The sequence below is a fragment of the Notamacropus eugenii genome, chromosome 2 (genome assembly GCF_028372415.1).
Source record: "Notamacropus eugenii isolate mMacEug1 chromosome 2, mMacEug1.pri_v2, whole genome shotgun sequence".
Lineage (NCBI taxonomy): Eukaryota > Metazoa > Chordata > Mammalia > Diprotodontia > Macropodidae > Notamacropus > Notamacropus eugenii.
In genome coordinates this window covers 319,770,703-320,343,432 of record NC_092873.1, presented here as the reverse complement: position 1 = coordinate 320,343,432, position 572,730 = coordinate 319,770,703, and the positions used below count along the sequence as shown (strand labels likewise).

Here is a 572,730-nt window from a genome sequence, read left to right as displayed (position 1 = left end):
GAAAAAAAATTCTAAACATTTATTGAAGTTACTCCTGGCCCACATGAAGGAGTTGTTGATATCACCACGAAATTTAGGCTACCAGGGAATCTAGTTAGCTAGGAGAGTCACAATTGGGGAGAAAAATTAGATTCTCTAGATCTAATCTACTAGTTATTTACTGTAGTAGGCAAGCAGTCTCGTCTAAGGAAGTCAGTGAGTCAAGGACACGGTACAGAATCCAAGTCAGTCAAAGGTACTACCTTCTTAGCCTGGGTAGCTCTGAGCCCACAGGCATTCATTGTAGCCAGGGGAGGTCAGAGGACTGTTGGGAAATCATACCTGTGATCAGAGTCAGGGTAGGGGTGCTAACAGATAACAGTCTTTTCTTCAACTCTTTTTATCATGATAGTTTTATTAACCAATGTTTAAAGTTTTATTAACAAGGTTTAAATTTCCTATCCTGCCTTGTAAACATATAGACTAAACTTGACCTGGCTTTTTCTCCTTTAGTCATATGGCATTTCCTTTGTGTCATAGCCTGGAAGGAATGTTGTTTAATTGTCAATCAAGATCCACCTATAGTTCTTTATTGAGCACCTGCTATGGACTCCAGGCCCTGCAGTAGATACAAAGAAGTATAAGATATTTCTTCAGGGAACTTAAAATTTGATTGGGGAAATAGTACAACTATGTGGAAAATTAAATAGCAAAGCAATTTTAACAGACAACAAAATGAATGACAAATGGTAATGTAAGATGGAAAGGATAGATGACCAGTTTTCAGGAATGCTTTAAGAAGAGTTGTTTTTTACTATATATGAAATTAGATTATAAACAACTTCCAAATTTTCTTCCAGTTTTCAAAGCTGTGGTTTTACTCTGTTCTGCCTTATCTGACTTCTCTTTATCACGTTGGGAAATGGGATACTATGAAGTCCCCAAGTTTTAAGCTCTTCCTAACTATACTAGTTCTGAACTATCACTTAGTCTTATTGTTCATACCCATTGAGTTGTTAGCATAAATGCAGAACTGGAATCGACCTTACAGCTTACCTAGTCCAATCCCCTTTATTCTACAGATAAGAAAATTGTGGGATACATATCCAGGTCTTTTGATTCCAAATCCAGCACTCTGTTACACATTGTGGGCCTGAAGATATACTCTTGCATGATGTTTTATTTAAAAGGTAGTGGTTTTTTTCATCATGACTCAGATTAGAAAAAGCATTAGATCAGAAATTGGGAGAGCTGTGTTCTAGTTCCACTTCTACCATATGACCCTGAATCACATAAAACTTCTCTGAGCTTGAGTTTTCACATCTATAATAAGGAGGACAGAATTGGACCAGGTCCTAGATGATTTCTAAAGTTTCTTCCCCTATCATTCTATGATTTGCTATCTCAATTTTCATGGATTCTGAGAGAGAGAGGGCTTTACCCAATGTGCATTGTATGTGTTATGTTGTCATTTGTTATACATTGTCATGTCATTGAGATGATCTTGGCACTAAACTTCACTTAGATATGGTTCTAAAGTATAGATCTTGGTTCATAGAAAATGCTTGCAGAGGTGGAATAGTAAGTCATATTTTTTGTCTTAGTATATACTAATGTAACCCCACTTCTACCTAAGCCTGGAGCAGGTGCTGCATACTTGCAGGGAGGGGTAGGGAAGGAAGAGATATGAAAGACTAGTGAGCCTGCAATGCTGAGTACCTTTGGAGTGGTGAGCAAAAGATCTCTTTGGAGCCACAAGCATATAGAGAAGCTGTCCACCAACATGTCCCTGGGTTCCCAGTGCCTGCTACCCTAGAGACTGCCAAGGACATGCTTCCCTGGTGAGATCATTCTATCCCTAATTGAGTCAACATTTTTATCTACCAGCGAAGAATTCATCTGCTCAAATAGCCTTTCACCTACTCTAATCTGTAAAACTTTGCTGGATTTCCATTTATTGCTTACTATGATAAAGGGGCTTACTAAGCATTTATGATTGTCTTTTGTGTACCAAGTGTTTGTTGGGACCAGCCAAGCTGGTGAGCATAAGCTGACTGTTATCCCGTCTCTGAGAGTGATAAAGGAAAGTAACTTTTATCTTAAACCCCCAAAATATCATACTCCTACATTACCAATATTCAAGATGTGGTAGACATAATATCCTTTTTGGGGATAGTGCACAAAGGCAGAAATCACAGTCTCCCTTAGAGATAGAGTGGGACAAGTCAAGATCAGATATCTATTCATGCCACAATCAGGCCAGCTGTTTTATGTTAAAGGTATCCACATCTATAATATATATGGGCCAGGAGAGTAAGTTCAAAATCTGACTATACTTATGCTAGTACATTTAATTGACTAGCTCTGTTTAGCATTCCAGCTTTGGTTCCCCCATCCTAAATGCTGAGAATCTTAAAATGTCATAACTGTTTTTTCAAGACTGAAACTTTTAATTGCCCTTTTCATTTTCTATTACATTGTGTGTACAGTTTCTCTGGCGTATGACTGTGGCTTGATACTTCCATTAAGATAGCACTTACAGTAAGGTAGTTAAACCTTGAAAATCTTCACTAAGAAGTTTCTGATTTGTAACCAACTTAGTGTATCTTACTGTTGTCTCAAAGAGACCAGCATTCCTTTAAAATGTGATGACCTTCATTGTATATACCAGTTGCTCTCCTTGATGCCTTCTCTAAGCCAGAATGAGTTTTTTTTATCATATGCAGCCATTTAAGTGAATTAGAGCATAAGCTAATACAATAACTACCCTATTTGAAATAAGAGCTTGAACTTTGGCAAGAGACCAGCTGGATGGCAGGGGAACAGTTGGTGACAGCTGGGTATAAGCAGGTTCCATTCTGGTCAAATTTGAGTGAAACAAAGTAAAATAATATAATAAGCCAAAAACCTCTTTATTTAACATACTTTTAATATTCAGTGTGTCCTTTTGCTATAATCACTTGTTTTATACAATTTTGTTTTGAGTGCACAAGTTCTTGACACATTCTTTAATTCTTCATCATGAAACTACACTTTTATCATACTGGACATTAATTCTGCTATTGATATGGTTAGTCTTGAGAAGAATCCATATATTTTTCAAAGGGGTTTAAATCAAACAATTTCCCAAACAACTAAAACATGTTTATCTCCATCTCTTGGACAAATTTCTTAATTATATGTGGCATGGTGAAGAGCATGTGCAATATTCCATTTCCATTTAGGAATTTCTAATATCAGATATAATTCTGCTTCTCAAAATATTGATGCATTTATCAGGATTCATAATTCCCACTAAGGAACAAGACTTACAGGGCCACTGCAAAGAAAAATCCCCAACAAGGATTTTTTGGGGGGAGGGAGGAGGGGAGTTTAGGGGAGAGAGAATGAACATTTTACAGTTGATGAAGATACCTAAATCTTAGGTTTACCTGGACAATTTCTGACAGTTTTGGCATAACATTGAGTGAAAGAATGAGTTTCGTCAGTTAACATTACTTTTCTTCAGTCTTTGTGTTGTTTTGCCCATGAGGAGCATTTTTTTCCTTCATATCAGCAGCTGCTGTTTTACTTTTTCTCTCAGTCATCTTGCTGGTCTTCCAATTTCAAGAAACTTGACACTCCACTGTAGAGGATTCAATAACAATTCCTCCAGATGCCAGGTCCTTGTGAAGGATTTTTCATGTTTTCCGAAGATTACTTAGGTTGTTTTGCAGCAATAGTTTTAGTTTTTCATTTTAAACTGAACACTTGAGACCTTCTCATACCTGAATATATGACACTGATTGCAGTATCTCTAAGAGTAACTGAAGTGTGTTCTCTAAAAAGCTACAGCTCTAGAAGACTTAACCACAGAATTAAAAATACAACAAAAGAGAAAAATGAAACATATCAGTACGACACAAAATCTAGCACCCAACTGATAGGAAAGAGATAAGAGTAGAGAAATCTGGTTTTATTTGGTCAAGGTCTGAGTCTGTGTCAGGTGAAGCTTATGCACATATGACTATTACTATCACATAATGAAACTATATCAGAATTATTGCTTGTCCAGAGTAATTTGTGCACCACCATAAGTGAGTTCCTAAACTAGGAAAGTTAAGTATCTTAGAAAGGAAACTTGGAAATCATCTAGTTCAGCCCCCTTCACTTACTTGAAGCCTTAGACAAAGTGAGAATTGATGACTTTCAAAGTAAAGTGTTACCCAAGCCTTAACAGACTAGTTTCAACATAAGCAACTTGCCAGGATCCTGGGGCCTGTTCTTACTTTCCACTCAGTGACATTAATAAGCACCCTCTTCCATTCACCAAAAAGACATTTTCAGATTTGGGAAGCCCATCTATGCATGTATTGCTTCTAGGCTGAGCTGCTGGTTACCATTTTTATTTATTTTAGGATCCACTGGATATAGAAACACTACCTTTTGTAACCTTCATTCTGCTTTCAACATAGAACAGTTTCTTCCTGTTGTCTTGTAGCTTCAAACTCTTCTCAAGAAGTTGGAGTTCCTGGCTAAATATATTATTAATAAGTCTATGGTACCAATTCTATTTTTAGTATACAGATACAATCCAAATCATTTCTCATGACCCCATTTGGGTTTTTCTTTTCTTGGCAAAGATACTGGAATGGTTTGCCATTTCCTTCTCCAGTTTATTTTACAGATGAGGAACTTAGGTAAATAGGTTTAAGTGACTTGCCCAAGGTCACATAGCTAATAAGTGTCTGAGGCCAGATTTGAATACAGGAAGATGAGTCTTCCTGACTCTAGGCCCTACACGCTATCCACTGTACTACCCAGCTGCCTTAGATTCCCCACAATAGTAACGTAAACCTCCCAGGGAGTGATGCAGTTAGTTTCTGGAAGCCTGCCCAGAGTGGACTACATCAGTATCCTTTGTTTTTATATCACCTCACAGAGAGGAGAGTAAACCTATAAAGCAAATGATAAAAGAGGGTTGAGGATGGGGAAAACCACAGTTGAGTAAATCTAACCAACATATCAAAGAATTTTTACTTTATATGCAATGTTCCCCAGAATCCCCTACCTCTGCAAAGACAGGGGGAAGTGCCTTCTCACATCTCTTTTTTAGCTTAGTCAATGTTATTTGACAACATTCAGTTTTGTTATCCAACTTATAATTTTTTTAAAGATATATAAGAAAAGTCAAGGCAAGTCAAAAAAGAGGAATATAAAAGTGTGTCACAGTCCTTTAAGAATAATATTAGTAATGCTAAAGCTCAGAGGATGGGAATGGACTTAAAAAAAACAACTAGAAGAGGAAAGAGGAGAATCAAAGATGGGAAAACACTCATGCTCCAAGCATTCAGGACAATGATAACAAAGAAGGTAAAGCTGCTCAATTATTTTGCTTGTTTTCCCTCCTGAGAATAACTGGTGTCATGAGGTCCAAATGAGATAATGGATGTAAAGGGATTCACAAACTTTAAATTACTGTACAAATGCCAGTTGTTGTTATCCTACACTCACGAGCCTCCGCTTCATTCCTTAAGCCTTGTACTACATTCCCTCTGGGTTGACACCATGTTTATAGAGCAGTACAGAGATGTGCTGGCAATTGTTTAACAAGGGAGGGGGGTGGGAGGTGGAAGACAATGTATGGACACACACTTTTAAATTTAATCTGCATCATTAACACTTTATTCAGTCTAAACTATCAACAATAAATCAAGTCCTGTTTTGAGTCTGGGATTTCTGAGGTGTAAACGCTCACATCAAAAATTTAACTATGGGCTCTCAGAGCTGGCTCCAGCACACCCTTGAAAATAACTTTTTATCATGGCTAATATGGGAGTGGATTCCCAAGAAAAGAAAACACCTAAATACCTTTGATGACTTGAGGTTCTAATCTGGCACATATAAACAACATCCTTGTGTTATTTTAATTAATTTTCCTTTTAATTATGAAACAAATATTTCCATCTGCACAGAACAAAAAAAAGATGATTAGATATGACAACATGAATCTCTATTATGTATAGTATGTTTTTCTTTTTTCAGCATACATTAGCTTCCTGACAAGAAAGCTGCCTCTATAAGACGCTGATTACATAGCTCCCATGTACCTATTCCAGCAAAACTCTGAAATTATCACCAGACCAAATGATGGTTAAGAAATCCAGTGAGAAACTATCATAAGTGACCTCTTCTAACCTAGGATTCACAAAAAGGAGATATTCCTCTAGCCAAACATGCTTTAAGTGATCAGTGATTTGGCAAGTTTAGCTGCAAGGCTCTGTAGCTGGTGTCAGAAAGAATGTAGGGGTTCCCTAAGTAAACCATACATTGGGGATCTTAAAGCCTTAATGAACAGCAGCAGGCAGAAAATAAGGGACCAGTGGAAGGCCAAACAGTTCTGTGCTACAGGGGTCAGACTAGGACAGCCCATGCCCAGGGGGCCAGAAGTCCCTAAGATTCTAAAATGAGATGTTAAGGGAAAGCCTTGAAGATCCTAGAACTCTGAACCTCAAAGATCCAGGGGACCTGCCTGTCAGCACTATCTGGGAGGTAGCCCTCCTTAGGAGTCTGGAGGCATTTTGAGCATCAATCCCAATGTTTTCCAGTTGATGGAAGCCTGTGCCACTGTCCAAACTGATCGAGAAACCAAGATGACCTTGGTGGTTGAACATGTGGACCAAGACCAGAGGATATATTTGAACAAGGCTCCTCCACCAATTCTGCCTTTGGAGATCATTAAGGACCTAATGAGGCAGTTCTTAAGAGGCCCAGACTTTCTTCATGCTAACTGCATTGTCCACCATGACCTGAAGCCAGAAAACATACTTGTAACTAGTAGTGGAACAGTTCAACTGGCTAACTTTGGCAAGCCCAGATCTACGGCAGCCAGATGGTACTCATACCTGTGGTAGTCACTCTCTGGTATTGGTCTCCTGAAGTTCTCCTGCAATCAGCATATGCAACACCTGTGGACATGTGGAGTGTGTTGGCTACGTCTTCCCAGAGGTGTTCCAAAGGAATAAGCCTCTTTTCTGTGGAAACTCTGAAGCTGACCAGCACAACTGCTACTAGAAATGCTGATCTTTAGCCCCCACAAATGAATCTTTGCTTTCTGACCTTATCTACACACTTATCTTTTTTTTTTTTTACTGCAAATTCTTTATTTTTACATATACACAGAGGACACAAAAAAGTACAATTAAACAAAGGATTCTTAGATCACATAATCTTGTTTTTCCAAGCAAGTATGGACTTAGGCACAAAGCAAGCTCCAAAATACTCTGATCCCTCTTGGCTCCAAGATTTAGATGGGAAATAATTGAAATTAAAATTGTGCCAGATGCCACAAAAGATATACCTTATAGACTCTAGAAGGGATCCTCAGACACAGACCTTCAAGAGAAAAAGGTTTTTAATCTACTTTCTAACTGAACAACCCTTTGATGAATAAGTGCAGACCAAATTGTTAGAAGGCTGAAAGGCAGGAGGAAATGCTGGTGCCATGCCCATCACTACACACCTTCACACCAGTCAACAAAGCACCCGATGGTTCTAGCCATAAAGCCCAGAAAATTCTCCTCCTGTTTCCAACAAAGCATTTTCAGGGAGTCTACACACTTATCTACTGATAGCTGGGTAAGGGAACCCAAAGAGACCACTGGAGGGACTGTATCCAGGACCAATACAGAAGAAAAGCTGTCATTTCCCTTCCCCATAGACACTAAGATCACTTATACTGCTACTGTGGTGTATAGCATCTTAAGGCAGGAGGGAGAACCTGATCCTCCACAGCTATCCTTCCCAAATCAACCATTTTACACAGAATCTTTTACTGTCTTAATGACATTCTTCTATCATCAGTGCCCTTTATGAGACATGCCTCTGTTCCACCCTAACCCCATAAGTTGGGGGGAAGGGGATTTATACAGAAGGAAAAAAGAACCACAAAGCTGGTCTGATTAAAAAAACTCAAGAGAGGCAGGTCAGGACAAGAACCCACGAGATCCACCACCCCACCCAAAACTTTGTTAAAGAGCAGTAACATATAGCTCAGGAACAAAGCTCCAATTCAAGAACTAAAGTTGGAGGTATGAGTAAAACAAAAACAACACTCACTAGTATCAAATGTGACTGCAAACCTAGAAATGTCTGGAGAGAGAGAGAGGAAGAGAGAGAGAAGGAGAGAGAGGGAGAGAGGAGAGAGGGAGAGAGAGAGAAGGAGAGAGGGAGAGAGAGGGAGGAAGAGAAAAGGAGAGAGAGAGAGAGAAAGAAAGGGAGAGAGAGAGAGAGAATATAACTCCATAATAATGGCAAGCAGAGACTCAAAGGAAAAAAAATGGATTTTCCACAAGGACCACATGAATACTTAGAAGAAATTAATTAAGAGATTTTTTTTAAAAAATGAAACAAAAGCTCTGGAGGAAAGAACTGGAAGGAACAAGGATTTCTGATTAGAAGAACAAAGAGGATTAGGAACCTTGAACTAAAAACAAGAGGGCAGAGAAACTTAGAAAGGTAAATTGTAGAGACCTGTATGACATCTCATAATTTGCGTAAATGAGAAGAAGAGTATGCACATGTGGGGGAAGAGTGGGAGAATGGTATCAGATGAGACTCACTCTTATGTGAAATGGACCAAGGATAGGGAAACAAGTGGAAATGAGTTAGGAGGAGAGGTTGAGGAGGACTGTATGAAGCTGGAAGTAACTGCAAACAAAACAAAATTCCTGATCCTGAATGGAGGATTAAAAGGAAGAAAAAGAAAGAAACTAGAATCTAAGGGGTTGCCTTAGATTACATCTTAAAGATAGCTGGGAAATTGGTTGAACAAACTGAAGTATATGAATGTAATGGAATATTATTACATTGTAAGAAATTTTTAAAGAGACAATTTCAGAGAATGCTGGGTAGAACGAACTGATAAAGAGTGAAGTGAGCAGAACCAGGAGACCAGTTTACGTAAGGACATCAAGACTGTACAGAAAAACAACTTTGATTAAGAACTTTGATCAATGGAATGATCAACCTATGTCTCCAGAGACCCTATGATGGGAGATGTTATACCTTCTTGTCAGAGAGGTGACAGACACAAGTTGCAGAAACACAGACTTCTCCACATGGCAACAGTGAGGATTAATTTTCCTTGACTTTTTTTTTTATTACAAAGGCATTTTTTTCTCTTATTTTTTAATCAGAATGAAGGAAGCAATAAAAGAGAGACAGAGAGAAGGGTATTCCGGCTTTAAAAAAATGCACAGGAAAGAATGAAGTTCAAAAGGAATGAACAAAGTATTAGGCACTTTATTGTTCAGTTATGTCCAACTCTTTGTGACCCCATGGACCATACTGGCCCTGGGGTCTTCTTGGCAAAGATACTGGAGTGGTTTGCTCTTTCCTTATTCAGTGGATTGAGGCAAAAGAAGGTTAAGTGACTTGCCCAGGGTCACACAGATAGTAAGTATCTGAGGCCAAATTTGAATTCAGGTCTTCCTGCCTCCAGGCTCAGTGCTCTCCACTGGGTCATCTAGCTGCCTCTTTGTTAAGCAAGAAAAGCAAGATAGTCTTTGCTCTCATGGAACTCATATTCTAATGACAACCCATATGCAAAGTTTCAGCAACACGTCAGATGAAAAAATCCCATGGTCTTTATGTCACAGCAGCAAAGCAGATGTTAATGCTTCTTTCTAAATATCATTCCCACTGATAAAACTGTGTCAGTTTCTCATATTGAACTTTTTGATAGTGCCAAGGACTTTGGTGGACAGAACTTTCTTTTCTGGGTCTTCAGTAGCTGTGGTTGTACCACCTGCTGGAACACTTGGCCAAGTTGCATCTTCATAAGTCTAACTTCCCAGGAAGATGACTGAGGATTCTGGGCTGGAAGCCAGTTATTCCCAAGTCTCTTGGGATCAGGGTCTTGGGCTGTCTTCATCAGGGTCTGGGTGGAGGTCAAGGATCAAGATGGTGGCACATACTGCCTCCTATCTCTCCCTGGTATCCCTATGCTTCAGCTAAGCTAGTTTGTCTGCCTTGTGTGTAGCAGTTGGTTGATAATTAGGGGTTTCTAGACCTTTTTCTATGGGAACTGCTACCCAAGATGGTGGCCATAAAGCCTGGATGGAAGACTGGAAGCAGGACTGGTGCTGGGTGGGATTGAAGTAGGGTGGGGGGGAAGGTGCTGCCACTCTCAGGTTCCTCTGTTTATTTGCCTGTTTTAATGGCAATAATGGTGATAAGGAAGATGGGATCCCTCTCCACAATAATCTACCTCCTCAATAATGACTGTGGGAGCTGGGCTGGAAGCACATCTGTTGGTTCACAGGGCACTGTTGTTTCCAAGTCTCTTGAGCTCAAGGTCCTGGGCTGTCTCCATGAGGGGAAGATGGTGGTGGTGGTGGTGGTTTCACTTGCCTGGGTTTTATTACTTCCAATCTTTCCCTCAGGGTGCCTTACTTAGTAAATGAATAGTAGTACTTTTGAAAGTAATGTGTAGAATTTATTATATACTTTTTAAAAAGTAGTGTAAAATGGAAAGTCATAATTTCATGTAAAATATTTTTGCATTCTTTTGTATATGAAAATGTTCTTTTCTAGTGTTTAAACTCAGAATTTGTAGAAGTATATATTTAATTGATTAGTTTTGGCACTTCCCTGCTTGTCTGTGTGCCCTTTTAAACCTTCTTCCTCTGTCTATTTTTATTAAATTTCGTCAATTCTCTTTTCTTTCTTTTCTTCTTTTATTTATATTATCTGCATCTCCCTCACTTCTACTGTAACTGTACATCACTGGTCATTTATCAAGTAAGCAGGTCTTGTCAAGTCCTTCTAATGACCTGAGCTGTGGACTAAAAGATTGGCATGTGAGGAAACCTTGACAGATGGGTCAAATATTATCTTGATCTATACTGATTCCTTAAAAGTGGTCATGGGCCTAGCCTAATGCTGGAAGGGAAGAGACAAGCATTTATTAAGTTCCCACAATGTGCCAGGCACTATGCTAAGTGCTTTACAAATATTTCATTTGATCTTCACAACGACCCTGTGAATTAGGTACTATTACCTTTCTCATTTTTACAGTTGGAGAAACTGAGGCAGACATATTAAATGACTTGCCTAGGATGCACAGTGAATAAGCATCTAAGGCTGAATTGAATTCAGATATTTCTGACCGTCAGTCCAGCACTCTCTCCACTAGTGATTGGGAGCCTGGAGATAATATTCAGAGGTTTTTCCCTTTGGTGTTAGAACTAGTCAAATAATGTTGATGATACCTCTCTCCACCCCAGCCCCATAAAATTGTTTGTGAGGCATGTTAGCATCACTGGACATAGCATATGACCTCTGTTGTACTAAATAACCAAGTTAAAACCATTTCTAGAAAGGCAAAGATAAGGAAATGGGTCCGTTGCCAATCTGGACATGAGGAGGAGGATGTTCTTTATCTGGAACCTGAACCACGTGGCCCTCAATTTTTCCCCAACTGGCAAATTAGTTATCTTGCCCCATCTCAAGGCAAGAGGTTTTCTCCTGCTAATCAACAGCTTCACCATCATGCCCCTGTATGGTAGGTTATAACTAGGGCTATACATATTATAAGGAAGGAAACAAGTCCAAGGGAGTAGCTAGGATTTCAAGTGGGGGGGCAAGGGGCATGGAGGGAAGTTCCTAGGCTGTAGTGCTGTTGCACCAACACAATATTTGCAGCACCAAGGGCAACTATGAATATGCCAGCATAAACAGACTCTCCATATGGAAGAAAAACACCAGAAAGTGAATCCCAACACCAGAAAGCCAAATCCATCATAACAACAAAGAAATCTATACACAATAACAATGCAGAAGGCAACACCATCCCCAAGCCTTCTCCCTGTTAGGCTTCTCATTAACTAGCTCCCTTAAACAAATCATGAACAGACTCCATTAAACAAAATCACAAACAATCTCTCACTCTACTTGCTGCCCCAGCTGCCTGCTTTCTGACTATCCTTCCTAGCTTTGAGTAGTCTGACCAACTTCTTCTCAGCTCCTGTTTGACCCTTCTTGCTCCACCTTTTCCTGTTCCACCTATTCAGCAAACTCCTCCCAACACATTTGTTTTTGTTTTTTTTTCTGTTGAGGCACTGGATCAGAGGGTTATGCCCTTTGGCTCTAAAAAGAGTATAAATACTCCCAGGGTCAGGTTTTACTTTAGGGCTTAGTTTTTGTAAGAAGGTTTGAGTGCCAGATGAGGACTCTAGGAAGCTGCTTTAAGAAGCCCCCTTGCTTTGAAAACCAAGATGTCAGTGCTTCCCTATTTGGTAACTATGGTCAGACAGTTGGACTGTCTGTTGAATTCAGGCAGAGGAAACCATGTCTGTTGATCTTTGATTTCTCTGTATTTTCTTTGAAGTTCAGGGTGTTGACTCCCCTGAACTAAGTGAATGATATATGTGCTTAATTAAAGTGATTGTTAACCCCTTGTAAGTTGCTTTCCTTTTATGAATGCAGATCTAAGAACCAAGAACCTGTGACAGCAGGCCCCACTGTGTATGTTGGGGTGCTTACTGTTATAACAGCTCCTTCCCAGAAAGAGCTTGCAGCACCAAAGGGTGGTATTGTTGTAGGTCTTTCCTCTAGCAACATAGGAGAGGTGAAACTGTTGCTACATAACTACAGTGAATATGTATTTGCCTGGAAGAAAGGGAATCCCTTGGAAAAATAGGTCAATAAGAAGTACTACCAAATCTTTTTGTGATACAAATACGATGCTAATATCTAAACCAGGAAGAAAAACCAAAACAGAGAAAGAAAATTATAGGCCAATTTCCCTAATGAATATTGATGCAAAAATTTTAAATAAATGTTAGCAAAGGAATTAAAGCAACTTATTACAAGGATAATACACTATTACCAGGTGGGATTTATACCAAGAATGCAAGGATAGTTCATAAGGAAAACTATCATATGATCATCTCAGATGCAGAAAAAGCTTTTGACAAAATACAGCACCAAGAGCATAGGAATAAATGGAGTTTTCCTTAAAATGTTAAGTACCATCTATCAAAAACCATCAGCAAGCATTATATGTATCAGGGATAAACTAGAAGCATTCCCAGTAAGATCAGGATGTCCATTATCACCACTATTGTTCAATATTGAACTAGAAAGTTTAACTTTAGGAATAAGACAAGAAGAAATTGAAGGAATTAGAATAGGCAATGAAGAAACAAAGCTATCATTCTTTGGAGATGATATGATGGTTTACTTACAGAATCCTAGAAAATCAATTAAAAAATAACTTGAAATCATTAACAACTCTAGCAAAATTGCAGGATATAAAAAAAACCTCACATTATTAATAAAGCCCAGCAGCAAGAATTAGAAAGAGAAATTCCATTTAAAATAACATTAAACTAACTAATACAATAAAAAATTTAAAAAATATAAAATATTTGAGAGTCTACCTACCAAGACAAACTCAGGAATTATATTAACACAACACAATTACAAAACACTTTTCACACAAATAAAGTCAGATCTAAATAAATGGAAAAATATCAGCTGCTCATGGGTAGGCCAAGCTAATATAATTAAAATGACAATTTGATCTAAATTAATTGACTTATTCAGTGCCATACCAATCAAACTACCAAAAAATTACTTTAAAGAGCTAGAAAAAATAACAAAATTCATCTGGAAGAACAAAAGTTCCAGAATATCAAGGGAATAAATGAAAAGAAATGCAAAGGAAGGTGACCTATTCATGTCAGATCTAAAGCTGTATTATAAAGCAGCAACCATCAAAACTATTTGGTACTGTCTAAGAAATAGACTAGTAGATCAGCAGAATAGGTTAGTTATGCAAGACACAACAGCCAGTGACTATAGTAATCTACTGTTTGATAAACCCAAAGACTCCAGCTTTTGGTATAAGAACTCACTATCTGACAAAAACTGCTAGGAAATCTGGAAAATATGCCAGGAACTAGGCATAGACCAACATCTTTCACTGTGTACCAAGATAAGGTAAAAATGGGTGTATGAGTTCAACATAAAGGATGATACTATAAGCAAATTAGGAGAACAAGCAATAGTTTACCTGTTAGATCTAGGGAGAACCGAAGAATTTATGACCAAATGAGATAGAAAACATTATGCAATGCAAAGTGGATGATTTTCATTACATTAAATTAAAACTTTTACACAAAGCCAATGCAATCAAGATTAGAAGGGAATCAGAAAGCTGGGAAGTAATTTTTATAGCTAGTGTCTCTAATAAATGTCCCATTTCTAAAATATATAGAGAACTGAGTCAAATTTATTAAGAATACAAGTCATTCCCCAACTGATAAATAGTTGAAGGATATGAATAGACAGTTTTCAGATAAAGAAATTAAAGATGTCTATAGTCATGTAAAAAAGTTCTTGATCACTACTGATTAGAGAAATGCAAATTAAAACAACTCTGAGGTAACACCTCGCACCTATCAGATTGGCTAACATGACATAAATGTTAGAGCAGATATGGGAAAATTGGAACACGAATGCATTGTTGGTGGAATTGTGAACTGATCCAACCATTCTGGAGAGCAATTTGGAACTATGCCAAAAGGGCTGCGCATACAACAATATTTCTACTAGGTCTATATCCCAAAGAGATCATAAAAAGGGAAAAGTACCCAGATGTACAAACATATTTATAGCAGTTCTTTTTGTAGAGGCAGAATTGGAAATTGCAGGCATGCCCATCAACTGGGGAATGGCTGAACCAAGTTGTGGTATATGAATGTAATGGAATTAATTTTCTATAAAAAATGATGAGCAGGGGGATTTCAGAAAAACCTGGAAAAACTTGCATGAATTGTTGCTGAGTGAAGTGAGCAGTACTAGGAGAACACTGTACACAGTAACAGTAACACTGTAAGGTGACCAACTTTGATAGACTTAGCTCTTCTCAGCAATACAATGATCAAAGGCAATTGTAAAGGACTCATGATGGAAAATGCTATTCACATCCAGAGAAAGAACTATGGAGTCTGAATGCCGATTAAAGCATACTATTTTCTCTCTTCTCTTTTTTGTGGTTTTTCCCTTTTGTTCTGATTCTTCCTTCACAATATGACTAATGTAAAAATATATCTAACTAGATTGTACATACATAACCTTAAATCAGATTGCATTCCATCTTGGGGAGGGAGGGAAAAAATTTGGAACTAAAAATCTTACAAAAATGAATGTTGAAAACTATCTTTACATGTAATTGGAAAAAAAACATTAAGTGGGGAAAACAAGAGATAATTGTGTATGTTTAACATGATTGTACATGTATAACCTATATCAGATTGCTTACTGTCTTAGAGAGGAAGAAAAATTTGGAACTCAAAAAACTTACAAAAATGAATGTTGAAAACTGTCTTTATATGTAATTGGAAAAAATACTGTTAAGTACAAATGAAAAAAAGTAAAATAAAATTCAATATTAAAAAAAAAAAAGAAAGGGAATTTCCTAGCTGACTTCATGGTAATCCTGAGTTTCTGGATGAAAGTAAGTGAGAATCCTTATTGAACCCCTGGTAAAGAATGAGGCAGCGCCTCCGTAGAGGCATCTATAGGGGTGGATATTTGGTATTATTTCTCTAATGGAACTTCCATGGATAAAGATGTTTTTGCTGGTGGGTTAGGAAATACTTAAGAGTGTCGTGGTCAAGAGCACTGGTAATGGAACAGGCTGCATGTAAAACCTTTGGCTTTGTCCCATGATGAAGAATTGGTAACTATGTGAGAGGGTCATCATCTGTGTTGCAGCCCTGATGTTCCTATGGCTGCTTCTGCTTATTTTCACTGCTTTTCATCAAGAAACTCACTGTTAACTGCAAAGATTTAGGGTTACCAGTCATGCGTCAAATCATTTGATAAGTCCAGGGGAGAAGGGCTTGAATCATTTCTGTTTTATCTTTTGTAATTGCCTCTGTCTCTTATTTGGTTAAGAATATATCTCCTGTGAGAAGTATATGATATATTTTTATACCCAAATTTGTGTCTGTATTCTTCTCTCCTTACTTCCTCACGTTCTTTCTTGTTTGTATGAACTCCTACTTGTGTATCCAGTTATGTGAGATAATTTTCCCTAGCCTTTCTTTCCTTTTCTCCCTTAATGTGTTCCTCTTCCCTTGCATGTCCATTCTTCTTTTAAAACCCCCTTGCTATCCTCTATGACCTCTGAAGGTGATAGAAAGGGATACCTGTAGCTCATAAGGACTTCCCTGGCCATGATTTCTCTTTCTACCTTTCTCCTGGCTTCTGTCCCATTTACTAGAGTTCTTTTTTATTTCTTCAGTATGAACCCTCTGTTTTTTCTTGCTACCTTTTTGTGTTGTTCTAGACTGGATGGAGGAAATAATTTCTGTATCTTTTCAATTCCCAGGGCCCTATTACTCCCTATTTGGGAGTAAGGGAATTAATTGTATAAGAGAACTGGGCTTCTCTGTGATCCTTATATTGCCATTTTAATGGGAAGACCTGGGACACATGGCTTGAATTGTCCAATAGGCAACTAGTAGTTGTGAGTCTGTGCTTAACGTAGATTATATCTCAGCAGAGGGCTCAGATACAAGAATTTGAGAGTGATCTTGGTAGAAATAATAAATGTTAGAGGCAGGATTCGAACTGAAGTTTCTTCTGACTTCTAATACAGGCCGCATTGATTTTTAAAAGACAAAATTGTGCCTAACTAATTTATTGGAGTTATATAAAGTGGTGGAAGTACAGATGCATCTAAAGGGAAAACAGTAGATATAATCTATTTAGAATTTCAAAAATGTTGGGCAAAGTTTCAGACCAAAAGCTATTGAAAAACAAAAATTGTTAGCACTCACAGGGCACCCACTATCTTAGTTTAAGACCGCATCATGTCTTGCTTATGCTTACTATAATAGCTATTTCATTGGTCTCCCTGCCATAAGTCCCTTCCGTTTTTTCATAAAGCATAGGTCTGATCATGTCAGTCCCATGCTCCATAAAAACCAATGGCTCCCTATTATGTCTAGGATCATATTCAAAGCCTTCTCTTTGTTGAAAGTCTTTTGAAACCTAGCTCATACTCACCTTTCCAGTCACCTTAATCTCCTCAATGATCTCTATGGTCCTGTCAAACTGGCCCAACTAGCTTTTCTTTATACATAGTATTCCATCTCCTATCTATGTACTTTTGCACAGACTGTCCCTCATACCTGGAATGCACTCCCTCCTCATCGCTACCTTTTGGAATTCTTAATTGCTTTAATAGTCTAACTAACTCTAACATCATCTCCTAAATGAGGACTTTTCTGATTCCCTCCAACCATTTCCGCCTCCTCCCTCAAATTACCTTGTACAAATTTTGCATGTACATGTTTATTTTGTATGTAACATTTATGTGTAATTGTTATCTTTTTTCTGATAGATGTAAGTTCCATGAAGTCAGGGATTATAGTAGGTGCTTAAAATTGTTTATTGATTGATTGTTTATCATGCATAGGGAATTGCCTTAGAGGCAGGAAACATAGAATAGAAAGAGAGGAATAGATCCTAGTTGGAGTAGTGTTGTTCTGGGGTGTATGGGGTGTTCAGGGAGGACTAGCACCTCGTGTGTGGGCCTGCTGAGCTCTTTTCAAAGCTGCTCATTCACCTGTCCACCTTTTGTGTACACCTGTCACCCAACTCTCATGTGGCTCCCAGAAGCTGTAGCATGTATAATGGTCACAGCTGGGTAAACTATCTCAGCATATGGGCTAAACCAGGTTGAGGATAACTTACAGACCTCAAATCTGTTGGTGAGTTAGGGGCATGTCTATCCCAAGCATGTGAAGTTAGGAGGATGTGAATCCCAAGCATTGCATCCCAACTCCCCTCAAGGTATGGGCAGATGAGAACAATTTGTTCCAATAGGCATGTAGGTGGCCAAAGCAGGTGCTGTGAAAACTACTTGGGGCTTGGTCAGACATAGAAGATGCTAAGGTCATCCAATGACCTTAGCCACTTAGCCACTTAGCATGGCAGCCATTTGGACTTTTCTTGTCTTGCCACTGGATTTCAATGACTCTGGAAGAGAGAGTGAGAGTGCAACTCTGCTTCACTTAAATCCAGTTTCTGGTAAGTCAAGATATCACCTATGATGTCACTGGTCTTGGAAAAGGAAGGACAAACAACAACTATCCCTTCCCTTCCCTTCAACCTAGTCCAGTGCCTAGCAAGTTGAACCAAAAATGCAGGTGCTTAAAAAAAAAAAGTCTGTTGTTAAATTGCTAAAGTACAGTAACTGCCATAGGGCAGGAAGGGTGCTGAGCCTGGAATAAAGATGTGAATTCAAAAACTCAGACACTAGCTGTGGGATCCAGGGCAAGTCACTTAACCACTGTCTGCTTCAGTTTCCTCTTCTGTAAAATAAAGATAATAGCATCAATCTTGAAGGAATGTTGAGAAGATCAAATGAGACAATATTAGCACAGATAGCAGTTTTGATATAAATGTTTAATCCTTTCCCACTCCAACTCCAACCATTTAATTGGAGTGTCCAGGTCAGGCTTGTCCCATTCTTCTCCAGGATTCGCTTAGGCTTCCTCTACCATCTCCCTGCCCTTCATTAGAATGAAATCTTGGGGACCAGAACTATCTTTCTACTCATATTTGTATTCAGAGTTCTTAGTACAGGGCAATCACATACAAAGCATTTAATAAACGGTTTATTGACTGACTGAAAATACAGAAGAGGTGGGAAACGAATTCCAAAAAGGTTTGGTTAAATCTTCCACTGGTAAAGTGTAGAAGTATCAGAGGAGCAATCAGTGGGCTGTACTGCTGCTACAGTGCCTCACAAACCAGACTAAAATGTAATTGGAAAATATTTAACAAAATAAAAATACAAAAGAACATAGATAATATTAATATGTGGTTTTCTAAGTCATTATTGGTATAGTGGACCAAGGACCCAGTCTAGAAGAATCACAAAGTCCTAGGGTTTCAGTCCCAGCCCCTACAATTACTGAAGTGTAAGATGGCCATAGTGGCAGCTAGGTAGCACAGTGGATAAAGTGCAGAGATTGAAGTCAGAAAGACTGTAGTTCAAATTTGGCTTTAGACACTTACTAGTCATGTGACCCTGGACAAGTTACTAACCTTTTTTGCTTCAGTTGTCTCATCTGTAAAATGAGCTGGAGAAGGAAGGGGCAAACCATTCCAGTATATCTGCCAAGAAGTGAACAACAAAGATGGTCATACCCAAAGATGGTCATACCTTTGATCTTGCCCTTACTCACAAATGTACTACCTCCATGTTCAAGAATTCTGAAATCCCCTTTTTATTTGTTATTGTTTAGTTGTTTCAGTTGTATCAGACTCTTTGTGAACCATTTAGGGTTTTATTGGCCACTATTATTTGATTCCTTGGTGAACCAATTCAACTGTCCTCTTGAGTTCCTTTATCATTTTGCCAATTATGTCCTGTCATGTCTCACCCTTGGATCATTCCCACCATCCTCCTCCTTCACTCCTACACTGTTGCTGAATGAAGGTTGAGAAATCATAAAGCCATTCTTATTGAGTCACAACCTTAACTGGGCCCTCCTGTTGTCAGGCAACCCTGCCATACCTCTTTCATCAACTCCCAACCCTATTCTCCACAGAGGGTCTTTGAAATATTTTCATCCCTCCTCAAGTCTCCCACAGTTCCCCTCCCTCACACCCTCACAACTGAGAACCTTGCCTCATAGAAAAAATTAAAGCCATTCACAGTGAGCTCTCTCTTTTCCCCTCTTCCTCATCACTTATCACTCACATGGCTTCTGTTACTTTTTCCTCCTTTACTCCTATGTCACACGATGAGATGGCTTTCCTCCTTACCAAGACTAACTACTCTACCTGCTAAAGCATTTCCATTCCATCCTGTCTTCCACAGATTGCTCCCTCTGTCATCCTAACACTTATTTCAATTTCTTCCTGTCTATTGGTTCCTATTCTACTGCCTACAAACATGCCCATGTCTCTCCCATTCTTAAGCAATCTTCACTTGATCCTTCCATTTCCAATAAATATCCTATATGTCGTCTGCCCTTTGTGGCTAAACTCCTTGAAAAGGCTGTCTAAAATTGGTGCCTCTGCTTTCTCTCTACTTAACCTCTTACAAGTCAGCTTCTAAACTTATCATTCCCCCAAAACTACTCTCTCCAAAGTTACCAATGACCTCTTAACTGTCAAATCTAATAGCCTTTTCTCAACTCTCCTCTTTCTTGATCTCTCTCCAGTCTTTGACACTGTTGATCACTTTCTCCTTGATACTCCTCTCTCTAGGTTTTTAAGACACCACTTTCTCCTGGTTCTCCTCCTATCTGGCCACTCCTTCTCAGTCTCTGACCATAGGTGTACTCAGAGTTATGTTCTGTGCTTTCTCTTCTCCCTCCATATTATTTTGCTTGGTGATATCAACTCCCATAAATTTAGTTAACCATCTCTAATGCAAAGGCTTCTCAAATCTGCTTAACCTGACTAACCTCGTTGCTGACCTCCAATCTCCTATCCTTGATTTCCTTTCAGACTTCTTGAACTGGATGTCCAGTAGACATCTTAAACACAAGTCCACAACTGAACCTGTCATCTTTACCTCTAAACTCTCTCCTCTCTTCCTATTTTGCCTATTAGTATAGAAACCAATATGATCCTCAGAGTCCCTCAGACCCCAAAGCTAGGAGTCATCCTTGACTCCTCACCATCTCCTAGCCCTCCGTATCAAAGCTTTTGCCAAGGCTTGCCTATTCTACCTTTGCAACCTCTCTCAAATATACTCCATTTAATCTACTCTGACAACCCCTCTAGTGCAGGCCCTCATTCTGTCAGACCTTGATTATTTCAATAGCCTGCTGGCACATCTGTCTGCTTTATCTCTCCTCATTCCAATCCATCGTCCATTAAGGAGGATTTTTCTAAAGCACAGGTCTGACCAGGTTACGCCGCACCGCCCCCCCCCCCCCCCCCCCCCCCCCGCCCCCCAAAATTCAGTGGCTCCCTGTTGCCTCCAGGATCAAATACAGAATCCTCTGTTTGGGATTCAAAGCTTCTCACAACCTAGTCCCTTCCTACCTTTTCAGATTTCTTACATCTTACTTCCCACCATGTACTCTTTGATTCAGTGACACTGACCTCTCTACTGTTCCAGGAATAAAATACTCCATTTCTTGGCTCCAGGCATTTTCCATGGCTGTGCCCCATGCCTGGAAGGCTCTCTCTCCTCATCTCCACCTCCTGACTTGATTTCCTTTATGTCTCAACTAAAATGTGTGTGTTTGTCCTTCCTTGGCAAAGAAGACCATGCCACCAGAGACATGATGCCATGACTTGCACTTGGCTTTGTTTTGAGTGAGGGAGGCCTCACTGCTCCTCCAGAGTCATATGAATCCAGTGACCACATATTCATCAGGATGACTGCAGGTCACCCAGCATGAGGCAGTTGGGGTTAAGTGACTTGTCCAAGGCCACACAGCTAGTGAGTGTGACATGTCTGAGGTGAGATTTGAACTCAGGTCCTCCTGACTCCTGCACTGGTGCTCTACCCACCGCACCACCTTGCTGCCCCACTCAGCTAACATTCCATCATCTAGAGGAAGTCTTTCCCATAGAAATCCCTTCATTCTGGTGCCTTCCCTCAGTCCGCTATTTCTTGATCCTGGATGTAGCTTGTTTTGTGAATGGCTCACCACAGAGAGCGCAGCTCGGCCCTCCATGGGGCTGGAGTCGGTAGGAGGTGGGTTCAGATCCTGCCCTGGGGGTGAGGACCTCAAGCTCTCTCAGCCGACTCCGCAGGGCTCCGCTGCTGAGGCACCAGCGGGCTGCGATCTGCCTCGGGAGCCGAACTCCAGCCCCCGTGGCGAGCAGGGGCAGCGCACGCGTGCAGCGAGCCCTCCGAAGTCCGCTCCAGCCATGCGGCTCAGCCCCGGCTCCGAGCGGCGCCGCGCGTCCCAGGGAGCCGGAGGACCACAACCTGGGAGCCTGACGTCAGGCGACATCCCCGCGCTGCCCGCGTGCCCCCCCCCGCGGCCGCCCGGACACGCTCGGATGCAGGCGGGCAACCCCTTCGCCTTTGTGTACGCCTCCTACGAAGCACTACTCCCCGCAGGAAATATCTGTCCTCCAAAATTGTTCTTTTCATAGCGCGACAGGGAGCGAGGGGGCAGCACCCGAGTACCAGGGAGGCGGGGCCTCTCGGGAGACTGGAGCGCGCTCCCCGCTCCCTCCTGGCCAGCCGCCGCGCGCCCTCGCTCGCTCTCGTGCGCGCGCTCGTCCGCCGGACGGCCCAGGGAGAGCAAAGCCCCGAGCCCGCGGGAGAAGGGGAGGGGCGGGGTTGGAGGAGGGGCACGAGAAGGCAGAGGGCGCGCGTGCGCGCGTGCCATCCGTCTACGGGAGCGAGTGAGCGAGCAGGCCGGCAGGCTGGCGGGCAGGCGCCTCGGAGGAGGGGCGGGGTCCAGAAGCCGGAGCCGGAGCCGGAGCCGGAGCCGGAGCCGGAGCCGCCGCTGCCGGCGGGACGAGAGCCGTCGCCGGGGCCGAGCCGGCTCGCCGGTGGATCCAGGTCCCCGATTCTGCCGAAGCCTCACCATGGAGGAGGAAGACTTCGGTGAGTGTCGCTTGTGCCCCCCCGCCCAGCCCCAGCTGCCCCAGTCAGCCTTGGGGTCGGGTTTATTGATGGGGGGGAGGAGCAGCGCTGGGGAAGGGAGTCCCACCTGGAGGTGCCGGGGCCGCGGCTCGCAGGACGCCTTCCTTCCCCGGACTCTGGGGGCTCCTTCCCGCCTGCCTCCCCCGGTAGCCTCTTCCTCCGATCAGGCGGGCTCTGCCCTCCCCTCCTCGAGCTCTCTCCGGGGGCCGGGAGTGGGACAGCGCCCGAGCTCCGGCCGGGACGGCGGAGCGGAGAAGCCGCAGGGCAGGGAGCTGACCGCGAGGGCTGCCCGGGAGAGGCGAGCGCAGGCCGGGCAGGGGAGCACACCCTCGGCGCCCCGCGAAGGAGAGCCTCCCCAGTCACTGGGGGCTCTGTGCCGCTTTCGGACAGGGGGCTTAGGGGAGGGCAGCTGTCATTTTTGGTAGGAAATTGGACCCTCGGTGATGTGGTTCGCTTTTTCTAGCTAAATATGCAAATATCGGTTTTGCTTATTCTGAATTCTCGCTCTTTCCTTGTCAGTTTCCGGTGTGTGGAAGTTGTATGTGCGCGCGCGTATATGTGTGTGTGTGTCTGTGTGTGTATGTCTGTGTGTCTGTCTGTGTGTGTGTGTCTCTGTGTGTGTGTGTGTCTGTGTGTCTTTGTGTGTGTGTGTCTGTCTGTGTGTGTCTCTGTGTGTGTGTGTCTGTCTGTCTGTGTGTCTCTGTGTGTGTGTGTGTGTCTTTGTGTGTGTGTGTGTCTGTGTGTGTATGTCTGTGTGTCTGTCTGTGTGTGTGTGTCTCTGTGTGTCTGTGTGTGTGTGTCTGTGTGTCTGTGTGTGTGTGTCTGTGTGTCTTTGTGTGTGTGTGTGTATGGGGGGTGTAGCCCCAAATCTAGTCATTTGTGTCTGGCACAACAGTTGTCGTTCGGTTTCGCTGGGGACAGGATTTATAGTCTGGAGAACATTGTGTGAACTGTTACAGATTTCAGTTGATTCTTTCTTGCGTTAAAAAATACTTTTTATTTTTTAGGTGAGTCTGTGGCAATATATTTAAAAGGAGAGAAACTTTCCTTTTCGTATTCTTATCAGTGTTAGGAAGAGTTGGGTAATTGCAGTCCATAGATAACTCTGTATTTAACTTTCTTAACCTCATTTTCCACCTGACCTTTTTTGCAGCTCTGGCCAGTAGCTAAATGAGTACAGAAAGAAGCAGAGAGTAGTTAATCCTAAAACAGGAAAATCATGATTCACTTTTGGGGTTTCCAGAATAGTTTGAAATTTAAAGAGTTACAAAAAATTTCTTGAAATGCTGTGGTCACACTTTTAACTGTAAAATTAGAGGAAGTATGACAGCTGGAAGACTACAGAGTGAATTTGTATGAGAAGTGTATGTCTTTGTGTCTGTGTGTGTATGAGAGAGAGAGAGAGAGAGAGAGAGAGAGAGAGAGAGAGAGAGACAAACAGACAGACAGACAGAGAGAGACAGAGAGACAGAGACAGAGACAGAGAGAGACAGAGACAGAGACAGAGAGAGGGAGAGAGACAGAGAGACAATTCAATGTAGTGGATAGAGATCTGTTTTCAGAATCAAGAAGACCAAGATTAAGGTGCTACCTTTGACACTGGCTTTGTGGGTCTGGATAAACCACTTAACCTCTCTGTGTTCTTGGCAGCTCTCAAAGGCCAAGATGAAGAGAAGGTGCTAGACCAGAGGGAATTTTCCTTACTGAAGAGTTCCCTATGCCAGTGAAATCATAGGTCAGTTCTCTAGTCTTTTAAAAGAAGTACATAGCACTGTTAAAGAATTTAGTTATCAAAATCACCTTTCTAGAATGCATTTGATATCCATAATATAGTTGATATCCAGGCTGTGAACAAACAAACAAAAAAATCATTGAATGAAGGGAGGAACATTTATTAAGTGGCTACTGTGTGCAAAATACTGCAAAGCTCTGGGCATACATACATGGAAAAGCAAGGCAGTCCCTACTTTTAACAAGTTCGTACTTTAGAATCAGGAGATGACAAAGAACAATTTTCAAGTCAAATGAAAATATCCAGTGGTCCTTAGGGACTAACAACAAAGCAAATGGTAATCCACATCTCCTTTAATGCTATTTTCATTGATAAAACCATAGCTTTTTCTGATGTTAAATCATTTGACAGTGCCAAGGAGTTTGGTGGCAAGAACTTTATTTTTTTAGGTCTTCAATAGCTTTTCTGCAGAGGCAATTAATTGCCAGGTAGAGTCTATGTTAGTGCTGCTTTCCTGGAAAATGGTAGCAGTGACCGGGCTTGAAGCAGGGCAGTGCTATTCCAAGGATACTTTGGTTTGCTTGGACACCCATGGCAGTTGGTCATTGGTAGTGGTAAAGAAGATGGGTCCCTTCTCTACAGGGGTTGCTGTAATGAGAGTTCTGACGCCTGTGTACTTGGTGTTCAGGAAATCCCTGTAACCATTATTTAGAGACAATTTTCATATATTATGCTAACAAGCTAAGTTATCTAGTTTCTAAGCCCTCAGCAGGTTAGGACCTTGTGAGAAGGCCAGGTACAGGAAGGCATCAGGAAGAAGTGACAGCTCTGACATCAAATGAAGAGGGAGAAAATGCTGTAAAAAAGCAGAGCTCAAAAAGTAGTGTGAGGGATGTATCATGTAGGGATAAAAATGTATTAATAGATCCATGTCAGGGTACAATGAAAACTTTGGGATCATACAATAGTTCTAGGTTGAGAAGAGACTTTAGATGCCATCTGGTCCATTGTAGCAAAGAGGAAATTAAAGCCCAAAGAAGTTAAATGACTTGCCTGAGGGCACAAGGTTAGATAAATGGATTGAAACCTTTCTATGTGCCAGGCATTGAGTGCTAAGCCCTGTAAATACACATAAAAGGAAGCTAGACCGTCTCTAACCTCAAGGAGCATAGATTCTGAAAGAGGAAGACTACACTTAAAGGAGTGCTGGAAAGGGGGGTATTAGGGAAAGGACACCTGAGAAGGGGCATGGTGAAGCAGCTGTAAGGAATTGGCAGTAGCATAGAAGCCTGGTCTGTCGTTTCCAGTCTGAAGATCATTTGAGGAAGAAGAGAGACAGAGTTTGACCCTTTTTTGATATAGTTAATTGAGATATTAAGAGAATGCTGTAGATATAGTTTACAAAGCATTTGATTGTCAGCAAAAGGTTTGATAAAATCTCATGCTTTTCTTTTGGAGGAGATGGTGAGACATGAACTGGTGATCGTGAAATCAGATAGCTTGAGAACTGGTTAAATGATCAGACTCAAAGAGCAGTCATAAATGGTTCAGTGTTTCATGGTGGCTGGAGGTCTCTAGGGGAGTGCCCTAGGAATTTGTGGGAGACCTTGGTCCTGCCTAACACATATTGACTTTATGAGCTTGGGCAGACAAGACGTTTAACTTCTCAGTGTTCTAGGCAGCTGTTTAATATTGTAAGGCAGAGAAAAGGAGCCAGCTTTCATTGGAAAAGGAAGTTTCTTGATCTGAGTGTTCCCTATAGTAATGAAATAATCACAGGTCCATTGCTTATCCATCTCCTTATAGGTAGCCAAATTTCAGGGGAGAGGATTTTATGTAGCTCATAGCGTAATGTGTAATAATGAAGTATATTTAATGGAATTTTGTTATATTTTTACTTGGTAATAAAGATTAAGAAATGGGCATATGAATTTCAGTTTAGGTATGTAAGAATGTATCTTAGCACCTGTTTGCAGCCTTTTAGAGTGAAAACAATGTGTTCTTTCTATTTACCAGCCAAAAAAAGAACTTCAGTTAACCAACAAACATTTGCCAGGTACCTATTTTGTGCTAGGCACTAGGGATATTAAGACAGAGAAGGAAACAGCTCTTGTTCTCAAGCAGCTAATTTTTTAATATGATGATATAAGCAAAGTAATTTTTTTTTTAAAGTTGAAATACATCAGAAAAGGCGCTACTTGAGCTGAACCTGGAAGGGTACTAGGGATTCTAAGAGGCCAATGTGAGGAAGGAGTGCCTTCCAGGAAACCTGTGCAAAGGCATGGAAATGAGAGATGGACTGCCTGGTCTTTGGAGCTCTTCCCAGCTCCTCCAGATTATTTCTGTTTCCTGCCAGAGGTAAGAAGGTTCAGAGAAGCAACCACCACTGGCTTTACTCACTTTCAGCACCTCCTTTCCCTTTGCTACTTCACCTCAAATCTTGTCGTATTGCTGTATTTTTCTCCTTTCCTCCTGTGTTGACTCTTTTTGGTTTCCTGGGTATTGGTTCTAGAAACTGTTCATTGGTGTTCTGTTACCAAGATGTCTGGCCTTTAACAAGCAAGCTGAGCATGTGTAAGGAAGGAATACAGCTAGAAGTTTATCTCACTTAGAAAGCAGTTCCATAACAAAAATTGTTGAAGAGAAGGTATAGATTGAGGTTGATTGAGATAGTTTCTGTAATATCCCCCACTAGAAAAGTTTATAAGTATCTGAGGATGATAGAGAGGAGGGGGAATATAGCATGGTTTGAGGAAAAGACCTCAAATTTTCCTCTGTCTCAAGAACTTTCAAAACATTTTCTCATATATGACAGTAAATTTTATATACTTTAAACTTCATATATTATGTGGAAATTCATTTTGAGAAAAAAGACTCTTGTGAACAAGTTAAAATGTCTAGAATAGGGGGTTCAGGGTGAATTGGGAAGGGGTATCCAGGTTAAGAAAAGAAAGCATTAATAAAACATTTTTTAAAAAGCGCCTAAAGGTCTTTTGGAATTTTCAGATAGCTCCATTTACTTCTTTATTCATCTGTAACTAATTTCCTTTTTCAAGTGCCAAAATTCAAGACAAGTAAGAACATTTTATTATTTGATTTAAAACTTATGTACTAGTATTACAGCATTATTGTTTTCTGCTACTTTTCATTACAAATATATAGTGAGAAGCAGCATGGAAAGATCATTAGGTTTAGTGGCAGAGAACCTGAGTCCAAATTCTACTTCTGTTACTAAGTTGTATTTTTTTTTTTCCTGGACTTTAATTTCCTTATCTGAAAAAAATGATATCTTGCCTTTAGCTCCTTGTTTTTGTCTTTATTTTCTTCAACAGGACTTTTTTTGTTTGTTTATGAACTAAATTTGAATCTGAAAGTGCCTTTAATAGGTTGTACTAGATACATGTTAGGGTAAGTCAAAAGCTACCTGGGACTCAGTTTCCTCATCTGTAAAATGAGGGGGTTAGACTACTCGACTTCTTAGGTCTGTTCTCATTTTTGATCTATGATGCCATGATTCTAAAGGAATTCTAAAGGACTAGGTTTTGTGAACTAAGTTAGGAACCTAACTACTTTTTGTAAATCCAGACTGACTTCGTATAAACTTTTCAACACAGTTTTTGTAAGCTGAGCACTTCTTATAAAATCTTTACAAGAACACATAACTTGAAGGATGTAGGAAAGAGAATAATTCTTAAAATTCCATCGTCCCATTACATAGAATTTCAAAAGAAAAGCTAAAATCTGGCTTAGCCACAGTCTTTTCTGTAGGGTCTTTGTACAAAGCTAATGATTATGCATGACTGAATTTTAAACCCGTTTATTCAACAGAAGTTTCCCTGTCATAGTTAGGGACAGAGTCTAACTGAATAATAGTGATTGAGTCAGTGTGTGCTTGCATACTTTAATATCTCAGGTTTAACACTGAGTTTCTTTAGCAACCAAATAGATATTAACAGGACTATAGACATGTATGAATTGCATTAATTGGTGAAAACATATCCTTTGTGATATTGTTTAGAAAATTTGAGTCTATCTACTTGTTTTGAATTGGACTGAGTTGATGGATGCTTCCTCTTTTAGGGTAATTAATGAAAATAAAGAGTCCCTGGTGTCTACTGTGTTCAATATAGACAATGCATGTGCCTCTTTGTTTCTTTTCTCAGAAATGACTTCTTCCAGAGGTGGCAACATAATTGGAACCTATTGTCTTGTGAATTTATATATATACATATATACATATATATATATATGTGTGTGTGTGTACACACACACACATATATTATGTTATATATGTATATATGTATATATGTATATATGTATTTCCTAACTTAAATGAAAAAGAGGATTTTTCAAGTCTAACCTCTTCACTTGTGTTTGATCCACCTATGTCCCTTACATGACTCAATTTTCTATTTGAACAGTGTTTGGCACATAGTAGGTGCTTAACAAATGCTAATTCACTCATTCTTGCCTCCTGGGGGACCTTCTCTGTCACTTCTCTTAAAAAAAGTTGTACTTGATCTTTCTTAAATGCTTTTCTTTACAATGTTGATTATATAAATTGTTCTTTCTATTCATCTCACTTTACTTCAGTTCATGTAGAATCCTTCCAGGTTTTTCTGAGTCCATCCTATTTATTGTTTCTGCATTAGTATTCCATGACATTTATAAACCATAATTCATTTAGCCATTCTCATTTGATGGGCACCCCCTCATGCTTTCCCTTTGAGATCATTTCTAGTTTATCCTGTATCTATCATCTATCTATCTATCTATCTATCTATCTATCTATCTATCTATCTATCTATCTATCTATCTATCTATTGTTAGTGTATTGTCTCCCCTAAAAGACTTTGAACTCCTTGAGATCAGGGACTGTTTTTGCCTTTCTTTGTTATCTTCAACATTCAGTATGTGGCGCATAGCTTAACAAAGTTTAATAAATGCTTGTTGACTTGACTTGCATTTTTCCTAATATTAGTGATTTGGAGCGTTTTATCATGTAGTTGTTGATAGCTTGAGTTTGTTCCCTTGAGAAGAAACTTCTGTCCTTTGACCATTTATCTCTTGTTCTTACATATTTAAATCAGTTCCATACACGCACACACACACACACACACACACACACACACACACACACACATATATTTTAGGTTGTTATCAGAGAAACTCACTCCAAAACTTCTTTTTCCTTTCAGTTAACTGTTTGCTTTCTAAGTTTAACTGATCAGTTTTTATTTGTGTAAAAGTTTTTTCAATTTTATGTAATAAAAGTTGTCCATCTTAATCTCCTTTTGTCTTACCCTCATTTGATCAAATTGTTTAGCAGCATTGGTCCATTGGTTGCAGAGAGTGCTGGGGCACACACCTTATTTTTCCATTGAAAAGACCCATCTGCTCTGTGCCCAGTAGAGTATCAAATGCTACAAGAAACCTTCCCTGGGTCCAGGGGAAGACTAATTTTATTATCTTTTACCTAATTCAGCAAGACCCTTCTTCTGGTGTCAGAAACTTTTGAAGCTTTTGGTTACCTTTTTCTTCCATCCCTGGGCTGGATGAAAGGACTTAATGAAATTTCTCTTTGGATTTTTTGATTGTTCTTCAGTCTGGTGTTCCTTCATTGCTAGAGTAAAAGTGGGAAATTTGACTCCTTGGAACCGTTTTACAACACTGTCTTCACCAGAAATCAACCAGTATCCTATACTTATATTTTTACATATTCTCTTCATGGGCTAAATTGTAATCTCTTTATAAGCAGGACCACTTTAGTGTTGTAGCACCTGCACCTGGCATAGTGATTAACTTATTGACTGACTTAGTACAAATATGCCTGCATCCCTTCCCATCTTCCCTTGATCTTTCTGTTCCATCTCTTCTTTTCTTAGCTACCATTCCTAGTTGTACTACCCAAGTCTAGTTTGGGCTCCTTATCTCCCAGCTAGTTGCCCTATTTCTGTTCTTGTGCACATCAATCCATCCTTCATATTCTGATAATATTATGAACTACTGTTGGATCTTAACTCTTGATCAAGACTTCAACAGTTTCTCCATTTGCATCTAATATAAATTTTATAATATTTTATGAGTTCCAGATACATTGTCTGATTGAAGCAAAACGGGGTAATTTTAACTTGGAACAACAGCTTTCTCAGCAAGATCTGGGAACCCGGGCCAACTTACTGCTGCAGAAATAATTGCTTGTAGGCAGGTGGTGGGTCCCTGCTTAGAGTGTTATTAGGGTCTAAAGAGAAGATATTCTAGAGCAGATATTTTTCTTGTCAGTCATTTGCATAGAGTTTCAGAGATATTGTCAGACTTACCTTTACCAAGTAAGTCATATTGACTATTTAAAACTGTCTTCTGATTTCTGAATTTCCAAGGCATCAGTGGAATGCTAAAAACTCTTGTGTGAATATTCTTTCTTCCTTTAGATTTTTATTCTCTTTGTGTCTCTTAACCTCTGCTTGCTTAATAGGACCCCCAATCTGCATCATACTTGATGTGATGCTATTGCTTAAAAGACCTGTTTACTTTCTCAGGCCTTGATTCTTTGGAGGGGAAATGAAAAAGAGATTTTAAAAATTGTTCTTGTCATCCAGGTTCCAGAATCCTCTAGGATTCATGAAGATAGGACCTGCACATCCAAGCAAAAAAAGAAAAAATCCACTCTCTCCCAATCCTACTCTGACTCATCCATAGGGTAATGGAGGAGGTGGGAGTCTACCTGCCAAGACACACAGCGATTCTATGATCATATTTATAAAGCAATCTTTGCACAAATTAAGATAGATTCGTATATAATTGGAGAAGTATTGATTGCTCATGGGTAGGCCAAGTCAATATAATAAAAATTACAGTAAATTAATTAAAAATTACCTAAATTAATTTACTTATTTAGTGCCATACCAGTCAAACTACCAATGAATTACTTTATAGAACTAGAAAAAACATAACTTTTATTTGGATCTGGAGTAAGTCCATAGGTTAAATCTAGCCCACTGCCAATATTTGTATGGTCTGAGAGGTAAGAATGGTTTTTGCATTAAAAAAAAAACAAACCCAAAATAGATAGTGGATTGTAATTGACCCATGGACCATAATAGACTGACCCTTGATTTGGATACACAAAAGATCAAGAATATCAAGGGAATTAATGAAAAAAAAATGTGAAGGAAGAGGGCCTAGTACTACAAACTGTATTACAAATCAAACAGTTTTGTATTGGTTGAGAAATAGAGAGGTTGATCAGTACTATAGATATGCAAAAGCAAATGAGTCCTGTGGAATAGAGTTTGATAAACCCAAAGATCTTAGCTGTTGAGATACTATTTAACAAATACTGTTGGGAAAACTGGAAAGCAATCTGGCAGAAACTAGGTATAATCTAACATTTCATACCACATACCAAGAAAAGTTCAAAATAGGTACATGCCTTAGAAATAAAGGGTGCATCAGAAAAAAACTGAGAAGCAAGGAAGAAATTATCTGTCATATCTATGAATAGGGGAAAAATTCATGACCAAATGAGATAGAGAAGGTTACAGAAGATAAAATGGACACATTTCTTTACATAAATTAAAAAGGTTTTGCACAAACAAAACCAGTTCAGTTAAAATTTGAAGAAAAGCTGATCAATGGGGAAAAAATCTTTGCAGCCAGTTTCTCTGATAAAAGTCTTATTTCTAAGAGAAATAGGGTAGTGGGTCAAATTGATAAGAATAAGCCATGCATCCGTTGATAAATAGTCAAAGGATGTGAATAGGCAGTTTTCAAAGGAAGAAGCCCAAGCTATCATTAACCATGTAAAAAATACTCTAAATCACTAATAATTAGAGAAATGTAAATTAAAACAATTTTGAGGTGCCACTTCATATCCATCAGGTAGGCAAAATTGATTTAAAAAAAGGAATATGACAAATTCTGGAAGGATGATGGGAAAGCAGATATTTTAAAAAATTAATTTATTTTTACTTTTCAGTATTCACTTCCATAAATTTTAAATTTTCTCCATTTCCTTCCCTTTCCCCCTCCCCAAGAAGGAATGCAATCTTATGTAGGCTCTACATATACATTTTTATTAAACGTATTTTTACATTGGTCATATCGTATAAACGAATTAGAATGAAGGAGGGGAACTATGAGAAAGAAAAAACAAAACAAAAGAAAAAGAGAGCAAATAGAATGCTTCAGTCTGCATTCAGACTCCATATTTCTTTCTCTAGATGTGAATGAAGTTTTCTATCACAAGTCTTTTGGAGTTGTTTTAGGTCCTTCCCTTGCTGAGAAGAGCTGAGTCTATCAAAGTCAGTCATCGCACAATGTGGCTGCTACTGTGTACAGTGTTCTCCAGGTTCTGCTCATTTCACTCAGCATCAGTTCATATAAATCTTTCCAGGTTTTTCTGAAGTTGGCCTGCTCATCATTTCTTATAGCACAGTAGTATTCTATTGCATTCATATACCGCAACTTGTTCAGCCATTTTCCAGTTGATGGGCATCCCATCAATTTCTAGTTCTTGGCCACCACAAAAAGGAAAGCAGATATTTTAATGCATTATTGGCAGAAGTGTGAATGGGTCCAGCCAGTTTAGAAAGCAATTGGGAATTATCCCAAAAAAACTATTCAACTGTTCATGCCCCTTTTTAAAAAAAATCTTTTATTTTTTAAAAATTACTTGTAAAAACAATTTTTAACATTTGTTTTGTTAAAAATTTGAATTCCGGATTTTCTCCCACCTTCCCTTTTCTCTTCCCACATTGAAAGGCCAAAAATTTGGTATAGGTTATACATGTGCAGTCATGCAAAACATTTACATATTAGACATGTTATATTTCCATATTAGATGTGTTAGGAAAGAAAACACATACACTTCCCCCCCAAAAAAATCACCAATGAAAATAAAGAAAGTAAAAAGAGTATACTTTGATCTGCACTCAGATTCCATCAGTTCTTTCTCTGGAAGTGGATAGCAGTTTTCAACATGAGTCCTTTGAAATTGTCTTAGATCATTGTATTGCTGAGAATAGATAAATTATTCATAGTTGATCACAGTATCGTTGTTACTGTGTGCAATGTTCTTCTGGTTCTGCTCACTTTTTTATCAGTTCATGTGAGTTTTTCTGGGTTTTTCTGAAAGCATCCTGCTTGTCATTTCTTATAGCCCAATAGTATTCCATCCCAACCATATATCACAATTTGTTCAGCTATTCCTGAATTGATGGGTATTGTGCATGCCCTTTGAACCAGTAATATTCCTACTAGGTCTATACCTAAAAGAGATCAAAGAAAGAGGAAAAGGACCCACATGTGCAAAAATTTATGGCAGCTCTGTTTTGTGGAAAATGAGTTAGATACTGAAGTGGGGCTTATTAGTTAGGGGAATGACTGAAAAAATTAGTGTCTAGGAATGTGATGGAATACTATTGTGCTATAAGAAATGATGATTTCAGAGAAACCTGGAAAGATTTGTGTTGTTTTTGGGAGTTAGGATGACCCAAGTTGGAATCTTCCTTTGTACACTTATGAGCTTTGTGACCCCCCCCAGCAGATCATTTAACCTTTTTCAGCTTCAATTTCCTCATCTATAACATGGAGACAAATAATAGCACCTACCTCCCAGGGGTGTTTTGGGGATCAAATGAGGTAACATTATTAAACACTTTAAAAACCTTAAAGTGCCATTTAAATACTGTCTGTTATTACTTTGTCAAAGGCTTTTTTCTACATCTACCAAATAATCACCTGATTTACATGTGTGTGTTTGTAATTTGATTACATTAACTGTTTAACTAATAACTTATCCTGCTATAAATTCAACTTGGGTGTAATGAATGATTATTTGGATAAATTTCTGTGATCTTTTTTGCCAGATTTTAAAGTTTTTTGAATTGCTACTATATTGATCTGTAGTTCTCTTTCTGTGTAGTATTTTAGGATAGGTATTAGGATTGTTTTCGGTATTGGGACTCAGTTTTATAAAGAGTTTCATAGATTGCTTTCTTGGTTTTTGAGAACAATTTGTGCTGTGTAGGTACTAAGTAAGGCAGCTAGATGGGCAGCGGCGAGTGTTGGACCTAGAATCAGGAAAACCTGAGTTCAGTTTTTGCTTCAGAGAGTTATTAGTTATTAATAAGTTTTAGTTTTGTTATCCTGGGCAAGTCACTTTACTTCTAAACCTCAGTTACCTAATCTATAAAAAAGGTATTATAAGAGTAACACCTACTTCAGAAGACTCTTGTGAGGATCTAATTAGGTAACATGTATAAAGCAATTTGTAAACCTTAAAGTACTATGGAAATGCTAACTATTATTATGAATAATAATTGTTCCTTAAAAGTTTGATAGAATTTTCCTATAAATCCATCTGTACATTTTTCTCTTTTGGTTATTCCTTTATATTTTGGTTAATTTCCTTTTCTAAGGTTGTGTTATTTAAGATCTCTATTTAGTGTTTTGTTCATTTGAGTTTTTCATATTTTTGTGGATAATCTCTTTTGAATTTATTTTTTTGGGCACATACTTTTGTGTTCCAATAATTCTTTTTCTTCTCCCATAGGGTTTGATTCTGCTCCCCTGCTACTATTTCCCATGTGGTGACTCTGCTTTGTCTACCCTGGGTTTCTCATGTTCTTGAACAGACCTCCACTTTGTGGGAGTAGGCCTTCTAGACCTTTGAAGTTGAGAACTTCTGTCTTCAGAGCCATCTATGAGGGGTGTGTGTGTCTCATAACAGGTTCTTAATAAATGTTTCCTGACTGGGAGTGTTAGGTACTTTGAACCTCTGGGCCTGGGTCTGAATGCTTCTCATCCCCACTATCTGCTTACCATCCTACTAGTTACTACTCCTCCCAGTTATTTCCAAGTTCCATACTGTAGTTTCCAACTATTCTGTGTAAACTCTGGCATAGGAGAGCCTCTGCTCTTGCTGCCTTAGGATAGAGCTTTGCAGATAATGTTTTTGTCTGGTATCTGGTTGTTTTGGAGGCTACGATTTTTTCTATTGCCCATAGGCTTCTTAGGTGAGCTTTTATGTAGTTTTGGGAGTGAAGAAAAAGTTGCTTAATGTAGTTTTTCATTGGATTTTGTGATCATTATTTATTCTGGTAGGTTTTTGCTGGAATAGGCATGTGGGCGCTAGCCTGTATGCTGTGATTTGGGCAGTCATATTGGTGCCTGAACAAAGTTTTTCATTTTGTGCCTTTTTCTAACAAGAATTTTACTGTTTTGTTCTCTTCATTAATTTTCTTATCTTTCTATTTTGAAATATTTTTCTCTGATTCTTAGTCTGCATCTTTATTTTCCTTCTTTAATCTCTTTGTGCTCCTCACACAGTTAAAGATTCTGAAATACTATGTTTGAATTTCTTCTTCTGACTTCTATGTTATTGTCCTTATAGATTTGCCACATCATTTCTTTTTTTATTATGTACCTCATTTTTAGAAGTATCAATTCATGAAAGGAAATAATGTAAATAGAAGCAGTGTCCCACGGTAGGAACTACTCTGTGTTTTAGTTCTGCTCCCTGCTCTCACTCATTTTTTTCTCTTTCAGATTGGCTGTGACATCTTATCTCTTCATGATTCCTCTACCATTTGGGTACCAGATGCCTTTAGGAGTTTGAATTTCCCTTTTCTAGGAGCAGAGTGTTGTCCACAGGGGCACGATACTCTGTCTCAGAAAAGATGGTCTTTCGGTACACTAATTTCCCTCAGATTAAATCTGTCAGAAAATCTCCATCTCCCTCACAGGTGTGTACCATTTTTCTCATAGGAATACTTTTAATGGCACCTTTTCATATTGTTGGGTTGAGATCCTCTCTATTCCCACCTCCCATTCTCCTAGTTCAAATCCTTCTCTTTTGCCACCTCTTCCATTCATATTTGGCTTCTTTTTTTTGCTGAGGGTTTATAGGAGTCATCATCCCTTCACACATCAGCCATGGACTTGATGAGTGTACCTCACCCATGCCCCTTTCTATTTTACCTCCCTTGTGTCCATTTATATAACCTCATACTCTTACAACCTTGGAGCACAAAAGATTTTTTCTCATTTGTTGGGAAGTTGTGATATTTATTTATTCCCTGGAGCTTCAGTTTGGTTCTTCCACCCTGATTCAGTCATTTCAGTTGTGTCTGACTCTTTGTAACCCCATTTTGGGTCATTCTCTTGGCAAAGATTCTGGAGTGGTTTGCTATTTCCTTCTCCAGCCCATTTTACAGATAAGAAACTGAGGAAAACAGGGCTAAGTGACTTGCCTAGGAACACACAGCTTTAAGTATCTGAAGTCAAATTTGAACTCAGGAAGAGGAGTGTTACTGATTTCAGGAGGGGTACTCTATCCACTGTGCCACCTAGCTGCCCTCTTCCACTTTAATTTCTGTTTTTCACAATTCTGGTTACATCTTTATTCCTCTTTTTTTCTGTTTAATCCTGCATTTCAGTGGATTAAAAAAATACAAACAAGGCTAATTTATTTTATTTTTATAATTAAACTCATTTTATTTCCTATTCAATTTTATTTTTTCAGTGAACATTTATTTAATTTTTCTCCCTTCCCTTTAGGGGAAAGAAAGAAAAGAAGGAAGGAGGGAAGGAAGAAGTTAAGTGATTTACCCAAGGTCTCACAGCTGGGGAATATATGAGACAGGATTTGAACTCAGGTCTCCCTGACTCAGATTGTATTCATTGCAACACTTGCCTGCCTGTAAGAAACACCCTAAGATATCTGTATTAAAATGGTTCATGATTACTGTTCCCAAGTGCCAGATAAGGCCTAGTACACAAACTCTTAGAGGCAATAGGGTGATGGTGAATATAGGTCTGATCAAAGGTTTTGAGGTATGATTTCAGCCCCTCCTTTATTTAAGAGAGGGTGAGAGCTAGAGACCTTTGCCTGAGACAATGATAATGAGAGAAGGTGTAATCCAGCTGTGGGTCTTTGTGGAGCCCCAAGGCTGTCAAAGACCTCCCCACCTAGGCTTTTGTGAGCTAGTTGAGCCTCTGCAGTTGCCACTTGCCCCTATGGAAGGGTTGGGGAGTGAAATGCTGGAAAAAGACACTATGGCGATTTCTTCTGAGAACTGCAACAGTAGTTCTCCCTGTCCATGTCACGTTCTGGCTCTCTCTCACAGAGCTTATATTCCATTCTTCATTTCTTTAAGAAGTCTTTTCATTTTCTCTATTGGTCATATGTTTTCAGAAGGCATTGGTTTCTCAGATATCTTTTGATGTGTGAGAGAGACCTTGGGGAAAAAGTAAAAGCAGCTAAGTGGGAGGCTGTGGGAGGCTATGGTCAAGCTGCGACACACAGAGGATTCTTTTTCCAGTAGCTGAAATTTCTGCCAGATAGAATCTAAAGAAGCACTAGACTTTTTTTCTTTTCTTTTTTTTTTATCATTACCTATCATTATAGTTCTTCAAAAGCAGGGAAGGGATTAAACAAATACAGAATCATACGTAGACACAAATAAACCTACAAAGTGGTGGAAGGAGGGAGTTTGTTAAGTAGAAGACTGAGGAAGCTTTCCTCCCGTGTCCCTGGCACCTTTCCTCTTCATTGTTTTCTAATGAAGCCTGTCAAAGAGTCGCCTCCTCCCTCCCCTCACCCCTTGGGGTGGGGCTGAGTAAGGAATGATGGCTAAGGGAAAAGTCCCTCTCTTAGGGACTGCTAAAGGGAAGTGGGGTGGGGCGGTAGTAGCTTTACCCCCACGATGGCAGGGCACAGAGAGAGTCAGTAGACAGTTTCTTTCCTCTTGAGCTAAACAAGCCTACCCATACCACTACCTGTGTTAGATTTGGACGTTTCATCTTTTTTTTTTTCCAAAGCTAATTTTTTTCAAGTTCACAGCTTTATTTCTTAGTTGACATTTTTAAATATATGGAATACTATTGTTCCATAACTGATGAAAAGGATAGTTTCCGATAAACTTGGGAAGACTTGTATGCACTGCTGTAGAATGAAATGAGAAGAACCAGGAGAACAATATATGTTGTTAACAGCAGTTTTGTAAAGAAAAGCAACTTTGAGAGGGTTAAGAACACTGATCAATACAGTTACCAACTATAATACCTGAAGAGTGATGATGAAGCATTCTACTCACTTCTGGACAGAGAGATGATGGACTCAAGATGTAGAATGAGATATATGTTTCTAGAGCCAACGTGGAAATATTTTTAGCTGATATTACACAGGTTTTGTTTTTATTTTTTTCCCCCAGAAGGAGAATGTGGGAAGAGAGAAAAAAAATAAATGCTTATTAATTTTTTAAAATAAAAAAAGAGAGTAGCAAGGCAATTTGTTTTGCAGGGTCAAGGTTGGGGAAAGCCTTTAGTACTTTGTGGATTATTGGATTATTTAAAAAATCAGCTATGCTGACTCCAGGACATAGAATCTAGGAATGGATTATATACTTCCTCTTCAAAAGGAGGAGTTGGTCAAGGAAATTAGTCTTTAATAAGCGAAAAGGGCTACACAGCTAGACATTTGAAGGGATATTCAGGAGAGAAAAGGACTGCTTACCAGAAGGAAGGGCAAAAGCTAGGTCCACTGTATCAGAAAAGGACAGCTAATCTTGGGGTATTGCTGAAGCTGAGTCCCCTGTGGCAAAAAGAGATACTTCCTGTATATTTTTAACAAGTGGACTGGTTACTCTGAGTCTTTCAGAGAAATGCCTTTGGTGCATCAGATGAGGGCTAGATTCTAATAGGTTGCAAAGAGAATCCATGCCTATGGACAGGTCCAAGAGTAGATTCCTCATTTTAAGACACCCCAAGATAGGAATATTCTCAGGAGAGGATCCTTGCCCTCCTGGAAGAGATACAGTGGAAGTCTGGACTGAGCGTGGAGTAGAGCTAGTAGAGAGTTAGTAGGTTTCTGACAAGGATAAGATGATTTTTTTTGATGGAAAGTAGTATAAAGGTAGGGCAGCAAGGTGGCACAGTGGAGATAAGAGTACCCCTCCTGAAGTCAGGAACACTCCTCTTCCTGAGTTCAAATCTAGCCTCAGATACTTACTAGCTGTGTGACCCCAGGCAAGTCATTTAATCCTGTTTGCCTCAGTTTCCTCATCTGTAAAATCAGCTGGAGAAGGAAATAGCAAACCGCTCCAGTGTCTTTTGCCAAGAAAACCCCAAATGAAGTCACAAAGAGTCAAACACAACTGAAAGTGACTGAACAACAACAACAGCAAAGTGTCTAGGTGTAGTCTGTTGGAGAACTTGCGGGATATTGCAGACAGCAAGTTGAGACCTGGTAGCTATCTACTTTAATCATTCCTGCTGATGTTTTCAGAATCTACTGGTAACAGTACTAACAGGATAGAAAATGGCTAAAGTGAAGACAGGGATACAATCCCGTGGAGTTCTGGGTGGTTTAAGCTTCTCCTGGGCACAGTTTCTTGTGGTCCAGTTGAACCAACTCTGGTGGGATTCAAATCCCACAGTGTTTGAATTATTCTTTTGTCATTTGAAGCTATTAATGAGCCCACCCCATCCCCAACCCCAACCATACACACACAGAAGCACAGCAACAAAATTTCTTGCCAGCAGATCAAAAGTCTTGTGAAGAGGCTTGTTGGAGGAAAAAGCTTTGCTCAAACCTGCCCATTTGCCACATTGCCACACATATTCTTAGTTGTCTCTAATTATTGTTGCTTAGTTTCAGTAGAAATAATTATGGCATGGAGATGGTAGAAGGTGTTTAATTATATAAAAGAGATGAATCTTATGTCTTCTGACTGCTGGTGTTGTTGATATTCTGTCCCTTATTTTCATTGCTTTTTTAAAAAAATCATAATGTAGATTGAAGAAAATACAGGGAGGGGGTTTGTGTGTGTGTTGTATTTCATTATATACAGTGTCATAACTTCTTCCTCTTGTGACAGTCAGTTGCTCAAAGGTTGCTTTCAGTAGCAACTGGCCTCATAGTAATCTTGATATTAGCTTCTTTATATACCTTTCCCGCTTATCTACCCATTTGTTTGCACCTTGCTATTCCATATTCAAAAAGTTTCCATTAAGCATTGTGTTGATTCTGAGTGACCCATAACAGGCAATATTGCAGTCTTTTTTATGTTAAGCATAAATGATGGTATGGATTTTAGGCTATGATTAATTATCTCACACTCTAGCAGCAATAGTTATGGGTCTGACTGATACAAGCAAAGTAGAGCTCTTGCTAAACTTCTCATCTTTTTGGTTTAAATTTTTTTAATTAATTAATTAATTTTTAATTTTCAACATTCATTTCCACAAGATTTTGAGTTCTACATTCTCTCCCCATCTCTCCCCTCCCCCACCCTGAGATGACATGCATTCTAATTACCCCTTCCCCCAGTCCACCCTCCCTTTTATCATCCCCCCACCTCTAATCCCCTTCCCCTTTACCTTTTTGAAGGGCAAGACAAATTTCTGTACCCCATTGCCTGTATATGTTATTTCCCAGTTGCATGCAAAAACAATTCCTTAACATTTGTTCTTAAAACTTTGAGTTCCAAACTCTCTCCCCTCCTCCCTTCCCACCCACATTCATTGAGAAGGCAAGTAATTCAACATAGGCCATACATGTGTAGTCATGCAAAACACTTTCATAATAGTCATGTTGTGAAAGTCTAACTAAATTCCTTCCATCCTATCCTGCCCCCCAATTATTCTGTTTTCTCCTTTGACCCTGTCCCTTTTCAAAATTGTTTGCTTCTGACTACCCCTTTTCCTAGTCTGCCCTCACCTCTATCATCCACCCTCCGTATATCCTCTTCCCTGATACTTTCCTGTAGAATAAGATACTCAATTGAGTGTGTATGTTATTCCTTCCTTAAGCCAAATCTGATGAGAGTAAGGTTCACTCATTCCTTCTCACCTTCCCCCCTTCCCCTCCATTGTGAAACCTTTTTCTTGCCTCTATTATGTCAGTTAATTTACCCCATTCTGTCTCTCCCTTTCTCCTCCTAATATATCCCTCTCTCACCCCTTAATTTTATTTTTTAGATATCATCCCTTCATATTCAACTCACCCTGTACTATCTGTCTGTTTGTGTGTCTATCTGTCTATCTCCTTCAACTACCCTAATATTGAGAAAAGTCTCTTAAGTTACAAATATCATCTTTCCTTGTAGGAATGTAAACAGTTCAACTTTAATAAGTGTCTTATGATTTCTCTTTCCTGTTTACCTTTTCATGCTTCCCTTGATTCTTGTATTTGAAAGGCATATTTTCTATTCAGCTTTGGTCTTTTCAGCAAGAATGCTTGAAAGTCCTCTATTTCATTGAATGTCCATTTTTTTCCCCCTGACATATTATACTCAGTTTTTCTGGGTAGGTGATTCTTGGTTTTAGTCCTAGTTCCTTTGACTTATGGAATATCATATTCCAAGCCCTGCGATCTCTTAATGTAGAAGCTTCTAGATCTTGTGTTATCCTGATCATATTTGCACAATACCTGAATTGTTTCTTTCTGGCTGCTTGCAGTTTTTTCTCCTTGACTTAGGAACTCTAGAATTTGGCTACAATATTTCTAGGAGTTTTCCTTTAAGGATCTCTTTCCTGAGGTGATCAGTAAATTTTTTCCATTTCTATTTTACCCTCTGGTTCTAGAATATCATGCAGTTTTCCTGCTTTTTTTTGGTCATGGCTTTCAGGTAGTCCAATAATTTTTAAATTATCTCTCCTGTATCTATTTTCCATGTCAGTAGTTTTTCCTTTTTAAGGAACAGTTCTCTTCAGTGAATTCTTTTTTATTTTGTCTGTTGTATTTTTAAAATCATTGGCCAGTTTTTCTTCTACCTCTCTAACTTGGCTTTTAAAATCCTTCTTGAGCTCTTCCAAGAATGCGCTTTGGGCTTGACACCAGATCATATTCGCTTTTGAGGTTTCAGATGTGAATACAGTCTCAATGATATCCATTTCTGAATTTGTGTTTTGGTCTTTGTCCCCGTGGTAAGATTCTATGGTCTTTGCTTTCTGGTTTGCTTCTTGCCCATGATGATTCTTTTTTCCCTGGCTTTTAAAGTAAATCTCTGCTTCTGGGGCACAGGGGGCTCTGTCCCACATTTCTTGTGCTGAGAACTTGAGATTTTGTGTATTGTGGCCTCTGGTTCTTTCAGCTAGAAGCTAGAATGCTGCAGCTTACCTGGTGCTGAGCTGGCTGGTGTGTGCCAAGACTAAGGCTATGTGAAGTCTTTCTGAGTTTCCCTGGGGTTACATTGAAGCTCACAGCGTGAGGTGTGGGGGAGGGTTGGTCTGTCCACAGGAGGTCTCCTTTTTCCCCAAGCTAGAGCACCGGCAGGCTCAGTGGCTGGTGAACCCCTATCTGCACTGGTGTCTACCCAATTCTCCTGGCTATGCTAAGGCACTCCTGTGGTCTTGGTGTTGGCACTTACAGACTCCACTCCCCTGGAGCTCAGGATCTCTTCCTGGTTTGCTGAGGTGGGGCTCTCTGGGACAGCTCTGGTCCTGCAGTGGACCCTTCAGCTTCAGCAAGAGGGACTATCCTTGTTGATCTTCCTAGCTTCCCAAACTGAAAGGCTGTTTACCACTTCAGCTGATCCCACTATTCTCGGATTTTTCCTGGGACATTATTCTCTGGGTTTTTCAAGGTCAACAAGGGGAGGGTGAGAGTGCTTACAATTTACTCCACCATCTTGGCTCCTGGAAGTTCAAGTAGGTGACTTTCAAACTTTTAATCTGTGAGCTGATAGTCTCAGGAGTGAGTGCTGCTGTTGCCAGGGGTCCTACACTACCCCCTCACTCAGTTTCTGTTGGACTCCTGTCCTCTGCTGATATAGTTGAGAATGCACATTGCTGCTTCTTGTCAGTGGTCCAGTGAGATATTTCACATTGTCTTCTATTTATTCATTCTTTTGGTTCTGTTTTATAATTTCTTGATTTCTTAAAGTCATTAGCTTCCATTTGCTCCATTTCAGTCTTAAGGAATTATTTTCTTCAGTGAGCTTTTAGACATCCTTTTCCATTTGTCCAGTTCTGCTTTTTAAAGCATTCTTCTCCTCATTGCCTTTTTGAATCTCTTTTACCATTTGGGTTAGTCTGGTTTTTTTAAGGTGTTATTTTCAGTATCTTTTTGGTTCTCCTTTAGCAAGCTGTTGACTTGTTTTTCATGATTTTCTTGCATCACCCTTATTTCTCTTCCCAATTTTTCCTCTACTTCTCTTACTTGGTTTTCAAAATCCTTTTTGAGCTTGGCCATGGCCTGAGATCAGTTTATATTTTTCTTGAAGGCTTTTGATGTAGGAGCTTTGACTTTGTTGTCTTCTTCTTAGTGTTTGTTTTGATTTTCTTTGTCACCAAAGAAAGATTCTGTAGTCTGAGTGTTTTTCCAGCGTCTGCTCATTTTCCCAGACAAATACTCGACTTTCTAACTCTTTAACGGGGTAGGACTCTGCTTCCAGTTGAGGTGGAGGTAGATTGGGGGTAGGTGTACTGTCCCAGGCTTCAGGGGTTATGTATCAGCCACTCGATCCCCCACCATCTGTGGACCCAGAGCTCCAGAAGTAGCCTCTACTGCTGCTGCTGATACTGCTGCACCCACCACCTCCACTGCCCTAGGGCTGGGGCTGGATCTGGACCTAGACCCTGGCCAGACCCTGCTCTCCTCTTTCACCCAGGTCCCACAGAGTTTTCCCACTGACTTTTTTGGCATTTGTTGGTTGAGAAGTCTAGAAATTGCCACAGCTGCCAACTATTCACTCCCCTGAGGCCTGCTCTGACATGTCTGTGCCAGTGTGGGCCACGCAGGACTGTGTTCCACTTCCTCTCCAGTGCAATAGAGTCTTCCTGTCGACTTTTCAGGTTGTCTTGGGCTGGAGATTTGATTCACTCTGTCATTTTTGTGGGTTCTGTAGCTATAGAATTTGTTTAGAGTCATTTTTTACAGGTACTTGGAGGACTTTGGGGGAGGGCTCAAGGAAGTCCTTGCTTTTATTCTATCTTGGCTTTGTCCTGCCTTGGTTTACATTTTTAAAAATGTATGAGACCAGTTGGAATTCATGTATTCAGATGGTGTTTTATAAAACTCAAGCTGGAATCAGGCTCATATTTCATTTTATCTGTTGGGATTCATATACAACAGCTGCTAGGCTATATGTTTCTGCAGTGCATTTAACTTAAGTTATTCTTTATTATATGTTTTCTAAGTTTCTGAAATATAATTCCCAGCACAGGTCCAAATAGCCAGAATTAAGAGACTATTTTAATTTGAGATATAGTAATTCACTTCTAGATTTAAAAAAAAGTATAGAATATGAAAGCAAGGTTACTAACAGGATGAATATGAATGGGGCACAGACTTTTGAAGTGTTCAGATTGCTAAAACTCAGAATAATCTGAGACTGGAAAAGGAAGTTAAGGAAGACAGAAGATATTCTTTTTTTTTTTTTATGGAAGAAAAAAGATTACATAGGACCTGCACTTGCAATGGATGGAACAGTGATCAGTGGCAATAGAGAAGAGATAGAACTACCTGATTCTTGTTTTGCCTCTTTTTTTTCCTACAAGGGAGATGGACTTCTGAGAAATATGTATATTCTTTAGCAGTTCTGTCTAGGAAATGCTATAAGTCTTTCACCTCAAGTTTTGCCAGAAATTTGTTCAGTTGTAAATTTTAGTTTTTGTCCTTCCCCCAAAAAATTTAACCTTTTTTCTTTTTAAATTTTGAATTCCATATTCTCTTCCTCCTTCCTGCTCTCTCCACTACCCACTGAGAAAGCAAGAAATATCCTATCAGTTATACGTGTGAAATCATAGAAAATATTTCCATATTAGCCATATTTCCAAAAAATTAGAAAATTATACTTTGATTTGCACTGAGTTCCCCAGTTTTGTCTCTGGAGGTATATAGCATTTTTAAAAATCATAAATCCTTTGAAATTGACTTGGATCATTGTATTGATCCGAGTAGCCAAGTCTTTCACAGTTGATTATCATTACAACGTTGCTGTTACTGTGTCCAATGATCTTCTGATTCTTCTCACTTTACTTTGCAGCAGTTTTCATATGGGTCTTGCCATCTTTTTCTGAAACTACGCCCTTTGTCATTTCTCATAGCACATAGCACCATTATAATCATATACTCAGCCACTTCCCAAATGATGAGTATCCCCTTGATTTCCAATTCTTTGCAACCACTAAAAGAGCTGATATAAATATTTTTACATGTATAGGTCCTTTTCCTTTTTTTAGATTTCTTTGAGAACAGACCAAGTAGTAGTATTGCTGAGTCAGAGTATGCACAGTTTTATAGCTCTTTGATAGTTCCAAATTGTTCTCCAGAATAATCAGACCAATTCACTACTCTCCCTACATTTCATTTGTGTATTTATTTTTCCCTCAACCCCTCTAGCATTTTTCATTTCTGATAGGTGTAAGGTGGTATCTCAGAGTTGTTTTATTTTGCATTTCTCTAATCTATGGTGATTTAGAGCATTTTTGCATATTTTAGATATGTAGATACCTTTGATTTCTTCTTCTGAAAATTGCCTGTTCCTATTCTTTGACTATCAATTGGAGAATGGCTCTTATTTTTATAAATTTCATTCATTTCTCTGTTGATAAATGAGGCCCTTATTAGAGAAACTTACTGAAAAAATTTTGTTATTACTTCATTGTCTATGGTACTTTTTAGCAAAATGTAGTTTCCATGATTATCTCTTTTAATTAGGTCTATTTTTTTTTTTTGCTTTTGTTTTGTTTGAGATCATGGTGGCTGCTAAAACATGTTAGATTCTGCTCTTGCCCTTTATTTTAACTCTGTGTCTTTTTCTTTCAAGTGTGTTTCTTGTACACAACATATTGTTGGAATCTGGTTTCTAATCCATTCTGCTAGTTGCTTCTGTTTTAGGGGTGAGCTCATCCCATTCACATTCACAGTTGTGATTCCTAACTATGTTTCCCTCCATCCCATTTTCTTCTGTTTCATACTTTCTCTCTTTGTATCCTATTCCTCCTCAAAAATCTATTTTGCTTTTAACACTGCCTCCCTTCATCTGCCTTCCTTTTTATCACTCCCTCCCCTACCTTCCTCCTTTTCTTGTCCCTGTCCCCTATATTTCCCTATTGGGTAAGACATTTCTATACACAACTGAGTGTGTATATATATTTCTCCTTTTTGAACCAATCCTGATGAGAGTAAGGTTAAGGCATTGCCCTCTACTCCCCCACTTCCCTTCTACTGTAAAAACTTTCTTACATGCTTCTTTTATGTGAGAAAATTTTTACCTCTTCCTTCCCCTTTCTCTTAGTGCACCCCTCTTTCTAACCCCTTCATTTTTTTTGGAGGTTATTCCAACAAAATCAAAGTATGCTCATGCCCTGTGTCTATGTAAAAACCCTTTTGAACTGCCTAATAATGATAAAATTCTTAGGATTTACATGAATCATCTTCTCATATGGGAATGTAAACAGTTTAACTTTGAGTCCCTTATGATTGTTCTTTCATGTTTACCTTTTTGTGCTTCTCCTGAGTCTTAGGTTTGAATGTCAAATGTTTTATTCAATTTCAGTCTTTTCGTCAACAATGCTCATTAAATATGCAACTACCCTCCCAGAATTATACACAAGTTTTGTTTGGTAGGTTATTCTTGGTTGTAATCCTAGCTGTTTTGCCTTCCAGAATGTCATATTCCAAGCCCTCTGCTTTTTTTTTTTTTTTTTAAATTACAAAGGCTGCTAAATCTTGTGTGATCTTGACTGTGGCTCTCTGATGTTTGAATTGTTTCTCCCTGGCCACTTGCAATATTTTTCCTTGACCTTGGAGCTCTGGAATTTGGCTATAATATTCCTGGGAGTTTTTATTTTGGGCTCTCAGAAGATGATTGGTAGATTCTTTCATTTTCTATTTTACCCTCTAAAATTAGGATATCATGGCAGTTTTCCTTTGTAATTTCTTGAAATATGATGTCTAGGCTCTTTTTTTGATCATGGCTTTCAGGTAGTTTAGCAATTCTTAAATTATCTCTCCTTGATGTATTTTCTAGGTCAGTTACTTTTCCCAAAAGATATTTCACATTTTCTTCTATTTTTTCATTGTTTTGACTTTGTTTTATTGTTTCTTGAAGTCTCATGGAGTCATTAGCTTCTACTTGCCCAATTTTAATTTTTCAGAATTATTTTCTAAAATAAGCCTTGGTACTTCATTTTTCATTTGATGTATTGTGCTTTTTAAGTATTTCTTTCCTTCAGTGAGTTTTTGTGCCTCTTTTACCACTTTGTCAATTTTAAGGTGTTATTTTCTTCAGTATTTTTTTTTGTATGTGCCTCTTTTACAAAACTGTTAATTCTCTTTTCATAATTTTCTTGTATTACTCTCAATCCCCCCCACCTCAATTTCCCCTCTACCATCCTTACCTTTTTCTTTAACTCTTTCAGGAATTTTTTTTGCGGGGAGGGGAGGCTTGTGTCCAATTAGCATTTTTCTTTGAGACTTCAGTTGTTGCTGTTATTGAGTTATTGCCTTCTGAGTTTGTCTTGGTCTTCCTTGCAATTCTTATGGTCAAGTTTTTTTTTTGTTGTTGTTGCTTGTTTATTTTTTTCCAGTGTGTTTCTTGACTTGGGGCTTTATGTTAAAGTTGAACTTTGTGTGAAGGCACAGTACCAAGCTTCAGGCATTTTTTGATGCTGTTTTCAGAGCTAGTTCTGGGTACCTGCATGTTTTCAGTTCATCCAAGGTGGTGTGAGCCTGGAAAAGGTATGGTTACTGTTTTCCTTGTATGTGCTCTGATCTTACCCAGGAAGGGTCCCTGTTCCCCTGCAACTGAAAACGTTAGTACTATTATTGGCCCTGGAACTGTTATTGGGACCCCTGCTCCCTTGTGACCAACCACAAACTCTCTTCTCTACCCTGGAACTGCAACCCAGAACTGCTTATGGGCAATATAGTTGCCACTTAGCACCAGCTATACCTAGTGTTAACAACTAGTCCCCTGTAATCTCTTTCTGACCATTTCTGACTCCCTTATTGCTTCTGGGTTGTAAGCTCCTTAAGCTGCTGCTGTGAGCAGTGTTGCTGCTGCCATATGTGTGCACTTAGGACTGGCCTCTACCCCTGTGACATAGAACTCTTCTGATGATATGAGTTTTGGTTAGGCTGGAAGCATGTCTCACCCAGACCTTTTGTTGGCTCTGTCTCTCCAAAATCTGAATTGAGGCATGTTGTAACTTAATTGTAGATGGCTCCTGAGTTGTGAGATGCATAGCAGAATGAAAGGCAGCAATAAGAAGTCAGTAACACTTTCTCTAATTTCTTTGATGATATAACTCTATCATTCTTTGCATCAACTTCCATCTCTGGTATATTAACTACTTCAATCAATTACCAATAAAGTTCGAATTTATTAGGAGCCTACTGTGTGGATGAAAAGAAAGTTAAAAAAACCCCAGGATCTTTTATCAGGTTGCTCACTGTCTAATGGGGGAAGGATGATAGGAACTGTTTGTACAACTATGTACAAAAACAGTATATACAGAATAAATTGGGAATAGTCTCAGAGGGAAGGCACCAAGATTAAAGAGATTCAGGAGAGGTTTCTATAGAAGGTGAAACTTTAGGTCAGCAACTTTAGCTTGAAGGAAGCCAGGAAAGCTAGGAAGCAGAAATGAGAAAAGAAGGAGTACCAAACATGGTGGACAGCCAGTGAAAATTCAGGAAGCAGGGAGATGGAGAATCCCTTATGACAAGCATCAAAGAGGCTATATCAGTAGATCCAGGAATATGTGGAAGAGAGTAAGGGCTAAGAAGACTGGAAAAATAGAGAAGGGCCAATTTATAAAGGGCTTTAAAAGCCAACAGAGGATTTTATATTTCATCCTGGAGGTAACAGAAAGTCACTTGAGTTTGTTGAATAGGGGAGTGACTGGTCAGACTTTCATTGAAGGAAGACCAATTTGACAGTGTAGTGGAGAAGAGGCTGAAGTGATGAGAAACTGAAAAAGGGAACCCAAGCAGCAGGCTATTTTAATAGTCCAGGTGTGAAGGCCTGCTCCAGGGTAGTTAAAATGTTAGAGGACAAAAAGAGGCTTATAAGAGAGATGCTAGGAAGGTAAAAATCAACAAGCCTTAACAGCAGATTGAATATGGTGAATGAGAGAGAGTGAAGAGTCCAAGATGATATCTAGTTTGAGAGCCTGGGTGACTGACAGAATGATACCCTTGATAATAATGATGAAGTTAAGAAGAGAGGAGACTTTTGTGGGGAAAGAGGACTTGTAAGTTCAGTTTTGGACCTGTTGAGTGAATTTAAGATGTCTATAGGAAATCCAATTCAACAAGTTTAACAGTCAGTTGAGGATTTGAGACTGGAGGTAAGCAGAGAAGGGCTGGATAAATAGATCAGAGTCATCTACATAGAGATGACTAGTGAAAGCACAGGAGGTGATGAGACCACCAACTGGTTTATTGAGTAGGGGAGGGGAGAAGAAGAGAAGAGGGCTCAGTTATCAGGTGTAATGTGAATGAAAATCCAGCAAAGAGGACAGAGAAGGAGTGGTTAGACAGGTGGGAGGTGAATCAGGAGACAACAGTCTCAGTAAAACATAGAGGGAAGACAGTATGAAGAGGGTGATCAGCAGTTTCAAGGGGTGCTGAGATGTTAAGAAAGATGAGAATTGAGAAAAGACTGTTAGATTTGACAACTGAGAGAGCAGTAGTAATTGTCAGTATTAACTGTTTCAGTTGAATGATGAGGTCAGAAGCCAGACTCAAAAGAGTTAAGGGAGTAAGAGGAAAGGAAGTTGAGGTACCTTTTGTAGATGTCCCTCTCAAGAATAGTTACAGGACCATAGCTAGAAGGGATAGGTATATCAAGTGAAGTTTTTTGAGGATATTTGTAGGTAGTAGAGAAATAGTCAGTAGACACTGAAGTAAGGATAAAAGGGGGGCAGTCTGTTAGAGATGAGATGGAATTGCCTTGGCAAGGAGAAGGGCCACCTCTTCATGTAGATGAGGTAGAGATAGTTGCAGAGGGCATTTGAAGTGATGTGAGATGGAGAATAGAGATGAGTTTTTTCAGTGAAATAGGAGGCAAGCTTCTCAGCTGAGGATGGGAATAGAGGGAACTGTGGGAAGTTTTAGGAAGGATGAAATGCTAAGTGGGATGGGATTAGGGAGGCATAAAAATATTGCTTTGCTCCAGTGAGGGCCCATTTCAGTTTATGTAACATAAACTTGTGGTGGATCTAATCAGCACAGTTTTGTGATTTTCTCCAGATTTCGTACCATAGCAAGTGAATAAAGAAGTAATTCAATCAGGAGTAATCCAAGACTGTGGTTTGGTGAGGCAAGATCTTTGATAGGATAAAGGAGCAAGGGAGTGGAGAGAAGAAGACGTTATAGCACCACATTGGTTCACCAAGGGGACAAAATGGGGAAGGGAGCAAAGTGTAACTAAGTGCAGGGACTGTGGCCTAGGAAAGAACCGGGCAGTTGCGGGATTGGAGATCATGGTGAGGATCATGGGGTGGCCAGACAGTGAGAAAGGTGCAGTGACAACAGATTATAATTAGATAAGGGAATTTTAGAGTTTGTGAACATGAATGTGGAACACTTGTGAGTGATGGCAAGATCATGAACATTACATTCGTATGTGATTGTTGTGGGGTAGAGGAGTAGGTCATGGAAATGAGTAAATTCAGGAACTGTGAAGTTAGTGTTTGAGGGTAATGGTTGTTGTCCTTCCTTCTTGAAGAGGACCAAAATGACATCACCATGATAAAATCAAGTGTGTTCGACTGTGGCTGATCAGACCAATATGAGCTTGGAATGTTCTATCACAGATTAGGTATAAATATTCTGTGTAACAATTTAGGGTGGATAATCCGAATTTGCCCATCCTACGTTTACTTTGTGCTATTTCAATTCTGCTTTGCTCGTAGAGCACAGCACCCTTTCTGATGTGGGCAAGCCATTCTGAGTGGTCCTGGGCTAGTGTCTCCCATTTCGCACAATCACATCCAAAGTTCTTGAGAGAGACCTTAAGAGAGTCCTTGTATCACTTCTTCTGACCACCATGTGATCGCCTGCCCCATGTGAGTTCTCCATAAAACTTCTCCATTTGTTGTAACCAATGGTTCCACGTATGGATGGTGTGGTGGTGGCTGATGGAGCACCTGTGTTTTCTTGGTGTTAACTATTAGGCCAAAATTAGCACAGGCAGCAGAGAATGGATCCATACTTTGTTGTATCTCAGCTTCAGAAGCTGCCTTGAGTGCACAGTTATCTGCAAACAGAAAATCATGCACCAACTCCCTCCGCTGTGGTCTTGGCTTGTAGCCTTTTCAGATTGAAGAATTTACCATCAGTACAGTAGCTGTAGTTGATGCTTTGTTCATTCTCACTGAAAGCATTTGACAGCATGGCTGAAAACGTCGTGCTAAAAAGCATGGGAGCAAGCACACAGCCCCGTTTTACTCCATTGGTGACTGGGAAGGCATGAAGAACCCGGGCTAACATGCCATCATGAAATTGATGTACAATGCTGATGAACTTCTCTGGGCAACCAAATTTTGACATAATTTTCCATAAGCCCTTACAACTAACAATGTCAAAGGCCTTGGCCAGATCTACAAATGTTGTATATAGACCTCTGTTCTGCTCCTGGCATTTCTCCTGGAGTTGTTGGGCAACAAGCACTATATCAACTGTTCCTCGGCCCTTTCTGAAGCTATGCTGGCTCTCAGGTAGATGACCATCTTCCAGGTGAAGAATCAACCTATTTAAGGAGAATTCTAGCAAAAGTCTTGCCAGCGGTGACTAAGAGAGAGATCCCCCTGTGATTGTCGCAGGACAATCTATTTCCTTTACCTTTATAGAGATAGACAATGGAGGCATCCTTGAACTCCTTGGGGATAACTTCCTCTTGCCATATAATCTGGAAAATTTCAGTCAGCCTTTGTATGAGCAATGGTCCCCTTACCTTGTAAAACTCAGCTGAAATACAATCAGCACCAGATGCTTTGCCACATGAAAGGAGCCTAATGGCCCTCAAAACCTATTCTTCAGGTGGAAGTTCATCTAAGGAGGGATTCACTTCAACCTGAGGTAAACAGTCAATGGCCTCAGCATTGATTGATGATGGCCTGTTGAGAACACTATGGAAGTGTTCAACCCATCTCTCTAGGATCGTGTCCTTAATCACTAATCATTGTGGCTCCTCAGCACCAAGTAGTTGTTTTTGGTCCATAGGTCCAAGCACCATAGGTTTTTGGTCCATAAATAACTTTAAGGGAATCATAAAAGCACTTAACGTTTGAGGGAGTATTAATGTGTATATTGAAGTCCTCTAGAATAAAGGCTGAAGTTGAGAAGAAGACAAGCACTGTGAGCCAGGCACTGAACTCCAACTAGAGAGAAGAAGGGTATCTTGGAGCTCTACAGGTAAGAGCTACCCAGAGTCTTGTTAGGGTGGTAAATATAGATTGAATGAACCTGGAAGGAGGTTACTGGGTGATGGTGGTAGAGGAAGATCCTAGAAATGGCAATGGAGGGTGGGAGAAGGAGTATTCCAGCTCCCCCACCATGACCCCTGAGTCAGGGTTGTGAGTGAAAGTGGAAAAAGTGCTGGAAAGGGTAGCCAGGGAAAAGCTCTGTCATCAGGAGATAGCTATGTTTCAAGTGGGTGCAAAAAGATGGAAGGATGTAGAAAGGAAGTGGTTTAAGGTAACATCCAGTTTGTTACCTATGGAACAGGCATCTGAGAGGATAGTGTGTAAGGGCTGAGTAACTTTAGAGTGGGTGGTTGGATGGTCATTGAGTTGAGGAGGATGGGAATAAGGGAGTGGTCAGTGGGGCATGAAGAACAGGATTTAAATAATGGTAAGTAGGATTTCAACAAATTTGTATTAGCCACTGTATGCCAAGCTCTTTGCTTAGTACTGGGGATACCAATACAAAGAATGAAGTAATCCCCACTCTCAGGGACCTTATGTTCTAACAGGAGATACAAAAATGTTTCTATATGTATTTCTATATATGTATATATACATATATATAAAACACATGTATACATAGAATAAATATAAAGTAATAAAATATAAGGTCTTTAGGGAAAGGAGACACTAACATTTGGTATGAGAGATCAGAAGAGGCTTCGTGTGGAAGATAGTGCTTAAGCTTCTTCTTAAAGGAAGAATTTCTGTGTGTTTGAGATGAGGAAGGAGTGCATTTCAACTGTGTGGGGGCCAGGGTTGGAAAGGTATGGAGAAGAGAGATGGAGTGCCATGTATGAAATAAAGAAGGAAGACCACTTTGAATTGGAAAGATAGATTGGTGTTACTTTTGAGGGTTTTAAAAGACAAACAAATGAATTTATATTTGATCATAGAAGCAGAAAGGATCAGACTTGCATTTCAGGAAAATCAGTTTGGCAGCTTTGAGGACTGGAGCTGCTTGTTTGCATAGTTTATACTTTCCTATAGCTTTGTCTTATTGCAAAAGCTCTTTACAAAGCCCCTTACTGTTTCTACCCTGAGCTGTTTGGAATCAAAAGCTTTATAAAAAAGACTACCTTCTCTTTGAAAGTTAATAATTGAAACAAAACATTACTGAAGATTGAAGATACATTTACTAGTGGAAATGTGTGTATGTGTGTTTTTTTATTGATTGGTTGTGAGTGCTGAGAATATTTCATTTCTGTAGTAAACATGAAGACCTAACAAAACTTCTTTACAGAGTACTTGGGGGTTGAGGATTAAGGGAGGAGACAGTGTAACTTATGTCAGAGGAGCTTCTTGTGCCTGTTCTCTTAGTTTCCTGTATGCAATGTTATTTCCTTCTGCTTTTGATATAAAGGCTGAGATTAGTGGTTCTGATCTCCTGTTGCTTTCTCCGGGTCGGCCTATTTCTGGTTACTAACTAGTTTGTTTTCAGGTCTGATACAGAATTTACTGTGTACCTTTTTTCCTCTTTTTGACCTTTTCCCTTTTGTTATTGATGGCTGTAGCCCATCAGTGAACCATTTACAATACAGCTCGAAAAAGCCCTGGGAACCATGGAACTAGTTAGGCTAGTATCACTTTTGCTAAATATTCAGATAATGAAATTAGAAAAGATAGTTTTGTTGCCAGAATTGCATAATTTAAAAAAATCCTTTTAAATATTATGAACTCAACAAACGTAAAAAAAAAATGTGAACCTTTCCGTTTATGTGGTGTCCCAAAAGTATAGTTTAAGCTATTAAAAAAACTATTAACGTTTAAAACTACATTAAAACTTTTGAGATACCCTGTACAAACAAAAGGAAAAGAATCTGTTCTGTACAGCTTAGTCTTTTTTCAAGCGTAGCAGTGCTGGATTGTAGTATGTCCTCCTTGGAACATTTGTTGAGCTGCCTTCAATGCTTCTTACTCAGCACTGAAGAACTTAGGTTTGGGATGATGGAACAGTCAGTCCTCTTAGGGGTACCTTGATTGTCTCACTCTGCTGACAGCTGACAAGGAAGATGCGGGGAAGGGGAGAAGCTTTGATAGAGCTTCATCAGAGAAGCTTGGCCATTAAAGTCAGGACAAGTGGCTTGCTCAAGGAACTTTAAAGGGAATGAGTGACTTTACCCTTTGGTTTTCCTTTCCTGTCTGGGGAACCCATTAGGGCTCTTCCAGTATCTCTTTGATCATATGGCAGCCAAGTCATTTATGTTTGTTTAGGCAAGCATAAGCCTGAGTCTGGGCTTTATTCCCCTGCCTGTCTTTTCTCCTTTGTTTTGCTTTTCTGACTATAGGTGGCTGAGCTGTGATCCTGAGATAAAAGTTTCTATCCTTGGAGGCAACCTTGTGAGCTTTGGGTGTTGGGAATGGCTGGTCCTCAGTTGGTGCTGGTTGCATTTTGATAGAAGTCTCTAGTACTTACTCTGGCTTATTTGAGAAGGTGACCACTGGTAGGAAGATGAACCCAACTCCTGGCCTGGTTTGCCAAAAGATGTGGACATGGAGAGAATTGTTTAGACAGTGCAGAGCTGAGCTTAGTTGAAGGAGAAAGGCCAATTGAACATTCCTTCAAAATGCTTCATGTTCTGATGTTTTAAGTTTTATCTTCCTGGCAGAATGTCACAATGGTTATAGGTTGTTATTGTTGATTGTTTAAGTTTTTATTAATTTGCAGTTATGAGTGTCTTGTGTTAAGTATTCCTTTGTGTAGAGAAAATGATTGTTGAATACTTTTCTACTGTTCACTTTTGGGGAGGCTCTAAATATGAGTCCACTAAGTGTTAAGTAGTTTTCCCTGGGTTGGAGGCCTTAAAGAGAGTATGAGGGGAAAAGGAGTTTGCTGCTTTCTCTAGAGTTCAGGTTCTTCCAGGACTGAACCTGGCCCACTTCTGTGGATCTAGAATTGAGAGAAGCACCTTAACAGAAAGTGAAAATACACATGCCTCAAAGTACCCCACTCCCCCATAGTAGAAATTATTGTTATGTAAATTATATTTTCAGTGTTCTGCTTTCCTTTCTGAATTTCCTTCTGTGATCTGCTTTTCTCTTCATGTTTCATTGGTGTCCTTTTGTTTGGTATCATCATCATTTCTCCTCTCATAATTGTCTATCCCCAAAATAAAAGCTCTGCTTGATAAGATTTACATTGGCTGTATCTTTGTGAGTTCTAATTGGTCATCACATTGACTGGTCATTCAACAAGCAGTTCTTAAACAGTTCTGTTTTTCTTTACCTTGTTGTATTCTCTAAATTGTTCTCTGTTCTGCTCATTTCACTCTAAATCAGTTCATTGAAGTCCTTCCAGATTTATCTGAGTCTATTCCTTTTATTATTTCTTATAGTACAATAATATTCTTTTATATTCATATATCATGATTTATTTAGTCATTCCGCAATTTATGGGAATACCTGCCTTGTTTCTAGTGCTTTACTACAGCTGGAAATGCTGCTGCAAATATTTTGTAGATATAGGTCTTTTTCTTTTTTGTTTTATCTATGTGGTATAAACTACTTAAACCTAATAACAATAATAAATTGTTGGGGCAAAGGATATGTGCAGTTTTTTGCCATTTTTGGGTATAGTACCAAAATGCTTTCCAGAATGGCTGGACTAATCCATAGCGCCATTATGCACAGTATAGTAGTATGCCTGTCCTGTCTTTTCCCATCCAACAAATGTCCTCTCTTTCTCAAACATGGTGCATCTCAGTTTCTTTCTTTATTCTTTTTTGTTATCTTTGCATATGTTATGGGTGTTAGGTAGAACTTCAAAATCATTGTGTTTCTTTTTTCAGAAGTGATTTGGAGCAGTGATTTGGTATGTTTGTTGGTAGCTTGTCTTTCTTTGTTTGAGAATTACCTGGGCATATCCTTTGGCCATTTCTGTTTGGCTCTTCTTATCAAATACATCCATGACATTTATACAAGAATGCTAGGTTTAAAGTCAAGGAAACTCTCTTCAAATTTTGGCTTTCATTTGTATGATCTTGGGCAAATCAGTCAACCTCTCTCTGTTTTTTCAGTCTGTAAAATGAGCCTCTAAGATCCCTTTCACCTCTAAATCTATGACCTTGTGAAATATATGTCAGAACTTCATCAAAGAAATTTACTACAAAAATAAGGAATCTGATTAATACTTTGAGCTATGAAGTGGTCTGTTTTTATAGTGGTATTGGTTTTTGGCCCCTCCTCACTTCACAAAGATAGAGGTGGAACAGTGTCTAGAGCACTAGGCCTGGAGTCAGGAGAACCTGAGTTTAAATCCACCCTCATATACTTACTAGTTTTATGACCTTGTCATTTAACCCTGTTTGCCTCATTTCCTCATCTGTCAAATGAGTTGGATAAGGAATTGGCAAAGCATTCTGGTATCTTTGCCAAGAAAACCCCAAATGGGGTCATAGTTGGACAAGACTAAAATAACAAAGACTGAATAACAAAACCCCTCTTCAATGAAGCCAGACTCAATCTCTGGTTCTTATACTTTCTCTCTTTTTAACCTCTTTCCCTTTATAATTCGTCTTCCATAGTTGATGTTTGTTTTGCTTATGATTCTTGCTTCTCATCCTGTCCTCTCCTCCCTACCCCTTGCTTTCTTGCTCTCTCATCCTTTGCTTTCTCTGTTTCCCTGTCGTTTGATTTTTTTCTATGCCAGAGGCTTATGTTCAAGCCTTTTTTTTGACTGATTCAGATACAACTAAAGCTCATTATCTATTCTCCCCACTCCTTCGTCCATGTTTGTGCATTTTCCTCCCACATTCCTATTATGAGAAAGAGTTAAGTTTCTCCTTCTTCCTCCTCATTTCCTTCTGAGTATCCCTTTTTTCCTCTCTCTCTTTTATTTTCTTTTGTAAAACCAATAAAATTGAAGAAAACCACAACCAGGTCTTGTATTTGTGTATTACCTAACTCCCTCGTTAACCTTTGATAATAGTTGCATTATAAAAGGATATTTGTTTCTTCTCTTCTTGATTAGATTCCTAAATTCTACATCATCAATTAACCCTTTCCATTTGCTTAAATATACTTATCTTTATAGGTTTCTTTTGACTCCTATATTTGCATTTCAAAGTTTTAGTTTGGAACTAGTCTTTTCAACAAGAATACTTGAAAGTTTTCCTATTAAAGGTCTGTTTTTCCTCTGTAGGATTATACACAGTTATACAGGGCAAATTACTCTTTATTGTAAGCCTTTATCTTTTGCCTTTTGGAATAGACTATTCCTTGACTCCATTCTCCTAACCCCATCCATCTTGTGGCTCTAAAATATTCTGATTTTATCATAATTCTTCCATCTCCCGTCAGACATTTAGTCAAATATTAGTGAACGTCTGCTAACTCTCAAGGCAAATTATAAATACATATATTAAATAGTTGCAAAACTATAGATGTACAAATCTCTTGGTATTTCTTTCAGCTGTGGGTTGGATCTCAGTATTGCCTCAGATGGATACAGAAATCTTCAGTTATTTTGATGTTTTATTTAGTCAACATGTTTTGTCCAGAACAATGGCAGTTCCTTTTCGGTATCTATTGATTTTTGATTTCTAAATCTGGAATAAATGGAAACTACAGTGTCTACATGAACTTATCTATTATACATAAGTACTTAAATTTGACGTTTTAGTTCTTGACTTAGCTGTTTTATATTCTGTTGTGCAGTTGTTTTAGTCATGTTTGATTCTTCCTGACCTCATTTTGGGCTTTCTTGGCAAAGATACTGGATACTTTTCCAGTTTATTTTATAGGAGAAGAAATTGAGGCAAATGATTAAGTGACTTGCCCAGGGTCACACAGCTGGTGTCTGAGGCCGGATTTGAACTCAAATCTTCTTGACTGCAGTTCTCTATCTTTTATATTCCATAGTTAATAATTTTTCTCAATCTGGTTGTAGAAGAAAATTAATGTAGATTTGTGATGAGACTTTGATTTTAGGGGATTAACAGCACCAAATTTGAATTTAGATATATGCTTGAGAAAATATATCTGATACCTGGAGAAATCACTTTATATCTCTATTTTAAAACTTCATTAATTATTTATCATTTTTTCCTTCTCTCTTGTGAATATGGAGGAAAAAGAATCAAAACTATAACTGACCAGAAAAACTTACTGCTTTTACTTCTGTTTATTCAGCATTTCCAGAAATGAACTCATTACCTTTCCCCTTAAACCCTACCCTCTTTCAAACTTCACCATTCCTCAGTCTCTTAGATTCTTAACCTTCATCTTTAACTTCTCAACTCCTTTCCTCTCTCCTTTTTCCCTCTCTCATGTGTTCTGTTGTCAAAGCCTACCTGTCAAAGGTAGATTTTTACCTTTTTAACACCTCTCCCATATGCCTTCTTTCCTTTGACCCTACCATCACCATGAGTGCTGGACTGTAGACCTTCATCATCTCGTGCCCAAACTGTTGTAATAGCTCACTGATTGGTTTCTCCTCACTCCTTTGCTCAGCTATCAAAGTGATCTTAGCAAAGCTCAGGTCTGACTATGTCACCCTTCTGCTCAATAAATTGTTACTTCCAAGCTCAAATATAACATTCTTTGTTTGGCATTCAAAGCCCTTCTCTCTCCCCCTGTATTCACCTCTCCTTTTATCCCCGCTCCTCCTTTTTTGTTATTCTTACACCTAAAACCCCAACTCATACTTTGCAGTCCAGTAACACTAACCTTTCTTAATGTTCGTCTCTCAAAGTTGGGCATTTTCACTGGCTGTTTCTCATGTCTAGAATGCTCTCCCTTCTCATCTCTGCCTCCTGGCTTCCCTGCTTCCTTTTAGTCACAGCTAAAATTCTACCTTCTACAGGAAACCTTTTCCAGTTTCTCTTAAATTTAGTGCCTTCCTCCTTTTGACTTTTCATTTTATCCTCTGGTGTTTGCATATAATTGTTTTTGTGTTGTCTCATTTATTAGATTGTGAGCTCCTTGAGGTCAGTGACTCTCTTTTACCTTTCTTGGTATCACCAGTGCTTAGCACAGTGCCTGGCACATAGTAGGTGCTTTATCAGTGTTTGTTGACTTACTGATTGTTAAACTTTACTATGAGAAACCTATTTATTTGGAATCTACATTTTCCTGGAGGTACCATAGCTTAATTGCAAGCTAAGTAGCTAGGAAGAATTGACTTCTTGAATTTATCTCGAAAAATCAAATCTATAAAGTGATGGCAAATGTAAGATTTATTTTACCATATGTATTGTGAGTCTGAGTTTTATCTCAGTATTATGTTAGTTGCAGTGTAATAAATAATAATTCTTCAGATGAATTTAGAAATTAGGTTGGAAATCAATGGCCAGATGGCCATTCAAAAGCATTATACTTGATTGCTTTTGCATAGTAAAAGAGTATAGAGTATATCTGTAAGGAACCATGTCATACAGGTGCCTTGAAAAACACTAGTTTTTATAGCTACATGTGGATTGAGGGATGGGAAAAATGTTAATCTTTTATTAATATCTCTTAAATATTTTAACATGTAAGATCATGGTATGTGTGTGTTCATCTTTCGTTGCCAAAGAAGACCATGCTGTCAGAGAAATGATGACATGACTTGCATTTGATGTCGTTTTGAGTGAGGGAGGGCTGTGCAGGTCACCAGCCTCACTTCTTCTCCAGACCCATCTGAATCCAGTGACCAGATATTCATCAGGATGACTGGAGATGACCCAGGATGAGACAGTTGGGTTTAAGTGACTTGCCCAAGGTCACACAGCTAGTGAGTGTCAGGTGTCTGAGGTGAGAAATTAACTCAGGTCCTCCTGCACTGGTGCTCTATCCACTGCACCACCTAGCTGCCCTGATTAAGGTATGACAGATCCATGGAATGATGCTTTGCTGGGAAGACATGAATGAGTGCCAGTACCCAAAGTACTTCTTTTGCTAGGACAGCATAATTTGTGTGGTTTTAATCCTGGACAGTATTTCCCTAGAGATTGATGAGGTTTATTAATATGCTTACATTAACAAATTTATATGGTAGTCCAGTAATTCATAGGTCATAGAATGTTAGAACTGAAAAGGATTTATAGGGATCATCTGGCCCACTTGGGCCTATTTTATGACAAGAAACCTGAAGTCCATAGAAGTTTAGTGGCTTGCCCAGTCATACAACTAAGATGGTAGTAGAGCCAGAACTAGATTCAGGATCTCAACTCCCAAAAGAGTGCACATCATAGCAAACAGAAAAGAATTAAATTGTGTTTCTCTTTTAGCTCTGGATTGCAATCACTATTTGTCCTTCCTGATCCCAATCAAGATGTTTGACAAAAGATGATTACAAGCCTTACTGGCTGGATATATTACAAACCGATTTTTATCCAATCTCATTTGGGTTGTCATCACTGTTCCTCTCGAATTGATTGCCTTTCTCATTTTCTGCAGAAACTATTCCAAACCCTTTCTTCCTTCTTCAAGCTTCCTGTGATCTCCTTCAGTTCAGGTGAAGGCTTTTCTTTTTATTTTACTGTAAAAATTGAGACCATTTGATATGAGCTTCCTAATTGTCTCATTCTGTTCATCTCAAAATCCATCTCCCATTCTTTTCCTTTCCCCAGTTTCTGATAGAATTGTCTTCTTCTTCTTTTCCAAGGCCAACCCCTTCTACATGTACACTTTGATACCATACATTGCATCCCTTATCATTGCCTATGTCTCTCAAATATTCAACTTCTCTCTATTAACTGGTCCATACCCTATAACCTTCAAACATGCTCATGTCTTCCCTGTCGTTTAAGAATCAACTATCGCCTCAATCTGTTGTCCTAGTAATTGCTTAATAAATGCTTGTTTCCTTCCCTTTCTCTTTGTGCTTACATCTCAGCCTTTTGCAGTCTGGTTTCTTATTTCCCCTCTCAATTGAACCTTCTCTCCCCAAAGCTGCCAGTAATCTTTTAGTTGCCAAATATGATGGGGTTTTTCCTCACTCCTCATCCTTCTTGACCTATCTTGTTTTTAACTACTTTGTATTTACGGTATTTGTATTTATTAACTTTATGCTGCTTATATTTTTAAATACACTTGTCTCCTCTATTAGAATATGGGCTGGGATTAGAGATCATTTCATTATTTGTATCTCCAGGTCTCTTTAAAAATACTTAATTGAGTTGCTTCTAGTTTCCAATGAAAGGTTCTTTTGTGAATGGCCAGATAGGTAAATATTTCCCCTTTTGTAAACCTTTTTACCTTTTATAGTTCTTTTGTGGGCATCATGCCCACAAGATGGCTTCAAGATGAAAATGTAGCCAAATGGTGTTTGCTGTATAGGTGGATTTGTATATTCTTATATTTGTTCTGAAAAACCATGCCTATTATGAGACAGTATCCCCTCTCTTGATTAACTGAATGTAAGAGAACTCATTAGTTAGCAGAAACTTCAGCACTATGTTCAGCTTGATAAAATAGTCCTATGTTACAATTTTCACATAATTGTATCATGAAAAGATAAATATTCCATGGGCTTCTGGAGCCTTCAAGTAAAGTATCAAGGCCTTCTCTTTTCCAAAATACATATTTAGTTGTATTAAACAAAGATTCATTAAGCACTTGTTATGTGTAAGATTCTGTCAGAATGTGTTTAAATTGAAATTAAAGTAAATTGAGGCACATTGTTCAATTTATTGGTAAGGCTAACAGTTACTAATAAAATGGTTTTCTTGGCTTCTCAGCCAGCACTCAAGGTAGGGCTTACTAGCCTTCACGTAGTTTTGGAAAGTACAACAGAACAAAGAATAGGAAATAATTTGATGGAGTTTTCAAAATCTGTTTTATCATAGATGACAAAACCAATATGATTGGCTGGACATTTGGGACTGGCAGTAGCCCATCCTTCCATCCTGCTTTTAGGAAAGGTTCAAAGAGTTAGTCTCCTCCCTATTTTATTTTATTTTTTCAGCTCTTTTTTAAAATTAGTTTTATTTATTTTCAGTGTTCTACAATTATTACCATATAACTTAGATTTTTTTCCCCTCCCTTCCCCCCTACTTTCCCCCTCCCTTTCCCCATACTTCCCCCTCCCTCCCTGAGACAGCATACAATTTCATATAGGTTCTACACATACATTCTTATTAAATACATTTTCACTACAGTCATGCTGTGTAGAAGAATTAAAATGAAAATAAAAAAATAAAATGGGAGAAATCATATGACGAACCAAAATGTAATACACACACACACACAAAATGATCTGCTATGTTCTGCGATTGAATTCCATAGTTTTTTCTCTGGATGTGGAAGGCATTTTGCCTTAAAAGACCATTGGGAATTTTTAAAATTAATTTTATTTATTTTCAGTGTTCTACAATCACTACCATATAACTTAGATTATTATTTTTCCCTCCCTCTCCCTCTCTCCTTGAGACAGCATACAATTTTGTATAGGTTCTACACATACATTCCTATTAAATACATTTTCACTATAGTCATGCTGTGTTGAAGAATTAAAATGAGTGGGAGAAACCATCTAACAAACCAAAACGCAATACACACAGACAAAACAAATAAAAAAAATGATCTGCTACATTCTGCTGTTCAATTCCATAGTTCTTTCTCTGGATGTGGCAGGCATTTTGCCTTAGAAGACCATTGGGAATTTTTTTTTAAGTCCTTGTGTTGCAATGAAGTTCCAAATCTACCAGAAAAAACTCTCGCACACTATGGTTGTTGCTGTGCACAAAGTTCTCCTGGTTCTGCTCCTTTTGCTCAGCATCAGATCATATAAGTCTTTCCAGGCCTCTCTGAAGTCTTTCTGTTCATCATTTCTTATAGTACAATAGTATTTCATTACATTCATATACCACAATTTATTCAGCCATTCCCCAATTGATGGACATGCCCTTGATTTCCAGTTTTTGGCCACCACAAAGAGAGCTGCTATAAATATTTTTGTACATGTGGGGCCCTTTCCCATTTTTATGATCTCTTGGAGATACAGTCCTAGAAGTGATATTGCTGGGTCAAAGGGTATGCATATTTTTGTAGCCCTTTGGGCATAGTTCCAAATTGCTCTACTGAATGGTTGAATCAATCCACAGCTCCATCAGCAATGAATTAGTGTTCCAACTCTCCCACATCCTCTCCAACATTTATCATCTTCCTGTTCTGTTATGTTAGCCAGTCTGATAGGTGTGATGTGGTACCTCAGAGTTTTTTGATTTCCATCTCTCCAGTCAAGAGTGATTTAGAACATTTTTTCATATGACTATAGATATCTTTAATTTCTTTCTCTGAAAATCTGCTCCTTATTTTAACAGACTTCTTAATACCTACCTGCAGTCTGTAAGCCTTGTTAGTAGATAACAGATCTCTGCTAACTATACATGAGTATCCAAGGCTGTATAGAGATAACAGTTTTCTTTTAATTAAAGTGATTTATAGGGAAAGAACTTTTAAACTTAGCTCAGATAGGTAAACTGAATTTCTGGACTCATGGACTTCCAAACTTACTTGGGGACAAAGAAACATGGCTCAGGCAGTTACAAAATAATTTCAGTTACAGAATGGAATCAAATAGAAAATAAATATTTTATTTTCTCAAGTGTAATTTCACAGTAGAAGTAAAATAGTCTCTGCCAGTCAGGAACTTGAACAGGACAAGTTATTTCTATTTTGGTTTGTTTGAGGATGAGTGACAGATGTAGAGAGGTTTGGGCTAGCAGACTTTTCTTTTTTTAAATAAAATTTTATTTTTTCCCCAATTACACGTAAAGCAGACTTTTCTTGATAAATCTTTTTGTATCTTTACACTGCTGGGCAACAAAACTGCCATGCAGCCTGTCTTTCTCTCATCTTTCTGAATCATGTGGTAAGGTTAGTGGTTTCCTCTTAAGGATAGAGGCCAGTTCATTTTATGCTTTTGTTCATGTGAGTAATACGGGTGGAGTTCACCAGTTTTGCACTGTTAATTTTGTAGTTTTACAAAGAAAGGGGAGTGATATCGATCGATAATCATTTATTAAGTAACTTCAATGTGATATACAATTAATTAAGGAGAAGGTGATTAAAGAAAACAGGAAGGGGATATGCAATGCTCATGTGATATGTGTTAGAGTTGAGAACGTTGTTCACATTAAGAAAAAACAGTTAGAACCTTCCTGATTTTGTTTTGTTTTGTTTTGTTTTTTTTTGCTGATTGCATTATTGCCAAAGCTTACTGTTTGTTTCTTGAAGAGTTTTTGCTTAATTTTGCCTATTATTAAGTGAAGTCTGTTGGCTGCTTGCCCCTTTGACCATGCTATTTCTCTCCGGTTTTCATTCTTTACATATGTGCTGTTTCTTTTTCTACCATTTACAAACCTGCCTACGTCTCCCCCAGCCTAAACATTTGCTTGATCCTATCACCTAATCAAACTATTGCTCTGTATCTCTCCTCTCTTTATCAGCCAAATTTCTGGAAAACATTGCCTCTATTTCCTCTCCTTTCACTGGCTTTTCAGTTGCTTGCAATCTGGCTTCTGACTTCAACCCTCAATTGAAATAGCTCTCTTTAAAACTGATTATCTTAGTTGTGATATCTCCTGGTCTTTTCTTAGGCCTAATCTTTTTTGACTTCTCTGAAAAAGAGATCAGCTAGAATGGTAGAGGGCCTTAACATCATTCCATGTAAATATTATGGCTTGAAGGAACTGAGAGTGTTTATCCTGGAGAAAAGGAGGCTTGGGATGGACATTATGACTATCTTCAAGTGTCTGAAAGGCTTCCAGGAGAAGAAAGATTAAATGATTACTTAGCCCTCAGGAACAGAACTAGGAGCAATGAGTAGAAGCTTCCAAAGAAGCAAATTTAGGCTTGCCATAAGGAAAAACTTACTAATAAGATTTATCCAAAAGAATAATAGGCTGCATAGGAAGTAGTCAATTGCTTCCTTTCACCCCCTCTCCCCATTGGAGATCTTTAAGCAAACACTAGAGCATCACACTTGAATATGTTATAAAAAGCGATTCTTGTGGTATGGGCTAGATCCTAATTAGATGATCTCCAAGGTTCCTTCCAATGTTGAGATTCTGTGATTAACTGAAAAATGAGTAGAGAAAGCTTAGCTTAAGATCTAAACTTGTTCTTCTGAGATCATTTGGAAGATGAAACTAGAAGACAGCATACAAAAAATAGAAAAGTTCTGTCAAGATTTTGATAGCACAATATTTACTCACTCAAGGACAGGACAGCCATGACATAGGGACTGTAGAAAAATGACACTCAGCATAACAGAGATGGAAAGAGCAGTCGGATCAGACTAAATATATATACAAGAGTTGTTTGTGAGAAAGCTGACAGTTTTGAAGGTGTTAAGGGACAGATTTTCAAATTATTTGAAAATAGGAGATTGCTGATTGGAAATAATCATAGATATTATTACTACTTTTAAAAAAGTGTTTGAAGAATTATCAGTACGTTATGACTCTTATCTAGTTTCATATCACTACAAAATTTTTGAGACTACTTAGATCGTTAGTGTCCGTAATGAAAAAAGTGCGAAAGGAATAGGCAGACACTCACAAATGGTTTTGTCCAGCAAGTTGCATTTTTCTAAGTCAAACAGGTGCAAAAAAAAAAAAAATGCAGGATCCCACTGTGTTCTTTGTTTTTTTTTTTTTTTAATTGATTTCATAGAGCAAAATGCTGTCTTAAAAACTCTTCTACAAGGTGTTTTCCATTTATATGTTAAGGTCATAAAGGATTTCTTGATAAATGCAAGAGTAGTAGTAATTATGATCTTCTTACTCTTAATAATATCAAGCAAGACATACATTAGGGAGACACATGCTTACTAGAGGTCTTTGCCACAATCATAGAGAATGTCCAGTCAGAATCTACATGAATGAGGAGTTCTCTTGAGGGTAAGGTCCAGCTTTATGCTGGTTATATGAAACATTAGAACAAGGCTACATAACATACAACCTGAGGGGGGCTTGCAGACCACCAAAGGGTTTCAGGCAGCCAGCGAAAAATGTAAAGGATTTATTACAGTGAAGGGTGTCACCCAGGCTGACAAAGTAGAGGTCATCCTTGACTCCTCACTGTTCCTTACCCACTATATACAGCAGTTGCTAAGTTCTGTTATTTCAGCCTTTGCAGCAGTACATATATATAAATGTACATATATATATATGTATATAAATCCCCTTTTCTCCTCTGATAATGCTACTACCTCCATGGGGCAGAAACTCATTACCTCATGACAGCACTATTGCAGAAGCCTCCTGGTTGGTCTCCCTGCCTCAAGTCTCTCCCTACTCCAATCCATCCTCCACTTAGTTGCCAAGTGAGCTTCCTAAAGTTCAAGTTTGACCATGTTACACTATCCTCCATTTCACCTCTTCAATTCAGTGAACTCTAGTTTTTTTTAACTCCAAGATTCAATATAAAATTCTCTCTTTGCTTTTAAAACCCTTCACAATATTACTCCCTTCCTACTTTTCCTGTCTTCTTATACCTCCTTCACTCAAAACAAAGTCAAGTGCAATTCATGTCATTATTTCTCTGATGGCATGGTCTTCTTCAGCAACGAAGGATGAACACACATCCTCTTACTCTCCTCAAATAATCTGGAATCCAGTGATACTGGCTTTTTGAAGTTCCTCACATTTCCTTTTCCAACTCTAGGCATTTTTTGCTGTCCCCTGTGCCTGGAACTTTCTCCCTGTTCATCTCTTTCCCTTGGATTCCTTCAAGTCTTAGCTAAAGTCCCACCCTGCAAGAAGCATTTCTCAGCCCTTAATCTTAGTGCCTCTTCTTTGAGATTACCTCCAATTTATTCTGTATATGTCTTATTTATACATAGTTGTTTGCATGTTGCCTGTCCTATTAGACTATCAGTTCCTTGAGAGCAGGGACTGTTTTTTGACTTGCCATGTAACTCATCGCTTAGTACAGCATCTGGCATATAGTAAGTGCTTAATAGTTGATTGTGGTCTTGATTGGAGAGATTTGTTGAAGTAATGAAAAAGGTAGTACTTCAAAATCGATTTAATTTGCATTTCCCTGTTAGAATTTTAAATGATTTCCCAAGTATTAACCATGTATTTTTCTTTTAAAAATTGATCATTTGAAATGTCTCAGAAGATTGACAAACTATTAGTCATTAATTGTTGAATTATTAATAATACAGGAAATACAAATCAAAACAGCTTTGAGATCTCACACCCTGAAAATTGGTAAAGATGAGAAATGATGGAAATAGTTTATTGGAGAAGCTGTAGCTATTACACCATTTACCAAGATAAGGTCAAAATGGATACATGATCTGGTTAGAAAAAGAGATATTACAAGAAAATTTGAGGAACAGAGAACATATTATTTATTAGAACAGAGAACATATTATTTATTAGACTTATTGGTAGGTGAACAATTTATGAATAAAAAGGAGATAAAAGACAGGATTCTGGGAAGATGTCAGAGTAGGTCAGAAAATTCCAAACTCTCTAGATTTTCCCCCACAAAAGAGATAAAATAGCACTGTAGGGTGAACAAAATAAGGATAAAAATAAATAAGAGTAGGGCACAACCAGGTCTTCCTGGGACAATTTGAGAAGATCCAAAGAAAAATCTCAAGAAAAAGTTTGGTCTCTGTGAAGAGTAAATACCTCCAGATTAGGGTTTAAGAGCAAGCCCTGTGACTAGTTGTTTTGGAAGGCTGCCTTGGGCTTCAGCCACAGGAACTTTTACCCCTGAGGCAGTAAGGGGAATTGGATGTCTGAACTGGGGAAGATGGAGGGAACCTCTGCTGACAAGGAACACCAGACCCAGCTGTGCTGCGAAAAGCAGCAGGGTGAGAGGGAAAGAGCACAAGCCCAGTGAGTCCAGAAGCAGTGGGGCAGAATGCCTCTGGCTGTGGGCACTTACAGGCGGTTGGAGGTTTGACTTTGGCTCCCGGCTAGAGGGGAGAACTGAAGATCTGGGTCAAGAGGCACCATCTCTCATACCCCAGGACTAGAGGTGATTACAAAAATAAAGCTATGATCACAAAAAATGCACAGGCAAAACGAAAGAATCTAACCATAGAAAGCTATTATGGGAATAGAGAAGAGTGGGATTCATCTCTGGAGAAGATTGTGTTTGTCCTTCATTCTCGAAGAGGACCATGACATCAAGATGATGACATGACTTGCAGTTGACTTTGATTTGAGTGAGGGAGGGCTGTGCAAGGTCACCGACCTCACTTTCTTCTCCTGAGCCATATGGGTCCAGTAGCATGATATTGGAGAAGGGTATTAAGCAAAGAAACCCACTTCTATCCCAAAGAGCATTGTCAAATGGTCACCTGCCCCAAAAGAATTCATAGAAGATCTTAAAAAAAGACTTTAAAAATAAAATGACAGAGGAAGAAAAACTTTTTAAAAAAGAGGATAATTCAAGAAAAAGAAGATTATGAAAGAAAAGTCAACCAATTAGAAAAGGAGATTCTGAATCTTAAGGAAGAAAATGACACCTTAAAAATTAGAATTGGGCAAGGTGAAGCCAGCAAAATTTTAAGAGATCAAGAAATAATTAAACAAAATATGAATAATGAAAAAATGGAAGAGAAAGTAAAGCATATTATAAGAAAAACAACAGATCTGGAGAATAGATCAAAAAGAGGAAACGTAAAAATAATTAAACTAACTGGAAACTATGATCAAAAAGAGAATCTTGATACAATAATACAAGAAATAATTAAAGAAAGTTGTCATGAAGCATTAAAACAAGGGAGGGAGGAGTAGAAATAGGAAAAAGTCTATCAATCACCACTTAAAAGAGATCCTGTGAAAAAAACTCATAGGAATATTGTGGTCAAATTCTAAAACCCCCAGCTCAAGGATAAAATATTAAAAGCAACAAGAATAAAACAATTTAAATATGACAGTACCACAATTAGAATCACATAAGACCTAGCAGCAGAGACATTAAAGGACTGCAGGTCTTGGAACATTATATATCAAAGAACAAGAGAACTAGAGCTCTGGCTGAAAATATCATACCCAACAAAACGAAGCATAAGTCTGAATTTTTTAAAATGGACATTTGATCTACTATCAGACTTTCAAGACCTTGTTTAAAAAAAAAAACAACAGAATTTAATAGAAGATTTGACATATAAAAGCCAAGAGAAACGTAAGATACATACCACAGACTGATTAAAAGAGATTGAATAAGGACAGACCATTTACTTTTTATATATGTAAAATGGAAAACATGTGTCTAAGATTCTTATTAATGATTGGGTAGTTCATAAGAAAGATTGGGGTAAGCCTGAGTATAATATGAATTTAAAAAACAAAACCATTTAGGAATAGCTAAAAAGAGTAATTCTTTTAAACAAATGAGGTGCAAGAGGAAGAACTGATACAGAGGAATGAGATGGGGGAGGAGGACTGATAGTTCTGGTAACCTATTTTCATTGGGAATGGGTTTAAGAGGAAAGAATACATATGTATCTAGAAGAGTATAAAAGTCTTCTAAATTCAGAAGAAATAAAACAGTAAGGGATTGGTAAGGGAAGCGGATAAAGGGGGGACCTTTGGAGGGGAGGGTGAGGGAATAGGTAAAAAGTGGGTATAGAATGGTATTTAGATCTATAGGAATGGGAGAATAAGAGAGGGATCTCTAGAGGTGACAGTGAGGGAGGGAATAGGTTATAGGGAGCTTTAGAAGGATATTTAGATTTATGGGAATGGGGAGATAGAGGAGGGATCCTTGAAGGGGAGTAGGCAAGTAATAGAAGGGCAAGGTAGCAGGTAGAAGTAAAGTAGGAGGGATAGGAAACAAAGATATACACAAGCATAAAAACAAAGATCAAGAGTAGAATGTGTTTGGGAAAGTATATGTCTGTATATGCGTGTATATATGCATATGTATATATACCTATCTGTAGCTGTAGAGAAATATATCCTTACTTAATTGTAGGCTTCTGGGGGAGGGAAAAAAAGAACAAAGTAAAAAAAGTGCACAGCAGAGAAGAAAAGAAAACTTAGAAAGAAGCAAAGAAAAGATGGACAGTTCTCAATACAATGTGTAGTATATATCATACAGGCTTTCCTGAAATGAAAATTTACTGTTACATATTTTGAATCCTCTATTATGTTCTGCTGTGCACATGACATACTTTTTTTCTTTCTTACTTTGTATTTAAGGTTTAATATTTAAGTCTATGATATATTTTTGTTTTTTTCTCTATTCTGTATTTGTGTTCTGGTGTTTGAATCTAAAATAAAATTACAAAAAGAATAAAATTAATATTTAAAAGAAAGCAATGAACAGACTTGAGTCAATCTTTAAAATTGGTAATGTAAATAATTAAAATACTTCACTAATAAAAAAAGGAGATAGCAGAGAGAGAGGTGGAAAATGGATAATTTTAATTACGTTAAATTAAAAAGGTTTTTTACAAATAAAATAGATGTAGCCAAGATCAGAGGGAAAGCAGAAAATTGGGGGGGAAAATTTTTAGACAGTTTCTCAGACAGGTCTCATCTCAAATCAAAAAATTGTCAAATTTATAAGAATACAAGTCATTCCCTAATTGATAAGTGGTCAAAGGATATGAACAGGCAGTTTTCCAATGAAGAAATCAAAACAATTATAGTCATATGAAAAAAAATTCTCAAAATCATTATTGATTAGAGAAATGCTAATAAAAACTACCAGTCTTACCAGACTGACTAAAATGGGAAATGTGGTGAATGTTGGAGCAGATGTGGAAAAATTGGGACAGTAATTCATTATTGGTGGAATTGTGAACCAATCCAACCATTTTGGAGGAATTATTCCCAAAGAGTTATTAAGCTGGCTATACCCTTTGACCCAGAAATGCTACTACTAGGTCTGTTTCCAAGGATGATTAGGGAGAAAGTTCTAAATGTTCTTTATGTTCTAAAATATTTATAGGGCTCTTTGTGGTGGCAAAGAACTAGAAATTGTGGGAATGCACATCAGTTGAAGGAATGACTGAACAAGTTGTGGTGTATGATTATGATGACATATTACTGTGCTGTAGAAATGATGGACTGGATGATCTTAGGAAAACATGGATAGAGTTGCACAAAATAATGAAGGGCAAAATGAGCAGAACCAAGGCAACATTGTATGCAGTAACAGCAGTATTGTTTTCAAATGGACATTTTGACTATTATAAATTTGATCTACTATCAGACTTTCAAGACCTTGTTTAAGCGAATAAGTCATTTTGACTATTATAAATTTCCAAATTAACTACAAAGGATATATAAAGGAAAATGCTGTCTGCATCCAGAGAAAGAACTGATGAATGGAGGTATGTATAGAATAATTTTGTGTATACACACACCCATACACATTTGTGTCTAATGGTAGCCATCTCGAGGAGGAAGTGAAAAAAAGACATTTGCACTATGACTGTATTTTAAAAGGAACAACAAATTGTATGTAATATATTTGCATTTTCCTATGCAATCATTTTTTATTATACTATTACAGAAATGCTTGTTTTATTCCATACATTAAAAATAAATAAAAATTAAGGCACTTGAATAAAATAAATTAAATAAAAAATAAAGGCACTTCAATGAGTGCCTAGCAAAGGAATTTGAACTTCCCTTTGTAGATAATACAGAACTACTAAAGATTTTTGCATTGAGTAGTGATATGACCAAATCTATGCATAAGTAAGATTTTTCTGGCAAGGGTATGAGGAATAGAATGGAAAGGAGAGAAAGTAGAGTTAGGGAGATCTACTAATAGGCTGTTGAAGTAGTCTAGGCAAGTAGTAATGAGGGCTAACAGAGGGAATAGAGAAGAGGAATCATATGCAAGAGATGTTGCCTCATATCTTCAACACACAATTCAAGCACTTGTTTATTCATGAAGATTTTCCTGATCCTTACCAATTGCTAGTGTCCTCCTTAAACTAACTTATGTTTAACTATTTGTATATTTATTCTCTATATACTTACACATAATACTTATTGTCAATCTTATAAGGAGTAGGGTTGTTTCTTTCATTGTATTTGTATTCCTAGTCCCTAGCACAGTGCCTCGAATATAGTAGGTGCTTATTAAATATCTGTTGGTTGATTGTAGAAATGAAATTGACCTAATTTGGTAACCTATTGAATATGAGAGGTGAGAGAGAGAGAGTAGTCAAGAATAACCCTAAGGTTGCAAACATTTGAGACAATGCAGAAATAGTAAAATCAGAAGGGGAGAAAGATGTTTTATTTTGAACATGTTAAATTCTTAATAACTCTTGGAATATATGTGTTATCCTAAAAGCAGCTAGAGATATAGATTTGGAACTCAAAAGAGGTGTTAGGGTTGGTGATAAAAGATTTGGGAGTCATTCACATGGAGATGTTGGTTGGAAATAAAAGAGAGTATACTGCTTAAATGATAAATTTTAAAAATATTTCTCCCCAAACCCGAAAGTTATAAAACTTTCTATACCTCTGTCCCTTAAACATGCACAGTCACCAGATTTTCTGTGGGCCATTTCATATAGTTTGCTTAGAACTACTCTCACTGGTTCTAGTCTGCTATCTGGGAGCTTTGGGGACTTCTTCTGGTCTTGTGTGACTCAGGGCTAAAGGGTTTTCACTTTAAGATGAAGAAAAGCCTCCTTATTGACTGCTGAGCCAGAAAAGCTACTGAATTCATTGGATGTACAAAGGAATCAGTCCACCCCTCCAATCTTCTCTTACTTTCTGTCAGAGAAGAATATGAGGATTGTCGTGAACTATTTGCTGAGCAGTGGATAGGAGAAAGGGGTAACTACTCTATCTTCCACTTGACCTCCATGTGTCTCTGAGCATATATCCAGCTTTGGAAAGCTGTGCCCTAGCTGCCTTTCCCTTTTTTGTACTTATTGTTTCTTGCTTTTAGGAGAATGATTCCCTCTCCTGAGATTGACATGTCCATGCTTAGAGGCAGCCTTTTGAATTTGGAAGGTTTGGAGTTCCATGATCTTATTGGGTTGGAGCTGGCTGGTAGCAGGGAAAGAAAGCATAGGCATTGGAGAGGATGGTAATCCACAAGAAGAGGAGTGTCCCATTTTATTAGCAAAATTGTAGGGACAGTGTGAAGCTGAAATGAAATGTAAAATAACTAATTAGCAGTACAGTAAATTGCACTATACGTTAGCCTTCTAGCAAATTATAACAGTAGTTATAAATTGTTCCTGGTTTCTGTTTAATTGTTCTGTTAATAGATATTTGTGGGTATTCTGTGTTTAGCATTCCTTTTGTGTGTAGAAACAAACTACTTGTTCCATACCTTATTCATATTGTAACTCAATATCTCTTTTATTTCCCCAGTTTGAAAAGACTTAGACACAAGACATATCCTAATCCTTAAGCGCACTTCCTGCTCCCTATTGGAATGGGAGACTTAATAAGTTTAATGAATATGAGAAATTAGAGGCAGGCCCCCACTAGGACTGAACCTATGCCTGGGAACAGAACAAGGAGTGGCATAGTTTTTTAGCTCCTGTGATGCCTCAGTGCTTGACCTTAATCCTCACCATCTCCTTCTCTAAGTAGAGTTAAGATTAGTAACATCAGAAAGTTTAGCCATAGGCAAAGAAAGGAGACCTTTAAGAAATAACTAATCATCCTACTGTTCATGACTTCAGTTTCATGTTTATCAATAACAAAAAACACAGAGCTTATGTTCATCCTACGCTGTTGAAATACCCATGTTTTTTCAATCCACTTTGCCATTCTCTGACTTTCTAAATGTATCATAATACTGTTTAAGATTGCGTAAAACTCTTGGGTCTGACTGTTGTGGTTTTGTTAACCAGAAAGAGCCTATCAGTGTTTAGATTGGCAAGACTGAATTAGCAGGATATCGTGGGTGGAGTGCCTGTTTTTCAGTTTCATCAGAGAATTGACTTTAACACAAACCCCCTATCTTTGGTCCTTATTTTTATATACGTTAGCAACTTGGATTAGCCAATGTTAATACAATGTTATGATTTTATACATTATAATTCCAGTCATCTAGAAAGAGATGTTTGGAATTTAGTAGTCTGGTTAATTGAGTTACTACATTTCTATGATACATGAATTTCAAAGGATTAAAATATAATATACTGAAGTCAAGTCAACTAAAGTGCTCACGTTGTGCCAGGCATTGTGCTAAGTCATGGCGATACAAAGAAAGGCAAAAGACAATCTTTGCCTTTAAGGATCTCTCACCCTTTATTGGGGGAAAAATATGCAAACAACTCTGTACATCCAAGTTACATTTAGGGTAGACTGGAGATAATCTCAGAACGAAGGAACTAAAGCACTGAGGGGACTGAAAAAGGACTCTTATAGAAGGTAGAATTTTAGGTGAAACTTGAAGGAAGCCAAGGGAGGCCATTCCAGGCATGAAGGACAGCCAGTGAAAAGGCACAGAGTTAGGAAGATGGTGTCATGTGCAAGGAACAGCAAAAAGGCCAGTGTTACCAGATTTCAAAGTATGTGGAGAGGGTAAAACGTAAGAAGACAGGTGAGGTAGGAAGGGACCAAGTTGTGGAGGATTTTAAAAGCCATGGGAGGATTTTATATTTGATCCTGAACGTTAATAGTGAGTCATTGGAATTTATTGAGGAGTGGGCTGATATCAGACCTATGCTTTTAGGAAATTCACTTTAGCATTTGAGTGGAGGATGGACTTTAGCAGTGAGAAATTTGAGGCAGGGAGACCAACCATAAAGCTGATGTACCATTCCACATATGAGATGATGAGGACCTCTACTGCTAAGATAGATGTATCAGAGAAGAGAAGGGGATGTATAACAAGATGTTGCAAAGGTAGAAACAACAAGGATGCACAAAAGATTTTGAATATATGGGGTGATTAAGAGAGTAAGGAGTTCAGGCTGACTTTTAGGTTAGGAACCTAGGTGACCAAGACGGTGGTAGTGTTTTTGGCCATTAAGGGGTAGGGATTAGGAAAGGGGATGGATTTGGGGGAAATTTAATGAGTTCAGTTTTGTTTATTGAGTTTTAAGATGTCACAGTGAAGAGAGTGCCAGGCCTGGAGTCAGGAAGACTCACTTTCCTGAATTCAAATCTGGCTTTAGATACTTTTTAGTTGTGTGACCCTGTGCAAGTCACTCAACCCTGTTTGCCTCAGTTCCTATAAATCTGTTAAATGATCTGGAGAAGGAAATGGCAAGCCACTTCAATACCTTTGTCAAGAAAACCCCAAATGGGGTCATGAAGATTCAGTCATAATTGAAACAACTCAACAACAAAATGGGACATTCTGTTTGAGATGCCTAATAGGAAGTTGTAGATGCAAGACTGGAGGTCAGCAGAGAGGTTTGGGATTGGATAAATAGATGCAAGAATCGTTTTATAGGGATGATAAATGAATCCATGGGAACTAATGAGATCACCAAGAGGGACAGTATAGAAGGAAAGGAGAAAAGGGCCCAGAACAGAACCTTAGGAGACACCTATAGTTAGCAGGCAGAACTTGGATAAAAACCCAGCAAAGGAGACTGAGCCCTGGAGTCAGGAGGACCTGAGCTCAAATTCAGCCTCAGACAGTCATTGTTTTGAAAGTCAGATATCATTGAACTATTATCAGAAAAATATGGTTATTTTAGCTTTCTGGTTATTCATATTTTGAATTTATGGTATTTTTCTGCATCACCTACTCTCTATGATATAACATGATAATTCTGCCTAAGTTCAAAAGCAAGTGAAGGGGAAAGATATGGATTACATATTAAGTTTAAAAAACATTATCCATTTTCATAAAACTAACTTGAATTCATCACCTAAGTGATTGATGATCATTTGTTTCTTGCTTCCTTTTGGAGTCCTCATCTTTGAACACAGAAATACTAGAGTACCCTAATTTAAGAAAAACTATATGTAAAAGTTTGAACTTGAGAAGAAGATAAAAGAGTGTGATTGTTTACATTGCAAGGTGATTCTTCATTTTATAAAAAAGAGATCATACTTTTCTTTGGATAGCAAGCTCTCTTTTCTCCTCTTTTGTCATTAATTACTTGACAGAGGAGATATGAGTTGCTTTTCATCCAGTTTTAATCAGAAAAATAAAGCTTTTTGGCAATATAGTTTTTATGAGTTAGTTTTTACAGTTAGTTTTGCAAACTATCATGTATAATACTGATAAAGAACTATGGCACTTTAAGGATCAAGATCAAGGGAGAAATTAAGGCAAAAAATCAGGAGCTGATGATTGACTTTTACACAAAATCTATCCTAGTGGTAAACCTAGAAGTCTTGAAGATATCTTCTAGAAATAAACCCATTTTAAAGTATGAATTGAAGCTATATTCCTAATGAGTTTAGATTGCATCTCTGAGCATCTCTGTACCCCATTTGATTCCTTGAAAACTCTTATGGGTTGCCAGTCAGAAAGGATGCAGTTGCATAGGAATGAAATTAATACGTTTAGTATGCATTCTTGTATTGCCAAAATTCAAAGAAACTATTGAGGTTTAAATTAGGTCTTCATTCTTTCATTCAATAAGCTCTTACTGATCCCACCTCTGGTCCTTATTACTTGTGTGACAAGTCACTTAATGTCCCAGATCCTTCATTTCTTCATTTGTAAAAAGATACAGTTGGATGAGATGGTATCTGAGGTCCTCACCAGCTTTATATCTATGATCCTATGGTGGAAATGAAGTCTATGTACTGTGATAAGCACTGAAAAAGCCCTTACCTCTCAAAAGAAACTTTTTCTTCTCTCAAATAGTTTATATTCTTCTGGTGGGGAGCAACATGCACACAGAAGAGTAAATACAAAATGCTCACAAAGTAGTTTCTGGGGATGTGAGGGTGCTAGTTATTAGTATGGAATACTTTGTATCCTGAGAGGAGGTAAACTTACTTAAAGATGTTGATTTTTTAATCGAACTTTGAATAAAGCTAGGAATTTTGTGGGCAAAGGTAAGGAGAGACAGGACATTACAAGCATAGACGGCAGCCTGTGTAAAAGGCAAAGAGATAAGAAATGGAATGTCATGTACAGAAAACAGTTTGGTTGTAATATAAGAGTGTAATAAGTAGGGCAAGGTAAGCTGAAGTGAGATTCTGAAAGTGTTTAAAAATTCAAGCTGCCCTCAAGGAGCTTACAAGCTAATCATGGAGACAACATACATACAAACAAATACATAAAAAGCAAGCTAAATAGGAAATAGTTAACAGAGGGAAGGCACTGGAATTAAGAGGGATTAGCAAAGATTTGTATAAAAGGTGGGATTTTAGTTGAGACTTAAAGGAATACAGGGAAGTCAGAAGGCATAGTTCAGGAGAGAGAGCATTTCAGGCATGGAGGATAGCCAGAAAAAAATATACAGAGCTGAAAGATGTAGTTCATGGAACAGCCAAGGAGACCAATGTCACTGCATTGAAGAGTGTGAGGGGAGTGCAAGGTGTAAGAATACTGGAAAGGTAGGGGTAGGGACTGCTTATTAAGGGCTTTGGATGCCAGAATATTTTGTGGTGTTTATTGAATAGTGCAGTGACATGGTCAGACTTTGTGCTTCAGGAAAATCACTTTGGTTACTGAATGGAGAATGAATCAGGTAAGACCCACCAGCAGGCTACTGCAAAAGTCTAGTCATGACATGATGAGAATCTGCACTAGAGTGGTAGAAGTGTCAGAGGAGGGGACATATGTGAGAAATGTTGCAGAAATGGAATCATTGCCCTTGACAAATGGAGGTGAGTGATAGTGAGGAGTTGGGGTTGCAAGCCTGAGGGACTGGGAGGATGATGTTGCCCTCTACACTCATAGAGAAAGTAGCAGTGGGGGTGGGAGTAGGGAGAGTTTAGAGGGAAAGAGAATGAGTTTAGTTTTGGACATGTTGAGTTTAAGATGTTTATTGGATATCTAGTTGGAGTTTTGAGGCAACTGGAGAAGTGAGATTGGAGATCAGCAGAGAGGTTGGGTCAGGATAGATAGATTTGAGAATCCTTAACATAGAAATGATAATTAAATCCTTGGAAGATGATGAGATCATCAAGTGAAGTAGTGGAGAGGGAGAAGGGAAGAGAAGAGGGCCCAGGACAAAATCATAAGAGACACCTTTGGTTAGAGGTTGTGATCTAGATGAAAATCCAGCAAAAAAAAAGAATGAGAAGGATTGGTCAGTTAGAAGGAGATCCAGGAGGGAATGGTGTCGTGAGAATCTAGTAAGAAAAGAGTATCTGAGAGAAGAGAGTGGTCAACAGGCTTTAGAGAGGTCAAGGAGAATGAGGATTGGGAAAAGACCACTGGATTTTTGGAGATAACAGTTTCAGTGGAATGATAAGGTTGGAAGCAAGATTGTAAAGTTTAAGAGGAGAATTAAAGGAGAGAAAGTGGATGACTTTTTCAAGGACTTTAGCTACAAATAGGGCAGAAGAGATATAGAATGATATTTAGTGGGATTGGAAGGATCAGGTAAGGGTTTTTTTCAGGATGAGGGAGAATGGGTATGTCTCTTTAAGAGTCAAACAAAAGCGTTTGTATTTTTTGGTAAGAGGGCGATACTGAAGTTCTCAAGGGGAGTGATCTATGGTCAGATCTGTGCTTTAGTAATAGCAGTTTATTGGCTGTTTAAAGGATAGATTGGAGAGGGTAGAAGATGCAAAATGGGAGACTAAGGAGTTTTTTGCAGTAGTTCAGATGGCAGGTAAGGAAGGCTTGGGCTAGAGTTGTGACTGTGTGAGCAGAGAGAAGGGTATAGATAAAAGAGAAGTGGAGGTGGCAACTAATTTCATATGAAAAATAAAGAAAGAAGTGAGAATGGTTCTGAGATTTTCTGTGGTGATGCCCTCAGCAAAAGTAGGGAAGGAGGAGATGGTCAGTTTTGGGGAAGACTTTCATTTTAGACATTGAATTTCAGGTGCCTGTAGGACACTGAAAGGGAGATTTACCTCAGTGGTGATAGAAGACTGGAGATTAGGAGAGAGAAACCCTATATGCAGGTTTAGGGATCATCTACGTAGATCGAATTGAACATATGGAAGCTGATATCACCAAAAAAAGCTATGGGAAAGAAGAGAAGTGGTCTCTAGACAAGCGGTCCAACTTGGATAATGATTCAGCAGACAAGACTGAGAAAGGACAAGGTAAATCAAGAACCAGGAGAAAGTAGAGTCATGAAAATATCGGGAAAAGGAGGCAGGCACCACTGTCAAATGCTTCAGAGAAATCAAGAAGGATGATGCCTGAGAAAAAGCCATTGGAGTTAGCAATTAAGAGATCATTAATAACATTGGAAAGGGCAGTTTCATTGAAATGGTAATCTGAAACCAGATTGCAAGAAATGAATAGAGCAAGGGACAGAGTTTGGCAGTAAAAGAGCAAGGGACAGAGTTTGGCAGTAAAAAGGAGGAGAAATATTATGTGATAATTTGATGAGGTTGGCAGGGTCAGTTGATGGGGAAAGATCAAGCCTCATTTGTGGGCAGCAGGAGAGGAGGAAGTAGATGAGTAATAAGAGTTAAATATCTATGTTATAGGTTTGTGCAGTGCTGTGCATATATTTTATCCTTACAACATCCTTGTGAAGTAGGTGCTGTTAGTAACCCCATTTTACAGAAAAGGAAACAGAAGTAGAGAGAAATTAAATGACTTGTCTGAGGTTATACAGTAAAGATTTGTTCTCCTACTTTCATATAGAGAGAGGGAAAAAATCAAGGTTACAATGTTAACCTCGACTACCTGTTCCTCTGAGCAAAGAAGAGATTATGGGAGAAGGAGAAAGATATTTGATATATAGAAATGGGAGGACAGAAGCGTATGTTGTATGGCCTTTATTTTCTTAGTGAAGTATGAGAATGTCTTCTACTGAGAGGGAAGAAGGTAGGGATGATGTATGTTTGAGAAGAGGTTTGAAATGGGTCTCCTTTATGACTCTCGTCTCTGATTCTGTATTTATCTTGTCTCTTTTAAACATTTTACTGATATATTCTATTTTTATGCCACCTTCGTTTCCCAGTATGTCTTTTTTCCATCTCTCTCCCAGAGAACCATCCATAAGACCATAGATTTAGAGCTGGAAGGGACAAGAAACCTTAGAGGTCATCAAGTCCAACTTCTGCATTTTACAGATGAAGAAATTGAGACCTAAAGAGGTTAAGTTACTTATCAGGGGTTGTACTTCAAATGTCTAAGGGAGCATTTGAACTCCAAGTAGATGAGGAAAATGCAGTGAATATAGTTTACCTAGATGTTAATTGCTAACATCTCATTCTTTTCTTGTGTGGAAAATGAAAAGATGTGGATTGGACAATAATAGAATTAGATGGATTCAGAATTTGTTGGCTGGCAGAACTCAAAGTTGTTCATAGTTCAGTGTCAATGAAGCAGGGAGTCTCCAGTGGAGTAACTCAGAGAGTGACCTTCTCCCTGTACTATTTAACATTGTTATCAGTGCATTGAATTAAAGGCATAAATGATCAAATTTTCAAAAACGGGAGAGAGAATTAACACAATTAGATAACAGGACCCAAAAGTCTTTTAACAGGCTAGAGCATTGGGCTAAACCTAATAAGATGATTTTAAATAGGGTACCCAAAAATCAGTTTTACAAGTGTAAGATAGGGGAGATAGACAACAATTTGAAAAAGATTTTGAAATTGTGATAAAGTAGTGGAAAAAGCTAATGTGTTCTTGGACAGCATTAAGAGGGGCTTAGTGACCAGGAATAGGAAGGCAGTAGTCCCACGTTGCACTTAGTTCTAGTCAGAGTTTATCTGGAGTATTGTGTTCAGTTCTGAGTGCCACAGTTTAAGGACACTGATAAGTAGTTGCTGAGTGTTAAAAGGAGGGCAACCAGTGTGGTGAAGAGCCTTGAATTTCTATCATTTGAGGATTGGTTGAAAGAACTGGACTTAGCTATCATGTGGAGGAGGGTGAGGCTTGTTCTCTTTGGCCCCGAGCATAGAAGCAAAATGTGTAGAAGTTGCAGAGACCCTGATTTAGGTTTGATATTACAATTACTAACAATGTGAGTTTTCCAAAAGTAGAATAGACTAGAGAGGTGATGGGTTCCCCTTTCTGAAAAGTGATTAGGCAGCAGCTGGATGAACATTTGTCAGGTAGGTTGTGATGGGGTAGGTCCTTTTTGGTATGAGTTGGACTAAATGACTGCTGAGGTCCCCTCTAGCTCTTGAGCTTTTTATAACTTTTTTGTAACTCCCAGAGCCAGGGGCAAGCCTGAATGTGAAATTGGAGTAGAAATCTCACCTCTGTGATGGGTGTCACCTGTATTCTTGTAAAGGACTTAAACTATTTTTGCTGGACTTCATGGGTCAAACTTGTCTATTTATGTAACTTATGTAACTTTCTGTAGAAAAGTGTTTGACACACAGAGAAGCAGTTTGAGTTAGAACTGAATATATTCATGCATATATTTTCTAAAACTGCTGATGTTAAAGGACTTCAAATTAGATCTGATTCAGATTACTGTAATTGGAAATCAAAGATTTGGGGGTTTACCACCCTTTTGCTTCAGAGAAGTCACTGTACTTATTTTGGCTTTGGTTTGATTTTCTTTACATGGGAGGTAATATCTGTTTCCCAGTTATTATAAAAGTACATCTTGCTTATTACTGTTACTTTAAGTAATTTTAAAAAACAGTTTAATATCTGCCTTTTTGGATAAGAATTTTCCCCCATCGTTTTAAAATATGTTGATTTGTGCTAGAGAGCTGCTTTCTTTATATATTGCTATTGACTCTTTAGGCATGCTTTTTAGAATTTTGTAGGGAGGATATATGTATATATAAATATATAGAAATGTGTATATATATGTTGCACTTTCACTCAGTATTGTATTCTGTTGTGTATTTTTCCCTTGTCTTCAAGAAAACTCTCTTTTAATACTTCCATCATGATTATAAAATTTTCATGCCAAAGTAAATTAATTTCCTTTATTGAAACGGTTGGTTAGTAGATGAAGGGAATGCTGTAGACCAGAGGTTCTTAACCTTTTTTTGTATCATGGTCATCTTTGGCACTCTAGTGTCACCTTTGGACTCCTTTTCAGAATAGTATTTTAAATAAATAAAATAAAATATGTAGTTACAAAGGAAACCAATTATATTGAAATAATTATTTTAAAATATACACATATATATATTTAAAACATCAGTTCACTGGCCCCAAATTAAGAACCCTTTCTTTAAAGATAGTATATTTTGAGTTGAGCAAGGTAGTTGACAATATCTTAAATTCTCTGTAATGGATGAAGTGTTGAACTTGCAATCAGAAAGATCTGGGTTTCAAATCTGCTTCAGATGCTTAATAGCTGTGTGATCCTGGGCAAGTCGCTTAGCTTCTCTTGGCTTTAGTTGTTCATGATAAACTGAGATTGGAATTAGTGACCTCTAAGAATTCTACATCTGTGATCCTATGATCGTATTCTTAAGGAGAAGATGGAGAAGTGTAGCATGGATGATGGTACTGTTAGGAATATTCATTGTTGATTCACTATCTTTGCTTAAAAAATATTGACAAATGTATTGTCATTAGTTGTGAAGGGAGGCCCCTAGTGGGATGCCAAAGGGATCTGATCTTGACCTTTCCTTGCAGAGCATTAACATCAACAACTCGGATAAAGACATAGAAGTCATGCTTACAAATTTCATAGAGATAATGAGGGACTGTCAAATGAGAACCCAGTCCTTATGAGCATGTGCAGCTTACTAAAAGCATTTATTGCCTTCTCACTTGAATGCAGCTAGACAGGAAAAGAAAAAAAGGTCTCATCATGCTTAGAAGCCAGTTGAAAAACCTTTCCTTACCACATGTATAGTAGACTAGAAACAGTCACAAAATCTCTATGCATGCTCCATGCTTGAGGACTGTCTCAAACTAAGGTGATATATGATCATGAACACTAGGCTTTGTTTCATTGGCCCTGTGATATAAATCTCCCATAGATAGGAGGAATGCCTCATAGTACGTTGGAAGACTGAATCAAGTTGTAAACTCTCTATCATTAGAAGTCTTTCAGTATAGTCTGGATGACTTTTACCTTCGAGTCAGTCAATAAATATTTATTAAGCACCTGCTAAGTGTCAGGCACAGTACTATGCACTGGGGATACATAAAGAGGCAAAAGACAGTTCCTGCTCTCAAGGAGCTCACAATCTCATGGGAAGGACAAGCAAATGACTATGTAAAAACAAGGTATATACAGGATAAATAGGAAATAATACACAGAAGGAAACCATTGGAATTAAAAGAATTTGGGAAGGGCTTTCTATGGAAGATGAGATTTTAGTTGAGACTTGAAGGAAGCCTAGGAAGTAAGGAGATAGAGAGGATGCTAAGCATGGGGGATAGCCAGAGAAAATGCTCAGCGCTGAGAGATGGTGTCTTGTTTGGGGAGCATCAAGAAAGTCAGCTTCATTTGATTAAAGGAGTTGTGGCAGAGAGTAAGGCAAAAGAATACTAGAAAGGTTGGAGGGGACTGCTAGGTTATGAAGGGTTTTGAATGTCAAAAAGGATTTTTATTTAGTCCTGAGATGATAAAGAGCCACTGGAATATATTGGGTGGGGTATGTGTGTGTGTGTGTGTGTGTGTGTGTGTGTGTGTGTTTTCGTTCACATGGTTGGACCTTTGCTTTAGGAAAAATGACTTTGGCAATTGAATAGAATGCAGATTGGAGTAGGGAGAGACTTGAGACAGATAGACCCCCACCGCCAGGTTATTGTAATAATCCAGGTATGAAGTGATGAGGGTCTTGGTGCATAAGGATAGTGGCAGATCAGAAGAGAGATGGGGCTTATTCAGTAGACATTGCAAAGGTAAAATTGACAGGCCTGGGCAATACGTTAGATATGTGGGCTATGAGAATGAGGAGGATGAAACTCAGGCTGCAAGCCTGAAGGACTGGAAAGATAATGTTGCCCTCTACAGTCATAGGGAAGGGGTGGGGGGAAGATAATGAGTCCAATTTTGGACATGTTGAGTTTAATATGTCTGAAAGGCAGTTGGAGATCAGGTCATCAGAGAGACAGGATATGTATGAGAAGGAACACAAGCCTTGGCCAGCCTCTCTCTTTCCCCTCCCCTTGTGGAAGGACTCCAGGACTCTTGACTGACTGATTGAGGGAGCCTGGGACATGGATTTTCCCTGTCCCTTACTCCATTGCCATAAACTGAAGTGGTAAGGTCTAAAGTTTTGATTTCCACACCCCTTGTCCTGACCTTGGTCTGGACCACCTGGTTGCAGAGGACATGATTCTAGTGATGATGTGTTTTGAATATGACTGCTAACTCAACCTGGGTACTCTGGCTGCTGACCAGGGTATCTAGGTTCCAGGTGTGGAGGAAAGTGAAACCTTTTATGGGAGAAGATGCTGGAGTGTATTTGTTGAATGAGGCCTACTTTTGGAAACATAAATGTCAAGGGGTCCATTGGGCTTTTTCTACTGCGCCCCAGAAACCTCTTCATCCTGGAAACTCACTCTAGTCCTGGAATTTATGCAATGAAAATACCTTCCACCCTTGCCATCCATTCCCTTTGGTCGGAATGAACTTCCCAGAACTTCTATGTCTCCTTCCTTTTCTGGCTGCATTATAGGTTTTTCTCTATCATCACCATGTCAGGTACCTTGATCTTCCCCCTGCATCCCTCCTTCCCCATAAATACCTTTTACAACTTCCTTTTATATGTTGTCTTCCTCCATTAGAATGAACTTCTTGAAGGCAAGGACTGTTTTTATTACTGCTTGTATTTGTATTCTCAAACATTTAGTGTTTAGCATTTGATAGGTTAATAAATGCCTGTTGACTGACTGAATGAGTGACTCCATCTTCTTGTATTGCTTGCTCATGGGTTGTTTTGTTTTCTACAGCAGTTCTTATTATAGCATGTCCATGGGTAAAGCAACTATAATGAATACAGATATATGAAATTATCAGTGAGGTTGTTTCCTACTATTAACTCAAGTAATTTAGGGTTGATTTTACTGTTTAAGATTTGAATTAATTTCTCTTAAGTATGGGAAGAAGCATGAGATGTGAGAGGGTGAAATTGAAGAGAACATCTTTAACCTTATTCCTCATATATAACACGAAAAAGAAATTTCAATTCATCAGCAAAAATTTCCAAGTTATAAATCCTTCAGAAATAAACCTGTTTCTCCTTGTAGCCAGTGGAGGGCAGTGCAGATTGAACTTTCAGTATGTCACTGCTTAGTATGCATTGCTCAGTATGATCTCTACATTAACAGTGGCTAAGGGTGGTTAGAAGAGGGAAAGAGAGGAAAGGTTTAGTGTTGGTGTAAGTTTCATGTCAGTTTTATGTTTTTTCATTCCCTCATCTTCTCTTTATACTGCTCAGGTTCTGTGAAAGAGGATGTTTGTTTCCTTTTAAATTTAACATCAGCATAATGATGATTTTCCAAACTACTGGTGACATTATCAAGTGCTCTTAACATAGCACCAGTGAATTTGTTTTTTTTAAATATTTTGACAACTATTCCAGTATAACTGGTTTCCTTTGTGATGCTATATATTTTATTTTATGCATTTAAAAACATTATTCTGAGAAAGGGGAACATAAGCTTCCCCAGAGTGCCAAAGAGGTCTATGATAAAGAAAAGATTAAGAACCATGCTCTAGACGTTCCCATTAGAAACATAGCAAGGGTTTAGCCACTACTGTGGTACTGTTGAGTATAATCCTAAAGGAAGGAAGTATTAAATTAATTTAATATGACTTTAGAGGGTAGAACTAAGGCTAGTGGGAGGAATTAAGAAGAAGGTAGAATTGTGACATATTGTAAGGAAACAATATCTAGCAATTAGATTCATTTCAGAGTGGAATAGGCTGCCTTAGCGGGTAATGACTTCCTAATCATTAGAGATATTTAAGTGGAAGTTGTTCATAGACTAGATTGCTTCTTAGGTCCCTGCAAGCTCTGTGACTTTAACTCTAATTTCATTACATGATGCATCATTCCCATCGTCACTGTTTCAGTGCATGAATACACACACACAATCCTATTGTTGTTACAGAAGTTTCTAGAATTATGTGTGGAGGTGAGTGGTTATTATTAATGTTGAAAGATATGTAGTGTTGTCAGAAGCAGGTTATATCACAAGAGCTTGATGTAGTGATGATGTGGGTATGAATGGTTCATCTTGCTTCTGCCTTTGTCTAATTTTGTATAGTATGCAATGAAAATTTCTTTCCAGAGAGTAGATTACAATTCAGAGGTGTTGAGGTACAGTAGAGGAGGCACTACATTCAAATCTCAGTTCTCCAGTTTAGTACTTTGTGTGACCTTAGACAAATCATTTAACCTCTTTGGGCCTCATTTTCCTTATCTGAAAAATGAGGGCACTGGACCTCTATGATGCTTTCTAGCACTAATCATATGAATATATATAAGTCTAGGGAAAACTCAGAGGGAAGAAACAGAAGATAAATCTTTTAATTCTGACTAGAACTGTGATCCCTTGATTCTTAGTCCAATGCTCTTTTCTTACTGTATCATACCAACAGGTGCAAGTTTTTCTTTTGGTTCTGAGCTGACCTGATCCAAAGAGGAAAGCTGTATGGAAATGAGATAAGGATGTCAGAATGGTTGAGCAGAAAAAACAATAGGTTATGAGAAACATTGGTTCTGAGCCCAGCTCTGCCCTTGAGTTCCGTGTATGACCTTAGTCAAGTTAAAAAAAAAATCTTTCTGGGCCTCCATTTTCTTTTCAGTAAAATGATAGGGTTGAATGAGATGATTTTTAAGATATCTTCTCCCACTACGGGAACAGGCCCAAGTTGGAAGTTGAGGACCTCTGCTTGCTTTAGCTGCAGTAGCACTCTATCTTTCCACTGTTATAATTTTTCTCAGTTTTCTGAATGTGTTGCACCTTTGAAGAAGATTTGTAATTTAGTGTAATAGAAATTTGTTTATGCATAATCTGTGTATTGATGACACAGCAAATATATTTTTTTCCTCCCAAAGCAAATTGAGATAGTGATTTGATAAGAAATCCGTTTACCACTTCCATTCATTCTCTCTAATGGCATTTTCACAATACTGAATTATCATTGTTTATTTCTACTTTTTTAAGTTTGTAAAATTTAGATGATCTTTCAAAAGAGAGGGAATGCCACAAATATATAAGCTTCCATTTTTATGTCACTCACTTAAAAGTTATCTGCCTGAGATCTAGATAATTTTCTTAGTTTTATGACACTAGAATTTTTCAAACTTAGAGACTTGCAAGATTATCTAATAAAATCAATTTTGTGTCACTTGAAATAACAAGTGTATTCAAATAGTCCTATATACTCTTTTTGAGATCTTTGCCATTGAACCTCCTTATAATACAATTTGATCAATAGGGCCCTAAATGAAAAAGAATGGGAGAGGGAGAAGACTGTCTATGTATTCTCCAAGATAGATAACATGCTCTCTTTCTAATTAGAGGTTGTAGTGTAAGTTGAGTAAAATTTGAGCTAAGTAAAAAATAAAAAAGTTAATTTGAGTTAAATAAAAGTTAAGTAAATTTAAATTTGTAGATATCACCGAGAATTGTTGGGATGGCTCTGGATGGGTGAATATCTTATTCAAAAGAAGCAGACTAGATAAAAAGTGGGTGAGGGTAGCTTTGTGTATTAGAAAGGTATACTTGGGTGTGTTCATCCTTCATTGCTGAGGAAGACCATGCCATCAGAGAAATAATGATATGACTTGCATTTGACTTTGTTTTGAGTGAGGGAGGGCTGTGCAGGTCACCAACCTTACTTCTCCTCCAGAGCCATCTGAATCCAGTGACCAGATATTCATCCAGATGCCTGGAGATGACCCAGGATGAGGCAGTTGGGTTTAAGTGACTTGCCCAAGGTCACACAGCTAGTGAGTATCAAGTGTCTGAGGTGAGAACTGAATTCAGGTCCTCCTGATTCCTACACTGGTGCTCTATCCACTGCACCACGTGCATAGGTATATTTATGAAACGGAGAAGTAACCAATGGTCTAAATGCTACAAGAGAAATCAGCCTAATAGGGATGAGAGATGCTCAAGCATGAAATTCTGGAGATATAAAGGAAACTATTTCAGTGATTAGGAAAAATATAATTTGTCTGTAAAGTCAAGCATGGATGTATAAGAACTCACCATCCAATTTATATTTGAAAAGGAAATGTATGGAACATAGAAGCAAGATCTGCTAATGGGATAAATAAGAGTATGGCACAATCCTGTAAAAAGGGTCAGGAATGTTAAAGCTCAGAAAGATGTGAAGCAACCAAGGGGAAGCTAAGACAACAAAAAAGATTTTTAAGTATTTCAAGGGGAAAAGGATGAAAGAAGGGATAGGATTTCTGCCTGGGGTGGATAGGATGCTGAATACTGACAAAATAGAGATGACAAAATGCTTAATTCTTATTTTGCTTCTGTTTTCTCTTCCAAAGGAAATGATCTTTATATTGAAAATGGCAAAACAAAAAAATGACTAAAGAGGAGACACTACCTAAGATAAGTAAGGAGATAGAGAGAAAAAAAATCCATTCAGTTTTCTTTAATGAATTTCATTCAGGTCACCTGACTCAGATGAACTACCTCCTTGGGTAATGAAACAACTGGCAGATGTAATTGCTGAGCCACTGTCATGATATTGGAAAGAACCTGGAAAACTGAAGATTGGAGAAGGGCAAATGTTCTAGTTTTTCAAAGGAGGGAAGAGAATAATAGGGTCTGTAAACTATAAGTTAGTGAGTTTGACTTGAATTCTTAAGGGAAATTCTATAATGGAACCTTAAAGAGACAGTTGGCAAATATCTGGAAAAGAAGTAATGGTCAAAAAGAAGCAGCACCTCAAGAACAAGCCATGCCAGAATAACTTCATTCCTCCTTTTTGACAGGATTACGAAGCAACTAGATAACGTGGATATAGTTGACTTAGATGTTAGCAAAGGTTTTGCTGTCGTTGCTAATGTAATTGTATAATGCTGATGTAAACTGCATAATTGTGAAGGTAATATGCTAATCATGATTGCTATATCATATGCTAATCTAATCTATCTGATTTTCCTATCATGCCTAATTCAGTTGTGGAGAAGATGGAGAGATGTGGACCAGAGAATAATATAATTATATATGGTTTTGGAACTGGTTGGATGGACAAACTTAGAATTGTTGTGGATGATCTGTTGTCAGTAAGACAGATATTCTCTGGTAGAGATCCGTTTTTGACTCTGCTAATTAACATTTTATCAGTGACTCGGACAAAAGCATAAATGCTTTGTTCTTTTGTCCCCCTTCCTCCTCCTCCCCCCCCCCCCCGCTACAATTAAACGCAGATATATTTGTATAAAGCTATTGATATATACATTCATATATACACATACATACATATATGTATATGTATGTATACACACAGTAGAAGAAATAATTAAAGGAAATTGTCCTGTAGCATTAGAACAAGGGAGGAAAGTAGAAATATGTATCTGTATGTATGTATGCATGTGTGTATAAATATATACTTATGTATACACATACATGTATGTGTGTATATATACACATATATTACATGTACATACACACATATGTATATATGCACACATACTTTCCCTAAGAGATTCTACTCCTAATCTTTGTTTTTATGTTTGTGCATATCTCTTATTTCCTATCCCTCTTGACTCATCTACTTTACTTCTACCCACTACCTTGCTCTCTTATTACTTAACCTACCCCCCCTTACAGAGATCCCTCCCTTATCCTTCCATTTCCATAAATCTAAACACCCTTCTATATGCCTCTTTAACCTATTCCCTCACTCTCCCCTCCAAAGATCCCTCCCTTATCCTCTCCCTGCTCCTTAACCCCTTAGTGTTTTATTTCTTTATGAATTTAGAAAACTTTTATACTCTTCTCGATATATGTGTACTGTTTCCTTTTGAACCCATTCCCAATGAAAATAGGTTTCCAGAACTAACAGTGCTCCTCCCCCATCTAATTCCTCTGTATCAGTTCTTCCTTTCATGTCTCATTTGTGTAATTACTCTTTTTAGCTGTTCCTGAATGATTTTACTTTTTGAAGTCATATCATGCCCAGTCTTTCTTATGAACTACCCAGTTACTAATTACAATCTTAGACATATGTTTTACATTTTACTTATATAAAAAGTAAGCACTTGGTTCTTATTGAGTCCCTTATAATTGATCTTTGGTACTTACCTCAGGTTTCTCTTGGCTCTTGTGTGTCAAATATTTTATTAATTTCAGTTTTTTTAACAAAAGTTATGAAAGTCTGAAAATTCATTAAATGTCCATTTTTTTTTTCATTCAGAATTATGCTCAGCCTTGCTGGGAATGATATTTTCAGCCAGAAGCCCAGTTCTTCTGCTGTCTGATAGTGTTCTAAGACCTGAAGTCTTTTAGTGTCACCACTGCTAGGTCTTGTGTGATCCTAATTGTGGTACCACCATATGTAAGTTGTTTTTTTCTTGTTGCTCATAATATTTATCCTTGAGGTGGTGGTTTTGGAATTTGACTATAGTATTCCTGTGGGTTTTTCTTGTAGGATCTCTTTCAGGTGGTAATTGGGGGATTTTTTTTTCTATTTCTGCTTTCCTCCTTTGTTCTAATGCTGCAGGACAATTTTTAAAAATTATTTCTTGTATTATTGTATCAAGATTTATATATATTTTTTGATCATAGCTTTCAGGTAGTCTGATTATTCTTATGTTTTCTCTTCTTGATCTGTTCAACAGATCAGTTGTTTTTCTGATGAGATATTTCATATCTCTTATTTTTCATTTATATTTTGTTTTATTATTTCTTGATCTCTTATAACTTCACTGGCTTCCCCTTGCCCAATTCTAATTTTCAAGGTGTCATTTTCTTCCTAAAGATTCTAGGTCTCCTTTTCTAATTGGTTGGCTTTCCTTTCATAATCTTCTTTTTTCTTGGATTGTTCTTTTTTAGTTTTTCCTCAATCTCATTTGATTTTTAAAGACTTTTTAAAGTTCTTCTGTGAATTCTTTTTGGGCAAGTGACTATTTGACATTATTCTTTGGGGTAAAAGAGGGTTTCTTTGCTTCATTATCCCTTCTGAAGATGAACCCTGGTCTTCTCTACTCCCATAGTAGCTCTGTATGATTGAAATCTTTCTCCTTTGCCTGTGCTTTTTCTTTTAATAGCTTTATTTTTGTTATCACCTCTAGTCCTGGAGTATGGGGGATGGTGCCTCTGTCCTCGTATTCTCCTTCAGTTCTCCTCTCTGACCTTGAAACCAAACCAAGACCTCTGACCTCCTCTAGTGCCCACAGACAGTATTGTCTCTGCCCCACTGTGTCTGCACTCACCAGGCATGTGTTTTCTGCAAAGGAGGGAGAGGAAAGAGATTGAAAGGGAAATATCTTTTCGTATTTCTTTTTTGTGTCCAAGCATAGTCATTATAATTATGAAGCTTTCATTTTTGATTATGGTGGTATTCTTTCTGTTTTCATTGTCTATGTGGTTTTCCTGGTTCTGCTTACTTCTCTTTGCATCAATTCATATAAATCCCCTTCTCTCTGTAATTATATGCATCAGATGTACCAAATCTGTAGAAGCAGATTATGCATCAGAGGTACCAATCTGTAGAAGCAGATTATGCATCAGAGGTACCAATCTGTAGAAGTAGATTAAAATGTAATTGGGAAATGTTTAACAAAATAAATAAAAATACAATACAACATAGAGAATGTTAATTTGAGGTTTTCTGAGTCAATATGAGGCCTACAGGGATCACTTTCTATTTGAATTTGACAATGGAGATGTATATTACAATTTATTCATTCCAGGTTTTTGCTGTTTTAGCATTTATAGGACCTTTTTTTTGGACATTGACCTACTTTGAGTAAATTCCTTGCAATGGACTCTCTGGGTCAAAGAAAAGGGACATTTGACCACATTCTTTTTTACCTTCCATTTACATTGTATATATCTTTTATATAAAGTTTTTTACATGTTGTCTCCCTCATTCCGAGGGGAATTCCTTGAGAGAAGGTGCTGTGTTTTTGCTCTCATGTACCCTGGTGCTTAGCACAGTGCCCGGTGCATAGTTGTCACTTAAATGTTTATTTACTGACTGCCCAACAGCCTAGTCTTGAACATTGTACATTCCTCCAGCTATTTAAATTGCCCCTTATTTCTTTAAAGGGCACTTTGTAATTACGTAAATATATATATATGTATATACATACATACATACATACATACATATATGTACTATATACACATATATTATAATTTGGAAGATGGATTTCCAGGTTATTTTATGCATTTTATAGTTTCTTTTCTTTTTTTTTTTTTTTTACTGGATTTCCCTTTCTCCTATTGCCTTCTGGATTTTGTTGCTATTGCATACAAATGCTGTTGATTTTTGTTGGTTAATTTTTTCTTGCAACCTTGTTGAAGCTACTAATTGTTGATGAGTAACTTTGCTGATTCGCCCAAATTTGCTTAGTAAAGTATCATGTCATCAGCAAATGGGGATCATTTTGTTTCCTCTTTTCTTACTTTTTTGCCTTTAATTTTTTTCTTTTCTCTTACTGCTATCACTAGCATTTCTAGAACTATATCAAGTGGTGTGGAAATAGGCATCCTTGAATTATTCCTGTATTTTTCCTCCTTGCAGATAATGCTCACTTCTAGTTTTAAATACTTTTTTTTTATCATATTAGGAAAAGATCTCTCCATGCTGGTTCAGCCATAGTTGAGTATTGTCCTTTGTCAAAGAAATTTTCTGCATCTAATAAAATAATCACGGGATTTTTGATACTTTTGTTTTCTTAATGTTAAATCATCCTGACATTCCTGGTGTAAAGCCAACATGATCTTTCCGAATTGTTATTTTTTTTAGTATAAATTTCTGTAGTTTTATTGCCACAATTTTATTAAAATTTTAGAATTGACATTCATTAATGATGTATATCCCTGGTTAGATATTGGGATTATATTTGTCTTACAATAGGAGTTTGAGTGCTTTTTTTCTCTCAATTTTTGAGAATAATTTTGTATTATACATGCTAATTGTTCTTTAAAAGTTTTATGCAATTATTCTTTAAATCTATTTGGATCACAGAATTTTTCCTTTGTTCTTTTGTTGCTGGTTCAGTTTCCTTTTCTGAGATTGGATTATATGACATTTCTTTGATATTCTGTTAATTTTTGGATTTTTTATTTTTGTAGGTATTCATTTATTTTGTTTGAGTTCTGGTTTTTTTCAAGTGACTTATAACTAAGTGTAAAGGGTTCTATTATTTCTTTTTTTTATCACAATATGACTTTTTATGACAATAGCTTTATAACACAGTAGTAAAATCCCATTGAGGTATAACTGATTTTTTTTTTAGCTGCTGTGAGCTTTATCTCATCAGTTTTCTTGGTCCATACTTTTTCTATTCTTTCTAGATTTGTCATCAACACTTTGTATCATTTAGGATTCTCTTTGCTAAATGTATACTAATTCATTTTTATCAGTACAGGTATACCCCAAATAATGGGATTAATATGTTTTGTGAAAAGATGACAGCCAAAACATTATAGAAACCAATTAGTTCCATGGGAATATTATAAGTGGGCTATTGGCTTACCAGAAAAATTTCATGGCATCATAATAGTTTGATTAGTACAAAATCAATGTTGGTTGGGGTCATATTACATAGGTTTTGCCTAATTTTGAGGATCCAAGTGGAAGTTTTAACATCCTTGATTTTGTACCACATTACTTATAAAAATATGAACTAGTTTATATTAGAATGTGGTGTAAAGCTGTTGCCTCATCACTTAACCTTTCTGGATCTCACATTATCTTTAAAGTAAAAGGGGTTTGCTGGATGTTACAGAAAGTCCCTTTTAGCTCTAGATCTGTAATCCTTTATGAATCCTATTTTTGTTGTCAGTTTGCATTATTCTATTAGAATTCCTTCCTTTGGGAAGAAGATGTTGGATCATGATGTAATGAAACCAAATTTGAGAATGCAGTATACTGCCTGTAAAAGTACATACTTAAAGGAAAACAATAACAGTCTGATAAGCCTTAACAATACCAAAAGCATCAGGAGCCTAATTACATTAAAAATAAGTCACAAATAAAAATGTGGAAAGTGAAAATATAGTACAGAATCAAAAACTCTTGAAAGTGTAATCATCTGCTTCACACATTACTCCCACTGAAGTCATTAGTACTTAATTTAGTCCCTAGAGTCTTAACAATATGACTAAGTTTTTCATCTGCCTCAAATGGTCTTAACATTTATTACATTCAAGGTAATTTTGTCCTTTTTTTTTTAATTTCCCTTCCTTATAACATACGACATATCTTTCCCTTATGTCTTTGCCTTTTTTAGTTAATCAACCAATACAAGCATTTATTAAGCACTTTGCTATGTACAGGAATTGTGCTAAATAAAAGGCAAATATATAAAAAGTACAAATAAATAAGCAAAATCAGCTTCTGCCTTCGAAGAGTTATATTCTTTTTTTTAAAAATTAAACACATTTTCACATTGGTCATGTTGCACAGAAGAATTAAAACGAATGGGAGAAACCATGAGAAAAACAAAACAAAACATAACAAAAGAGAAAACCGTCTGTTTCATTCTGCATTCCGACTCCATAGTTCTTTTTCTGGCTGTGGAGGGCATTTTGCATCGAGTCCTTTGGAAATGTTTTAGGGCCTTGCATTGCTGTGAAAACAGGCCTCACACACTATGGCTGTTACTGTGTATAATGTTCTCCTGGTTCTGCTCATTTCACTCAGCATCAGTTCATATAAGTCTTTCAAGGTTTTTCTGAAGTTTGCCTGTTCGTCATTTCTTATAGCACAGTAGTATTCCATTATATTCACATATCACAACTTGTTCAGCCATTCCTCAGTTGATGAGCCTCCCCTTGATTTCTAGTTCTTGGCCACCACAAACAGAGCTCCTACAAATATTTTTGTACATGTGGGTTCTTTTCCCATTTTTATGATCTCTTTGGGATACAGCCCTAGAAGTGGTATTGCTGGATCAAAGGGTGTGCACATTTTTATAGCCCTTCAGGAATAGTTCCAAATTGCTCTCCAGAATGGTTGGATCAGCTCACAGCTCCTCCAACAATGAATTAGTGTTTCAACTTTCCCACATCTTTTCCAACATGTATCATTTTCCTGTTTTGTCATGTTAAAAGAGTTACATTCTGAGGGGAACACAACATATGTAAATCAATGCATCCAAGATAAATAGAGTAGATTGAAGGAAGATTTAGAGGGGAAGTTACTAGCAATTGTAGGGATTGGAAAAAGCTTTCTGGGAGAGGTGATGCTCCAGTTAAGTCTTAAAGAAAGCCTAGGATTCTAAGAGTTAGAGGTAAGGAGAGAGAACATTCAAAGTATGTGGTCAGTGTATGCAAAGACGTAAAGACAAGAGGTGAATACTGTCTATGAGTAATAGCAAGTGGGTTAGTATGACTAGACTATAGAGTTTATGGAAGCAGTAGGAGTGATGACATACTATACTTTAGTAACATCATTTTGGCACCTCAGTGGAGGAGAATGGATTGGAGTAGGGAGAGATTTGAGATGGCACGTCCACTTAGAAGGCTGTTGGATTATTTTAGGGAAGAGAAGATGAGGGCCCAAATTAGGGTGGTGCCTTTATGGATGGAGAGAAGGGGAACAAGATTTGACAACTAATGGGCTCTGTGAGAAGAATGAGAGAGAAGTGTTAAAGGTTACACTGCTATTTGAACCTAGAAGGAGGTAAGGTAAGTGAGGTAAGATGAGCTCTGTTTTGGTCATGTTGAATTGTTCAGGAATGAAGTTCAAAAGAGAAATTAGATTAATTTATAGATTGATAGATCTGGGAATCACTTTCATAAAGATGATAATTGAACTGATGGGAATTGATGAGCTCATCAAGTAAGATAATTTAAAGAGAAAAGTAAAGAGGGCCCAGGATAGACTCTTGCAGGACATCTGCATTTGTAGGTATACCATGGCTGAAGACACAGCAAAAGAGAGTCAGAAGGAGCAGCCAGATAGGTAGGGAGAAAACTAAGAGAGATCAGAATAAAACCCAGAGAAGAGAGAGTATCCAGAAGGAGTGGACAATAGTCTCAAATACTGTAGAGAGGTGAAGGAGGAGAATGATTGGGAAGAAACCAGTAGATTTGGCAGTTGGGAAATTATTGATAACTTCATCGAAAACAGCCTATTGAATGATGAGGTTGGAAGCTTGGTTGCAGAGGGTTTAGAAGAGAGCGAGAGGAGAGAAAATAGTTACTTATTGTGTGTAGATATGTCTTTTTCAAGAAATTTAGCAGAAAAGGAAAAAAAGAGATCCATTACTGTAGCTGATGGGCATGATAGGATAAAGCGGGTTTTTTTTTTTTAACCTGCAAGAGATATAGATGTTTGTAGGCAATAGAGAAGAAAACATTAAATAAAGAGAAACTGGATGTTGGTGGGGGCAATCTGCTAGAGAAGATAGGAGGGGACAGGATATATACAGAAGAACTGGCTTTGGAAAGGAGAAGGGCCATCTCATTATGAAAGACTGAAATGGAGGAGGAGATACTAGGGAATAAAGAAGTATGTTAAATAGGGAGGAGAGAAGAAGAAGGAGCTTTCAAAGAATAGTCTCAATTTCCCCTGTGAAGTATGAGGCAGTGTGTGAGGCATTAGAGTATCAGAATAGGCTTAAAGAGAAAGTGGAACGGGGGGGGGGGGGGGGGGAGAAGATTTGGAACAGCTCCTATGGTAGGTGAGAGAATCAATTAAGGAGGAGTCAGAGAATTCAATAATTCAATAGGCATTTATTAAGCACTTACTTTGTTCCAGGCACTGTGATAAGCTAGGGGACACAAGGAATGAAACAATCTCTACCTACAAGGAATTTACAGTTGAATAGGGGAGATAAGTATCTGTGTAACATAAAAATAAAATGATTAAATATAAATAAATGAAAAAGTGCTTAAACAGAAGGAATACCATCAGGAAAGAATCGAGGTCTCAGTTTCAAAAGGTGGAAGGAGGAGTAAAAGTAAGTGGTGTAAGATGAGAAGAAGTTTATTAATTATGGATCAGGCATTACATAGAACACGAGAGAAGAGACAGGAAAATCTAGACTTTGGGAGAGGTATGTTGAGATTGATGGGAATAAGAAGTGAACACCTGGGGTACACTTCCTCCTTGAAAAGAAAGGTTTATTCTTTGGCAACTGGAGGTGCAGTATCACAGTGCTGGGGAGAGTAGGAAAGAATGGGGACCTCATTTTTTAATGAATCTAGGCACAGTAAAAGTACTATCTCTGTTCCAGAATGACTAAGTTCAGTTTTTGCTAGATTTCAGCACAGCATTTTACTTTTCCATTCCCAGTGTTAGTGTGTTTTTGGAGACCTTTGTAAGTCCTCCCTGCAGCAGGCATGAGCAAGAAGTTGGGTGTTTCTGGATAGAATGTTGTGTCCTGGGTGCTGCTTGGGGCCAAATGTAGCATTAGTGTGACCTTCTAGGCTTCTAGTAGAGCAGTTAGAGATCGTTTCTCTCAACCTGATTTAAAAGTCTAGTGAGGAGATCGTTCAATGAAACAATAAATATTAAGTGCCCACTATGTGCCTGGTACTGTGCGAAACTCTGGGGATATAGAAAGAGGCAAAGACAGTTCCTGCCTTCAGTGAGCTTATAATTTAGTGGGGGAGGCAACATGCAAACAGATATATACAAAGCAAGCTAAATAGGAAATAACGAAAAGAGGAAAAACACCGGAATTAAGGGGAATTGGGGAAAGCTTCTCGAACTTTGAATGCCAAACAGACCATTTTGTATTTGCTCCCGGAGGCAATAAAAAGCCACTGGAGTCCTGTCTCACCTTGCCAGACCTTCAAGGACCTGGCTATGATATACAGTTTTGTTGCCAGTTCATGTGAATTTAGGTGTATTAGAGAGAAAGTTTACTTCAGATTCAGTGGTTTACAACCATAAAGTATTACATGAAGGAATGCTGGTGTAAAAAAAAAAAAATAGATTGTTTTTTTTTAAACGAATTTCAGCAATTCAGCACTTTGTAGATCCAAAAACACAAATAACTTGGGAAAGGACGCTATTCAACAAAACTCTCTGGGTGAACTAAAAAAGCCTTTTGGCAGAAATTAGATTTAGATCACCTTGCAACATATGCCACAATAAGCTCAAAATTGATAATGTGATCTCATCTCATAATGAAATATCACTCTGTCAGAAAATTAGAAGAGAATGAGATCAAGTGCCTTTAACAAATGTAATTTGGGGTTGGGAAATAGGGGTGGAGTTCTTAACTACACTATGGATAAAGTAGATCACGAAAGACAAAAAAATTTAGACTATATCAAATTGAAACTCTTTTGAGCATACCAAATTAATGTAGCTAGGATTAGAAGGGAGTTTTTAAATTGGGAAAATATCTTGGCATCAATTATTTCTGATGAGAATCTGGATTCTAAGATATTTAGAGAATTAGCACAAATATGTAGGAACACGCACCATTCCCCAGTAGATAATGCTTAAAGGATACAAACAGTTCCTCAGAATAATTACAGATTATTAACAAACATATGAAAGATTGCTCCAAAACATCAATAATACAAATGCAAATAAGAACAACTCTGAGGTTTTACCTTATATCTAGCAAATTGACAAAGGTGATAGAAAATGAGAATAGTCAGTGTGGGAGGGACTGGAAAGACAAACACTTTAATGCACCATTAATGGAATTGTGAATTGGCTCAACCATTCTGGACCACAATTGTTAATTATGCAAAAAGAATGACTAAACTGTCCATACACATTGACCCTGAGATCCCACTATACTTTTGTCCTATATACATAAAAATATTCAGAGCAGCACTATTTAATGACAAACAACAAGAAACAAAGTAGTCATTTTTTGATCAGGGAGTAGCTAAACAAGTTGTGGTAAGTGGGTGTAATTAAATGTTACTTATATGTTAAGAAAAGATGTATATGAAAAAAATGGAAAAGCATGGGGGAAACTTGTATAAGCTGATGCGTGTGTATTCTTTCTTCGTTGCCGAAGAAGACCAAATGCAGAGAGAAGAAAACAGAACCAAGAAAAGGATATGTATATTATGACAATAACAATATATGCTGAATAAACAGAAAAAGAAACAGTGTTGGTCTAAACCAGAGTTGGTCCTGGAAAAGAGTTGATAAGAAGGGACTATAAGTATAGAATATTGCATATGTTGTCAGACGTAGTGGATATGTTAATTAGTTTTTGCTGAACTACTTTTTCCCCCTTTAAAAACACATTTGTTATAAAGGAGGGCTTATTGGGTAGGACAGGGATGCAATATTGAGAAATGATTGTGACTTAAAAACAAAAGTTATCAACAAAAATAACAATTTTTTTTTACAAAGATAAGTTTCTGATTCAGTTTCCTAAATGAAATTCCAGCCAACTTTTGTTTCTTTTATTTAATTCTGGAACCATCTCATTGTCTCTCTACATTTTTTCTTCACAATAAATATAATGAGGGACTAACTCAATGAGTTATATATCCAATTCCATATGATAGTCTGGGCACAAAGCATTTTTCATCTACTTGGATTTTCTTCTGTGGTTTGTTAGGCTAAACTCTTTTGAATGAGTTATGGATCTTATTAGTGAGGCTTTGTAGTGCTCTGTGGCTTTATTTTATCAGTACAGTGTCATCCACAAACAAGAACAGCTGAAGACCTCATCACTTATTGTGAATTTTTTCTTCTATTTGAACATATGGATATCCTCTATGACTCTGGTGAGTATTTTTAGCAAGCATATCTCTTCAGCTTTATTTCTTGCCTGACATTAATAATCAGACATTATTGGACAGAGTTGTCTGTTTTTGCTTCTGTCAAGGAATCTTAGCATGTATATAAGATGAAACTTGTTGGGGGAGAAACTTAAAACTTTGGGAGACCCAGAGGGCAATAGAAAAAAAAATATGTGCATAATTTGATGTCAGCATATTACCAAAATTGACGAGTGCATAAGAAGTGGCATAAAAATCATCCAGGAAATATATGGTCAGAAAGGAGCAGTAGATAAGATATTGAGAACTGGACTGGTATCCTTTGTAATGTTACTAGGAAGGCTTCTACTAGATTCTGTGAGTAAAATCCACCCATATCATCAGAGGAGAATACCTGCATTTAAGAGGATATAGATTCACTGAAATATTAAAGTATAACTCCTAGAACCAGACTTATAGCTGGAAGAGAACTTAGGGCCATTTGCAACCTATCTGTGAAGCATACATTCTCTTGACAAAATTCTCAGTTGTAAATACCTCACCTCAGAGGTCTAGTAGATAGAAAGCCAGCTTGGGAGTCAGGAAGACAGGGGTTCAAAGACCTTACTCTGACCCATGCTGTGTTACCATGGGCAAGTCACTTTACCTCTCAGTGCCTGAGATCACTCTCTAAGACTATGAAATTGTAAACAAGTTGCTGATCTACATTGGTGGAGGAGTTCTCAGATGTACAATATATGTAAATATATTATATATATGTATGCTTCATAAACATTCTATTAGATCAACTTTTATCAAGCATTTAGGATATGCAAAAGATTATGCTGGGGATATGAAGATACCAGTGACACAGATTCTCTTCTCAAGGTACTTAAGATGTTATATGGGGACTAGGGTGATATCAGTAATGGAGATGTAAGAATGTGAAAAGTACAAAGGAATTTTTCAGGCAAAGTGATATGAAAAATTTGGAATCAATTGGATAGAGTTAGGGAAGTCTTCATCAAGGAGAAAGTACATGAATTGTAGCTTGAAGGGAAGGATGTATTTCAGCCTATGGAGATTAACTGGGGGGAGTAAGGGATCAGTAGAAGTCCATTTTGACCACAGGAGGTGGTACAAACAAAATCACCAAGATAAATTAATCAGGAATTTATTAATCAGCTCTTGTGTGCTAATCACTGTGCTAGGCACTAGAAGTACAAAGACAAACAGTCCCTGCCCACAAAGAACTTAACATTTAATTGGGGGAATCAGCATGTATGCATTTAAGGATATGTAAAATACTGTCAAGGTAATTTTTTGAGAGCAGGGGAAAGAGCAGCAGTTGGACTGGATTAGGAAAGGCTTTATATAGGGAGTGGTGTTTGAGCTAAACCATGAAGAAAGCCAGGGATTTCAGGAGGCAGAGGAGAGGAGGTAGTAGTGCCAGCATGCATATAGGAGTTGGAATGTCATGTGTGCAGAACAGCAAGGTCTATTTGGCAGGACCACAGAGCATGTGAAGGGGAACAGTGTTACAATAAGACTGGAAAGGAAGCTGGAATCAGGCCATCAAGGGCTTCAAATGCAAATAAAGGCATCTATATTTGATACCACAGTCGAGTCAGCAAACGTTTATTAAATGCCTCCTATGTGCCAGGCACTAAACCTAGAGGCATTAGAGAGCCACTGGAATTTACAGAATGGAGAGTGACATTGCCAAACTCACATCATATAAATATCACTATTGGCAGCTACATGGAGGATAGATAGGGAAAAGGATAAATCTGAATAAAACAGGAAGACTAATCAGGAAACCAAAGCAATAATTAAGAAAAAAAAAAGATAATGTTGGAAGGAAGAGAATGGGAAATCAATCCTTGTATGGCTGAGGGAGGCAGAATAGATATCTCTAGCCTCTTTCATCCCCACCCTTCTCCATAGGAGACTTTCATTCCTGGTATGAGGGGACGTAGGAAGTTGGGGCCAGAGGTCACTACTCTGCTCTCCTTAGAGAAGATGGAAGAAGTTCAGGTTGCTAAAGGAAAAGACTCTGGGAAGACATGAAAGGAGGAGGTAGTCCCTATTCCCAGCTTGCTACTCTAGAGACTTCAGGGAGTATTCCCTTTGGGTGAGATCCATAACCTTCTCTTAGTTGAACTGACTTACCCCCAATGAAAGTGAGAGAGTTCTGGCCCAGAAATATATCTATGTGCTTCCTTAAATAATGTTCATCTAAGAGATAGGTTCTATCTAACTTTTGATCGCTTTATCATTTCTGGAAGGAGGGGGACCCCAAACTTTGTATCCAAGACTTGACTACTTTTCCACTTAATACTAGTTCCACAATGAATACACGTAACAAATAAACCTATTTATCCAAATCGTGGCAAACAGAAATCAGAGAAGGTCTACATATAAGAATATATACCAGGCAGTACAGAATGAAAGAACTCTCTTATTGAGATCTCCCCCAAGGGGAATACTCCCCTGAATCTCTAGAGTAGTAACTCTAGAGTAGTAACCCACTTCACGGGATTGGACTCTTTCATCTTATTTCTCAAAGATGGAAGTCAGGAGCACCCAAAGGATGAATCCCTGAAGGTGGACTGGTAAAAGTCTTTGATGTCTTGCCAACACTGTCACGCCCCTTGAAAAAGATTGGGTTTTCATCTCCATCAATATGAGAGTCACATTGGACTTGATAGGGGTTGTACAAGAAAAAAGTTGCTGAGTAGGTACATTAGAAAAAGTGGCTTGATGATTAAGGAAGAACTCATCATGTTTGGCATTTTGCTTTAGATTTGTGTTTTGCGTGTTCATACCATCCATTTATTGAGCTTACTATATATGCAAGGTTTTGAACTTTAATTGGCTTGTAAAATCTTACCTATTTGACCTGTGATGTCATGAACTCTGACTAGTCATCCTCTTTTGAACTAAACTATAATCTAATTATGAGAAGACAGGGCTTTTTCCTGTTGTAATCTAAGAATTGGGGCTAAAGGATAAGAGAGCAGGCAATTCTAGTGGTTAAATCTGATTTGCTTGTGTTTGTGAAGAGAGTTGAACTGCTCTAACAATTTGTCACCCTGTTAGACAAACTCTAGGTGCTAAAAGAGTTAACTTTCTTTATAGGAAGGTACTTCAGCTTGACAGGAACTAGGTGGTGGTGATTCAACAGGGAATGACACTCCTTTTCTGGCTGTTTACTGATTGGCTCTGTGTATTTGTAGCTTTCAGTTCAGGAAGCAGCTCTGAGCTGTCTTAGTGGCTAGACAGATTTACAGGTATTTCTGGCCCACAAAATCTTACTTAGTTTGGAAAGCTTTCTCTTTGGTTACATTTTTTTTTTTACCAGAAGAAATCAATTGAGAGGAATAAACTTGACTGAGACCTTCATATTTTATCCAATTGGACAAAATGGTACTTAAAACAGAGGAAGAGGAAGGTGAGTTCAATATCATACTCAAAACTTAACTTCTATTATAGGACGGAAAATTTCTGTATGTATGTTGACTAATAATGTGAAGCTTGAAGACAGAATTACTAGGCCTTTTGCCTTTTTTGGGTGGGGTTGAGAATTAACCAGGCTACGGTTTCTTCTTACTGCAGGGTTTCCACGTGAAAGGAAAAAATATAGTATAGGGTTTGTTTCATTTATCTTCACCTCCTCTTTTAGAAAAAGGGTAAATTAGTTGTCCCTGTTAGCTGTTCCTTTTTCACAAGTGTATTATTACAAATCAAATGATTTTCTTTGAAGTTAAACTCTCAGTGCTCATACTACTTAATTAAGGGGATTAACTTTTTCTCAGAACCTTCAACTCCTTTTTCTAAATTGGCACTTGGTCAGAAATTATAGAGGTTATGAAGCTGGGCTGGATTAGTTTTTTGACCAAGGTCAAGAAAGTATTTATCAATCATAATGTTTTTGACATTAACAAGTTGGGATCCGGATATTCTGTGTTAGGACTAAAAATCACTGATATTTTTATTCATTAAACATGATGAAAAAAGTACCTAGTATTTTGGCCTTCTTTCTTCTTTTTACAAAATTACTTTCAGATTATTTTGAAGCCTGATAGGTAGATGTGATAGGATTACTTTTTCCACCCTCACAGTAAATAGTGAAATTATAAGTAATATAAAGATATTCCTGTAATTTTTGGATTCCAGTAGATTTTCTATGAAAAGTGTGTCTGAGAGACAGTGTGTTTAAAGTTATGTTTTGTTTTTATTAAAATGATGTTCATGGAACTTTGAGTAGGTAGTAGAGTTTTGATATTATAATTTATCTTTAAATTACAATCAAAATTAATTTACACTGGCTTGTGTGAAACAATATGTTTTATTTTGGGAGGAAGACTACATCTAACCTTATAGTCATATAGTGAAGTTTTGCAATTAGAGATGGAGGCTGTAATAAAAATGCCTTTCCTTTTTATGTTGTTCCATATCCAGGATAAGGTAAAGAAAACGTATGTTCTTGACCTGTGAATGGCAAACTCATTTGTTTTTTGGCTCATTCATTTAAAAAAATTTATCAAGAATACACTTTGTGCTAGGAACTGGGGAGGTACAAAACTTTGATTAGACGTTATGCCCATCCTTAAAGTTTATAGTTTAGTAGGGGGAATAAGACAAATTCAGATAACTAATACACAGTATTATATGGGTACATTAAATAGTTGCTGAACAAAATATTATATGAAGGGGAAGACTGTTACTGACAAGGGATCAGGGAAAGCTTCATGGACAAGTGACGTTTGAGTTGGGGTTTAATGAACATATAGGAATTTGAGAAGTAGGTGGAAACAGAAAGACATTTCAAGCAAAGGAAACAATGTGATCAGAGACACAGAGGCGTGATTGGAGGACTGAGTCTGCTTTGACTGAGCTATCAAGTACATGGAGGGGAATAACATGAAATAAGTCTGGAAAAGTAAGGTGACCCTTTTGAGGGTCATGAATGTTAGCCAAGAAGTTTCAATTTAACTTTATAGGCAGTTGAGAGTTTAGATTTTTAAAAATAAATTAAATATTTATTAACCAGGATGTGACATGGCCAGATCTAAGTACTTGGTATATAACAGTAACAGTATGAAACAGAAACAGTGTAGTAACAGTATGAAAAGGGATGCAGGAGGACCTGTGGTGGCTATTGTTAACAGCCCAAGTATATGGGTGTAATGGCTACTTCTGCTGCTGCTATTGCTACTTCTACTATTATTATTGCTACTACTATCATCCCTACAACCTCATGTACTTTGCCTAATTTGATAAAGCCATTTTTCCTTTTTTCTTTTCTTCTTTCTTTTTTTACAAGACACTACATCCAGGGATGGTATTAACATAAGGATAGGTCCTGTGATTTCATTACTGTATTTCATTACTTTTTGTGCAGTTCTGGGGTTGAAGAAGTTACTTACTAAGTTTCTTAATGGATTACTTGATCATTATTTAGGCTGTTGAAAACTTCACAGTTTTGCTGGAGTAGGTATGTGGAAGTTGATTGGTCTGCCTCCCATTCAAGTAGCTATCTCAGTTGAAATTGAAACTCCTCCACTCACTCTTTTCTAGACATTTTACAATCTACATTTAGACATCATCACTAAACTGAAATTGCACTTTCCAAAGACCTCACTGATTTTATACGCCAAATTAATTGCCTTTTCTCAGTCTTCATTCTTCTTGATCTCTCTGTACATTTGACACTATTGACCACCCTCTTCTCCTGACTGCTCCTCTCTGGGTTTTCATGAAATTGCTCTTTTTTTAGTTCTTTTCTTATTTACTTAATCCTTTTTTTCTGTATCCTTAGCTGGATTTATTCCCCAAAATATCGTGCCTAGACAACCTCAGAGGTCTTCTCCAACTATATTATTCTTGAGGTGTAGGAGTTTATTTTAAAGGTAGAGCATGTAAGGACCAGGCAAGTTAAATGACTTGTCCATGGCCACATAGCTCCTAAGTAAATGAAGTGGGGTTTTAATCCTGATTGCAACTGTCTTTAAATACAGTGCTTTTTTCATTGTAGCATGAGATGCTGCCTCTTATTATTCCTGCTTAGGTAGTATAGTGGGAATAGAGAGGAAGAGTTGAATGTGATAGCTGGTATGGAGGCAGAACTGATAACTGGATTTGGGTGATCAGTGTCAAAGATAATCTCACATTTTTGAATATGATGGAGAAGGTGAGAAAGATGGTGTTGCAGGAAATAGTTAAGCTAGAAGGAAAATCATGTTTTGAAGGAAGACAGTCATCTCAGTTTTAGGTGCTAGTGGGATATCCAGGTATCTGTATCTTATAGGCAATTAGAGATGTAGGCCTGTAGCTCAAGAGGGGTCAGGATAAAAGAGATATATTTGAGGTTCATTTATATAGAGTTCATGGCTGAAGTTGTAGGTGGGGGCATAAAGAGAGCCAAGGACAGCCCCTTTGGAAATACCCACATCAGGCAGTCAAGTAGCCAGCAGAGGTCACTGAGAGGAATTGCTTAGAGAAGCATGGTATTAGGGTGTTGGCATAATACCGGCATACAGATGTAAATGCTAAAGAGAAATTAAGAAGAATGAAGGCTATAAAGAAACAATGGATTTGGTCATTAGGAATTATTAGTGATCTTTGAGAACGCAGTTTCAGTAGAGTAATGGGAGAAAGGGAATGGTAAAAATCCAATTGCAAAGTTTTGAGGAGAGAGGAGTATCAATCAGCAAATATTTTTTAAGCCTACTATGTTTTGGGCACTGCAGTAGGTGATGGGGGTAGTAAGAAAATAGGAATATTATTACTTTAAAATCCAATGTTTCAAGTAAGTTCAGTATTGAAGAGGCAGAGAGAAATGGAATACGAGTCAAGGAAAAGTCTTTTTAAGATTGAAGGAGATCTGGACATATTCTTTTAGTAGATAGAATGGAAAAAGCCAGTAGAGAAGGAGAGATTTGAAGGGATGTGGGGCATGCTTGGGTTGGGAGTGAAAGCAAGGTCTTTCCTTGATTGTACTTGAGAACTGATGTGTTCAAGTCACTTAACTTCTTTGGGCTTCAGTTTTGTCATTTGTGAAATGAAGGGGTTAGGCTAGATGGCATCTAAGGTCCCTTTCAGCTTGAAATCTCTTATGATCCTGTGACAGCTGTTTGGGATAAAGATCAAAATAACACCTTAAATTTGCATAGCTCTTTAGTTTTCAAAACCCAATTTCACATTCTAATTTGATTCTCACAACAGCCCTGAGAGAGAGGCAGGGATATTTATCTCCATTTGAAAGATGAATGAACTGATGCTCATGGAGAATTTAACTTGTCCAAGGTCACACAGTAAGTACTGGGGCCATGTCTAAAATCCAGGTCTTCTGAATCATTGTTCAGAGCTCTTTCCTCTATATCAGTACAGAATTCCTTTTTACATCTTGGGACTTCCAAACTCACCAGCCTTTGCTCCCAGCTTCAGTTTGCTGACTACTCTTTCCAGATTAGTGTTTCATGAAGGTCACAATAGCATATCTATCTGCATTTTCTTCTGCAAGTCCTGGGGAAATAAAGAAAGAAGAAGGTAAGTAAGTGGATAGAGGAATTCCAAGGCTTAAGTAATAGGCCTGGAGGTCCAACTTCATGGAAACCCTTCGTTATTGCCAACTTTAACATCCAATATACTCAGATTCCCTACAACAAAGAATACTGTGCCATGAACAAAGAAACTTTGTAGACCACAATTCACTTATGATAAGGGAGTACAGCTTGGTGATAAAAGGGAGAGGAACTAGATTCAGAAATTATGTCTTTACAGAAACTTAAAATATAAAAAATAAATAAATTCATTGATTTTACAAGGGTAACCATGTGGCACAATGGGTAGAGTGATGGACTTGGAGTCAGGAATACCTAAGTTCAAATCTAGCCTGAGATGCTTACTAGCTTTCTGACCCTGGACAAGTCACTTAACCCTGTTTGCCTCTGTTTCCTCATCTCTAAAACAGAGTAAGAAATGGCAAACTACCCTAAATATCTTTGCCAAGAAAACCCCAAAAGGATTCATGAAGTGTTGGACACAATTGAAACAACTGAAGAGTAATATAAATTTTACAAAGGAAGTTGAATGGAACTCTACCAAGTTTCACATTTCAAAGAACTCTATACTAGGCACATGACTTCTAGGGGAAATTCAGGAGTAGGTGGAGGTTTGTTGTTTTTTTCAACTTGGAAAATCCCCACGCAGTTTGTGATGTTCTTAAAGTACTAGGGATTTGGTTCATCCCAGCAAGCAGGTGCTTCATTATGCCTGCTTGCCAGTGCTTGTCTTTCCAGTTTTGACTCGAATTCAGAGACAATAGGGAGAATGCTGCCTAATAGGTGAAAGGAAATAAATAAGCAGACCTTCTATAGGCAGTCCATAGTTTGTATTAATCCTTGATAAATATAATTTAACTCACCTTTTATAGCTCTACCAAGCTCTAAAACTCTGCACAAGAATATGAGTAGGGCTTTCTGTTGGCAAATGGTCTTCTCAATGTTCGTTGGGCTCTGAGGATTTTTTGAACTTGAGCTACCCAGAGTACAGCTCATTCTGACCTAGATTTACAGATTTGCTCCTCCCACCTTTGAGAAAAAATTTGTGGGTGGAAAAAGAGATCAGATACTATGACTGGGCCAGGCAGGTAGATAATAGCAAAGGCTGAAGTCAGGATAATGTCACAACCCAAGATCATATGCCAAGCAGGAAGCTACTAGACTCATCATTTCGCAGTGAAAAGGGAGGAATGTTGGAGAACCTTGAGAAAAGCCCTTGCTGTTCCTTCCTGAACCAGGGAAAGACATTCCAGAGCCACAGTCTAATGAGATGTAGGAATGGGATTGTTGGGAAGACTGCCTGGAGACTCCCTACTGCCCCCCTCACTGTTTTCCTAGAGACTGAGATTTACTCTAGTTATCTATCTACCTCACACTATTCCCTCTACTCTCCTCTCCCCTTCCCACTCCCAACTTGCAGCTGCAGGCTGTGACTGTTTTTAAAATAGGATTGTTTTAAGTGTTTTTTCAGTATGCATGTGACAACATATTAAAGTCCAGATGGCCCTTTGAATCTCTGCCAGTTCTGCTTGCTTGAATGCTAGTGGTGAGATTGTCAATGGAGGAGGTACAGACCTAGAAAGGAAGCAGATTTAAAGTACTGAAATTACATGCAGCCAGTTTGAATTTCACCAGTACAAACTGAATAGAGGTTTGAACTACATATTGAACTGAGATTATAGTTCAAGGAGAAGAGAATATATTTGGGGCTAGATTGCTGAAGCCCCAGGCTAAAAGCAGGCAACATATGGGTTATCTTACTTTCACTTTCAAATTGTTCATTTTTTTCAAACTGCTATTTTTTAAGAGTTGTGGGAAGGAGGGGGTTAATTCAAATCTCTACTTGCAGTAGGAGGAGTGAACTAAAGAAAGCCATATTTCCATGAAAGGAGGAAAGTAATCCTCCCACCTACCCCACCCCAAGCATATTGACAGTTTAGACTGCCTTCCTTCCCAGTGCCACTTACTACTTATACAGGGTTTCCTAAAAGTCTTAGTGCAATTTTCAGCTATTAAAAAACTGGACCAAAATTTTTGGGACTTCCTATATAAGGACATTAAGATTCATCCCGAGAGAATGATTATAGAGATATGTGGGGATAGTTCTTCTATTGTAGGTCCAGGAATATGTCTTTATTTCTTTTTTAAACAGATAAAGAAGTTTTTGTACACAAAACTACAAATCTCTCTTATATACAACTTGCTTTTCTTTTAAAGTGTATAATAAATTAAATATGTAGCTTTCAAAGCTGTTTTGCTGCTTTATGATTCCTTCTGGCCTCCCTTCTGTTCTGGTCTCTGCATTTAAAAAAAAAATGCATTTTCTTTCATGCAATGACTTTCTCCTTTTCCTTGCTTTTTTTTTTTTGACCATCCTGTCTTTCACCCCTCTCTTCCTCCCAACCCTTCTACCCTTTAAAAGAAAAGAAAGAAAATCATTGTTACCGGGATGTATATCGTTAAACAAAACAAATCTTTCTAGGAATAATTTTTTGGGGGAGGCAATCAGGATTAAATGACTTGCCCAGGGTCACACACCTAATGTCTCAGGCTGAATTTGACCTCAGATCCTCCTGACTCCAAGGCTGGTGCTCTATCCATTGCACTATCTAGTTGGAATAATATTAAGAGATGACAAACATTTATTAAACAGGTACTAAGTACTAGGCACTATTCTAAACATTGGTGATACAAGGAAAGGCAAAATTTGTCCCTGTCCTCAAGTAGTTCACTTTCTAATGGGTGAGATAGCGTGTAAATAACTATGGTCATACAAGATATGTACAGGGTATAGTATTAAGGGAGACTGGGAAAGATCTGTCTGTCTCTCTTTCTTTTGTAAGTAATATTTTATTTTTTCCAATTACATGTAAAGATAGTTTTCAACATTCATTTTTTTGTAAGATTTTGAGTTGCAAATTTTTCTCCTTCTCCTTCCCTTCCCCAAGAAGGAAAACAGTCTGATATAGGTTATACATGTGCCATCATGTTAAGCATATTTCTGGGAAAGGTCTCTAGCAGAAGGCAGGATGTGAGCTGAGACTTGAAGAAAGCCAGGAATTAGTGATAAAGGAGGGAGAGGACAACCAGTGAAAAAGCACAGAGTTGGGAGATAGAGTGTCAGTATGTGAGTAAAAGCAAAAAGTCCAGTGTCAGTGGATCATAGACTATGTGGGGGGATAAGTATAAGAAGACTAGAAAGGTAGGAAGGGATTGTATTATGAAGGCCTTTACATGCCAGAGAATTTTATATTTTCTTATGATGGAGGTAATAGTGAACCACTGGAATTTATTGAGTAGAATGGATGACAGGCTTTAGGAAGATCACTTTGATTATTGAATGGAAGATGGAGAGTGATGAGAGACTTGAGGTAGGGAGATGAAAGAGAAGGTTATTACAGTAGTCTAGTCATGAGTGATGAGGGCTTGAACCAGGATGGCAGTTTTAGCAGAGAAGAGAAAGAGATGTATATGAAAAATGTTACAAAGGTAAAATTGACAGGACTTGGTCATAGATTGGATATGGATTGGGGATGAGAGTGAAAAGTTGAGGATAACACCTAATTTGTGAACCTTGGTGAATGGGAGGTAAGTGGTGCCCTTGACAGAAATAGAGAAGTTTAGAAAAGGGGAGATTTGGGGCAAAGGGAATTTGGGATAAGTCCCGTTTTAGACATGTTGAATTTCAGATGTCCAGTTTGAGATCTTCAGTAGGGAGTTGAAGATGTAAGCCTGGAAGTTAGGAGAGAGGTGAGTACTGGATAAATAGATCTGAGAATAATATACATAGACATAATAATTGGATCCATGAAAGCTGATGAGATCATCAAACAAGATAATATATATAGAGAGAAAGCCCAAGACAGAACCTTGGTGGAGAACTCCAGTTAAGGAGTACTGAACTGGATAAAGATCCAGCAAAGGAGATGGAAAAGGAGTGACCAGAGAGGTACTAATGATTCTCCATTTCTTTTTAATGCTTATCAGAGTAACTTGTTTGGACAAAAAGAGGAGGGAGGAATTTGATAGAAAAAACATTTTGGGACTCAGGAGACCTGGATTTCTTTAACCCATAATTCTGCCACTAGTTTTGTGATCTTGAGTACCTCTCTGATCTTTGGTTTCTCTCTTTGTGAAACAAGGATCCTAGATTTAGATGCTCTTTAAGTGCCTGCTGAAATCTAAGATACTGTAAATTTTACTTTTTTAATGAAAATCACAACTTACCTGAACCATAGTTTTTTTTTATGTGATGTAAGGGATTTGGAGATAGTCTTTTAAAATTCCTTCCGATTTAAAATTCTTTGAAATTGTCTGTCCCTGTGACTGATACTATAAACAAATTAAGGAAGCAAGGAATGGTTTATTTGTCATATTTATAAAGAATGGAGGAGTTTATGACCAAACAAGAGATGGGGAACATTATCAAATACAAAATGGGTAATTTTGATTACAATAAATTGAAAAGTTATTGCACAAACAAGCCAATGCAACCAAGATTAGGAGGGAAGCAGAAAACTGGGAAAGAATTTTTATAACTAGTGTAAAGGTCTCATTTCTAAAATATATAGAGATCTGAGTCAGATTTACAAGAATACAAGTCATTCCCCAGTTGATAAATGTTCAAAGGATATGAATAGGCAGTTTTCAGAGGAAGAAATTAAAGCTATCAGTAGTCATATGAAAAAATGCTCTAAATCACTATTGATTAGAGAGATGCAAATCAAAACAACTCTGAGGTAACACATATCTATCAGATTGGATAACATGACAAAACAGGAAAATGACAAATGTTGGAGAAGATGGGGAAGAATTGGAATGCTAATTCATTGTTGGTGGAGCTCTGAGCTGATCCAACCATTCTGGAGAGCAATTTGTAACTATACCCAACTATACCCAAAGGGCTATAAAAATATGCATACCCTTTTACCCAGTTCTAGGGCTGTGTCCCTACATCACAAAAATGGGAAAAGGACTCATGTGTACAAAAATATTTATAGCAGCTCTTTTTGTGGTGGCCAAGAATTGAAAATCAAGGGAATGCCCATCAATTGGGGAATGGCTGAACAAGTTGTGGTACATGAATATTCCATTGTGGTAATGGAATACTGTTGTGCTATAAGAAATGACTAACAGGAGGACTTCAGAAATACTTGGATAGACTTATATGAACTGATGCTGAGTGAAGTGAGCAGAACCAGGAGAACATTGTACACAGTAAAAGCTGCAGTGTTTCTGATAGACTTAACCCTTCACAGCAATGCAGAGACCTAAAAATTTCCAAAGGACTCATGATGGAAAATGCCATCCACATCCAAAGAAAGAACTATGGAACCAGAACACAGAATGAAGCAGACTATTTTTTCTTTTGTTATATTTGGTTCTGTTTAGTTTTTCTCATGCTTTCTCCCATTCATTTTAATTCTTATATGCAACATGACTAATGTGAAAATGTGTTTAGTAAGAATGTATGTGTAGAGCCCATACAAGATTTCGTGCTGCCTTGGGGAGAGAGAGGTAGGGAAAGGGAGAAAATTTAAAACTTATGTAAGTGATTGTTGAAAATTGAAAACAAATAAATAAATAAATTTGGAAAATAAAAAAAAATTGTCTGCCTCTGGATATTGTGGGGATATGCATAGTAGCATTTAGAGTTATGTAAAAGTGAAACAAATAGAGTTTCCTCTGACAATTCCCAGAGTTTCCAGAAGTGAGGAGAAGTTAAATGTTAACAGTACATTGATAACAAAGTTGCCGTTACTAGGTTTATTTATGTTGCCTTTAAGATCAGTCATATGTAGAGAGCTTAGAAAATCCTGTTTAAAATAAGATCCTTTTCTTCAGTATTGTTTTTAGTCCCACAAACCCTCAGGAAATTATTGTTTCATCTACCTGCTGGCCATCTAGAAATTTATTTATTTCAGTAATGAGCGTCCACTAAGATCAGCAAGTATAAATAATTTGTACATTGTTTTTCTTAATTAAAATAAACCCTTTTAATGTTATGTAACCTCCTCAATGTCTTTATTAAAAATTTACTGAATGAATGTTGGAATTCATGTCTATTTGAAACAAAATAAGGATATTTCGATCTTTATTCTCAATTCTATTTGTTTTGCCTTTGACCTTTTCTTTTTGATACATGGTATAGTAGAACTGGGCCTTCTTTCTACGTTTGGGAAAAAATCTCGTGAGTTCTTTCTTATCTTGGAATAATGGGCCACATAAAATGGGTATAGTGTTGTTGTTAATGTCTTTTAAATTAGAATACTAAACTTTCATGAAGTACACTGCACTTGGAGTCAAGGGACCTGGATTTAAATTTTGGCTCTAATACTTACTAGCTTCTGTGATCATCACTTTTCCTCATGAAGCCTCAGTTTCCTGTTCTATCAGATTAGATTATAATACTGCCTACTAATGACAACTGCCAGTGTTGGAAGGGTTGTTGTAAGAAGTGTTTTTTAAACCATAAATATATCTACATGTCTATTTATGTACATGTAGATGGCATAGTAGATAGAATTCTAGGCCTAGGGTCAGGAAGACTCTTCTTCCTGAGTTCAAATCTGGCCTCAGACACTTACTAGCTCTGTGACCCTGGGCAACTCACTTAACTCTGTTTGTTTCAGTTTCCTCCTCTGTAAAATGAGCTGGAGAAGGAAATGACAAACCATTCCGGTATCTTTGCTGAGGAAACCCCAAATGGGGTCATGAAGAGTCAGATATGACCGAAAGCAACTGAACAACAAATCAATAAACATTTATTACATAACTGCTATGTATAAGCCACCATGCTAAATACTCAGAATACAAAAAGAAGCAAAAGACAGTCTGTGCTCTTAAGGAGCTTGAATCTAATATACATATCTATATCATGTTACCTAGAGCCAGTGCAAGGTACTATGCCAAGTATGATGGGGATACAAAGAATAAAACACATGTAACTAAGGAGATGGTTTATACAAATCAGTCAATAAGAATTCGTCAAAAGCCTACTATGTGCGAAATAGATAGCAATTATCCTCCTAAGACCTAGGGATACAAAGAGAAGATATAAAATAATGTCTGCTGTCAAGGAGTTTATATTCAAGTATACAAAAATTCAGAAAGAGAAACACAAAGTACTATAGTACTAAAGAGGAAGGAAAAATTATTTGAGTATAGGGGAGATAGAATTTGAGCTGAGTCTTTAAGAAGGATTAGAATTGAAACAGGTAGTTGGGGGTGGGAGAGTGTTCCAGGTCAAGGAAACAATAGTTTCAGTTTAGTGGGATGGTAGTTCTGTTTGGCTAGAGAAGAGAAAATGCGAAGGGAAGTAGTAGGAGATAAGGCTAGACAGTCCATCAAAAAGCATTTATTAATGTTAAATTATTTATTATGTACCAGGCACTATGCCAAGCACTGGGGATACAATGAAAAGTAAAAGCACTTGGATCTCAGATTTTAATGAGAGAGACAACAACTATGAAATAAGGTCCTCAGATGAGTTAGTTGGGGGAGGCCTTGCCATGGAGGCGTGAGGAGGCATGAAGAGGTTTTGAATAGCCACCTTGAGCACTATAAATTGATTAGGGAGGTGGAAAAGGATTTCTTTATTTCACTGAGGACCTGATTGAAATTATATTAAACAAATTTGTAGTGGGACCCATTTAGCCCAGTTTTGTGGTTTTCTGTAGTCCTTTTCATCAGCCTATGAGTAGGAGTGAAGGCAGTAGATGTTGGGAGTAATTGTAAGGTTGGGGTTTGACAAGGCATGATCAGGGTAGGACAGAGGGGCAGAGGATTTGAGTGTAGAGTTAAACTGATTCTTTATTGAGAGAAGAGATTGGGACCCAGTAGTTGAGAACCTTGAATACCAAAGGTATTATTCAGTAGATAATGAGAATCAATAGAAAATTTTTGGTTGAGGGCTATCGTGATTAATCTGGACCTGGTTTATAGAGTGGTTTAAAGGGGGATGAAACTGATGTCAGAGAGACAAATTAGAGACTGTTACAACAGTCCAGGCAAGAGGTAATGAAGACTCAAGCTAGGGTAGTAGCAATATGAATATAGAGAATCAATTAATAAACATTTATTAGGTGCCTACTTTATGGCAGTCCTCATGTTAGGCCTTGAGGCAATAGACTTAAAAGTGAGATGGTTCCTACCTTCAGCAAAAAAATAAAAGGTGATTTTCTTTTGGTGGGAGTTGGGGCACTGATAACTGAGAAAATCTAGAAAAGACTCTTGAATGAATTGGTAAGTTCAGTGGAACGCTGAGGGGAGCTAGGGGTCCCAATGCATGGTGGTGAATAGGAAGAACATTACAAACAAATTTATGCAGCTGGAGGTGGAATGTCATGTATAGGGTACAGCAAGTAGAATAGTTTGCATTGAACATAGAGGAGAGGGAAAAAAGTGGGATTGGCCTGGATAGATTGGTTCTCAGGGGCTTTAAATACCTAACAAAAGAGTTTACATTTTAATTTAAAGGCAGTAGGGAACCACTGAAACTTCTTGAGTAGGGGAATGGTATCCAATCAATTAACAAGAATTATTAAGGACTCACTATTGTGTTAAGTAGTGGAACATGTTAGATGATCAGCCTTGTACTTTAGAAATTTCATTTTGGTGGCTACTATGTGGAGGATGAATTGGAAATGGGAGAGAATGTATATAGGGAAGTTAATTAGCAGGTTTTGAAATGTTCTAGGTGAGAGGTAGTAAGGGCCTAGTGAGCTAAGGTGGTTGTAGTGTGAATGCAAGGAAGGAACCCAATGCCAGACGTGAAGAATGTGGGAAGGGATAGAATCAGAAAGACTTAATAATTCATTGTCTAAGTGATGGAGGGAGAAAGAAGGAAGGATTGAGAGTGGCTTATAGTTTGTGAACTGGGTGACTGGAAGAATGAAACAGTTAAGAAAGAAGTGACTTTTAAGGGAGAAAGATTGAATTTGATTTTGGACTTGTTCAGTTTGAGATGCCATATCAAAAAGCAGATAGAAATGTGGGTTCAGGGCTAGATATGAAGTGTGAGCCTTTTGTCCCTTTATTTCTGTTGTTCTTCATTATGCCAGGGTATCAAGTTGTATTTACAGTATTGTACAGTGGGAAGAGACCTGGCCTGAGAGGTTAGAGATCCCTGGTGCTCATCTTGACATTGAAATTTATTTGCTGTGTGATCTCAGAAGTCACAGTGTCTCTAGGCCTCAATATCCTTACCTGTAAACTGAGATTGGATTAGACCATTTCTAAGACTCTTTTTCACCCCAACTCTAAAATTCTGTGATTCTCTGAACTATTATTGTCTTTGACCTTTACTTTTAGGTATAGTAGCCTGCTTTCATGAAGTGTAAAAGAATTTTGTGACTAATGCCTTAATGAGATTAACTAGGATGGACTTGTTAAAAGCAACTAAAGGAATTCTTTATTCTTCATAGAATTATAAAATTTTAGAGCTAGAAAGTCTCTTAGAAATTGTTTATAGTCAATGTTTGAGAGCTTCTATATGGGAGTTTCTTTTATGCAATGTCCATGTACTGAGCTTTAGTTCCCTTTAAATGTCATACTCATGAAAAGAAGACAAATATCAATCAGGTTCATTTAGTGTCAGTGTGTGTAGGGTAGTTTGGTGATCACATAACTTTACCATTTCTGTTTTCTTCCTCCTTTGGAATCTTTTCAAGATGCTTTTCAGAATGATGTACCTAGGATTTAGGTAGCACTTTAAGGTTTGCAAAGTGTTTTACATATGTTATCTCATTTGATCTCCACAGCAACCTTGTTAGGCAGATGTTATTATTAGCATCATTTTATGGGTGACGAAACTGAGGCACAGGATGGTTAAGTGGCTTTCCCATGATCTGATGATGTCCTGTATATTTTCTGACAATAGCTATGAGGACTTTCATGCCTGTTTGCCCCTGTCTTTCTCAAATAGAGAGCTTTTTAATCTTTGGGATATATTATACAGTGTCATATACTAATAATATATTGTTAACTGTATTAGTTTTTAAAAATTATGTTATAATATTATATTATTAATAATATGGTTCTATTAATGCAATAATATAACAATATTATAATCCTATCATCTCTTTAATCTTTGTATTCTTTATAACTTGGGAGCCATATGCAGTATCTTTAAAAAAAAATTAACCATGCATTGGGCATAAATGCCTGACTGAAAAAATGCAGAAAAGCAGAAATAATAAATGTATCATTTAATAATGATGATACAATTAAAAATATACTGAATATAAAGCCTTTGAACAAAGGATTAAAAATTAATTGGAAACAAAATAACTAAATCGTAAAGAACAAGTTATAGAAACATTTTAAACAAAAACCTTTTTCAGTCTTTTCCATTTTTCCTCTTTTTGTTTCATTTTTCTTCTTAAGTGTCTCCAAGATGATTTTGCTTATTATTAGCTGGATCTCTTGCCAAGCTTTCTTTAAAATTATTTTATCCTCCCTCGTTTATGAGACAATACTGCTTAGAATCATTCATCACATTTCTTTAGATGTTGCAATTGATTGAAAGATGTAAAGAACTCAATATTCCATTGTACTTATTGTTGATGATTATTAAAAAATTAATTTGGTAGTTTGACAAAGTAAAATACCACCTTAAAGATATTCTAACAAGAAATTTACCATCCATATCTCAAAATCACTCAAAATTCCTTGAAAAATATAACAAGTGAAAAAGTCTTTTACAATTACCTTCTGAGCATAAATGCTGGGCAAAGCATAAAGGAGGGAAATACAAACTTGACAAAGATGTTTGCCATTGTGGCAGAAGAGATACAGTGCAGAGTTTAAATTGAAGAGACACTCTGTGGATGGAAGGTCCACTAGATAGATGTTCTTGTTTGTAAATGACATCACATCTCAGAACAGAGACTCTTGGAAGGGATCTGTAGCCACCCAAAAGAGTTTTGCCTGACCATCTACAGTGGAAAAATCAAGTGGATAAAGATTATTCATTGCCTAGAGTGCTGTTGAATGGAGAGTCTATAGGGATTCTATTTCACTACATATATCTAGAACTAATAATCCAAATGGACAGCAAATTGGACATAGAACTAAACAGGAATAGTAGAATGACTCTGTGTCAGTAAAGCTGGATTCATTTGCAAGGAAAGTGCAAAGCCTCCTTATTCACCACTTAACTTTTCCTGGAAACAGTATTTTTTTTTCCTTTTCTAAAACAAACTCTTAGTGATACCTTTTGTTTTTACATCATCTACACTTATGAATATACTGTTCACCTCACTTTTGGGAAAGCCATCCCTTATAACAAAAAAATAAAAAAGAGGAGGAAAACCAGTCTAACAAGATCAACCTAATACATCACTCATTTCTCTGGAGGAGAAATCATTTTATCTCTCAACTCTTCAGGAAACTAACTATATGATCCCAGAAATGACAGTTGAGTGAGTCAACAGTAGAGAGGTCAGGAATTCCTAGGCTGGGCTGAGAACTGCAGGAATGTAACCTAGCAGCAGTATGATGGCAATGGCAGGACAACATAAGTCACTGGACCAAGTCTCCTAGACTGAACAAAGGAGATACTGGACTAAGTACTATTCTAAAGAATAGTAAGGGACAGAGGTACCATGTGGAAGAGAAAGCAAGATCTTGCCTTTCATTGGTATTCATGACTGCTTTCATGCTTCTAGCCTTATGTTATCATCTTCTTGCCTTGTGCTCTAATGTGGTGCCCTCTGAACACTGAAAGTCTGGGGACCATACTCTGGGAGTTTAATCTACTCTTCTTTGGACCTTCTACCCTGGGACATTGGTGTATCAGTGAGACCAAACTCACATAGCTCGTTATATCTTGGTTACCCTAGATTACTGGACCAAGCTTCAAGCCATCCACCCCTGAATGGTCTTCACCTTCCCTTTCTTCCCCGTTCCCTTTCTTCCCCCTTCCCTATATCTACCTATTGCTCTGAGAATTATAATCAAATCAGTACTTACTGTTGGTTCAGGAAAAGATATGTCATTAGATTCTCTCATGTTCCACTCATGTTCCCTTGTCACTTCCCTAATCCTCTAATTGCTTTATCTCACTCATTAGAATGTAAGTTCCTTGAAGAAAGGAGATGCCAGCCCTTAGTACATTCTTGGGACATAATGCCTAATTAGTGCCATTCATTCATTTATTCATTATTAGTTCCATTTTATAGAGGGAATTGAGACTCAGATGTGTCTTATGCCTGGTCACACAGCTAACAAATGTCAGAGCTGAGACTTGAACTCCTGACTGCAGATGCTTTATTGTTATCACCATACCACAGTTCTTTTCACTTGAAATAATTAATGTACAAGATAGTGTATAAAAAATGCTAAATTGTGAGATACAAACTGGAAACAAGACCATACATATTATTAAGGTGTTGCTTGTAGAGTAGATAAGTGCAAAAGATATTAGAGAAGATCAGTGTAAGCTGGAATCATTAGGGAAGAGGCTTCATGGAAGAAAGTGTTAAACTGGAACTTAAGGGTTAGAAAGGATATTGGTGGGTCTGCATGGGTAGAGAGGAATAAAAAGGGGCCGCTGAGATTAAATGATAGGAAATAAGCAGTTATTTTGGAGTGGAAAGAGGGGAAACTGTCATAGGGTAGTGGTAGGGGGCCAACAAAAGAAATGCAAGAAGGAGGTGACAGAAAGACAGAGACAGTTTCATGTCAGAGTTGGGCTTCTGGACTTATTTTAAGCTTCTGTTGAAGTGGTTATGGGAGATTACATTTTATTTTATTTTCTGTAAATGAACTCAGTGGTCCCTTTTGGCTTTTGCAGAGTTGTTATGATTCCTTAAAAAAAAACTTTGATATCTCTCAATATCAGTCAATTAACAAGTATTTATTAAGCCCCTATTATGTGCCAAACACTGAGCTAGGCCCTGAGGATAAAAAGATAAAAGCAAAAGTAGACTATGCCCACTGCAGTCTAACTGGGGAAGATGACATATATGTATATAATTACATACAAAATAGATGCCATGTAATTTGGAAGAAGTCATTACCAGTTGAGTGATCCAGGAAACAGTTCATGTAAAGAGTGACACTTGAGCTGAACCTTGAAGAATATTAGAGATTCAAAAAAATGGAGGTGTGGAGGGAATACATTCCAGCCATGGAGACATCTGGTGCAAAGGCTTGTGCCTTTGGATAATAGATGTGCTTTTGGATGATGAATGAATGGAAGATGGGGTGCCACATATGTAGGACATCAAGAAGGCTAATTTGGACCAATGTATTCATAATATGCAAGATGGTTGGAAAGACAGGTTGGGGGCAAGTTGTAAAGAGTTTTGAATATTTTATTGTCGAGGTATATAGACAGCCAGAGTTTATTAGTAGGAGAATGACATTGTCAGATTTGTGCTTTCGGGAATTCAATTTAGCAGCATTATGAAAGGTAGCTCAGAGAACAGAGAGACTTGAAGCAGAGAGACCAACTAGGGCCATTGCAGTAGTCCAGATGTAGGATTATGAGCACTTGAAACTAGGGTAGTGGCTGTGTGAGTGGAGAAATGGGGATAGATCTGAGGGATGTCCTAAAGATAGAAACAAGATTTGGCATCTGAGTGTATGTGTAATGTATAACAGTGAGGAGTTGAGGATGATACTGAAGTTGCTATCCTGAGTGATTATAAAGATGGCGGTAGCAGAAATAGGGAAATTCAAAAAAGGAATAGACTCAAGGTAAATGATAATATGAGTTCAGTTTTGGATATCTTAAGTTTAAGATATCTTTGGGACATCCAGTTCAAAATATCCTCTCTTCCTTAAAAGACAGAAGCTGGGATATAAAACTAAAATGTTTGGATCAAGTATGAAGATACATATATAATAATTGAGGTCCATTTATGTCCTAAGCAGTATTGAAACTTCAATAAGTAATTGAGAAGACAGGGTTGATTTTGCCACATTAGTATTGTAATGAGAAAAAGAAGTTTATTCTTAGAAATGTGAGAGCTCTGATTCGGTTTTTAGCAGTACTGTCTGGATATGGTTTTGGGAATTAATGTACTGAATACTGAAACATTGTTGGGAAGGTATATCATTTATTTTTGGTTGCTGTTTTCCCCCATTTCCTCACTCTCTTTCACATCAACCTATCACAGAGTTTTCAAAACTAATTTTCTTATTGTGTAGGGGAAAGGGAGTTGTGGTATACATGAGACTTTCGCTGTGTTTCCTAACATCAGCCATCTTATGTATCAGTTCCCAAGACAAGCTTCTTTATCCCCACCCTGACAAAAATTTACTACGATGCATAAAGTGCAGCTTTTTTTTTTTTTAAGGGGAGGAAAGCCATTGCCTCAGTCATTAATAGCAAGTGAAATAAAAATATAATCCCTGCTTCAAAAGAGATGGAGGAGCAGCATTAACATGATCTCCTGCATATTCCGGAATCTAGTTAATAAGCAAACTGTTTCCTGAAACCTCCTTTGACTCTGTTTTAGAAATCTGGTCAGTGTCAGTTCACGGCTGACATAGTGCAGAGTAGCAGGCAGCACGTTGGGTTTGTGGGTGAGGGGAGTGACAGAGGATGGTGTTACTCTTTATGGATGATGCATTCCCTCATCCTATTTTCTATTCAGTCAATAATACAAGTGTATCCAAGTAAGGGTTAATATCTCCCAGTAAAAGCAACCATCTACTCTTGCTTCTGAGGGGGAAAGAGAAGCAAGGAATTTTTCTCCATCCCCAACCCCCTTCCTCAAGCCCCAGGAGGCAGAGAATAGGGGAGTAGTGGGAGGGGCCAGCCATGTAATTGCATTCATGGAAATTAGCCTGAGAGAAGCTGAGCTGTGCACAAGTAACAGTTAGGGTCACAGCTCCATGCATATACATCTCTATGGTACAGGCCAGCGTTCTCCTCTAGGACCAACTCCCTTTCCACTAGCAGTTTTTGTTCATCTTTCATTTCATCTGGACGCCCTTTTTCCTTTTTCTGCTGTGCTGGCACACACATGCTCTCTTTCCTCCATCTCTTGCTCCATCTAGTGCTGTGGAAGCACCCAGGAGACTGGAACTGCTATACAAATCTGCTATGGGCTCTGAAGAGAGAAGCAACAATCTGCTGGGGATTTAATGTTGCAACCCAGGGCTTGCAAGGACACTAGGGCAGCAGGACAGGGGACTCACCTTGGGTAAGAGGTTGGGTGGTGGATGTGTACATATGTGCTCACAATACATAGAACAATGTGTGTATTTTGCTGCCTGCCTCTTCTGTCTTGAAGCCACCGGCATTTGCTGATCAGTGCAGTGTGTCTATCTCGCTGTATGTCTGCCTCTTCTCCGGCTCTGGTTCTCTCTTCTCAGCATTTTTTCATTGGCTGCTTTAGCTAGTGTTGTTTAAGCATTCAGTGCAGTGTTTCTAGGCCTATGATTTAGGAACAAGCTAATATCTAATTTCAGTGGTCCTGAACTGTGTGTGTGTGTGTGTGTGTGTGTGTGTGTGTGTGTGTGTGTGTGTGTGTGTGTGTGTGTGTGTGTGTAGAAGGGGAAGGTGGGTAAAGAGTAGGGTGACAGGAAGCAAAAAGGTAAATTAATGTGTTATTTTTTTCCTGGAGTTTTCTTCCATCTACTGAGGTCCATGGGATGCTGAGTCTCTTTATTCCCCTTCCCAGAGAAAAACAGAGAGAAGGAATTGAAATAATAACATATCTGGTTCTATCCTTGGCATCTGTTCTGTTTACAAGACTAAGGCAGAACATTTCTGAAATTTACTTTGTAAAAAAGATATGGTCTTTTACTTAAGGGCCAGTGTACTAAGCTGATTTCAGGGAGGGGGCCACGAGGAAGAGAACTGATTTAGTAAATACTGATAAGCCTCTATTTTATGGTGTGAAGGGGTGTGCTAGCACAGCTGCTCAGACTGACGGTGATTACGTGCACTCCTCTGATTTTAGGAACTGGATACTGCAGCCATACTATGGTAGGGATGCTTATGACAGATCCCATTTGACTTTGTCTGGGGAGAGGGGAACAGCAGAAGCTGCAGAGATTGGAGAGTGTTCTCTGTTAGCAAAGAAGGAAGACAAAGCTGACCTGAGCATTAGGTACTCTTCATTACCAGTTAACAGATATGTTCTAGCTTTTGCCAAGGATTTAGAATTGTGTTTTTTTTCCCTTTGAGGTTAGTGGCAGAAGATGGCTTTTCCTGATTCAGCCAGCTAAAATCTGAATTCAGTTCGTGTTGTGTCCTTTAAACACAACATTTGGGTGCCCCGTCTTGAAGGATGAGTGTCAAGAAGGGAACTGCTGTGAATGCCGTCAATACGAGGTAGTTATCAGTAGATGTTAAAGGTTAGGGCCTGAAAATGAGTTTGACAGCCATGAACCTTTTTTGATGCTCAGTTATTTCTCTAAATTATCTCTTAGAATAAGATTCTGTAACTAAACTTCTATTACTTCAACATCTGACCAGCTTTCTGATTTAAGTGTAAAATTATTTAGACTGTAGTGGAGAATTCTAGGATTTGTTAAATGAAGTGTGATTCAACTTTAATCTCTCTTTAAGGAGGAATTAGCAATGCCCAAATTATGACTTCATCTATCACTATACAATAAGTTTATTATACTCCCTGAAGTGAAGTTTAGTTGGAAATAAGTGTGGAATTGTTGGTTTAGCACTGGATTTATATGATGCTTCTGAGTTTTAGGAATCAGCAAGGTGTAGTGAATAGAGAACCTGCTCAGGGTCAAGAAGACAATGCCCCGTGTGCCTCTAAGATTAGAAGTTACAGGATAGTTCTGCATTGGGAGAGGGAGTTTCCTCACTCCAAGTTCACTATGCGAATGAAATCATAGACCCAGACCAAAATAAAAAATGTTAATTTAGTTTTAAGGAAATAAGATGTTTGTTCTTAAAATACACAGTATCTTCACTGTAACTCTGTTACAGAGAAAGGTAGGGATTTTTTTCATGCAAATAATAGGAACCATAAGAAATTGTGAAATATACATAAAGATAGCCTTTCTAGTTTTCTGGGATGAATATACATGCCAGATTAATAGTAAACGTGCCGATTTAATTTTGCTCTTACAATGAGGGTTTTTCACAGGCTTAATTTAAAAATTATAAGATAATACAATCCTTAAGCATATACTGCTATGTGTGGGAAAGTCACAGGGACTTCATAAGTCACCTAGCTCTTCCTACTCCCTCACTTTATAAATGAAGAAACTAATGAAGCCTAGACAGTGTGATTTGCCCAAAGCCATACAAGTAATAAGTTCTAGAGCTAGATTTGAACCCTGGTCTGCTGACTCCAAATCCACGCTTCTTTCCTCTGCATTTTTCTGCTTCCCTCAGTTCAGAATTTCCTAGAAGAATCGAAATGAGACAAATACTTTAGAAAAGCAGGTTACTGCTATCAAATGTAAGGAATAATTACTCTTACTTTGGTTAAGACATTCATAAAGCAGGAAGAATTCATTTTCTCTCCAATCTATCCTCCACACAACTGCCAAAATGATGTTATTAAAACATAAGTTTGATGGTCCTTTGTCCCTGTTGCCTATACGGTCAAATATAAATTACTGTTAGTCATTTAAAGCCCTTCATAATCTCTCTGAAGCCACTCTTTACAGACTTATCATGTTACTTCCTTTCACATGCTCTACTGTCCAGCCAAACTGACCTATTTACCATCCATCACACACAACATTCCATGTTCTCTCTGAGCCTTTGTTCAGGCTGTCCTACATGCCTGGAATTCACTCTCTCCTCTAGTCCATCTCTTAGAATCTCTAGCTTTCTTTATGGCTCAGTTTAAGTTACACTTCCTAAGTGAGGCCTCTTCTGCCCTTCCCGTTTCTAGCATGTTTCCCACATCTGAAATCACCTTGTATTTATATTGTATAGATTTATATGTGTGTCTATTGTATTTCTTGATGCAGTATCAGCTCTTTGAGGGCAAAGGGCTTTTATTTTTGTCATGTATCCCCAATACCTAATTCAGTACTTGACATGTAGTAGTTGATTAATTACATGCTTATTGATTGATTGTGACTGATTCAAGGAGGGTGGGTCTTTATTTCAAAACTTATGCAAGATGTCTCATCCTTAAATGCTTCTACTGACAACTTAGCAAGTCACCCAAAACAATGACTTTTATAGGTGCCAAAGTTTCACTTTAGCTTTCTAATTTAGTTTTCTTAAAAGCATAAACAAAGAAAGAACTCTTTATCTGTTATGTTGTGTTTCTAGTCTTTTGAAAGTCTCATCTTGCTAGAAAGACATGATTCTTTCCTAAACTTGGTTTTTAAAATTATTTTTTTAATTTTTAAAATTAAAAGAAATTTCTAAAAAAGTTTAATACTGTATATTTAAAAAAATTTAATTTAAAAAAATTTTTAATTAGTACTGGATAATTTTAGTACATTTCTAGCCAGTATCTCACTGGCACTATGCTATAAGATGTGCACATTTTTATTTTTGCAAATTTTTTTACCCTCATCTTCACTACCATATCCTTTAATACTAAGTATTAGTTTCTTTCAGAATAGTTTACCAAGCTTTGTAGACTATACAATTCTTTTCGTGTCCCTTATGCTTCAAATTGGGCATTCTCCTTTCTAGATCCCTTAAATCTTGAACTTATTTTTTTCTAATCTAAAGGAAATTATTGCATAAGTCTTATACTCAACCTGAAAGAAAATAATCAGTGTAGAATGTCAGGAGGATCTAGGGCACATGACCACAATTGATTTCAGGCAGGTAAACCTTGCATAAAAGATGGAATGTCTTGTGTCAGGGATTATTCAAATGAATTCTCTGTCATATGGTGGAGATAAGAGTTCTGAATCAGGGGAAAGAAGCTGCTGTAGTCCTTGATAGAGTGACATCTCCAAAGACTTCAGCCAGGGGTATATTAGGGGATCTGGCATTTCATGCCTTGGATTCTTTGATCTCTGTAGTCAGCATCATCAGGCTTCTTGGGCCTTTTACCTTATCTTTCTCTTAATGCCTACATAGTCACTTCTTTCACCTTTCACTTGTTTCTCATAGCAAAATAGCAATCAGTGCTGTGATGCTCAGAGCAACATCCTAACTTAATTCCATGACTGCCTGCTTTTACTGAGTCTTTTTAGCTTCTGTAACCTTTTACATGACTGATAATCCAATTTCAGGTCCTTTTGGGTGACATTCTCCTGTCCATACCCTCCAGTTCTTGAAGCTCTTACCCTGCAAACTTCTCATATCAGAAAGTTGAAACGCTTTTTGCCAAACCTTGTTTATTGTCTATTTGTCTTAATAATATTTAGAAACCTTTGTCATTATGTTTGAACTCTGAACTTGCTTTTCCTTCACATTTGTCATGAATATAAAAATGTTGCCAGTCACTTTCTATATACACACATATTTATACGTAGGTATGCTTATATATATATATATATATATATATATATATATATATATATATATATATATATATATATATATATATATATACACATACACACCCACATATACACTTATCTCTGCTTTATTCTGCCCTGTAAAACTTCAGTAAATAATCTGAAAGGGTTTTAATTCTATTTTTAAACATTTTAGTTTATGATTTATTTATTTATTTATTAGCCTTTTCTTTTTAAATCTTGAGTTCCACATTCTCTCTCCTACCCCCCACCCACTGAGAAGGCAAACAATATGATATCAGTTATACATGTGAAATCAAGCAAAACGTATTTCCATATTAGCCGTATTTTTTAAGAGCAAGAACAATAAAATGAGAAAATTACACTTCGGTTTGCACTCGGAGTTCATCAGTTCTCTCTGTGGAGGTGGCTAGCATTTTTTTTCCATCATGAGCATTTGAAATTGTCTTAGATAATTGTATTGACCACAGTAGCCAAGTCTTCCACAGTTCATTGTCATTAGGGCACTGCTGTTATTGTGCACAATGATCTCCTGGTTCTCACTTCACTTTGCATCAGTTCATATAGTTCATATTGACACATTTTTCTGAAACCACCCTCCTTGTAACAATTATATGCCACCATTTGTTCAGCCATCCCCAATTGATGAGCATCCCCTTGATTTCCAATTCTTAGCCACTACAAAAAGAGCTTTTATAAATATATGTATGTCTGTATATATCTACTTTTCCTTTTTATTTGATCTCTTGTGGGTAGGGACCTACTAGTAATATTGCTGAGTCAAAAACATGCATAGTTTTATAACCCTTTGGGTCTAGTTCCAAATAATTCTCCAGAATGGTTGGACCAGTTCACTACTCCACTAGCAGTTTGTTAGTGTACCTATTTTTCCCTTATCCCCTCCAGCATTTGTTATTTCTGATAGGTATAAGATAGTATTATGTGAATTGTTCTAATTTACATTTCTCTAGTCAACGGTAATTTAGAGCATTTTTTCGTATGATAATAGATAGCTTTGACTCCTTTTGAAACCTGCCTCTTTATATCATTTTGACGACTTATCACTAAAGGAATGGCTCTTATTTTTGTAAGTTTGACTCAGTTCTGTACTTAGTATGTATTTGAGAAATCAGACTTTTAAAGAAACTTGATGTAAAATTTTTTGATTTCATTGTGTATGGTACCTTTTAGCCATGATGTAGTTTCCCTGATTATCTTTTAATTAGCTGTTTTTGCTTTTGCCTTGTCTTAGATGATGATTCCTACTCCTGCCTTTTAAACTTCAGCTGAAACATATTGAATTCTGCTCTAGCCCTATATTTTAACTCTGTTTGAGTCTCCCAGTTTCAAGTGTGTCTCTTGTACACAACATATTGTTGGATTCTGGTTTCTAATGTATTCTGCTATCTTGTTTCCATTTTAAGGGTGAAATGATCCCATTCACATTCACAGTTTTGATTCCTAACTGTATATTTCCATCTATCCCATTTTCTTCTGTTTTTTCCTCTCTCACTTTTTATCCTGTCCTCAAAAGTCTATTTTGCTCCTAACCACTGCCTCCCTTAATCTGCCCTTTCTTTTATCAAACCCCCCCATTTCTTATCCCTTCCCCTCTTAAAAAAATTCTATAATTTCTATATATAACTGAAAGTATGTGTATATGTATGTATTCTTCTGTCTTTGAACCAATTCCAGTGAGTCTGAGGTTCAAGTGTTGCCTGCTATCTGGCCCCAGCCCCTCCCATTTTCTCTTCTATTGTAAAAGTGTTCTTCCTTTCATGCCTCTTTTATGTGAGAAAAATGTCCCTACTCTACCTCTCCCTTTCCCCTTTTCCTGGTGCATCTCCCTTTCTCCCTTTTTCATTTTTTTTTTGGACATCATTCCAACATAATCAATATACCCATGCCCTCTGTGTAAACTCCTTTTAAGTACCTTAATAATTTTAAAGTTCTGAAGCATCATCTTTCCATGTAAGAATGTGAACAGTTTCATTTTATTGAGTTCCTTATGATTACACTTTTTACCTTTTTATGCTTCTCTTGAGTCTTGTATTCAAATGTCACTTTTTCTATTCAATTCTGTTCTCTTCATCAGGAATGCTTGTAAGTTCTCTATTTTATTAATTATCCATTTTTTTCCCCTGAAGGATTATACTCAGTTTTGCTGGGTAGGTCATTCTTGGTTGTAATCCTATCTCCTTTGCCTTCCAGAATATCATATTCTAATCCCTTCACTCATTTAATGTGGAAGCCACTAAATTTTGAGTAATCCTGATTGTGGCTTCATGATATTTAAATCATTTTTTTTTCTGACTGATTTCAGTATTTTCTCTTTGACTTTGGAGTTCTGGAATTTGACTATAATATTCCTGGGAGTTTGCATTTTAGGATCTCTTTTGGGATGTAATCAGTGGATTTTTAAATTTCTATTTTAACTTATGGATCTAAGGTGTCAAGGCAGTTTTCTCTGGTAATTATGATGTCTAGGTTCTTTTTTTGATCATAACTTTCAGGTAGTTTAATAATTCTTAAGTTATCTCTCTTTGATCTATTTTCCAGGTCAGTTGTTTTTCCTACAAGATATTTCACATTTTCTTCTATTTTTTCATTCTTTTGACTTTATTTTATTGTTTCTTGATGTCTCATGGAGTTATTAGCTTTTGCTTACCTAATTCTAAATTTTAAGGAATTATTTTCCTCAGTGAGCTTTTGTATGTCATTTTTCATTTGGCCAATTCTGCTTTTTAAGAAGTTCTTTCCTTTAATGAATTTTTGTATTTCCTTTTCTATTTGGCCAATTCACCTTTTAAGGAGCTCTTCTCTTCAGTGAAAATTCTATTTTTTTAAGGTATTATTTTCTTCAGTATTTTGTGCCTTTTTCAAAATCCAAGGTGTTAATTCTCTTTCCATAATTTTTTGCATCACTTTCATTTCTTTTCCCAGTTTTTCTTCTATCACTCTTATCACTTTAATTCTTCCAAGAATTCTTAGCATTTTTCCTTGAGGCTTTTTTGGGACTCTGTTTTCACATTGTTGTCTTCTGAGTTAATGTCTTGGTATTCCCTGCCACCATAGTAGCTTTTTATGGTCAGTTCACTTTTTTTTGGGGGGCGGGGGGTTATTGTTTGCTCATTTTTCTAGCCTATTTTTTTTTTTCACTTTGAACTTTACGTTACAGTTTAGCTCTGCTTACCTGGAGTCGGAAGGCACTGAACAAAGCTTCAGGCTTTTTTTGTGCTTCTATTTTCAGAGCTAGTTCTGGGGGTCTGCAAGTTTTTGGTGCTTCCATAGTGGTTTGGTCCTGGGAAAAGTGTGGTCTCTGTTCTCTTGGTCTGTGCTCCAGTGTTTGCTCAGGAAAGGTCCCTGATACCCTAATACCCTAAAGCCACAAGTGCTAAAGCTCCTCTTTGCTTTGGCACTGTGACCAGGGCCCCTGCTCCCTTGTGACCAACCATAAGCACTCCTTTCCATCCCAGAACTGCAACCCAGAACTCTGTATGGATAATAGAGTTGCCCATCAGTACCAGCTGTAGCCAGTGCCAGTATAGAGTCCCCTGTAAACTCTTCCTGACCTCCTTACTGTCTCTGGGCTGACAACTCCCAAAACTGGGCAGGCTACCACCCAGATGCCACACACTTTTCATGCTGACCTCTTAAGGTTTTTTTAGCCTGGGAAAATGTTTTACCTCCACCTTTTCTTGATTCCATCATTCTAAAATATGTTTTGAGACATTTTAAAAAATTTTAAATGGTATTTTATTTTTTCCAATTACATGTAAAAACAATTTTCTTTTTGTATTACTAAAACATAAATACATAATAAGAAAAGAATAAGAAACATTATAAACTTGAATATTGAAACAAATACAAAATAAAAGAAAATTTCATATACACAGCACAATGTAAGAGAGGATTCAAAATATATAGCAATAAATTTCCATTTCAAGAAAACCTATATAATAAATATTATATTTTACTTTTCTTTGCTTCCATGTAAGTTTTCTTTTGTTCTCTGCTGTGCACTTTTAACTTTATTTTCCCCCTCCCCCCTCCTGAAGGCTACAATTAAATGTGGATATATTTACATATAGATATTGACATATATATACATACATACATACATACATGTATAGACATGTACTTTTCCTTACAAATTCTACTTCTGATCTTTGTTTTTATTTGTGCATTTCTCTTACTTCCTATTCCTCCTAACTCCTCTACTTTACTTCTACCTGCTACCTTGCCCTCCTGTTGCTTAACCTATCCTCCCTCCAAGGATCCTTCCCTTATCCTCCCACTCCAATTAATCTAAACACCCTTCTATAAATCCCTCCATTACTTATTCCCTCATCCTCCCCTCTAGATCTTACTCATTTATCCTCCCCTCCCATCTCCTTAGCATTTTATTTTATTTTATTACATGTAAAGACAGTAACATTTTTTTTTGGAAAATTTTGAGTTCTAAATTTTTTTCCTCCCTCCTTCCCTAAGATGGTAAATAATTTGATATAGGTTATATATGTTTAATCATGTTAAATATATTTCCACATTAGTCATGTTGCAAAAGAAGAAACAGAACAAAAGGAAAATATGAACCACTTTTGCTTCATGAGATTTCTCTTCTGTTGTATAATTTTTGTAAGGTTCTTGTGTGTATTTTCTCTGAATCTATTTTGTTTTACTTTCAGATTATCTCTTGAAATATCTTTCATTACATTTTTTGCTTTGTTCAGTCATTTTTTAGCCATGTCTGACTTTTCATGACCCCATTTGGGGTTTTCTTGGTAAAGGTACTGGTGTGGTTTGTCATTTACTTTTTTTATGAGGAAACTGAAGCAAACATGATTAAGTGACTTGCCCATTGTCACATAACTAATAAGTGTCTGAAGTCAGATTTGAACTCAGGTCTTGTGACCCCAGGCCCAGCATTCTTCCCACTGGACTACCTAACTGCAGCCCTCCTTTTTTTTTTTTTTTTTTTTAGCAACTTCTCTCTATCTTATGATATTATTTGAGTTTGAGATGAGATAGTTGAAGCTTTTAACCTAAGGTAAATGATGTGACAACAACAGAGGGGAGGAGGAGATTGAGGAAAATAACTCATTTTCAGAGTTGGAAGGCACTGCCATACCCATTTAGTCCAACTCATACCAAAAGGAATCGTCCACTATAATATACCCAGTAACTAGCCTCTAACAAGAAGGAATGCACTACTTTGCAAGGCAGGTTGATGAACTCTGGTTGTTGGAAAGTTATTTCTGACATCTAACCCAAATATGCCTTTTTATACTATTTCAGTCCTTCTCCTGTATTTATTCAAAAGCTATTGCCCAACAGAGATTATAGAATATGTTGTTTTTAATTTCTGGGGTTCTAAGCATAACTACATGAAAAAATCTTATTTTTTTTAATAATCATAGAAATGCAAATTAAGACCTAAAGGATTTCAACTTATATCCTCTGGATTGTAGACATAGTAAAAACTGAGGAAATTTACTATTGGTGAGCTGCAAGCTCTCTAGTGCATTGCTAGTGGAATTGTAGGTTGCTGTGAACATTTTGCAATGTACAATTTACATAGCAATGTAAAATGAGTCACAAAACCTATGATATCTTTTAACCTATCATTTCTACAACTGAAAGGGGATAATTTGTATCTTTTTGGAGGGGGAGGGATGGTTGTATTTAAAGATTAATTCCTTGGTGGTGGTCAGAGATTATAGTTAGAGTATTTTGAATAGATAGGGCTTGTAGACATTTATGAAATAGACATCTATGTGAGAAGTATCCTCGTAATTCTGTACCACACCTTTTCTTTACCTTACGGTTCAGGCTATAATTACAGCCTTATTTCTTTCCACTGAAATGCCATTTCCTCCCAGTGAAACCAATGAAGGAGCCAAACCCCAATAATGGCAGCTATGAGTGAAGAAAGATAGGGGAAAAGAAGAATGAGGTTATGATTGTGGTGTAAAAAAACAAAGGTACTTGTTTTCAGCATCTTAGAGGAAGCAACATATGGTGGCCCAAAGGACAATTGTCAAGGTCCTAAAGCATACTTGTTACTTTACAACCCTTAATTTTTATGTTGATAAAAGCAGTTTCTCTTGTCTTAGCCCATGTTCTGGTCAGCAGGCCAGTGTGTTTAGATTGAGTAGGATCTGCATTCATAACTGGCTTTTCACTTTGTCATAAAAATGATATTATATAGGCTGTTTGCTTTTATCAGTGGGCTAAACCGAAGTGTTTTGTCTCCCTGCTTAGGATGAGAATCATCCTGTTTGTTTATCCCTTTACACAGAAAGATGATGCTGTCACTTTAAGAACATCCTTTTCACGCAGTAGATGGAACATATTTCAGCATTGAGTTTCTGTGGACTGTTAAAATCTGCAAAGCAGCATTTAAATAAATTTTTAAAAGCTTCTCTTGTTGGGCTTTTCTATTCAAAGCACAGTACAATGGTCCCTTGTTGCTTCAATCTCTTCAATCCCCTTCATTAAATTGGAACCCTGGAAAGGAGTGGAGAGGAGGCCAATATTAGAATGGCCCCCATGAACCCTTATCAAGAAACCTGATAATCAACCTTTAGCAGAAACTAATTCTTCAGGCCTGGCTTAGTTAGTCCTTTTCCTACTCCCTGACAGTGATTGGGTGGGTGGGTGGGGAGGAGGGAGTCTTGAGTGTAATGGTGACTGTTTTCTTTAGTGTGTCTCATTTTTATTAGGACTAGGGGGCAGAGAATCATGAAGAAAACCTGCTGCTTTCCGAAGTTATTGCTCTTTAAGACTAAGGCTTTTAGTAGATTCCTGATTGACAAGTGTGACTGAAGCATGGGGGTCCTGGGGATTGGAGGACAAGGTCAAGTTGATTATTCCCCTGCCATCTGGCTCAGAGTAACCATTCATGTACAGTTAACCCTGATGACTGTCTGGTCCTTGATACTAATATATATGCTGCCTTCTTACAGTTTATTAGAGTAATACACCAACACAGACACAAACATAGACATATATACTCACAGTCTATATGTGTAGCACATTATATATGTGCGCATGTATATGTAATAATAACAGCTAATATTTATATAGCATTGACTATGTGCCAGATTCTATGTGAAGTACTTTATGATTATTATCTCATTTGTAAGCTAGCAAGTGCCAGAAAATGGATTTGAAATGGGTGTCTTCATCCAGGCCCTATACTCCATCCCCTGTGCTACGCTGCCCCTAAATGTATGTATGTATGTATGTGTGTGTGTGTGTATGTGTGTATATATGTATATATACATATTCATGTTATACTATTATAAATAAATTTTATCCAATAGTATATAAAAGTTTAGTGGAATATACATGTTCACCTTTATTATAGTGAATCACTTAAATTTTTTAAATGTATTTTGTTTTTATATCATCATCACTTCTGAATAGTTCCCTACTTCCCCTTCCCTGCCTAGTGACCCAGACTTGGGAGCAAAGAATTTAGAAAGACTTAATAAAAAGAAAGCAGCTCAGCAAAACTAACCAACAAGACGAGTGAACTTGGCTGTATGTGCTCTATTTCATACTTGTAGTCTTTTACCTCTGCAAAGAAAGAAGAGATGACATTTTCTCAATTCTTTGCTGAGACCAAAGAGCCTGATGAGCTTGGGGGTGAATAACATCAGACTGTGGTACTGCAGGTTTCCTATTCTGCATCATGCTGAACTATAAAAAAAAAGTTTATTGATACATTTGTTTTACATTACAGTCAGTCCCCTTCTCCTAATCCTAAACAGACCCTTCCCTAATAACAAAGTAGTGTTAAGCAGAGCCAAGTAGCATGGTGACTGCCTTGCCAATGTTCTATACCCATAGTGCTCTGTTTTCCTACTATAATGAAAGAGGTGCTTCTTCATCTCTTCTCCCTGGGCAAGGTTGCACATTAAAATTATTCACTTTTTGTTTACATTATCATAGCCATTTCTTGTATTTGGATTCTGCTTAATTCACTTCAAGTTATTTGATATAAATATTCTCATTTCTCCAAATTCTTAATATTTTGGCATTAATATGCTGCAGTTTGTTAACCATACCCCATTTGTGTCTATGTCTGTCACAAAAAGAGTACTGCTTTGAATATTTTGGTGTAAAGGAAACCTTTTTTTCCCTGGTTTTGGCCTCTTTGGATTATATATTCTGTAGTAGTATCTCTGTGTTGTAGGGTATTTAGTATCATTTCTCACATATATCGTTCCATTCTAAATTAATTTCCAAAATGGACCAGTTCACCTTATGCTTGAGTCTTCAAAAGTTACAAAAAAGATAAGAATAAATAGAGAAATCTAACTTGTATTTATTTTTAAACATTGGAAGAAAAAATATTGAGTATTCATTGTGGTAGATAGGCTCTTCTGTACATTACTCACATAGTACTTTAAGAATTGTTGTGATGTTATTTAAAATTTTTTGTGGGATAGTAGAGATGTGGGGTGAAGCGGTAAAGTCCCCAAGTATAAATTTTTCAGTTGGTCATTAAGCATTTATTAAGCACTGCTGTGTGCCGTGCATTGTGCTAAGTGCTGATGATACACAGAAAGGCAAAAGATAGTCCCTGCCCTCAAGGAACTCTTAATCTAACATAGGAAGATTGAGAAGAGACCATTGGATTTGATCATTAAGATGATTTTTGTTCACTGCTGCTTTATATTATAGTTTGGGGTCTGAAAGTACCATTCCCTTTTCATCCCTATTTCTTTTCATCATTTCCATTGATATTCTAGATCATTTGTTATTATTTTATCAAATTTTATAAACTATTTCCTTGATAATTTGATCAGTATAGCATTAAAAGTATAAATTAGTTTTTAGTAGTATTAGTAGCATTGATTATTTTGGCACTGTCTAGCCACCAGTACTGAATTTAATTTGTTCTTTACTTCTTTAAGGAGCACTTTGTTATTGAATTTTTACAAGTCATTTATGTGCTTTGGTAGGTCAGCCGTCAGATCTTTTATTCATTTTGTAGTTATGTGGAATAAGATTTCCCTTTCTATTTTTGTTTCTTGTGTTTTGTTATTACATGAATTGCAGCTGATTTTTGAGGGCTTATTTTGTAGCTTGCCACTAACTCTGTTGAAGCTATTAATTGTCTCAATTAGTATCTTTGCTGATTCCCCAGGATTTTCCAAATTTACCATCATATCATCAGTGAATAGAGAAAGTTTAATTAATTTTTTCTTTTGTCTTATTACTATTGCTAGCACTTCTAGAATAGTATCAAATAATACAGGGGAGAGTGGGCATCCTTGCACCATTCCTGTACGTATTGGAAAGGGTTCTAGTGTATCCCCATTGCATATAATGCTTGATTTTGATTTTAGATATACAAATCCTTCTATGCCTATAATTTGTAAGGTTTTAGCATAAATATTTCTTTCTACTATTACCTTTTTGGCCTAGATTATTGCTAATCTACAGGATCTTTCCAAGATATGTATACTGATGGGCCAGTTTTATCAGCTGCTTATTCAACTGTATATTACACTGAATTAAATTAAATTTCATATTATTAGATTTGGCCCAATGTTGCCTGTTGAGATCTTCTTGGTTTATGAATATGACATGTTATTTCTTCTTCCTAATTTTGCATCATTTCCAATTTAAAAAGAACTTTCTATAGTAAACCTAATTATCATAAAGTAAACCTACAAAATGAGGTGTGAATCTTTATCTAAAACCTTTAGTATATAACAAACCAAATATATGAACAAATGCTTTTGTTGTCTCCAGGTCTTTCTGAAGTTCTACTGCCTCTGATCTTCCTTCCTTCCTTCCTTCCTTCCTTCCTTCCTTCCTTCCTTCCTTCCTTCCTTCCTTCCTTCCTTCCTTCCTCCCTTCCTTCCTTCCTTCCTTCCTTCCTTCCTTCCTTCATCATAATTGTCATCAGTGTTATATCAACAATGTTTCTGTTGATCTTGCTTTGTATAAGTGTATTTTTAAAAACCTTATTTTATTAAAATCTTGTTTTTTATATTACTTTAATTTCTGGATATATTTCCCCCTACCCAGTGAATGATCACACATATCAAAAAATTAAAAAAAAAATAGACAGATCAGAAAAACCAACCAACACATCAGCTCTATCTGATAACCCATACAGTATTCCATACTAATAGTCCTACACCTCTACAAAGTAGAGAAGGGAGATACATTTTCTTAATTCTTTCTTGGGGCCAAACTTAGTCATAATTACAGTATTCAGTTTAATATTTTTTGTTCTTTCTATTTACATTGTTGCCATGCTATATATTGTTTTCCTGAGTATGCTTGCTTCACTCTCTGTTAGTTTATATCTATCTTTACAAAATTATAGAATTTGAAAATTGGAAGTGATTTCAGTGACCATCTAGTCCAATTCATACATGAAAGAAATTTCCACTGTAATGACTGACAAATGGTTATCTAGCCTCTACTTTAAGATATTCAAGGAGGATGGAAACTATCACCTCTCAAAGTAATCCTTTTGGATAGCTCCAATTGTTAAGGCAGTTTTTCCTCAGATTAAATTTAAATTTGTTTCTCTGTTTTTGTTTTTGCCATTTGGAGCTAAATAGGACAAATTTAACTCTTTTTCCGTATGACAACCCTTCAAATACTGGAAGACACAATATTATGTTTCCTCTTAGTCTTCTCTTTTCCAGGCTAAACATGCCCATTTCCTTCAACTGATCCTCATATAGCATAGATTCAAGGCCTTTATGTCCTTTTATTGTTAGTATATACTATTAGTTTTATAGCAAGACTTTGCTTCCTTTTTTCCTTTTCTTTTCTCTTTTGTTTTCTTTTGTTTTCCTTTCCTTTCCTTTCTTTCCTTTTCCCCTCCCCTCCCCTCCTCTCCTCTCCTGTCTTCTCCTCTCTTCTCTTTTCTTTTTTGGTGAGGCAATCAGAGTTTAGTGACTTGCTCAGAGTCATACATCTAGTAAGTGTCAAGTGTCTGAGGACAAATTTGAACTCAGGTCCTCCTGACTCCAGGGACTGTGCTCTGTGTACTAGCTTCATTTCTTAATAGATTCTAGTCATCAACCTTCTAGCTGATATGTTTGCTGCAAATATTTTTTCTCAATTTCTTTATTTCCATCTGCAAATCTCATGATCTTGGTTGTTCTTCTAGACAATTTCCAGCTTATCTTAAAACTTGGGACTGAACAAAATACCCCTGGTGAAGTCTGACAAGGGCAAAGTTTAGTAGTGGTATAATTTCTCTGTTCCTGGAAAGTGTGCTTCTTTTAATATAATCCAAGTTTGCATTAATTTTTTTTGGCTACAAAATTATACTGCTGGCTCATAAAACCCCTAGATTTTTTCCAGCACAATTGTTATTTAATCATGCCTCTCTCATTTTGTAATAACAAAATTGTTTATACGGAAGTTATTCCTATTGAATATCATCTTATTAGATATTACCCAATGTTTTACCCTGATGATATCCTTATAGATCCTGACTTTTTATTTGGGAGTGGCAGGGATGGGAGAAAGATAAAATAAATGTTAACTTTAAAATTAGATTAAATTTAAAATACTATGTTCTAGAATTTTGCTCAGGGTTTGAAAGCATGCTCACTGATCTATATATGCAGATTCTATTCTTTCCATTTATAAAAATCAAGATGATATTTGCCTGTCTTCACTTCTATAGCGCTATTGCTTTCCAAAGTCTTTTCTCTTAAAAATCAAAAAGTTTTACTGATCCATTATAAATACACACACACACACCATGATCACTTTATAGTATTTCCCCACTTAAAAAGTCTCCCTTGCATCAAAGAAAATCATTTAAATTAAACCAATGTAATAAGTAAATTGGGGGTAATAATAGCATCCACCTTGCAGAGTTGTAGGAACATATGTAAAAAGTCTTGCAAATAATATGTCACTATATAAATGCTTATTATTATTATCGCTTATCTAACCAGGACTGGCTCTTAATCTTTTACTTTTGTGTTAATCCCCTTTACTTTTGGATGTCGGAATTCTATCAGACATTTGATGCTGTTCAAATTTATTGCCATTGATTTTGGGGATTTAAAAGTTTCCACAAAAGACACAGTCAGTAAATATTTATTAAGCCCCTACAGTGCCCCAAGCACTGTAGTAGATGTATGGAGATACAAAAATAATAAATTAAACAATCCCTGCTCATAAACAATAGTCTTCCCTGTTAAAATCTAATATTAGTGACAATAAATATGTAAACATATATATGTGTAAAGAATTAACCTAAAGAGAATAAGTACAAGGTAGTTAAATACAAGATAGTTTGGGAGGAAGGGCACTAGCAATTGGGAAAATTAGGAAAGGCTGTACATAGTAAATGGTGCTTGCTACACATCTTAAAGAAAGAAAGGAGTTCTGTGAGGCAAAGGAATGAAGGAGTACACTCTGAGCATGGGAGATGACCCAGGCAAAGGCACAGATACAGGAGATAGAGTATCATGTATGAGGAGAAGAGAAAAGGACAGTTTGACTGGATCCACAGATTGTGACAAAGGAATGAGGCTGATATAATAGGTTAGGGCATGTGAAAAACTTTAAAAAGCTGAGCAGGGGAAATTAGATTTCATCTTATAGGTGGTAGGTAACCACTGGAGTTTTTTGCATAGATGAGGGATATGAGCAGATCTTTGATGCAGCTCTTTGTGATTACTGCTTACTTGTCTAATTGTTCAGTTACCATCCCTTTACTATTATGTTCTAGAAAATTTACAGTATAACAGCAACGTTGTAAAAATGATCAACTTTGAAAGTCTTTAGAACTTTCATCAGTGTAGTGACCAATCATGATTCCAGAGGACTTATGATAGATAAGGTAGTCCATAATCTGACAGAGAAGTGATGCAGAATGAGACACATGGACATGGCCATTGTGGACATTTTATTTTGCTTGACTCCAAATATTTGTTACAAGGGTCGACAGTAGACAGTTTATATATATATAGCTTGGCATCTGTGTGTAGGATGGATGGGAGTAACAGGCTGGCCAGTGAATGATGAAAACAATAGATGTTTACTTGCACATTTTAAGTAATGTATGTAAATAATTGTTATATTTTAGCCTGAGACATGACTAAGCATGAGAAATGGGACAAACCAAAAGGAGACAGAGATAAATCTAGATGAATGTCATCACAGATAAAGAAAGCTAGATTTCAGTAAGAGCAAGATACATGTGTGATTCAGCTAAGGGAAGAGAGACCACAGCAGGATGAGCATAGTTAAGAAAAGGTAGCTTTCCTGATCAGGTGCCCAAGTCATGCCAAGTTCTTGATGCTCTTTGTAAATTCATTGTGGCCAAATCTGGGTCATTCCATGCAACAGGGATGTTTGGTGATATGGATGGGACAAGTTATTATTATTGAGGTGTCAGGTCTCTAGGAGGTAAGTCTGACTGGCTTCCTGCTTTTCATGTCTCAGATAAGGAAATGCCAATTAGCAAAGTTGCATTAGATAGGAAAATTTCTATCATATAAGGTTCTTGCTAGAACCTTCTCAGTAGAAAAGTGAGTACATATAGATAGAAAGAAGGCTTCTGTAGAATAACCTATTGCAAGAAAGGCTCGGACCAGAAAGTCAGTGTGTGTTTTTGGCTTTTTTTTTTTAAAGAGGCAAAGATTCCCTTGCTTTTGTTCCTTATCATTCAGGCTGAGTGCGTAGTTCATTAATTTAGCTGTGCCTATGTACCTTTCATAGTGTTAACTTTATCATCTTGCTGTAAGGTAAATGATGCTATAACTATGAAGTATTTTTTTAAAATTCCTTCCTATTTCAAAAAAATTCTGTGATTATAAATCAGAGTCTTGTTTTTGCTTTCTCCAAAAAGTAGTGACAGAAAGGATCAAGTAAATCGTTTCAAAAGTGTTATCCTATCAGTACATGTAGTTTCCTTCTGGTGCTTCAGGGATTCTTTTCCCAAAAGATCTTTGGAATGTATACCTCTAGGTCTCAATTAGTGAAAATAATGAACCCCCTGAAGTGGTTGCATTATTTGAATTTACACTGTGTATTTCTGGTATATTGGGCTAGAACTAGTTACATTATCTACAAATCGTAACTTAGAATAATGCAAATTAGAAGTTAAAAAAAATCCTATCTAGCATGTGAAGGCTGGGGAGGGGTTGATTACTCCAATGTATTGGAAGGAACTATATTGAGTATGCATCTCTCTAAATTGGGTGTATTTAGTATTATTTTCTTGGTTAGTATATCATAGTTGCATGACCTCAAGCAGTGCTTAGTGATTGTCCTTATTCTAGAGTTCTCCACAGGAGAAGCAAATCATCAATTAGGTATGTCTACTAGTCACTCTTAGGCTACTTATTATAAACAATTTCAAGGTCATTCTTTTAGAGAGGACCTAAGATAGCGTTATGAGTTCGTGTTATCCTTTCCTTTTAGTTACAGGGTAGCCTTCTCTCTTGTTTTCCATCCCCATAGAAATAGGTTTCTAAGAGCTTTTCTCTCTGAACAGTGGGTCATTGGATTCCTCTTATCTTCCAAACCTATTTAATTGATATTAGAATATTTTGAAACCCATTAGTTTTGGGGTAATCTCCATTATCTGCTCACTGAATTTAAACAGTCAAGCTCTGTTTTTGAGAGGCAAAGGAGTCCTAATAATATTTTCCCTTTATTTTATAGTTCCTGGCGACCTGTCCTTACAAGAACGTCAGGAGCTGGAGAACATCCGTCGTCGGAAGCAGGAACTGTTGGCCGACATTCAGGTGAGTCGAATAAAGCAAATGTTTTACTAGTGAGATAGGTATAAAGAGATGTAGTCTACTCAAGGTTAAGTGGTGTCTAGCAGTCTCATTTGTGTGTCATCCTGTCCTAGACCACCACTTGATTTGTTCTCTTATTTACTTTATCCTTCCTAGCTCAAGGGTGATCCACAGGTACATTTGGATAGTCAGTCAGTAAACATTAAGCATACCTCCTATGTGTCTTACTACTAAGCACCCACTATATAGTAAGGTAATTTATTCTCATTTTTTAAATTGCAGTCTTACACCTTTTGGTCCAGCTATACCACTACTAGGTCTGTATCCCAAAGAGATCATACAAAAGCAAAAAGACCCACTTGTACAAAAATATTTATATTAACTCTTTTTGTGGTGGCAAAGAATTGGAAATTGAGGGGATGCCCACCTATTGTGGAATGGGTGAACAAGTTGTGGTATATTAATGTAATGGAGTACTATTGTTCCATAATAAATGATGAGTAGGTGGATTTGAGAAAAACCAGGAAAGATTTATGTGAACTGATGCTGAGTGAAATGAGCAGAACCAGGAGAACATTTTACATAGTAATAACACTGCACAATGACTAGCTTTGATAGACTGAGCTAAGACAATTCCAAAAGACTCATGATGGAAAATCCATATCCAGAGAAAGAACTATGGAATGTGAATGCAGAGCAAAGCATGCTATTTTCTCTTTTTTTGTTTTTACTTTCTTGTGGTTTTTACCTTTTTTTCTGATTCTTCTTTACTAAAGTAGACATATGATTGTACATGTACAGCCTGTATCAGATTACTTGCCATCTTGGGGAGGGGGAAGGGGGAAAATTTAGAACTTAAAATCTTATAAAAGTGAATATTGAAAACTAAAAATAATTAAATTTAAAAATAAAAATAATTGCAGTCTCTTAATTAGCACAGATTCATTAGATATGAATTACTTTAATAAACTGAATAAACTTCCTTTACATATTTTTCTGCATAACTAAATGAACATTAAAATTACTGAATATATATATATATTATATATAATTTACTAACAAAAGGATTCCATAATGAAACATAAAGACCAATTGATGCAATTTGATATTTTGGCTCTTGTCACAGAAGATGCATTTTCTTCTTTGCCTTTCTTCTCTGCTCAGGGTGATTTTGCATCATCCCAGGATCATAGATATAATGATATAGCTGTAAGGGACCTTTAAAAATAATAATGATACCTAACATTTATGTACCTATGCTTTACATTTATTATTTCATTTGATCCCCACAACAGCCTACAATGTAGGTGCTATTACTATCCCCATTTTACAGATGAGGAAACAGGCAAACAGAGATAAAAGTGACAGCAATTGCCTAGGGACACACAACTAGGAAAGGTCTGAGGCCAGATTTGAACTCATGTCTTCCTGACTTCAGGCCCAGCACTCTATAGCTGCCTCCAGGTGACCTTAGAGGCCATCAAGTCTGTCCCCCTCATTTTACAGATGAGAAAGCTGAGACACAGAGAGGTTTTTTCACTTGCCCAAGGTCACACAACTAGTAAGTATCTGGGACAAGATTTGAACCTGGGTCTTCCTGATTCCAAATCCGGTGCCTTATCCAGAATGTTCTAGCATAAAATCAGATTTGAATCTCCCTGTTGGGAATCCTTCCTTGTAAGGATATGCTTATGCCCATGCACTGCTGCTACTTTCTTGTTCTACTCTGGGGAATCTAGACCTAGGCCTTGTACACAGATTTAAGTTTTCTCTTTCTACTCTAGGTTTTCCTCACAGATAAGCTGACCCTTTCTGACTCAGTTTTTTTCAACTTTCTTGCTCTCTGTCCCTCTTTTCTCAAAAAGGCCTTAATATTTTTTCTTGACTAGCTCCTCCTCTTCCTCAGAAAGAAGAATATAGGTCATTTCCCACATACTACTATTAAGTCATACTTTTAAGCTATTTAGTATTTTTACATGATCCATTGATCAAGTAATTCACAGAATAATGACTAAATGGAGTCACCATCACTAACCTTACCATGCATTATTTTGCAGTTAATCAGTTCTTTAATATTTCTCTTCAATATTCTTTTGATTTCTTTATTTTAATGTGCTGACTCTGTTCCTAAAATCAGGAGATACCTACATAAGTTTCCAATTCAAAAACATCACAGTACTTAAAATATTGGGATCTTTTTTATCTGTAACTAAATAATACTGATAAATATAAACAATTTATTAAAACTGGAATTTATAATCAAGCTTAATGACATAGATATTATTTATAATATTTTGGCTATGAAAAAATTCACAGTCAAATTTACCTCAAATTATCATCATAACAGCAGATAACTCATTTATTTGTCTGAAAACACAGTCCCAAATTATTCAGCTTACTCTATATATTGATTAATATCTCAATCTTCTTTCTAGTTTGCCTTAAGAAAAAAATTAAACTGTATCTCAGGAAATAAGTTGTTGACCATCATTGGAAATATCTTTTTACCTTTTCTTAAGGTCTTCATAAAATTATTTTTATCATTAAAAAAAAACACCACAGTTTAATACAATTTTGACAAGGAAAGGTTTCTCCTGTCCTTTTTCCTTTCAGTCTAGATTCACATAGAAACACATGTTACATTGTTCGACTGTTAACTTCAAAACAACTAGCACAAAATTCTTTTCTTAAAATTCCTTTTGAGTCTATACTCTTCCTCCCCCCCACACTTAATATTTTATTTTTTCCTATTGCATGTAAGGATAGTTTTCAACATTCACCTTTATAAGATTTTGAGTTCCAAATTTTTTTCTCCATTCCTCCCTCTCCAAGACAACAAGCAATCTGATACAGGCTGTACCTGTACAATCATATTAAACATATTTCCACATTAGTCATGTAGGGAAAGAAGAATAGGAACAAAAGGGAAAAAGCACAAGAAAGAAAAAAAGAGAGAAGATAGCATGCTTCAGTCTGCATTCAGACTCTCTAGTTCTTTGGCTGTGGATAACATTTTCCATCATGAGTCCTGTGCATAATGCTTTCCTGGTTATGCTTATTCCACTCAGCATCGGTTCATGCAAGTCTTGCCAGGTTTTTCTGAAATCCACCTTCTCATCATTTCTTATGGAACAGTAGTATTCCATTACATTCATATACCACAACTTGTTCAGATATTCCCCAATTGATGGGAATTCCCTCGATTTCCAATTCTTTGCTACCACAAAAAGAGCTGCTATAAATATTTTTGTACTTGTGGGTCCTTTTACTTTTTTTATAATCTCTTTGGGATACAGACCTAGTAGTTGTATTGCTAAGTCAAAAGGTATGCACAGTTTTATAACCCTTTGGACATAATTCCAAATTGCTTCCCAGAATGGTAGGATCAGTTCACAACTCCACCAAGAATGTATTAATGTTCCAGTTTTCCCACGTCTTCTCCAACATTTATCATTTTCCTATTTTGTCATATTAGCCAATTGGACAGGTATGAGGTGTTACCTCAGAGTTGTTTTAATTTGTATTTCTCTAATCAATAGTCACTTAGATTGGCTCTATACTTTTAAAGAGTGAATTACAATCTCCATTGTCTGTGAGATAGATTTTTGAAGTAGGAGTTATACTAGCATATGCCACATTATCCTCCTTCCTTTTGAAGTGGTATAACTTAAAGAATAGTGTTGACTTCTTGGAGAAAGAATTAGGGAAGTCATTAAGTGATATATTTTATCCCTTGGAGCTATATAATTTCTTTTAGAATTTATTGTAATACTTTAGGGCACCATAATATTTTGGGGCAAGGAAGTGGTGTTTGCAAATTTTCTTGGTTATGTAATGCCCAAGTATGTCTGGGGTATTGGTTTGAACACAGACTTATCATTTCTTTGAGAAAAGCTTGGCTTATAAATAGTTTAAAAATCTCTACTTAAGGTCTTGATAGCAGAAATTTATTTGGAAGGAGAAGTACCTTTTTTTTTTTTCACTTGAATGAGTAAGGAAGAGCTCTTATTTTTTTCTACCTTACATTGTGGACTATACTAGAAAAGCAGCAAAAGAGCCCTAAAATCTTGGTATAATATCATATCTCAGGCTCCAGCCTTAATTTCTGTTTGCATTGTCTTGAATAGCTTAGATTGCCCTAGCATAGGATGTTAAGTTTATATTCTTTGGGAATCTAACAATATAATTGTATTGCACATGGCATGTGTTTTCCTCAGCAGCTATGAGTCTCTGATATTAAAGTAGTATCAAAAAATTGGGGTGGAAAGAGTTAATTAACTAATATCTTGATATAAGCAGGCTCCAATTTATGGACAGATTGTATTCCAAAAAATTCATTTGTAAGTAGTTTTGTAATTTGTAAGGTTGTTAGAGTGAATTTCCTTTAGTAACATTGTTGTAAATGGTGGCTATTTTCTAAGGCTAGACTACCAATTTTATTCATAATGTGGTTAAAATACTGGATAATTTGAAAAGTAATGGAAAACAATACTTTCATGACATGCTGATAGATAGTAATAAAACCAACTGGAACTCAATCTAAGACAGATTGGTTGCTGTCTGGAGCAGTCTTTTAGGTTCACGTGAGGAAAAGGAAGGCAGTATGCTGTTCAGATTTGCAGAATATTTCCAAGTTAGGTGTTTATAATTTGGAGTATGCTTTTATTTTAAAATTTTAGGTAAGCTAGTATTAAATAGTTCATGTTCTGGCAGGATAGTTTCATAGGAGATCTGTGCAAGTGAAGTTCAATACTTGAATGGAGTTGGCACGTGCAGATGAGTAATTAGCCATTAGATATATATCTATCAATTAAATTAGACAGTCCACTGATTTACAGCTTCTCAATGGAGTTCTTTTTGTTGAGTTTCTTATTAGTATCTATGCCAAAAGAAGTTTAAGTAGATAAGTAGAGAAACCTGATTAGCCAGTAGAGCAACTTCCAGTCTTAAAAGAAACTGGTATGATTACTCAGAGACTCTTGTCTGCTTTAGACATCCCAAATCCCAGCTAATTATTGTCAAGGCACCTTAAGAAGACAGGAAAAGTTGTACACTGTATTAGGGACCATATAGATGAGGATTGACAAGAGCAATTCCCTTTAAATGGACTTGAAGTGGGCATGAACCTCTGAGGGGAAAAAAGGCTATTTCTGTAACTGTACAAATCTTGTTACTCAATTGGATATTTCATATTTATTTTCAGATCATTAAGTAAAATTTGAAGAGAATCACATATAATGAGTGAAAATACATGGTGTGTGCATTTCAGTATTCATTTTTCATTCCATAACACTGAAGTTTTTTCCATTATTTTCAGAGCAAATAATGCATATTTCTGTGGCACTTTCTGTTTTATAAAATGCTTTCTTCACTACAACCCTTTCAGTTGTAGGTAGTGCAGATGTTACCATGCCTATTTAAAGATGAGGTTAAAGTGACTTTTCTGAGGTCACACGGATACTTAGCGTCAGAGACAGCATTTCAGTGTGAGTCTGAATCTTATGATTCCAGATATTTCCACTGTCCTGCTCTGCCTTCTCCTTATTGTTTCACAGAATCTGGATTTTATAAATGAAGAAAGAGAAAAATGAAAGAGAAAATGGTAAAGAACCAAAGTGAAATCTAAAGCAAGAATTAATAGATTGCAACATTTGGCTTATTTATTTTTCTGTACTTTTTGCCTTCCTTGGAGGTTATAGTTAGGTAGGTCTATACCCTCTCTGAGGCACTTTTCTTAGTTTTTATATTTTAAAAAGTGGACACTACCAGTATTTGAAAGTCATCTGTAGAAAAAGGATACTAACTTTTCATATTCATGCTAAAGTACTTGATGATCACCTGTTTTTATAGGCCTACTTTTATAACCTAGAGACAGAGACAGCAGTGTGGGTGCTGACCTCGAGTCAGGAAGACCTGAATTCAAATTCATCCTCAGACATTTAGTAGCTGTGTGATGCAGAGCAAATCTCTTGACTGCTATCTGCCTCAGTTTCCTCTTCTTTAAAATAAGGATAATAGCACCTACCTCCAGAGATTGTTGTGAGGATGAGATAATATTTGTAAAATACTTTGTAAATCTTAAAGTACTTATTTAAATGCTGGCTTAAAAAAAGCCTGCTATAGCTTGAATGACAGTTTAAGAAATAGTAACTCCAGGGGCAGCTTAGAAGATTCAGTGAATAGAGCACTGGATCTGGAGTTAGGAGGACCTGAGTTCAAATGTGGCCTCATATACTTATTAGCTGTGTGACCTTGGACAAATCACTTAACCTGTGCCTAAAAGGGAAGTAGGTGTCTCAGTGAATAGAGTGGAAGTCTAGAGTAAGAAATATATGAATTTAAATCTGGTCTCAGACACTTCATAGCTACGTGACCTTGGGCAAGTCATTTAACCTCTTTTTGCTTTAACCCACTGGAGAAGGAAATGGCAAACTGCTCCAGCATCTTTGCCAAGAAAAACCCATGAACGATATGGTCTACAAGGTCATGAAGAATTGGACATGACTTAACAACAACAAACCCCGAAGTGGAGAATAAGGAAACATTGTCAGCACTCTTTCCCCCCATAGTCTGAAATGCTGCATATTTAGTGAAAGGTCTAAAAAATTAAATGTAATTTAATTCTCTTCATGATTCTGCTGGCTCAGTGGGGATGTAACCCCTCATGTGTAACCTCTTTTGTAAAGGGGGCAAATTTCATGAACTTGAATAGAAGTTTAGAGGATCAGGTAGACAAATACTGTCACTCTCCTGATAGCTCCTTAGGGGATGTAAAAGCCTAAAAAAAGGAGGGAGAGTATCTTTACAATTTCTTTACAACTCCATGATACAGCAACATTTGGTTTATTGTGATCATTTCAAATTCTAAATCCCTTATATTTTAAATTTCTTGATTTGAGAGTCTAATCCACTTTAACCCAAAAAACATTTATGATGTGCTTACTAGGTCCGTGGTATTATACTAGGCAGTTAGGGATATCAATACAAAATACGAAAACAGTCCTCATCTTCAAGAAGTTTTACATTTTTATGGAAGAATATAACATGTGTCTGTATCACTGTCTTCCATTATTGTATAGTTTGTCATATTTTACACGGTATTAACAATAATGGAAATATTTTCTATCACTTATTAAGGCTCTTGATAGTCATCTGAAGTTCTCTGTAACTTCTACTGAAAGTTCTGTTCATCTTATCTTATTTATCTCTGTTTCTGGGAAGTACTTGACTTTTTAAAAGTGTTGAAATCTTGTTTCAGTAATTTTTTTTGGTCTTTCCTGGGACCAGAGAGCCTTATTATGATATCATCTCAGGAATGATTTCTCTAATATTTTAACATCTGAATCTCTTCCTTGTGAGAAAGCAGCAGCTTTAGAAATGCTGTTTTTCCTTGTGCTCTCAAGTGTCAGCCAACTGAACTGGACTTGTATGTTCTTCCCATAATGTTGCTTTATACATCATTAGGCCTTAGAAATTTCTGTTTAGCTATAAAAGTTACCCTGGTACTGCCAAAATTTGTCAGTGACAATCTTTAGCATTCCATATATAATTAATCTTAGTGAACATAAACCTCTTTTGTATTTATTATTCTAGAGTTCACATGCAAATAGAAATTCATATGGAAGCTTTATACTGTCTCATTTCTTGTAGGTCAATAGATCTGTCCTTGTTTTTTTGACTAATGTTTAAGACTACAACACTATGAATCAAGAAACAGATCACCTGAGAAGTTTCTTGAATCACATATATGATACTTGATTGTATTTTAAGAAAACAACTGGACATTTTAAATACAAAACAGTTGTTTTTTCCAAATGCATGGTCTTATTTTCTGGGGTGAAAAATGCTTGAAGTATTACTAACTTTTCTTTCTCATAATGGAGTCAGAGAATCTTCATTTATGTATTATCATGCAAAAGAGGTTAATGTGTTCGAATACTGGTCGTATGTGTTTATTTTTCAGCTAAATTTTTTCATTTAAAAGGTAGAAAATAAGGGCAATGCAAGAATGTAACTTTAGCACTTTCTCTGTCTGTATTTATAACCTCTGTATCAATGGTCTAATAGACAGTTATGAGATAAGGTAGTCTTCAGGTTGATTTTAATTTGGAGAAATTTTTCAGCATGAGATATCAGATGTTTTATTTTGGCTTATGGTTTTTCCTTGGCACCTTATTTATGGTTTTGTGTTTTTGTTTTTGCAGCGTCTGAAGGATGAGATAGCAGAAGTGACGAATGAAATTGAGAGCCTGGGATCCACAGAAGAGAGGTGAGTGTGCCATTTAGTCCAAAAGCATTTATTTAGTGCTTACCAGGAGCCATATTAAGCAGTGGGGAATACAAAAAAAAGGCCAAAATAGTCTCTTCCCTCAAGTAGCTCCTACTCTAATTGGGGGGTGTGTGTGTGTGTGTGTGTGTGTGTGTGTGTGTGTGTGTGTGTGTGTGTGTGTGTGTGTGTGTGTGTGTAATTTACTTTGTGCACACAAGATATGCACTGAATAAATGAAGTTCATTTCAGAGGAGATGGTACTAATAGCTGGGGGACTGGAAAAGGCCTCTTGCAGGAGGTGAGTTTTGAGATGAATTTTAATAAAAGTAGTCAGGAAGCCTCAGGCATAGATGAGGAGCACAGCAAAGGTACACAGATGAGAGATGGAGTGTCTTGTAAGAGGAGCAGTGTAGCTGGATCCTGTAGTTTGTGGAAGGGAATAAAGTGTAAGAAGACTGGGAAGGAAGGAAGGGACTAGGTATGAAGAGCTTTAAAAGCCAAACAGAAAGGTTGAGATTTGTTTCTGGAGGTAATAAAGAGCCCCAAGTGGGGAGGAGAATAACACCTATACTTTAGAAAAACTGCTCTGTCAGCTAAATGGAGGAGGAATTAAATTAGGGAGAGACTTGAGGAGGTGGATTCCAAAGCAGTTGTAATAGTCTAGGTCGGGGCCTTTTGGCCTTCTAAGTCCGTAGGTGGGGCCTTTTGACTGAGCCTAACTTTGAAGTTTGGATTCAATCAAAGGACCTAGAGGGTCACATGTGACCTTAAGGCCTCAGGTGCCACACCCTGGTAGGTGATACAAGCTGAACCAAACAAATAGACTATTATTTTTAGGGTTTTTAATATTTTATTTTTTCCAGTTACAGGTAAAAACAAATTTTAACAGTCAGGGTATTTTTTCAATTTTGCATTCCAAATTCTCTTCCTCCTTCCCCTCCCCTCTTCAAGAAGGCAAGTGATTTAGTATAGGTTTACTTGTTCAGTCATGCAACACATATTTCCATATTAGTCATGTTATGAAAAAAAACATGAACCCCCCCCCCAAAAAAACCCAAGAAAAATAAAGAAAGTAAAAAAAGTATGCTTCCATCTGCATTCATATTCCATTAGTCCTTTCTCTAAAGGTGGATAGCATTTTCCATCATAAGTCTTTCAGAATTGTCTTGAATCATTGTATTGCTGAGAATAGCTAGGTCATTCCCAGTTGATCTGATTCCGCTTACATCACTTTGCATCAGTCCACATAAGTCTTTCCAGGTTTTTATGAAAGCATCCTGCTTGTCATTTCTTATATAGCACAGTAGCATTTCATTATAATCATATGCCACAGCTTGTTCAGCCATTCCCCAATTAATGCACATCCCCTCAATTTCCAGTTCTTTGCACTACAAAAAGAGCAGCTATACATATTTTTGTTACATATATGTCCTCTTCCTTTTAAAAATAATTTCCTTGAGATGCAATCCTAGTGTGGTATTACTGAGTCAAAAGATATGCACATCTTTATAGCCTTTTGATCGTAGTTCCAAATTGCTCTCCAAAATGTTTGGATCAGTTCACAATTCACAACATCAATAGTGCATTAAGTTCCAGTTTTCCCATATTCTCTCCAACGTTGTCATTTTCCTTTTCTGCCATATTAGCCAAACTGTTAGTTGTGAGGTGGTACCTCAGAGTTGTCTTAATGTGCATTTCTTTAATCAGTAGTGATTGAGTGTTTTTTTTATATTGACAAGAGATAACTTTGATATCTTCTGAAAACTGCCTGATCACATCCTTTGACCATTTATCAATTAGGAAATGATTTGAATTCTCATAAATATGACTCAGTACTCTAGACATTTGAGAAATAAGGTCTTTATCAGAGAAAATTGTGGTAAAATTTTTTTCCCAGTTTGTGCTTTCCTTCTAATTTTGATTGTATTGTTTTGTTTGTGCAAAACCTTTTTAATGTAATCAAAATTATCCATTTTACGTCCTATATTGTTCTCTATATCTTGTTGGTCATAATTTCTTCACTTCTCCATAGATCTGATGGGTAAACTATTCTATGCTTCACTAATTTGCTTGTGATATCACCCTTTTTTTCTAAGCTGTATACCCATTTTGACCTTATCTTGGTATATGCTGTGAAATGTTGGTCTATATCTAGTTTCTGCCGTACTATCTTCCAGTTTCCTATCAGCTTTTGTCCTGCTTTCCCCCTAGTTATCCTTCTCTCTTGTTCCTTTCACCTTGTCCCTCTTCAAAAGTGTTTTTTCTTCTGACCACTGCCTCCCCCAGTCCATCCTCCCTTCTATTATCCCACTCCCTTTCCTTATCCCCTTCTCCTACTTCTCTGTATACCCAGCTGAATGTGTATACTATTCCTTCTTTGAGCTGGTTCTGATGAGTGTAAGATTCAAATGTGGCTCACCACCCCCATCCTCACCCCCATCTTCCCCTCCACTAGAAAGCTCTTTTATGTGACTTAATTTACCCCATTCTACTTCTCTTTTCCCCATTCTCTCAGTGCATCTCCCTTTCTCATCCTTTGATTTTATTTTTTTGGATATCATCCCATCAGAGTTAACTCACACCCGTGCCCTCTATGTATACTCCTAACTGTTCTAATAAAGTTCTTAGGAATTACGAATATCATCTCCCCATGTAGGAATATAAACAGTTTAACCTTATTGAATAGCCTATGATTTCTCTGCCCTATTTACCTTTTATGTTTGAGTATTATATTTGAAAGTTAAATTTTCTATTCAACTCTCATCTTTTCATCAGGAATGCTTGGAAGTTCTCTCTCTTTATTAAATATCCATTCCCCCTCTATTATACTCAGTTTTGCTGGGTAGATGATTCTTGGTTGCAGTCTTAGCTCCTTTGCCTACCAGAACATGATATTCTAAGCCCTCTGGTTATTTCATGTGAAAGCCACTAAACTTTGTCTTATCCTAATTGTGGCTCCATGATATTTGAATGATTTCTTTGTGTCTACTTGAAATATTTTCTCCTTGGCCTGGGAGCTCTGGAGTTTGGTTATAATGTTCCTGGGAGTTTTCGTTTTAGGATTTCTTTCAAGAAAGTGATCAGTGGATTCTTTCAGTTTTTATTTTATACTCTGGTTCTGGAATGTCAAGGCAGTTTTCCCTGATAATTTCTTGAAATGTGATATCTAGGCTCTTTTTTTTATCATGACTTTCAGGTAATCTAATACTTGTTAAACTCTCTCTCCTTAATCTATTTTCCAGATCAGTTGTTTTTTTCATGATGTATTTCACATTTTCTTCTATTTTTTTCATACCACCATGGAAAAACTGAAAACTTGCAGATCCCCAGAGTTAGCTCTGAAAACAACACATAGGACTACGCAACTGCAACTCCAGGTTGCAAAAATTAGTAGGTAGTGCACCAGTAAATATTCAAAACCAGTTATATGGCTTTCTTATTAACTTGATAATCTTAATAGCAATAGTAGTGAAATTCCTAAAATTAAGACACAAATTAGCAAGCAAACTTTTGCCTTGATTTACTTATTTTGGTTCTACATTTCAGTCTTATTCATAGTTCCATAGCAATACAGTAATTTCAGCATATGTCAAAAACAATTGAACTAGAAGGATGTGAACCCAACACATCCTTAATTCAGTGTTAGACCCGTTCATTTAACATGGAAAAAACTGCCAGTCCTTTAATATCTTAAATATTATTAGAATCACTTAATTTATTTGCATATTCCCTAAATAAGCCTGCTAGATAGAATATTCGTTTTATTTTTACCTGGAAAAGCTGTATGAGTTACTGAATGTGTGAATCCAAATGACCTTCCCACTGTGATAGATAGATAGATAGAGCAAGCATGTATTATGTGTTTACTTTGTGCCAAGCACTGTGCTAAGTGCTGGGAATACAAATATAAGAAAACTTTCAAGGAGCTTACATTCTAATGGGGAACAGAGAATTATAAAGGGAAGCTGGAAAGTTTGCTGATGTGGATATGGAGGAATTCTTATTGATCTGGGAGTGAAAGGTTACATAACCAACAAAATGGAGAACTAGACACTTTCTCTGATCCTCCTGACCTCTCAAACCTCTCCAAAATAACAATTATGCAGAAGAAATAAAGCAGTCTTAGCTGTCTACACAGTCTAGGACAACAAGAAATTTAACAAGGTAGCAATCCAGAGAAGTAACTACAGAGAAAGTTAAACTTTGACATGTTTACCTAGCCTCTCCTTTTATATTGGCTATCATACTCTTAACAGTGCTACACACAGTGATCCACAGGGATCCAAGAGAACTCAACTCTTAACTCCATCTCCTTCTACCACCTCCCTTCCCTCATCTGTCCTCACCCCTCTCTTTCTACCATGGAAAATGAAAAGGCAAAAGCTTGCTCTGACTTGGATGGCACTATAGCAGCACTCTATACTACAACATTGCTAAGCCAGAGAACCAAGGAAAAGAGGGAACTAGAACAGGGCATCAACTTGTGTATGACAAATGACTGGGCCTTCAGAAAAGGGGACTGGGCATCCAGTTCTGACCAGTTCTTTCCTCTCAGAAGTCATTTGGGGAGAGTAAAGCTGGCAAAATGTGAATTCACCAGCATGGAATGAGGTTAAGACAGTTTTGAAATCCAACCCCCAGGGAAATCACCATCCAGAGGAAAGAATTAGAAAGTTAGCAATAGGAGAATATAAGGAAAAATACTGAAATTACCCAAGATGTCAAGAGGTAAAAATATAATTGATTGAGCGTAAGCAGATAGACCAAAAGGGAAGGTAATAATAACAACAGAAGGGGATGTGGCCTCTAGATCAGCTGAATGAGTTCAGACATCTATTAATAAGTATTGCAAGACAGAGGAAAATGAATCATCAAAATGAATGTGGTAAAGGGCCCTATGAATTCCCCAGAGACCATGGAACCACAAGATGTTCCTGAATGGTTTCAAAGAGAAGTTAGCATTGTAAAAGCAGAATTTATGGCCTACTCAGCAGAAATAATCAGCAGAATAGAAAAACTTGAATCTGTGGTGGTAGAACTCATCAAAGAACCAAAAAAGACAGTTATTGATTGGAAATGTAAATACATAGAAGCAAAGGACAGTCTGGAAAAAATGGTGCAAAAAACAGTAATGTTAAATGAAAACACGATCTCTATCTAAGCAACGCATGTTGCTCTTAAAGCCTGGATGCATAGAGACACCGTAAAGATATGTCTCCCAGAAGAATTTGACAAGTCAAAAAACCTGAATACCATATAATGTAAGAAATAATATATGAAAGCTGCTCAGAACTTCTAAACATAAAACAAAGTACCATTTGAAAGAATGTGCAGCTTGCTTCCAGGAAAACCAATAAAACAAACAAAAAACACCTAGGCTACTAATTTCAAGACCTGTGGTGGTTAAATTTAACCATTCCAGTGACAAACAGCAAATTCTGCAAGTGAGCAGGAGAGGAAAGGAATATAAATGAAAGAAAATTTGAATAACACACGACTATTCTGTACCTTCAATAAGTCACAGGAAGGAATGGAATAATGTGTTCTGAAGAGCAAAAATGCTCAATATGCAACTTAAGGTGATATATACTGAAAACCTGAGCTTAGCTTTTAACGAAAAAAGATAGACATTCAACAAAATCAGGCTTTTTATTGATTTATTTATTTTTAGTTTTCCCCATTCACTCCCATAAGATTTTGAGTTCTAAATTTTCTCCTCCTTCCCAAGATGGCATGCAATCTGATATAGGCTCTACATGTACATTCGTATTAAATATATAAAATCAGGCTTTTAAAGCATTCCTGTGGGTGACATTCTGAAAACTTAAGCCTAACCATTAATGTAAAAGATGGGTATTTTTAATAAAAAGGAGGCATTTGAAGCATCCCTGTGGGAAAAAACATCAGCAACTGGAGCAGCTGAAGGGATCAGAATAGACTTTCTATAGGAAATGGTACTTGAATAGAGCTTAGAAGGAAACTAGAGATTTTTGAGGTGAAGTGAAGTTGGGAGTACATTACAGGTAAGGTGAAGAGAACTTTTGAAAAGACAGGAAGACAATGTGGGGCCAGCAAAGAGGCCAGTTTAGTCTTTCTTGATTAATTAAACCAAAATTATGGCTAACTATTTCTTCTGCGGATAACAGAAAGATTAATTTATTGCAGGTCTGGGAATCAGGAGATGTGGGTTCTACCTGGTTTTGCTACTAGTTAGTTGTGTTTGGTAAGCCTTGACCCTTACTTTCTTTATTTGTAAAGTAGGGGTGATCTCCGAGATGCTTTCCAACTCTAAGATTATGTTATTCTCCCTTAACTTTTTTATTCTACATTTTATTTATAGCCTCATTTTTAAACATACATTAAACATTGGTTATGACAAGCACACATAGGAATTAATAATAAAAAAAAAACTAACTCATAAATTTCAATTGAAATTTGCATTAAAAATCATTTTTAGAATCTCCAGACTAAATCTATATGCATTTTGTATTCATCTTAGAAACATCATGGAATGCATCTAAATTTATTTTAGTTCTACATTTCCTGCATTCCCTGTAAATAGTTTCACTGATGTCTACATTTCATCGTCCCAGATTAAATACAAATTTTGACGGGAAAAAAAAGTCTGCTTAACCCAACTTAAACCAACCCTTGTGTATGGAAGAAAATAACTTGTATACCCAAATATCCTTTAACTCTACTAGGTTTGAGGTTTCTATGACATTCCCCAAATATAAAATGACAATTTGAGTAGTCATTTAGTTTGTGGTTAATATTTTGAAGCCAGATTTTACTCGTCTGGATTTCTTATCTGCTTAAATTAATTTTTCTCCAGGTATACCTTTGGATATATATTCATTTTCATGAACTTTTTGAATAATTACTCTTCTTAGAGCACTAATAAATTTTTGTGATGATTATCTTATAGGAAAAACATGCAGAGGAACAAGCAGGTAGCCATGGGCAGAAAAAAGTTCAATATGGACCCCAAAAAGGTAAGAAAAATTGGATGCAGTCATGACTATTAGTACTTTGGATGGCTTCTTTTAGGTGTGACCCTAGATAAGAACCCAAAAGTGTTTTCAAGCTTTTTTGTTTCTGATGATCCTGTAGAAATTAATGTCATCCCTTTAGTGTTATGCCTAGTACCTGATGGAGAACTCTGATGACTGATCCTCTAATTTTTTCAGTTGGGGAATATCTGTTGAATCCTTTTAAGTTCAATTTAATCATAAGTGAAGTTTCCTCCTCTGTCTTTTTCTTTACAGATGTATTGAATGAGGGACACTGTGGGGTAGTAGAAGCATTGATGTTAAATTAAGGAGAGGCCTAGGTTTGAATTCTACTTCTGACTGTTGCTAACTATATTACCCATAGAAAATACCTGTAGTGACTTCGTTACAAGTTGTTATGAACATCAAGTGAGAAAATGTATATAAAGGTTGTTAGAATTAATGGCGCTTGTCTTGTGATATTCTAGGGGATCCAGTTCTTAATAGAGAATGACCTGCTGAAGAACACGTGTGAAGATATTGCACAGTTCCTGTACAAAGGTGAAGGGCTCAACAAAACCGCTATTGGAGACTACTTGGGTGAAAGGTATATACCCCTGGCTTTGGGGGAGGTAGAAAAGATTGGTAAAGAGCTATCTAATGAAACAGATCTCCCTTCCCAAACTATACTTTTGTAAATTTCTAAAACTTTTAAGTAAGAGAATTAGAGTTGGGAGCCCTATTCTCAAACCTACCTTTGGACTATAGGTATCTTCCTGCTCTGAGATTCTATAATATCATGCCATAAGTAACAAAATGTACTGAATGTAGATAATCTTAAGTGGAAAATCTGATCTTTCTTTTCTTTTCCAAGTTGTGAACATTCTAAGGCACTGGCTTTACTTTCTGATCCAATGGGAGTTAATCTCTGACAATATCCATTTTAAAGGGATTTTTGCCTCCAAGGGATTGATGTGATGAACTATGCCTTTTAATTTTGTTCCTCTTGTCTTTTTTTTTTTTAAATTAATCTTGATAGAGATGAGTTTAACATCCAAGTCCTTCATGCTTTTGTGGAGTTGCATGAATTCACAGATCTTAATCTTGTCCAGGCATTGCGGTGAGTATATTAGGGATAAATTGTATACTAGAGATAAATACTGGAGACAAATAAGGCAGGAAAGGCAGCTTTGGAGTCAAATGTTGTTTAAAAGTTTCTATTTCATATTATATGAAGTATTTTAGTAAATTTATAACTCTTGAAATTGATTTTCCTGATTAATCTGTTGAGACTTAATTGAAAGTTACTGGGTGGTTAAGGGGAACTGTGAAAGATACCAAATAACAGCATTTGGTGGTTACTTTGTAGATTGATTCATAATTTAAATGAACTAGAAGAACTTTTTTTTTTTTATAAAATAGGTGAAAACCTTTTTTTCCCTATCCAGGTAGAACTCTGACTCATTCAAAAATTGAGTCACATAAATTTTTTTTAGAAAACACTAGTTTGATAAAGAAATATATTAGTCATTGAACTTCAGAACTAGACAAGGCCTTAGAAGTCATCTGCTATCGTTTATAGATGCAGTGAGACATTCATCGTTACACATCTAGTTAAAAGCAGAGTTGGAATTAAAACGCTTATCACCTGATTCTTAATTCAATATTGCCACTATTGCCATGCTGCCTTCAATTTTTAAAGGAGAAAACATACTTCATAAGTACAACAAATTTAAGTCAAATATAACTTGTTAAGGAAAATTAATAGAGAGGTGGGAGAGATAGAAAGGGGAAGGAAGAATAGGAAAGAGAGATATCCAATTCTTTGCCAAATCTCTGTGAGGCAAAGATTTAATTTATTTATTAATGCTGTTCTTAGGTCAATCAGTAAGTATTTATTAAGTGCTTATTGTGTCCCAGACCCAGGGGCTGCATTAAATATAATGAGTTAAACAAACCTGTAAGTTTTATAAAATAATAGCTAAAAATAAATAGAATTTTTTATTTGTTCCTCTTCAAATCATGGAAGTACAAGTAAATTTAATGTTTTCTGTTCTTTTTTTTTTTTAATGAAAACCTATAACTTAAATCTTCAGAAAGTGAAGAAGTAGGTACCTCATTTTTAAAGAAAAATCTGTTTCAGTTCTAAATTCCACCTGTCATCTTGGGATACTTTTATATGATTGTCACAAGTCACTTGTAAAACTTTGTTGAATTTTCACCATCTGGGCATAATAGAGTGACATCATTTCTTGGTATTTGCTTTAACATTTTCGTTTCAGCCCACTAGATGAAATTAAGCTGATGGCTGGATCTCATCAACTCGCTTGACCCCTATTTGAAAAGACTACTTGTGTAGATCATTTGGAAAAATTTTTTTTGCCTAAATCAGGATTTTTATATATTGATTTTGCTTATAACAAAGGATATGTGTAGTTTGATTCTGTTTACTAGTGTGATGAAAGGAGTTATTCTTTCCAATCAGACAATATCGATTTTCCCTTTTTCTGATGTTTTACACCTATACTACCTGCCTCACAGGGTTGTCATTAGGATTAAATGAGATCAGGTATAAAAAGGGCTTTGCACACCTCAGGGACCAATATAAAGTGTAGCTATTGTCATTCCTATCTTATTCTCATTCTTTTTGATGAATTTTAGGTAAAAACAGTCCAAAAACAAGTTGCTATCCTGCTATTGTTCTTTTATACTTAATATCCTACAAATTATTTTACAAGCTGATAAATTAACTTTTTGTAATTGAATAAGAGTATTGACGTGTTGCTTATCTTCTGTAGATGCACTGAAAACTTCTTATGGACAACTATATTAGCACATAGGATGACCGTGATAACATGTTCTTTACTTTCTTCCTGCTTGGCATTAATTTCTTGCTTGAGATCTTTGAAAACTTTCTATTCCACATAGTTTAGAAATTAAGATCATTCAATGTGGTAAAATCAATCATAATCTTATTAATATAAACATTGATTTAATATTTTTGTATTAATGTTGTGTCTAGGCACTTATTTGTGGGCAGTAGTTTTGTCTGTAATAATGCTCTAAATCTAGTACAGTTTATTTACTGAATTCTAAAGGATATTTTGTGGTTTATATTTTTACTGTTGGGATTTGTCTTCTGTTTATAAAGGTTAACAAGTGTCTAGTGTATTAATTCTAGTCACCTAGTTTTGTCTTTCTAGGTGTCTGGTAGATGTTAAGTTGTTGCAGTTTCCATCCTTTTGCTGCATAATTTGCATTGATCAATAAATCCAAGATCTTTAACTAAAGCCTTTTTTATATTTTCTGGTAACAATAACGTGATCCTCAATTACTCTAATAAATCCTTCTTCCTAAAAACAAATCTGTAATATTCAGCCATTTGTTTGATGGTTTTTTGGTCATATTGTTGGTAAAGTTTGTGTAAATGTAGCACCTTTGGAATCCATACCTTTATGTTAAATTTCCTGGGTGCAAGGACCCCAGCATACACAGAAGGGCCTGCTGTGCATGTTCTTAGATCTGCTTTTCTGAAAGGAAGGCAACTTTTGAGGGGTCAGCAATCTACTTTAATTAAGAACTTATACCATTCACTTAGTTCAAAGGGAAAAGTCAGTACCCTGAACTTCAGAGAAAATACGGAGAAATAAAAATCAAAACAGATAGGACTTCCAGTTCTCTGACCATAAGTAATACATACATCACACATCAACAGACAGATCTGACTGTCTGATCATTGCATACATACGTAATTACCAGAGAGAGAAGTACCAGCATCTGGGCTTTCAAAGCTGGAGGGCTCCTTAGCATGCAGCCCAGAGTCTCATCTGGCCAAATACTTCCAGTGAGTAAGCCCCAAAGTAAAACCTCACCTCAGAGTATTTATACACTTTTCAGAGCCAGAGGGCATCACAACCCTTGAGAACCAGTGCCTCATTAGAAATTGACAAAAAGTGTGGGCCTTCCTATAAAACAAATTCTCCCCTAATCGAGCTTCCTTTAATGGGCAAGCAAATTAATGGGTGGAGAAGATCTTTAACTCTCATAATTACCATTACGCTAGGCTTCCTCCAGACATATTGGTTACATTCATCAAATCCAGAATTGTCGTCATCACCATCATCATCATCATTATCATCCTCATCCTCATCTTTTTCTCATTTTCCCCTTGAGTTCAGATAAAAAGTCCTGGAACAAGTTGCTCTCCTGTGATTCCTTCTTTTATACTCAATGTAAAATGGAACTGATTTTTGCAGTTGAATTAAAGTATTAGAATGTAAGCTTATCCTTTACATACACACATACATACACAAATACACACTCTCCTCATCTGGTTCTCGTGATTTTTTTACTTCCTCTTAAGTTTCCACAGTTTGAAGGATTTTTGTTGCATGTAGCTTAAAGATTATGAGTGTACAGTAATACATATTTTAAAAGTTGTTGTTAAGTTTTTAGAGATCAATGTTATGAACAGGTGATTGCCTGCATTATTTTAGTGGAAAAGGTCCAATTCCAGTAAAAGTTTTGGTTGAGTTCTTCAGGGTATTCTAAAGTCTCTATCTGTAGTGTTGATATTTGTTGTCTGTTAGTCCATGAAAGGGAGGGGGCTTCTGATTTATCACTGCAGTTAACTAAATGCCTTCCTGGGTATTCAGTAGGAGCTAAATCTTTATGACTATCCAGTGATAGATGATGGATTGTATAGTTTCTGTCATTTCCTCATATTTATTATCAGAACCAATCAGTTATTATATTAGCATAAATAGGATTGGGCCAGTTGTCTGAAATGCAGACAAGGGGATAGATCTGAATTTGTAAAACCAAGTAGATAATTTTATCACTCTTTCATATAAAATGTTCCTGGAGGTTCTGAAATCTAGAGGAAAAAACTGTCTTCTAAGGATACCATAACAGACATTCTCTCCACCATGTAGGCAGTTTCTGTGGAGTTTCCGTCTTCCAGGAGAGGCACAGAAGATTGATCGGATGATGGAGGCATTTGCTCAGCGGTATTGTCAGTGCAACAATGGAGTCTTTCAGTCCACAGGTAAATAAGGCTGTTAGCAGTCACTGGTCCCATGTCTTCCAGGCAGTTTTGGTGGATTCTTTTCTTGCCACTGAGTTACTTTTAAAGTATGTAGGGTCCATGTGAGTGTCCATCACATTTTGCCTTTCTCTTTGTAGTTGTGGTGTTGGATATATGGAATATTTTCATACTGGCACAGGATGTCATCAGCTTTGTCATGTAGCTCTGTCAATTGTCTATCTTTCTCCAGGGTGATTAGAAGCTTTGGAATGAATTCAAGAGACTCTTCTGGAAATCAAGATTTTTAATCCTTGATTCCATTGGTCAGTTATTATTGCTTTCCTATGTGATATATGACTAACCTTCTTAGCACTGCCATGTTTTTGCTGTTTTATTTCTTATAGACACTTGCTATGTTCTCTCCTTTGCCATCATTATGTTGAATACCAGTCTCCATAACCCCAATGTCAAAGATAAGCCCACAGTAGAGAGGTTCATTGGCATGAATCGAGGTATTAACGATGGAGGTGATCTACCAGAAGAGCTGCTCAGGGTGAGTGTGTAGAAAATAGCATCCCAATTTTAAAAGTGTCTGAGTCAGGATTTAAATTCTAGTCTTCTATTTCTCTGATTGAGTTATTGTTAGTATTTTTTTGGATCAGAGGAATTTGTTGACTTTGGAATGGGTTTATTTCTTAGGAGGAAAGGATTGTATTTCATTGCTAAGTAGACATAGAGACTGAAGTAAGCAATTGAGAAATTGGTGATGAATTTTAAGTCTTGAATATGGGAGTTATGTGGGACAAGAGATCTGGCATTTTATATTTTTCCATATATTTATATGCTTATAAATATTCTATATGTAATATATTATATTATTTATATTTATCACATATATTTATATGTTGTATATATTTATATATTATCCTTAAATGATCAGTAGGCTTCAAATTTAATAATTTTTTTTTAAAAAAAGACTAAATATAATGGTGAAAGGAACAACATTGATAGTGTCAAAGACATATATAATGTAATCTTTTGTCCCAGAATCTCTACGAGAGCATAAAAAATGAACCCTTTAAAATCCCTGAAGATGACGGAAATGACCTCACTCATACTTTCTTCAATCCAGATCGTGAAGGCTGGCTACTAAAACTTGGTGAGTAGCTCCTGTGAGCAGGGCAGCTAATACGGAGAAAGGAATTTGTATTCTCAGCAAAGAGTGGTGTTAGGGGCTTGTTAGGGGGTGTAGGAACTTCAATGTGGTTTGTTTTATAACAAATTTCCACCTGAAAAAAAGTTGTATATTTAAAGTTGTATATGTAAAGGAGACTTTAGTCCACTGACGTTTATGTCCTATTGAGAAATAAACCTGACTAAGCTGTGAAATGTCCAAGTATATGTTTCCCACATTTTCACCTCTGGGGTTCCTTAACCATGTTGTGTCTCAAGGAAATTCCTCTAGGAATTGGTTCTTTCCCCTTTCTCCTCTTCCCCTTAAACCATGTGGGAAGTGAACGGTGGTGTCCATCTTTCTATTTCCCATTCCTATACCTTGTATCTGGTGCTCCTGCCTTTTCCCCACCTCCCAGTGCATCATCACTTCCTTCTGCGTTCTGGCTCCATGAGCAGACAGCATGCATGGCAACCCCAGAGCGCTTGATTGCAGCTGCATCCACAGCACTCTTAATCATTCTCAGGCAGTGGAGTTTTCCCTTCTGCTTTCCAGTTCAAATCAGATATAATCATTTGAAGAAAAATTTAAACGTTCTATTTCCTTCTCTCCCTCTGCATGAGGTGAGCTTCTGTTGCTGGAACTTATGGTCATATCTTCCCTTTCACAAAGTGAGGGATAGGGTATCCAGAAGAAATTTTTTTTTCTGTGAGAGTTTTATACAGGTTCACATATTTCCGTGTGAAAATTTGTATGCTGATATGTAGTATTTCAAAATATGAAAAGAACTGGTCTGCCTCCCAAAACTTGATAAACAGAAGGGCCCCAGACTATTTGGACTCTGTATTGTTATTGCACAAAAGCAGTAACTTGTTCCATTCTGCCTTGCTGTATTAGCTATTGGTGGATTCTCTTCCATATCAGCTAATTTATGGGTGTAATAATCTTCCTAAACAATCTCAATTAACTACCCCAATGAGGTTAGAAGTAGTCTCTAAGTTGGTCATCACTGACATCCGTAAAGAGTTGAAACAGTAACTTTCCACTATCCCTAATTCAGAGAAGTTACAGTTTTCCATTTTAAAACCATACTTAACCCGAATTACAAGTTATTCGTTGTTAAAGTGCCACTCCTGTGGTTTGGGTTTTGAATGTTCCTCTGGAATAAACCAATATTTTGTGCTTCTTTAAACCAGTAGTACATGCACCCCTTAGCAATCCCTGCTTTAAAATCACTAAACCAGTTAACCTGCTATTTACCATTATTTCCAAGCAGCTAGGGCCAAAAGGGAATTATGAAAGTGCAGATGTTGGAAAATAAGATGATATAAACTAAAAATTAAGATAAAAATAAGATTAGGGGAAAAAATGTGCAACTGAGGTTCAGTTTATTTCCTCTAGTAAGGTTAGTTCCAATTCTAATTAGATTTTCTAACAAACTTGTGGTTTATTGCCTTGATTTTATAAACTTCAGTCACACTTCCCTAGGCTGTCAGCCTTCCAACTGACTGATGTATTATTGGATGATAGAGAAACCTAAAATGAACACTGCAGTAACTGTGGAGAGGCAGCCGTCATTATCACTGTAACGGAAGCACAATTATACACATGCATGTGTATTCTTTGTACCAGACACACATACATGTGTATACTTGGATATGCTTCAAACAAAAAGCTGGGCCAGCTTTTCTCTGAACTAGTATATGTTGCCAGGAGTTTTGACTCCTTTCCCCTGGGATTCTGGACATACTAATAAGGATTAGCTTTATAAGTGCTGAATTGTAACTTCTTTTGGGCCACGTTTTCAGTACTTGCCTCTAATTTTACATTTGCCAAATGGGTGGTGGAATATAAAATTACTGTACTTTCATTCATGCATTTAACTAATGGCCAGCTGAAAACTTGCTCCCAGGAGATACCATTTTTATGCTTAGCTCCTTCCCCAGGCAGACATGAATGTGACTGATGCATTGCATAATAAGAATAAGGAGCCTGGTTTAATTTATTTGTTTTAATTTTCTTTTCTCCCTCATTTGTATGTTTCCATGATTTTGGCTCTTCTTTTCCTTGCCCCAAACTCCAGGAGGTATGTAATCCCCCACCCCCATCCCCCACCTGCTCTCTCGCTCTGCACAGGCCACTGTAATTGCTGCAGCATTTTATTTTATTTTTATTTTTTGGTTCTTCCGTTTTTGTAATTGCTGGTGGTACTGTTAATGCTGCTTCTGACTTTTTGCACAGTCCCTAGGGAATTCTGCTCAGGATCAGGGGGTTATAGAAATTTCATCTTTTTGCCTTTTAATAAGTACAGAGAATAATACTGTCTACAATCAGACTCCAAGGTGCCAGATAGCTTAAATCCACAATTTCACCATCTGAATTGAATGTATGTTAGTGTCGGCTGAAGACATCATAAACATGGGTCTGTGAGATCAGGAGAGATCTAATAAAATTGCCCATAGAGTTATTGACAAGACCTGTTCATTTCATAGGTATGTACAGAGAAAGAGAGAGAGAGAAGGGGATTTGCTCAAATCTGTGTATCGCTACTCTTTCTAAAGTAATTTTTGAAATTGTTGAGTAGGAAGAAGTAAGACCATTTGTTTTCTCAAAGTTGCTGTGCTTCTGGAAAAGAAGTAAAGTTGACTCTTTGGAGTATTTCTTAGTCTTTGTTCTTGTGAAGTGTAGACCTAGTGTTTTCTGAATTCAAAATAATAAAAAGTATCATGCAAAAAAATGAAGTTAAAAAAGTAAAAGACAAAGTTTAGGAATTAAAAGAATAGCCACCTATATAGTCTTTATGCTAGTTTCCAAGCATCACTGGAGAATTACATGTTCATCAACTCTTTTTCCAGTCACTCAATGTTGAAAGTCTAGCATTGACCTTCAAGTTACATTATTAATAAATATTCTCTATTTGCCCATTTCCTAAGAAGTGCTTACATTTTTCCTAGCCAAAGGGCTCTGCACAGTTTTTGCATGTAGGTGTTACCAGATCAGAGCTGAAGAGAGAACCAGTGATAAAACACACCAGTAATACACCAATGTCAAAACTCATTTAACTTAAGATATTTCTGGGACTTTTCATTGAGAACCTGAGCTAAAAGAATGATTGGGAGAAGAAAGGTACTTAAAATCAAGAAATCATAAAGGAATTCAGGAGACCTATGTGTCATATTGGAAATAAAGAAGGAAGGAAAGAGCCAGAGTGGGTATATCCACCATTATACCTACACCAATGGAAGAAGGGGATGTATCACTTATGACGGTGGGAGGTTTTCCTGTGAGTTCCACAGGGACTGTCCGAGGTGCTCTCAGTGATGCGTCTGCTCATTTTATGTCTGTTCCTTCAACATAGAAACACTCTCTGTGGCAGGGCTTCATTATACAATTCTTTATAGCCACAAGGAAATGTCCTGAGGAAATAACCAAACTTTTCTATAATCAGAGAAACATGACCCTCGACAGCCTCTTTTCACTATTTCTTCTCAAAGAATAAGTGTCATCAGGGTGTCATTCTGTAATGTGATGTGCATATACCTTATGCATATACCTCTAGTGATTTAGTTCATATTTGAATGTTCATTGTATGCTGAGCGTTAGACAGGCCCAGTATATACAAAGCAGAAGTTCTCTCAGACCCTTTGGGATTCATCTTGATAAAACAAATAATCACCAAGTCTGAATATGCTTCTTGTTCCTTTTTCTTCTCCCCATTTTTCTTTTTTCTGCAATCCAGATTTTCCTTTTACCCACATTGTCATCATCTCATTGATTTATTAGTTTTTCCTTATCTATGCCCTTTGATCACATTTCCCATTTAACGTCAGACAAGAATGTTTCACATAATATCAGTTAGACAGTTTGATGGGAATAGGTCTGCTCTTCAGTTGCTTAAGATTAGAGCTAGATAGGTGGGTGGATAGACACGCCTCATAATGCCAAAGATGATTTAACAGCCGAGGTAGTAGTTATTTAAAATCTCAACCGTTTGTAATTAAAATTATTACCTTTCTCTGCCAGTAAACATCTAAGCAAAATCTCATAGGGAGCCTAAAAATTAGTTGGTTCTTCTATTAATCTTCCAGGTTCTTTGTTGACATTGTTTTCAAAGCTCCATTTTTATTACCCAACAGTCTGTACCATTGTAGAGCCTTTTTCCCCCTGACATTATCTGGTAGTGAGGAAAGATTATAAAATAGTCACTGGGCAGTGGAAATCTTTCATTTTTAAAGCTTCCCCACTTTCTTTCAGGAGTATGAATCTGGAAAGGCATGTAGGAACACAGTACTATGATGGGCCCTGGTGTAGTAAAAAAGAGTTCTGGATTTGAAGTTAAAAAAAAAAAAGCAAACAAACCTAAATTCATATTCTGATTCTGTGTGTCACATAACCTCTGTGACCTTGGGTAAGATATTCCCTCTTTGTAGGCATGTTTGCCCATTTGTAAAGTGAAAGGGTTAGACTAGATAACTTCTGAGATCCCTTTCAGCTTGGAATTGTATGATCTTATGGCAATGTTTTTATATTATGTGATTCTTGCCTTTTGTGTAGACTAGAGAAATAATTCTCTCTTGAAATAGAATTTGTAATACAGGATGTGGTAAAGGATAAGGAAAGAATTCAGAAATGCCAAATAGATTTTAACTAACACAGGTCTAACCTGTGAAATGAATCCTTAAAGATAATTAAGAAGTTTTACCTCTTTTCCTCCCTCAAACAGTTGGAAGATATGACTGTGTAGAAAGTATTAGGCCCACTGTGTTACTCTGATAGTAGATTACCTGGGTTAGAGTACAGTCAATTTCAAAGAAACTGTTTTCATTCCTTTGTTATTAGTGTTAGTATAGTCTCAGAGAAGAATTCTTGTTTGCCTGTTTAATAGCTAGTGAGAGAGGTGGGTGGGAAAGGGCTGGAGGATTGAGAGAAGCATACACCACTAAGTATCTTAAATGATACTCATTTAAGAGGCACACCTACTCTTCCTACTTACTTTTATGGCCTGCTGCAGCCTGTGTGAACTGTGTGCCTTAGTTGGAAGAATGAAATAAATTATAAAAGACCCAAAGAATTTATTTTCCCATAATAATTAAAAGTATGCCCTTTATTTGCCCTGAGACTAGAGGAAAAAGTGTTTTCTGATGTTAATAGCCTCACAGTGTCAATATTAAATTTCCTATAAATAGGCAAGATGGAGGTAATATAATCAACATGGAAAGGACAGTCATGAGAGCTAGGATCTAAAGTCACAGTGTTCCACGATAAAATTGGAATTTGATTGCAAAGAAACTAAAGGTTCTTGTTTCTCTCTTCTCCCATATCTGACTGATTAAACTAACAGCTCCTTAAATATCTTTGGGTTTGTTAGATCCTTTATACTATTTAGCCCTAAGTCAGGATGTTTACATTTTCCCTCTTCTTCTATTTCTCTCTAGTTTCAGCTCCATTGATCTGTTTTTTTGCTGATGCTTCTCTAGCACAAGTCAATTTGCACTGCTTACCACTGGGTTCTTTTCACCTGAACCCTGTCCATCCTGCTGTCTGATTCCATCTGAAGGATGTCATTCAGCCTCGCTTGCTCTGCTTGTGCCACAGATCATGCACCTTGTGAAAGATGCTTCTGTTTTGGCTCTGTTTGTGTTTTGTAACTGATGTAAATTTTTCCATAACCTAGATGTTCCCATGATATCCCTTCCTTCCTACTCATTCATCCTTTCTGAGAAGAAATACTTGTGTTTTGTGGAATGTATACTATGCTTGGTTGTCTCTTGTCAAATGTGTATCTCCTTTTGCTCTGCAGGTGGCAGAGTAAAGACATGGAAGAGACGATGGTTCATTCTGACTGACAACTGCCTTTACTACTTTGAATATACAACGGTGAGCAAACCTCAGTCTGCTGAGGCAAGAAGGAAGGGTCAGTCATTTACTGTCAGAGCAAAACATCAGAGAAGACATGTGCCTCATTTGTTTGGTTTTAAAACCAAACCAAACAAATGAGGCACATTGCAATAAATCCTATAAGTTGGGATGGGAACCTAATGGTCAAGATTCCCTGACTTTATCCAGGTGATGGCTCCATATCATTTAACCACAATCATGGTCAGATAAAGAGTAATACATGAATGTATTCTTAACAATAGCTGATTTGTGTCTGAGAAAGGAAGGTGTGGCTTTTATACTACTAATATGTGCCCGATGAGTAAAATCCTCTAATCTTCTTGTAAAGGGAATGGATAATGAGAAACTATTTGTATGGTTTATGCAGAGCAAAAATGTACCTCTTTAGAAGAAAATGATAAGAGACCTAGAGGTGGATCTTTCCATGGAGTAAATTGAGTTGGCATTATATTCATTGTCATTCCGTGTTAGTATGGGCAGCATGTAAATGCAATTGTTTATATAGGAATATATAACTTATTGACATATAGGAATACATAGCTTATAGAACATATAATTTACTGCTAAAAGACAGATTTTTGAGGCTGGCTAGATTGTTAGCCTGTGACTCTTATGAAAAATTAAATAGAGCTAGGAGTATGCTGGAATCAGGCAATAAAGAGTCAGTAAATATTTATTAAACACCTACTGTGTGCTAGGCTACATTAAGTGCTGAGAATAACAAAAAGGGCAAAAGACAGTCCTTACCTTCAAGGAACTCAGAATCTAATGGGGGTGGAGGGAGATAACACATAAAAGGAAGCTATGTTGAGCTGATTCTAGCTAATGATTAAATTTTTATTTTAAACATTTACACCTTAGAAAAGGTAAATGCTAAAATTAGAGCTTGATTTATTTTGATTGTCTAGACTTTTAAAAAGTATTAATAATGCAGGATTTAAATTTAACATCATTTTTGTGTAAAAATGCATTCTCAATGTTAACTGGAGATCCCATTTCTCTACTTTCCACCCTAATCTATCTCCCTCCAATATACATACCTTCAATGATGGCACACCTTTTTTTTTTTTCATCTTTCTACATTCTATACGAAGTGTGGGGGTTAGAATGATCTGACTGATTCTACCAATGGGGGTGTTAAGACTGAAGTTTGGCAATAGCCATGTCAGGACTCCTGCAGTAAATACTTCTGTTGGTTCTGATGAGGGAGGGCAGGGTAAGGCCCTGAGCAGGAAGAGAAATAGAGAGAATTAGGGAATCCTATAAAAGAGAAAAAGGCTAGACTTCAAGCAGATCTCTCATCTGAAGAAAATACTAGAGCCTTAAACTGTTCAAAAGTAGTGAACTACTTGTGTCTATGTATACACAGAGACTAAAAGTGTGTGCCTGTGTGGGTATATCTTTACTGTGTGTATGTATGTATTTATGTGTGTTTCTTTTGCCTTTCTTGCTTGTGATTATCCCATCACAGTTACCTGAGTTCCTTGATATGCTCTGTCTATTCCCCTTACATGATGGTGATCATTGTGTTGCTCACAAGTTGAATACCTTTTCTTACTGTAGTGGCAGTGCGCTCTCACCTAAAAACACCCCTAGAAAAAAGCACCAGACTAAGGAAAATCCAGAAAAAGTCACTGTGAATCATTTGTTCAGCCTAGGTTGTTATTAGGGAGACAGACAGAGAGATCAGCGGACGCTAGGGATGGGGACAGGACGAGAGCATGCTGACCTAAGAGCATTCCAGGATCCAGGGAGAGATTGTGAAATGGGGAAAGAAGAGGTCCCAGATCCAAACCAGACTTACACTGGGGGAACTGAAACACAGACAGGTTCTGACTGGCATCTTTGTTTCCCACTACCCAGTTCTAGGTCACAGATCCAGAGTGGACTGAAAAGGAGACCTGTTCTCTGGGGGTGGTATTCACAGGTAGGGAGGATCTGTGCCTTGCACTGAGAAAGAAGTTCAGAAACAAGCCACAGTGCTGTGGCTCAGCCTCCAAGAGCAGATTGGGGTCTCATTTCCATTATCTGGCCCAACCAACAGTGGAATAACCAGGGCAGAAATTCCAGACCAAAGTGGGACCTATAGGGACTGAGTTGAGCAGTATCTCTGCTTTTTCTCAGACCCAAACCCAGGTCAGGAACTTAAGGAACTTAGACCAGGGTGATGGCAATCAGACTTTGCCCTTGATCAGACCACTTTGTGAGCACTGAGAGCCTGCAGGTCCTCAGCCAGTCTCTGAGATCCTAGAATGATACAAGTCAATATTCCATGAAAGTAGCAACAAGATTAGCCTAGACCTTCCCTAAAGAAGAGTGGCAGAGCCTAACCCTAGCATCCAAGTAAGAAATCAGGAAGTAGGCTGGAAAAATAAGCAAACAAAAAAAATAATCCCTTCATAAGATGTTATTATGGTGATAGAGAAGCTCAAGACACAAACTCAGAAGAAGAGAATGACTCCAAAACATCTATAAACAATCCCTCAGAGAAAAACATAGCTGTAGCAGAAAATCAAATAGAATGTTTGGAAGAGATGAAGCAAGAATTTTTTTTTTAAATTTATAAATGGAATGAAGGTGCTTTAGAGAAAAATTGGAAAAGAAATTAGAGCTATGGAAGAAAGAATTGGGAACAGAATTAACATCTCAGCACAAAAGGAATCAAACCTTGCCTAAGCTACTAGCTCCCTGAAAATTAAAATGGGCTAAATTGAAACTAATGACTCCATGAGAAAACCAGAAATATTAAAACAGTCAAATGATGAGGGAGGAGGAGATGAAACAACGATAAAGAAGATTATCTTATAGCAAAAAAAAAAAACTGACCTGGAACAAATTTAAGAGTCATTGAAATATCTGAATACTATGACCAAAAAAAAAAAAAAAGAATCTATATATTCTATTTCTAGAAATCATGAAAGGAAACTACCCAATTCTCTTAGAACCAGAGGGCAAAATATAAATAGAAAGAATTCATTGATCATCTCTAAAAGGAACCACCAAATGAAAACTCCCAGGAACATCCAGGCCAAAATGAAAAAGGTCAAAGAAAAAATACTTCCAACAGCTAGAAAGAAAGAGAAGCCAAGTACTCAGGAGCCATGGTCATGTCATACATATTTTAGCAGCCATCACTGAACAGGAGAGAAAAACTTGGAACATGATATTCTAGAAGACAAAGAACTACAGCCAAGAATAACTTAACCAGAAAAACTGAATATAATCCTACAGGGGAGCCTTTGATGAAACAGAGGTCTTCAAGTATTTCTGATGTGTAGAAATTTTGAAGTGAAAACATGGGAGTTAAGAGAAAAATAAAAAGGTAAACATGAACGAACAATGATAAAGGACTAAACGAGGCTAAACTGCTATAGTTGAATATAACGAGATAATACATGTGTCCTCTCTAACCCTGTCATCATCAGTGCTCATAGAAGGGAGCCTAATTAGGTAAGTTCTGTGAGTGGTTCTACTGTTTCTTGATGATATTAAGAGAATAGAAAAAGGAGGAAAGAATACAGCGAATGAGGGGGTGAGAGAGAGGAAAATTAGGGGAAATCATCGCATAAGTAGACATCTACGCAAAGAAAGGAAGTGATGGGGGAAGCAGTTTCAATTTAATTCAGTTAACATTTATCAAGCTCTTACTAAGTGCCAGGCACTGTGCTAAACTCTGTAGATACAAAAAGAGGCAAAAGATTGTCTCTGACCTCAAAGAGCTTACCATCTAATGGGGATAACATGCAAACAATGCAAAAATAAGTTATATTCAGATTAAATAGGAAATAATTAACAGAGGGTAGACACTGGAATTAAGAGGGTTGAGGAAGCCTTCCTGTAGAAGGTGGCATTTTAGTTGGGACTTAGGGGAAGCCAGGGAAGTCAGTAGTTAGAGAAGAGGAGGGAGAACATTCCAGGCATAGGGGACAGTCAGAGAAAATGCATGGAAAAGAGAGAGTGTCTTGTTTGTAGAAAAGCCAAAAGGTCAGTGTCATTGGAGAGAATAAGATGTAAGAAGACTAGTGTATAAGAATTAGTTCAGAAGGGGTTAGGTTATGAAGGACTTTGAAGGCCAAATAAAGCATTTTGTATTCCCTCCTGAAGGCAATAAGAAGCTACTAGAATTTATTGGGGGGTAGGGGAAAGACGGAATATGTGCGACATGATCAGAATTGCGTTTTAGGAAAATCATGTTAGTGGCCAAATGGAGAACGGATTGGAGAGTTGAGGCAGGCAGACCCACCAGCAGATGTGAGATGATGAGGGCCTGGACTACAGTGGTGGCAGTGTCAGAGAAGGGGACATTTTGGAGAGATATTACCAAGGTGAAATTGGCAACCCTTGGTAACAGTTTGAATATGGGGAGTGAGAGATAGGAAGGAATCTAAGATGACTCCTGGGTTGTGAGCTTGAAGGAATGGGAGGATAGTGTTATCCTCTATACTAATAGGAAAGATAAGAGAGAGGGGAAAGTTTAAGGGGAGGGTAAGATAATGAGTTTTGTTTTGGACATATTGAGTTTCAAATGTCTCCTGGACATCCAGTTTGAGATGTGTGAAAAGTCAGCAGAGAGGTTGGGGCAGGAAAGGTAGATTGGAGAATCATCAACATAAAGATGGTCATTAAATCCATGGGACCTGATGAGATCATCAAGTGAAGTAGTATAGAAGGAGAAGAGAAGAGGGCCCAGGATGGAACCCTAAGGGTCCCCCTCAATTAGAAGGTATGAACTGAAAGAGGATCTGGCAAAGGAGACAGAGGAGGAATGGTTAGATAGGTAGGAGGAGAACCAGAAGAGAGTGATGTCCTGAAAACCTAGGAAAAAGAGAGTATCAGGGGAGAGAGAGGGTAATCAGCACTGTCACCGGCTGCAGAGAGGTTAAGGAGAACAAGGGCTGAGAAAAGGCAACTAAAAGATCGCTGGTAATTTTGGAGAGAGCACTTGGGGTGGAGTGGTAAGATTAGAAGCTGGATTGTAAGGGGTTAAGAAGAGTGGAAGGAGAGAAAATGGAGACAACTATTGTAGATAAGACTTTTCAAGGGCAGAAGAGATATAGGATGATAGGATGGATGGAAGGATCAAGTAAAGTTTTTTTTTTTTCAGGATAGGGGATATGAAGGAATGTTTGTAGGCAGTAGGAAATGAGCCAATAGAGAGACAGAGATTGAAAATAAGTGAGATAGTAGAGATGACAGAAGAGGAGTTAGGCTATGTCATCATGTGAGACAGGGAATGAAGGAGGAGATAGTGGAAGAAGGTACTTATGTGATAGGAGATGAGGAGGAAGAGAAGAGAGAGCAAATGGTCTCATTTTTTTCTGTAAAATATGAGGCAAGGTTCTCAGCTGAGGGAGTGGGGGAGGTGTGAGGAGGGATGAAAGGGTTTGGGAAGAGCTACTGTGAAAGTGGGATAGTGAGTTGATAAAAGAGGTATAGTGGAATTGCCTAGCAGCAATGCGGGCTCAGTTGGGGTTATGTAATATAAATTTGTAGTGGATCTGGCCAGAAAGGTTGTGTGATTCTCCCCCCCGCCCCCATTTTGTTCAGCAGCATGTGAGTAGACATGAAGGGGAAGAATGGTGGGAGCGATTCATTTTTACTCTCATCTGAACTGGTCAGAGGAGGGAATAATACATATATACACACTGGAGTATGGAAATACATTTCATTCAACAGGGAAATAGGAGGAAAGGGAAGAAGAGGGATAGAGAAAAAGAAGGGAGGGTAGGCTAACAGAACAAAACAAACTCTTAAGTAAGAATGTACAAAAATATAGGGCTTTTATAGGTACAAAAGTGTGAATCTGAGAAGGTGCCCATCATTTGGGGAATGGATGAATAAGTTATGGCATATAAATGTGATGGAATATAAGAAATTATGATGATGATGATGGTTTCAGAGAAACTTGTGAAGATTTGGATACACTTTTGATGTAAAGTGAAGTGAAAAGAACCAGAACAATTAGTGCATTGAGAGCAAATGGTAGGGATAACTTGAAGAGAATTAGAAACCCTTATCAGTGTAATTATCAATTATGATTCCCCAGCACTAATGATGAAATGAGTTAATTACTTGATGGTATAGAAGTGAAGGACTCAGAGGGCAGAAAGACACATTTTTTTTGGATGTGGCCTATGTGATTATTTGTTTTTCTTAACTATACTTTTTTTTAATGTTTTTTTCTTTTTGCTCTCCATTGTGTTGGGAGTGTGAGAAGGCAGATTTTTGCTAAATTGAAAAAAAAATAAAATATTTTTTAAAAGACCAAAAATTTCACACTAGTAAACTGAATCATCACTTGATAGCCCAGTTTTTGGACTATAAACCATAAAAAATACTTGTGAAACTAGGTAAACTTGACAATTTTTTTTTGGTAACAGGTACAATCACATAACCATGTAGATGAAAAAGTGCTGTTACTTTATATATGTTTGTTTCTGCGTCACATAAGCAGCAGGACGGTGGACTAGACATTTTCTCTGATCCTCACAGCATCCAAAACAGAAATTATACACCAAAGATAAAGCAACACACCAAAAATCCAAAATAATGTAAAAAAATAAAAATAAAAAACCAAAAACCCAGGTACTCAGCTCCACTCTCTCTTCTCCCACACTGGCAGACCAAAGGAGTGTCACAGGCTTACATCAAAATCCATCCCTATACCAGTCTCCTTCTCCCTCCTCTCAGCTCTAGTCTGTGGAAATTTCCTCAGGCCTTGATAGCCTGCTTGCCAAAATCATTCAGGAGCAAAAGCCTGCTGGAGGCTGAAACCTGGAAAGAGCTACAAACCTCAGAATTACCTGTAGCCATGGACTCTGAACTGCCAGTGCTGGGCCAAAGAACTAAAGAATAAAAGGACATTGTGTGTATGGGCAGCTGTGCACTACTCTACTAAGTCTGAGGGAAGAGCACAGCATCTAGCTGGGGCTAGTTCTGATCACCAAAAAGTCATTTGGGACAGAGACCTAGGCTAATGATCTTTAAATTACCTAGTGTGGGAGGAGGCTGAGACACTTTGAGATCCTCCACTTCCCCCCAGCGAACCCCCTCCCCCAAGAAAACTTCAATTAGAGGGGAGGGTTATTAGAAGTGAGTGATAAGGAAAATAATGGGGGAAAAGACTGAAAATACCAGAGATTCTGGGGGAAAAAAATCTCAAAAGACCTTGAACATAAACAGATACTTGAACATGAAAAAACAGTAATTACAGAAGGAAATATGGCCTCCAGATCTAGTAAGTGAGTTGTCATCTATGAATAAATACTGCAAAATGAAGAGAAATTTGTGGGAGTTGAAGAGAACATGGAACCACAACATGCTAATCCTGAGTGGATTAAAGAAAAACAAGAATTTTGAGAGCAGAATTTATGTTCTGTGCAGCAAAAACAATGAGCAAAATAGAAAAGTTGGAATCGGCAATGTGAAGCAGAACCAAAGAAACAAAAGAGAGAGTAATAGATTGGGTATGCAGATACAAAGAAGTGGAAGACAATCTAAAAGAAGAGAAACCAAAACAAGAATATGGATGTCAAAGACGACGCATAAAGTCAACCTAAGGATCATAAGTCTCCCAGAAGAACAAGACAGGACAAAAAACAAAACAAAACCTTAGCACCACTTTGTCTATATTTAAGAGTCTCAAAAAAGAAAAATGACTTGCCTTAAGTGAAACTCTTAGTAAATTGAAGAGCAGGGACTCAAATACATATCTCTTGACTTTTAAGTCCAGCGTTTTGTCCATATTACATCTTCTACTAATATACAGCCTAAGTAGTAGAATTTATTTAACAAACTTTTAGTTATTCATATTTGATGAGAATCATAAATTATATATTAATTTCCCTTCTATAGCTTGGCAAATAAATTCAGTTTTCTTCAGGTTGTTCTAAGTCTTTAGTCTAACATTGAATTTTGAAAAGGACTTCATGAATGGTTTTTTTCAAAAATGTAATCTGCATAAAAATTTCTGAGTGATTGTCTCTACAACATTTTAGATAATGCTTTTAAACTGAAAGAATTTCACAAATGTACAAATTCATTCTCACAGAAGAGTCTCGCTGTCTCCTTGAGGATGGCTATATAGAAGAAATTGAATAAAATTGATATCACCATCATCAGTCATATGCATCCACCATGATGAAGAGATATGTTTTGACGACAGTGAATTTCTATCCACTTAGATGAACAGAGCTTAAAAAAAGAAGAAAGAACAGCTTTATTTACTTCACAGTTCTACTTCACTCTTGGTGGGGAATGATTCAGATGAGATTACCATCTCACTCATGAATGGTCGTACCATTCTGGTATGGTTATATTCAGGATATTGGTAAATTTCTCAGCAATTAAAGTTGTCAGAACACAAATATGCTAGTGATACATTATACTTTTTTTGTCAGGTCAGTGAATAAAATTTTGAGCATTAATGCTGCTCTTTAAATGTTTGATGCTTTGGTGGGAAAAGATTGTATGCTTTCTAGTGTTGTGGTCTAAATCTGAGCAGTTCTTGGACTTAGTGAATGCAGATGCATTTATTAAGCACTTAACATGTGCCAAATACCATGTTAAGTGTCTGGGAATATAAATACAGAAGGGGAAACAGTCCTTGACCTCAACGATTTAATATTCTAATAGGCCACAACAGTATGTAAAGAGGAATATTATGGTTTTAAAAGTTATGGAAGTGGTGAGTAGAGCCATAGAAGGCAAAGAGATATCCAAGGAGTAAAGAAAAGCATTACTGGAGTTTGCTTGGCCTGCCATAATGAACTCCATGAAATATTTAACATTCAGGGCAGTGGGGCCCCTAAGCAGGAATTCCAGAGATGAAGGGGTTAAGTCTAGGAGTTCTCAAGTCATAATGTTATTCATTTACTAGCAGTAATAAAATAGTTCTTGTCCCAATCTCATCAGTTCTAGATTATAAAAACATGCCATGTTAGTTTCTGCAGTTTGCCTCTTGGTTTATTTCTTAAAGATGGTGACACTAGTAGCATTAGATTAAGGCCATTCAGTATAGAATGAAAGCATCTTGTAGTATACCCTACATTCATGAATTCACAGCATTTTAAAATAAGTCTTATTTTCTCCTACCTGTTTCTTTTTTTTTCACTTTTATTTAGTATTTTATTTTCCCTAGTTGCTTGTGAAAACAATTTTTAACATTCGTTTTTAAAACTTTAAGTTCCAAATTCTCTCCCTTCTTCCCTCCCCACCCCCTTCATTAAGAGTTTCCTATTTTAGTTCTTATGTTTGGTGGGAAATGCCTCTCCAAAAGAATGATTATGTGATAGCTCAGTGTCTGCAGTAGAAAAGAGGAACTGAGAAAGTCTGTGTACAAGACTTACTCATGCTAAAACAGTTTATTAGAGGTTATTCTTTAGAGTTGTCTAGAACAGGAATGAGCAAACTATGGCCTATGAGCTAAATCTCACCCACTTCCTCTTTTTGTATGGGCTGACAGCTAGAAATGGTATTTACATTTTTGATAAGGCCAGATTTAGCCTGCAGATCATAATTTGGTCTCTCAAGTCATCAAGTATTTACATGTCCAATAAGGACAATACTGTGCTCAGAGCTGGGGAATGTAAAGAATGCAAAAACAATACCTACTCTCAGGAAGCTCACAATCTAATTGGGGAATCAAAGTGTAAACAACTATTTATTTAAAAAAATATGTATAGGATAATCTTAGAGGAATTCTTAAGGGGAATCAGAAAGAACTCTTTATGGAGGTTGGAATTTTAGTTGAGATTTAAACGAAGCCAGGTGACGAAGATGAGGAAGGAAGAGAGGGGACAGCCAGTCAGGAGATGAAGTGCAGTGTTCAAGAAACAGCAAGGAGGCCAAAATCACTGTATCATAGTATATGAAGGGGAAAAGGTATAAGAAAACTGGGATGGTAGGAAGGGGTTTTGAAGAGTTTTAAAGGCTCAAAAGAAAATTTTATATTTGATGCTGCAGGTAATTGATTAGGTAGGTTGAACTTGGAGTTATGTTAAATAGGATCCTGTGCTCTAGGAAGATCACTAGTGAAGAATAGACTAGTATGACGAGAGACTGAGGCAAGAAGACTAAGAATTTTCTTCATCTGTAAGGTTAAAGGGCTAGACAAACATGTACCTAAGAAAGCTATTGTTGTAATCAAATGCCTTTGATGAATATGCTTAAATTTTTCTCTTAGACTTCTTCAAATTAATGCTAACACAGGTTTCATAGAAGAATAAACTTCGAATACAAAAAAGATCTTAAGTGAAAGGATGGCTTAATTATTGATATAACTAAGTATATATATGCATGTTTATGTTTTCTAGCAAAAAATATCCAATATACATTTATTAAGCACCTACTATGCTCTAGGTACGGTGCTAAGCACATACAATTCATAAAAAAAAAAAGACAAGCTTTGCCCTCAGGGAACTTACAATCTATTGGAGAGAGACAGCACCCAAAAAGAGGCAAGAAATGGGTAGGGGCTATGCCATGAAGTGGAATCTTGTTGCTTGAAATTAAAACCGCAGTAGAGCAGCAGGTGCAGAGTGGAGTATAAGTATCAATTCATTTAAATTCCCAGTGAAAAAGGATGACACTTGCAATTTCAAAGTTCTAAGACACAAAACATATCATAGACATTTTTTAAAGGGTTACATAAATCATAAATGAGACACTATGGAATTATGGTAGTTTTAGTTTAAGGACCCCTACAACAAGCATCTTATAAATTTAGAATACTTTTTCTCAGATCATTTCCATTTAAGGTTCCTAGACAGGATTATTTAGATACCCCAGGTATTTCCAAGTGTCACTACTGCATCAGTATCACCTGAGTGATCAATATCCAAGGCTGCCTGTTTCCATGGGTTTTTTGATTATATGATTCAGTCATAAAGTCATAGGATTTAAAGCTGGAAAAGACTAGAGATCTATGCAGATGAATGTTCCTTTCTTGTTGTTTTATTTTTATTTTTAATTTGTTGTTGTTTTGTTTTATTGAGCTTTAAGAACTTTGACTAGCTTCTAGGATTATTTTAGAATGATGATGGAGTGAGAAAAGATAGGACCCACTAAAGCAATCACAGAGATTTATGGTGTATATCATTCTAGACTTGATGGTAAAATCTTTTCCTTTATCCACCTTTTCTATAGGATAAGGAGCCCCGTGGAATTATTCCTTTAGAGAACCTAAGTATCCGGGAAGTAGAGGACTCCAAAAAGCCAGTAAGTTTGTGTGACTTCTTTTTCCCCTCTGGGTTAATGGGTAAGTGAGATCCTTGAGGAATACAAGTAAATTTAAATGTATTTTAAAAAAGATTAAATGGAAGAACTGTTGTAATTTCCATTTGGTTGATTTACAAGTCTGCATTTTTTTTAACCTTCTTAATTATTCTGTAGCTGTGTCTTTGAAGTGTTTTATTCCGTAAGTCATTATTTTTTTTAATTCCAGAATTTTCTGTCTGTTTTGAAAATACTTGTTGCCTATCTGAGGTGTTGAGATTTGTCTCTTTTAATTGTGTGATAACAGAGACACTTATTATTGAGCTATAATTTAATATCTTGTATCAAAACTTTTAAATATATATTGCTTTTTTGTTAGAATATTTCACATTCTAACATTTTTATTAATTAGAATTTTATTTAAATTTTTAAATTTTATTTTAAATTTATTTTATTATTTATATTTATTTTAAAATAAAATTTTACTTAAAATTTAAATTAATTAAATTTAAAAAATAATTTCATATTATAACATAATATCCTATTTCATAGGACCATGAATTTAGATTTAGAGTTTAGGTACATGTTTGTCTAGTCCTTTAATTTTACAGATGAAGAAACTGAAGCCCAAAGATATAAAATCACTTATCCAAGGTCACCCAGGAAGTAGTAAGTAGCAAAGCCAGAATGCCAGTGGAGATCTTCATTTCAAATCCAGCATGCTTCTTACCACACCATGCTGATAATTCTGTTGTTGCCCTTCGTGCAGAAGTGGCTAAAAAAATTAAATATTTATTATATAATCAGCCTAGATCATCAGCACAAAAGGCAGAGTGAGGCAGTGGATAGAGAGGGCTGGTCTTGGCGTCAAGAAAACCTGAGTTCAAATGTTGTCTCAGATGCATACTGGCTGTATCACTCTGGATAAGTTAATTTGTCAGTACCTAAGGCACTCTTAAGATCCCAGTTCACAGAACAGGGCCTTATCTGAATTGATGGCAGGAGTTTCCACACTGGGAATTTACCACACAGATTAACCACAGATCCAAACCAAAAATCAGCAAACCCTCCTCCGCAAAATGTAACCGCCTTTTCCATAATTTAGCTATAGGAAGATTCAAATTTGTTTAGTAGAAAGGAACAATAACATGTATGAAACATTCCTGACTGTCCAGAGTTGTCCTTACCAGAGTATTCTTTTTCTCACAGAGGTGGAGCTTCATTTTATGAGTGTTCACTAAAAACACTCCCTTTGAGAAACATATTAATGCTGATTTGTTTAATTGACATCTTCCTCCAGTCCTCCATTCATTCTTTTCTTTCTTCTCAGAACTGCTTTGAGCTTTACATCCCTGATAATAAGGATCAAGTAATCAAAGCTTGTAAGACTGAGGCTGACGGTCGAGTAGTGGAGGGAAACCACACGGTCTATCGGATTTCAGCTCCAACTCCTGAGGAAAAGGAGGAATGGATCAAATGCATCAAGTAAGTTGAACTAGATGAACAAGGAAAGCAGGCTTAGGGGAGCCTTAGCTCTTTCCTCTTAGGGTTTCACTTTTTCAGACTGCTTAAATCAAAGCCTAGATGCCCCTTCCTTCACCAGACCCCAGCCTCACTGAAAAATCCTCAGGGAAATGAATATAGTTATAGAGGATTCCCAAACTACAGGTCTGGGCATATTTTAAATTTCTATTCCTTACAGTATGTTAAAAAGGGAGAACCTCAAAAATCTATGGAAAAAATTACAGAGGAAAGAATTCAGGACTTGTTCAGATAGATTTACGAACTGTAAATAGGCAAGTTACTTAATCTGTTTGCAGCACAGTTTCCTCATTGAAAATGGGGATAAGATTTTTTTACTACGTGCTTCATGGGCTTGTGTAAACTTTATCATGTTCTACAAGTAGGAGTAGTGGTTAGGATCATAGAAGCAAGTTAATGCAGATGAAAATTGAAAATTCCCACTGAAGGAAACAATTGAGACAGCTTGTTTGTTACTGATGATTGAAATCTTTGTATCTGGAAACAGATCTAGTATTCATTGGGAATGGCTCAGTGGAGGTAACTAGTAAATGATATTTGAAATTTGTATATGCTTTTTCCTGAGTATCTTTGTAAGGAAAGGTAGTGTAGTATAATAGAAAGATTTCTGGACTTGGGTCAGGAGATTTGAATTTTAGACTTTGCCCCTGTCCCTTAACCTCTTGGCCTCAATCTCCTCATATGTAAAATAAATTTGTTGGGTTGAATAGTCTCTGAGTTCCATTACTCTACTTTTTTTTTTTTAATTGGGGAGGAAGCATGGTGAAGAACAGGACCTGCGATTTCATTGGTTTAGGAAACTACTGGTGATGAAACTTTCTCTGCCAATTCCATTCAGAAACGACTCTGCAAATTAGTCTTAGAATATTTCCTGGTAGCATTGAGAGAATGTGTGACTTGCTAAAGGTCACCCAGTTCTGTGTGTCAAGAAGCAGGCTTTGAACCCAAGCTTCCTGAGTGTAAGATTATCTCTCTGTTCACTGCACCATACTGCCACTCACCACACTGAGATAGTTTATAACTTAAAATACCAAGATTCTTTCAACCTCAGTTTCCTCACCTATAAAATGAAGTATTGTTATTATAACACCTACTTCACAAGGTTGTTGTAAAGATAAAATGAGAACATGTGTGAAGCACTTTGTAAGTCTTAGAGCACTATTTTAATGTTAGCTATAATTTTTCCATGTTTCTAAAATCTTCCCTTTCAGTTGGTTGATCATGGATTATTCTCCTCTAGTCCAAGCAGTTTTCTTTTCCTTTCTAAATTTTTTGTATTTTTTCTCTAGCTCTGATCAGTACAAGCTGCATCTTACTAACTTTTAATTTTCCAATTTCACAAGGATATTATCTGTTTAGATCTCACAGGAGTTCTTTTTCCATTTTTGATGGTACCCATTATTTTCTCCTACTTTTTGCCTTTACTACTTTACTACATCTTGGCCTTTCTAATTCACAATAATATACTGAAGGGAAATTAGATGACTGAAGGGATACAGAGAAGCAGCTTGGTGTAATGGCTAGAGGCCTGCCCTGGGTGTGAAGAGGACTCTCCCCTGGAGTCCTGTCTCTGACAGATGTTAACCCTGCGACTGGGCAAATCGCTAAACTTTTCAGGAGCCCAGGAAATTCTCCAAGACTACAAACTTCAAAGAAGATGCTGATCTGCACTGGCAGCTAAAGTTTCCTTAACTAGAATTCCATGTCCCTATGAAATCATAGCTCTAGGTCAAGGAAAGAAAGAGAATGGATTTTTAGGGAAAATGATGCTATTAAATGCTATCATACTTGGATGTGTTTTTAATATTCCTGAAAGTATTTGTGTGCAAATTAAATTTTTATAAATCTTTTAAAGTTTGATTTCCCATATGGAATACTCTTTTAGAACACATGCCTCTGTTCCTACTCTTTTTCATTAGAAGTAGCTGGATAGAATTTCGAGCAGTGGATGATAGAGGTCTGGCTCTAAAATCCGGAAGACAAGTATGAATTCATCCTCAGATACTCACAAGCTGTGTGACCTTGTGTTAACCTCTGTTTGCTTTAGTTTCTTCAATTGTAAAATAGGGATAATAATAGTACCTACCTTGCAGGGTTGTTTGGAGGATTAAATGAGATATTTATAGAAGTGCTTTGCATAGTGTCCACCACATAGCAAGGACTATAGAAATGCTTACTCCCTCCCTTGTAGCTTAGGTGAGCCTCTTGCTTCCATTATGACCCTTGCTAGAACAATTTTTCTACTATTTGATAGAACGCTCCTAGTAATATGATGAGTATCTAGAAGTTGCATTTTTCTGAATTGACATTGTAACACCCTAGCATTCTCTTCTCCTCGATGTTCTTAAAGATTCCTTTGAAATCATTCCTACTGTCTCACAACGTACTACAACTTACAGTTGCTTGTTGTAGGTTTACATTTCCTCTCCAATCTGTCACTTTTAGATATCTGTCCACTGTATTTAGGACCAGAGATTTAGAGTTGAAAGGGGCCTCACAGACCAGCTAGTCCAACTTTATCATTTTACAAATCACAAAACTGAGGTCCAGGAAAGCTTAGTGACTTGTCCAGGTTCACACAGGCAGTAAGTGTTGCATCCATGTCCTTGGACTCTACAGACTCAGTTCTTTTTCTACTTCCTCAGGTACCACATGGTTCTAATCTTATGTTAAACAATATGGTCCTTAGGTAACATTTGCCTGTCAACAAGACTACTCTTGTTTGCTTACTTGCTTTTGCTGGGGTAGGCTAGGAGAGAAATCCCAATGGGAGAAATCCCTTTTACATGTGTGTACGTGTGTGTGCGCACATGCTCACACGCACACATCACTTAAAGGAACTTAAGTTTAGAGCTGTAGTTCCCAAACTTATTGGTCTCAGGGCTCTTAAAAATTATTGAGGACCACATAACTAATATAGAAATATTTTTAACATGATTATACACATATACAACCTATATCAGATTGGTTGTTGTCTTGGGGAGGGGGGACGAGAGGAAGAAAAATTTAAAATTCAAAAATCTTTAAAAAATGAATGTTGAAAACTCTATACGTAGTTGGAAAAATGCTATTAAGTGGGAGAAAATTATTGAGGACCCCCCCAAAGAGCTTTTATTTTTGTGTGTCTATACCTATTGATGTTTATCATATTAAAAATTAAAATGTCTTGGTATTATTATGAAAATAGCTTTGACCTCATGAACGCCGTGAAAGAGGCCCCTAGGCCACACTTTGAAAGCCTTCTGGTGTGAAGGAAATTGGAAGGTGGCAAAGGGAGACTAAATGGAAGGGAAAGAAATACATGTATACAAATACATGTGTATCAAAAATCTCTAGAGAGTGGCTGTATGGATTGAAGTTAGAATTCAAGTATTTTCTCTTAACTAAAAAAGAAAAAATGGATAAAATAGTAATATGAGATTCTTTCCTTTTTCTTCCAGCAGATTCATTTACCTACAGTCTTTTTTTCCCTTCCTTAATTCTACCTGAACACATCTGTAAAATGTGAATTTCTAATTAGCATTAAAAACCAGGAAATTTATCATTCCTTTAAAAGAAACTTTTGACAGTTAAACAACATGAACCATTTTTAAAAATAGTTTTTTAAAATAGCTTTCAAAGTAATAAACTAAAGGTGCAATCCAATACCTTTCTCTATAAACCTTAACTTTCTTTCATGAATTAACTCTGAATTCTAGGTTACAATATTTCTGAATGCGTTGGTATTTTGTTCACAACTTTCCAAAGCAAAATAGGACTAAATGGTGTAGCTTATCCTTAGAATTTTCAGCCATCTTTTCTGCCAGTCATACACAGTGAATAGACTATCTTTTATGGTCTCTTCATGCTACATAACAATAACGTTTGACATTTACATTGTAAGTTGTTAAATACACAATTTCATTTGATCCCAACAACTTTCTGAGAGTAAATACTAGACTATATAAGCTGTTCAAGTTAGTTACAAAAGACCTTAGTTCTGACAGGCCTGACAAATTTGAGTTCCAGATCATCAGATCTGTTTGTATTTTGTGCAAAGTTTCACCTGAAACTAAAAATGTGTATTTGATTCTTTTTACCTAGTGCTTGAGTTTTACTGTCAAAGTAACTTGAAAAGAAGTCTACATCATCAGACAACACTGTTGAGAATAGCACTAGAGAACCGCCTGTGGGGTATTTGAGCTTTAACACCGTTACCTCAACAGTTCTAGCTCATCTGTCAGAACTTAGTATATAGGACTAGGATGTTGGCCCAAGAGACCTAAGTTTGAATTTCAACTCTGACAGTTACTAATTATGTTACATGAAGAAGCCACTTATCTAAGCTAGTAGTACCTGTATGTCCAGTGCGCATGAAGTTTGTTCATAAGAATCCAGCAGAGAGAATAATATGATGATAGAAATATGTAGAGGTTTTTTCATATTTGAGTGGGTAACCAATGCCCCCCCAAAAGTTGCAGAGCAGGGAGGTGCTAAATTTTCCTTTCCTCAGACCTCAGAAAGTGAGAAGTAGAGCACACAGCACTCTGTGTTCCTTTTTTGTCCTTCACAGTAGGCTGCTTTGGTAGGAGTGGTATTTGCAATGTTCCTAAATTTCCTTTTCCCCACACACCATTTTGCCAAAAAACTAATGTAGTAGTTTGTTCCCAGCCCACAAAAATCTCATTTATCCATAATGTAGCTCATTGCATTATTTGTTAAATAGGGATTTGTGATCGTTTAGGCCTACACAGAGCCACAAATTCAAGATTGAAGTTGCAAACTTTTATGTTTGCAAACATTCATGGTGTAAATTGTTCAGGACTTGAGTTTTTTTTCCTATAGAAATTGTATTTTATATTATTATTTTTCTTGTCAGTCCACAAAAATCTACTTGTGCCACCTGTGTACTACCTGAACCGAAGTACTACAGAGCCTAATAACTGTGTGTAACTGGGATTTATTATTTGGGGAAATTTAGGAACCCAGTTTGGGAGACTAGAGTCATATAGATTCCCACTGCAATGAAACTGTAGATTTTTCCTTCTCTAACTTTTTTCTGTCCACCTACCCAGCCACCTACTAAGCATTGGAACTGGAGATGCTACAGCTTCATGTTACTGGTTGTGGCTTCTGTAGGTTGGGCAAGAGCTAGGGAGGGGTGCAAAAAACTGAAGATGTAACTCTGTGGGATTAAAGTATAAGGCCTCTTGCTACACAGCTAGCTTCCCCTTTCTTCTGTGAATTCCAGAGATTGTCCTACTCACTTCCCTTTCTACTATATATCACTTGTTGCTTCCAGCTTGGGCTTTCCTTCTTCCTCATCCCCCCAATGAAACAAAATTCTCATATTTTCTTTCCTAATTTCTCCCTATGTTGTAACCCTCAACACAGAAACATAACCTTTTAAGAGGAGGTTCTCTAAATGGGTTTGCTGCTTGTAATAGAGTAAAGAGGAAATGAAAAAGCTACATTTTATCCCTAGCTTACTCCTAGCATCTCAAAGAGAGAAACTATTAAGTGGGGAACATATTTGCATTAAAGTTGCTGAGAAAAGTCTGATATTCAGTATATATGAGAAATTGAGACAAATATAAATGACCAAGAGCCATTCTCCAATAGATAAATGGTTGAAAGGACATGAACAATTTCTTCTTTTCAGAAGAAGAAATGCAGAAGGTCAACAATCATTTGAAAAGTGGTCTTAGTTGCTAAAAATGTAATTTAAATTTGAAAACTTCTGTAGTTTTGTTTCATATCAATAAACTGAAAAAGCTGATAAAAGACAGAAGAACAAATATCAGAAGGACTGTAAGAATACAAGCTGGTGGAACTGTGCGTTGGTCCAACTGTTCTGAAAAAACACTTTAGAATTGTACCCCAAAATGATAAACTTTCACTTTGACTGGTGATCTCACTGCTGGGCTTATTGCCCAAGGAGGTCAAGCACAGAAAGAGCCTATATATTTTCAGTTTTGGATAAGTAAAAAATTCAAATGGTATATAATTTACTTCTACAGAGGATCCAGAGATCTTCATCAAAAGTTAAGGATTAAATGTTTAGATTGACTAGAATAACACTAGAAGGTAAAAATGTAAGAATATCCACAGTGTTTTTGCAGTCATAATTAGTGTAAGAAATGATTACAACTTTAGAAGCATTCAGTGCTTTCACCTCTGCACATCAAGAATAGGTAGTGGTCTGAGTTGCCCATTAGAGTAGATCAGTTGGGTACATGTTCTTGTATCACATGATACCAAGATGGAATTTATTTGCTTAAAATTTCCAACTGATGTTTTCTCTACTATTTTTCATAAGCCAACATCTCTTTCTCCATTTATATGTTTCAGAGCAGCCATCAGCAGGGATCCTTTCTATGAGATGTTAGCAACAAGGAAGAAGAAAGTTTCCTCTACCAAGAGACATTAAGAACCTGTGCCACCTAATTGGATTCAGACTCTTACACAGTGAAGAAGTTTTGATATTCCCCCTCTGCTATTCTACACATGGGGAGAAAGAGGGCTGCGAAGCAGAAGCATCTTCTGCCACTTAGCATTGCCCTGAATTCCTAAGGACCAGCTTCAGCTTTTGCAATTTTTTTTAAGCAAGTGGGGGGAGGGATTGGGGTGGGCAGTTATCAGTTGAGGAGAAGAGGGAACCTGAGCCCTTTTAAGGCATGGATTTATAATTTTTTTCTTTGAAAAAGAACAGAGCAAATCAGCTTCCCTGCAAGTCTCTCCACTCAGCAGGTCTGATAGCAGAGCTTGGAGCCGACCATTTACCTCTTGGTTATTTTTCCTGTGAAGAAGCCTTCAATTCCTGCACCATAGGTACATTTATAAATATATTATATGGTAAAGTGAAAGGTGAGATGGAAGAGATAAACCACACACCATAAAGATATATTTTTGGCTTTAAAGAAGTTTGCCCAGATGCATTATTCTCTGTCCAGTCTTGAAGACTCTCAGATCAATTGTGTTCCTCCCTGGGGGAAGGAGCAGCATAGGCAACACAGGTCTCTACCACCAGGCATTGAGAAGGGATGAGAGTGATGCCCTTACTACCTCTCCAATCTATTTTGCATTGTCCTGGCTTAGTGAGCTGGAGAATGTCTTCTATAGTTTGAGTAAGCCATTGGGTTTGGGAGAAAGGTGGGGTAAGGGTTAAGTGTGGAGACTGGGAAAGGAAGCAGTAAAGCTTAATGGGAACCTCAGACTTTATTTTACCCACCTACCAGGGACTCGAATACAGCCACTGGTGTTCTTTGTGGACGCTGTGGTTGGTGTGGCCACTCATGCCATGGGCTACAAAGCAAAATAGAGTTCTGTTAGTGGTGGTGTTTTCTCATTCTGACTGCACATGGGACACTGAGGAGAAGAGAGTGATTGGAGCCTTTGAGAATATTTTTTTCCCTTTTTCAGAATTAATATTCCTCCTGAGCTTAAAGGAAAAAAAAAATCAGCATTTTTCATTGAGCAAAACACCAAATAATCAAAATGATGTGGAGGGCAGCCCCCATGGATACCTGGGCATGACTGACTGAGTTGTCCCATTTTTATTTTTCTTTCCTTGTTTTCAGCTACTTTCCCACAAAGTTCTAGTCCTCGTTTTAGAGGAAGGACCAAGTCCTGCTTAGTCTCCTTGAGGCTTTGTTTTTTCCTCCCTCAAATAAATAGTCCTTCTGCACCTCCCTAAGTGCGTCTTCACACTCAGATCTCATTTGCTTGATCCTTCCAAAGGATTAAACTGAAACTCTTCCTGCATCATAATTCTTCAGGTGGCTTTTTGAAGTGGGTAGATAACAGTCTCAGCCCATGAAGTGCAACTCCCAGGGACTGTCAGTGGTACCAGTTCCTTATTTCCATGGAATCTAACCTGGCAATCCAAAAAACCCTTAGGATAATTTCCCAGAGCATTTCTTCCCATGTGTATGTTGAGTTACATTCTAGGACACAAGAAGCTGTTCTTGCTGTATAAGGAGGTAACTGTAGTTCATTCAGATTCCCAACAGATCATGGAGCCCTCAGAGCTCTGTATCTCTGGAAATCATTCTGAAAAGTTACTGGGGAGAAAAAGAGAGCATGGAGATCATCAGTAGTGTTCCACCTCGCTATTGTAACGAATTGCTGAGTTCTCCTTGAAGTCTGATAGGTGGTTTAATGGAATGGCATCGAGTGTTTTTGTGTCTGGACCCTCTTTGGAAGGTATCTGAAAAGAGCACAGACCAGAACCTTCCATTTTAGAGCAGAACAGTCAGTGCAGGGAAAGCAAAATTCTGGGAGGTTTGAGGTCTATTGTTAATACCAGAATTACCCCAACTAGGTTCAGTCCTTTGGCAGTGTTTCAGTTCCTCCCCTTGTGAGTTGATTCAGTGCACTGGTTCTAGCAAGTAAGCTGGGGGGTGGGGAGGGTGAGGAGAGGGAGGCAAGTGGATCAGTATTAGTCTATTTATCAGAGATGTAAATAATCTATGTATAGTTTTTCTCCTTTAGATTATTTTGTATTTGGAAAATGGTTGGTTTTTTTTTTTTTTATGGGGGAGATCTAAAGAGATGAGCAGTCACTGCTGACAGGATTTATTTTAATTATTCTGATTTTGTTTTTGTTTTTTTTTTTGTTTGTTTTGTTTTGTTTTGCCATGTAAACTAGAGCCAAGAAACTGCAGCAAATAAACTCCAAACCTTCCCTGAGCTGCACTTCTTTTTTGTCTATTGCGTTCTTTCTAATTCCTGGATTGGGATATGGGGATAAGAGAGGGAAATTGTTACCCAGCGTACCATTATGGTTCTCTGTTTCTTCATTTGTAAAATGAGGGTTGTATGTGTTACTTGTTAAGATCTTTTCTAAATCTTATAATTTTAAATTGTGACATTTGTATAAATATAAGATTGGGAACTCATTTTTTTATGAGAGTTTCACAAAGAAGAAACAATTGAATGTAGTTTTTTTAAAAACTCAACTGGATCTTAATTAAATCAATTAGCAGGGAATATAAAACTTCAGTACATACGTTTAATAAGGGAATTGGTCAATGAAGGTCCAGTCCTGAGAGCAGTCAGGGACTTGTGTCTGGAGCCAACCCATGTGAAGGCTTGGGAAACCTGCTTCAGAAAGTGCATGATGATTTGGAATGGAGTGGACAAGTTCTCCACTTCAGAGCATGCACAGTCTTGCCTGGTAGCAACCCACATGGCTGCTTGAGAAGCCTGCTTCTGGAAAAGAGGAATAGAGGGCCCTGCCATCCACTTATACAGGTGTTCAGTGATTGTTTCCTGTTGGCTTATAGCATGATGCCTGAAAGCCTTTTAATTGTCTGCTCAGCTGGAGCTGACGATGCATACAAAAAGCAGCAGCAGGCCATATCGTTCTGTTTTTCTTTCCTGTCCATCATAAGGTGTAAGGATGACTCTGAACTCTTGAGGGATGGACAAAATACACTTCCTCTGCACTAGGCCAGTGGGGACATGCACTCTAGACAAGCCTGTATCTGGAATGGGGCTGCCTCTTCTGTTAGTATCTTCTTTCCTTTGGTATAGGGACTTGTGAAGTCTCCAAAGGTTGAAAGACTTACCAAAGGTCTAACTGCCAATCCCAGGAAGGAACCATCCTTGAGAAGTGACCTGTAAATCCAGTCCATTTGTGGATCAGCCTGGTATCCAAATGTCCTGCCACCAGGAGTGACTTATCCAGTGGCTGTGCCACACCCAGAAGGAAGCTTGTTTGAGCAAATGTTTGTAGCAGCCTCTTTAAGTTTGAGCCCACTCTACTCAGACTGAAGTGGTATAGGGAAGAGTCTGTCCCTAGTTTTTACTTTAAGTCTTACTGTCACTTCTTGGTAAATAACCCTTTTTTAAAGCCATTTGGCAATAATTGTTTATTGATAATGTCATGAAGATATTAGTTGGTTATCTGATATTGGAGCCCTAATCACTAAAATTCACTGATATTAGAGAAACACACTAGAATGGGATATTGAGCCAATAACACTAGGGGGAAAAACCCACTGCCCCTCAGGTTTACCCTTAGAAGGCTGGGCAGTAAGTTGGGGTAAAGGAAACTGAAGCCTTGTTCTGGGAACCCAACTCAACACTGCTTATGAAATCCCAGTGGAGTAAGGGTGAGAATAGGAAGGGAATGTGGAGAGAGGTATCCCCACTGCACTGGGAGCTTTAGAATTGCCCAGAGACAGGACAGTCAGTTTGTCTGACATCAATTAGAGATTCAAAAGTTCTGGCCCCCAAAGATCACAACTTCTGGGATTCCTAGCATTTTAGCACTTCTTTCTCACCCATAGGGAAATCTAAATAGGGATTAGACCTCTGATTTCGTTAGTATAGGGAACTTCTGGATTTTAGTCTTTAAAGAGTTGTCTGCAGCACTGCCTTTAACTTGTCCCTAACTGAGGTTGACATATGTCAGAGGCAAGACTTGAGCCCAGGTCTTCCTGGCCTTGAGACCAGGTTTCTAAGCACTGTACCACACTGCCTCTCTGAATACTATGTTACAAATACAACAAACATCTAAAAGATATTTTACCTCTGTTTTACACCCAGTTAGCAGGAAAATATGACAGAGCAAAGTGAAAGAAAAAGGAGACAGATTAACAGGCACGGAAAGGGAGAAAGACAGTCTTAAGATCTAAAGTTTTAGTAAGTTCCTAAGCATCTCAATCTCTTGGTTACTTGTTGGATCAAAGTGTTACCATCGCTTATCACTGCTGTTTGAAAATTGTGATTAACCCAATGATCATTATACATAACTCTTCCAGTTCTTTATTTTTAAATTCTCAGAAGGATGAGTATAGTATACAGCTATTTCAGTGGCCAAAATCATTGCAAGATTACCTCACAGTTTGGATGAAATTGGGCCAAAAGAACAGTTTCTAACTCTTCCAGCTCTGAGCACAATAGAAATCTCCCCCAATTGCCTGGAGCTGCTTTTTGATCCTCTGAAAGAACCATAAGGTTCCACTCATGTTTTGCCCATTAATGTAAAAAAATTAAGGCCATTTGGAAACACACAGAGAAGATGAACATACTATTTCTAGAACATTATTTCTTTCGGGTCTTTTGGAAAATCATAACCTAGTCCCATTCTTCTTTAGCACACAAGTAAGATTTCATTTGATTTCTTTGTGGGATTTAAGTTAATTTATTTTCTAATTGGATTGCTGCCTTTGAATTTTCACATGTATTATAATATAAACCTAAGGTCTTTGGAGGTGGAGGGTGGGAGAGATACATACCTTCTGAAAAGGTTTTATTTTCAGACCCTCCATAAGACAGTGGAGTCTTTGAAAGCCCAGCTCCTCTGCAATTGTTTCAACAAGGATTTTTAAAAGCGTTGGATCAAGAAATGTTAATGAAATCCAAGGAGAAACTAAAAGAAGAAAATTTTGCCATCTCAGTCTACAAAAAGTGACACTAGGAAGGGACTCTAGCTTGACACAAGATTGGTGCACTAAGATATCTTCCAGCTAAGACTTAAGGATGAGCTAGAGAAGCCGAGCGACTGGAACTATTTACTAGGGCAGGGAGAATGCGAACCTATGCCAGTCCTAGCCAAGGATGGATGTTACTCTGTCATTCTGACTACAAAGTGGACATGGAGACTCAGGACGAGAATGCCAACTCTGGCATAGACACTTCAAGCAGCAACAACCCCAGTGCTGGTTGTACCATGTTCACTGTTCCCGTATAGGAAGCTGACTAATTGCTCCTGAGGTACTTGAAGAACATGCCACTCATATAGATCAGCAACACAGAATCTAACCTGACATGAAGTTCTGATTCAGGAAGTAAGACTGTAAAGATGAATATGAGAACACTGATGATAAAGAAATTTTATAGAGCTAGGGATGTTTGGGACACAAATCCTGAAGAAGAAAACAACTCCACATCATCTACAAAGAAAAACAGGTTTACTATAAACTGTACAGTAAGTTATGGAAAAATGAAACCAGAATTTTTTAAATAGTCATGTAAATGAAATGAGAGTAAAAAATGGGAAATGATATGAGATGCCCAATGTGGAAATTTATTTTACTTGATTATACATCTTAGAAAAGATTTTTTTTATTTTTCCATTGGAGGAAGGTGATGAGGAGGGACAAAAAGTGCTTGTTAATTGGGGAGGGGGAGCAGAATAAATAAAAGTTATACTAAAAGAAAGGAAATGAGAAGTCTTGAGGAAAGAATAGGAAAGAAAATTAATAGCATAAAACTGGAAGTGCAAAATATAACCTAGAGACTCCTTGAAAATCAGTTTGAACTGAAAGAGATCAATGATTCTTTGAGAAAACCAGAAGTACTAGAACCAAGTCAAAAGATTGAAGAAAACAGTAAGAAATGCAAATTACCTCCTATTGGAAATAACTACCCTGATAAACAGGTCAGGGACAGATGATCTAAGAATCATTAGACTATATGGAAACCTCAGCCAAAAGATACACATCATATTTTGAGAAATCATGAATAAAAGACTTACTAGAACCAGATAACAAAATGAAAATAAAAAAAAAATACCCCATTAGCCATTTTCTGAAATAAAACTCAAAATTAACACTCTCAGAAACAACATAGCCATAATCCAGAGCTTTTGAATTGAAGAAAAAATACTCCAAGGCAGCTAGAAAGAACAACATACCAAGAAACCAGTCTGTATCTCAAAAGACCTGACAACTACCACATTAAAAGAGAGGAAAGTTTGAAATAATATATTCCCAAAGGTAAAAAGACTTACAGTAGAGAATTATTTATCTGTGAAAGCTGAGTATTATTTTACAGGGCTGAAATAAATCTTTAAAAAAATAGAAATCTCTCAGTTATTCTTGATGAAGAAGCCAGATACTTTAACTTACAAACACAGAAGTCAAGAAAAACACAGAAAGATAAATACATTTGAGCAATTGGAAGGGACTATATGATGGTGAAGGGTCTATATTCTAAGGTGGGGGGAGGGTGGTGAGAAAAAAATTATTACCTTAGGACCATAGTACCTTTAGAGACCATAGTGGAAATAAATACGACAGAATGTTTGTTAGCAGTTTTGTTATATCTTCATAATCCTTAAAGAAAAAAAGAAAAGGGGAGGAAAAAGAAGGGAAGAATGAAACAGGAGGGGGGAATCAGATGATCATAGATTATAGAATGAGAGAACCATAGATATGGGGCTATAGGGAATTCAGAAGCCATTGAGTCTAACCCTCTCATTTTACAAATGAGGAGAAAGGCTGAAAGACTGTGACTTTGCCAGGGTCATAGAACAAGTAAATGTCTGAGGCAGGACCTGAACTCTTCTTTTCCTAATTCCGGGCCCGCAGCTCTAGCCACTACATCTCCTAGATGCCTCAGGGCAAAATTTAACCATCTTACATTATTGGGGTGCATGAGAAGAAAACTACATAGGAGTGGAGCAGACATCAAATGAACCTCACCTGACAGAATAAGGTTTAACACAGAGACTGGTGTAAAAAATATATCAAATTCAATAGTGAAGCAAACAGTGATAACGAGAGGCTATTAAGAAGATAGAGAATACCAGGAAACTAATAATTGCAAGCAAAATAAATGCCCTGATTTCCAAGAGAATATTAAAAAGGAAAAAGGAAAGCAAAGAATTGGAGTCTAAGGGAGAAGGGAGGTTCTTCAATTGGGGAATGGACAAATTGTGGTTCCTGGATAAATGAAATATTATTGTGCCATAAAAACGATGAGTTTTTCAGTGAGTCCTAGGATTTATGAACTGATGTAGTGTTAAATGAACAGAACTACGAGAATGGTTTTTAAAATAACGATTGTGAAGAAATATAACTTTGTAAGATTGTAAGTATTTTCATCACTTTGATGACTAACCATGTTTCCAGGTGACCTATAATGAAGCATGTTACCCCACAGGGAGATTATTAACTCAAGGTGCAGAAGGACATGCATTTTTGAAATTGGTCAATTTGTGGATTTTTTTTTTTCTGCCCAACTGTTTATTTGTTACAAGAGTATTTTCCTCCTCTGTTTTTAAGGTGTTGAGAAGGTGAGGGAGTTAAAAGTATTAGTACCAAAAGAAAGAGAACTCTGTTTTTTAAAAATTAATTTATTTTCAGTGTTCTACGATGACTACCATATAACTTAGATGATTACTTTCCCCTTCCTACCCTCTCCCTCCCCAAGACAGCATAAAATTTTGCATAGGGAGAACTCTTTTTTAATGCACAGAAAAGAACAGAGGGAAATTCAGAAGGAAGCACAAACAAGTTAGAGTTTTTAAATGTGAAATTTGTTGTGTCCAACAATTTCTTTTTTTCCCAGAAGTTTGCAATTTGTTTCTTATTTTTTAAAATTTATTTATTTTTACTTTTCAATATTCTTTTCCACAAGATTTTGAGTTCCAAATTTTCTCCCCATCTCTCTCCTCCCCCCACCCCAAGACACTGTGCATTCTGATTGCCCCTTCCCCTAGTGTGCCCTCCCTTCTGTCACACCCTTCCCTTCCCTTATCCCCATCTTCTCTTTTCTTGTAAGGCAAGATAGATTTCTATACCCCATTATCCGTATTTCTTATTTCCCAGTTGCATGCAAAAACAATTTTCAACATTAATTCCTAAAACTTTGAGTTCCAACTTCTCTCCCTTCCTCCCTCCCTGCCCATCCCCACTGAGAAGGCAAGCAATTCAATATAGGCTATACATGTGTAGTTATGCAAAAGACTTCCATAGTAGTCATGTTGTGAAAGACTAACTATTTCCCTCCATCCTATCCTGCCCCCCATTTATTCTGTTCTCTCTCTTTTGACTTTGTCCCTCCCCAAAAGTGTTTACTTCTAATTACTCTCTCCTCCCATTTGCCCTCCCTTCTATCATCCCCCCACACCCCACTTATCCCCTTTTTCCCTGCATTCCTATCGTGTAAGATAGATTTTCATACCAAATTGAGTGTGCATGTTATTCCCTCCTTAAGCCAAATATGAAGAGAGTAAGCTTCATTTTTTCCCTCTCACATCCCCTCCTTTTCCCCTCCATTGAAAAAGCTTTTTCTGGCATCTTTTATGAGAGATAATTTGCCCCATTCCAGTTCTCCCTTTCTCCTTCCATTATATTCCTCTCTCACCCTTTAATTTTATTTTTTTAGATATCATTCCTTCCTATTCAACTGACCCTCTGCCCTCTGTATATAAGTATGTATATAATCCCTTCAACTACCCAAATACTGAGAAAAGTTTCAAGTATTACAAATATTATCTTTCTGTGTAGGAATGTAAACAGTTCCACTTTAGTAAGTTCCTTATGATTTCTCTTTCCTTTTTACCTTTTCATGCTTTTCTTGACTCTTGTGTTTGAAAGTCAGATTTTCTATTCAGCTCTGGTCTTTTCATCAAGAATAATTGAAAGTCCTCATTTCATTGAATGACCATTTTCTTCCCCTGAAATATTAAACTCAGTTTTGCTGGGTAGGTGATTCTTGGTTTAATCCTACTTCCTTTGGCTTCTGGAATGTCATATTCCAAACCCTTTGATCCCTTAATGTAGAAGCTGCTAGATTTTGTGTTATCCTGATTGTATTTCCACAACAATCAAATTGTTTCTTTCTGACTGCTTGCAATATTTTCTCTTTGACCCGGGAACTCTGGAATTTGACTACAATATTCCTAGGAGTTCTCTTTTTTGGATGTCTTTCAGGAAGTAATCAGTGGATTCTTTCAATATTTATTTTACCCTCTGGTTCTGGAATATCAGGGCAGTTTTCCTTGATAATTTCTTGGAAGATGATATCTAGGCTCTTCTTTTGATCATGGCTTTCAAGTAGTCCCATAATTTTTAAATTGTCTCTCCTGGATCTATTTTCCAGGTCAGTTGTTTTTCCAATGAAGTATTTCACTTTGTCTTCTATTTTTTCATTCTTTTGGTTTTGTTTTGTAATTTCTTGGTTTCTCATAAAGTCATTAGCTTCCAACTGCTGCATTCTAATTTTTAAAGAGCTGTTTTCTTCAATGAGCTTTTGAACCTCCTTTTCCCTTTGGCTAATTCTGCTTTTTAAAGCATTCTTCTTCTCATTGGCTTTTTGGACCTCTTTTGCCATTTGGATTAGTCTATTTTTAAAAGTGTTATTTTCTTCAGCATTTGGGGGGGGGGGGTTCCTTTAGCACGCTGTTGACTTGCTTTTCATGATTTTCTTGCATTGCTCTCATTTCTCTTCTCAATTTTTCCTCCACCTGTCTTACCTGATTTTCAAAATCCTTTTTGAGCTCTTCCATGGCCTAAGACCATTGCATTTTTTTGGAGGTTTTGGATGCAGAAACCTTGACTTTTATGTCTTCCTCTGATGGTATGTTTTGTTCTTCCTCACCTGAAAGGATGGAAGAAAATGCCTGTTCACCAAGAAAGTAACCTTCTATAGTCTTTTTTCCCCTGCTTTGAGCATTTTCCTAGCCTGTTACTTGACTTTTGAATCCTTTGTCAAGTGGAAGGTATACTCTGGGGACCTGTTAAGTTCTCAATTCCTCCAAGGTGGCACAATCAAGGGAGAGGAGTTTACTCTTCTTCTGGTCTGGAAGCAACCACAAGCTTTTCTGCCCAGGATCTGCAAGTGGAATTCCTCTCCAGAGTTTCTTCCAGCTCTACTACATCAGCACTCTTCCTCCCCCCAGGACTTCCACTCAGGGCTGAGACCCAGATCAGCTTCTTGATTCCCCCAGGGTCTTTAGGTTGAGGGCTCCAAAAATGGACACTGTGCTTCAGTGACTTCTGCTACCCTGGGGCAACAATTTCTTTAAAAATGTATTGTGTATAATTTTTTTTTAAAAAGCAAGTGGTACGAAATTGAGGTTCAATTTCATAAGTGTTCCTTTATTGTTCTACCATGTATATAAGCATGTTCTTTTTTTTCTTTCAGTTTGTCAATTTAGAATTTTTTTAAAATCCTTCTTTAGAAATAGAAGGCACAGTACACCAGAAGGAAGAAATACTGACTTTGACTCCCTAAGGCACAGAGCTATAAAACTAAAGAATTTCCAAAAAAAAAAAAAAAAAAATCTCTAGGAATAGGAAAGGACATATTTAAAGTAAAAGAAAAGTACCATTTAAAGTAACATCTGAGGCTTGGAGGTTTTTTATTGCAAAGGAAAAATTGCAGTTGGACTAAAAAAATACAAACATATTTAAGAATTGTATTATGTTCAAAACTGCATAAATTGAGTGACCATATCAACTCAAAAGCAAATAAGACAGTAGATTTTATCAATAAAAATAACTAAAGATATCCCTAGAAGTAGTGGAAGAGTAAAGTCAAATTTACAGTACAAGCCTTTTGTTAAGATGCATGTGTAAATGTTAAGAAAAAAAGACTATCCTTTTATTTTTATAACTGATATAAATGTCAAAATTAATTAGGTTTTGGAGTGGTAATCATAAAAGGGTATACACTACTACAAATTTATATCTTAAGTCTGGAAGTTCTGAACATACATGAAAAAAAATCGAAAGAAAAAGAAACAGGAATGGGGAGAGAAGCTAGTATTCCCAAAAGCAAAACTTCCCTCTGTAGACTAAAAATAGTGTCAAACTTCATGGAAACACAAAAACAATAGTCAAGTCAGAAATGCGATCTGTTTTACTTACTAACCAAAATAGTTACAGAAAACTAAAGTAAATGGTATTCCCTATAGATTGCACCAAGAAAATTAAGAAAACTACAGAGAAAAATGCATATATAGTAATCAACAAGCAGTTAATAAATAGTATGTATACTGTGCTAGGCAGTAGGGGTACAAAGAAAAAAATGAACCAATTCCTGTCTTCAAGGAACTTAGATTCTGTTGTGCAATAAAGGATACATGTCTGTACAAAATTAACACAACTTTGAAGGGAAAGCACTAAAATCTAAGGATATTAGGAAAGGCTTCATGCAGGTAGCACATAGTACTTGAGGTGAGTTTGGAAATAAGAGATTCTAAGAGGTGGAAACTCATTTCATGAATATAGTAAAAGCAGTATAAAAACACAGAGATGGAAGATGGAGGATTGTGTCTAAAGAGAAAAATAAGAAGGCTAGTTTAAATCATAGAGGGAGTGAAGTAATGTGTAATAAAATTAGAAAATGCAAGATTGTGAAGAGCTTTTAAATGCCAGAGAAGTTTGTATTTGATCCTAGAGGTAATCCAGAGCTACTACAGTTTATCGAATAGGGACGTAACATGATCAGACCCTACACTTTACAAAAATCCTTTAGGTAGCTACCTCTAAGCAGGATGAATTGGAGAGAGGAGGGAGGCAGGGAGGCTAATTAGGCAGTTTCCTTAGTACAGGGGAAATGATGAGGGCCTACACCAGGGTGTTGTCTGTGTGAATGGAGATAAGGATGTATGAGATGTTGTGAAGGTAGACTTGGCAATTGAGAGTGAGAGAAGGAAGATTCTAGAATGACTCCTAGGTTGAGAACCTGGGTGACTAGTGCCTTTTGACAGTAAAACAAAAGTTCAAGTGAGGGGGAATATGAGTACAGTTTTACAGGGGTGGAGAACCTGACTTTCTAGATCCTTGGGTCCAGCTTTTTCACTGAGTCCAAGTTTTACAGAACAAATCTTTTAAGGAGATTTGTTCTGCAAACATCCCTAGTTTAGGACATGTTGAGTTTGATCTGCCTACATGAAATCTAGTTCAAAATGTCTAATAGGTAGCAGGTAGTGAATAGAATCTCAGGAGATTGACTGGGGCTGTAGTTATAATTCTGGAAGTCATCTGTATAAAAATGGTAATTAAAGCCATAGCAGCTGTTGAGGTCACCAAGTGAGAGTCGTTGTTGAAAGCATTGTGTGCATCTTTTTCCTAGTTCTAATTTCCCTCTGTATCAGTTCATTTCCTTTAGTCACACTTGGGAGTAGGTTTTTTATGTGAAACAAACAGTTATAAATAAGGTTTCTGGTGCTTCTCTGAAGAATTTTCAGATTCGTTGTTTCATATTCATATGTTAGAGTTTGTCATTCTCTATTCAGTGAGTATCTACTTTGTTTCTAGTTCTTTGTGTAATGGGAACCTGACTTATGTGAAGATGCTATCAACTTGCTAAGATGGTGTATCTCCATGGAGAATGCCAGGGCACTGCTTCTGGGATCATGATAACATCATGTGAGAGAAATGCTTTGTAGAGAAGGAATAAAGTAAGCACAATATATTAAGCCCCTGTTATTTCCAGGCACTGTATTAAGTAACTTACAATTATTATGTCATTTGATCCTTACAACTTCCCTGTGCAATAGATACTCTCATTATCCCCATTTTACAGTTGAAGAAACTGAGAAGATAGGTTCAGTGACTTGCCCAGAGTCACACAGCTAGTGAGGGCAAATTTGGACTCCAGGCCCAGTGCTCTATCTACTGCATCACCCAGCTGAGACTGGTGTAGGTGTGGTTCCAGTAGGTGTGGATTGGTTTCAGTCAGCTAACCATGTACTGAAGTATTCTTCAACTCTTACCCCTAGGCATATGACCATGGACTTTTTGACTGACTACAGAGAACTTCAAAAAAAGTTTAACTTCAACTATGGTCTCTATCTAATTTGCTTCTGGGAGATTTCATTAAGTACTTGATTCATGGCATTGGTAAAAGGAGTAGAATCTCTGACCTTAGGAGAGCAAGATACAGGAAGCCAGGAGTTGGAGCCCGGACCTGGTTTCTCATCTATCATAGCAGGGAGCTCCTAGGGAGCAAGGAATGATCTTTGAAAGCAAAGATTCAGTACTTCAAAACTCTAGTCTGGCAAAAGGATCCATCTGACAGTCCTGCTACATCTGGACATTAACTTGTTGGTCCCTATCCATTGTAGGAATTGAGCCTGTTCCCCCAAAGACCAAGGTGGTGTAATAGAGATTACGTTAGGAGTGTGAGGAGAAATGTTGCATGTTTGTTCGTCACGTTTGAAGTCAGTAGCCTTTTGTAAAATCAAATCTGATGCTAATTGGGGAACTGGGGATGCTAAGTCACTTGTCCCCTAACAGATGTTTGGGGTTTACACCAATGACAGAAGAAAGAAATACCCAAACCCTCTCAGGAGACCTGAAAACCCTGAGGGGGAAGATGCAACAGACCTGTTTCTAAGAAAATGAGGACAGGGGCAATTATGTTACATTTACTACTACCAGCTGTTTCTATAAATATTTTAAGATCAAAAGTCATCCCCAGTAGATAACTGTTGTTGTGTTTGTCCTTCATTCTCGAAGAGGACCATGACATCAAGATGATGACATGACTTGCCATTGACTTTGATTTGAGTGAGGGAGGGCTGTGCAAGATCACCGACCTCACTTTCTAATCGTCTAAGGGTAAAAACAAACAGCTCTTAAAAGAAGAATTGTAAACTAGTAGCAACCTTATAAAATGTTGCTCCAAAATCATAAATAGAATAATGTGTATCAGAACAATTCGAAGGTTTCACTTCCCACCCAGGAAATTGGCTACACTGACAAAAGATGACAGTAGTCAAGGTCAAGGGTTTACAGTATACTAGCACACTTAACCTCTGTTTGCCTTAGTTTCCTTAACTATAAACAGGGTGACAATAGCACCTACCTCCTAGGGTTGGTGTAATGATTAAATGAGGTGATGTTTGTGAAGCACAGTGTCTGGAATGTAGTAGGCACTTAATAAATGTTTATTTCCTTCCTTCACTCCTGTATAGCTATGAATAATGTATCTTAATTTTTTTCATTGTAAATAAACTCCTCCAAACCTCACTTTCATTCAGATGTATGGATGGGGGGAATCTTGGAGGGAGAATTCATGTTGGAAATCAGGTCATTTGAATAGTGACAACATTTAAGGGTACATGATGAGGGATAAGAGTTAAGGATAGGGCACCAAGTCCAAGCTGGTGAAAGCACTAGGCTTGCAGTGGTTAGAGTACTAGCCTTGAAGTCATGAAGACCTAGGTTTAAATCCTCCTCTAGCTGTATGACCATGGGCAAGATACTTTAACCTCTCAGAACCTCAGTTTTTTTCATCTGTAAAAAAAAACAAAACATCAGTCATACCTACCTCACAGGGTTCATGTGAGTCTCAGATGAGAATAATGCATTACAAAGTGCTTTGCAAGTGTAACAGGATGCATACTTGACTATGCTGCTGGCTTCCAGTCAGCCATGTATATTAACTCAGACATATTCTGGGCACTTGAGGGATTTCAGAGTTCTTGGCTACTTCTGATTTACCATGTGTGACTCAACCATGAAGGACTCAGGGGCTTTGGGGACGATGAAATAATATTCTTATTGGCCACTAATCAGGAAGAGCTGATGATTCAGTCGCCCTTTAAAAAGGGAGTGACCCCACCCTTGTTTGTCTTCTTTCTTCAACTCTCCAGGTGACAAGTAGTGGTCCCAGGAAGGATAAGGGGAGTGGCCTGCCTTCTGCCTACCCCAGAAGAAATGTTGAACTGCTCACATGTGGCAGCTAGATCAGATACTCAGCTAGGTGAGCTGAGCCTGGGTTTTGGGACTCTAGGCTGCCTTTTCCATTCTGTATTTCTGAGTAAGGACCATACAATAATCTCAAGATAGATATACTCAGTCCTGGAAGAAATCTTGTGAGTTCAAGAGATTAGAGATCCTGGACCCTTGTTCAGCAGGGGAGTTGTTGCATCAGAGAAGATACCACCAACAGGGAAACAAGTTCATCTCCCTGGCATGACTTGACAGAAGACATTTGCTTGAATGGAGTTTTTGGTCAGTGTAGAGCCTTCATTTTCTGACATTTGTCTTAAGCTCCTGGCAGAGTATAAGTTATTATTGCTGCTTGTTTTAAGTCTTTCTGTTATTGTATTTGTGAGAGCCTTTTTTATTAAGTCTTTTGTGTGTATCTGTCTTATTCTTGGTTCATATTATGTTATGAGTACCTATCCACTACACACTCCCACTTTGTAGATACCCTTGACATGAGCCAAATTCAAGCTTTGAGTAACTTTCTTTGGGATACCAGGGTGGGGAGCATAATGAGCCAAAGAGAAGTCTGACCTTTCTAGTTCCCTAGGACTGATTCTGCTCATGACCACATGTAGATTCCCTAAAACAGGAATGAGAAACCTGGATTATAATTTCAATTTAGCCACTAACTAGTGGTGTAACCTTGGGCAAATCCCTTCACTAGATTTCAGTTTCTTCATCTGTAAAATGAGGGCATGAGTCCAGATGAACCCTAAATTCCCATTCTAACTTTAATTTTCTATGATCCTCTAAATAGTTGAGAGATATTATGGTCATATAGTACATGGATAGCTAGCTCTGGAAACAGGACAACCTATAATGACACGTTAAGTCATGCTTCTAACACTGCATTTCTAAAAATGTGGTCCAGGGATTCCCTGGGGGAATAATCAAAATTATTTTCATAATAATATTAAGATCTTATTTGCATTTAGCTGTCATTCTCTCAGGAGTAAGCAGTAGAGTTTTCTAGAGGGTACATGATCTATGAATTAAAGATTTAGCTGCAAACATGAAGACTGAAGTAATATCTGCAGAAATATTCCTTTGCCTTACAAATGGACAGATCTACAGATGTGACTGAACTTGCTGTTTTGCTTGTGCTCCTCTGGTATCTGCACTAGCTAATCATTGAAGAAGATATTTTATGTGACTTCTTGGCAACAAATGCAAGTGGTGCTAAAATATTTCAAGTGCTGAATATCTTTTATGAATCTCATGGTCTATCCTAAAACGAATGTGTTGACATTTGCACCAATAGTGCAAAAGCTATTTGTCATTTACATGAACAAAATGTAACACAATGCCACTCTTCCCAATAATATTTTTTTTGTTTTGGAAAAGTTATTTTCATAAAAATGTTATTTCTGTTGACATGTAATGGGCTTCTTACTGTTATTTTAAAGTGAATTAATAAATAAATTTTAAAATTATATTTGTTTTAATTTCTAATATTGTAAATATTGATCTATATAAAATACATAAACAAAAGTTTTTTGAGGTCTTCAGTGATTTTTAATAGTATAAAGGAGTCCTGAGAACTGCTCTTCTAATACACAATAGTTGCATGATTTTGAGCAAATTACTTAACATCTTAGTGTCTCAGGCAACTCTCTAAAACCAGAGGTGTTGCTGATCTGTGAAAACAGTCTTCATGCTGGGATTTCTCCACACCAATAAAATCACAGTTCTAGGCCAATAATGAACAGTTAGATACAGTGAGGTATGTATAGGGAGTTGTACTTTAAAAAGTGGAGATGGGGTGGTAAAAGGGTGTATCCATTTAGTGTCAAGCTTAGATTCTCTTCTGTAAGAACTTGATGGTAAATGATAGGACTGGCTTTTATCTTTTTTGGGGGGGAGGGTTTGGTGTTTTATTTTATTTTTTTTACTGAGAACATCTGTTCCTGAGTAGGCCAAACATCTTCGAAGAACATTCCCTGTGCTTGATGCTACCAGGAAGCATGAGCCTGCTCATAAGAATAGAAGACCCTCTCCTTTGGGTTTATTCCCAAAATTCAATTCTTTATGAACTTCTTGGTATCACAGTGAAGCAGTCATTTATTTCATCAAAAGAAGCAATAGATTCAATTTGCAAATCTAAGAGCTAGGTCTCTGTCTCTCCTCCTCATCTTTTCCCTACATCCCAAAGGATTTGGAACTTTCAGAATTCTTTGTTGAAACACAAACATCTGTGGATCAGCTAATACTTTAGTGGACTTAGTTCATAACTCTTCTTGATGATGAGGGTGATGATAGGGCCAGAGGTAGTCCAAGAGAAGTTAAAGACTAACCTAAACTATTTTATAATTTTTCTTTCTAGCAACCTTGCTTTTCTTAGTATCATCCATATGACTTTCATATAACATGAGAGACCTGGGTACATTTGGGGGAGAAGGGATAAGTCACCTTTGACTTATAGTCCTCAGTCAGAAAAATCTGCAATATATTTTGCCATTAATTTTCCTTGCAAGCACAGATGACAAAACTTAAGTAATGTTTTATTGACAGATTAAGGAAAACAAAATGGAACTCACAACAGTATTCATAGAAAAGAAACTCATGAGAAACTTGTGTAGTATCTTAGTCACTGATAGTCCCAAGGAAGTAAGGCTTCATCACTTTCTACAGTTCTTCTCAGGACATCACTCTTGAAGTCTGAAGCATCTCAGGAGGGTGGTAACATTTTGCTTTGTGATTCATTCTGCAATTTCCATGAGGTGGTGCCCAATATTGTTTACCATGATGATACCATGTGTAGAGCATGACAGTGTCCCTCACACGGTATCCAGCATTGCTCACCTCTTTAGATTCTCTACCTCCCAGCACACATTGCTCCTCCTTGGGCACTATTATAGCCTCTTGCCAAAGAAAATTCATTTCTCTCAAGGGTTCCCTACTTTGACTATAGAAAGAAATGTTCTAAACCTTCCCTTGTAGGAGACAGCTCTCTTTGAATCAAGTGTGTCCATCCTTTGTTGCTGAAGAAGACCATGTCATCAGAGAAATGATGACATGACTTGCACTTGACTTTGTTTTTTGAGTGAGGGAGGGCTGTGCAGGTCACCAGCCTCACTTCTCCTTCAGAGCCATCTGAATCCAGTGACCAGATATCCATCAGGATGACTGGAGATGACCCAGGATGAGGCAATTGGGGTTAAGTGATTTGCCCAAGGTCACACAGCTAGTGAGTGTCAAGTGTCTGCATCAACAAGCATTAGGCACCTATTATGTGCCAGATACTATGCTAAGTGCAGGGGATATAAAGAGAAACAAAAAGACAGGCCTTGATCTTATAGAACTTACATTCTAATGGTAGCACAATATGTAAACAACTAGGTAGATAATAGATATTAAAATGAAAGCTCTGAGAAGGAAAGACAAACAGCTTGGAATGAAATGCTAAAATAGGAAAGGTCCACTGGTGTGGGTGGGATTTGTTCCCAGTCCTGAAGGAAATCAGTGAAACTAAGGTGGAGTTGAGGGGACAGAGCATTCCAGGCTTAGGAAATAGTCAATAAAAAGATACAGAATGGAAGATAAAGCATCCTATATGAAAATCAATGCAATTCTCTCCTCAGGAGAGAAAACAGTAAGTTGTAAGAAGATTGAAAAGTTAGGGAAAAGATTATGAGGAGATTTAAATAACAAAGTTGATAATATTTGGTCCTAGATGTATTAGAGAGCTATTGGAACTCATTCAGCAGGGGACAACATGGTCAGAACTTAGAAAAAGGCAGCTGAGTGGAAGATGAATTGGAATAATTAGAAACTTCGGTCAGGGAGACCAGTTGAAAGCTATTATAATGGTCTAGGAAAACTGATTAAAGTCCAGACCCAAGATGGTAAAGTAAGTCAGGAATTTTTCTGAACCCTCCCAAATTCCCCTTCAAACAAGTTAAAAACAATATTTCAAAATAAATTCTAGAGCAGCAGAACCAACAAAAGGGAAAAAAAATTTCCAATCCAAGACATCTTAGAAGGTCAACATAAAAGGTCTGTTTCACTGAGGTTAGAGTGGAGCACAGTGCAGTGCAATCAGTTGGGACAAGCCAGTAGTGAGACCCTATGTCTGGTGCAAGCCAAGAGGCAGGGCCACCACCTGGCACAAACCAGCAGCAAGCCAATGTAGGCTTTGGGGGAAACTAAATCATGAGCAATGTTTTCTGGAGTTCTCAGTCCACAGATGGTAAGAAGGCCAGACCACAGGTCAGAAGGACACTTTGCTGGGATAGGGTGCAGGACTCTGTTGCATTGCTCAAACAGGACATTGAGTGCAGGATTCTGGGTCACAGTTCCAGGGTGAGGAGGAACAGTAGCACACTAAAGGATATAGGGGAGTGGGGATCCTAGTCACAGTTCCAGAGTGGAAAAAAAGTGCTTGTGGTTGCTCATAAACACAGGCCAGGAAAGTAAAGACCACACTTCTCTTTAGATCATAATACCTTGGAAAAACCAAAAACATATAGACCTTAGAACTAGCTCTGAAAATAGCAGAGCAAAAAACCTGAAGCTTAGGACAGTGTCTCCTGCACCGCAGGAATAGAGCCTAACTTTAACATAAAATTAAAAGTCAAGAAATAGACTGGAAAATGAATAAAAGAAAAAAATCACTTGACCATAGAAAGTTACTATGGTGACAGTTTGATCAAAACACAAACTCAGATGTCAAAGCTCCCACATCCAAAGACTCAACAAATTCCAACTGGTGTCAGGCCTAAAAAGAACTGGAAGAGCTCAAAATGGATTTTAAAAATCAAATAAGAAAGGTAAAGGAAAAACTGGGAAAATAAATGAGAATGATGAAAGAAAATCATGAAACAAGAGTTAAAAGCTTGGTAAAGGAAAGACAAAAAATGGAAAACAAATGTACAAAAAGTTACTGACAAAAACAACTCTTTAAAAAGTAGAATTGGCGATGGAAAATAAGGTACAAAAACTCACTGAAGAAAACAATCCCTTACATTTAGAATTAGGCAAGTGGTAGCTAATGACTCCATGAGACATCTAGAAACAATAAAATAAAAAAAATGAAAAATAGATGAAAATGTGAAGTATCTCTTTGGGAAAAACAACTGACCTGAAAAATACATGAGGAAAGATAATTTAAGAATTTTTGGATGACCAGAAAGCCATGATCAAAAAAAAAAAAAGAGCCTATACAGCATATTTCAAGAAATTATCAAGGAAAACTGCCCTAATATCTTAGATCCAGAAGGTAAAATAGAAATTGAAAGAATCCACTGATCACCTCCTGAAAGAGCCCAAAATGAAAACTCTCCAATTCCAGAGCTCCTGGATCAAGGAGAAAATACTGAAGGCAACCAGAAAGAAATAATTCAAATACCATGGAGTCACAGCCAGAATTACACAGGATTTAGTAGCTTCTACATCAAAAGATCAGAAGGCTTGGAATATGATATTCCAGAAGGCAAAGGAGCTAATATTAAATTAAAGAATCACCTATGTTGCAAAACTTCAGGGGGAAAGTGAATATTTAATGAAATAATCATTCCTGATGAAAAGGCCAGGGCTGTAGAGAAAATTTTATTTTCAAATACAAGACTCAAGAGAAGCATAAAAAGGTAAACATGAAAGGAAAAACATAAGGCATTCAATAAAGTTAAACTGTTTATATTTCCACATGATAAGATGATACTTGTAAGTCTTAAGAACTTTATCATTATTAGGGCAGTTAGGACAAGTATACACAGAAAGAAAGTACAAATGTGAGCTGACTATGTGAAGATATCAAAAAAAAAATTAAGGGATGAGAAAGGATGCAATGGGAGAAGGGAAAGGAAGAATTAGAATGGGGTAAATTGTCTCACAGAAGAGGTGAAAAAGAGCTCATATAGTGGAGGAAGAAATGGGGTATGTGAGACAGGCAACACTTGATCCCTGCGCTCATCAGAATCGGCTCAAAAATGGAATAACGTACGTACTTGGTTGGGGATAGATATCTATCTTACCCTACAAGGAAGTGGGAAGGGAGGAGGAGAAGAAAAGTGGGAGGAGGGGGAACTCATAGAAGGGAGGGCAGATTGGAGGAGGCAATGGATAGAAGAAAACATTTGTAAAGAGAGACAGGATAAAAGGAGAGAGAGAGAGAAGGATAAACAGGGGGAAATAGGATGGAGGGAAATACACAATAATTTTAACCAAATGTGAATAGAATAAAGTAAGTGGCTTACAGAGTGGATGAAAAAGCAGAATCTTACAATATGTTGTTTACAAAAAACACATTTGAAACTGAGAGACACCCACAGAGTAAAGGTGAGGGACTGGAGGAGAATCTATCATGATTCAGCTGAAGTAAAAGAAAATGCAGGGGTAGTAATCATGATCTCAGACAAAGCAAAAGCGAAAATAGATCTAATTGAAAGAGATAAGGAAGGAAACTACATCTTGCTGACAGGTATCATAGACAATGAAGTAACATCAATGCTAAAAACATATGCATCAAATGATATAGCATCCAAATTTTTAAAGGATAAGTTAAATGAATTACAGGAGGAAATTGAAAATTAAACTATACTAGTAGGAGACCTCACATTTCCCGTCTTAGAACCAGATAAATGTAGCCAAAAAATAAACAAGAATAAGTTTAGGAAGTGAATAATATTTTAGGAAAAGTTAGATGTACATCTCTGGAGAAAATTGAATAATAGTAGAAAAGAATATGCTCTTTTCTCAGCAGTATATAGCACCTACACAAAAACTGATCTTATATTAGGGCATAAAAATCTCACAACCAAATGCAGAAGAGCAAAAACGTATTAAATGCATCCTTTTAAGATCATGATGCAATACAAATTATATATAATAAAGGGCCATTGAAAGATAGACTAAAAATTAATTGGAAACTAAGTAATTTAATCTTAAAGAATGAGTGGGTCAAAGAACAAATCAGTAATTTCAGTAAAGAGAATGAAAACAATGAGACAACATAGCAAAATTTATGGTAGTAAAGCAGTACTTAGGGGAAAATTTATATCTCTAGATGCTTGCATCAATAAAATAGAGAAAGAGCAGATCAATGAATTAAACATGCAACTAAAAAATAGAAAAAGAATAAATTAAATATCCCCAATTAAACACCAAATTGAAAATCTTGAAAATCAAAGGAGAGATTAATAAAATTTAAAATAAGAAAACACTGAACCAATAAAACTAGGAACTGCTTTTATTCTTCAAGAGCAATAAAATAGATTAAACCATTAGTTATTTGATTAAAAGAAAGAAAAAAATCAAATTACTAGTATCAAAAATCAAAAGGGTAAATTTACCACCAGTGAAGAGGAAATTAAAGCAATTATTAGGAGCTATTTTTGCCCAATTATGTACCAATAAATCTGATAATCTAAGTAAAAGAGATGAATATTTACAAAAATAATTTGTCCAGATTAAGAGAAGATGAGATAGAATACTTAAGTAACCCATTGGGGGGGGGGGGAGGAAATTGAACAAGCTATCAATGAACTCATGAAGAAAAAATCCCCAGGGTCAGATGGATTTACAAGTGAATTCTACCAAACATTTAAAGAACAATTGATTGAAATACTATATAAACTATTCTGAAAAATAGTAAAAGGAGAGCTACCAAATTCCTTATATAACATAAATATGGTGCTAATACCTAAACCAGGAAGAGCAAAAGCCGGAGAAATAAAAATAAGACAAATTTTCATAATGAATATTGATATGCAAATCTAAAATGAGATTCTAGCAAGGAGATTACAACATTTCGCAAGGTTCATGCACTATGACCGGGTAGGATTTATACTAGTAATGCAAGGCTGATTCAATATTAGGAAAACTATTGGCATAATTGACTCCATCAGTGGTTCATGTGATTAACCATATGATCACCTGAATAGATTCAGAAAAAGCTTTTGATAAAATAAAGTACTCATTCCTATTAAAAAACACTTAGAGTGTAGGAATAAATGGAGTCTTCCTTAAAATGATAAGTAGCAGCTATCTAAAACCATCAGCAAGCATTATCTGTAATGGTGATAAACTAGAAGCCTTCATAACAAGAACTGTATTGAAACACGGATGTCCATTATCACCACCACTCAGTATTGTACTAGAAATGCTACCTATAGCAAAAGAGAAAGAAAAAAAAGAAAGGAAAAGAAAAGAAGGAATTAGAATAGGCAATGAGGAAACAAAACTATCACTCTTTGCATATGATATGATGTTACACTTAGAGAATTCTAGAGAATCAACTAGAAAACTAACTGAAATAATTAACAACTTTAGCAAAGTTGCAGGATATAAAATAAACCTACATAAATCAGCAGCATTTCTATATATTACCAACAAAGTCCAGCATGAAAAGATAGTAAGAGAACTTCCATTTAAAGTAGCTAAAACAATATAAAATATTTGGGAGTCTACCTGCCAATACAAACTCAATTATGAACACTTTCCATACAAAGTCTGATCTAAACAACTGGAAAATTTATCAATTATTCATGGCTAGACTGAGCTAATATAATAAAAATGACAAATCTACCTTAATTAATTTACTTATCCAGTTATATACCAAATTATGAAAAAAAAAATCTTTTCTAGAACTAAACAAATAGTAACAGAATTCATCTGGAAGAACAAAAGGTCAAGAATATCAAGGAAATTTATGAAAAAAATATATAGGAAGGTGACCTAACCATACCACATCTCACTCGGGCAGCTAGGTGGTGCAGCGGATAGAGCACCAGTGTAGGAGTCAGGAGGACCTGAGTTCAAATCTCACCTCAGACCCTGACACTCACTAGCTGTGTGACCTTGGGAAAGTCACTTAACCCCAATTGCCTCATCCTGGGTCATCTCCAGTCATCCTGATGAATATCTGGTCACTGGATTCAGATGGCTCTGGAGGAGGAGTGAGGCTGGTGACCTGCACAACCCCCCCCTCACTCAAAAAGCAAAGTCAAATCAACTAGATCTCAAGTTGTATTAAAAAGCAGCAATCATCAAAACAATGAGATACTGGCTAGGAAATAGAGGGTGTATCAGTGGAATAGATTAGGTACACAATACACAATAGTAAATGACCATAGTAATCTGGTGTTTGATAAACCCAAAGATTCAAGCTTTTTGTCATTATTCAACAAAAGATGCTGGAAAATTGGAAAACAGTTTGGCAGAAACTATGTATAGACAAACATCTCACACTGTATACCAAGATAAGGTCAAAATGGGTACATGATTTAGACATAAAGGGTGAGACCATAAGCAAATTAGGAAAGCAAAGAATAATTTGCCTGTCAGATCTAAATCACTACTGATTTCATAAAATGCACATTAAAACAATTCTGAGGTGCCACTTCATACCTATCCAACTGACTAATATGATGGAAAAGAAAAATGACAAATGTTGGAGGAGATGTGGGAAAATTGGGATACTAATGCAGTTTTGGTGGAGTTGTGAACTGATCTAGCCATTCTGGAGACCAATTTGAAACTATGTCCAAAGGGCAATCAAACTGTGTATACCCTTTGACCCAGCAATACCACTACTTGGACTGTATCCCAAAGAGATAAAGAAAAAAAGGTAAAAAGACCTATTTGTATAAAAACATTTATAGCAGCTCTTTTTGTGGTGGCAAAAAAGAAGATAATTCAGCCATTAATTTGTTGAACAAGTTGTGGTATATGATAGTTTTGGAATATTATTGTGCTGTATGTAGGAAATGATGAGCAGAATGCTTTCAGAAAAACCTAAAAAGACTTATGTGAACTGATGCAAAGGAAAGTGAGCAGAACCAGGAAAACATGCAAAGAACAACAAATAATACAATATTATACAGTGATCAACTGTGACTTAGCTATTCTCAGCAATACAATGATCAAAGACAAGCTAAAATGAAAAATGCTGTCTTTCCACCTCCAGAGAAAGACCTGATGAAGTCTGAATGCAGATCAAAACATGCTATTTTTCACTTTTTAAATTTGTTGTGGGTTTTTTGGGGGTCTCTGTTTTCTTTCACAACATGACTAATATGAAAATATTCACAAAGGGGTGAAACAGGGGTGTGTGCTTGGTCCCATGCTTTTTAGCATGATGCTTTCAGCCATGTTGACAAATGCTTTCAATGAGGATGAACACGGCATCAAGGTCAACTACTGTACTGATTCTTCAATTTGAAAAGGCTACAAGCCAAGACCAAAGTGGAGGGAGTGCTGGTGCATGATTTTCTGTTTGCAGATGATTGCACACTCAATGTAGCCTTTGAAGCTGAGATGCAGCAAAGTATGGATCAATTTTCTGCTGCCTGTGCTAACTTTGGCCTAATAATTAACACCAAAAAAACACAGGTGCTCCATCAGCCACCACCACACCATCCATATGTGGAACCATTGGTTACAACAAATGGAGAAGTTTGCAATGCTGTGGATAAGTTCACTTACCTTGGTAGTGTACTATCCAGGGATGTACACATTGACAACAAGATTGATGCACTCATTCCCAGAACTAGCTCAGAATTTGGGAGGCTCTGAAGAAAAGTTTGGGAGAGAAGTATTAGACTGACTATCAAATTGAAGGTCTACAGAGCCATTGTACCGACCTCATCGTTGTGTTTGTGAAACATGGACAATCTACCAGAGCCACGGCCAGGAAACTGAATCGTTTCCATTTGAACTGTCTTAGGAAGATTCTGAGGATCACCTGGCAGGATAAGGTACCAGACACTGATGTCCTTGCTCAAGCTGAACTGCCAGGTATTCAAACCATGCTTCACAGAGCTCAACTCTGATGGGCTGGTCATACTGTTCAAATGCCAAATGTATGCTTGCCAAAAAAGACTATTTTATGGAGAACTTGCCTGGGGCAGGTGATCACATGGTGGCCAGAAGAAAGGATACAAGGACACACTCAAGGTCTCCCTCAAGAACTTTGGATTTGACTGTGCAACATGGGAGACACTGGCACAGGACCGCTCAGCATGGCATGCCCACATAAGAAAAGGTGCTGTGATCTTTGAGGAAAGCAGAATTGAGACAGCACAAAATAAACGCAGGATGCGCAAATCTGGGATATTTGCCCCAAATATTCACACGGACCATCTGTGTCCAACCTGTGGTAGAGCATTCCGAGCTCATATTGGTTTGATCAGCCACAGTTGAACACACTAACACTTCACTTTACAATGGTAATTTCATTTTGGCCCTCTCTGAAGATGAAGAACAACAACCAACCAACCAACCAATATGGAAATATGTTTAACCTATGTTTAACCATGTATAACCTATTGCTTGTCATCATAGGGAGAGAGAAGGAAAAAAGAAGAAGAAAATTTGGAGCTCAGAATTTTAAAAAGCAAATGTTAAGATTGTTTTTACATGTAATTGGGGGGAAATGAAATATTATTAAAAAGATAAAATTATATTTTACCAAAAAAGAAAAGGTAAGATAAATGTGGTAAGGGCCTGAACTAGGTTGTGATACATACAAGAGATGTCATAAAGGAAGAAATAATGAGATTTAGCAATAAATTAAATTAAATTCAACCTTTGGGAATTTATGGAGACTACCAAGTGAGAAAGAAATAGAAAAAAAAGAGAAGAAACTCCAGGGGATATCTACAGCTTCTGATTGTTACATGGATGAAAAATTAGCAAAGGAGACTGAGTAGTCAACAGTAGAGAGTTGAGTCATGACAAGCTATGAGAAGAGGGTATCCAGAATGTGGTCAAATAATGATAAATTCTAGAGTTGTCAAGAACAGTCAGGACTGAGGAAAGACTATTATATTTGTTGTTTAAGAAATCACTGGCACCTTTAGAGATGTCAGTTGCAATTGAATGATAAGGTCAAAATCTGTGACACAGATGGTTTAGAAGAGAGTGACAAGAGAGCAAGTAGAAGCACTAGATATGAAGGGTTTTCTGAAGAATGCAAAGGGAAGAGATAGAAGATGATAGATGAGATAGTAGGATCAAATGAGAATTTTTTTTTTTTCAAATGAGAATTTTTAAGGCTTGGAGAGACATGGATTTGTTTGTTGGCAATAGGGAAGCATTCACTTGATAAAGATAGAAGATGAGAACTGGTATGATTGTGAGAGGCAATCTGAATGTCTCTCAAGGGAATGAAATTAAGAGTTGGCCTTTGAGATTAAAAGGATTAGAGGAATTAGCTTTTGGAAAAAAAGGGCTACCACTATCTGAGGCAGGAGTGAAGTGGATAATGGGGGAAGATGTCTGAATGATGTGAGATGAGGAAGGAAGAAGAGGGGGCCTTCAGTGAATGGCCTCAAGTTTTTAGTGAAATATGAAGTAAAGACCCTGTCTGAGAGGGTTGGGGGAGGGAATGCTGCAGGAGTCTTGAGGAGAGACTAGAAAGTTTGGAATGGCCACTGCTGGGAAAGTCAGTTTATTAGGAAGGAATAGAATGTGCCTTGCTACTACAAGGACTTGTTTGAGACTGGATAACAAATTTGTAGTGGACACACTGTCCTTTAAAAAAATTTCTTCAAGTTTACTTAAGTGAATGTAAATAGAGACAGAGATGGGTGGTAGAAGTAATCCAGGGTTGGGGCTTGGCAAAGCATATTTGGTGATAAGACCAGGGACCAAAGGATTTAAGAGTGGAGGATGGTATAGAGTTGGTTCATTAAAGAGTTGGGATAGGAGAAAGAGGAGAATGTAGCTAGTGGAAGGATAATGATATAAGAAAGACTGTGGGAAGAGAATAAGAGAAACAGAAAAAATGGAGGTCATTCTCACACCCCCACCATGGCCAAGAGCAACTGGGACATGGTGATGATGCTGTGCAAGAAGGGCCCAACGGTGGCCCAGGCCAAGTCCAAGCAGGTCATCTTAGCACCTCAGAGAAGAGGAGAAGATTCACTATCCAAGAAATGGGCTGCTGGCCAAAACAAACAGCACTCCATCACAAAGAACACAGCCAAACTGGATCAAAAGACTGAGGAACTTCATCATGACAGGGTCACTCTAGAAGTGGGCAAAGTGATTCAATCGGGCCAGCAGAGCAAGGGAATGACACAGAAGGATCTGGCCACAAAAATCAATGAAATGCCCCAAGTAATTCCTTACTATGAATGTGGATGGGCCATTCCTAATAACCAGGTCTTGGGCAAGATCGAAAGAGCCATTGGTCTCAAGCTTCGTGGGAAGGACATTAGAAAGCCACTTGAGACAGGACCAAAGGGGAAATGAACACAAAACCTTAAAATCAGTTTGTTCAGACTGATCTCATCTGGCAGGTTCTCCTTCACCACTAGAATCAATTGTCTCTTCACATTGCCAAGCTGAACACAGGGGTATCAGACTTGTTTGGGGGAGGAACCTTTCAAATCTATACCTACTGTAACAAAAACAAAAAACAAAACCTTGCAAATTAAATGATTTTCCTGACTTTTTTTCCCTTCCTTTTCTGAAGATTGAGGAGCCAGAACTAATAATCCTCTCAATATTGTCAGTAAATGTTTATCTCTCTAGAGGCTATTATAACTTTTTGAGGCATTGGGGCATATGTTGAAATGGGAACAATTTAAACTAATGTGTTTTAAGGGGAGTGTGAGTGTGGAGGGGATTATATCTGTTTGGCATCCAGGGATCTTGCTCCCTGTTTTGCAAAGAGTGAAAATGTGTCACCAACTTAAGTGACCTCTGTTCTCCCTAGCCTGCATTTTCAAGAGAAACTAATAAAAGTTTGTTACTCTTAAAAAAAAAAAAGAAAATGGAGGTCATAGGGAATTTTAAAAACAAGGTTAGAAGTTGTAAGATATGTAAAAAGACAGATGATTAAATACAGGAATTTCAGCTTTTGTGAACCAGGATGTGTTCTCCTCATGGATGGTGGCAATGTCAAAAACATGACTATCTCTGTGTGCAGCCTAAATGAAGCAGCGAAATATGTCATAGCAACTGAGTAGACTGAGGAACTAGGAAGTTAGGGTGTTTGAAATAGCATCAATATAGATGTTGAAGTCCCCTATTATGAGGGCAGAAGATAGGGAGAAAAGAAGGACTGTGAGTCAAGTACTGAATTTATTGAGGGAGAAAGAAGAATATCCTGGGGATTGACCAAGAGTAGCACCTGCATACAGACTGGGTGTTAAACTGACTCTTCAAAGGAAGAGAGATTTCTTGGTGAGAGATGGAGAATCTGGAAAGGGTAATGAAGAACAAGAAGTACTTTGTCTTTGCTACCATGACCAGTGAGCTGGTGGTAGCCAGCTGAAAGGGGAGCCTGTGGAAATATTATTGCCAACAGGAGGAAGCAAGGTCTCAATGAGGAGATGAAAGGAATGAGGAAGGAAGTGGTCTAAGATGAAAGAAAGTTTCTTATGGATCAGAAATTTCAAAAGGCACAGTGGGAAAATGTGAACAGATGTAGGATCCAGGTGGATAGGTTTAAGGGATCAGCATGTTAGGGATGGGGAATAAGGTTTGTATATTAATAGGGCTGGGGGGGGGGAACAGAATCACTGGAGAGCCTTCCTATAAATTTGTATTTTTAAAGACAAAAAAGAGGAGGAAGAAATCATCATAAGTCATAATATATTGAAAAAGTCTGAAAATGTGTAATTTTGTGGTCCTTCCACCTCTGTAAAGGGGTGAATTGGGAGTGTGTTCTCATGTCTCTCTTTGGTACTGTGCTTGTTCTTTGAAATTTTGTAACATTCCCCACCCCACCCTCTTTTAAATGAGTGTGTTTATTCTTTCCATACATATATTGTTGTTATTGTCGTGTAATCGAGGGGCCAAACTTGCAGCTTCATAGCTGCATGCTGCCATAAAACTCTCACTGTGGGCTGAACCAGATTCAGATACAAACAGGAATCCATTTGATTCTCCACTCTGTATCAGTTCAAGTAGATCTTTCCATATTTCTCTGTATTCATCACATTCATCAGTTCTTCTTGCGCAGAAATATACCATTACATTTATGTACCATAATTTGTTCAGCCACTCAGCAATCTATGGACTTTGTTTCCACTTCTTTGCTATCACAAAAAAATATTGCCATAAATATTTTGGTGTGTATGGGACCATCCATTCCTCATGGGAAAAGCTGAGTCTCTTTGTTGATCCCTCTTCCTCAGTTCCACAGTTCAGATCATTTTAGTATTATCCTTAATTTCTTTCTTTGCTCCAATCTGAGAATGAAGTAATTTTTGCCAGTCAAGTCTTCTGTTTGTGTCTTGATCCTGTCTTCTCCTACGCTTTTCTATCTTTCTCTCTCTGTCTCTAGTTTTCTTTTAAAATTTTAATCACTACCTATTGTATTGATGTTGTAACCTTCCTAAAATGGAAGTCTGACCATAGTCACACATACCCCCCACCAGTGACTCCCAATTATGCCGGGATCAAATATGAGCCCTGTTTGGCTTTTAAAGCCCTTCATAATCTGACTCTACCAACCTTTCCAGTCTTCTTGGACTTTATTCCCCCATTTTCCCCCACCCCCTACATAGTCTGTGATCCAGTGATACTGGCTATCCCTCTCATATTATATTCCATCTCCTGGCTCCTTGCATTTTCATTAACTGTCCCCTATACCTGGAGTTCTCTCCCTCTTCATCTCCATCTCTTGGCTTCCCTAAAGTTCCAGCTAAAAATCCTATGTTCTACAGGAAGCCATTCTAGATCCTTCTTAATGTTAGTGCCTTCCTTCTGTTGATTATATTCAATTTGTACTGTATATATCTAGTTTGTACGTAATTGTTTGCATATTGTCTTCTTCATTAGACTGTGAGCCCCTTGAGAACAGAGTATGTATCCCGAGTGCTTAACACAGTGCCCAGAACATAGTAATGCTCAAAAATGTTTTATTTGACTTAAATATAATTATCCCTTTCCCCCTACCCAGTATGCCATCCCTGTAATAAGAAATAAAAAGAGGGCTACCATTTGGCAAAAGTAACCAACCCAGCAACCATCTAATAGTATAGGCATTACACCTTAAGTCCTCTGCCTCTGCAAAGAAAGGAGATAAATAACATTTTCTTGTCTCTTTTCTGAGGCCAACTTAGTATATTACAATTGCACAGTAGTATTGTTTCTGTTGTTGTTTCCATGTATGTATTGTAGCTATTGTGTGTAGTTTCCCTAGTTCTGCTAAGTGCTTTGCATCAGTTCGTAATAAGTCTTCTCATGTTTCTCTGAATTTTTCATTTTCATCCTTTCTTATGATGATATTCCATTATGTTCTTGTGCCATCAGTTTGTTCAGCCATCACTCAGTTGATAAACTTCTGTTTTGTTTGTATCGTAAGTATTTTGTTTGTATGACACCTTCCTGTCTGTGAGCTCCTTGGAGTACATATGTCCATTAATGAATTTCTGGGTCAAAGGATATGGACCTTTTTGTCATTATGTTGATATTATTCAGATTGCTTTCCAGTTCCACAGATAGTATATCAGTGTGCCTTTATTTCTATAGTCCCTCCAAAACTAGCTCTTCCCAGTATAAAGTGCATTGTATAGAGAATTCTCTGCTTTCTTCTGATTAATCATGTTTGAACTCTGGGGGCTGTTTCTAATGCATAATTCAGGGGCTCTCAACCATTTATTTAGCATCTCCTCTGTGCCAAGCACCATGCTAAGCACTTTACAAATATTTTCTCATTTGGTCACAAGTCTCCTGTTTGGCTCCCTCAATGTTCAGTCAACCAGTTCAACTTTACGCTCCCTTTCAGGAGTTGAGGTAAAGAGAAAGACAGTGTGCCAGGCATTGAACTCAATGAGAAAGGAAGAAAAATATCCTGGGAGAGGGTTGAAAGCAGTTAGATGGTGCAGTGAATAAAGCACTGGCCCTGGAGTCAGGAGGACCCAAGGCCTCAGATCACCTGACATTTACTAGCTGTGTAACCACAGGCAAGTCACTTAGCCCCAATTGCCTCACAGAGAGAGAGAGAGAGAGAGAGAGAGAGAGAGAGAGAGAGAGAGAGAGAGAGAGAGAGAGAGAGAGAGAGAGAGAGAGAGAGAAAGAGAGAGAGAGAGAGAGAGAGAATAACTTTTGCTTCCTGCCTCAAAGGCTTCGTCTCTCAGTAAACCCATCGATCTTACCTTAGGGTCTTAAGTTTCAATTCTGTTCAAATTCTCCAGTTCCTTTGGGGATTTTCTTAAAAGTGTCCCAAAAAGTTTAGGGACAAAGGTATGAATGAAATCTGTGCCTTGTTCATTGTTTCATTAGCTTCTTCACCTGTAATTGAGTGGGCAGTGAATGTCTATTTTCTGCTTGACGGCCTTTCCCTTTGCATGTCAATGTTCTGTCTTTTAGACCCAGTCAGCATTCAGATTTTGCTAAAGTTTCACTAGTACTTTTCCAGCCTTCTTATACTCTACTGCTCTTCACACACTCTGTGGTCCTGACCCACTTGCTATTTCATGAACAGAACATTCAGTTTCCTATCTCCATGCTTGCATAGTCGGTCCTTTACTCCTGGAATGCTGTCCCCCAACATCTTCACTTAGTGTCCCCAGTTTCCTTCAAGTCCTAATGCAAATCCTGCCTTCTGCAGGCCTTACTTAATTCTCTCACATCTATTCTGTAGATAAATTGTATATTATTTATATGTTTTCTCATTTGCATGTTGCATCATTCCCCACCACCACTATCGCAGTGTAAGCTTATTGAGGAAAGGGATGTTTTTAAAAACAAACAAACAAAACCTTTCTTTTATTAAAAGAGAGAAAAACAATGGGAAAGAAGCTCAAGTTTCTTGCCATCAATGTGATAAAAGACTGTGATGAGAAAGAAACTCTGACTCAGATTTCTTGTCACCATTGTGATAAGAAGAGGACACTGCCCTCATCTTGACTTTGAGCTTAGAGATTTTGTTCCTAGAAGTTAAAGTCATGTTGCCTGAAAAATCCAAGTTAAGAAATGAGCCATGCTTCCATTTTTGAACAGCTGACAGGTGTCCTTATCTCACCTTTCTGTTACTTTGTTTCCAGACATGTATACCTTATCTTCTCCTCCTGTTTTCTATAAAATTCCATTTTTCTAAGCTTCTTCTGCATTCACATTCTATATAAGGTTGCTGAAGCTGAGTCTCTGGGCTCACTGACTTGTGTAAGACCAGTTGTACCTGCACTCTGCGCTTGATAAAGTTGCAATGAACTTATCTCTGCGTGGTTGATTTGGTGATTGGCAGCAGTATCTCATCAATGAATCCTCAGATGATTTTACCTCACTTTGTGTCCCCAGCACTTAGTACTATGTCTGGCAATCAGTCACTCAAATACAATTTATTAAATTCCTACTATGTGTCAATATTCTTGAGAAACAGGGACACAATCTAATGGGAGAGAGAAAATGCAAATCACTATGTACACTGGCTATATACAGGATAAACTGAAAACAATCAATGGAAGAAAGACATTAGAATTAGGAGGGATTAGGAAAGACTTCCTGTAGAAGATGGGATTTTATATGGGAATTGAAGGAAGATCTAGAAACCAGGAGGTAAAGATGAGGAAAGGAGAGCATTCCATGTGTAGGGGACAGTTAGGAGAAGAAAATTCCTGAAGTCAAGAAATAGAGTATCTTTTTGAAGGAGCAGCAAGGAAGCCAATGTCACTGGATCATTAATAATTGGTAGTTATAAGTAGTCTCTAGTATGTTATTAGAGCCATATAAGAAGTTGTATAAAAGACATGATTAAGGACATGAAAGACTAGAAAAGAAGGTGGGCTGATCTTGTAGTAGGACCAAAATATACCAAATAGATGACCCCACTTTTGCACTGGTATCCTTGAACTATTAAAAAAAGCAGAAGGCACTCTCCAGACATTGGTATCAGATGATTTTTGGAAAATTTGTGACGATACATAGACAAGAATAATACAAGGTGAGCACTAATACAAGGTTAGCACTTACAAAGGAGTAATCACATTGATAAGATCATAGATCCATAAATGTACAGATGCAAAACATAATTTGGAAGTTAATATGCAGCTACTGCTTTAAGAAACAAATCCATAAAATTATTCAGGTATTTCGGAGACAAATCTAAATTATTGTATGATAATTTATAATGTTATATCTGCCCTATCCCCTGTCCCCACTCCACTGATGTCAGCAAATGATTTTTTAAAAAACTTTGACAGTGGTGTTGTTATTTTCATGGGTAGCTAAGGAAAATGTTCTAATAACACCTCCTCTGGGTTCCAGATTGGAAGTTTCTGGAAGTTCCATGGCAGTTAGTACTCTCGAAGCTAGAGTAAAAGGTGAAAGAGCAGAAGAGAGAAAGGGAAAGAGAGAGAAACACTAGCTATTTTCTTAACCTATTACAGAAAAGGGATCTCTCCATCAGATAACACCCCATACAATTTACTTGACCAAATTGTCAGGACTGGTGAGTGTCTTTTTAATATGATTAAGGTGGGACTGGAGCTAATGGAACAACCAGGAAAGGGGACTGATGTTGGGAATCCAGGGTCCAGGAGGACTGAGATGGTTCAGAATCCTAGAATGTCAAAGCTAGAAGAGAACTTTAAAAAAATATAGTCTAACTCCTCATTTCACAGATAAGAAAACCAAGACCCCAGAGAAGAGGGCCCTTCTTTGTGAAATCTTCAGTGTTTGCTCCCCCAGGTTCAGTTCATGAGAATACATTCTTTTTTTTAGTCACTAGGATGCCCAATGCATTTGTGCTCTATGGACTCTGACTGCCTTTAGACCTTCACACTTATGGTAGTCCATTCTTCACACATTGAAGAGGTCTGGAAGTTTATCTTCCACTAATTGCTTTAGGTCATATTTTAGTCTGATTTTTATGCTATTTAGGGTCTAAGTTGATCAATACGAATGGTGCTACCACCTAATCCAGCAGGTTGGTTATCAAAGGCAAAAGTCCCCAGCCTCAGATGGTGGCAGTGTTAGGAGTTCTACAGGCACAATTAAGTCCCAATAAAACCGTAAGTCTGCTTTTCTTGACAAGTACTATAATCCCAATTTACTTGTGCCATGTCCCAATTCTCTGGGATCTTCTTAGGTAAAGGTTATTAAACTGGTCACTGAACTAAATACTAAGGTGTTGTAGCAGACATGTAGCAATAGGAAAAGGCACAAGTCTTTTATGAAGACGGCTAAGGAGTCCTTTTCCATAACACCTTGCCTTACAGATAGAAAAGTTTCCAGGATAGAAAAAGTTTCCAGGCAAGGGTCACTGTAGCAATTAGGAATGTGGAGCCACATTGACTCTGCTGCTGACCAAATAGTAAAGTTATCTCTGAACCAAGAGACTCTCACAGAATCATGTTGGAAATACAAGTGATGATAGTGATGAACAGCTTTGGCTAATATTGAAATGGCCCCTGAGATACAGGATAGTGGTTAAGCCCAGTCCTCTATCCACTGCACCACTCACCTGTGACTCCAAGAAACTGTAGCATGTGCAGCAGCCACACCTCAGTAAAACTGTCTTGGCAGATGAGTTAAACCAGGTTGAGGGTAAGCTACAGGCTTCAAACCCATCAATGAGTGAGGAGGATGTCTATTCCAAACAAGAGAAGACTTCTCTGAGCAGATTGGCCAGATGAGAATGATTTGTTCCAATGGCCATGCAGGCAGTTGAAGCAGGTGCTGTGGAGTGCTTAGAGCTTGTGGAGTGCTTAGACATCAAAGACATCAAGGTCATCTCCTGCATCTCACCAGTTGTCTTGATTTTTGTCTTGATTTGATGACTCTGCAAGAGAGAGTGAGGCTGAGGACTTAACGCAACTCTGCCTCACTTAAATGCAATTCATTTGCAAGTCAAGACATCACCCAGTGATGACGATGGTCCTTTTCAAAACTGAAGGAAAAACAATTTTAATGCCTTGGTACCTTCTATTGCTTTCAGAAGCATGGGGCTTTGAGAGACATAAAGCACATTCTGACATTTCCAAAGATACTTCTGGGTAGGAGCAAACTAGTCATAGAGAGTATTATGAGTCAAAGCTTCCACAATTTAACACAGTAGAAGTTTTCCTTTCTTTTCTATTCCAGAAATTACTTTCCTTTGGTAATATGAGTCGTGGGGCCACATGTCAATTCTGAAAGTAAAGGCCTCTCCTATAACAGTATCGCCTCTCACTCAATTGCTTCAGTAAAGGAGTTGTAACTCTTCATTGATGGAGATTGATTACTCAGTGAGGTGGGGAGAAGGGGAAGGGTTTTCAAGAGTTTGAAACAACAGAGATCTTGGGCTAGGGACTTCTGTCTTTGATAGAGAAGATATATAGAATCAAGTTCTTTTCTGGGAGAGGTCTCTGAAGAGAGAGAAAGACTCTGAGAAGAAAGTGACATGATTGGGATGCCAACTTCTCTACATAGCAGCTGATTCCCCTCCAGGTTGTACTTGTGACTCTATAGACTTTAGCATCCTGACTTAGCTACCTCTCATCCTAGAACTTCCATCAGCACCAAGGGCCTTCTCACATAATATCTCTCTGCCTTGCCACCCCTCTTCTCCCATTGTTGAGTGTTTTGGGAGGACTTCCATCTTGGAGATAAGTCTAGACTAGACATGCTTAATTTCTATCCTGATTGTGCTTCTGAATCTGTAGACTTTGCTGTCATGTTACCACAGAAGTACTTATCACCTTCTTCTTGCTTTTCCAGTTCTCTTTATATGTTGCCTTCTCCCATTAGAATGTAAACTCCTTCTGAAGACCAATTTGGAACTATACCCAAAAGGCTATAAAAATGTGCATACCCTTTGATCCATCAATACCACTTCTAGGGTTGTATCCCAAAGAGATCATAAGAATGGGAAGATGAACACATGTATAAAAATATTTGTGGCAGCTCTTTTTGTGGTGGCCAAGAACTGGAAATTGGGGGGATGCTCATCAATTGGGGAATGGCTGGACAGGTTGTGGTATATGAATGTAATGGAATACTATCGTGCTATAAGAAATGATGAGCAGGCAGACTTCAGAAAAACCTGAAAAGACTTATATGAACTGATGCTGAGTGAAGTGAACAGAACCAGGAGAACATTGTATACCATAACAAACACAGTTTGCAAGAACTGACTTTGATAGCCCTTCTCAGCAATGCAGGGACCGAAAACAATTCCAAAGGGCTCATGATGGAAAACATCATCCATTCCAGAGAAAGAACTGTGGAATCTGACTGCAGAGCGAAGCAGACTATTTTCCTTTTTGTTTTGTTTGTTTTTTCTTTCTCATGGTTCTTCCCATTTGTTCTAATTCTTCTATACAACATGATTAATGTGAAAATATATTTAATAGGAACATATATGTAGAGCCTATAACAGATTGCATTCCATCTGGGGGAAGGAGGGAAGGAAGGAGGAGAAAATTTAAAACTTATGGATGTGAATGCAAAACTAAAAATAAATAAACTTAAAATATTGCTATATATAATTTATTTATTTTTCAGTTCTTAACATTCACTTCCACAAGAATTTGAATTCAAAATTTCCTCCCCATCTCTCCCCAGTCCCCACCCCAAGACAGCATGCACCCCATTCACCCCTTGCTCCAGTCTGTCCTCCCTTCTATTACCCACACTTAATCCAACCTCCTTCTCCTCTATTTTCCTGTAGGGCAAAATAGATTTCTATACTCCATTACCCATATAACTTAATTTCCAGTCACATGCTAAAACAATTTTAAAAATTCATTCTTAAAGCTTTGAGTTCCACATTCTCTCCCTCCCTCCCCACCCATCCTCATTGAGAAAACAAGCAGTTCAACATAGGTCATACTTGTGTAACAATGCAAAGCACTTTCATAATAGTTATGTTGTAAAAGATTAACCACATTTCCCTCTGTCCTATCCTGTCCTTAATTTACTCCATTCTCTCCCTTGACCTGTCCCCCCCACAACAGTGTTTGTTTCTGATTATCTCTTTCCCCAATTTGCCATCTCTTCTATTATCTTCCCTCTCTTATCACCTTCGCCCTTGCCTTCCTGCAAGGTAAAATAGACTTCCATATCCAATTGAGTGTGTTTTATTCCCTCCTTAAGTCAAATCCCATGCAAGTAAAGTTCCATTATTTCCTTTCATCTTCCCCCTTTTCCCCTATGTTGTAAAAGAACTTTCTTCCTTGTTTTATGTGACATGATTTGCTACATTCTATTTCTCCCTTTCTCTTACTCCTAGTACATTCCATTCAAGAGTAAATTTTATTTTTTAGGTATTCTCCCTTTATATTCAGCTCATCCTATGCCCTCTCTCTCTATGTGTGTGTGTGTGTGTGTGTGTGTGTGTGTGTGTACACACACACACATATATATACACACATATGCACATGTACATATATATACCCACACATATATAATATGCACATACATACATACCCATACCTACATATATATTTCCTTTAATTACCCTAATACTGAAAAAGGTCTCATGAGTTACAAATAACATCTTTCCATGAAGGAATGTAAACAGTTCAACTTTAATGAGTTCCTTAAGGCTTCTCTTGCTGTTTGCCTTTTCATGTTTCTCTTGATTCTTGTGTTTGAAAGTAGAATTTTGTATTCAGCTCTGGTCTTTTCAACAAGAATGCTTGGAAGTCTTCTATTTCATTGAAATTCCATTTTTTTCTCCTGAAGTATTATACTCAGTTTTTCTGGGTAGGTGATTCTTGGTTTTAATCCTATCTCCTTTGACCTCTGGAATATCATATTCCAAGCTCTTCAATCCCTTAATGTAGAAGCTACTAGATCCTGTGTTATCCTGATTGTATTTCCACAATACTTGAATTGTTTCTTTCTGACTGTTTGTAATATTTTCACCTTGACCTGGGAACTCTGGAATTTGGCTACAATATTCCTAGGAATTTTCCTTATTGGATCTCTTTCAGGAGGTGATTTATGAATTCTTTCCATTTCTATTTTACCCTCTGGGTCTAGAATATCAGGGCAGTTTTCCTTGATAATTTTTTGGAAGATGATATCTAGGCTCTTTTTTTGATCATGGTGTTCAGGTAGACCAATAATTTTTAAATTATCTCTCCTGGATCTATATTCCAGGTCAGTTGTTTTTCCATTGAGATATTTCACATTGTCTTCTATTTTTTCATTCTTTTGATTTTGTTTTATATTTTCTTGGTTTCTCATAAAGTCCTTAGCTTCCATCTTCTGCATTCCAATTTTTTAAGAAATATTTTCTTCAGTGAGCTTTTGGACCTCCTTTTCCATCTGGCCAATTTTGCTTTTTGGGGGATTCTTCTCCTCATTGACTTTTTGGACCTCTTTTGCCATTTGGGTTAATCTATTTTTAAAGGTGTTATTTTCTTCAGCATATTTTTGGGTTTTCTTTAGCACACTGTTGACTTGCTTGTCATGATTTTCTTGCATTGCTCTCATTTCTCTTCCCAATTTTTCCTCCACCTCTCTTACTTGATTTTCAAAATCCTTTTTGAGCTCTTCCATGGCCTGAGACCATTGCCTATATTTTTTGGAGGTTTTGGTTGTAGAAACCTTGACTTCTATGTCTTCCTCTGATGGTATGCTTTGTTCTTCATAATCTAAAAGTAACCTTCTATAGTCTTATTTTTTTCCCTTTTTTGGGCATTTTTTCCAGCCATTTACTTGACTTTTGAGTCCTTTGTCTAGTGGAAGGCATATTCTAGGGACCTGTAAGTTCTCAGTTTCTCCAAGGTGGCACAATCAAGGGAGAGGAATTTGCTCCTCTCTTGGCCTGTGCTCTGGTCTGTGAGCAACCACAAGCACTCTTTTCTGCCCAGGATCTGCTAGTAGGGTTTCCTCTCCACAGCCACCACCAGCTCCACCACACCAGCACTCCTCCTCAACCCAGGACTGCCACTCAAGACAGACCCAGATCAGGTGCTTGATTCCCCCAGGGCCTTTAGGCTGAGGGCTTGAGAAATCTGGGAACCACAACTGCTACCCTTGGTTTTGTGCCCTGAAGCCTGCTCCAGTCATGTCCATGCTGTGTGGCCAAGACTGGGCTGCGCTCTGCTCTGAGCCCAGTGCGATAGACCTTTTCTGTCTACCTTCCAGGCTGTCTTGGACTAGAAATCTCTTTTACTCTGTTGTTTTGTGGTTTCTGCTGCTCTAGAATTTGTTTAGAGTCATTTTTACAGGCATTTTATGGGCTTATGGGGAGAGAGCTAGAGCAGGTCCATCTTTTTATTCCACCATCTTGGCTCTACCCCAACTTAAAATAATTTTTAAAGACCTCAAAAAATAAGCTCCTTGAGGGCAGAGAGTGTCTTTCTTTTTGCTTGTGTTTGTATCCCCATTACTTAGCACAGTACCTGGCCTCTTCTAAGCGCTTAATAAATGTTTGTTACCTGCCTTATCTTGCCTGTAAGAATCAATGAACATGGTAGGTAGAGCCAAGATGTCAGAATAAAGGCAGGGACTCACCTGAGCTCTCCCAAATTTCCCTCTAAACAACTTTAAAATAGCAGCTCAAATTGAATTCTGGAAGAGCAAATCAACTAAAGGATGGGGCAAAACAATTTTCTAGTCCAAAATAATGTAGAAGATTGGTAGGAAAGGTCTGTCTCACTAGAGTGAAAGAGAGGCCCAGTATAGCACAGGACACCCCTGACAAGCCAGTAGAAGTCCTTGGGGCTGACTGGGCAGCTTCTAGAACTCTCAGTCCACAGACAATAAGAGGGGGGGTGTCAGAAAACTGCTCAAAAAGAGATTACAGAGGACCTTTTGTTGGCATTGAGTGCAGAATTCTAGGTCACAGTCCCATGGTGAGGAGGAACAATAACACACTAAAGCATGGGCTGTGGGTAGCTGGGACCCTTCTCACAGTTCCAGGGAAAAGAGTGCTTTGGGTCACTCATATACCAGAGCACAGGCCAGGAGAGCACTGACTATACCTCTCCTCAGATCATACGACCTTGGAAAGACTGACAACTTACAAGATCCCTAGAACTAGCTCTGAAAACAGCAGCACAAAAACCTTGAAGCTTTGAACAGTACCCCTCTACCCTGGGAGCAGAACCCAACTTTAACATAAAGTTGAAAGTCAAGAAATATGCTGGAAAATGAGCAAAGAACAACAAAGGGACTTGAAAGTAGGCAGTTACTATGGTGACAAGGAAGAGAAAAATAACCAGTAGCTTGGTAAAAGAGAAACAAAAATCTAATAAAGAGAAGAATTCCTTAAAAAGTAGAATTGACCAAAAGGGAAAAAATGCACAAAAATTCACTAAGGGAAACAACTCCTTAAAAAGTATAATTGCTCAAATAGAAAACAAGGTACAAAAGCTGACTGAAGAAAATAATTCCTTAAAAATTAGAATTGAACAAATGATTCTTGGAGACATCAAGAAACAAGAAAACAAGAAAAGAATGAAAAATAGAAGAAAATGTGAAATATCTCTTTGGAAAAAACAACTGACCTGGAAAAACAGATTGAGATGAAATAATTTAAGAATTACTGGACCACCTGAACACCATTATCAATAAAAAGATTCTAGACATCATATTTCTAGTATTTATCAAGGAAAACTGCCTTTGAATCTTAGAACTAGAAAGTAAAATAAAATTTGAAAGAATTCACCTTCTGAAAAAGATCCCCAAATGAAAATTCCAAGGAATATTACAACCAAATTCCTGACTTTCTAGGTCAAGGAAAAAATATTTTAAATAGCCAGAAAGAAACAATTCAAATATTGCCACAGTTGTATCACTAAAGGTTTAGCAACTTCTACATCAAAGGATCAGAGGTCTCGGAATATGATATTCCAGAAGGCAAAGGAACTAAGATTGCAACCAAGAATCACCTCCCCAGCAAAACTGAGTATAATCCTTCAAGGGGAAGAGTGGATATTCAGTGAAACAGAGGACTTTCAAGCATTTATGATGGAAAGACCAGAGCTGAATAGAAAATTTGACTTTCAAATACAAGACTCAAGAGAAGTATAAAAAAAGTAAACAGAAAAGAGAAAACATAAGGAACTCAATAAAGTTAAGATGCTTACATTCCCACATGGGAAGATGATACTTGTTATTCTTCAGAACTTTATCATTATTAGGCAGATACAGAAGATACATGTGTGAGTTGACCATGATGGGATGATAAAAAAAAAAAATTAAGATGTAAGAAAGAAGGATTCATTGGAAGAAGGTATATGAGAGGGGGAGAATGGGGTAAATTATCTCACGTAAAAGATGTGCAAAAGAGCTTTTGCAGTGGAGTGGAAGATGGGAAGTGGACAACATTTGTACCTTATTCTCATTAGAATTGACTCAAAGTGGGAATAACATATACACTCAGTTGGGTGTAGAGATCTATCTTACCCTACAGGAAAGTAGAAGAGGTGGGGGTGAAGAGAAAGGAGGGTGCTAATAGATCAAATGGTGTTTGATGGTGGTCACAAGCAAACACTTTTGAGGAGGGACAGGATGAAAAAAGAGAGAAAGGGATAAATAGGAAAAAAAGATAGAAATACACATAACTGAAAAAAATTTACGGTAAGTTGAAAAAAACCTCATTTCTCAAATGTAAAGACAAGTCAAATTCTTAAGAATAGAAGTTACTCCCCTGTTGATAAATGGTCAAAGGATATGATCAGGCAGTTTTTAGAAGAAGAAACCAAAGCTATCTATAGTCATATGAAAAAATATTTTAAATCACTATTGATTAGAGAAATGCAAATTAAAACTCTGAAGTATCACTTTATACTTATCAGATTGGATAACATGACATGAAAAAAATGACAAATGTTGGAGGAAATGTAAGAAAATTGGGACATTAATATAGTGTTGATGGAATTGTAAACTGATCTAATCATTCTGGAGAGCAATTTGGAACGTTATCCAAAGGGCTATAAAACTGTGCATACATACCCTTTGATCCAGCAATGCCACTACTAGATCTGTATGCCAAAAAGATAAGAGAAAAAAGGAAAAGGATTTATGTATGCAAAAATATTTAGATTAGCTCATTTTGTGAAGGCAAAGATTTGGAAATTGAGGGGATGCCCATCAATTGGGGAATGACTGAACAAATTGTGGTATACGATTGTAATGGAATACTATTGTGCCATAAAAAATGATGAGCAGGATGCTCTCAGAAAAACCTGGAAAGTTCACATGAACTGATGCAAGGTGAAGTAAGCAGAACCAAAAAATCATTGTACACAGTAATAGCAATATTGTATGATGATCAACTGTGAATGATTTCACTTTTCTCAGCAATGATCTAAGACAATCTCAAAGGACTCATGATAAAAAATGATATCCACCTCCAGAGAAAGAACTGATAAATTATGAATGTAGATTGAAGCATACTTTTTAAACTTTATTTTTCTTGTGTTTTTGGATTTATGTTTTCTTTAACAATATGAATAATATGGAAACGTGTTTTCCATGATTGTACATGTATAATCTGCATCAAATTGCTTGCTTGCTCAAGGAGGGGTGAGAGGAAAAAGGGAGGGAAAGAATTTGGAGCTCAGAATTTAAAAAGCAAATGTTAAAATTTGTTTTTACATGTAACTGAAAAACTAAAATATTTTTTAAAATAACAAAAAGAGATTTACCTTTTAAAAATGTCAATTGATGAACATGATGAATACAGAGAATGGCTGAAATGAATACAGAAAAGGATGAAAAGACTTACATGAACACGAAGTGAACTAAACAGAGCCAGGTCCTTGTTTTCTGGCTAGCTAGGGTCTGGGGCTTTTTCTCCTTCTGTACATGATCATTTTCAAGAAGATAGTTGCAAAACACTCCTTCTGCTTCCAGGCATCTCAGACTGAGAATTCAGGATCTCCAGACCCTCTTCATTCCCCTCATGGGCATGTTCCTGACTTCTTGCTCAGTTGTTCAGTCATACCTAACTATTCATGACCCCATGGACAAGTCCATGGGGGTTTTCTTGGCAAAGATATTGGAGTGATTTGGCATTTCCTTCGCCAGCATGTCTCCTTTTTACAGATGACAAGACAAATAGGTGTTAAATGATTTGCCCCAGTCACACAGCTAGTAAGTGTCTGAGACCAGATTTAAACTTAGATCTTCCTGATTCCAGGACTGGTATTTTATCCACTGTACCACCTAGCTACCCCCTTTTCCTTACTTGCTGGATTTTAAAATAATGTTTATATTGCTATCTCATCCAAGAACTTCATACAGTTCCTGGACCCTCATCCTTCAACATCTTACCACCGCTACCCACCACCCCTTGCTGCCTGGTTACTTTGGAATAATATCCTTCCACAAAACCTGCCCTTCTCCCATTGGTGAGTTTCTCTTAGAGCCTCCCTTTTGTAAAGGAGTCTAGGCCACCCTACTTTCATTTACCTTTTAACCCTGCTCCTGACTTTCTGGACTTCAAAATCATGCCCTATTCATCTTTCTAGCCGTTACCCCAGCGTGCTTTTCAGCCTCTCAAAGGCAGGAATTGTCTTTCTTTTTGCTTGTATTTGTATCCATAACTCTTAGCATAGTGACCCATACATAACAAATTCTTGTTTAAAAAACCAGTGAATCTAAAGGTAGAAGAGAAGAAAATTGAGGAGGGGACTCTTTATAGCAAATTTCTCTGAAAAAAGATATCATTTCTGAATCAAGATGAAGTAAAGGCAGGGACTTGCCTGAGCTCTCCCCCAAACCCCTCCAAATACCTTTTAAAATGCCTCTAAACAAATTCTAGAGCAGCAGAAGCCACAAAAAGATGGAGTTAAACAAATTTCCACTCTAAAACAAGTTCGCAGGTTGGCAGGAAAGGTCTGTTGCTCTAGGGTAAAAGAGGAGAGCAGGTCATGCCAGCACAGCACCAGCCACAGTAAACCAAGAACAGGCTTGGGGAGTCACTGAATCAGTAAGAGCAGCAGCTGCTGCTGCTTCCAGAGCTCTCACCCCACAGACAGTAAAGGGGTCGGTTACAGAGGCCTCTTTGCTAGCACTGAGGCAGGACTCTGCTGCTTTGCCCGTACTTGGATCCAGGTTGCAGTTCTGGGTGGCAGTCCCGGGGTGAGGGGGAGCACTTACGTAGCAGAGCTTGAAGCCACAGTGTAGGGGGGGACCCTCCTCACAGTTCCAGGACAGAAAAGAGTGCTTGTAATCACTCATATACCAGAACACAGGCCAGAGTGGAGTAAACACTTCTTAGATTGATCATATCACCTTGGAAGAACTGAAAACTTACAGGTCCCTAGAAGTATCTTTGAAAACAGCTGCACAAAACCCGTGAAGCTTGAGACAGTGCTCTCTCCACCATGGAAGCACAGCCCTATTTTAAAAAGGAGTTAAAAGTCAAGAAATTGCCTGGAAAAATGAGCAAGTAACAGCAAAAAAACTGACCAAAGATAGTTACTATGGTGACAAGGAAGATCAAAACACACTCAGAAAAAGACAACAAAGTCAAAGCTCCTACATCCAAAGCCTCTTTATACTATTTATCTTTCCAAATTCAGCAAGGGACATATGAAAGTCTTTTCAGCCGCACTCATATCCCACCCTTTCTGAATAAAAAGTACAAACCCACAGCTGACATTTCTATTTTCTATTTTTTCATACAGAAAAATGAGCTCCAAATGAAGGAGTCCTAATGAAATCACTGATTCGGAGTGAAGCAAGGACCAAGAAGGAGTCTCTGTGCCATTTGTTAGCATTCTTGGTCCATTGATTATTTCAGGAGGAACCCGAAGAATAAAAGCAAACCAAGATGGCGATGCAAAATCCTCCCACTGACCCAAGAGTGATGCATTTCGAATCTTACAACACTCTGTCATTAAGGTTCAAACCAGAGAAGTGGTTCAGGATGCTGGGGGGTGAAGAAAATTTGAACATGCTGGTAGAGTTTTTTGAAAAGATAGATGCATTAGTCATAACGTTCACCCTCAATCAATCAGGAATGGTCATTCCCTGCATTGGCTTCCCATCTGTCCTCAAGTCCAAAGGGGCTTATTTTGTAAAGTTAGCTCATGAAACTATCAACAAGTTAAACTACCAGACTCTCCTCTATGGAGACATAAGTCATACACCTGTGGAGCAGCTTATTGCTGTAGTAGAAGAGGTAAGTCCATTCAAATGAATAAAAAGTGGAGGATCTAAGAAGCTAGAAAGTTCTTTGAGTAATTATTATACTTGTCATTTAATGGTTGTCTTTTTGGCAAGCTTGAAAGCGAAATCACCACCAGTCCCACTTTTGATCACTTTTGTTCCCTTTCAATCCCTTTCTCCTTTGACAGGATTATAGACTTGGCATTATATTCCTCTCTCCTTTTCCCATTGTATTTAAACGTACCCCACTTTCTGAGTCATTCAAGGGTGGCTTGGACATTGGTTATGCCTTATATTTTTCTCAATTTGGAGACTAGGAAGACTGTACAAAAAGACTAATGATGCTCAGACATTTATTTCCTACCTGTATGACCTTGGCCAAGCAATGTAACTGCTGCTTGCCTTAGTTTCCTCATCTATAAAATGGGGATGATAATAACATCTACCTTCCAGGGTTGTTGTAAGGATTAAATGAGATAATATTTCTAAGGCACTTTACAAACCTTAAAAGTGTTATAGAAATGTTAGCTACTATTATTAATATTAAATATCCTGGGTCAGTACAATGGCATCCCCAAAGCTAACATTCATAAGCACACCTCATCATAGCATAATTTCACCTTTTTTCTATGGAGCCTGTGCTGTTTTTATAGCACCCTAAATCTCAAGTATACTCTCTCTTGCCTCAAATTTCCCTAGAACGTTTTGTCTGCTCTTATCACACCTTATGTTATACTCAATCTCCTTGCCATATTCTCTTTTAAGAGAATGTCAGTTCCTTGATTATTGGAAATGTGTAAGTTTTTAAATCTTTATATCTACAATGCCATAACGCGTGGTTTCTGTATAAGCAGAATAACAAAGGTTTCCTGAATTGAGTTTTCACTTTCTTGGGGTTACTCTTGTGAATGGCCACTGTAGTTGGGCCATCAGCTTCTCTCTGAGTAGACCAACCAATCTTCTTCACCGGGGAACTATCCTTGATCTTCCTTCAATGGATAGGAGATACTTTCTCCAGAATCCTGTTTTTGAGAACTAGAAACCCTGTTATTTCAACAAACTCATTGATTATGTAGGAAATTTCGTACTCATTCAGCAAAACTTCCCTGGAGTGGTGTAGGCAGAAAATGAAACTCTAAAAATGTGTCTTCCCAGATTATTTATTCTCTGTTCAATGAAAGCGAAAATCTGAGTGGTTGGCCCCGGGTGGTCTCAGAAGATATAGTCCGACAAGCTCACAAACTGAAGAATGAAATGTTTGTGATGGGAGGGAAAATCAAAGGAAAAACTCTGCTTCCCATCCCAGAGCATTTGGAGAGTTTGGATGGTTCAGTAGAATCATTGGAAAGGTAAGATCTTTCAGGGGTTAATGGAGATCTGACATCTTAGATTAAAGAGCTAAAGAGAGCAATTATGTTCCCTGAAGTTATGGGAGAGGCAGTGTGGCACAGTGGATAGAGAGCTGGACCTGTAGTCAGGAAGTTCAAATTCTACCTTGGATTTTTATGAGCTATGTGACTGTAGGCAAGTCACTAAAGCTCTCTGACTCTATTTCTTAAATCTGTAGTCCTCTGATCAATGATCCCCCAATATATTTACTTTAAGTTTTGAAGCTCACTAAAGATAAGCGGAGGAAGGCTGATACATTTCTGAGCCTGTGGTCAGTCTGAGTTCCTGAATCTTTAACAAGATTTAAATTTGAAAACTCCTTAGTCTCCAAGATTTAAGTAACACCTTACTTAAACCCTACCCCATCCCACCCCCATCCCCACCTCTGACCTGAGATTTGATGAAGTCCACTAGCATTGCGTAAAAGCAAAGGGAGGCTCAATGAAACATACTACAAAGGGACATTATGAACTTAGTTCTATTTGGCAGAGTGCGGATAAATGTTTAACAACCAGTTCTCTGGGAGAAAAAAACAACTATGCATGACATACTTTTAAGTTTAATCTGTATTATTAACACTTTCTCCAGCACTTTCTAAAGTCTAGATAATCAGTAAAACAATAAATCAAGCCCTGATTTGTAGCATTCGCCAGTTTCCAAGATATAATTACTCCCACTGAAAATTTAAACAATTGTCTTTAAGAGACGGTTCAAAGGTATCCAGTTGGTGCAGTCGATAGAGAGCACCCCCTGAAGTCAAGGAGACCTGAGTTCAAGTCCAGCCTCAAACACTTACTAGCTGTGTGACCCTGGGCAAGTAACTTTAACCCCAATTGCCTCCAAAAAACAGAGAGAGATGATTCAAGATGACTCCAATGCACTCCAGTTGTTCCTTCCTTTCCCTTTCATGATCAGAAAAGCCTAGGAAGCTGACATAACAGACAACTGTCCATTTGTGCTCTAACATACTCCACCGGTGCTTTCTTCATCTTTATCTTTCTTCATTTTTTTCAATTCAGTTAAGGAGCCACCTCCTCCATGGAGCTTTCCAGGATTCTGTCCTTCTCACAGTCCTCCCTGCCCCACCCACCCCTAGCTAACTGTTCTTTCCTCAAATTTTCCTATTGCACTTAATCTCTAGAGCTTTCCTTTGTCCCCATCAACCTTACTTTTTATTGTGTTTCTAACTAAATATAAATATATTTAATATTATACAATAAATGTAAATAGATTTAATATAGAAAAATATAGATTCAATATCAAACAATACATATATTTAATATCTAAATAATAAATACACAATAATATATAGATATTATATATACACGCATATACAATGTGAGTTTTGGATCTTCCCTAGCAGAATGTAATCTCTTTGAGGGGAGGCACATGGCACAGCTCTTGGTACATTTTTGGGAGGGGAGGAGAGTGTTGTGATTCCATTAGTATGGTAAATTCTTTGTATGGAAAAGCCCTTCCGCTGGTGAAAATCAACAACAGGGTCTTGGAAAGTTGCCTAGGAGTACTAAGAGGTTAAGTGACTTCCCTGAGGGTCCTACAGGTTGTATGTGTCAGATATAACACTCTCCTCACTCTAAAGCTGGCTCACATGGTCATCTATAAGCCTAACACGTAGCAACTACTTTAAGCATTTTTACTGATTTGACTTGAAGTGTATATGCCTTTTAGGGAAAAGATGCTTCAAACAGTCCCCAAGAAGAGCAAGGCAAAGAGAGGAGCAAACCTCCTCTGAGAATAGCTGAATATATGTGTTGATTTTATTAGATGAGCAACTTCCAATATGACTGTCTATGACTTTCAGGATACCCTCATCAATGGACAATGCATTGTTACATGCTATTGAAACCATAATCATAGACTGGTCTCATCAAATCAGGGATGTCTTGAGTAAAGACTCAGCCCAACCGCTGCTAGATGGATTGCACCCCTTGCCACGAGTAGAATTCGAATTTTGGCATGCCAGACTGATGAATCTGAAATGTATTCACGATCAGGTAGGGAGTGTTAGCTTACTTCCGCAATGAAATCTTCCATATTTGTTATCACTAGATCAAAGAGGACTAGTGAACGCAGGCTCTATTCTTATATTTGTAGGGTGTTCTCCCTTCCTAAGAAGAAAAATTTTGGGAAATTGATGCTAGAGGGTGAGGGCACATACTTCTTTTGTTAAACAGAGCCATAACTTGTAACTTTTGCACCCTTTGGCAAACAACAAGAAATAAATCCTCAATTCAGTTGGGGATAAAGGATTGTGGCAGAGACCCAAGTCCCTGTAAGGCTGCTTCTAGGTAACTGTTAGAAGCTGGGTGGAAAGGAAGCTGCTATCTTATTTTAACTAATTATTTTTTAATTTAACTACTTATTCGTGCTAAGTAGGTGTTAAGCTCAATTATTTCTATACTGTTGAAGGACTGAAAGTGCTATCAATACCCCATTCTCTGAATACCCCATGCTCTGAAACAAAACTCTATTTGCCCCCTATCCTACTTAACTGCTCTGATATTGAAATGCTCATGTGTTAATATAATTTTGTCCTTAGCTGAGCAGGCCTAAAGTGAATAAAATAGTGGAAATTTTGAAGGAGGCAAAGAGTTGCTACTGGCCTGCACTTCAGAATGTTTATTCAGATGTCAATGAAGGTAAACTCACATTTCATTTCATTTCATGGGTCTATCAAATAAGTACTCCAACTCAAATTTCAGAATCCTTTCTGAAAGGACCTTAGGACTTGGAGCACTTGGGATCACCTTCTGATAGAGCTAAAATTAATTTTTTTACCTCCTCAGAGTGGGGGGGTTGGGAGAGGAGATTGTTGCGAGCTGTGGCAACAGAGAGAATTCAGTCATTCTGGGAAAGGGCCTAGTCTGATCTTCACCCCTGCAGAAATTGTAATGAGGTGAAAGGGGGGTTCAAGAAAGAGATGCCATAGAGAAGAGGCTCTGAAGGGTAGCAGAGACCAGCAGAGGACCTTGAGGCAAGGGGTCAGGGTTGTTGGTACGACAAGCAGGAGACATGCCTGGCTCTGGCCCATGTTGATACCTTAGGGAACTGCCCCGTTCACCCCATTCTAATTATGACTCCACCTTTATCAAGTCACTAACCTCCTGGAGCCCTGGGTTTTTCTACAAACTGCTTCTCCAATTGCTTTCTCTGTGTTTCCTCTCTTCTGGGTGAAGATAGATATTTTTATTTATAGACCCATTTCAATATCAAATTAATTGGGTAGATATATATGTATATGTATGTTTGTCTTCAAACAATGCTTGAATTGATCAGGGAGGTGAGTGGGAACGGGATGAAGGAAGGGAAAGAGTTTGGAATTTGAACTTTGAGAAAAACAAATGTTTAAAAATTATTTTAACATGTAATTGGGGGAAATTATATGTATGTGTGTATGAATACATACATAAAATACAAAAAAAATTAATGCTTGCTGTACATAGGACTGAAGGAAGCTAAAGACATCGTTCTCTACCTAACACCTCTACGGATTTCATTGGAAGAAATGGAACAGGGTGACTACTCTTCGGTATGCTTTGAGGACAAAAAACTCAGTAATAAGAAGGATAGATGGAAACACCTGTTTTGTGTGTTCCTTGTAGGCCAAAGGGAGGGGTTGTGCATATCGTAGCTCTTCCATACCAGAGGTAAGCATGGTTAATTTAATGAGGCAGTGGGACTAAATATTACCAAGCCAATAGCTTCCAATGGAAAGAAACTACTTGTTTAACTATATGTTATTACCGATTTCTAAGTGGACTTATGGGCACATTATTTCTTTGCAGCTGCCTACCTTTATTTCCAAGGTGCTGTTTACCCTCTGCTTTATATGGTCCAGCTCGGAATACTACAACACCCCATCGAGGATCATAGTTATTTTGCAAGAGATTTTCAACCAGTTCATTGAAATGGTAATTTTCAAGCTCCATCAGGCGTTATTCTTGTAAATACAGTATTCTCGTAAAGCCCTACTATTTCCTACGTACTTTCCTCCTTCTCCTTTTCCTCAAACCATCCTCAGTAATTCAAAAGAATCTTCCTGAAATAGTTTTCTTAGAAGGCCCTGGAGATTTGACCTAGGGCCAAGGTAAGCAATAATCATTTCTCTCAGTCTTTGGGAGTATATCTCTCTATTTCATAGATATGTCCCTCTCCTCCTTCCATTGTGCTCTCTGGAGTCCCCCTTCTATTGCTAATAAAGTACCCTTCGTATTAGGTCTGTCCCACCCCCGCCAAATTACTTTGTATGTATTTTGCATTTAATTTCCTCTGCAGGTTTCCCCAAATAGAATGAAAAATAATTAAGAATAGGGACTTTTAAATGTTCTTTGTATCCCTAGTGCTGGGCACAATGCCTAGCATGTAGTAAACTCTTAAAACATGTGTGTTTATTGAGCTAAAGTGAATGTGGAAGCAACCTTAAACAAACTGCCTTAGTGACCTGGGATCACTAGAATGTGATCAACCTGTCCTACAGAAATAATTCAACTATAACCTGGACCAATTTGCTTCTACATTTGAATCCCCACTCTTTCTTCTTTCTTTCATCTTATTTTTTATATTATGAACTTTGGTTCCCTTTTTTTCCTCCTTTGGAATAAAGTCAAATGTCTTCCAATGCCCCAAATTTGGCTTGATGGTTCATAAACTTTGGATATTATTATAAAATCCAAATCACCAACCCCAGAAATTTATTAACCAAAGAGACAGTAGGGTTGAAAAACTCAGCAGTCAGTGGGGGGGAGGGGGAAATACTCCCTTCAAAGATTATATCCACTCCTTACCAATACACATTCCCCACAATCTATACATTGCTGATGTTGATGATGGGATATAATGAAATGGTGGAGTCTGTCCTTTTAAAATGAGCAATAAGTGCCTTAACTTGACGGTAAGGACCAGAGCCTATATGTAACTTATTTGTATATTGTTTAACTCCAAATACAATCAATCATCGTAATTTGTCAGAGGAAACAACCTTAGCAATTTTCTCCAGGGAGTTGTGGGCCCCTCCCCAAGTAATTCCCTGTAATCTGAGGTGATGGCCAGTAGAATTGCAAAGACTGCTGTTCTAGACAAACAGGGAAGGAAGAGAAGAAGAGAATAGATAAACACGGTAAGGTAATATCATTCTAAGTGGCTTGTAAGTATATTGCAATCTGTTTCCTTTTGTTTTGTTTTTTGCCTAGACACGAAATTTTCTGAGCCCTGAAGAAGTACTGAAAGGATTACAAGGTGAAATAGAGGAAGTGTTGATTGGCATCTCACATTCAGTGCATGTTTTACAGGAGATCTACCAGACCTATGATTATTGCTGCACCAATATGGCTCGTTTCTTTAAGGTACTTGCCAATTGGGAGACCAGTAATGTCAAAGCTTACAGTGCCACTCATGATTTCATTGTTCAAAGCTGACTCCATTTTTTTCCTTCTCTCTCTTAGGATGGCAAAGAACCAGTCCTGTGGGAATTCCCATCCACTCTTGCATTTTCCCGAATGAACCTGTTCTTCCACAGAGTCCAGACAATAGAGGTAAAAGTGAAACTTGGGTCATTCTAGCTAAGCTTTCCTTTAGCACCATTGATATCAATTTGGGTTTTTCTGCATCCTGAAGGATGCATTAAATATCTCTGCCTTTCTGCACTGGATTGTGAGGTTTTTATGCCCCAGTACATGGTCAATTTTTATGTATGTGCCATGTACCACTGAGAAAAAGGTATATTCCTTTCTATCTCCATTCAATTTTTTCCAGAGATCTATCATTCTACTTATCCAGAGTTCTATTCATCTCCTTAACTTCTTTCTTGTTTATTTTGAGGTTAGATTTATCAAGTTCAGAGAGGGGGAGGTTGAGGTCCCCCACTAGTATAGTTTTGCTGTCTGTTTCTTCCTGTAACTCCCTTAACTTCTCCTCTAAGAATTTGGATGCTATACCACTTGGTGCATATATGTTTAGCAATGATATTGCTTCATTGTGTATGATACCTCTTAGCAGCACATAGTTTCCTTCCTTATCTCTTTTGATTAGCTCTATTTCTTCTTTTGCTTTGTCTGACATTAGGATTGCTACCCCTACTTTTTTTTACATTATCTGAAGCATAATATATTCTGCTCCAACCTTTTACCTTTATTCTGTGTGTATCCTCATGTTTCAAATGTATCTCTTATAAACAATATATTTTTGAATTATGGTTTTTAAACCATTCTTCTATCCGTCTCTGTTTTATGGGAGAGTTCATCCCATTCACATTCACAGTTATGATTACTATCTGTGTCTTTCCCTCCGTCCCCCCATTTATGCTTTTAGTTTTTTTTTCTCCCTTCCCCTCCATAATATTTTTAATTTTTGACCACCGCCTCCCTCAGTCTTTCCTCCCTTCTATCAGTCCCCCTCCCTTTATTTCCCCTTCTTCCTTACTACTTCTTCCCTCCTTTTTAGCCTCCCCTCCCTTTCCTCTCCTACTGCCTATAGGGCAAGTTAAATTTCTATACTTATCTGAGTTTATTGTTCCCTCCTTGAACCAAATCAGATGAGAGTAAATCTCAAACAGTGCTCATTTCCTTTCAAATCCCATTATGACATTTCTTATGGCTGTTTCATGCTTTTTTCAGAGGAATCTAAGATCCTTCATTTCATCAGATATTGGTTTATTTTCCTTTATGTTATTATATTTGTTAAGAGAACTTTATATTTTATATATAAATAAAATATATATAAATAAAACATTATATGTATATGAATTTATATAAGTTTATATAAAATTTATATAAATATATAAATAAATATAAATTTATACAAAATACATATAAATAGAACTTTATATTTATATATAAATGTTCATTTAGCTTAGCTTCTGGGTTTTTTATTGATGCTCTTGAAATCTTTGATTTTGTTTTCCCCTGTTACTTTCTGATCCCTCCTTTTCTGGGGGATAGAATCCCAAGGATGGAATGAATGGCATAGTGCAATGGTTCCTAGTGGGCTTTTTTTGTTCTGTAAACAATTTGGAAACAATTTGACAAAGTTAAGAAGCTTCAGAAACACATTGCACTTAGTCAGAATCAGTCAGATTATACCATAGTCATTGCATCCATGATCATGATGGTTTTGAATCATTGCAGAAACAAACGTACCCTGCTTCAAACATGCACAAAATTGTCACAGAGGAAAAAATATATTTGTGATGTAATTGGGCAACTATCTATTACTTAAGGAACCATTAGAGATTTTTAGTGTGAATCTCTCAGATTATTGTTATGAACCCCTTAGGGGGTCCACAGATCACTAATTGGGAGCCATTACTAGACTTGGAGACAGGAAGACCTGAGTTCAAGTCCTCTCTCTGACTCTTACTAGCCATGTGTAACCTGGAGCAAGTCACTTAATTTCTCTAAGCCTCCACTTTCTCATCTGTAAAACAAGAGGGAGGGACTTTCTGGCTTCTGAGTTCCCTTTAACTCTAAATCTGTGATCCTATGATCTTCATTTTGCAGGATAGATAGTTTGCTGACCCAAGTTAACTGAGTTGAGTACTTTTTGGGAGGGATGTGAAAAAGACTTGCCCCCACCCTTTCCTTCTGTTGTGGCTGTGCCTCTATGGGCACCTGCGCTCTGATTCCTCTCTCTGTCCCCTTCCTACTTCTCTTGAATGGGCTGAATAAACTTCTGATTTTTGCAAGATAGAGGTGATGATGGGCTTTGTGTGTGTGAGGAAAGGCAAAGCTCAGTCAATAAGCAGCCCATTTTTAGCTTCTTCTATCTTTTCTTTTTTCCACGTAGCTTCCCATGGCTAGGTGTAGGCAGCATCTGCTACTTGTTGTGGAGCTAGGGGAGGTGGGAGTTGTTCTGGAAGAGAATCTGTAGCAACTAGTCTTCTGATAGTGACCCCTTTCTAAAAAATTGTAAATTAGCCTGTGCTTTTGCCATGTTAAGACTGGTGAGGAAGAGATACTGAGTGAGCGCTTTAAGGAATGGTGCTGTCTGGAGTTACTTTAGAAGAATTTTGCCTTCTCAGAGACAGCTTTCTCTTCTTTTGTTAATTAATTAATTTATTTGTTTTCAGTTTTCTACAGTCACTTCCATATATATATCTTAGATTCCTTTTCCCCCTCCTTCCACCATCTTCTCCCCTCTCTCCTCCCTTCCCATGACGGTGTGCAATCTTATATAGGTTCTACACATACATTCTTATTAAATACATTTTCACCTAAGTCATGTTAAATAGAAGAATTAAAATGAATGAGAGAAACCATGAAAACAAAACAAAACGTAACACAAGAGAAAATGATCTCCATGGTTCTTCCTGTGGATGTGGATGGCATTTTGCCTCAAGAGTCCTTTGGGAATTTTTTAGGTTCTTGCATTGCTGTGAAGGGTTAAATCTACCAGAAAAATTCCTCACACACTGTGGTTGTTACTGTGTACAATGTTCTCCTTGTTGTGCTCCTTTCACTTGATATCAGTTCATCTAAGTCCTTCTAGGCCTCTCTGAAGTCTTCCTGTTCATTATTTCTTATAGCACAATAGTATTCCATTACATTCATATAGCACAACTTGTTCAGCCATTCCTCAATTGATGGGCATCCCCTTGATTTCCAGTTCTTGGCCACCACAAAGAGAGCTGCTATAAATATTTTTGTACGTGTAGGACCCTTTCCCATTTTTATGATCTCTTGGGTATACAGTCCTAGAAATGATATTGCTGGGTCAAAGGGTTATACCTTTCTCTTCTTTTAAAAATATATTTAGCTGCAATTACTCTACATCTGACACATAATTCCTTTTGGGGGGAAGATGAGAGAGTTAAAATAGTTTGGAAAAAAGTGACTTATCTGCTGTTTCACTGGACATGGGACCTGGGAGTAATGAAAAAGAATCCTTTTCATTCTAGCTTTTTCATATTTGTGTTCCACCTCTACTTACCCTAAGGGGTGTACTTCAGGAAACTCCATTGCTAAACTTTCAGGGTGACTATTTACAGCTTAGAAATTGTCAACCACTACAAACTGAGACTTGATTTAATGTTTTGTTAATGTCTAGACTTCAGAAAATGATGAAAAAAATATTAATAATGCAGATCAAACCTAAAACTACATCTAAGTACATTTTTTGTGGAGAACTGGTTGTTAAATATTACTACCTTACCCTTACCAGGGTTAAGTTGTTACTATACTCCTCAAAGCACTATATTTATTAAAAATCAATAGGCAGAATTGGACAGACCCAAAGTGGTAGAGTACAGGCTGGGATCCAGCTGAATAATCCCCAAATTCCCTTCCAAACTTTAAAATAACACTTAAAATAAAATTTTTTCATGGTAGAGCCAACAAAAGGTCAGAGGGAGACATTTTTCCTACCTAAGACAACTTAGGTCCATGGGAAAGGTCTGCAACACCCAGGGCGGGCTCAGGATGAGACCACAGAAGTATCTTTGTGGCCTTGGAGGCAGCTGCAACAGTGGTAGTAGCTTCAGGAATCCAGAGATGATAAAGGGGTCAGAGAATAGGTCAGAAACAGGTAACAGGCTCTTTGCTGGCGCTGGGTGCAACTGGTGCTGATTGGCAACCTTATTGTCCATATACAATTCTGGGTCACAGTTCCAGGAGTGCAAGTTGAAGTGTCATTTTCTTGATATCTTAGGGTTTTTTTGTGATATGGATAACATGGAAATACGTTTTGCATCATGTATAATTGATATATTATTTGCTTTCTTGGTGGGTAGGGGAGGGTGGGACTCAAAATTTTAAAAATGAAAGAATGTTAAAATGAAATAATTTTTAAAAAAGACTAGCAAAAAAACATTACTGAAATTCACACAACTGAAAATTTCCTTAAGTACCCAGGGTCAATTTCCCAAGTCCATTATTTTTAAAAATTCAGAGCAGGTGACTATATTCTGTAGGACTACCAAGTTTACTATTATTTTGCTGTTCAGCCATTTCAGTTTGTGTCTGATTCTTCATGACCCTATTTGAGTAGTTTGCCATTTCCTTCTCCAGCTAATTTTACAGATGAGGAATCTGAGGCAAACAGAGTTTAGTGACTTGTCCAGGGTCCTTGGAAGTGTCTGAGGCTGGATTTGAACTCAGGCAGATGAGTCTTCCTGACTCCAGGTCTGGTGCTCTGTCCACTGCACCACCTGCTAGGGAAATTTGTGAACAATGTGTCTTTACTTTTGGACTGCCGTTTCTGTTTTAGAATCTCTTCTGAACTTTAGTACATTTCTAGATTTTGTTGGCTGCTATTGACCACTTTGGTTTTCTGTAGATTTTCTTTGGGGAGCTTAGCTGGTTTGTAAAATTGAATGTGACTTAAGTCAACCTCCTTATTTTACAGTTGAAAAAACTGAGCCCCAGAAAGGAGTAACTTATCCAAGGTCACATACTCTAGTAAGAAGTGGATCTGGTGTATGAACACAGGTCCTGTGATGCCAAATCCAAGGCTCCTCCCACTACACCAGTGTCTATTTAGAACAGTCTTCAGCTCTAGCTTCTAGACTGAGTCAGGATAGGTTATAGTCCTAAATCTGCCAGCCAGTACCTTAAATTGGCCATTTTTTAATCCTCTAGCCTAAAACCATGATTGCTTCCTTTATTCCTGGCTGTGTCCAGTGTATTTTCTGCATGGTGTCTAGTACATTATATCCGTTTCACATACAAACCAATAATTTATAGTGATTTGGGAGATGGGGGAAGTGGTTGGGACAACTTACTGTTTTTTACTGGAGAAATCATAAATATTTTTGATGGTTGGAAGGAGGAGTGTGCTGGCAAATGTTTAACAGCTTGTTGTCCTAAAATGAAATGAACTCATGACATATTTTTAAGTTTAAATCTCCACTATTAATATTTTTCCATCACAGTCTTAAGTCTAGACAATCAACCAAACAATAAACCCCTGACAAATCATTTGCCAATTTCAGGGATATAAATTCTTGCACTGAAAATTTAACAATGAGCTCTCATGAGCTTGTTTAAGCACAAGACTGGTTGAAAGGGTCCTCAGAGATCATTGATCCAATGGTTCTTAGCCAATTAAAGTTCAATTATCAAAAATTTCTTAAAAACAAGTTCATACAAATGACTCATGATGAAAATGCTACCTGTTTCCAGGAGAACCAATGTACTCAGAGTGCAGATTGAAGCATATTTTTTCTTTCTCTTTTTACCTTCCCCCAGAATATGGCTAACATGGAAAAAAAAGTTCATGGACCTTGAGTTAAGAACAACTGATTAGTCCAACCCCATTATTTCTTAGATGAAAAAACTGAGGACCAGAAAGGGGAAAATTATTTGTATAAGATTACATAGCCTATCAGTGGCAGAGCCACAATATTAAATTAAGGTATTCAGACTAGGAATCCAGTGATTTTTCCATTTTACCATGCTGTCCCTCTGGTTTTGATCCTGACTCATTCTGCCACTTACTATGTGATTTTGGGTAAATCTCTTTCCATTATGGAGGCCATGGTCTTAGTTTCCTTAAAATCTTGATATCTTCAAAAATTCAGAGCCCACTGTGATGATAATGGTTTTATAACCAGAGAGAATACCTGGGCCACCTTGGAGGCCAGGTCATGGGCCAAGTGTCTCAGGGTTCAGGACTTTCTCTGCTACCCCAGAAAAGAACCTCAGAGGCAAAGTCACAGAATTAAGATTTTGATCTAGAAGGGAACCTAAGAGATCATTTAGTCAAGCCTCTACTTTACAGATGAAAAAACTGAGGCTCAGAAAAGAAGTGATGAATAATACAAGGTCACATAAGTAGTAGGTGACAAAGCTGTGAACTGATCTCAAGCCTTTTGATGCCAAGTCTTGTACTTTCATCACTCTACTATTTACTACACCCTTAATTTTACAAACAGTCTGAAAAATAGTCTATGAGTGCCAGGAATTTTGTTAGGTACTGAGTGGGAGGGGCACAAAAAAAGTACAAGACAGGGTTCCTACCCTCAAGGATCATATAACTCAGTTGGAAAAAAAAAAAAAGTAGTTATAGAATGAAAAGAGATAACAGTAAATGACAGAAGTTAGTGATAGGCCCAGTAAATGGACATAGACAATTATTGGTACAAAAAGGGAAAAAAGTTCCTGGATCCAGGGTACTTAAGGAAGTCTTCATAGATAGTACATTACTTGAGCTAGATCTTGAAAAAAGTAGAATGTGTGTTTTGCCACAGATTTCCTAAATTATTCTCTTTTTTCTTCTTTGTCTTATTTATTATAAAACCGACTATTTCAGATCTCAAATCACAGTCCAATAGCTACCAAAAAAAACCTTAAAATTCTTTTTTAAAGTTTTCCTTCAATTTATTTTTAAAAATTTATTTTATTTTCCCCCAATTATATGTAAAACAGTGTTTAATATTTGAAACCTTAAAATTCTAAACCAATTCCCTTATTTTATGTCAGGGGAAACTGAGGCTCAGAGAACCCATGGTCGCTTAAGTGAAAGATCTGGGATTTGAATCCAGGCCTCTTGATCTTCCTGCCTTTTGTTCCCACCATATTAATCAATCAATTAATAAACATTTATCATGCACTCACTATGTGCCAGGCATTTGCTAAGCACTGGGGATACAAAAACAGGCAAAAGACAGTCTCTGCTCTCAAGGAACTTATAATCTAATGAGACAATATACAAATATTTGCGTTATATTATTTATATACAAAAATATGATATGCACAGGAAAAATCTTCCTTCTAGATCCTTTCTGTCAGTGTTCAAGAAAATTCTCCAAAATAATCATTCCTAGGAGATGAATCTGATTATCTTTGTGTCCATGGGCTATTTTCTTTGATGATTTCCCTTTCCTGTTTTCTTTTTTCTTTCTTTTTTTTTTTTTTGTTAGCAACACTGCTCTAGTGGTAATTGTATTCTGGCATTTTTTAATGTCAGTGAATCAACCAGTTTTATTATTGTTCTCCATTAGGAACTATACAAAACAGCCATTGAGTTCCTGAAGCTAGAGAAAATTGAACTTGGAGGAGTAAGAGGAAATATCCTTGGACACTTGGTGAATCAAATTTATGAGGAAGTCTTTGAGCTGGTGAGAGTTTTTGCAGAATGTAAATATGATCCCTTGGATCCTGAAGACTCGGTAAGCAACTCATCTTAAGTATCTCAAGATGTTAGTTTTGGTTTTGCTACACAAAAAAATTATTTTCGTAAAACCTACCCAAGGAGGTGAGGAGACCCAAAGATGCAGGGGGCATAAAAAGTTTTCTATCCCTTAATTAATGATGCCAGATCAGACCTTCATAAAGGGTTGTCACCATGATAACCAACATATCTAATTTGGACCCACACTCTCAGATTCTAACTCATGTGTTTGCTGTAAATGAGATTCTGAAGCTAGCAATTATCACTTTGCAATCTGATTGCTTCCTTTTGGCTTTTTTTTTTAATCAACAGAGTTTTGATGAGGATTATGCTGATTTTGTTAACAAGATTAAAGATTTGGATAGAAGACTGGCAACCATATTTTGTCAGGGATTCCAAGATTGTAATTCCATTGAATCTTGTAGTAAGGTATGGTTTCCTGGGGGCTGTCTTGGAGCTATAGTATTGGATAATTATGGAACTAGAGAAGTCAGAATGTCATCATTGGAAGGGATCAATTTTAGAGAACCTTTGTTTCACTCCTGACCTCAGAGGGGCTATGGTAAGGAAAGCACTTAGTGTAGATCTTAAAATACTGTAGAAAAGTGACCTTATTTATCTGTAGTCCAATTCCTTCATTTTTGAAATGGGCAAACTGAAACCCCAGGGATGTTATGGTAACTTTCAAAATTTCAATGTGGAAACTCCATTGCCTAAAGATAAGAAATTAAATTACTTGTCCGGGGTCATACAATTAATGATAGGTAGAGCTTAAACTTAAACGTTCCTGATTCTAAGTCCACCAGCCTATTCAGCACATCATTTCTCTCCTTCTCATAGTTCATCCAAATAGTTATGAATGATCAAGTTAAGTCACTTGCAGTTCTGATTTCCCCATTTATAAGAAAATATTATGAGAAAGAGATCAGAGTTGTTTTACATTTGCCCACTAAAGAGACAACAACCCATTTAAGCCATTGTTCAGATGGGGAGGGGCTGAGGTTGAGGAGAGTTGTGTAGTGGAAAATCTGCCATAAATTAGAATACCATGCCGATCTGTATATTTGTAACACTTTGGTTCATAGAATCATAGATTTAGAGCTGGATATAGATCATCTCTCCCATAGGCTGAGAGACTATTTCTACAAAGGACCAGATAGTATATATTTTAGGTGTTATAGGTCAAAAGGCAAAAATCAGGGATATTATGTAGGTACTTACATAATGAGAGAAAGAAAATTTCTACCAACTTTTTATTGCTGGAATTCAAAACATAATAAAATCTATTTTTTGATAACAGGTCTATTAATGAACCAATTTACTTTATTTTTATTTATTTATTTTTATTTGATAGTATTTAATTTTTTCCCCAGTGACATATAGTCAAGACAATTTTTAGCATTAATTTTTACAAGAATTTGAGTTCCAAATTTTTCTCCCTCCTCTCTTTTTAAATGGTAGGTAATTTGATAAAGGTTATACATATACTATCATGTAAAACATGTTTCCATATTAGTCATAGTTGTGAAAGAAGAAATAGATCAAAAGGAAAAAAACAAAAAAGAAGAAAGTTAATTAAGAAAGTATTCTGCATTCAGAGTTCTTCAGTTCTTTATCTAGATGTGGATAGCATTTTCTTTCATGAGTCCTTTGTGCTTGTCTTGGATCATTGTGTTGCTGTGAAAGAGTTGAGTCATTCGTAGTTATCATCACACATTGTTGATGGTATTGTGTGTATCCTGGTTCTGCTCACTTCACTCAGCTTCAGTTCATGTAAGTCTTTCCAGGTTTTTCTGAAATCTGCCTGTTCATCATCTCTTATTGCACAATAATATTTCATCACATTCATATACCACAGCTTGTACAGCCATTCCCCAATAGATGGACATCCCCTCAATTTCCAATATTTTGCCAACATGAAAAGAGCTGCTATAAATATTTTTGCACATGGAAGTCCTTTTCCCTTTTTATGATCTCTTTGGAATACAGACCATTTCCTTTAATGTGCTTCAGAGTTAGTGTACAGACTCTCTCAATGTGTCCAGTTCAGAAACTATAGATTTCAGGCTATTTATTGTAGCCTCCTCTTTCCTGCCTCCCTCCTATAACCACCATTTCCTAAGTACCTGTGAGTTTCTAGCTATCTTCTTCTGTATGTAGAAGAGCTCAGCTCCCATACAACCTTTCACATTGTAAGTTTTGCTAGTCTTTTCAAGAGCTTTTAGTTCATTTTGGTTCCTCCAATACTGACAATTGTTGTCTTTGGTCACCTTTGCTCACTTGCTGGGTGTGAGATAAAAACCTCAGTGTTATTTTGATGAAATTAATTCTTAATAAATTGCTATAAAAGCAATATCTTTCCACATTGTCAGAAAGAAGGAACAAGACTCAGATAAGTAAATATTTTGTTTGGACAAGCTTATATCCAAATGTATAAACTTACGCAAATCCACGTAGACTTCTAGTCACAATTAATCTGGGAATTTGATGTTCAATTCTAATTTTCTAATTCCCATATTCATAAGATCACTGTTTATTAAATATATAGGAGCATCTATGTTTTCAGTTTATTTTCAAATGTAGAATTCATGAAGACATTTCTGCAACCTGGAATGCTTTTAAAAATCCTAATAGGTCTTTGTTGAAGAATCATAAACTGAAGGTGCCAATTTGGTGTCCCAGTTAACACCTGCTGCAACTCAGCTATACTTTACTATTTCTTCCTTACACTTAGTATGGTTTTCTCCAAGTGAAATATCTGTACATCTTTATTGTCTTCCCAGCTACTCTGTGCTAAATCAAATATCCCTTTAATTAATTTTCTCAGTTTCTGAATGTAATTGTCTTGAATCCAGACTGACTCTGTTGTAAGCTACTGAAGTTCTGTTTGTTAATATAATATAAAATATTAAATTAATATTTAATATTTCATTTTCTTTTTGCTATGCTGCTTTTAATTTCGTAGCCTCCCAAATAATGTTTCATATGTGTTGTTAGGTCTAGTTTCTCCCTTTCTCATTGTTTCTGTTTTTCTTAAAGATCAGCATACTTTTTGTGTTTTGAACTGATAATTTATTGCCTGGGTATTTTTTTCTGTCTGAACAAGTAACTCATGGTGTTAGGGCTGTATCACTTTCCTTTAAACTCAGTATGTTTTTTTTTTTAATGTTTTTGCAATATTTTTCAAATAAATTGCATAACTTTGTTACTGGAATGAATGAAAATTCTAAATCTCCAAGTGCATCTTTTCCCCTCTAATTTTGTGTAGGTGCTTAGGTAATCACAAATATATCTGCATATATATATATATATGTACACATATAAACACACACATATATATTCAATTTATGAAAAAAACTGAATTTAGCAAAATCATTCATGCAGATGGGATCCTCTTGAGAAATTAAATTTCCAAAGCATTGTTTTTCTTCTAACCTTTCTTCCTCATTGATCCAGAATTTATTTTTTCCCTCTCACCCCCTCCCTCCACTGGAAAAATAAAAAGCACATTTGTAACAAATAAGGATAGTCAAGCAAAGTTCCCATATTGTGCATATCCAGAACTGAATGTTTCATTCTGCATATTAGTCCATCACCTCTTAGGAGGTGGGTAGTGTTTTTCATCATCACCTCTGTGGAATTATTGGTCATTTAATTGATCAGATCCTTAGTTTATTATTTGTCTAGGTTTGTCTAGTTCTGACAAGTATATATTGAATTTCTCCATTATTATTAAGTCTTCATCTCACTTGTTTAGTTTTTCATTTTAGTATCTAGATGCTATGCCATTTAGATATATCAGGTATTGAAACAATTCATACTATGATACCTTTCAGCAAAATGTAGTTGCCCTGTTTATCTCTTCTGGGTTTATGGCTTTGTTATCCTTGGTATCATAATAGCTTTTTATCTTTTTTTTGCTTATTCATTCTTCCAAGCTTACTTCCTGGATTGTGACTTTGTGTTAGGAGCAGAGTTGGCACATTTATGGTGGGTCAGTTTGTCTGCTTATCTGATTCTGGTCTGCCTTATCTGGTGTCCTGCCCCTGGAGCCAGAGGCCAGTTGTCTGGCCTTGAGATCTTTTCTCCTAGTATAGAGCAGCACCACAGCCAGATGCTCAAAGCAGATAATGGTTCAAATCCTAGTGCAACCAAGTGTGCAAAATATTTTACTTAATTTGCCTTCTTAGACCTGATCTACATCTTTGCTTAGCCGTTTAGAAAAAAAAAAAGACACAGTCATCTCTACTTTGATTCAACCCAATTCACCCAACATTTATTACCTACTTTATTATGCCTACTCTTTGCAAGACACAGTACTGGGATGCAGTGACAATAAGAAGTGATAATAAGAAACATTCCTTACTCTCAAGTAGTTTAGATTCTACTAAAGTTTGGATACAACTTTTACAGGGAAGTATATATGAGATCAAGAGAAAGAATAAGGATAATTAGGAGTATCAGGGAAAGCAGATGGCCTCTAATAAAAGGATTTGTTCTGTAAAACTTAGTCTCAGTCAAAAGGCTGCACCCAAGGATCTAGAAGGCCACATGTGGCCTCAAGACCACAGGTTCCTCATCCCTATTCTAGGATGCTGATACCCTGAGACAAAATCCCATTCTCCACATGATAGTTATAACCCTACCTTGAAGTATCTAATAATGAATTCTACTCACAAGGGCACTTAGCAAATTATGTTGACTGCCTGATGTGACTCTGCCCTGGAAATAGTATGATAGATCCCAGAATTTTATTAATATTGACATTCCTTCCACTGGTGAAAATTATAATCTATCTATATCTTCTTCTCCTGTGTTATTTTTGTCCATATCTTATAATTCCTTCGAAGAGAATATATAGCCAAAACCTCTGGAGGCTTTTATCTGATGAATATTAATGCTAATAAGTACAACATTAATAAGGAGCAAAAATTTAGAAACTACATTTAAAAATATACACCCAATGTTTCCTTCTCCTAGGAGAGGTCTAGAGAATGATTCAAGGAAGGAGAAATTAAGAAAACTAGTAAGGTTTACCTAAAGTAAAAGAGCAGTGTTTTCAGGACATAGTTATCATTTTCAGAAAATATTTGCAACAACTTTTCCACTAAAAAAGATCAAATTCTGACTTATATTTGTAGGTTTGGGACCTTAAAGGGGCAACTAACTTCCAAGTTCAGAGTTCTTTGTGGACCCATACTCCTATAATGCCAATGTGATATTCACAGTGCCTACAGCAGCCATGAATATCCCAGAGCAATTCTGAGATTGAGAAATGCAACAGTCTCCACATGGAAGGCAGAACCAAAATATTTATTCAGACACCAGAAAGTCAAATCCATCATAGTAACAAAAACCTATACATAATAACAATGCAGAGGACAACACCATCCCCAAGCCTTTTCCCCCTGCTAGGCTTCCCACAAACCAGCTCCATTAAGCAAATCACAAGCAGGCTTCCCTTAAATAAATCACAAACAAGCCCTTTCACTCACACTAGCCAGCTGCCTGCTTGCCTGCATCCTTCCTACCTCTGACTAGACTCTGAGCAATTTCCTCTCAGCTCTGCTCTAGCTCTGCCTCTTCCTGTTCCACCCATTTAATAAACTCCTCCCAATACAGTCTTCATGTGACTCAGATTTCCATGTGACCCAGGCAGGTCATATGGACCTATTAATGAATGGGAAAGGTCTTCCCATTTAAATTACCATTACAACTCCTGAGCCCCCACCAGTCTGTTTGCAATTAATATTCAGTGAGTAGATATAATTAGCTAAAAGCAAAGATATTTACTCAGATGGCATCATGAAAACAATTGTAGTAAAATATTTCTTCCATAAACCTGGGATGAACTCTCCTACAAATACTCATACCATCAGTGGGAAGAACGGCACATATATTCTTCTAGAGTTCTCTGGTAGAGGGGCACATATGTAGGGAACATCTCAGTCCTGATTAACTCATAGTTCTAATACTGCAAGACCCCAGTGTCCTTTTTGTTTCCATAGTGTCTTCACACTGTTCCCTCTGGACATAGAAACTCTGACTATTGTGCTACTGCCATGGTCTCCCTGGGCCTGTTCCCTGTGGAGTGAGTCTTTCCTAATGGAATAGTTCCTCTCCTAAGTGAGACACCATGACTGGTGGGAAAGGGAAGGTGTGATTTCCTCTCAAGTTCTGGGTTCTTTTTCTTTATGAAGTTCTTTCTTCTGCTGCCAGAGGTCACATAATCCAGAGTTATTTTCTTCTTCAGCTTTCACCTTAAAGAACATTTTTCAATTTTTAAAGGGCCATCAAGGCTATAGCTGATTTTGAGTTTGCCAGTGGATAGTTGTTGACTAATTTCATCAGTTTTGTTTGGAATACTTCTTCACATTTTGCAAAATAGTTAACAAAGTCTAAGTCCTTTTTACTTTTGAGACATCCACACCTTGTTATCTGTGACACTCTTTATCTCTTGTGATTTCTTCAACTGGGCTGGGAATTTTCCTGATGAGCCCTTTCTCCTCCCCACCCCCCAAAGGTTTTTGCTGGCCCAGGTCTTCTTTCTGCATTTCCTGATGTCTTGAAAATGATACAGTTTAATGAAACTTAGCAATCATAAGCTAAGCACCATACTAATACTGCTCTTTAAATTTTTTTTCGTATTTTTCTTTGCCTGAGTCCAATTTCTTTAGTTGATACAGCATGGTATAGAGGAGAAAAACGCTGAATTTAGTCAGAGGACCTATGTTCAGATCCAAGCTTTGTTACTTACTAGCTATACATTGTTGAGAAAGTCAGCTAATTTCTCTTTGGGTCAGTTTTCTTCATCTGTAAAACAAAGGACTGAACTCAATGATCTTTAGGGTCCCTTCTAGCTCTAAATCTGTGATCTCAATTTTTTTCTGGACTCTAGGTATTAGAACAACTGCTGATTTGCCTCTTGGTCAAATATTTTAGAGTTAAAAATGAACATGAGAGCCATCAAGCTCCTGGTTCAGATCCTAACTACCTCTATAACCTTAAACAAGTCATTTAACCTCTCTTGGTCTCAGCTTCATCATCTACAAAATAAGGGAATTAGATTAGGTGATCTCTTCAAGGTCCTCTCTAGTTGCAAAATCTATGATTCTACTAGAGAAAAAAAAAATGTGTATAAGAGGGAGGATTTTATTTATTCACTCCACACATAAGAAAAGCTAATTTAAGGTTTGAAAAAGAGATCAAACATTGTCTTATGAAATGTGTCCATGTGTCCTTCCTCAACAGTCACAGAACCAAGAATAGTGCTAAGCGAATAGGGAAACTAATGTGTTTTGGCTGAGCCCAAATCATCTCTTTACCTTTCAGTTATTACACATGTTCGGTGCACTTCTTGAGCGGCCTCTAATACTGACTGAAGTAGTTCCCAGGTATACAGTCATGTTGAATATGTTTGATGTTGAATTGGATAATGCCAAGATTTTGTATGATGCCCAGATATTGGCTACAAAAGAAGGAGGTGGAGTCCCACCAATAAATAAAAACATGCCTCCCATTGCTGGACAACTGAAGTGGAGCCTGGAGCTCCAGGAAAGGCTAGAGGGACCAATGAAGGACTTTAGACACATTGAACATCCGTAAGTCATGACTCCTGGGGCTAGAAGACACACCAAGATACAATTGACTTATTTTGGCTCTGGTTATAGGGTATGGGGACAGCATGGATAATTAATATCAGCAGATAATCCCCAAACCTTAATTTCAGCCAAATTTTTCAGTTTCCTCTTTTATCAAACTTTTATCTGCCAGTGGTTTAGCACTTTGGTGCTGGGAGAAAAAAATCTAAATATGTATTAAGAAGTCTTAGGTTTAATTTCTAGCTCTATTAACTTATTACTGTTGTCACCTTAAGCAAAGCATTTCCCTTCTTTTGGCTTCTTAAACTGTGGGTGGAGACTCCATATTGGGTCCCAGAAAATTTGGCAATAATAAAAGGTTTCTGAACAACCAAAATTTAATTAAAAATCAAACATATAATGAATCTGAGGTGTTTCTGTCTGTGTTGCACTGCACAACTTCACTGAAGCCTTGGTTTGTAGGATGTATGCCTTCAGGCCACACAGTGCCAAAAATGCTGTGGAAATGTGAAAAGGGGTAAAAAAAGTTTAAGAATCCCTGCTCTAGTTGATTGGATTTTTTTGGATGCATCCTATGAAATCCTATGCTGTTTTTCTTCTTACCTGCAATTCTGAATACAGGGTCATGTCCAGTGCAGAGGCTAAGATGATCTATCAAAAATATGAGGAGATGATTTCTTTACTTCAAAGCTACCGTCAGTCTATTTACAAGCAGTGGATAGAACGAGTGGATGAAGATTGCCACTTCAACCTAGGACAGCCTTTGATTCTAAGAAGTCCAACCACAGGCCTCATCCAAGTGAACTTCAGCAAAGCGGTTGGTATCCATCTTGCTGAACTATATGGGGGATGAATATAAGATTGCTCTGTAGGAGAAATACAATAGCTGGGGGTAGTTATTTTATGAGTTCATGTAAGATCCTGAAAATGAAAGTCTCTGCAATCAGAAGTCAGAGCATGAGTTTAGAAATATGGGCTTCAAAATAACACAGCAGTGAAAACAGCTTCAAATGGTACATCATGGTTAAATAAGCAGGAAACTTCTTCAATCTGGAAAAAAACTTCATATTCCTGGACAGGTCAGCTAAGAGTTGTTCAAGAGAGCAGATGAGACATGCTGAAGAGGACTGAAAGATAGGTTACAATGTTTGGAGGGGGCAATAGGAGAGAGGTGGTGGAAGAAGGATAAGTAATAATAGGTCTGAGCCCTTGGAAACTAGGTTCAGTGCTCTGGCATAAGAAGAACATAGGATCTAGATTTAGAGCTGAAAGCAGCCTTGGAGGTTCAGTATTCTATCCAGTACTCTATCTAATTGCCTCACAACAGAATTTATCTAGTTTGATTTGAAGAGGCAATGATGATAAAGATGGCTCCTAGGCTGGCGCCTTGAGACTCAAGGAGAAAGGGAAGGACTCCCCATGCCACTACCAAAAAGACTACTTCAAGAAGTTTATTCTTTTCTCAATTCCTTTCTCACTCCTCCTGGTTGCCTGTGTTCACCTCTCCTCTATTAGTTACTTTTTTTCTGGGTTTCTCCCTTTTCTAATTTCTTGTCCTTCTGGCCTTATGGTTCTCCAGAGTCCTCTAGAGCTGCGTCTTTTACTTTTTCTTGGTAATGGAGCTGGGCTGATTCGTGGACTTAAACTCAACATGTTAATGGGCTTCCTTATGGAATAGATCAGGAGGGTTAGCCCCAAAAGTGAAGTGCCTAAAATCTCAATGGTCCCCTAGGGTCACCCAGGGCCAACACATGGGCTGTGGTTATAGGAGAGTCTGGTCTATGAATAGCCAATCTTACTTGGAAACTAAAAAATAGTTAACTCTAAAAATTAGGTGCCTAAGGTTACAGTAGTCACCACTGTACAAGAGCTATCTGCCCTAGCCTAGCACAAAGTTTATGGGAGTAGGGTGGGAAGATTGACTTAGGTAAGAGTACCCAAAACAGCAAATTAGTGAGTCTTTGTTCATTGAATTTTTTCTATAAAAGTTATTTGTAGTATTCTTTCAGTGATCATATTCTTATTCTTTCTGAGTTAATTGAATATGATAACTTTTTATTTGTGTTACTTGTTTTGGGGGTAGGGTGGGGAATAAGGAGAGCTGACCTTTGGAAAATCTTACTTACTATCTTTCCTGAATCTAATTGCAAGATTATTGATATTTACAGCAGTCCTTTTCTCTGATATTCTTTACCTTTCAGTTAGTGGCTGTTCTAAGAGAGGTCAAGTACTTGAACTTTCAGGAACAAAAAGAAATTCCGACCAGTGCAGAAAATCTTTTCTCCCAGAATGAAACCTTCCGAAAATTTGTGGGCAACCTGGAGCTCATTGTTGGTTGGTATAATGAGGTAAGTGGTATTTTTGCAAAGTATCTGTTTTTGACTTAAATAACAACAACAGTGTGTAAGATCCCCAAATGGAGCATTCTGGCATGGGGAACATGTCATAGCACAGAGATGAATATTGCATTCATGGAACAGCAAATTGACCAGGCTGGTTGAATTACAGATTGCATGGAGTGGGGAATAATGTAGGAAAGGGCCAGGTTGTAAAGCTCTACAAAAAGCCAAAGAAAAGACTTTATAGCTAATCGTGACTGTAATAGAGAACACTGAAGTGTGGAAGGGAGTATTATGGAAATCTTTGGAGAGCATACAACTCCCTGTTTTGTGCCTCACTTAATAATAAGGGTCACTTAACTGGGTTATTTCTATTATTATATCTTCCAAGAAATCTTGAATGATTTCAGTGTAGCTATGAGATACGTGAAGCATCTGGTGGCTCAGTGGATAGAACACTGGACTTGGAGTCAGGAAAACCTGAGTTCAAATCCAGCCTCAGACACGTCCTAGCTGTGTGACCCTGGGCAAGTCAGTTAACCTCAGATTGCTTTTCAAAATGGATCTACTGCAGAAGCAAATGGCAAACCATTTCATTATCTTTGTGGGATTGTGAAGGGTCAGACACAACTGAAATAACAAGACAACAAAATGAGAGATAACTTTGTTGTAAAAGGGCCTATAAGTTGATATTTTGTTATATTGACTCAAATGCTTGTTCTAACAAAAAACACAATAGTTCACTGTTGAATATTGCTTGTGAATGTTTCTTGTTCCCTTGCAATACACCAAGGAAGTCCTTGATTTTGGATACACACCTCACAAAGATTTTGCGTATAGATGGGAGAGAGGTGACTAGGGTGATAGATATTGATGATCTCTCTCCAGGTAGCTTTTTTTCAGTATTAGTAAGGTCTGATTTGATATATTCTTCTACAGAAGAATTATATTATATATAAGATTATATAAATCTCTCAGTGCTGTCGTAATTATATTACTTCCATCATAGGTCTCCTCTAAACACCCTTGGTCTAATCAGGCTGCCTTTCCTGTCTTTATTCTCGTTAGAATCATTTCTGTCTCCTCTATAGACTTTTCTAGAACTGTGATGTTCAAGTCCACAAGCTGACCCTAGGAAAATCTTACTTACTCACCATCTTTCCTGAATCTACTTGCAGGATGGTTGATATTTGCAGCGGAGAAAACAGTTTGTGTAAAAAAATTTTTTTTGCAAATACTTTCTATTTTTTTTTCTTTTTATAGTACTCATTTCACTTTTATCCTTGAACATACTTGGGATTACTCTATGTATTTCAATATCCTGCCACGCTTTCTTTAAATAGTTTTAGTCATCATTGTTTCTATTTGCTTTATGCATCAATTCTATCTCTAAACATCTGTCATTCTTTTTCATAAGATCTCACAAATGAGTTTAGATTCTAACTGGGTATTGTGTTTGGTATCCAGCTCTCTCTATTTGACAAATAAACACAACATTTGCTGCCTAAGGTGGTTTGAGGCTCTTTTGGTCTCTTTGTTTTAACCAATTTTTGTCGGTTAAGTGACTGGATAAAATTATTTTATAATTAGTATTAATGTCATTTCTTTTTGATTTTCAATTACTTATCTAAATAGTTGAGTTACAGTTAAAACTATGGCATTTATTTTTCTCTTTCTTCTTACTTTTTATTAATTTTGATCTTAGCTCTAATGACTCAGCATCCTGACTGTACACATAACTGACTCAAAGTTAACTCCCAAATTGATCGGACATCTTTTACTGTCTTTGAAATAGAAGAGAATGTTTTTCATTATTTACAGTATAATTTGGTGCTGACAATGCCCTCTACCTACCAGTTTGTTTTAAAGAGTGTTCCTGACATAGAGGAATGAGGTTCCTATGTAATCTGTAAGCCTCTAGCCTCTGTCCTTCTTCCTGAATCATGTTTTTTCATATATTTCTCCCCATCCTCATCTTTTCCCATCTTTGTGTTGAAGTCACCAATAATCAGAGTGTATGTGGATTTGCTTTGGAACATCTTATGAAGTTCTTCAAAGGATTTCTCCACAATTGATGTTAGTGTCTGCAATTATTTTCGGGGTAGTTTTTTGTGTTTATCATTAATAGTCCAATACCTGATAACCAACTATTCCAAGAAATAATGAATGTTCACTCCATGACCTCCCTTCATTGCTTTTCTAAGGAGTACCTATGAGCCTTCTAGTTAGCTGCAACTTCTGGTTTTGTTTATATGAAGAATGTCAAAATTGATATGATTCACCTCTAGCAGCAACATATCCATTCATTGGCCATTGAATGAGAATCTCATACTTGGAGTACCAACAATCAAATTAAGCTGTACTGATGGCCTAAAACTGTACAATTCTTAGCACTCTTTGCTGAGAGAAGAGGTCAGATGGTGCTAAGAATTATAGAACTGTGAGATTCTGGTAGACCAAGAAATATGTGTGTATGTATATATGTATATAAACACACATATATGTGCACTGAAGAGACATACATGCACACACATATACAAGCATACATACATACACAGACTAGTTTTATTACAGGTGATAAATTCTAAGCCTTTTCAGCATAGTTAGAACCTGGCAGAGCCTAAGCTACTCTGGTATATCCTTTGAAGACACCATGAGATATCTGATTATGATTTTGTGGAGGCAAAATAAACTCTAAAAGAAATAATTATGTTAGCTTTTAAAATTGGTGCTGCTCTGGGATAAAGGCAAATTTGTTATAACATCTGATCTAGCATATAACCATCATTGTGGGGTATGGATAATGATTACAGGAATCTCTGAGGAGTTTTGTCAGAATTCCTTGATACACTTGTATTCTAACACAACCCCATATATCACATTACCCATTCATGCCAGTAAATCAGTTTCTTTCCCCCTGGGGCAAAGAAGTAGGAAAAATGCTTCTATGATATTACGGCACTGTAATGGCAGAGAAAACCACCTTTGGAGAAAATCATGGCCACAGCCTCCCAAGACTTCTTGTCATGGTTGCATATGCTTCTCCAAGTGCAAGTAAAGGCACCATATTCCTTTCTTTATGCTTTGTCTTTAGTTCCAAATTCTGGGACAAGGCACCCACCCATATGTTATTTTCCTTGGAGAAATAGATCTCACCCGCCAAAAAATCATGAGATCAAGATTGCCCACTGCACATGACTCCCAAATAATATGTGTAACTCCTTAAAAATAGACCAAGTCTTTATGATGTCTGAGAACTGTGATAAGTTGTGCCCTTTCCAAATGCCTTTAGGTCTGCAAAGATGGACTTAATAGCCATCAACTCTTGCCAACTGTTGTGTAATTTCTCTCTGCTAGAGTTAGTTCAGATGAATTGTTGACCGCAGGATGTCAAACAACCTTCCTCTCCATTGTTTTACACCTTCCCTTAGGTACTTTAAAGTACACATGACTGGACAAGTACTGGCAAAGAGACAGGTCTAGGCATTCCTGAGTATGCAAAGTTTCTTGGTGCACTTGCTCCTTTTGGCACCAGTCAGATATACGAACGGACCTTATTTCTCCTTCTTATAGCTCTGTTTCTCTCTCAGCATCTCTCTTGGGTGCTCCTTTGTAGGGGCCATATGGTTGCTTAGGCCTCTCAAGGTTTAAAGGAAGTCCAGCATTTCTATCTTTCATCCCCAAGGTCTACATTAGTCTCTCATGTCCATAAAAATGCCTGGCAGTCCTCTGAGAAAGATGTGGGGAGGAGCTGATATGAAAGGCTATCATTCCTACAAATCTTCGATTTGAATGAGATGATAAATACCTTACAGATTCAGTGTGGTATAAATTCTGACCCCTAAGATTCTTTAAAATATGTGAGACCAATTGAAGCAGATGTTGCATGCATCTAGGTGGAGTAGTGGATGCACAGTGGACTGGACCTGCAGTCAAGAAAGCCTGAATTCAAAACTGGTCTCAGACACTTACTAGCTATGTGTCCTTGGGCCAACCACTTAACCTGTCTACCCCAGTTTCTGCCTCTCTAAAATGCGGATAATAATAGCACCTACCTCCCAGGGTTATTGCAAGGATAAAATTACATAATACTAGTGAAGTGCTTTGCAAACTTTAAGGAACTGTATAAATACTAGCCAGTATTATTACTATTAGTACTGTCTTATCACATCCCTGGTACCTGGTGCCTATATTTCTCTCATCCTTTCCTTGCCTTGGGTAACCAAAGTGTTATCTGGTTCTGTCTCCTTCTCACTTTGCATGTAATTTCTATGCTTTTAAAGCACAATGAGGACTAGTTTTAAAATATTTCAGCAAAGCTTATATTCCTTTTTCTTCTTAAGTAGCCTGAGTGAATGCAGCTCCCTTGGGAGTAGAAATTCCAGTACACTCTCCCAAAGGAAATGGCCCCACCTGCTTCTTTCCCACCTCCACAGTTGGGTTGTACTGCCTTCACTTTGAACACCCTTTCTCTCCAATCTGACTTGGGAAAATTTCAGGCAGACCCCTAGGGACAGGTACACTTTGGGACATAGTGAGAAATACAGTCCCTCCTGAGATGATTGGAATAATCTCACACTGAGCCTACAGAGAATAAACTGAGGAATATAGTCGGAGTGCTTTCTCAGTCCTTACACCAGTTAAGAACAGACAGTTGGGGGGAGGTAGGTCCAACCTTAATGCCAGGACATTGTGGGAAGGTTTTAGTCATCCAACTACAAATAAAATCAGTGCTGCTGAGCTTCAAACATCTCAAAGGAAAGAATTTGATGTCTAAGGGAAAGCATTCATTTAGCTTTGCCACAACCATCCCCTGTCACTCTCCTATCTTAAATCTCTCCTCGCCCCCTGGCTTTCTCCTTCCAAGACTGGATCATACTTAGAAACTCGTCACTAGACCTATCGCCCCTCAATCATCTGGTAGTTCTCCTTTTCACAGCCAAACTTAGAAAGAGTTGCTTTATTAATTCCACATCTCATCCTTTCAATCTATAACCCTTTATAGTTTGGCATCTGATCTCAACACTCTCTTCTAAGATACCAGTGTTTCCTTAATTGCCAAATTTAATGAGTTTTCTCAATTTTCCTCTTTCCTCTCTGCAGCATTTGGCACTGTAAATCACCCGGTCCTCCTAGGGCCTCTCTCTTCTCTGGGTTTCTGGAACACTCTTCTCTCTTAGCTCTCCTCTTATTTGTCTCAACCTTTTCTTCTTCAGTCTCTTTTCTCTTTCCACATCACACAGCTAAGTGGGGTTGTATCTCAAGGCTGTGTATTGACCTCTCTTTTTTCCTTCATATACTCTCACTTGGTGACCTCATCAACTCCTATGATTATCTTTACATAAATGAATTCCAGATCTATTTATGTCATCCCCTATCTCTCCTAGGCTCTAGTCCAGCATCACCAACTTGCCTGTTGGATATTTCAAACTCAGTGCTTATGGAAATCTCAAACTCAACACATACAAAGTAGAGCTTATGTTGTTTCCCCCCAAAATCCATCCCATTTCTAAACTTCTCTATTTCTTTTGATGCTACTAGGATTCTCCCAGTTTCTGAGGCTTACAACCTCAGTCTTATGACTCTGCCTTCTCTGTACATATCCATTCAGTTGCCAAATCTCATTGTTTCTTCCTCCACAACATGTCTTGCAACTGATCTTTTTGATCTGTTCACATGGCCTCTGTCCTAGATCAGACCCTCATCACCTCTGACCTGGAGTACTGCAGTAGGCTCCTAATTGGTCTTTTCTCTACATTCCTATTCTTGTACTCCATAGCCAGTCACATTCTTACTGTTCTTCCCACTTGAGATTTTACTTCTCATCTCTGTGCTTTTGCACTGGCTGTCCTCTAGGTTTGAAATACACTTCCCTCTTAGTTCTACCTCTTCAAAATCCTTATTTTTCCTCCTAAACTCAATTCAAGCACCATAGTCAATAAGAAACTTTTTCTGATTCCCCCAGATTCTCCTAGGTCTCCCTAGGTCTTCCCTTCTAAAATTACCTTGTATATTTTATGTCCATATTCTCTTGATCCTTATTTATGCAAAAGGTTCTTACCTGTTAGGATGCAGTTTCTTGAAGGCCAGAACAGCACCATTTTTATTGTTATATTTCCAGCACCTCTTACATGGTGAGAGAAATGATTATTTCTGTCTTATACCAGTGATCAATTTATTGAATTAAGATGAGAATTTTTCATGTAGGTTGTTCAGTCTCTGAAGGACATTATTGATAAATGAGATTGCCTAAATCCCTGGGGTGCATGCCTTTCAATCTTCAGCGGGAGACCCTGCCCAAGTAGAGAGTCTTACAAAGAATTTAATCTAATTTGGGTGAAGTCTGGCCCATTTTGTTCTCGACAGAGATGTCTGAGTGAACAAAGTCATGTCCTCCAGCCTCTCAGAATAGGCTCACCTCTCATTATAATATTCATCCTCATGACTTAACCAAAGTTGACTGCTACACTAAGGAACATCTACTCTTCCAACAACATATAAGCACTGAGTAAGTTCCTTGAGAGGTCCTTGGTATTCGAGAGTTCCACTGACACCTTTTATTAATTATTTGCTAGCATGATTAATAAAATGATTACCCAGAAACTATGCTTCTCAGATTTCAATAGTAAGTACTTAATAAATACTTATTCATTGCTTCCATGGTGGTTTGGGGGTAACTGAAATCCTTGCTCTTGGATGAGTCACTAAATGTATATACATAGAACAATAACACAAAGGAGGGGAAATGGCTTTACTAAAGAGGAATCTTGTATGTGGCATTTCATTGTTAGAATTGTAAACTCTGCAGGGAAAAATTTATAAATTCTTCATCCAACTACAAGAGGAATGTCATGCTTTCCCTTAATAACTACAATTATATTCATCTTTCATTGCCAAAGAAGATGGCATGCCATCAGAGAAATGAGGACATGACTTACACGTGACTTTGTTTTGAGTGAGGGAGGGCTGTGCAGGTCACTAGCCTCACTTCTCCTCCAGAACCATCTGAATCTAGTGACCAGATATTCATCAGGATGACTGGAGCTAAGTGACTTGCTCAAGGTCACACAGCTAGTGTGTCGAGTGTCTGAGGTGAGATTTGAACTCAGGTCCTCCTGACTCCTGCACTGGTGCTCTATCCACTACACCACCTAGCTGGCCCATAAGTACAATTGAAGAATTGACAAATGGCACAATGTCTAGTCGCTGGTGAGGAAGTGCAGCAGGCTTTGGGAGAGCTGCATGAATGACCTGGATTTGATGAAATAAAATTTCATGGGGGCAGTGCTATGCCAAGAGAACCTGAGTATAAGAGAATTCTTCATATTGTAACTATAAAATGCCCTGGGAAATAGTCTTTATGAGATCTAATGGGACTCTGGGTGACTGCAATTTACCTGTTGAAGAAAACTATTGTTGTTTCTCCTGTAACCTCAGGGCCCAATCCCAAGCTCTGCTGATCTAGGCTGGAAAAATGATATGTGATTTTCTTTCTCTTGGATTTCCTGATTGAGAATCAGTCTGGCGCATTTTCTAGATCTGTTCAGAGGAGTTGGAGAAGGGTGGTGTAGGAGCAGGAACTCACTGTACGTCTTCCTACTACTTGGCCATCTTTGCTCTGCCCTTCACTTTCCATAAAATATTTGGACCATTACAACTAGCATGGTCATAAGGGGCATAATAGTGTCAACCTGTTTGTTGTGTTTCAAATTCCTGGGTCAAAACCCAAGCCAAAAATACTTTGATATCCACAAAGTTAACTTTAAATTTTACTACCTTTTAATCTCTTTGTCAACTGGTAGCTAAGCTATAACCATTGGCTGTCAGGGAAGCCCATATTTAAATTTGTGATTTCTTTAGATTGAAGGAATCGTTTTGTAGTGCAGATATCTTTTATTCTTAAGTTAATTGGTTTGTAACTCTTCCCTGATGAGGATTGTCTTGGAAAATGTGTGTATAAAGCAAAGTCTTACAAATTGAGTCAGGTTTCAAATGATTCATTATCTTGAAAAAACTTTTCAGAAAGTGTCTATAACTCATTTTATCAGCTTTATAAATTTTTAGTTGATCAGTTCTATAAATCCAGATTTTCCTATCTCAGATTTACTTTAAAATGAGTCTTCTGGTATCCTTGGCAGTGGGATATATTGAACTCTCTATCTTGTGCTTATGATCTGAAGTAAGCCTGGTCTTTCTACTTCTTGCTGCTCAGTTAGCTTCCAAGTGTTGGGCAGATAGCTAATCAGGTAGAAGTTTGGAATTGAGCATAAAAGATGCCAAACATGTAAGGGGGCTGAGTTTGGGTATGTTTGAGTATGCTTGGTATGTGTATCTGAATATGTCTTTGTTTTATTATTTTACTACCCTACAAAGCTAAATGCCAAAGTTTTTGAATTGTGTGCTGCATTTATATTACTTGCAATTATTATTATCTTCATTAGCACGGATAATTGAGAGTTTATAGGATCATTGATGGTAGTTATGGAGCAGCTTGGTGGCAGAGTGAGTAGAGTGATAGGTCTGGAGTCAGGAGGACTCCTCTTCCTGAGTTCAAATCTGGATTCAGACACTTAATAGCTGTGTGACCCAAGTCCTTTAACCCTGTTTGCCTCAGTTTCCTCATCTATAAAATGAGTTGAAAAAGGAAATGGCAAACCACTCCAGTATATTTGCCAAGAAAACCCCAAATGGGGTCACAAAGAATTGTATATGACTTAAAAAAGTAACTGAAGAATAAACAGCAGTGAGATTATCACTAGACAGGACATTAGAGGCATCTAGTCAAAACTCACTAATTTTACAGAGGAGAAACTGAGCCTCAAATAGGTTAACAGTCTTGCCCAAGGCCACACAAGGTTTAAGAATTGGTAGTGCCTGTATTTGAAACAAAGTCCTCTGACTCCAAATCCTTTAAGGATATATCTCCTACTGGATTTCGTGCTGCCTTCCTTAATTTTATGTAAATGTTCAATAATAAAATGGTTCCCAAAATGTATTAAGACAAAATGGGCATCTCTTGGGATATGCTATCACAATTAATTCCTGACTGAATGAGGATTTATTTCAAGTTTTCAGATTGATACTGAGTGATAATGTATAAGTGTTTACCAAAAATAATTTCTTTTTATAGTTGTGAAGTTGGATTTTAGAGCTGGACTTGAAATGTTTTTGTTTTGCAGATAAAGACCACTGTTCAAAAAGTAGAATTTCCACTGATCAAGGCAGAATTAGAAGCAATTGACGTGAAGTTACAGAAAGCTGAAACAACATTATTTTGGAATGGCGAAGGTATTAAGGCAATGGCTTCACATTTAGTTGAATTTGACATTCACCAAAGTCCACTTCTACCATTAACATCATACAACCTAAAAAACCCATTGATTTGTTTTTGTTTTCTAACAAAAACAAAAAATAACAAACTTGCTTTTACAATTCAACTGCCATCAATAATCAGATGATAAGGATAATGTGGGCATAATGCTTGGTAAAACCTTTTGTATGATAGTAATGGCATTTTCTGGTTTACATAGCAAGGTCCCTGCTGCTCTTTGTCCCTGATTAATTGTCCCTGACCTTAAGGCATTTTGTTTTTAATATCCTGATGAGTCACTGCTCATTTTGAAGCCTTGAGAGTTAATAAACACTGTCCTCTGCTGTCCTCTGTATAGAAACAGTATGTTACGGGCTCACTATAATTCACTCTGACACTGGGAGCTGCCTTTCCATTAGTTGAGATGGGTTTTGCTGAGCCATCCATACATTCTCACTATTTTCTCTCTGAGAAGGGCATGTGCTTGTGTAGCCCTTGAGGAGTTTCAGCCCTCGTTGTGGGTTTCATTTGTGCTATGCTCTAAACAGTGGGACTGTTTTTTGTAATATTCTTGACCTTAGGAAGGCCCCCAAAAAAGCTTGCTAAACCAGGTGGTATAGTGGACAGAGCACTGGGCATGGAGTCAGGAAGATTTGAGTTAAAATCTGGCCTGAGACACTTATTAGCTATATGTCACTTAACCTCTGTTTGCCTCAACTTCATAATAGCACTTACTTCTCAAAGTTATTGTAAGGACTAAATGAGGTAATAATTGTACAGTGAATTGATTCTTTTGTGAAGGCAAAGTAGGCCATTTGTACCTCAGTTCTTACTTAACATTTAAGTACTGAATAAGTGTTGGCTTAGACAAACTGAGACTTGGGGAAGACCTTAGCTTAATAAGGCTGAAGCCTCCCACTGTATCTGGGGCCATCGCTAGGCATCTATGTCTTGTCACCGAACTCTGATGACTCTGGAGGAGACAATGGGGCACAGCTCTGCCTCACGCAAATCCAGTTCACTTGTGAGTCAAGATATCACCCTCCTGGTGTCATTGGTCCTTTTTGAGAACAGAGGACAAACGACAAACAATTGTAAAGTGCTTGTTATGGTGCCTGGCACATAGTAATGCTATATAAACATTAGCTATTAATTATTATTATATGGAGTCATAGAGTATTGGAACTAGAAAGAGTAAGACACTTGTCCAGTCAATTAACTGTTCCCCACACATGACACAAGACCTTATCTGTCTCCATACCTGAAGTGCACTTCCTTGTCACCTCTGCCTTTTAGAACCCATAGCATCCCTCAGGTTTCAGTTCAGGTGGTATCTACTACATGGAGGCCACATGTTCATGCTCTCCCACCTGAAATTTATATTTACTTTTTATATCCTTAGTATTTACATGTCCATTTATGTGTTGTAAATCCTCCGCCTACCCTCAGGATGACGGAAGTGCTTTGAGGGCAAGGACTGTTTGATGTTTGGTTTTGTACCCCTGGCATCTAGTACAGAGCGAGTGCTTCACCAAAGGTAGATATAGAACACCCCGACTCAAAGACAACTTGTGGGGGTTCCCTATGTAGGTTCCCTGTGTAAGAAGAAGGAGACATGACTTCTAATTGCCTGAAACACCTCAAAGACCACTTCTTTTTCTCCTTCCTTGAGGTCCCGCCTCAGCACAGGAGTGTTGCGGGGCTGTCTGGGGAATTGTCACAAACTACCTGTGGGCATAAGTGTTAGAGATATTGCATCTTTGTTGAATAAATTAAATTGAATTGAATTGAATCACATTGTATAATCCTCTCATTTTATCAACCAATCAACAAACATGTGTTAAGTATTTCTTACATGCCAGGCACTGTGGTGGACCCCCAAAGTACAAAGACAAAAATTCCCTCAAACAATTTGTAGTCTAGCAGGGACAATACATACACTCACACACACACACCTACTACATACACGGAATATAATATTATATGTTACATATGCATATATATTTAGCTATAGACTAAAATATCTTATTTGTTACATATATTATTGTATATATATATATATTTATAAGATGCATTTTAATATATCATATATAATATTTATTTAATATATGATATACATTAGATATATTGTGTTGTATCATATATCCTCTATTATACATAATTTACCTGTGTAATACCCCTTATATAATAAAAATATATTTTGTATTAAATGTATTTTATTATATGGTATATTTAACATAATGTATTTGTATAAAATTATGCTTATGTATATATTTAAATACACATTACATGTACACAATACGTGTGGCTTTTTCTGGCTCAGTTGTCAGTCATCTTGGACATCACTCCCAAAGAGACAAACAGAGTGGAGTCCCAGTCAAAGGGACAGACTGGAAGTGGTCCTTTAGCAAAGGGCTTATGCTCTCTCTTTAGTTAAATATTTCCTATCTCCAACCAAATCAACAGAGCTGCCTTTGACACATTTTGCCATACTCCCATTCTAGACATTTTTATAGAAAAGAAAACGGATTCTATGAATATTTTAACTTTATTTTTAGGTGTGTTTCAATATATTCAAGGGATGAGAGAAATTCTATACGACTTAGAGACCAGGATCCAGAAAACAAAGCAAAACGTGGAAGGAATTGTTCAGATTATGAACGTGAGTCAATTACAAGATGCTTAAGAAGGGTAGGAATGGAGAGACAGAAAAAAGCTCCATTAGCACGCACCCTAGCACACCCAGGAAGGCCTGCTAGCACAGGTTCTTTGATCTGCTTTTAGACAGTTTCAAAGGGGTTAACAATCCTTTAATTAAACATATATAAGGGGAACACCTGAACGTAGAGAAAATACAAGCAGAAAAATTAGCACAAAGATCAACAGACAGAGCTCCAAATGTCTGAGTAAAGCAATATTGTTATACACTTTGCATACATCACTGGATCAAGGGAGCACAGACATCTGAGCAGTCAGGGTGGGGTGGGGGGGATGGGGTCTGAACATACGTCTACTCAGAGTCTTGACCAGGAAATCAAAAGATCTATCTCATGAATGAATCCCCAAAGTAAAATATCAACCTCCTAGTATATATAGTTTTCAACTAATAGGTTCAGAGCCAGAAGGCATCACAACCCACATAACTCAGAACACCTGTGAACTGCCTGGGTTCAAAGGAGATTGAACCTTCAGATATTCTCAATTTAGCCTGAGCCTAGGAAACTGAACACCAAAAAGGAAACAACAAAAATCTCACTTTGCTTGCTCTTACAAAAGCTGAGGAAAAAATAATGCTAGGATACAACAGTGCATGTCCGTTAATGGGAACTTTAAATTTAAACAGCACATTAAGGATCCCCACACTACAAAAATGCAGGGGAACACCCTGAGCAAATGCCGTTTACTGCTCTTAGTCTCTATAATGGTGAAACTGGGTTTATTATAGACAGTGAAAGTTCTCTCTAACCTGTCTTTTCCAAAGACATATTTCTAGTTACTGGGTTGCTGAACTGTCCTAACCTTTTCCTTTCAGGATTGGTCAGCCAACCCTATGTTTGAAAGAAAGGACAACAAAAAAGAAACTCTTTTAGACTTGGATGGAAGGGTGAACAACCTCAACAAACGCTACACAGCAGTCAAGGAAGCTGGAGTGAAGATTCAGGCCATGGTTGCAGTAAGAAAGCTGGAGAAACTCTTAGGAGCACCCCTGACTTTCATACAGGAGAGGGGAAAGCCAAGATAAACTAAAATGATATCATAGGACCAAAGATTTACAGAGATAGTGGTCTTGAGAGACTATCTAGGCCAGCCACCTACTTTTTACAAAAGGGGAACTTGAAGCCCAGGTTGTGAGCTGTTTTGTCTCAGGTTACACAGGTAGTAAGTGATAAAGGACCTCTAAATCCAAAATCAGTGATGTCATTGAATGAATGATCTATTATTCAAATCACTCAGTAAAATTTTTTAATTTGATGATAACTATTTCATAAGATTTTAGATCCAAAGATGGAAGGGAGCTTAGATAAAATGGCATCTAATCCAGTTCCTCCATTTTACAGATGAGGAAACTGAAGACTAGGTTAAATAACTTGTCTGAAGTCACTCAGGTGGTAATCATCAAAGGGAGGATTTGAACCCTAGTGCTCAGGTAGTGGATAGAGTACCAGGTCTGGAGTCAGGAAGACTCCTCTTTGTGAGTTCAAATTCAGCTTCAGATACTTACTAGCTATATGACCCTGGACAAGTCACTTAACCCTCTTTGCCTCAGTTTCCTCATCTGTAAATGAGCTGGACAAGGAAATGGCAAACCAGTCCACTATCCTTGCCAAAAAATAGAAAACCTAAATGGGGCCATAAAGAGTCAGACACAATGGAAAAAATGACACAACACCAAACCTCAATTCCCAAGCCAGTGTCCTTTCCAGTGTCCAACATTGCCTTAATCTTGAGCTTTAATTCAAATCATTCAGTAAACGATATTTTTAAAAATCAACAATTGTCATGAAAGTTCTAGTTAGCATGTTTTCAAACCTTAAAAACAGTCAGTCACCCTCATTGTGCCATTGAAGCCATCCTGATAATTGTTCTGATGACAAAACAACTTAATACGTAGTCAACAAACCTTGTCATCAGTCGACTTAGGCAGAACACATTCTCACAGGGGTCTGCAGGTCTTGTTCTACTGGCATACAGAAAGAGAAGGCCCAAGACAGAGGTAGTAGAAAGAACAGTGAACATGGAGGTAGAAGATGTGCTTTCACATGCTGACTCTGGTGCTACATGTGTGGCCTGGAGCAGGTCATTAAAGGGAGACCAACGGCAACAATAATGAACAATTCCCACATGTACGTTTGAACCTCTAAAGTTCTATATCCAGATGCCAAGCGGATCAACCAAACATCTTGGGACTTTTCAAGGCCTGCTGTGTAGAGCTCATGCCACAGTGTTTACACTGGAACTGGGGTGGTATTTTCCAACATAATGATGAGTGTGGGGGGTTTTCCACTATTGTGTAAAATGAGAAAATTTCCTGTAGGCCTCAAGACATTCTTTGGGATTTTTCTGAAGATTTTGAGTCCTGAAGCAGAGACAACTTCTACCCTACCTAAAAAAAATTGTATTTTCCCTTCAGAAATTTCCCACTGCTGAACAGTGCAGGCATTAGCTCCAGAAAGCCCTGCCAAAAGTGTTAGCCAGGGAGGTAAAACATCCACTCATCAGGTTCCATTGCATATTGTCATGGATTCCTGAAGAGGATAACCCAAGACAAATAAAATTTCGTGGAAGACTAGAGCTGGGGAAAATCCAGGTCCCAACAGGGGAGAACATACCGAGGTAGAGACATATCATCAAGGGAAGCAGGAAGACACTGAGTGACTGGAAGGGTGTGTGGTAAGGACAGGGTAAAAGGGAAATGATGCCCAAGAAGGGTGTCAGAAGGCAAGAAAGGGAAGTCAAAAGGCAATGAAGGGACAGAGTTTCATTTATTTCCTAATCTTGCAGAGGGGCAGTCCTATTTATGGTGATCCTTGGCACCTTGATCAGTGTGATAATCAGAGTGGAATCTTAAGAAGCACAGACTTACATGAATTTGTGTAAGTGTGTGTATACACATACATATATAGTATGTATATATACACATATATTTACATGTATGTGTATATATGTAAATACATGTGTGTGTATATATGGAGAGAGGGAAAAAAGGGATGCGAGAGGGAGAGAGGGAGGTGGGGGCAGAGGTAGAGAGACAGGCAGTAAACAAGCAAGCATTTACTAAGCACTGGGGATATAAATACAAACACACAAGCCCTGTCTTCAAGGAGCTTACATTCTAATGGAGGAATACAACATAAAGAGGGGAGTGAGCGTGGCTTAAACTGCTTATAGAATGGAGATCTAAGCTAGAGTTGCCATTTCAGAAAAATAGATGTAAAGATAGAGGCATCTCCAGGGTAAGAAAGCTGCTGGAGAGGAGGTAGAGGACGTAGGGAAGTCTGGAGAATGAGTGGAGCCAGGAAAAATACAGGCTTACTAGTAGCACAGAAACCATTTGGGGAGCTGTTACTCCTACAAAAAAAAGAATACAAGACATGCACTTTCAACCTTGAAGTCATAATTCCTTTGACTTCTAATAAGGCGACTGTTCTGTATTAGTAGAGTCCTGGGCAACCCCCTGAGCCAGGCAACGGATAGAGGGCTGTGTGGGTCTATGCTTAACTATGTATGCACATGCCTATCATAAGGTCAGATAAGGTCAAACACAGGGGTTGGCAGAAATCCTTTGGAGTAAATACAAGTCACTCAAAATTTGGCTCTACCTGTATGCCTCTCCCTCCTCTGAATAAAAATGCTGTTTTAATAACTTAGATAAATTCTTTTCCCAGGAAAATGCAGAATTATTTCGAGCTGACACGACAACTGAATCTTGGAGGGAATATGTAGATTATATTGATGTTATGGTCTTAGAAGGATTTGAGCAGTTTATTCGAAAATCTCTGCAGTATTTTCTAAGCAACATGGTGACAGATGTAAGTTTTGAAAATGTCTTTTTGTTTCAAAGAAAATGTTAATGACAGATTTATCAAAAATTGATCTTAACAAAAATGATTTCTAGAATACCTAAACCCAATAGTTTAGGTATTAAGACCCTCTGGGGCCCTAGACACCCCTGTGACCCTCTCTCTGTCTCCCACCACGACAGTGCCAGTGAGGTTGAGTGTTCTCTGATTCCCAGAGTTAGAATTAGCTAGAGACTCAGAGAGGTCAAGGAAATTAGAAGTTCTTAATTGCGTTTCTTTTCTACTTTTCTGTTACTCTTGGCTCTTATATACATTATATAGGTTCTATATCACCCTTTTAGTTATGTGTCTAAGGTCCTGAATCTTCTCACTTTTTGTTTAAAAGGTCAGTGGTGTAAACTGCTGATTTGGTTCCTGTATATCTATTTTGGTGACTTTTAGGGAAGGAAAATTAAAGTGATATGAATTGGAAAGGGAAGGATCTCTGAGTCAAGGGTCCTTCCTCTTCCTCTTCCACTCCCACTTGTTTTAGGGATTGTTAAGCACATGGAAGTCTCTGGGCATGGACCTAGTAGGCTAATTGGATAGTCTAGTACTGATCATTAGGGAATGCTTTCACCTGCCAATTCAGATATCCGGATAAATAAGAGACAACTGTCTCTCACTCCTTTAAACAAAGTGCAAGTTACTTAAGCAATGTTCTCTATTACTTTGGTAATAGCTATGTCAAACAATTAGAAAAGACAGCTAAATTCTAAGCTTAGGTTCTATTTCATTGGGAAGAGAGAACTAGGAAAGTGCCATGTTTCACCACATTATCGTCGCAGAATTTATGACAAAATTTGTCCAAATGGCGGGGTGCGCCCATTATATGAACCTTTAAAAAATTGTCCCGATATTACTTTAAAATCTTTTTTAAAAAGTTAATAAACTGTCTTTGGTGCAAGATTAGGATGCACAGAATATTTGTGAATGTACATTAAAGTTGAATACTGACAATGCGCGTGCTCTGAGAATTCTAGGCTCAAGGCTGAGAATTCTATGCTCAGGGTTCGCAATGCTGGAGACATGAAGGCATATCCATATGCCACTGGCAAATACATTGCTTCTCTGTTTATCTTTTAAACAGGTATGAGGAACAGAATTATACCATGTAATGGTTACTTGATGAAAGGTTATAAATCAGTTTTTGGACTGAAAAAATAGGGTGCAATGATTGTGCAGTGAAATATGGTATCTCCAGCCAGTGATGACTGGTGCCATTCATGTGTGCTTTCTGCTTTGAAGATAACACACGGGAGAATGTTGTGAAAGGGGAAATACAATTGACTCTCAGTCACCCTCTCTAAGTCAGCGTGGCCTTAGTTTTTAGCCCTGTTTGCACTATTTACTAGCTATGTGATTTGCCTTGAAAGACAGCATGGCATAGTGATTGCTGTACTGGGCTTAGAATCAGGAAGATTTAGGTTCAAATCTTGCTTCTTTTACTTATTCTATTTACTTATTTACTGTGTAACTGAGCAGCAATTTCTGCAGTTGTAGAATGGGGATAATTATATCCACAGTACCTCCCTCACAGGACTCTGATGAGAATTAAATGAGGTTTTATATATGTGCACATATATACGTATGTATATTATGTATGGATATAGATATGTATTTATGTGTACATATGTATACATACATACATGTGTATACATACATGTATGTATGTATGTGTGTGTATATATATCTCTACAGATGCATATATGTTTGCAAAATTTGTGAAAGAGCAGTGGATGGAGTGCTGGTCTTGGAATCAGGAAGACTCATCTTCCTTAGTTCAAATCCAGGCTCAGCTACTTATTATCTATATGACCCTGGACAAGTCACTTAACCCTGTTTACCTCAGTTCCTCATCTGTAAAACAAGCTGGAGAAAGAAATGGCAAACCATTCCAGTATCTTTGCAAGAAAACTCCACAAGAGGTGACGAAGAGTTGGACATGACTGAAACAACGGAATGACAATTATAAACTTGAGAGTGCTGCATAAATACCTTTATGAATTTCCAAGTATTATTATGAATAAAGGGCAAAAAAGAATTCATTTCTATGTCATTACAAATGCAAATACTATAATTTTTGTAGTAGTTTAGTTTAGTTCTTTTACTTAGATCTTACTTAGATCTTTTAGTTCTTTTACTAAAGCTGACACTGAGTCGACATTCCCTGAATACACATAATCTTTGTGTTGGGGAAAAGCAGCCTAGCAGAATTTCTGAAAGTGGAGCCAAATTGGCTTAGAGCTTAAAAAAAAGTCACATATTTCACAAAATGGATTATCTGCTCATTGATCATTGAGAAACTACTGTAAGTGGAATGACATAAAGTTAGAAGTAAATAGACCCATTCTGTCAAAGAAATAATCCTGGGGATCAACTGTTCTCAGGAAACTGTTGCTCCCCTGTTTGAAGTGAGGATGGAACTAGATGAAGATGTGCTAACATACAATCCCTCTCTGGAAATCGGAGTAGAGACTGGCTTCTTGACCCTGATAGAGAGTCTGATAAATGACATATATAACACGGCTAAACTGATTCCACGACTGGCCAAAGGCAAACTGAGTTACAAGGTGAGCTTTTTCTTAATCCAGCTGTTAATATTGGTAAGGACTTAGGTGTCTATTCTCTTGGGCCACTTCCCCAGCTTCCCTTCACATGGTAAGGCTGAGGCATCATAAGACACTGACTAATTTTTTCTTGGGGTTCTAGGGAATGGTGTCATGTCAAATTTAAATAGAAACACATCCTGTAGTCACATAGTGACTTAGGAAATCACAAATAATATTATCTATGTTGTATTTTTTTATTAAACATCTTCCAACTATATTTTAATCTACTTTGGCCCCAAACGTTTTGCAGCCACTGGAGGCCAGTGGACCACAAGGTTGACACCTATGATCGAGGGGGTAACTCAAGGGATTGGGGATGGGGTTCTCTAGTACTTTGCTCCCAAGTCCCCAGCCAGTGTGCTCCCAGGTACCTTTTTAACCAGCTGATATTGCTCCAATATCCATTAGCTTTTACAAGAAGTTATTTACTAAGTAGGTGTATAGCAAGGATTATAGTACAGAAACATATTCCCAAATTGGGGAGATACTCTTGCCTCTGCACAGAAGTGGGATCTCAAGAGCCATCTAGTCTAGCTCCCTCATTTTACATATGAGGAAAGGTAGATTAAGTCTATAGTAACTTCCAGCTCTAAATCTATATTGCTATGAAATTGTGAGCTGTTCTCATCCTCTTCCCTTCAGGAATAATCAAGCAACAAGTATTCCTGACCATGCATGGGAGAAAAGTTCCCCTATCTTCTTTCAGCCCTCTAATAGCCTAAATGGCTCCTTGAAAATAGCTCTATCTTACCACTTCAAAATGAGCACAACTAAACTGATTGCTGACGCAGGATGGCTGCTTTGATCTGTCTGCTGGTTCAACACTCCTCCTACCTGCCCCTCAAACCCCTTTGGGTACTGTAGGGTGAAGTTTATTTTTAGGCAGAATAATTCTAATCAGGTTGAAGATTTCAAGGAATGGAGATATAACCACATCCACCTTTAGCTAACAACCGAGTTTATTTAGAGACAGCTGGCAGCTCCCCCCTCAGATTACTTGGGTGAACCTGGGCAAGAGTACCCTACACTGTTGGCCTCAGTTTCTTCAGTTGTAAAATGGAGATAACAGCACCTATGTAACATGGTTATTGTGAAGATCCAATGGGATAATATTTGTCAAATCTCTTAGTGGGGTACCTGGCACATGATAAGCACTATATAAATACTTAGTCCCTTCCCTATTGCTATGCTCTTTTGCCAACCTCTGCCACCTGCTGGACCCCATCTTTGCTCTAGGAAAATGAAACTGCAAGTCTAAGTGCTCTCAAAAGGTTGGCTCTACATAGAAATAATACAGCCCATGGACAGCTTATGGCCTTCCATGTACTTTTATGCTAAAGTACACAAAGTGGTAACTAGGTGGCAAAATGGATAGAAGGCTGGGCCTGGAGTCAAGAATATTCATCATCTTAAGTTCAAATCTGGCCTCAGACACTTACTAGCTGGGTAACCTTGGGAAGGTCCAGTTTGCTTTAGTTTCCTCATCTGTAAAATGAGGAGAGGCAGGAAATGGCAAACCACTCTAGTATCTCTTCAAAGAAAACCCCAGATGGAATCACAAACAACCAGACATAACTGAAATGATTGAATAGGAACAATACAAAGGGAATCAGTGCTTCTCAGAAATGTGCCAACCTAGGGTAGGCTAGAGAAGCCACAATGGCTGCTCTCATGTATATTCATCAGTTGTTCTAGCTGTTTCTGTGTCACTTTCTTGGGATAAAGGAGACTGATCTAATCAGCTTACATCAAGAACCATTCTGACCATTCTCTTCTGCATGTAAGTCCTCAGGTAGTCAACTTTATCTCTTTCCATCAGGCAGATAATGAGCGCCCCCTCTCCATACTGGCTGCTCCCTGAAGACTATTTTAACTTAAAAAAACTCCCACTTCCATTTTTTAAGACTACAGAAATCTTTTCATGAATTAAAAGCAAATTCCCAGGGGAAAAAAATTAAAGCTAATTTTAACTGTGAATGTGGACACCACTTTCATCTATTTACTTCTTTGCCTTTCTCCTTTCAGACTGACCTGGAAGACAATTCTGACCTGCTAGAAATGAGGGAAGAAGTCACAAGTCAAGTTTATACCACCATGAAGCAAGCTGAAGAGTATCAAGATTCCTTTGAGAAATATTCTTACTTATGGATAGATAACCTCCGGGAATTCATGCAGTACTTCTTGACTTATGGACGCATGTTCACAGCAGAAGAACTAGAAGCTCGCACTGAAGAAAACTTCCCCAAAACACCCCCAACTCTAGCACAGTTTCAGCAGCAGGTAATATTCGAAAGTCAAATTTTCTTTTCAACTCTGGTTTTTTCAACAAGAATGCTTAGAAGTCCTCTATTTCATTGAAATTCCATTTCTTTCCCCTGAAGTATTATACTCAGTTTTGCTAGGTAGGTGATTCTTGGTTTTAATCCTGTCTTCTTTGACCTCTGGAATATCATATTCCAAGCCTTTTGATCCCTTAGTGTAGAAGTTGCTAAATCCTGTGTTATCCTGATTGTATTTTCACAATACTTGAATTGTTTCTTTCTGACTGTTTGTAATATTTTCACCTTGACCTGGGAACTCTGGAATTTGGCTACAATATTCTTAGGAGTTTTCCTTTTTTAGATCTCTTTCAGGAGGTGATCTATGAATTCTTTCCATTTCTATTTTACCCTCTGGGTCTAGAATATCAGGGCAGCTTTCCTTGATAGAAGATGATGCTCTTTTTTTGAGCATGGTTTTCAGGTACACCAATAATTTTTAAATTATCTCTCCTGGATCTCTTTTCTAGGTCAGTTGTTTTTCCAGTGAGATATTTCACGTTGTCTTCTATTTTTTTATTCTTTTGGCTTTGTTTTATAATTTATTGGTTTCATAATTTATTGGAAGTCATTAGCTTCCATATGCTCCATTCTTATTTTTAAAGAACTATTTCCTTCAGTGAGCTTTTGAGAAATTCTGCTTTTTAAAGCATTCTTCTCCTCATTGACTTTTTGGACCTCTTTTGCCATTTGGGTTAGTCAATTTTTAAAGGTGTTATTTATTCAGCATTTTTTTGAGTCTCCTTTAACAAGCTGTTGACTTGCTTTTCATGATTTTCTTGCATTGCTCTCATTTCTCTTCCCAATTTTTCCTCCACCTCTTTTAATTGATTTTCAAAACCTTTTTGAGTTCTTCCATGACCTGAGACCATTGCATACTTTCTTTTGGAGGTTTTGGATGCAGAAACCTTGACTTTGATGTCTTCCTCTGATGGTATGCTTTGTTCTTCCTCATCTGAAAGGATGGAAGAAAATACCTTTTCACCAAGAAAGTAACCTTCCATAGTCTTATTTTTTCCCTTTTTTTGGGCATTTTTCCAGTCAGTTACTTGAATTTTTAGTCCTTTGTCAAATGGAGAGTATTACTCTAAGGACCTGTATGTTCTTAGTTCCTCCAATGTGGCACAATCAAGGGAGAGGAGTTTACTCCACCAGCTCCACCATGCCAGTGTTCCTCCTCACCCTAGGACTGTCACTCGGAACTGAGAGCCAGATCAGCTGCTTGATTCCCCCAAGGTCTTTAGGTTGAGGGCTCCAAAAGTGGATGCTGCTACTACAGTGTTTGCTGCTGCCCTGGGGCCAGGGCTGGGGCAGGACCCTGCTCCCTTCTCACCTAGGTGAAAGAGCTTTCTCACTGACTTTTGAAGCTGTCTTTGGCATTGGTGGATTGAGAAATCTGGGAACCATAGCTGCTGCCTGTGGTTCCGTGCCCTGTAGCTTATTCCAGTCCTGTCACTGCTGCACTGTGTGGCCAAGGCTGGGTTGTGCTCTGCTCTGAGCCCAGTGCAACAGACCTTTCCTGTTGGCCTTCCAGACTGTCATGGGCTGGAAATCTCTTTCACTCTGTCATTTTGTGGTTTCTGCTGTTCTAGAATTTGTTTAGAGTCTTTTCTTACAGGTATTTTATGGGGTCTGGGGGCAGAGCTAGAGCAGGTTCATCTTTCTACTCCACCATCTAGCAGCAGGTAATATTAAAGTAACAACAATCAAGGCATCAAGAGGGACTTTAAAATTATTATTAATGCTGGAGGGAGGGTGTTTCTAAATAACTCTAAGTCACCTTTATATAAGACTTACCTTGTAAGTTACCTATAGAAATTTCTCATCTGATACTGGTTTCCCCCTGCAGCTCAAAACATTTCTTTCCATCAGATCAGGTTTGCTCAGGGAATACAAATTAATTTTTTAATTTTAGCCCAACATAATTAGAAAGGAAAAAATGCTACAAGTCATACACATTTCAAGACAAATGGAACTAATTTCTTGGTTGTCTGAGTTTTTCAAAAATTTATTGGTGTCACTATCCCATTTCATCAATATGGATAATTAGGAGTTGTTTGTAGTTTATTCCCTACACTATAGGAACTTTAAGTCTCACTCTCGACTCTTGGGATGATTCAGAGCCAGGGTATCTATGAGTACTGCCCCTCCCAACTCCAGAGAGAAGCCACTCTCAAAAGATTCTAATTCTCTGTGCTCTCTAAGAATATCACTAGTTCATTTTACAGTTCTAATGTGACACTGATGTGTGCTTTTCAGATTGATTCTTATGAGAAGCTTTATGAGGAAGTCTCCAAGTTTGAGAACAGCAAAGTATTTAATGGTTGGTTACAGAGTGATTGCCGTCCATTTAAACAAGCACTTCTCAATATCATTAAACGGTGGAGCCTCATGTTTAAGCAGCATCTGATTGACCATGTTACTAATAGGTAGGATGTTCTTCATTTAGATTCACCTTCATCTGATGAATGATGCCTGTCTTGAAAATGAAAACTCATTAGTTTTCTGGGATGTCTTAGGATCCCATCCTGCTCTGAAGAGATACATAACTACATAGTATAAATGCTGTCATCATTCTTGTGGTTCCATTATCTGCAAAATGAGGGGCCCCACAATTTCTGAGGTACCTGAGAAGCCATAATATTCTATGCACTTAAAATTACTGGACAATTTCTCCAAAGTAGAGAAAGAAAATTTTTATTAGGTCAGGTCTTAGACTGATCCAAGAAAAGGGATCCAAGGTAGAAATTCTAAAAGCTCTAGGGTGGGGCATCTGGATTTGGGGCCTGATCTCACATATCCCTAAGGGAGAAGAAGTGTGGAGGGTATGGCTCAGAAGCTGCTCTAAGATAAAGGAAGGAGATTGGACCTGGGGGAGGATGAACCTTGATGATATCATGGTCCTGGTGTCCAAGACCTCACCCTGGTCTAAAGAGAGCACACATCCAGTTAAGTGGGAAAAGTTCAGACCAAGGAGGCCAGAGGTCCAGTTCATCTAGCCATTCCAGCCAGAGGCTATTACTTCCTCATCTCAATGGTTATCTGAAGCTTTCACTCTGTTCATTGTTCTCCCATGCATGTAAGACTTTCCTACCTTGATCTACTTAATGCCTTCAAAGAACACTCCATTAAAATAAATGGATACCTTCCAGATATGTACTCCTGTCATATATGCCAATGTTTTCTACTTGGCTTGGGTCCATTTGTCTGTTTTCCTAACAGGATATCTCTTTGCCCCATTATCCATTTTAATTTTTCTTTGGTACTTGTTAGATTACGAGTCATGAAGATTATTGACTACTTTACAAATTACTGTTTTTCAGTCTGGCTGATTTGGAAGCTTTCATGAAAGAAGCCAGAGCAGGTTTAACCAAACCTCTAAAAGAGGGTGATTATGATGGGCTTGTATCAGTCATGGGGCACTTAATGAGGGTCAAAGAGAGACAGATAGCAACAGACAACATGTTTGAACCTCTGAAGCAAACTATTGAACTACTAAAGACCTATGGAGAGGAGATGCCAGAAGAAATACATATGAAGTTACAGGTGAGGTATCTGGTTGCTAACCAGTTGGATTATGTGGATAATGAAGGTATTCATATAATCAAGCAACAAATAATTAAGCACCTACTGTACGGCTAGTGCTGTGACAGCGCTGAACACTCCACAGGGGAAGTGTAAGCTTTGGTTTCTGTATTGCTTTAAGGACTGACAGACTTCTGATTGTAGCTAGAGTACCCTCAACGAGGACTAATATGAACGTATTTGCCTGAGAATCATGCAAATCTAACTCAAATAGTTCTAAAGTGAGAAGGAAAAGAGAGGGGAAAAAAGCTTTTCCCATATACCCATTGAGCTAAATGCCATAGATGACAGTCATACTAGTGGAAGATGTGCAATAAAGGAGCAGAGATGTGAGGGTAGAAGAAAAAGGGACCAGAGACGTTGACCTAGATGGACAGGTGGAAAATTGTGAAATTCAGAACTAGAACAGCATCCCGGCCAGAGGCCAGCTGCTCCATTTTACCATCATAGGTTGTCCTGAGGGCTGGCAGGACTGTCATTTCAGGGAGAAGAGCAAGCCTTGGGGAACCAAGGACAGATATTCAGGAGGCTGCCAGAAATCATCTGAGATCCCTTCCATGTTTTTCTGGCTGCTGAGATCAATTCTCCTGTTTTCCTCACCCATTTCTTCCCTATCTTTTCTCATTCTCTAGCGTAAAATTGAACGGAAAGGAAGCCAGCCATAATGGTTTTTCTTTCCCTTCCCCCTCTTGGACTACTTTGAGAAAAGCTATCTCTGAAAATGGTGGTTTTCTCTGTATGCAAATGAAAATGTATTAAAATCAGGCCAATCTGTGGCAAAACTGCTTACTTGAACGTTGAATGTTAACAGTGAAAATTGTAATGGATGGAAGACAAACTTGAAAAGGAAGCAGATTTCAAATACTGAGGTTTCATAAACTTAATTGGAATTTGCCAGTAAAAAAAAATGGATGGAGATTTGAGCTGCATGTTTAGCTGAGATTATAGTGCATTATAGAGAGGAGAATAATATTAGGGGACAGATTCCACTTGATATGTGAACTTATAAAAGGGCCTGCATTGTAGATGGTTTGCATGGGTAATTTTACTTTCACTTTCAAATCACACCATTGGCAGCTGCTTTTTTCTTTTTCTTCCTTGATGCAGTGTGTTTATTGGTTTTGTTTTTGGATACTAGGTCTCCTTATCTAACTATCTAGGTATCCCTGCTGAGTACTGCAGTCACTCAGTGCTAAATACCGTAGCTGACTGCTTATGGAAGGTATGGCCTCCATTTTCTGACCTGGGTGAATTAGTGCCTCCTTTGGCAGCCTAGTGACCCCTGCCTCTGGGGGATTCAGAATTTCCAAACTCCTCAGACTCTTGAATAGCAGGAATTACAGAAATACCATTGGAGTTTTAAAAGAAAGCTCAGAGCATGAGAGGAAAGAACTAAAACTATGCCTTCATAAAGGAAAGATGAAGGGAGTTCTCCCTCAACCTTGCCAACTCATTGACAGCTTAGTCTGCCTTGTTCAACACCACCATCTGCTGTTTAATATAAGAAAGAGCAGCTAAGAGTTGCTTTGAAGGAAGCTAGGGATTTTAAGATGAGTAGGTGAGGAGGCCTGTACTCTAGGCACAAGGGTCTGTGCAAAGGGATAAATCTGAAAATTGCATGTCAGGTGCAGGGAACATCAAATTAAACCAGTTTGGAACAATGATATAATATGTTATAGTAGTAAGTGTGTGTGTAACACACCATAAATTTTGGAAATCTAATTTCATATATGATTGATTTTTATTCTTATTTGTGTAATATGTTTGTTGATGGTTACTAAGTTCAGGATTTTTTTTAAAAAAAGAAAAAGGCAGATAGAAGGAATGACCCTTTCACATGTAAGCATTTTTGCAATGTATAGAATCTATGATTGGGGTGAAAGGGAGGTAAGATTGGTGAGATACAAGAATGAGGACAAGTTGTTTGAGGTCTTGGAATTCAGAATGAAAGTCTGGACTTGATACGATGGATTATTAACATAGGGCCTCAAACAGGGGTTCAACATGATGAAAATAGTGTTTGATGAATACGATTCTAGCTTTTGTGAGTTATGTATATGATCATTAGGTACAGAGAAAAGAAAACTCTCCTTTATCCTCATCTCTTTATCGGATTTTAAAGGTAACCTCTTTATTCATTATTTCTTCCAGGAACTACCAGAGCAGTGGACCAATACAAAGAAATTGTCTATTCAAGTCAAACAAAATGTGGCTCCTCTACAGGCCAACGAAGTGAATATAATTAGAAGAAAATGCCAACAGTTTGAGGTACCATTGTTTGTCTCATGGGAGAAATCCTGTTAAGCAGAGCCACAACTGTCTTTTCTTAATACTCAGGGCAAGTTTTATAAAATGTACCTAGTTACAGAGAGCATCACAAAGTGTTCTCAGATCAACTTTTGAAGGTAAATTCAGTTGAGGGGAGAGAGAAACCCATAGAAAGGTAGAGGGGAGTTTAACTGGGGTATGGACAAAGGAAGGTGGAAGTACTTGCCGCCTTATAGTGTTCTATTTTAGCTAATTATTCTTGTTAAGTAGGTGTTAAGCCCAGTCTTATGATACTGGAATCTAAAGGCTATCAGTTCCACTAAATTTCTACTTCTTGGGTAAAGCACTGGTTTCCCCACCTTAGTAATGTTGACCTGAAAACTTGGTTAGAGAAAAGGCAACAGGCTAAATGCACACATTTTATGATTTAATTAATTAACTGATCAATTCCCTATTAAAGACAACGGTAACATAATGCATTATGGAGCCAGAAATGTTCTGGCTACCCAGTGCAGAAATCTTCCGGCTTATATACATTTTGCCATGAGAAAGGAACTCTCCTAGTTGAACAAATCATAAATTTAGTAAGACAAGACAATTAACAAAGCAACGTCAGTTGGGCCTTGGGACTCCAGGCTGGGTAAACATATGTCTTGGTGATAAAGAAGGAAATCCCACCACTAGTAAGTGGCAGGCTTCCTGCCCTAAACAGATAACTGACATAGGAAAGAGTAAACAAAGTTCAATAGAAATTACGACCTAAGATGTCTATATTTCCTTTACCACTAATATGCCATAACAAACATAGTAAATGTCTATAGATAATAAGATATAGTGTCTTAGGTTAAAGGTCTCCTAAGGAGTGTAGAGTCAGCCTTGGCTGGCTTTTGCTGACATAGGAAGAAGCATTCTCTGAGTTTGCTTCAGGGAGAGCAAAGAGATTATTCCAAAATTTTATATTAAACATTATTAGTAACAATACTATTCATTAGTACTACACAACTTTCAGAACCTGCTGGAATTTGGGCCACATGGCATTTAATTTGCAATGACAAATTACTTAAACTGTACTGTTCAGTTCATCTTGTCATTTGTTTGAAATCTAAAGTCCATATTTTCTTTTTCCTTTTAGCTCAAGCAGCATGAATTTAGAGAAGTTTTCAGACGAGATGCCCCCTTTTCTTATACAGATCCTGAACCCTACAAATCCCTGAATAAGGTATTTAATTCAAAGGTGCAAGGATGTAGCCATCCTTCAGCCAATGATTAATGACAGTAAAAAGTGACATTCTGCATTGTTTCTTCATTCTTTTATGCTTTAATTCTTGTGAGTATAGAGATGAGGCTAAATTTGTCTGACCTCAGAGTCAGAATATTTGTTTCTGTATAAACATGGGCATCTATAAATTGGGCTAGGGACAGTGAACTTAGCTTGGAGAGAGGAAATGATCATATTTAAGAAATCCACTTAATGATATCTCTCCTTTCTCTTATGCCCCCAATTTCTGAGAGCACCTCATAGCCCTCTGTGTCATTCTTCCCCCAAAATGGGATATAGAAGAATGAGCTCTGGAATTATAGTGAGAGGATCTAAGTTCAAATACTGTTTCTGCTCTTTAACAGCTAAGTGCCTTTATGTAAGTCATTTAACCTTCTTTGAATTGTAAATTGGATGAAGATTTGGTCTACATTACAGATTCTTAAGTTGGGGTACCTTGGAAAGATTTTAGTGGGGTACATGAGCTTGGCTTTTAAAAAAACCTTTATTTTCACTAACCTTTAGCTGAAATATAGCATTTTCTTCAATTGTGAACATAGGCTTAAACATTATTCTGGCATGGTGTCTACAGGCTTCACCAGACCTCCAAAGTGTGTGTGTAGGTGGCGGAGGAGGGGATTCATGGCATGAAAAGGTTGTGACCCACATAAACCCTAAGGATCCCTTCCAGTTCCAAATCCTACACATGTATTAGGGCTGTGAGGTATTCCCTGAAATTCCTCTGGCATCATTGGGTTGCATGGAAGTCATGCTAATATGTGTATGTATGTGTGTGTGTGGGGGGGTATTTAAAATGGAGTAGACCTAGGTAACTTTCATAAATCCTGATCTAGAAAACTTCTAGAGGATAAATCTGATTTTAACTCTCTGATCAGGGAGGGGAAAAGAGGATTTTTTGACTCATTTTTTTCCCCCAGATATGTTCAAAAGTTTTTCTGGAAGTGATGAGGACCCTTATTAGATCCTATAAATAATCTGACTCTCTTTATCTCCAAAGCCAGGGACACACTATTGCCATTTAGATCCCATTAGCATGGACACTAGTATACTTTGCTTACAGTTTACTTATTGTCTTAAAATTTGTTTATGCCAGCAAAAGTTCATTTCTCCCAAGGGAACATCAGTTTATATAATCTGCAGGCCCCTGGAATGGAAGTGAGTTGAGATAATGCTTTTTGCTACTATCTACCTTCCATATTGAGAAATTTTGACAGTGAAATGCAACCCAGCTGGCACCGGAAGGAGGGGGATGTGGTCATTGGGACAGGGAGAAGAAGGATAATCAAATCCCCTTTAATAATTCCAATCCCTCTTTTGGCTATCTTCAAACATTGTCTTTTGTCTGACTATTTTGTTTGTTTAATCCAAGCCAGGAATAAGTAGGCAAATTAATGGATCTAAATTTCCCCTACTTTTCCTGTCTTTGCCACCCTCAGTGGAGGTTCTAAAAGAGAATGACATCATTACCACATTGATAACAGGAGATGATGGAGGTGGCAACTTAGAGTTAAGACGTGTTCATTCAGCATATTTTCCCCACAGAATTAGGGGTACCTGGGCATCATATGAAAGATGGGGCTACATATGGTACTTCTTTAATGAAAATTATAGTCTGAATTATTTGGGGAAGGAATTTGGAAAAAATATATCATGACAAGAAAAAGAAAAGCTATTTCATGGGAAAATGAGGTGGCAAAGAATTCTGTTCTGTGGAATTTTGTGATGTGAATAGGAGTTTCACGGGGAAAAAAATTTAATACTGTTGAAAATTTTACCTCTAAAATAGCAAGTTTGAAATTATATATGTATCAAAAGAACTATATATGGCAATATTTTATTGTGAAATAGGCTTAATTCTCTTGATTTTAATCCAAAATTTCTCCAAATTCGATTTATTTTGGGGGTATTCTATACTATCAAGTATAGAATTTATATATATTATATTATATATACATATATTGTGTATATATATATATATACACATATATGTAAAACTTTATTGTGTTCTGTCAACATATTTCAAGCCCCAAAGTCCTTCACAGCTAAATTAGTTTGCAAAGCATTGCTCTTTGGTCTAAAATGGATTTGGAAAGTAACGAAACCTTTAAATATCATTCTTAGCCTTCTTCTTTTACTTCTAGCAACAAAAAAGCATTGCAACTATGGAAAATGTGATGGAACAACTTTCCAAGTCAGCTGGTTTGTTTGAAGTCTCAGTCCCAGATTACAAACAACTTAAAGCCTGTCACAAGGAGGTCCGCCTGTTGAAAGAGCTCTGGGATATGATTGTCTTGGTGAGTGAGCGGATTGGTATCATGAAGCAAGTAGATGTTCATTATAATTTTATTCAATCAGTCAAGTTCAGAGGTAGGGAATTTTGAGGTAGGCTGGATTCAACTTTAGGCTTAATTTCTTTTAAAAATGTTTTTATGGATATTGTTTATTTTTACATCACCTTTTTTTTTTTTTAACCTGCCATCACTTATTTTACGAAAACAATTCAGGAAAAGCTAACCACCTACAACATTATCCTTATACCCATAGTCTCCCACCTCTGCAAAGAAGGGAGGTACATTCTCACATCTCTTTACTGATCACACAGCATTCAGTTTCAGTTGTTTTCTTGTTGTCCTTTCCATTTCCATTGTAATTCTTACATTTATTGTTTTCTTGGTTTTGTTCACTTGATTTTGTATCAAGTCATATGTCTTCCCACATTTTTCTGTATTCATCATATTCATCATTTCTTCTAAGTTATCATTTTATTTTATTTTATTTTTTTTGAAATGTAAAATAGATAATGTTATTACATTAAATTAAAAAGCCTTTGCACAAACAAAACAAACACAATCAGATTAGAAGCAAAGCAGAAAGATGGGAAGCAATCTGTACAGCAAGGGTTTCTGATAAAGGCCTCATTCCTCAAGTATATAGAGAACTGAATCAGATTTATAAGAATGCAAATCATTCACCAACTGATAAATGGTTAAAGGATACAAACAGGCAGTTTTCAGATGAAGAAATTAACGTTACTTATGAAAAGATGTTCTAAATCACTATTGCTTAGGGAAATGCAAATTAAAACAACTCCAAGTGTCCCCATATGATACCTCTGAGATTGGCTAATACGACAGAAAAGGGAAATGATAAATGTCGGAAAAAATGTGGGAAAATTGGGACATTAATGCGTTGCTGGCAGAATTGTGAACTGATCCAACCATTCTGGAGAGCAATTTGGAACTACGCCCAAAGGGCTGTAAAACTGTACATACCTTTGATCTAGCAATACCATCACTAGGTCTGTATCCCAAAGAGATCACTAAAAAGGGAAAAGGACCCACATATACCAAAAAAAAATATTGCAGCTCTTTATGTCATGGCAAAGAATTGGAAATTGAGGGGATGCCAACCAATTTGGGAATGGCTAAACAAGTTGTGGAATGTAATGGAATACTATTGTGCTACAAGAAATGATGAGTAGGGGGATTTCAGAAAAACCTGGAAGGACTTACGTGATCTGATACTGAATGAAATGAGCAGAATCAGGAGAACATTGTACACAGTAACAGCAACATTTTGCAATGATTAACTATAATTGATTTAGCCCTTCTCAGCAATATGATGATCCAAGACAATTTTGAAGGATGAAAATGTTATCCACCTCCAGAGAAAGAACTCATGGAATCTGAATGCAGATAGAAGCACACTCTTCACCTTTTTTGTGTGTGGGCTTTTCCTTTTGTTCTGTTTCTTCTTTCACAGCATGACTGATATCAAAATATACTTATATGATTACACTTATATAACCTATATCAGATTGTTTGCCATCTTGGAGGGGTAGGGGAGGAAGGAAGGGAGAAAATATTTGAAACTAAAAATCCTGTAAAAATGAATGTTGAAAGCTATCTTTCCATATAATTGGAAAAATTAAAATACTATTTTTTAAAAAAAGAACATAAAACAATCTGTGGGACTGCCATTTCACCTCAGTTCTATATTGTCCAAACAGCTCCTAGCACCCGACACAGTGGGCCCAAAGTAGGTCGTCCTCTTATTGGTGGTCATGATCCACAAGGGCATAAGGAACAGGTTCTAGGAATCTTCTCCTTGGCACCAGTCAGCTGTCACCACAAGGATCTAGGAACTGTAGACCTCTCAAGTTCACAAGGTTGCTGCTACTCCTGAACACTTTCACCTTGGGATAGATACTTGTTTATCTTTTTATGATTCTCTGGAGACCTGCATTTGAAGATCAAATTGTCTATTGAGTTCTGGTGTTTTGGTCAGGAAGCTCTGGAAATCCCTTATTTCGTTGAATGACTTTCTCCTTGCCTGAAATGTTATGCTGAACTTTGCGGGGTAGTTGATCCTTGGTTGAAGTCCCAACTCCTTTGCCTTATGGAATATTGGGTTCCAATTCTTTCGATCTTTTAATGTAGAAGCTGCAAGGTCCTGTGTGATCCTGACTGTGTGTCCTTGATATTTGAATTGTTTCTTTCTGGCTGCTTGTAGTATTTTCTCCTTCACTTGATAGCTCTGGAATTTGGCAACTATATTTCTTGGGGTTTTGAGTTTGGGATCCCTTTCGGGAGGGGAACGGTGGATTCTTTCGATGACTATTTTGCCCTCTGAGTCTAGTACTTCTGGACAGTTTTCCTTGATGATTTCCTGGAAGATATTGTCCAGACTCTTCTTCATCATGGGTTTCTGGCAGGCCAATAATTCTTAGATTTTCTCTCCTGGATCTATTTTCCAGGTCAGTTGTTTTTCCAATTAAATATTATACATTTTCTTCTATCTTTTCATTCTTTAGATTTTGTTTGACTGATTCTTGTTGCCTCATTGAGTCATTAGTTTCTACTTGCCCAATTCTAATCTTCATCGTAGTGTTTTCTTCAGTTAGCTTTTCCATCTCCTTTTCCATCTGACCAATTTTTCCCTTTAAGGAGCTATTTTCTCCATTTAATTTTTGTACTTCTTTTTCCATTCGACCAATTTTCCCAGTTAGGTTTTGGGTTTCCTTTTCCATCTGATCAATTTTCCCAATTAGGTTTTGAGTTTCCTTTTCCATTTGATTAGCTCTTCCTTTTAGGGAATTATTCTCTCCAGTTAATTTTTGAACTTCCTTTTCCATTTCTTCAATTTTCTTTTTCAGGGTGATGTTCTCATCAGTGAATTCTTTTTTTATAGTTTTAAAATCATTGGCCAGTTTTTCTTTTATATCCTTCTTCAGACGTTCCAGGTAATCTAGTTGTGCTTGCGAGAAATTCATAGTCCCATCTGAGGTTTCAGATGGAAGTACAGTCTCAGCTCTAACCTCTTTGGTGTTTGTGTTTTGGTCCTTATCCCCATAGAAAGATTCTATGGTTTTTTCACTTTTCGTCTGCTTTTTCTGATTCATGATGTTGGCTGAGTGTTGTAGCTTTTGGTTCTTTCAGTCAGAAGGTACAGATCTTTGAGTTGAGCTGATGTGTGTCTAGGCTAAAAGCAGGCTTTTGTTTTTTGTTTCCCCGATCCTAAGTTATCATTTTAATAGCTATTCTCTGATCTACTATGTTTTCATCTTTTTCTACTATAAAAAGTATTATAGTAAATATTCTGTATATATAGGACCTTTATTTTTATCATTGACCTCCTGGAGGGCATATGCCAACCACTAGGGTCTCTGAGTTAAAGACTGGACATTTTAGTAACTCTTTGCATAAATTACACCTGGTTTTCTAGAATAATTGAGCCAATTCACAGTTCCACCAATAATATATTAATATGACTTTCTTTCCACAGACCCCCTAATCTTGATTATTTCCATTTTTGTTATCTTTGACAATTTGTTGGGTATGAGGTAAAACCTAAAAGTTGTTTGATTTACATTTATCTTCTTACTATTATCTAGAGCAATATTTAATATGGTTGTTAATAGACTGCTATTCTTCTTTGAAGAACTGTTTGTTCATCTTCTTTGACTACATCCATTATGGAATAGCTTTTCGTGTTATGTATTTGAGTTAGCTTCCGATGTATTTTGAATTTAATCAAATATCATAGATATTTGATGGAAAGATTTTTCAACTGCATCTCTTCTTATTCTAGTTATGGTTAATTTTGTTTGTACAAACATCTTTCAATTTCATGTAAACAGAATTATCTCTTTTGTTGTGATTGCTTCTGTCTCTTATTGGCTTGTAGCAAAAGTTAATTAAGGTAGTTGACTTTTAATATTCTAGTATCCATTTGAGCATATTGGTGGTCTAAAGGTAATCTCTGCCATACTTCTTTCTAGTTATCCCAGCAATTCTTGTCAAATAGGGACTTCTTTCCGATGTAATTTATGTTCTAGGGTTTAGTTTTAATAGTTTTAATGAGTACTGCTTTGTAGTATAAATTGAAGTTTAGAAATGCTATTCCCCCTTCATTCCTACCTTTTTCATTATTTTCCTCAAGATTCTAGGTCTTTTTTTTCTCCAGATTAATTTTATTATTTTGTTAAGCTCTGTAGATTACATACTTTTGGTCATTTGATTGGATTGTATTATTTTTTATTTGTGTTATAGTTTTGTAACCTAACCATGACCAATGAATCTCCCTCCAATTAATTAGATCATTCTTTATTTCTTTAAAGAGCTCTTTCAAAATTGTATCTATGCATATCTAGAGTGTAGTCTGGCAGACTGACTCCCAGATATTTGGGGCAGTTTACAGTTATTTTGAATGGGCTCCCTGTTCTATTATTTCCTATTGAGTTTTCTTGTTACTACATATAAGTGCAATTAAATTTGTGAGCTTATTGTGTATCCTGCTAACTTACTAGCAATATTGATTACTTCATTTTTTTGCTTTTTTGTTAAGATTTTCTAATTTAATCATTATAGCATTAGCAAATAGGGATAGCTTCACCTCTTCTTTGTCTATCCATTTACTTTTAATTTCTTTTTTCAGATGGTTATTGTTAGCATTTCTAGAACTATATCAGACAACAATAGGGAAAAGGAAGCATCCTTTGTTTTATTCTCGTATTTACTGGAAAAATTTCTAGTGTCTCCTCCAATAATGCTAGCATTTGGTTTTAGATACATACTTTTGCCCTTTCATGCCTATGCTTTGAAGAGTCTCTAACATAAAAGTTATACTTTGTCAGAGGCTTTTTTCTGTAACTATTGTGTAGTTTTGAAAGCTTTTATTTTTTAATGTAATCATTAACTGTTTGTTTAATTGGTTCCTTGATGTTGAAATATCCTTGTATGCTTGATATAAATCCAATTCCATTCTACTGAATGTGTTTTGGAGATAGTAATGTAGAACTTTTGTCAGGATCTAAAACTTTAAAATTGCCATCCACTAATAATATTATCTAAAGTTCTCTTTCTTTGATTTGTACTTCTCTGGTTAAGGTATGAGGAATGTGTGCAGCACCACCCTCAGGACTCACCAGCCCAACTCACACCACCACTGGCAGGTTATGTCCCCTGGGATGGCTGTTACTAGATGGGGTTACCATGTGGGTGGCTATCCTCCTAAAAGCTAGCTCAGCACCTAACAGCGTGTTTTCCCTCAATCAGTTCCTTAACAAATGCATTTGCTCAAATAGTATAGCAAGGACAGCAGTTACAAAGCATCTCTCCCAGATCTCTGGGGCACATTCTCACACAAACACAGAATCCAGAAGCAGGGAAAAGTGGGCACTAAATTACAGTACAATGATACGGAGTACATGTGTAAAGGACACACACGGCCAAGACAACCAACAATTCTGGCAGATTCTGGACATTTTTTCTTGCTTCAGAGATTCCTTGTGAAGTTTCTTGAAGTTTCTCCATCATTCAGCTGTGCTTTTTCATTGAACTAGCTCTTTTACAGAGCTCAGTGTCTCTGATAGAGGGGCAATCATTCAGCTGGGCAGCTCCTCCTAGGGTGCAGTGGCCAGAATGGACAGTATGTTCCTGGGCTGGGTCAAACAGTTCACTGTAAGCTGTGCTGGCTTCTCACCAGGTTCCATTCCACTGGGCAGGTGGCACAACCACTGTCCTGTTCTCAGGGTGAGATTTTTCTTCTGGATGGTTTGATCTCCTGATCTCTTGCTCTTCGGTGGGCAGCTGCAGTGTCTTTTCCACCTTCAGTCCCTGAGTGGTCTGGAGAGTGGGGTGGATGCTGCCCTCTTTCCAGCTGGAGTGCTACCCAGCTGTTTTCAGTGAAGGCATTGACCCTTAACTGAGGATCAGCAGAAACTTTCTTCCCTTTTACAATCCATCTCTACTCTGAGGTGGATTGTCACCTCCACATAGTGGAATAGAGGTTTGCCTTTCCTTTGGATGCATTCTTCCTGTAGAAATGTCCTTTCCCTCCTTAATCAATTCTATGTTGCCTTAGGATGTTTAGCTTCAGTTCAATCATTTCTATCTCCTGTATTCTTAGGGGAATCTTATGTAAGTGAGTGACTAGGGACTTAAAAGTGTCCCATGGGTACATTTATTTTTCTTCTGGAGAGCCAAATATTAAATATTTACTAACACACCACTACAAGACTGAGTTATCATGTGCCCCAAAGCAGCCATTAAAATTTCCACATAGCCCATGTGGTCTACTGGAAGCAGAAAGGAAGAATCTAAGTATGATCCATGGGTTGGCCCTACTAGTTTAATTCAGCTTAGGTTTTTGGATTTGTAAAGTTCTTCCAGGAATCCTATCATTCCTTTTCTTAAATTCTTCTTTTTTTTTTTGGAGTTAATGATGGTTAAGTAGCTTACCCAGGGTCACATAGCTAATGTCTGAGACTGGATTTGAACTCAGGTCTTTCTGACTCCAGGGCCAGTCTTCTATCCATTGCGCCACCTTGCTGTCTGAGATGTATCATTTTTTTCTTCTTTTTTGTTACATTTAGTTTTTCCTTTATTTTTTCCTCAGTTACATGTAAACAAAAATTTTAAACATTTAAAAAAATTTTTTGAATTTTATATATTTCTCACCCTTCATCTCCTCCCCTCTCCTTAAGAAGGCAAGCAATTTGATATAGATTATACATGTGCAGTCATAAAAAACATTTCCATATTAGCCTTGTTGCAAAATAAAATGCAGATCCAAAAAAAACCTGCCAAGAATATATGTGTATGCATGAATGTATGCATGAGTATATGCATGTAGAATACATACACATACATGTAGGTATGTATACACCAACACAGGTACACACTTCAGTCTGCATTCAGACTCTATCAGTTTTTTCTCTGGAGGCAAATAGCATTTTTTCTTTTTTTTCACCTTTTTTTGTTTAGTATTTTATTTTTCCCCAGTTATTTGTAAAAAAGAATTTTTAACATTTTATTTTAAAATTTTGACTTCCAAATTCTCTCCCTTCCTCTCTCCCTACCCTCCACCCCCATTGAGAAGGCAAGCAATTTAATATAGGTGCATCCTATCATTCTTTTTTTTCTTCCTATAGATGTCACATGATTTTATTTTTTTAACTCGAATTTATTTATTTTTAGTTTTCAACATTCATTTCCATAAGATTTTGAGTTCCAGATTTTCTCCCCATCTCTCCCCTCCTACAACCCCAAGACAGCATGTATTCCAATTACCCCTTCCCCCAATCTACCCTCCCTTTCATCATACCCCTCCCTTCTGTTATCCCCTTCCTCTCTATTTTCTTGGAGGACAAGATAGATTTCTATACCCCATTGCCCACACATCTCATCTCCCAGTTGCATGTAAAAACAATTTTTAGCATTCATTTTTAAAACTTTGAGTTCCAATTTCTCTCCCTTCCTCTTTCCCCACCCATTCCCACTGAAAAGGTGGGCAATTCAGTATATGTTATACATGTATAGTTATGCAAAAGACTTCCATAAAAGTCATATTGTGGAAGACTACCTATATTTCCCTCCATCCTATCCTATCCCCCATTTATTCTATTCTCTCTTTTGACCCTATCCCTCCTTAAAAGTATTTACTTCCAATTACATCCTCCTCCCATTTACCCTCCCTTCTATCATCCCCCACCCCCTGCTTATCCCCTTTTCCCCTACTTTCCTGTAGTGTAAGATAGAGTTTCACAGCAAATTGAGTATGCATGTTATTCCCTCCTTAAGCCAAATGTGATGAGAGTAAGGTTCACTTTTTCCCTCTCGTCTCCCTTCTCTTCCCTTCCATTGAAAAAGCTTTTTCTTGCCTCTTTTATGTGAGAGATAATTTATTCCATTCTGTTTCTGCCTCTCAACTCTCAATATATTTTTCTCTCAACCCTTAATTTTTCTTTTAGATATCATCCCTTCCTATTCAACTCATCCTGTGCCCTCTGTCTATATGTATATAATCCCTCCAACTACCCTAGTACTGAAAAAAGTCTCAAGAGGTACAAATATTATCTTTCCATATAGGGAATGTAAACAATTCACCTTTAGAAAGTCCTTTATGAGTTCTCTTTCCTGTTTACCTTTTCATGCTTCTCTTGATTCTTGTGTTTGAAAAACAAATTTTCTATTCAGCTCTGATCTTTTCATCAAGAATGTTTGGAAGTCCTCTATTTCATTGGATTGCCATTTTTCCCCCTGAAGTATTATATTTAGTTTTGCCTGGGAAGTGATTCTTGGTTTTAATCCTAGTTCCTTTGACTTTTGGAATATCATATTCTAAGCCCTTTGATCCCTTAATGTACAAGCTTGTGTTATCCTGATTGTATTTCCACAATTCTCAAATTGTTTCTTTCTGGCTGCTTGCAACATTTTCTCCTTGACCTGGGAGCTCTGGAATTTGGCTACAATATTCCTAGGAGTCTTCCTTTGGGGATCTCTTTCAGGAAGTGATCAGTGGATTCTTTCCATTTCTATTTTACCTCCTGGTTCTAGAATATCAGGGCAGTTTTCCTTGATAATTTCTTGAAAGATGATGTCTAGGCTCTTTTTTTGATCATGGCTTTCAGGTAGTCCCATAATTTTTAAATTGTCTCTCCTAGATCTCTTTTCTAGGTCAGTTGTTTTTCCAATGAGATATTTTACATTGACTGCTATTTTTTTCATTCCTTTGGTTTTTTTTTATAATTTCTTGATTTTTCATAAAGCCATTAGCTTCCATCTGCTCCATTCTAATCTTTAAGGAATTATTTTCTTCAGTGAGCTTTTGGACCTCCTTTTCCATCTGGCCAGTTCTGCTTTTTAAGGCATTCTTTTCTTCATTGACTTTTTGGATCTCTTTGGTCATTTGGGTTAGTCTATTTGTTACAGTGTTATTTTCTTCAGCATTTTTTGGGTCTCCTTTAGCAAGCAGTTGGCTCATTTTACATAATTTTCTTGCATGACTCTCATTTGTCTTCCCAATTTTTGCTCTACTTCTCTTACTTGATTTTCAAAATCCTTTTTGAGTTCTTCCATGGCCTGAGACCAATTCATATTTTTCTTGGAGGTTTTGGATGGAGGAGTTTTGACCTTGTTGCCTTCTGTTTGCATGTTTTAGTCTTCCTTGTCACCAAAGTAAGATTCTGTAGTCTGATTCTTTTTCCAGTTTTTGCTCATTTCCCCAGCCATTTATTTGAATTTCGAGCTCTTTGTTGAGGTAGATCTCTACTTCCAGTGGGGGTGGGGAATATACTGTCAGCTTCTGGATTCCCCCACAATCTGTGGACCTAGAGCTCCAGGAACAGTCACTGTCTCTTCCCCTGCTGCTGCTATGGCTGTTGTGGGTTCCTCCTCCCCCTCCCCCTCTGCCACCCTGGGGCTGGAGCCAGACCACTCCACTGTCCCACAGGCTTTTTCCACTGACCTTCCAATTTGTCCTTGGTTTTTTGGGGTCCTAAAGTCTGGAAATTGCCACAGGTGAGAAAGATTCAGTCTCCCTAAGGACTGTTCAGATCTTACCTGTGCTAGCATGGCCCACACTAGACTGCCCCCTGCCCCCTGTGTGGCACGATAGACACTTCCCAGCAACCTTCCAGGGTGTCTTGGGCTGAAGATTTGCTTTAGTCTGTCATTTTGTGGGTTCTGCAGCTCCAGAATTTTTTTACAGCAATTTTTTTTACAGGTATTTGGCTGGGTTTGGTGGGACTGCTCTAGAAAGTGCATGCTGTTACTCTGCCATCTTGGCTCCACCCCACCATGTCCTATCATTCTTGTTACCTTTGTGCATTTTTTTTCCTGTTACTCACTTAGGCATATAGAAAAGTCTGGTGTTCTTTTAATCTTGTTGCTTTTCACTTCTGCCAGATTTTCTTACATATTATTATGTTTATGTTACAAATATTCCAATCTCATTTTCATTCTTTAGAGAGATTCTTCAGCATGAGTTCATTTCTTTAATCTGATCATTTTGTTGTTAAATTTGTGTTGAGTTCCAGTTTCTGACCTATAATCATTCCTTGTTTGTTCTTTTGTGAATATAACTTCTTTTTTGAACTATTTTTGAATTTCTTATTCTTTGTGATCCTTGGGTGTTGGGGTTGGAAGCTCAATTCCGTGTGGACAGTCTCGGGCGGAACCGAGCTATCTCGTGTATTTCCGCCTCTTCCCGTGAGAAACGTGATGGGAGAGAGATCTCCCCGCCCTCGAGATTGTCCCGGATCTGGGCACACTATTGTTATCTAACAGCACGGTATTCAGATGCAAACTATGCTACTGGAGAGTTAAGTCTTGGGGAGTCCACAGAATTTGTTTTATGTCAGGTACTGTTTAGTTCTCTTTACTTCATGTTATATTTACTAAGAGATCTTTATATTTTCTTATTTGTTATTTCTTTTTGTTTTTAAGATCTTTCCTGTTGATTTGTCTGCCTGTTAATCACTGGATCTTAGTAAAGAGGCTTTTTGCTTGATATTTTTGAAGTTTCAGCTTTGTTTTATTTTCCTATCACTCATTTTCTTCACTTCCTTTTTCTGATGAGCAGATATCAGAGACTGAGTGGCAAGGTTACTTCCTCCTCCTCATGTGGTAGTGTCTAGAGTTGGCCATCTTGGATTCTGCCTGAGTAATCTCTCTAGGGACAGGACTAGCCCCAGATGGGTTTCAGCTTTATTTCCTTCCCTGATGCAGCTGTCCATTCCCTATTCCTTCCTTGCTCTCCTCATTTTCTTCATTGTACAACAGAGTCTCTTTATGGTTGGTCTAAGTTCAGGCAGAATCATGGCAGCTTTAGGGTACTATCCTGGGTAAGACCCTACATGTGAATTGTCTTGTGTTCCTGTTGGGGACATGTAGAGGCTGGTGGGGGAAGGTTGCTGAGTAGGCATTCAAGTATTAGAATTTTATTGTGATAGTTCTTTACCTTGTTAGGGCTTCAGTCTTCTGTGAAATTAGTTGTAATTATTCTACATCTGATGTATAATAACATTTATGGGAGTTGGAGGGTTTTTGAAGAGGTTTAGAGAAAAGTGACTAATCTGTGTCTTACTAGTCATGCCCTTTAGACTTAATTTCATTCAACTGGTGGGGGTGTGTATACTAATGATAAAAGAGAACATTCCCCTTTACGTCTCTGGTTGCAAAAATGCTATATGAATAATGAAGCTGTGTGTGGGAGTGTGGTGGGGAAAGAATGGAAATCACCAATAAGTGATCTACGTACAAGATCGTGAAGCCTAAAATTATGACAAGCTCCTATACTTCCATGTTTGCCTCCACTTCACTTCTAAACTTGATCTTTATCCTTACTGTAGCTTCCACTCCTTCCATCCCTCCCTGTTTCCCCAGCCTAGCACCCTTGTTCTGGTTTCATTTTCTTCCCTTCAATGACTTTACCCCATGGTGAAGTAGTTTAAAAACGCATTTCTTTCCACCCCTCAAACTATTTGTCTTTCTCCTTTTATTTTTCATATTCTACTAATAGCCAACCTTGTGTCATTCTCATCATCTGCTTCGCTATCCCCCAATTGCTGAACGTCACTGAAGGAAGTCATTGAATTGTGACAGTGTCCATTACAGATTCATATTATTTAACTTCAAATGGGCCTTCTTGGCAGTCATTTTATTAACTTTTGATTGACTTCTATCACAACCCCCACAATGACTGTTGCAAACCTCCTCCACTCTTATCAAATCCCCAATTCTACTCCCACCACTCTTTCTCTAAGTAGATAACCTATTTTACCGAAAAAATTGAGGCCATCTGTAAAGAGCTCTCTCTTTCCTCCTCCTCCACTTCATTACCCTCTCTACATCTATACCCATTCATTCCTCATTTGCTCATCTCAGAGACAGAAGTGGCCCTAACCTTTGCCCTTGCCTTGGCTAATCCCTCCATGTTTTATCCCTTTCTCATCCCTTCTTATCTTCTTTGGGAGCTTGCCAAACAATAATTCCCTTTCTCATCCATTAATCTTTGTTCTCTCCCTAACAGTTCTTTCCTATTGCCTATAAATAGAATTAGGTTTTTCCATCCTTAAAAAACTTTCACTTGACTGTAAAGCCTGACACTACCTCTGGCTAAAGCTTCTCTTTCAGTGCTCTCCACTGCTAAATCTAAGGGCTTTTCTTCACAACTCCCTCCTTTCTTTCAGCTTTCTGCATCTTTTGAGAATTGTCCTCACCTCCTCCTGGATACTCTCACCTTCCTTGACTTCTATGACACTACTAGAAAGTAATGTTTTTTCTCTTACCTGTAAAACTGCTCTTTTTCCTTCTATTTTACTGGTTCCTCACCTCCACCTGTCCCTGAGTATAAGTGTTCCCCATGACCTAGTTCTGGAACTTTCACTCTGTCTGTCTGTCTCTTGCTACTCTCTCTGTTGTTCTTATGTACTCCTATAGATCTAATTATTTCTTCTATGGAAACGCAAACGCAGCCCCACTTTCTTCCCTGTATGTTAGTCCCATGTCCCCAGCTGCTTCCTGGATGCTCCACTTGAATACTTTGTTGGTAGCTCAAACTCAACAAATCTAAATTTGAACATATCATCTCCCTGCCTTCTGCTTTCCCTATTTCTCTAGGTGGTATCACCATCCTCCCAGATACCCAGGCTAAACACCTCAAAATAATCTTTGCTTCTTAATTTTAATTCGTTCCTCACACAAATTTCATTGCCAGATTCTAATAATTCTCCTTCTACAACATCTCTCACATATCCTCTTTTCTTTACTCATAAGGTCATTTCTTTAGATTAAGTCCCCATCAACACTTATCTGAACTGTTGTGCAGTCCTCTAGTATCTCCTCTTTTCCAATATAGTCTTACTAAAACTGTCAGAATAATCTTCCAGTTTTATAGATCTGATGATATCACTCCCTTACTGAGAAATCTTCAGTAGCTCCCTGGTGTCTTTAGAATAAAATAAAAACTCATCCTGACTTTTTAGGCCATTTATAATTTGACTTCAAAAGACCTTTCCAGTTTAATGTCACTTTACTTCCTGTTAATGTATTGTGTGTTCTAACCAAACTAGACTGTAACATGTTTCGTCATTTCTCAATGTCATTTCCAGATTCTTTACATTCATTCAAGCTTTCCTCCATGCTTAAAGCACACTTCTTCCTCAGCTTTGTCTTTCAGAATTCTCTTCCTTCAAGGCTTAGGTCAGGTGTCACTTCCTTGGTAAAGTCATCTGGATGCTAGTCTCTCATTTCTCAGATTTCCTTAGAGTACTTTATCTTTTGCATTAGGTTTGAGATTTCAGAGAACAGAAGGAAAATACTATGAACTTAAAAATTTATTGAGTAATATGGACATGTGTACATATTCACTTGTACAGAAAAAATATAAGGAAACACACCATCTCACTGCCATCTGCTTTTTTTAAAAATTTGGTTGGGGAAATGAAGCTGTACCTATTACTATTCCCAGAAGATTAATTCTATCCAGGCAATAATGTGCTGACCACTGGGCGGTCCCACATTTGATAGGGGTCATGTGGTTTTATAATGAGGCACAAAAAGGAAATATTACCTCCTTCAGTCACAGAAATCTGTGCAAAGCAGATAAGGCTAAACACAGAAATGGCAAAATTCCTTTATAGTCATTGGGACTGTATTCAAGAACATTTATTAGTCACTCCAGCTGTTCCTGTCTTCAAGTTACCCTACTTCCTATTAGAAAGGGCTTGGTCTCACTGACCTGCGTCATCTTTTTTTTGTTGTCCTCACTATGCACTATACTGCTCTTTATACTCATTGTATCCCACTCCATCCCCTGTCTGGAAAGTAAGTAAACTTTTTGACCATGGACTTAAAAAAAAATTATGCTCAGTATCTAGTATAAAGTAGATTTTATATATAAATTATAGTAAATATAAAGTAAATTTTTGATAAATGTTTGTTTGATTAAATTGATTTGATATTGAAGCATATTTTTAAAAGGCAGAAGCCACTACAAAGATAAGCAAATTCCATTAATAAGTGATGTACATGTAACTATCCTCTTGAAAAGGAGTGACGGATTCAGCCTCCCTCACAAGTGGAATGGGTTTTAGCTTGTCTCTCAAAACAAGGCAATATCACCTGGTTTGAGAACTGTGAGAGAGGGAAAAGGACAGGGGGAAGAGCCAACATCTTCCTTGCCTAGTGGAATGTCCAGTGAAGCTCAAAGCAGTTTTAACAGTGGCAGGCTGAGGCCAGCAGCTGAGAAGCCTTTTTCTTCCCAGGTCATAGTTGATGTATAAAGATTGGTTCCTATGGTGGCAGCCTTGTTGTGCATCTGTGGTCGGGGATATTCTGGTCAGGGCACTCACATTGCAGGGAATGTGAAAGAATGGAACTGTTTCTCTCCAGCTCCCCTCCCTTCGCTGTCCACTTGTTTTTTTCATTAACACTTTGGTGTGCAATTGGTTTTCTCTTCATGAATTAAGCAAGGGCTTCTTGACCTGGTGTCCAGGAACAGATTTCAAGGGTTTGAAAATAAATTACATCTTCTTTTTCACCAACTGAAATTTAGCATTTCCTTCAATTATGTCCAAGCAGTATTCTTTAACTTCATACCTTTTACTAAAAGGAACCACTGTGGGTTAAGAATCCTTGAGCTTCTATAGATTTCTATGCTGTCTCGCAGAGGGAGGGGGGTGATGGGGAGTAGGTAAGGGGGAAAACATCTAACTTTTATGGTAGTGATTGTAGAACACTAAAAATAAATAAAATTAGTAATAAAAAAGAACCCTTGAGCTAGCTCTTTTCTTTATACTGACTTTTACTCTTTTTCTCTATAGAAGTGTGGTCTACCCCAACCCTAATATCCTTTCCTTTGCAGTTTGAGTGAGGAATGGGATAACTCTAGTGGTTTTATCCTTGTGGAAGAACTATGACCCAGGAAGTTCTTTCCTGGTCCCCAGCTGGAAATTTGAATCCCTGGTCCGTTGTTAGAGAATTTCTCTGTAACTGGGGACAGATGTAATGAGCCATTAACGTTATGTTTCCTTACAACGCTATATGCTCCCGAACACAGAATTTTAAAAGGGAAATCCAGGCCGTTCTCCTCCCTAGAGGAAAAGAGCCTAGCTTTTATTTCTATTGTGACTCCTAGCAGCTACACATATTTGTCTCCCCGTGAATTTCCCTTGAAAAGATGCTATGTGAAATGGGTCTTCTCATTTTAGGTGAATGCCAGCATTGATGACTGGAAGACTACCAAATGGAAAGATATTAATGTTGAACAGATGGACTTTGACTGTAAGAAGTTTGCTAAAGATATAAGGAGTCTAGACAAAGAAATGAAACCCTGGGATGCCTTTGTGGGATTGGATAACACTGTGAAAAACATGATCACATCCCTTCGAGCTGTGAGTGAGCTACAGAATCCAGCCATCAGGGACCGCCACTGGCAGCAGCTCATGCAGGCGACCCAGGTACAGAATAGTCAGTAACTGCCATTCTTTTGGTTATATTTCCTGTTGTCAAGCCATTTGTGTCTATTATATGTCTATAATAATGTCTATGATAAAAGCACTAATAATGGATAAAGTTTCTTCCCTAATAACTCTCATCAGAGAAAAGAGTAGGCCCCGTAATCCCAGTCTTAGATACAAGTAAGTCAATTAATAACATTTATTAAGCACCTACTATGTGCCAAGCACAGTGCTGGGCATTGGAGATACAGAAAAAGAAGCAAAAGATAGTTGCTACCTTCAAGGGGCTTATAGTCTAATAGGGGAAACAAAATGCAAACAAATATAGTCAAAGCAAGGCATATACAAGATAAACAGTAAATAACTAACAGAGGAAAGGTACTAGATTTAAGAGGGGTTGAGGAAGCCTTCCAGTAGAAGATATGATGTTAGTGGGGACTTAAAGGAAGACTGGGAGGTCAGTGGATGGAACAGAGAAAGGAGAGCATTCTAGGCATGGGGAACAATCAGTGAAAATGCCAAGGTTGTTTGTGGAATATCTCGGAGGCCAGGTGTCACTCGATCAAAGATACTTGGCAACAAGGAATCTGTAAGAAGAATGAAAAGGGGAGGGGAGAGTAGTTAATGAAGGGCATTGATTGTTAAACAGAGCATATTGTATTTGAAGCTGGAGGCCAGAGGAAACCACTGGAGTTCATAAGTCATTTGGGGTTTTCTTGGTAAAGATACTGGAGTAGTTTACCATTTCCTTCTCCAGTTCAACAGAGGTCAAGTGACTTGCCCAGGATCACACAACTTGTAAATGTCTGAAACTGGATTTGGAACTCAGATCTTCTTAACTCCAGGTCCAGTGTTCTATTTAATACTTAAGCACCTACTATTTTAAGGCACTATAAGAAGTGTTGGGTATACAAAGAAATACAAGTCATGGTTCCTACCCTCAAAGTGTTGACAAATTAACAAACTAATTTTTCACAGTTGACTAACCTAACCTATTTCTTTGAAGTATTCAAATGCTAGGAATTTCTTTAGATTGTAGATGTGATAGAATGATTAACATCGTGTCTTTGGAAATAATACACATTAACGATCTTGGAAATAACCTTTGGTCCTAGGTGAAATTCGAAATGTCAGACCAAACTACTTTGGCAGATTTACTACAGTTGAATCTACACAGATATGAAGATGAGGTTCGTGGTATTGTAGACAAAGCTGTGAAGGAGTCTGGGATGGAAAAGGTATGGTTTAACAACTAAATGAGGACTATAACTTTAAAGCTCTAAGGTATGTTGGAGGTCATCTAGCTAAACCCCCTCATTTTATGGATGAGGTTGTATTGTGTTTCCTTCATTCTCGAAGAGGACCATGGTGTCATGGTGACATGAATTGTGGTTGACTTTGATTTGAGTGAGAAACTGAGGCCTCAAGAAGTACGAAAGTGACCTGCACAAAGTCACGGAGGCAATGAGTCTGAGGATGGGATTTGATCCTTAATGATCTGACTCTAAACTCAACCTTCTTTCCACTGGACTCAACTCTCTCCTTAAAGTCAGATTATTCCAACAGTTGTGCTAGAATTCAATGTCATTTCATCTGTTGTTCAGTGTTCACATATCTTTTCAATAAGCTAAAGTTGAACTGTGGTTCATTTTACCCATCTAATTAGAGAAACACTTAGAAAACTTCTCCACCAGTTATAACTGGCAGAATTTCTTTTCTTTTTTTAAATTACTTTTAAAAATATCTTTTGTTTTTTACATCACCATAGTTCCCTGGCATCTCTTCTAATCTTCTTCCCAGAAGGTCATCTCATATAATAAATAATGTTCTTAAAAACAAAAAAGGGGAAAATTCAGCATAACTGATGAATATATTATATTACATTATCAATGTAATATATCAATATATAATATATATTATATAGCAATACATATAATAATATATAATATTTATAATCGGTATATCAGTCTGAAAATATATACATTGTGCAACACTATTGAACTTCCTACCTCTGCAGAGAGAGACATAATTTTTATTTTCAAGCTACAAAGACTAGCTCACTTGCAAGAGATATGTTCCTAGAAAGTATGCAAATTGGATTTTTAAGTAGATTGAATCCTATTTTCCCACTGATTTGCAATATGATTTCAAAGCTCCTTCTTTTTCATTTCTGCTTTTCAAATTGCTGTGGTTCTTAATACTACTACTTGAAGTTTTTGTCAAGTAGTCAATACTATGTTGATATACATTTAAAGTCATTGGAAAAATTCTTAATTAAAGGAAGCCTAAGCCTAAGCATGTCTTTTAATAAAGTAAAGAAGCCTTTTATAACTTGAATAATCACTCAATTAAGATTTTCACATATTTTTCTTAGAGATTAGCAGCATGATTCCAGAGTTGCTTGAGGTCATTTCATATTAAAAGGAGCTATTTATATTAATTTATTTATATTTATTTATATTAATTAAAAGGTTTTGAAAGCACTGGATAGTACCTGGTCTACCATGGAATTTGAACATGAACCCCACCCCAGAACTGGAACCATGATGCTGAAATCAGATGAAACTCTGATTGAAACTCTGGAAGACAACCAAGTGCAGCTTCAAACCTTGCTGACATCCAAGTATCTTGCCCATTTTTTGAAAGAGGTGACAAGCTGGCAAAAAAAACTATCAACAGCCGACTCTGTCATTTCCATCTGGTTTGAAGTGCAGAGAACTTGGAGCCACTTGGAGAGTATCTTCATTGGGTCAGAAGACATTCGAGCTCAACTCCCTGAGGATTCACAACGCTTTGATGAAATTGATCGAGATTTTAAGGTGAGCAAAAACACTCCTGCTTGAGCATGCTGAAAACACACACACACACACTCACACACACACACACACACATACACCAATATGGTGAGGAAAGTAGAGATAGGATGAGTAATAAGAACAAAAGAAGAGGTAAAATCAGGGTTGATGTAAGAGGAAAATTAAAATTAGTTATTAATTATTAGTAATAAATCTTATTAGCAATTAGAATTATCATAAAGTGGAATAAGCTGCCTCATATATAATGTCCTCCCCAACCCCTCAGTGGAGAACTTCACAAAATCTAGATGGATACTTATTGGGTCTGATGTAGAGGGAATTCTTGTTTAGATATGGATTGGATCATATGGGTTCTCAGTTATTTTCCAACTTGTTATCATCTTTGAAAACCCTTTCATAGAGCAGTATGATATGGAGACATGGGTTGGGTTCGACTTCCTGTATCTAGTCCTTACAGACTGTGTGACCTTGGGCACTTTAGGCAGAGTGAAAATTGCTCCTTGTTTCTGTTTCTCTCCATTTAAGACTTTCAGCTTTTGCCAAAACACATAATAACTTAATGACAAAATAAATACCCACCATGGAGAGCAAAATCTTCTAACAAAAAATACATAGCCTAGTGAAAAGCAATATTAAAAAGTGAGAAATGATGGGACGTAATGGATAGAGAGTCAGGCTCAGAGTCAGCCAGACTTGGGTTCGGGTCCTGCTTCCAACACATACTGACGGCTCAAGTTATAACTCCTCACTACTCCCAGACAATTCTATACAACTCTAAGGGCAGTTAGGTGGCAGAGTGGATAGAGTCCTGGGCCTGAAGTTGGGACGACTCATCTTCTTGAGTCCAAATCTGACCTCAGACGCTTACTGGCTACGTGATCCTAGGCAAGTCACTTAACCTGTTGCCTCATCTGTAAAATGAGCTAGAAAAGGAAATGGCAAAGCCACTTCACTATCTTTACCAAGGAAACCCCAAATGGGGTCACAAAGAGTCTGAAAATAATGATTGAACAGCCAAACCAGTTCTAAGTTACATAACAGTTGCTGAGTTTCCTTACTGGAAGGGAATGAAAACACAAGTTTGGACAAAAATATGTACAAGTATTCCTCTTTGCATCCACCGTGTGCTGCATCCTAATTGCCTATTCTCTACCCCAACTCCAAAGGTCTAAGATCAAGACCTAGGCAGATCAAGAACTGTCAGTTTTGAATTCTCTCTAACAGTAGGTGGCTCTATAATGGATTCCACATCTTTATCCAGTGGTGGAATGATCTCCTCCTGGGCATCGGCTTTTTGGTTTTCTAAAGGGTGCATTTGGTTTATATCTTGCCTCTGGGAGAAACCATGGCTCTTAATTCATCAATGGGATGTCTTTTCTCCACAGGAGGTGATGGCAGATGCTATCAAAACACCCAATGTTATTGAAGCAACTAATAAACCAGGCCTTTTTAACAAACTTGAGTCTCTGCAAAAGAGGTGAGTACTGGGGCCTTTGCTAAGGGAGCCATTCAATAAACATGAAAAGACTAAATACCAAAAAAAAAAAAAAAAAAAGCTAGCTCAGTTAGCCAGTTGTATAATGGTCTTATTCTCTAACAATCATTTGGCAAAATCATGAATAAATTAAGTTCTTTTAGTTCTGGTTGATTTGCATTTAATTGCTATTTTTGCAATAACCCTGCTCCTGGAAGGCAGGAATTACTTCATTTTTGTTTCCACCTTCCCCTTAATGCTAATACCTTCCTTCCATTGATTAGCTCCAATTATCCTGTATATATACCTTGATCATGCATAATTGTTTGCATGTTGTCCCCACCCCCAGCTCCTATCAGACCATGAACTCTCTGAGAGCAGAAATTGTGTTTTTTTGCCTTTCTTTGTATGCTCAGTGCTTGGTTTTTAACAGACATAAAAGTCACCAAAGTCATCCATTGCATCCCGGGCCACAATTAGTTGCTCTGACTTTTGTCTTGCCACTGGACTTAGATGACTATGGAAAGGACAGGGAGGCTGACAACTTTGCATGACTTTGTCTCACTTAAATGCAATTCATGTGCAAGTCAAGCCATTGCCCCATGTGTCACTGGTCCTCTTTGACAGGAAGGACGAACAGCAAGATCCTTCTTTTGACTTCGACCAGCATCTCCAATGCCCAACAGAGTGGGCACCACATAGTAGGCAGTAAATGCATATTGATTTTAATTGAATTACAAAAATCTCATTTAAGCAGTAAGACTAAAATTTTAATATTGAAGCATATTGAGAAATATACTTTCCAGCACTCCAAATCTGATTCTGAGGAACTATATGTGCAGAGATAAATGCGCTAATAGAGTTTAGTCCAGGGTCCTTTACTTAATCTGGCTTTGTGAATATGTTGCTATACACGTCTGCAATTGTCAGTCCAATGTGATTTCTGGAAAAGAGTAGAAAAATACATATTACAACATAATTAATTCACCTTCCTTTCTCCTTTCCTCTAGTTTGGCACTTTGTGAAAAGGCTTTGGCAGAATACTTAGAGACAAAAAGATTGGCTTTCCCCAGGTTCTACTTTGTCTCTTCTGCTGACCTGCTAGACATTTTATCCAATGGAAATGACCCAGTAGAGGTAGGTAGTATTACAGTATTACTGTTCAGTCTTCCACTGCCTGATGGCCAGGCAGGTTACATTTCCTTCTCCTCCAGGGCCATTTAGTACTCTTGGGAGGATCTGGGACTGCCTAGGCTCTCTGTCATTGGCTCCTTCTCCCACCAATAGTATTTCCCCAATTATAGGGGTCCCTTGTACCACCAATTCCATGTAATCATTTAACAGATTTGCTTTTAAAAGGAAGATTGGCTTTAAAGGTATAACAAGAATGAACATTAAAATGTTCCTCCCAGACCTGAGGGCAGATTGAACAATAATGGGTCCCTGTCCAAGCTCCACTCAGTGGCTGTTTTTTGGACCCTCCTGGCTTAGAGTGAATGTCGATAGTAAGTGTTTAGCTTCAAAACAACAACTCTGAGGCTCCCGCCCCTCCCAGCTTGATTTATTTTTTCTTTTCTATTTAAAACAGTCATCCTCCGATCCCTCCACTACTTTTTAAAGAGGCCTATTCACTTAATGGGCATTCCCTCACTTTATGTGAGTACCTGAAAAGGCCTTAGCCTAAAAGGCCAAGGTCTCCCATTGCATCCTGGGCCATCTCCAGTCACCCTGATGAATATCTGGTCACTAGATCCAGATTACTCTGGAGGAGAAAGTGAGGCTGGTGACCTTGCACAGCCTTTCCTCACTCAAAACAAAGTCAAGTACAAGTCATGTCATCATTTCTCTGATGTCATAGTTCTCTTTGAAAATGAAGGACAAACATACAAACAACAATAACAACAGTCTCATATTCTGGGTTAGAAAAAGGGGATTAGGTTCACATTTTTGCTTAGTTCCTATATCACTTAGTCCCAAGTCCAAAGTCCCACCATGGACTTGAATTCTGGTCACCCTGCTTTCTCTGCCCTGCTGGTGCTGACTGGTTGTGCAGCCTGGAATCCTACCTCTTCCCTATTTCCAATATTATAAATTATGACAATATTATATTCCTTTGACCAAGGAAGTCAAATACAAAATTAAAAGTCCAGTATATCCTAATGTAATTATAGTAGTGCTTTCTGTAGTAGCAAACAAACAAATAACTCACTAGGACTAATGAGTGTCCATTGATGGGGGATGAATGAATGAGTTGTGACATATTGAGGTAATAGAATGTTATCATAACACAAAGTAGCAATGGAAAAAGTAATGATTCTGGAGTCAGAGGATCTGAGTTCAAATCTCTGACTTTTACTACTCATGTGACCTTGGGTTAGTCATTTAAGCTTTCTGTATCTCAACTTCCTTATCTGAAAAATTAAGGGGATTGGACTCTGAGGTCTTTTCCACCTCTCTATCTGTGATCCTGCAGAACTGTGATGCTAAGAAATGATGATGATAACAACATTCGTTAAATTCATTATACCTTACTTTAAGGTTTGTAAAGTGCTCTACAAATATATCTCATTTTATCCTCACAACAACCATGGAAGGGAGATGCTACTGTTTTTTTTTTAAAATTTATTTACTTATTTTTCATTTTCAACATTCATTTCCACAAGATTTTGAGTTCCAAATTTTCTCCCCATCTCTCCCCTCCCCCAACCCCAAGACACCATGCATTCTGATTGCCCCTTTCCCCCAATCTGCCCTTCCTTCTATCACATTCCTCCCTGCTTTTATCCCCATCCCCTCTATTTTCTTGGAGAGCAAGATAGATTTCTATACCCCATTACCTGTATATCTTACTTCCCAGTTGCATGTAAAGACAATTTTTAATATTCATTTTTAAAACTTTGAGTTCCAACTTCTCTCCTTTCCTCCCTCCCCATTCATCCCCACTGAAAAGGCAAGCAATTCAATATACGTTATACATGTGTAGTTTTGCAAAAGACTTTCATAAAAGTCATTTTGTAAAAGACTAACTATATTTCCCTCCTTCCTATCCTGCCCTCCATTTATTCTATTCTCTCTTTTGACCCTATCCCTCCTTAAAAGTATTTACTTCTAATTGCACCCTCCTCTCATTTGCCCTCCCTTCTATCATCCCCCCACCTCCCTGCTTATCCCCTTCTCACCTACTTTCCTGTTCTGTAAAATAGATTTTCATAGCAAAGTAAGTATTCATGTTATTCCCTCCTTAGGCCAAATGTGATGAGAATAAGGTTCACTTTTTCCATCTTACCTCCCCTCTCTTCCCTTCCATTGAAAAAGCTTTTTCTTGCCTCTTTTATGTGAGAGATAATTTGCCCCATTCTATTTTTCCCTTTCTCCTCCCAATATATTCCTCTCTCAACCCTTAATTTTATTACTTCAGATATTATCCCTTCCTATTCAACTCACCCTGTGCCCTCTGTCTATATGTATGTAATCCCTCCAACTACCCTAGTACTGAGAAAAGTCTCAAGAGTTACAAATATTATCTTTCCATATAGAGAATGTAAACAATTCACCTTTAGAAAGTCCTTTATGAGTTCTCTTTTCCTGTTTACCTTTTCATGTTTTTCTTGATTTTTGTGTTTGAAAATCAAATTTTCCATTCAGCTCTGATCTTTTCATCAAGAATGTTTGAAAGTCCTCTATTTCATTGAATGGGCATTTTTTTCCCTGAAGTATTATATTCAGTTTTGCTGGGTAGGTGATTCTTGGTTTTAATCCTAGTTCCTTTGACTTTTGGAATATCATATTCTAAGCCCTTTGATCCCTTAATGTACAGGCTGCTAGATCTTGTGTTATCCTGATTGTATTTCCACAATTCTCAAATTGTTTCTTTCTGGCTGCTTGCAACATTTTCTCCTTGACCTAGGAGCTCTGGAATTTGGCTACAATATTCCTAGGAGTCTTCCTTTGGGGATCTCTTTCAGGAAGTGATCAGTGGATTCTTTCCATTTCTGTTTTACCTTCTGGTTCTAGAATATCAGGGCAATTCTCCTTGATAATTTCTTGAAAGATGATGTTTAGGCTCTTTTTTTGATCATGGCTTTCAGGTAGTCCCATAATTTTTAAATTGTCTCTCCTAGATCTCTTTTCCAGGTCAGTTGTTTTTCCAATGAGATGTTTCACATTGACTGCTATTTTTTTCATTCCTTTGGTTTTTTTTTTATAATTTCTTGATTTTTCATAAAGCCATTAGCTTCCATCTGCTCCATTCTAATCTTTAAGGAATTATTTTCTTCAGTGAGCTTTTGGACCTCCTTTTCCATCTAGACAATTCTGCTTTTTAGGGCATTCTTCTCTTCATTGACTTTTTGGATCTCTTTTGTCATTTGGGCCAGTCTATTTGTTACAGTGTTATTTTCTTCAGCATTTTTTTGGTTCTCCTTTAGCAAGCAGTTGACTCATTTTTCATAGTTTTCTTGCATCACTCTCATTTCTCTTCCCAATTTTTTTTGCACTTCTTTTACTTGATTTGCACAATCCTTTTTGAGCTTTTCCATGGTCTGAGACCAATTCATATTTTTCTTGGAGGCTTTGCATGAAGGAGTCTTGATTTTGTTGTCTTCTGTTTGCATGTTTTTGTCTTCGTTGTCACCAAAGTAAGATTCTGTAGTCTGATTCTTTTTCCAGTTTTTGCTCATTTCCCCAGCCATTTACTTGACTTTTGAGCTCTTTGTCAAGGTAGATCTCTGCTTCCAGTGGGGGTGAGGGGTGTACTGTCAGCTTCTGAATTCCCACAGAATCTGTGGGCCTATAGCTCCAGAAATAATCACTGTCTCTTCCCCTGCTGCTGCTATGGCTGCTGTTGCTTCCTCCTCTCCCTTCCCCCTCTGCCACCCTGGGGCTGGGACCAGATCATTCCACTCTCCCACACTTCTCCTACAGGCTTTTTCCACTAACCTTCCAATTTGTCCTCCACATTTTGGGGTCCTGAAGTCTGGAAATTGCCACAAGTACAAGATTCAGTCTCAGAAAGGACTGCTCAGGTCCTGTCTATGCTGGCATGTTCCACACTGGACTGTGCCCTAACACCACTGTGACAAGACAGACACTTCCTGATAACCTTCCAGGCTGTCTTGGGCTGGAGGTTTGCTTCACTCTGTCATTCTGTGGGTTCTACAGCTCCAGAATTTTAGAGTAATTTTTATAGGTATTTGGCTGGGCTTGGGGAAGGGCTCTAGAAAGTGCATGCTGTTACTCCACCATCTAGGGAGATGCTATAATTATACCCATTTTACAGTTGAGTAAACTGAGTCAAACAGGTTAAGTGAGTTGTCCAGGGTCACATAGCTAGTGAGTGTCTGAGACCAGATTTGAACTTAAGTTTTTCTGACTCCAGGTCCAGCACTCTCTCCACCATGCCCCATCTCCGTATCTAGACATGAGATATTCAGAGAAACATGGGGAGTAAAGTATGAACTAAGGCAAAAAGAAAAAAGAAGGATCAAGAGAATAATGTGTACAATAATTACATCATGGAAATAATTTAAATGATAAATTAAACATTCGATAATGTAAATAAAATGAAAATGCAACTGAACACCAATTAATTGCAATGATTTTTTTTGGTCCCCAAGAACAGATGATTCTCCATTTCACTCTCAGAAGAATTATGAGGGTCATAGGTATGAAGTATTATATTATCAGACATGGTTGCTCTGTCACTTGGTAATGCTTGAAAATTTTTCTTTTTTACAAGGAAGGCTGAATGGAAGGAAATATATTGAGAAAAGACTTGTATAAACAACCAACTAAAACTTTAAAATGCAGAATACGTAATTTTTTTCCTCTTGTTTAGGTTGGCCGCCATTTGTCCAAACTCTTTGATAGTTTGTGTAGACTGAAATTCCAACTAGATGAGAATGAGAAACCTCTAAAAATAGGCTTGGGAATGTATAGCAAGGAAGACGAATATGTGGACTTTGATATGGAATGTGACTTGTCAGGACAGGTAAGTTCACATAGTAAGTATGCCTGTCAGTCTGTCACTAGGCAAGCATATAAGATGGTTCTATTTGTGTATTCTTTGGAGTGCCAAATTTGTGGTCAAGTTGGAGATGAATACATGAAGATCAGGATGGAAATAGCTATAGATTCCTTTTAAAAAAAAAAAAAGAATCCAATTTGTTATTTATTTATTTTAAACTTTTTTTCTTTTAAAATTTTGAGTTCTAAATTCTTTCCCTGTCTTCCACCCCCTTCTCCACCTTCTGAGAAGGCAAGCAATCTGATATCAATCGCATGTGAAATCATGTAAAATGTATTTCTATATTAACCATATTTCCCAAAAAAGCAAGAAAAAGAAAAAAAAGTGAGAAAATTATACTTCAATTTTCACTCAGTTCATCAGTTCTCTCTGTGAGGTGGCTAGAATTTTTTTATCATGAGTCCTTTGGAATTGTCTTGGATAATTGTATTGATCCAAGCAATTAAGTTTTTCACAGTTGATCATTATTACAACATTGCTGCTACTCTGCATAATGATCTCTTGGTTCTTCTCATTTCACTTTGCACCAGTTCATATATGTCCTGCCATGTTTACCTGAAATCAACCCCCTCACCATTTCTTATAGCACAATAGTACTCCATCACACTTATATGCCACCTCTTGTTCAGCAATTCTCCAACTGATGAGAATCCCCTCAATTTCCAATTCTTTGCCACCACAAAAAGAGCTGCTAAAAATATTTTTGTACATATAAGTCCTTTTCCTTTCTTTTTGATCTCACTGGTTAGTAGTGGTATTGCTGAGTCAAAGGGTATACACAGTTTTATAGCTCTTTGAGTATCATTCCAATTTATTGTCCAGAATGGTTGGACTAGTTCACTACTCCACCAGCAATCCATTAGTGCACTTAACTTCTCCTCATCCCCTTTATCATTTGTCATTTCTAACAGGTATGAGGTGGTACCTCAGAGTTGTTTTAATTTGCATTTTTCTAATCAATAGTGATTTGGGGCATTTTTTCATATGGTTATAAACTGTTTTGATTTCTTCTTCTGAAAATTTCCTGTTCATTTTCTTTGACTATTTATCAATTGGGGACTGGCTCTTATTTTTATAAACTTGACTCAGTTCTATACTCAGTATGTATTTGAGAAAGAAGGTCTTTATCAGAGAAACTTGATTGTAAAATTTTTGGTATTACCTCACAGTGATACTTTTTAGCATAATGTAGTTTTCCTGATTATCTCTTTTAATAAGGTCAATTTTTGTTTTTGCTGTATCTGAGACGAGGATTGCAACCCCTGCCTCTTTTACTTCTGCTAAAGTATATTAGATTTTGCTCCAGCCTTTTATTTTAACTCAGTGTGTGTCTTTCTGTTTGAAGTGTGTCTGTTGTATACAACATATTGTTGGATTCTGATTTCTAATCCATTCTGCTATTTGTTTCATTCCATTCCTATTCACAGTTATGATTCCTAACTGTGTGTTTACCTCCATCCTATTTTCTTCTATTTCTTCCTCTCTCTCTCTTTTTATCCTGTCCCTCCTCAAGAGTCTATTTTGCTAGTAACCACATTGCCTCCTTTAGCTTGCCCTCCCTTTTATCATCCACCCCCACACACACCTTTCACTTATCCCCTTCCCCTTCTATCTCTCTAGTGGGTACATTACATTTCTTTTTTGTAAAATTTTTCAAATATTATTTGTTTTCAGTATTCTATAATCACTTCCATATATCTTAGATCTTTCCCTTCTTTTCCCCACTTCTCCCCTACCTCCTCACTCCCTCACTGAGATGGCATACAGTTTCATATAGGTTCTACACATACATTCCTATTAAATACATTTTCATCTTAGTCATGTTGCATAGAAGAATTAAAATTAATGGGAGAAATCACAAAACAAACCAAAACATAATACAAAAGAAAATGATCTGCTTCATTCTGCAATCGAATTCTATAGTTCTTTCTCTGGATGTGGAAGGCATTTTCCCTTAAGAGACCATTGGGAATTATTAAAGTCCTTGCATTGCAATGAAGTACTAAGTCTACCAAAAAAATTCCTTGCACCCTGTGGTTGTTGCTGTGTACAAAGTTCTCCTGGTTCTACTCCTTTCACTCAGCATCAGTTCATATAAGTCTATCCAGGCCTCTCTGAAGTCTTCCTGTTTATCATTTCTTATAGCACAATAGTATTCCATTACATTCATATAGCACAATTTATTCAGTCATTCCCCAATTGATGGGCATCCCCTTGATCTCCAGTTTTAGGCCTCTCCTTTCAAAGAGAACTGCTATAAATATTTTTGTACAAATGGGACCCTTTTCCATTTTTATGATCTCTTGGGGATACAGTCCTAGAAGCGATATTTCTGGGTTAAAGGGTATAGACATTTTTGTAGCCCTTTGGGCATAGTTCCAAATTGCTCTCCAGAATGGTTGGATCAGCTCACAGCTCCACCAACAATGAATTAGTGTTCCAACTCTCCCACATCTTCTCCAACATTTATCGTCTTCCTGTCTTGTCATGTTAGCCAATCTGATAGGTATGATGTGGTACCTCAGAGTTGTTTTGATTTGCATCTCTCTAATCAATAGTGATTTAGAGCTCTATTGATAGCTTTAGTTTCTTTACCTGAAAACTGCTTGTTCTTATCTTTTGACCATTTATCAATTGAGAAATGACTTGTATTCTTATAAATTTGACTCAGTTCTCTATATATATTAGAAATGAGGCTGCTATCAAAAACACTGGCTGTTAAAGTTGTTTCCCAGCTTTCTGCTTCCCTTCTACTCTTGGTTGTATTGATTTTGTTTGTGCACAACCTTTTTAATTTAATGTAATCAAAATGATCTATTTTGAATTTCACAATGTTCTTAATCTCTTGTTTGGTCATAAATTCTTCCATTCTGTATAGATCTGACAAGTATTTTATTCCTTGCTCTTGTAGTTTGCTTATAGTATCACCCTTTATGTCTAAATCATGTACCCATTCTGACTGTATCTTGGTATACAGGGTAAGATGTTAGTGAACCATTTGCTCACTAATCTTTTACCTTCTACCCCATATACTTTTTGAAGCATACTACTAGAAGTGGGAGCTTGTGTTGGGATACACTTTTTTATTTTTGCAAAAATTTGCATTGAATTTCATTTTTAAATTCTATTTTAATTTTTACTTCTTGCTTCTTTTAAGCAGGAATTTTTCATTTATTGAAGACAGACTCATTACAGCAATTTTGTTTTATTTTAAAAATATTTTATCTCCTTTTATTTCATTTTTCCTATGATACTTTGAAGTTGGAATTGAATTTAGCTCAGCGTTTTTGCTACTATATGGAAGAATTGTTGCTGTAATGTTGATGATAATATTGATGAGTTTTGTTTTCTTTTTGAAATATATTTTTCCTTTCTCAAAGAAATTTTATGATCCAATTTTGTTTGAAAAATTGTTTCTAATTTTTGTTTTCTTTTAGTTTGTATTTTGTTTTCTAGTCTCCTATACATGATGTTCCAAAAGTCTTAGTGCAGTTGAAATTAAATGGAAGGACAAGCCCTTGCTACTGAGGAGACCAAAGCTGGTGGATCACTTGAGTTCAAAGTTCTTAACTTCAGTAAGACTAAAGTTGATTGGATGTCTGCACTAAATGTGGCACCAATATGATTTTACTTCAGGAACTAGACGAAACCACCAGGTTGCCTAAGGAGGGGTCCAGGTCTATGAGTGGCTACTGAAAGGAAAGAAGAAAGGAAAGAGGGAAGGAAGGAAGGAAGGAAGGAAGGAAGGAAGGAAGGAAGGAAGGAAGGAAGGAAGGAAGGGAGGAAGGAAGGAAGGAAGGAAGGAAGGAAGGAAGGAAGGAAGGAAGGAAGGAAGGAAGGAAGGAAGGAAGGAAGGAAAGACAATAAAGGAAAGAAGAAAGGAGGGTGGAGAAGAAGGTTGGTTCTCCTCAGAGGGATAAATACAAGAATAGATGGAGCTGATTTTATTATGTGCCCAAAGATAAAATTAAGTACAATTTCATGGAGCATTTCATTTGGTCATTTCACATTGCAATACTTGTATTTCAAATAAACATTTGCAAAAGGCTCACATGAAAACAACCATAGCTTGCCATAGACACTAATGTAAAGCATGAAGAAACAGAAAAATTCTATAAAGAACTTAGTTAAGGCCCTACAAATTAAATCAACATATAATTCAGTACTTGATGACTTCACTGCAAATGAGGAAATAGTCAAAGATGAAGAAATATAGATTGGAAAATCTAATTGGGAATAAATAAGGAATGAGACTTGTGGACTATATTGAAACCTCCTGCCTATATACCATGAAAACTATGAGGGCTGGTTACATTTCTCCCCATTCCCTTTGGTGAGACTGTTGCTTGAAGACATTTCATTAGAATCATGTCAGAGACAACAGCTGGCCCCAGGTCACCATCATGCTGAAGTAACAGCTAGCTAGCTCACTGCTTACTTTTAGGCATTATTTTTATCCAGGTACCAAACCTTGATGAGAATGCAGATTTGACCAACTGATTTTGATATGTTAAAGAGGAGCCTACAGATGCTTGGGGCTATTATTGGTACTAAGGAGAAATGGGGAGAGTCTAAAGATCTAAGGAACATTTTCTCCTCAACACCTCAGTTAATACTCTTAATGTCTCTGAAGACTCTGTAATTATAAAGTGTTCAGGAGGCATTTTTGTTGTCTGTCCTTTGTTCTCAAAGAGGACCAATGACATCTAAAGGTGATTTCTTGACTTACAAGTGGGTTGGACTTATGGGAGGCAGGGCTGTGCAAATCACTAGCTTCACTCTCTCCTCCAGGGTCATCTGGATGCAGTAGTAAGGTATAGATCAGGACAACTGGACATGGCCCCAGATGCAGTGGGAGACCTTGACTTTTTAAGCTAAAGCCTTTCCTAAGTCTGTTTGTCTGAGACAACACCCATTAACTGCCTGTAGAGATGTATCACTTTTTATGGGAAACACACTGGTCAATCAGTGTGCTAACTTCTGAGCATACAAATATAAGTCAAAAAAGAAAAACTGTTCCTGCTTTCAAGGAGCTTAAAAGCAGGATTTCTTTTGTTTTTAGCTTATCGGAGATAAACAAAACAATTTTATTTTATATCTTAATTATTTTATCCTGTTATTTCATTTTTCCTAGCATGATTTGAATTTGGAGTTTAATTTACCTCAACCTTTTTTGTTACTATTGGGAAGAATTGTTGCTGGAATATTGACACAGAGTTTTGTTTTCTTTTTGAAGTACACTTTTGTGCCTTGCAAATTTTACATCCTGATTTTGTTTCAAATCCTTTTTTCTAGTTTTGTTTTTCTCTTGGTTTGTCTTTTGTTTTCTAGTCTCCTATATAGGATATATACTGAGGGAAAGACAACACATAAAAAGGGATCTGAAAAGCAGGGGGTAGGTGGGAAGGAGTCACCCATGAGGAAACATGGTGACTAAGTCTGCAGAATGAGAGATGGCTGATCTAGAGCCCTTTACCCAAATGGAAGATCTGAGAAAAACTCACCAATTGGAGAAGAGACCTATAAGAATAATCATGAAACATGGTAACTAAGCTCACAATGGGGGCTTGGAAAGTATAGTTTTAGAAGAATGATATCATACTTGAACCCTGAGAGCAGCTGTCATTCTGGGACTCCTTTGCCAAGAGGGTTTACCATTTGGGGAAGTAATTCAGAGGAGGTTCTACACTTTAAATTGATTAAAGAAGTCTTTGTAAAATCGTTGTAATGTTTGCAAGCTATATATTTTTCTTATCAAATGTTTAGTCTCTGGATATTAATTTTTTAAAGTAATTTGTTTTAGTTAGTCTAAAAAATCCTCTAGTTCCCTACACCCAAGATATGTGTTAAGGTTATAGCAACCACCACCATGAAGTAAGTTGGAATAATGTAGCCTATCCACATCAGGTCATTTGAGTTTCCAAGGTTACTAGGTTTTTTCTTCTTTCTCTGTTCCTTGAGTCTCTGAACGCACAATTTACTTCATCAACCACCAGCTCAATACTCAATTGTCTGCTGGAAGAATCTAATCCCATATCTACAATTCAGTTTCCCAGGATGAATTCCTTGGGATTAAGAGACTTTCTCAGAGTCTTTCACATTTGATGACAGTCTCCACCCTCTATTCATAGCTCCCTCTGAGCTTCACTCCCATCGTAAATAATAATTCTTGATAACAGGCCAAATAAAAGAATCTACAGAATTTTGCTCATATCCCTAATTTAGTGGGTTTGATTTCTGTCACCAGGTTGAAATCTGGCTAAATAGAGTGCTTGACCGAATGTGTGCCACACTCCGTCATGAAATCCCAGAGGCTGTGGTGACATATGAGGAAAAGCCACGGGAACAGTGGATTTTTGATTATCCTGCCCAGGTACAGAATACAAGGACTGATTTTATAAATTTCAATGACACTTTGATTGGTTTGAATCATAATGTTCCACACTATTTTGTGATATTTTGGGTAGCAGAACTAGAAGCAATGTGTGGGAGTTTGCAAAGAGGCAGATTTTGCCTTGCTGTCAGGAAAAACTTCCTAACAATTAGAGCTATCCAAAAATGGAATGGGCTGCCTTAGTAGGGGGTAGGTTTCCCTTTCCCTGGAACTCTTCAAGTACAGTCTGGATGATCAATTGTCAGGGATATTATAGATGGGTATGATTTGTTCCAGTAAGAGCTTATTAACCACAGCTAGAATTTATATAAAACTTGAAGTTTTGCAAACTGCTTTACACGTTATCTGATTTGATCTTCTCAACAACCAAGGCAGGCTGATGCCATTATTAATTCCCATTTTACAGATGAGGAAAATGAGGCAGACAGAGGTTAATTGTCTTGCTCAGGGTCACACAGTCAGTGACTGAGGTCAAATTTGAACTCAGGTCCTCCTAACTCCAGATCCAGTGTTCTATCTGCTGCAGTATTTGCTGAGGTCCCTTTCAATATTGTGACTTAGTGAGACATACAATATGATGTAAAGGAAAGGAGACTACACTTGGGATTCTGAGAGACCAAAATTCTAGTTCTGAAACATGTTAGCTACGTGTCCCAGTGGTATGTCACATAAATTCTCAAAGCTTCAGTTTCCTAATATACAAGACAAGGATAGTCTTATTCATACTCTCTACCTCTCAGTGAGGAAAGCACTTTGTAAACCTTAAAGTACCATACAAATATGATCTTATATGGTAGTTAGCATCTTTATAGGCATATTTTATTGTTTTCATACCAAAAGAAAAAATATAATGACATATAATGCTTTTGAAATGTATATTTATAGTTTAAAATAATTACTCCTGACTGGGCATGTGGGGTTGTCTGGGGGACTTTTAACATTCAGATTGCTTTGACATGCACTCAAATCTGGTGGACAACCGAAGTTGGAATGGCATTTGCAAGATTGGAAGAAGGTTATGAAAATGCAATTAAAGATTACAACAAAAAGCAGGTATACTCCTCAGCGTTTTCCTTTGTAATTTTTGGTATAAATCTTGTAAGAAATTGAAGGGAATATCTTTCATGTCACTCTCTTGCATTGTCTTGGGCAAATGACTTAACCCTCTCTGAGCCTCAGTAAAATAAAGGGATTAAATTATTGATCTCTAAACTCTAAATCCAATGATCAGTCTTCTGACCTTCTTCAGTGCTTATCATTTGCATATTTGTAACTAGTACAGGGAAAATGGGAATTTGCCCCAGGGTGCCAAAGTGGGGGGGAGGGGAGCAGGTACTTCCTTTCCTCAGTATCCAACATCCCTGCTCTTTATCTCACTGTCCTGTATTGCCTGGTACCATGTGACAATTGAGTCCCATCATCATAATACCCAAGTACAGCCTCTTTCTTCTCACATTGGGTGAGATAGCTCATCTGTTTCACACCTAAGGCAATAGCACTCAGAGTTGGACTCAAGAGACTGTTGCTGCTACCTTCCCTCACCAGCTCCTCAACTATCTGGACCCCAAGTGAAAAGAAATCCCTAGTTATGGCTCTGATTATTCAACTCACCATATTCTGACTTAAGTCATTATCTCCTTGTGTGTATATGACATACCTTGAGAACAAAGACTTCTAGGTCTTATATTACTTTGTTGTAACACATACAGTCTTAGCACAATGACAGGCACACAGTGGAAGTTCCCTAAGTATTAGTTCATCAGTTGAGTGTTTTATTGGATAGTACCATTTGATGTCCTATGGAAAAATGTCTTTGCTTCCATAGATCAGTCAGCTGAATGCACTGATTACATTGCTTATTGGGAATTTAAGTCCAGGAGACAGAATGAAGATTATGACCATTTGTACCATCGATGTACATGCCAGAGACGTTGTTGCAAAGATGATACTGGCCAAGGTGCGTGCTCCCCTTCATCTTGCCTCCCCAGAGTCAACTGGGCAAGTCCCCCAAACGTCGGGGTCATTCTGAAGATGTTTTTAGGTTCAATAATGTCCCAACAAAGCAGGCTACTTCTTAGGCAAGTATCTCATTGGTCTTCAAGAAGTTGGATTTAGGGAGAGGAGAGACAATAGAATCTGTAGTCAACTGTATTATGAGGGGTGGAGGTAGAGAACAACAACAACCCAGAGCTTAGCACCCAGCTAGCAAGAATAATGAAATTAATTTTAGTAATGAATTAATTAAAATGGAAGCAGTCTGGGATGAGTTCCTCCCCTCCTACACCTGTGTGGTGGCTTACCCAGCAGTGTCTTCATATTTATGAATGTGAATTCCAGGTTCCCTCCCCCATACCTAAAGAGGGCATATTCTATACTACTTGTCCCTGCCAGAGTTTGCAATACTTACCCAGGGTAACAAAAATTTCTGGTTACAGATTTCACCAGGGATAATCTGGCATGGATAGACCAATCAACATCCCCCATATTAACTAATCTACAAAGAAGAATGTAATTTCACTCTGGTATAGTAGAAAAAACTTCTGACTTGTAGACATAGAAGATGTGCATTCCCATCCCAACTCTATTTTTTAGCTAGGAAGGTTACTTAATTAATCTCTCTTAACCTTAGTTCCTTAACTATAAAATAGGAATATTGAGACCTACCCACATCATAGGGTTATTTTAAGAATCAAATGAAAGAATATAGGTGAAAGTGCTTTGTAAGGTTAAAAACTATTATGCAAATTGTTGCTACTATTGTTACATATTGAATAATATATCTGATCCAATTCTCTGTAATCACTAAAGGACAGACACTCACACTGAGAGAATTTCCCAGTTTTTCTTGTCCATGCTATTAGTGAGCATTTATCAAACTATGATCTATAGAACCCTGCAGTTCCATAAAATGTTACTTCTAAGAAGTTCATCTGAAAAAAAGATATAAGCCAAAAAAGTATTAGCAAACTAGCCTTCATCACTACCTGTGTTGGTTTCACATGATGTATATTACATTGACTAAAATCAATCATGAGACCAAAATGACAGTTTCCTAATATTCTAGAATCAATCAATGAACATACTCAACAATGGAAGAGCTATGACTAGCTTGAGGTTCTAGTGGCTTTGTTCCAGGGAGTTGCCATAGATTGGGGAATCAGGGTCATGCTTCTTCTCTTGGGAGAAGCCATCCCCATAATCACCATCCCATAATTCCCATAGTAAACACTATTTTTACACTTTGCCTGATAAACTTCAGATGGCTGCCAACACTTGCATACCCAGGCCTACAAAGTCTCATCCTTTCTCATTGGACCACTATCTTCCCCAACTTTCTCCAGGGTAAAGACTGGGCTATCTCTTCCACCTGGGTAACTGTCCCTGTAGCTTTCCTCCTTATCTCTCTCCCCTAACCTTGGCTTCTTGTGTTTTTCTCTTGTCTTCCTTTGAAAATTCCTATGCTGTTTTTCCATTAAAGTCTTTTTCTGATGATTCATTGTGGTATGGAAGTTACTAGAGAATATTAGTCAGAAGAAACATTTGAGGCCATCTAGTACACCCTTTACTTGAACAAAAGTTCCCTTTAAAATATTCCAAACAACATATTGTAGTGCCAACGCGATATTCACAGCTCCTACAACAGCCATGAATATCCCAGTACAATTCTGACTTGCAAAATGCAACAGACTCTCCATATGGAAGACAGAATCAAAACGTTTGTTCAGACACCAGAAAGCCAAATCCATCATAGTAACAAAAATCTATAAGCAATAACAATGCAGAGGACAATATCATTCCCAAGCCTTCCCCCTGCTAGGCTTCCCACAAACCAGCTCCATTAAACAAAATCACAAACAAGTTTTTTCATTCATGCTAACCAGCAGCCTGCTTGCCTGCATCCTTCCTAGCTCTGACTGGTCTCATGATTCACTTCCTCTCAGCTCTGCTCTAACTCCACCTCTTCCTGTTCCACCCTTCCTGCTCTACCCTTTCCTGTTCCATGTGACTTAGACTCATGTGACTCAGGCTTCCATGGGACGTAAGCAGATCCCATGGGCCTATTAATGAATGGGAAAGATCTTCCCATTTAAATTACCATTACACATACACCTCTCCAACTCTGTTTCCACATTCATACAAAAAAGTAATTTGGTGTAATAGAAAGAACTACTAAAATGTACCAGAAAGGACACTAAAATTTGCAGTCAAGACTCTTGGGTTTACATCTAGCTCTCTCACTTAACTTGATTGAGACTTTGAATGAGTCCATTCTCTACAGACTGTTTTTATCTCCACTGTCGTAAATATGACAATGGTAAATAATGTACCATTATCAAGTAATTATGTATCTCAGACCTTTGGTTTCTTCCTCTGAAAAATGAGGGGAGTCGTGAGATTTCCCCAATAGATTAAAAACTACTTGAGAACAAGGACTACATCCTTTTTTATCTTTATATGTCTGGTGCCCAACACAGTGCTTTACATGACTGAGAATTTGATAAATATTTAGAATTGATCATAACAATATCCTCCCTAAGTATGTGTTTTGCAAGATTGTTAGATTCATAATGAGACTGACCTAAAAATGGAAGATTTTAAATCAGTCTCATGTCATTAAATGCCATTAGTAGTAGGCACTGAATAAAATAATTTTAAAACATTTCACTGCATAACTTTTGTTGATGTTTTATTTAAAGAGCAAGAAAATTGAAAATTATTGCTTCAGGTGAGAAATCATGCTATTACCTTGCACTACTTTCTTAATTACATTTACTTTTCAAAACCTAATAATTATAGTAATAGTACTGTATATGTCTTTAAATTTTTTGAAGCATTTTCAGCATTTTATTTCATATACTAATCTTTTGTGAGGGTAGAGAGGTTATTATTATCCCTACTTCATGAATGAAGAAATTAAGAAGGTAAAATAGCAAAATTCCATCAACTTTTAGATTTTTTTCCCCATACTACTAAACATCTAAATATTAAGATGTATCTGGATAATAAAGTAAATCTTCCAGTTTTCATCTGGGTCTTTGTTAACACATAAATTTATCCCAGTTCTGAACAGGTAAATTGATTACTGAGAGGCAAAATTAACTCCCAATTATCTGTATATGGATTATTCAGTTAAGGAAGACTATCTTTGTGAGTTCAAATCTGGCCTCAGACACTTACTAGTTGTGTTACTCTGGGCAAGTAAATCATTTAACTCTGTTTTTCCTCAGTTCCTCATCTATAAAATGAGCTGGAATAGGAAATGTCAAACCATTCCATTATTTTTGCCAACAAAACCCCAAATGGGGCAAGAGTCAAAACACTTCTGAAATGAGTGAACAACAACAAAATATTCATTCCACAAATTATTTCCCTCTGACATTTTTTAAAAATCCAAATTAGATTTCCCTCCACTATCCATCATGTTTCTCCTAATCATTATATATGTGCTCAGATATATGCAAAATATTTTTTAGTTTATGATTAGAAATGCAAATCTGCCACACACAAAAAGTTAATGATACATATTAGAATAAAATTCTGAATAAGCTAAAGTCTCAGTGCTTCCAGCCTGTCCGCTCGATCTATACTTCAAATATTTGCAAAATGACCTCCTTTATATGGCTTCATTTTGAGGTAGCAGTGGTCAGGTGTGCATGTTTCTACTGACACTAATCTGTTTTCATCTGGTCCAACCTTGAACAGATGAACCCAGATTGAGCTGGTTTCCCCACCTTTAGTTAATTCTTTCACCTTTGGGGGTCGAGTTTCATGATATACGTACATGTTTCATTGCTGGCTTTTTTTGTTGTTTTTTAATTCTTTGATTTTTTAAGAATGTATATTACTTCAAGGAAACATTCAAAAATAGACTTTTTGTTTTGTTTGATCATTTTTCAGTCATGTCTGACTCTTTGTGACCATATTTGGAATTTTCTTAGCCATACCAGAGTGGTTTGCCATTTCCTTCTCCAGCTCATTTTACCAATGAGGAAACGGAGGCAAATGGGGTGAAATAACTTGCCCAGAGTCACACAGCTAGTAAGTGTCTGAGGCCAGATTTGCTCAGGTCTTTCTGACTCCAGGCCTGGCACTCTGTCCACTGTACCACCTAGCTACCCCACAGCTGTTATATAGTATACTTCAGTGACTATTAGAGACATTACAATGGCTGCTGATGTGGAGCAAATCAAGGATTTTCAAGGATCATTGAAGACTAATGTTAGGAGAAGCATATATGCATGGAACAGGAGCAGTTACAAGGAAACAAGGGAAAATGTAGCTGAAAAGGAGAAACGATACCTTGAACCAAAGAGCAACTGTTGCAAAACAGCTTAATTAATCCTTAGGAAACAAATCAAGGCCTGGAAGCAGAATGACCAATAAGCTTGACGAATTGTTGTTGATTCTTCTATAAATCAGGCTCGCTTCTTGCTAGAATATAGCCAGTTAATAACTGTTGCTGTAAAATTCTTGCCATGGGCAAGATGATACAATAGGGGGAGCACTGAGGGGCCAGAGGAAAAGGGTCATTTTGTCTGATGAAACTCACTTTTTGACTCAAGTCCCTATCAAAACTGTTGGTATAATTTCATTCAAAGAAGTGTAGGTGAACCTGTAAAATCTTCATCAGAATGTAAAATAACCACCCCCAAGAAACTTGGGATGGTAGATTTATTTATTTCTCATGGGCTTAGAAGCCTTGTCTCCATTGAGCAAATGATGAACTTGGACAAATATATTGATATGCAGGAAAGTAGAATTGCTCTAGTATTATAGAAAATCTTAAATGGAGCAGTGGAATACTGTAAGACAGCCTCACCATGCTGCATCACAAAAGATTAATACATTTTTCTAAAAGATAGGAACAAACACACTACAATGGTGTAGGAACTCGTCCAATATAAACCTCTTTGAAAATCTGAGAAAAATATTTATAACAGCTTTTTTATTTTATGGTAAAGAATTGAAAAATGACAGGATGACCATCAACTGGGTAATGGCTGAACAACTTAATATGAATGAGATGTAATACTGTTGTGTTGTAAGAAGTGATGAAGTAAATGGTTCCGAAAATCCTGGGAAGATTAAAATGAATAGGTACAAAGTGAAGTGAGCAGAACCAGGAGAACAATGTATACAGTAACAGCAATATTGTAACAATAATGAACTCAGGAAGTTTGATCAATAGGATGATCTATGACAATTCCAAAGGACTCATGATGAAAAGTGCTGTCCACCTCCACATGGAGAACTGATAGACTTTGAGTGCAAATGGAAGCATTTTTTCTCTTTATTTTTCTTGTTTTCTTCTCCCTCCTTGGCAACATGGCTAATGTGGAAATGTTTTATATGACTCCATGTGAATAACGGGTATCATATTTCTTGCCTCCCCAAAGGGTGTGAGAGGGGGCAGAGGAAAGTAAAGAAATTAGAATAGAAAATAAAAATTCTAAAAAAAGGGTTACATAAATGAGATGGAATACTATTGTGTAGTAAGAAATTAAGAGAGTGGTTTCAGAAAAAACTTGGGAAGACTTACGTAAACTTATGCAAATTAAAGTGAGTGAAGCCGGAATAATTTATATAATAGCAGTTAATATAAAAATAAAAAACTTTGAAAAGACTTAGCAACTCTAATCAACATAAGGACCAGTTTCAGTTTCAAACAACTCATAATAAAACATGTCATTCATCTCTAGAAAGAGAGTTGACGAACTTAGATCGCAGACAAGCATATTTTCTTCTTTCTTTTCTTATTTTGGACATGGCAATGCAAGACTTTGTTTTGCAAATATGTTTGTAATGGTTTTGTTTTTCTTACCTTCTCAATGGGCAGAGGAAGGAGAGGAGGAGGGAGAGGATACAGAACTGAAAATAAGAAAAATTGAATTAAAAAAAGAAAATCTATAAGCTATAACAGGGCTAGGCTTGGGAAAATGAACATGGCACATTTAACATCCAATCTAATAAAAATGTGGTTTATGACAAAGAATTAAAATATTTGTGTCAAAAATCTTGTGAATTTCATACCAGATGATTTTTTAAGATGTAAAAAATCATAAGGCTTATTAATAAATCAATAATCTTAACTATTTTTATTTTGTCTCAGCTAATGCACACACCATCGTACATTTCAATCAAGCTGATTTTAACTTCCTCCCCAAGTCTGGCATGCTGTCTCCTAACTTTAATATATCCATGAAAGCTATACTGCGTACCTTGTTGAATGTCCTTTCTCATCAACCCAGCCTTTCAGATTTTTCATAACTCAATAAGCTCAGTTCAGGTGCCATCTCCTGATTCTTTCCTGATTTTCTGATTCTTCCCAGCTGTTGTTTCTCTCTCCTTCCTCAGATTTCCTTAAAGGACATTGATCTGATTTCTCTTTTGCTACTTTATCCCCACAGTATAATATATAACTTCTTGAGGGAAGATTCTCCAAAATCTAGCACAATTCCTTGCACCTTCTGATCATGAGTATCTCCTAACATAGCTAAGCTGGTCCTTACATGAAATACATAGTCCACTACTGAGCCTATACTAGAAGCCTCTTCAACTTGGTAGGACCTAATAGAGCTAGAGTTCTAGCATAGTATTTTAAAATTCACACTCATCCACCCCTAAGGTATCAGAGTATAACACTTCTGTGCTTCTTCTAGGCATATGAAACAGCCCATTTTGAAAGCATTCAAAACTGATTCCAAACCTTGTAGTGATTGGGAGGGCAATAGGGTAAGAAGGGGGTGTGGGGAGCACTTGAAATAGGGAAGAATGAGAAGCTAAGTTGCTTTAGGTGCGTCTCTCTAAGTCAGTTATTCAGTCATCATCTACTATCCAAATGTCAGGTCTGCTTCTTAGGGTTCCCAATTCTTCCTGAAATAATTTTTCCCCCTTTTAGGTTGAAAATTCTCAGGCCTTCACATGGCAGTCTCAGCTTCGGCATCGTTGGGATGAGGAAAGTAAACATTGCTTTGCCAACATCTGTGATGCTCAAACTAGATATTCCTATGAATATTTGGGCAATACGCCCCGGCTGGTCATCACACCACTCACTGACAGGTATGGAAGATGCAATTGTTTGGATTGGTCATGGGACTAGAAGAGATAAGCAGTGAAATCACTTTGTTCAAGAGCCTGGCATCTGGCAGGATCTCCAGTAAAGAAGGACATATCCTGTTCTCAGGGAGGTGATCATTCCATCAGACCCTGGTGATACCATAATTGGAATTGTAGGCATGCGTTGAGCATAGGCACACTTGATACACTTGAAGTTCATCAAATCAACAGCCACTGCAAAGTCTCCAATGGTCATAGACTGTGCTGTTCTCATAGATGAGAATCATCTGGATGAAATGAGAATGTGGAGCTTGGAGGAGAGAATATATAGGAGGTCTGTGAGGGCTGCCTTCAAGTGTGTAGGACTTGTTCTTCCTGGCCCTAGTAGGCAGAACTAGTCAGTAATAGATGGTAGAGTTTCAGTAGAGTTGATCTTAATATAAAGAAATATAAATATAAAAATTTTTTATATATATAAAGAAAATATATATAAAGAAATATAAAGAGAATATATAAAGAAATATAAATATATTTAGAAAATATAAAGAAAAATTTTCCTCAAAGTAATCCACGAAGAAAATGAGCTATCTTGGGAGGTAGAGGTCTTGTCACTAGAGGACTTTGGACAAAAGGCAGCATTATGTTGTAGAGGCGACTCTTGTTAAGATTTAGGTTGGTATGACCTCTGAGGTCCCTTCCAAATTTGGGAGTTTGAAAACTTCAAAGAAAAAATGTCCACAGTGCTTCTGTATGTCAAATCTAATTTTTTCCTGGTACAATGAAAGCCCATTTCTCTCTTGTGGACCTCTTTAGACACAAATTGTTTTAAATCTGTTTGGACTGCCTGTTGTGGTTCAGGGGTGACATCATATCACAACTAAAGAATACGAATGTCAAATGAGCTTTGTGTCAAGAGAATTTCAAAATAACCAAGGGTCCCATTACAGATGCTACATTACCCTGACCCAATCCCTTCATCTGATTATGGGAGGAGCACCTGCAGGCCCTGCAGGGACAGGCAAAACTGAGACCACCAAAGACTTGGGCAGAGCATTGGGTATCATGGTGTATGTCTTCAACTGCTCTGAGCAAATGGATTACAAGGTGCGTGTCCAATTTCTAGGCATAGATAAAATGCTGTATTCATGTTAGAAGGCTATATATGAGGTGCTTCTTTACAGAGCTGAGCATTGTATTATATCCTTTACCTGTAACATAAGTTACAGCTTGAAAGCTGAATGGATAACATGAGTAGGAAGAATGTGAATATTTTCAGCTTGCTGATAGTAGCAGACCTAATGGACATATGCCATACACTGTCACAAGACGTACAACCATTACTGTGAGGGTCTGAGATCCATTGTGAGTCAAACATGTCATGGTGTGCATGGTAAAAATTTGCTATGGAATAGTAGATTTGTGAGTCAGCCTGGGTGCTTTCGCATAAATTATCACCTGCCCTACTTAAAAAAAAACAACCTTTATGCTAATTATACATCACTACCTTCTAAACCAGCATTTGTTTGGAGTGAGATAATTGGATAAAATATATTACTAGGTGATATTTGGGTTGAATTATAATGGATGCCTCACTTGATTCAGGAAGAAGGTCAGTTTTGAGATCTTTCATTTCAAGATAGAGGGTAGTCCCAGGTAAACTGGACCAGAACTTGGCTTGGGCACCTTTGGACTTATTGAGTCTACTTCCAGAAAGCCTGAGATGTCAGTGTATGCAACTCTCATTCTTGGACTGTACAGACTATGAGTACCATAGAATAAGGAAAGAATTCATTAGCTTGGAATGAGATTCACTGTTGGATCTCCCTATGACTGCTTTACAAACATTTTCCAATGTTTTGTGTTTTCTGATTATGGTTTTCTTCAGTCCTGTGGAAATATCTACAAAGGATTGGCCCAAACAGGGGCTTGGGGATGCTTTGATGAATTTAATCGAATCTCAGTAGAAGTTTTATCTGTAATTGCTGTGCAGGTATGTCCATCATCCAAATTATTTTTGCTCAAATTAGAATAAAATACCAGCATCCATGAATGCTTTGATGAATAGTCAACTGTTTTTTCTTATTTCCTACTATCTCCACTATCTCCATACATATGTATACATATAATATATAAGCAAACCATATTTCCAGGTTAAACTTTTTAACATACAGAGTCTTTATTGTAAACAAAGTTACAATATTCACATTATCACCTACTCTAAATGGGGCTATATTTATCAGAAAATAAAATGAGCATGGAAGACTCATAATTTGGATAGAGTTAGATTTTAATTTTACTTTGACAAGAGAATAGTAAGCTTCATGCACTTCACCCTCACCCATATTATAGGTAAATTCTCATCTCTTGATATGTACAACTTGAAAACACAGGACAGCAAACAGTAAGGGTGTGCTGGTAAATTTTTACCCAGCAGCTCTCCGCGTAATATATTTTCAGGCTTAATTCTTATTAAAAACATTTTCTCCATTAGTTCCTTAAGCATAGACAATTCACAAGACAATAAATCAAGCCCTGGTTTGTGGCGTTTGCCAATTTACAAAGCATAAAATGCTCACAATGAAATTTAGCTGTTTGATGCTGGCTCAGGCACACCCCAGATTAAAAATACTCTGTTTAAAAAAAAGACCCAAGAAAATTAAGGGAAGATTCAGAGGGTACAGGCAGGTAGGTGTAATGGGAAGTAGAGTAAACTGCTTCTGGCCCAGGAGGGCAGTGAGGGAAGAATAGAGCCTAGGTGAGGATAAAAACCCAAAGTCTAAGTAAGACTGGAAGTAAGAACTCTGAGGAAGGATTTTTAAACTAGGATATTGCTACTGGGTTGTAGTGAGTGGCCAGAACTCTTAATTACTTGTCAGCTTCCACATGGTGGCTAATAAGTAGCAGGAGAGTCAGATAGTATATGGATTTGGAGTCAAAAGTCATTTCCCTTCTGTGGGATTCAATTTTCTCCTGGATAAAATGAGAGAGTTGGACTAGGTGTCCTCTTAGCTTCTCTCTAGCTCTAGATCTGGTGTATAATGAGCTCTTAACTTTATATTTTTCCCTTCTTTGTGCTGAGAGGAAGAACACGCATTATCTAATAGCAGAACCAACTATGAGGCTGACAATATATAGGGAACGGAAATCTCAAAATCTCTCAGTCCTTGCCATGGTGCCAAATATATTCCGCTCTACAGATAATTTCAAAGGAATCCAGTCAGGTGTTCTAAGTAAAGAAATTAAGACTTCTAACAAGTATGTCCATTACAGTAGAGGCAATGTTTGAAGAAGGGGTTTAAGTATGAATTTTAGATTCCTTCAGATGGTGCAGAGAGAGGTTGCAACTTAACATCCCCATATTTTTCCTTCTGCTACTTCATTTGCTCTAGCAGCTACTACTGCCAACTTGATTACAAAAATGAAAGCACAGGCTTTCTCCTGACATTCTAGTTCCAAACCTGAAAACGAACATCATTTCAGCTAAGGAATATTTGATATGGGTGCCCTAAGTAACAAGGAATTCATATTTCCCAGTGGTGTTGTCAGAAAAGATTTTTGAAAAATAAAAATGTATGTTATATATAATACATAACACATTATACACATACACACATATACATATATGTGTTTGTATGCTTTTTTTTGGATCTTAGGACCTCATCAGTGTAGGAAGGAAACTCTGGGAGTTTCTATCCCAGGAGTTTCCTTCTTATACTGATGAGGTGTAGAATCATCACAGCTGACCAAGTAAAATTCCACCAATTTTAGCAATGTGTTTTGTAACATAGAATCATAAAGAGTTATCTGGGACCCTGAGAGGTTGCACAAGTTAATGTGTGCAAGAAGCAGAATAACAGTCTTCCTAACTCCACCGTTGGCCCTCTAGCCACTATATTAAAGTATAAATTAGGGAATTGTAAAATGGCTAATTCTTTCTTTCTTTCTTCTTTCCTTCCTTCCTTTTTCTCTTTTTCTCTGTTGTTCTTTTCTTTCTTTCCACAATCAAGGTTAAGTGACCTGCCCAGGGTCACACAACTAGTGTGAGATTGGATTTGAACTCAGGTCCTCTTGATTCCAAGGCTTTATCAACTATAGTACCCAGCTGCCTGGTGGAATGGCTATTTTCAAAGGGGGTGGGTGTGTCTGTGGATGGATGAATCATTTTGCAAATTCAATGTCTTTTCATCCTAACAAATATTAAGATATCTCTTTTCCATTTAAAATGCTAGCTATAACTTTTTCTTTTTATGTAATGTGTTGTTTAGGTAAAATGTGTCCAAGATGCAATTCGTGCCAAGAAGAAAGTGTTTAATTTCCTTGGAGAGATGATACGTCTTATCCCCACAGTGGGAATGTTTATTACCATGAACCCAGGCTATGCTGGGAGGGCAGAATTGCCAGAGAACTTAAAAGCTTTATTCAGGTACACATGTACAGATAATAATGATATTAAACTACATTGGCTTTTGTAGTAAAGTAGTTCACAGTCATCAAACATCCCCTCTTTTTTATGGTTTCCAATCTTCCAATAGGTTCCTCACTTCTGCCTACAAGTAACTCAGGTCTCCCAACAGTCTTTCTTCAATCATATGTCTCTTTGAACTATTGTCCCATCTCATTCCTCCCTTTTACTAGCAAATTACTTGGACAAAAATAAATAGATCTATTTTTTTGCACTTCTCAATGCCTTATCTCCCTTACCTCCCACCAAGTCCTACTGATTCTGTCTCCACTATATTTCTTATGTTACCATTGCCGACATGTTTTATGCCGGCTCTCATTTGTGAATGAAATGCACCATAGCACTTCCTAACACTTGCACCCATCTCTAGTATTTCCCCTCCTTCAATCTATCACTCACACCAAAGTCAGATTTATTTTCCATACACATAAATTAGGTTATGTCACTCCTCCACTCAAAACCCTGAAATGGGTACCTATTGACTTTTTAAGGCTCTTTAGTCTCCCATTCAAGGCTCTTCACAATCTGGGGCTATTTTACTTTTCCAGCTGAATATCATATTTTCTCCCCTACATACTTTATGCATTTCTGACCTGTCATATATGTTTCATACTTATCTACATCTGTACTTTGGTTCACCCTGTTCCCTATGCCTTGAATGCCCTCTCCTATTTCTACTTGTCACTTAAAGCCCACCTCATACCATCTCTTCCATGTACCTTTCCTGAATTCCTGCAAACAGTATTTCCCCCTCATATCTTAGATAGCATCTTTCACTTCCTTTATGTGTTTATAATGAACTACTTTGTTTTACTGTACTATGTGTATGGCTCATCCCCCATTAGATAGTAAATTTCATGAAGGGAGGCAATAGACCCTCATTTAATTTTTGTACCTATTTGAGCTCTTAGCATAACACGTTGCATAGGATTTTCATAGATTGGTGTTGAATAAATGAATGAATTAATGAATTCATTATCTGAGAGTGGATCTGTATATTCTTGACTGTATGCTTACCTGAAAGCCCTGGAATCCCAAATGAACATAATTCCAAATTAACGTCTGAGAATAAAGAGCTAGGTTAATGGTTTACCTGGTGAGTAAATATATAGAATGAGGTAAAGTGGAGGAAGGAAGAGAATAAGGAGATACTCTACACAATTTCTCTTCCTGATCTATATGTATGAGACTAATGAAAGGCCTTTCAAGGTAGAAGATGTCACTTGGAGGAAAAGGGAAAAAATTAAAGCCTAAAAAATAATAATAAAATTAGAAAACACTTCTGCCATTTCTATAACCAGATGGGCAGCTCTAGGGTGAATGTAGAACATAGCTTCACCATCACTCAACTCTGTCTGTTCTTGTATCTGCAGTCTGGGTTTTGAAACAGTTTAGACACACAACCTTGGACCTACACAGGCAATCAGAAACAGAAACTAACCATGCATGCCGCAAGGAAGACGTAAGGGGAAAAACCCAGGACACTAAATATATTGCACTAATTCTCCAAGCCTCACCAGGTCTTTCTGCAATCTATACCCTTCCCACATTCTTTGATGACCACACAGAAAACACTCAGTTTTCCCAAAGACTCATCAGCTCCTCAGCCTGAAAAAAAAATTGGTAAATATATTGGACCAGGCAAGAAAAACCAGTATAGTCAGTTCAGTCTCCCTCCAGTTAAGTTGTTTTCCATAGCAGGATGTGAAAGAATCCTTTTAGAATGATAAGGACACTATGGGGATGAAGCTCATGTTGGGCTTTTTACCTCACTGATAACACTTAGCTGTAAGATAGGATCTACAAAGCATCAGGGTATAGAGAGAAAGAACATGGTACTAGGAGACCTTGATGGAGTCTTGGCCTTATTGTTCTCTATGGAATCTCCAGCAAGTCAGTTAAACTCTTAATCCTCAGTTTCTTCATTTGTAATATGGAGAGGGGATTAGGACTAGATAATCTCTAAGGTCTTTTGCACCTCTAACTTTGTGGTCCTAAATAAATAAACAAACAAACAAATAAATAAGCAGACAAACAAATAAATAGACAAATACATAGATGAAAGAATGCAAGAATGGATAGATAGATGAACATAAATAAGGGCGTGAATGCATGAATAAATAAAAAAAGCAATTATTAGCAAATACAAAATTACATTACCTAAAATCATATCAGATGTGTTGAACAGACGTAGAGACAAGGCAGTGACTTTCTTTATGAAAAGTGGGTGAAAGAGTTGGGTTCTGGAGAAATACCGTGTTGTGAGAAAAAAAAGGCACAAATTTAACAGAAAAGAAAAATAAACTTAAAGATTTTAAACTAATGCCTTAATTATACTGGAGGAATGCTAGTACATTGTGCTCTGGTCAACAGGTAAGACACAGTGGGTCTGGGAAGAAAAAAACAGTCATGCTTAGGCTATATTTCTTTCAGACCCTGTGCCATGGTTGTCCCTGACTTTGAACTAATATGTGAGATCATGCTTGTCGCTGAGGGCTTTCTGGAGGCTAGGCTTCTGGCAAGAAAGTTCATCACTCTCTATACCTTATGCAAAGAGCTACTTTCTAAGCAGGTATGTCTTTTCATATTGTGCTTTGATTTATAAAATTGACCATGGAAGGGAGGAAAAGAGATGATTAATTCTGTTTTCTAGATGTTCCATACTTGACAACAATCTGGAGATATCTATGGCTTACCTCAAGGGAATGAATCTTAAAAGTGATTTGCACTGAGCTAATGTAGTTCAATGTAATGTTGCTTGCTGAATATCATAGATAATGAGTTTTTGGCATCATTAATGATGGAGAAATTTCACTAGGTAGTTTTGATTCTAAGGAACCCTCAGCAGATTACTCAGATCATACTATTTAGAAAGCCACCTCCTTGATACAAAAAGCCTTTTTGTCAAATTAGGAATTAGCATGCTATATTTTCAGAAACTGATCTGGGGATATATTGTACTTTTATTCTATAAGCAGAGCCTCCTATCTAAACACCTACACTCCATAATCACAAGGTCTTGACAAGATCGCTTTTTGTTTTTGCTTCCTTTTCCCTTGGTAACTTCCCAAGGTGTAAAGAATATAGCTAGGTCAGTCATTACTATATGCAATAGAGTAGGTAGCCCTTAATGATAGCTCTTTTGCATGACTTCTAGTTTTCACAATGCTAAAGGAAGGGAGTTTGTGTATACTACAGGAAGTTCTGAGACATCATAAGCCTTGAAGATTATATCTGGACATAGGGATTAAGTCAGATAGTGTGAACTAGAAAAAGGAAGAAAAAAGAGGGAGAGCTATTTGTACTTGGTACCAATAAAATCAACTTCACAAAACTAACTGGGGGTTTTAGTGGATTGCAAGTGCAATATGAGTCAGGAGTGTGATGTGGCAGTCACAAAAGCTATTGCAATCCTGGACTGCATTAAAAGGGAAATAGTTTCTAGTATGAGGAAGTGATAGTCCCTTGTCAGACCCTATCTAGATTGTTGTGTTCCATTCTGTAGGCATCATGGTTTAAGAAGGATATTGACAAACAAAAGGAGACAAACGATGGTAAAGGGTCTTGAGTGAAAAGGGAACTGCTATTATATTCTTAGGCATCCATGAATAGAGAGCAGAACTCAAGTAGACTAATGCAGTGGGCTACAGTCTACCGAGTGAGAAACGTTGGTGCTTCAGGTACACTCAGAGGAGATGTATCAGGTGATAAGTTTCCACTCAGAGAGTGCTAAAATCCAAGAGCTAGTATTGAAGTAAAGCCATCCCCAAGGGACTGAAATAAATCTCCATGATAGTCAGAGAATGCTAACAGGAGACTGAATTGACAATATTTTTTACCCCTTCCCATGCGCAGAGAGTATTTTCCCACTCATTCATCAGTTTTTCCTGGGAGGTTTATTTACCATTCATCACCTTAAGAGACTATACCCACTTCTGTATGGGGGAGGAGAATGATTCTAGTGTTTATTTCTTGTAATATAAATTCTTTTATGTCCTAATTAAATACTTTTACTATTAGATTGGTTATTCTTGCTTGGTCTGATAGTATTACACTGCTGGGGGCTTAGAATGTGATTTGTAGAACTGATTACTCAAAGCAATATGCACTCGGACCTGAAAAAAGTTGCGAGGGTCCCCAGAAACAAATTTCTTAAAATTTGCAGTTGTCCTGTTGCTAAATACAAATAAGGACATTTCTTGAGTTTTGTTAGGGAGGCAGCAGTCTGCTGCAAGAAAGCCCAATGAGAAAGGGAAATGATACAGCGGCACAGTCCTTGATGTAGTTGTGGAGTCCATAGAGTTGGTCAGCAATGCTGATGTTCTTGATCACCTGTTTGGCAGGATCACTATGACTGGGGATTGCGGGCCATCAAATCTGTGCTGGTAGTAGCTGGCTCCCTAAAAAGAGGAGATCCCACCCGTGCAGAAGACCAAGTACTCATGAGAGCGCTGAGAGATTTTAATATTCCCAAGATAGTAACAGATGATTTGCCTGTGTTTATGGGACTGATTGGAGATCTGTTCCCGGCTCTGGATGTTCCTAGAAAACGAGATCTAAATTTTGAAAAGGTAACGCTATTTCTAGACACTGAGAAATCTTGTTATATCCCAGTGGCCTTCATTTCTCTCTGTTTTCACACTGCATCATTCTGGTTCATTCCTATGACTTAAAATGGTATATATGCAAACACAACGATGGGTGACTTGTGTCTTTTTCCTGATACTCAATATTTACCCATTCATTCATTCATCAACTATGTGAAAGCAAGGCATGGTGCTAGGTACTAGGAATGAAAACCTACATAATTCTTGCAGTCAAGGAGCTTGCCTTTAGTAGGAGAATAAGCCATATGTAGAAATAAATACTATACAGGTTCAAATGAGATAAGAGCAAAGGAGAGGTCAGAGTGACCTGAAAGGTTCAGAGACAGAAGGATTCCTTTTATGTTGGGAAATCAGAGAAGGTTTCCTGGAGGATCTGGTACTTGACCTAGGCCTTGAAGAAAGGGAAGTTTTCATCAGGAGGTATGGAAAGAGTCTGTTCCAAGAATGCAGGTTGGTATATGCAAATATACATAGATGTGAAAGATTGAGATGAGATTGGAGAACAGTAGTCCAGTAAAGATGGAAATAGACTTATGAGGGGGAAAAGAATAAAATAAGGCTGCCAAAGTTATTAGAACCAGATTGTGGAAGACACTGAATAATAATCTAGGGAATATGTATTCTAGGCAGAAGGAATTCTAGTAAAAAAAGAAAAACCCTCAAATTTCTTGGGCAGAGGGGTAACAGGTCTAAGCACCTGCTTATTGGGCATATCACAGTACTGGGGCAATGGGTTAAAGAATTAATTGGAGAAAGGAAGAATGAAAAGCAGGAAGACTAGTTACGACACTACTACTACAATCTAGGTAAGAGGTAATAAAGACTTGAACCTAGCAATCAGAATAGAAAGGACAGCAAACACAATAGATATTACAAAGGTAAGCTTGCCAGGACTTGGTCATCTATTGGCAGGGAAGAAAAGAGGTGTCAGAGATGACATTGATGTTTTGAGTTGGGATCACTAGGAAAAGGATAGTGTCATCCCCAAACGGGAAAGTTAGGAGGAGGAGCAGGTTCTCAGAGGAAGATTATTATCTTGCCAGTATGTATAGCATTTCTACTGCTCCCATTTATATAATTCTTTACATATATCATTTAATTTGATCCTCTCAACCATTCTAGGAGGTACGTGCTATTATTATCCATATTTTACAAATGAAGAAACTGAGGCAAACAGGGGTTAAAGACTTGCCCAAGGTCACAGAGCTATTGTCTGAGGCAGAATTTGAATTCAAGTCTTCCTGAGTGTGGACTCTAGATCCAGCACTCTATCCCGTATGCCACCTATAGGCCAATAAGATGCACATATTTATTTTACATATTTTAATTTTTGAGTTCAGTTTTAGAATTTGAATGTTGACAGGGCCATTGGAAAGTTGGAAAGGCACCTGAAGTTCAGGTGAGAGATTGGGGATGGAGGGAAAGATATGGGGAATCAGTCACTTGGAGGTAATAATGGATGCCATGAAAATGGAAGATATCAAGGAAGAAAGTTTAAAAAGAAAAGAGGGCTGAAGACAGAGTCTTAGGGACATGGTTTCTTGGGAGTCGGAAGTTTAGAAGAACCAAAGAAGACAGGAAGAGTGGCTAATTAGGTAACAGGAGAAACAGGTAAAACAATATCAAGGAAACCTCTGGAGGAGAGAGAATCAAGGAGGGCATTATCAACAAAGTCAAATTCTGCAGAAAGACTGAGGAAGATGGATTGGGAAGAAACCATTGGGTCTGTCAAATAGGAGGTCATTGGTAAATTTAAGGAGTTCTTGGGTACAGAAGCCAGAAGGCTGACAGAGAATGGATGATGAGAAAGTAAGAGCATCTCAAAATAGACTCACTTGAAAGCCAGAAAACTATTTTACTCAGATTCAGTACCTCTGTGTCCAGATGCCTGGGAAACTGAACTAGTAATCAGAAAGTTGCTTGCTTGTGTAGTCTTAAGGAATGCCTCCACCCACTCTACTCTATCCCATACTGGCAAAGGCACTCAATGAAATTACTCCTACTCTGCTATAGAGAGTGTTTCTAGCATCTGTCATGAGCTACTTTTCTCCCTGGAGGAGGACTAATAAATACCAACTGTGAGAGATGGAATGATATGATTCCCAGAAGGTTCCCCCAATTCAGTTAATGTAGTTATGAAAGATCTAGAATACAAGATAGAAAGGACTCTTCCTGCTGTTATACAACAAGTTGTAAAAAAAAAAAAAAAAAAAAAAGTTGTAGAATCAGCTTATAGTCTTATTCATTGGGTGAAGGCAGCTATCTTGTGATTAGCTGAGAGAGTAAGTCACACCCATTGGGTCTATACAAGAAAGAAGCAAGCTGTTTGGCAGTTGCAGAGTTTGACTTGGAGAGTTGGGTGCAGTTATGGAGAACACCCCTGCTCCTGGACTAGAATCACATCTGTCATCTGTGACATTGCCAATTCTTTCCTCTAACTCTTCTTCAGAACTCATGGGGATTGTGTAAAATTTAAGATAGTTCCACTTGCAAACCTGTTCTCCCATTGTCTATGTAAATAAGATGACCCAAATGAAACACAGACCTCCTTTCTCAGACTGTGTCCCAATTTTTGGTGTAGAAAAATAGTGACCTTACATATCTCTCCTGAAATTTCTTTTTGCTCCCTATATATTTGGAACATATGTAGTAATTTATATGATGTCTCTCCTATTAGAATGTGAACTCCTTAAAAGCAAGGATAATGTTTTTGCATTTCTTTATCTCCCCAACCCCTAACTAGATGAACATGGTTAGATTATATAGCTTATTTTATAGTAGTTACACTTGAGGTTGGTGTCTCCCTAAAGAGATTTTGGAAGGGCTCCTTAATAAGGGAACATTTGCAGGTCATCTGTAACTTGCTAGCAGACCAACTCAGGGTAAGATTACAGATGACTAATCTTACCACTTTGTGATGAATTCTCAAATTCCAGTCACTTTCAAGGAGAAGACAATGATTGCCATAGACCTTTGGAAGCTTGCAACCCCTTGTTACTTACCAGTCTATTTTCTTCTCTGGAGCAGACAAAATAAGTACCATTCGTCTTATGATCTTATGTGGTCTTTGCTTCCTGCTTTGCTTAATAAATAAGAAAATGTCTACTTTCTCTGCCCATGCCAGATCATTAAGCAGAGCATTATTGAGTTACAGTTGCAAGCAGAAGACAACTTTGTGCTGAAGGTTGTGCAGCTAGAGGAACTACTGCAAGTGAGACATTCTGTGTTTATAATTGGAAATGCAGGAACTGGTAAATCCCAGGTAAATGGGGCTTGGGGAATTGGATTTTTGGCTACAGTGGGAGTTTAGCCGTAACTTTCTCTATTCCTTCCTTCTCCCCTGCACCCCTCTGATACCTTTTGGTTCTCTTTCCTCCCCTTTCTTCTTCAACACAGCTGAAGACTTTTACAGCAGATAGAATAAAGGGGCAGGAGTACCTTTCTAACATCAAAACAAGGTTTTGTTTCCTTTTCCTCTTGTCCTCCCCTCACTGCCCCACCCGACCCCTAAGGCAAATCTCAACCCCCAAATTCTGACATGCAATGAGAAATGGGGACTGATAAAAGGGAGAATGATGAGGAATTGGGATGGGGTGGGGCATGCTAGACACTAGGGTTCACAGAACCAAGGAGATAAATCCCCTATGGGAGACGGCAAGGAAAGGGAATCCTGTGCAGCAGCATGACTTCTTTTGGTAGAGATGGCACTATTTGTGGGGGAGGAGGGGTGGAAGCACACTACGAGCAACCCATTGTCACCCTGCTGTATTAATCCCAATACTAATCCTCTCTTTCCCCCTTGAATCAACAAGAAAACTTCATTAATCTTACTGCTACCCTTTTTGGGTTTTTGGCTACCACTGCCTCCCTCTTTCCAGGGCCCTCGAATTCCAGTTCATCAACGGAAAGAGTTCAACCCCTTTTCTTCCTCTCAGCTTCCTGCAAAAACTGTAGTAACCTCATTTAAAAGAATGTAGCTGGTCATTCCTGGGAAGCAATAACAAGTAACATTAGTTTATAGATAAACAAGTGCTCCAGTTAATCTCAACTTTCTCCACACATTTTAAAAGCTCTCTCTTAGTCTTCCTCTTTTTTTCTGTCTCTTTCTGGATCAGCTCCTACATCTCCTAGCTATTATTTCCAGAATCAAGCCCTTACATGTAAATTTAGTTATTATTTCCAAGCCAAGGAATTTGATCTGGTAGGACCTGCTGTCAGCCCTCATAGAAGCCACTATACCCAACGTTTAGTTCTAGGTCTGCAGTGCTGACCTAAAGAGTAAACACCCTCGGCTCTCTATATCCTCTAACTTCCCTTCACCCCCATGGTCAAATGAAACTTCTATTTGGTGGGACTAGGCTGAAGGCAATTCTTTCATAAGAAGGAAAGCCTCTTTTTTGATCTACCCCCAGAATTTTGCCCTTTGGGCTTCTAGGGGCTTGTCCGTTTGGCTCAATGCTTCCTTGAGCTCCTCAGAAATGTAGTTTCTGAATTTTTTTCTCTTGTCCTAAACCTATTCACATGCTATATAGTACTTCTTCTGGCTGCTTAGGTGAGGTGGTCTCATCCTTGTTTTAAATTGTCTGTCTTGCCATGGAATTGACCTTGAGTTCTCAAAATCAATGCCAGTGAAGTATATATCCTAGCAGGTCTTATCAAATTGAGAAGGCTTCTACAATGGTTCTAGAGATGGACTATGTTTCTTTAGTCTGATGCCCTGCTTAATTTAGTTCAGAGAGGTTCATCATCAGAAAGTTGGCCAATGGGTTTGGTTTTTTTTTTGCTTATCTCAATTCATAAAATCATTTCCTAGTGGAAAGAAAAGTTGTGATCTATATTGATAAAGGGAAGACTCTCCTTGATTGTAAAACTTATGTGCCCACTTGGGTTGTCTAAATATATAAATGTGGCTTGTGGGTGGCATAGCTAGATAGTATCTGGAGTCTGGCCTACTTTTGTATAGAGGAAGCCAACGGCCACACCTGTACCACCCACCAATATGCCATATAGGGAGATGAGAAGTTGAAGGATTTATTCAGATTAGACTCTACCAGAGAATACCCATAAGTAAATGAGATCTTTAGCAGGGAGTGAGGTAAGATCTCAGGTACTTTCCAAGGGTACAGGCATTACTAGTTATGGTTCTAGTTCCTTGTTTACTACGGGGTGACCTGAGTTTGGTCTGGCAAAGTATCTCTTTGTAGATGCTTCCACTGACAAGTTTACTGAGGAGCTAGAGCAGTAGCATAGTTGAGGTGTACCCTTAAACATTCTAGTCAGCGTGAGATCTGAAATGAGGGACTTGATGATGTATTGGGTTTCATTTTATGTGTGTTTCTAATGAATCTGAAAAGATAACATGTCTTTTTTCATTTGACTCACTTAACATAAGAATTGCCTTTAATGGACTTCTATTTGCCTTTATCTTTCTTTGAGGTTAATTCTTTTTAAAAAAAAATTTAAATAACCTTTTGGGGGATGGCTTTGGTTTTGATTTCATTGTCATTTCTGGACATAGACTCGTTCGTTGCCCTTCTTCCCCCACTCCTTACTCCCCAGCTCCCTAGGTCCTGGAATGGAATAACAATTAAGTGGCCACATCTGACAGCCTATGCAACATTCTTCCCCTTCAGTCTCCCTCCTCTTCACTCTGGGCCCAAAGCTGGGTATCACAATTACTCATATTTCAGTTTCATTGTATCACTCTTTTCATTTACAATGTTTCAGTCAATGTGCATATGAATTCCCTGGTTCTACTTATTTCATTCTGTGTCAGTTCATATAATGATTTGTTCCTCTGAATTCATAATATATTCATAATTTCTGATGGTGCAAGGGTATTCCACTGTATTTCTAAATCATAAGTGTTCCACTGTTCATCAACTAATGAGCATCCACTTTGTTTCTAGTTCTTGCTACTATAAAAAAAGTGCTGCCATGCATATTTTAATATTTTTCCACATGTGGATTGTTGGCAGCAAATTTTAAATTCTAGATTGGCTTCCTTCTTTGCTATCCGGTAAACCTTAATATACCTCCCCTTACCATCAATGTGTACAAGCTTGGGAAAACAAGTAGAAGTAGAAAAGTTAAACTGTTTTCAAAAAGTCATGTAAACACCCCAAAGTCAAGTAAAAATGATTTAGAATTACTATTGGTTCATGTGCAATGCTTTGTTACATTGGTGTGGATTATTATTTACAGGTTTCTGTTAAAGGATGCTTCTTACCTTTGGTCACATTTTTTCAGAATGCTTAAGACAAATTTGGTCCCCTGCCAAAACTATGATGGGGTTCAGTCGCATATTAATCATGTCCATCATCTCTTTCTTCTCAGGTCCTGAAATCCCTCAATAAGACCTATCTGAACATGAAAAGAAAAGCTGTTGCCATAGATCTTGATCCCAAAGCAGTCACCTGTGATGAACTCTTTGGCATCATTAATCCTGCTACAAGAGAATGGAAAGATGGTAAAAATCAATGAGCCTTCTTCTAGTAACTGCTATCTGAATGACTACGCTTACTGTATATTGTCATTCAATAGAGCTCTGAATGGGTCATCCTCCTCAAAAGCCTGCAATTGCTCCCGGTGGCCTACAGAATAAAATCCAGACCTTCAGCCTGGAATTTGAGGCCCTCCACGATCTGTTGCCAGACTACCTAGCTAGCCACTGTTTCCACACAGGAAGTCCATCCCATCCTTCAATTAATCAACAATTATTTGCTAAGTACCTACTGCTTTGCAGGTACTGTGCAAAGCATTGAGGATACAGAGAAAGGGAAAAGACAGTCTAAGGACTTAGAAAAAAATCATCATAATTACAATAGCAACCTTTATATAGTGCTTACTATGTGCCAAACACTATGCTAAGCACTTTACAATTATTATCTCATCCAATCCTCAACAGCCCTGTGAGGTATGTGTTTTTACTCCCATTTTATAGGTGAGAAAATGAGGCAGAATTTAAGTGACTTGTCCAGGATTATACAACTAGAAAATTTCTGAGGCTGGATTTGAACTCAGGTCTTCCTGTCTCCAGTCCTGGCAATCTATCCACTATACCACCTCTTTATCCCACTGAAGATTATACTACATATTGATAAGTAAACAGAAGATAATTTGAGAAGAGAAAGAAAAGTAAGAGCTGGGGAGATCAGGCAAAATTTCCCTTGGGAAGTGACACCTTAGCTACGCCTCACAGGCAGGCGGTTAGAGATTTTAAGTGCCAGAGCTGAGTGAGGCTAGAATGAATTCTAGTGATGAGAGAAAGCCCATGCAAAGGCATCAGCTGGAAATGAAGTGCTGAGTTCAGGAAACAAGAAATGGTCTATTCTCTAAAGTCCAGCTCAAATGCCACTTCACCAAAACTGACTTTCCCAGCTGAAAGTTACTTCTCTCTCATTTGATCTCATAGCACTTTATCCTTGTAAACTTATTACACTGTGATTGGCATATTTAGCTATATTACTTCCCCTTCTAAAACATAAGCTCCTCAGGGTCAGATATCTCATCATATTTATCTTTGTAGCTCATATTGCTGAATGAGTGACTGAGAAGTTAATAAGGTGGCTGGTCCACCCTTCTAATTCTAGTCTCCAGTGATGGCTCTTCTCCCAAGGTCATCCCCTTTACATGCATACTTCATCCATCACCTTTCACCTTCTCTAACCAATTCCCCACCCCACTCTCACTTAACATTTCACCACCCTCTAATCTTCATTCTTTCCCTATCTACTGATAACTTTCCTGCCACCTACAAACATGTCCAAGTCTTTCCCCATGCTTAAAAAAAATCTTCATGAACCCTTTCTCAAGCTGTCACACTGCTCTTCTCCCTTTAAGAGCCAAATGCCTACAAAAAGTTGTCTCCACTTGCTGTCTCCACTTCCTGTCCTCTCTTTATAAAATTTCTTCTCAAATATTTACAATATGGCTTCCAACAAATATGAATATAGTACAGCAATAAGACTACTAAATTTGGGTTCAAATCCTGACTCTCTATCCTACTATCTGTGTGACCCTGGGCAATTTACTTTAATTCTTTAGACCTCTGTTTCCTCATTTGTAAAATCAGGGGGTTCAACTAAGGTTCTTTCTAGTTCTAAATCAATGATCCCAAGAACCTGATCATTCAACCGAAACTACTCTCTCCGAAGTTACCAGTGGTCTTTTAATTGCTAAACCCAAAGTTCTTTTCTTGATGTTCACCCTTCTGTAATAGCAATAATTAATATTTTAGGACTTTAAGGTTTGCAAAATGCTTTATAAATATTAACTCCTTTGATCTTATGACAACCCTGGGAAGTAAGTACTGTTAGTATCCCCATTTTACAGATGAGAAAACTGAGGCAGACAGGGGCAAATGACTTGCCCAAGGTCATGCAGCCAGTAAATGCCTGTGGCCAGCTTTTGAATGTAGGTCTTCCTGATTGACTCCAGGTCAAGCACCTTATGAATTTTACCAGCCACCTAGCTGACCCTAGACCTTTTTGTAGCTTTTGACATCGTTGACCATAATTTCTTCTCTGAGTTTTTGTGGCACTACTCTCTTTTGATTCTCCTCCCATCTATCTGACCCCTCCCTCTCAGGCTCCTTTGCTGGATCATCATATCTCACCCCTTAACTATGTGTGTTCCTCAGGGTTCCAGGATGAGTTCCCTTCTTTTCTCCGTATTCTTTCTTCCCCAATGACTTCATCAGCTTAATAGCAACGAGTGCAGACATCTTTTTCTATGAGTTTGACTAATAAAGGGAAGAGAAATATTGGATGATAGCTTGAGATAGGGTCTAGTGAGGATTTTTTTTAAGGATAGGGAAGTCTTGGACATGTTTGCATTATCTCTGTGCATTTCATCTCAGTTTCTCTCTCAGACTCCAATGTCTTCATTGCCAGTTACATATCAGTCATTTCAAACTAGATATCCCACAGGCGCCTCAAACTCCACATGACCAAAACCAGTACTCATTTTCTTTCTTCTGAAAACCATCACTCTTTCAAACTTCCCTCTTTTTGTCAAGGGCAATATCTCCAAGTGTCCCAGGTTTGTAACCTCTGTTTTATTCATGATTCTTTACTTTCTCTCACCCTACATATCCAGTTAGTTCTCAAATCTGGTGGTTTCTACCTCTACATTTTTTAAAATTCATATCCTTCTCTCCATCCCCACAACCTCTATAATACTTGATGAGTTCAAACCCTTATCACCTTTGATTGCCTTTTAACTTTTTCTTAAAAATTAAAAAATTAATTTTTTAATTTTTTTCCCTGCCTTAAGTCTCACTTTTTAAAAATACTTCCTTCACACAGCTGCCAAAATAATTTTCTTTAAGAGCGGGCCTCACCATATCATTCCCTTTCTCAATAAACTTCAGTGGCTCTGGGATAAAAAATTGAAATTCCACTGTTTGGTCCTTAAAATTCTTCACAATTGGCCCCCAACCTACCTTTCCTGCCTTTCTATATTTATTTCCCTTCACACATTCTATTGCTCAATCTAGCCTTACTGTCTTCATATAGAATATTCAGATCTGTACCTTTGCACAGGAGTCAATCATCTCCCATGGGTAGAATTCACTCCTTCCTCACGCTGCTCTGTCTCTTCAAATTCCTACTTCCTTCAAGATTTGTTCAAGCTTCTCCTACCTGAAGCCTTTGTTCAACTCCCAAGTTGTTAATGCTCCTCCCGTGATCTTGTATCTATTTTGAATCTACCAATGTTATACATATTTCCTTTCCCAATAGCTAAATGGTACAGTGGGTAAAGACACAGGAATGGAGTCAGGAAGGTTTGAGTTCAGATATGACCTTAGACACTTACTAGCTATGTTACCCTGAAAATGAGGTGGAGAAGGAAATAGCAAATCACTTCAGTATCCCTGCCAGGAAAACCTCATTTGAAGTCAGAGTTAGACCCTATTGAAACAACAGAACAACTTCCCCAACAACAATATAAACTCTAAGGAAAAAGATTGTTTCACTTTGTTTTTGTATTCTAAATACATTGCACAGTTCTTAGCACATAGGAGGTACTTAATAAATGCTTATTGATTGATCTTATGACAATTTCCCCTTCCTGAAGAATGTAATGATTCATATATTGATAATAAAGCTAACTAAATTAAATTCTCTTACCACACAGGACTTTTTTCCACCATAATGCGGGACCTGGCTAACATAACTCATCAAGGCCCCAAATGGATTGTTCTGGATGGCGATATAGATCCCATGTGGATCGAATCCTTGAACACTGTCATGGATGATAATAAGGTTAGTTGGGGGACTTGATGGATTTTTCCTCTTCCTGTTCTTATCAGTTGGTGATTTCTTTGTACAAAAACAAGACTTTCTTGAATTTACAGTAAAACACTGCCTTGTCCACAATAATACAAAATAGTACAACATCAAAAAAGTATATTATGCATTGGAACCTTGTTGTTTGTTACAGGGTAAATTTCAGTAAAAGGAAGATTTTTTTAATCCTATTCAAAGTACTCATTTACTGAATTTTTTTTTCAAAAGAAGCAGTCCCATAAAATAGACCCAAGCTATGTATCCTTGACTCTGCCCTATTCAACATTTTTACTAATGATTTGTGTGACCAAAGATGGGACAAAAATCAATATTTCAGAGGAAATAAAGCAAAAAGAAATATGTGATGACAGACTTAAGATTCATAATGATCATGGTACACTGGAAAAGTGTAGTGAAATTCATAAGATGAAATGCAAAGAACACAAAGTCCTGAACTTGGTTGGGGGGAACAAGTAGATTGGGAAGATTTGGCATAATAGCAGTTCAAATGAAAAAAGACTGTGTTGACTGCAATCTCCAAATAAACCAACTGTGTAATGTGGCTGTTTAGGAAAGAAGGAAGGAAGGAAGGAAGGAAGGAAGGAAGGAAGGAAGGAAGGAAGGAAGGAAGGAAGGAAGGAAGGAAGGAAGGAAGGAAGGGAGCGTGGGAGGGAGGGAGGAAGGATGGGAGGGAGAGAGGAAAAAATGGAGGGAGGAAGAAACAGAAGGAGGAAGGAAGCTTATTTAGTCTTAGGTTGTATTAATAGATGTTGTGTCCCAAGAGAGGTTATTGACAATCCTACTGTAGTGGTTGGACCACATTTGGAGCATTCATTTCTGGGTACCAGCTTTTAAGTGTTAATCACCAAATTAGAGTACCTAGAGGAGGGAAGCCAGAATGGTAAGGAATCTGAAATTATGTCATATTGGGAAGAGCTAAGGAAATTGGGGGTATCCAACCTGGAAAAAGGTGGAGAGAAGATAGTTTGGGGAGGGAGATCATGAGAAATCTCCTCAAGTATTTTAAGGGATGCCTTTACAGAAGAGGAGCTGGACTTCTTTTGTGCATCTCTGGAGGGTAGGATAAATATGTGGAATTTCCAGGGAAGCATATTTGGGCTCAGAACTGGAGAACACTTCATAGAAATATTAAAAGTGATGCTGACTCAGTGACCCATTGTTCCCAGTCCTGTTTGTTGATCAGTATTGGAGGAGGCTCTCTTGGGAAGGCATCTCCCACTCTGCAGCTTTTGTATTACCTGCTATTCAGCAAGTTGCCCCCTACTGATTTATACCTATTAAACAATTTATACCTATTAAAAGGAGGAAATGAGATGCAATGATCCATCCCCTTTTGCTGACATAGACCTATCTGAATTGTCTTTATCTCATTATGAAAGTTATCAATAAAAACTGAAACTCTTGAAACTCTTGCATATCTTAGTCTGTCAGTATATTGCTACTTTATATATAATACAATATAATATTATATATATATGTATATATATATATAATACAATATAATATTATATATATATACATATATATATATATATAAAATTAACTCCCTTGAATTCTCTTTTCCCTGAGTTTTGCTTTGTAAATCAGGGCAAAAACCTGAGCAAAAGAATTTTCTTTTTAACAGAAGCTAGAACTGTCCCAAAACAGAAATAATGAGTTCCCCATCATGAATCCTCCCCATCAAGCATGTATGCAAGTAGATGGTGGCTTACTAGGAATGCTATAGAAGGGATTACGCATCAGTCACTAGCATGGATTAGTCTACCTTTCCAGTTTATTCCAGTGATGAGATCCTCTTGCTGAGGCAAAGGCATGATTTCAGAGGGAGTGCTCATATAGCATGGTAATGAGCATTTCTCTATATCCAGTGAGGATAGATGAGGAAATTAGCTAAAATAGAAGCATCATGAGGAATTGAGGTTAGATATTGGGATTAATGCATCCTTAGAGTGAGGGTGGTTTGATACTGAGATAAGTTGCAGAGGGAAGTAGTGGGAAAAAACTTCTCTTGAGGGTCCTTAAAAAGAGGACTTGAATTTGTACTGGATGGTTTTTGTAAGGATTTACTTGAAGGCACAAAGGTTGGAGCTTTGCAAACTTCCTTCTAGTCCTCAGATTACATAAATCTATTGAAATACTGAGTATTCTGAGATGTGAATGTCATTTTGTCTTGGAGACAAACTTGGCTTTCCCCCCTCTCATCCTAGGTCCTGACCTTAGCCAGCAATGAACGAATCCCCTTGAATCGCACCATGAGACTAGTGTTTGAGATTAGTCACCTAAGGACAGCCACCCCAGCCACAGTTTCCAGAGCAGGAATACTTTACATCAACCCTGCTGATCTAGGATGGAATCCGTAAGTTCTGATTTCATTTTTACCTTTCTTAACTATGCTATGCAGGAAGAAAGGATGAAGCCAACTTGGGATAGCGATAACTTACTCATGGATATTCAGGGATGGTTGTATTTCATTAAAGTTTTCCAACTTCTCCATCTTTTTTCTAGTGTGGTAAATAGCTGGATTGAAAAACGCAAGGTGCAGTCTGAGAAAGCTAACTTGATGATCCTGTTTGATAAATATCTCCCCACATGCCTAGACAAGCTGAGGTTTGGATTTAAGAAGATCACTCCAGTTCCAGAAATCACAGTGATCCAGACTATACTGTACCTCTTAGAATGTCTTTTGACCCCAAAGAATACCCCTCCAGATTCCTCCAAGGAGCTTTATGAACTCTATTTTGTATTTGCATGTTTCTGGGCTTTTGGTGGAGCCATGTTCCAGGACCAGGTAAAGTCATTTCAAGAAATTATGACCTAGGAATTTTTATTACCTTTGTTCTCGTGGGGGTCCTTAAAAAGAGTACAGTTAGCAGAATATTTAAAAGGTCACAGGATCATTGAAATAGAATTGGAAGCAACTTTAGAGTCCATCTAATCCACACTCAGGGGATTAATTAAATGTTTAACAACCACCTCTCAAAAAAAATCTACAACTATTATGTTAATCTGCATTACAAATTTTTTTTCCATCACTTTCCTCAGTCTTGACAATTAACAAACCAAGAATCAAGCTCTGATTTGTAGGTTTGCTCATTTAACTATCTGCTCTCTAGAGCCATTGAACTGACTTCAGTACACCTGTGAGACCACATTTCTCATTTTCAGATGACTAAATTGAGACCTACAGGTATTTGAGCCATATGGTTATAGGGCCAGGATTTGAGTCCAGGTCTCCTGACTCCAAATATAGCGTTCTTTCCACTCTACCACACTGTGTGTGGGGGAAGCCAATATATGAGTGATCCTAGTTTGGTCAGCTATTAGTGATGAGACTATGGACAAATCTCTTTAGTTCTTGGGCCTTGGTTTCTTCATCTGTAAAAAATGAAATTGGTCTAAATGACTTCTCAGTGACTTCCTTTCCAGCTCTGAAGTCTATAATTCAAACAGGATTTGCTGATAATTTCTGGTTATGTTTTTTTTCTAGCTTGTGGACTATCGTGTTGAGTTCAGCAGATGGTGGTTGAATGAATTTAAGACCATCAAATTTCCTTCTCAAGGAACCATTTTTGATTACTACATAGACACAGAGAGTAAAAAATTCATGCCATGGACAGATAAAGTATCTCCATTTGAATTGGATCCTGACATTCCATTGCAGGTATCACTCCCTCACCCCCAAACTCTAAACCCTGGAATCAGACACAAAATGTGTTTCTCCCCCTGCTTCTAAGAATTGTTCAGTTGCATGCAGTGACTTTAGCAATAGTAACTTTCCATCAAAGACTGGGTTTTTCTTTTATTTTTTCATTTGGTTCTGCACCATAATTTGCAGGTGGAAGTTTACTCATCAGTTGCCTATAGATAATGATTTCATACTGCTTTTAAACCATGCCTTTGTTTCCATGGATTCTCTCCTTACACCTAGGCTTCCTTGGTCCACACAACAGAAACCATCCGAATTCGGTATTTCATGGATTTATTAATGGCCAAAAAGTGGCCAGTGATGTTGGTGGGCAATGCAGGCACTGGCAAGTCAGTCTTGATGGGTGACAAGCTTGGCAGCCTGAGCACTGATGAGTACGTGATACAGTCTGTTCCCTTCAACTTCTATACAACTTCTGCCATGTTGCAAGGTAAAAAAACAAAAACAAACCCCCAAACTTACATCTTATTTTTGGCATTAATAAGAAAACGATGCCCAGGAAGCTACTGAATAATAGTTAGTGCCTTTTGAATTTGCCAGGTGTCCTTGAGAAGCCATTGGAGAAGAAATCGGGACGAAACTATGGACCCCCAGGCACCAAAAAGCTTATTTACTTCATTGATGATATGAACATGCCAGAGGTGGACAAGTATGGAACGGTGGCACCTCACACTTTGATCAGGCAGCACATGGATCATGGGCACTGGTAAGTATAGAACCTCTCATAATTATGAGAGTCAAGAGTCTTATCAAATAGACTGATCTTTCAACATAAATGTAGTTAGTCCCTGCAAGACTTTGAAACTGAAAAAAGACCAACTCACAAGTCACTCACTATAGAGGACCTTTAGGACTAACTCCCTACCTTGTAAGGTTTGGTTAATATAATCACTTATATTTCTATAGGCCTTTAAAGTTTAAAAAAATTCCTACTTCTCTCTCTAAGAGAGGTAGTAACAAAGATTATTACCCCCATTTTACAGATGAAGAAATTGTCTTATAGAGGGTAAATAACTTCTCCAACGTCATATACACACATTACATCTTTGTGATAGATCTGGGCCTAGAAATCAGAGCTTAAGTCTCCTAACAGGCTCTTTCCACTTTGCTATTTGACCTCTTGAATTGCTTTTCTTTTGTAAGGAAAGGGGAATGGCAGGCTGTCAGGAAAGAGAAAGAAATGGAGAGATAGTGAATAGTTAATAATTCTTCAATATGTTAAGTAATTAGAGGCTATGAGTAGGCTTCAACATGTCATAAATGAGGAGATAAATGAAGAGATGCAATGAGAAGGCTATCATCAGAGAAATTATGATAGGAAAATAAAAAGACCCCATAAGCTAGTAAGAACAGAGGATGACCAAATATTCCATTGGTCTTTATTCAATATAAAGAAAATGAAAAGGAGCTCTTCTAGCTTTGGTGAATTTATGGGAGCCAACAATCTCAGATGATTGGCAGGCAAAGTTGGGAGGCAATCTTTATTTTTGCAGGGGGAACCCATATCAAGGAAATCGCAGATCCATTTGGCATACCAGATATTTGGAAAGTAAAATTATTAGCAAACTGAGCCAAGGCATATGTGACTGAATCATAATATTGAACTTCATACATTGAACTTGAAAGTATATATCTTCCCAAGAATTGTGAGCATTCTACTAATGTTATAAAAATAAGATCATTTAACTTTTTCAGCAAAGAGTATGTAATGCTAGCTCTTATTTATAAGGTACTGTGTGATTATCCTCCATCAAATCCTACTCTGTTATCTCATCATGACCCAAAGTAACCCTCCCTATGCCAGCAGAATAAAAGCTTCAGGTACAGTCCTAGCAACAGACTGAATCTGTTTTCCAAGGATTTGCCTAGCCAAATATAGAGCAGGCTGGTCTTTTGATGATAGATTCTTCTCTCAAGGAAACCCATGATACCAAGAAAAATACAGATGGCTCCCATTTTGTGTTTCTTGCTCCTGCTTCTATAGTAATGATGGTGGAGAATGCTAAAAATCAGGATGTTTTAGACTTCTTTTAAAAATAAACTTTTAACTTAGTTGCTGATATTCTCAATGAGATCCTTGTCCAAGGATCAACTAAACCGAGACAAACAGGGTTAAGTGACTTGCTCAGAGTCACATAGCCAGTGTCTGAGCCTGGATTTGAACTTAGATCTTCCCGATTCCAAGTTTGGCTCTCTATCCACTACAGCACCTAACTATGTCAACAGCACCTGTTTGTATAGTAATGATGGCATTGGATGCTAAGAATCAGACCTTTTTTAAAAAAAATCAAATTTCACTTAGCTGCTGATATTCTAAAGGAGATTCTTGTCCCATGACCAACTAGGAAACATACTGAAGGAATTAAATCATCTCAGTCTGTCAGTCCTTGCTATAAATGGAACCACAAGAAAGGGATGGGGAGAGTTGCTACTAAATCAAAAGATGGCTCTAAGATTTTCCTTGGAGAAGAAACTAAAGGAATCAGCAGAATTGGTGTTTATTATGTTGCCAATGGCAATAAGGAACATCATTTCATGGGATATTTGTTCATTTTATATGTCAGTGTTCATTGTAAGTATTTGCAAACCACCCATAAAATAATTGCAGTTTGTGCACCAACCTCCAATGCAGAAGTTGAAGAGATTGAGATTAGAAGACCTCAGTAAGACCCTCCAAGTTAAATCAACATCTACTTTGATACTTGTTTACTTCATTGAAAAGGTGGGAATATGTAGGGAAGATAAAAAAGTGTTAGAAAATGTGGATGAGTAATAAAGAATGACAGGGTCCATAAACTTGTATGATACCTGCCTTATTAGAGCACAGATCAATATTAGTACAAACTTAAAGATAAAATAAAGAGAAAAATAAATGGAACAATTAAAACAATTCCAACTCAAATGAATTAAACAAATTATTAATGATGAAAATGGGCTATGAGTGAAAGAAGGTACATATTCACAGACTAAAATAATTTTATACAGATTTTTAACAATGATGGTTTTGATGGTTTTGTTCAACTGGTTCCTTGTCCCCTTCTTCTCTTTTTTAATTCTTTGTTACAAGGGATCGCTTACTGGTATAGGGTGAGGGACAGGGAATCTACTCTTGCATTTTAGCCAGTTCTATTAGAAACATTTTTATCAACGTACGAACCTTGGAGACAGTTTCTACCTCATAGGATTTCTTCTGCTATCTCTGAAAGAACCTTCTTCTTGTAGCTTCCAACTCACATTTTATCACAGTGGTAAAACAAATGAAATTCCACAGTAAACATCAAACAAAAGAACCTAGTTTCAGTTCAAGTTTCTAGAAATACTCAAAAAAGAGATCCATGTTAATATCTGTGTACACCTTTAGGGAAAATATATTTTTTTCAGAAAACTAGTCGTTGTCTCTTTCAGTCTAGTCAACGGTAACCCAAAGGGAGAAAAAGCCCTCAAAAAAGATACACTTCTCTTCATTTGGTTAACAAAAAAAGACATCCCCATTTAGTTTTACAAACCAGTCACCTATCCCCTTTGTTCCCCAATTGATGAACAATTAAATTATTTGTTAATTTATTGGTTTTGTCTGATCGTATCTCAGAAATGATCATTCCTTAAATTAGTTAAGTCTTTCATTTAAGGGAGACAGATTGAAAGGGAGGCTGTTAAAATATTAATTCTTAATCTTTATTATGGAACTGAGATCTCAATACATGATGCTTCTACAATAGGTAGGAGATGGGAGAGAGGAATATTTGAAAATGAAGATGATATGAAAATAAAATATATCTATGTAACTCCTTATTATAATAGTTAGATTGTTTTAAGCCTAGGGGCAACATAATGGCCCCTAAAGTCTATGTGGCTCTCTTCCCTCCCCTTCAACTCCATGTAGTTTTAGGAAGTTTAGTTGAAAATTTACAAGTACTATCGCATTTGCTCTAAGCCCCAAATCAGGAAAATTCCCAATATTTAGGTAGAGGTGTGGTTCTCTGCATTAATTTGCATTTGTATATCTCTAGTTAACTTTTGGCTTCTGTGGTGTTGAGGTAAAATTCAGGTTACTTTAAACGTTTAGAGAACATAGCAGCAGATTATATTGCAATGTCTTTGGATAGACGGGAAGTGGAAGGGGAAAATGGGAAAAGAACAGACCTTTTCCAAGAATTTCCCTCAGTCCTTGGATAAGTGGCTACAACTGATAGCCATCACCCTAAGTCTTCTGTTCCAAAATGCCAATCAGGACAGTGACTTGCCTTGATAATCTCTTTTCTCTGCCACAGTTCAATTTTACTTTTGCCGACTACCTCTAGTAGTCTAGTTGGGGTTCTTTCTGGCTCAGCTCAAGATGCCCCCATTCCTTTCTTTCCATTTCCAGACCTTCAGAATTTCTTCCTAGTTCTGAGATAATTCCTCCATTTTATATAAGTTCTTTGAGTATGAACAAGCCTGTCACACAATTGTTCTGATTCATTCAAGATGTCCAAGTTCTATTCATAAACATTTCTGATTAATTCAATCAAGAAATGTTCTTGCCTAACAACGGTAATTACTTTTAAGTAGGGTGGAATAATCAATGGAGTCCTACCCTTATGTCGGCAAACCAATTTTAAACTAAAAAAGCAAGAAATGTTTTTAAAACATTTTTTAAAACATCAGTTAAAACATATCTGATGAAAATGAATTGTTGTAAAACTCCAAAAGCCCCACTAGTCAGTGAAGCAGAAAGATATGGCAGCAGTGGTTAATAATATAAACTTTTTGGGAAAAGCTTATGGAAGGTGATAATGGTGATGAAAGATTTTGAACAATATCAATTTATAGAAGTAGTGAAAGGTAAAACTAATTTACAGAAATCTTGGGGAAAGACCCAACTAATTAAAGGGATCACAAAATCATTTAGGGATGAAAACGAATAGAAGAATTAAGCAGAAGAAAAATGGAAAGACCAGCCCACTTGGATTCTAACATCATAGTCCTAGGTGTGCTTATCAAATAGATAGAATGACTCTAAAGAGAACTAAAATGCAATAGCGGTTGGATAAAAAGTGTATATAGAACATATCTGTACTGAAGGTGACATAATTGTAAAATCTTGGTCTTCCTGAATTCAGACCCACATTTCCATTCACTGCTTCAATTGATTACATCATGTGTAAATGATTAAATTAGTCCAATTTTTTTTCCAGAAATGAAGATTAGTCTTTTAAATATTAGTATTCTACCTAAATTGTTAAATGGCTGCAAATCATAGAACATGATAATCACTGAAGAATTAGAAATTAATATCACTTAGAGGGCAATGGAAAGACACATGATATATGAGTACAAACTGTAACACACAGCAAGCACAAAACTTTACTTTAGAACTAAAGTAAAGATTTTCATCAAAATAATATGTAATTGAAAAAGAAGATGGACTGGTGAAAGCAAGAGGTAACTAATGTTGATTTGTGTGATCTATTACTATCCTTGCAAAATGTCAAGAGAAAGTAGCATTGAATGGATGCTGTAGCAGAATTCATAGAAGAGTTCATTTGTATAAAGAAAGATAGAACCAAAAGTTTTGCACAGCTTCAAACATGTTCTGACTTCTGCTGAAACCCAGCAAATCTTGAGTAACACCCAAGCAGTAAACCATTGTTTGAGGACTGTTGTGCAAGATCTGAATTCGTTCCCAGAAGAAGAATTCATCTTCACGTGAAAAGTATTGCTATAGATTCAATCAGTAAGTTTTCTATGCAGATCAAACTCACGATGAGGGGACCTCACCATGTGGCCAGCTATTTCACAGTGATGCTATCAGAGTCTCCTCCTTTTGTTAGAAGAGGAACAAGAATTTTCAGCATCCTTCCTAGTCACTGCATGAATAAGCCAGCACAGGTTACAGACAGATAGATATACTGTAGTTTATCCATCTAAGAGTATGGCATTCCCCTTCAGTAGGTAATGGTTATATGTCTCCACAGATAACATAGACAGACAGACAGATAGATGGATAGATGAACAGATAGTCTCTCCTCTTGACCTATATGACCTAGAGAGTTTGAGTATGATCAGATAGATAACTGCTTACAAAGAAGTTTAGGGTAACTGAGGATTGGGTGGAGTAAAAGTACAGACTCACTTGAGCTCTCCACAAAACTCCTCCAAATACTTGTAAAAAACTCTAAATAAATTCTAGAGCAGCAAAACCCACAAAAAGACAGTGAAAAAATTTCCAGCCCAAGAAAACCTGGATGGTCAACAGGAAAGGAGCATAGTACTACATGAGCCACGCCAGCACAGACTTGGCCCTAGCAAAACCAGAGCATACCTCAAGGGACTAAATCACTGGCAGCTAAGGCAGTTTCCAGACTTCTCAACACACAAATGCCAGACAGCTTAGAAGATCAGTGGAAAAGGTCTGTCATACTTGAGTGAGAGAGCCCAGTGCAGCCCTCGGGTGGGGGCAGCAGCAGCTATGGCTGCTTCTAGAGCTCTCAGCACACAAACCACAAAGAGATCAAATAATTGATCGGAAGGAGATTAGAGGGATCTCTTTTCTGGCACTGAGGCAGAATTCTGTTGCTTTGCCTATATCTGAATCTGTATCGTAGTCCTTGGTGGCAGTCCTAGGGCAAGGAGGAGCACTGACATAGCAGAGTTTGTGGCAGCAGTGGAGATGGAACCCTCCTCACAGTTCCAGGGAAGAAAAGAGTGCTTCTGGCCACACACTGACCAGAGCACAGACCAGGAGAGGAGTAACTCAACACCTCTCCTTAGATCATACCACATTAGAAGAACTGAAAACCTACAGGTTCCTAGAAATATCCCTGAAACCAGCTGCACAAAACCCCTGAAGCTTGAGATATCATATCCCCACTGCCCCACTGGAAGCAGAGAACTACCTTGACAAAGAGGTCAAAAGTCAAGTAATTGGCTGGGGAAATGAGCAAAAACAGGAAAAAAATCAGACTATGGAATCTTACTTTGGTGACAAAGAATATCTAAATATAGACTTGGAAGAAGACAACAAAGTCACAACAAAATCAAGGCTCCTACATCCAAAACCTCCAAGAAAAATCTAAATTGGTCACAGGCCATGAAAAGGCTCAAAAAGGATTTTGAAAATCAAGTAAGAGAAATAGAGGAAAAATTGGGAAGAGAGATGAGAGTGATGCAAGAAAATCATGAAAAATGAGTCAACAGTTTGCTAAAGGAGATCCAAAAAAATACTGAAGACAATAACACCTTAAAAAATATATTAGACCAAATGTCAAAAGAGGTCCAAAAAAGCAAATGAGAAGAGTGACTAAAAAAGCAGGATTGGCCAATTGGAAAAGAAGGTCCAATAGCTCACTGAAGAAAATAATTCCTTAAAAATTAGAATGGAGCAAGTGTAAGCTAATGACTCTATGAGAAATCAAAAAATTATAAAACAAAAACAAAAGAATAGAAATGATAGAAGACAATGTGAAATATCTCATTGGAAAAACAACTGACCTGGAAAATAGAACCAGAAGAGATAATTTTTAAATTATTGGACTACCTGAAGACCATGATAAAAAAAAAAAAAAGAGCCTAGACATCATCTTTTAAGAAATTATCAAGGAAAACTGCCCTGATATTGTAGAACCAGAGGGTAAAATAGAAATTGAAGGAATCTACCAATTACTTCCTCAAAGAGATCCCAAAAAGAAAACTCTCAGGAATATTATACCCAAATTCTAGAATTTGCAGGTCAAGAAGAAAATATTGCAAGCAGCCAGAAAGAAACAATTCAAATGTTACGGAGCCACAGCCAGGACAACACAAGATTTAGCGGCTTCTACATTAAATGATCAGTGGGCTTGGAATATGATATTCCAGAGGTCAGAGGAACTAGAATTAAAACCAGAAATCACCTACACAGCAAAATTGAGTGTGTGTGTGTGTGTGTGTGTGTGTGTGTATCACTCCTTCATATTCATCTTACACCTGTGCCCTCTGTCTGTATATACTTCTTCTAACTACCATAATAATGACAAAGTTCTTATGAATTAAAAAGCATCATCTTCCCATGTAGGAATGTAAACAATTTAACCTTAGTAAGTCCCTTATGATTTCCCTTTTCTATTTGCCTTTTTGTGCTTTTCTTGAGTCTTATATTTGAAAGTCAAGTTTTCTGTTTACCTCTGCTCTTTTCATCAGGAACATTTGAAAGTCCTCTATTTCACTGAATGTCCATTTCCCCCCTCCCCCCCGCCCCCAAAGGATAATATTCAGTTTTGTTGGGTAGGTGATTCTTGATTATAATCCTAACTCCTTTAACCTTTGGAATATCATATTCCAAGCCATTCCAAGATCATTTAATGTAGAAGCTTCTAAATCTTGTGTTATCCTGGCTATGGATCCACAATACTTGAATTGTTTCTCTCTGACTGGTTAAAGTATTTTTGCCCTGACCTTGGAGCTCTGGAATTTGGCTATAATATTCCTGTGAGTTTTCATTTTGGGCTCTCTTACAAGAGGTGATCAGTAGATTCTTTTTACCCTCTGGTTCCAGAATATCAGTGCAGTTTTCCATGATAATTCCCTGAAAGATGATATCTAAGAAAAGGAAAATGGTAAATTTTGGAGATATGGGAAAATTGGAACACTAATGCATTGCTGGTGAAGTTGTGAACTAATGCAACAATTCTGGAGAGAAATTTAGAACTATGCCCAAAGGGTTATAAAACTGTGCATAATCTTTCATCCAGCAATGCCACTATTAGATTTGTATTCCAAAGAGATCACAGAAATGGGAAAAGTACCCACATGTACAAAAATATTTATGCAGCTTTTTTGTGGTGGCAAATAATTAGAAATTGAAAGAATGCCCATCAGTTGAGGAATGGCAGAACAAGTTGTGGTAGATGAATGTAACAGAATACTACTGTGCTATAAGAAATGATGAGCAGATGGATTTCAGAAAAACCTGGAAAGACTTACATGACTTGATATTGAATGAAGAGAGCAGAATCAGAACATTGTACACAACAACAGCAATGTTGTATGATGATTAACTATGATAGACTTAGCTCACCTCAGTAATACAATCATCCAAGACAATTTCAAAAGACTCATGATAGAAAATCCTGATGACATCCAGAGAAAGAACTATTGGGTCTGAATGCAGATCAAAGTATACTATTTTCCCTTTTTTTGTTTTCTGTTTTTTCTTTCTCATGGTTTTCCCCTTTTGTTTCTGATTCTTCTTTCACAACGTGACTAATGTGGAAATATGTTTAACATGATTGTATATGTATAACCTGTATCAGATTGCTCACTCTCTTGGAGATGGGGGAGAGGAGTAAGAGAGGGAGAAAAATGTGAAACTCAAAAGTTTTACAAAAATGAATGTTGAAGTAATTGAAAAAAATATTAAGAAAAAAAGAAAGATGATGTCTAGGTTCTTTTTTTGATCATGGCTTTCAAGTAGTCCAGTAATTTTTAAATTATCTCTCCTGGATCTCTTTTCTAGGCCAGTTGTTTTTCCAATGATATTTCAAAATGTCTCCTATTTTTTCATTCTTTTGGTTTTGTTTTTATTGTTTCTTGATTTCTCATGAAGTCATTAGTTCATTTGCTAAATTCTAATTTTTAAGGAGTTATTGTCTTTAGTGAGCTTTTGTACCTCCTTTTATTTGGTCAATTCTTTTCTTTAAGGAGTTTTTTCCTTCAGTGAATTTTTGTCAATTAGACTTTGACTCATTTTTCATTATTTTCTTTCATTTTTCTTCCCATTTTTTCTCTTCATCTCTTACTTGATTTTCAAAATCCTTTTTGAGCTCTTTCATGACCTAAGACCAATATACATTTTTCTTGGAGGCTTTGGATGTAGGAGCTTTGACTTTGTTTTCTTCTGAGTGTGTGTTTTGATCTTCCTTGTCATCATGGTAATTATCTTTGGTCAGAATTTTTTTTCTATTGTCTGCTCATTTTCCCAGGCTATTTCTTGACTTTTAACTCCTTTTTAAAGTAGGGCTGTGCTTCCACAGTGGAGAGAGTACTGTCCCAAAGTTTAGGGGTTTTGTGTAGTTTTCAGAGATACTTCTAGGGACCTGTAAGTTTTCAGTTCTTCCAAGTTCATATTATCCAAGGAGAAGTATGTTTACTACTCTTCTGGTCTGTGCTCTGGTCTGTGAGTGACCAAGACAAGCTCTCTTTTCTGCCCTAAAACTATGACAAAGGTCCCTTGTAGTCACAAGCTCTGGTGCGTTAATGCTCCTCTTCACCCTGGGACTGCCACCCAGATCTGAGTGTGGGCAAAGCAACTGAATTCTGCTTCAGTACTAGTGAAAAGATCCCTGTAATCTCCTTATGACCAGTTGTTTGACCCCCTTACTATTTGTGGGTTAAGAGCTCCAGAAGCAGCTCCTACTGATTCAGTGGCTCCTAAGACCTGCTCCTGGTTTGCTGGGGTCTGGTCTATACTGACGCAGCCTGCACTAGACTGTGCTCCACTCTTAGCCAGGTGTTTCCTGCTGACTTTCTAAGTTGTCTTTAGCTGGAAAATTATTTCACTCTATCCTTTTGTGGGTTCTGCTGCTCCAGGAATTGTTTCATGGCATTATTTAAAGGTGTTTGGAGAAGTTTTGGGGAGTGCTCGGGTGATTCACTGACTTTATGCTATCTAATCGAGACACTGCTAAAATCCTGTGGCTAAAATAGGGGTTGAGACTGTGAGAGATTCATAATTAATTCACATAGAAGCAGTAGAGAACACTTCTTTAGAAGCTGAACTTAGCCTTACTGTCCTTTTGCAACAGGTCTTACCCATTCCACTACACGTTAGCACAGCAGCTGTCTCCAGAGAAGTTTCTGAGTTAGTTTGTTGGTTCTTTGTTTTGTAGAAGGCATGAAGGCTGTTAGTTTTCAGTGACTCTTGTCCTATAGATCTTCAGTCCCTGCCATCTTAAACATTAAATTGCCTTGATAACTTTAGCTAGGGCATTTCTCATTTTAATCAAGCTTCTATTCCTTATGTATTTATTTTCTGTGTTTAATCAATCCCCTGAAAGAGATTATTTTTATTTTTTAAAATGAATATTTACATGGAAATATGTTAAGAAAGAGTGCTGAAAGTTGTTAGAAAACATGCTGTATGAACTTAATAGGTACAAAAGATGGATTACTGGGAAAGACGGAATGATAATTATGTGAAGAAAAATTGCAAAACTTTCCTGCTTCATTCTCCCCTTTGTGCAAGATCTGAATTTAATCAAGGGCAAGAGGCCCTCTGGCACAATGAATAGAGCACCAGCCCTGGAGTCAGGAAGACCTGAGATCAAACGTAGCCTCAGACACTTACTGGACAAGTCACAACCCCAATTGCCTCAAAAAGAAAAGTAAAGAAAAACATAGAGTTTTTCTGCATGAATTGGCCATTTCAAAAAAAGCATTTATGGACTTTACCTGGGATGAAATACAGCTGAGAGCATCTTGTGCCATCATATGTGTGACTCTCAGGCCTGACAGAACAGTTTTGGAATTGTTTTAACTATATCCCTGCTAGTATTGGGCCTGGAGTCAGGAAAACTCATCTTTCTGAGTTAAAATCTGGCCTCAGACATTCACTAGCTGTGTGGCCCTGGGCAAGTCACTTAACCCTATTTGCTTCAGTTCCTCCTCTGTAAAGAGAAGAAAATGTCGAACCACTCTAGTAGTTTTGCCAAGAAAGCCCCAGATGAGGTCATAAAGAGTCAGACATGACTGAAAAATGACTAAACAAAATAGATAGATAGATTCCTCTTTTTTTTCACAGAAAATTCCTCTAACCATGCCAATACAGACTCTTAATGATGACTCAATGTTATTAACCCAGTATTTCCTGAATCCATAGTGAGGAAGATACAGAGGCATATGTCTATATGCTACTGTGAAGACTCTGCCATCCCTTCCTAAGGATCTGAAACCTATTAGAGCCATTTATTCAAGAGGTACACTCTGGCAAGCAAATGACGCTATGGAAGTATTTATTTATTTATGTAAAGTCAGATTGTTGTCATGGTATTCCCCATGATTTCTGAACTGTTTCAAACGTGTAGTGACTTTTACCTGAATCCAGCATCCAGAACCCCCTCATTTGTCTTTATGTTTTGTTTGACACCTAAGATTTAAACCATTGGATGATACTTGTTGTTTGAAACCCAATTATTGAACTGCTTTCTAGACAGAGAATTTAATTTCATATAAATAGTACTGCTATAGACAAAAATGCACAAGGCTGTCAGACTCCCGCTATAGCCTGACTCCTCTGCAGGGATGTTCTCAAACCTCTGCTGTTTGATGCCTAATTTCCTCCCCATTTATCTTTTCTCTCACTTTACTAAGATTCCTTTCACTTCTATATTGTGGCTCTTCTTGCCATGATGTTCTCTATGATCCCTTGAACATGTTCGCCATGACCCCGTGATTTCTTCCCTCTCCAGTCATCAGATCTCCTGTGTCAGATTTGGCAACACTGGCAAGAGTCCCATAGGATGGGCAAGCATAAGTGGGCTGCAACCTGAATTGCTGAGGGAAAATGCACATCAAGAAGATCACCCATCTACCAAATATTGGAATAACGAATATTTACAGTTCTAAATCATTTTTAACATTCTTCAACTTATTTGATTTTCATAGCCATTTTTAAAAGTAGATTAACAAGTTTCATTATCCCCATTTTATAGATAAAGAAACTCAAGCTAGGGAGGTTGAATTTTCCCAAGGTTATCTGACTAGTAGTGAAGCTGAAACTCAAACCTGACTCCAAAGCCATTCCTCTTCCTATTTTTAAAATTCACTATTGTTAGTGTTATTTTCTTTTTAAATTTTGAGTTCCTAATTTCATCCAAATGGATGGAATTCCATTCCAAAAGCCATTCAAAGATGGCAATCAATATATCAGTTATACGTGTGAAATCATGCAAAATATATTTTCATATTAACTACATTTCCAAAAAAAAGCAAGAAAATAAAAGAGAGAAAATTATGCTTCACTTATATGGAGAGTTTATCCATTCCATCTCTGGAGATGAATAGCAGTTTTTCATCATGAGTACTCTGGAATTGTCTTGGATCATTGATATTGATCCTAGTAGCAAGGTCTTTCACAGTTGATCCTCAATACTACATTACTATTACTGTGCACGGTGATTTCCTGGGCCTTCACACTCTTCATTTTGGATCCATTCATGTATGTCCTGTCATGTTTTCCTGAAGTCATTCCCCTCATCATTTCCATATGCTATTCCATCACATTCCACAATAGTATTCCATCACAATCACAGCCTGCTACTTGTTCAACAATTCCCCAATTGATGGACATCCCTTCAATTTCTAATTCTCTGCTACCATGAAAAGAACTGCTATAAATATTTTTGTACATATAGGTCCTTTTCCTTTCTCTTTGACCTCTTTGGAATACAGACCTAGTAATGGTTTTGCTGAGACAAAGGTACACATAGTTTTAGAGCCCTTTGGACATCGTTTCAAATTGTTTTCCAGAATGATTGGAACAGTTCACTACTTCAGCAGCAGTTTATTAGTGTACATATTTTTCCCTCATCCCCTCCAGCATTTGTAATTTCTGATAGGTGTGAGATGGTACCTCAAAACTGTTTTATTTTGCATTAGAGCATTTTTTCATATAGCTAGAGATGGCTCAGATTTCTTCTAAAAGCTTCCTCCTTATATCCTTGGACCATTTGTCAACTGGGAAACAGCTTTTATTTTTTATAAATTTTACTTAATTCTATACTCACTATATATTTGAAAAATGAAGCTTTTATCAAAGACACTTGCTATAAAAATGATGATGTTACTTCGTTGTCTGTGTTACTTTTAGCGTAATGTAGTTTTAATTGGATCCACTTTTGTTTTTGCTTTAAGTTCAAGATTGCTACCTCTGCCTTATTTATTTATTTTTAGTTTTCAACATTCATTTCCACAAGATTTTGAATTCCAAATTTTCTCCCCATTTCTCCCCTCCTCCACCCCAATATGGTGTGCATTCTGATTACCCCTTCCCCCAGTCTGCCCTCCCTTCTATCTCTCTCCCATCCCATTCCCCCTTACTTTTTGTAGGGCAAGATACACTTCTATACCCTATTGCCTATATATCTTATTTCCCAGTTGCATGTAAAGACAATATTTAACATTTGTTTTCATAATTTTGAGTTCCAAATTCTCTTCTTTCTTCCCTCCCCACCCACCCTCATTGAGAAGGTAAGCAATTCAATATAAGTTATACATGTGTAATTATGCAAATCATTTCCATAATAATCATGTTGTGAAAAACTAACTATATCTCTCTCCATCCTATCCCACCCTCCACTTATTCTGTTTTCAACTTTGACCCTGTTCCTTTTCAGAAGTGTTTACTTCTCACTACCGCCATCATCAATCTGCTCTCTCTTCTATCATGTCCCTGTTATCCTCTTTCCCCTTATTTTCCTGTACGGTAAGATACCCAATTGAGTTTGTATATTATTCCCTCCTTAAGCTAAATTTGATAAGAGTAAGGTTCACTCATTCCCTATCACCTCCCCCCTCTTCTCCTCCATTGTGAAACTGTTTTCTTGCTCCTTATATGTGAGATAATTTCTCCATTCTCTCTCTCCTTTTCTCCTCCCAATATATTCTGCTCACCCTTAATTTTATTTTTAGGTGTCATTTCTTCATATTCAACTCACCCTGTGCTATCTATCTATCTTCTGTCTATCTATTTATCTATCTATCTATCTATCTGTCTGTCTGTCTGTCTATCTATCTATATTTCTTCCAACTGCTCCAACACTAAGCAAGGTCTCATGAGTTACAAATATCATCTTTCCATGTAGGAATGTAAATAGTTCAGCTTTAATAGATCCCTTATAATTTCTCTTTTCTGTTTACCTTTTCATGCTTCTCTTGATTTTTTTATCTGAAAGTTAAATTTTCTATTAAGTTCTGGTTTTTTCAGCATGAAAGTTTGAAAAACTTGAAAGTTCTCTATTTCCCTCCTGAAGTATCATATTCAATTTTGCTGGGTAGGTGATTCTTGGTTTTAATTTTAGTTCCTCTGACCTTTGGAATATCATATCCCAAGTCCACTGATCATTTAATGTAGAAGCTGCCAGATCTTGTGTTATCCTTGTGATTGTGGTTCCACAGTACTTGAGTGGTTCCTTCCGGCTGCTTGCAATATTTTCTCCTTGACCTGGGAACTCTGGAATTTGGCTACAGTATTCCTAGGAGTTTTCCTTTTGGAGTCTCTTTCAGGAGGTGATCAGTGGATTCTTTCCATTTCTATTTTGCCCTTTGGTTCTAGAATATCAGGGCAGTTTTCCTTGATAATTTCATGAAAGATGATGTCTAGGCTCTTTTTTTGATCATAGCTTTCATAGCAATTTTTAAATTGTCTCTCCTGGATCTCTTTTCCAGATTTTTCCAATGAGATATTTCACATTGTTTTCTATGTTTTCCATTCTTTTGGTTCTATTTTATATTTTCTTGATTTTTTACAAAGTCATTAGCTTCCATTTGTTCCATTCTAATCTTTAAGGAATTATTTTCTTCAGTGAGCTTTTGGACCTCCCTTTCCATTTGGCCGATCCTGCTTTTTAAGGCATTCTTCTCCTCAATGGCTTTTGGATCTTCTTTTCCATCTGGCCGATCCTGCTTTTTAAGGCATTCTTCTCCTCAATGGCTTTTGGATTTTCTTTTCCATCTGGCCGATCCTGCTTTTTAAGGCGTTCTTCTCCTCAATGGCTTTTGGACCTCCTTTTCCATCTGGCCGATCCTGCTTTTTAAGGCATTCTTCTCCTCATTGGCTTTTTGGACCTTTTTTGCCATTTGGGTTAATTTATTTTTTAAAGTATTATTTTCTTCAGTATTTTGGGGGTCTCCTTTAGCGAGCTGTTGACTCATGATTTTCTAGCATCGCTCTCATTTCTCTTTCCAATTTTTCCTCTACTTCTCTTACTTAATTTTCAAAATTCTTTTTGATCTCTTTCATGGCCTGCAATCAGTTCATATTTTTCTTGGAGGTTTTTGATGCAGGAGCTTTGACTTTGTTTTTTTCTGTTTGGATGTTTTGATCTTCTTTGTCACCAAAGTAAGATTCTATAGTCTGACTTTTTTCCCTCTGTTTGCACATGTTCCCAGCCAAATACTTGACTTTCTATCTCTTTGTCAAGGTAGAACTCTGCTTCCAAAAGGGGTGGGGGTTGAGGTGGATGTACTGTCCCAGGCTTCAGAGGTTTTGTATCAGCTGCTCAATCCTCTGTCTGTGGGACCCAAACTCTAGAAGCCACTACTGCTGCTGCCACCATTGCAAGGTCTGCCTACTCCTCTGCCCCAGAGCTGGGACTGGACCCCAGCTGGAACATGCCCTTCCCCCACTCAGGTCCCACAGAGTTTTCCCACTGACCTTCTATGCTGTCTTTGGTGCTTGTGGGTTGAGAAGTCTGGAAACTGCCACAGCTGTCATTGATTCAGTCCCCTGAGGTCTGCTCCAACCTTGTCCATTGATGTGACCCACCTCAGACTGCATTACACTCTGCTCCCAGTCCCAGTGCGATTAATGCTTCCCACTGACCTTCCAGGTTGTCTTGGGCTGGAGATTTACTTCACTCCTTCATTCTGTGGGCTCTGCAGCTCCAGAATGTGTTTAGAGTCATTTTTTGCAGGTATTTGCAGGAGTTAGGGGGGAGAGCTCAAGCAGGTCCCTGCTTTTACCTCACCATCTTGGCTCCACCTTATCTCTGCCTTTTTTACTTTGGCTGAAGCATAATAGATTTTGTTCCAACCCTTAATTTTAACTCTGTGTTTGTTTTTCTGTTTCAAATGTGTCTCTTCTAAACAACATATTGTTGAATTCTGGTATTTACTACAATCCCTTGCCATTCCTCTTTCTAGACATAAGAGAAAAGAAAGAATAAAAAGCATAACATCTTTTTTAAAAAAAAAATAAGTCAATGAATAAACAAAATCTTTGGGAAAGTATCAGATATGCCTAGTGGACAGCCAGGTGGCTTAGTGGATAGAGTGCTGGGTTTGGAGTCAGGAAGACTCATTTTTCTGAGTTTGAATTTGGTCTCAGATGTTTACTAGCTATATGATCCTGGAAGAGTCACTTAACCCTTTTTGCCTCAGTTTTTTCATCTGTAAAATGAGCTGGAGAAACTACTCCAGTATCTTTGTCAACAAAACCCCAAATGGAGTCACAGAGAGTAGGACAGGACTGAAATGACTGAACAACAATAGCAGTTGTCCTTAGCAGTTCAAGAAGTGGGAAAAGACCAGCAGTGTCTTAGGGCTTTGGTATCTGTGCCTGGTGGCTAACAACTAAAAATTTGCTCAGCCTGCATTTTCAAACCTGGCTTATCTTCCTTTAAGGTCCCGCCTGCCACACATACACACTTGTTTCCCCTCCAAAAAATAATTTTGATTGAGAGGCAGTGTGGTATACCAGCTAGTGATAAAATTGGAGGCAGAAAGATCACAGTTCAGATCATATTCTTACATTTCCTAGCTGGGTGATGCTGGGCAAACCATTTAACTCTCTGAAACTCATTTTCCTCATCTGTCAAGCGGGTATATTTACACTGAGATGATGTATGAAAAGTGCCTTGCAAGCCTCATAGAGACAAATGTCAGTTGTTATTCCTGGGAAGACATAAATGGGCTATTTCTACTGATCACATCAACTCTGACATACTAATTATTTCTCAAAGTGACCTGAGTGGAAAGTAAGGCTTTGTTTTTATGGCAAATTGACCTGAGACATGTTTTCTCTTTATGCAGGTATGATAGACATAAGTTGACATTAAAGGATATTCACAACTGTCAGTATGTAGCCTGCATGAATCCCACTTCTGGTTCCTTCACCATTGACCCCAGACTTCAGGTAGACAAGGAGAAAGAGCAAATGACTTTTGCATTAATAATGTGTGTGTCTATTTTGGGTGTATAAGAGAAGTGGGGTGTTTGATTCCAATTCCCTTTCTGTGGGGAAAAGAGGTGTGTGTTGGGAGCAGGGTTCTAACTAGCAATTTTTGTCCCAAGTTAAAGGGCACAAAATGCACCCTCAAATTCTTAGGGAAAAAGGGAAACAAATGTTATTGGGGAAGGATGTGGTTGAATAAGCAGGATTGGGAGTAGCTCACCTGAGGTACAGCCACTAGAGGGAGAAAGTGTGCCACTTGGTAGCTTTCTGTTTTTTTAACTAGTTATTCTTTCTAACCAATTGCTAAACTCAATTGCTTCTCTGCTGTTGTTTCTCTGGAAATTTTAGACTCCTCAAATTTTTGGTGCATTAGGGCAAAGCTCTGATTACTCTGCTGTGGTTCTGGTTTTATTTGGAAGGCTAGATCCACACAACTGAGGTATTTATCATGGAATGCTAGGGGGGAGAGGAATGGTAAGAGACTGCCTCATCTCTAGGAAAAACCAGCAGATAAGCTTCTTTACTTACCTAATCACACCTATTGCTAAACAGAGAAGAAAGAATTTAATGAAATTAAATTAAAAGGCCATTTCAGTGCCTCACCCTGAAAAGTAAATTCTTTGTTGTTTGTCTAATTTCTTTATAGAGGCTTAAGCCTCTGTCCTATTATTCAGTCTTTGATGCAAAATTCACTATAATATTCTAGAAAATTCTCCAACTCACCAAGGCTAACCAGTTAACTAGCTTCCTTTTTTCCAGCTGGGACAAATAAGGATGGAGGTAGAAAACCCAAACCAGACACTATGCCCCTAACTAGACAGGCTTTTTACACAAGCTGCCAGTGGAGAAACTCTCCGAAGAGTGAGTAGGTCCAGATAAGGGAAGAAGGGATATAGAAGGAGAGTGGACAGAGACGGATGGGCACAAACACTAAGAAAGTGCTGTAAATGCCCTTTAATTTCACATCCCCCCAGTGGGACCACTCCAGTTACCACCCTTTCCCAGCATCTCATAGGGAAACCCACCCACTCCCAATCTCAAGTCTTCTGGTTAGGGATCCTCAGAAGATTCCTTGTCAGTTTCTCTTGTGAAGTCGGTGGATACTTCCTCAGGAAATTCTCCACCCTGGCCAAATCCAAGTGAAGATGGGCAGTAGAGAGGTTCTTGCTTTCTGGAGAATCTGATCTTCAGCACTCCCTGTAATCAGAGAAGACAGGCCTAAGGACATGTGTTAACTTTGTTTGTTTTACCTTGATACAGAGACACTTTTGTGTGTTTGCTGTGAGTTTCCCTGGACAAGATGCTCTGATGGCGATTTATAGCACAATCCTTTCACAGCATTTATCCTATCGATCTGCCCCCGTGGTGGTTCAGAGAATTAGTGTCCAGTTGGTCACCTCAGCACTTGGTAAGTTGAAACTCTCCACATCCACTTTAGTATTTATAAAAGCTACTATTTTATGGAGGCTGATGGGTTCTTCATCTTTTCCCCTAGTAAATATTTTATTTATATATTTAAATCAATATTTTTAAAGGATGCTATGTTTTAACAGGAGATATTATGAAATCCGATTGCTTCAGTGAGAGGGTAAAGTATAGGAAATTCAGTATATAGAAGTGATTTACATGTCAACAGAGAAGCAAACTTCCTCTCTGTTCAGCTCTGCAAATTTCTGACTTAAATTGTCACTATTTCATAGTCCATTTGCTTTAGAAACATTGTTTTAAGTTCTACACTTCCTGAAACCATTAAGCCCATAGAAGAATCAATGTGTGTATTTTTTCTATAACAGCCTTGCATCAGAAAATCTCGGCAACCTTTCTTCCTACGGCCATTAAGTTTCATTATGTCTTCAACCTCAGAGATCTCTCCAACATTTTCCAGGTACTCTTTTCTTTTATTTCGGTGCCTCCCATCCCAAATCCGTTTTACCAATGGGAGCAGAAGCAAAGTCTGTGGAATAGAGGAACCTATGTGGAAAGCAGGGTTTCTTGTTCATCTAAGCTTGCTTTCTTTTCATCTTCATGGTACCCACTGAAGCAGCGCGATAAGACTAATTCTAATTTTTATTAATTTTAATATAGTTTATCTTTATATAGCATTTTAGAGTTTACGAACCTTTATATACATTGTCTCTTTTGATCCTTGCAATAACCCTGTGAAGATGCATTATCATTATTCCCATTTTATAGATGAAATTGTGGCTCAGGAAGGTTATAGATCATGCCCAGTCTCAAACCACTAAGTGCATAAGGCAGGATTCTAATGAAGGTCTTCCTGATTTCAAATCCAACACATTCTCCATGATACTACACTGTCTTTCTTTTGAATAGTAAATGAGTCAGAAAGACATGGATTTGAATCCCACCTTGGACACTTACAAGGTGTCTGACCCTAGAAGAACCATTCTCTTGTCTGAACCTCAAGCAACAACCTAGAACTTATCTACTAAGTCAGAGATGGATTGATGGAGGGAGTTCCCACTCAGGTCATTCCCTACCCCAAAGAAATCACAGCCCCTTTGCATATTCAATATTCTCATCCTTGTCTCTGATGAAACCTTTTTTTCTTCAAAAAAGTTGTTTGTTTGGTTTTTTTGGTATTCTGAACTTGATAAACACTGGCAAACATGAGTAGTTCTCTATCAAAGAATGGGGGGGGGCAAAGGGAATGTTACATGAAACTGTGAATCTTGATTACATACATCAGGTCCTTCTGAAGTATACAGTACATCAAGCACATTAGTTCCAAAGCTGTTTTACTTGTCTGTTTCCTTTCAAACTTGCTTCTGTGCACTCTTTTAAATGCTTTATTGATTTGCTTGTCTTTTTTGCATCACTATCATCTCTCCTGGCCAGCTAGATGGTGCAATGGATAGAGTGCTGGGCTTGGAATCAGGAAGATTCATCTTCATGGATTCAAATCCAGCCTCAGACACTTACAAGCTGTGTGACCCTGGGCAAGTCACTTAACCCTGTTTACCTCAGTTCTTCGTCTGTAAAATGAGCTGGAGAAAGAAATGGAAAACCATGCCAATATATTTGCCAAGAAAACCCCCAAAATGGGGTCATGGAGAGTGAGACATGCCTAAAATGGCTGAACAACAACATCTCCTCTCCATCATCCTCTCCTCTTAATTAAAAAAAAAATCCTCCCTTACAACTAATAAGCATATTTAAGCAAAACAAATGTACATGTCAGCCATGTTCAAAAATGGATGTCTCGTTTTTCACCTCAGTCCATTGCCTCTGTCAATAGATGGAAAGCATGTTTCATCATCATTCCTCTGGAAACATGGTTGGTCACTATGTTGACCAGAGTTCTAATGTCTTTCACCATTGTTTTTCATTACACTGTTATAGTTATTATGTAATTGTTGTCCTGGCTCTGCTCACTTTTTTTCTAAATCCATTCATACAAGTCCTCACATGTTTTTTTTCTCTTAATCCATCCCTTTTGTCATTTGTTATTGGGCAGTAATATCCCATTACATCTATGTGATATAATTTATTCAGTCACTTCACAACTGATGGGCAACCCCTTATTTTCCTCTTTGCTGCAACAAAAAGTACTTCTGTAGATATTTTTTACATGATTCTTTTCCCTCTTTATTTTAATTCTTCAGGAAATAAGCCTAGTGGTGCTATGACTACATCAGAGGCTAAGCACAATTGAGTGATTTGTGGAGTATCATTCTAAATTGCTTCACAAAATGGGAAATTTGACCAATTCATAGCTCTATCAACAAACGTTAGCTTGTTCTCCCGTATCCTCTCCAACAATTTGTTATTTTTCCTTTTTTGTCTTTTTTGACAAGTTGATGAATGTGAGGTAAAATCTCAGAATTATTTTGGCTTAGTATTTTGAAGCATTTTTGCTTTTCAATATCCTGTTTGCATCTTTTGGCTATTTATTTATTGGGAAATGGCTCTTTTTTTCTTGTATACTTGAACTGGTTCTTTGTATATCTTGGATATCACATTTTTATCAGAGAAACTAGCAAAGATTTGTTTTCTTTAAGATAACTTTCTAATTTTAACTGCACTGGTTTTGTTTTTATAAAAGTTTTTGTTTCATAATCAAGGTTGTACATTTTATCTCCCATGATGTCCTTAAACTCTTGTTTGGTCAAGAACTCTTACCCATAACTACAAAATGTATCTCTTTTGCTCTTCCTTTAGATTACATTTGTAACTGAGACTTGCAGGGAAAGTCTCCTGGATCTAACTTTTAAGAGACATGATGTGATATAGTGGGGTGAAGGGGGAACCCTAGACTTGGGAGGCAAAAGCCCTGGGGTTGAGTCCCAGCTCTACTGCTTACTAGCCATGTGACCATGGGTAAGGAATTTGACCTCTTTTTAGTCTATGATGAAATTATTCTTATTCATTATTTGTGAGGGGAATGAGTTGAGAATGCATTGATATTATGGGATACCTATGTATCCTTATTTGTAATTATGGCCAAAGATGTATGGTTTGGGATCTATTCCCTAGAATAGGGACTTATGTCAGGGTGATGAACCATTACCTAGAGATAGGTAGGTCTGGATCCATAGTTGAAGATTACAAAAAATGCCCATGCTCCATGTGTTTGTTCACATAGCTTGGCCAGTAATGGGGAACTAAGGAAATAATGAAAGTTAATTCCAAAAGAGAGCAGGATGATCTAGGGAAGTAGTCATACAGAGAGGAGGCCTTGGCAGAAAAGTATGCTGCGTAGGAAAGGACCAATATTAGTAGAACAAACAACTAGATCGTTGAGCACAGAATTGGCCAAAAGATCTGGCACATAGGGCTGATTTTCGGCTGAAGCAAAGTGAGAGGATTTATACGTTCCAGTGCTTAGAGACCTGCTTAAGGAAAATGAGGTGACACAAATCCTAAACTTATGGGGTGGTAACTTTGGCACCCCAGGGAAGAGCTATTTCTTATGAAAAGTAGGGAACTGGGGTTTAGGAAAGGCTTTGTAAGGGGTATGAAGATGAAATATTCTAAGATTGATAGTAGGAGGTAATTAGCCCACTTAGGTCCTAGTCTCCTACAGTAGTAAAGTCGAAAGTGTATTGGCTGTGGAGTCAGTAGACCAGGATCCTGAAGACCAATATTTACTATTAAAAAAACTTTCTAAACTGAGAAATGGTTACATTTTTCCTACTTCTATGTATTGTACCAACCCTACCTCCAACTCTGATCCCTAAGTCTTTTTTCTCGTGGCAAATAAGAACAATAATATTTGCACTATTTGCTCTCCATAATGCTCTCTCTATCACTATCTGGTCTCCATGATGTACAAATGGAGTGATGGCTGTAACATCACTATATTGGTCAGGCAATAAACATCATCTTTTCTGAGGGTTTTTTTATTCAGGATATACCGCCAAAAGAGCCTTTTCATACCCACAGCAGAACAACAACAAAAAAGAATTCAATTTTGTACGGGTTCAAATCCTGTCTCTAATATGTAATGTGTTTGTGATCAATGCAAAAAATTTCATCTCCCTGAGCTTCAATTTCTTCATGTAAAATAAAGCATTTGAACTTTATTTTAAAATAAAGCCTCTAAGGACTCTCCCAACTTTAGGGCTATGATCAATGAACTGTGTATCTTAATTTGCTTCTCTCTCAAGGCCAAGGATCCCACAATGACTAGTTTGTTCTTGGCAGGGAATCTTGTTTTCTACACTAGAAATCCTCAAAACCCCTGTTGACCTCATACGGCTATGGCTACATGAAGCTGAACGGGTATATGGGGACAAGCTCATTGAAGATAAAGACAAAATCCTGTTATATAAACTCACTGTAACTTCAACCAAGAAATACTTTGAGGTAAGTTATAGCACTGGCTTCCATTCCTCAACTCAGAGTGTCATATCAGACCTGTGTGGCTTCTAAGTGGGCTGGGTCTTCTGCAGTTTGAGTATGTTCAGAAAAACCCTAGTGGGTCCTAGTTAATTACTTTAGCAAATAGGTATGAATATGAATGAGAAGTTTCTTTGGGTACCCCAGACAAATAAGAAGATATTTAAAAGGCCCACGAAGAAACCTAGCCATCTGACCCAGATGGACATCTGAATACCAGTATTTTGTTTACTAAGAAAACGAACAGATATGATTGCTAAGCCACTATCAGTCATCGTGGAAAACATGAGACACATAATATTGGAGAAAGGCGAATGTCTCGGTTTTCAAAAAGGGAAAGAGAGAGGATCTGCAAAAAAACTGAAGTTATCTTCCATTTTTGCAAATATTTGAGGATGAATCATTAGAAAATGGTTGTTTAACATCTAGAAAGGGAAGAGATGATTATCAAGAATCAACATGGCTTCCTTAAGGACAGGACATACCAGATAATGTCATTTCCTTTTTTAGCAGAAATGCCAAACCAGCAGATGAAGGAATGCTGGAGTGATAGGTAATTTATACTTTAGCAAAGCTTTTGGTAAAGTATTTCATTCATAGTATTCTTGTGAAAAAGCTAAATTAAATCAGACTACAAAGAGACATGTTCACAACTGGTTGGATGACTGAAGTCAGTGTGGCAAAAGTTCCATCATGGTGTAGGCCAGGGATCTGTGTTTGGCCCTATATTCTTTTAATATTTTTAAGAGTGATCTGGATAATAGATGTAGAAAGCTAGGAGGGATAGCTGACACAATAGATGACTGAGTCCAGACCTAAAAAGATCTTGACAGACTAGAACATTGGACTAAAACTAATAAGAGGATATGCAAAAGGGATAAATATGAAGTATTCATTTCAACATACACATAAAAATCAAGTTCATAGATAAAAGATGGGGCAGGCATCAATAGTTCTGAAAAATATCTCAGGGTTTTAATGTAAAGCAAGTTCAACGTGAGCCAACTGTGTGAAGCAGTTGCTAAAAAAGTTAATGCAACCTTGGCTTTCATTAAGAGAGCCATAATTTACAGGAGTTAGTTTACGTGACAGGACTAGGAAGGTGATGATCCCTTTGCGATCTCATGTAGAGTTCTATGTTCATTTCTGGGCAAGCAGTTGCTAAAAAAGTTAATGCAACCTTGGCTTTCATTAAGAGAGCCATAATTTACAGGAGTTAGTTTACATGACAGGACTAGGAAGGTGATGATCCCTTTGAGATCTCATGTAGAGTTCTATGTTCATTTCTGGGCAATGACAAATTGAAGGAATTAAGCATGTTTAGCCTAGAGAAGAGAACTCTCATGGGAGACATGGCAATTCTCTTCAGGTATCTGTAGGGCTATCTGAAGGCAGGATTAGGAGACAGGATTGGATTTGTTTGCACTTAGCGCAGAACCTGGTACATTTTTGTTGTAGTGTAGTCATTTTTCAGTTGTGAGTGATTCTTCATGACCCCATTTGAGGTTGATTTTTATTGTATCCTGGTTTTTTTTAGCAAATATACTGGAATGGTTTGCAATTTCCTTCTCTGGCTCATTTTATAGGTGAGGAAACTGAGGCAAACAGGGTTAAGTGACTTGCCCAGGGTCACACAAGCTAGTAAGTGTCTAAGCCCAAATTCAGACATAAAGAGGAGTCTTCCTGACTCCAAGCCTGGTACTCTATCCTCTGAGACATTTATCTGCCCACTTGGTACGTGGTAGATGCTTAATAAATACTTATTATATTTTTTAAAATATTTTATTTATTTTTTTAATGTTCTACAATCACTACCATAAAACTTAGATTTTTACCTCCCCCCCCACCTACTCCCCACCACCCCCCTCCCTCTCCAAGATGGCATACAATTCTATATAGGATCTACACATACTTTCCTATTGAATACATTTTCACTATAGTCATGCTGTATAGATGAACTAAAATAAATGGAAGAAATCATATAACAAATCAAAACATAATACACACACACACAGACATGATCTGCTACATTCTGCAAATTAATAAATACTTGTTGACTAAGAACAGAACCATGAGCAATGTCCAATCTAGGTCTGATGTCAGAAAGCTGCCTAATAATTTAGAATAATCCAAAAATAGAATGACCTCCTGTAAGAGGAAAGATGTTTCCCTCTTCTTTGGCATCCTTCATGCCATGACTGGATGGCTATTTGTTGGGTATGCTGTAGTGGGGATTCCTTTTGTATAAGTTAGATTAGATGGCTTCTAAAGTTTCTCCTACTCTCAGTGAAATCTTAATTTCTCTGTGATTTAGTCTTTTAGAATTGCAGTAAATAAACTCTTCCTCCCTGAGAGCAATTTGAAACTATGCCCAAAGGTCTATAAAGATGTGCATACTCTTTGACCTAGCAATATCACTTCTAGGGCTGTATCCCAAAGAGATCATAAAAATGAGGAAAGGACCCACATGTACAAAAATATATATAGCAGCTCTTTTGTGGTGGCCAAGAACTGGAAATTGAAGGGATATCCATCAATTGGGGAATGGCTGAACAAATTGTGGTATATGAATGTAATGGAATACTGTTGTGCTATAAGAAATGAAGAACAGGTGACTTCAGAAAAACCTGGAAAGATTTATATGACCTGATGCTGAGTGAAGTGAGCAGAACCAGGAGAACATTGTACACAGTAACAGCCCTGGTAAACAGAGGACTGTTTTTGGTAGACTTAGCCCTTCATAACAATGCAAGGACCTAAAACATTTCCAAAGGACTCATGATGCAAAGTGAGAAAGAACTAGGGAGTTGGAATGCAGAATGAAGCAGACTATTTTCTCCTTTGTTATGTTTTTCTCATGGTTTCTCCCATTCGTTTTACTTCTTCTATGCAGCATGACTAATGTGAAAATGTGTTTAATAGAAATGCATGTGCAGAACCCATATGATTGCATGCCATCTTAGGGAGGGAGGTGGAGAAAATTTGGAACTTATGGAAGTGATGGTTGAAAACTGAAAACAAACAAATAAATAAATTTTGGGGGAAAAAATTTCCTTCCCACAGCCAACCAGGTAAAGAACCTTTTTGAATTTAACTAGGCTGCTCCTTAGAGAAGAGATGTGTAATTTGTCACTAGACTTGAACTCACAGATTTTCCAACTTGGGTAAAACCTGCTGGAATGGCATTCAAGGATCTAGGGCTAGCTTCATGCCACAATGAGCATTAGAGGATAATATTAGTAGGGGCCTATTTTCAATATTACTTGTGTTGATAATAAGGATGACTCTTACTAGTTACACTTCCCTTTAGAACTCACAAACTGCTTTCAAAACCAAGCCTGTTAAATAGGGCAGATAGCCACAATTCCCGTTTTACAGAACGTAAGGACCACAGTTATTAAGTACTTTTTCTAAGATCTCATAACTAGCAACTAAGCAAATCCATGATTAGCAATGATGAGATAAATATTCATGTAAAATCTGTCCCATAATCAAGCTGGAAAATCCCAAACCCGGTGCACCAAACATTTATTAGTTTGTAGCATCGTGTTAAATGAAAAATAAACGAAATGTGTCCCCCCAAAACTCCTATTCTACTGGAACATGTTGTACTGGTGTGCTACTAGCTTTCTTTACCATGTTTCTTGTTTTACTGAAAGCTCTTCACTGATGTGGACAGGGTAAAATAACTCCACTGAGCAATTAACAATTTATTTGCCCAAGAACTTGTGGGTGACTTATCCTTTGAGAGGTGGGAGGAAGATGCTGTTGTGACTGAGCACCTGGAAATCCTGCCTTGTGTCCAAGCATTATGGGAGGTTTTAGTTCTTTGTGGAGGTGGTTCCACTCTGTGAGACTGATATTGAGCATCTAAGTTACTATGAATATCCTATAATATTCTCTCTCCATGTATATAGGAATATGGTGACAACATTTTGTTTGCCAAACCAAATATCTATTGCCACTTTGCCCAAGGGATTGGAGACCCTAAATATTTCCCTGTAACTAATGTGGCAAATCTGAATAAGCTACTAGTGGAAGCTTTAGACAGCTACAACGAAGTCAATGCAGTCATGAATTTGGTGAGTAGTGCTAGAATCAGTGGGAGCCATAAACTATTAATTGGAAATACTGTTTATTTGCTTCACGATTTGCAAATATAGTTCTTGGTTTTCATTTTGATGCAGTTTGTTTTGTGAAAATGAATAATTATGTTATTATGAAATGTTAAGGCATATTTTTGGTCTTTTTAGGTGCTATTTGAAGACGCAGTGGCTCATATTTGTAAAATTAATCGCATCTTAGAGTCTCCACGAGGGAATGCCTTGTTGGTGGGAGTAGGAGGCAGTGGGAAGCAAAGTCTTTCCCGCTTGGCTGCATTTATAAGTGCCCTGGATGTATTTCAGATCACCCTGAAGAAGGGATATGCAATCCTAGACCTGAAGGTAAGAAACAACTTTTTGTCAAACTATTTTTTTATTACTATTAAATGTATTTATTTTTAGTTTTCAACTTTCATTTTCACAAGACTTTGAGTTCCAAATTTTCTCCCCATCTCTTCCCTCCCCCAACCCTAAGACACCATTCATTCTGATTGCCTCTTGCCCCAATCTGCCCTCACTTCTATCACACTCTTTCCTTCCCATATCCCCATCTTCTCTATTTTCTTGTAGGGCAAGATAGATTTCTATACCCCATTACCTGTATTTCTTATTTCCCAGTTGCATGTAAAAACAATTCTCAACATTCATTCCTTAAACTTTGAGTTTCAACTTCTTTCTCTTCATCCCCCCCATCCATCCCCAATGAGAAGGCAAACAATTTAACATAGGCTATACATGTGTAGCTATGCAAAAGACTTCCATAATAGCCATGTTGTGAAAGACTAACTATATTTTCCTCCATCCTATCCTGCCCCCCATTTATTCTATTTTCTCTTTTGACCCTGTCCCTCTTCAAAAGTATTTACTTCTAAATACTCCCTCCTACCATTTACCTTCCCTTCCATCATTTCCCCCACACCTCACTTCTCCCCTTCTCCCCTACTTTCCTATAGTGTAAGATAGATTTTTATACCAAATTGAGTGTACATGTCACTCCCTCCTTAAGCCAAATGTGATGAGAGTAAGCTTCACTTTTTGTCTCTCACCTCTCCCCTTTTGCCCTCCATTGAAAAAGCCTTTTCTTGCCTCTTTTATGAGAGATCATTTGCTTCATTTCATTTCTCTCTTTCTCCTCCCAATATATTCCTCTTTCACCCCTTAATTTTTTTGATATCATTCCTTCCTATTCAACTTACCCTGCACCCTTTGTCTATATATATATGCATATATGTATGTATGCATGTATAATTCTTCCAACTACCCAAATGCTGAGAAAAGTTTCAAGAGTTACAAATATCATCTTTCCATGTAGGAATGCAAATAGTTCAACTTTAGTAAGTCCCTTATGATTCTTCTTTCCTGTTTACATTTTCATACTTCTCTTGATTCTTGTGTTTGAAAGCCAAATTTTCTATTCAGCTCTGGTCTTTTTATCAAGAATGCTTGAAAGTCCTCTATTTCATCGAATGCCATTTTTGCCCCTGATGCATTATACTCAGTTTTGCTGGATAGGTGATTCTTGGTTTTAATTCTGGTTCCTTTGACTTCTGGAATATCATATTCCAAGCCCTGTGATCCCTTAATGTGCAAGCTGCTAGAGCTTGTGTTATCCTGATTGTATTTGCACAATACTAGCATTGTTTCTTTCTGGCTGCTTGCAATATTTTCTCCTTGACCTGAGAACTCTGGAATTTGGCTACAATGTTCCTAGGAGTTTCTCTTTTTGGATCCCTTCCAGGAGGTGATCAGTGGATTCTTTCAATATTTATTTTACCCTCGGAGTTTAGACTATCAGGATATTTTTCCTTGATAATTTCATGAAAAGTGATGTCTAGGCTCTTTTTTTGATCATGGCTTTCAGGTATTCCCATAATGTTAAAATTGTCTCTCCTAGATGTATTTTCCAGGTCAGTTGTTTTTCCAATGAGATATTTCACATTATCTTCCATTTTTTTCATTCTTTTGTTTTGTTTTGTAATTTCTTGCTTTCTCATAAAGTCATTAGTTTCCATCAGCTCCATTCTAATTTTTAAAGAACTATTTTCTTCAATGAGCTTTTGAACCTCCTTTTCCATTTGGCTAATTCTGCTTTTGAAAGCATTCTTCTCCTCATTGGCTTTTTGGACCTCATTTGCCATTTGGATTAGTCTATTTTTAAAGGTGTTATTTTCTTCAGCATTTTTTGGGGTCTCCTTTAGCAAGCTGTTGACTTGCTTTTTATGATTTTCTTGCATCACTCTCATTTCTCTTCCCAATTTTCCCTCCACCTCTCTTACTTGATTTTCAAAATTCTTTTTGAGCTCTTCCATGGCATGAGACCATTGCATATTTTTTGGAGGTTTTGGATGTAGAAGCCTTGACTTTTATGTCTTCCTATGATGATATGCTTTCTTCTTCCTCATCTGAAAGAATGGAAAAAAATATCTTTTCATCAAGAAAGTAACCTTCTATAGTCTTATTTTTTCCCTTTTTTAAGCATTTTCCCAGCCAGTTACTTGAGTTTTGAGTCCTTTGTCAAGTGGAGGGTATACTCTGGGCACCTGTAAGTTCTCAGTGCCTCTAAGGTGGCACAATCAAGGGAGAAGAGTTTACTCCCCTCCTGTTCTGCACTCTGGTCTGTGAACAACTACAAGCATTCTTATCTTTCCAGGATCTGCAAGTAGAATTCCCTCTCCATGGTTACCACCAGCTCCACCACATCAGCTTCCTCACTCCAGGATGGCCACTCAGAACTGATACCCAGATCAGCCCCTTGATTCTCCCATGGTCTTTAGGCCGAGGGCCCAAAAATGGATGCTGCCACAGTGACTGCCAAGGTGATTGCCTCAGTGGCTGCCACTGTCCTGGGGCCAGGGTTAGGGCCAGACCCTGTTCCCTTCTCACCCAGGGGAAAGAGCTTTCTTACTGACCTTTGAATATGTTTTTGGTATTTTGGGGTTGAGAAATCTGCAAACCACAGCTGCTGCCTGTGGTTCCCAGCCCTGAAGCCTGCTCCAGTCCTGTCCCTGCCATGCTGTGAGGTCAAGGCTGGGCTACGCTCCACCCTGAGCCCAGTGCAATAGACCTTTCCTGTCAGCCTTCCAGGCTATCTTGGGCTGGAAATCTTTTTCTCTCTGTCTCTTTGTGACTTCTTCTGCTCTAGAATTTCTTTAGAGTCATTTTTACAGGTATTTTATGGGCTATGGGGGTAGAGCCAGAGCAGGTCCATCCTTCTACTCTGCCGTCTTGTCTCCACCCTGTCAAACTAATTCTTGAGGCTGGATTTTAAGGAAAATCTAACTATGACAAAGCAAGATAAGAAACGTAATGAATAGCAGGGACTCATATATAGGGAGAGCTTTCAGGTTGACTAAGAACTTTCCCCTTAACAATCCTGTAGAGGACAGATATTGTTCTCATTTTACAACTGATAAAAATTGAGGATGAGAGATTAAGTAAATTGCACAAGGTCAAGTAGATGTTGAGTGTTCAAATTGGCTCTTCAGGCTAGGACTTACCATGCCATGGTCCTATGCTCTTTGCCTTATGCCTTGTTGCTCAGAAAAGTATAGAGAAACAAAAGAATAGAGAATCTGAAAGACACTATATAGACTTCACCTTTCTGAGGTATAAGAAATTGGAAACATAACTAGGGTCTATAACTATACAGGCAAATCTAAATAGAATTTTTCTATAGCCAGTTAATTTAGGACAGTCAGAGGCAGAGCCAAGATGGCAGAGTAGAAAGATGCATATACTCTAGCTCTTCCCTCATAGCCCATAAAATACCTGAAAAGAATGACTCTCAACAAATTCTAGAGTAACAGAAACCACAAAATGATGGAGTGAAGGAGATTTCTAGCCCAGGTTGACCTGGAAGGCAACAGGAAAGGTCTGTCACACCAGACATTGAGCAGAGCACAGCACAGCCTTGGCCACATGGCACTGGGAAGAGCAGGACTAGAGCAAATCTGGGGGCAGAATCCCCAGCAGCAGCAGAGGCTCTTGGATCCCTCAACCCACAGGTGACAAAGGCAGCTTCAAAGGTCAGTGGGAGGGCTTTATCAGCTGGATGAGAAGGGAGCAGGGTCCCCCTCTGGTTCCAGCCCCAGGGGGCAGCAGCAGTAGCAGGGGCAGTGGCTGCTGTGGTGTGACAGGCAGCAGTCAGCCTCCATTGTTGGAGCCCTCAGCTTAAAGCCCCTGGGTGAGTTGAGCAGCTGATCTGAGGAGGCAGTTGTGGAGAGGGAATTCTACTATTCACAGATTCTGGGCAGAAAAGTTTCTGGTTGCTCCCAGAGCAGTGTGCAGACTTAATTTGGCCACCTTGGAGGAACTGAGATCTTACTGAGATTTTACAAGTCCCCAGAGTATACCCTACTCTTGACAAAGGACCCAAAATTCAAGTAACTAGTTGGGAAAATGCCCAAAAAGGGGGAAAAAAATAAGACATAGAAGGTTACTTTCTTGGTGAACAGGTATTTTCTTCCACCCTTTTAGATGAGAAAGAACAATGCTTACCATCAGGGGAAGATATAAAAGTCAAGGTTTCTTGACTAAGGTTTCTTCTCTAAACATCCAAAATAAATAGGCCATGGAAAAGCTCAAAAAGGATTTTGAAAATCAAGTAAGAGAGGTGGAGGGAAAATTGGGAAGAGAAATGAGAGTGATGCAAGAAAATCATGAAAAGCAAGTCAACAGCTTGCTGAAGGAGACCCCAAAAAATGCTGAAGAAAATAACACCTTTAAAAATAGGCTAACTCAATTGGCAAAAGAGGTTCAAAAAGCCAATAAGGAGAAGAATGCTTTCAAAAGAAGAATTAGCCAAATGGAAAAGGAGGTTCAAAAGCTCACTGAAAAAAAAATAGCTCTTTAAAAATTAGAATGGAACAGATGGAAGCTAATGATTTTATGAGAAACCAGGAAATTACAAAACAAAACCAAAGGAATGAAAAAATGGAAGATAATGTGAAATATCTCATTGGAAAAACAACTGACCTTGAAAATACATCTAGGAGAGACAATTTTAACATTATGGGAATACCTGAAAGCCATGATCCAAAAAAGAGCCTAGACATCACTTTTCATGAAATTATCAAGAAAAATTGCCCTGATATTCTAGAACCAGAGGGTAAAATAAATATTGAAAGAATCCACTAATCACCTCCTGCAAAGAGATCCAAAAAGAGAAACTCCTAGGAACACTCTAGTCAAATTCCACAGTTCTCAGGTCAAAGAAAAAATATTGCAAGCAGTTAGAAAGAAGCAATTCTAGTGTTGCGGAAATACAATCAGGATAACACAAGCTCTAGCAGCTTGTACATTAAGGGATCACAGGGCTTGGAATATGATATTCCAGAAGTCAAAGGAACTAGAATTAAAACCAAGAATCACCTACCCAGCAAAACTGAGTATAATACTTCAGGGGAAAAAGTGGTCTTTCAATGAAATAGAGGACTTTCAAGCATTCTTGATGAAAAGACCAGAGGTGAAAAGAAAATTTGACTTTCAAACACAAGAATGAAGAGAAGTATGAAAAAGTAAACAGCAAAGAGAAGTCATAAGGGACTTACTAAAGTTGAACTGTTTGCATTTCTACATGGAAAGACAATATTTGTAACTCTTGAAACTTTTCAGTATCTGGGTAGTTGGTGGGATTACACACACACACACACACACACACACACACACACAGCACAGAGTGAGTTGAATAGGATGGAATCATATCTTAAAAAATGAAATTAAGCAGTGAGAGAGAAATATATTGGGAGGAGAAAGGGAGTAATGGAATGGGGCAAATTATCTCTCATAAAAGAGGCAAGCAAAAGACTTTTTAGTGGAGGGGAAAAGGGGGGAGGTGAGAGAAGAATATGAAGTTTACTCATCACATTCAATTAAAGGAAGGAATAAAATACACACTCATTTTGGTATGAAAACATCTTACAATACAGGAAAGTGGGGGAGAAGGGGATAAGCAGGGTGGGGGGGATGATGGAAGGAAGGGCAATGGGAGGAGGGAGCAATTTGAAATCAACACTCTTGGGGAGGGACAGGATCAAAAGAGAGAATAGAAGCAATGGGGGGCAGGATAAGATGGAGGGAAATATAGTTAGTCTTACACAACACGACTATTATGGAAGTCATATGTAAAACTACACAGATATGGTTTATATTGAATTGCTTGCCTTATCAATGGGGATGGATGGGGAGGGAGGGAAGAAGAGAAGCTGGAACTCAAAGTTTTAGGAAAGAATGTTGAGAATTGTTCTTACATACAACTGGGAAATAAGAAATACAGGTAACAGGGTATAGAAATCTATCTTGCCCTACAGGACAAAAGTGAAGGTGGGGATAAGGGAAGGGAAGGCAGATGGTAGAAGGGATAATCAGAATGCTTGGCATTTTGGGGTAGGGATAGGGGAGAGATGGGGAGAAAATTTGGAACTCAAAATTTTGTGGAAATGAATGTTGAAAACTTAAAATAAATAAATAATTTTTAAAAAATGATTTATGACAGTCAACTCATAAGTTAATTTGCTCTCAACAAGCTTTTATTAAATGCCTACCGGGCACAAGTCACTGAGTGAGGCATCAGAGATATGAAGACAGAAAAAGCAGCCCCCGCCCTCAAGGAAATTACAGTCTGTTGAAAAAGGGAGAAAGAAGAGAGTATATAACATGTACTCTGATAAGTAAATACAAACTATACCAAAGAAAATGCAGCGGTGCCCTTGTCATCAGAAATGGTTATGTCTCCTGTATCATATTCTCCAAAATAGGGCTGGATCCTCTGCTTTTCTTTGATTGTGTAGATATCGCCAACATTTGTCTTTATGTCCTTTTTATAGATGATTATTTCTATGTATTCATTGATGATCAGGCATGTCTTTATAACTCTGTATGCTTTAAGTGTGCCTCTGTTGTAACTTAAAGAGATCACTACCATCCCTAATCAGTGTTTGTTGAATATCTAACCTCAAGACTTGAATCCTAGACAGCAATGGGCTTTTTAAAAAAATTAAACACACACACACAGTCTAAAGGTTCCCACCTAAGCAAAGACACAGACAAGGTAGAGCACACCTAAATCAGCCTTCATCATCCAGTTCAAAGTTTAACATGCAGTGACCACACATGTACTGTAAGATGCCATTCACTTTGTTATTCAAGAATTAAAAAATCATATTGTAAAAGGATATACTATAAAAGATAAGACCCCGCCCTGCAGAGTCCAAAGGGCAGACACAAGCTGATTGGAAGCCTCTGAATTGTTCTCCATATCTGCTAAGCATTTTTATACTTCAAGCAGTCAAAAACCTCTCACCTAGTTCACCTGCCTCTCACTCAACACCCAATTTATCGTTTGAAACCCTGGGTGGGGCTGCCAAGAATAAGGGAATTGTGGGGGCAGGAAAGGAAGGAAGAGGAGCTCCCAGCACTAAATGGTACAGGTGTAGGAACTAACACCTAGCTGCTCTTCCTCAGAAACAGCTGTTCCCACCACACACAGAATCAGGAAAAGAGAGTCTTTGGCTTGGCTAGCACATAGACTACCTGAAGCAGGGAGTACTACAAGAGAACACTGAGCAGGTAGATTGGAATCAGATTATGGAGGACCTTAAATATCATAGTCAGGGGTGTATACTTTATTTAGTATGCCTTGGAGGTTGCTGAGTGCTATGATCATAGCATTGTGTTGGGAAGATTGCTGGCATTTTATTAGCTTTCTCTCTCTTGGAATCACTTTGTAGATACTTGTGTACCCCCTAAAAGAAAGTAAGATCCTTGAAGGCAGAAACTGTATCATTTTTTTAACTTTGTATCCCCAGCCCTTAAATACTGTTCTTACATGTAGAAACGACTTGATACATGTTAGTTGATTTGAATTTGTAAAGAGGTGCTTAACAGGAAAATGTGTTGGGAGAGTATTATAGATGAGAAGATAGTGAAAGTAGAGAAGAGGGGTCAAAAGATGCAAGACACATTACAGGGATAGAAACAATTGAACTTGACAACAGATAGAATGTGTGGTGATGAGAGAAAGGAATAAAAAATGACCCAGATTTCATCAGGATGACTCAGAAGATGGTGATAACTTAGTAGAAATAGAAAAGTTGGAGGAGTGATATGTTTCAGAGGAGAAGCTGGTAGAGTGTGAGACTTGGAGTCAGGAAGACCTGGGTTCAGATCCCACCTCTGACACTTAGAATCTGTGTGACCATGAGCAAGTCATTTCCCTCCCACTCTACAGGTATTATCCTATAATCTTATAACCTCTCTGCACCTTCAATAATACCCATAGTACCTTACATTGGGGCAGCTGGGTGCTGGGGAGGTATAATAGCAAGCACCCTAGCATACCTTCTTTGATCTGCTCTTAAAGGAAAGACTGCTAAAAAGGGATTAACAATCCTCCTTTTAATTACATTCACTAGTTCAGGGGAAAGCTCAGCACCCTGAACTTGGAGAAAATACAAGTAGAGAAATTAGCACAAAGACCAACAGACAGAGCTCAACTGTCTGAGTAAAGCAATATTGCTATACACTTTATATACATCCCTGGATCAAGGGAACTCAGACATCTGAGCAGTCTGGGGGCTCGGAACATAGAGACTCGAGTCTTGATCAGGAAATCAAAAGATCCTTCTCATGAGCCAACCATCAAACCAAAATTCCAGTGTCCCAGAATGTATAACAAAGATTCAGCATTTGATTAACTGAGTGCCAAGGAGCTTGAAAATCCTCATGCCCCAGCACTTAATTAGAAACTTCCCATAGCCCAGAGCCTGATTAACTCTGGGCCAGGGCTCTATGTGCCTTTTAATGGGCAGGGAAGATCTTCAAATTCCCTTAACACTACAGGAGGGAGAAGTAAAGTGCTGCTAAGAAGAGGTGCCTGACCCTATTCCCTTCCCCTTTTCCCCAACCCAGGCTGTGCAGACCCCATGGGAGAACTGAGCAGGAAAATCCATTGGTGGGGGCCCTTCTGTCCCCTTTCTTAACAGTTTCCTCTTTCCTTCCCCCCTCCCTGGACTGGACACTGAGTCCCCTAATGTCCCCCCATTCCTATTCTTGTGGGAAGGAACTCAGAATTCTTTCTTTATGTGGTCCCTCAGGCTCATTTCTCTATTGCCAGTAGTGGCAGACCTAGCCCTCCTAAAGAGTAGATATGACTGTTCATACCACTGGGATGATTAAGGAGTTCCAACTACAGTCATTCTGGTAAAATAGAGGACTACGAGGCTTTATCATATTTCTACCACTCCATCCTCTAAACACCTGGGCCCTGCCATCTTACCAGCTGATGCCCCTTAAGTACTCCTGGGCCTCTCCCTCACATCCCTGTAAATATTGTCTCCCCAACTGGAGTGTGTACTCCTTAAGAGCAGGAACTGTCTCAGTTTGTCTCTTTGTACGTGTAGTGCTTTGCACATAGTAAACAATAACTCTTTTTTTCATTCATTTACTGAAAGAATGTTGTTAGGCTCAAATGAGGTGATATTTGTAAAACACTTCGCAAATTTTAAAGGAATATATAAATGTCAGTCATTGTAGTGATAAATTCAGATTAGAATATGGTGAATTTGAGGTGCTGATGGCATATCTTGATAGAGATAATAGAAGATAGTTACTACCCCCATTTTATAGATTAACGATGGGAGATACCCAGAGATAGTGACTTAAACTAAGGTATTAATTCTGCTGTCTTTCCTTCCACTTCATTACTGTAGTTACCTGCCTACAGTGCCTCCCTCCCTCTTTATTGGGATTAGTTCAAGACAGTCATCCAGACCAAATTCTATTTATTAGTTAACTTAATTCTCCCAGCACCTTATTTAACTTTGAATGGAGGTAGCTTAGAGCACAAATTATCCCCATCAACCTAATATTTGCGGCTATTCCTCTTTGTATGGAAAAATTATCATTTCCATATGGCTTGCCAAAATAAAGATATGTATGCCTACTCTTGCTACGAACACTCCCTGGAGAAGAAAAATTCAGCTGTAATGAAACTTTAGAATGGAAATTTCTTAGTGGGAAAGTACTTGTCAAACTATGTGTTGTTCCTGTCATTTGTTCTAGATGGATTTGGCTGCTCAGTACCTAAAATCTGCAGTGAAGAATGTGCCCACTGTATTCCTAATGACTGACTCACAAGTGGCTGAAGAACAATTCCTAGTATTGATCAATGACTTGCTGGCGTCAGGAGAGATCCCAGGCCTCTTTCAGGATGATGAAGTGGAAAACATCATCTCTTCTATGAGACCACAAGTCAAAGGTCTTGGCATTCCAGATACAAGGGAAAATTGTTGGAAATTTTTTATCAATAAAGTACGCAGACAACTCAAGGTAGGGCTCCCTGGAATTCTGCGCGTCCGTTGAGGGCTGGAATTGGGGACAGGTTGTTTTCTAGCTTTTTACACATTTGTTCAGTGGGTAGGTCTGGGTCTTGTTTTTAACTAATATAAACTGTCTGTAGTTGGGGAAGGAAGTTGATTTCCATATAAATGTCTCAACTGGATTGAGGAGTTATTTTGTTTGTTGCTCAGTGGTTTCAGTTATGTCTGACTCCTCATGACCCTATTTGGGGTTTTCTTGGTCAAGATAACTGCAGTGGCTTGCCATTTCCTCTTCAAGTCATTTTATACATGAGAAAACTGAGGTAAACAAGGTTAGGTGACTTGCCCAGGGTCACTCAGCTAGTAAGTGTCTGAGGTCAGATTTGCATTCACAAAAGTGAGTCTTCCTGATTCTAGGACCAGCACTCTATCCACTGTACTGCCTAACTGTTCCAGATTGCAGAGTACATGGGGTAAGTAACATGTAAGTAGACTGGAAAGGAAATTTTTTAAAAAGAATACTGGAAAGGGTGACAAGTTGTGAAAGGATTTAAATAGCAAACAGAGAATTGTACATTTGATCCTGGAGGTGATAGGAATCCATTGGAGTTTACTGAGTCTCTACTCAGGGTCACATGGTCAGGCCTGCACTTTAGGAAAACTAAAAAAAAAACAAAAACTAAGTAGAAGATGAACTGAAATGGGAAGAGACTTGTGGCATAGAAAACTGCTGGGTAGCAGTTTTAGAAGAGAGAAGGGGGTACGTTCAAGAAATGTTACAAGGTGAAATTGGCATTGGCAATAAATTAGATATGCAGGGGTACAGGGTGGGGGGGGTGTCAAGAAAGAATGAGAAGTCAAGGGTGATACCTAGGTTGTGATCCTGAGGAACTGGATGAAGGGTCATACCTTCGTTAGTAATAAGGAAATTGGGGAAAATTTGTGGTTTTGAGAGAAAAAATGAATCCAGTTTTGGACATACTGACGTCTAAAGGACATCCAGTTTGATATGTCCAATAGACAACTGGATATGGAAGTCAGCAGAGAGATTAGGGTCAGATAAGTAGATCTGAAAATTATTAGCATATCAATAATAATTGAATCCATGGGAGCTGATGAGAGCACCAAGTGAAATAGCATAGACAAATATGAGAAGAAAGCTGAGAACAAGACTCTGAGGGACCATAACTTAGGAGAGAGTAGTTTTGGATGAATAATGAGGTTAGAAGCCAGACTGTAGAGAGTTAAGAAGAGAGTGAAAGGAAAGGAAGTGGAGGCATCTATTGTAGCTGGCCTTAAATTTAGTCACAAAGGGGAGGAGAGAGATGAAGCAATAAATAGCTAGTGAGGATGGAGGAATTGAGTTTTGGTTTTTTTTTTAAGGATAAGGGAGATGTGGACGTTTATAGGCAGTAGGGTGCTGGAGCAGAAAGCTATAGATTACAGCCAAACTGTGGAGAAGGGCCTAGCAGAGACACTTTTCTCAGGAGGGACAATGTAAGAACACCATAAGAAGAGAAAAAAATATATATCTGGGCCCTCCAGTGCTGGAGTTGTGAGTTGCCTTGGTCACACGTACATTCCCTATAAGCATACCTCTATGCTAGTGAACTTTAGGTGTGTGCATGCCTCTTCTTTCCCACTGATGCTGTGCGGTTGTAGGAGAGGGTACTTTAGGTCTAATTGGGAATTGTTTGCAGCTTATGATGCCATTTTAGTAAATGCTTTCACTTTGAGGTAATTATGTCAACTGGCTAACTACTAAAGATAAATCTATTGGAGAGGGCCTGCCCTTTAGGAGTGCAGAGTCACAGAATGCCTTCAGCCTGAAAGCCACTCTGGAAGACCCAATCCATGAGTGCAACTTGAAGTGCATCTAGAGGGGGTGCTATATCTATGTGGACGATAATATAATGCTAATAGAATGATAACAGAAGAGAATAATGGTGCATCTATGTGGAGACATAAATAACAAAAGTATTTTATGCTTTTAACTGACATGACCTGTTAAAGATATTCAAGTACCAGAGGAAAAAAAAAACATTTTGCATATGGCTTATGACAGGTAGGACTCAGAGGGATCAACATTATTTAACATTAATTCAACATTATTAATTCTTTAATGTTGATGGCATGAATTAAACTAGAATTCCAAAATATGAAATTGGAAACTAAAATAGAATAAGGGAAGGGAAACTGCAACCATAGTGTCTTGTACATAACAGGTACTTGATAAGTAGAATAAAATTCTTATATGAAAAACAGAATATGAGCAGATCCTTTTTTTTAATTTTGTTTCTATCACTGGAGTGAAACACTGCTTTGCATATAGTAGGTACTTAATACATATTTTTTAAATGGATGTCATCTCTTAGGAATAATACATCAACCTTCTCAAAGCAGGTTAAAAAAATCCCAAGGCTAGGACACTAAGTTTCCAAGGGCTGAGTGGTTTGCCACTTAGTACACATCCTCCAAAAGTATTCTTGTGTCTCAGGAGAGAACTCTGATCCCATTCCCCTACTTTCTCAAGACTTTTCCTCATCCCCTTTGATCCATTGATAAACCTCTTTAATGCTCATACCCCCCAGTCAAAGGTTAGTGGTGCTGCCACCAAAATAGTGGTGTGGGTTTATAACTTCATTCCATCACACACACACAAAAATTAGTGAAACTAGTTTGATGTCACAGATGGTTCTCTAATTCAGAAAGTTAGTGCCCATTGTCATTTTCACACACAGCAGGGCATATCTGCTTCTTTTCTTTCAAAATAAGATTTTAAAATGCTGATATATGATTTGCTGTTTATTCATTCAAATTCATTTTATCTGTGTCATACATCTAGGTTATCCTATGTTTCTCTCCCGTGGGCTCCACACTTCGGATTCGAGCCCGAAAATTCCCAGCCGTGGTCAACTGTACAGCTATCAATTGGTTCCATGAATGGCCTGAAGATGCCTTGATATCTGTCAGTGCTAGATTCTTAGAGGAAACAGAAGGAATTGAGGTTAGCATATCCACTAGTTGGTTTTACCTGTCACTGTATCTTACATCAGTTGCAAAGTTAGCTAGTTAAAAGCATCTGCTGGGTCAAAGACAAGACCTCTTCTTCCACATAATATGCATGTACTACTCAATTTTCATGTTATTTGTCTCTTTGTCTTTAGCAGCAAGACATTTGCTATGAGGGTAAAACAGTACAACAACCACCCTAATTTGTGTTCTACTTTTGTTTAATTTTCACTGAAGAGGAGGATGCTCACATTCACTTATTTACATTAATTGTCTGGAAGTCATCACTAAAATATATCCTAGACACAAAATGTATTACCCAAGAGAGCCATGTATTATTAATTTTGGACAAATATGCTACTGTCATTGAGTTAGAATTAGTCCTAAACAAAAATTTTTCATAGATTAAAAAAACCCCCCAAAACTAAAGTATTGAATCCAATATTTTGCTTCCCCTTGAGTAAGATCCTTGTTTTGTTTTTGTATCCATAATATGACAATAGCTTGCATATAAGACTGTGTGCAATAACTGAATTCAGTTGGATTCAAATAATGAATTGAACTGGATTTACTTGCTGATATAATGTGGATGATTTAGATTGGTATCTCAACTGAAAATAAAGGTTCAGAATCACTGTTATCATTGACTTGATTTCATGATACTCTTCTCTTAAAAGTGTGTGTGTGTGTGTGTGTGTGTGTGTTGTGTGTGAGAGTGTCTACACATAAAAAATTTATTTTGAGGATTTCTGGAGAACTATGTAATAGTTCTTGAAATAATTATGGCAAGCTGGAGTGCTGTATAAGTAGATCTAGGAATCACTGCTTTAGATGAAGTCAGGACAGGTTGCTTGAAATGGCTGTCTGAATTCTGGAACTAGTGTTTGAGGACTTGTATTCAAAAATGAGCTTTGGTACTTGCGTGATCTTGGGCAAATCATTTCCCCCATTTGGGGACTGGACAATATCATCTCCAAGGTCCCTTCCAGTTATAAATCCTATAAGCATGACAAGTGATTTTTAAGGGAGAATGAAGCCAATTTTGCCTCCCTCTGAAAAGGTGTTAGTCTATGTTTGGACAACAGCTGCAAAGTCACACAACCCAAAGAATGCTGCAGATGAAAGGACTTGCTGAGAAGTAAACCTTCTCCATGTGCTGGGTCAGCCATTGCATGTGAAAATGTTCCAGTTAGGCCTTGCCCTGGTACACAGAGGTTAGATGTTCGAGAGCGGGGCAAAAGCTTGCTTGCATAGGATTCTTTGAGACAACCTTTCCAGCTTTTATGCCCAGAGCTTTCCTGAGTCTACCAATGGATGCACATGCACTGTGGGTGCTGTGCCCACCTAAGGTGTTAACCTTCACCATACAAATGGGAACTTGGATTATGGCAGAAGTGAGCAGATTCCCTTCCCCTAGACACATCAAGGGGGAGGATAGAGGTGATAAACAGGGAGCATGGAAGGGAGAAGCAGACCTGGGAAACAGTAGTTCTGGTTAATTATGGATAATGCTATGCGTTGTTTTTTTATAGAATGAAGTCAAACACTCCATCAGCCTTTTCATGAGCTATGTGCACACAACTGTTAATGAGATGTCCAAAGTCTACCTGGCTACTGAAAGACGATATAACTACACAACCCCTAAGACCTTTCTGGAGCTTATCAAACTGTACCAGAATCTACTGGCTAAGAAAAGGATGGAGCTTGTTGCCAAAATTGACAGGTTGGAAAATGGTTTGATGAAGCTGCAGAGTACTGCTTCTCAGGTAGGACACCAGGAATTGGGGATACTAATAATGTTTTCTAGGCAAAGTACATTCCTCAAGTTCCACATATTTAACCTAGGTTATCATGAGAGCTCTGTGGCTTTCTCCTCATTAGGTTTTTCCACTCATCTTTCTTCTTATTTCATTCTCATCTTTTTTGATGGGAGTTCAGATAGAAACAGTCATAGAAGAATTTGCTATCCTGCTAATTGATTCATGTCCCCACAGTCTAATTGAAATTACAAAGACCACCAGGTATTAATATGTTAAACAAAGTGAAAACAGGACTATACCCTTTATAAAGTGTTACTCCTTAATGGATTGGAGGGCCGCTAGCCTTTGATTCACTGAAGATTAGTCACATCAAGATAACCTTTAAAAAGTTAGTTTTCTAGCCACGGAGATAGACAAGGTAAGGGAGATCAGTAAGTGTAACCCATGGTGGTCTAGAAGAAAGTAAGCTATGGAAGAAGAACCTAATGCTGAAAGAGGATCCTGCATAGCCTTTTCCCTTACACTTCCACTAGAGGACAGTGGGGGTTGAGGCGGAGAGATTTTTATCTCCTACTGGCCTAAAAGTTATTTAGATCACAGCTGCTCTTCTACTAAGAGACACTATGCCCAAAAGGGACCAAAGATTGAGGCAACTCCGAGAATTGTGACCCGTGGTAGCAAAGAAAAGAGCCAGCTATACCTTCAAGGGACAATTGATTCTTACATTTTGGAGTCGAGGAGCAAAAAGGAGGAGACTCAGGGAGTCTCTCTGAACTACCTTGCCCAGCAGTGATGCTCTGCTCTCAGGGGAGCAGTATGAGGACACTGCAAAAAGAGGAAGGACATCAGGGCTCCTCAGTGTTAGGGTCAAGATTTGCCTCCACCAGTTTCCCAGCATACAAATAGTTCTTGCTTTATGTAAATTCACATCACACAAATTCAACTTTACCTAAAGAATTCTAAGAGAAATCTTCATTCTAAAAAATCAATAATAATGAAAATTCCTTATGCAAAGTAGATGCTATGGGATTAGGTGCTGTATGGTGTGGGCAGCGTAAACACTGGTGGGAAGCTGAGAAGTATCTCTAAGGCAGTGTCTATAGACAATGAATGGTACTCTCCCTGAATTCAATAGTTATCCTTATATGTTCACCATGGCTGGCAGCAAACATACTCTTGAAGGGAAAAGTGAATTATTTTGCAAGTGTAAACCAATAGAGTTGGAAATAAAAGTGAAAATAATTAGAAAATCTAAAGGAGGACACAAATTTTCATCCATAGCATGTGAACTTAGTCTTGTGGTGTTGACTGGGACCACCATAGTGAAGCACAAAAAGCAGCGCTTGCATGATGATGTCGACTTCTCTGTCCACACAAAGAGAAGGCACTATTCTACAGATGGAGAAACCATTAACTACCAGAGTCTTTGAAGATTTAAAGGTAAAATAATCTGAAGAAACACAAGTATTCATAGCAAGCAGTGACTGGTTTGTGTGACTTAATGTATTGAATGCGAGATTTTATAATGTGCAAGTGTCAGGAGAGAATGCTAGTGCAGATACTGAACAAGCAAAGATGTTCCCAGAGTTTCTACAAAAAAAAATAATAAAAGATGAAGATCCCTACTTGCTAGAGCAAATCTTTAATGTAGATAAAACTGGTCTGTTTTATCAAAGACTGCCATCTTGAACCTGTATCTCAATGAAGGAAAAAACTATGCCAGAGCATAAAGCTTTTAAAAATAAGAATTACTCTTCTTCTTGAAGGTAATACATCTGGGATTTGCAAATTAAAGCCTGCTCTTGTGCACTACTCAGAAAATCCCAGGGCATTGAAAGGAAGCAGCGGGGCAACACTACCTGTGCATTATTTCCACTCATCCCTAAGGCATAGAGAACTCTTATTATCTTTGAATGCACTGCTTCATTCTGAAGTGAAGTTTTGTAAAGATAATGGCATTCCTTTGAAGGTTATACTTATTTTGGCTAATGCCCCAGTTCATCCCCATCTGAATGGTTGTAATGAAAATGTAAAAGTGATCTACCTACCACCTAATACTACCTCATTATTACAACCTATGGATCAGCAAGTGATTGCAATTTCAAGGGATGTTATTTATGCACTACATTTGCCCATGCATTGCAGCTTTGGATAACAGATAAGGACTTGACATTGAGAGATTTCTGGAAGTACTAGAATATTTACCATACAATTTGGAAGATGTAACAGAAACATATATGAAGAAAGTTTGGGGGAAAATGTGCCTGGAATTCATTCCAGTTTTCTTGGATTTGACAAACATGAAAAGTTCAAAGAAGTCAGTGACACGATTGTAAAATTAGCACAAGAATTGGAGCTAGAAGTGGGTGAGAATGCTGTGGAAGAGTTGATCGAGTCTCATGGAAAAGAATAGTCAAATGAGGATCTGATTGAGCTGCTGTCTATGAAGATTGCAGAAGAAAGGGAAGCTCCAGAATCCAACATTGAACCAAAAAAGTTCATAAAGAAACAGTTGGCAGAAGTATTTGAGAGAATATTGAAAAGATGGATCCAAATGCTTCAAGATTTTTAAAAATTCAAAGACTAATTCAGTATAATAACGCTTGTCATCTCCTACACAAGAACAAAAAAGAGAGCCACCATTCAAAACTCTTTCAGTAGCATCACAAAAAAGTTGCACAGCCTATCACCAGTGATAAAGGCTAGGTGCTGTAGTGGGTGGGGAAGGAGCATGTTAAAGTATGTTAACTTTACTGTACAATGCTATGTATACTTCATCATTAACTTTAGCTTTCATTTCCTAGTTCTGTTTATCATGGTACAGTCTTTGATATGTCTGCATTTTAGTACATTTTATGAGTCATGTAAAGATATTTTTGTATATGCCTTTGTTATATAGTCTAAGTGAAGTGGGTGGGTAGGGGCAAATTCGCATTATGTAAAAATGACTTTATAAAGAGATCTGCAGAATGCTCCACTTATGTGAGGTCAGACTTGCCTGTATTGCAACTATTTTTACTTATGCTCTGTGTGGTTGTGAGAGAATGAAATTCAAGTTAATGGGGATAATGTTTTGTAGCTACTGTTTTTACTATGCCTTCTTAGTAAATAACTTTGCTTTGAGACATTTGTGTCAACTGTGTGACTATTAAAGGAAAAGTACCCTGGTTGGAACTTGTAAATTATTTTTTAGGAGTGTGGACCTACAACCCAAGATAATTATGCCCCTAGAGAAGGCCAAACTATAATTTTGAGCACCAAGGGAGGGGAGGAGAAGAGACCCATAAAGAAAGTCAACATTAATTATTACTGTGGTTAGCCTTATTTCATTTTCGTCTTCTTTAATGGGATTCAGAAAGAAACAGTCCTAGCCTATTTTCTTGTATGTTCATGTTTTTTGAACTATGGATACAAGTGACTACTGTTTGTGGCTGAATAAAAATATTAGGATGTGAACTCATCTCCTGCAGGTTCAATGAAAGCATTCTTGGTACAACTCCAGTAGAAGATAGGAGAAGAGACATGATATATATCTCATCCAATATCCATGTGAATTTGAGATTCCCAGCCAGGTTTCTATTCTTTGATAGATTTCTTTTCCACAGAGCTTGGAAATTATGAGTATTTGCAATAGTAACATCTGTTGAAAACCTTGTTCTTAAAGTTTTATGAGTCATTGATATATCCATGTGATTGTAGATAGCAGTTTGGACTGTGATAATGGTTTCATTCCAGTACAGTTTATTGATTAACTTCTCCAGGATATTTTGAGACCCATTTATGTAGTATTTGGTATCTCTCAGTATGATGATCACTAGTCATGTCTTAATAGGTATTTTGGTAGATGTTCAACTTTTCCAGTCTGTAGCACTTTGAAATTATTATCTCATTTGATCCATCAACTCTGCAAGATATTATCCCCATTTCACAGTTGAAGAAACTGAGGCAAACAGCAGTTTCTTGTCCAGGGTCACACAACTAGTAAGTGTCTGAGACTGGATTTGAACAAGTCTTCCTGACTGTTGTCACAGTGCTCTATCCACTGAGCTACCTAGGAGCAGCTATACTTTACTAATATTGATGCTTATGAATATTGTATAGATTTCCATTAGGGGACTTTCCAAATCTGTTTTGGTCTATTTTATAATTCTAAAAGTATAACTTAAAATTGAGATTGCCTGGTTGTGAATTGCTTTAAATGTGTTCTTCTCATTCAGTTTTGATTTTAGAATGCCAGTAAGTCTTTTAATGTATTCAGCTATAGCCTGTTCATTGACAATTTTGCACTTAATGTGTCTTGCCTGGAGGAGACCAAGGCATATGTAGTTATTACTTCCATCCATTGGTTCAATGTGACCTCTGGATTCAAGCTGGAATGCATCAGCCTCCATCTCTCCTTGGCATACATTAAGGATTTTATACTTACTGAGTGCAAAAGACATCTTATTATCACTGGAGAAAAATTCCATGTGGTAAGACAGCTGTTTAATTTGCTCTTCTGTGGAGCCATATAGCTTAGTGTCACCCATATTAATTTGAAAACCACCCTCAGTTATTTTAGGATGTATGTTAATGGATTTAAGGATAGGAAGAACCATCATGGACTTGATCTTTCTCCCTGAAAAGAGCCATGTTTTATGTGAATTGTTCTTGACATTATTATATTGGTGGCATGTTTTATCCATACAGTTATCCATGTGGGTATCAAATATTCTATTATTCTCACTACACTTGGGACCACTTTATATATTTGCAATATATGAATAAACCATGAATGTGGTACTACATCAAAGGTTTTTGTGATGATCAGCAAAAAGAAAATATGTATGTTATGGCACTTTGGGGCAGTTTGTTCAGTAACTGCCAAATATCCTTGACCCTTTTTGACACATCCTTTTTCCTCCTCAGATAATATGTTGTTTTCCTTATAAGTATTAATAGACTTTTTTATTAATAAAAGCTTTGACTGCATTGTATAAAATATATAAACCCATAACTGGTTTATATTTGGAGGAGTTATTGGTGTTCTCTTTCTTTGGTAATAAATGTGATGCATTCTGTTAAGATGGGAATCAGGCTTATACCTGAAAGGAATGTAATATAGTGCGATTCTAGGTGGCTCAGTGGATGGAGCACAAGGTCTGGAGTCAGGAATATCTGAGTTCAAATCCAGGCTCAATTACCAGCTGAGTGATCCTGGGCAAATCACTTAACTTTGTTTGCCTCAGTTTCCCCAACTGTAAAATGAGCTAGAGAAGAAAATGGCAAACCACTCCAGTAACTTTGCCAAGAAAACCCCAAATGGCGTCATGAAGAGTCCAACACAACTCAACAATAGCAGTGATTAATATACTGTTATGAAGAACTGTGGATTTTATCCAGCCCTTCTACTTTCCGTATTTGCAGAAAGACTAGAGTTTTCGTCACCTCTCTTGATGTAATTTGTCATACTATTATTACATGTAATCTTTCTCATTTCATCCAGCTTATATTTTCTTTCATTGTGTTGGACTTCTTACAACCATATAGACCAGAAATTTTTCTACATCACTTTTTCTGTGGTTCTGTCTTGTTCTTGAATTCTTTACGTTTCAAGCCTTCAATTGATGTTGAATCGTTTGTTTTGTTCTTTACGCTTCTTTGATTCATCACTACTCATCATCTTTGAGTCATCATCACCATTATGTTCTGTCAGAGAGGAAGGTTCCTGGTTGCCATGATCCTGCCAGGGGCCTCTTTCTATCAGTTTTCAATAACTCTCTGAAGTTCCTTCTGTCTTGGTGGTATTTGATGCTGTCCTTAGGGGCATACACTTCCTTTATGGCTCCACTTTCCTCCTCTACTCCTTACTGTAGTAAGAGCTGCCATATATCCTGCTGGGTGCAAGTCCTATAATAATTTTACAGTTTCTGTCAAATACTGTGGGAGAATGTATTCTTTCATGATGATTACATTAGACACCAGGTTTTTTGTGGGTTATTTTTACTTACTCTGTTTTAGTATATTTGATCTGTTAGTTGGATTCATGTTTTCAAGCTCAAAAAAAGTCTTTTGAAAATTCTAGTCTAAGTACGCTCCATCTCCTTTTCAAAATAATTCAAAGTCCTCAGTTTTGTTTTTGCTGTTTCATTATAGTCAGTCTTCAACATTTGCTTATTTAACTTTTATGACTTCAAGAATTTTCACAATTTTTTTTATTAACCTCATTTTTGCGTTGACAGTTATTGACAAACTTACACATTCATGGCTATGAATAGTAAAGAAAAAAATGAAAAGTGCAATGCATGCAAGTTTGTGGAGTAGCCATATTCCAAGACCCTTGAGGACCCCAAATAGTGCAAGAAGCAGACATCACTGACAGATTATTTCAAATTGTTGTGTCCTTCACAATTTCCACCTTCACCAGCTATGAAGGAGAGAGTATCAAAGGCGATGTTGAGATCTCACCAGTCTCCGTCTCCCTTGATTTTCAGAGGATGGCCAATATAGAGAGGTTTACAACAACACAGTAGACATAGTGTATGTAGACACTGCCATCTGACATGGGAAGGTAAGGTTAAAAAGTTTTAGTTTTAAGAATTTTATTTGCTGTACAGTATTTATGATACTGTAGAATATTGTCTGAAATCAATGGGGTTTGGGTTTTTTTTTGAGATGATAGCACAAAAGGTAACAGAATTCAAGGGAATTACTAGGGAGAAAAAATGCTTTGTATGTTACCAATTTTATTTTGTATACTGCATTTTATGAGTTATTTTATGGTTACTGTGTTAGGAAAAGTACATGTTGTTAGAATTAATATTTTATTATAAAGAACTGTATGAAGTGTATTTTCAGGAATCTCTAGTGAAAGATTACAATTTTTGGTGGTTGCCGGAACCTAACCCCCTATTTTCCATAGGTTTGATGTATCAACATTTTTGATGTTCACACTATTTTTTATGAACATTACCCCCATGAAAGTTGAGGATTGGCTGTATAATTTCTGTAATTTACATCAAGTGAAGATTTTCAGTGACTTTGTCTTCAACTTTTCCCTTTTCAGATTTCAATAACTTGCTGATGTATGTCTAAGTTGAGTTTTAGGGATGAAGTTATTTTCTATGATTACTCCAAACTGGTCAGCAATTTCTTGTGTGACTTAGAACTGAAGGTGCTCTTGACAAAAAGTAGCATCCAGCCCCTGTTTGTAACTGGTGAGCTCCATTTCCAATTTTGAAATGAAGAAGTATTGGCACATAAGAAAAGTATCCATTCCATTTCATGGACTCTCATGGCCTACCCACTTTAGTACTCAAAGCCTTCTTTGCCAAAGCATTTCCAGCAGGTGGGATAATAGCAATTCTGATTTATTCTTATATATCTTGCGTTCTTATGGTATCCGAACATGAATGATCACAGTTCCATGTCACGCCCAAAGATCATGATGCTTCCAAGTAGGGTCAGCTTGAAACACTCTGACACTCTGCCTATTTCTTAAATTCATAGGAGTGGTTTCATCATAAAGGCAGAGGTACTAACTCAGTGGTTATTATCATCATAGCCCAGTTGGCCAATATTCTAGGCTTCTGGCCTTCACAACTATTGTAGCAGTCTTGAGGCATTTTCATTACGTCATACCTAGAGAAATGAAAACATACTTGGTAAAACATACTTGGTTAATGTTGTACCAATCTTTGTGATTTCTCAGCAACATCCTTCATATATGACAGCAAATAAAATTGTAGTCCACTATAACACATTTCTTCAGACTTTATGCCAGGGGAAACCCCTCTACACTCTCATTAGTAGATGGCAGTGAATCTAAATCTAACCATTAATAAAATGGTTGTTGGGTGTACCTAAAAGGTCCACCTTCCTTCCCTTCACTCTGAGACCCCCTGAAAGATAAAAAGAGAGAAATAAGGAGGGAAAGAGAGGATAGGGAAGAAAATACACTATTGTACTGAAGAGGGGAAGGAGTGATACTTGACTGAGGAGCCAAGAAAAACTAGTCAATTAGAGTGAGGAAGATTATGCCAGGGTAAGGAGAGAGGACCCCATTGAGCTGAGGAGGGGAGATTTTCTAGCCTGCTATAAATGACTAATTATAAGATTTTATAATTATTATAAAATTATATGTATATATGTATATATTTATATGTAATTATACATATCTAGTTGTATGGTTTTATCATCTGAATTTTAGGTATTCAGCCTAAATTTCTCACATTTACAGCATTGTTCCTAAAGAATTACGTGCTCTTTCTATCATAAGGGGTTAATTCATGACTTTAGGCAGGATATGCCTGCAAGCACATCAATTTATAAAGTAATGGCTAAAAGAAGGAAGAATGAAAGAGGCGATTGGTGACTCCTTAATGAGAGATCCCAAGATAGATATTTGTTGACCTAATATAAAGAGAGGTCTTCTGTCTTCCTGGGAATGTAACAGACAGAGCCTCGTGAGAATTATCAAATCTAATGACCACTACTGCTGACTTATGTGAATATAAATGATACCACCAGGAAGAACTGAGAAACAATAATAAGGATTATGTAGTTAAATAAAATTTATGAGTTAAAAAAAACAATTAAAGACATTTGGGGCATGGGTGACCCATCATTAAAACAGGTGGTTTTCATCATTATTACCAGTTGACCATAGGAGTATCAGAAGAAGAAGGGCAAGGAAAATTCTGTCTAAGGATTTGAGTATTGGGTTTGCAGCTTAAAATATAAAATGTAACATGGGTACAGGCTGTGTGTGCACTTGGGAGTTACCTTGACAAATTTTGCCTTACAGAGAAAGCCCCAGTTTATTCTGAATGCAAGCAAACGATTACAAGCCAATCTATTAGAAAGTGCATTTTGCCATTAGAAAAATTGATGTTCTAGATCGCAGTGTAGAATGATGACCTGTAGAAGCTCTCCCCCCACAGCCCACAAAACGACAGAGTGAAAGAAATTTCCAGCCCAAGACAGCTTCCATGTAAATAGTGGTTATTGGTTTTAAATTCCCTACAGGCAATGTACCCCCTTATTGCCTGGGCCCCAGTAAATTCCCTAGAGGTGAACATATGCCACATCATCAGCTTTGACAATAAGGACTCACTTAAATTTGGAGATGTACAGATGTTTCAAATTAGAAAAATAACTCATTCTTAAAAGAAAGTTACTACCCTTTTTTTATTCTTATCTCTATAGATGTAAGGATTCATGATGACATTGAAAATTTGTCATAAAGGTGCTTCTTATAAAAAAGAATATACTGAAGGAGGGGGAAATAGGACTTTGTTGTAATAAAGCTAAAACTATTTTATAAAGTATCAGTCAAAAAATCAGACCAACCTTTCATAGAACTCTTATATATGCGATCCCCTTAACTGTGATAAGGGGAACAGGTTCTTAACCTTTTCTGTGTTATGGACCCCTTTGGCAATCTAGTGATCCTTTCTCAGAATACTGTTCTTAAATTCATAAAATAAAATCTATAGGATTACCAAGGAAACTAATGATATTGAAATATAGTTTGATAATTTTTAAGTTCACAGGCCTCAGGTTAACCTCTGATCTGGGTAAAAGGTCAGAAATATATACATTATAACTCTACATTATTCAAGAATAGATCTTTGCTTGAACAGGTGGGGGGTCATGGGGAGTGAGAAGGCTTTCCATCGAGGAGGAAAAGAAAAAACCAATGGAGAAGTGAGTAAGGAGAATCCCTACAATCACTGCCTTAACAGAGCTGTCATTCCAGACTTCCAAGAAATCTACACTCAACCCAAACTGATTTAATATTCTGAGCCGTTTAGCAGCTGCTGACTTTTATACCAGGGGAAAACACAACCACACTCTGAAGGATGGATAGCAGTGAGTCTCAGTCTAAACACTGATGGTTTGTGGTTGAACCTAAAAGGTACACCTTCTTTCCCCCTATCCCCAGTTTACCTAGAAGAGGAAGGGAGGGTAGGTCATGCCAATTGCTAATATGTTAGCATAAGCACTTTTTTTTTTTAACCAAGATCAAAGTGGTATTAGAAGTAATGTCAAATATAGTCTCAAAAGATTCACCTCATGCAAAAAATTACAAAGCTTACAATAAAAGCGGAGTACAATTAACAACGTGTTAACATTAATAATGTGAGACACTGGTACCATTTTACAATTGTAGCACAATATATAACATAAAATTAACTATATCTTTTGTTCTCCCTGAGTTCATAGAAGATGCTCAGGTAAATATAACTCCTTTTCCTTCCATGTTACTAGCTCTAAGCAGAACTCATAGACTGCCTACAAAATTCTAATCATAATACATTTCAAAGAAAGCATTGATTATAAGGACTGACAATCACAAAAATAAAATGGTTATATTTTGAGATTTTACAGTGAAAATAATGAAGCTTATTCAAAGCCCCAAAGGGATTTATTTCACAAGCAGCAAACAAAAAAACTTTTGATTTTAGTGATTTTAGCCCTAATGATCTGAACCAGCCAAATCCTGAGGACAGTCTTCTTGACCCTTTAAAGGAAAACTTTATGAAGCCTATATGAACCAGGACTACAGGTGTATTGTTTATCTTTTGATTAAAAAAAATATTTTAGAAAAGAAAATCAACCTGTTTGGCTAGGAGTTTTGATAAAATTACCTAATTAATTTTGAATCAAATTTTCTTTCAATTAACAAAGACTTATTTTCTCCCCCTCCCACCTTTCCCCACCATCCTTCACCACTGAAGGGGAACAATTCTTATAACAAATATGTATACAGATTACCATATTGACTATATACAAAACTGCTTCTTATTCTGCATATTTAGACCATCATTTGTATTTCATGAGGTATGTGGTGTTCCTCATCATTGGTTCTCTGAAATTGTGGTTGATCATTGCACTGATCAGCATTCTTAATTAGGTTTTTAAAAATTATTTGCCTTTAAAATATTGTTATTGTAAAAAAAAAATGTTCTTCTGTTTCTGGTCTCTTTACTCTGAGTCAATTCCAACAAGTCTACCCAGATTTCTCTGAAACTGACCCCTTCATCATTTGTTGTGGCACAATTACCTTCGTCACATTAATATGTCATAATTTGTTCAGCCATTCCCCAAATGATGGGCACCTCATTAGTTTCTAATGCTTTGTCTAAAAAAGCGCCTTTTCATATCCTTTGATCATTCATCAATGATTCTTAGTTTTAAGAAATTGACTCCATTCTCTAATTATTGGAGAAATGAGACCTTTATCAGAGAAACTTGCTAGAAAATATTTTCCCAGTTTCCCCTTTCCTTCTAATTTTGGCTGCATTGATTTTGTTTGTGCAAAACCTTTTAAATTTCATGTAGTCAAATCACCCATTTTACTTCCTGTGATCCTCTCTATCTCTTCTTTGGTCACAAACTCTTCCCTTCTTCATAGATCTGATGGGTAAAATTTTCCACGCTCTCCTAATTTGCTTATGATATCACTCTTTATGTCTAAGTCATGTACCCATTTTGACCTTGTCTTGATATTTGGTGTGAGATGTTGGTCTGTGTCTACTTTCTGTGCTGCTTTCTATCAAACTGCTTTTCAGTTTTCCCAGAAATTTTTTGTCAAAAAGTGAATTCTTTCAAAGCTCAGATCTTTAGGTTCATCAAACAATAGACTGCTATGGTTATTCACTACTGAGTACTGTGTGCCTAAAGTTATCCACCACTGATCCACCATTAGCCAGTACCAGATTGTTTTAATGATTGTAATATAGTTTGAAATTTGGTACTGCCTGGCCTCCTTTACTTTTTTTTTTTTATTGACTCCCTGAATATTCTTGACCTTTTGTTCTTTTGTTTTGTTGTTATTTTTCTCTACCTCTTTAAAATAATTTTTGGTACTTTGATTGGCATTGTAGTGAATAAATACATTAATTTACATAATTGTCATTTGTATTATATTGGCTCTGCCTACCTGTGAAAAATTAATATATCTCCAATTGTTTAAATCTGTCTTTATTCACATGAAAAGTATTTTGTAATTGTGTTCATATAGTTCTGGGGTTTATCTTAGCAGGTCAGCTCCCAAATATTTTAAATTTCTGTAGTTATTTTAAATGGAATTTGTCTTTTTATCTCTTTCTTCTGGGTTTTGCTGGTAATAGATAGAAATGCTGATGATGTGTGTAGGTTTATTTTATATCCTGCAACTTTGAAAAAGTTGTTAATTGTTTAACTAGCTTTTTAAATTGTTTCTCTAGGGTTCTCTAAATTTTCCATCATATATTGGAAAAAAAAGTGATAGTTTTGTTTCCCCGTTACCTATTCTAATTCCTTCTATTTCTTTTTCTTATCTTATTGCTGAAGCTAGCATTTCTAGTATAATATTGAATAATAGTGGTGTTAATGGACATCCTTACTTCATCTCTGATCTTATTGGAAAGGCTTCTAGCTTATCTGTATTACAGATAATGCTTGCTCTACTGCTTATCACTTTAATAAAAACTCCACTGATTCCAATGCCTTCTTTTGTTTTTTTGAAGGAATGATTATTATATTTTGTCAAAACCTTTTTATGCACCTAATGATATCAGTAATAAATATATGTGCACCAAATGGCAGAATATTGTATGATTTTTGTTTATTTGATGTTATATATTTGATTTATTTATATTTAACTGATATAGTCAGTTATACCGACAATTTTCCTAATATCAAACCAATCCTACATCCCTGGTATGAATACCATCTGGTCATAGTGCATGATCTTTGTGATATGTAGCTAAAATCTCCTTGGTAGTAATTAATTTAAATTTTTGCATCAGTATCCATTGGAGAAATTGATCTATACTTTTCTTTCTCTGTTTCTGCTCTCCCTGGTTTAGGGAGACATATTAGGAATTTGTTAGGATTTCTTCTTTACCTATTTTTCAAGTAATTTACATAATATTGGAATTCTTCTTTAAATGTTTGGTAGAATTAACTTGTAAATCCATCTGGTCCTAGGGATTTTTTCTGAGGAAGTTAATGTTTGGCTTGTTGAATTTCATTTTTTTAAGATAGGGTTTTTTAAGTATTATATTTCCTCATCTATTGACTTGGGCGATTTATATTTTTGTAAATATTCATCCATTTCACTTAGATTATCAGTTTTATTGCCATAAAATTGGGTAAATAGCTTCTAATAATTTCTTGAATTTTATCTCAATTGGTAATGCAGTTACCCTTTTCATTTTTTTTATATTGGCAATTTGGTTTTCTTTCTTTTTCAAAATCAAATTAACCAATGGTTTATCTATTTTCTTTTTAATAAAACCAACTCCTAGTTTCACTTATTAGTTCAATGATCTTTTTTTTGACTTTTGATTTTATTAATATCTCCTTTGATTTTCAGGATTTCTATTTTGATGTTTAATTGGGGGTTTTAAAATTTGATCTTTTTCTAGTTTTTATCACATACCCAATTCATTGATTTGCTCTTTCTCTTTTTTTATTGATATACAGATATAAATTTTCCCCTAAGTGCTGCTTTACTTACATTCCACAAAATTGGTCTGTTTTCTCATTGTTGTCATTATCTTTAATGAAATTGTTGGTCCTATGATTTGTTCTTTGACCCACTCATTCCTTAGGATGAGATTATTTAGTTTCCAATTAATTTTTAATCTATGCTTCCATGGCCCTTTATTACATGAAATTTTTATTGCATTATGGTCCCAACAGGGTACATTTAGTATTTCTGGTTTTTTGCAATTGCTTGTAAAATTTTATGGTCATTTTTTGTGAAAGTACCATGGACAGCTGAGAAAAAGATATGCTCGTTTCTATATATGTTCTGTTTTCTTCAGGCATCTGTCATATCCAACTTTTTCAAAATTCTATTCATCTTCTCTACTTCTTTATTGTTTATTTTATGGCAAGATTTATTTAGTTCTGAGATGGAAAAGTTGAGGTCCTTCACTAGTAAGGTTTTGCTGTCTATTTCCTCCTGAAGTCATTTAATTTTTCCTTTAAGAATTTGGATGTTCTGCCATTTGATGCATATATGTTTAGTATTGATATCATTTCATTGTCTTTTAGCAAAACATAGTTTCCCTGATTATCTCTTTTAATTGGATCTATTTTTGTTTTTCCTTTGTCTGATATGATTACTACCTCTGCTTTTTTTTTTTTTTTACCTCAGCTGAAGCATAATAGATTTTGCTTTAGTCCATTATTTTAACTTTGTGTTTGTCTTTCTGTTTCAAGTGTGTTGCTTGTAAACAACATACAATTAAATCCTGGTTTCAAAATCATTCTGTTCTCTGCTTTTGTTTTATGGGTGAGTTCATCCCATTTATATTCATAGTTACAACTACTAACTGTGCATTTTATGGTCAGATTCTTTTTTTGTTATTGTTTGCTTATTTTTCCAGCCTATTTCTCAACTTTTAACTTTATGTTAAAGTTGGGCTCTGCTCACCTGGGGAGTGGGGAGGCATTGTCCTAAGCTTCAGGCTTTTTTGTGCTGTTGTTTTCAAACTAGTTCTGGGGGTCTGTGAGTTTTTAGAGCATCCAAGATGGAAAAAAAAAATGTAGTCCCTGCTCTCCTGATTTGTACTCTGGACTTTACCCAGGAAGAGCCTGTTCCCTTGCAGCTACAAGTGCTAGGGCTTCTCTCTGCCCTGGAATTGCAGTGCCAAACTGAGTATGAGCAATACAGTAGCAAACAGTACCCAGTCCTGCACCTAGTGTCAGCTCAGGATCCCCAATAACCTCTTTTTGACCAGTTGTGAGCTCCCAAAGTTTTTACTTCTTCTCTTGCTTCTGCTGCTGTCTCAGTCACCTCCAGGGTCTACCACTGCTCTTTCTTCCACATGTGTTCTGAACTGATCCCCACCTTCATGTCATAGACCTTTCTTTCCAACATCTTAAGTTGAGCTGGAAAAAAATATCTCATCCTTAGCTTTTGTTGCCTCCAAAATTCAATCTGACATGCAATTTTAACGTTGTTTGGAGGGGAATGTTAGCAGAGTTTAGCTGGGTTACTGCCTATATGCCACCATCTAGTTTCCACCCTTATGTAGTTATTTTAAACAGAATTTTTCTTTCTACTTCTTCCTGCTGAGTTTGTTGGTAATATGCAGAAATGTTGCTGAGCTAAGTAAATTTATTTTATGTCCTGCAACTCTACTGGAGTTAATTTTTTAGTCAACTCTCTAGGTTCTCTAAGTACAACATCATATCATCTGCAAAAAGTGATGTTGTTTCTTCTAGAGTTGTGCTTATTCCCTCCCAACAAATCTCTGAAGTAGGTAGTGCAAGTAACCCATTTTAGAGAGGAGGAAACTGTGGCTCGGAGAAGTTAAATGACTGCAACCCAGGTCTCCTGCCTGCAAGTCCAGCACACTTCCTGCACTAAAATATCCTGCCCCTCTATTAGTCACCTAGTATCTCAAGAAGAAAATTTTCTTCTCTTTTCATTTTTCAACTGGCTGTTCTGACATTCTAGACATAGCTATACAAAGAGACCCAAAAGAGGTGAGAGAAATGATTATTTCTCTCCCATATTAATAACCAATGACTGAATTAAGACTAGGGTTTTTCCTTTCCTTTTCCTCATTTAGAAATCAACCTGTGTAGACCATTCAGATAGCCTCTGAAGTGCAGGGCTGATAATGAGATAAATACTGGGTAAGAAGCACCCAACTGGGAGAACTTGGATCTGAACCAAAAATATAGAGATTCTAGTCTGGTGAAATCCACCCCATTGTATTTTAATCAGCCAGTCTGAGAAGAGGGGGACCCCTTTTGTCTAGATTGTCCTATGTGGGGCTTGTCTAGATAAGAATATCTTTTTGTTAAAGACTGAGTTATCAGAATCACACAATGATCATTAGAATAAGCCCCCCTCTTACTCATTACTTGTTAACCAATCAGAGTTGATTTCTACCCTCAGGAATACCTCCTCTTCCAAGTGCATGTAATTGTTGAGTAGGTTCCATGATGGCTCTTTGGCATTTGAGAGTGCCACTGATATCTTTTATTAATTTTCTGCTACCATAATTAATAAAATGATTAATTACCCAGAAACTGTTCCTCGAATTTTTCATGTGTTACAGAGGTAAAATAAGGAAAGTGAGCATCAAAGAGGTCTGTCAATGTCATAAGAGCTGATAAGAGCCTTACAATTCATCACATCTAAACTCTAAACTTTTCAGATGAGGAAACTGAAGCCCAGGGGTGTCAAAATGGCATATCCATGGTTACACAAATAGTAAAGCAGCAGAACTAAAGATCTAAACCCAGGCCCTCCAAGCCCAGATGAAGTACTCTTTGGATGGTACCTCATTGCTCAAACACATTAATTTCTACTCCCCACAGGTGGATGATTTAAAGGCCAAATTGGCTGTTCAAGAACTTGAACTTAATCAAAAGAATGAAAATGCAGACAAACTGATCCAGGTGGTTGGGATAGAGACCGAAAAAGTCAGCAAAGAAAAAGCAATTGCTGATGAGGAAGAAATTAAAGTTGAAATCATCAACAAGGTAGGGAAGAAGGGGAAAGTGGAGGGGAGAAGGAGATGGAGAAAAGGAGAGAAGAGGAAGAAGGGAGAGTATGGGGCAGAAAGTATGACAAAGTGAAATTGTAAAAAAAAAAATTAAAGGTGAATATCTAAGGTATAAGAAAACGAAGCATGAAAGTGAATGAAAATATAAGAAAGAATGAGAGGCAGTGTTACAGCATGGGAGATCCAGTGTGTCCACAGCACTCCACCCTATCCCACCTTGTTGGTGCATAGCCCTATCCACACCAGGATCCTGTGAATGTATAGGTGTAGGATTGAGATGCCCCTCCTTTCATAAATAAAAGCATTCCACAAGTCAATCACTCTTATTCAAAGCATCCCCTCTCAAATGAAATGTTACAACACCAGCACACCTTTCTTTGGCTTTCTTTCAGAATGTCACAGAAAAACAAAAGGCTTGTGAAACCGACTTGGCCAAAGCAGAGCCTGCCTTGCTGGCAGCACAAGAAGCTCTTGACACTCTGAATAAGGTGAGAGAGACAGACACAGAGAAAAAGAAAGTGCTAAAAGACAAAACAAGACAAAAAATGGTCAGTAGAGTAGTGAGGGAATGATATTTGAAGTGTGTCTGTTTGGTTGGTTTTTTTCGCTTTTTGTTTTTTGGGTTTTTTTGTGGTTTGACTGAACAACAATCACTGTAGGCTTGTGCACTGCTACTAGGCTTGTGCAATTTACTTCCCAGTGAGCGTCAGCATTCCTCCTGCTGACAAGCATTCACTGTGTTTGCAGAACAACCTGACAGAACTGAAGTCCTTTGGCTCTCCGCCAGAAGCAGTGGTTAACGTAACAGCTGCAGTGATGATCTTGACAGCACCAGGGGGCAAGATCCCGAAGGATAAGAGCTGGAAAGCTGCAAAAATTATGATGGGCAAAGTGGACACTTTCCTTGATGCCTTGAAAAAATTTGACAAGGAGCACATTCCTGAAGCCTGCTTGAAAGCATTTAAGTAAGTCTGATGTCCTGCTTGGATTTGGTGGAGTCTCTTCCTTCTGGTTATAACTCATTCATGATAAGCATATATTTAGGTAGAGGATGAACCAGTTTAGGCATCTGTGGGAGTATTTTAGGTAGAAAGTAGAGTCAGTTAGTCAGCAAGGGTTTAATAAGCTTCTATGATGTGCCAGGCATTGAGCTAAGCCCTGGGGATAAGGCAGAAGGCAGTTCCTACCCTCAAGGATATCTTATAAGGGAGATAACAGGCAAACAACTTATATAAACAAGTTATACACAGGGTACATTGGAGATAATCAACAGAGGGAAGACAATATCATCAAAAAAGGCTTCTTATAAAAGGTAGGATTTCAAGGAAACCAGGGACTCAGGAAAATCTGAGTTCAAATCCAGCTTCAGACACTTACTAACTGTATGACAAATAAGTTACTTAACCACTATTTATCTCAATTCCTCACCTGTAAAAGAGGGACATGCTAGGGAAAGAAATGGCAAAGGACTCCAGCCAAGAATAGGCAAAGGACTCCAGCCAAGAATAGAGGAAGACATGATGGAACAGCAACAAGAAAAACCACAAGAAAGAGATAAGGAGTCATGGGGACCAGTCAATGAAAATGAATGAAATCAAGAGACTATTTGAGGAACAGCAGTCTTGTACCCCTGGATTGCAGAGTAGGGGAGAGGGGGTGAGTGAGAAGACTGGAAAGATAGGAGGGAGCCAGGTTATGAAAGGCTTTGAATGTGATCCTGGAAGTAATAAGAAGCCCCTGTAGTTTATTGAATGAGGAGAATAGGCATGGTGAAACGTGATATACTCAGACCTGCCCTTTCGAATGATCACTTTGATAGAAGAGGGGAGAATGGATTGTAGTGGGGAAAGACTAATAGGCTATTTCAAAAGCCCAGGTGATGACGGCCTTTGACAGTGTAATGGCAGTGTTAAACAGGAGAAGGAGAAGGAAGGAAGGAAGGAAGGAAAGAAGGAAGGAAGGAAGGAAGGAAGGAAGGAAGGAAGGAAGGAAGGAAGGAAGGAAGGAAGGAAGGAAGGAGGGAGGGAGGAAAGAAGGAAGGAAAGAAGGAAAGGAACAAGCATTTATTAAGTACCTATCATGTGCCAGGCACTGATATGGGGTGGTGGTTAGAGTCAGGAGAATGATACCTAGATTATGAGCCTGGATGATTGAGGGGATGGTAGTACCCTTGACAGTAACAGGGGAGTTAGGAAGAGGAGAGGGTTTGGGGAAAAGGATAATGAATTGAACTTTGGCTTTATTGAGTTCCAGATGTCTAGGGCAAGTCCGGTTTGAGATGTTCATTAGGCAATTGGAGATGTGAGACCAAGAGGCTGGGAGAGGGGGTAGGTCTGGATAAGTAGACCAGAGGTGATTCTCTGGACAACTAATTCTGGCTGTAAAAAAGCCAGTGAGAAAATTGGGGGACCTGGATAATCCAGATCATCAACCCAATTCTCCTTGTCAAAAACTCAAATGTGGGCATTTTTACCAGTCTTCATTTCTTGACTAAAGCCTCTTAAGGAGCTAAAAGCACTTTAGATTCCTTTTGTGCCTTCTTTCTAACAACCTTTATAGAGCCATGTAGATAAATAGCTTGAAGAAAAGAAAAATAATTGGGACCCATAACCTAGTTGTTTGAATAGAAGGGATTTTTCTAAAGGAAGGGGAGAAAGAAGAGATTCAATGAAAACTGGAGAGGATGAAGAAACAGAAGATCTCAATAAGAGGAAGTGACTTAGAGTCAGAAAACTAGCTTGGAATCCCAACACCTCCAAACTGTATGACATTGGGCAAGTCACTTAAAGTAGAAACCTCCGTTTTCTCATCTATAAAATTGGGGCTAATGATACTTTACAAGGGCTATTGTAAAGCTCAAAGTAAGAAGATATGTGTAACCACAGAGTGCCATATAAATGCAAACTGCTTTCATTCTAATATTTAATATTATAAAGATGTTTTCCTTATCTTACATAAACTTAGTATGTTTAATCACTGTTATCATAATATGTTGAAATATATCCTTGAAGTCCTGAGATAGGGATAGGGACTGAACTTGTGATTTCAACTGCTTTAAGGAACTCCCAGGTAAGGAAATTCCCTCTGCTAGTGCAAGTTAATACCTTCTCTGCAATTTACAGTCTTCAGAGTTGTCCAGAGCACTGAGAGGTTAAGTGATTTGCCCAGGGTTACAGAGCTGCCATGTGTCAAAGGAAAAGCTAAAACTCAGGTTTCCCTTCCAGCACACTCTATACACTGCACCCCTTTTGAGGTATTTACTTAGATATCATAATATATAATAATAAGCTTAAGCTATCTAGGAAAGCTTACTTACTGGAAAGCAAGAAGGGAGCTTAGAGGTCATCTAATCACCTCATAGATGAAGAAAATGAGGCTTAAAGAGATAGGTAAAATGATAATTCTGATATTAAGTAGCAGAGTTCAGATTTGAACCCAGCTTTCCACCCCAAATCCAGCTCTTTTCTCCCTACACCACACCATCTTTCTGCCACTAAGTGGTTCAGTGGATAGAGCATTAGCCCTAGAGTCAGTAAGATCTGAGTTCAAATGTGCCTGAAGATGCTACTATGAATAACGGGCATGTCTGTAGCTCCTGCTATGTACCAGGCACTGTGCTAAATGCTTACAAACTTCAGTTTGTTTCATCTCATTTGATTACTAGCTGTGTAACAGCTGGGAAAGTTACTTAACCACTCCCTGTCTCCGTTTTCTCATCTGTAATATGGAGATAATAATAGCACCTACCTTGCAGCGCTGTTGTGAGGATAATAAAGCACTCTGCAAACCTTAGAATACTATATAGGTGACAGCTATTATCATTGTTGGTATCGTTATAAGTGTTTCACTTATATATACTGCTAGCTGAGGGCACAGCCACCAGTGATAGCTTTAGAGTATCTGTACTATTTTTTGAGCTTTGGGGATGGAATAGGACTTGTGCTGTCATTGGAATAGGATATTCTGTGTCAATACACAGTAAGCATCTTCTCTGCCATTTATGGTCTTAGAGAATTGGCTGGGGCACTGAAAGGTTAATTGACTTGCACACAGTCAGTATGCTTGAGGCTGGACTAGAACCCAGGACTTTTTGACTCCTTGGCTGACTCTCTACCTACTACTCCACGTGGCATTTAATATAATTTTAAAGTGGATTTAAATCAGGGCCTGGAGCTTTCCATATGTAGTTTTTACCCTGCTTTCTATTTTTCTGCTTTTCTTTATTATCTTTCACTTTTTACACAGCAGAAGGCAGAGTTGCCAGATCTATATCTTTTTCTATCCCTGGCCACCAAGTTATAAAGGAGGTAATTAATCCACTCTCCCCTTCATGGTTTATAATTGGTTTAGTCTCCAGTCCCAGGAATAAAGTTTTGAAGGCATTTGAAGAGCATCTGATTCTTACAAACTTCTGTGTATCCTTGTCTCCCTAATTTCTTTCTTTCTCTCTCTCTCTCTCTTCCCGATCCTGTCTATATCTCTGTCTCCCTCTTTCTGTAACTCTATCTCTCTTCCCCATCTCTCTCTCTCTCTCTCTCTCTCTCTCTCTCTCTCTCTCTCTCTCTCTCTCTCTCTCTCTCTCTCTCTGTCTCTCTGTCTTTCTCTTTCTCTCTGTCTCTCTCTGTCTCTGTCTCTCTCTCCGTCTCTCTCTGTCTGTCTCTCTCTCTGTCTCTCTCTCTCTCTGTCTCTCTCTTTCCAGGCCCTATCAAGGCAATCCCACCTTTGATCCTGAATTCATTCGTTCTAAGTCAGCTGCTGCTGCTGGCCTGTGTTCCTGGTGTATCAACATTGTGCGTTTCTATGAAGTCTACTGCGATGTAGCACCCAAGAGACAGGCCCTGGAAGAGGCTAATGCAGAGCTGGCAGAGGCACAAGATAAGCTCACTCGGATCAAAAATAAAATTGCTGTAAGTGCTTGCTCATATCCCTAGTAAAACACCAATGCAACTTGCTCATGATCCCTGTCAATATCTCTCTTTAAAAAGGGTTGGCATGGGCTCTACTCATGAATTATTAAATGGGGAGAGAGTGAAATCAACTATGGGGACCAGCTCATTGCAGGATGCTTCTCAGTGTAAGCTGCATGCACCTCTGAGGGATGCTCTGCCTTTATGGGAAGTTCCATAACATCCTTCCTCCTCACGTGGGCAGTCCTTCTCTTAGCTGGGGTGGGTGCGGTAGGTGGGGAGGGGGCTGGTAACACTCGATGCTTCTCTCTTGAAGGGCCTTTTCAACTTGGTTTTTCCCCCCCAGGAACTCAATGCTAATCTGGCCAACCTAACAGCTGCCTTTGAAAAGGCTACAGCTGAGAAAATAAAGTGTCAACAGGAGGCTGATGCCACAAACAGTGTCATTTCCCTAGCTAACAGGTATGTTGGGCCTAGCTGGAGAAAAAAGAACCATCCCAGGAGGCTTCGGGTTCTGGGATTGCCTGAAGCAGGGGAAGCCCAGACAAAGACCCCTTCTAGGACTAGTATTCATTTCTTCTTTTGCAACATGAATAGTATGGAAATATGTTTTATATGATTGCATATATATATATATATAATCTATATCAAATTGTTTACCATTTTAAGGAAGGGGGAAGGAAGGAAGGAAGAAAAATTTGGATCTCAACATTTTTGAAAATGAATATTAAAAATTGTCTTTACATGTAATTGGAAACAATAAAATGCTGGGGGGTTTTTTAAAAGAAGAAGTAGCACTCACCCAAAAGAGAAGGAACCTTTTTTTAAAGAAGCTGTCACTTTTTAAACCCAGTACACATGGGGTTAGGGAGATAGGGCAGGCTTTGGCAGATAGCCTCACCTATGCAATATGAATTTAAATGAGCTGCCCTGTGTGTAGCCTTTTTGTTGAAGGTTTTCAGTTTAGCACACAGATTCTTCCTGTAATGCAAACTGTCAGTGAAGAATTTAGCATGACTTTGTCCAAGGGGGTTTACTTATTGATAGCAGGATCACAGATGCTGGAAGGACCTTGGGTGTCATGTTCTTTCTGCAGATGAGAGAATTATGGCCCAGAAAAGTTAGGTAACTTGCCTAAGGTCACACAAGTGGTAAGCAACAGAACTGGGATTTGAACCAAGGTTTTCACCCTCCAAATCTAACATTCTTTCCATTGTCCTATTCTCATATATTACATTGTCCTGCAGCACACGTGCAGGGATAGTTTTAGAGTATATCTACTATTCATATATATCTATATATGTACACATATGTACATCTATCTATTTACCTACATATGTATAGATAGATCTAACATCTATAGTACATGTAGATGTATATTTCATGACATGACATGACATATAGATGACATACATGACATGTATCTATATGGCATGTGGCATATATCTCTATTTTCAGTAGATATACTATCTAGCTATATCATATATAGATGTCATCTATATTATAGTAATGTAAAATACAGATATGTATATAACATCTAGCTATCTATACATATATAGATAGATGTGTTTTTAGAGAGACTCAGTGTATACTGTTCATTTACACAATCACATACTTTGAGTAACAGCCTGAGAAAGGTCTGAAGCCAGACCAGAATACCCTAAGATCTAGGGGAATTACTTACTTCGGACAATGGCCTGACTCCTGCCATTGATGGCCCAGTTCTGTTTTCGGCATATCCATTAAGAGCAGTTTTTTCAACTAACATTTTTGTAATGCTTTATCCTTTTCAAAGTACTAAGTACAAATTTCCTCATTCCAACCTATAACAACCCGGTGAGGCAGGTACTATAGCTTACAATTATAGATGAGAAAAATGAAAGCTCAGGGGCTGTACCATCCTCCTCACTGGGTTGTTACAAGGCTTGAATGAGATAATTGATTTTCATATATTCACACCACCGTTTCAGATGCTAGCATATCATGGGAAAAATAATTTGCGGAATGTTATATTACCAGTAGCCTGAGAGGAAAAGTCAAAATACTTCCAGCCACTTTTGTATGTGCTCTTATCATCCCCCTCTCCTATAGTTAGCACATAGGTAATAACTGGCTAAGTGATTCATTGGAAGTATGACTACTGCCCATGTATGTATGGCCATTGGGTCAAGCCTTTCTCTGTAGAGTCAAAGTAGGTTATTAATTAACTTTTGTGAGATAAACCCAAATAATGTCACTAAAGCACACTTAGTACAGATTTGGGGGGACTTAGAGGAAGGAAATTATAACATATAATTGTATAATTATATGTAATATAAATAATTATATAATAATATATTGCTATATGATTCACTTTTAAGAGGTGCAAATAAATGATTACTAAAATTTTCCAAATGCACCCCTGACTACGTCCTTGCCCTATTCAAAGACCTTCAGTGGGTCCCTAATTCAGCTAAGTTCAGTTCAACAAATATTTATTAGGTTCCTGCTATGCACAAAAGATACAAAGATAGAAATAAAAATCAATCCTTGCCCTCAAGAAGCCTATATTCTAATCTTGGGGTAAGATAAAAACCATTGCTGTTGCTCAATTGTGCCTGATTACATTTGGGGTTTTCTTGTCAAAGATATTGGAATGGTTTGTTGTTTCCTTCTCCAGCTCATTTTACAGATAAGGAAACTGAGGAAAACAGGATTAAGTGAGTTGTCCAGGGTCACACAGCTAGTAAATGTCTGAGGCCAGATTTGAACTCAGGAAGACTGAGTCCAGGTCCAGCACTCTATCCACTGTGCCAACTGGCTACTTCATTTATTAACTCCTCAGCATGATATTTAAGGTCCTCCATTTAAGGTCCTGCTAGCCTTATTTTACATTGCTTTACTTCCCACACACTATATTCTAGTCAAATCATATCACTACTGATCTCATAGCACAGTCTCTTGCCTCCACTGACAGGGGCTAATCTCCCTGTGCTTGAAATTTATTTGTTGAAATACCTCTGTTCCTTCAAGAGCCGTTTCATGTCCATCCAGTCTTCCTTACGGAAATGATCACTCCTCCCTGCAACTGAAAAGTTATTGTCTTAGTTGAGAGTATTTTTTTTTTTGCCCCTCTCACATTCTACTTATTCTAATAGATCATACTTACTTGTACATGGACAGAATTCCCCTATCTTAGAATATAAGCTCCTTGAGGACAGGTGCTATGTAAACATGTTTCATTTTTGCATCCCTAGTACCTAGTACACCTTACACATAGCTAGGTAGTGCCGTAGAGCTCTGGGCCTGGAGTCAGGAAGACCTGAGTTCAAATTCAGCTTGAGAAATTTAATAGCTGTGTGACCTTGAGCAAGCCCTTTTATTTACTTAATTTTCCTCAACTGTAAAATGAGGATAATAATAGCAAGTTGTTGGGGGTAGGGGGGGTCAAATTGGATAATATTTATAAAGTGATTAATAAATAGTTATACCTATATATTAAAAAATCCTATGGTATCTGGTACCTAGCAGGTGCTTAATAAATACCTTTTTTCTTAATAAATATTTAGTGAGTTGAATTAAGTTTAATTAAAGTACAGACAACAAACTTGGGAAAGGCCAAACATTCTCTGCTCCCTTCTCATCCCTGAGTGACTGAGTTAAGCTCTCAATTCTCTATCCTGTAACAAATGTCAAAAATTCCTCCAGCAGAAGTCATCCGCAAGTGAATTGGAGACAAAGTAATTTAAATTGTCTGGAATAAGACTAAATGCTAATCAGATTGTTTTTTCTTCTCTTTCCTATTCCCATTTACCAATGAATATTTCTTTCTTTAGGCTTGTAGGAGGATTAGCATCTGAAAATGTCCGCTGGGCTGAGTCTGTGGAAAACTTCAAAGAGCAGGGGATAACTTTGTGTGGAGATGTCCTGCTGATATCAGCCTTTGTTTCCTATGTGGGTTATTTCACCAAAAAATACAGGAATGAACTGATAGAAAAATTTTGGATCCCATACCTAAATCAACTAAAGGTAACATTCCCAGGCACACTCAGTTCTCAGGATTTATAAGCAGATGCTGCCAAGGTTCATTGTCACTTCTGTTCTCTTGCCATCAGTCCATTTGGAGTTCTTATTGTGGTCCAGTATTGCTAATGCTAACATAACCCTGGCTATGCTGCAAAACTTACAAGTTTGGAGTGATCTGTGGCCCCCTTCCTTCCAAAATTACCTCGTATGACAACTGTCTTCACCACAATATTATTTGGTTAGAGTGATTTTCCATTCAACAAGGAGATGCCACTTAGGGCAGCTGGTAGGTAGTTCTAACCTTCTGTCATCATTGCTTCTGAGGAAGTGTCTTTTCTCTCTGCAGGTTCCCATTCCTATCACGAAGGGTCTGGATCCATTGACTCTGCTAACAGATGATGCGGACATCGCCACATGGAATAACCAGGGTCTTCCCAGTGACCGTATGTCCACAGAGAATGCCACCATCCTGTGCAACACAGAGAGGTGGCCTCTCATTGTGGATGCTCAGCTACAAGGAATCAAATGGATTAAAAACAAATATGGGGAAGATCTGAAAGCCATCCGACTTGGACATAAGGGGTATGTGCTATTTATCATGAGACATAGATAATTGTTTTTTATAAGACATAATTGCTATTGTCACCAGAGGGCAACAGTCCCCAAACAGGGTCCCCAAAAGGCAGCCCCAAACTCAATATCTTGCACAAAGTGGGCAAGGCACTTAGAAATATTTATTGAATTAATTAATGCCTGAATGAGTTTTTAGATGCATTAATCCAGCCTTGAAAATAAATTCCATTATTGACTTACCCACAGCTTGCTTTATGTTTTATTTTTGATGCTGCTTTTAAACAGGCCTGTACTCCCTGATGGAGGTGATACAGCTAGGTAAATAGGAAAGATGGCTAATGCTGTGTGTTTTTTCTGCAAATTGTTTGTTGTCCTTCATTCTCAAAGAGAACCAAAATGACATCACTATGCTAGAATCAAGTTTCAATGCGTCTGACTGTGGCTGATCAGACCAATATGAGCTTGGAATGCTTTACCGCAGGTCAGGCACAAATAGTCCATGTGAACATTTGAGGTGGATACTCTAAACTTGCACATATCTGCTAATAAAGCTAGAGGGCAACTAGGTGGTGCAATGGCTAGAGTGCTGGGCTTGAAGTCAGGAAGATCCGAGTTCAAATACAGCCTCAGTCACTTCTTTGCTGTATGATCCTGGGCAAGTCACTTAACCTTGTTTGCCTCAATTTCCTCATCTATAAAATGAGCTAGAGAAGGAAATGGCAAACCACTCCAGTGTCTTTGCCAAAATAAGTAAATAAAAATAAAAACAGAAAACTCAGGTGGGGGTCATAAAATTCGTCCACGACCGAAACAATTTAACAACAAACAACAAAAATACAGCTAGATTCTGATTCTAATTCACACTGGATGTTTCTGTTGGGTTGGAATCAGTTACCCAATTTTGCATAATTATATCTCTGAATAGATCAAATTATAACTTGTGTATTTCATAGGAGTCATTTTTCACTCTAATCAGGACCTAGCTGTACTGGCAGAAAAATATATAGCATTAACTGTCTTTTCTACATAACTCTTATTTTGTCAATTGCCCAGGTGAATGGCTGTGTCTAAGGCTAAATCAGTGATAAGCATAAGGGACCGTGAATCTTCTTTTCTGGTGGCATCAGGTGCCATCAACAGCGAAACAATTTCTCATTTTTATCATTTTAATTGGCCTCTCATTCTGGAGAGCTGTTTCTTAAAATGCAGCATTATAAGTTGCCTCTGTTTTATTGCATAATTATTCATGAGATCACTGTTGTACTGTATCTACAGCTATCTGGACAGTATTGAGAAAGCCATCTCAGAAGGAGATATTTTACTTCTTGAAAATATTGGAGAAACTGTAGAGCCTGTGTTAGATCCTTTACTGGGAAGAAACACAATTAAAAAAGGAAGGTAAATAACAGAGCAGTGAGTTTTCTGTGATTCCATCTTCTTTTGTATGGGAAAATGGCATAAAAAGATAATATACTGAATTTCTTTGACTTTCCTACTAGAAAATTAGATACTGAAAATCACTACAATATGAAAAAATAGTCCCTTCCAGAAAGAGAGATAGAGGATTGTGGGGGTTCACCCTACATCTGAGGCAAGAAAGTTATCTCTGTAAATCTGGTTTCTTCAATATTCTGAAAGCTGTAATGAAAAATAAAGAAGACAAAAACTCTAAACTAAACTAGATACTACTGAACAGCATATATAATATAGAATATCAACAGAGAAGCCCATTAATTCACGGGGAAGGGATAGTAGTAGTAGCAAAGCTTCAAGTTTCGATACACAAATACACTAAATATGGATAATAAAATTGACCAGAAATGTTAGCAAAAGTGAGTACAACACTGGGATCACTGAGATTTGATAGGATATATAACTCCTGACTTCAAAAGTAAGATATTTGATAAAGAGTAGATAAAGTACGATAGCATTTTACATCAAGAAGGTGAACCCTTGTAAGGAAATCCCTAAACAAGGGGAGAATCATGATCTAAAGCATTTGGGTGATTGATGGAAGGAAAACCAGAATCTATACTGTGGTGAAGTTCTACCACAGACCACAGGGCCAGAAAGGGCACAGATTTCCTGGATGAGCAGTTTTTCAAAATATCATGGACTACTTAGATTTTGGCAAGGCATTTGGCAAAATCACAACTTTGTGGACAGTATGGAGAGAAGCAGACGGAAATACAGTAAAGTCTGATAGGTTTGAAACCGATTGAATGATAAGACTCAAAAAAGAGTAGCTAGAAAATCAATGTCAACCTGGAGAAAGACCTCTATTAAGGTATTCTAGGGATCTGGCCTTGGTCTTGTTCTGTTTTGGCATTTGTATCAATAGATGAAGATTATAGGATTATAGATGTAGAACTAGAAAAGACATTACAAGTTGTCTAATCCAGTAGCCTCATTTTTACAGATCAGGAAAACTGAAGCCCAGGTAGGTTGTGACTTGCCCAAAACAAACAACTCAACTGGATGACATGTTTATCAAGTCTGTAGATGACCCAAAGCTGGAAGGGCTAACTAACAAATTCAGTGGTAGAATCAGCATCCAAAAAGATATTGAGATGATAGAATGTTGAGGTAGCTAGTTGATGTAGTGGATAGAGCAGTCACTGGTCCTGGAAACAGGAGGATCTGAGTTCAGATCCTCAGATATTTACTAGTTGTGTGATCCTGGACAAGTCACTTAACCCCAATCGCCTCCAGAGAGAGAGAGAGAGAAAGAGAGAGAGAATGAGGATAGAATGTTGATCAGAATAGAAATATATGTAAAATCCTACACTTAGTCTTTTTAAAATGAAATTTTAGCAATTTTTTTTGTTTTTACATTGCCTAGATGTCCTCCTTTATCCCTCTCTGCCCCCTATCCAGACAGCCATCTCATATAACAAAGAATATTTTTTTTAAAAAAATCAGTAAAATAAAGCAACACATCTGAAAAAAATCTGAAAATATATGCAGTATTCCACAGTTAGGGACTATGCATCTCTGTAAAGGGACAGGGGAGAGATATTTTCTCAGAACTCTTCTTTGGGGCCAGGCATGTTCTTTGTTATTCAATAATGTTCACTTTTGATTGTTTTGCTACATATAGTTTTAAAAATCAACTTCAGAAGTAAAAGATGGAGAAAAACGTAGACAGACAATAGTTTATGTGGGGAAAAAAAAGACAAGAGGGTCTTAATGCAGCAAGCTCAATATAAAGGGAGCTTGGTGCCACAGTAGATAAAATACTAAGTCTGGAGTCTGGATGACCTGAGTTTTCATTCAGTCTCAGACATTTTTTAGCTATATGACCCTGTGGGCAAGTCACTTAACCTTGGTTTGCCTCAGTTTCCTCAACTGTAAAATGGGAGTAGTAATAGTATCTACCTTTCAGGATTGTTGTACTGTTATGAGATGATTTCTGAAAATATTTGTAAGAAAGAAATGAGATATTTGTAAAAAGCACCTAACACAATCCCTGGCACATAGTACAGACCACATAAATGCTTAATCCCTTTCCCTTATTCTTCTCCCCTTTTCAATATGAGTCAATACTCATAAAAATACTCAAAAAAGCTCTTTCTTAGTACTAATAAAAGCATTGTGTACTGAATGAGTCAGGTCAGAAGATCTTAAGGTTTAGAGCTAGAAAAGCTATTAGAAACCATCTAATCCAACTACCCAGACGAGGAAACAAAGTCACAAAAGTGCCTCTGCACTCTGCCCTTGGTGGAAGGGAAACTACCTTTGCAGGATTGTATACAGGTCTAGATAACATCTTTTAGGTGGTAGAGAAGGTCCAGAAGAGAGTGATCAGGATGGTGAGAGAACTAGAAACCATGCCAGGACTGGTTGAAGGGACCAGAAAAGTTTATTAGCCCATAGAAGAAATGGGATGTCATATAGGAGAGGTATCTAGGAGTATCTAAGGGGCCATCATGGGAAAAAGAAACCAGATTCATTTTGTTTGACCCAGAAGGCAATGATTAGAGGTTGCAGTAAAGCCAATTTCAGATGAAGCATGAGAAAAAAATTTCCTAACAAGGAAAGTTGTCCAAAAATGGAATGGGCTGCCTTGGGAGGTAGTGAGTTCCTAATCTCTGGAGGCCTTTGACCATTGACAATGTGTCGAGGTAGGGGTGTTGTATAAAGCTGAAGACTATGATAGGAGACCTCTGAGGACTTTTCCAACTCTGAGAGCCTATGAATCTGTCAAGCAATTGTTTTATAAAAATAGAGGTATAATACACAACCCCAAGGAAGAATAATAAAACACTCTGTTGATGTCTGAGTGTGGAAGAAGGAAATAACTTTCAGTTGGATCAGTTGTGAGCAGTGAGAGAAATGAGCAGATCATCTCCCCTCAAGGAAAGAAAAACAGAAAAGCAAAAGGGAGAGAGTGCAGAGGAGAGCTGGAAAAAAAGACTCTCAATATGATAAGCCTAAAGGCATAGATTATAGAGAAATCTCACTGATAGAGAGGTTCAGGATAGAAGAAAGAAAAGAATCCTTTCTACTTTAATCTGGAGAAAGGAAAAGTAGCATCCCTGAGGAGTGCTTATGCTGTACATTCATCCAGGAGCTGTAACTAGGTTGGGGTTACAGGGGTGACAAAATTTTTAGAGATGATTAATGGCACTTTTTGTCCTTCAGAAGCACTGAACTTGCTACCTAGTTAGCAATAATAATTAAAATAGGAACCTACCAGAGAGAAGCTTTCTCCCTCCGCACTATTCTAGCAATGACCTTGAGGTATTCATTTCTCTGCTGTGCCCCCAAATTAATTAAGGGCTTGCTTTGTGCAGCTTGTCCTAGGCACAAAATTTGATAGCAACAGCTCTGAGATAGAGGACGTGGAAAGAAAACAGGAAATAACCTTCTTCTAGTGACCGAGAGAAAGTCTAAAGATAGTAGTGGACCCCAGGGACAGGAGGAAGCAGGGTGAGCTAGCCAGAACAGTCTTCAGGGAGTCAAGGCCTAGAAGTCTGCTGATTAAAGGCAAAGGATCAATTGCTATTTTAAAACTAAACCTGTGCCACATTCACGGTGGGACTAAATGCTTTAAAATTCAGGTGGGCTGACCCGCTATGAAACTGTATTTGATGATAATATAGTTCAACCGTATATAATATGGATCTCTGTAAGAAAGTTTAATTGTGCCTCTAAAATTGTGTCTGCTGTTATATAATCTATATCTCTGTTTGAAAGGAACATCATTAAATAAACTAGAAAGAATGGAGGAAAGGAAGAGAATTTTGATGAGAAAATCTCCTCCCAATTTTATTTGTGAGTTGTGGCAGCAAAAAGAGAACCCAAGACTACTTAACGGATTCTTTTGGGGTTCTGTGCCCTATTCACAAAAAGAAAGGGCTAGTAGACATCCTGAAAGTAAAAAAATAATTTTTGTGCACGTCAACATCTGGCAACATGGCTGAATATCTGGATATTTTTTAACTCCACAGATACATTAAGGTAGGGGATAAAGAAGTGGAATACAATCCCAGTTTCCGTCTAATCCTTCACACCAAGTATTTTAATCCACATTATAAACCTGAGATGCAGGCTCAGTGCACCCTCATCAATTTTCTAGTAACCCGGGACGGTTTGGAAGATCAACTTTTGGCTGCTGTCGTGGCCAAAGAACGACCAGATCTTGAGGAACTGAAGGTAACGTTGGTTGGGATGGCAAAAGTTGTGTGGGCAAGGGAGCTGAATGCTCACAAGGAAGGCAGAAAGTGGCAGAGCTGAGGGAAGGCATGTTGCGGCTACAAACCCAGCCTGCTTTCTTACCTTTCTGTTCAATGTGCTCAAGCACAAGCCTAATGATGTTTTCACTTAGAACAGAGTGAGTCACTTCTTTCCCATTTATCTTGTCATCTGCCTCACAAATGTAATTTTAAATTAAACGGCTACTTCATTTGAAAGGACAGGATCACAGTAATGACAATTTGTCTCCATATTTCTTGTATCAGATTCTATTCAGACATAGCCAGAGTTCTAGTTTGGATCCCCCATGCTGGACGATTGCAATAGGCTCCTAACTGGTATCCTTGCTTCTCCCTCCTCTAACTGATCCTCTCCATCACGGCCAAAGTCATCTTCCTAAACCACAGGTCTAACCACGTCAACTCCAAGGGATCAAAAATCTCTTCAGTAACTATTGCCACTAAGATAAAAACAAGCTCCTCAGCTCAACATTGAATACCTTCCAGAACCTGGCTCTAGCCTTTGTTTCCAGTCTTATTTTATACCATTTCCAGGCTTGGAGCCTGGAATCAGGAAGACTGAGTTCAAATCCAGCCTCATACTCTCAAAAGCTGTGTGATCCTAGGCAAGTCACTTCACCTCAGTTTCCTCAACTGTAAAATGGGAATCATAATAGTGCCTATCTCATAGGGTTGTTGTGAGGGGAAAATGAGGTAGTATTTGTAAAGCATCACATATAAATACTTATACCTTCTATTTTCCTTCCCCCTCAATCATCCTTCCAGACACACTGGGCTACTTCCTATTCTTTGAACTTGACTTTACATCTTCAATCTCTTTGCGTTTGCCTAGGCCATCCTCCATCCAGAAAGCACCTTCTCTGGGTCTTGGCCTATTAAAACCCTTAGTTTCCATCCAGGCTCAGCCCAAATGCCACCTCTTATACAAAGCCCTCCTTGATACTTCCCTAGTCAGTGCTGTCTCATTCCTCAAATTGTTGTTCTATTATGTCCAACTCTTCATGACCCTATTTGAGGTTTTCTTGGCAAAGATACTAGAGTGGTTTTCTATTTCCTTCTCTAGTTCATTTTATAGATGAAAAAAGTGAGGAAAACAGGGTTGAGTGACTTGCCCTGGGTCACACAGCTAGTAAGTGTTGGAGGCCAAATTTGAACTCAGGAAGATAAATCCAAACCCAGTGCTCTATCCTCCTCAAATTACCATGCCTACTTATTTGTTTATTGTGCTCTCCGGTAGAACATAAAATCCTTGAGAGCAGATGTCTTTGTACTACCATCACTTCACATAGTGCCTTGTACATAATAAGTACTTAATTTAATGTATGTTAAATTCCTTCTCCTCTTGGCCTTCTTCCTGACCTCCAGAACTTCTACTGCTAGAACTTCCTCCCCCTCCTGGAGGCTTCTTGCCCTGGAATAGCTGCCATCCCTGCAGCCTCCTCACCCTGAACTAGATCCACAAGGCTTGACCCACCCTCCCCAGTGGTGAGCCTCTCTTTGAGATTCAGTTTTGTGGAAGGGCCCTGGCCAGCATACCTTAATTCCTCCAGGCCTTGTTCCTAACTGCCCCATCTTTAAGATCATGTCCCCGACCCTCATAGCCCCCACTTCCCTGCTTTCTGGATCCCTTTTGGGCATGTTGTCTTCCCCATTAGATTGTAAACTTTTTGAGGACAGGGATTGCCTTCTTTTGGCTTGTATTGCTATCCCTAGCACTTAGCACAGTGACTAGTACATAGTAAAGACTTAATAAATCCTTACTTCTCTCTTTTCCTCCTCCTCTCATTCTCCTCCTTCCTTCCTTTCCTCCCTCCCTTTCTCTTTTCCTATCTTCCTTTCCTTCCTTCCTTCCTTCCTTCCTTCCTTCCTTCCTTCTCTCCCTCTCTAGTAGAAAGTGGCCACTTTTCTGGGAAAGTACCTTTATCTCCATGGTTATTCTGATGGAGGACCAGATTTGGATGGATAATTACATTTTTATATCAATGTAATTTCCCAATATATCCCTCCTCTCCCTAGGATTCTATTCCTTCCAATGAAGAATAAAAAAGAAGGAAATAATTAAATAGTTCAGAAAAATTAATTAACACTTTCATCAAATCTGTATAGACAGAATTCTAAATCCACAGTCCCCCTCCAGTCCCCAACAAAGAAGGGAGGGGGGTGCATTCTTATAACTCTTCTTCAGGGTTCAAGATTGGGCATTGTAAGTACACAGTATTCAGTTTTGATTTTCTATTGTCATCATTCTGTACAATACAATAACTGGGTTTTTCTACTTATTTCAAACTATCAGTTTCCATGGAATCACCTTTGGGGTGGGGAAAGCAGGAGAAGAGGAAGTTTCTATTGGCAGTTTCCTAATTTACCTAGTTATTCTTACTGATTAGGTACTAAACTCAGTTGTTGCCACACCGCTAAAGGACCAAAAAGGGCTGTTAGCTCCCCTGACAAATTTATCACCCCGTAGCAAAGCCTCAGTTATCCCACCCTAGTTATAACTCTGGGTGGATGCATTACCCAAGCCCTTCTCAGGGATGCCACTTTTTCCCCCTTCAGATTAAAGCATAATTGATGATCTTTTTTCAGTCCTGCTCCTCTCTATCTAACCTATTAATATTAATTTATGATTAATATTAATATCTCTATCTATAACATATGTTTTTAGACTTGTCATCTTGGGTGTCCTCTTTCTAGTGCTCCCTTCCCTCTCTCCTTTTTCTTCTCCTGTTATAGGGTCAGTTGTTTTCACAAATCTTCCAGTAATTTTTGCATTGATTGGCACATTTATGTACCACAATTTGTTTGTTCAGACATTCCTTAATTGATGGGCATCCATTTTGTTTCCGGTTCTTTGCTCCTATTAAAGAATGTTTCTATAAATATTTTGGTAAATATTGGACCTTTCTTTGTATCTTTGGTCTTCTTGGGATATAAGTCTAGGAGTGGGATCTTTGGGTTAAAAGAAATGGGCATTTTAGCCACTTTTGTTGCATAATTCCAAAATGCTTTCCAGAATGTTTGAACCAATTCACAGCTCTTTCAACGGTGTGTTAATGGACAGCTGGATGGCACAGTGAACAGAGTGTCAGACCTGGAGTCAGGAAGACCTGAGTTCAAATATGGTCTCCAACATGTAATATCTGTGTGACCCCTGGACAAGTCACTCAACTACTATTTGCCTCAGTTTGGGGGATAATTACAGCATCCGCTTCCTAAGATGGTTGTGAAAATCAAATGAGATAACATTTTTAAAGTACGCAAGCACAGTGCCTGGCACATAGTAAGCGCTATGTAAATGTTAGCTGTGGCAATAAATAGTGTGCCTGTGTTTCTGCAGCCCTTCCAACATTATCTATTTCTACTTTATGTCATCTTTCCAATTTTCTGGGTGTGAGGTGTGAAATTTACATTTCTCATAATAATAATTTACAGTAATGCTTTCTGTGTCTGTTAATAACTGGTATGTTTCATTTTATTTATTTACTATGTTTTTTAGAACTCCTTACCCAGAAAGTGTTAACTTTAAAGGGAAAAAGCATATGGATCATTGATTGTGCTTCTTGGGTGTGTGCAATTTTTTTAGGCAGAACTCACCAAGTCTCAAAATGAATTTAAGATTGTTCTGAAAGAATTAGAAGACTCTTTGCTAGCCCGTCTATCTGCTGCATCAGGAAACTTCCTGGGAGACACAGCCTTAGTGGAAAATTTGGAGACAACCAAGCGTACAGCTAACGAAATTGAAGAGAGAGTAAGAAACCTTCTCTAGGAATGGCTTTTTTTTCTTTCAAACAGAGACCTAGGGTAAAAACTGTTTAAAATAAACTGTGAAGTCCTAGAGTATGTTACCAATGGAGAATCTCCTGATGAAATTGCAAAGAAAAGAGGGGTGGGGCCCAGGTGGCTTACCTCCCCTCCTCAAGACTTTGAAAGATAGAGCCTGTTTGGTAAGATAGAAAGAAACTTGTGTCTGTGGCCAGAGAATCTTGGTCCAAATCCAAGGCAAGTTTCTTCACCTTGCAAGCCTTGCTTTCCTTCCCTATAAAATGAGGGAATTAGTAGATCCTGACCCCTAATTGTGGCCAGGATGCTACAGGATATCTGGCTTTTCAGGTTCCTTTTCCACAGGTTGGTTTCACTAAAGACTTTTTTTCTCCTTGCTTTGAGGTGAAAGAAGCAAAAGCTACAGAAATTAAAATCAATGAGGCAAGAGAAAACTACCGTCCAGCTGCAGAGAGGGCATCCATGCTGTACTTTATTCTGAATGATCTCAATAAAATCAATCCCATCTATCAATTTTCACTGAAGGTACTGGCCCTAATCATCCTTCTTTGAGGTCCTGTCTGTGGGTTCTCAGAGTTTGGTCATCCATAATCATTGCTGGGGATTACATAGTACCATCCCTCAGACGAGGGTGGAGAGGTGAATGACTTATGCCCAGCCACTGTGGGTCAATGACACAAATAGGACCATTGTATTTCAAGTCTTGTCAGAACTGTTCCAACTCATGTCTGTACTCAGGGTTCTAAGCCAAATTAACCTCCTCATTATGCCATTCCTTCTGGAATCTGATTTAACATGACACTAGGGGTGGAGTGGGGCACCCCTTTGCTATCTAGGTAAGTGGTGAGATGTTCAACCACCCCATTCGTTTCTCTGGTTTTACTGTTTCTATTCAGGCATTTAATGTGGTCTTTGAGAAAGCCATTCAGCGGACCCTGCCAGCTGACGAGGTAAAGCAAAGAGTGATTAACCTGACAGATGAAATCACTTACTCTGTCTACATGTACACAGCTCGAGGACTCTTTGAGAGAGACAAACTCATATTTCTGGCTCAGGTTGCATTTCAGGTAATTTAAAACACATTTGGGGCTATTTCTAGTGAAATATCACTAACATCAACTCAGGAAGGTGAATCTAAAAACTAAACAATTGAAATTCTAGAAAAATTTTTAAATAAATATCATTCTATTTTTTAAAGTACATACCATACATCTAAGAGAGAAAGAGGAAGGCATCATGGACAGAAGGTCAACCTTAGAGTTAAGGAAGACTCAGATTGGAAGTACTTCCCTTGACACAGTCTGACTGACTATGGCATGTCACTTAACCTTTCAGTGTACCTGAGAAAAAAGTGAATGTTGGGCATAATTTTCAAATAAAATGCATGTTAATAATAAATGTTTTTCATGGGAAAAAAAGAAAGAAGTGAATGTGATCTGCATCAGTACAGAGAGTTTTCATACTGGGATGCCTCCAACTGATGACCTCAAGATGTGGATCAGGGAGAGGGTAGGAAGGAAATAACTAAAATTCTAACCAGCTGCTAACAAAGTGTTGCCAAGTCTAGAGACTCTTTAAGGAAATTAATGGGTTTCATTTCATGAAATAAGCAAGTAGTCCTATCAAATTAAATAAGCAAATAGACCTATTATTATCTAAAGACAATCTGTTGCATTAAATGGGTTAAATTGTTCTCCTGCAATCTTATTTACGCTGTAAATTTATTTAACAAATCTTAAACTTCATAGATAGTGTGAATATAGACTTGAACCCAAACCTAATACATATAGTTCCACTTTTAAGTCAGTGAGGCTTAATGAAACAATAATGAAAAACAAGTTCTGCTTGCTGCTGATGAAATTAAAACTTTTCATTTCTGTCTGAATGAAACATTCATTAATTAATTGTCACTTACCAGAACAGCATGCCTTCCTTCCCATACCCATAGAATTTCCTGTCTGACTAAAAGTGGACTGTGTGTCTGGGAAGTAGCCTTTTCCTGAATCAGAGATGAGGACCTTGTGGCCAGCCATCAACAAGATGACAGGGATTGTGAGCTCCTGGGACCCTGACTGTCCATCAGAGAACACTGTTAGCCCCAAATATACAGACACGGCGCTAAGCAGTACAGGAAAGTAAATCTGAAATGACAGGGTCCCTGTCCTCCAGGAACCAGGAGACATACATACAACTGGCTCAGGCCCAGACATACTCAAGAAAAGGTGCTTTCAAAAGCACAGACCATTACAACTAGTAAGAGAATCTGTCTCTCCAAACCCTTGCCCTGTACCCAGTGACCTTGTGACTCTGCCAAGGATTTATTTTTTTTAATAATGTCAGACATCCTCTGTTACTATGACAACCTAACCCTGTGCGCACTCATATTTCCTCAGGTTTTATCAATGAAGAAAGAATTGAATCCAGTTGAGTTAGATTTCCTCTTGCGATTCCCTTTTAAGGCTGGGATTCCTTCACCTGTGGACTTCCTATTACATCAAGGATGGGGAGGGATTAAGGTTTGTCTAAAGTCTTAGAAACACTATGTACATTCTTCACTTAGAAAAACATTTTCCTCTGAGTCTGAATGTGTTAATGAGATTAGATTGCAACAAGTTAGTGGCCTGTGGAATTCAGTTATAGCAAGGAAACCAGAGGTGATGATGAAAAATAGTATCTGCTTACTGCTGGCAAAATTAAAACTTTTCATTCCTATTCTGACTATAACATTTATTAAATCCCTATAATGTACCAGATGTTTATACTGGCACAGAAAGGGATAACTTCCTGGCAGGCTGAGATCACCCCCAGGATGTTGGACCACATGGCATTATCCACATGGCTCTTTCCTAACCCACACTCCCACCACCAACCACTACCCTAGTAAAATACAAAGAGTAAAGGTTATCCCCAGACCTCATTGTCTTGGGGGCTAATCCTGGGCCTCAACATTCTAGACTTTTTTAAATTATAGAATAGAATGACTGAACTAGAGAGGGTCATTTATCCAGATGATAATTTTTCTTGGTGTTAAAGAAATCTAGAGAAAGAAAAACTAGTGAACTACTGTTGAATAAAGATTCACAGCTTGGAGATTACAGTCTCTTGGAAGAGTCATATTGTCTAAATCCATATGGAGAGGGGACCAAAATTCCCCTCTGTTTAGCACATTTGTATCAGATAGCCATCTTGCCTTTGTTTAAAGCTTTACCATGAAGGAACATCCAGTACCTCTGGAAGAGGTTATTTCTACTTTGGGTTAGCTCTGACTGTGAAGAGGAAGCGGTGGGTGTTTTGGTGGATAGAATGCTGGGCCTGAAGTCAGGTTCAAATCTAGCCTCAGACATTTCCTAGCTGCATGACCCTTGGCAAGTCATTTACCCTCTGATTGCCTGACAAAATGAATCTACCAGAGAAGGAAATGGAAAATCACTCTAGTGACTTTGCCAAGAAAACTCCAAATAGGGTCGCAAAGGATCAGGCAACTGAAGCAACTGAACAACAGTTGTGAAGAAGCTTTTCCTTCATCAAGTCTAAATTTGCCTGTCTTTTCTTAGTTTTGATTTCTAGGGTCAAACAGAGTAAATATAATCCTTTACACATGGTAGCCATCTAGCCATGACTCCTCTGCTTTGAAATTTATTTCTTGAATTCAAATATATTACTACATTTACCCCTATTTAATGTCAACTTGTTAGAATAGACCCAACATTATAGTTTACTAAGATAGTTTTGGATCTTGAATTTAGTGTGTTAACCGTCTCCCCAACTTTCACGCCACTTAGATACTATCTATGCTTTCATCCATATCATTGCTAAAAATATGAAATAACACACAGATCCCTAGAATACCTTTACACTAGAGATCTCTTTCCAAGGCTGATGTATCAACAACTACTTTTGGGGTCAGTCCATTCAATGTTTAAGATCCACATTTTCCCCCCTTGTCTAAAAGAAGTACGTAAGGGACTTCCCAAAGGCTTTGCTCAAATCTCAATAAACTCTTGTCTACAACATTCCACTGTTCTACCAAAGAGATCCCTGCTTCTTTTCTAAATGTTGCCTACTCATTCTTTTAATAATAATATGCTGTAGAATTTTGTCAAGAATCAGCCGCATTCACTAGACCTGGCTTCCCCCTCTTGAAAATCTGGATAGTGTTGTGTACTTATTGCCCCTATGTGGTATTTTCCTGTTCTCTCTAACCTTGCACAGCTCACTGATGGTGACTTAGTAATCATACCACTCATTTTTAATACTCTATAACGTAGTTTGTCTGAGCCTAGTGACTTACATTTATCAAGGGCAAGCAGCTAAGTACCTTTCTCATGCTCTCTCTACTTATCTTGGTTTTCAATTTCTTAGTAACCATTTTTATTCTCTCCTATCTAGTCCAGTGATTATTCTCCTTGATAGAGAAACAAGAAGCAAAGGAAGAACCGAGTAGTTCTTTTTCTTTTCTTTGTTGTCTGTTATCATTATCCCATCTACCACTAGCAACAGTCTTCACCATCTTTCCCCTCAATTGTAGCTTAAAGCAAAACAAATACAACATTTTGTTCTCCTTAACATTCTGAGTCCACTTTGGCTCCTTTGGCAGTTTGGTGTGTCTGATAATATTCTTATAAGACAAAGTCTTGATTTTGTATTTACGTTCTATAAACCACCTTTGCTTTTCAATCTCCCTTATATGTAACTTATAAAACATCAAAGTTGATTGATGAGTTGCCTGTGCATGTCCATGGAAATTTCTTTAGATAACTTTTTTCTTTATCAAAATTTTTTCTCTTTGGATTTTCAGATTTTTATTCTTCCTGAGCTGCTTTCCTTGTTGAATTTTAATCCAGTGCAATTAAATTCAACAAACTTTTAATAAGTATAAGGTGCTATGCCAAGAACAGCAGATACAAAGGCAAAAGTGAAACCATTTCTTCCCTCAGGAAGTTAGCATTCTTTTGGGGGAAGACATCATTTTCGGGTTAAGTTTCTGTGGGGGATGACTATTCTAGGTTCAAGACCATCAGTAGTTCCACATGCCTATGGCTACAGTTCAGTGCCTTTACTTTTCGTAGTCAGCCAGAGAACACAATTAGCTTCTACCTCACAAGGCTATTGTGAGGATCAAATGATATAATGTATATAATATTTCACAAATGTTAAAGTGCCATATAAATGTCAGCTATTATTACTTCCTGACATGAGTATATCTTCTTAATATACAGTGTTACTCCACATACCACTCTTTTATTTGTCCTATTCCTTTTCTTTTTTGTATGGAGGCAATCAGGGTTAAATCACTTGCCAGGTGTCTCACAGGTAGTAAATGTCAAGTGTCTGAGACCAAATTAAACTCAGGTTCTCTTGACTGCAGAGCCAGTAGAGTGGAAATATATATGCATGTACATATATGTATGTTCATATATACATATACATATATGTATATATACATATTACATGTGTTCCTATAGTTCAGTTCCATTTCCCTACTATTTGTCCTCAGTAAAAAATAAAACCAGGTAATAGTTTTAATTTAATTGTGAAACCATTGGCCCTTTCATCCCAAATAATAGTTCTGAGCTCCAGGTAAATAACTAAAAAATGAACTTTTCTAGGTGGAGATATTTAATCAGTATTTGTCTTAAGTATCTATCTCCCCCAAGCTCCCAGCACAGTTCTTTGCAAATATTAGATCATGAATAAGTGATTATTAACAAATAGATATATTTGAATAATCTTTTCTAAGAAAGAAATGGAATAAGTTGTCATCATGCATTTCCAGGTCCTCTCAGACATGGATGAATTCAGAAATCTGGATAGTGACATTGAAGGATCTGCTAAACGATGGAAAAAATTTGTTGAATCTGAAGCCCCAGAAAAGGAAATATTTCCCAAGGAATGGAAGAATAAAACTGCACTACAAAAACTCTGCATGATGAGGTGTATGAGACCAGATAGAATGACCTATGCTGTCAAGTACGTAACTAAAGACTCCCACCCAACCTGAATTCTAGCCAAAGCTTGACCAAAGATCTGAGTGATGTAGTGGCTGCCATGAGCCCAGTTCTCTAGAGGGATGTAGTAATACTGACCTTCACCCACTCATTCCTTCTAATGTCATTATAGAATCCCAGAACTTGAATGTTGGAAGGGGCTTCATTGCTTTTCTAGTCTAAACCATATACAAAAGAAGTCTTCACTATAACAACCATAAAAGAACAGGTGGTTGTCCAGATTCCACTCAACCACCTCGAGACGGGGGAACATCTCCCCATCTCTCCAGTAGCCCTGTTCCACTTCTGGAGAGCTCTAGTTGTTGAGAAATTTTCCTGATCTCAAGCCTCAATTTGCCTCTTTATAATTTCTACTAATTGTTCTTATTTCTGCCTTCTGGGGCCACACAGAATAAGTCTGCTCTTCCTTCTGTATGTTGTTGTTCGGTCATTTCAGTCTTGTCTGACTCTAAGTGATTCCATTTGGGGTTTTCTTTTCAAAGATGCTTGGGCAGTTTGCCCTTTCCTTCTCCAGCTCATTTTATATATGAGGAAACTGAGCCAAATAGGGTTAAATGACTTGCCCAGAGTCACACGGATAGTGTCTGAGGCCAGATATGAACTCAGGAAGAGGAGTCTTCCAGACTAATAGTCCAGCACTCAATCAGCTGTGCTACGTAGATGCCCTCAACATGGATGGCAGTCCTTCAAATATTATCATGTCTCCCCACTTCTTTTCTCCAAGTGAAACATGACAATTATAGGTGTTTCCACTCCAAAAGAAGGGATGACTTAGAAGTTCGGATATAAATTTATGAACTTGCTAGAATCAAAGTCCTGGATTCCATACATAGGGAGGGAATGGAACTAGTTCATACATTTAAATATTTCTTAAAAAAAAAAACTCCACAGACACATTGTAACCCATTCTAGTGCCTCAAAACTATCAAAGTAGATAAATTCCTTCTGGTGATTCTCATCCCTCCAGCTGTCACTAATAACAGAGGATCAGGATGGCTAGGGTATAATTATGACTGTTAGTGTTGCACTCATCTATATAAAGAGTACACCTGATATCTGGGAAGAAAGATAACTTTTTAACTCATCCACTATTTAAAAAAAACAAACATGATTCTGATTCTAATAACCATACAACTGTTGGTGTTGTTTTTAATGGTATATCAGGGAGAGAGAGAGAATCAAAGAATATCAAAGGCTTAAAGATTTAAAGCTGGACAGAATTTTAGAGGTCATATTTACAAGGAAACTGATGAACAGAGAAGTTGACTAACTTGCCCAAAGTCACAAAGGCAGTGAGTGGTAGAGTCAAGATCTGAACCCAGATCCTCAGATGCTAAATGCAGCACTCTTTCTATTGCACTATGAGTTGGAATGTTCCTTAAAATATGTCTTGCCTAGCCCAAACTTGAACAGAAAACCCTTCTACAACATCTGTGATAATTGGATAAAAGGTTGTTATTCAGTCATGTCCAACTCTTTGTGACCCCATGGACCATAGCACACCAATGCTGTCCAATGGCTTTTTTCTTGGCAAAGATACTGGAGTGGTTTGCCATTTTCTTTTCCAAGTCATTAAGGCAAACAGAAGTTAAGTGACTTGCCCAGAGTCACATAGCTTGTAAGTGTCTGTGGCCAAATTTCAACTCAGGTCTTCCTGACTCCAGACCTAGCGCTTTACTCACTGAGCCACCTAGCTGCCTCAGATAAAAAAGGTACCCACATTTTATCCAATACTGCCTCCTGAGCCCATTTCACTATAGAACAAATCTAACTGTTAAGTTTCAAACCAAAAGGTGAAACCAAAAGTAAGAGACAGAAATAGAGCTAGAGGGAGGCAGGGAGGGAGAGAGAGAGAGAAGGAAGAAGGAGTGGAAGGAGAGAAGGAGGTGAGGAAGGAATAGAAAGTAGGCAATGGAAAGAGAGGGAAGGGTAATATATATACGAGAGGCATGGTAATACCAGCCTATAATCCCTCCGTTGAATAGGGTGAGGCTGATGGATCACTTAAACTTGATAGTTCAGATGTATATTAGAGCTAAAGCTAATTGGGGGTCCTCACTAAATCTGGTATCAATATGGTGAATCCTGGGGAGGAGTGGAAGACATGAGACTGCCTAAGGAGGGGGAAACCAACTCAATCTGGAAGTGGAGCAGGTCAGAGCTTTCATGCTGATCAATAATGGGATCAGGCCCATGGAAGGCCACTGCGCTTCCAGGCTGGGTGAGATAGGGAGACCCAGTTTCAAAACAAAACTAAAAACAAGTTTTCCTACATGAGCCTAACTCTGCCTCTCTGCATCTTCCCACCTTTGGAGCTCAGTAGAAGAAGACAAATCCTTCTTAAGATGAACAGTAGTTGAGAATTTCATGTTCCCACTAAATCTTCCCTCTTCCATTTCCAGTTCCTTCAACCAGTCCTCACATGGCATGATAGGACTTAGCCAAGCCTAGTCATCTCCCCATCCTGTTTAACCTCCTTTGAACAATTTCCAGTTGTCAGAATTTTTCCTAAAATGTAGCACGAAGGCCCAAACTCCAGGAAATGGTTCAATCAGGCCTGAGTACAGCAAGATAATCATCACTATATCCCCATAAATGTAACCTAAGATCATATTTGCTTTCTGGGCTGCTATGCTATCATGTTGACTGACAACTGAGTCTGCAATCCACTAAAACCACCACAGTTTTTTTCATTGAATTCTCATCAAACCATCATTTTCCCCACATTCAGCATTAGAAACTTTAACTCTTTCAATGACTCAGTGAAAACAACTATTGGGTTTCTTAAGTTCATCTTTCTGAAACAGATCTAGTTCCATTTTTTGCCAGTTCTTAATTGTTTTATTTTTAATACATTTTTATTTATTTTTTCGATCCTCAATTTTAAAAAATACTATTTTTGATTGTTTTCGTTTTATATCACCTTCACCTTCTGTTCTGGATTCATCTTGTGTACTCTGATTCACACATGGTCCTTGAGAGCTGGATTGATTTTTGCCTTCTCTTTGTATCCTTAACACTTAGCACAGACTGGCACCTGGTAAATGCTTGGCGACTGATTAATATATCTTTTTTCACTCTCCCTCTCCTCACTATCCCCTAACCAGGGGCTCCTCAAGGAAATAGGGATTCAGAAAAACCAACCAACACATCACCTATGTCTGACAGTATATGTATGCAGCATTCCACACCCACCCATAGACCTCTAACTCTTGAAAGAGAGAATTGGGGTGCACTTAATTCACTTTTTTTCAGGACCAAGCTTGGTCCTTATAAATGACCTTTCTTCTTGTTGTTGCCACTGCTCAGTCATTTTTCAGTCATGTCTGACTCTTCTTGACCCCATTTGAGAATTTCTTGGCAAAGATACTGGAGTAGTTTGCCATTTCCTCCTGACGCTTTATACAGATGAGGAAACTGAGGCAAATGGTTAAATGACTTGTCCAGGGTAACACAGCTAGTAAGTGCCTGAGGCTGGATTTGAACTCAGGAAGATGAGTCTTTCTGACTCCAATCTCTCTCTACTGTACCACCTAGCTGCCCCTTCTAATGAAGAAAAAATTCAGTTTCTTGGGGGTCGGTGTTTGTATTTGCTGCTGCTGCTGTTCCTTCCGTTTACACTGTAGCCATTGTGTCTCGTTTTTCTGTTTTTGCTTACTTATAGCTCATAAAGCTCTTCCCAGGCATTTTTGAATTTAGACCCACTTCTCTACTTCAAAATAAATGTGGATCTGCACTAATTCTGCAAGACAGACTCTTCTAGTCCTCCTTTAAGCCATTTCCCCAGTATTATAGCTTGCTATCAAAGAAATCCCTCCCAGATTAGAGAGAAAATGGCTGCAGCTACCCAGCTTCCCAGCTTCCATTCCTTTCAGATTTTTCTTGTTTAGTCTCTTCTTTCACACAAATAACTCTGAGGAGTATTTGACCATCTACCAATTTCTTCTCCAGGAAGAGCAACTGAAATGAACCCTGGGGGTTGGGTATTTGTGAAGGACTTTGGTAAGGTCTGTTTCATCAGTTCCCCCTTTTGTTAAAAGATAACTCAATAGTTAATGATATACTGTCCTACCAAGGAGGTCTTGTGGGTAAAAAAAAAGAGAGGGGATTTAATTTGATCAAATTCTAGTACTTAAACCTAGTGGAGAGACCTTGGTATTTGAGTTTTCCTATCTGTTGGCAACTTTCTTAATCATTTTTCCTGGTAGAATGCAGGCAACCAAATTTCCCCAAAACACTAATCTCCGTGCTAGAATTCCCCCTTTGGTAAAGTGTAAGTCTCAGATTGTCTGACTAGCCAGATTTCTTTTTGTCTCTAGTTGAGGGACTGGGATCTATGAGGAGGGTCTAGCTCATTAAAAAGAGCAGCGACTTTGCTGCCTGACTGTGTTTAATTAAACTGTTAGTCCTGGTCCTAAAGTAGAATGTCTCCTTGATTTCTGGAAAGAGGATGAACAGAATCTGAGACAAAGCCAAGGAACCACCTGACTATTTTAGGGAGTTTCCTTAGACATTTGTCTTTCTGAAATATTTCATTTAGTAGCATATTAGGGGAACATTATGATAAGAAAATATTAAACCCCAGTTAGTAGGTGATATGGGATTAGAGAAAACAGCTAGTGAGTGGTGTAACATAACTAGCCAAGAGTCAAAGTTGGAGAAGCTAGGATTGGCAAGCAAATAGACTTGACCTAGTTGGTGGCAGCAGTGGGGTTTATAGGAAATAGTTCCAGAAAAGGGCTCCAGAGCCATAGGGCTAAAAGTGTGGTGGTAAATTATTAACACTTGGTCTGAGGGCAGTGTACCCACCTTTAAGCTTAATCTATATTATGGACATTTTTGCCATCACTTTCTTAGGTCTAGACAATTAACAAAAGAAATTAGGCCAATCTCTAAGTCATGAACACACACTGAAAATTTAATAACAGGCCAGGACCCTAGAACAAGTCCCCATTCTGCTACTTAACTGCCTGTATGGCCTTCAGCAAAGGTAGGTCACTTGGTCTGTCTGGATCTCATTCCATTTCTATAAAATAAGGGACTTTGGCCAGATGGTCTCTATGGTCTCTTCCAGTTCTAAAGTGTGTTAGCCACATTTATTAAATACCTACTTTGTGCAAGGAATTGTGCTAATCTCTGGGGATACAAAATCAGACCCTGCCTTCAGGGAGCTTATTACTATGGAGATCCTATATAGCAGTTTCCTATTAGTGCTAAAAGTCTGTTTTAGGAATTAAACAAGCTCAATTTTGTGAAAACTTTTATATGAAGTGTTAGAAGAATGTCAAGTATTATGATAGTGATGCTGAGGATTGTTATACCACCCCATCCTCCGGCCAGGAAGGACACAATTATACATAGAAATTAAATTATAGGTAATTTTTTAAAATGTGTACTAATAGAAAGAAGTGATTGTGTGGAAAACCAACACATGAGATTACTTTCAAATCAATGCTCTAAGGCTGAGAAATATGCAGTTTTAGAGGAAGCATATTTACCTTTATAAATAAGTTTGATTTAGGTAAGATAAATAATGATTATTATCATAGCTAGCATTTACACAGTGCTTTAAATTCTAAAAAGTGCTTTACATACACATCTCATTGGGTCGAATTGGCTGTTGTGCAGTTTATATGTGGTTAATTGAGAGATGGCAGTACATTTGAGAAGAATTGCTAATTACGTGAGGCAAGTAGGCAAGTTAACTGTTTGCAAGATTGGTTTAGATTCTATCCTGACTAGAGACTAGGGAAAGAGCCAGGTAAATTTTGGAAGCCCTCCTACTGTGGGATCATCTGGTTTGATTTTATGTAATTTAGAGGTGGGCTCCTTAAATTGAAAATACTATCAGGGAAAGGCCCTGGATTTCTATAGCACTTAAAGGTTTGCTGAATGACTTACACATGTCATCTCATTTGATCCTCACAACAATCACTCCCCCACTCCCAGCCCGATGGTAGGTGTTACTGTTATCTTCATTTTATAGATGAGGAAGTGACTTGCCCAGGTTAACACTGCTAAGAGTTATAGGCAGAATCTGAACTCTGGTCTTCCTGATTCCAGGTCCAGTGCTCTGTAAACTGCACCACCTACCTGAACCCATAAGCGTGATTCTGGTTACCCTAAATTGAGTGTGTTAGTAGAGATTTTGGCCAAAAAGTCTCTAAAATTATTTACTCATTGTTGTTGGTATTGTCCCATCCCCGTGCTCATTGTATTCAGTCTGGGGTCCAGAGCATCACAGAATCCAACTATGAATTCATAGACAAATGAAGGAAGACTGACATGACACATGGGGGACAAGTCAAGAGGCCCACACAGGAAAAAAAAACAGGGGAATGCAAAGAAATAGTTGACCATGGGAGCAGAGGCTGCTTCAAGCCTTACCTGGCCACTCCCACACCCTGAAGGACGAACTGGTTGTAGTTCTGCCTTCACTTAAATATTCTCTCCCCTCCAACCCTGGGGCTGGTAGACTTTTTGGAATTCATTTCTGATGTAGGGTTCTATCCCAACCTCTTAATGTAACAGACTTTAGCACACTGGTTGTATATTAAACCCACGGTTTAAAAAAAATTGTTTTTGAACCTCCCTACCAAAAATGAGAGGTAGTGTAAAAATAAATAAATGAATAACAGAAAAAGTTATGTCAGCAAGTCATTTCCCCAAGGGAACAGAAATACAAGTATTGTCACAACCCAGCAAATTCCTCTAGTGAAACAAAGAGAAAAGAAATGGGAAGCTGATAAGGGACACCTATGAATGAGTCATAAGATTATAGGATTTAGAACTTAAAGGGACCTCAGAAGTCAAGTGGCCCAAACTCTCATTTAAAAGATGAAGAGGGGCAAGTACGTGGCACCGGTCCTGGAGTCAGGAGGCCTTGAGTTCAAATCTGAAGTTACTAGCTGTGTGACCATGGGCAAGTCACTTAATGCTATTGCCTCAAAAAAAAAAAAAAAGATGAGGAAACTGAGGACCAGAGAGTTTAAATTGCATTGGTAGTAAATAGCTGGACCAGGATTTGAACTTGTATCACCTGATCTTAAATCTGTCACTCCCACTATATCACACACTAGGATGCATCCGAATTTTGCAGCATTGTTTCAATTGTTTTCCTTGTTCTATGTGTTCTCATTGTCGTGGTCACTGTGTATATATTCCCTGATTCTGCTTACTTCACCTTGCATCAGTTCATCAAAGTCTTTCAATTCTTATCTGCGTTCAGCATGTTCATCATTTCTTACAATGAAGTAATATTTCTATACATTGATGTACCACATTTGTTCCAACTGATGAGCATCTACTTTGTTTCCAGTTCTTTACTACTGCACAAAAAAAAAATGCTGCTCTGGATATTGTAGCACTTATGGGGGTCTTTCTTTTTATCATTGGGTTCCAGTCTTGTCTCAGGCCCTTATTTCTTTGAGACTGTAGACAAGTCATTTAACCTCTCAGTCTCAGCTTTCTGTTATGTAAGATTAGGATAACAACAGCACCTACTTTTCTGTGAGGATGAGATTTTATATACACATATATGTGTATACATACGTATGTATCCATGCACACATATTTGTGCATATTATGGAAATGTATGCATATCTCTGTACACATGTGCATTGTACTCACAAATATGTATGTGTACATAACATGAAGGTGCAAACTTTAAAACGCTGTATAAATGTGAGCTATTATTATTACTTGCTTCCTTTCAGAGAATTGAGAGTTAGCTTCTCCCTCACCATGCCTTTTATCAAGGCTGCTCACCAGGACTGGCATCTATTAGAGCAGATAGATCTGAAGAGATTAAGTACATAAAGGCCTTTGTATCCCTAAAATGAGCATTCTATTACTACTAGAAACTGAAGAACAATTTTTTTCAGTCTAGATTGTTCATAAAGCTATGACCTACCTAAATTAATTAGGGACTTGGCTGCAGTGATGCTAAAGTGAGTCTGTCATATTTGGATGGGCACACAGTTCCATGGGGTCATTTGGTATAGAGATGCCCTGAGGTTTAATATTATTTCAATTTGCATGTTTACAAGTTTGCCCCCATGTAATCTCACAGAACTGAATTATAATAAAACCAGGACCAAACCCTCATAGACCTCAATCCTCTTGTAGAATAGACACCTCCCTCCTCCTACCCTCTGGTAAATGTCCTCTTGCTTCAGAATCAAATGAGCAAAGGGTCCTGTAAACTATGTCTGACCCACTGGTCTGTTGTCACAATCTTCTCAACTCCCCTGTTGATCTCAGGGCATTCTATGGCCTTTCTTTTTGTATCTAATGAAGAATATATTCTTCAGAAACTTTGTGGAAGAGAAGATGGGGACCAAGTACGTGGAAGGACGCAGTGTTGAGTTTTCCAAGTCTTATGAGGAGAGTAGCCCTTCTACCCCGATATTCTTCATCCTTTCTCCAGGTGTTGACCCCCTGAAAGATGTGGAAGCATTAGGTAAGTAGTTCCCAACAATAACATCTGTGGAACCTTTTGTTGTTGATAACTATGCCCTCAACCTCTGGAATTTTTCCAGCCCTGTGGTTTTCCTGTTTTTCTTTCCCTCAGGAAAAAAGTTGGGATTTACCATCGACAATGGGAAAATCCATAATGTGTCCCTGGGGCAGGGACAAGAAGTGGTGGCTGAGCATGCTCTGGATGTGGCATCTGAGGAAGGGCACTGGGTCATTCTGCAGGTACTTAATGGGAACCTTGGCTTCTCAGCAGCCCCTCTCATATGAAGGATTTTAGATAAATATGTTTATTAAATTAGTCTGGATCCACTGATTTCCAAGAGCTTGAAGGTTAAGAAAAAGAGAAAGGCTAGGGGGTGGCAAAGAAAAAAAAAACTCCAAAAAACCCAAAATGGAAAAATATGAGCACTGAGATGGAATGAGGAAGATTAATCACTCAATCGATCTGATTTTGCTTGTAGAACATCCATCTTGTCGCCAGGTGGCTGAGCACTCTGGATAAGAAGGTAGAAAAATACAGCACAGGAAGCCATGATGACTATCGAGTATACATGAGTGCAGAACCTGCCCCCTGCCCTGAAGTTCACATCATACCACAGGGCCTTCTGGAAAATGCCATAAAAATAACAAATGAGCCTCCTACTGGCATGCATGCCAACCTGCACAAAGCCTTGGACCTCTTCACACAGGTATGATTGGCTTTTAGCAGGACTCTTCTCCCTCTCCTCTCTCTTCCACCTTGGGCCACTAAATGCAGTCTCTAAGACTGGCAAAGTCCTTGCCCTTTAGCAGTCACCAACATACTAACCTGGAATATTACACACAGACACACAGACACAGACACACACAGACACAGACACACACACAAACCAAAACAGGTCTGTATATAAATATGCATGAATACATGGCCTTGCATCGCAAAATTGACATGCACCTGAAATGCTTGTATAATGAGAATTTTAGAAAAATGAATCACTTCTAATACCCTCCCAACTGGTTTTCTGCCTCTCCAGTCCATCCTCCACTCAGTTGCTGAAGTGATTTTCCCAAAAATAAAGATCTGACCATTTCACTCCCCTACTCAGTAAACTCTAGTGGCTCTTCCTTGCCTATAGGATAAAGAGTAAACTCTTCTGGAGCATTTAATAAATGTTTGTTGATTGACTGATTGATTGATAGGACTGGATTCCCACAAGGTCAGTTTGCTTCACTTTGATTCAAGGCCACAAACTCCAAGTCAGACATCTCACAATATGTGTCCCAGATATAAGGAAGAATGAATAAACTTGTGCTGTAAAATAAGGGGATTGGAAGAGAAGGCCTTGAAGACCCCTTTCTGACCTTCCTCTAGGCTCCTATAAGAATTTAATGAGAACCTCTGTTTGGGCTCAGGGTTATTTGATTAGACCATTTGGTCTTACTGCCACTCTTTCTAAAACCCTTATTCAACCAGGTGACTACTATCATGCCAAAACACTTTCAATGGCTTTCTATTACCTATGAGAGAAATTCCACACTACTTAGCTTGGTGTTCAAGGCCTTCCACAATTTGGCCCCAACCTACCCTTCCACAATCATCTCCCTCTGTGTTCCAGCCACACTGGTGTATCTCCTGAAGACACTAAGCACATTTCTGCCTGTGCCTTTGTGACATTTGCCCCATTGGGAATGTCATGCCTTTCATTTCCATCTATGAACCTTCAGCCCAATACTAACTATTCCATAAAGACTTCTTTGACTATTCAAACCCACATTAACTTCTCTCTCCTGGGAATTCACAGCATTTGTTCTTCCAGCCACTCAAATGAGCAACTCATATCGATGTCTTTTACGTTGTCATTGAACTTCCATTATTTTTTCATGGCTATTGACCCCACTTGTCATAAGATCCTTGTTTGTTGTTTTTCTCTGGATCCCCACAGTCCCTAGTGGAGGCACTAGATAAATGTGTATAATAAATAGGAAGACATCTCACTACAATAGAAGGAGCATGGGCTCTGGGTTCAAATCCCAACCTTAACTGTTAGTATGTGTGTGTCTTTGGGCAAAATGAAGATTCTGAGATCAAATGTGACACTTAGTACCTATGTGATCTTGGACAAATTGCTTAACCTCCCTGGATCTCAGTTTCCTCTCGGTAAGATAAGGGTATACAGGTAGGTCAATTGGCCCATGGCCTTTCTATCTGTAAAATGATCATTCTATTTCCAGGATTTGAATCCTGGCTCTGTATTTTGCTCCCTGTGTGACTTTGGGCGGGCCCTTCTCTGGGCCTCCATTCCCATTTCTATAAATGGGGGAAGGGGTCAGTAAGTGAGTCAATAAACACTTACTAAATGCCTTCAATGGGTGCTTCAACTATGCTAAATACTGGTGCTTTAAAGAAAGGCAAAAGAAAGTCCCTGCTCCCAAGGAACTCAGTCAAGAAGAAATTAGGTTCCTTCCAACTCTAAATCCTATAAATGTATTCTCTGCTTGATTAAGGAACTAAATATTCTTAATTATCACTTCAAGGGTTGAGATATAGAGGTTTGAAACTAACAAGATGCTCACCAACCTCTGATTTCCCCACTGCCTACTATATTTGCCCCTAGGAAAATTCTGTGCCCGTGTTACGTGAGCAGTTTTTTGTAAAAATAGACCTATGCCAACAGCCAGGGCTGCCTGCTTCATAAGCTTCTGCAAACTCCCCCCAGTGCAGAGTTGTCTATTATCTATAAACAGTTTGTGACTGATCATACTGGAGTTGCTTTTTCGCATGTCTCAGAGGCCTAGAAGAAAATAAAGAAGTGGACAGTGATAAACATAGTCTTCGGGTGTCTCCTATACAGAATTTAATTGTTCGTTGTGTTTCATGGGTTAAAAAACCATTGCCTTCTGTGAATTGCTGTAATCTCCTCCCCCTACCTCCTTCTCCCCCCATTAGTTTTTCTATCACCTTCTGTTTGGAGCTGGCAAGTGACATTTATTTCCTGTCCAAGCCCCTCCTCTTCCATTTGGTCATTTTCTCTCTTGCTTTCTTAGCTTTATTTCCTGGAGTTTTCAAGCAGGAAGCTGAGCTTTGGGAAAGAGGGTCTAGAGGTTGAGGAGAACTGGTCACCCTCACTTCCCTGGAACCAAAACTTAGAGGCCCCGGCTCTGTTTTCATATTCAAAAGGAAGGAGGCTGGAGGGTAATTGAGGTACAAAGATGCTTCCGTTCCCTTTTCGCTTTCCTATGGAGATATCCAACTCAAGAGCACTTTAGCATTTGTTCTGGCCCTCTAAAACGCAAGACCAAGCCTATTGGTTTCCAACAATACTCATGTTTGTTCCAGTAGCCATGGATCCAACTCACTTAATAATGATAACTCAGTAAAACCTTATTGATTCAGACTACACTGGCTGATATTAAATGAGAATCACAGAAAGTCAGAGATGGAATAGGTTTTAGCGATCATCTAGTCCATCTCTGTCATTCTCAATAGAAGAAAACTGAAACACAAAATGAATTCATGAGTTGCCCAAAGACCACAGTGAACCGATGACTGAGTCAGAAATAGACCCAAGTCTTCTGGCTCTTTCCATGAGGGGTGTGGAGAGGGGTTGGGCCAAGCAAACGCACAGGCTGTTTTATTACAGTCAGGCAACAAGAATTCATTAAGCACCAGGCACTGTGTTCATGCTGGAAATACGAAGAAAGGCTAAAACACAACTATAATACTAATAAAATGTTAGACTCATTTTGACAGACATTTTAAAGCACTACTAGGGCATATTTTTACATGCACAAATTGCTCCATAATGATAAATATAAATGAACCTTCTATACTCATTAGCAATGATAGCAACAATAATAGTTATTCACATAGCGCTACCTTGTTTGATCATCACAACAACGATGGGAGGTAGGTACATGAAAACGTTCTTGGCTTGATCACTGCTTGGAGTTTTGTTATTCCATGTACTTAAAAATAATAAAACTGTACCTTCTTTTTAAATCTTTCCATCTTTTCACTGACTGCTTCCAACTGGTCATCCCATCTCTCACCTTCAATTAGACAGATTGCCTGGCAATTAGCAGATCATTCAGGTTCTTGGTAAAGTGTTTGGCCAAGATTCTACTACCAGAATAACTTGGTGCTCTTCCAGGCAAAATTCTACCTCCTTTATTCTTTCTCCTTGTTAAAATTTGATTATAGAAGGGTGGTTTAGTCAAACCTATAGGTTGAAAACTTGGTATCTGACATTTTTTAACCTATCTTTTTCTTCCTAGGATACACTGGAAATGTGCACCAAGGAAATTGAATTTAAATGCATACTGTTTGCCCTCTGTTATTTCCACGCGGTGGTGGCGGAGAGGCGTAAATTTGGAGCTCAAGGTTGGAACAGGGAATACCCTTTCAACAATGGAGACCTAACCATTTCTATCAGTGTTCTTTATAATTACCTGGAAGCAAACACCAAGGTAAAGAAAGGCTTGCCTGAGAAGAGCAACTCACATAATGACAGCAAAATCAATTTTCCCTTCCTGAGGTTGTGGATTATCTAATGTCTGTTCTCTCTCCCACCTCATGTCAGCTTTTTGTTAACATCACCACATCAGGGCAAGCCCTGTCCCACGTCAGGAACACTGCTGCACGGGGCAGCTTAAAGCAGTAGGTATGAGTGTGACCCTTGGTTCCTGGAAATGTTCCAGTCCTTTCCTGAAGATACCAGGCCACATGCAACCCTGAAGGTGTCCTGACCCTAGAATACACAAAGACTGTGAGGGAGATATTCACCAGATGTACCTGGCTGAAGGGATTTTCTGCACTAAATCAACAGCGTCCTTCCTAATTTGAAAGAAAATTCTGTTCATTGCTTCCTTTCCATTTCCACTACTCTGATTAATGCAGGGTAACTAAATGGTGCAGTAGATAAAGCACTGGGCCTGGAGTCAGGAAGATTCATCTTGCTGAACTCAAATGTGGCCTCACATTAGCTGTGTGACCCTGGGCAAGTCACTTAACCCTGTTTGCCTCAGTTTCCTCATCTGTAAAATGAGCTGAAGTTTCCTAGCAAACCACTCCAGTATCTTTGCCAAGAAAACTCAAAATGGGGTCATGAAAAGTCAGGCACAACTGAAACAACTCAATAACAAATTCTCACTTTTCTGTTATCTTCAAAAGCATCCTTCATGTCAGACTTAACATTATGCCTAGATGTAGCCACATTCCTCCTCTGCTCAGACCCTTGAGTGGCTCCCTGTTGCCAAAAGTTGGAAGCCTAGATTTAAGACTTTGCAGCTTGATATCATCTTTCTAGTTATAATTCTCAGTACTTTCCTCCAGGTGTGCCATTCTTCATACTGTTCTCATGCTGGTTTCTACTCCTGCAGCCTCTCTCATCTCCTTTTACTTCCTATTGATTCTCACCCATCCTTTAAGTCCAAGCTCAGATTTCACAGCCTCCATAAAGCTTATCTTGATTCCCAATCAAAAATGTTTCCCCCGCCCTGCACTTAGTTTGCACCTTTTAAAATTCATTTAACATACATCAGTTACTTTTGCCACACCCTTTACTAGATTCCAAATTCCACCAAGGTGAGAACCATCCTATTCATCTTCATTTCTCCCCTAGCACAAAGCACAATCCCCAGTATTTTTATAAATGCCAAAGCAGACAATAAATGATGGCTTAAGTTTTTGAAGTCACTGTCCCCTTCCACTTAAAAGCATAAAACCAAGATCCTTGTCCAAGACAGTTAGAGTACTGAAAAGAGAAACCAAGGTGATAGCTCCTAGTGATGTCTGTAAAGAGATAACTGACCATGGAGAAATTCACCATCGAGACTGCTCAAGCCCAACCCCAAAGCACCTTGGAGGGTTGATGTTACACTGCGGGGCAATGCTCTTTAAGAGCTACAGTATGTTCCAAACAAAGTCAGGCCTTTACCCTCACACACCATCGCTGAGCTCCCAAGGCTGAGTTTTTAAATCTATTGCTTCGTCTGGAATGGAAGAGAACCTCCCAAGAAATGGCACCTCAGATTCAGCACCTGCTTACTCTGCGTTTATTTTCTTTGAAATAAGGGCAGGTGCTGGCGATATCAGGTCGTACATGGTCAGGGGCTCCACTAGGGGGTGTGCAAGGGTAAGGGAGAGGAGGCTAAACGGAACATCTCACTTGTGAGCAGCTACTAAAAATCACTCTACTGGGTAAATAAATCACTTTTAAAATGATGGTGTAAGGATGGATCTCTGAATTTCAATCATCTCTTTACACCAGTCTAGGGCTGGCCATAGATTTCTTAAAGCTCTAGTGTTATTTACTCACATTAACATTACCCAAGAAAAGAAATCTCACAGTAAAAACAAAACAAAACAAAAAAATGGAGCCAAAAATCAGAAGTCTTGTTTTCTTTCTCTTGGTATTAAAGTAGCCTTCCACGAGGAACTTCAGTGGGCAGGAATGGGCTACAATAATAACTAGCATTAACATAGCAACTGGAGGTTTACAAACCTCTCATTTTATCCTTAAAACAACCCTGGATAGGTACTATGACTATCATTATCTCCATGTTACAGATGAGGAAATTGAGGCAGACAATGATTAAGTGACTTGCCCAGGGTCACATAGCCAGTGTCTGAGGCGGGATGTTCATCTCTCTATTCTAAAAAAGCATGGTACTATGGGGATTCTGGAAAAACTTCCAGAGGGAAGGATGGCTCTTTTCCACAGTTGGAATTTCTAAAAATTACCAAAAACTTAGAATCATCTTTTAGTTTGAAGAAAAGATTTTCACCTGTTTGGCAGTTTTCTCTTTAGGAAGTAGAAAGGAATATATTCTAGGCAGGAAGGTTTCTTATTTAAAAAAATTAAAGCAACTTATGAGTACTCCCCTCTCTACCCTCAACTTGCTCCCCTGTCCTCTAAAAAAGTATCAAAATCAAGTAAAAGTGACCCAGACAGCTAAAGGAAACAGATCCTAAGACAGATCAATGTACAGAAAACCCACACTAAAAATCACTTTTTCTTTTTCCTACTTTATCATTTTTATACCTGTGTTCATTGCTTAATCCTTCACCAGCTCACCTCTTACTCATTCGAACTTCCCTTCTGGCTTGGCCTTTGATCATAATTTGAGGATGCATGACATTCAGGTACCGGCTTAGCTGATAGAGCACAAGCCTAGCACTGGCCTCACCTGACTCCCAAATGCCCAAGTGACTGACCTCACATTGAGCCTGGTGCTTTCTCTGCTCCTTCACTATCCATCCCCTTGGGACATTGAACACAATAAATTTAACAAACATTTATAAATTACCTTATATGAACTGGATACTAGGGTAGACATCAGAGTCCCTGTCCTCAAAAGAGCTTGCAATCTACTCAGGAAAAATCATGTAGTGAAATAGGTCCTAGATTTAGTTGGGAGAGCTGCATTTAATTCCAGCTCTGACATTTATTAGCTGTGTAACCTAGAACAGAGATATCAAACATTTGGCTCTGCACTGCACCATGAACCAAAATAAGATGTAATTGGGAAATATTTAACAAAGTAAAAAATACAACAGAACATAGAAATGTTAATATTGCAATTTTCTAAGGCAAACATCATAGGGATCCTCACGTATGGTTTGGGGGGAAGAGAGGAGCACCCTGTATCACTGGCCCAGTGCGTGTAAATCACTTCATTTTTTGTGCCTCAATTTCCTCATCTTTAAAATGAGGAAGTATCCTCTCTAAGATCCTTTCCAGCTTTAAATCTTTGATTCTATAAAAATAAATTCTTAGGCTGCTCACAGGGGCTGACTATTTTTGTTAGTAAAGCACCCAGACATACTTTCTCATTCAGCTAATTCCTGGCATCGAACTTACCTTTGGAGTTCAGATGCAATGGGGGATAAGTAGTAATCAGGAAAGACGACCAAAATCTTCACTATCTCACAAAGCCAAGTCAGTGATGTTCGGATCTCTCAGAGTAGGGACAGGAGACTACTGGCCTAATATGTGCTAACATTTAAGAAATCTTCATTGCTTAAGCATTTCAGTTGTGTTCAGAATTGGGCTGATACATAGAAAATAGCAACTCTGAGGTCAATGGAAAAAGATGACTATGCAAAAATCTCTAATTTGGGGAAAAAAGAAGAGCAAACAAGAAGCTAGCTAGATGCTGGTAAAACAGACAAAGCAGGAAAGGGAAAGAACAGGGACCACTTAGCTTAAAGAGAAAGTGAAGAGCCAGAGAACAGAGGTGGTGCAATTAACAAGCATCAATTATGCATCTAACTACAATTATGAAATAAGTCAAATATAAAATATAAGGCAAAAAGTGAACATTCCTGGCCTTGACCTGTCTGTGCTTCTCCTAAGGTGCCATGGGATGACCTACGCTACCTTTTTGGAGAAATTATGTACGGAGGCCACATCACTGATGACTGGGACCGCAGGCTCTGTCGGACATACCTGGGAGAATACATTCGACCAGAAATGCTGGAAGGAGAGCTGCTATTGGCCCCTGGATTTCTGATCCCTCCCAACTTAGATTACAAAGTGAGTAGCCACACTCCTCAAGGAAGGCTAACAAATTAAATATGTGCAAGATAGGAGCAGAAAAGGTTAATGTCACCCTCGTGGGTTCTCTGATAAGAGCCTTTCAATATAAATGGAATATCAATAATTGAGCAAAGAACCAAGGCAACTAAAATAACCTAAGATTTGAAATACACCCTACAGTAAGAGGGAATGAAAATTTTCTTCCCTAGCAAGGAAGTGAGAGCAACCATAAATGGTATGGGGATTTGGGACTGAAGAAGCTGGAACTGGGGTCTGGGAAGATTCCACACAAAAATTGTTTATTAACATGAGGGACACATGTCTAGCTCACATCATATCACTATCCCAGCATCTTCCTATTTTGGGATGCATCCTTTTCTTAAATCCTATTATCACCTTTTCTTTTCCCCAGGGTTACCATGAATACATAGATGAAAACTTGCCACCTGAAAGCCCCTATCTGTATGGTCTGCACCCCAATGCAGAAATTGGTTTCCTGACAGTCACCTCTGAGAAGTTATTCCGAACTGTTCTGGAAATGCAGCCCAAAGAGTCTGATGCAGGAGGAGGGACAGGAGTATCTCGGGAGGAAAAGGCAAGAAATTTTTAATCAAATATTTCAGACAGATTGAAGGACAAACGGGAAACTTTTTGTCCCCTTGGTCCTCAAATCACAAAAAGCCCAAAACCTGGTTGCTATAGAAAGAACTCTTCCTTTTTGGTCCCTCGCTTCATGTTACAAATATGAGGAAACATTAGTGGCACCTAGAGATCCTCGGTAATAAAGAATCGGAAATGGAATAAATCTTTTAATACACAAAAAATCATGCAAATGTCTCTTCATGAGCTCTGCTGAAACCTCCCAAACCCTAAAGATTACAAAAGGCAAGGAGAATATCTCCATGCTTTAGATTAACCCCAAAGGACCAACCATCTTCTGACAGCAGCCAGGTTGGGCCTTTCCTTGTTTTTCCTTCAGGGGCCCTTTTTCATGGACATTTTGATCAGGAAAGCTGACTTTACACACAGGAAGACATGAATTTTTGTTTTTACTTTCACAACTATAAATAGTACAAACCAAAGACCCTCTGGCCTAGAGACAAGCACCAGTAACGGGGACATGTTGGGGCTTTGCAGGTCAAATCTGTACTGGATGAGATCCTTGAGAAGCTACCAGAGACATTTAACATGGCAGAGATCATGTCAAAGGCAGCTGAAAAGACACCCTATGTGGTAGTTGCTTTTCAAGAATGTGAAAGAATGAATATCCTGACTAATGAGATGCGCCGTTCACTGAAGGAGCTGAATCTGGGATTGAAGGTGAAAAAAATATAAAGATTAGTAAAGATCTGCCTTAGGGAAAAGCTCTCTCCCCCCCCCACCCCCAGCAAGCATGGCTCACTGTACTGCCAACAAACAAAATCCCCAATTCCTCAAAAGATACTTTATTCCGACCCACTAATTGCTATCTTATTCCCTTACATGATTCTCTAATACACTCTTCTCTACTTGGAACTGTATCCTAAATACTATGGAACTGGATCATGTGAATAGTCAAGAGATCTTAGAAGCCCATAATCTGTAGCCAGCAGATCATTGATCTTCTAGGCAGTTTAGGGGTTCCCCTTTTACCATAAGCGTAATCAGGAGACTTAGCTAGTGATACATTGGCAGGGCACTAGGCCTAGAGTCAGGAAGACCGCATTTCAAATTAGGTCTCAGATATTTATTAGCTACGTGACCCCTGGGCAAGTCACTTAAGTCTGTTTGCCTTGGTTTCCTCAACTGTAAAATGAGGATGATAAAACCACCTAACTTTGAAGGGGTATTGGGAGGACCCAATGAGGCAATATTGATAAAAAAGTGTCAAAAGCACAGCACCTGACTCATAGAAGGTGTTCTATAAATGCTTCTTCCCTTCTTTCCATTTCTGGAGCAGGGACATGTACATATAGTATCTAGGCACTTACCAGGCTCACACTAACCTTCACGCTAAGATTTATGTGGCTCAGTTGCCACAGAAAAATAAGGACACACTTGTCTTTAGTCAAGTGAAATAATGACAGGTTAGCTGCCTGTCAAATTTGCAATACACGTGATGATAAGAACTGGGGAAAATGGCTGATACTAGTCTCTTTCTACCTGGGTTCCTTAGGGGGAATTAACCATAACAACAGACATGGAAGACCTTTCCAACTCACTATTTTATGACAACGTGCCTGATGCATGGGTAGCTCGGGCCTACCCCTCCATGATGGGTCTGGGAGCTTGGTATGCTGACCTGATTCTTCGGATCAGGGTGAGTAGTTTCTTCTTCTCCAGCTTTTCTGCTTGTCTCAGGACGAAGGACCTCGAAAGGCAGGGATAAAAATGCTCTAACTCCCAGGGCTTGTTAGGAGGAGAGAGCTTGAGGAGGGAAACAGTTTTCCTCCAAAGTCTCCAAAACCACAGTTGTCTTAGCTCTTTGTCATCACATGGCAGGAAGGGCCTGGCCCACAACCCTCAAGGCTTCCTGTAACAATGGAAGCATTTCCTCTTTGAAAAATAAAACAAACAAGTATGAAGAGAGCAGTGTCTGCCAACATGAATGTTGTGAGATATTCCCACTGTGATCAAGGGTAGAGAGAGTGAAGTGTGGACAGGATTGAGTCTCCTGCTGTATCAAGCAGGATGACTCCAGTGTCTTGGATTGGAACATCTAATCCAATTAGGCTCCAATTTTAAGTAAGTCCCTTCTTGACCCTTCTCTTCCCGTCACCTCATTTAAAATGGAGCCAAACAGTAAAGCTACGTCATACATAGGAAGGCAGCAGAGCTTCATTGATTGCTATTTGTAAAGCCCTCTCAGCTCTCTGGCTGTAAGGCAAGGGAAAGAAGCATTCTAGCTTCTTAGTGAGGTCCAAGGAGAGGGCTGGTTATTCACAAGTGTCTTTTCGTGTTTCCTTTCAGGAACTTGAGGCTTGGACAACAGATTTTGCCCTGCCCACGACAGTGTGGTTGGCTGGCTTCTTTAATCCCCAGTCCTTCCTCACAGCCATCATGCAATCTATGGCCAGGAAGAATGAGTGGCCCCTGGATAAGATGTGCCTTGCCGTGGAAGTGACCAAGAAAGTCAAGGACGACATGACTGCCCCTCCAAGGGAAGGTGCCTATGTGTATGGCCTCTTTATGGAAGGTAAAAAAGGTTCTAGCAACCTAACAAAACTATTAGCGTTCCATTCAATTCAAACAGATGAGATGTGTAGTCTCATGTAAAGCTGGCATCTGGGAGCAGGGTGAATGTTGCTTTCAGTAGATGTAGCCTGATTAATGACTTGGGAGGTGGACAGACAAGGGAAATTGAATCTGAGAACACACTCCAATAGAAACCATTTTGTTTGGGCTGGGTTTATTTTTTATTATTTGCAAGTGACCTGGTATTTCGTTAGCACAGAAAGCTTCCAGTACGCTACTTCCTCTACCAATGCACATCAGCACCTTCTCTCTAGGTTCCTCCCTGAGAGTTGCCCAGGGTGTATCAGAGGCAAGATCTGAACTCAAGTCTTTCTGATTCCTAGCTACTGTGCCATGTTGCCTCTTGCAAAATACAACCCTTTGGTAAGAATGGTTTAAAACCTTTTGAAAAGCAATAAGGAAAAAGTTCCTTCTAGGCTCTAGATGTCAGGAAGCTTAGTGACCTCCAAGTTTCTATAACTTTAAGTGATGACTTTAAGGGTCTTTTCCCTTGACACAAAAGGGTTGCAGGAAAGTGAGTATTTGCTCCCCTTTTCTGAAGTCCCAAGTTATCCACCCAAGTGGAAAACAGAAGCTAAGAGAAGTTGTTCAAGCTTCTCTAAAAAGGCATGTGGGAAGAGATGGAGGTCAGGCAGGTCACTCCCTAGAGTTCATTGAGCTGAATTTCAACAATTCTACACACCCCTCCCTCCAAACCCTCTCATCTTCTCCTTCCCAACAAGTGATGAATGACTGATTTAATCCCTTAATTCTGGGAAAATGTCGGTGTAATGCCAACATGAGCAGAAGGGGCTCCCCATTTCCCACATTGTTGAAGAAAGGCACAGTTCCAACTACTTGTCAGTATTTATTTTGGAATTTCAGGCAGGAAATATAAACATCATTAAATAGGGTGAGTAGAAATAATGGTTTGGTTAAAAGCGTATCCCTTTAATAATAATATATATATTTACGCAGAATATATATATACACACACAAGACAGACATTAAGTATGAAGGTCTCCAATAATATTCAGTTAGAGCTATGATTTCCTGCCACAGCAAAGAGAAGGCTGAGGGATCAGGCTCTGGAAATAACCGTTGCTATGGATGAAAACAGATGAAAGTTCAATAGATGAAACTCAAGGAACTTCATTTGTCTGAAGCTTTTGTTGTTAAGCAATTCCTGAGTGCATAGTGGGATACACGAGTCAGTTGTACCGTGCACGTAATTACCCTTATGAAACCCTATTTTTAGCAAATTCCATTTTTAGCTATTTCTGTGACAGTTCAGGCTCTGGCAAAAAGCCTCTACTCTGCAGGAGCCAAGACTTGTGTCCCATAAGCACTTCTCCAAGGGCAGGAGGGGGCAAAGACAGGGCTTCTCTCCCTTTCTCCCTTACCCTGACTTACTGCTAGCTCACCAAATGAGAAATAACAGTCTTCACACAGGCCCTGAGCCTCAGCCATGTTGTTGATTGTAGGGGCTCGCTGGGATACCCAAAGTGGAGTCATTGCAGAAGCTCGGCTGAAGGAGTTAACACCACCCATGCCTGTCATCTTCATCAAAGCCATTCCTGTAGACCGTATGGACACCAAGAACATTTATGAATGTCCTGTCTACAAAACTCGAATCCGTGGGCCCACTTATGTCTGGACCTTTAACCTGAAGACCAAAGAAAAAGCAGCTAAGTGGATTCTAGCAGCTGTTGCATTGCTTTTACAGGTTTAGCTTGCTTGCTGGATTCTACATATTGCCCATGAACCCCTGTGCCAGATTAATGGCCTAACCATAATTCCAAATTAGAAACTCAGCCTCACAACTTGTATTTTTTTTAAATGAGGTTCATGTGTGTTTTTGGTGCTTTGTTTTTTATTTTTCGCTTAAATAACCAAGTTGTTTTATAGCAAAGAGCATCTGAACTAACGGGGGAAGGAGGGGCATCATATTAAAATGTTAATACCAATTATTCATGATCGTCTTATTTACTTGCACTTACCTTTAACTCAAGCCCTGAAGGACACCAGAAATAAGATACCTGGGAAAAGGTAACCAATTCCCAGCAGTCAAGGGAAAATATCCCAAGATCCAACGGTATGGTCTTGGCTCCCCAAAAATCCTTGAGTTTATTTCTAAACACAGCCCTTCTCTGGTCACCATTCCCAGGGATGAGGCCCAGCAGTCACATACTTAATCTGGCCCCTTTACATAGAGCTAAGCATGGATCACAAAACAAGTAGCAGAAGGAGGTCCCTACTGTGACAATTCCTATATCTATTTAGTGTTGGGGAGCCCATCCTTCCGAAGTTCTTATTGTAACTGACACCATTTGGGGATGGGCTGTTCTGTGAAAACAGTGTTTCTAAATAACTTAAGCTTTGTGGTGCAAATGCCAAAACTTTTCTTGCATTTACCATTTTTGATGGAACTGCTACAACATATATTTCCCTGCCATATTGAGTATAGTAAACATGATGTACCAAACAGCTACCAAATCAATAATCCTAAAGTACAGGTCTAATCACCACTCCCCTTCTCAAAAAGATTCAGTGTCCCCCCAACTGCCTCCAACAAAAAATAAAGGCAAAGCCTTTCCTAATCTGTCTCCAACTAGAGTTCGTAAGGCGCAAACATATACTTCTCCCACAAAAATGGCCTAGTGTTCCTCCCCAAACAGGATGTTTCATCGCTCACTTTCACAGATTTTCCCAATGTCAGAGAAGCTCCTGCTCCTCACCTCTGCCTCTATCTACATCTTAGAATCCCCATCATTTTAAGACGTGGTTCAAATACTCCTTCAAGAGGCCTTTATACAAGCATTTTTTTTATGAGTAGTCACCTGCATTGAAACTATCCTACTGAAAGGTAACACAGAGAAGAAAGGAGGAGAGGTAGTAGATGGAAAAGCTATAAGAATAAGTAGGCCTAGAGAAGATCTAAAGAATATCTAATGAACAGTTTAGAGAAAATTTTCAGGTCATGAATGAAAAATGATCTTCAAATAACATGTCATGTTATAGACTCTGGGGTAAACGTGAGATAAGGAAACGTCACCCTCAACTGTGTGGAAGGCTTTAAAAGATGAATAAAGAGTCTTCTGAGGATGTCTGGTATCTTATGACTTGGACTTAGAGTTCTAAGATCATCACTTTCTCCTCTCAGTACTCTCAAATAGTTAAGTACTTTAAACTATCCTATCTGAATAAGTGGTAAGGGAAACTCTGAATTTGAAATAATTTACTAAAATGTAAAGTTACAGAGACTTTTCATGCCAAGCTAGACAACTTGCACCCAACTATGGTCAAGCCTATAAATCCTCTCCCTACCTGCTTAGTTACAAGAGATTCTAGTCCCTATGTGGTTGCTGTTTTGGAAAAGGGAAAAGATGGATTCAAACCCATTTGTGAACTTAATTCCATCTGTAAAATGGAGGTAGTGAGATAGATACCTATATATCTGTAGCACCCACCTCACAAGATTATCTGTATGCAGGGCACCCTATAAATCTTTACTAAGTGTCAGCTCTTACTACCTCTGTTATTACAGAAAAGAACTACTTTAGGAAAGGCATGGCATCCTCAAACAGTAGGGACAGTCCTGTTGTGCCCTGCCATAGCCAGATCATATCTAAAGTATTACAGTCCTAGATACATGTTAGGAGGAAATGATCAAGTGAAAGGAAACAGAGAAGGACCTCAATTTCATGTCACATAATAATTATTTGAAGGTTCTATATGTTTAACTTAGAAAATAGAAGACTCAGGATAGACAACAGCTGTCTTGCTCTGCTTTGGCCCCAGAGGACAGAAAGAGAAACAACTGATACAGATTGCAAAAGCTTTAGGCTTGGTATAATGAAATACTTCATGACAATCAGAACCTTCCAAAAATGGAAGGGACTGACTTGAAAAGTAGTGGAAAGTCTTCCAGAAAAAGTCCAAATCAGATTGAGTGGCCTCTGAAGTCCCTTTCAATTCTGAAATTCTGTAAGAGTTTCTCTATGCTGAGAGAAGGAGGAGTAATTTGTACCCCACCTTCTGGTGTCCAAAGGAGGAACATGGTCGTTTTTTCTGCATTTACCTAGGCAAAGATAAGGTACAGGCAGATGACCCACCCAACATGGTGTGGCTGGCTGGTCAAATTATCTCCAAATTTCAGAGGATGATTCCACTTTAAAGCTGAGATCAAGTGCCACTAGAATTAGAAAAGAAACTTTTGCAACTTGAAACTGCTTTGATGACTGAGAATTCGCTTTTCTGTGACATCATGATTTTAACAGTGCTCATTTCTGATTTTTCTACTATAAGAGGAGTCACCGTCCTAAGGCAGAGGTTTTCTTGATGAGAAGGCACCTCCAGAGTGGTAGTTTGAATTATCAGAGAACAAAGAGAAGGAAGTCAGAACATGAAGCCAGAACTGCTGACTTCTTAAAACTGTAGCTATGTCACAAGACTGTTTACATTGGTCCCCACACGATCTAAAAGAATGCTAAACCTGTTTATCTAAGGTCTCTTACTGCCTCTGTACATTCCTTTGGTTTTTCTAGTCTTGTTGTCTTACAGGATAATTTAATAACTACTTTGAATCCTAGCCTTGACAAATGGTTCATGGTTGCTCTGGAGTAGTCGCTGGTTGTTGTAAGCTCCACCATATACCAATCTGCATGATTTTTCAGGTTACTTGATGGGGAGGGGGAGTGGTATCACCCTGGCCTGAAATCTCCCATCACTGGGAAATTCCAAAGTAAAAAGCAAAGCCACTGGATACTAGAACAATGAACTTACAACTAGAGGGATGAAGGACAATAGCTAGTCCTCTAGCAACAGACTCTAGAACCCATCCTGAAAGGATTATAGTCAAGTCAAAGAGGAGATTAAGAAGAGATTCAACCCAGATAAAACCTGGAGTTATTATACTTGCCAAGTTCTGTGAATGACCTTATCACCAAGGGTCACTGTCCTTTGGGGTACAGTACTACTATTAAGCAAACTGATTCAAATCTAGAGCATTTCATCTCCTTAGGTAAGTCAGATGAATGTCGATAAGAAAGCTAACCCAGGATCTGACTCCTTAGATGCCTTTTACTCACAAGCTTTTAGCTACAGCTGGCCATGGCAATAGGCCAGCGTTGTTTTCCCAACTTCTTTTTACCACCTTAATGGGAACCAGTCCTTTCCCTCCAGAAGAGGAAATCTGCAGCAAGAATGTATCAAGCATTTATTAAGCACTATATGCCATAAAATATTTAGCTAGAAGATGAAATTATTCTTCAATTTATCATTTCCCTCATCAATGACAGGGAACAAGGTAGACGAAAAATACTCAAATCTTTAAACACTGTTTTTGATTCACCCAAGGGAAGTGATGAAAAAGATTTCAGATCTTTTGAGTGAACCGTACTGAGTCAACCTCCGCTCCAAGTTGAAATTATCAAAACAGTGATGAGATTCAGTAGAATAGGCCAGAAATCTCACCTACCAAGTAGTCATGAGGTTCTGAACTCAGAAGAAGTTCTTAATCAGTGGAGTCACCATCTTCACCCACAGTTTGACATACCGGCTTGGCTGCTCAAAGGTGGCTGATGACACCAGACCTGACCTTCGGTAAAGCTGCTCCTGTTCCTAGAGAACAACAACAACAAAACATTAGTCAAATTCCACCTGGCGCCAACCAAGCCAAGAGCAGCCTACCGGACACAACCAAGAATTTTCTTTTTCAAAAAATAAACAAATGTTCAGCACAGAACTCTCAGGATGGTAACATGAAAGAGCTACAAAATTCCAATTATGACCTAGAGCAGGAGGCAGCAAAGAACAACTGAAGAGCTACAGTCTGCAAGCTAAAAATACCTAAAAAGTTTACATTTTCAAATACAATAAAACATATCAAAATATAAAAATCATCCTTGACTTGCGGGTATAAAAAGCAGGTGAGCCTCATATTTGACCAGTGGACTGTAGTTTGCTGACAAGGTGATGATTTCAAAATGAACCCTTTCCAAGGAACCTGGGTTTGGTAAAGATTCCAGTGTTAACGATTCCACATAAGGACTACGACAGTCCTCTAGTGTCACAAAGTGAGAAGAGGCAAGGATGAAGATGAGGATGACCCCAAAGAAGCTATGATATCACACATGCCAAAGGAAAGGCTACTGATGGTAAAGCCAAGGAATCTGAGGAAGAGGAAGATGAGAAAGACAAAGATGATGAGAAGAGGTGAAAGAGTCCATGAAAGCAGCACCAAGGAAAAGGAAACAGGCAAACAGAAGGCCCTAAGGCCAAGAAACAAAAACTAGACACTGAGGCTTTTCAAACCTGGCCTTCAGCAAAAGCACTTCTGAGATAAAACCTGGCATCATGGACTTCTTTGCAAAAAAAAAAAGGACTTTATTGTTGTGGAGGATGCCTGCAATGGCACCAGCTGCTAAATGGAATCTGAATCTGCTGAAGATATGAAAAAGGCTCTGGAGCACAGTGGCTCCAAAATTAACCTGGAAAAAAGCAAAAGAGAACAAGACAGACCAAGAAGCAAGGGTACTCTTTGTCAAGAATTTGCCATATCAAGTAATTTAAAAGGAGCTCAAGAAGTATTTGAAAAGGCTATTGAGATCAGAGTGATCTGAGGCGACTGCCAAAGGAATGGCCTATGTTGAATTTAAGATGGAAGCAGATGTGGACAAGGGCTTGGAAGAGAAGTGGACAACTGAAATGGATGGCTGGGGTGCTCATTCTGGACAACACAGGGCAGAAAACCCAAGGATAAGAGAACTCTAGATTTGGGAAGAATGGGACAACATAAGCTGGTAGACTCCAAGACCCTGGTGCTGAACAACAGCCTTACCTATAGCACCACAGTAGAAGGGCTTCAGAAAAAGACATTCATCACCTTGCCTGAAAGTAAGAACCAAGGCCAACTCTAAAGGCTACAAATTCATTGAATTTGCTCTCTGGAAGATGCAAAAGAAGCTCTGAATTCTTGTAACATATTGAAGGCTAAGCCATCTGGCTGGAGCTGAAGGAACAGATGGCTACTAATGCAGCCCCAAAGCACAAGTCCTATGAAAAAATCTGCTTATTCATTTCATGCTCTGTAAGAACCAGCATAGTTACAGACAGGGAGATGGGTGGGGTCTTCAAAAGGGTTTGGTTTTGTGCACTTCAACTCAGAGGCAGATGCCAAACCTGTGAAAGAGGTCACGGAGGATGAGGAGATTGATGGAAACAAAGTAACCCTGGACTGGTCCAAGCCTAGTGGTTTTGGGGGCTGAGGAGGTGGCTGAGGCCCAGGGGTCTTTGGTGACAGAAGCCAAGGAAGCTTTGGAGGCTGAGGCAGTTTCTGAGGAGGTCACAAAAAAAGAAGATGGAAGTTTGAATATCTTCCCTCCTTCTCTTTTCCCCTGCCATGTGAACAGGCTCTGGGAGTTTTATCCTGTTACCTAATCACTGACAGAGCCGTCTAAGGGACATTCCAAGACAGATGCACAATCCAGGGTAGTCTTGGAAAGGCCTGGATGACATTTCAAGAGAAAGAGTGAGGCCATTTTGACTGGATGAATGTTGTATATAAAGTTTTTAGAAAGATGGATGATAGCTGTGGCAGGTCACCTTTTTGTCTATAAGTTGCATAATGTTATTTAAAAAAACATAAAAAATACTTTTTCTAGTCATAAACATCTTCAGGGCAAGAAATCTCTCTTCTACATCTTTTATCCTTTCTCCAGCCCCAAGCCCTGAAGCTTCCCATTACCTAGCCCAGCACCTAAACACTCATGAAATTGAGGATCCAGCAATCTAGGGTTTGATAGTTGTTATTTCTAGATCAGAAGATCCAGCAACTTAATGCTGAATACAGGATGGAGAGGAACAAAGAAAGTCTTTTCTGAGAGCCACAGAAAACAGAAATCCACGATTCCTACAAAATTTGGAATCAAGGTGCAGTTACTATTTTTCCCCTTTCAGGAAAAGAACCTGACAGAAGCATAAAGTCTAACCTAATTTCTTCCTTTTATTAGTTTGTCACATATCTTTTCTGACCTTTTTCCTTGAGCATGAAAACAGTTCATTACCCCAGGGATGATGTAATGGTTTCAGATAAACAGAGGGACCCTACTTGAGCTCTGTGTCACAAAAGGATGTAATAATCCTGCCTTCTAATTGTGTGGCTCCCAGGGTCCAAATCCCTGGCTGGGGCTGATGACACAGAATCCAGCTCTGGTCTCAAGGGGCTGGTTTGAAGAGCTCTCCACAGACTGGGCTCCAGCTTTATGCTTTCAAAATGAATAAGCAGCCAAGATTTCAATTAAATTACCAGAAACACTTGAGTTTCCTCACAGGCTCCACAATACAGATGCAAGAGGAAGTCAGCTGATATAGGTTACAATGCCATTGAGGGGAGCATTTCTTGGGTCACAAGTGGGAGATGTGTGTTCTGAACAATACCAGGAAGTTTTCCACTTTGAATTTATGCACCAAATGCAGGGTAGGGCCTTTGCTTCCTATACATGAATACTTCCCTCCATCTCTTGCTCTGAGGTCAGTATAACAGCTCCAGCCCTTCCCTGCATGGCAGAGAAAGAACACCAGTGAGACAACTTTTGACAGCTCAAAGATTCTTGAGTGGCTGGAATTCTCGATGTATACATGTGTTGAAAAGTGAGGAAAGAGAAACTAACAGTTTTTTTTAGCAGCACCTAACACACTTAGGGGGCATTACATTTTTTAGACTCTTGTGTGAAGGTGATTCATAGGTGTAGTGATATAATGCATGCAAACTGAAGAGAAATTAGTTTTACAATTTTACAATTCAAAAGCACATATAAGAAGTTCAGACTTTGAAGGTGGAGAGAGGAGAGACACAGAGAGAGACAGAGAAAGAGAAAGAGAGAGAAAGGTGAGCTATCACCTTCCTGCAATCCTCAAATGCCCCTCATGTTCAGATTTGGGAAGAAGAAAACTATCACAAGTATGTTAGTTCTGACCACAAGCATGCCAACTTTTCCCAAGAGCCAGGAAATGGGTTCAGGGCTCAGCTATGAACCCCCTTATTGAAGAAATGGAGAATTTAGCATGATCAATATTTATTCAATGTCACTCAGCTGATACCCAGAAACAACATCCTGAAAGACAAAGAGGATTTTTTCTTCTCTATCAATCCAAGACCAGGGCACCTAATGTTGGCCTTAAATCAAAAAAATTGCATTAAAAACTGTCTTGCTGACCTAAAAGCAAAAACCCATGAAAAATGAATCCAAAGATTACTGAGTTTGGGGAAATTTCTACTGTCTATGACACTGGCACAAACACAGAGAAGGCTACAAAGGTTCATTGTCACTCTGGCCAAGGCTCAGGGGTCAGCTGCAGAGATAATCTCCCTACCCTAACCTGTGTTCATTACTGTAAACTTTCTGCTTCTGTGAGCACCTCAATCATTTTCTATTATCTATACTGTAAAATGTGAACAGCGAGATATACAGGCAAACTGGATTGTTCCATTGCACACCCCTTCCTATTCTCCAAACAACTATCAGGATTATCAAAGTCTAGAGAGGCAGGGGCCCAGGGAAACAAGGCAATTCTCATTTCCCTGTACAACAACAAAGGGGCAAACAATTTCACAACAGTAGTTCCCGAACATCTGGGAGCAAAAGTCCAAAAATGAAGTCAACAGCTGAAGTTTATGAACGCTGACACACAGAGCAGAAGTCCTATGTATGAGACTGGCATGTGAGGAATGGAAGCAGTAAGGCAAGACCCTTAAAAGGGTAACTGGAAGGGGTCACGGCACAGACATTCTCCTCATGCTCAAGGATTGATCTGGGTTCAAAGGTGACCTAAACTATGTCTAGATCTATCCCAGACACTTCCCTAGTGTGCTGATTTATGCACGTTAAGCAAAGTGGTCCAAGTGGAAGGGTCCAATGTTGTGATCATGAAAGCCTACTCTAACCAAGACAACAGCTAGCTTCTCTACTTAGGTTGGGTAAAAGGTAGAGAATATGACTATCATGTAGGCCTTGATATTCATGCCACATCATGAGGCTACTTTGAGGAAACTACTTGTAAACTTTAAGTGAGTTTTTTAGGAGTTTAGGAGGGGGTCTCCTAAAATTTTTTTTAACTCCCTTCCACAGTTAAGAGGAAATTGAGTTTCTCTTATTCCATACATTCCAACTTGGTAAAGCCAGACCCAACTGAATACTCCAGAAAAGGCTTTTCTGCGATGGAAGCTATCTAGGAGAGATGATCACCTGGGACTTGAAGGAGAGGTGGCCTATACCAACTTACCACATGACCCTAGGAAAGATGTCAAGAAGTTAGCTCTCTGTGGAGAAGTTTCCTCCAAGGTCAAAGGAAAGCCTTGACTCCTTCCCTTTTCCAACTAGGGGGAAAACTGATACTAAGGATAAGACTTCTTCTTCTGAAGAAAAATATCTCAGAAAGTCCAAGTGACCATACTCTAAATGAGGACAGCCAATCTTACTGCTTCTATTTCTGTTCTTTCTTACGTCACCTTAAAGGGGAAATGAAACCAATCAGCTGATGAGTCTCAGTCCAACACAAGTCCATCACTAAATGCTATTTGAATACAGTCCCAGGCTAGTGGTAGATGAATATTTTCTCTTTCCAGGCTGTTTCTATCTTTCTGTTATGTTTCTAGATGATAATATAGCATCACTATGTAAAGTGGCTAATGGCCTGGACACTAAAACCATGACAAATTTCCAGAGGCTGGTATTAGTCTTCTGGAAAACAGTCATTTTTACCTCCTAAGTTTCTATTTCAGAGATTTCTATAACTACTAAAGTCTCCTTTTGTGCTGATATTTAAGGCAGTTTAAAGCTCTGGATTTTTTAACTTTCTTTTCCAAATTTTTCTTCTCTCACTTTTTCATGTAGTTTTTTGGACTACTCTATGCCCTTGCCCCTAATATTCCCAAGCAGCTTGTTCCTCTTCTGTAGAATACTTTCCTGAAATGACTAAACCCTGCATGGGAGTTTCTATTGAAGAGAACTGAGATCTAAGCAATTTTTGACTTTACTCTCTTAGAATGGTTCTAATCCTAATTTAAAAAAAAAAAAAGTCTTAAGCTGCCAGGCAGCTGTTCTGATCAGGGAGAGTGGATTTGGCTGTACTAGAATTGTGGCCACAGGAGAGCCAAGAAATGATTCTCAGAAAGGTTCCTCTGGGTTTGTCTATAGGGACCAACCATTCCCATAAAAGGAGGATTCACTCCCTGGGGAAAAGCAGGCTTCTTTCCCACTCTGATCTAGACTTCCCAGCAGGAAGCAGTCCCCAGGAGGAACCTGATGTCAACTACCTCCTAGAGTTTTAGTTACCATTGTGGGTCACAGTAGCACATTGGACTCAAAGGTAAAACTGAAGTTCCAGCTATATATCCCCAAAGGTGCCAACCCACCTGGTGGAGCTGCTGCTGCAAAGCTCGGTTCTCTGTCACAATGGCAATCTGGGCCTCCAGGTCCCGATGAACTGACCTGTATCCAAAATTAGGAGAGCCAATCAACGTGAGACAGGGCAGACTGCTCCCTGCCAGGTACAGCCACAGGCCTGCAGGGAAAAGGAAATGTGCAGACAGAGGAAATGAGCAAAGAATCTGCTGAAATCCTCTCCGAGTGTTGTTTCAACTTCAAATAAATGCATCCAACCAGTGGAGTTTTACTGGAAATGAAATGGCTATGGCTGGAGGACTGGGAAGGCTGAAGCAGTAATGCTATTCTCCCCACCAGTACTTCCACAAACAGAGCCTCTGGTTAAGGTTCTATGTTCTCCCTTCCTAGCTACATCTGCCATACTTGCAAGAGGCTGGGGGCATTCAGGTTATCTCTTGTTCAATACAGACAAACTCAGCAGTCTTCAGGATCAATGGTCAATACTTTGCCCTACTCAGCACTACCCAGATGCTTCCTGGCATGAGCTGCTACACTTCAGCAACTCTGGCCTCTTTGCCCAACCACTAATAGCATGACCAAGAGTTGGCATTTTGGGGTTTTTGTTTAAAACTTTTAAAGAGCCCAGTATCTCAGTATGTCCAAATGTCCTTCTAGTCTGTACACTGTCAACCACCTCCGCCAGCCACGGTCTTTCCCTCCTCAGAGAATTTCAGTACCCTCAATCTCTTGCATAGTCTCTGACTTGGCTACCACATCCTGACCTGATTGTGCTTTTCAGCTGAAATTTAAGAGCCCCAGGTTTAGTGAGAGACTACCCAGTTCCTTCCTAAGAACTGTAAGTGAAAAGAGAAGTCTCATCGTACAGCTAACTGCTTCCTGGCAATAAAAAGCACATGTGCTCATGATACCTAGTAAGTCTAGGAAATACTCATTAACACTGGCCGTGGCTGATGTGGAAATGTTTTGCATGTATAATGGGTCTCTGGTCTTCTTGATGCAGGGGGGGGCAGAGGAGGGGAGGAGTGGAGAAAGAGGATCTGAAACTGAAATTTTAAACAAAAACAAAAAATACTGGTCTTGGGGGGCTCAGGAACTCTGAGTAGGTAAGGCCACTTCTATCTGGGTTTAGGAAACTAAAAGAATTTTTCTGTCCCATCACTAAAGATTAAGAAGAGTGAAGTATGGACATCCCCCAGTAGTAATGGGCATTTCCTTCTCTCTCCAACCCTGGGAAATCCTGAGTTACCATAAGGACATTTCAATTCACTGAAAACTTTTGGTCTCAGCTTTCCTAAAACCATGACCAGATGTCTCAGTGTTCCTCCTACCCTAAGAAGCCCAATGAACATCTTTACATTTGTTGGCAACCCTTACCTGGGCCACTTATCTCATGATTATCTCACTAGGCTCTCCCTACCAAAAGAAAGCAAGTGTGGTTTTTAGGGAAGTCTGGAAGCCCAGTCATAGAGACACAGAGAGAGGACTGGACCTCTATTCCCATCATTCAATTGCACACTGTCACCTAGGAGGCATATCCTAGCAGCACAAGTCAACATTGGTGCAATCTAACTGGGCCCATTTCCTTTCATCTATTGGGTTCACTTTCACAGACTCTGCTGTGCTCAAACACTCCCTACATTGTCAATCTATTCTGTGACTGTCCAAAACCTTTACCCAACTCAGATGCACAAGGCCATTACAGATGAATCAACAGTATGCAACAGGAGATCTAAAACAGAAGGCCATTTCCTAATTCTAATTCAGAACAAGAAGATACTCTTGTCTATCATCTCTTATTCCCTTTAGCCCCAGGTTGGGGATGGGGTATGGGAGCTAAAATGAAGTCAGAATAATTCACTGTGGTTGGCCCTGGTCAGGTCTTTTCACTTGAGGAGATGCAACAGATGAACTGACCCAGGCAACTGAATGGCTTTGATGTGGCACATAGTATGGGGAGAAGGAAAGTGTGTTACAGGAAGAGACAGCAGACTGACAATCTTTTAGTCAAGATGTTCTTAGAAATCTCCTTGTTCTGAATTAGATCTAGATGCATTCTCTCAAAAAAGTGTCGTAATCAGTCAAAATATAGCCCTTGAACCAAGGACAGTCAGTTTACAGCATCTAAAGTGAGGGATCTTACTAGGTTTGTCTCTTTCCATTCTTCCCCATTTCTTTTTGGACTAACTCATGGCCCCTGCAGAGTCCATTTGGGGGCAACCACAACTAAAAGGGTTGTCAAAGATCTTGGGTTCCAATTTTTCAGTATACAGATCCCTTCATTATTTATTCCCACTTTATCTACTTTTCTTTTTCACCCAAAGACTAAGAACAACTCTCAATGGCAAGAGTGCTTACTTGTGAAATATCGGTGATTACTAAGTAAATTATTAATTCAGACCAAATACAAAATTATAGCCATTTCCATAATATAATAAGAAGCCTAACTCTTCAGGCACCAATCTGAGAACTAGTTCTAGATCAAAAATTTAGTGTTTGTTCAAATACCAGGGAACATTAGGAGACTTGAATGTGGGATGCAGGAGTGACCTTAAGGCCTGCTCCACTACTTCAACCAATCTACAAGAATTTATTAAGCATCTATTGCTCTGTGCAAGACACTATGGCAGGGGTGGGGAACCTGCACCCTTCAAGTCCACATGGAGCCCACAAGGTCCTCAAGTGTGGCCCTATAACTGAATCCAAACTTCACAGAACAAATCTCCTTAATAAAAGGATTTGTTCAGCTAAACTTGCACTCAGTCAAAAGGCTGTACCCAAGAACCTAGAAGGCTACATTTGTCCTTGAGGCTGCAGATTCCCCACCCTTGCACTAGGGACATAAATACAATGAATGAAACAATCCTTACTCACAAAGAGTTTCTATTATAACAGGGTGATAATAAAAATAATAAACAAAAAATGGCATTTATATATTATTTAAGAAAGCACTTTACACATTAATTTCATTTGATACAACTACTTTGGGAGGTAGTTGCTATTATTACCCCGTTTCACAGGAGATGAAACTGAGGCTCAGAGAAGCAAATGTTTTTTCTTTAATGACTTGCCCTAAGTCACTCAGCTAAGTGTCTAAAGCAAGATTTAAACTCAGGTCTTCCTTATTCGAAGTCCAATACTAAGTATTCTGACACTGAGCAGCCCCTATGGAAGTATATGCATGGATACACATATGCAGAATAAGAATACTATATAGATTAATACTATTATATATTACATAATAATATATATTAATAATATAATATTATATAATAATAATATATTAATACAAGGCACATTGAGAGGGCACTAGCACTTGAGATCAGTAAAGGCTTTGTATAAAAGGTGGTCCTTCAACCACTTCTTGAAGGGAGTGTGTGCATTTTGCTGAGAGAGAAGACCAATGGAGCGGAGGAGAGTTATGTTCAAGGAAACAGGAAAGAGAGATTGGGACAAAGTTTTGAAAGGCTTTTTTAAAGCTAAAGAGTTTATATTTGATTGCAGAAGTGTCCTTATCTTTTTTGTATGTCATGTACTCTTTTTGGGACCCCTTCTCAGAATATTTTCAAATGCAAAAAAAATAAAATACATTGTATTAGAAAGGAAACCAATTACATTCAAAGGGTCCTCAAAATATACAAGTTCTAAGACTCATATGAACTGATGCTGAGTGAAGTGAGCAGAAGTAGAACACTGTACACTAACAGCCACAGTGAGTGATGACTGATTTTGATACTTAGCTCATCTCAGCAATGCAAGGTCCTACAACAGTTCCAAAGGAATCATAATGGAAAATGCCATCCACTTTCAGAGAAAGAACTATGGAGTCAGAACGTGGAGAGAAGCAGACTACTTTTTCTATCTCATGATTAAGAAACATTATTATTACATTATTTGTTATAATTCTTCCATGCAACATGACTAATGTGAAAATGTGCAGAGCCTATATTAGACTGCACACTGTCTTGAGGAAGGAGGTCTCTATCTAGATAATGAATTGGTTAAGCATACCAAAAAGAACTTAGGTAGAACCAAGAGTCAGGAAAATCCAAAAAGGAGAACGGATTAACTAAGAGGAATCAACAGTGTCAAATGTAACAGTCTGAGAGAGATGAAAAGCAAAGACTATCAGATCTGGTGATTAATAATCAATGGTAACTTTATGATGAAGTCACAAGTTACAATGCAAAGGTTTAAGGAGTAAGTGAAAAGAGAAAAAGTGAAGGCAATGAATGGAGACAGCTTTGTCTAGAAATCTAAACAAGTAGATAATAGCTTGAGAGCATGATAGGGGCTAGTAAGGAGGAGGGAGATGGGTATTTTGATAGCAGTAAATATAAAGACTGAAGTTAAAAGATTAAAAAAGGGTTTAAAAATTTTTGGAGAAGCCGAAAGGAGACGTGATTAAGGTCATGTGTACATGGACAGATGGACCTTATCAAGAAGGGCCACCCTTTGTTGTCAGAATCTGTGAGAAAGGAGATAATGGGGGATGATGTCAAAGGGTTCTGAAATGACCTTCTTCAATCAACAGAGTGCAAGTTCTATCATTGGAGGGGGGAGGTTTTAAGGTCAAAAAAAGACTTCATAGTCTGAAAGGTTAGAGGCTACTTCCATAAACCTCATTCCAGAGGCCAGGGGTTCAGATCCAAACTGCAGCTGAAGACACACTGAAGAGTGGGGAAGTGGAGCTTCTGACTCACTTGTCTTGCAGAAATGCTGCATTTCCCAACCAAATGCCATAGAATTGTTACCACCTGGCCTTCCTAGACTAGGCCTCCCCTCATCACCATTCCTACCTCACAGGCTGGAATCAACACTTGCCACTGTCATCTTTTACAATTCCCTAGTCTTGGAAGGAAAGAACACCTCTAAGGTTAAAAGGTCCTTTAAGAGCATGTGGAAGACATGACAGGGAATAAGATCGGAATAATGGGGAGAAATCTCCTGTAGGTCCAAACACCCCACATGGCCTGATGCTCCCCCTGCCCCGACTCCCATGCAAGAAGGCAGAAGGAGGGCTGGCAGTGACGGGATAGTGACCCCTCCCCTCTTGCCTTTTCTGAAGCTCTGACATAGGATGTCTGTTGAGAAAGTTTCAGAATTTTAAGAACACATCTATCTCAGTGACAAACCAGGCTCCAGAGAATTGTATCAATCCTCAGGGTGCTTGCTGATCACAGAAATCTGGAAGTCAAGAATGTCAACATCTTTTCTAGAGAATAGAATGCTCTATTTCTATTGTGTGCAATCTCCACCCAGCACACCTGTCCCATCACTCAGGTGAGGAAAAACCACACATACATTTAACCCAGCCAAATAGGTGAAGACTGCCTCGCCTCTGTTCTGTTAATTAGAATTCTTCAGGTACTGCTCCAAGTTTCCTGGCCAGAAAGTGGTAAAAAAGTATCTTATAATCATTAGCAGGTTTCCCTGGCCCAAAACAATGCAGAGATCTCAATACCCCTCCTACTCCAGTTTCTCATTTATTAATAAAACCAGCAAATTCACTATAGCTTAAAAGAAAAATGCACCCTTTTACAATTCAGCTCTGAGCCCAAGGTTCATTTCTACATGCCTTCATTTTGATGCTTATCTATGTCTACCTGGAAGCTGAGCCCCAAACCTCAAACATGAATTACAGGTGTGGCCACTTCACTAACTTTCAGCCCTGAAAGGGGGGTGTGGAGGGTGCTGTCTTTCAGGACTGGGGTGGGGTGTCCAGGCAGGGCTGGGCTGGGCTGGGCTGGATTCCAGCATAGAAGTGAGCCTGGAATTTGCCCAGAAGTAGTATGTTTCCTGCTCTTACCAAAAAAACCCAAAAGTAATGGCTACAAAAGGGGCATAGTAAAATACAAGGGAAACTAGGATTCATCAATTTTATCCTTGGGCTCCTTTTCTTTGAGACTTCATGTCTAGTTCAGTGGCAACCAATAAATGCTGGCTATTGCTAATTGATCCATTCTGTCAGATACTCAAACATGCTTTCTCCTTCTGAGGTCAGGAGTTGATGGATCCCCTTCATAGGTGAATCTGCTTCCATCACAGCTGAGGACCCTTACTTTGTCCTGGCATGTTAGAGTAAGAAATTTAGAACTATGCAACAGGAAACTGATAAACTGTGAATCAGATCTGTCAGTTGCCTAACAGAAGTTCAACAAGTCCCTCCTGAGATCAGACCCTCTACTGGAGGCCAGGAATAAGGAAAGACCTCATACTTCAGTTACTTTTATTGATATTGAAACATCTTGAAGACCAGCAACAGAAACATCTGGGGAGGAAATTTCTGAAATAAGAGGCCAGAGTTGGGCACAATTCCCTGTTCTACTGTTAACTTAATGACCTAGAACAAATCATTTTCTTTCTCAGTGCTTCAATTTTCACATCAATAAGATAAAGAAAAAACCCTGTTACCCCAAACCATCACTTTAAGGTGCCATAAAGATGAAATATCATTCAGTTTAATGTGAAGACTGCATTTGAATTTTATAGCATCTTATTCAATTTTTTTTGAAATTTGAAAAGCATTTTCATATATATTATTTCATTTGACCAGTCACTCAAAATATGTATTAAAAATCTATTAAGTGTCAGACACTGTCCTAGACCTTAGGGATACAAAGCCAAAGAGGAGACAGTCCAGGCTTACATAATTTACACTTGATGAGGAGAAATAATGTATACACGTAGGCAAAATCAATAAAAAGTAAAGGGGGAGAAAGGGGAACAAGCAGCTGAAGGATCAGGAAAGGTTTTTTTGGTCCCTGAGCTGATATCTAAAGGAAGCCAAAAGATTGTAAGAAGCAGGGGTCAGGTGAAGAGGAGCCGCAGCCCAGGAAGGGGAGATACCCTGACCATGGCATGGAGATGGAACAGCATGGTTGATATGGAAGGACTCCAGAGTAGAGGAAGGGGTAGTAATGAAGCAAGGCAGACTGAAGCCAAGTCATTAAGGCCAAAGAAGTTTGCGGTGGACCCCTGGGGGATAGGAAGAAAAGGTGTTATTAACCCCGAATAACAAACCAAGGCCTATAAGGGCATTACTGAAAATCATACAGAGCTAGTTAGTGGCAAAGCTGGCACTAGAGATTCTAAGTCCCTAGCCTTCCAGAGCCTAGTGTGTTTTGAGAAGAATGTTCCTTGAAGGCAGGGGCTGTTGGGGCTTTCTTTTTTGTCTTTCTAATCCTAGCACTTTGCAGCATCTTACATATTTCATTTAATTACTTAATTAAATGTTTGTTGAACTGAATTCCAGGAGACGATGTTGGTTTAAAATCTTAGCATACTGTATAAGCTACGTTCAGATTTTTTAACTCAGTCTGGTAATAAAAAACCAAAATCTAAACTTGGATAAATTATATTACAAAGTTTTCTCTGGTTTATGAAATATTCTTTAAATAGTGAGAAAGTATCTCATCATCCCGCTTTTTTCAATGAAATCTTTTTGGAATTTCTGTATTACATGAACTTTAGTGGACCTATGCTCAGTTTGTCAAGAACTATTGCAACAAATACTATCCCAATAAAAATTTTCAAGTAATCGAACACTCAGGTTCTAGCAAGACAAATAATTAACAACATGATGTTAAAAAAAAAGCTGAAATGAATTTGAAGTTGGATTTTACCATAACATTATCTATAAATTTTCATTTATTTCTCTGAAACCTTATAAGAGTTAAAAGTCATCTCAGTATGTGAATTCTCCCATGGTCAGTTTCCTTTTAAATGTATGTTTACTGGGGTGAGACTATGGGAAGAAAGAAGGGTTGAGGGCAGAAAAATACCAGAGGCTGAAAGGATCTGGTGGTGAGGACAGACTGAACAGCAAGGACGTCTAAACAGGGGACAAGAACACCAATTATGTCTTCCTCACTCTTTCTTCCCCAGGGGTTTCAATGACCTTCTAAGAGGGAGCAACAAGGTTTGTACTAAGTTTGTCCTGGAAGGCTTGGTGCCCGAAGCAATGGTATGGACAAAGGAATTACTGAGATAAACAGCAGTTCAAGAATATACACATTCCTTTCTATTCCATAGAACTGTTAAACACAAGGCTGTTTGTTCACTAAAGGAAATAAAATTCATCAACCTATCCTATAATGGGGGTGGGTGGTTGAGTTGAGCTGTTATTTCAAATTGGCTGAAATCAGGGACCAAGAGAAAAACAGACCAGAAAAGGGAGATTCTTGATAAATTTTACTGACCCATCATGCTGCTCATCAGGAAATGGTTTTCTCTACAAAGAATTTTCCACTCCTAACTCAGTTTGTAAGTTCCAGGGTAAGGTTCACTTATATTCAACAAGTCCCTCAGACTGGGAGCAGAACACACAGCTGTGTCTTCTGTCTTTCCTCTCTATCTGCTCCTCTCCCCCAAACACAGCTTCAAAAACATCCAAGTCTCCCCAGGTCTTGGGGCCCCACATCCTGTGGGGGAGAGGGAGTGGCAGGAGCACATTAGTCCGGGAAAAGGTGAGACACTGGAAAAGCCAGTCAGGTGTTTCTATTCCAACTGGAAACGGAGAGTCACTGAGTGTTTATCAGACCAGTTTCAGAGAAACAATACACCAGCATAGTCAGAAGTGACAGATGGGGAACCTCCCAACATGCTGGCTGGGCCTGGGTAAGCTAGAAGGAAAAAAGCTGGCCCAAAGCAGCACCAGATGTGCCAAAAGAGCGCTCTAAGTGTGTATGGAGTTAACGCGCCTCTGTACACACATCGACTCTAGCAGCAGTTGTAGATACAGAATGGGCAATACAATTTACTCACTTTCCTCTGCATCTATCTTTTTTCTGTTCTCAGCAATAACACCACCAAATCTAAACTTTTACACACATCCCACTAGACCTGGCAGATCATACCTTCCCTGAGAAAATCCAGTGCCCCTAGTGAGTGCAGGCCTGGTCAACTCAAAAAGTAATACCTGGGATGTTCTCCTCCCAAGGTCTGGGCCATGGGCAATTAAGAGGAGTCTTAAATTAATTAATTAAATTAAATTAAATTAAATTAAATTAAATTAAATCTTCTAACCTTGAAGATTAATTTGCATGAGAACCACTTCCCTTCAACAGCAATGGGCAAAAGAAAAAACAAGGACTAAGAATTAAAAAACCTAACCTCAGTCATGATGGCATGATCTTGATTGTATATTCATATGGAGGTGTTATTATGTATTTCACTTATCCAAAAGTCAGCTACCAGATATCCTTGGTGCACACAACTACCCTCCAAGAACCACAAAGCCAAAAATGCGTCCAAGAGTTCAAGACAGATGATACAAAGTCTATGCACTTTACTCATAAATAAACCCCTGAAACCTTCATTCACTCTTTTACTTGGTTAGGGAGTTTCTCAGCAATAAAAATAGCTGATATTTATATGAAGTTTTAATATTTACAAAGGACTTCAGTTACATTATCTCATTTGATCCTCTCAACATACCTGTAGTTGTACAATTGAATTCTTTCCTGAGCAGGTATTATTATTCCCATTTCACAGATGAAGACACAGTAACTTGCCTTTGGCTAAGTAGTAAAACTGCAAGTGAAAGACAAACCAAAAGTCTCTCTAAATTCAATGCTCCTTCTACTAAACCATGCAGCCCCTCATTCCAATGAAATAAGAGGCAGGCAATGAAAAGCAAGGAGGAATACCAACAAGCATCCAGAGATAAAAAGAAAAATGTTTTAAAAGCAGATATACAAACAATGTAGGCAATTACAAAAGATAAAATAGATTATTCTGATTACATGAAACTGAAAAGCTTTTGCACTAACAAAATTAATGTATCTAGAACCAGAAGGGATGTGGTCAACTGGGAAAAAAAAAATTATCAAACTCTGATACAGGTTTTCTTTAGAAGATATGTACACAAATACCAGGAAAATCTAAGGTCAAAAGCCATTCCCAATAAAGAAGTGGTCAAAAGGATGTGAACAAATAGTTCTCAAAGTAAAAACTACTTGCTAATAACAATCATATGAAAGAAATGTTCCAAATCACTAATATAATAAAAATACCGATCAAAACAACTCTGAGGTTTAACTTCACACCCAGCAAACTATCAATGGTGAAAAAAGATGGGGAAGTCAACACTGAAAGTTGTGGAAGAGACAGGCACATTAATAATGTATGCATTCACTACTGCTAGGGCCATGAACTGGTCCAGCCACTTCAGAAAACAATCTGAAATCATGCAGACTCAATAAAATGTCCACCCTTTGATCCAAAGATTCTAGGGACAAACTCCAAGGAAATCAATGAAAAAAAGAAGAGTTCCATATACACCAAAATATTTATAATTGCACTTTTTGTGGTAGCAAAGAACTAGTAATCCAAGTAAAAGTCCATTAATTATGGAATGGTTTAACAAACCGTGATACATGAATGTAATGGAATATTACTGTACTATAACAATGAGCATGATGAATATAGAAGCATGTTAAGACTTAGACTGATGCATAATGAAGTAAGCAGAGCCAGAAAAACAACATAACAATGAGCACAACAATGGAAGATGAAAGAACCCCCAAAATAACCAAAGCTGAATGTGGCAAAATTCCCCTGAACAATCTTAGCCCCCACAAAAAGATAAGGCAGGAGTCCTGCTCCTTCTTTACTCAGGGTCCAGAGGTGTGAAACAATGCCTATAACTTCAGTTTTCATTATGTTGATTAATTATGCTGAATTTTCTTTCTCTTCCTCCTTTTAATTGTTTATTAAAAGAGTTCACTCTTTGGGAGCACCAAGGAAAGGGTTGCCAAGGGGGAAATCTAGGCAATGTAAAAATAGATAAAAATCTATTTTTTTAACGCAGATCTAAAAGCTGAAAAAAATACAGAATTCTGGAGTTCTATAGGATGAGAAGTCACACTTTGAGAGTCCCTATCACACACAGTCCTCTAACGGATCTTGAAAAGCATGAGTCACCAAAAAGAGGCTACATATTATATTCCATATATTCTGTTTATGATGGCTGGTTACTGTGTAGTGGGAGTCCCAAGAAAAGTGATTTGAGATTTTTTTTTAAAAGTTTGAACCTTAAAGGGATAAGATTCAATTAGCTAGAAGTTGCAGTTATATAAAACAGCCCCTTTCCCCACAATGCCAGACAAAAGTGTCACTGTGCCTTCTAAGGTGCTTTGAAATATAAAATGGGATAAATGTAAAAAGTGCATAAAAAGTGCTTTAAAAGTAGGTATTCATAGTTAAACAGAGAAAATAAATTATGTTAAGGTACTATGTAAGCTAGGTAGGAACTTGGAACTGAACTATGGGGACAGGGAGATCTCATATTCTTACTATACCTAATTTTTCCTATCAAATTTCCTTGTGTGTAAGGGAATTCACTTCATGCTGGATAATCCTCTTACCTTTGGCATGAAAGGTCCAACCACTCCGCCAGTATTCCTGTAGTTGTACCCGTTCCTGCTGCCCTAGACTACAGACCTCACTGTAGAACTGTCTCTCTATGTGGACATAAGCAGCAGGAATGGCACCTGCCATCCCCTTAGCCCCAAAGAAGCCATTCACTTCAGGTGAAGCCAACAGAATATGGTACTCAGCCCGAGTGCCCAGGACCAGGTCCATGTAGGCCTGGGTTAGGTTGAAATAACCAGTAGTAAGGTAGATCTTAGCACCCCTCTCTGCCTCTGTTAGCAGTGTCTCTGTAACAATCTCATCAATTTTAATCTCAAAGGGCTTCATCTGGATCAATGGATAAATCCAGGTATCAGGAGCTGGCCTCCGGTCACCAGCTGCTGCTGCATCTTCCTGGGTTAAAAGAGAGTCACTGTGAAAGGTCTGGGCATGGAGCATCTGCTGTCGAGTCCGAGCTGCATTGATCACATCCATGACTCTCTTGTTGGCTGCCTCACAATATGCTGTCTGGTCTCCTGAAAAGGACATGGGGAGATCAGTGAAGAAGGAAAAGAAACAGAAGGGACTCCAAGCCATAGTTCTTTAATGTCAAGACACAGGCTCTAATAACAATAAATATACAGCCTTTTGTATACAAAGTGGTGGAGGTTCTGCAAATTAAATTCTCTTAACTGGTCTTTGTTGTAACCAGGGGTGTTAACCTGAATTAACTAGTTGGGTACTATTTATCAGCTAAAATTGTTTCTTTTTATTAGACCTATGATTTCATTTGTTTAGGAATGGCCCTACAAAGGCAGATTAGCAACTATCTGTCACTTTTTATAGTCTTAAAGGGTTGACTTGCCATTTTCCCCACAAGCAGTACTGTCAGTGTCTGTTTTGCCATGCTGTCACTATGATGATGAAGATGATGACAACTATTGCCAAATACTACATGAGCTAAGTGTCCACACACCTTCCTGGGACAAAGTGAAAACCTAAGTAACCCATCTCTTTCCTGAATATCCTCTCTCAAATCCCTCCTTCTGGCTCACTTTTTCAACAGAGCCTCATCTCAATCATCCTGGATTTCCTGAGCACAGCCTCTCTACTACCCACTCCTGACCAGAAGACAGTGTTGATATCTCTTTATCCAAAAGCTTTCTACTTCTCTACATGTTTAAGTCTGTCCTGTAAACTTTGGATGAGACTGTCTCAGGTTTGATTAAATAGCTATACCTTATTGAAACTCAATAAAAAGGAATGGACTAAAACAATTCTAAAACCAAGTCTAAGCACAGACCTAAATCCCCTTCTACATCTTTACAATTCTAAAACATGGTCTCTTTCTTCAGGGAGTTTTTTATCTTGTAGAAGAGGTAAGGCAGTCACAATCTCAGGGGGCTAGCTGGTACCAGAAGCAGAAAATGAAACAAAAAACCCAAATATCTTTCCAGATGATGAGACAGAGCCAACCTGAGAGCTACCTGGATAAAGTCTTAAGTGAAAGACCACGGGCCTAGACAACCACCACTGATTTTTTTTTCTTTGATTTAACACAAAGTTCTTAAGTGCAAGTACTGTGAATACAAACACTAAAGCAAAATACTTTGCTTACAACAATCTCTGCAGATTTAAAAATAAGCATATGGTCTCATACTCTAGAACAAGGTTCTTAACCTGGGTTCCACAGACACTTCCCTCCAAAAAAGGGGGTCCTTAGATTTTAGGGGTCTATAAACTTGAATGGGGGAAAAAAAAAACCTTTTATTATCATTGACATCTATTTCCTGAGAAGGGGTTCACAGGTTTCACCATAGGTCCATGGCACAAAAAGATGAAGAACTGCTACTCTAGAACTTACCCTGACTCCTCATAGTGATTCTGATTGGTTCCTAATGAAGCCTTGAATCTATAGGAAAGGAAGTGAAGGGAAGGGATCCCTGAAAGCAGTATTTGGAGTGCTGGCACAGAGGGGCTGGAATGAGCTTTAAAAGAAAAGTAAGTTGAGGATGGTTTTGAAGACACAGATATCATATGTTCCTGTAGGGAGAATGGGAACCTCTCAGTCTTCTTTGTTATTCCACAAACCCCCATGATACCCTCACTAAGATGCTAGTATACTTGTGATTTCAACCACAAATCTTCTTACAGACAATCAGCTGAAGCCACAGGAATTGAAAGAATGTAAAAATCCCTTGGGCCCCAAGGGAACTGTTAACCACCACCAAGATTTCCCTGCATGCAAAGAATGGAGGCAAGGGCTCTTCCATTTCACTATCTGGGCAGGAGGCTACAGACTCATGTGTAGTTAGGAGCTGCAGAAGTCCCTGTATGCCAGTGGTCTGGGAGGGAAATGCTCATGAGCAGTCCAGCCAATGAATCAAAGATAATCATTTACCAGTTTCCTATAAGTACTGGGCTGGTTCTTGGCTCACTGCCCTAAGCAAAGAACCCATACTGTTCCCACCCTTCCTGGTGCCAGGTCTTTTACCACAGATTCTCCTCTGGCTAGACTCTAGTAACTGAAGTTTCCTTCATTCAAAGGACTGGACCTCTTTCCTGCAGAAAGCTGAATGAAGAGGCAAGACTGAACCACTGCACATTTCTAGGCCTATTGTGGAGATACCTTGATTTTCAAAGTCCAGCATCATAGAAGTGGACACTATGAAGGTCAGCTGGTTTAAAGCAAATAAGTCACAGAATTACTCCAGCTCACCAATGCCAATAGGTTCCCCTCATCTTAATTCCCAATACCCAAAAGGGTCAGGAAAAAAAAAAGACTACCATAATATCATCTTTCAAGAAGACAGTCTGATAAACTGACAAGGGCAGAGACCAAACTGGTATGAAGAGCTATAAACAGCATCAAATGCTAAATGAAAGTCTGGTCAACTTAAGATTAAGCAAGTTCTCTTCTCTAGTGGCCTTATATATATACTAATAAGAGTTAATATGCTACTAAGCTTGCTGGCTTGGCATTCCCAACTATCTCAACTCACTGGAAATATCAGATACCAAGTGTAATCAAATGTGTAAATCAAATGGTAACTTATTCACTGCCACCTTCAAAAGCAACAAGAACAAAAAAGAAAAAAAAACACTCAACTTAAAGCCACACCCTAGGGATTTACTTTCATCAAGACTGAGATTGCTGCAGACAACTGATTTAAACATGTCTCTGAATACCCAAGAGTTGAAAAGCTTTTCTCAGCTCAAGAAGCTAAGAATCAGAATATATACTGGCAACATACTACTCTCAGGTAACTCACTCTCTCCCTTCTCATCCTTGCCTAACCAAAACCTCAATCAAGTTATACAGAACAACCCCCCTACCTTTGTAAGGATGTACCATCCCTTCCACGATCTGTACAGTATCATCCCCCTGAAGCTGTAAGGATACATCCCCTACTGCATTCACAAGCTCTGTGAAGAAGTCAGCAATCTCTGGACAGTCCTGCAGAAACACGTATCGGTCCTGGCGATTGGTGAAGTAGGAGTCACTCAGGTTTGCACTAGAGGGAGGGAAACAGGGTAAAAATTCTATTTCTGTCAAGGGCATCACTTTCTTCTAGTCACCCAGATTTACAGCCTTGAAATCACATTTGACTCTACACTCTCCCTCCATCTACTCATTGCTAAGTCTTGTTGTGGAGACAGAATCAACCTTTCCCACTTTGTTCTCTTTTCTCCACACATATCAGCCTGTTTTAGGCCCTCATCATGTCTTGCCTAAACTATCAAAATAGCCTCCCAATTGGCCTCCCTGACTTGTATCTTTCCACTTCAATCCATCTTCCACACAACTGTTAATGTGATTTTCCTACAATCTGACCTGACCATATCACTCCCTTGGCTCCCCTTTGCCAAGGTTCAAATGCAAACTCCTGTAGCATTTAAAGCACTTAGCCACCTGGCTCCACTCTAGCTTTCCAGTATATACAGTATATTACTCCCCATCACACTCTGTAAATAGTCTTAAGCCAGATCTGCACAACCTGTGGTCCAAGTGGCCAGATAAAAGTATTTCCTCTACATATGAAGGATGTTTTCCTCTACATTTTGAGGGCCAACTGAAATCCTTTGGCTGCAGGTTGTACAGGACTGGTCTAAGGAAGCTGGCCACCTTACTGTTCTTCACATACAACATCAACTCCATGCCAAGGTGAAGGTGCCCCTCTCCTCATTTCTACTTCTGAGGATCCCCATTTTCCTCCAAAGTTCAGCTCATGTGTTCCCTAATTTTCTGATTCCCTCCCCCTACCTGCTAATGCTTATCACCAAAAGTTACATTATATTTATAACATATGTACATTTCAATATTCTTTCTCTCCCAAAAGAATCTGAGCTCTCTGAGGGCAAAGAATATTTTTACCTCAGTATTTCCAGTGAGTCATCCAATCAACATTTATTTAGTTCCTACTATGTACCAAGCATTCAGTTAAATGCTAAAGGTACAAATAAAGGTAAGACAATCCCTGCTCTCAAACAGCTCAGTCTAATGTGAAGGAAAGAATCCAAATGATTATGAACAAACAAGATATAATGGAGCAAAAGAGGGGAAGCTGTAGTTGAGGGAAATCAAAAAAAGTTTCCTGCAGCAGGTAGGATTTTAGCTGTGACTTAAAGGAAACCAGGAAGTTGAAATGAGCAGTAAAAAGACCGCATGTCAAAGAAATGGCATGCCATTTTCACAGGCAGTCAATGAAAATGCCCATAGTGGGGAGATGGAGTATCTTGTTTGAAGAACTGACATTGAACTACCAGTGTCACTGGATTGAAGAGTAAAGGGATGGGGTGGATAAAGTGTAAGACAGGGAAGAGTGGGGAGGGGGGAAATGGTCCTGAAGGTGACTGGGAGTCACTGGAGTTTATGGAGTGGGAGGGCTGGGGAGGGGGGGACAGGATGACAAGGTCAGACTTGCCCTTTAGACACTTTTGACAACTGGATGGAAGATATGAGAGGAGAGAGACTTGTGGCTAGACAATCAGAAAGCTATTTGCAAAATAGTCCAGGCAGAATTGATGAGTACTTACCCCAGGGTTGTAGCACTATCAGAAAACAGAAGAAGAATTCCTAGAAATGTTATAAAGGTAAGATTGATAGGCTTTGGCAACAGATTTTATATGGGGAGTCAGGAGCCTGGCACACAACTGCATTTAATGATTCTTGATTCATGCAATTCATGCAGAAGAGGTATCCCCACTAATGACCTGGACTAGCCCTCAGGCGAAATGGAAGAAAATTGGCCAACTCAACTCCAGATACTCCAATCACTAAAAATACCCGAATGGGTACTGAATAGCAATATAAGGAGAAACCAATAAAGACAAAGCTCATCCTAAAGGGCTCACTCTCTTGTTGAGAAGATAAAACCCAAGCACATGAAAAGCTGACAAAGCAGAGAAGTACTAAATTACACTTCTATAAAGAAGGGACAGATCACTGCTTCAGAGTGGTCACATGGGAGAAGCAGAGCTTAAACTGAACTTTAATGACTGGATAGGCCAGGAGTACTGGACTCCTCTTGGGTATTCCCAGGAGAAGGAATGGTATAAGCATAGTACTGGCACTTTTGAGCACTGATAGCCATGAAGAAGATGCCATGAAGAGAGTTCCCTTCATAGTTAGATTTCACAGAGAAGATCCCATGAACCGCCAAAGGAAGACATCTAGAAGTTGTAACATGAGGGAGAGTGAAGAAAACGGTTTTCTAAATCTCAGAAAAATTAAAGATCCCACTTTTCCTTTATCTTCCCAAAGTCCAATCATTTCCCTGAAAATAATCCTGAAAAAAAAAAATGAGGTGGTAGACAGAAGCTAACTCACCCACTCAAAATCACACTGTTGTCAAAGAGATAAACTTTGATGTGCTGAAGACCAATGGTTTCATTAAAGCGTTCAGGAATAAGGAGACGGAGGAGCCCACGAAGGTTTGGAGTGTGAAAGAGGGAGACCCGGACCTGTTCAGGAAACTTCCGCAATAATGGGAGCAGCATTGTTCGGGAGTTCTTCTTACCTAGAAATGAAAAGCCATAAAGCCGTAAAGAACAGTAACTTGAAGGAGGTCACATTTACTCCAGACCCAATAAAGCTGCTGGTCAGGATCTAACTGGCAATCTTAACACCACCCAAGCTGCTTGCCTCAGCTTCTCAAATCAATTGGTGCTAATTCTAGTCAGGAAATCCTCCCCAAATACATATTACAACATCCACCAGATGAAGAGATGAGATTGTTTGGATATATGATAGCTGCACCTCTTTCCAAGGACACTGAGAACAGTGGGATTCGTTTAAGAAAAATCTCAGAAAAGAAAAGGGGAACAATACCTACCTCTTGAACCCCGGGTAAAATCTAAGAGAATGGAGACTTTGAGATCTGAAGAAAAATTTGCTTGGAGTGACCTTTCTAGACTACTTTCTATACAATCCACCTGTTAACAGAAAAAAAAGAAAAAGAAAATATAAGGAAAGGACCAAAATAACATTCACTTGTAAGCCTCGATGCTATTGATATTGCAATGCTCTCTAAGTACAGATGCTGAAATCACATATACACTATTAGTTTCAGACAAAAAATACCAAGGAAGACCAACCAAAAGAACAATTTCATGTATGAAGGTACCCGATGCCATAACTGCTTAATCTGTGACACTCAGAAAAACTAAGAGGATCACATGTCAGAGGGCATGTTTCCTAGATAGTACGGATGTAGCTTCTCTCAAAATCAGTGTTAGGATTGAAGCTTTCAAATACATTGCAACCACTCAGATAAAAATCTAAAGAGAAGCAAAAGCAAAGACTTCCATGTCTATCATAATACCCCATAAATATTTATTAAACGAATTAACCCAAGATACAACATGCCCACCTCCTTAGATTGGAGGACATTGCTCACATGAGAACAAACAGGATTTCCAAACTTTCAACTTCCTGTTGTGCTTCTGAAAAAAAAAAGGGATCTTCAAGACACGAGTGAAGGAGGAAAACAGAAGCACTTAAGCCAATTCAACTTTTCACATTTAAACCCCTCCTCCATTTTCCACTAGGGCTGGAGGCTACCTGGTCCATGAGGACCTAAACAAAAGCAAGTTTTAAAAAAGAAAAAATACCTATTTCAGTACCACAAGTTACAAAACAAACCCAGAGGGACAAATCTAAAAGCATGGCCTCTACTCTAGGTTCACGATAAAAGTTAGACTCAATCTGCATAGAGGGATGTATTTACATTCTATACAACTAAATCATCTCAGAATTTCCCCATGTTAATAGTCATGAAAGATAGCAAATATGGCACTATAATATAATGAAAGATGTTACTGGCTGTTTTAAAAAGCTATATATAAATCATGCTACATCTAAATCATACTATCAAGAAATCAAGATAATCAGATCTGATTTGTATTTCTGTTAACACTTATTTAGCATATGGAAGCCATCCTGAAAGGTTGGCTTACCATTCTAGTAAATGGTATGGCTAAGAAAAAGTGAAAGGACGAGATATAATACTATTTCTCATCCATTCCTCCATCTCTAGTCACATCCTATCTAACCTCTACCTTTGTACCTTGAGGTACAAAGTAGATGGGAGTTCAGGTCATAGCAACTTTGTCCTTGGACTAGAATATAAATTTTATACTAACTCTTATAACATCTGGGATATAGGGCCTTGAGTCAACTGTGTGAGTTTCCAACTCAGGGGGAAACAAAGTCACAGGGTTTAAGGAAATGGGTGCATAGTGATGTAGCTTTGATGCAGGATTGCCTGCCCCAAAACACTTACCAGTTCCTGTTCTAAAGGACCTGTCCCAAGGTACAGAGAGGCCATCACAACTCGCCTTTTGGCTGTCTTTATCTGCCCCTTTAAAAACAAAACAAGACAAAACAGTGATGATCTGTGCTTTCATAGCTTTTGCTCATTTCTGGTCTAAGCAATCTCATAATACAATATGCAGAATAGAACTCCCTTTATCATCAAATAATATTTACTAAACAGCTATGGTAAAGGTTTATAAAAGTCTACAGAGGTTAATTTAAAATGACCATAATGTTCCCTGATCCTCCTGGCATAATTCAAATCATGCCCACACAAGAATAAAAGGAGAAATAAAGGAGGCATTTGGGTCCAAAGTAGAACATTTTTTAGTGTTCCTAAAAGTAAAAGTCAACAAAAAAAAACTTTAGAAAAAAAAAATCTCAAGCTATGGCACAGAAAGGTGCGGGTATAACAAAAGTCACCCAGACAAAACTCACCTTCATGAGTTCAAAGAACTCTGCTGGAGAAGATAACACCTTAACATGAGAGCTAGAAACACCAAACTCTGGAACCAAGTTTCTTATCCATTGAAACCTATGTACCCCTTCTGGACAAAGGCAGCAAGGTGGAGAGGTGACCTGAGGAATAGGTGGGGACAACAAGGGAGCCAAAAGGAGCCATGGTGACCTAAGTATAAAAGAAACAATGGTTACATTCTACCACATATTCCCTCAAGCTTTTCCAGAGATGACCAAAGGAGGCAACACAACTGCTTTGACACATTAAGAAGAGCTTTTCTCGGCCAGCACTGGAGCCACTGGGAAACTGGACAAAGAGACTGAAAGGGAGATGGGGTGACAAGAGGCACTAAATCAACTAAGCAAAAGAAAATGGACTGTGTTTTCATCACCAAGTGTTCAATTTTACCTCAACCACAAGGTCCTATCAAAGTGCAACATATCCCATCCACATACCTGCTTATAAAGCACCAGGAACAAATTCAGAACTCACAGAAGACACTGAATGTTTTTAACACCACTCCCTAAAAACCTGAAATTCAAAGATGCCTAGAGCAAGAGAGCTGCTAAGTCACTTGAGATGCCAAAAACCAAAGCAGCTTATGAACCTAAGCTACAGATTGGTATAACTGACAGCATGCAAAGTTGCAACAGGCAAAGAACCTATTTCTTTAAAAGTTGGATTTTAAGAGAAATTTCGGTAGCATCTGGGGTTGAGGAAGAAAGCAACTCAACAATGGATTAAAGGAATTGCCTCTTCCCCATTAGAAATATCATTTTAGGCTCAACTGCATTGTGGTGAGTCACCTCTTAGTCTCTGGCAGACTGATTCTAACCACACAGTTCCATACCCCTAACAGAACTCTCCTCGGGAAACCTGAGAGTAGGAGTGGCAGTGACTAGTTTTGCCAATGAAGCCACACAGCAGGAACCCTGGTCCAATCTTTATAAAATAGGGAGTCTTCGGAGAGGAACAGAGCATCACATAGGTGGGAGTCATTCTGTTTCATGATTGCTGCAGTTCATCTGTTAACAGGAAAATCCTCATCAGCACTGACCTTCTATAATCACATGAGGAAAATTGGGGGAAAGGATGCTGAAACATCCCAAGGCATAGATGACTACAGATTCCAGGAAGATGATTTCAACCTCCTTGCTTTACAATAATGTACTAAGCTTCCTAAGGTCTGTAAATACCTTTGCACAGAAGCCAGATGCTTCACAGATAACGTCTCACAGATAATGTTCCCAGAAAGTCCACCAGTTTGTCCCAGTCTATTCATCATCAGATGGTGGGGGTGGAAATCAGACTGCAAAAGGTTAAAAACAGAGTGGGAAGTAAAAACTGGAGAGGCAACATATAGCCCTATCCATTTAGGGGTTTAGCTGTGAAAGAAGGAAGAAATACAAGTATAAGTTTGAGGGGGATAGTATGGTCAAGTGAAAGTTTTCTTAAAGAACGAGACACGGGCATGTTTATAGGCAGTAAAGAAAGATCTAGTGGATAACAAAGAACTCAAGAATAAAGCAGCCCAAGAGGGAAGAGAAGATGAGATCAAGGACATAACTGCAGGAGTTGGCCTTGGCCAGGATTTAAGGTACAGAACTGCAAAGCAAGGAACAGGCCCAACAGGTGACCTCTATTTTTTCAGTAAAGTATAAGATGTTTCAAGCTCTGTTCCAAAGGAAGTAGGGAGTAGGCAGTCTACGGAGCTTGAGAAGATATGAGAAGGTTTGGAACTGACCCTGTGGGGAAAGCAGTAAAGTCAATCATGGAAGAACAGAAAAGGATCGCTGTGCACCAATGCAGACTAATGGTGTTAAGACAAATTTCCAGTCCAGTAGTCAAGGTTAGGGTTAAGAGTTCAACAATATTCAGTAGCATGAATAGAAACAGAAAAGGCAGATGAGAATAAGGAGTTTACTGAAGTTTAGGGTTTATTAAAACAAAATCAATAAGGGATTCAAGGGTAAAAGACAATGTATTGATTAACTAGAGTCAAGACTGTAAAGGAAACCTGGATGTGGATGATAGTGTAGGAAAGCAGGGAAGACTACACTGAAAGGAAGTCATGATGAAAAAGTTATGATAGATGAAAGAATAAAAAGTTATGCTGAGAAGAAAATTGCTGATTTCTGAAATCACAGAAGTCAAACAGTGATGACAAGAGCAAGGTTATGACTATGCCCATGTATGGATGAAGTGGAATGAAGGTGATTGTCTAGAGGAATTATCAACATGCACATTGAAATCCCCAAATATGAAGGCAGAGATTGAAGTTAAAAATGATCCAGGTGCTCTCAAGGATGAGAAAGGAAGGCAAATCATCTAAATGCTATGAATAGGATATAGAGTGAACCTGAAAAGAGGAAAGGTTGCTCCAATAATGGCAGCAAAAGGTATGTCTGGAAGTGGCAGTGAGAGGTAGTAAATACAACTTCTTTCAACCCAGCTGTGTTGGGGGTCATGAGAAGATGCACAGGATGGAGAGGATGACCTGCAATGCAGTATCTTCTGGAAGAAGTCAAGTTTCTGTGAGTGCTTGGCAGCACACACAGTACAGAGTACACAACAAGGCAAAAGAAGACTTTCTTAAAAGCCATAAACAATACAAAGAAGTATGAAGTGCAAAAAATGGATGTGTTTAAATATAAAATGTAAAGGATGGCTAGTTAATGGGAAAAGTTTCACAAGACTCAACGTAGGACTTGACAGATTTTTTTAGACTTCTAATAGAAGGGATGGCACCATAGATAGAATGAGAAAATGTAGAGAGATATGTGAAAAACCGGCCTCCTATATAGAAAAATCTATCACAACACACTAAATATTCCAAAGGGTTTCAGGATCCATATGAAGCACCAAGGCACAGACTGAGAGAGAGAGAGAGAGAGGTACCAGAGGGCATGTTCAGGGCTCCTGACGGGTCTACTTTCAAGAGACTTCTCCCTCTCCTCGGAAGTAACTCACTCTGGTAATGTTCCATCAGTGTCTGTAGTTCAAGTCTTGCTAAAGTTGTATATTATGTTTCTGTTGGTTTCCTGTTTAATTTGTGAACTCATAGGTTCATTTTCATTAGGGGACAGAAGGTGATGAAAGACAATTCAAACTATTTAAAAAAATAATTGGTAACATTTACAAGGAGCTTTAAAGGTTTACAAATCATTTTACATACTTGATCTCATTTATCCTTCACAACAATTCTGAACTCTGAGGTAGGTACTACTGCAGGCATTGTTATGCCCATTTATGTGATGACCATCTAGGTTTATACGGGAGAATGATTCTACAAGTTAGTAACTATGTGTTATTTATGTGACAATTTTACAAACCTAAAGGAAAGAGTACTTTTTTTTAAAGCACCAATAAGTAATAGGTACTTCAGGAAAGTACAGGGAACACAAATAACCAACAATCAATACAGCTCACAAGTCAAAATTCAACAAGCAAAAACTAAAAATCATTTCTGAACACATATTCACTGGTTTTTCTTCTTAAACCCTTTTTACATGTACCAAGTAGATATTATTTGTATACATAAAATACAAGCACATGCACACACACATACACACACACACACACACACACACACACACACACACACTTCCAGTAGTAGAGTTCCTGGGAATTTTCTCAGACAAGGCTTACCCCAAAGCCAGCAGCAGTTCCCAGTCTCCAGAATGACCACCTGCATAAACAATTATCAGATACCTAACTTCCAACTGAGTTTGGAAGGAAAGGAAGATGCATCTAATTATTTTCTCCATATATTATCAAATTTACCAGATAAAACAAACCAGAATACATAGTTTCCACACTTGAAACTTGACCTGACCTTAATTTTCTTTCTAGATAACAAGGCACCTCTAAATCTTTTTGGAAGAAGGAGACATATTCTAGATGCTAAGCTTCTACCAACTTTGCTCTCCCACTGGCTTACTACAAAGCTGGTCAAGCTCTATTTGGTGAACCATGAAAATAAAGATGAAAGCTGGAGAAGAAAAGGATAGCGAGTTGACAGTAATGATGTTCTGGGTACTCAGAATGAGACAAGCTGCCCTACTTCACTATAAAAACCTCAGTCTGCAGTTCTAAAAGTGAAATGGAAACTGTATTCTCCAGAAATCAGCTCAGCCTCAGCCTCCCACCCACACAAAACCTGAGAGGAACAGAAAACTACTTGACTTCAAAATTCTCAGGATTATCTAAGTGGTTAGTGCTGTCTCTTGGTAAAGACTCAAAACTATCAGGACAAGGTTGGGTTTGTTTTTTTTTTAATGGAATTTGTTTAAAACAAAACAAAACCCTGATGCAACAGTGAGAGAAGTGGTCCAGGGATGACTTCCCTGAATTTAGTCAAGACTAAAGAGGGTATACACTGACACTATGGCCTCTTGTTCTTGACTTCCTGGATTGGGAACATCTGCAATGCAGGAAAGAAAAAGTGCATATTAATGACATTAACAATAATGAAGGAGTGAGAACCACTACAAAATTCTTCCATTTTTCCTTTCAAGTCAACCACCCTCTCAGAGGGAAGCCTTCTTGACATGCTCAAACCTGGAATCCCATACTTCTGGTGGGAAAACAATTAAGTGGCCCTATTTCTTGGCTTTAAACTGAGTTGTTACTAAATATATATATATATATATATATATATACACACACACACACACACACACACACACACACACACACACACACACACACACACACACACACATATATAAAAGCTTTTCAGGTGTGAACTCAATATAATAATGCTGTCTCCATCAGTTAATCAGATATTTATCAAAAGACTCAAAAAAAGATAGCAGTAGCTATAGCTAGTCTATGTTTCATAAAAAGATGCTAGAAATTAATTAATCTTCTTTAACTTCACTAATCCAGAATCATGGTTCAAATGTCCCTAAGCTATAGTATAAATCCTACGGCTTGGATCTCCCCCAAATCAGTGCAAAGAAATGAAAAAATAAAGTTTTTCTTTTAAATCAACCAATTTTTTGAAACTATAATCTTTTCAGAAAAGCTTTTTTAAAGAAAATCCCACTATTTTCAGTAATACAAAATGAAACATATACAAGTAAACTGATGAGAACTGAGAGTCATCACATTTACTGGGAAAGGATCAAGAAACTACTTGAATGTGACATACTTCCTGCAACACTATCAACAGTCTTTCCTGACTAATGTAAGACAAACCCCAAACAGGGGAAATAAGCACAAATTCCCAGAGATTACAAAAGACCAACTGCCTGCTTAACTACTAACAACACATTAAGCATGATGACGGATTTGCTAGTATTTGGCTAAACGCTGAACAAAAGACACAATTTTTCTGTAAGTTTGAGAACTATAAATCTAAAACATACCTTTGGAGCTCACCTTATACTAAGAAGTCTAGATTGGAATATCCCTTGGGAAAACAAACATTAAAAACCCAATGAAAACAACTCACATTACTATTCATCCAAAGGGCTATAACTTGATAGAACTCCCCAGTAGTCCTGAAAAGTATTATTTTTTATTAATTAGCTCTTAATTATATATGAATTATTTATCATCCACCTCTGAATTATTTATTTTCCTTTGGTCACCGGGCATACATCTCAACTGAATGACTATCTCATCACCAGTTGGTAAGACAAATTTAATATTAATCAAACCAAAGCTGGGAAGATAAACAGCTACTGTTGACCAAAAAAGGAAAAAAGATCACTGTAAAATCAAAGACAAATGACTTTCTGGATTATCCACCACTGAATCAAATAATCTGTTCCAATGCTCACCTCTAATAAAGGATTAAGAACTGGATTATTAAAAACCTCTTACGAGTTAAAAGAAAGACTTGGACTATAAATACTACCAAAAGTACAAAACATTCCTGGAAATCATCAGCACTGGTAAAATCAGAAATGTCAGAACTGGAAGAGGAGTAATGAGTAACAGCACTGGAGAGATTGAGGCCAGCCTGTGAAGGCTTTAAAAGCTAACAAATGTACACTGGATGCTAAAGGCAATAGGGAGTCACTAGAGTTTATTGGGGAGGAGTGACATGGTCAAACCTAAACTTTGAGAAAATTCCTTATCACTTTAGCCACTGTATATACAGGCTAGAATGGAGAAAAACAGAAAAGACCAACTAGAAAATTATTATTATAGTCCAAGTGAGAAATGAAGATCTGAACTAGGATGGTGGTTATATAAATGGATGTGAGATACTGTAGACATAGAAAGGACAGAATCTGGCATCTGATTAAATATATAGGGTTAAGTATAAATAAAGAGTCATGGTTACAAACTATCTAGTAGAGACCAAGGGAAATCTGAAGTTGTATTTTGAGCACATTGAAATAGAGATTCCTATAGAACATCCAGTTTGAAACTTCCCCCTGGACTGTACATGTAAGCTTCATCTACATCAAGATAATTAAACCTATGGAAGTTGATGAGGTCATTAGGAGGACCCAGAATAAAGCCTTGTGGTATATAGTCAATTTTCCGCTCTCTCTTGCTGTTCCTTATACATGACTCCCATCTCCAGTTTCCATGCTTTTGTATTGATTATCTGTCTTGACACCTAGAATTCACTTCCTTTTCACCTATACCTCTTGGTATCCTATGTTTTTCTTCAAAACAGCTCAAGCACCAGATATAAAGCCTTTCCTTATCCTCCTCCATGGCTAGACTTCCAAAAGATTGTGCCTGGCACATAGAATTCAAATGGATGTTATCTCATCAATTTGGGAGTTCCCTCCAATGATGCAGAGTACAATCAAATCCATGTTCATCTGTCCTATGCAACTCTTATCCATTCTCCCCTAAAGTTCTCACAAAGGGTCAATTCAACATGCTAAAGGCCTTCTTCATTTTCTCCTGTCATCCATTGCTCTTACTATATAACAAGTCCATCTTCTCTTCCAGTCATGTGTTCTTCTGAGTTGGTAAGTTACAATCTGCTCACATACACCATGTGCCTCTGTATGGTCGGGTCCTCTGGGTGATACTCATCTTTATCTTTTCAGGGAATATGGTGTTTTGCATCATGCTTCCATATAACAACATTAACAAAATGTAAGCATCATAAGAAGATTGGGTTTAGTAAAAGGTACTAAAGTACTGTTAAGGTACTGCTTGCAAAAACTTGTTTGTTCCCTATGAATGCCTTTACTGAGGATGCCCTCAGTTCATATATAGATGAATCTAATGAAGATTTTGTGTAGATGGGAGAGTAGACATATAGGTTGGAAGTCATTAATATCCTCTCAGTTGCCTTTTGAGGAGGATATTAAAAAGGTCTGAGGTTTTTTTCCCCATACCGTTCGTTGGTATCTTTTCTTCCCTCCTTCAGATCCCAAATATATCAGTCCCTTAAAGCCCTTACAAATATATCCTCTTCTGCATTGCCCTTCTCTACAAACTTCCAAATCAGCTTCTTTTCCTGTCCTAGTTCTCTTCAGTGAGACTTCTACCTCTCTTATTAGCACCTAATGTAAGAATACAAATGTGATGATTCTACTACCCTTAATGGAGAAAACTGCTTTGTTGAAAAAAAATATTTGCAAAAATTTTTCATTTTTTCCTGTTTGTTGTTTTCTTTACATTTTCATTCTTGAATGCCCCTGGGATGACTGCTTAATTAACTATCTGGCTGAGCTTTCTTTAAACTGGTTTTTTTTTACCCTCTGGTGCTTCTCTCTGCTTCATGAGATTAAACTACACATAATCATCCACCATCATTCTTTGTAAAACTTTTAAAGACAAGTTTACATTCTAAATTTGCACTGACTTTGGCCAACATCTCTCTATTTTTGCTAGTCAGATATTTGCTGACTAAGGCACTTTCTAGACTCTGTCTTGTTTTGGCAACTGATTTCCATTGGTTTAACTTTTGAAATTATTACCTCCATGGTTGTAGGAGTTCCAGAATTGATCATGTTTATAGCCTTAAGGAAAATTTAAATGAGGAAACCTCAAGAGAGGTTAAGTGACTTGCCCAAGACCCACACAACATCAGGACTGGGAGAGAAACATGGGAGATCATGACTCCAAACAAGCCTTCCCCATTGTGCTGAGCTGCCTCCTTTTCCATAAAACCATAAAACAGATTTGTCTCTACTTTAAAATGGAAATTAAACATCATACAAAAACAGCCACATGCTGATCATCCATTAGACCATTAATGTCTGCTTGGAAAAGCAGTCTAGTCATCAAGTCATCATAGGCTTTTCACTCATATAATATAAGGAAAAGGTAAGATATATATACATATATATCCACACACATAAACACATATACACACATATATGCATATATACACAGACACATATATAACATATGCATATATACTAGAAATGTATGTAAATGAAACTAGTGTTAATGGAACAAGAGTAAAGATGTAATTTTATACTTGTTTGAAAGGAGGGTTTTATCTTCATAAATCTGAAATAATTTTGAGAACAGTGTTCACTAGCTTTTTTCCTTTGGCTCATCTGTCTTCCTAACCACCTTGATTCTAAAACACTAGTCAACTACCACAGTGAAACCTAAAGCACAAGCAAGCCCAGCTTGGAACAATCACTGAAAATGTAGCTGGAATAGTAACAGAAAACTAGATTGTTTGAGGAATAAGAAATCGGAAGGTCAGCATTTAAAGTCCTCTCCAACATGGTTATAGCTTATTGTAATAAGCTTATTACACAATAAAAGTTTATGTTCTCAAACACCCAGCCTAACTGATTTATTTGCTGTTACATATAGCCATCCATCTCCTGCTCTAGGACTTTTATATAAGCTGTCTCCTATCACTGGGATGCACTTTTGCCTACTAGAATCCATGCAAAGCTCAGCTCTCCTACATGAGGCTTTTTTCATGATGTTTTTCATGATCTTCCCCAGATCCAGGGTCTCTCCTCAAAAAAAATTTTTCTTACATGCATATATGTTGCTTCCTCCAATAAAACTTAAGGACCTTGAGGGAAAGCACCATTTCTCCTCTTTTATGGCTCATCCCTATAACCTAGCAAAATACCTGTCACATGGTAGACCAATAGTGAATAAAATGGCAATCAGTAAGTTAATAAAGAGACTAAATAGACAGTAGAGAGCTAGGGGAAGACCCCCAGCATAATGGGTGGACATGAGTTCAGTACAAAATGAGAATACACGGATGGGTTGCTCTATGAACCACTGAAGGAACATTCCCATCAGTGAGATGAAAGATCCATCGGAAGTATGGATCCTGAAAGGAGTTTTTATCTTCTTCATAAATATGGAATAATTGAGAGAAGAGTATTCACTAGCTTTTTGACTAGACAGTGAGGTAAAGAAACCCTTCCTTTGCCTCATCTGTCTTCCTATCTATGCTTCAACCAAAATAGCCACAAAATACCACTCTAAGTTTATCAAAGATCAATGTGGAATAACGCATACTACAATTTCTTTATACTATATATAGAAGGAACTCTTTGATTATCCAGTTTATCCCTACAAGCCATTAGTAACCTCTTTTCAATTATAGGGAACACCATTTTCTCTATAAATAAAGCCATCTATTTCACAGGGTTTTCTAAGCTTAATAAATCTTAAATTATATCATCTTTAGCCATTATGATATTAATGTTATGAGTTATGAGTTATTATTACTGCCTCAACACAAGTCAGCAAACCATTCCCAATTTCCTTTGCCAGGAACTGTTCTAGTTTAAGCATGAAAAAGGAACAATCTTGAATTGTTTGTCTTCAAAGTTACAACACTTTTCGAAAACCCACTATAAATCAATCTCTTGGTGGGTTGCCTTCTTGACCTCATCATATCCTGGAATGGATTATATTCCCTTCAGTAAATGGGCACAGGCAAAGCTATTTTACCACAGAGGCAGTAATATAGAATTTGAAACAGTTCTGATGTTGAAATCTCCTAAAATCCTTTTTAGCCCTTACGTCTATGAATCAGTCAAAAAGCATTTCTGCTTTGAGTGCTATGTCAGGCAGTGGGATAAACTGTGTTGATACAAAGAAAAAACAGAAACAGCCCCTGTCCTCAAGACTGCATTGTAAAGGAGTGAACATGAACAAATACATATATACATATATATATATGTAATATATATGTAATATATGCAAAATGAATACAAGATAGTTTGGAGAGAGAAAGCACACAGGGTTGAGGTAAAAATATTCCAGATGTGAAAGGACCGCCAACGCAAAATAAACACAAGGCCAGGAAACAGTGTGTCATGTGTGAGAAACAGGCAAACAGGCCAGTATGGTTAGACTATAGCATACACGCAGGGGAGTGAGGCATGTGTAAGATCAGAAAGGCAGGAAGGGGCCAGATTAAAAAGTTTTAATTAAAACACCAGGAGTTTATATTTTATATTTTCTCTCAGAAGTACCAAAATTGAGTAGAGGGGATGACATGGTCAGACCCAAGGCATTTTAGCAGCTCTGTGGAAGGAGTGAGAGAAGACTTCAGCAGTAAAATAAATATTGCAGAACTCTAGGGTAAGATATGATTGAGGACCTAAACTAGGGCAGTGGCTATGTGAAAAGAAAGGACATACACGAGATAAAATATTAAGGAGATAGAAATGACAAGATTTGGCAACCAAGTGGATATGCGGAGTGAGAATGAGGACAGACAGTACTAGCCTCACAAGTTCTGAAAAGAAAAGGGCTTGATGGGTAAAGATAACCTGTGTCTTGGACATGCTGAACTTCAGATTTCTATAGGACATACAATGTGAGTGAAAACTAACAGGTGAATGGGAATGCAGAACTTAAGTTACACAGATAAATGACAATAAAGAGATCAGCAAGTAGACAGAGATGTAAACTTAAGAAGCTACTACACCAACACTGCTGGGTGACCCTGGGTGAGTCATTTATCCTCTTTCAACCTCAAGTTCCGCATCTGTAAAATGAAAATGTCACAGAGCTGCTGAGGATCAAATGAGATAGCCTGACAAGCACTTTGGAAATCACTGTTTTATAAATTATTATCAATTCATGAGAGCTGGAGAGTTTACCAAGTGAGACAGAACAAAAAAGATGGCTCTGGATGGAGTCTTAGGATACACCCAGAGTTAGCCAGCGTTACCCTCCTATGTCAGCTCAACAAAGAAAGCTCACAAAGAATGCTTAGAAAGGTGAGAGAACCTGGAAAGAGCAGGGTCCCCAAGACCCAGAGTGAAGAGAGTATTTAGAGACAGCGATCAACAGTATCAGTCAACCAGCGATTTAATCCAATTTAAAGTTTTATTGAAGCTTTGTAGGACGGACAAACCTCGTCCAAGGAGCTCTGCCCACCACAAGACCCAAACCACAGATGTTGGCGCTGAAGGGCAGGAGCCCTCATATTGCCCAAGTAATACAACACCTGAGGAAACTGGTTTTCAGAGTTTAGACAAGTGTTTGCTTTGGGCTTAAGTCTCCCTGGCAGGGCACGAGGCATCTGAACACCCCACAGAAACCACTCCAGATTCGGCAGCGTCTCGGAGAAGGGTGGCCCTCCAGGACACTTGTGGCACCGCTGTTTCACAATCTCCTGGACCATGGACACAAGCCGACCAAGCACTTCTCCAAGGAAGCTTCGAGTGGTCGCCCCGGCAGGCTCGAGTTCGCTCAGCAGGAGGGGCAAGAGGCACCCCGCACCAGAGCCCGGCCAGGCTGATTCACCCGCGGCCTGTCACCGGTGGGAAGGGTTACAAGAGAGCCAGGCGCTGGGCAGAAGCTCCCCCGACCCGGCGGGGCCCGCGCTGCAGACGCGCACGGCCCGACCACATCCTGCCCCGGCCATGGAGCCGCGAGCTCCGCGAAGGCCGCTGCCTGGAATGGGCACACGCGGCACCTTGCCCCGGCCTTGGGTCGGAACCGGGCAGGAGGCGGAGCGGGGCTGCCGGCCTCTCTCTCCGAGCGTTCGGGAGTAGAGAAAGGAGGGAGAGGAGACGCAGGCCAGGGCGCCGAGCCCCGAGGCTGGGGGCCGGGGAACTCAAGTCCCAGGCCGGGGGGCTGGGGGGAGCGCGTTGGCGGGGACCCCGGGGGGAGGGAGGAGCAGCAGCCTCGGCGCTCCCTCGAGCCCCCCCCGGGCCGCGGCCCCTCCCCGCTCCAGGGAGCCCCTCACTCACCTCCGGCCGCGGCGGTCCCTGTTCCTGTTGAGTCGGTCCGAGAGGCGGCCCAGAAGAGCGGCCAGCCCAGGCCCCAGGGGGCCCAGCAGCCGCCTCCAGAACACCGGGCCCGCCGCTACCGCCGCCATGGAGACTCCCAACTTCCGCTTCCGGCTCCCAGAAACTTTATTGACAGCGGCGGAGCGCGGCCGCGGGACCCAGTCCGGACCTGCGCCTGGGGCTCTGCAGCGAGCGGACCGGCCCGAGGACGGCGGGGTTCGTACTTGTGGGTACTTCTCCGACACCTCGATGCAGCTCAGCCGCGTAGCCGCCGCCCCCCGAGAGGCCAGCTGGAACTGTCGTTCCCTCCGTGATCCCCACTTTAAAGCCTGGTAGATTGGCGCCCCGGGATGGTGACGGCCGCCCCAAGGTTCGTGGGCCCCGTGCCCGTGGGCTTGGCCGCGGCCTCCCTCCGCTGCCTTGCAGCGCCCTAACCCCCGGATAGGATGGAAACGGCTCCGTCACCGTGTGCTCCCAGAGGCTAAGACTTCATGGTATTGATATTGTCCGAGCTACCTTAACCCATTTAACAAAGAATACATTTTTTTTTAAGTGCTTGCTGTGTGCTAAGGACGCAAAGAAAGACCAAAAACTTCTAGTGGACGAAGCAATTTAGAAAGTGGATGTAGGGTCATTTCAAAGGGAAAGCGTGGGAAAGACTTGGGAACGCCATTGGGAATTTGAGCTAGATCTTGAAGGAGCCAGGGAAGCGGGTAAGAGGCCGAGAGGAGGAGGGCAGCATCGATGCAGCCAGGGCTCCTGTGTGCTGTGCTGAGGGTCCCAAGACCCTCCCCAGCAGTCGTTCCTTTGACGTCAAGTTGTTACTTTTAAGGTAAAGAATCAGGAGGCCAGGCTTGAGATGGTGTCTCCGGAGTTGTTCCAGCTGGAATGTCTTCTCTGTAGTCACTTCCATTGGAACATCCTAGTGGGACCGAAAGCTTCAAGTTTTCTCGTTTAGACCCATCAGAATATCTAAGTAGAGTAAATTTCTAAAGGGGATGCCATCAAGATAGAATTGATGGGTTTATCCTGTTATTGAATAAAATACAGACTGAGTGCTCTGCCCCTGTTTACAAAACACTGAATCTCCATTTCCGGGGACTTATAAGATTTTTTTTTCTGGGGAGATGTTTTTCCCCAGACTCACAGTATTCATGTTCATCTGTTTCTTATGGAGTAGCTGGATTGCAGTGTTGCAGTTTAGGGGTACTGGGGCCCCAAGATAGTGACCCATGGGTCCTGCCTCAAATGAATTGGACCCAAGCCTCCTTTCAGCCAAAGGCAAGGTTTATCAGAACACAGATAGATTGGGGGAGGGCGGGCGGGGGAAAGGTGATATTAAATATGAACCATGGGCTAGACTCTGAAGGAATCTGAAGATCTTAGATACAGAAGACTGTGGGAACAGAGAAGAAATCTAAGATGGAATTAAGGGAGTGGCTGTCAGGTGCAGACTATGAAAGGGCAGTTAATAAACTGTGAAGGGCCGATTACTCCAAGCAAACTCCAGGGACCTGCGCTCCTGGGAAAGTCCTAGGGCTTTTCCTTTTGGAGGTTCAGATCCCATCCCCAACCCTATCAGTAGAGTGAATGGAGAGTAGAATAAGAAAATTGAAAGAGCAGAAAGGGGCCAGGTTGTAAAGAGCTTTAAATAGCTAACTGACCAATTAATTTTTGATGCTGAATAGGGAACCAGAGAGTTTGTTAAGAGGGTGACACAGTCAGACCTGCACTCTAGGAAAATCACCTTGGCAGCTGAATGGATTGAAATGGGGAGAGACATTTAATGAGAATGTTTGTGTGGAGCTCATATAAGATAGCATGCCATCTTGGAAAGGGAGGGGGAGAAAATTTAAAACCTATGAAAGTGATTGTGGAAAACTGAAAACAAATAAATTAATAAATATGGGAAGAAAAAAGTGATGGAGAGAGACTTAAGGCAGGGAGACCTGTTTGTTAGAAATCAATTTTAGTACTCCAGTTAAGAAGGGATTGAGGTCTGTAATACGGTAGGGGATGAATGGATGGAAGGGAGTGTAAATGTAAAAGAGAAAAGTAAAATTCAAAACAATGACTTAGAGCAACCTATGAGTTGAGCATGATCCTTTCAGAGCCTGGGAAAATGGTAGTACTCTTCTGTAGAGAGGTTTGGAAGAAGGGGGATTTGGAAGAAAAGTTGAGCTCTATTTTGGTTATGTTTCATTTAAGAATGCCCATAGGACATCCACTTTCAGATGTCCTAAAGGCAGGTGTTGATTCAGTGGGACCAGAACACCAGAGAGAAAGAGATTAGGGCTGGATTTATCCATCTGGTAAATTATCATAGATAATTGAACCTTTGGGAGCTAAAAAGTTCACCACATGTAATAGTGTAGAGGTAGAAGTGGACCCAAAGACAGAGCCTTGGGGGCCAGTCATGGTTAGAAGATTCTGCAAAAGAAATTGAGAAGGAATTGTAGGTAGAAGGAAAGCCAGAAAAGAGTAGTTTCCCTGAAACCAAGAGAGAGAAAGACAGAATATCCAGGAGATGGTGATCAACAATGCCTGAGGCAACAGAGAGATCAAGAAGGATCCAGATGAAGAAAAAATCATTAGGTTTGGCAATTAAGAGAAAATTAGTTACTTTGGAGAGAGCAGTTTCTGTAGAAGATCCCTCAGGAAAGGATTCCACCTTTAAATTTGTCTGCCAGCGTAGAGCTGGTAGACGTATCTGCACTCTAAAATGTGGTCTAATCCTGAGGAACTGCTAGGGACAAAGGTAAGAATGCAGCCTGTGTCCTCCGGTGTCTCCAGGGTACCAGGGCTTTGTCTTTGCCTGCCTTTTCAAATTTGATTCTACCTTCTCTTCCCCACCCCCAACAGGTTTATTTACACCTAAAATCTACTCACTTTTAGATTTCTGTGTTTCTGTTGTTCAGTCCCTTGTGACTTTGGGGAATCTAAAAGGATATTCCTTTGCATAATCTTATCCTGAATTCCAGAATAATCAAAGTGGGATATTTTGATCAATATAGTCTTATTAATTAATAAACTGAAAACTTTTTTATTAATTATTCAATTTACTTAACACCCCCACCCTAATTCATGACATTATTTATGGAATAAGTGGGGAAAACTTTGTCAATAGCAGTTACACATATCTCTACATATTAAAACCTTTAACATACTATGATTAAACATTAAGCACATTAAATATTACAAACAACATTAAATGTACAATTTATTAACAAATTAAGTCAGTAATAAAAATAAAGTAATTTATATTTTGGGTGGCCAAAGATCATAGCCAGAGTCATCCTCAGACCCTCAATTGAATGGCATGTAATTTTTCTTCAATTTTGGAAACACAATTCCAACATTGAGTTCATTTCAAAATACCAAGTCTCTCAAGTATCCTCTTCATATTCTTAAGGTAAGAGTTAAATTCAGTCTCTTAGAAAATAAATTCTCTTAGCACTGGAACAGGAGTCAAGATGAACTAACTTCAAATCTGGCCAAGTCCTTTTAGGGCAAGTCACTTAACTGCTGTTTGTCTCAGTTTCCTCAACTGTAAAATGGGAGTAATAATATTTGTTGTTGTGAAGAGCAAATGAGATAATGTTTGTAATTAATAAGATGTATCAGGCAACACATACACTCCTGGATTATTCTGGAACTCAAGATAAGATTATGAAGGGTATGCCCTAAAAGGACTCAAAAAATGACTCACCAAAATCATAAGTGGCAAACAACAGAAACACTGAAATGTAAAAAGGAGTCCCTTTTTGGGTCTAAATAAATCTTTCCCTGAGAGACTTGAATAGCTCTACAAAACCAGGCACTTACACTGTATAAATGCTTCGGATATAAATGCTAACTATTATAATCCTTATTTTTTTCTCTTTTCTATCATCACCAGTTATATTGATGGTGTACTTGGGTACATTGGCTTGGGCCCCAATTCTAAGATCACATTTCTCTTTAAAAGTCACATTTCTCCCTCACCTCAAAATACTATCGCAGGTAGTTTCTCCAGAGCCCAAGGACACAGCCTGCCCCAGCAACAACCATTATCTCCCTTCCTGATACAGCAGCCAGCTGCACCTATAGAATTTATTAGTCTCAACCAGCTGTGTGCTGGCTGAACTGACTGTGCACTGGGTCATTCCGACATTTAATACTCACTGACCAATCATATGTATCCTAGACTTAGACATATGTATACTCCCTTACATTTATCTTGTCTAACAAGACATTGATGAGAGCAACTTGGTATTTTTGAGTCAGCTGACCATTGGTTGACTGAGTGATGTTTGAGGCCTAAAACCACACTTCCATGTAGGTCCCCCGCCCCCTGTCCCCCGGCTATTTCCTGATGAATTTTGGGTAAAATACCTGTGCAGTAGACATCCAAAGTGCATGTTCCTTTAAGAACTCCCTAACCACGCCCTAGTCCCACCCTGAATCACCCAGTTAGCATGTTTGGCATATGTTTCACTATAGAATACACTATATAAACTTTACCTGTACCCCTTTAAGGTTGCAGGTTCCCTAAGAATTCTTGCCAGCTGAAAAGTGTAATAAATCTTTCCCTTGACCTCAACAATGCTTGAGTCCGTGAATTCCTTCCAGGTGACCTGCCCCTGATACCATGGTCTTTGTGGGGGTCTCACCGCCACCTTCCAGCCCTCATCAATACTCTCTCCAGAATTTACTATCAACTGACTATTTTAAACATTCTTCATAGAATGCACTTCATAAAGTTTCTTCATAAAATAACAAATACAATTCTCACAAGAAAGAAATCTCTTTTCACCTTTCTCATCCTGATAGATCAAAGATTAAAATAACACTTTCCAGCTACAAACAGAGAAGTACCTCATAGAATAACAGTTGCAATTGTAACTTCAAACTGCTCACCTAAACTGTTTTTTTTTTTAAACAATGTTATATTTCAGGTAAAGTCATGTTTCTATATCTCTTAAAGATCTGCAATCCCTGTAGGAGTGTCCAGTGACATGTTGATAATAAAGATATATATTCAGCCACAAAAGTCCTGTCTCAACAATTAATTGCAACATGAAGGTGACCCACCTTTTGGCTAAACTAGTGGAGCTAAGCAGCTCAATGGACTGAGTGCCTTACCTAGAATAAGGAAGACTCATTTTCCTAAGTCAAATCTAGCCTCAGAGATTTACTAGCAGTGTTACCCTAGGCAAGTCATTTAACCCTGTTAGCCTCAATTTCCTCATTTGTAAAATGAGCTGGAGAAGGAAATGGCAAAATCCTTCCAGTATCTTTGCCAAGAATACCCTAAATGGAGTTGATGGGGTCCAGGCTCTGGAAACCCTCTTGAACTCTCCTTGAATATTCCCACTAGATCTGGTGTTTGCCTGAGTCTATGAGCCTTTCATTACTGCTATGCCCAATTCTCTATTACCTTTAACCTAACCTAGCCCTCCTTTGTTATCTGCAGATAGCCTTCATCTATTTTCCACCCTTAATCCCATTCTCTGAGTTCCTGTTGTGCCTCTAGTCACCCTAGTCTACTGGCCACTCCCATCAAGATCCTCTCTGGACCCCCTCCTTCAGTCTCTCCAAACGACTTGGCCACCCCTATATCCCTCACACGTTTTTCTGTATCAATCCTGTCTCCATTAAGGGGCTGAGATTCAATCTGGCCCCTCACATTATCTTTACAAATATTTCCTTAAGAGTCTACCCAATAGGGTGGATCTTTAATAAACTTTGTTTTTCTGTGGCTGAAAGAAGGCTTGAGTCAAATTCATTTGGGCAGGACCCATGTGTCAGTATTTCAGGGTCCCAGCATGCTTAAACCTCAACAGGGTCACTAAAACTAAAAATGACCAAATAACAACAACAAAAAGTACATCACAAGCTCTTGCAGGTCCTATAAAGCTGGAAAGGCTTTGGAACAGGAACCTGGTGACCAAATGAGTGCCTGTCTTTCTGAGACCACACTTATCTTTTTTTGGCCATTGCAACTCAGGAATACATTTCATCAGTGAAAAGGACCCATGGGACCAAATCACAGATCACCGATGATTAAAATATTCAAGTATATAGGATTATAGGTTCATAAATCTAGTCCAATCCCCTCAGAGGAGAAAACTAAAGCTCAGGATCTGAACTCAGAATCTCTGACTCCAAAGCCAACACTTTTTCCACTTTATCAAGTTGCCACAATATAATATATATGGTCTTGAAAATGAACTTAATCCTCATGGATCAAGGAAGAAAAGTTCCCAAGACCCAAGCAAAAAACATAGAACCGTTGTAAAGGATATTCATCAGCCCTCAAAACTGACTCATTACTGACAAATAGAGAGGAGAAATTTGTAAGAAGAGGAGATTAATTTTTAAGCTTGGTTATACTGGGTCAGACTTGGTAGGGTGAGTAAACTATGCTTAGGTTATTAGTTAGGCATGAGAGGAAGTGTGTTAACTCTTAGGTCACTGGTATATGGTAAACCTTAGGAAGTTACCAAAAACTGAATAAGTTATGAAACATGCTGATTGGGACTATCATTACTCAACTGCATATGACTCCCTTGAAATTTATAGCTTTGTCAGACAATTTACAAAATGAGTGCAATAACGTCAAGGAAGACAACATTGAAAACCATTGGAACTCTGATCAATACAATGGTGAAGTATGATTCCCCCTTGAGCCAAGGAGGTGGTGGGATATAAAGGTACAGAATTAAACAAAGGTTGTCACACATGCTTAACTTTAAAACAAGGGAGGGTTCTATTTAAGGGAGTGGGGTGAATAGTAGTAGTATTTTAAAAGCATCAGTTGTGTGTTCATGTGTCCATAAACATACATACACACAATTGATGTTTTTTAAACACTGCTACATATACACACATGTACCATATATAATACATATGTGCTTTTAGCTAATTCTCCCAACCCACACCCTGAATAACAAGTTGAGTCCTCAGAATTGATCTGCTTATACCTCCCCTCAGAGTTCTAGAGGTAACCTGGAGGGATCAAATGTGTTTTTCTAGTATTATCACATACTTCTATCCAGTGTATTCCCTTCAATTTAATCGCTAGTCAATACTTCCCCACTATCATCTACATCTAACCAGTGATTACAGCACCAATATAGTTTTGACCAATTGATCCCAATAACATGTAACCAAGTGACCAGTTGATTTTCCTCAATATCAGTTAATAAAATATGTTTCATAATTCCCACCCCTGTTCAAGACAGGCCAATTTTTCCTTAAAAGTTATTGAAACTCTTCTTAAAAGTGATTGGCAAATTGATTACTGTCTCAGAGAGGGAGGGAAAGAATTTGGAACTTAAAACTTTTTTTAAAGTTTTTTAAACTGTTTCAACGTGTAATTGGAGAAAAGTAAAAGTGTGTGTGTGTGTGTGTGTGTGTGAAGACTTGATTGGTTCAGGGGACTACAAGTGCAGACATCTCTTCCTTATCACCTAAATTCAAAACAACTGGCTCTCTCTGAGGTTTAGCTGTTGGATGACAATAAACAACTCAGAGTTAAGTGAGTTTTGTTCAGCTAAATTTTATATAATATATATGTATGACAAATGTAGTATATGTAAATATATATCTATCTATAAAAGTGTATCACTTTACACACACATATATAGTGATTTGCTGGTTTGCAAGTCAGAAAAGCTGAATTGTAATCTGTAAAATGGAGATCATCAATCAATAAGCATTTTTCAAGCCCCTCTCTCCCCCATTATGGGTCAGGCAATGTACTAACTGGGGATACAAAGGAGAAAAAGATAGTTTCTGCCTTCAAGGAGCTTGCATTGTATATGAAGAAGACAATACACAAAAGGAAGCTGAAAAGTTGGGGGGAGGGGCAGGGTAGGGCAGGATGTTCATGGAGTCAAAACCAAGCAGAACAACTAATGGGAAATGAAATTATTTGGAAAATTCTGAACCTTCTAACTACCTTGCCTGCCACATGTGGCTATTAGGCTAAAATGATGTAAACACACTTTAGTAAGAAGGGAAAATTTAAATAAATTATTACAGAAATGCTAGATGATCTCATATTTATTTGCCATTACACATCAGAATAATTTTGGGAAAATCCTTAATTATCATTGTCCAATGCATTCATTCAACAAGTTTTTATTAAGCACCTTCCATGTGCAAGACAATATGCTAGACCCTATAGGAAAGAGAAAGATAAATAAAAACAGGCCCTCTGCCCTTTGAAAGCTTAGAATCTATTTAAGAAATTAAAATGTGCAGTCAAATATCTATGCTAGAAGTTAGAATGTGATTAATACATAAGAAAATTCAAACAATATGAGATGGGGTCAGATGAGAGCAAACTGCGAAAGGCTTCATGGAGGAGGTGGCATTTTAGATGGTTTTTGAAGTATAGGTAGAATTTCAGCAGGTAGAAATGAGGCATTTTATTTTGGTAGTCAGAAAGCAATACTGGATAGTGTAAAGAGCCAGAGCCCTGGACTTGGAATCAAGAGTCAAGATTTAGCTCCAAAACTTATTGGATAAGTGACCCTGGGTAAGTCATTTCTCTCACTGCCCCATTTTCCTCAATTGTAAAATGAGGATAATAATACATTGCCTACAGAGCTGTGAAGAAAGCAATTTATAAACTTTACAAGTAGTATCTAAAGATAAGTTTCTTATTGGAGAATAGTGTAAAGGTAAGAAAGCTAAGAACATTGTGTGGGGGTGCTGAGTACAGTCATCCAGTTTGACATGGCTCTGATTAATGCATCAAAGTGATTAGGTTGGAGATAATTTAGGTAGCCAAGTCTAACAGGAGGCATCACTTCACCTCTCAATTTGAAATCAGCTTCCTCTTAAGTTTCAAAGTGTTTATTTGCCTGTTGTTATGCTCTGAAGTGCCAAGTGAATCAAACAGATATAACCTCTGCCCTTGGGTGCTTTCTAGGTAAAAAATGATATTAAATAAGACAGAAATAATTTAGAACATAATAAGTTAAACAAATAAGTATGCATAGCCATAAGAAAAGAGATCCATCCCCTTCCAGGATCATATAAGTCCTTGGCATAAATAGCCTAGCTGATGCAGGCTTTTGACAACATGAATCAGAAGCAGGGATGGGCCATCCTCTCATTCACATTTGTCAGCTCTCTGAGACATAGTCTAAATCAAATTTATGGGGCCCTGGCCAGCTTTGAATGTCTACATGACCCCAAGTCTTTCATTCAGCCCCTTCTCGTTAATCCCTCCTCTATATTTCCTAAATGGGAGGTTTAGGAAGAAAGGGTCAATGTGACTGATAAAGACATGCATTTTTGAAACCGGAAAGGGAAGAGCTTTCATTAGGACTACTAACATCAGAGAACAGTGGCCACTGCCCCATATGTCAGAAGTTGCTGTTTGATTCAGGAAGCACTAGGAAATCCTGAGCCAAATAGTCTCTGCCACAATGTCTGTGATTCATTCTTTAGAGACAAAACCAGAAAAATAACAACAGGAAATACACTTATTTCTCTTTACTTATCAGATTTTTAAGTTGTCTCTCCAAGACTACTCAAATAATGGAGTCCAAGGACTAGAAAGAAGCCATCTATTTGTTTCTAGCCTTTTGGAGGTGAGCATCTCTTCTAATTTTGTTTGAGTTAAGGCTTCTTTCACCAACTCCTCAAGTCACAGTGTGCCCAGAATTTAGGATTGTTTGATGGGTATTATATGACAGTAAATACCCTGGGTCACAAATGGACTTTTGCCTATAGTCAACTGTCCCTACTTATATTTTTCTATCAGTCAGGAGATAACTTAGGGGCCCTAAGCCCCTAAGTCCTTGTATATTCTGTGTAGTGGTTTGGTTTCTGGGGATTGACTTAGCCAGGGAATGGGTCTGAGGAGGTTGTCTGGTCTTAAGGATGAGCAGCATAGAAGTTACTTTTTGTTTGAATCCTGTTTACCTGGTCTCTCACCTCAGTGTTGACCTTTTTCCCTCCATCCTCTGTCATTTTCAGCTGAGCTCAGCTCAGACATTTGAAACTCTGTCATCCTTCAGAGCCCATAAGACTTATTGGGTCTTAGAAATCATTTGATCTCATTTCCTCATTTTACAGGAGAAACTAAGACACAGAGAAGAATTAACTTGCCCAGGGCCACAGAAATCGTAAGTGGCAGAATTGGAATTCAAACCCACGTGTTCTGATTCCAGATGTAAATGTAGTAGGAACCACATCTTGAAGTCCTTCATACAAGTGAGGCTAGTTTTTCCTTAAAAGGTATTAGAACCCTACTAGGAACTTAATTGGATCGATAGACTAAAGAATTAGGCTCTTGTTTCCATAAGTTCAAAAACCAGCTTTTTCCCAAGGACCATCATGGGTTACTTAAAGACAGAGAAGCTATAACCAAATGAATCAATCCTTGCTGGATATTTTTCCCTGCTATGGCTAAGTAAACCATTTGTTAACTACAAGATATCCTATAAGTATCCCACTTCATTCCAGTTGCTAAGTGAGTTACCAAATGTGCTTGAGTCAGACCTGGTCGTTTACATTTGGCCATAGTCAGCAGTTTTAGATTAGAATAGCTTATCTGAAGTGGGAGAAAGTTGATACAGCCTGACCAAGGCCTTTGATACTGTCAATCATGAGGGCTTGTGAAAGATCGTGGCAAAATTTGGTTACCTAGAGAAGCACATCAATTTCATGATGGCATGCTTGCACTGGACAATGCTCTTGTGCTTTCCTGGTCACCAATGAAATGAAACAGGGATGTATGCTTGATTCCATGCTTTTTAGCAAGATGTTTTTAGCCATATTGTCAGGCACCTGCAGCTTGGATGAAAACAGCATCAAGGTCAGCTACCACAATGACAGTAAACTATTTAACTTGAAAAGACTACAAGCCTAAAGTGAAGGGAGAACTTTTTGTTCTCAGATAATTGTGTGTTCAATGCAGGCTCTGAGGCTGAGGTGCAACAAAGTATGGATCATTTCTTTGCTGCTTGTGCTAGTTTTAGCCTAACAATTTACACCAAGAAAACAGAGGTTCTCCACCAGTCAGCACTGTACTATCCATACATGGAACCACTGTTTATATCAAGTGAAGAAACTTTGAATGCTGTGGATAATACTTTCCAGGGTTGTAAACATAGATGATGAGGTTGATGCTTGAATTGCCACAGCTAGCTCAAGGTTTGGAAGGCTCTGAAGCAAAGTGTGGGAGAGGAGAGGTATTAGCCTACCTATCAAATTGAAGTTCTACCTTCAATCACCTAACAGTATACCAGCACCATGCCAGGAAACTCAGTCACTTCCATTTGAATTGTCTTAGGAAGATTTTGAAGATCACCTGTCAAGATAAGGTACTGGATATTGAGGTCCCTTTTCAAGCTGAACTATCAAGTATTCAAACTCTACTGTGGAGAGTACAGCTCCAATGGGCTGGCCACATTGTTTGAATGCCAAATGTAAGTTTGTGTAAAAGACTTTCATGGCAAATTCACACAAGGCAAGTGCTCATGTGAAGGTCAGAGAAGCAATACAAGGACACTCTTAAGGTCCCTCTGAAGAATTTCAGAATTGATTATGAGACATGGGAGGCTGGCATAGGACTGCCCAGGATGGCTTGCCTGCATCAAAGAAGGCACTGTGCTCTATGAGCAAAGCTCAAAAGAAACATGAGATATACAGATTTAGACATCTCCATTCCAGATGTTCAGATAGACTATTTGTGTCTTACATGTGTTAGAGCCTTCCAAGCTCTTAGTGATCTGATCAGCCACAGCTGACATACTGTGCCTTGATCTGTCATTTTGATTTTCTTTGAGCACAAAGGACAACCAATCAATCAGCCCAAATCCTACCTGATACAAGAAGCCTTTCCCAATCCCTCTTAATTCTAGTACCTTCCACTTGTTAATTACTTCCTATTAATCCTACATAGTTGTTTACATGTCTCCCCATTAGACTGCAAGATCTTTGAGGGAAAGGACTGTCTTTCTGTATCCCCAGGGCTTAACATAATGACTGGCACCTAGTGGGCACTTAAAAGTTTATTGTCTGACTGAGTGTTCACCAAACTTGTGGTTCTCCTATCTACTCACTTCCCACAACCTCAGTCACCTCAGTGACACATAAAGATGATCATAATTTTAATCTTGTCATCACCCACAAATGCACCAGTTCAAGAATTCCAAAATCCCTTTAATTTATTGCCTTTCCACCTCTCCCTCTGCCTTCCTTTACTAAACCCTGCTCCTTATCCACACCATGACCTTCAATCTCTCCACCTCTCAGTTTTCTCCGCAGTCATCACTCCTACATTAGCTACTTTCTCTGCTTTTCCCCATTTTGATCCATTGGGGAACCAATTCAACTCTATGCTCAGAATTCTCTTCTCTTGAGAAGAGGCCCTTTTTCCTACTGCTGATTGTGTCCTACCTCAGTCTTAGATCACTCTCACCATATACTGCCTTTATGCCTACATACATGCTGGTAACCAAAGATGGAGAAAATCACACATCCACTCTGACTGGGTCCACTACAAATTTATGATACACAACCTGCACTAATGCTAGGCAATCCTGCTATACCTCTCTTATCAACTCACTGTCACACTCTCCACAGTAGCTCTTCCAAACCTTTTCATCTCTCCTCAAATCTCCGATGGCTCTCCCTCTTCCTACCCTCTCAGCTAAAAACTTTACTTCATATTTTATAGAAAAAATCTAGGCCTTTCATCATAAGCTCCCTTTTCTCCCTTCTTAATGCATCTCATATCACTCATATGCTTTCTGCCACTCTCTTCCTTTACATTTGTCTCATGTGAAAAGATGGCCTTCCTCCTTTGACCAAAGCTAGTCCTTTATTTATACAAGCTATTCCATCCTTCCAACAGTTTCCCCATTCTATCATTCCCATTCTACTGTTTATTTTCAATGACTGTCTGTCTACTGGCTCTTTCTTTATGGCCTACCAACAGGTCCAACTCTACTCCACCCTTCCTTGATCCTTCCATCCTTGCTATCTGTTGAAGAGAGAAATGGGAGAGCTGGTTCATAATATGAATGAATTCACTTAGATCTTCTCTGTAGCCACTGAGAGCTTTATTGATGCAAAAATGGCAGGCCTGAGATTTAGCAAGGAGCTAAACAAAGGCAATGATATAGGAAAAAGCAAATTTATATAGGATGATTTTAGGGTTTCCTTTCGGGGGTTGGAGATCTAGGTTAAGTCTTGCAAGATAAAGGCACAGGATGAGGACAATGAATGACACAAGATAAGAGAGATAAGGAAATCCCATTCCCCAGAATGAGGAGTAGGGACAAGGAATTTTATGGTCCAGGATAAGGGGAAGTTTTCTGGTAAGAGGAGACTTTAGGGTACCTTCAGGTTGGAAAATAAACCAGGGGCTTCACAAAGTCAATCCTTAATATTATTTTTAACTCTTAGAGCACTCTCTGTATCTGAAGAGATTTATGGTGATAGGACCCCAAAATACTGACAGTCCGGGTCAGGCTAGAATGAATTCGACTCAAGTCTTCTTAAAGCCAAAGAAAACAAAGTTTATTAAAAATTCACCCAATTGGGTTGCCTCTTAAGGAGCCTAAGTATTTGTAACGCTTGTATTCACAAGCGGGCTAGATAGAATCCCAGCTGGACAGAGTCTGAGCTGGATTGAATCTGAGCACCTTCATGGAGGCAAGGTGGGACTTAAATATAGAAAAGAGTATAGAAGGGATGGGGGGTGGGGGTGGAGGGGTCTGCTAGTCTAGAGTGATGGGGAAAGAAGTTCAGAAAGGGCCTCCAAGGAGGATCAAAGGCTGGAAATAGCTGGACGTAGTCAACAAACATCAGACTAGCGGACGCCTAGGTGGTAAGCAGGTAGTGAAATCAAGAGATAACAGACAATGGTCAGGTCCTGTGGAGAGATACAAGGGGAGCGCAATTTGAGTATGAAAAGTCAGGTTAAGTGAGGAGATTCCAGGGGAGCTCAAGGAAGTTCCCAGAGTCTGAACCCCATCATGTCCACATCACTATCTTCCTATATCTCTTCTGCCCTTTATGCTAAAGTCCTTGAAAAGACTATCTATAATAGGTGCCTCTACTTTCTCAACTCCTTACAATCCAGCTTCCGACCTTATCGTTCCACCAAAACTACTCTCTCTGAAGTTACTAATGTTATTTATTGCTTCATTCTCGTCCACCTTTCTATAGCCTTTGACACTGCTGATTACCCTCTTCTCTTTAATATTCTCTTTATATAGGTTTTCCAGACACTACTCTCTCTTGGTTCTTCTCCTACATATTAGACTGCTCCTCAGCCTCCTTTGCTCCATCATCATGCAGATCTAATCCTGTGTGTCCCATAGGGTTCTGTCCTTGACCTTCTCTTCTCCCTCTATACTACTTCACTTGGTGATCTTATCAGTTCTCATGGATTTAATTATCATCTCTATGCCAACGATTCTTAAATCTACTTATCCTACCCTGACTGCGCCATATATCTCTAAACTTTCATCTCAAACTGCTTTTCAGAATCAAACTGGATGTCCAACAGATATTTTAAACTTAACGTGATAAAAACTGAACTTATCTTTCCCCCTAAATCCTCTCCCTTATCCTCACCCCTCATGAACTTCCTCATTACTGTAAAGGGTAAGATCATCCTCCTAGTCCTTCAGGCTGGAAATATGGTGTCATTCTCAACTCCTCATTATTTCTCACACCCCCCATATCCAATATGTTGCTGAGGATTGCTGATTTTATCTTGGTAAGGTAACATCTTTTGAATAAATCTCTTTCCTCTGACACTTGACTCCAGTGTAGTTCAGACCCTCATGTCTGGACTATCCCAATATTCTGCTGGTATGTCTGTCTGCTGTAAGTCTCTCCCCATTCCAATCCATCTTGCATTCAGCCACCATGGCTTCCTTACTGTTGCACAAACAAGACACTGCACCTGATTCCAGACATTTCCCCTGACTTCCTCTGCCTGTATGCTCTCCCTCTTCATTTCCACCTACTGTCTTCCCTGACTTCCTTTAAGTGCCAAATAAAATCTCATCTTCTAAAGGAAGCCTTTCCTAACCCCTCAATTCTAGTGCCTTCCCTCTGTTAATTATTTCCTGTTTATAGTATTATAGTTTTTATGTATTTGTTTCCTCATTGCCTCCCCCATTAGATTATAAGTTCTTTGAGGGCAGGGACATCATAAAGCAATTCCAGCTTCTGGTCATGTGACGCTTCTTTTAAGGCATTTACTATATAGACCACAAACCATTTTTCTTTTAACATTAACCAACTGAGACAAAAATAATAATGATTATGTATGCTAACCTCACAGGCCCTCGACCTGATGGTCTCCATACTATTACTAAGAATTAAAGGACCCTAACTTATTGTTGTTGGTCTAAAATCCTAAGCCTAATAGCTTAATTTTTGAACTTAACCTCAGATGTTCCCCTACCAACAATCTATCATTTAATAGATCTGGTATTATGCTTACAAAACTTTTGATTATAGGTAATTGCCATTAAGAGTAAGGATATTTCAGGGCAACATCTCCCTAACTTCATGTCAATCCCAGGCAAGAGTAGATTATCAACTGGCATCTAGCCAGGTATCAGTGGAGAAATTGAGTCAGGAGAATCTATCTCAGTTCAGTCTGAATAGTCACTCTCCCAACCTTCCCACGAGATCACCACTTTGAAGTTCATATCAGCATCTCACAGGTTCCCTGACATCATGGATCAGTGGCTCAGACAGTCTCTTTTCCTATCCACACCTGAAGTTAGACTCAGAAGAACAGTCAGTTAATAGTCCCATAAAATCTTAAAATAGCAAGCTCCAATAATTAGTTTCAGATATGACTATAATTTCACATTGGCTAAGGAACATCTTTTGAAGCAAATCTTAAGTAGCCTGCATACCTTTCTATATATGTTCTAGTTCCTGATTAAATAACAATCATAAAATCAAATTTACCATTAAAACCATAAGTTATTGCTCTAATAGATTTACATCTGTTCCCCAAATTACTCTGTCCCTTTCTAACCATGCTCAACCTAAAAGAATGAGCTACACTAACACTAACTTCAACTTATGTTCATGAAATGAATTCAAATCAAAACAGAAACATTTAACTTTTCCATCAATACAAAATATTAGCAGAGGTTACCTGCCTCTAAGAAACCACACAGAAATTCTTTCTCTCAAATTTAAGATGTCTCTGATTTAGTCTCAGTAATTTGATTCAGTTAATTGCTTTAACACTAATTGCTTTTACATCATGTTGTAATACGTCAAAAACTTATTCCAAGTTCAGACCTTTGTCCCTTACTCCAAAAGAGTTTTAGTCACCTTTGTCTAAAAGGGCCCTGGAAAACCTCACCTTGAAGGCTCCTTCGATTTCTCTACTTGATCTAGCTCTCTAGAGGCCCATAAACTTTTTCTTATCATTATGCCCAAATCTCTGTTCTATTTCTTATCTTTGATCCTATCAATCCAAATATCCAGGTTACTGGCCACTCACAACAAGACCGTCCCTGGAACCCCCAGACCACTTGGGGCTACCCCTGGACTCCTTCCTCAGTCCCTCTATAGATAAGAAATTTTGGGTTGAATTCATTTGAACAGGACAAAGTGTCTCACTATTTTTGGGTCTCAAGCACCCCCAACCTTAACAATTCTATACAATTACACTTAACTACAAATCCCAGTCTTGCTCTATGGAACAATGATGTAACATTACATTTATACTTTGGTTTCCTTTCCTTTAATTATTCTTGTAACATTCAGAAAGAGTGTTCTAGTTTAGGGATTATATCTTTCACACTAGAGTACCCATCCACCCAATTAATTGAAAACAGTGAGACTCCACTACTTGCTTTGTGCTTACATCTTAAACTATCCACTTTGATTATAGAAACATGCCATGAAGATGAAAAGCAAGAACTTAATTCACTTTATAGTCAAACTCAGAAATAGTCAAGTGGGAAAACTTTCCTTTTCAAAGGAACACAATAGGGAAACTGAGCCAAAAGAATCCCATCCCAGGTTAAGGACAGGATTATCTCCTAAGGCAAACTTCTGCCTATAACAGTCACATTCCTCTTTGGGTATGGTCCCAGAGGCTTATACATTAGATGACAGGTTTCACTAATCAAAAAATTTACCAAGACTCACATCTTAAATCTCAAATTTGTCCTAAAAATCAATCACTAGAGATTATCACCAACACAGATTCCTTGTTTAGGAACTCCATATACAGTTTACATTTTACATAAGAGATTACAACTTTAACAAAGTGAGGCACCACACCACTTGGATGATTTTAGGTTTTCAAATCTTAGGGCCCCAGGATGGGCCAGACACCCCTGCTTTCCTTTGACAATAGGAAAGAGTTACATCTTTTCTCTGAGAAGTTCTGAGTTCAGATTAGATCTTAAGAAGTCCTTCTGTAATGACTGGACTTTAAAAGGAAAGTGGAATGGGGCTTTTTGCCTTAAAATTATCACAGAGCTTCCTGAAGTCATAAAATTCCTGGTCTCCTTTATCTTGTCTCTTATCTTCCAACCCCAATAAAACCTTTAGTTATTATAACAAATTAGCTAACAAATATAAATTTGGTAGGTAGATCTTTCCAAAATCATACAAAAGATTTTACAAAACATTTCTTCATACAACAGATATCTTCTCTTTTAAGAACAGTTTACAATTTATTGCAAAACCCTTATGAACCTAATTGACAAAAATTACAAGACCTAAAACCTAGGCCTTTGCACATTTGCCCATAAGCTTCCTTTTACAAACATACTTTTGTAAATGCTTGATTCGTAGAAAAACAATTTTAGTTAAAATTTCCTTCTTAACAGCAGAAATAAACTTTTCAATATACTTAACATATCCTTAGATGGAACAGGCTTGAAAATCACTCCCATATATAAAAATATATGTATTTATTTCAAGGATTCTCATTTTCTCAATAGGAATATGACAACACAGAAACTCTTACACAGAATTGATAACAGCCTTTTTAAACCAATTCATCATTTAATAATGCAATTCCTAATATAACAAAATTTACATTTAGTTAAAAATTTAAACTATTTAAGTTTACTTAAAACTTAAAATAAGCCATTACTCATTCAAGTGAATGGATTTCCACATCACCTTGCTCAGTAATTCATCTCTTTACCACCGAGTGGTCACACTCTATCATCTGATCAGATAAGAGTCATCTCATATTTGATTGAGCTATTAATTATCAAATCAAGTTACATGATTTTTCTGTCTTCTTAAAATACTTGCTCACACCCTTATCACTTACTGAAACCATCTGAAACTGACACAAAGGTCCAGAACAACTATGTAGGGACAGGAGGGGCTTGAATAACCCCCATTTGTTCCCAAATCTCATCTGCCTTCCATATTTTCAATCAAATCTTTATTCATCTTTCCAAATGTGCTCAATGCCATTACTCAGATTATCCAGCTTTCCTTTACATTTTAATAATAAGATAGCTTATAAATTATTTTCATTTAATGTAATATTAATTTAAGTTCAATCTAAATAAACTTTCATCTTTTTTTCTTAAAAAGTTTAAAATTATGTTAACATAAAATGCGCTTAAGTTAATTGTCTTTAGGTAAAAGACATCTTAATTCTGAACCAATGTTAACTAGGTGGGCTTGACTTACCCTCCAAGCAGGGAACTTGAAAATTTAATAATTCATTGAATTGTAACAATTACCAATCACAATATTCAATATCTTTACCCCAGTCAGTACCCATTTTTAAATTTAGTAAAACTTTCTACAACTTTGTCTGTAGGTTTTCCAATCAAGTTACAAATTTTCATTTTCTTAACTGCCCAAATGTTCTGAACTGAACTGAAAGGAGTGACTGAAAGCACATGGGCCCGTTGCTCCCCCATCTCCCATTTTTCTTTACACTATTCTTTTTTCTTTTCTACATTTACTCAGACTACTTTTATTCTCCTCCTACCCTCAACCTTAAAAACTAGAGGGAGTTAAATGTCTAACAATTTAAATATCAAGAAAGTCACATTTCCTTCCTCTCCCCCCTGCAAATAAATAAATAAATAACAGCCCTTTTCCTTAGCCTAAAGTAATCACTTTATAAAAACAGAAAAACTCCTTCTTCTTATTTTTTTCTTTACCACTTTAAACACATCGTCTGGTATATTGATATATAATAAGATACATTGACTTAATCTGAACATAAAATACCAACTTTAGCTTCAAGACCTAATTAAACCTAAATTCAAAATTCTCAGCCCTTCTTCTAAGTTGCCTACTTGAGTTTTTTTATTTGCTAATGTTCCATTTACTTCCACCAGACTTTAATAAATTCTAACCTATCTTAAACGTTAAATTAAGGTTTAAATTTTGGCAAAGCCAGTCCTCCAAGGATCCATACTTTGACCAGAAGACATTTCCTCCGAGCTGAGTTCCTACCCAAATCAAACAGCAATACTATCTTTCTTTTATTCTCCCTCTCTCTCTTCCTATCTAAGAAGGGAGTGGTGTTTTCAATCTCACAAAGTCACAGACAGGTTACATACTCTCATGCCACACAAAAGACTCAAGATGGACAGAAATTCAGACACAGAATATTTCTTACTTAAGGGTCTTAGTTTTTCACATTACCATACTTTTTTCACCTTTTTCCTTATGCTTTGGTAACCTTTCCCAATTACTAAGTCTGTTACCTAAAGAGCTGTCTTTTGGTGGGAGACTCTTTTCTTTGCTAGATTTAGACTGAGCTTTCCCCATTGCTCACAAGTTTTTGTTCTCTCCTTCCTTGAAAGAGGAGTTCACCAACCTTGCCTAGGGGAGTGGGAAAAGACTCACAGGTCTTGCCCTTTTAGAAGGGCTCACCAATCTTGTCTCAACCCTAACTCTGTGGTTACCCAGGAGCTCACAGATTTTGCCCTCTAAGAGGACTCATGAGTATCACTTCCTAGGTCTGTGCACAAAAACTTACGTGACCTTTTTAATTTGGTTGGTCTCTCCTCTTCCTGGCGTCTTAGCTAGCAAGATCAGGAGCTCCATTCTACTTTTGTTTTGCCTCTCAAGATTTCTCTCTTCAGGTCCTTGCTTGATCGGGGAGGGGGGGGGGGGAGTCTGATAGACCATGGGCCACTGGGAAAACTTTGGTTTTCCCTAGGATCAGTATGGAGAGGCCTCTCCCAAAAAGGGAGATCCTGGATGAACTTCCAAAACTGTATGGTATTGGTATTGAGACCCCCAAAAATAATACATCAGAGACTTGTCTTAAGAAAGGCAAAAAGGAGTTTATTGTTTTCTCATGAGAAAGGATATCTCCCCCTCGTAGCACCAATAGCGCTAGCCAGGGAGAGTACAAGGTGGATACAGGAAACAAGGTCTATTATACCTTAATGAAAGATCCCCCTCCTTAATCTCCTTCCCCTTATCCCATTGGCTGGGATACAATCTGTTTGAAGAATCTTCCCCAGCAACAAAGAACACACAAACTTGGTGAGAAATTTTGCCAGGATAAGCAGTTTAATTTGGGGGTAAGGCATATGCTATTCTTTCTGATTCATGCCTAAAAACAAGGTCAGGATGAAGGGGGAGTAGGGCACAGTACAAGGTAAATTACAAAGCATGCTTCTCTATAAGGTCAGCTAGCTACAGATGTAGTTTTGCAAGAGAGTGTGTTTCAACAGTACAAGACACAATTAACTCTTTGAGGAGGCTTCACTTCTGAGACATCTCTCACAATCATCACTAAGGTAGTTTGAAAAAGTGATTTTAAGCCCTTAGTCCAAGTTTGTTGTCCTCTATCAGGGATGTGAGCTTCTGGCTATGAATACATGAATGAAATTCCTATGACTTTAATCCCTTCATGACATCAGTAACACAGGTACTTGGGCAAATCACTTGATCAGATGATGAGACTGGCCTATATAACCTCTAATGTCCTGTTCAGTCATTTTACAGTCATGTCTGACTTTGTGACCCTGTTTGGGGTTTTCTTGGCAAAGATACTGGAGTAGTTTGCATTTCCTTCTCCAGTTCACTTTATTTTACTTTATTTTATGTCATCCAACAGGTTTTCTCCCCACCCCCAACTTAATAGTATTTTGTTTCTTCCAATTATATGTAAAGATAGCTTTCAACATTCACTTTTACAAGATTTTGAGTTCCAAATTTTTCTTCCCCCCTCCTCAAAACTGTACGCAATCTGATATAGGTTCCATGTATGATCACGTTAAACATATATCCACATTGGTCATATTGTTAAAGGAGAATTGAACAAAAGGGAAAAAAATCATTAAAAAAAAAGTGAAAATAGTGTACTTCAATCTACATTAAGACTCCATAGTTCTTTTTCCGGATGTGGATAGTATTTTCCATCATGAGTCTTTTGGAACTATCTTGGATCATTGTATTGCTTAGAAGGGCTAAGTTTATTGTCAGGCAATGTTGCTGTTATTGTATACAATGTTTTCATGGTGTTGCTCACTTCAGTCAATGTCAGTTCACGTATGTCTTTTCACATTTCTCTGAAATCTTCCTGTTTATCATTTCTTTTTTTTTGTTTTATTAATTTATTTGTTTTCAGTTTTCTACAATCATTTCCATAAGTCTTAGATTTTTCCCTCTCCATCCCCAAGACAGCATGCAATCTTGTATGGTCTCTATACATATATTCTTATTAAGCACATTTTTCACATTATTCATGTTGCATAGAGGAATTAAAATGAATGGGGGAAACTATGAGGAAAAAAATCAAACCAAAACATAACACAAGAGAAAATATTCTGCTTCATTCTGCGTTCCAATTCCATAGTTCTTTCTCTGGATATGGATGGCATTTTGCCTCCAGAATCCTTTGGGAATGTTCCAGGTCTTTGCATTGCTGTGAAGGGCTAAGTCTACCAGAAAAATTTCTCACACACTGTGGTTATTACTGTGTACAGTGTTCTCCTGGTCCTACTCATTTTACTCAACATCAGTTCATATAAGTCCTTTCAGGCCTCTCTAAAGTCTTCCTGTTCATCATCTCTTATAGCACAATCGTATTCCATTACATTTATGTATTACAGCTTGTCCAGCCCTTCCCCAGGTGGTGGGCATCCTCTCAGTTTCCAATTCTTTGCCACCACAAAAAGAGCTGCTATAAATATTTTTGTATATGTGGGTCTTTTTCCTTTTTTATGATCTCTTTGGGATACAGACCTAGTAGTGGTATTACTGGATCAAAGTGTATGCACAGTTTGATTGCCCTTGGGACAGAGTTTCAAATTTCTCTCCAGAATGGTTGGACAAGTTCACAACTCCACCAACAATTCCAGCTCATTTTACAGATGAGGAAAATGAACCAAACAAGGTTAAGTGACTTGCCCAGGATCACACAGCTAGTAAGTGTCTGAGGCCAGATTTGAACTCAGGAAGATTATATTCCTGACTCCAGGTCCAACACACTAGCCACTGCGGCACCTAGATGCCCCTTTTTTTGATAATGTCCTATCAAACTCTATTTTGATCAATAGTCCTAATCCTAGAGCAGCAGGTCTGAACCAATTGATGCCACACTGGGAGCTTAGCCATAGATAGAAGGTATGGTTCATCCTATGACAGTTTTGCTTAACTGGAAACACAATAGACATGGGCATATTAAAATATCTGGTATCAATTTCCTCCCATCAGAGGAGGAAGCACAAGAAAGGCAGGAAAATCCCTAATGTGGTAGCCCTGAAAGAATACCCCCAAAACTAGAGCCAGTGTGGCTATAGAATATGTCAGAGGGAGCAAGGGTGGTAGGTGTGGGGAAAACCTTTCCTTCTACTTTGGGGAACTTCCTCTTTCATTTGGGGTAGAGATGTGGGTGAGGACAGGAAAGGAGACATTTCCACAGGACCCAAACATCAAAATCATGTTCTTCTGGAGGTCAGGAGACATTCATCACAGTTTCAGTGTTGCCCCAAAGATTTTCCTTAGAACCCAAGACTCCTAGAGTGTACATGCACATCAGAGGGTGGGAAGGAAAAGGAAAGATCAGGAATAACATTGTAACCCCCAAATTTGCTGAGTTAATTCTACATCCAGAGGCAGAGTATATACAAATATGTATTTCTTTATGAAAATTTTTCAAACCAACATTTTTAGCATTTTTTAAAATTTAGATGAAGGCATAGAGATAATGTCTTTATCAAATTTCTGCACAGCATGAAACTATAATGAATAGCTAATACTAAATGACAGAACTGAAATCTTCCTCCTCCTGTATTTGCGTAGTTGATTTTTTAAACTCTTACGTAAGACTGCATTGAATTAAGGAAGAACAGGATGAGAAGATATGGCTAGTTCATGTGAAAGAGACCTAGAGCTTTTTAGGGGACTGCAAGCTCCATATGAGTAAGCATTGATCAGAGGCTGCCTTCACAGAAGAAAGATAGCTATGCACTGGAAAAAACATTCATTGTATGTGAGTTTATAGGCTATTGTTTGGTCTTTTCAGTTGGGTCTGATTCTTTGTGACTTCATTTTGGGTTTTCTTGACAAAGACACTGGAGTGGTTTATCATTCCTTCTCCAACTCATTTTACAGATTAGGAAACTGAGGCAAACAGGGTAAAGTGACTTGCCCAGGGTCACATAGCTAGTAAGTGTCTGAGACTGGATTTGAACTTCCTGACTCCAATTCCAATGTTCTATCCATTGAGCTACCAAGCTGCTTATTTATAGCATCTAAGTTCAAATCTTCCCTTTGCCTCTTATTCTGTGATCTTTGGCAAGTGACAGAACTTCTCTGGGACTCAGTTTCCTTATCTGTAGATCCTCTCTGGCTCTAGATCTATGATCCTCATATCATCTCTAGAGTATCATAACATTGTAGAAGGGGCAATCAACCAAAATGCAATCAGAGCATGGTAAAAAGACTAGCTAAGCCATCCAAAGACTAGTTAAAGGACTTGGTGTTACTTAGTTCAGAGGAGAGAAGGATTAAGGACTACATGACCGCTATCTTCAAATATTTCCAGAATCTGAATTTACTATAGGTCTTTGACTTGAAGGCCAGTGCTTTTCTGTGACCCCACCCAGGAAGAGGGCAATTCTTACTTCTTCTGAATCCTGTTAAGCGTACTGTGGAAGATCAGTTATACACAGCCCCCAAATACCAGCCATAAGGCCAACAACTGCCCAGTTCCTACAACCATGCATTGTAGTAGGATGAAAAGGAGCAGGAGTCCTCTGTCTCTTAATTCTCTCCCCCCAAAAGCTTCACATTTCTGAGGATTTCCTGGGTAACATTGTGATCCCATTTCTAAGCCCCATCTCATGCCTCCCCTTCCATGGAGCAAGCTGGTCTCTCCCTGGCTACCACTGACTGGGTTTTCTCGCTTTCCTGAGGCACTGACACTGGCTCCAGGCAGAGTTCCAGGCTTCATTTGCATTGCAACCCAGATGGTTCACCACAGACCGGCTTCCCAGAACTGCTCTGCTCCCCTTCTGTTTATTCCCGACTGGCAGAGGAGTAGCAGTCGCTTCAGGGCAAATAGAAACTATTTCCAACCCAGCCCTGGACAGAGAGGGGTTTGTTGACTTAGGGTCAGAGTAGAGAATTGGCTGTGAGCCAACCTTTCCCCCACAAAAACTATGAACTTGGAAGAGGGTCTAACCATGAAAGAAGCTATTACTCCCCCAGACACATACAACATACATTCCCTAGCATATATATTCACTGCCCCTCCCTCTCCACATACCAAATCAGACTGAAGTTCTCTCCACTGTAAGCCACCCACCATTCAATATTGCTTTAGCTTAGGGATTCTCTTGTGAAGTTATAAAGCATAAATCCCTAGCAGGATACAAGATCGTCCTAGTGCTCATCCAGTCTCCAACCCTTGGCCCCCAAAGGATCACAGACTCAGAGAAATTTCATTAGGAACTGGGTCCCTGGTTTTGCTTAATGTTATTCCCCCCCATCAGTTCTTTTTTTCCTTCTGGGAAATACCAGAGGCCAACAAGGGCTCAGAATGCCAGAATGGAAAGAACTATTCAGCCACAAAGGAGAGGCATCTGAGCCATCAGCCTTTTCATGAATATGGTAGCATCCTGCTTTCCTCCAACAGGAACACAGACCTAAAAGGTAAACCTTTTCCCCCAAGTTAACAAGCTATTCTCCCTCCCTTAATTCTCTCTACTCACCTTAGAACTTTCTGGAACTAGGGATATTGTGATAATAGCCAAATCCAGTGGGTAGGAGAGTGGGTGTGACACCCAGGGGACACTTTATAGAAGAGAGAGATCTATAGGCATGCATAACACATTAGCATGACTAGCCTACACTCTATTCATCTCTGAGGGTTTCTAGAGCTTGAAGACATTCTTTCCCTTAGCCGCCTGTCTTTGGTTGGGGAGGGGAGTGGGGCAAAGAACAAGCATTTATCAAGTACCTACTTTGTGCCAGGCACTGTGTTAATCACTTAATAAGTATTATCTTATTTCCTCAATTAGCAGATAAAGAACCTGACTGATTTAGTGGCAGTCATACTGAATTTCAATTTTTTTGGCCCTCAGTGTATCATCATTCCATACTAAAATGATGTCCAAGGAACTAAAAAAGATCTTATGATTCAAAATTGTAAGGGGTATGTCTTCTAGATAGAGGTTCTCCCAGGATTTCCTGAATGATGTTTTCTAGCAACTGCCATTGATGAGATAATTCCAGAAGTTTTCCTTCAACTCCTCTTCCAAGGCTCCCCAGGAGACTGGATCAGTCAACTGAACTAAGAAGTGGTGTGAGAGATGGAGAAAGAGGAGAAAAGAACAGAGGAGAGACTACCATGGCTGTGACTATGTATGCACAAACCATGCTCTCCTCAGGATCAAGATGGGGTAAAAAGTAAACTCTTGTATTTGGGAAGTGCTGGAGCACCGGGTGGAATTTCAGTCAAACAATAAGCATTTATATTTTATGTTCGTCTTACATACTAAGAATGAAACCGTCCCTGCCCTCAGTGAGCACTCTAATGGGGGAGGTAAGAAGTACATATACAAATATATATGGCACAAACATCAAGTGTCTCTCTATGTATATATGTATGTGTGTGTGTATATATATAAAGACACATACAAATATATTTATAAGCACAGTATAGATGCTATATGCATTATAGCCATGTAAAAATAAATATACATACATGCAAATACATACACACAAAGTAGTTCAATTCCAGGTAATTTGGGAGGGAAGGCAATAGCAGTTAGGAAGATAATGAAAGACCTTATGTAGAAAGTATTACTTGAGCTGACTATTAAGGGAAGTGAAGGATTCTATGAGGCAGAAATAAAGAGGGAATGCATTCCAGGCATGAAGGATGGTCAGTGCTTGTCTTTCATTCTCAAAGAGGACTATGATAGCAGGGAGATAATGACATGACTTGCAGCTGACTTTGATTTGAGTGAGGGAGGGCTGTGCAAGGTCACTAGCCTCACTTTCTAATCCAGAGTCATCTGGGTTGGGTGGCCAGATATTCATATGGAAGACTGGAAATGACCCAGTATGCAGTGGGAGGCCCTGGCCCTTTTAGGCTAAGATTTTTTCAGGTTCTCACTTTGAGTCAGGTTAACACCCATTCAGTGAATAGACCTCTAAGAACTGAGTCAAGAGATGACCCCTTTAATAAAAAAAAAAAAATCAAACTGGGAGGGGAAGACCCTCAGGGTTGCTTGCCAAAAGAGGAAACAGTTACTATTTACATTCACTCTGAGCCAGGAGGGCCCAAAAAATAGCCATTAAGCAATCTTTTTGCAAGGACCTATTGTCCAGTCTGTGAGCTCCTGAGTGAAATGGTTTTTAAGGTCTGGTCTTTGAGAAAGAGATTTAACCAGTAAAGCCTAAGTTAACTGGACAACTTTTGGTCATCAAAATTTACTTTCCTTTGGAGAGGCAGAGGCTGAGGAACTGAGCTGTCACCCAACTGACTGAGTCCCCATTCAGGCAGCTCAGAATAGTCATAGGCTGTGCTTGTCCTTCTTTCTCAGAGAGGCTCATGTCATCTCCCAGATGGGATATAGATTTTTGTGAATGAGGAGAAATGAGAGAAGTACAGTTTGGATGGATCACAGAGTGAGGGAAGGGGAATAATGTTCAAGGAAGCTGAAAGCATAGTTTGGGGCATGTTATAAAGGGTTTTGAAGACTGAAAAGAGGAATTAATGTTTAACACAGGGAAGCCCCTGGAGTTGATTGATTAGAGGCATCACATAGTCAGATTTGCACTTAAGAAAAATTATTTTGGCAGCAGTGCATAGAATGGACTGGAGTGAGGAGAGACTCAAGAGACCAATTAGGAGGTTACTGCAATGATCTAGGTGGGAGATAATGAGGGCCTGAGCTAAGGGGGTAGCTGTAGCAAGGGGTCAGAGGTGAGAGATGTTATGAGGATAGAAATGGCAAGGTGTGACAAATGATTGGCTCAATGGAGTGAAGGAGAGTAAGGATTCCAGCATGATGCTGAGATTACAAACCTGGGCAGCTAGACCTACAAAACCTAGACTCAAGAGAGCTTCATTACCTTTCTTCAGATCAGCATGATCTGAGGAGCCAGGTTGTGGAGTAAATAAGGATCCTTGCACCAAGAGAAGCCTAGAGTACACCAAGAGTGACGCTAGCTTCCCTAGTCACTTCCATGAGTGACTGAGCTATTTGTCATTCCCTCACATGAAGTATTGGGAAACAATGGGGTTTACCAGGGCAAAATGAAACTGCCTGTCTTCCTTTCTAGTGACATAAAGAAGTCGGAGGACACTGGACTTTAGCTTACGGGTTGGAGATGACAATTTGGAAGTTGAAGGACAGTGACAGCTGTGTATTACTGTTTGTTGCTTCTAAGATCACCATAGTTTTTTCCCTCTTAATTTAACTTAACTGTTTTTATTTTATAGAAATATAAGACTTAAGTGAGGTCAACTACATAGCATAGTGGATAAAGTGCCAGGCCTGGAGTCAGAAATTCTTCCTGAATTCAAATCTGGCCTAAGACAGGTACTTACTAGCTGTGTGACCCTGGGCAAGTCACTTCACTCTGTTTGCCTCAGCTTCCTCATATGTAAAATAAGCTGGAGAGGGAAATGGCAAGCCACTCCAGTATCTTTGTCAAGAAAATTCCAAATAACATCATAAAGATTCAGACTGAAGCAACTGAATAACAATAAGACAAATCATTTTAATGACTAGCTGTGAACATGAATCCCTATTGGATGGGAATTGAGCTAAGTCTATATTGAACTTGGTTGTTGCATATATTCTCATATATAGGAAACAGTCCTGGACAGACTGTCCACATATCTACTGTAAACTATTTCTGAACAACAACCTTATCAAGACAAATTAAAATTGTCCCTATTTTATGTAAGAAAAAGTAAATTCAACAAACACTAAGCTCCTACTCTATTCCAGGAAATATTAATAAAAACACAAAAAATTAACCCAAAATATATTTATATTTCAGAACTCAGAAAGGTTCAGCGACACTTGCCCAGGTAGCTTTAGAGGCTGAATTGGACTTCAAATCTTGAGTGGAGTAAAACCCGTGTTCTTTCCACTTCATCAAAATCTTTCAAAGGTCAGAAGTAAGAAAGACCCCCTTCACTAATTAAACTGGTTTTTCCCAAGGGTAAAACATTGAGGCCTGGCCATATAGTCCCCTTTGAAATCAGCTGGACAAATCAGAAAGAAAAACTGCTGAGTAGAATTTTCAGGGCCTTCATTTATTATTTCCTCCCTTGCCAAAATTTCAAAGTGAAGTTGATCTCACAGGCCAAGTGACCACTGTATCTCTGGGAGAAGCTTGCCCTATTTTCAGGAATGAATTAACAGCATCTGCAGCCCTTAGAGACTATTCTGGTTCTCTCTCCATAAGGACTTTCTTCTCTTTCCAGATAATTCAGTCTCCCTACTTCCAAAGCTTGGCGGTTTATGTTCATCATAGGTGCAAATGGCTCTCGAGTAATTGTATACAGCCAACAACCTATTTATTCTCATAGGATCAGAGATTTAGAAATGAAAGTGTCTTTAGATGTCATGTAGTCCAAAGCCTTCATTTTACAGTTGAGGAAACTGAGAGCTAGAGTTACTCAAAGATTCTCCCAAGCTTACATGGGTAAGTAAATGGTTGAGCTAAGTTTTGAGCTCAGGTCATCTGATTCTAAATCTAGTACTCTTTCCAGTATACCACTCAGTCTCTGGGCTAGATAAATAGTTTTCCCATCAGCAAAATAGGAAGTGCTGTCTCCTGGGGGTTGGGGGGAGGAGTGGTTCCCAGCATCTGTAATAAACTACATTATGAGTAACTGAGAAACAAAAACTGCTCTGTGTGTTGTCCCCTTGTCATGAATGACTTTTTATCTTTATGACCAGGAATGACTTTTTATCTTTATAACCAGGAAACTTTTTCCTGGAAACTGGATCCTAGCTTCACAGAAAATCTGCAAAGGGAGAGATTAGAAAGATATAGATATCCCCAAATTCCAAAAGATAGAGAAATAACTGGATGGAGAGGCACCACAGGTCGGAGGAGCTAGATTTTGTCATTCTTGTTATCACATCACCCTTCCTACAAGTTCCCCATGAATCAGAAAAGAAGCCTTTGTCTAAAACTGCTGAGTGTGCAGCCCTTCTTTTGGTAATTACTGCTCCAGAGTGGTACCTGAAAGAGGGACTGTGTGAGTCTTCTGAAGATCTCCTGGGTAGTAGCTCTCACCTACCCTGCTTCTTTTTCCCCCATATTGTTTCCTTTTCCCCTTTTCTGTCTTCCTTGAAGGTCCATCAGTATATCCAACCATCCTAGTCACATCACCCAGCAAGGATCAGTATCAATCCAGTTCATTTAAAAGTTCCCTTCTTCCATTCCCTCACCCAAGCCCATTCCTGGGGGCTGAAACAACCAAAAAGAAATCAGACTCTAAGTAACTTTTTAAAAAATTATTATGTATTTAATAATTATCAACAAGCTTGGACAATTTAATGTACAAAGATCAAAGAGGGTTGTCTCTAAAACCATGAACTTTTGCTATGTAGTTTGTATTTTAAAAGTGTACATTAATATATTAACAAAATTGCCCTGTTTGTATCCCTTTCTAAACTTTTTTTCTTGTGCTTTTAAAAAATATTGTATTGATTCAGCTTTTTTCATTTCTATCAATATCCCCTAAATTCACACACACACACACACACAAAATCCTTCCCTGTAACAACTGTAGTTTGGCAAAACATCTCTCCACTTTGGCGATGCTGTAAAATGTATGCTTCATTCTGCACCTCTAATCTATTACATCTTTACCAAGAAGTGGGTGGTATACTTCATCATTAGTCTTCCAAAGTAATGATTTGTCATTGTATTGATCAAAGTTCTTATGTAACACCAATTCCCATCTAGGCAAAGTGGGTAGTTTTTCCAGAGGAATAACCCTGCTCTTAGTATGAGGAGAGAGACAAAATTCCTGGTTGTTAAGAGAATAGAGAGCATGATGCTGAAGTACACTTAAGGGAGATTGTTGAAGTACATACTTTAGGGCATTGAGAAAGAGTTTCAAAAAGCAAGCTTGAAATTTTGAATGGCTACTGGGTCTCTCAGAGTTTCAGACTTGTAGGGCCTTCTATAATATTCTTTGACTTCCAGTGTTTGCCACCTTAGCGACTATGGAGAGAAGATTCCCCTTGGCAAGATCATTCCCTCTCTCCTTGGTTGATTTGAGGTGTTTTATTTTGCTCCCAGCTAAAAAGCTCCTCCTATTGTGTATTCTATCCTATAAAACTATATATAATTTAATATATCCTATATAACTTTCCCAACTTCTGTTTATGATTTCGTTTGGATAAACGACTTTACTCAGTATCCATTTTTTGTGATGGTTTTTTATGTAACCAATATTTGATGGGATGAAGACAAACTAGAGCCAGACTATTATTCTCATTTTGACAGTGATCAGGTAAAGTGGCACATATCCTGGATCATGGTAATGTAATTGTATTCCCATGCTTTGAGATATATGCAATATGGTATATAAAATTAATTTTAGCCCAGTACCCCTCTTGGAGGCAGGCAAGGGAATGAGCAAGTGTTCAGGAATGGCCCTCCTTCCTCTTTCAAAGTCAGAAATCAGACATAATTGAACTCTGAAAGAAAAAATTTCCCTAGGACCAGATGGATTTACAAGTGGATTCTATCAAACTTGCAAAGAATAATTAATTCTAATATTAAACTATTTGCAAAAATAGGAAAATGGATCCTTCCAGTATCTCTGACACAAATATGGTATTGATACCTAAACCTGGGAAAAATAAAGGACGAAAAGAAAACTAGGGACCAATATTCCAAATTAACATAAATGTAAAAATATTAAATAAAATATTGTCAAAGAGGCTACAACAGCTTATACATTTTACCAGGTTAAATTTATACCAGGAATGTAAGATTGGTTCAATAGAAGGAAAATTTTAAAAACACTAGGTCATTATTAATAGTAAAAATATTTTTTAAAACCATTAGATTGTATCAACATGTGCTTTTTAAAAAAGTTTTTGACAAAATCCAATACCCATTCCTTTTAACATTAAAAAATCATAAGAAACATGGAATTTTCTTTAATATAGCAAATAGTAGCTATCCAAAACTCATAGCCAACATGATAGATAGATAGATAGATAGATAGATAGATAGATAGATAGATAGATAGATATAGGCCTTTCCAATCACATCAGGGTTAAAATTCACATATCCATTACTACCACCACTATTTTATATGGTACTAGAGATGCCAGCTAATAATGAGAGAAGAGTAAATTAAAGGAACTCTGAGGTTCCACATCACATCCATCATATTGTCTAAGATGACAAAAAAAAAAGAAAATGGCAAATGTTGGAGGGGCAATGGGAAAGCAGGCATACTAATGCATTGTTGGTGGAACTATGTTTTGATGCAGCTATTTTGGAAAGCAGTTAGGAACTATGTCCCAAAAGATTCTAAACCATGCATACTCTTTGACGTAGATATATCACTACTAAACATATATCCCAAAGTAAACAAAGAAAGCAGAAAAGTATTCACATATACAAAAAAATTAGCTGTTCTTTGTGTGTTGTGGCAACTAATGTGGTACATGTTGCAATTATAGTATATGAATTTAATGTAATATTATATTACCATAAGACCATATTACCATGGACCGTAAGAAAGGGATTGTTTCAGAGAAACCTATCAAAATTTGTATGAACTGATGCAGAATGAAGTGAGTAGAACCATTAGACAAATTTGTAAATAGCAACAATACTATAAAGACAAATAATTTTGACAGGCTTGGAAACTGATCAGTGCAATGACCATTCATAATTCCAAAAGACTAATGCTTTGTGCATGCTACCCATTTACTGATAGAGAGGTAAAGGCCTCAAGATACAGAATAAGACATAAATTTTTGGAGACAGCTAATGTAGGAAATTGTTTTGATCCCCTATCTATATTTGTTTCAAGGGTTTTGTTTTTTTTTTTCCATTGATGGGGATGGGGGAGATGAAAAAGGGGAAGATAAGGGTAGGGTATGGGAAAAAGAAATTTTAAAAGGGCCATTGAAGCAATTTTTAAATTTTTAAAGTATATTTTATTTCATTAAATAATTCCTAATTACATGTAAAAAGTGTTCAACATTTATTTTTTAAAATTTTGAGTTCTAAATTCTTTCTTCCTCCCACCCCTCCTCCACTCCTTGAGAAAGCAAGAAATATACCTATTATACATGTGAAGTCATATAAAACATATTTCCAAATTAGCCATGTTGCAAAAGAAAACACACATAAATACAACCAAGAAAAATAAAGAAATTTAAAAATATATGCTTCAATCTACACTCAGATTTTATCAATTCTCTCTGTGGAGGTAGACAGATTTTTCATCGTGGGTCCTTCAGAATTATCTTGGATCATTGTCTGGACTGAAGTAGCTGTCTTTTACAGCTGATCATCCTTACAATATTGCTTATACTGGATACAATGCTGCTTTTGTTCTTCTCACTTCACTTTGTTCATGTAAGTTTTCCCAAGTTTTTCTAAAACCATCTCCTTTCTCATTTCTTATAACACAATATCATTCTATCAAATTCATATTGTTCAGCCATTTCCCAATTGATGGATATTCCCTCAATGTCCAATCTTTTGCCACTGCAAAAAGAGCTACTGTCAATATATTTGTATATCCTTAGAGTTTGTTTTTATGATGCTCTCTTCATATCCTCCCTCATTTTTCTCACTTTTCTCTCCTGCTTCCCTATTGAATGAAATGTATTTCCATTCCCAACTATATGTGTGTTCCTGTGTATTCGTCTCTCCTTTAACCAGTTCAAATAAGTGTGAGTTTCAAGTGAGGTTCTCCCCCTACCCTTTCCTCCTTATAGGTATAGATTTTTACTTTACCTCAATTATGTGAAATAATTTTACCCATCCTTATTTCTTCTCCCTTCCCTCCCCCTCAGTGTAGTCCTCTTCTCTTCTTCTAAAATCAAGATATAAAATATATTATATTTAAAAGAAAAGTTCTACATAATAGACAACTGAAGTTTTGTTTATCATTCTCTTCTTCTGTTAGAGTGTATATATTGAAATGCCCATTTTTTGTTAAGTATTTAAAAAAACCTAGTAAGTGTTAGAGTCAGAATTTGAACTTAACTCTAAAGTTAGCCTTTCCCCACTATACCAAAGTCCCCATTAGGGGTAGAATAGAGGAAAGAAAAGACAAGTAGCTTGCCCAAGACTAATGAAAAACCACTACTCAACACAATCTCAGCTTTGGGGGTTCAGCACTGTTATCTGGCTTTATTTGTATCTTTATATCTCATCACCACCTGCCATAAAATATTAGAGTTGAGGGCTATGGACTAGACAAAGTGAAGTCAACAGATATAGTCCCTCATCTTTGGGAGTCAACAACTTAAGAACAACTGTATTGTTCTCTCTGAATTTCCATAACTATTTTTTTAAAGAAGGAATTGCAAAAGGTGTCATTGTTTGAAAATTACAGGGGGCAATACCACTAGTAAGCCCATACATCCAAAGAGATCAAAGATATGGAAAAGGACCCTTATGTAAAAAAAAAAAAAGAATGACATTTTCGAAGTGGCAAAGAGCTGGAAGCACACAGGGTGTTCATCAATTGGGAAAATTTAAACAAATTATATGGATGTAATGGAATTTTATTAAATAAACTCTCATTTTGTTGGATAAAGTATAATATAATAGACTTGTGTGCAATGACACAAAATGAAGTGTGCAGAACCAGGAGAACAATTTATATAATTGTAAAGAAAAACAACTTTGAAAGATCTAAGAATTCTTATCAATGCAATAACCAACTGTACAATTCCAGATGATTGATGATGAAACTCTCCTGACAAAGATGATAGGTTCATGGTGAAGAATGAGACATATTTTTTTTGATATGGCCAATGTGGAGGTGTGTTTGGCTTGACTATGCATATTTGTTGCAAGGATATTGTCTTGGTTCTCAGCTTTTCTCCTCAGCTCAGTGCCAGGATCCACTGCTGCAGTCACCTTCCAGAAACAAGATGGTGAAGGTTGGAGTCGATGGATTTGGCCATATTGGAGGCCTCCACCTCAGGCAGAGTAGATATTGTGGCCATTAGGGACTCCTTCACTGACCTCAACTATGTTGTTTACATGCTCCAATATGATTCCACCCATGGAAAGTTCATGGGCATTATCAAGGCTGAAAATGGAGAGCTCATGATTAATGGAAAAGTCATTACCAATCTTTCAGGAGTAGTATCCCACCAATATTAAGTAGAGATACTAAAGCAAATATGTCATAGAGTCCACTAGTGTCTTCAACACCATGGAAAAGACCAGGATTCCCTTGAAGAGTAGAGCTAAGTGGTCTTACTTCTGCTGTTTCTGCTTATTGGTCCTATTTTGTGAAAGGGGTGAATAGGAGAAATAGGATAATTCCCCTAAGATTGTCAGTAGTGCTTCATATGCCACCAACTGTGAGGTACTCCTGACCAAAGTCATTCATAACTTTGGCATCGTAGCGGGACTTGTGACCACATGGCCCCTTTGCCAAGTTGTAGTGTGATGGGCATGGTTCTTCCCAAAACATCATCCCTGTTTCCATTGGTGCTGCTAAGACTGTAGGCAAGGTCATAGGAAATGGAAAAAAAAGCTATAGGAAGCTCACAGGAATGACTTTCTAAGGTCCTACTCCCAATTTATCTGTGGTGGATCTGATCTGCTGCCTGAAGAAACCTACCAAATATGATGATATCAAGAACATCAGAGGGACTTTTGAAGGGTATCTTGGACTACACAGAAGACCAGGTTGTATGCTATGATTTCAACAGTGACACCCACTTTTTTACCTTTGATTCTGGCACTGGTATTGCCTTCAACGATCATTCTGTCAAGCTCAATTCCTGATATGACAATGAATACAGTTATAGCAACCATGTACTAGACCTCATGGAAGCAGCTACGTGACTCAGTGGATAGAGCACTGGGCCTGGAGTTAGGAAGACCTGAATTCAAATATGACCTCAGACATTTAGTAGCTGTGTGACCCTGGGCAAGCCTGTGTTTGCCTTTATTCACCGGAGAAGAAAATAGCAAACCATTCCAGTATTTTTGCCAAAAAAACCCCCACGGACAGCATTGGTATGCTATGGGGTCACAAAGAGTCAGACACAACTGAACAACAACAAGAAATAGAACCCCATGGTCTACATAACTTCCAAGGAGTAAAGTAGAAAGTCATGGATCTTCATCCCCAGCCAAAAGAGGAGTTCCACCACTAGGGAGCCCACATCCCTAACCTATTTCCCTGTACTGATGATCCCATGGCTATTCACAGTCTTTGTCCTAAAGCATCCCTGTAGTAGGACAGAGAAATATAGAGTCCTATATTCAGTTCTGTAGCATCAATAAAGAAACCATATTCATTACCAAAAAAAACAACAAAAAAACCTTCAAGGATGTTGTTTTACTTTTTGAGAAGAGACCTAGTGATAATCTACCTTCTTCAAAAAAGAAAGAAAGAAAGAAAGAAAGAAAGAAAGAAAGAAAGAAAGGAAGGAAGGAAGGAAGGAAGGAAGGAAGGAAGGAAGGAAGGAAGGAAGAAAGAAAGAAAGAAAGAAAGAAAGAAAGAAAGAAAGAAAGAAAGAAAGAAAGAAAGAAAGAAAGAAAGAAAGAAAGAAAAGAAAGGAAGGAAGGAAGGAAGGAAGGAAGGAAGGAAGGAAGGAAGGAAGGAAGGAAGGAAGGAAAGGAAGGAAGGAAGGAAAGGAAGGAAGGAAAGGAAGGAAGGTAGGAAAGGAAGGAAGGAAGGAAGGAAGGAAGGAAGGAAGGAAGGAAGGAAGGAAGGAAGGAAGAAAGAAAGAAAAGAATGTCATTGAGGCTTTTTTTTAAATGTGCAGAAGAGAACAGAAAGAGGGCCAAAAAGAAACATGGAGAGCAGAACAGCTTTGAAAGTTATATATTAAATTTATGGTAGATGTAATTAGAATGCTCCAGTGAGACTTCAGTAAAAGGTGAAGGTCTTCAAGGGCTAAAAGTCAGAGCTATTGAAAATTAAAGAGGAAAGCCTTCAGATGCCTGGAGATGATAAATCAACTTAGACTCTGAGGTGGTCAAAGGGAAGAAACTTATTCCTATCACAAACCAAAGGGTCTTTGCCTTGACTGAAAAGAATTTGTAGTATTCCAGGTGAAACAGGACTGGGACACTATGGGAATAGTGTCCAGTGTAGCCAGTATTGCAAAGATGTCACACCCTTGCAATGGAATCCACTTTTTCCCTCTCCTGTATTCTGTGCTTATTTAAAAGAGAAGAGAATATGAAGAAGAAAAGAGAAGGAAAGAAGGAAGGGAGGGAGGGAGGAAGGGGAGAAAAAAAGAAGAGATGAAGGAAAGAAGGAAGAAGAGAAAGAAAAGGAGGGAGGAAGAAAGAAGGAAGAAAGTCCCAAGGAACTTCTCAAATTTAAGTGACTATGCAAAAAAAAAAAAAATCAAAAACAACTATACCATGCATAAAGTTTAAAGAGAAGATAATCTTAACTAGAAGGGGGAGATCCAATGATAAAGGCCTTTTATAAAAGAGAGGGACTTGGATTGAGTCTTAAAGTCAGGGGATGATGACAGGTGAAGAGGAAGAGAAGTCTAGGCATAAGGGACAGCCAGTGAAAATATCCAGAGTTGGAGTTGGGAATGACTTGTTCAAGGAATACCAAAAAGGGCAGTATCACTGGATGCTAGGGTAGGTGGAGGGGAGAAGAGTTTAAGAACACTAAAAATGTAGGAAGGCTACAGAGCACTGGTCCTGGAGCCGAGTTCAAATTTGACCTGAGACACCAGCTATGTGACCCTGGGCAAGTCACTTAGCCCAAATTGCCTCAAAAAAAGAAAGAAAAGAAAACCAAACAGCAAGGCATTGAGCTTCTTGGGTGAATAACCTCCATAGTAGTAATGTTAGTTTGAAATAGGAGAAGGTTTGGCTGGGGAAACCCACTCTTGCTTGCTCCACTACTGGAATCGGGGATTTTGCACTAAATTGCTTGGTTAGACCTGATTCTTTCCAGCCAATCACATTTCCTCTGTGGAGTCATTCTCTCTCTTTATCCAATGATGAAAGCATATCACTCTTCCAAACAGATTAAGGATTTGTTTGAGCCTCTTTCAACATCTTCTAATTGACTGATTCAGTCCAGTTGTCTGAGTCTTCTATGGTTACATTAACTGGGATGGAAACTCCCATTCTCCTGAATTCTTTTACTGTTTTACTTTGTATATGGAAATACTTATTGTATTTGGTTCCTCTAAAGTTCAAAGGTGAAAAATTATAGGAATTGGTAAATCCCTACTTTATCTTCTAAAAGAATAGTTCTTTTGAGAATTCGTCATTTATATCCTGTGACCACTTATATATTGGGGAATGGTTTTTGTTTTATAAAAATCTTTACATCAAAATTTTCTTATAAGGATTTGCATATATGTTATATTATATATGCACAAATGTGTTCATTGTATATCTTAGATACCTTAACAATAAAATTTGATATGAAGATTTTTTCCCATTTGACTCCTCATCCTAATTGCATTAATTTTGTTTGTTCAGAAGCTTTTCAGTTTCGTGTAATCCAAATGATCTAGTTTATCTTTTTTAATTGCCTCTATCCTTTGTTTTGCCAAAGAATATAACCAAGAAAACAGTTTATATAATAAGAATAATAATGTAAAGACAAGCAATTTTGACAGAACTCTGATAAAATAATTAACCAAGATGCCAAGGGATTTTTGGTGAACCATGATCTTCACCTCTTAGTAGGGAGGTGATAGACTTATTGTGGAGGCTAAGATTTTTCTTTTTGGACATGGCCAATGTAGGAATTTGTTTTGCTCTAAACAGTACATGTTTACTACAGAGGTTTTTTCTTCCTTTCTCTAAGGGGGAGGTAGGAGAGAGAGAGAGAAGGTAGATTTTAATTTGAAAATAATCTAACTTTAAAAAAGGAGTAAAAATGAGCACATTTCAAGTGAAAAGAATAAAAAATAAACAGGTAAAAGTTTCTGTCTGAAAAATAATTATACTTACAAAAAATAATATTTGACAGTGTCCCTCATTGTGTCTTCCTGCATGTTGGATTCTAGACATCTTGCTTATCCTGGCCACTTTTAGTCAGGGCTTTGAGCTAATTCATCCTATACACACATGAAGAAGGCTGAAAAACAATTACATTTACTTTTAAAGAGCACTGGAGTTGGAGTCCAATGTCCTGGGTTCAGTCCTATCTCTGTTCTTACCAATTGTCTGATTTGAACCAGTTTACTTAATAATAATAATAACAAGCATTTCTACAGCACTTACTATGTGCCAGGTGCTTTACAAATATTAAGTTCATTTGATCTTCAAATCAACCCTGGGATGTAGGTGCTATTATTATCCCCATTATATAAGTGAGGAAACTAAGGCAAACTTAAATGACTTGCCCAACGTCACACAATTAGTAAGTGTCTGAGGCTGGATTTGAACTCAGACTTTCTTGACTCCAGGTCCAGAACTCTATCCACTGTCTCACCTACTTTACTTCTAAAAGTCTCAGTTTCTTCATTTGTAAGACAGATTAGATGTTTTTACCAACTCTAAATGCCATGAATTTCTAACAACCCGATTATTGTTGGAGAAGTATTTTGGTTCAGGTCATCCAGATTATTTTCAATAATGTATATGTAGACTGAGCTTTAAAAGCAATGGAACATTTCACTTGGTGGTCTGTGGAATAAACTAAACTTTTTTAAACAGGGGGAATAGGAAGGAGGGTGATTGACAAAGTCTTGAAAAATGCTTGGGGAACAAGTAGTCCCACCCTACCTTAGGTCAGATTCGAATTTAGGCTGTTCTGGTCTGAACTGCCAAGGTAACCCCTAGGTCTTCCTACCTACAAGTTTGGAATATTTTTTTTCTGGGCACATCCAGGCTTCAGAGGCTGCCGAAGCCAGTGATCTTATAGAGACCCCAGGGCGCCCTCTAGTGGACAGTGTGGAATGGGGGTGGGGTGGGGAGGACTTTCGCCTGGGACTGGCAACTCTAACCACAATCCACAGAGATCGGGAGAGAGAACATCCAAAGCAGCGTAATCACAGAAAAGGACAGCACTGGGTAAGCGTGGGGAGAGAGGCTACTGCTAAGTGACCAAAAACAGTAGGGATGAAAGATGGGGCGATCGAGGACTTCAGTTCTAGTTTAGTCTACTCAGTGAAGGGTGGGGGACGAGGACTGCATAGGATGTGCGCGGGAAGAGAGGGGTACAGACTATACGAATAAGTGACTGAAAAGAAAATTGAAGAAAGAGGGGGTGATCTAGGGCTCCCGCCTCAGTCTAGTCTACACAGTCTGGGGTGGGGGGAGAGCAGCATGGGATGCGCGTGGAGAGGGGTGCAGAGGACAGGAATAAGTGACTGGAAAGATGGGGCGAGCTAGGATTTCTGCTTCAGTCTAGTCTATACAGTCTGTGGTGGGGGGAGAGGGCAGTATAGGCTGTGCATAGGAAGAGAGAGGGTGCAGAAGACACAAATAATGACTGAACAGAGCATGAAAGAAAGGTGGGGAGAGCTAGGGCTCCTGTGACAGTCTAGTGTCCGAAGCCCCAGAGACACGCGCTCCCAGCTTCACCTTTGGGAAGCACGCGTAATTTAATTTATTACTAAACTTGGAAATGACCCCTTTCTCTTCCCTTCCGAGGATCTGTGGTTTGAAGGGTTTCTCCCCTTTCCGGGCAGCCCCTGCGAGTGGGCGGCGGAGAAGGGGGCGGCGTGGGGGCTCGGAGAAGCAAATCGTTTCCTTTAGCTTTGTCCCCCAGAAAACTTCTGTCTGGTTTGCCTGAGGCAGCCCAAACGGAGTAGGGGGACATCCACCCGGAGTTAAGAGGAAAAAGAACGAGAGAGCCAAGGAAATCACCCCTGCGCTCTTCCACAGCAGCCCAGACTGAATCAACAGCGCCTCACGCCTTTGCCAGAAACTCACCTTCTTAGAAGGGGGAAAAAAGTGTGAATGAGAAGTTACTGGAGGAGATGCGGCTGGAGGAGGGGCCCTCATACCAGGAACGGGCTGGATGGTCTGGCTCTGTGCCCTGGGTTTTCTCTGTTGTCTCTGTCTCTGTCCTATTGCGTGTCTCTGTCTCTGTCTTTCCCCTCCCTCCCTCGCTTCCTCCCTCCCTTTTCTCTCGCAGTCTCTGACTAAACGTTACAAGAAGACGTTCACTTCAATTCCAGGAATAGGGAGGCGGGGCTCTTCGGCCCAACCGGTATAATAGCTCAGCCACTGCCTCCCCCAGTGGCATTTACTCTGGACCTCTCCGCCTTCCTCATTACAGCCCGCTGCCCTGCGCACCCGTGCTGCCCTGACTCACAGACACACGCAGCCAGCCAGACAGGCTGGCCAGCCCTGGGGAGACTGACGCTCCCAACTCAAACCACCCAGCCAACTGTGTCTCCCCCACTTATTCCCGGACCTGGGAGACGAAGCTTGAGGGAGAAAGGGAGGGAGAACAGGGAGCTGAAGCCAAAGAGACTCGCGTGGAACCCCTTTGTGGACTTTACCGTTCCCTACATTTGGCCACAACGCTGGACACATCTGGCGGGCTTGATAAGGACCTCGCACGGTTGGAGACAATATTGGAAATACATACGGCCTAAAATCCGAAGACTTCGTTCGAACTGGACTAGGTAAGAAAGTGGGGGTGCTGTTTCCTAGGTCTATGGGTTTTCTTTGATGTTCCTTTCGCCTTCCCGGAGTCCATTTAGAAACCAGTTCCCAGTGGAAGATGGTGCGATGTAAGGGGGTGGATGGAGTAGGTGAAGGGGCTTGGACTCCGGTTTAGGAGATTTCCTCCTCCCTCCCCCTGCCCCTAGCCCTATGAATACAAAAGCCTGGGGTGGGGGTGGGGGGCTCCAGTTTTCACCTTCAAGGCTAAAGTAACTCTTGCCCTGGAAAATGCCCCAGTTTTCTCGCTACACCTCCCCCCGCCCGGGGTACCGGACTTCCAGGCGCCCTGCACGTCTGGAGGTGGGGGGGACGAAGGAGTGAGGGGGACGGGAAGGGAACAGTTCCCCAGACTACCTTGCCCCCAGCCCCCGTCTTTACTCGTCTTTGGATACGTTTGTTGAAAGCCAACTTGTGCACAGGAGTTTGCAAATTACTCCCTTCGTAGTCCCCTTCTCCTCCCTCTCCGCCCCCACCCCCCAGCTGGGAGTTCGGGAAAGGGCTGGCAGAGCACCCACCACGCGCTGGCACCGGGCTAGACAGGCAGTGCTGGGGGCGGGGGATGGGTGGAGCTGTGGGAGTCTTCTCCCATTTGCCTGCCCCTACCTAGGGCTGACCCCAAAGCCCCGTAGGTTGAAGGTAAGCAATTCCCTAGTGACTACGGGGGGGTTGGGGGGGGTAGGTGGGGGAATTTGACTAAATAGGACCTCATCTTCTAGCTTTGGAACCTATTCAGCCTCTGTTGTAATTTTGGGATGGGATGGTGTGACATTTTACATCTCACTGTTCCTTCTCTCCCTTCTCAGGCTCTGGGGATGTGCTAGCGGCCAGTGCACCTGGGGGCAGCAGCCAGAGGATCGGGAGGAGCAGCAGCAGCAGCCTCTACTGCTGCCGCCGCGGCCACCACCGGGCAGATCCAAGCTGGCTCCTTGCGCCATGGTAACCCACAGCAAGTTCCCCGCCACCGGGATGAACCGCCCCCTGGACACCAGCCTGCGCCTCAAGACCTTCAGCTCCAAGAGCGAATACCAGCTGGTGGTGAACGCTGTGCGCAAATTGCAGGAGAGCGGCTTTTACTGGAGTGCGGTGACTGGTGGAGAGGCCAACCTGCTGCTAAGCGCTGAGCCCGCGGGCACCTTCCTCATCCGAGACAGCTCGGATCAGCGTCACTTCTTTACTCTTAGTGTCAAAACCCAGTCGGGGACAAAGAACCTGCGAATCCAGTGCGAGGGCGGGAGTTTCTCCCTGCAAAGCGATCCGCGGAGCACACAGCCTGTGCCCCGCTTTGACTGTGTACTCAAACTGGTACATCACTACATGCCCCCCACATCTTCTTCCTCTTCCTCTACTTCCTCTGCAGCCAGCCCCTCTTCCTCCTTGCAGGATCAGATGCTCCCTCAACCCCTCTCTGGGGCACCTCCTAAACGAACTTATTACATTTACTCTGGGGGAGAGAAGATCCCCTTGGTGCTCAGTCGACCCCTTTCCTCCAACGTGGCCAGCCTGCAGCACCTCTGTCGGAAGACGGTCAATGGACACCTGGACTCCTATGAGAAAGTTACCCAACTCCCTGGGCCTATCAGGGAGTTCCTGGACCAGTACGATGCCCCTCTTTAGAAGGGGATGGATAGCGGACATTCTGCCTTCACCCCACCAAAATATTCGGGGAAGGGGGTTGGCACCTCCATCCCCTGTGGCACATAGCATAAGCACAAGGGATACAACCAGATTGGAGAGTCCCTTTTTCTCCTATCCAGAGCAGAGCCAGGGAGTCCAGAGGTTCTGCCCTCTGACTCCCCCCCCCCCCCCTTCCCTCTCCAGTATGGGTGCAGGCTGGTCTTGAGTGTCTGAGGGGAAAGTGGCAACAAGTCATCTCTCTTCCCCCTCTCCAACTTCTAGAGGAGCCACCAGGCCTTGTAGGACAATTCAGAAAAAAAGAGGATTTCGATTTTTCCTCCTTTTCCTTCCCTCCCCCTCCCTGGAAAAGCTGGGGGACTGAAGGAGTTTGAACTGATTAGCTACTGGTGAATGTCCCAACTTTCCTAGGGACTTGTTTGCTGTCTGATTTGGTTTAAAATGGCTTGAAACCTGAGCTGGTGTCAGGGGCTGGAAGAGGAGGAAGGAAAAGAGGGGCCCCCTGGAATGGGCCTGAGGGCTAGCCAAGGGAATGATCTGATTCTTAATGCAAATGGCTTCCCAACCCCCATTCCCAACCTTAGGTGAGGAGGGTGTACTGTTCTTGCCCTCCTGGGGGGGGGGGGGGGTGCGGTAAGGAAAGGGGCCTGAGATCAGCCTGAAGAAGCCAACTCTCATTCTTAGTTATCTCCTCACTTTTGGCATCTTTCCCTCTCCTTCTCCTAACCCCCAACCCCATTACCAGGAAACACCCAAGCCTAGATTCCAGCTTGCTGGGGAAAGCCAACATAACCTCTCCTGTTTTAGGGGGGGGTGGTATTGGCACTTGGAAGGGAAGGAGGGGAGAGAATGAAGGCTCTCTGGTCTGGTGGTGGGGTTGGTCCACTGAAGGAGGTGGTTTGTCTTTATCTCCTTTTCTCATGTTGTACCTTCTATCACCTCTATGTAGGGGGTAGACTGCCTCTTGCCCCAAAGTCCAGAAAAAGAAATTTCATATTTTCCCTCCTTTGTTTGGAAGGGGATTGCCTTAAATCTCTCCCTGTCCCATGGATAGGGGCTGGCACATTAGAGTAACTAATACTTTGCTGATAATGGGTCCACCAGTCCCAGCCTAAAGCAGTTAAGTGACTTGCCGAAGATCATAGAGCCTGGGAGTATCTCAGTGTTGTAGCATCCATGGGATTCCTCCTATGGAAGCATTCCTCCTATGGGATATGGGGGGGAGGCATGTAGGAGATTCATGTGTTCTAAAAGACCTCTAGAAGAATAACTTGTGTTATTCCAAAGCGTTACCTAGTCCTTTGGGGGATGCTCAGACTGCCCCTCTGGGTGTCTTTTGCAGCAGACCCTACTCCTGCAGCCTCTTGGATTCCTGGGTGTCTCTCCCCATCCCCCACACCCCAGGCTTCTCTAATCAGGAGTTCTCTAGCCTCTTTGCAGGCATGAACTGCCAGAGAGGTCAAAGGAGGGGTGGGAGCTGTGGCACTCGCTAAGTGTACTGCTCTGAGAAAGCACTGATCATTGTCATCCTACATGGAATGTAGCAACAAAGCAATTACCTGGAACTGTTTGGTTTTTTTTTTTTCAAGTGGAAAACAAAACACACATGTTTTCTGTGTCAGGTGTTTGGCTGGATGAGGCAGTTGTGTGTTGGGTGTTTTTTTTCTAGTTAAAAATGTTTACAAATCTGCCTCAATCACTCTGTCTTTTATAAAGATTCCACCCTGTGCCCTGTCCTCCCCCCCCTTCCTGCCTTTGAGGCTGATAAGAAAATGCTTGAAGAACCCAACAGAATACAAATTCAAGTCAAACTTTGCACATATTTATATTTATATTCAGAAAAATACATTTCAGTAATTTATAATAAAGAGCACTATTTTTTAATGAAAACTTCACTGGAGGCTTTGTATTTTCTTCCTCTCTCTAGAGCACACCTACAAATGATGACAACAGAAAGGTCAGTGAATGAGTCTGGCATGGTACAAGGCTACTGCCCAGCCACCCCACTTAGGTCCTGGGTGTCTGAGGTTTGCTCTCAAGTGCTTCTCCTCACTTGCAAAGAGAAGACAACCTTGACTTGTTAGGAAAGGGAGAGGGTAATTCCTGCAAGGCTGATTCGGGATGTACTAGAATATGCAAAACAGGAGCAAAAGCAGAGCTTCTAAGGGAGTTTTGGTAGCTGAGATAGGGTGGAATAAAGAGGTGTTCTGAGAAAGTAGGAACAATTGGTGCCAAGTAGAGAAAGTTCCATTCACATAGTGGTTCAGAAGGACCCTTGAATTTTTTTGGAAATATTTAAAAATAAAGCTTGTAATTTTCAAGGTATGATACAGATGTCATTGCAAGTAGGTGGCATGATGTTGAAAAAGCACTAACATTATACAAATCCTGCCTCTGCTACTTGTACCTGTGTGCCTATGGGCAGGACTTCCGGCCTCAATTTCCTCTTGGTAAATTAAAATGAGGGTGTTTGAACTCCTAGCTCTAAAGTCTCTTCCAGGTCTAAATTCAATGGTCCTATGAAATAACCCAAGCATGGTGGGCACTTCCTAAGAGACTAGGCCAAACATCTTGCCTATCACTTTTCCCCAAGATCTCAAAGCACAAAATATTCAGCTTGGCCCACTCAAAGGATATTAGACAAATGTCCACAAGTTGCCCTTGAAGAAAGCCAACGGTAAGGAATGTTAGCGTATATAGCTTACTCTCAGAGCTTGACTGCTATCTCAGATGCCCACCCTAGAACTAGACATATTTTCCATCTCTTGAGAGCTGGGTGGTGAGTAGTTTCACCCTTGAGAGAGGACCTCTCCTGGATCTAGCACCCTCTCAGACTCTTAACATACCACAGCAAAAAAGCAAGGTTCCCCAGGCACCCAGGAAATAAAGCCCCAGGAATCAGGGTCCAAGAGCAAGTCCACAATGTTGCTATTTTTCCTCCTTATTTCCTGAACTCTTGGGGGATATGATGCAAAGTGACAAGAAGAGGACAGCCGTGCTTTGACAATGCTGAATGGACAGAGCATGAGCAGTTGCACAATTCTGAGGGGCGGCCAACTCCAGAAGTCCAGGGGCAGGGAAAGCCACATTCCCCAAACCTAAGATGAGGCAAGGAAGAATTATTCAGTCAGGGAAGAGTTAATAGGTTCAGGTTCTCAATTGCCTCCCAAGAAGATCATGCCAACCCAGGAATAAACCTGGAACATTTGAATCCCCAGACCCAAGGGAATGGTTCTGGCCAAGTTTGTTTCTTTATTTTAAAAAATATACAAACAAACCGGGAACTCACCAGGATTCCTAATCTTGGTGATGGAGTGGAAGATACCTGAAGAGCTTATATACTCAAAGATTCTCAGGAGAGGTGGTGTTTGCTTTGATTTGGGGAGTCATTCAAGGATAGTGGAAAGTTTTTATGGGAAGCTAGCAAGCTAAGATTTACTTTCATGGATCTTAGAGGAAACTACTGTGTTATGCCTTCGAGATCCATGGCTTGGCCATGAGGGATGCTATGCAGTATGGGGAAGAGGAAGATACTCTCTGGCAATGCTATCTCGTCTATTACTGCAACCTTTTTTTTTCAAATCCCTTCTTTCTCCCTAACCTCTTCCTTCTTCTCTCCTTATTCTAGCTTTATCCTCAACTCTTTCATCCCTCATTCTCTCCAGTGAGTTAGGACTCCAGTTCTGTTAAATGAATTACTCTAATATCTTAAGATCATAGGATTTCCATCCTGAAAGGACCATGTTGTCAGTTGTATCTGACTCTTCATGACCCCATTTGGGGTTTCTTAGCAAAGATATTGGAAGGGTTTACCATTTCCTTCTTCAGTTCATTTTATAGATGAGGAAACTGAGGCACATAGGATTAAGTGACTTGCCCAGGGTCACAGCTAATAAGTGTCTGAGGCTGCCCCATCATTTACTACAATCCTCTTCATTTTACAGACAAGATCACACAAGTAGTGAATAGAAGAGCCAGGTTTCAGTTTTGAGCTTCTGACTCCAAGCCCATTGCTCTGTTCAGTATAACAAACTACTTTCTCCAGTCACCTCTTCTTCCTTTCTCAGTTGAATCATCCATTTGAAATTGGGTGAGGGAATTGGGTCTCTTTGCTTAAATTAAGCCTTTGCCTCAGGACCTTGGCAGCATTCAGAATACAAGAGGAAAGAAATCTAGACATCGTCTATTCTCTTCCACCTCCCTGTATTTTAGGGATAGAGGAGGAGGAGGAGTAAGGCTTACATTCCAAGTTCTGATGACAAGAGTACACTAGAGTAGGGAGAATGGCTCATGAGGACCGATTGTACAGGCAAGAATCCAAATGAACATAGCAGTGGGGTGAGTATTCGTTAGGGATAGTAAAGCTTTCTTAGAGGTTTACGTATGGTTTTGGGAGTCTCTTCTGAGAATTCAACTCATTTACCCACCTGAAGAAGTCCACCCCCATCTCCCCAGAACTATCTTGGCCAAGGTTTTATTTTGTTTTGCTTTGTTAGAGTTACAGCTGCAATACCCGGGGTTCTGCTGGGAGGTGATGCTGTATCTTGGAATAAGCTCATGATTTGGAGTCAGACATCTTTGTTGGAATCCTGGCTCTGCCAATTTATTGCCTGTGTGAACTTGGGTAAATCATTTCCCAATTCTGAGGTTCAGATTTCTCATTTGCAAAACGAGGTTGTTGAATTAGAAACCGTCTTCCAGTGGTATGGATATTCTAGGATCCTACATGGGGAGGCACCCTTCTCCCAGGTTCATATCCACGGTTTTTCGACCTGGAGCAGAGCATCGCCAAAGGGGACTGGGAGCGTCACGACTAATGTTCCTAACTCTTCCCTTGAGGGTGTGGAGAGAGGTGTGGGGATGAGGGGAGTATTAGGAATGCGGTTCTCGTCAACGTCTGCTCCTCTTGAGGACCAAGGACAAAAGAAGGAAAGGTGTGTCAAAGACAGAGAAACTGGAAAAGACCAAGTCAAAGCCTGCACAGAAAAAGAGACAGCTAGAAAGAGCTAGAGAAGATCAAAAAGAAAGGCTGAGGGAAATGCGAAGCTGAGGCCACAGGAGGGGCGGAGGGTGGGAGGAAGGGGAGGGGGGCTGGGGAGAATGGAGTAAAGATGAGCAAAATCTGGAAGGAAAAATCTTCCTTGAATGAGGAGTTTGCAGCAATTTGCAAGAAGAACCCCGCTTCCCTCACGCTGATCTCTACAGCCACCGCCCCCCCCCCCTTTATTTTGGTAACATTGTGCTGGGCGCATAGTTAAATACTTTCCCTCCTGCCAGGAAGAGTGACTTCCCGGACACCCCAGAAGCCCTGACGGAGCTATGTGAAGAATGTCCACACAGAGTACAGAGGGTGGCACCTTCCCAGCCAGCGCTGAAAGCGGGGAGTGTCCCAGCTCATCTGATACAGCCCTAGTCACACCCCCTCTGCTCCTCCCCCCGTCACCCCTTCCTCTCCCCCCTCCCCCGTCAGAGTTATGTCTCCATGGCAATAGGATTACAGGCGGAATAGCACTGTTTATTCTCAGCCTAGTGCCAGGAAATTAGGCAGGGAGGCTGCCAGGCGCACCTCCCTCGGGGGAGGGGGAAGGGGGAGGAAGGAGAGGAATACAAGCTTGTGGCTCTGGGCCCAGGGGAAAGGAACTAGAGTCAAGGGTGAGGGAGGTGGGCCAGTGGGGAGGTCTGGGTAAAAGAGGGGGTCTCTGGGGAAAGGGAGGAGAGGAGGTATGCGGAAAAATTTGGAGAATTTAGGGGGCAGGAGAGGATCTTTGGGGAAGCAACAGGCCAGGCTGCAGAAGGGGAGTTTGCCTCGGCCCCTATGGGGGAGAGAGGGAATAGGTCATTTCTCATCCTGCTGATACAACATAATTGAGGGGGAGACTAGACGGGAGCACAAGCGTGTGCTCTGGGACACACACACACACACACACACACACACACACACACACACACACACACACACACACTGAGATCTGGAATTCCTTGCCTCTGGTAGTCTGAGGGGGTGACACATAGTTTTATTTTCTTCTACCATGAAGCTGAGATTTTTACCAAAGCACCCTCTTACTTCCTCCTTCCCTGCTCCTTCTCAGCTCAGAACAGAGAGCTCCCAGCAGCCTCAGTATTTTACATTCATTACAACATACACAACTCATGATCCTATTTGATCATTTGGTCAAAGCAAATATGATTTTTGGTCATTTTAGAATCAAGGAAACTGAGGTCTAGAGAGCTTCCCATTCTTGCCCAAGATCATGTAGTAAATTGGTAGCAAACTCAGTATTCCTAATTTCCAATCCAGTGCTCTTTCCACTAGACTAATTTTAGTACTGCTCTCCTCCCCCCCACTGCTCCTATCTGCCTTTTCCATGGCTATGGTTCCCTTAGGGCAAGACAACCTTTTATTTTCTTGTCTTCCTGGGACAAAGAATTTCCTCCATGAATTGATTGAACCAGAGCTGGGAAGTGAACAGGATGAGAATGCTATGAGCTTACCACATTTTCTGCAGCAGGTCCAGGCAAGTGCAGCCCATCCCTCTCCCTGGGGACTTCAGCCTCAGTCATCCCTTAAACCTGAGAAAAATAGAGGGGGTATAGAGAGAGTGGCTTAGTCCTCCTGTGCCCTGTTGCCTGTGTTAGGTGGAACCAGGAATTTGTGAAATCTTTGGGTGAAATTTGGCTCACCATCAGAATTACTGACAAGAAAGCTGGAGCATCATGAGATTTGTTTCCAGAAGTTGGGGGAGAACTCTGGACTTTCCACTCTCCTCCAGATGGTTGGCAGATTACAGAACAATACAGCCTTAAGCAATAATAGTACTGAGCAGTACTGAGCTTTCCAGAGGGACAGAGAGAGGAAGCAGAGAATCAGAATCTGAAAAGGATCTTAAAGACCATCTAGTCTAGGGATTCTTCACCTTTGTTGTGTCATGGACTTCTTTGGAAGTCTGGTGAAGCCCTTCTCAAAATGTTTTCAAATGCATAAAATATATAGGAAAATACAAAATAAATCAATTTATGCTGAAATCACCAAAATTCAGCTGAAATTATACTGAAGTTACCAAAACACTTTTTAAAAAATTTCATGGATCACTATCTTTGATTGTCCTCCCTCATTTTACATAGAAGAAACCCAAGGCCTACAAAGAGGAACTTATTTCTCTAAAGTCATATAGCTTGGTATTGGCCAATCAAGGAAGAGTCCAAGGCTCCTGACTACAAAGTCAGTATTCTGGCAGAATTCTTGTCACTATGCTACCATCTTGCCTCCCTGTTGGAGTCTCTTTTGAAAGGAATCAAGAACCACAAATCTGTAAGAACTAACATATCTGCTGTCATTATTGTTTTCTCTGATATCCACAGTTTTAGGAAAACTCATTCAACATGCCCCCTACATTCAAACTTTCCTATTTTGGTTGAAGTTGGTACTATACTTAGTCTCCTAGGCTCATAATCTCTGCATTATACTCAACTCCTCACTTTCCCTAACCTTTCAAATCTAATAAACTGCCAAATTTTGACGTTTCTGCCTCTTCAACATCTTTAGAATGTCTCCTTTTTTCAGAACTCACACAGAACTCACATAAGCTCAAATCGCCTCTCACCTAGATTATTGCAACAGTCTCCAAATTAGTTTCTTTGTCTCAAGTCTTTCCCCATTCCAGTCCATCCTACACACTGTTGCCAAAGTGATTTTCCTTAAGTGCATATGTGACCATGTTGCTCCCAAGCTCAATCAACTCCAGTGGTTCCTTTTATTTTCAAGAATACAATATAAACTTTTCTGTTCAGCTTTTAAAAGCCCTTCACAACCTCAACCCAACCTATCTTTCCACTTTTAATGGACATTGCTGCCACAGGTCCCCTGCAATTCAGCCATATTTACCTTTTGTTTGTTCTTTACACACTATACTCCATCTGCCTTCTCTGTGTCTTCATATTTCTCACCATTCCTTGCATTCTCTTTGATCCTTGGCAATTCATAGAAGAACCAGACTGGAGAAAAGACCAAGACACTTCAGGAAACTTCTGGAATCATCTTAGCACTATCCAGCAGGGGAAAGGTGGAGGCATTAGAAGTCACTCTTCTGAAGATCAGTGTTTCTTCCATGGAACCTGTGCCTAAAGCCTTGAACAGGCAACTAGACAAGTTTGCTACTTAGGCCTTTGTCAGAGCTCCACTTGGGACAAGAGACATGAACAAAATGAAGAAAGATGAGCAGCTCTCTAGGCTATCTTTAAGTGACCCTGGCAGGATCCTAATTAAATTAAAAAAAAAACCTGGAAGCATCAGCTAAGAGCCACCATAGAAAAGAAATATCCTTTACTCATATGGAGGTCTGATTCATTCAGTCTTGGAGGAATAAGAGGCTCTATAGATTGGATTTGATAAGCAAGACCCTGGTGCATGTAGCTAATAACAGAAGAAGAGAAACCTGTATCCAGGGAGTAGACTGGTAAATTTTTAACAACCAGCTCTCAAAAAAAAAAAAGTATGAATGTCACCTTTTAAAATTTCATTTGCATTATTAACATATTTTCTTTACTTTAAGTCTAGACCTTCCACAAAACAATAAATCAATCCCTGATTTGTGCCATTTGGCAATTTTTGAGCTTACCTTGAAAATTAAACATTGACTCTCTCAAGCTGGTTTGACTTAGCATCAGTACATCTCTGCTTTTATCTATACCTGAGGACACCATCCAATCAGGATCAGTAGGAGCAGAGAGCAGAGTCAAGGGACTGAGGAAAAATCATGAGAAAAAAAAAAAGAGTACCTAAGACTCTGACAGGTTTTGTAGAGAGACAGCCCTGTACCATGTAGGGGAATGTATGGAGGAAGACATGATTCCTGATTAGTTGAGAGACTGCAGAACATGCTGTGGCATACCTGATTTAGGGACTTTAGTTTACTGCAAATTTTTCAGAAAAAAACTCCCAAGATACATGGATAGAGGAGCTGCAGGGAGGTAGTCAAGAGAGATACTTTTGAATGGTGAACTGGAGCCCCATCATCTTCCTTAAGTTCCTGGGTGTGCAGCTCTATAGAGACTGTTAAAGAGAGAACTTCCCTTGGGTTAGTTACTTTGTTCTCTCTTCTGAGCTTGAGTTGAGATCTTATCTTGTTCCCAGCTGAAGAATTCATTTATTTTTATGTATTCTTTGGAATAGTCTAATCTACATAACTTCTCCAATCTACTTTGTTGGATAAATAGGTTTACTTGCTGTTTGCTCTTTGGGTTAGTCTTTTGTGGAGGGAAAGGGCTAAATTAGAGAGTTAAAGCTAAGGATCATCCTTCCCCTTTAAGAGATACCAGAGAAGCAACTTCCCTTCTGAACCCAGACACAAATCTTTAGACTAGGGGCATTTGAGGGGTGGTAGATGGATATAATTTTAGAAAAACGTGTCTCTTTGAGATAGCAGAGATTGCCCAACACCTGACCGTTTTGCACATTGCTTGACCTTTCCCCCCAACGTAGGCTGCTGGAAGAGCCAATTTCCCACAAAGAAAATCTCCTCTTGGAGATGGATTCTATCACAGATTATATGTATTCTATTTATATCTATTCATGCCACTTGCAAACTGTGTATACCTAGATAGCCCTGTATAAATTTGAAGTGAGAGGACCTGGGTTTGAATTCTGACTCTAACAGTTACTATGTGTGATCCCTTCAGGAAGTTATTGGACCTCTCTGGGCCTGAGCATCTTCATCTGCAAAGTGAGTGGTTGAACTGTTTGGCATCTAAGGTCCCTTCTGATACTTTATTCCCTGCCACATACCCTCTGATTCATTAACACTAGCCTAAGCTATGCTTTTCCATGGGCAAGATAACATACTCCATTTCTTGACTCTTGGCATTTTCCCTATCTGTCCCTCATGCCTGTAATACTCTTCTTTCTCCAACAGGAATGAGGGCACATACGGATCAATGCAATGGATCAGTCATGATTCTAGAGAACTGATAATGAACTATGCTGCCACATCCAGACAGAGGTGATGGATTCAAGATGAAGAACAAGGCATGCTTTTCATGACATGTACAATGTGGGAATTTGTTTTTATTTTTTAAAATTCATTTATTTATTTTTAGTTTTCAATATACACTTCCATAAGATTTTGAGTTCCAAATTTTCTCCCCATCTCTCACCTCCTCCCACCCCAAGATGGTATGTAATTGGATATTGGCTCTACATATATATTCATATTAAACCTATTTTTACATTAGTCATGTTGTAAAGAAGAATTAAGACCAATGGGAGACACCGTAAGAAAGAAGAAGAAAAAAAAAACCAAGAGAGAGAGAAAGACAGACAGAGCTCAAATAATATTCTTTGATCTGAATTTAAACTCCATAGTTCTTTTTCTGGATGTGGACAGTATTTTCCACCATGAGTCCTTTGGAATTGTCTTAGATCCTTGCATTGCTAAGAAGAACTAAGTCTATCAAAGTAATCTCACAATGTGGCTATTACTGTGTACAATGTTTTCCTGGTTTTTCTCACTTCACTCAACATCAGTTCATATAACCTTTCCAGGTTTTTCTGAAGTTTGCCTATTCATCATTTGTTATAGTATAATAGTATTCCATTACATTCATATACCACAAATTGTTCAGCCATTCCCCAACTCATGGACATCCCCTCAATTTCCAATTCTCTGCCACCACAAATAGACCCGCTGTAATATGTTTGTGCATGTGGATCCTTTCCCCATTTTTATGATCTTTTTGGCATATAGACCTATAAGTGGTATTGCTGGGTCAAAAGGTATGCACATTTCTGTAGCCCTTTGGGCATAGTTTCAAATTGCTCTCCAAAATGGTTGGATCAGTTTACAACTCCACCAACAATGCATTAGTGTTCTAATGTTCCCATATCTTCTCCAGCATTTATCATTTACTGTTTTGTCATGTTAGCCAATCTAATAGGTGTCCTCTTAGCCAATCTCAGAGTTGTTTTGATTTGCATTTTTCTAATCAATAGTGATTTAGAGCATTTTAAAATATGACTATGGATAGCTTTAATTTCTTCATCTGAAAACTGCCTGTTCATATCTTTTGACCATTTATCAATTGGGGAATGACTTGTATTCTTATTAATTTGATTCAGTTATCTATATATTTTAGAAATGAGACCTTTATCAGAGACATTGGTTGTAAAAAATTCTTTCCCAGTTTTCTGCTTCCCTTCTAATCCTGATTTCATTGACTTTGTGCAAGAATGTTCCATTTTGCATTTCATAATGTTTTCTATCTCTTGTTTGGTCATAAATCATTCCAGTCTCCATAAATCTGAAAGGTATACTATTCCTTGCTTTCCTAGTTTGCTTATAGTATCAGCCTTTATATCTAAATTGTGTACCCATTTTGACTTTATTTTGGTATATGATGTAAGAAGTTGGTCTATGCCTAGTTTCTGCCGTAGTTTTCCAGTTTTCCCAGCAGTTTTTGTTAAATAATTAATTCTGAAATTTGTTTCTCTTGACTGTGTATAAATTAATAAAATAAGTGTACTGATAATTAAATAAATAAAATTGTATTGATTGGAAAATGAAATTTAAAAAGAAACTAATTAGCCTAGGTTAGGATTAAATCTATGATCATCAGAAGTGGTCTAACCACAAATAAGGATTTCTGGTCTTTTAAACCTTTAATTTTAGTACAAATGGACCAAGTCTACTTTCTTGATTTGGTTTTTGTTTTAAAGTGGCAAGTTTTATGGGAAGCAGAAAGGTGCTTGCATGAGGTCTATCATATGAATCTAATAAGATGAAATTTAATAAAGATAAATTGAATTTAAAAAAAAAAACAACCTAGCACATTGAGTTGTGGGAGGCATGGCTAGGTAATAATTATGAGAAATAGTATGGTGCAATGGAAAAAAATACTGGGTGAGGCTCCAGATGATATGAGTTCAAATCCCAGCTCTTTGACTTTTTGTCTGAACAACTTTGGTGTAATCATTTAACTGTTTTGGGCAATAGTTTCCTCATCTGTTAAAGAAGGAGGTTGACTAGATGACCTCTAAGATCTATTCCAACTCCCTATGATGTGTGATTCTATGAACAGTTCATGTGAAAAAAAATACATTTTTTAGTGGCTTACCAACCTAAAATGAGTGTGACATAGCAGCCAAAAAAGCTAATGAGACTTTAGGCTGCATAAAGGCAATTATGGAATGCCACTATTTCTGAAAAATTGAAGTTGAAGATCACTCAAAAGTCAATGGAGAAATTCATGGCTGATATGAGCAGGCTGTAAGACATTATAAATTAGGAACACACAGAAGTAATAGCATAAAAAACATTAGAGAAATATTTGACTCAGGGAAGGAGCAGGAAATATGGGCCAGTCAATGGAAAAAGCATTAGCTACAAAATCAGAGGACCTATGTTCAAGTCGCACTTGTGGTCTTTACTATATGCATGATTTGGGGCAAGAATAGCTAGCATTTATACACCACTTTAAGTTTGCAAAACATTTTTCATATATTCTCATTTATAAAAACTCTATGAATTTTGTGCTATTCTATCCATTTTACAGCTAAGGAAATTAAGTCTCAGGGAGATTAAATGACTTACCTAGAGTCATATAACTAATAAGTGTCTAAGGCAAGATTTGTCCCAGGTTCTTCCTGATTGTAAGCCCAGTGTCTACACTACACTAAGCTGTTTCCTCTAATACATGGTGTACATAGCAAACCGATTTACTGTGTCTTCTATTTTAGGTATGTTTATTAGAGATTATGGTACATTACTAAGACTCTTGTCAACGTATGCAATCAAACTTTATTGGCTATTCAATAATACAAGAGCCAACCCCTCTGGGAACAAATCACCAGTTTGATTTGTATGTCTCCTACCAGTGCTCATGACAGTATACTCTCTACCAAGTGCAAAGAACTATGTCTCTCTCTGATGTGGCATGTCCCAATCAATCAGAACTGCTCTCAGAACCAACATGTGATGCTTGAATATCTGAGTTTGAGAAACACAAGTCGGTGTTGATGGACACTCAGAAGAAGATGGATGCCTGAGAGATCTCCATGGGTTTTTATGATTCTGGCTAAAGATGTTTACAAGTTCTAAGTTTCAATAAATGACTGATTACCCAAGTTTTTGATGAGAGAAAACTGCCAATCAATGCTTTAATTTCTTAATGTCATTAGCAAGTGTTTATCAATCATTTATTGGATTTAGGAAATACAAATTATTAGCAGGTATTGACCATATTTGGGGGTTTAGTAGGTGTTTACCAGATTTGGAACATATGTACCACTAGTATTTGTTTAATTGGCAGACACACACAAGTCACTATCAAATTACACAAAAATATTTATTTTATTACAGAAAAACATAACAAATATAACAAGTTTAATAAAAAATTGATAACAAGTTAATAAAAATAGGGGCCTAAAAATGGGATTACTCTGCTAAGTTAGCATACTTATTCCCACTTATTCCCACCTCCCAAACAATTTACAAGGTTCCACCTAAAGTAAGACACTTAACATCCCTAGGCATCAGTTTTCTTGGCTGTAAAATGAGAGAGGGGGTTGATTGGATGAGGTAATTTTTGAGGTCCCCTCCAGCTCTAGCTTTATGCGTCTATTCTAGCATTAAGGATTGAAGCAACTACTTAGCTATTGTCCAAGGATCGGCAACCTGCACCACTCCCTGTTCTTTGCATAATCATTGAAGTTTGCCAGGGGAAGCCTGATTTACCAGGAAGGGAAGTTAAAGGAAGCAAGAGAAGTCCCTGTTCTCACAATCATTGGCTCATTACCCCTACCCCAGCTACTCTGGGGATAAATTGTCAACTCTTCTAGAGTTTCCCCCAAAAGGTTGGGGACGAAGTAAATGAGGTACCCAATGCACAATATGCATTAGTTTAATTAGCTCTTAGCAAAGAATAGGTCATCCTTATACATAAAGTCAAGACAAGCATAAGAAGATCACAGCATGCATTATCAGAATAATTTAAACAGGATAATAATAGTAATACTTATTACTAGTACAGTCTGATGGGAGGCTAATATTCAAGGTTTGTTAGGACATAAACAGTTTTTGCAAGACTGCTAATTAGCCATGTTAATAATCATGTAATAGTAATTTCATCATGCCTGATGAAACAACCAAGCTTGATCTTTCCAGTAGCCCCTCTCTAAAGCTGACTCATCCTTTGGTGCCAACATATTTTTGTTGCTGCTTTGGTATTCACCACCCATCCAACTGCTGGCTTCTAAGGAAGAGAATGATACCAACTCTAGACCTATTGATGATCATGAGGTTAATGCTCAGGGAAGGAAACACACGTGAGAGGCAAAGGAAGAGGGGGGCACTAGTGCAAGCCCAGATAACTTATTCCACATCCCTTGTGGGGAGTGGTAGCTCTTGACTCCATGATATCAGGCTATCTTTCTCTACTTCTGGCTGAAATCACATCTTGTCACCTGGTTGAAATCATCTCGTCTTTTCCTAGACCTGGTACCCCACATCATCAGCTCTTCTGGCTCAGTGATCAATCAGGGGACTCCCAGTGATGACTCATGCATGGACAGAAACCAGCACATTCATTTGGTTTACCAAAAGGAGTCAGAGAATATCTGCACATGTTCCGGGGGAAAGAGTTGAGGTGATGAGTGAAAAGAATCTATTACATTAAGATTTTATGACCAAGGGAGAGTGAAAGATAATCAATGAATGGACACCCCAAAAAGGAATGCTTCTAGCACATTGGATGGACCTCCTGTGACAAATTTGTGGAAGGAAAAAGAGTTGGCCAAGAAGGCCAGGTATGTACCAATATGTAGCCACCCTAAAGAGAGTGTGTGTCCATTGAATACTGGAGAATTAGGGTATAGTGTCCAAAAAGAAGGAGGCAATCATTCCACTAAATTGTCAGACCATATGTGGAATACTTTGTTCAGTCCCAGAAGCCAGCCACATTTAATCTAGGGAATGTGATCTGGAATGGTCTGAAGGTATCACTCTATAAAAAGTACACATATTCCCTCCAGGAGTTGATTGTTGACGTTTTAGTAGCATATGAATCTAGGTGAGTGTGGGTCAAATGAAAGGCAATAGCCAGGTGAACTTGATTCACTTAAAGCTGGGGATTCTTGATTTGGGGGAACTTAAAAAAAAAATTTGATAAATAAATTTCAATATAATTGGGTTTTTTTTGTGTAATCTTATGTATTTTTGTTTTATATATTAAGCTGAGAAGGGTAAAAAGGCTCTGCCAGGTCTGCCAAAAGGGCCTATGATACAAAACAGGTTAAGAATCCTGGGTACATGAAGGGACCATTGCTTTGTCTTTGGAGTAGTCTCTTTATAGAATATGTGGATGTGGTGTGGATGGATGATTCTTTTCATTCTTATTGGTTTTAATTCTGTTTTTTGATTCATGAGTGCTTATAACATTGTAACCTTGAACCTGTTTGAGACAGCCTATAATATTTGGCAACATGAGCAAAGTTTGCTTTTTTCCTTTCCTTTTCTTCTCTTTTCTTTCCTTTTCACAATTGCCTCTTGGTTAAATTCATTTTTTAAGGGAGCAAAGGATATTGTGAAAGAAAGGGAGCTCTGGGTGATGAGTTGGCTAGAAACAAATTTTTCTCCCTTAATGGCAAAAACCTTATTTAAAATATGTGGGGAGACCTTTTTAGACTAAAAAGAGGCTTCCTATTGATCCTCTGGGATTAGCACGATGTATATTTGATGACAGGAGAAACCCTGCCTGGTTTTTATTAATATCTATGGAAAAGTTGTATCAACAAGGAAAGGAGAGTAAGAATGTCCTTGCATATTAGGCAATTAGAGGAAGAAGTCAATGAGCTTTTGGTTCTTAAAAAGCATGTTTTAAAGACAGAAAAAAGGTGAAAGAATTTGCTGATTACCCAAGTGGATAGATAATTTTTTTTTTAAATAAATTTTATTTTTTTCAATCAACAAAAATCATTCTTCTCTGTCTCCTACTCCCCTCCCCATATTGAGAAAGAAATAAAAACAAAACTCCTGTTATAAACATGTATAGTCAAGCAAAACAAATTCCTGTGTTGGCCGTGTCCAAAAAAAATGTTTCATTCTGCACACTGAATTCTTTACTTGTCTATCAGGAGGTGAGTAACATGTGTCATCATGAGTCATCAATGGAAATCTGGTCAGTTATTCCATTGATCAGAGTCCCTAAGTCTTTCAAAATTGTTTGTCTTTACAATGTTGCCTTTGTAAAAAAAAAAAATTCTGTGGGTTCTGCTCACTTCACTCTGTATCACCTTATGCAATTCTTCCCAGATTCTCTGAAACCATCCCCTTCATCATTTTTTATATCACAATAGTATTCCATCATATTTATATACTATAACTTGTTTTGTAATTCCTCAATTGGTAGGTGCCCCTTAGTTTTCAATTCTTTTCCACCACTATGTATGTTGCTATAAATGTTTTTGTCTATCTTTAGAGTGAATTAAATGTTACTCTTCCCTTGAGAGTAGTCACAGAAAGTGGCATTGATCTTAGGTTTTACCAAAGTGCTGAATCCCTGTGTAACAGCAAGCACTCTGACACCCAGGATGATCTGCTAGTACAGGTTCTTAGATTTGCTTTGCTAAAAGGAAAGCAACTTTAAGAGGGGTAAGCAACCTTACTTTAATCAGATACATGTATCATTCACTTAGTTCAGGGGAAAGAGTCAGCACCCTGAACTTCAGAGAAAATACAAACCAAAATTACAAGCAGAAATTATAGAGAAGCCAACAGACAAGGCTTCCAATTGTCTGACCATAGACAATATATATACATCGTTGAGAGAGAGAGAAGTACCAACATCTGGGTTTTGAAAACCAGGGGCCTCCTTAGCAGCTACCCAGAGTCTCTTCTGGCCTAATCACACAAACATTCTTGCAATGATTTGAGGCCCAAAGCAAAACCTCCCCTCAGGGTATATGTGTATATATATATATATGTATGTATGCATGTGTATGTATGTATGTATGTATATACTTTTAAGAGCCTAGGGTAGGAACCTCAAGACAAGAACCAGTGACTAATTAGCAATTAACAAAAGGTATGGACCTTCCTATAAAACAAACCTCCTCTAATCAATCCTCCCTCAATAGCCCCTGAGGCCTATTAATGGATGGAGAAGATTCTTAACTCCTGTTACATCCTAGACTGATAATATTTGAGGGGTTGTAGATAAATTTAATTTTAGTCCAATACGTACAAAAGATAGTTGAGGAAAGGAGCAAGTTCACAGCCATGGCCCTCCTCCAGTTTCCCACAAAAGCTGAAGTTGCAGTCTCCTTTACAGAAGGCTAGGTCACATCCCAGGTTGGATGCCTTTCCATACTAGAAGGGAGCTAAGCAGTCTTTATTTAGATAAGCTACCTATATCTTACAAGTGGGGGCTTATCCACAGGAATCCTGTCTTACTAATAATTCCTAGTTGCCCCACATGTAAATAATGTTCCTTTCTTTTTTATTTAAAATAAAATTTGTAATTTTTTGGTGCACTTATTTTTTGGAGAGGTAGAAGATAAAGAGAATTGAGAAAACATAGGTGTGACACAAGAACATCTCCATCAGGTAAATGACTAGGGTACAAAATCACCATTTGTAATAATCCAGGAACCATTTCAGAAAAAGTTAGAATGTATTAGAACAAGAAATTCAGAGTTAGTTATTCAAATGTGAATATCTCCTTTTCAAGCTACAGGAAACCATGGTTGAGACCAGGGAAAGAGGTCACCCTGTGCCCTAGAGGATAAGCACACTGACCTATTATCAATTACTTATGGGTCTATTCTTGTTGGACTCATAGAACTTCATCAACGCTTTCTCAGACTTTTCTCCTGGCTCTATTCCAAACTCTCTGGACATCCCCACCATGCCTCAGCAGTATTCTCACCCTGAAAAATTCAATCTTTTGCCTCTGCTTCTCTCTCACTTATTGATGAAACTCTGCTAGAACCTCCAGTTTGAGGAAGTGCCCAAGACAGATATGTTCATTTTTTTATTTCTCTCCCAGCATGTCCCAGCATTATGCCCCAGCCTCCCTGGCTTTTTCGGCTTCCTTTCATTTGTTATCTTCTTTCATTAGAATGTAAGCTCCTTTACCTTGTGTTTATATTGCTAATGCTTAGTATAATGCCTGACACATAGTAAATGCCTAATAAATGCTTTTTGACTTGGCTGTCTTAGTGGATTTCAAGCTACCATCATTTTCAAAACTTTTTATGACAGACATTTGAGGAACAATATCTATAAATTCTATTGAATTTGGATCCTATTGGACTTGAAGGTGGTGGACTGAGTACTTTAATACATCAAGATGAGCTTGAGATTCCCTAAAGAAATTATTGGTGTCAATATAATAGTGAATGCTATGGTTCAACTAAGTCCCAAACTTCTAACACAGAAATGTCATTACTGATTGGAAAGAATTCCAGTCTTTTCAATATTAAGCAAGACACTGTAAACAAGATGGGACTAAATATCTATATATTTTGATTATCCATGCAAACAGTGCAGAGGTTTACAAGGGGATAGAGCCAAAAGGTGTCAGTGAACATCACAGGGGCACTGACTCTTCAACTATATTCCTATGGATCCTGATGTATTTGACTATAGACAGCCTTCCATACTGAAGTATGGAAGGCTTGGTTGAAACTCAGAAGGATGATGGATATATTCTCATCATACATGGAATGTGCTAAAGGAGCAACCCACAGAATTTAACTCAATGATTCATAACCATTCCAGGAAAGATCTGACAAATTAAACATTCCAAGCTTCCCTAATTTGCTTATGATATCACCCTTTATGTTTAAGTCATGTACCCATTTTGACCTTATCTCAGCATAAGATGTAAGATGTTAGTCTATACCTAGTTACTGTTAAACTGCTTCTTAGCTTTCCCAGCAATTTTTGTCAAATAATGATTTCTTGTCCCCAAACCTTGGATCTTTGGGCTTGTCAAACCCTAGATTACCATCGTCATTTACTACTGTGTAGGGCTTACCTAATCTATGCCACTGGTCCACTACTCTATTTCTTAGGACCTGATTGTTGATTACTATTGATTACTGTTGATTACTATTTTGTAATAGTTTGAGATCTGGCACTGCTAAGCTGCCTTCCTTCATATTTCTTTCCATTGATTCCCTTGATATTCTTGACATTTTGTTCATCCTGAGGAGAGAACTGAGAAAATTACTCTATTTCTGATAGAGCACTCTGTCTATGAAAGAGAGGGAATCTTGGGAGCCATCTCAAAGAAATCCTGGTTAATGGCACCATCAAACAACCCAGCAGCCCTTAAGCATTACTAATAGTGGTAATACCCAAAATGAATGGAAAGATATGAATATATGTAGACTACTAGGCTTGAAACAAAAGAACTAAAAGTGGATCAGTCCATTATACTATATTTTCAGTATGCCCTGGATTGTCTGTTGGTCAGTGGTTCTCCATCTTCGACTTGCATAATTGATAAGATCATATCTCTGATGTCCGAGAAAGGCAAGGACACTCCTTTTATCTAGCTGCATTTTACCAGCACACATTTGACCCACAGTGAATCTCATTACTCTGTCCACCAGCTTGAATTCTTGGCTTTGAAATGGATTATTACTTGTAAGATCAAGGATGATATATATGGAACAAAACTCTAAGAATGGATTTACTACAATCCATTGACTTCCATTTTGACCAGTACCCAGTTGTAAGTTATTTACCAGAGACAGGTGGCAGCACTGTGAGTTCAGTCTAGACTACACATCTAGAAACAAGTGCATGTAGGTACTTCAGCTAGAACACCATGAGCAACTGTAGGGATACTAGAAGAAGATATGAGAGCTCTCTGTCACAACAAAGGAGTTGGATGACAACCAAGTAGAATCAAAGCCAAGAGCTTGAGACTTCTACTAGATAGCAAATCCAAAACTTGTCTCATTGAATCAATCTTCCTTGCCTTAGTTATCTGTAACTAACTGATAGTGAGAGCAAGATGGCTATTGAATAACTGAGAGAAATGCTGCAGGCCAAAAAAGCAATGAAATGATCTTAAAAGCAGGTCAAGAGAAAACACCTTACCATGGAGAGAATTGTAGAAGGTGGAGCTAAGTCACGAAGTCTTGTTTCAGACTAACTGATTCACACATGGAACCAAGAAGTAGTTGGTGGTACTCAGAGAACAACTCTCAATAACCATGAGTATATTGCATGATGACATTGGACATATGGGCCAAGAAAGAACACTACAGCTGGCAAGAAAGATATTTTACTGACCCAAGATAGATGTAGATGTCACCAGGAGGCCTGAAACTTTTATATGATGTGTACAAAGAAAGCATCACCAATTCATGCTGAATATTTAGACAATGTAAGTGCTCAAACTCATCTGGAGCTTGTCTATAGACTTTCCATCTCTGGAAGAAAATAGTAAAAATATGAATCATGTCTTTGTGATGATTGACCATTTTACCTGGTAAAAGTATAAATAAACTCAACAAAACCAGAAAATATGCATTGTTTCCAAAATGTTATGGAATATTTTTTAGTATGTGAGTTCCCTGACAGGGTCTGCTCTGGCTAAGGTAGAGTTTTTGAGAACGATTTATTCAAGGAATTTTGGCCTTAACAGGTATCAAAACATCTACCTTCTCCATAAAGACACTCATAACTTTAACATTTCAACCCCACTTGTTTGAACATAACAAAACAAATTCTCAGTGTGAAGTCACTATGTGTCATTTCTGTAACATGAATATAATTCTACCAGGAATGATACTACAGGCTATATGTCATACTTGCTCATGTTTGGGTGAGAACCACACTTAACCTGTTGGCTTATGCTTTGGGAATTAAAATGAAGGAGGTGATACAACTCCTCACACTCAGGGTATATCTTAGTTGAAACACAGATTAAAAGAGCTGTAACAGGAACAAGAGATACTGTGATGCTTGAGTACTTTGTCAAGATCTTCAACAAGGAGAAAGACTTATTGGGAAATTTTTCATTCAAGGAACTCACAAATTAGCTGATAGTTGGAAAGTTAAATTATAAACAATTTTTGAGACTAGGCAAAAAAACTGTTAACAAAGTAGCACCAAATACTGGACTATTTAGTGGAAACTACCTATTACCCATGGTGGAGTTAGATGGATTTTCTAATGAGCAGGTGGACAGAAATGAAGGATGCTCATATTGGTCAATGCTGAAGGCAAAAAGAACATCTACCAGTTGAAAAATGACCATCTGACCCTGATTGGGCACTGAATATTATATTTCTATTTAAGGAGACTATATACTAATCACAAGGCAAGAGAACTGAGCCCAAAGGTAACACATTAAAAAAGATATGTTTTTACAATTGCATGTAAAAACTATTTTTAATATTTACTTTTAAAAATTTAAGTTTAAATTCTCTCTCCCCCCCCTTCCCTGGGACAATAATCAGTTTAACATAGGTTATGCATGTGTAGTAATGCAAAACATATTTCTGTATTAGTCATGCTGTGAAAGAAAACATAGCGCCCCCCTCCCCAAAAACATGAAAAAATAAAGTGAACAATAGTATGCTTCAATCTGCATTCAGACTCCATCAGTTCTTTCTCTGGAAGTGGATAACATTTTTCATCATGAGTCCTTTGGAATTGTCTAGGATCATTGCATTGAGAGAATAGCTAAGTCATTCACAGTTGATCATCATACAATATTGCTGTTACTGTTTGCAGCATTCTCCTAGTTCAGCTTACTTCATTTTGCATCAGTTCACATGAGTCTTTTCAGGTTTTTCTGAAGTCTATCTGATCTTTATTTCTTACAGCACAATAGTATTCCCTCACTATTATATGCCATCACTTGTTCAGCCATTTCCCAATTGGTGGGCATTCCCTCAATTTCCAATTCTTTGCCACAACAAAAAGAGCTGCTACTAATATTTGTGTACAAATACATCTTTCTGCACCCCTTTTAAAAAAATCTCTTCAGGATACAGACTTAGTAGTGGTACTGCTAGGTCAAAGGGTAGAGACAAAGGCATAGCATACAATTAGAGCAAACATACTGATAGGCCATCTGTCCTTGCTGTTAACCCAAGTATCTGGGCAGCTAGGTGGATAGAATACCAGTGCAGGAGTCAAGAGGACCTGAGTTCAAATGTCACCTCAGACACTTGACACTCACTAGCTGTGTGACCTTGGGCAAGTCACAACCCCAATTGCCTCATCCTGGATAATCTCCAGTCATCCTGATGAATGTCTGGTCACTGGATTCAGATGGCTCTGGAAGAGAAGTGAGGCTAGTGACCTGCACAGCCCTCCCTCACTCAAAACAAAGTCAAGTGCAAGTCATGTCATTATTTCTCTGATGGCATTGTCTTCTTTGGCAACGAAGGACGAACATACACACAGATAGCCCAAGTATAGACATACAAGTCTATAGTGATTCTCATGGTCATCCCACAATATCTACTAGCCCTAGTATAGGAGCAGATATCAGCCAGTGACACGAAATGAAATGCCAGACCCACCAGACTAAACATTAGACTTAGAATGTTACAGGTGAACCCAAAGAAACAGTAACATCAATATTTAAGTGACAATACTCACAACTGCTTGTGTGAAGTGTACTTTGAATGTAATTGCTTTTGTGTATTGCTGCACATGCAAGTCATTAGATTTTTGAGCATGCCTATATATTATTTTGCTAGTATGTTTACTTGACTGTGCTCTATATTTATGTCAACAATGTTTATTCGTTGTTTTCCTCATTGTTTTGTGTTTACGTTAATACTTCTAATCAAGCTATGTTTCTTTTTGTATAGTGCTGTTGTCACAACTAGCTAGCTTTGCTTTTGTCAGTTAGCCTTGCTTTCTTTTGTCATTTATAATTATTTTCTGCGTATTGTGGAAAGGCATATACTCTTGAGGTGTGCATGTGCTGAGTCCTGCTTGTAACTCAAGCACCTGGCCAGGCAGTGCTTTGCATAATGCCACATATTGTTAATGTACGTTTGTTTTCAACAATACTCTAAGTTGGTTGATGAGCACATCAGGAAAATTACTCTTACCGTTTTAGAGCAATGACATTTGTGCTTTTATTGTTTGGTTACAGGTTTCAAGCATACTGTGGCTGAGTTTTTGCAAGGGATTGCAAAAATTTTGGCCCAGGAAAAGGGGGGCCCCAGGCATCTTCTAAAGGATAGCCTTCTAATGCTGCATACTTAGAAAGGAAAATGATTCCTGAATGGCTGAAAGACCTTAGAGGATGATGCTGCATACCTGGGTAAGAAAAGAGGACTTATTTTAAATGGTTGGATAACTTTGAGAGGGAAAGTTGCAAGAGAGAAACACAAACTTTTGAACAGATGCTAGGAGAAAACCCCATCTACTTTCTTGTAGAGATCTTTTTGATAGGCAACTCCTCCTGGCTTACATTCTCTTCAAATTTTAACTTTTACCAGTTCCTTATACTATAATCTATAATAGATTCAAACTGGATATGTCATCTTAATATTATTGACCATACTATAAAAACATTAGAAGAGGAGGAGATGAGATACCTCTCAAAGCTATGGGTAGGAGATATGCTCATAACCAAACAAGAGGTAGAGGAAAATATAAAAGATAAAATAGATAACTTTAATGTGAAACTGAAAAGATTTTGCACACAAAAAATTAATACATATAGGGTAAGAAATAAAGTAGTCAAATGGGGAAAAATCCATGTGTCAAATATCTCAGATAGGGTTTGGTATCCAAAATAAATACTCAAGTCATACATATGCACATGTGCTTGTGTGTGCACGTGCACTCACACACACACACACAATTCCCCAAAGAATATGAACAGTTTCTCAAAAAAAATTGCTAATCATTAACTACTCTATGAAATAATTAATCAAATAAAATAATTGATAGAATAAAATATAATAAAAGAAATGCCAGTCAAAATAATCCTGAGATCTTGTCATACCCAGCAAATTGGCAAAGATGACAAAAGATGAAAATCGTCAATATTGGAGGGGTTGTGATAGTATGGTAGGCACACTACTGAATTGTTGGTAGATTTATGAATCAGTATAATCATTTTGGAAAGCAATTTGAAATTATGCAAATAAATTGATTAAAATGTCCATATCCTTTGACTGAAAGTTCTACTACTGGGCCCAATGACCCCAAAAAAGTCATTGAGAAGAAGGAAGTCTCCATATGCAACAAAATATCCATAGCATTTTTTTTGAGGTAGCAAAGAATTGAAGACAAAGTAGATGCTCATCAGTTGGAGGACAGCTAAGCAAATTATGATGAATGTAGTGGAATATTACTGTACTATTAAAGATGACAAATATAACAAATACAGAGAAACGTGGAAAGAATTACATGACCTGCTGCAGAGGGAAATAAACAGAGACAAGAAAACAATATATAAAATAAAAACAATATATAAAGTGACAAAACAATCAAAAGTGAATATTGCAAAATTGTAGAGAACAAGAGAAGAAGGTATCCCCACCCCGGTCCTTTGCAGAGGTGGGGAGCCCATGCATGTGGAACATTGCGCATACTTTCAGACTTTTTCAATGTGTTGATTGATTTTGTTAATTTTTTTTTTCCATTTTTTAATTAAAAAAACATTATTTGTTATATGGGATTGCTGTCTGGTAAGGAGAGACACTGAGAGAAATTCTGATAGCGTAAAAAACAAGAGATAACAATTTACTTTTGAAAAAAAGAAATACATTTAGAAAGATGGATTGGAGCTAATTGTGAAAGGTCTTGAATACTAAGCAACTAAGGAATTTATATTTTTATCTTAAAGACAGGAAAAGTCTCTAGATCAAACCCAGTCTGTGTAAACTCAGAGCTGTGTTTCCGGGCCATGGGTTCCATTAAGAAAGACAGTGCCAAATTGGAATAAATGCAAATGATGAACAGGATCAATTAATCAATAAATAAACATTTATCAAGCACCTAGTATGTGCCAGGCACTGTGATAAGTGTTGGGGATAAAAAGAAAAAAAAGATTTAAAAGATAATCCCTGCCCTCAAGGAGCTTACCATCTAATGGGGTAGACAATGTGCAAACAAATATATGCAAAGCAAGTTATATACATGATAAATAGGAAGTTGTTTGGCAAAGAGAACCCAAATAACATCACCATGATAAAGTGAAGTTTCAGTGTGTCCGACTGTGGCTGATCAGACCAATACGAGCTGAGAATGCTCTACCACAGGTTGCGCACAGATAGTTCATGTGAATATTTGGGATGGATACTCCAAATTTGTGCATTCTATGTTTATTTTGTGCTGTCTCAATTCTGCTTTGCTCATAGAGGACAGTACCCTTTTTGATATGGGCATGCCATGCTGAGCAGTCCTGTACCAGTGTCTCCCATGTTGTACAGTCAAATCCAAAGTTCTTGACAGAGACTTCGATCAAGTGAGATTGGGAGAGGCTTTCTATAGAAAATGTGATTTCAGTTGAGACTTGAAGTCAAGAAAGTCAGTCTGAATGAAGAAGAAAGACCATTCCAGGTATGGCAGACAGCCAGAGAGAATGCTCATAGCTGAGAGATGGAGTGTCTTATTCATGGCCCAATGAGGAAATCAATGTCATTGGATGGAATAGTACATATAGGAGAGTAAGGTATAAGAAAGGCAAGAGGAGTCTAGATTAGGAAGGGCTTTGAATGCCAAACAAGAGTGTTTTTTATTTACTCCTGGAAGCAATAGTGGATCACTTGTTTATTGAGTTAGTGAGGTGAAATGACCAGACCTGCATTTCAGAATGATGAGAGGACTGGAGACTGTGCCATAGAAGAACCAAGTGATCATTTATTTCTACTACCATACCATCTACTAAGATTCAGGAGAGAACTACTAGCTTAAAATCTAACAATTTCCATAGTTGGGAAGGACCTCAGAACTCATTTTCTTCCCACTCTAATTCAGGAAGTCTTCAATAATATTCCTGATAGGCATCTGGCTCCTGCTTCACAATGCAGGTATGTCCATTATTGTGTTACTCTTAATGTAGGAGAGTTCTTCCTTATATTGAGCTAAAATCTTCCTGTCTGTGATTTTCACATTTTAGTCAAAGTTCTGTCTTTAGCTGCCTGCCCCTACATCCTGATAGAATGAGGGCAAGGAATGTTTTATTTTTCATCGATATACCTCCTTGTTCCCAGAATATGTCCCTTGCCCATAGCAGATCTTTAATAAATGTTTGTCGAATTTAATTGAATTCTATTTCAAGTGCCTAGCATCCATTCTTACTCAAAACAGATGAGTTGTTACAGGGTGATTCCAAGGCTGACCTAATGGTTCAATGATTTCCTATGGGAGGGTAGCATGAACACAATAGGGTGGGGATAATTCCATCCTGACTCCTATGCGATCTCTGCCCTGAATCCTTGTGGCTCTTTACCTTACAAAGCCTTTTTCTAGAAAGATCTTATTTGTGAAATAAGCATATGAGCTCTGGAGCCAGACGACCTGAGTTCAAATCCCATCTATCATCTATATGGCCCTGGGGTAGGGAACCTGCAGTCTTGAGGCCACATGTGACCTTCTAGATCCTTGAGTGTGGCCTTTTGACTGAGTACAACTTTTACAGAACAAATTCTTTTATTGAGGGGATTTGTTCTATAAAGTTTGGATTCAGTCAAAGACCCAGGAGTCCTCATGTGGCCTCAAGGCTGCAGAGTCCCCACCTCTAATATGGCCTATCATCTCTATGACATTGAGTAAGTCCCTAAATCTCACTGGGTCTTAGTTTCCTCAACTACAAAATGAAGGGTTGGACTCCTTGGCCTCTGGTGTCCCTTAGTGTATGATCTTAGGAACCATCTTAGGAGGTCAATGGATCTGCAGTTAAAAGGACCTGGATTTTCCAACTCCTTTATGATTTTGAGCAGGTCATTTAACCTTTTATTTTTAACCGCTTAACTTCTGTAAAACGAGGGAATTGCATTATATCACTTTTTATCTCTAGATCTATGATCCTCTATGAGCACACACATGTATGTTCATGAATATGGAGTGGTAAGTTCCCCATCACTAAAAGTCTTCAAGTAGGTACTAGATGATCACTTATTGGAAATGTTGTAGGAGAGAATCCCTGATTGAACTGGATGAGATGACCTCTGAAGTCCCTAACAATTCTAACATTCTATGTATATATAGATAATCTTTGTCTCCTACACCCCTGTCTCTGCTTCTGCCTGTCTCTACCTCTGTCTCTGTCTGTCTCACTGTCTGTTATTCTGCCTCTCCATTTCTGTATTTGTCTCTCTCTCTCTCTCTCTCTCTCTCTGTATATCTCTGTTTGTCTCCATGTCTGTCTGCCTCAATCTCTTTCTGTTTGTTTCTGTCTCTCCCCTCATTGGATAGAGAATGGGTCTTGGAGATATGAAGACTTGGATTCAAGTCTCAGCTGTGGCATATATATTAGTTGTATGGATCTGTCACATGAGCCTCTTCTCCCCAATTCATAGTCTTAGAGTTGTCTAGAACACTGAAAGGTTAAGTGATTTCTCCAGAGTCATACAGCCAGATAGTATATATATGAGGTCAGACTTGAACCTAGGCCTACCTAGCTTTGAGATCATTTCTCTTTCTCTCTCCCCCTCTCTCTCCCTCTCTCTCTCTCTCTCCCTTTGTCTCCCTTTCTCTCTCTCCCCCCCCCTCTCTCTCCCTTTTCTCTCCCTCTTTCTCTCTCCCTTTCTCTCCCTCTCTCTCCCTCCCTCTCTCTCTTTCTCCCTCTCTCTCTCTGTGTCTCTCTCCCCTATCTCCCCATATACTTTATATATAGCAAAGGTTTTGCCTAAATATGTATTATTTGTTCAATAATATCATATATGTGATATATGCATACATATATGTATACACATATGCATGAGGTAGTAAGCTCCCCAGCACTGAACTATACTGCACATACATAGGATTACATATACATTTCTATTCCTAGACTATTTTCTGCTCAGAATTTCAAAGACACTGCTTTTTATTGTTTGGTGATCTTACAAGACCTCACTAAGAATTTTTTTCCAAGTATTTTCCAAGAAGAAAAGATTGGGAAATGTGCCTTTGACTAACATTGGGTGGGGGGTCACTTGGGCATTCCCCTTTAGGCTCCATTCAAATGCCTTAAGAGTGAGTTGAAAACCCAACATCCAATGTAATGACTGGAAAAGTGATTGCAAACAGGCTAACTGCAAGACTGAGAGGCACCACCAAAGACATAATGGGTCCCAAATAATGGATCTTCCTATCTTACTTCCATACCCTT

The 572,730-nt window shown here is 38.3% G+C and overlaps 4 protein-coding genes, 2 long non-coding RNA genes and 3 pseudogenes across 11 annotated transcripts; 6 read left to right on the top strand and 3 right to left on the bottom strand.

Moving 5' to 3' along the window:
- Positions 1 to 6,343: 6,343 nt before the first annotated feature.
- On the top strand, positions 6,344 to 7,125 carry LOC140527897 (cyclin-dependent kinase 4-like; annotated as a pseudogene).
- Positions 7,126 to 22,369: 15,244 nt separating this feature from the next.
- On the top strand, positions 22,370 to 190,949 carry CYTH1 (cytohesin 1). Of its 4 annotated transcripts, none has more exons than XM_072645186.1 (13): positions 22,370 to 22,576; positions 142,079 to 142,161; positions 150,363 to 150,427; positions 157,356 to 157,422; positions 157,908 to 158,026; positions 158,459 to 158,539; positions 162,354 to 162,466; positions 162,850 to 162,998; positions 163,493 to 163,604; positions 169,420 to 169,496; positions 180,663 to 180,734; positions 182,062 to 182,216; positions 188,604 to 190,949. In XM_072645186.1, exons 1-13 carry the CDS (start codon positions 22,558 to 22,560, stop codon positions 188,680 to 188,682), a joined length of 1,191 nt encoding a protein of 396 aa, XP_072501287.1. In that variant the 5' UTR covers positions 22,370 to 22,557; the 3' UTR covers positions 188,683 to 190,949. The 4 variants fall into 4 exon arrangements, with proteins under 4 accessions (XP_072501287.1, XP_072501286.1, XP_072501289.1 ...); XM_072645185.1 differs by lacking the exon at positions 22,370 to 22,576 and adding an exon at positions 103,669 to 103,893; XM_072645187.1 differs by lacking the exon at positions 22,370 to 22,576 and adding an exon at positions 124,214 to 124,301.
- Positions 190,950 to 216,403: 25,454 nt separating this feature from the next.
- Positions 216,404 to 217,183, top strand: LOC140523970 (endothelial differentiation-related factor 1 pseudogene; annotated as a pseudogene).
- Positions 217,184 to 222,887: 5,704 nt separating this feature from the next.
- On the top strand, positions 222,888 to 460,283 carry DNAH17 (dynein axonemal heavy chain 17). Of its 2 annotated transcripts, XM_072645176.1 has the most exons (81): positions 222,888 to 223,061; positions 234,187 to 234,683; positions 235,826 to 236,019; positions 237,882 to 238,074; positions 238,620 to 238,719; positions 239,524 to 239,609; positions 239,866 to 239,991; positions 241,270 to 241,422; positions 241,522 to 241,611; positions 249,012 to 249,179; positions 249,494 to 249,610; positions 256,514 to 256,782; positions 257,404 to 257,599; positions 258,984 to 259,130; positions 268,301 to 268,409; positions 270,990 to 271,093; positions 271,964 to 272,104; positions 274,818 to 274,961; positions 277,382 to 277,564; positions 279,629 to 279,883; positions 282,181 to 282,350; positions 283,245 to 283,467; positions 285,658 to 285,774; positions 286,907 to 286,993; positions 289,195 to 289,347; positions 304,548 to 304,796; positions 305,912 to 306,034; positions 307,268 to 307,615; positions 308,998 to 309,089; positions 310,097 to 310,223; positions 314,923 to 315,075; positions 321,359 to 321,484; positions 322,451 to 322,558; positions 323,331 to 323,462; positions 330,405 to 330,565; positions 331,510 to 331,666; positions 332,448 to 332,552; positions 334,828 to 334,985; positions 337,458 to 337,596; positions 339,368 to 339,595; positions 342,756 to 342,893; positions 345,968 to 346,100; positions 349,772 to 349,899; positions 352,152 to 352,300; positions 352,450 to 352,732; positions 353,432 to 353,605; positions 353,873 to 354,080; positions 354,191 to 354,356; positions 371,417 to 371,519; positions 372,819 to 372,966; positions 373,352 to 373,443; positions 377,226 to 377,387; positions 381,338 to 381,502; positions 381,674 to 381,865; positions 391,583 to 391,849; positions 394,685 to 394,846; positions 396,384 to 396,617; positions 412,926 to 413,090; positions 413,506 to 413,601; positions 413,861 to 414,078; positions 417,813 to 418,020; positions 418,367 to 418,482; positions 421,836 to 422,028; positions 422,372 to 422,607; positions 423,874 to 423,996; positions 428,052 to 428,256; positions 431,899 to 432,063; positions 432,480 to 432,620; positions 432,992 to 433,162; positions 434,489 to 434,611; positions 437,872 to 438,065; positions 446,416 to 446,564; positions 446,676 to 446,803; positions 447,043 to 447,270; positions 450,836 to 451,027; positions 454,918 to 455,097; positions 455,513 to 455,695; positions 456,238 to 456,420; positions 457,256 to 457,399; positions 458,050 to 458,275; positions 459,798 to 460,283. In XM_072645176.1, the coding sequence occupies exons 2-81, from the start codon at positions 234,333 to 234,335 to the stop codon at positions 460,043 to 460,045; spliced, it is 13,401 nt and encodes a 4,466-aa protein (XP_072501277.1). In that variant the 5' UTR covers positions 222,888 to 223,061; positions 234,187 to 234,332; the 3' UTR covers positions 460,046 to 460,283. The 2 variants fall into 2 exon arrangements, with proteins under 2 accessions (XP_072501277.1, XP_072501278.1); XM_072645177.1 differs by lacking the exons at positions 222,888 to 223,061; positions 234,187 to 234,683; positions 235,826 to 236,019; ... (49 more) ...; positions 381,338 to 381,502; positions 381,674 to 381,865 and adding an exon at positions 388,918 to 389,089.
- On the bottom strand, positions 459,169 to 501,560 carry PGS1 (phosphatidylglycerophosphate synthase 1). 2 transcript variants are annotated; one of them, XM_072645178.1, is made up of 11 exons: positions 501,478 to 501,560; positions 490,546 to 490,658; positions 489,328 to 489,517; positions 488,858 to 488,935; positions 487,409 to 487,508; positions 486,904 to 487,093; positions 484,410 to 484,588; positions 481,088 to 481,609; positions 469,730 to 469,878; positions 463,793 to 463,935; positions 459,169 to 459,979 (listed from the first exon to the last, which is right to left on the bottom strand). In XM_072645178.1, exons 2-10 carry the CDS (start codon positions 490,632 to 490,634, stop codon positions 463,816 to 463,818), a joined length of 1,617 nt encoding a protein of 538 aa, XP_072501279.1. In that variant the 5' UTR covers positions 490,635 to 490,658; positions 501,478 to 501,560; the 3' UTR covers positions 459,169 to 459,979; positions 463,793 to 463,815. The 2 variants fall into 2 exon arrangements, with proteins under 2 accessions (XP_072501279.1, XP_072501280.1); XM_072645179.1 differs by having other exon boundaries at positions 459,169 to 459,890.
- Positions 464,620 to 465,593, top strand: LOC140527892 (nucleolin pseudogene; annotated as a pseudogene).
- Positions 501,561 to 531,449: 29,889 nt separating the features above from the next.
- LOC140527887 (uncharacterized) lies at positions 531,450 to 542,267 on the bottom strand. The gene is made up of 2 exons (XR_011974962.1): positions 542,056 to 542,267; positions 531,450 to 536,257 (listed from the first exon to the last, which is right to left on the bottom strand). It is a non-coding gene; the product is annotated as an uncharacterized lncRNA (long non-coding RNA).
- SOCS3 (suppressor of cytokine signaling 3) lies at positions 542,251 to 546,323 on the top strand. The gene is made up of 2 exons (XM_072645175.1): positions 542,251 to 542,756; positions 543,600 to 546,323. The coding sequence occupies exon 2, from the start codon at positions 543,730 to 543,732 to the stop codon at positions 544,408 to 544,410; it is 681 nt and encodes a 226-aa protein (XP_072501276.1). The 5' UTR covers positions 542,251 to 542,756; positions 543,600 to 543,729; the 3' UTR covers positions 544,411 to 546,323.
- Positions 545,997 to 551,059, bottom strand: LOC140527889 (uncharacterized). Its single transcript, XR_011974963.1, has 2 exons — positions 550,921 to 551,059; positions 545,997 to 547,526 (listed from the first exon to the last, which is right to left on the bottom strand). It is a non-coding gene; the product is annotated as an uncharacterized lncRNA (long non-coding RNA).
- Between the last annotated feature and the right edge of the window lie 21,671 nt (positions 551,060 to 572,730).

Coding starts and splice junctions, on each gene's coding strand:
- SOCS3 (XM_072645175.1), top strand. CDS start 543,730: ATGGTAACCCACAGCAAGTTCCCCGCCACCGGGATGAACCGCCCCCTG.
- CYTH1 (XM_072645185.1), top strand. CDS start 103,866: ATGGTACTTAAAACAGAGGAAGAGGAAG. Junction 150,428..157,355: donor CTGGGATCCACAGAAGAGAG/GTGAGTGTGCCA, acceptor ATTATCTTATAG/GAAAAACATGCAGAGGAACA. Junction 162,999..163,492: donor TACCAGAAGAGCTGCTCAGG/GTGAGTGTGTAG, acceptor CTTTTGTCCCAG/AATCTCTACGAGAGCATAAA.
- PGS1 (XM_072645178.1), bottom strand. CDS start 490,634: ATGATGAATAGACTGGGACAAACTGGTGGACTTTCTGGGAACATTATC. Junction 488,936..489,327: donor AGTTCTTTGAACTCATGAAG/GTGAGTTTTGTC, acceptor TTGTTTTTAAAG/GGGCAGATAAAGACAGCCAA. Junction 469,879..481,087: donor TTGGACCTTTCATGCCAAAG/GTAAGAGGATTA, acceptor TTTTCCCTGCAG/GCCTGTGGCTGTACCTGGCA.
- DNAH17 (XM_072645176.1), top strand. CDS start 234,333: ATGGCGATGCAAAATCCTCCCACTGACCCAAGAGTGATGCATTTCGAA. Junction 413,091..413,505: donor AAGTTGAAATCATCAACAAG/GTAGGGAAGAAG, acceptor GCTTTCTTTCAG/AATGTCACAGAAAAACAAAA. Junction 414,079..417,812: donor GCCTGCTTGAAAGCATTTAA/GTAAGTCTGATG, acceptor CTCTCTTTCCAG/GCCCTATCAAGGCAATCCCA.